The sequence below is a fragment of the Podarcis raffonei genome, chromosome 12 (assembly GCF_027172205.1).
Source record: "Podarcis raffonei isolate rPodRaf1 chromosome 12, rPodRaf1.pri, whole genome shotgun sequence".
NCBI lineage: Eukaryota > Metazoa > Chordata > Lepidosauria > Squamata > Lacertidae > Podarcis > Podarcis raffonei.
This window is the reverse complement of record NC_070613.1, coordinates 26736139-27295276: the sequence shown is the minus strand read 5'-3', so window position 1 is coordinate 27295276 and position 559138 is coordinate 26736139. Positions and strand designations below refer to the sequence as shown.

The 559138-nt window shown below is 41.3% G+C and overlaps 15 protein-coding genes, 1 long non-coding RNA gene, 1 other non-coding gene and 1 pseudogene across 49 annotated transcripts; 14 read left to right on the top strand and 4 right to left on the bottom strand.

Moving 5' to 3' along the window:
* Nucleotides 1-13353: 13353 nt before the first annotated feature.
* SAMD9L (sterile alpha motif domain containing 9 like) lies at nt 13354-26717 on the top strand. The gene is made up of 4 exons (XM_053410419.1): nt 13354-13518; nt 14060-14113; nt 19468-19537; nt 20051-26717. The coding sequence occupies exons 3-4, from the start codon at nt 19524-19526 to the stop codon at nt 24861-24863; spliced, it is 4827 nt and encodes a 1608-aa protein (XP_053266394.1). The 5' UTR covers nt 13354-13518; nt 14060-14113; nt 19468-19523; the 3' UTR covers nt 24864-26717.
* A 5330-nt stretch (nt 26718-32047) lies between these two features.
* LOC128398573 (uncharacterized) lies at nt 32048-32227 on the top strand (annotated as a pseudogene).
* Nucleotides 32228-89286: 57059 nt separating this feature from the next.
* On the top strand, nt 89287-187580 carry CDK6 (cyclin dependent kinase 6). 5 transcript variants are annotated; one of them, XM_053409359.1, is made up of 9 exons: nt 89287-89947; nt 96992-97071; nt 99094-99588; nt 120273-120408; nt 136193-136360; nt 156363-156472; nt 176909-176959; nt 184730-184865; nt 185502-187580. In XM_053409359.1, exons 3-9 carry the CDS (start codon nt 99356-99358, stop codon nt 185646-185648), a joined length of 981 nt encoding a protein of 326 aa, XP_053265334.1. In that variant the 5' UTR covers nt 89287-89947; nt 96992-97071; nt 99094-99355; the 3' UTR covers nt 185649-187580. The 5 variants fall into 5 exon arrangements, with proteins under 5 accessions (XP_053265334.1, XP_053265333.1, XP_053265331.1 ...); XM_053409358.1 differs by having other exon boundaries at nt 96992-97096; XM_053409356.1 differs by lacking the exon at nt 96992-97071.
* Nucleotides 143358-143426, top strand: TRNAA-UGC (transfer RNA alanine (anticodon UGC)). Its single transcript has one exon. It is a non-coding gene; the product is annotated as a tRNA-Ala (tRNA).
* Nucleotides 187581-201403: 13823 nt separating the features above from the next.
* Nucleotides 201404-215574, top strand: FAM133B (family with sequence similarity 133 member B). Its single transcript, XM_053359401.1, has 11 exons — nt 201404-201544; nt 204893-204990; nt 205905-205983; nt 207402-207476; nt 207670-207702; nt 208150-208218; nt 210602-210697; nt 211434-211481; nt 212453-212548; nt 212967-213011; nt 213604-215574. The coding sequence occupies exons 1-11, from the start codon at nt 201521-201523 to the stop codon at nt 213688-213690; spliced, it is 750 nt and encodes a 249-aa protein (XP_053215376.1). The 5' UTR covers nt 201404-201520; the 3' UTR covers nt 213691-215574.
* Nucleotides 215575-217739: 2165 nt separating this feature from the next.
* Nucleotides 217740-226026, top strand: CLXN (calaxin). 2 transcript variants are annotated; one of them, XR_008327100.1, is made up of 6 exons: nt 217740-218094; nt 219381-219536; nt 222140-222244; nt 223418-223583; nt 224018-224122; nt 225676-226026. XR_008327100.1 is itself a non-coding variant. In XM_053359402.1 (6 exons), the coding sequence occupies exons 1-6, from the start codon at nt 218037-218039 to the stop codon at nt 225724-225726; spliced, it is 627 nt and encodes a 208-aa protein (XP_053215377.1). In that variant the 5' UTR covers nt 217740-218036; the 3' UTR covers nt 225727-226026. The 2 variants fall into 2 exon arrangements, 1 of the variants encoding a protein (XP_053215377.1); XM_053359402.1 differs by having other exon boundaries at nt 223418-223569.
* Nucleotides 225965-231245, bottom strand: RBM48 (RNA binding motif protein 48). The gene is made up of 5 exons (XM_053359403.1): nt 231083-231245; nt 228604-228794; nt 228241-228386; nt 226687-227234; nt 225965-226159 (listed from the first exon to the last, which is right to left on the bottom strand). The coding sequence occupies exons 1-5, from the start codon at nt 231206-231208 to the stop codon at nt 226061-226063; spliced, it is 1110 nt and encodes a 369-aa protein (XP_053215378.1). The 5' UTR covers nt 231209-231245; the 3' UTR covers nt 225965-226060.
* A 159-nt stretch (nt 231246-231404) lies between these two features.
* On the top strand, nt 231405-252375 carry PEX1 (peroxisomal biogenesis factor 1). Of its 4 annotated transcripts, none has more exons than XM_053359397.1 (24): nt 231405-231651; nt 233694-233837; nt 234814-234897; nt 235126-235240; nt 235327-236090; nt 236708-236827; nt 237628-237745; nt 238133-238233; nt 239053-239147; nt 239712-239844; nt 240267-240363; nt 241491-241661; nt 242497-242651; nt 242893-243082; nt 243189-243355; nt 245503-245637; nt 246280-246344; nt 246554-246696; nt 246778-246881; nt 247467-247643; nt 248996-249226; nt 249704-249901; nt 250585-250715; nt 252076-252375. In XM_053359397.1, the coding sequence occupies exons 1-24, from the start codon at nt 231538-231540 to the stop codon at nt 252155-252157; spliced, it is 3834 nt and encodes a 1277-aa protein (XP_053215372.1). In that variant the 5' UTR covers nt 231405-231537; the 3' UTR covers nt 252158-252375. The 4 variants fall into 4 exon arrangements, with proteins under 4 accessions (XP_053215372.1, XP_053215371.1, XP_053215373.1 ...); XM_053359396.1 differs by lacking the exon at nt 231405-231651 and adding an exon at nt 231751-231969; XM_053359399.1 differs by lacking the exon at nt 231405-231651 and adding an exon at nt 231952-232026.
* A 5851-nt stretch (nt 252376-258226) lies between these two features.
* Nucleotides 258227-277316, top strand: LOC128398386 (1-aminocyclopropane-1-carboxylate synthase-like protein 1). Its single transcript, XM_053359400.1, has 14 exons — nt 258227-258518; nt 260619-260678; nt 261145-261215; nt 261788-261857; nt 263519-263585; nt 264329-264426; nt 265446-265523; nt 266560-266660; nt 268463-268549; nt 269928-269973; nt 270910-271051; nt 275046-275188; nt 275902-276055; nt 276963-277316. Exons 1-14 carry the CDS (start codon nt 258372-258374, stop codon nt 277136-277138), a joined length of 1440 nt encoding a protein of 479 aa, XP_053215375.1. The 5' UTR covers nt 258227-258371; the 3' UTR covers nt 277139-277316.
* A 1987-nt stretch (nt 277317-279303) lies between these two features.
* Nucleotides 279304-287877, bottom strand: GATAD1 (GATA zinc finger domain containing 1). 4 transcript variants are annotated; one of them, XM_053359299.1, is made up of 6 exons: nt 287722-287877; nt 286739-286816; nt 283494-283619; nt 282870-282929; nt 281341-281524; nt 279304-280112 (listed from the first exon to the last, which is right to left on the bottom strand). In XM_053359299.1, exons 1-6 carry the CDS (start codon nt 287866-287868, stop codon nt 279922-279924), a joined length of 786 nt encoding a protein of 261 aa, XP_053215274.1. In that variant the 5' UTR covers nt 287869-287877; the 3' UTR covers nt 279304-279921. The 4 variants fall into 4 exon arrangements, with proteins under 4 accessions (XP_053215274.1, XP_053215276.1, XP_053215273.1 ...); XM_053359301.1 differs by lacking the exon at nt 286739-286816; XM_053359298.1 differs by lacking the exon at nt 287722-287877 and having other exon boundaries at nt 286739-287017.
* On the top strand, nt 285935-311025 carry LOC128398325 (protein lifeguard 1-like). Of its 4 annotated transcripts, none has more exons than XM_053359294.1 (11): nt 285935-286004; nt 288670-288747; nt 290906-291115; nt 292807-292885; nt 294692-294745; nt 295046-295136; nt 300338-300375; nt 300468-300555; nt 307961-308050; nt 309607-309654; nt 310841-311025. In XM_053359294.1, the coding sequence occupies exons 2-11, from the start codon at nt 288744-288746 to the stop codon at nt 310988-310990; spliced, it is 852 nt and encodes a 283-aa protein (XP_053215269.1). In that variant the 5' UTR covers nt 285935-286004; nt 288670-288743; the 3' UTR covers nt 310991-311025. The 4 variants fall into 4 exon arrangements, with proteins under 4 accessions (XP_053215269.1, XP_053215271.1, XP_053215270.1 ...); XM_053359296.1 differs by lacking the exon at nt 285935-286004 and adding an exon at nt 287307-287502; XM_053359295.1 differs by lacking the exon at nt 285935-286004 and adding an exon at nt 288082-288195.
* A 2001-nt stretch (nt 311026-313026) lies between these two features.
* On the bottom strand, nt 313027-364799 carry ANKIB1 (ankyrin repeat and IBR domain containing 1). Of its 6 annotated transcripts, none has more exons than XM_053359285.1 (20): nt 364562-364799; nt 352055-352319; nt 350058-350358; nt 346042-346224; nt 343988-344105; nt 343479-343687; nt 339390-339478; nt 338152-338296; nt 337037-337203; nt 334900-335006; nt 333605-333735; nt 331130-331264; nt 329162-329248; nt 329003-329069; nt 327665-327810; nt 321841-322019; nt 321116-321167; nt 317367-317478; nt 316994-317127; nt 313027-316587 (listed from the first exon to the last, which is right to left on the bottom strand). In XM_053359285.1, the coding sequence occupies exons 2-20, from the start codon at nt 352240-352242 to the stop codon at nt 315838-315840; spliced, it is 3300 nt and encodes a 1099-aa protein (XP_053215260.1). In that variant the 5' UTR covers nt 352243-352319; nt 364562-364799; the 3' UTR covers nt 313027-315837. The 6 variants fall into 6 exon arrangements, with proteins under 6 accessions (XP_053215260.1, XP_053215259.1, XP_053215265.1 ...); XM_053359284.1 differs by having other exon boundaries at nt 364573-364799; XM_053359290.1 differs by having other exon boundaries at nt 317084-317127; nt 364573-364799.
* Nucleotides 364800-365298: 499 nt separating this feature from the next.
* KRIT1 (KRIT1 ankyrin repeat containing) lies at nt 365299-384819 on the top strand. Of its 3 annotated transcripts, XM_053359292.1 has the most exons (18): nt 365299-365388; nt 365501-365640; nt 368222-368338; nt 369154-369313; nt 371104-371196; nt 371876-372005; nt 372302-372545; nt 373026-373141; nt 373908-374051; nt 375520-375676; nt 376766-376873; nt 377724-377880; nt 379107-379258; nt 379775-379941; nt 380253-380340; nt 382413-382619; nt 382879-382995; nt 384669-384819. In XM_053359292.1, exons 3-18 carry the CDS (start codon nt 368237-368239, stop codon nt 384735-384737), a joined length of 2211 nt encoding a protein of 736 aa, XP_053215267.1. In that variant the 5' UTR covers nt 365299-365388; nt 365501-365640; nt 368222-368236; the 3' UTR covers nt 384738-384819. The 3 variants fall into 3 exon arrangements, with proteins under 3 accessions (XP_053215267.1, XP_053215266.1, XP_053215268.1); XM_053359291.1 differs by having other exon boundaries at nt 365335-365640; XM_053359293.1 differs by lacking the exons at nt 365299-365388; nt 365501-365640; nt 368222-368338; nt 369154-369313; nt 371876-372005 and having other exon boundaries at nt 371108-371196.
* A 4505-nt stretch (nt 384820-389324) lies between these two features.
* Nucleotides 389325-396388, top strand: LRRD1 (leucine rich repeats and death domain containing 1). 2 transcript variants are annotated; one of them, XM_053359325.1, is made up of 6 exons: nt 389325-389764; nt 389926-392257; nt 393715-393913; nt 394441-394602; nt 395490-395610; nt 396123-396388. In XM_053359325.1, exons 2-6 carry the CDS (start codon nt 389969-389971, stop codon nt 396301-396303), a joined length of 2952 nt encoding a protein of 983 aa, XP_053215300.1. In that variant the 5' UTR covers nt 389325-389764; nt 389926-389968; the 3' UTR covers nt 396304-396388. The 2 variants fall into 2 exon arrangements, with proteins under 2 accessions (XP_053215300.1, XP_053215299.1); XM_053359324.1 differs by lacking the exon at nt 389325-389764 and having other exon boundaries at nt 389787-392257.
* A 1532-nt stretch (nt 396389-397920) lies between these two features.
* On the top strand, nt 397921-408297 carry LOC128398336 (lanosterol 14-alpha demethylase). The gene is made up of 10 exons (XM_053359326.1): nt 397921-398174; nt 398676-398774; nt 399931-400107; nt 401102-401228; nt 402355-402529; nt 403787-403906; nt 404289-404484; nt 405368-405463; nt 407160-407328; nt 407762-408297. Exons 1-10 carry the CDS (start codon nt 398010-398012, stop codon nt 407947-407949), a joined length of 1512 nt encoding a protein of 503 aa, XP_053215301.1. The 5' UTR covers nt 397921-398009; the 3' UTR covers nt 407950-408297.
* Nucleotides 408298-409118: 821 nt separating this feature from the next.
* Nucleotides 409119-528732, bottom strand: AKAP9 (A-kinase anchoring protein 9). 10 transcript variants are annotated; one of them, XM_053359312.1, is made up of 51 exons: nt 528335-528726; nt 511127-511381; nt 506219-506263; nt 501136-501189; nt 500596-500766; nt 498127-498282; nt 497279-497476; nt 493853-496273; nt 493134-493344; nt 492093-492172; nt 491692-491797; nt 490668-490765; nt 489878-489980; nt 489012-489210; nt 486856-486946; nt 486145-486219; nt 484781-485134; nt 483898-484122; nt 482411-482551; nt 481839-481939; nt 480230-480438; nt 460310-460536; nt 452263-452425; nt 447214-447426; nt 445475-445513; nt 443760-443992; nt 442479-442598; nt 440451-440627; nt 440244-440348; nt 439112-439264; nt 438711-438890; nt 429204-430274; nt 427716-427862; nt 426961-427422; nt 426020-426077; nt 425748-425869; nt 425023-425214; nt 423764-423952; nt 422886-423030; nt 421620-421815; nt 420669-420819; nt 419160-419828; nt 418230-418435; nt 416223-416334; nt 415581-415757; nt 414368-414568; nt 413265-413497; nt 412439-412524; nt 411295-411418; nt 410229-410368; nt 409119-409678 (listed from the first exon to the last, which is right to left on the bottom strand). In XM_053359312.1, the coding sequence occupies exons 1-51, from the start codon at nt 528380-528382 to the stop codon at nt 409635-409637; spliced, it is 11676 nt and encodes a 3891-aa protein (XP_053215287.1). In that variant the 5' UTR covers nt 528383-528726; the 3' UTR covers nt 409119-409634. The 10 variants fall into 10 exon arrangements, with proteins under 10 accessions (XP_053215287.1, XP_053215288.1, XP_053215290.1 ...); XM_053359313.1 differs by having other exon boundaries at nt 501157-501189; XM_053359315.1 differs by lacking the exon at nt 528335-528726 and adding an exon at nt 512387-512501.
* An 8935-nt stretch (nt 528733-537667) lies between these two features.
* Nucleotides 537668-540996, top strand: MTERF1 (mitochondrial transcription termination factor 1). Its single transcript, XM_053410096.1, has 2 exons — nt 537668-537791; nt 539510-540996. The coding sequence occupies exon 2, from the start codon at nt 539572-539574 to the stop codon at nt 540727-540729; it is 1158 nt and encodes a 385-aa protein (XP_053266071.1). The 5' UTR covers nt 537668-537791; nt 539510-539571; the 3' UTR covers nt 540730-540996.
* A 12042-nt stretch (nt 540997-553038) lies between these two features.
* On the top strand, nt 553039-556486 carry LOC128424268 (uncharacterized). 2 transcript variants are annotated; one of them, XR_008332970.1, is made up of 3 exons: nt 553039-553180; nt 554155-554247; nt 555991-556486. It is a non-coding gene; the product is annotated as an uncharacterized LOC128424268 (long non-coding RNA). The 2 variants fall into 2 exon arrangements; XR_008332971.1 differs by lacking the exon at nt 553039-553180 and adding an exon at nt 553196-553492.
* Nucleotides 556487-559138: the final 2652 nt, after the last annotated feature.

Below are 559138 nucleotides of genomic sequence, written 5' to 3'. Positions count from 1 at the left end.
CTTTTGTGATGTTCAATATTGTTAAAGCACATGATGAATTCAATATGTAACAAGTTTTAGTATGTTATGACGAATTTATGTAATAAATTTGATGAGATTTTGAATTTTAAAAAGGGATTCTTTTACTGCCTTGCTTGAAACCACACAGGTGGTCGTTTGGCACTCTAGTTAAAATAATCACAACCGTTTGGACCTCTTTGTTTTCTTTTCTGTGAACTGGATAACTTTCGTTGCTTTGGTTTTTCTTCACGTTATGTGCTCTGGTAGGATTGATACACTACTCCAGCATGCCAGTGTTAAAACAGAAAACCCTATAAGCTGCATTTAAGAGGCAACACAATAGAAGTTTATAAAATTATGCCTGACATGGCATGGCATGAACACTCGAATTCATGGCCATCCAATGAAACTGAATGTTGCAAGATTCAGAACAAATACAAGAAAGTACTTCTTCGCACAGCATATTGTTAAACTATGGAACTTGCTCCCACAAGAGACAGCAATGTCCACCTACTTGGATGGCGGCTAACAGATTGAGGTTGAATCCTGAAAAGACAGAAGTACTGTTTTGGGGGGACAGGAGGTGGGGGGTGTGGAGGACTCCGTGGTCCTGAATGAAGTAACTGTGCCCCTGAAGGACCAGGTGCGCAGCCTGGGAGTCATTCTGGACTCACAGCTGTCCATGGAGGCACAGGTCAATTCTGTGTCCAGGGCAGCTGTTTATCAGCTCCATCTGGTACGCCGACTGAGACCCTACCTGCCCGCAAACTGTCTTGCCAGAGTGGTGCATGCTCTAGTTATCTCTCGCTTGGACTACTGCAATGTGCTCTGTGTGGGGCTACCTTTGAAGGTGACCCGGAAACTACAGTTAATCCAGAATGCGGCAGCTAGACTGGTGACTGGGAGCGGCCGCCGAGACCTTAAAACACTGGTCTTGAAAGACCTACACTGGCTCCTAGTACGTTTCCGAGAACAATTCAAAGTGCTGGTGCTGACCTTTAAAGCCCTAAACGGCTTCAGTCCAGCATACCTGAAGGAGTGTCTCCACCTCCATCGCTCTGCCCAGACACTGAGGTCCAGCGCCGAGGGCCTTCTGGCAGTTCCCTCACTGCGAGAAGCAAAGCAGGCAGAGGGCCTTCTCGGTAGTGGCGCCCGCCCTGTGGAACGCCCTCCCACCAGATGTCAAAGAGAAAAATAACTACCAAACTTTTATTTTTTTTTTTTTTTATAATATTTTTTATTACGTTTCTTTCCAAATTTTATACATTACAAACAAATAAGGAGTTTACAAGAAACCTTTTTTTTTTTTTTTTAACAAAAATCCCAACTTGGACTTCCCCACCCCTTCCGATTCTGCGTTCTTTATATTAACAATGTCAGCAATTTGTTACCTTATGTCATACCTTATTGTAACTTTTACATGTTATGTATCTATATTCAATGTATTATGTCACAATTTTTATACCTTTAAAATAAACGTAACATGTTCAATTTCATATTATCTCCTTTTCTCTTTTATCACTTAGTTTACTATTTACTTAATCATAATTGCTAAAGCGTATCATTTCCAAATCATGCACCGTCTTAAGATTCATACAGTTTGTAATACTTTTGCAAGTAGTCTTTAAACTTTTTCCAGTCCACCTCAATTGTTTCTACATCCAAATCTCGGATTCTGCCGGTCAGTTCAGCTGTCTCCATGTAGTCCATCAACTGCATCTGCCATTCCTCCAGCGTGGGTAAATCTTGTGTCTTCCAGTTCTTTGCGATGAGTATTCTTGCTGCTGTACTAGCATACATAAACAAAGTTCTGTCCTTCTTTAACACTTTCTGGTCTACCATGCCCAACAGGAAGGCCTCTGGTTTCTTGGGAAAGGTATACCTAAATACCTTTTTCAACTCATTGTAAATCATTTCCCAGAAAGCCTTAACCTTTGGGCATGTCCACCAGAGGTGAAAGAAAGTCCCCTCTGCTTCCTTACACTTCCAACATTTATTGTCAGACAGGTGATGTATCTTAGCTAACTTGACTGGGGTCATGTACCACCGGTATATCATTTTCATAATGTTTTCCTTCAAGGCCGTACTGGCCGTGAATTTCATTCCGGTGTTCCATAACCTTTCCCAGTCTTCAAACATAATGTTGTGTCCAACATCCTGTGCCCATTTAATCATAGCAGATTTAACTGTCTCATCCTGTAAATTCCACATAAGCAGCAAGTTATACATTCTAGATAACAGCTTTGTCTTTGGTTCTAACAGTTCTGTCTCTAGTTTCGACTTTTCCACCTGGAAACCAACTTTTTTGTCCATTTTGAAAACCTCTTGAATTTGAGCATAATGTAGCCAATCTCGCACCTTATTTTTTAGTTTGTCCTGGCTCTGCAACTTCCAATTGTCTCCAATTTTTTCAGTCAATTCCCAATATTTCGGCCAATAGGCCTCCATATTGGGTCTTTTTCGGGCCTTGGCCTCCACTGGTGATAGCCACCTCGGAGTTTTACTCTCTAGTAAGTCTTTATATTTCATCCAGACTGCAAAAATTGCTTTTCTGACAATGTGGCTTTTAAACAATTTATGTGCTTTAACCTTGTCGTACCATAGGTATGCGTGCCATCCAAAAGCATTATTAAAACCTTCCAGATCTAGGACATCGGTGTTTTCCAACAAAAACCAATCTTTCAGCCAGCAGAAGGCTGCAGCTTCATAATACAACCTCAAGTCCGGCAGGGCAAACCCCCCTCTTTCTTTCGAATCTGTTAATATTTTAAACTTTATTCGGGGCTTTTTGCCCTGCCAGATAAATCTAGATATATCCTTCTGCCATTTTCCAAAGCAATCCACTCTGTCCACGATCTGTAAGGTTTGAAACAAAAATAACATTTTCGGCAACACATTCATTTTTATAGCTGCAATTCTTCCCAACAAGGAAAGTTTCAATCTTGACCAAATTTCTAAATCCTTTTTAACTTCCAACCAACATTTCTCATAATTATCCTTAAATAAATTCAAATTCTTGGAGGACAAATAGATCCCAAGGTATTTCACTTTTTTAACCACATTCAGTTCTGTTTCTCTCTGAAACCCCTCTGTTTCTGTAATTGTTAAATTTTTGGTCAGAACCTTAGTTTTTTGTTTATTCAACCTAAATCCCGCCACCCGACCAAATTCAGATATAAGTTCGAGCACTCTTTTTGTACTGGATTCTGGCTCCTGCAGTGTCAAAACTAGGTCATCTGCAAAAGCTTTCAGTTTATATTGTTTCACTCCGACCTCTATCCCTTGTACCAACCGGTCCTCTCTGATCATATTCAATAGCACCTCCAGGACTGAAATAAATAACAGAGGGGATAGAGGGCACCCTTGTCGTGTCCCTTTTTCAATTTTAAATTCCTCCGTCACCACATTGTTCACTATTAATTTAGCTTTTTGTTCTGAATAGATTGCATGTAATCCATTCTCAAACCCCCGTCCCACTCCCATCCCTTCCAAGTTCTTCTTCATAAACATCCAAGATATGTTGTCAAATGCTTTCTCCGCATCAATAAAGATTAACACCGCCCTTGTGTTCCTGTTAGTCTGCAAAAGTTCTAAAATGTCAATGATGTTTCTAGTGTTCTCATATAAATGTCTACCAGGGAGAAAGCCAGCTTGGTCTTTATGAATTACTTCATTTAAGACTTTTTTAAGTCTATTTGCCAAAATGTCTGCAAATATTTTGTAATCCACATTTAGGAGTGAGATGGGACGGTAGTTTTTAAGCTGAGTCTTTTCAGATTCTGACTTAGGTATCAATGTGATGAAGGTTTCTTTCCACGTTTCTGGTGCCCTCTTCCCATCCATAATCTGGTTACATACCTCCAACAAAGGTTGTATCAAATAGTCCTTCAGAACCTTGTAATATTTGGAGGTAAGTCCATCCGGGCCTGGAGATTTGCCTAGTTGCATATTCTGAATGGCACCTTCAATTTCCTGTGAGGTTATTGTAGAGTTCAAGATTGATCTTTTATCTTGAGTTATTTTTGATAGTCCATTTATCTTTAAAAATTGATCTATCTCTGATTCTTTCTGGGGCCCCTGTGCATACAGTTCTTTGAAGTATCTGTGGAAGCACCTCCTAATTTCTTCTGGTTTCTGTACGATCCTTCCATCAATCTCTAGATTTGTTATCGTGTTTAGCTTTTGTCTTTTTTTCAGCTGCCAAGCTAGCAGCTTTCCACATTTATTTGCTGATTCAAAAGATCTTTGCTTCATCTGTTTTATTTTCCATTCAATCTCCTGATTAATCAATTTTGAGTATTCTGCTTGGTGGAATTTAATTTCTCTCAGCACCTCCTTGGACTTTGGTTTGGTTCTCAGTTTTTTTTCTCCTTGGTGTATTTTCTCCAATATTTTGTCCTTCTTTCCGTTCCAGAGTTTTTTCTTGATTGAATTCTGTTGTATCAGAAACCCTCTCATAAGAGCTTTGCTTGCGTCCCAGATCGTTCTTTTTTCAACTGTAGTATTCAGATTTATCTCAAAATAGTCCTTTAATGTTTTTTGGGCCTTTTTCACAATCTCTTGATCTCTTAGTAGTGTGTCATTCATTCTCCATCTGAAGGAACCGGGTTGAGTTAATCTAAGTTCTATTTTCAAGGCGTTGTGGTCGGAGCATGTTTTTGGGCAGATTTCCACCTTTTTAGTCTTGGGTGCCAGCCCCCTGGAGGTCCAGATTTGGTCGATCCTTGACCAAGACAGGTGGGCCTCAGAGAAAAAAGTTCCTTCTTTACCTAGGGGGTTCTTTGTCCTCCATATGTCGATCAAATCCAGATTGTCAGTCAGTTCGAAAAAAGTTTTGGGCAGTCTGCCGTCTGATGTTAAGTTTTGGTTGTAAGACTTATCCATATGTGTAGACACCACTCCATTCATATCTCCCATCATTATGATGTTAGCATAATCCAGATAGTCCAGCAACGTCTCATGCAGCTTCTTGAAAAATTCTGATTTCCCGTCATTTGGGGCATAAATTCCTAATATCAATATTTTTTCTCCTTGGGTTTGAATTTCAATTGCCAAAATTCTTCCTTGTTCATCCTTAAATAGAAATTTGGGTATCAGGCTCTCCTTAGCGTAGATCACCACTCCTCTTTTCTTTACTTTGTCAGACGAAATAAATTCTTGGCCTAATCTTTTATTTACCAAAACCTTCCTGTGGAGCCTGGTCACATGGGTTTCTTGTAGGCAAATAATGTCCAATTGTTCTTTCTTCAATATGTGAAATAACCTCCTTCTTTTCTCCGGGGAATTTCCGCCATTTATATTCCAACTGAGTAGCCGCAGAGACATCCTGAACTATTCTGCTACACCTAGAGCGGTGTATCTTCTTTCTCCTCTGGTTCCGAAGGTGCAGGTATTGCTCCACCTGGGTTGGGTATAGGCCAATTAGCTGCTGCTTCTTTTTGGAGGTCTTCTCCGTGATCGTGCTGGAACTTTTGTAAGTCCTCTGGTGATCTTATTTTAACCTTCTTCTGTTTGTAAGTGAATGATAGCCCTTGTGGGAACTCCCACCTGTAAGGAATTGTGTTGAGTCTCAGCAACTTAGCCAAATCTGAGTAGGTGGCTCTCAAGTCCAATAACTGTTTAGGAATATCTCGGTAAATTTCCACCCTTTTCTCTTGTATCACAATTGAGTTTTTGAAGTGTAGGCCTAGTATTTTGTCTCTCTCCTCCCTTGATCTCAAAGCTATTAAGCAGTCTCTGGATCTATCTTTTCTTACTAATCTTCCCAACCGAAAAGCCGATACAATTTTGAAATCAATTTCTTCTTTTAAGTCCCAGAACTTTGTAAACTCTGTTGTCAAAAGTCCTTTCAAATCTTCTTGTTCAATTTCTGGGACTGCCCTTAGTCTGAGGTTGGTCTCGCGATTTTTCAATTCCACCAACGAGAGATAGGTTTGTTGGTCCCCTATCTGTTTATGAAGAGGCTTGACTTCCGCTTTAACTTCCTCGACTTCTTTTTTAGCTGATGTTGCAATTTGAACGGCTTCCCCTGCCAGTTTACGATTCTCTTCTGTTGCTCCTTGCAATTTTTCAATTGCTTGGGTATGTTGGGAAACCTGATCTGTCAATTTCTGGATCGAGGATGTTGCTTGGTCAATTTTTGTTGATTGGTTATCAATTTTTTGATTTATTGCTGACAATTGTTCCAAAACTTGTTTCAGTACTGCCTCAGCTCCTCCTGCTGCCATATCTTCCTCTTCAGATTTTTCAGGCTTTTCGGTTTCTACTTTTTGTGTCGCAAGCACAGCTGGAACTGATAATCTACGTCCCTGAGTTAAAGTTGTTTGCAAAAGCTGTGCTTGCTTTTTTGCTTTCTCTTTCTCCTTAGCTTCCTTAGCTTTGGCTGCTCTTGTCTTTCCTGTGCCACTCATCAGTCAACGTTCAAGGTCAAGTGTTGTAATCCCATGGGAAAGGCAAGTCCAGAATTAAAAACAGTCTATTGAGAGAAGGTAAACAGAGAAACTTTCCCAGGCCTCTATATTCCCAATGTCCTCTAGGGGGAGTGCCACCAAAGTTTTAGTAAGAAGAAGGTAACTTTCCGCAATTAAAGTCTCTTTGTTCCAACTTTAAAAACAATTTTAAAAGCAAATTAGTTCCAGCACGCTAAAAGAAAGGTCCTGCAGAGCCCTTTTAAACATATAACAAAGTTCCAGCAAGGTGCCTGCAATTATATCCACTTCAGCTAGGTGAGCTCAAAATTACACTATCCAGTTACAAAAGTATCTGGAAGCTTGCAACAGTTCCGCAGTTTAAACAACTTTACCCGGCCACCCGGGAATTTGGGGTTAGAGTCTTCCCTTGCCCTTGGGGTGTCCGCTCCAGGTCAATTTTATGCTGTATTTATTCTTTAAAAGTAAAATTCAAATGTGCACGAAAGTCCCGATTTAAAGCTTCAAAGCTTCCCTGTTCACAGCGCTTTCCGCTCTTTAGACCGTCTGCTTTGATCTTGAAAGCAGTGTCGGAAGACGGACTTCCTCTTTCTCGTCTCCCGTTTTTAGCCAAATTTTCCGATTTGATTTGTAGAATCTTAGGTCCTTACTCACGGGTTTGATGTTTCAGCCCGATGTTTCTTGGAAGAAAGGTCAGCGCTCATCCGTGACAGCCGCGCGGCTTCGCCTCTGCAGAAAGAGCGATGAACCCACAGCACCGCTCCCCCTCCTTCACTCCGGAGCCCCTTACGGGGTTCCTTTTGTGATTTCGGGGTCGCTCCAGGTGCCCGCCGGGTCCCACGGCCACGGACTCACTCTGCCCGTGGTTTATCTTGATGGGTTGCCGCTGCGCCGTCGCGAGCAACCCTTTTCTGCGGTGCCCCTCTTCAGAGCTCGAAGAGGTCCGCCATCACGGTTTTGCGCCGCCTCCGGAAGTTCAATAACTACCAAACTTTTAGAAGACATCTGAAGGCAGCCCTGTTTAGGGAAGCTTTTAATGTTGGAAGCTGCCCAGAGTGGCTGGGGAAACCCAGCCAGATGGGCGGGGTATAAATATATTATTATTATTATTATTATTATTATTATTATTATTATTATTATTATGGCTTTAAAGAGGATTGGACAAATTCACAAAGACGGCTTTCAATGGTTACTAGTGATAATGGCTATGCGCTGCCTCCACAGCTGCTGGAAACCACAGGAGGGGAGCACACTCTCGTGCTCAGATCCTGTTTGAGGAATTCCCTATAAGTATCTGGTTGGCCACTGTGAGAATAGGGGGCTGGACCATAATGGGCCATTGGCGTCATTCAGCAGGCTCTCCTGGTGTTTTTTTCAGAAGAATAACTTACCATGTTCTTTCAACCTCCAGTGCCCAAGGTTGAAAGGATCTGTGCAGGGCAGACCCCCCTTATTGTATAAATAGTGAAATGTTATCACAGCTCGTTAGAAAACGAAACAACTCTTAAGTTTTGATTTCCACAGAAACGAAACCAAGTATATGAATAGGTTATGATGATATGACTTCAGAAAACCAACACCCAGGATTAAAATGAATGCACAAAGGTATGCCGTGAATAAAAAGAAAGTACATTTTAAAGCCACTTAATCTTCCATGACACGACAACAGGTCAGGCTAACATTTTGACAGCACTACTGGATTAGAATAGCCTTACTATAGTAATATCCACTCTTGCAACCTTGCGTTTAGCTTAATCTAATGCACTCTATGTAGGGCTGGCTACCCTTGAAGACAATCCAGAAACTTCCACTAATGCAGAATGACAAAAGAGTTGACAGGTTTCTCTGTGCTCTGCTGTGAGTGCTGAAGACTGCTCCCTGCTAGGCCCTTTGCCCCTGGACTAGGGGGCGGGGACTAGACTCACCAACCCTATTGCAGAAGCTCCTCATGAGGCCGGAAGAACATCACCCGGCTGTGAGTGTGAAGGCCGCTCCCTGCAAGGCCCTTTGCCCCTGGACTAGGAGGCGGGGACCAGACTCACCCTGCTCAGCATAAGAGACTCCTGAGAGGCTGGAGGGACATTGCCCTGCTGTGAGTCCTAAATGTTTTAAAATAGTTTTTAATCTGTGGTATTTTAAATTTTGTTTTTGTTTTTGTTTTGTTCTTTGGGGCGTGGGATAAACAGCTTCTGATTAGTTTAATTTTAGTATAACTGTATTTTTTGTTCGTTTTTCTTTTTTTAATTAGCTTCTACTGTTTTATTGGTTTATTATATAGTTTGTAGAACATATTCTGTTCTGAAGGGGAGAGGGTAAGGGCTGCCTGGGAGTGGGCCCCAGCCAACAGAATGGCTGGGACAAGTTCCACGGGGGGGGGGGGATGCACTGGGACACCAGATCTCAGTGATCATGGGCAGGAGGAGGAGTTATGCTAAGACCAGACCATGTCATTACCAAGGAGGCAGGTTGAGGTGTTGTTTGAGGACTATCCCTGCCTCCGGGTCTGGTCTTGACTGGAAGGATACTGGAATCAGCAAGGGAGACCCAAATGACCTGAAGGTGCTGCTGTGCAATGCCAAGTCAATGATTCATAAAACCACTGCCATCCACGACTTGATCGTTGATGGAGGACTTGACCTGGCATGTGTAACAGAGACTTGGTTGGATGAAGCAGATGGGCCTGTTCTCAGCGCTGCTTGTCCACCAGGTTTCTCTTACACACAGCAACCCAGGTCATATGGGCAGCAAGGGGGGGGGGTTGCAGTGATTGTTAAGGAAGTCATTAGCTGACACCAGGCATCCTATTGGGAAGACCCAGTTTTCTGAGTGCATGTTTTGGAAGTTGGGCAATAGGGGCAGTACAGGATTCCTTTTGGTGTACCGACCTCCCCGCTGCACCAAGGATTCCCTGCCTGAGCTGCTTTAGATTGTGGTGGATGTTTTCCTGGAGATACCTAGTTTGGTTGTCCTAGGGGATTTTAGCATCCATGCCGACACGCCCTTACAAGGGGCCGCTCAGGACTTTGTGGAAAGCATGGCCTCCATGGGGCTGTCCCTGAATAAGTTTGGCCCAACTCATAGTCACAGACATGCCTTAGACCTGGTGTTTACCTCTATGGATGTGGGTGATCTGACACTAAGTAAAAGTGAAACAAAACAAGTGCCATGGTCGGATTGCTTCCTGGTGCAACTGGACTTCTCCACGACCCTTCCCCTCTGCAGGGAGGTGAGACTGATTCAGATGGTCCGCCCTGCCATTTAATGGATCCAAATGGTTTCCAAAGATTGGTAGGGGATGTTTTATCCCATGTTGATGGCCTTTCAGCTGATTCCCTGGTGTCCTGCTGGAATGCAGAGTTAACCAGGGCTATTGACTGGCTCTGAAGCACCCTCTCCGATTGCATGGAGCCCCGTAGTTTTCCCCAGAGCTGAGGGTGATGAAACAATCACTGAGACGGCTAGAGCGCCAGTGGCAGAAAATTCATTCTGAATCGGACCGGAAACGGTTTAGAGCTTAACGTCGAGGCTACCAAGTGGTGAAGTGATGGCGAAGAGGACTTTCTTCGCCGCCTCTATGGCATCTGCAGAAAACAGCAGCAGGAGACTCTTTCAGTTGGTTCGCAATCTAACAGAACCACCTTCGCCATCATGGGCGGGGTATAAATATTATTATTATTATTAGAGTCATATAATACCTATTCTGCAGGATCTGCACTGGCTACCTACTGGTTATCAAGCTCAATTTAAGATGTCAGTGCTGACATATAAACTCTTAAATGATTTGGGACCCAAGTACTTAACAGATCACCTCATATCAGTCAATGTGGCCTCTGTTATTGGCAAATATTTACACGTGTATCCCTTTCTGTTTCAGGAAATGATAATTCATGCATACTTGCTTTAACCTGTAGACATATACTGACATATACAGGTTCCTAAACATTCCACACACACACACACACACCAAGCTAATATGTTTAATGTGATTAACAGTTAACCAATCCACTGAGTATAAGTCAAGCCTCTGTTGGGTCCAATTTTGGATTACATTGCCTCTGGAAGAATGAACCCTACCACTAAGCAGTGTGGGCAGCTGCCACAGGTGGCACATGCTGTGGTGGGGTAGCTGCAATCTTGACAGAGTTGGAGGCTGCAGGTCAGGTACATGGCTCAGAGCTGAAGACTGGGAGATCATTGCATCTGATGCTTGGGGACAGTAGCCCCCAGGGATCCTCCCCAAACACCAGGCTTTGTAGGGCCAGAACCCAGACCCTCACAGGCACCTTCCCCTTAGGAACCAGATGCCTCCCACTACACGGCAGCTAGACTGGTGGCTGGGAGCAGCCGCTGAGACCATATAACACCGGTCTTGAAAGACCTACACTGGCTCCCAGTATGTTTCCGAGCACAATTCAAAGTCTTGGCACTGACCTTTAAAGCCCTAAACAGCCTCGGTCCAGTATACCTGAAGGAACGTCTCCACCCCCATCGTTCTGCCCGGACACTGAGGTCCACCTCCGGGGGCCTTCTGGCGGTTCCCTCGCTACATGAAGCCAAGTTACAGGGAACCAGGCAGAGGGCTTTCTCGGTAGTGGCACCCGCCCTGTGGAATGCCCTCCCATCAGATGTCAAAGAGAAAAATAACTACCAAACTTTCAGAAGACATCTGAAGGCAGTCCTGTTTAGGGAAGCTTTTAGTGTTTAATAGGTTATTGTATTTTAGTTTTTTTGTTGGAAGCCGCCCATAGTGGCTGGAGAAACCCAGCCAGATGGGCAGGGTATAAATAATTATTTTATTTTTATTTTTATTTTTATTTTTATTATTATTATTATTATTATTATTATTACTATTATTATTATTATTACACGTCAGTCCAGTGGCGCAGGGAGTGCACCACGAGGGTGACCAGGCAGCAGAGGGGGAATGCCAGTCTTTAACAGGCCGCCCCTTTAAGGTTATTCTACATGGGGATGGCGCCCCGAGGAAGTAGTCTGGACAGAGGGCTTAAAAGGCCTCAATGTGCTCTCAACTTGTTGGAGCAAGGGACTTATTTAGAGGTATTGATGATGATGATGATGATGATGATTACTATTTATACCCTGCCCATCTGGCGGGGTTTCCCCAGCAACTCTGGGCAGCTTCCAACAGATTATTAAAACACGATAAAACATCAAACATTAAAAGCTTCCCTAGACAGGGCTGCCTTTGATGTCTTCTAAAAGTAAGCTGGTTGTTTATTTCTTTGACATCTAATGGGAGGGCGTTCCATTGGGCAAGCGCCACTGCCGAGAAGGTCCCCTGCATGGTTCCCTGTAACCTCAGTTCTTGCAGTGAGGGAACCGCCAGAAGGCCCTTGGCGCTGGACCTCAGTGTCCGGGCTGAACGATGGAGGTGGAGACGCTCCTTCAGGTATACTGGTTGCCTTTGGCCAGTCTTGCCACCAGCCAGCCTTGTGACTTTGCTCTGTATACCTACTTTCTCAGATGTAGGGTAGTGAGAGCATGGGGCAGCACCAATTTCCCAACAACACCCTTTGTGACATTCACTCCATGGTCAGGGGAAAGGACTCCTACACGCAGAAGCTTTTCGCAGCCAATCAGTCATGTGAGTTTGCGCTGCAGTCTGTTTAATTTTACTATTTGTCTTGCATTATTGCTTTGATCTGTATTTTATAGTAGTTTTATTCGGCTATTTTAAAACTGTATGTCAAAGGTCACTTTGAGAGCTTGGTTTTAGTTGGAAAACACTCAAGAAGTTTGTGTAATAAATAGGAATGGGGGGGCGGAATTGATTACGTTTGCATTTAAAAGAGAATTTGCTTTGTTCACACTTTCCAAAACGACACACAAACTGAAACATAGGCACCCTTCGAAATTCACACTTCTCTGAATTTTGCAGTGAAGTTTTCCAGCCAAGTAATGTGTACAAAAAAGAATATACCGTATTTTTTGCTCTATAGGATGCACCCAACCATAGGACACACCTTGTTTTAGAGGGGGAGAACAAGAAAAAAAATTCTCCCCTCTCTGCACAGCGCCCCTTCAGCGAAGTGGCAGGGAAGGCTGCGCACAGCCTTTGCGCTGCCCCCCCCGAGCTTGTGGGGCTGGCGGTGGGGGGAAGCGCTGCTTTCCCTCACCGCCAGCCTCAAAGACCAGGTTGGGGAGCAGTGCAAAAGCTGTGCACAGCCTTCCCGCTGCCCCCCGAGCTTGTGGGGCTGGCGGTGGGGGGAAGCGCTGCTTTCCCCCAGCCTCAAATAGCAGGTCGGGGCTGGCAAGGAAGCCCGGGTCCCCCCCCAGCCCCATGGACCACACATCTATTAGCAAAAATAACATACAGACGTCTTCTATTGGGGAAAATGCTTTGCAAAAATGTGTATATTAGGCAAAATTGCATACAAACGTGCACATTAAGAGAAATTCTGATGAATTTTCAAAATGACTTTAAAAAATAAGTAAATACAAAAGCTGATGTGGAAATGTGGGGAACTGAACTTAAGATGGGGGAAATGAGAAAACAAACTGAAGGTGAGAGATTCTCTCATCTTTAGATTATCTAAAATGATAAAATAAATAAATATAAATTTCTATCTGCATCTGAAAAGCTCCTGACATAGATCTTGAAAAGGATCCCTTGTTGTGCCTGCATGGTCTTAGAATGTGGATGAGCTTGAGCCATAAAAGTTCATACATGTATCCCTAACATTATATTGATTTCAGAGATAGAAACACATACCCCATATCAGAAGCTTTCAAAGATTAGTCAGTAAAATTATCTGGTACTTATGTGATGTTTTCAATGGGTGTTACTGTACATATTACTCATTGAATAACAATGGTTGAGGAAGTGGTTTTTTGTTTTTTTTAAGCCAACTTGCCTCGTTGCTACTTGCAGATCATGTGACAGGAGTTGGCAAAAAAAAAACCTGCTTCTTAGTCCCTTGCAAAGTGATTTTGTAGATGTGCTTGTCTCTTGCAACTAACAGAAGAAGCAACTAACAGAAGAACCAAGAACAGAGATATTTGGGTTTCTCTGACTGAACAAAATGTATTTATCCAGCATTTGTGGCATGGAGTCTGCATAACTATCTTGGTAAGTGATTTATTATAGAGATGAAGACTGATAAGATATACTTCCTCAAAAGCCAGAGAAAAGTGATATTAAAATGATTGTATCCTTTGTACTATATGGAAATAAATTTATGGGGCATCGGACTGTCTTTGTGAAAGAGTTCTTTTATAGGATAATTGTGTTTTATAGGATAAATACTTATTGCAGCAACTCAGTATTAGGTCTAACTTTTATTAAATTAGTTCTAAGAAACCAAACTGAAAACTTTGGGGTTCAGAAAAAGTATTAAGTATTCAAGTAACTGTGGATTTTAAAAATTGTTTTCTCCCTCTGTAATAGAGCTAGATAGCTGCCTGCATTTTTCTCCCCTTCCAAAAATTACTTTCCAAGTAGTTTCCAAGTATTTTTAAAACACCCATTTCACTTTTTAAATAAGTAATAGTCTGAGCCGTGCAAAAAAAAGTAAAAAAAAAAAGGTAAAACTAATTTGGTGAAAAACATACAGAGTTGAGATGGAAAGTGTCACACCCATAAATGCTTTCGTTTTTGTTTCGTTTCCTAGAACTGCTGCTCTTCAGTTAAAATAGTTGGAAAGCCTGAGCACTTCAAGATAACGGTAAGCATTAATCTTTGAGTGCATTTATATGTATGTCTACTCAGAAGTAAGTTTTATGAAGTTCAGTTTTCTCCCACGTAAGCCTTGCAGTCACAATTAATATTTATTAATGGATCGAAATGTGTTTTTAATAGGATCTATTACAAATCCATACATTGTTTCCCCTGCCCCTGCACCCCCATATTTTATATTCACAACAGCCCTGTGAGGTGGGTCAGGCTCTGAGGTAGTGACTGACTCAAAATCACCTAGTGAGATTTGTAGCTGAGTGGGGATTTGAACCTGGGTCTCCTCTGTCCCAGTCCACCACTCTAACTGCTAAACCACACTGTCTATGGTGTACATATCTGGTTAGGTGCAACGTATTGTGACTGGCCAATTGACCCAAGTCACCCAGAACTGCATGAGGCAGGGACCACCAACTCACCACCAGGGCGAAAAACATCATTGGCGGCAATGGGTATCAGGCTGGCAGCCAAGTTGGAGGGAGAATAGCAGCGACTTCTTTTGCCTGCATAGGGGCAGAGAGAGGCAGAGAGATGTATGTGAGAGTGAGAGACTGGAGTTATGTGAGATTTGAACCTTTTTAGTCAGGATCTCTGAATACTAATGTCCAATATCGGTCTATTTTTGGGATGTAGCCAATCCACACATATTGGTATGAGAAGCTGAGAGTTTTCGATAGGTGTGGTGCACTTAAACAAAACAGCTTTGCTGTGGTGTGCACACACACCCAGATCAAACATAGCTTGTCGGTCAGACCAAAACTCAACCTTCAGCAACCCAGTGAAGGTCCTTAAGCAGCGAAACAAATGAGCACTTTATCAACCATTTTCTCTCCCTCTCTTTTACTTACTCTTTAAAAGCTTGGGAGGACCGTGTGAATGCTTGGTACGATGTATTCTGTAACTGTTATTCACAATAGCAACGTAAGAAGTTCTTTCTCCCACCACAAAAGTTTAGAGGATGTGACATCATACAGTTCGATGTGTCAGATTTTCTAACTGTTATTGAAAAAATTAGACATATAGTCATGCCTCGGGTTGAAGTAGCTTCGGGTTGAGCGTTTTCGGGTTGTGCTCCGCGGCGACCCGGAAGTAACGGAACGGGTTGCTTCCAGGTTTCGCCGCATGTGCAGACACTCAAAATGACATCACGTGCATGCACGGAAGCGGCGAATCACGATCTGTGCACACGCAGATGCACAGACGCGGGTTGCATTCTGCTCTGGATGCGAACGGTGCTCCGGATCAGATCCCGTTCGTATCCAGAGGTACCACTGTACGTCAGTGGGTTTAGGATTGCACCCTAAGAGTACAGTTGTACCTTGGTTGTGAAAAGCCTTGCAACTCAAACGTTTGGCTCCCGAACACCGCAAACCCAGAAGTGAGTGTTCTGTGAACCCAAATATCTGACCCTGCTTCCATGGCTTCCGCTTGAGCGCAGGAAGCTCCTGCAAGCAATCAGAAGCCGCACCTTGGTTTTCAAAAGTTTTTGGAAGTTGAACGGACTTCCGGAACGGATTTCGTTCGAGAACTAAGGTGCTGACTAGAAACGCTTCGAATTTTAGCCATAGCAGCTTTGTGATTACTTGTTAGCTACTTCATCAACTTTGTCGTTAAGGTGCTGCAAGGCACTTGGTTCGTTTTGCCACAGAATAACAGGATTGCTCCTCTGGAAATTTGTTAACGTTGAAAGAGATCACACAGGCAAGGCAGCTGATTTGTAAATATCCATAGATGGCTAAAATATGCATGTCTATTGCGAAGTATGAGGTGTGTATTTCCACATTAGAGATTACATTTTCACATAGCAGATGAAGAAAGACTTGTGCAAAATAGATTAATTGCAGCGGAACACAATATGCCAGATGAACGTGTGAATGAATGCCAGAATGGGCTGAGACACATGCAAGTACAAATGCACCAGCAGGGCCAGACTAGTGCTTCTGCCAGTTCATTTGCACTGCATCACCCTCCTTGTCACCTCACCCTCCTCCCTTCCTGGTATGCAATAGCAACCCACCTGTTGGAAAACTAGTATAGCAGCACCCCTCCATCCCACAAAGCACTTGAGTCAGATCAACAATTATTATTTTTTTATTTTTTAAAAATGCACAGAAATGATGGAAATGTAAACTCTGCAATAACTGAAATACTAGAAAATAAAAATAAATAGCTGAACAGCTACCCAAAGCAAATGTATCTTACTAAGCCCTAAATTCCCAAAATTTCCACCTAGTTAAAAGCTTACTGAATTCCCAGTCTTATAGATTAAACATTGGGGTGGGAGGCTGTAGCTACCAATCCAAGTAGGGATCCGAGGAACTATGGTTTCTGCAGACTAATGGGGGGAATTGAGAAAGATGGAACCTAGGATCTACAATTTTATTATCTTGTGCAGTGGTCCTCAACCAGTGGTCCGTGGCTGATGCCTTAGATCCCAGCTCCCCGGAGATAAACCTATGTAACTGCCCTCCACTGGAAGCAAAATACTGGGAGAGGGAGACATGGATTTGTGGTCAGATCAAAAAAGGCTACTATAGGCAACTTATACAGGGGTCACATCCCAAGCCCCCACATGCGTCAGTGAAATGTACATGTCAGGAGCAAGCTGGAGAGCTCTAGTGGCTTATGAGGGGACGTCCTCTTCAGCCTCTGGGGAGGGTCTTCTCGCAAGCCACTAGGGCTTTCCAGGGCGCTCCCCACTTCCAGGTTCCGGGCACCAGTGGCGAAGCTGCATGCTCCACTACCAGAGGTGGAGAGCAGGCAGGGGCATGGCTGGCGTGCCCTGGGGTGCAACGCGTGCCCTGGGGCATGGCACGCCGCCTGCAAGGGCATGGCACACGTTCTCTGGGCGTGACACACCATCTGTGATGCCCAGCATGTGGTGCATTTCAGGGGGTGCTGTGATGGCACCCAACCGGAATAGTGGTGCCAGGGGCGGTCCGCTCCCTTTACACCCCCGTTCCTCCACCAGTGCCAGGCACTGCATGTCTGTGTGGTCACATGCGGGTAGGTCATGCTCAAGTTGGAAGTTGCCTGGGAGAATTTAGGGTTGGTGCATAGGCACCAACTCTAAGGGGCCCAGGCTGCGCCCCACAATTTTGAGAACAATCAGTGAGGGAAGGGAGAATGCAAAAGCATCCCTTTGGTTTGAGATGATTTTCCACTTTTCAAAGTACACTTTTCTGATTGGAAATTGCTGCAGGATTTCTGGGGAGGAAATTACTTCCATCTTTGCAGATATAATGCCCAAAAATGACAACCGAGACGGTGGTTCACATTAAAAAACAAAAAACTGGGCGGGGAGAGGAAAGGGAGGAGAGAATGAGAGTGATTTTCTAGCCTTTTTTCTTGGACTCCATTGGAAGCCTGTTTGGCAACTTCTCCAAAGTAAAAAGGTAAAAGCTAAAGGACCCCTGGATGGTTAAGTCCAGTCAAAGGTGACTATAGGGATGCAGCACTCATTTCGCTTTCAGGGTGAGGGATCCAGCGTTTGTCCACAGACAGATTTCCAGGTCATGTAGCCAGCATCACTAAACCACTTCTGGCACAACGGTGGACCATGACGGAAACCAGAGCGCACAGAAATACTGTTTACCTTCCTGCTGCAGCAGTACCTATTTATCTACTTGCACTGGTGAGCTTTCGAACTGCTAGGTTGGCAGGAGCTGAGACAGAGCAAAGGGAGCTCACTCCATCATGGGGATTCGAACTGCGCTTCTTCCTATCAGCAAGCCATAGTGGTTGTAATCTGTGCTCTAGGTCACAGTATGGTATAAGGAAGTGGGCAATGTGTAGTCTGAATACAAGACTCCTAGAATCAAATTTAATGAAACTGACTGAGCAGCCTGCAGCAAGTCCACTCTCCACTGTCCCTGCTCCGAACCATCACAAGATGGTTGCAAGAATGACCAAATTTAGATTAAGAATTGTAAAGTATGCTGGCTGCTGCAAAATAGTGAATTATATTTGGTATATTTTTTTCCAAATTTTATTATTATTATTATTAAGAAAATTTGTTTTCATCTTTCCCCAACTTACAAAAGCAACATTTAGCAGGGCAATAAATGACTCATTATTTTTTAAATGCCTTTTCAAAGCTCTACTGCTTAAATTTTAAGCCTTGAAAAGAAATCATAGGCAAAACCGCTAAATGATGAAACAACACAAGTTTTTGCCAAGTATTCCACAGGGGAACCACAGAAAGAATGTAGTTGGTCAAGGGTTGAGAACCTCTGATCTACTGTAAAAGGGACCCAGAATGGTCCAAATTGTAATGGTTATAGGGGTTGCTCGTGCGTAAGTTACCGCCACTCTAGGCTAGGTTGCCTGGTTAAACCTTTTCTGTCTGGACAGCCATTCACTTCGTGGCTGTTCAGTCGCTAGCAGAATCCGTCAGTGGGCGTTTCTTGAACCTCTTCCAGCAAAGAAGTTCTTTGACGCCAAGTCACCGCCTACTCTCGCTGCGCGGAAGTCTTCTGCGCAGGGTAGTTGTGGGCAGCGGAGGACCTGTGCTCTCCTCGCTGGTCTCCTGCGAAGAGTCCTGGAGCCCCCTCTCCACTTCCCCCATCGGCCCCCCTTTATCCCTGGTGTTACGCTGATTTCCTTCCCCAGCCGAAGAGCTGCCTCTCTCCCTGCTGGGCCCTTCTCCAGCATCGCTGTGGAGCCTTGCCTCCTCCTCTAGCTCCGATGGCAGTTCCCTGACACAAATGGAAAGTCATTTCAGGGTAAAAATTGAGGGAAAATGTTTAAAACTGGAATGGTCTAAGCCGTGCAAGAGAATAAACAGAATGTAAAATAAAAATGCATTGATTTATAGCACAGAATGAGTCAAACATCTGGCCTCAAAAGGCTGACTCAGAGAAAATGGCTAAGAACAAATCTGAGGGTGGAATATGCTCAAAGAAATCCCTTCTCTAAAACAAAGAAGGCAAAAAGGCAAGCTGGGCTCCAAAGGACTTGGACCAAAAAAATATATATTGGGGGGAAATGGGGGGAAATAAAATTAAGCAAAAGAAAGCAAGTGACTTCTAACCATGAGATGCAGTATTTTTGATTCCTCTAGATCTCTACGTTTTCCTGTCTTCTGATTCATTATTTTCTCACATATCACCTTTTTTCACTTACATTCCATTAGTGGTAAATGACAAATCAGTGGAAGGCCCATGTAAACATAGGAAGTTTATTTCATTTTTAATTAATGTGGAAGTGGATGGACATATTCCTAAGCCACATAAAGTAAGGGTTTGATTATCTTCTATATGTTGCATTATTTCTTCTTGATTAAATTATACAGCAGCTATTTAAAAATAAGTAAATGTTTCTTGGTTTTGGTTTTCTGGCTTTCAGATGTCATTTTAATAAGGAAGACCAACTAGACAGCACACTGACAGAAGAACTCAAATATGGGGAAGAAAAGGTAAGCTGAATTAAAACGAACAAAAATATAGAAAGTGATTTGGGAGGTTATATAGGGTTGCCATACGTCCGAAATTTCCTGGACATAACTCATAAACTTTGCTCAACAACTTTTGTGTCTGGATTTCCACTTTTTGAAATATGGCAACCCTTTGTTATAACGAGATTTAAACATCAGGGTTTTCAAATTAACTTCACTGAAAAATCTGAGTCTGATCTCCAAAATGTAAACTTCCTTCCCACTAAATAGAAGCCTATCCATTTAAATCTTTTTAGATGTGTGGTGCAAGACATAGGACAGGATTATGTAGAACAGTGTTCTTTGACCTAAAGATTGGACAACTCTATTCAACCCCAACAGGATGATGGGCAGTATAGTCCATTCACATAAAGAGAATCAAAGTTAAATAACACTGATGCAGATGAAGGGGTGTTTGCAAAATGTTGAATGTAGTGTAGAAAGAAAAGGTTTGTTTTCATTAATGCGGTGTATTGCTTATTTTTTTCTTAAAAGGCCTAAAAACATCAAGAAAAGCAACCAGCTAGATTTGCCTGAAATAATTGAGGACTGGACTAAGGAACACGTAAAACAATGGGTGACAAATGAACTTAAGCTTGAGGAGAAACATGGCGACATCCTTCTTCATCAAGATGTGACAGGCGCCATTTTGAAACTTTTAACCAAGCAAGACCTCACAGAAATGGGTATAACCTATGGCCCAGCTTGCCAAATAATGCACGCACTGGGAAAAAAGGATGTTCCAGGTGAAAGCCCTAGGAATTCTTCTGGACAAGAACGTAGCGCAAGGCCTTTTGATACTGACTCTTCAATTAAAAGTGAAGATGCAGGTGCAATGAAAGAAAATGGCAAAGGGAATTCAGCCGGTGCTGATGCGTCACCAGCATTTGCAATATCTAAATCCACTGAGCCACCAGAATCTGTACTTGAAGAAACAAGAAAAGATATGGCTCACCAAGGAAATGGAAATAACCAGCTTCCAACTAGACAAACTTGTCTACCCTACCCTTTTGATGAGTTTCACATTAGCCATCGTTATATTCAACATTATGTCCTTCATATACCTGAAACAGGTCCCCTCAATCTTATTGATCCAGTCCATGAATTTAAACTCTTTACAAATACAGAAAATGCAACAGAAGAGGATATGAAGATGAAATTTTGCAATGAGGTTTTCAGATTTGCTGCAGCATGCATGAACTCCCGCACCAATGGTACTATCCACTTGGGAGTCCGGGACAAGCCACATGGAGAAATTATTGGAGTAAAAGTTCAAAATAAAGAGAAATATATTAGCTATTTTGAGTTAATAAACAAATACTTTGGAGATGCTGTCATTGGTGTTGCAAAAGATTGCATTAGGAAACCTCGGTTTGTGGAAGTATTGCAACAAAACAGCATCCCATCAGAAACATTTGTTATTGAAATTGATGTGGTTCCAAAGTACTCTAGTTGCCTATCTAAATATTTCCCTACTAAGAACTACAGTTTTAAGACTAAAAAATGGGATCCATGTTTGTTTATAAGAGATGGTGCATCTTCCAAAAACCTCTTAAAATCTAAGGATAAAACAGAACATAAATCATTTTTGGCCAAACTGGAAAAATTAGCAGAGGACAGAAAAGAAGCTGAGGAAAAACATGGAGAAAAAAGGAGGAATATAGATGGGGAAGGTCGTAAGCTGGTGAGCTTGCTCACAGGCAACAGAGACTTGCTAGATAACTCTCATTATGACTGGTATATTTTAGTCACAAACAAATGTCATCCAAATCAGACACAGCATATAAACTTCTTGCAGGAAATAAAGTTATTTGCTGTTCTAGAGTTTGATCCGGAATCAGCAAGCAATGGTGTCGTCAAAGCATTCAGAGAAGACAGAGCTGCAAACCTTCATTTTCCAAAGCAGTACCAGATGCCTGGGAATTCAACTTCTGAAACAATTGAAAAACTTAATCTCTATCAGCAGCCAAGTTGGATTTTCTGCAACGGTAGGTCAGACTTGAACAGTGAAGCATATCAACCCTTGAGTCCTGGACTCTGGCAGCAGCAGAAGGCAGCTGAGGTTAGGAAACTGATCTCATTTCTATCCCATCCAGATATAATGCAAAGAGGAAAATTTTTGGTGGTGTTTCTCATGCTGTCAAAAGTGGAAGATCCAGGTGATCCCATGATAGAAGCTTTCTGTGCTTTTTATCAAGAACTTAATGGACTTGATGATATGCTGTGTATATGTATTGGGGCACAAACATACCCATGCTGGAGAGATCTCCTGCGAGCCAGATTTATTGAATCAGACACACTAGCAGATAGGTGCATATCTCACTTGAGCCTACCAATGGTGGATGGTACCATCCAAAAACTAAAATCAGTGACCCAAACTTCTCAGAGACTTTTGCCATCAAAGGGGGGTTCTTTTACAATTCTCTCAAAGAAAGAAGAAGACTTTATGACTGCATTGGAAATACTATGTGAAAATGAATGCAAGGACACAGAAATTGAGAAAAATAAAGAAAAATTTTATGAATTTAAAAAATCCCAAGAAGAGCATTTTTATCGTGGTGGGAAAGTCTCTTGGTGGAATTTCTATTTCTCCTCTGAAAACTATTGTTTACCTTTTATTAAACGGGATGCATATGAGACGCTTGAAGAGCTGATTGAAAGAGGATCTCAGTCTCCTAAACAGTCGCCCACAAAAATTATCAACCTTTATCATCATCCGGGTTGTGGTGGTACTACTTTAGCCATGCATATTCTCTGGGAACTGAGAAAGAAATTTAGATGTGCTGTTCTGAAAAATAAAACAGTTGATTTTGCAGAAATTGCAACACAATTGACCACGTTACTTACATATGGGACATCAAACAAGTTTGATTATTTGCCAGTACTGCTACTTGTAGATGACTTTGAAGAGCAAGAAAATGTTTACCTTCTACAGCATGCTATGCAGTCTGCCATAGCAGAAAAGGGTATTCAATATGAAAATCCTATAGTTATAATCTTAAATTGCATGAGATCCCAGAATCCCGGGGAAAGCTCAAAAAGCAACAGCTTGAATAGTATTGCACTGAAACAAAAACTAAGTCCGAAAGAACAAAGGGCTTTTGAGGAAAAACTGAAAGAAATTGAAGAGCAGTATGATCATCCTGAAGATTTTTACTCATTTATGATTATGAAAAGAAATTTTGACCAGCAGTACATAGAGAATGTAGTTAAGAACACTCTAAAAGGTTTGGATGTTAGCAGTAAGCAAGCTCAACTTATTTCCTTTCTGGCACTGTTAAATTCTTACGTCACTGAGTCCACAATTTCAGTATCACAATGTGAGGAATTTTTGGGAATAAGTACTAAAAAGGCTTACTGGGGTACAGAAAACCTGGATGACAAGATGGGAAACTGCTCCAACATTATAATACAGACTGAAGTGCAAGAACGTGGGCGATACAAAGGGGTACGTATTAGTCATTCATTGATTGCTGGACAATGCTTAGAGGAATTTAAACAAACTTACAAACTAACAAAAAGTAAGATTACACTGTTGTTGTTAAGAGAGAATTTATTTTATGACATGGGCATAGGGAGAGACAAACTTCAGCAGGATGTTCAAAACATGCTGCTTATAAGGCACCGAAAGGAACATGGAGATGACGCAGACACTTTGTTTTCTCCATTAATCGAAGCAATTCAAAAAGAAGAGAGGAGTGTTGAAGTTGAAAGGGTGTTAACTGAGGCAACTCGCATATTTAGTCAAAATGTTTTTATCAGCCAAGCCTTAGCAAGGCATTTCTACATCAAGGAGAAAAACTTTAATCGTGCACTAGAGTGGGCTAGAAAAGCTAAAAAAGGTGCCCCTAACAACTCATATATATCAGACACTTTGGGTCAAGTTTATAAAAGTGAAATAAAGCATTGCCTAGAAGAAAATGCAGAGAAATCTATAACTGTTGAAATTCTGAAACGTTTGTTGAATCTTGCAAAGTGTGCCTCAGACGCATTTAAAGAATCTCAAGAACAAACAGAAAATATAGACAGTGAAAAGGAATATTTTCAGAGTATAAAATACAAGAGAAAATATGAAACATATAATACATCTGGTTACCTTGGAGAAATAGAAACTGGTCTATATGCTATAGAAATGATTGAATCCATACCTCTGTTCAACAAAAAAGATGAACTCTCTAGAAAACACATAATACAGTTTTTGTCAGGAAATGGGGGTATTCCAAAAGTCCCGGGTGATACAGAGAATGAAGAATACAGATTGACACTGGAAGAATATGCTAGTTATCTAAGTAATCTGCACACAAATTTGAAAAAAGCATTTGATTTTTTTGAGAACTACTTTGTTTTTTTGAAGCCGAAAAATCCTGAAAAAGAAATTGCAGAGCTCAAAATACGGAGAAAGGTACAAGAAGTTTTCAACAAGTATGCCGAAACATTTTGCCACTCTGATTCAGACTGGCTAATGAACTCAAAACTGAGTTCATCTTTGCAGGTGGAAAATTACAAGAAGAGTTTAGAAGCTTCCAAAGCTGACAAGTTTTCTGGAATTTTGGAACATCTCAGCAATCATGAAAAGGCTATAAGCAAAATTGAGGACGTAGTGAAACAGTATACACTTTTGCTTGATCAGAGCTCTAGCAAATCTTTGCAGAGGTACAAACTGAATTTTATCTTGGCCAACATTGTTCTTCATTGCCTCAATCCAAAATCCAAGATGGTACCATCTTTTCTAGAACTGAAAGAACAGCTTAGAACAATTTTACAGTCAGTAGGTCTAGATTATCGATTTGCAGAACCATACTTCTTGGCTTCTTTATTATTCTGGCCTGAAAATCAAAAGCAATTAGATAAAGATTCCAAACAAATGGGAAAATATATCAATTCTTTGAAGAAGGCATTTAATAGGCAGTACTGGCAAATGTGCCGTTCCAAACAACCTATAGCATTTTTCTACCTTGGAAAAGGAAGCAATCTGAGCAAATTTATTCACAAAGGAAAAATTGATCAGTCTGTTACTGCTAAGAGTAGGGGCAAGTCAAGGCAAAAGATGAGTGATGAGCTGAGTTCCCTGTGGCAGACTGGAGAGATATGGAAAACAGAGGACGCCAAACATCTTTTGCTTCGGCTGAATGGGAAGGCTGAAGATAATATCGTCTATGTCGATTACGGTATTGATGAAGACATTAGAATACCAGCATGGCCTGTTTTCTTAGGCCAGCTGAAGAGCGGTCGGAGTGTAGAAAGAGTATCTTTTTACTTGGGGTTTTCCATTGGAGGCTTGATAGCCTGTGACATAGAAATTATTTAACCCTCTTTGAAAATACATTCCGTTGTACAGCACTGTAAATTTAATTTGACCTCTCCTTTGTCTATAGCAGCAAGAGACACATGGCATTTTATCCTTACACCAGATATAGTATTTGGTTGTATCCAACTAAATTTTACTCAGAGCAGACTTGTTGAATTTGATGATCCCAAGTTAATAATTTCAATGGATATATTTGATTGTGGCTGGCTGTAGATACAACCCTTTTTCCTCCTCTTTGCCCTGAAGGGCAAGGATGTCTCCTCAATCTGTAGTACAGCCAGATGGGGCAATAGCTGAACCAATGTCACTTCCTTGGGCAATAGAAGCTTTATATTAGAATGATTGAGCTTTAAGCATAAAAGCCAGGGATGAGGCACCTTTGGCCCTACAGATGTTGTTAGACTACAGCCCCTATCATCCCTGACAATTTACCATGCTGGCTGGAGTTGATGGGAATTGGAGTCCAACAATATCTAGAGGGCCACAGGTTCCCGATCCCTGCCATAGACATACATAGGCAAAAATATTTTTCTAATAAAGGTCGTTTTAGTTTATCTTTGCAGAGGAAGAGGGAGGAGTCGAATGCTAACTGGACTGGTAGATTTTGCTAACTAATAATTTGAGATTCCCTTCGGCCAGTCCAATTACCAATTTATGAATATTAATATGATTTGATTATACAACAACCTGTTGCATAGCATGTGGCAATTTCATTATCTTTGCTTTAAGCATCTTGTATGTGATGTGTCCCATTGCAAAGACAAAGTATACTTTTCACAAAACCAACCCTGACTGAGCCGACATAAGAGGCTCCTGCAGTCAGTTTAGTTAATTTCTGTCTTGTACTTCATTTTGTAAGTTTGTTATTCCCCCCCCCTATTGTATTGGATCCATACCTAGTCATGATTTAAGTCCCCCAGATTTAAATGCAGCTAATTTACAACACAATCCAGTGCATGTATATTCAGAACAGCTTTTCTTTTTCTATTTGGCTATGCTATTTATCTGCCTGCTTCTTATATTTTCTGCTTTTCTGTTCACTTTTTTAATTATTAATTTTATTGTTGGTACCTACTTAGTTTTCTTTTGAGATGAAGCAGAGAAAAAAAGGGGTAAATAGCGTTTAAATTGTGTTCTCTTTTGTTGTAAGAAATAACATTCCATTCATCAATAGTATTATATCTATCTATCTATCTATCTATCTATCTATCTATCATCTATCTATGTAAAATAAGAACTTGATCTTGGTGGTCTGATTTTTATATTATAATCTGCTGGATTAATTAAATATTTGGGGGGGGGTCACCTGAACAGTGAACATGGAAAGCCTATAAGAGAATGGAGTGTCCCAGGACAACAAAGAGAAGTTCAGCACTGGTTCAGCTGATCAAAAATGTCATAGAATATATTTCCTTGGATATTACCAAAGGAAAATGGAAAGGTATTTGATAGGGATAATTAAGGGATGAAGATAAATCCTAAATTGGTATGAGCTGAATGACGGAGCTGTACCACCCATGGGAGAGTGGGAGAAATTCAATATTATTAGGATTTTAATGTGAACGTATCTAATTTGTAGTTTCCAAAACAATACATGAACTGAAACATAGTTGTCATTTGTAATTTGTACTTCTCTGAATTTTGTGCTGCAGTTCTTCTGCCAAATAATGTACTGTATTCATAAATGTGCATATCGGGGAAAGTGTGAAAATAACATATCAAATGCATTATACTGGGGAAATTGCTTTTAAAAATGTCGACATCGTGCAAAACTGCATACCAAAATGTGTATATTGGGAGAAAATTGCACTAAAATTCTGATGAATTTGCATTAAAAAAAATTCACAAGCTGATGCAGAAATGTGGAGTGAATTTAAGACTAGAAAAATTAGAAACTGAGAGGAAACAAAATTGAGAATTGTCCATCCCTAATTATCCCATATACTATACTATTAGCAAACTCATTATCTAAGTGCTGATCCTCATGTAGCCAAAACAGCACCATTCACACATAAGAGGCATGTAAAAGTAGTACAAAAATCTTTTGGGTGCAGGCGAACCTTAAGAAGAGGCACAAAACAGCCCAGTGAGGACTGAGCATGGTCAATGGACACAGAATTTAACTTGTGACTGACTGCTGGAAGAAACCAGAGGGAAGAGAGAATGGAATGGAGTGGCTGGAATTTTTGAACACATTGCAACATTTGGTTGCAAGTCACATTCTTCTCCACCATTTGCCCCCCTGCCCTGTTTTTTTTTAATGCCTTTTCTTATATAAACCCAATCATAGATTGATAGACATACCTGCATATATTACAAACTGAACTAATATGAGGACTAAAGCTCACTTGTATTAATCCCGACATTGCTCAGATCTCTTATTCTGGCAGATAATGTTGCTCCTCCAAAATAGATTTGGCCTCCTTGGGCAGCTTTTGCCATCTAAGGCTTCAATGTTTCACGTATGGGGTCTGTATGTAAATCCACTGCCTATAGTAGGGCTAGCATCTGAATAAACGTTGTATAGGTTATCGAATAATCTATTTTGGTAATTCCTAAAAAAGGTTATCAACTTATTTGAAATGAGAGAATGCTATAGGAGTATAAAAGCCATTTATGAAAAAGCCAGCTTAATCATAAACAATGAAAAAACAATTCATTTCTTTATAGAAAAAGGAACAAGGCAAGGCTGCCCCCTCTCTCCTCTATTATTTACACTAACACTAGAAATACTAAATTCGGAAATAAGAAGGGAAGAAGAAATTAAAGGGATATTACTGGGGAAACAGTCCTTCAAACTAAAAGCCTTTGCGGACAACTTAATATTGGTGAATAAACGTGTATAGGTTTAGACCGCCACTCTGTCCAATGCAGCAAACACCTAGGTAATGACACCTATCCTGTAGGTGTCAGTATTACACTATTATTTATGGCATTTTTAATATTTCAGTCACTTTTCTTTCTTGTTAACCATGTTCATATATGTCTTCATAGAATCATAACTTCAAGGGTCATCCAGACTAAACCTGCATAAAGCCATTTGCTGGACTCTTAGTGTTTTATATTCTAATGTAAATGCATTCTAAAATAGATCTGTATAATCATAATCTAATGAGCAAGGGTCACTGAATCTTCAATAACAAAACAGGCTGCAGTAAATTGAGCATATAGTTCAAATACTTTGTTTGGGGAGGGGAAACAGGGCGTCTTTCTTCATCCCTTAACATCTCTCGATTTCTGTGTACAGTATGGGGAAATACAAATCCCTCTGCTACTACACCTATAGGTAAATTGGTTCGCCTTATCTCATCTCACTTTTTATAAACACAAGTTTAGGTATTTGCACTATGTAACTCCTTGCCACATAACTCAGAGCTCCTCAATGTGACCCGTTTCCAATGGCACTATTCCCTTATTAAAGCCTTCTAGAAGCTTCGATCTGAGATAGACTTAGGTGGGATATACACACCAACACTAGCCACAGGATGAACTAATAACAAATATTGTTTATTAAAAGGGTATTATTATATTTCACTGGGGTCTTAAATGTGCCTGATGACAGTTTTTAAAGACTCGAGAGACTTACACCATCCTCTAAATGGCTTTTAAAGCCAAATTCTGTAAACCTCCACCCCAGCCAAAAAAACCTTATAACATGCCCAACTGTTGGGAACAATCTGCCTCTAACCCCAAAGCTCCTCCAGTTGTACTTCTGGCTGCTTGGATAGTTTACCCTGAATGGGGTGACTGTGCCCCTGAAGGACCAGGTGCACAGCCTGGGAGTCATTTTGGACTCACAGCTGTCCATGGAGGCGCAGGTCAATTCTGTATCCAGGGCAGCTGTCTACCAACTCCACCTGGTACGCAGGCTGAGACCCTACCTGCCCGCGGACTGTCTCGCCAGAGTGGTGCATGCTCTAGTTATCTCCCGCTTGGACTACTGCAATGCGCTCTACGTAGGGCTACCTTTGAAGGTGACCCGGAAACTACAACTGATCCAGAATGCGGCAGCTAGACTGGTGACTGGGGGCGGCCGCCAAGACCACATAACACCGGTCTTGAAAGACCTACATTGGCTCCCAGTACGTTTCCGAGCACAATTCAAAGTGCTGATGTTGACCTTTAAAGCCCTAAACAACCTCGGCCCAGTATACCTGAAGGAGCGTCTCCACCCCCATCGTTCTGCCCGGACACTGAGGTCCAGCGCCGAGGGCCTTCTGGCGGTTCCCTCATTGCAGGAAGCAAAGCTACAGGGAACCAGGTAGAGGGCCTTCTCGGTAGTGGTGCCCTCCCTGTGGAACGCCCTCCCATCAGATGTCAAAGCGATAAACAACTACCTGACATTCAGAAGACACCTTAAGGCAGCCCTGTTCAGGGAAGTTTTTAATGTGTGATATTTTAGTGTATTTTTGGTTTTTGTGGAAGCCGCCCAGAGTGGCTCGGGAAACCCAGCCAGATGGGTGGGGTACAAATAATATATTATTATTATTATTATTATTATTATTATTATTATTATTATTATTATTATAAACCAAACAAGCAAACAAAAAATGATGGTGTAACCTTTTCGTGGAAAGACGTTTACAAAGAGTAGCCTCTTAGTCTAACCCAGTCAACAGAAACCTTCTAATCTTCACCAACAAGGAGTTATAGGATAACTGGGTATTTGGCATCTGCTATCATATGTCTCTTCCTCAAACCTCCCTTATCAACTGGTTTTCCCAACTCCATTTCCCAATTTTCCGAGTTCTAAACTGCCCAATGGGCCTCCACAATACTCCAGCTCTCCCCTCCAGGTCCTAAAAGGCAATGGAGACAGGGTGCAGTTTTAATACTGCTCAACCTTACAAAATGCTACCTGTGGGGTTGGGTTATAATGTCTAAAGAGAAAAGTGCTTAAATGAAACTATTGAAGAATAAGCATACAATATTGAAACCAGAGAATTAAAAACACAAAAAGCAGCAATTAAAATGGCTACAACTGCAGTAGAACTATGCATTATCCATATGCTTAAACAAAAATGTATTCTGTTTCTGTCTGAAAGATAACAGAAAAGAAAGGCTAAGAAGCACCACCACTGAGAAGGCCCTGTCACTCATTCTCAGTCATGTGATCATTCATGCTAGTTGCATGATGAAAAGGTCGAGGATCTTATAACCTCAGAACAGAAGAATATATGTCCACTCAAAAAAGAAAGTTAAACTGATTCAAAAGAAAAACAGTTTGCTTTAGATAATGCAAAGTGCTGAATCTGTAAAATTATTCTCTGTTGCCAACCATGGCCATTCTGCACTGCAATTTAACTGCAATATCTCAGCTACTTGAAGACTCCAGAAGAAATAACAAACAAAAACAGAACATGTTCCTTCTTCAGAGTAACTTCTGCTGTGAATAAGCCCAGGGACCACAAGGTGGTGCTGATCAGAGAGGCTTTGGAGTTTCAGCAGAAAATAAAGTTCTTCAGCTTCAACTCATCACACCGTACAGTAAGCCCACAATTTACACTGAGGTTACGTTCCAGGGATTGCGCCTAAAACCAAAACCGTGTATAGTCAAAACACATTGGGTGCAATGGCAGGTGGAACTGCTAAAGTCATTTCCCCCCCAGAACTCCACCCCTTTTCTACCCCTTTTTAATTTCTTTTCATTTCTTTGCTAAGAGCATAAAGCTGAATGTGCACAAGTTACATGTGCGTAAGCTGCAGGCTTATTGTGCTGAATATCTACAGCTGTAGACAGGGCCGGATTTAGGTTTGATGAGGCCCTAAGCTACTGAAGGTAATGGGGCCCTTTATATGTCCAGCTGTCCTTTGTCAACAACAAATTGTCACTGTTTTTTTGTGTTGAATATATGTTATATGGTAATTTATGGACCTAACAGGTACCTAAAGCCATTTGCACATAACAAAATATGTATTTTATCAAAGTAATTGTGATATTTTAGGGAGCAGGCTATTGCTTACATCATAGGAGCCCACACAACACAAAACACTGTTGCTGTATGTGGGTTTTATTTTATTTGTTTTTTATCTTATATCTTGGAAATGTACATCCAGGGTTTTTTCTTTAAATTTTTGGGGGGGGGCCCGAAGAGAGTAGGGTCCTAAGCTATATAGCTTGTTTAGCTTATACGTAAATCCGGCACTGGAAGCCCCAGAAAACAAAAGAGGCCACAGCTAAACAGGCTGGGCAGATGCACGCCAGAGACAGGGTTCCTGCACCTTTAGCAATGGTGTAAGTACACCTGTGGAAAATCCAGCTTCTGCATAACTATTAAAGGTACAGCCGATCTGTCCTCTTTTGCAGCTCTGTTCCGCTGCAGGAAGGAACTGTTGCAGACATGTGGCCTAGAGCTATTTTTGAAGAACATGCTTTCACCAGGAATCTGAAGAGACAGGCAAATACTTCAGCAAATAAATACAAGGTGTCAAACTATTGAGAAGCCAAGTAGTAAGGGTCCCTTTTCCCCTCGGCAAGGTGTTGAGTCTAATCAAGGGTTAACATGTTCTCTGTTGAAGACTGGAATTACCACAGCTGTGTTTCCTCACTAGTGGGACTGCCAGCGATCTCAGCCATGAGAGGAATGCAGCTGGGCTCAGCTGTAGGGACTTACCCTTGCCTGAGGGAATATCAGGAGAAATATCTTTGGAGAGCTTCTCACTGGAGGGTTGGGTCTGAGTTGGAAGTTTGTAGCACTGGTTATGAGGGGAAACTGCCACTCGTTAGGTGCAGCTGGTTGAAATTAAGAAATCCTGGTTTTGAGAAGATCTTCCTAAATTTCCTTCCCGAATTTTAAGCAACAGAGGTACACAACAGCTTCACTTCTCCTCAGACTTGTATTACTTAATGCAGGCTTCCTCAACTTCAGCCCTCCAGATGTTTTTGGCCTACAACTCCCATGTTCCCTAGCTAGCAGGACCAGTGGTCAGGGATGAAGGGAATTGTAGTCTCAAAACATCTGGAGGGCTGAGGTTGAGGAAGCCTGACTTAATGCCTATTTATTTTGTAGGATAGCTACCAAGTTGGCCTTTTTGCTCATAATGGTGTCCAGCCCAGGTTTGGGGATTTATTTATTTTTTAATAAGATTATAGGAATCCCACAATACACAGGATTACATTTGCTGTCATCGTACTATCCTGGGCTGAGTACTGTAATTTTACTGGTATTCTGGTATTTACTGGTATTGCTTCTCGGCCTTTTGGCTAAGATCAAGTGTATGTGGGCGTACTGGTATTCTTTTTACCCCCCATGAATTTTATGGTGATTTTATATTTATATATATATATATATATATATATATATATATATATATATATATATGTGTGTGTGTGTGTCAGTTTAATATATATGATGAAAGCCACCTTGTGTGGGCATTGCTCCCTTCGCTGCCTCCTGTGGTAGCACTGTTAAAACTGCAAGGATCCTCCTGTGCCAAATTGCTAGATACAGCAGGTATGGCAATCCTGTGGGAACACATGCCCCCTCTTTCATTGGCTAGGTATTAAAGAAACATGGTTGGATTTATTCTGTTGTTGGTGGCATAGCAGGAGGCTCCTTAGTTGTAATCCACTTACCATTGCTCAAGACTTTATGGCCAAAAGTATCATTTTTATGGCATCCCATGAGGCAAGAGGTGATTTGGCCTATTTTGCAGCCTGTGAAAGGTTTGAATAATGAGCGAAAGGGCTCATCCAGGCAAAATGGGGTTACCCAGAGAGCTGGGCTTGCTTTCTCAGGTTGCGTAGGATTTTTCTGTACCATGGGGTTTATTTTTCTAAAGGCAGCAGATGTCCACCTACCCACACAAGTAAAATTCCAGTTGAGGCCACCTATAATGGGAATGATTAAAACAGAGACCGTGGTCAACAACTAGCTTGCTGGCCAATTTCTAGCGAAGAACTAATGTCAGCTGATTGTGGAGATTTTTTTTGCAAATAATGCTGGATTGGTAGGTCTTGATCTGATCTAGCAATGCATGCCTGGCATAACTTAACACATATTAGTCATGCCTTAATAGTTAAGAAATCTAAGTATGTATTCATGCTTTGCAGAATTATAGCACATTTCCCCTTTTTTTTAAAAAAGTAGCTTAAGTGGATATAGGATGATCCTAAATACCATCTGGAAATATGAGACCAGCGCCACCAACCTGGTGCCCATGGGGCCAGAACAGCCTCTTATGACACCTGCAAAAGGTATTGGTAAAAGATTCCCTCAAGAAAATCACAATGCACAAGATGGGAGGGGGAGAGAGAGATGCACACACCATTTTGTGTTCCTGTCACTTTTTCTTCTCTTTTAGAAGTTTGTGTTTATGCCATACACCCATGGCAGCCATTATGTGTTATGCTACATATAACAGTTATTTTGTGACTGGTGCCCCCAACACTTTTCAAAATTCCAAAAGTGACGCCTGGCCCAAAAAGGTTGGCACCCTTGAATTAGACCAAATGCTCAATCTTTTCGGAGGTGTAGGGACCTCTGAGATCAACAAGTCCAGCTTTATCATGAGGTCCACTTAACCAGGCAGATTTGAGAGGGGATTCATTTTCTTATATCCATTTCTATATCTTAAAAAAAAAAAAGAGCAACTAACCCCAAACAGGTTGTGAATGGATAAGACGACTTCTTTCTGGTAAGGAAACCCTGTATCAGGCAAATTTTAATGACTAATGTTTTACAATTTTTTAATGTGCTATAAGCTGCCCAGAGTGGCTGGGGAAAAGCAGCCTGATGGGTGGGGTATAAATATTGTTGTTGTTGTTGTTGTTGTTGTTGTTGTTGTTGTTGTTGTTGTTGTTGTTGTTGTTGTTAAGACTTACCTTAGTTGTTGTGAACAATTCCTTGTCCCAAGGTAAATCATCAGTTACCCTTCTCTGGACAGCCTCACATAATTCTCTTAAATGTGTACAGCTACAGACAGATGGGGACAGCTAATGTTTTAAACAGATGGCTCAAACAAGTAAGCCAAGCTATATGCTGCAGCTGGATGTGGGATCTTTTCCCAGTGTCCGTGCCAGCTGTGTTTTGCTGGGTCCAGCGATGCCCAAGCTTTCATAAATGTGAAAGAGTGGGCAACAAAGTAATCTAATCTGCAGACAATGCAGATCTAGGAGCAGCAAGGAAGCGCTTGTGAGAGTAGGATAAAAAACCTCATTATTATTTTTAAATGGGAATGTGGGCAAATTGAAGCATAACAAAACTGAGGGGGGCTCAAAGATATAAGGGTGGGGGAAATAGCTCCAATACAGAATTTCTGAGAAATTAATGCATTCATTGGAAAACCGTAAGAAAACTCTGTAAACATTTCTTTCGAAAACTGATTTGGATCATGACCCCGGTGTGTGGAACTTCCTCGAAGAGTTGTCTTTTTTTTGAAAGGAGGAAGACATGAACTGAAGTTATAGATCCTTTAAAGTGCTATAAGGTGTGCCTGCTTGTCTGCACAAGTAGCTTTGCTTCCATCAACCCCCCCCCCACCTCCACACACACACACACGGTATGCTGCATTGACAAATATGAACATATCTCTGCAAGAGGTTGTTTGGATTGCATAAATAAGAACAATTCCTATGTAAAATGCCATATTTCAGGAGCACAAGCAAATTGGCACTTGACCATATACGGTAACTTGGCTCCGACTTCTATGGTTAGTGGTTATTTGGCCTTATCCTCACTATGTTCTAGAACTGCAGCCAGTACCCAGAGCCACAGAGTGGGTGTGCCTGGCAAGCATGGGCTGAGATGCCAACCACTGGAATGCATTTAATTTACCTCTTTTTTTTTTTAATGGCTGCGGCTGGGCTTCCTGGCCAGTCATAAGCAAAGATTCTTCTCTGGACTCTCGCCTGGCTCCAGCGCTTAGTGTTGTGGAAACTCTGGAACTGGTTCAGGATCAATTTGCAGCTGAGCTGTCTCACCATTCTAGGGATCGTTTTCCTGCACAAATTCCAGCAAGATATATATACAGAGCAGTCTTTTATATGAAATAAAGAGAAAATAACCACTGCCTATAACCGTTCCAGGAATGTCTGCATGGATACAGTCCAAATATAAATAAGGGACTGTCATATACCGGTGTGGTAGACAATATTTAGATACTATGCTCACTGGCAGGTGATTAAGCATTAAACCTTTGCTCCACATAAAAGGCAGCCTTCTGAGAGATAGTTTGCGGTTCTAAAGCCACGACTTTTTGAAATTCCTTTTGGCAGAAACGTCCTGCCTTTTGACTGTCATCAAAGTATGGTAAACTTCTCTGCACTGGTACTGGAGAAATTTAACAGCCAGCATCAGACTCTCGGCAAGGGAGCAGATGGCTCATAGCTCAGTTCTAAGAAAGTGCTTTGCACCAACAAGGGACCAAGTAGAGATGATAGAAGCTGATATATAATGATCTTGTTCAGATGCAGCTTTCACAGCAATGACAGTGTCAAACTATGAAGTGGAACAGGAAGTAGCTCAAAGAAGAAGTATCAACAAGTGCTAGGAATTTGGCATCCATCATAAATGGTTTCGTACCAAGATAGCTGTGTCACACATGCTGATCAAAACAAACAAACAAACAAAGAACGATAGAAAGATTTTGCACGTATTCAGATATCAAGAACTCAAAATCAAAGGTTGCTGAGAAGATTAGTTAGGAATTCTTATCTACTTTGCCCACAGCCTGTCCCTATCCTTTTATTTCAACAATTTATATATAACTTAATCATTTTTAAGGGGTGTCCAGTGTGTGATTAAAAAAGAAAAGCAGTAAAAAAAATTAATTAGAAATAACCATAAAATCAGAAATACTTAACTTTAAATGTCTGCTGAAATAAAATAAGTTTTCATTAAGTGCCAAAAGTTCAACAGGGAGGGGGCCTGGCTGGTCTCAGCTGGGAGGGAGTTTTCACAACATTGAGCCCACAATACTGGATGTGTGGCTCCTTGTGGATATGAGCCATGTGGAACAACTAACAATGGTTCCCCCAAAGACCTCATTGATTGGAAAAGGATATAAGAAATCAGTTGGTCCTTAGGCTGTCTAATGCAGATATTTTCACACTGTCTTCTGGTACACCTTGGGTACCTTAGAAAGATACAGTATCATGGAAGATATCTGCACTGAGAATGGAGGGAAAGCATTCCTGAAAGAGACTTTGCCCGCAGTTCACAGGTAGGTTCTGCCTCTCGCTTCACATAGGGTGGAAGGTGAAGTGCCCACGTTTCCCAGCTAGTACTCCATGTGAACTGAGTGTGAACCTTACAATCCCCCTGTAGTATGCAGGGAATCCATACAAGGTACCCTGCACAGCAAGTTTGGGAAGAAAAACAACGTTGATGTAGGGCACTGATAAGCATCTCTAAATTGCATTGCAGGAAACGGCATTGTTTACCAGAAGAAGAAGACACCCTTCAGACCTTTTCTGCACATATTGTTCTTGTATCAAATTACAAGACCCTTAACAGTGTGGGTCCAAGATACCTCCAGAGCCGCTCGCTCCTTTATATCCCTGCCCAATCACTGAGATCTTTGAAGGAGTCGCTGTTGCTGGTCCCCCATGGCTTGGATGCATGGCTCCTCTCCACCAGGAGCTGTGAGTTCAGTATTGTGGGCCCAACTTTATGAAACTCCCTTCCAGGCCCCCTCCCTGTTGAACCATTGGTGCCTACACAGACACACACAGAGAGACATTCCAGAAGAGATTTGTAACTGAATTCTGATTTCATAAATAAATTAGAGTGAATATGTGGAGGAGCATGAGCAGGGCTGCCACACACCTCTGACTTCTCTGCATAGAGCCAAAATACTGAAAATGGGTGCCTATGTGTGTGGAGCTGTACATGCATTGAGTACCCCCTTTCAGACTTATGGCTGCAGGCTGACGATTGGGGTGGGGTCAGCAGAGAATGAGGGATGGGGACAGCATGACCCAGCTACAGCCAGCTCCACACATCTACTTTATGCTTGGAAAATGTCTGAAAGGGACTCTGAATTATGTGTGTGCTTTGGATTGTGGCCTTTGTTTAATTCTAGAAACTGAGGAAGCAATCCTCCCTCCACTTACTTGGGGGAAAGCCCCACTGAATATAGCAGGATTTCCTTCGGAGTAGACATGATTAGGATTGTGTGGTAATATAGCTCTCTGTTGTGGTGTGGAAACTTCATATCAATGGGGGGAAATGTGGTTTCTTAAGGTGCATGGAACCTGCTACTACAAGACTCCCAAGGCCCAATAGCTTGATAGGATTTGTTCATTGAAAGGGTTTAACTATTTGTCTATGAATCACAGAAATGTCTTCTGTTTAACTCGACTAGTATAAACTCTTTTAGGGCATCTCCACCTTCAACACAAATGCTTCTGGAGAGAAGCCAACAACTAAATATGGCTGTGAACGAGGCATGCAATTGCATAATAGTCATTGGTGGGTGTTTTACATTCAAAAGAATCTGATTCTGGCTACTGTTGGGTACATGACTGAAGACAAGATGGTCTGAACATGTATAGCAAGCCTTGCATTCCTGTATGCCTGTATAATTCATTGAAGAATGTGAAAGTGAAAAAATTGGGAGTGTTGACGTTTGCTTCTTTTTGCAGTGTTAAAAATTCACATACCACAAATCAACAGTCTTTTCGTGGCCATTAAATTCACATGCATCCACCTTAAATCCACAGGCCTTGTGATTTCCTTTCATATTAAGCAGGAGAAAAAAAGAGGATTGCCTATTATGCTTCTTCTAAGCTAAACTTTGCACTACATAAGCTTAGTGTGGCATGACGCATTCCTTATCTAGAGATTTTCCATTGTTGGCCTGCATTCCATATAAGGGTAGATAAAAGACTTCTTCCAAGATACTTAGTGTGATGGTTAGTATTTATTGAGCCAAAAGAAAATGAGATGGCACTTCTCCTTTTTTTTGCTTCATTCTGGAAATCATTTTGGTTTTTACACTTCAGCTCTTCTACATCAGAGTGTTGTTGTTGTTGTTGTTGTTTAGTCATTTAGTCGTGTCCGACTGTTCGTGACCCCATGGACCGGAGCACGCCAGGCACTCCTGTCTTCCACTGCCTCCCGCAGTTTGGTCATACTCATGCTGGTAGCTTCGAGAACACTGTCCAACCATCTCATCCTTTGTTGACCCATTCTCCTTGTGCCCTCCATCTTTCCCAGCATCAGGGTGTTTTCCAGGGAGTCTTCTCTTCTCATGAGGTGGCCAAAGCATTGGAGCCTCAGCTCCTTCCAGTGAGCACTCGGGGCTGATTTCCTTCAGAATGGATAGGTTTGATCTTCTTGCAGTCCATGGGACTCTCAAGAGTCTCCTCCAGCACCATAATTCAAAAGCATCAATTCTTCGACGATCAGCCTTCTTTATGGTCCAGCTCTCACTTCCATATATCACTACTGGAAAAACCATAGCTTTAACAATATGGACCTTTATCGGCAAGGCGATGTCTCTGCTTTTTAAGATGCTGTCTAGGTTGGTCATTGCTTTTCTCCCAAGAAGCAGGCGTTTTTAAATTTTGTGCCTGCTGTCATCATCTGCAGTGATCATGGAACACAAGAAAGTAAAATCTCTCACTGCCTCCATTTCTTCTTCTTCTTCTGTTTGCCAGGAGGTGATGGGACCAGTGGCCATGATCTTCGTTTTTTTGATGTTGAGCCTCCGACCATATTTTGTGCTCTCCTCTTTCACCCTCATTAAAAGGTTCTTTAATTCCTCCTCACTTTCTGCCATCAAGGTTGTGTCATCTGCATATCTGAGGTTGTTGATATTTCTTCCAGCAATCTTAATTCCAGTTTGGGATTCATCCAGTCCAGCTTTTCACATGATGAATTCTGCATATAAGTTAAATAAGCAGGGAGACATTATACAGCCTTGTCGTACTCTTTTCTCAATTTTGAACCAATCATTTGTCCCATATCCAGTTCTTGCTGTAGCTTCTTGTCCCACATAGAGATTTCTCAGGAGACAGATGAGACATCAGAGTGGTCTCACTGAACTCAATGGAACCCTATTAGTCTAACTAGGAGAGGGGAACCTGTGGCCCTCCATACGATTTTTATATTATATTTATATATTTAAAATGCCACAAGTATGCAAACCATTGTACAGATCAGTCCTCCGGATGTTAATGGGCTCCAGCTCCCATCAGAATAGCCAAGGGTCAGGGGTCAGCCTGGATAGCTTAGTTGGTTAGAGCATGGTTCTGATAATGCCAAGGTTGCAGGTTCAATCCCCATAAGGGACAGCTGCATATTCCTGCATTGCAGGGGGTTGGACTAGATGATCGTCAGGATCCCTTCCAACTCTTCAATTCTATTATTTCTATCATGGGAGTTGTCAAACAGCAACTGGAGGGCCACAAGTTCCCCACTCTGCTCAATACATTTAAGACTGCAGAAAACAATTGCATTTCTGGGGTTCCTGTTTTGTGCTTAGTCCCCAACAGGGACACATAATAAATGAAATTCCCATTCCAAGCAATTGCCATCATACCACTGATAATTTGTAACACATGGTGAATATGTACAACAAGCAGCTAAGTGTAAAACAATGGTATACTATTGTAGTGAGCCCTCCTAAGGGTGTGATTCTCTACCCAAGAAAATACTGCCCAATAGATAGTTTATTATTTTGAACTCTGGCTTTACAAAAGTGCTACAACTGTTGTGTCTTTAAGGTGCTTTTGTCATCCCCTTATTACGTGTGGTACACATTTATTTGGTTGCTTTCTACATTTGTTATTGAATATACACTATTGCTGCACATGGAGGTCACACAGCATTCATTTAAAGCACATGACTTTCCCCCAAAGAATCCTGGGAACTGTACTTTACCCCCCACAGAGCTACAATTCCCAGCACCCAACCCCTACAATTTCTGGTATTTTTTGACAGAGGTCATGTGTTTTACATGTGTTTTATATTGTTATAGATCTGGGGTGCCAGAGTCTAGGGGTGCAAAGGTGCTCATAATTCTGGGAAGTTAGTGAATGTTAGCAATTTTACTAATGGGGGGGGGGTGTTGAAGGGAAAGTACAAGCAGCTGCAGCAGTTCTCCTGAACTCTGCCAAACACGGAAATTCCTGGGTTTACCCTATGCAAACTAGTCAGGCTGGGCTAGCTGAGTGCAAGCCATTGAGAAACAATAGTCAGTCATCAACACATCAAAGAAAGATTCCTTGGATCTGTGAAAAAAACGAGGGTTGCCAAGGGGCTGTGTGTGTGTGTGTGTGTGTGTGTGTGTGTGTGTGTGTTGCAAAAAATGTGTCCCTTTTAAAACAGAGACATTTGGAGAAGAGAAGGATCTGCTTAGCAAAGGTCCTTCGGAAGGAGAAAGGAAGGGGCAGAACCATATTGACAGGCTGGGACAGGGGCACAGGAAAGGTGTGTAGGATGTCTTGAACTCCAATGCTGCACTGCTCTGGGGGGGGGGGAAGCCCCTGTTGAGATGTGAACGCTGTAAACTCTGCACTTTCCTCCATTGAAAGCTTCCAGTGTAAACAATACTTCTTAAAAAACGCAGCAGTCTCCATCGTGTCTTGATTCCCAATGCAAACACAACCCTGGGTGAGCTCCTGGAACCCTTGTGATCTTGCTACTGCTCGGCAGAGATTGGGGGGGGGTGCGCCACACAACCTTCCTAACAATATTTATGGTGTGCATGCTGCCTCACATACCGAGTTTTTTTCCTTTTCTCATGAGAGCCAGTGTGGTGTAGTGCTTAAGAGCGGTAGACTCGTAATCTGGTGAACTGGGTTCGCGTCTCCGCTCCTCCACATGCAGCTGCTGGGTGACCTTGGGCCAGTCACACTTCTTTGAAGTCTCTCAGCCTCACTTACCTCACAGAGTGATTGTTGTGGGGGAGGAAGGGAAAGGAGAATGTTAGCCACTTTGAGACTCCTTCAGGTAGTGATAAAGCAGGATATCAAATCCAAACTCTTCTTTATAACTATAACCTGTGGGCATCTATGGAAGCTGATTGTTGGCAGATCCAGAACAGATGAAAGGAAGTACTGTACTTCTTCATGGGGCACCTAGTTAAATTATGGAACCTGCTCCCTTAGGAGGCAATGATGGCCACCAGCTTGGGTGGCTTTAAGAGGGGGGTTAAACTCAGTGGAGGACAGGGCTGTCAATGATAACTCTAGCCACGATGACTAGGTTCTAGGTCCACCATCACAGCCAGTATGGCTCTGAATATAAGTTGCTGGGAGTTGCAGGTAGTAAGTAGTAACCAAACAAACCCCTGTGTTGCAAAGAGAACGTCAGCAATGTCTAGGCAACACGATGACCATGTACATACGCAATAGACAATCTTTATAGAATTCATTCAAACCATAACAAGTACAAAATGAAATCTTTAGTCTCAAAGTCTCTGAAATCTTTAAATGAAGCGAGGTACCAGGCTTCGTACAATGAAAGACAAGCTGTGAAGCTTTGTGTATTCAGCAAATATGATGTCCCAACACTGAACAGTGATTCCGGATATTGACTACTGTTTCGTAGAATTCTTTGTCAGCGTGGTGGGAGGATATAGAATTGCTTCATAAACCCATCTTATATCGAATGGATGTATGTAAATGAAAATATCAAATGCTGTGGAACAGTGCTCATGTAATAATGTAGTCAGGTAGGCAGAGTGTTGTTGCATTCATGTTCTTCATGGAGGTTTCTCAAAGGCATCTGGGTTGGCCACTGTGAGAACAGGACGCTGGACTAGATGGACCACTGGCCTGATCCAGCAGGCTCTTCTTGCATTCACATGATGCTTATGTCAAGCATGTCTTTTTCTGTTTGTACCTGTTTGCCAGACTGAGACACTCTGGGTGTATTTACTTGAACTTCACAGAATATCAGTGCACTATGATACTTTTGACTTATTATGCATGTGTGTGTGTGTGTGTATTTTCTAGAAATGCTGCATTACAAATACTGCACAGTTAAGTGGAGGATACAACAATATGGCAGTACAGAAAAGAAAAAGGGTACACTTCCAGTGCATTGCAAAAGGTGCAACAAAACGAGACCACACCGAGATATTCCCGAGTCAGCAAAAAGAACGTTGCATTGAAATACACAGTCTTGTTCACCAAAGGCCAATTCTCAGCCACATGGTTCGCACCAAGTCTTCTCACTAAATGCAAAGGGAATTCCCGAAGCTCTGCAGGCCCAAATGCTGAAACTTGAAATAGTTAAAAAAGAAAAAAATGTAGGCACAAATCACATTTCCACCAAGTGCAAGCAGTCAGCTGTTATTGTAGGTCACTAAGATACAATGAATTATTTTCTGCAGTTCGTGGAAAACATTAGGCAGCTGTAATAAAGTCAATGGCATTTCCTTCCTAACTGAAGCATTTGCTTCAGCAATCCGCCTGTTTTGCTTAAACGCCATTTCATGCTTGATAAAATTTCATGGAGTTTCTCTTTTACTTTTTAAAGTTCTACTTCCCTTTTTCCTCAGACCAAAACAAAATGTGGAGAAATAAAAATCAAATGCTGCTCCTCATCAAAGGGTGGAAGTCCTAAATGAAATAAACTGAAGAGGAAAGAGAGATGTAGATGTCTTTTTGAGGAGTGTATATGGAGAACGTTACTGAGAAAGAATGCAAAAATTTATAAATCCTTCAAATAAAACACCAAATGAAGGAAGCAGCATACTCTTACAATATGAACATCTGTTTCATCGTGTTGGTCATTATGATTTTTACATCTGCCTATTGTCCCCTTCCTATTTCCCTGTTGTTCCCCCTATTTTTGTTTTTGCAGTGAATCAGAGAATACACATTGCCAATCTCTTTAACTCCATTTAAGTGCCGTATTTTTCGCACCATAGGACGCACCGGACAATAGGACGCACCTTGTTTTAGAGGGGGGAGAACAAGGGGAAAAAATTCTTCCGCTCTCTGCCCAGCGCCCCTTCAGCGAAGTGGCAGGAAGCGCTGCGCAGAGAGTGGGAGAATTTTCCCCCTCTTGTTTTCCCGCTCTAAAACAAGGTGCCGTTTAAGGTGCGTTCAGGCGGCTACCTTGGAAGCCTGGAGAGCTAGAGGGGTCAGTGCGCACCGACCCCTCTCGCTCTCCAGGCTTCAGGTTCCTTTCGACCTGCTCTTTGGGGCTGGCGGGGGGAAGCCCACCACCAGCCCCAAAGAGCAGGTCAGGGAGCAGCGGAAAGGCGCAGCGGAGAGGCTGCTGCCATAGCCGCGCGTCACCTCTCCAGCCGGGAGAGGGTCACGGGGGACTGCTTTAGCTCCACGCGCGCTCTCCCGGCTGGAGAGGTGACGCGCGGCTATGGAGGCTCCTGCCATAGCCGCGCGTTACCTCTCCAGCCGGGAGAGGGCCGCAGGGCTATGGTGTCTTCGCTCCATAGGACGCACACACATTTCCCCTTCATTTTTGAAGGGGAAAAGTGCATCCTATAGTGCGAAAAATACGGTACTATTAACCTTTATTTTGATCAGAAGGTTGCAGATTTCAACACATGGGTTTCTTTAAGAAAGGAATGTTAAGGGTACCAAGGATTCTAAGCAGGCAAATTAAAAGGGGGCAAGGGATAAATTTGATAGCCATGCTTCTTGTGAGGTATCGAGCTAGACGGCCAGTTCGTACAACCCTCCAGTCTCCAACAAATGCTGAGGGTAATGTTGCCATTAGGTTCACCTGTAAACAACGTGTCAGCTGTGTACAGTAGGGAGTGAACAAAACAGAACAGAAAAGGCAGAAAAGTACTTTGCTAATAGTGCAGACTGGCAGGCCGTATAAACAAGACTCGTGCATATCAAATCAAATATCTTTATTGCAGTCCACAGACCCACAAAACAGTTTCAAAACAAGATACAGTTAAAACAACCAAACAACAGGCGAAAGAGACCGAGGTAGTCATTTTGTTATGTCTAGAGCGTGATGGTTATTGTTTCTTGCGACCTCCGAAAGAAACTTTGCCACGGTCAGTGTAATATCATTTGACGTATCCTCCAGAAGGTATTTAATATGGGAGGCTTCAGATTTTCCCGGCAAATTTGCTAGTAAGGGTTTGATCAGTTGGTCTCTTGCTTGCTCATACTGCCCACAATGGAGTAGGACATGGCTCATGCAGTTGACGTCCTGGGAACATAAACAAAGCCTATTCTGGAGAGGATGCCTCTCAGCCTACCATTTAGAACTTCCGATGGAAATACATTTAATCTAGCTTTGGTAAATAAATGCCGATAGGTGGGTACGGACAAATTCCTAAGATACGAGGCTAACTGAAAGTCATTCCCATATTGGATTCCAGCTGCAATCAGGCCACAGATTACATTGGATCTGGATCGGACTCATGCATATGGGAAATCACACAATCACAAGATACTTGTAGTCTTGAGATATAGTCCATGGCATTGTTCCTCTCCTCACCTTCAGTTCCCAACTATATACACATCTTTCTCAATTTCCTATTTCTTTTTAAAATGTTTTCACCTACAATCCCACAGAGAGAGTAATTGTGATGTACTATATGCAAGTATAACATTATAATGCAAAATAACGGGGGGCAGGGAGGGGACTGCAACCTCCCTCATGCAACCTCCATCAGACAATAAGACACCCCCCCACCTCACATGTGAGGAAAGACAATACCATACTTTAAACATACAAACAAACACACCCCTTCTTGCATTTTGCTCACTGTTAAGGATGTTTTGTTACTTGCCCAACAGATGGACTGCTTTCTTTAATTGCCTAATATTATATACTGTTCTTAAATATGGCCCTGTGCAGTTATCTCTAGGGGGGAATCAACGTATTAATAGCAACTGCCAATTCTTGTTCATGTTCTCCTGTTTGTTTTGATTTATGGATTGAGCTGAAAGGAAGAGGGCTTTTCTTTTAAAGCTCTTTTCTGCTGCATAAATGCCTCCCCCTTCTGCCACTGTAGCAACACCACCTAGTTATACCAAATTGGCTAGGTGACACCTCAGCCCAGAGCCTTATAGACAAGTAAAGACCTTGTCATTGGCATTTTATACAATAATATTTTCCAGCCATGATGCCATGGGGCATCCCAGTATTTTCTGTGCTGTTCCCGCTAGTGCGAAGGTCTGCAAGAATATAACTGACACTTTTGACAGGCAGTAAATGATGCAGCCCCATCAGAGCTTAGAAGACTTACGTTAAGAGGAAAACATTTCTGGACGTGAAGTTAGCAAAACAAAACAAAACTACTCCCACTGTAACATTTTTTTGTGTCATGAAGCTAAGAATTAATCGTGTCTTCTTGGCTGACAGGCTACAAGCTTAATCTTGGATTTGAGGCCCAGCAGATGGTGTAACCTTTGGATTTGCTCCACTCAAGCTGTTGCTAAATCAGTTTCTTGAAAGTACAAGCAGATTTTGGTTGCAGCATTTGGCTTGCCTTTATGTTTCGGGGTGGCTTTTTTTTCTTGTTGGAATCCTTGATTTTTAAAATATGATGTTGTGTATCATAGACTTCGTAACTGGTAAAGCCATCTCCCAGCACATGAGTATGTGAAGGTTGGGGGATGCGATTAGCTAGAGGGGGCACTTAGAGGCAAGGGGGTGTCAGGACGGTGCTGGAGCTGTAACTGACAATCAGACTTTTAGAAGTTGATGTCACTGGACCAAGTTCATCAAATTTGTTGAATTAATTATAGTTTTAATTGCATTTTGAATACATGTGCAATTAATTGTTACTGTTTTGAATTTTATTGAGTTATTATCTTCCTTAGTAGGTCGTGCAAACCATAATTATGAATAAAGATTTTCATAGGGTAGGGTAGGGCCCACAGGGGATGCGTTTATGGAACCAAGGGAGCAATGGCCCCAAAAATGTTTGGGAACCAGTGTGTTGAAGTAATGAGACATTTCTGTCATCATTTCTTACTTTAAAGTAAAAAGAACATGCTTTATGTGAACAAGAGATACATATACTACTGGTTATGTTCTGCAAACCCTCTAACATTTTTACCGTAGGATCTGGGATATGACTCTGCATGAGATCATAGAGCCTCAAAACGCGCCCATGGCTCCCAAAACCGGGATGCCCTGATGAAGAGTACTCTTCTTAAACTGGCCCTCAGAATTGAACGCAGCCCTTCAAGTGAAGTTTGACCAAAGCAAAATAGACTATGCATCACATAGTTGAAAAACTTGGGGATTTGTGTACAAAGTTGGCAAGGAGCAGCAGTGAGATGGGTAGGCTTTCTGCCTAGATCCAATTCGGTATAATGATTAAATTGGCAAGGAATTTGAAACTCCCATCAGTTTCATCTTTACTTTGGAAAGTCTCCTCCTAAACCAACCTTAGCAGTTTCACTTCCGAGATAATGTGTATCATCTGACTTAAGTTCTGCAAACTGGGTGCAAAGTCTGCTAAGAAAAGCTGTGAAATTGCCAAATTGACAAATGTTTCTACAATTTCACCTCTACAATTTCACTTTTCCCAACTCAGGTTTTTTTGGTTTGGTTTGGTTTGGTTTTTTTAAAAAAATCCTCAGCGAGGAGGTTTCCCCCAACTAGGGGTGTCACTATGTTGAAGGAGATTCAACTTGGTACTTAATGTACATTAAAAGGCTATGTCACCTTAGCACAACAAATCCACCTTTGAGGGAAAACAACCACTTTTTGCAATTTGGAAAGCGTTAGGGGTGAACAAATTACTAATGGGAGTGTGTATAAACATCCCACAAGCAAAGGAGGATGAATTCATGATGGATGCTCATTGTTGTATAACCAATGCACAAATAAATTGGAATAAATGCTCAGGAAAGTCTGTCAAACTTCCACATAAGCTTTGTTCAGGATGTATGCTCACTCAATAGGTCTTCTGGAGGTCCGCTAGCTGTAAAGGACTTTGGGGGGGGGCTGTTTCACAGCTGCTCTTTACAGCCTGTTTTTTGAGTTTAAACATGATACCGTGCATTCTCTAGTCCCCATCTCAAATGCTGCAAAGATAAGACATGAAACCTGGAAAGGAATTTTTAACCTGTTATCAGTTTCACCTCAACCATTAAAGGGACTTCCCTCCACTTGCTACGAAGGCAGGAGGAAACTTCTCAGTTTCTCCCCTGCTCTTTGGAACCTTTGCAAGGGTTCTAGGTATAGTGAAATTAAAACTGAGTTTTCCAGGACCAGCTGTTGGATACTGAAGCTGTTCTTGGAAACAAAATAAGTTGAGAAGGCTTCACTCCTCTGCACAAAAAAAGTAAAGCAGAAATAAAAACTTCCCTCACAGTCTGAAACAGATCTTTGTTTTATACTTCTCTTATTTCTATATCATGTAAGACACATTTTGCTCCAAGAGAGGTTATTTCCCCTATAATATGTATGCAATTTATAAGAAAGGAATGTAAGCAGGAGGACCATGGAAGATGCTTCTAGGATTTTCCAGTGGGTGGTTCTAGGAACAGCCTCTTGTGTGGCTTGGCCATAATTAATCAAAACCTGAAGGGCATCGCTGTGCTGAAGATCTAAAACCTTACTTCACTGCAAACATTCTAATTACTGTTGCTGACATTTGGCTTTCATTAAAGCGAGGGGGAAACCTTTTATTACACATTTTAATAGCATAAAACCGGGGTGGGGGGTGGAGAGAACCGGTTTCTCAGTACAGGGCCGTCCCATTTCGGCTGGCATATTGTTTTGATTCTCAATACGTGTCAGGCATACAAAACACTCTTGAAACCAATACTATGAGAATTTTTAAGACCTCACATAATTATTTCATGCTGTCTTTGTGTAATTACTGTGCTGTTGTGTACGCGCAGCTTTTTTTCTTAATACACAGACACCAGGAATGAAAACTGTTATGTCGCTGAGAAAACATTGATCAAGAAGAAACTGAAGCATCTATTGAATGAGTTGGACAAATCTAAGAATAATTTTATTTGGGGATTGTTTGTTTATTTGCATGCTGCCCATCATTTGAAAAACATTATCCCAGGGCAGATTACACTAAAAGTATTTTTTTAAAAAAAAAATGCAAATAAAACTAACAGCATATAATTAGTCAAAGGAGGATCTGAAAGGCCACGGAGAAGAAGACTCTAAGAAGAAGAACTTAGTTTGAAGGCTTTGTCCCCAAAACCAAGCAAGCATAATAAAGAATGAAGTAGACACCAGGTGAGCCTCTATAGGGAAGGAATTCTACAAAGGGAGTGTCATAGTCAAAAGGGCACCTCCTTAGTACCCACCTGATGGCTGGAGGGAGGGAGGACCTGCAGAGAGTGTTGACAGTTTAGCAGATGACCTTGCAACATGGCAACAGATGGATGGGACTAGGTATTCTTTTTGATACCAGGGACTCAAGGCATGCAGAACTTTATTGGTCAACACCAACACCTTGAATTGGGCTTGGAAATGAACTGGCATCCAACGGGTGGATAATATAGTATATGTTTGCAGCGTGTGTCCCCCCAGTGAAAAGACCTGCATTTGCATTCTGTAGTAACTTCAGTTTCTGAACCACATAGAGCATTTGGGTACCCTAAAGTGAAATATCTAAATCGCAAACATAAAATGGACAGCAGCACTGGCATATAAATGAAAAGGGGGTTGCTAAAATACATGAAGGTAATTTTTACTCCAGAAGAGGAAAAGTGATGCTATTATTAGTATCCTTAAACTTATGCTCATGCCGCTTACTGATAAGAAGGCTTGGCTCCTCTAACGGTGCTTCAAAGTGTTTCAGATAATTATTTCCCCAGCAATTCGTACTTTTGCAGTCCATTTCTAATTACGTTGCATGGAAGGCATTCCTAGGGGCTGCAATCGAGCTTCCATGTCACATTTCCTTCTGAAATATTTCTGCTTCAGGGGCTGGCGTTAGATAAAAAGAATGGCGAGGAATGGGCAGTTGCAATGAAGGAGGCAATCTTGAGAATTCTGTTTCCACCAGTAAGTTCCTATAGAACAGAAATAGGAAAGATATGCTGGAGCTGCAACGAAAGGTTGCAGTGCGGAGGGTTTCCTCTTCAGCCACTCCACTTCCTTCCAGTCCCCCAACCCTGCTGCATAGCTGCTACATAAGCTATGGCACTGACACGCTGAACATCCAAAGTAGAAAGAATGACAGTATGAACTATGAACACATTCAAAGAGCTACGATAGACATATATGAATCCTTGATAAGTTAGGATGCTGACCTTATTGTGCAGCTTATTGCACACACAAATTTTTATTATTCTCTCTGTTAACCAGATGAATTGTGATAGTGCAGCAAAACTGCTAATCTCTGTGATATCTAAGTATATTGTATGTTCCTACCGAGTCCCTGCTGCTAATGCTGTGCTGAAGAAATCTTTACATGTTAACAACACCATCTTGGCTGACTTTTTTTGCCCCAAAGCCAAACCAAATAGCTATATTTAAGGAGCTGGATGGAATGGTGGAGACATGTGACTCACTTAAAACTTTTAAAGAGTGTATTATTAGATGACATAATTACAATACAGTTCCCTTTTTCTTTTCTTTTTTACACCGAATAAGCCGCTTCCAAGCATGAGGGAATCGCCTCCCCCAGTTTCAGCATCTTTTGTAGTCAAAGTCAGATCCCCCCCTACCAATAGGCTACAAGTCCCTTTGCAATTTGCCAGCCAGGAACAACAACAACAACAAAAAGATGATGTATTAGTATCAGAGGCACTGGACCTATCCAGACGTTTGTGATCATTTGTATTCATGATGGTATTAGGGTGGTTATATGTGTTTCCACTTTCAATATTGTTTGCGCCTGCAAAAGTGGACACACTACTTTGCTTCCCATCAGTGCGCATCCTGTAAAAACTTTTTAAAATCCTGTAGCTTTTTATTCCACAAATATTCTGGCTTGTGTTTCACTTTTGTAGTGCTATAGTGCAAGAATCCCTCTCCAGTTGGCAATAATACAATTAACGCTGGTGAAGCATCACAGAGCTTATAAAGCAGAATGATGTGGTGGATGATCCAGCGAACCCACCACTTATTTCAACAGGTCTGAGCAAAATTTAGTTGAATTCCACCTAAGCTATTTATGTTTGAATTTGTATCCAAAGCAACACTCTGATGATGTCAAAAAAACTGTTACATTTTTTCCCCAATTATGAAAAGAATTATGGGTTGCTGGTAGCTCACTCAGTTGAAATAATTAAAGCTGGGTTATTTTTGCAGTTGAATCTCATGTCTTGCCAGAAAAGACAGGTGGTTTCTTTCCAAAAGCTCCCTTTAATAAAAAAAAATCAAATTATTCTTTCCAAAGTAATCCCTTATTCCAGCCACTGAAGAACTTTGGGCCCCTCCTTTTAATTCTGCATTTGTGATTCTTTGTGCTTGTGATGTTGTTGGGGTGGTTACATGCAATCCCACTTTCAATACTGTTTGTGCCTGCCAAAGTTTTGCACTGCTAACCAGTTGTTTCTGTCTAATGCATCCTTCCCCAATCTAGTGCCTTAAAGATATTTTGGACTACACCATATCCATGCTGGCTGGGTCTGATGGGAGTTGTAGAAAAGGCTGTAGAGTTTGGATTTTTGAAACATGTAGCTTAGGTCTCCGCAGTGCAGTTACGTAATTGTAAACTCTGGACCTATTCCTCTTTCAGGGACAGATAGTAATGTCACTTCAGAAAGTGGTAAGCCTGGTCTCTTGCATTTGAGGGCACTCCTGGTCATTTGGTCAAGTTGGACCCTGGGCTTCCTGTACAGAGACTTGCCTTGATGGTAACACTGAAGCAATCTGTCCATGTCGTTAACACAGATTTCATGGAAATAAATGAAAGCATCAATCAAAAAATGCAAACAAATATTAATAGCCATTCCTTAAAACAAAACAAAGCAAATACAGCTCCCGGCTCGGACCAGTGTATTCCAAGTATCCAGCACAAAGGTAGTACTTGTTCTTCTAAACCAGATAATCACGGCAACTAATAACTTTTGGCTTTAATATAATGGCTCTGTAGACTTCAAAATATTGGCAAACGTTCTGGAAGCCAGATTCAAAACGATTCTCATGAGTCTTATTTCCCCTAAATGAGCAACACTATAAATATGCTGGTGTCATCCAGGGATGGAACACATTGTTAAAAATTATTACTTCAGGAAATAAAGTAAGCATCAACAGCTTCAGCCCCTTTGCTGCTGCAAAGGCATTTGCTAAATATATCCCAAATTTCCTATACTACGTATTATATCCATTCCAGTAGTTAAAAATAAATTTTCCTGGACAATGAGAAGAAACACATATATCCTGATTGTTAATGCTAGTCTCTGGTCTCATAGATTTTCATGGATAGTGTCAGGAGTGACTGGTGCAGCAGCAGCAGCTCCCCACTCATGTTGTCAATCCAATGGTCATCTGCAGAGGTGAGCCAAGCAGACTGGGCAGGATAACGCCGCTGGAGAAGAAACTCTGTATCATAGGTCTGTAGGAATCTGCTTTGAACCAAGTCAGACCACTGGTCCATCTTACTCAGTACAATGGTACCTTGGGTTACAGATGCTTCAGGTTGCAGATGCTTCAGGTTGCAGACTCCACTAACCCAGAAATAGTACCTTGGGTTAAAAACTTTGCTTCAGGATGAGAACAGAAATTGCGCGGTGGCAGCGTAGCAGCAGCAGGAGGCTTTAAGTGGTACCCGAGGTACCACTGTATTGTCTACATGGACTTGCGTGAGGGAGCAGGTGGCGCTATAGTCTCAACCATGGAGCCTCTTGGACTTGCTGATTAGAAGGTCGGCGGTTCGAATCCCCATGATGGGTTGAGCTCCCGTTGCTCTGTCCCAGCTTCTGCCAACCTATCAGTTTGAAAGAATGCCAGTGCAAGTAGATAAATAGGTACCGCTGCTGCAGGAAGGTAAACGGTGCTACTGTGTGCTCTGGCTTCTGTCCGTTACGCAAGAAGCGGCTTAGTCATGCTGGCCCCATGACCCAGAAAGCTGTCTGTGGACAAATGCCGGCTCGCTCGGCCTGAAAGCTGAGATGAGCACCGCACCCCATAGTCACCTTTGACTGGACTTAACCGTCCAGGGGGCCTTTATCTTATCCTACCTTACCTTACATGGACTTGCCAGCCCTACCTGGAGAGGACCTGGAGCGAACCTGGGGCCTTCTGCAGGCAAAGCAGATGATCTGCTGCTAAGCTATGGCCCTTCCCCAAAGGACCACCTTGACCAGCTGGAAGATGAAGGTGTGGTGGTGGCACATTTAGAGAAGAGCAAAAACGTAGGAGGAGTCACTGAAAAAGAAAAGAGCAAAGCGATGGGCAAGCCCTGAAACAGCAATTTGAAACACCGTGTGAAAGGAAGGGAAAAGGCAGCATTTCCACGGCTAGCTGCCACAGTGGTGAGACAAGGTGAGACCATCTTGGCTGAGAGTCCTGGAAGACCTGCTTCCTGACTTGCTGACCCCTGAGAGGGGCCCTGACTGACTCCAGCTACAAAAGTCAATTGAGTGATGTTATGTTGGTTTGTTTGTTTTATGTTTATAGGCGTTGTTGTTGTTGTTGTTTGTTTGTTTGTTTGTTTGCTTTTCTTCTTTTCAGTCTTTTTTCTTTTTTGTATGGTTTGATGTCGTTTCCAAAATATCAATAAAAAGATTAGTAAAAAAAAGAGAGAGAGGGGCCCTGACTGACTCCAGCTACAAAAGCTGAGGCTGCTGAGCAGACTCTTGGGTTCGAGTATTGTTTAGGGGGGTTGTTGCTGTTATTGATATTAATTTTTTGTGACATCATTTTTAGATCTTATTGTGGTTTATTATTTACGTGGAAATGGTTCCGTTTTGTTATATACTTTTGATGTGTCTCATTTACTGTTTATGACTACTTTTGTTATGTTTGTAATTCTGTAAATCTTTCTGTATTGTAAGCCGCAATCCAAAAGAAGCATACAAATAAAATGAGAGGAGGAATGAAAGGATTAATCAGGCTTCCTCAACCTCAGCCCTCCAGATGTTTTGAGACTACAAATCCCATCATCCCTGACCACTGGCCCTGCTAGCTAGGGATCATGGGAGTTGTAGGCCAAAAACATCTGGAGGGCCAAGGTTGAGGAAGCCTGGATTAAGTGAAGGAAGGAAGAGGCTACATGCACACCTGATGACAGAAGCAAGACTGCTTAAGAAAACAGATCTCGAAAAGGGCTCTGGTGATGAGAAGAGTTCCGAATACATCCAAATAAAGAGCCCACCAAGGTTCTTGTTCTGAAGACAAGAGAACCCCACAGCACTGAAGACCCTTTGAATCCATTGAAATATACTCAGAGTTGCAAAGTGATTTCATGCTCTTTATTCAGCTCATAGTGGTGAGGAGGAATGAATGAAAGTCCCCTCAAAGTATCTGCTTTATATACAATATTTACACAATGGGCTGCACATGATTGGCTAATTCCGGAATTCTACTGTAAGCCAATCAGGTTGTGGATTCACTTCTATCTGGAGCATGATTGGGTAGTTCCTGCCAACCAATCATACTGCTGCATTGTTCTAGGACCAATCAGACTGCTGCATTCTGAATCCTATTGTTCTAGGACCAATCAGACTGCTGCCTTTTGGATCCTATTGTTCTAGGACCAATCAGACTGCTGCAGTTTGGATCCTATTCAACTCAGTACATAACACCCCTCCCCTCTAAGTTCCAGTCCTGCCCGGGAGGTCGCATTCATAGTCCTCGAGGTACGCTGGCGGCCTACGTGTGCGTTGCGGCCTGGGGTGTTCCCTGGTCTGGGGTTCAGGTTCTGGCTCGTGTTCCAAGGATGCTGGCTGTGATGGGGCTGTCTGGTCTGGCGCAACCGGCTCGCTCAATCGTGGTTCTGGTTCCAGTGTCCTTTCGGCCTCGCAGGTCCTCTCTGTATTTACTGATTCTGCCTCTCCTGCTGGCCCCTCGTGCTCTATGGGCCTCACTGCCCCTCTGTTCCCTTGGGACTCCTCTGCCCTTTCCTCCTCCTGGTTTTCTCCAGGGAATCGTCGCCGTATCTGGTCGCAGTGGCGGCGCCAGCATTGCCCCCCATCTGTTAGCACCTCGTACGACATGGGGCCAGTGACCCTGGTGACTGTGGCGGGTACCCATGCTGGGCCTGCCCCAAAATTCTTTGCGTACACTGGGTCCTGAGCCTCGAAGGTCCGGGGGTTCTTGCCTTCCCCCACCACTACCTCATCCTGAGCTCTATCGGGGTGAAGGCGGTCCAATCTGATTGCAAGGCGCCGAACCATTAGTAGTTCAGCGGGGCTCCGGCCAGTCGTTGAGCTGGGGGTGCTGTGCTGTGCTAGAAGGAATGTGGCAAGGCAGTACTCCCAATCCCCTTGCGTCATGCGGCGAAGGGTGTCCTTGGTGGTCCGCACCATGCGTTCTGCTTGGCCATTGGTGGCAGGGTGGAATGGTGCTGAGCGGATGTGGCGGATGGCGTTCTGCGCTGTGAAGGTTTGGAATTCTCCTGACGTAAATGCAGTCCCGTTGTCTGAGACGAGAGTGTCAGGGAGCCCGTGGGTTGCAAACAGCCTGCGTAGTACCCGGATGGCTGCGGACGTAGAAGTGGACGGTACCAGTGCGACTTCCAGCCATTTGGTGTAGGCCAGCGAAGTCCACATGCAGGCGTGACCATGGTGCTCGGGCGGACTCCCAGGACTGGACTGGGGCCCTTGGGGGATCTGGGCGGGATTCTTGACAGGCCTGGCAGTGTTTGACCCAGGCCTCTATCTCTCCGTCGATCCCCGGCCACCACACATAACTCCTGGCAAGGGCCTTCATTCTTACTACCCATGGGTGTGTCTCGTGTAGGGCTGTAAGGACCCTTTTGAGGAGGGGCTGGGGAACAATGACCCTGCTTCCCCATAACCGGCACCCCTTGTGGGCCGACAGTTCATGTTTGCGGGTTGTGTAGCCGGCGAATTCTGGCCCGGGGCTGCTGCTGGGCCATCCCCTCCACACCCAGTCCAGGACCCGGGAGATGACCCTATCTTTCTTGGAATGGTGTGCAACTTCTTGTGCCTGAATGGGGCGGTCGGGAAGCAGCTCCAGGCTCATAACCTCTTGTGCAGGTGCTGGGTCGGGGCCTGTTTCCGGTAGTGGTAGCCTGCTGAGGGCGTCCGCATGGCCCATCGCCTTCCCTGGACGGTGAATCAGTGCATACTGGTAGCTGGCAAGGAAAATTGACCACCTGAGGACGTGAGGAGACAGCACTTGGGGGGTCTGCTTTTCAGGGGCAAACAAGCCAAGCAACGGCTTGTGGTCAGTCACCACGGTGAAGGGCCGCCCGTACAAGAAATCATGGAATTTTTTTACTCCCTTCACGATTGCCAGACCCTCCTTGTCGATTTGCGAGTAGTTCCGCTCGGTTTCGTTGAGTGTCTGGGAAAAGTATGCCACTGGTACCTCTCTTCCATCCGGGAGTTGGTGTCCCAGGACAGCGCCAATTCCATAGGACGAGGCATCGCATGCTAGCACCACCGGCAGCCTCTCGTCGAAGTGTGCCAAGACTGAGTTTGAGACAAGCAAGTCCTTGACTACCTGGAATGCAGCCTCCTGGCGCTGGCCCCACACCCAAGGGGCCCGCTTGTCCAGGAGTCTGTGTAGGGGCTCCGCTACCGCCGCCTTGTGGGGAAGGAAGGAATGGTAAAAGTTCAATAGTCCCAAGAAGGCCTGAAGTTCAGTCTTGTTCTTGGGCGCTGGGGCATCACAAATGGCCCGTACCTTGTCCCCAGTCGGGTGGACCCCTTCTGCGTCCACCATAAATCCCAGAAAGTCCACCTGAGGCACTCCTAGTAGACATTTTTCCCACTTCACCTTGAGACCTGCCATCTGGAAACGGTGCAGAACGGTGCGGAGGCGGTCCTCAAACTCCTCTGGTGTGGGCCCGGCAATCAACACATCATCGAAGAAGGGGGTGACGCCAGGAATCCCTTTAAGTAGAGAGTCCATTAGATTCTGGAATATGCCTGGTGCCACGCTGACACCGAATTGCAGCCGCTTTACCCTGAATGCTCCTCTGTGCGTCACAATCGTCTGTGCCTCTGCTGTGGCCTCATCTACTGGCAGCTGTTGATATGCTTGGGCCAAGTCCAGCTTGCCAAAAATTTTCGACCCAGCCAGGGTGGCAAGAACATGGCTGACCACTGGCACTGGGTATGCATGGGCCGTGAGGGCCTTGTTTATGGTACATTTGTAGTCTGCGCAGATGCGGACCGAACCATTAGGCTTGACGGGTGTGACGATTGGGGTTTCCCAGGGGGCATTAGGCACTGGCTCCAGCACTCCTTGCTCCACGAGCCGGTCCAATTCCTCGTCTATACTGGGTTTCAGGGCGAACGGGACCCGGCGGGCCTTGAGCCTGACCGGTCGTACTGCGGGGTCAAGCTGTAGAGCAATGGGGGGGTCCGTATACTGTCCCAATTTCCCATCGAAAACCCCCGGAAATTCCTTGCATATGGCGTCCACGTCCACTTGTAAGCTAGTGTGGTTCACCCCGGTGACAGCTAGCCCCAGTGGTCCAAACCATGCCAATCCCAGTAAGCTAATGTAGGGGCCCTTGACCACAAGCAAGTCCAGTTGCCGCGTCTGCCCTCGGTATTGCACCCTGAAGGTCCCCACCCCCATTGTGGGGACCTTACGTTTCTGGAAATCCCAGAGGGTGAATGGGGCCGGCCTGAGTTTAGGACCTCCAGTAGGACACAGTTTCCTTAAGGTCCTTGCCGAGATTATGGATAGAGTTGAACCCGTGTCAAGCTCCATGCGGCATGGGGCCCCCTCTATCTGTACCTCTACATAAATTTTCTCTACGTTGGGGTGGGGCAACTGGTATACCTGGAAGTCCGTGAGCTCTGTCGAGTTGCCTTGGTGCGTTGGGCCCCGGGACCTGGGGCTCTTGGATTGGTCATCTGATGCCTGGCGTCGGGTGGGCCGAGCCCGACACACCCGGGCGATGTGTCCCGATTTTCTGCACTGCCTGCACTCAGCGTTGCGGAAACGGCAGGTCCTCCTCTCGTGACTTTCTCCACAGCTTGCACAGTTCCCTCCTTCTCGTCGAGGCAGCTGTGGTATGTGGGCTGCTTGAGTGCGCTGCTGTACTCGGTGCACCTTCTCCCTGTCGGATCCTGAGTCGTCGGTGAGGTCTTCGTGGTGGACCCTCGGTTGGGACAGCTGGCTCGGCCGTGCCTCTTGCGTCGACCTCTCGGCAGCTTCCGTTGCCAGGGCCTCCTCCAGAGCGACCTGGAACGTTAGGTCCTTCTTAGCGTAGAGGCGTCGTTGCAGCTTCTCATCCTTCAGGCCACCGACGAGGCGGTCACGAAGCATGTTCTCCAGCTCTGAGAAGTTGCAGAACCGGGCAGCTTGGCGGAGAGAGGTCACAAACCCAGTTATGGTTTCCCCAGGGGCTTGCCGCTTTGCGTAGAAGGCATTTCGACGAGCCACTACTGAGGGCTGTGGCGAAAAGTGCCCCTTCAGCTGTTCCATTATTGTTTTGTATGGAACAGTAGCGACGTCTTCAGGCGCAAGGAGAGCCCGGGCGATTTCAAACGTCTCCTCTCTGCAGACGCTGAAGAATATCGCCCTCCTCTTGGCGTCTTCTTCGTCGGTGACCCCTTTGGCTTCTAGGAGGAAGGTGAAACGGGAGGCGTACACTTCCCAGTCTCCAGATGCTGGGTTGAATGGCGAGAAGCTGTTGTCGGTTGCCATTCTGAGTTCCTTGTGTCCCGGAGCTGAAGCCTGGATACACGGTGCGAGGCAGCGGTGCGGCAGGTGGCGGTGCTGCGGTGCTGTGTGTGGCAGTCAGCTCAGCGGGATCCCACCTTCGTCGCCAGTGAAATATACTCAGAATCGCAAAGTGATTTCATGCTCTTTATTCAGCTCATAGTGGTGAGGAGGAATGAATGAAAGTCCCCTCAAAGTATCTGCTTTATATACATTATTTACACAATGGGCTGCACATGATTGGCTAATTCCGGAATTCTACTGCAAGCCAATCAGGTTGTGGATTCACTTCTATCTGGAGCATGATTCGGTAGTTCCTGCCAACCAATCATACTGCTGCATTGTTCTAGGACCAATCAGACTGCTGCATTCTGAATCCTATTGTTCTAGGACCAATCAGACTGCTGCCTTTTGGATCCTATTGTTCTAGGACCAATCAGACTGCTGCAGTTTGGATCCTATTCAACTCAGTACATAACATCCATAGTTGGAGGTTTGGAGATGTCACAGGTTTTTCTATAGAGTTTCTTTTTTTATAATGCACCTAATTATGCTGGATGAACCTAAAAAAAACATTGGAATCTAGGTAATTAAGACGCCCTGCTGCCATATGAACTTGCTTAGTTATATCTTCTTTGGAGGCCCTGCTAAAACAGCACCAGTTTAGGAATTAGGTGGCAACTAAAGCCAGGGCCTTTTCGGTTGTGGGACCTCAGTTGTGGAATGCCTTCTGCCTAGGACCTTCTTTGATGGCTTTTAGGCACCAGTTAAGCATGCTGCTCTTCACAGCATAGAACTTGGGACTTCCAATGTTTTTCCTTCCTGGGTTTGGATGCATTTCTGTGAGTGTGCTTTGTTGTTGCCGTGTTTTGCTGCTGTTCAGTTACTATTTAAGATATTGCCGTGAACCACCTCAAAAACTCAGGTTGAGAAATGGGATAGGAAAAACAAACAAACAACATCTGACAGAGATAAAATGACATCTGCCTGTGATGTTATTTCCTTCCTGAATTTGATAGCGTAATTGTAGACAATAGTCCATAAGGAGTGAGTGTTATGCAGAACGTATGCAGAAACAGGGTCTTGTATGTGGCTCACTTCCCCTGCATTTGCAAGAGGCTATTGCAGGGGTAGCTATACTGAAATGACCTCCGATCAGGAATCTGCAGGTACAAACACAGTGTGCTTGCTATCGTCATTCCGACTTAACCTTTCATAAAATACTGTGTGTCCCACCCACACTTTCATTTGTCACAGGATTTCTAGTATTTTGAATTGATGCAGTATTTTGTTTTTCTTCCTGCTGCTTCCCTGCCTACTGCAGAAGTGAAGCAAAAGGGAATCTGCGGAAAACCCAAATACCCACCCCTACATCTGAACCACTCCAAAAATAGCTCCTGAGTGGGAGTGGGAGCTAAGTGCATCTTCCTCCTCCCACCCAGCCTCACCAGGGCACTCCCTCTCTCTAGGCCTGGGGACCTCTAAGCGTAGACATTGTAAGTACACATTCCATTTAACATTGGGGGATTGGCAACACTCCTTTGGGGGGTGGGTGCACGCTGCAAGAGGTTCTCACAACTCCTTCATCATGACACACAACAGCAGCACAGCAATCCACCTCTCCCTCGCCAAGCCCAGGCACCTCCAGGCATGCACTTGTTGCAAGGATGGATTTCACTTTAATTGTGGGAACTGCGGGAACAGGCTCTGTGCACCCCGTACTTTGAGCTTCTGTTCTCTGTTCCTGCATGTTTCATAGCAGGGAAGTCGCCCTTTTCCCCCAGCCTCTGAGGCACATGTACTGGTTCCATCCATGGTAGCAGAAAGGGAGGTGGGGCAGGACGACATGTCTTCAGCCCCGGAAACGTCAGGCGCCATATCCTCCAGCTTGGAGCAGGAGGGAGGAGTTCATTAGCACAATATAAAAGAAGACACTCAAGGTGTTTATTAATGAAATATTTCACTCGAAGTCAAGAGTGGATTTCATGTTCTTTATTCAGCTCATAGTGGTGAGGAGGAATGGAAGTTCCCCCAGGATGTCTGCTTTATATACATTATTTACACAATGGGCCCCACGTGATTAGCTAGTTCCGGGATTCACCTGTAGGCCAAGCAGGTTGCAGATTCACTTCCACCTGGAGCTGGATTGGGTGGCTCCTGTGGACCAATCAGACTGCTGCATTCTGGATCCTATTGTTCTAGGACCAATCAGACTGCTGCATTCTGAATCCTATTGTTCTAGGACCAACCAGACTGCTGCATTCTGAATCCTATTGTTCTAGGACCAACCAGACTGCTGCATTCTAAATCCTATTGTTCTAGGACCAATCAGACTGCTGCATTCTAAATCCTATTGTTCTAGGACCAATCAGACTGCTGCATTCTGAATCCTATTCAACTCAATACATAACAATTAACTTCTGCTCTTTAACTTCCACGTTCTTTCCATGCAGCGATGCTCACTGCACATGTCACACTGAGCCCATGCGGTCACATATCGCCACACTTGGAGCATGGGTTGGCCAGGGTTCAACTCACAGCTCGCTTTCCAAATCACAGGTAGAATTTTCTCATTGTGGGGGGAAATCAGGTCATGGCCTGCCCCAGAGAATACCTGTGCCCATGGTCCATCTTCAGCACCAGCACTTAAGGGTGGTGAATTGCCTTCTGGGATGCCTATCCTGTCTGGGCAGTCCAGACTGAAGCTGAGGCATCGGAGCTGCAGCTGAGTTTACAGTTCTTTAACTGCCTCCTTTGGGGCAGAGTACTAGCAGCGTTGGAAGGAAAACAGGGGATCGGGGTCCAATTACCTTTGCTTTAAAATAAATGTTGAAAAATGTTCTCCATAATCATAAAAAACAGAGATTGTGTAAAATAGGCAAACCCGGCCCTCCAGATGTTTTGGGACTACAACTCCCATCGTCCCTAGTTAACAGGACCAGTGGTCAGGGATGATGGGAATTGTAGTCCCAAAGCACCTGGAGGGCCAAGTTTGCCTATGCCTGGTCCAGATATTGGCGGCAGGGGTTCATGATTGTAAAAAGAAACTCGCAGTTTCAAAGAAAAGAAGCACACAGAACAAACTGAGTTTTTGCAGGGTGGATCTGAACAAGCTGTCTGTTGGCCTCCACTATGTTTTGCATTTTTAATTAAAGCAAATGTTACAAAAACCACAAATTTGTCTCCAGTTCTATATCATCCAAAGGAACGAAACATCACAGAGCTGCCTCTCAGAACTTCTCATTGCAGTCCAGTTTTTATACTACAACACCCATTATCCCTGAACATTGGCCATGCTCGCTGGGGCTGATGGGAATTGGAGTCCAACAGCATCTGAATGACACCCCAAAAAGAACATCGGTTTACAAAACCTATACGCTTCCATGGAGGGTGGGAATGTGGGTGGCGAAAGTTGGTGGGAGGTTTTATGATTGCTGTAGGTGGATGGGTGAGTTTTTACTCATTGGTCACTTTGCCCATGGGGCTGCTCCTGCAGGAAGCCAGCTGTTTGTGGCCAATGTATTATAGAGTTTGCTCTACAAGATAGGCAGAGGAAGCTGGGGAGCACATCTGGGAATTGCCTCTTGCCTTGTGTCGATAATGGTTATGCCTGATCTGGACACTAGCAGAGTTGTCTGCCAACAGCTGTACAGAAATAGAGCTGCAAACTTGCGTTTCCCACCCACTTCCTGTAGGGGGCAGGTCTTTCACTGTAGGAAGCAGGAGGGGAACGAACACACACACACACACACACACACATGAGTGCTGTGAAACAAAATTATTGCACCTCTATCCCTCTTTCCTTCCCTTAGCTGGAAGAAGGCTGCCGCCTTCAAGCTCCAATGGGTGTTGCATTCCAAAAATGAGAGAGAGAGAGAGAGAGAGAGAGAGAGAGTTGCCTAACTATCAAAAGCCTCCTATCATTAGCTTCCAATGGTGAAATATCAATTGATCATCCCGGGTTATTCGCTGGCAATCAACCAAACAAACAGATGTTTAGTCAACAGGTGTAACAACATGGGATTGCTAAATAACTTCTGCATGGAGCTGGCACCATAATTTCATTTTGTGACGACTCTCTCATGTTAAACCTAAACCTGGCTATTAAAATCCATCTTCTGCTTTCAACTCTGTACCACCTTACTGCGCTTTTTGGAACTTCCTACTCTAATACTGAAACCCAGTCATACTGTTTTGTCTATATATCCTCAGGTGAGTTGCCCTTCCCTGCTGCACCCTTTTAATGGAATTTCTCCTGTCAAGGCACAGCTTTCCTGCAGCGTCGCCTTATCGCAAAGGCATGATCAGATCTTTTAAATAAAAATAATGATAGTGATGATAACCCACTCTTCTACATTCGCACTCAGGGCAGTTTACAACAAAATACCAATAAATATACAGCAATAAGGCAATAAAATAATCCCATTAATGCTGCAAGCAACAGTTCTAAACCCAAGGCAAACTAAATATGGAGGCAACTGCAGAATAATCAAACACTAAAACTCTGTCAAAATATGCTTTTATGATAGGTTTTATTGTCACTTTATCACACAGCTCAGTCTGTGATTTTCAGGCAAAATCTTGCCATATCAAAACAATCCATGTTTCATGATTCCTCAATAAAACAATTTCATAATTTGTGTAATCTCCTGTGGTTGTTTACATAACACTTTGTTACTAGGCTGATCCTTTTTCTCCTGCGGTGGAACCACTTCAGATCGCAGGTGAGGAAACTGTACATTTGCATGCCTATCAAACTAAGATCAGCTTGTCCTTGGTATGCCAGCTTTCCACAAGCAGGGATATTTTCACAAGGGCAAACATTTAAAGATGCAACTGCGGCAGGTAGGTAGGGGTGTGTGGGTGTGGGTGGGTGGGTGCAGTGCTTTTTCTAAAAAAATGTTTAGGAGTAATCTCATTTTGACTCAAGAAAATCACCATTTTATAGTTCAAATTGGTAGAAATAACCACCATACATCCACATTCCACACTGCTTCACACATTAAACGCTCACTTCCGTCTGAGACTCAGGAAACACTGGGAAAGGAAATAAAGCCCCCATCAGAGGCGGTAACAACGAACTGATCAATCAACATGCTAGATTCCAATTCCTACTTCACACATTAAGTGCTCGCTTCACTTTGAGAGTCAGGAAACACCATGACAGGCCGCCATAGGGGGTAGCAATGGAACCGATGATTCATCATGCTATTCAAAGGAACTGACAATTCACCGTGCTAGAGAAGAAACTAAAATTTAATATTTTTTTTAGTTTCTTCACCCATTAGATTCACAAAATGTTTAGGGCTATGCGTCCCCCTGCGTCCCCCCAGAAAAAAGCACTGTGTGTGTGTAATTTAATTTTTCCTTAGATAACAATAACAAACAAAACAGAATGAATGGATACCATTTCAAGACAATCAGTCGTTCAAGAATATAAACTTCTCTACATGAAACGGAGCAACACAGTCCTATCACTTAACAATGAATAAAGTCAACTAAAAATGTCCTCACCATGTGTTGATGTAGACTGTCAACCATGTTCTTCATGTGAAATATATGCAATAAAGCAAAAGCAATATGGCTTAGGTCCAAGATATCTGAAATAACATATTCCCTTATATGAACCTGCCCAGATTTTGAGATCTTGGGGGAGGTCCCATGACCCTCACAGACATGCTTTGTGGGAACGCAGAAGATGGCCTTCTTGGTGGCTGCTCTCAGACTCTGGAACATCCTTCCCAGAGAAGCTAGACTGGCTCCCTCCTTGCTGTCCGTCTACAGGCAGATGAAGACTTTTTTGTTCTAACAGGCTTTTGAGAACTGACCGCTTTTAATTAAAGGGCTGGTGGCGTGCTGTTTTTATTGTAATTATTTGTATTTTTAAAGCAGATTTTATATATGCAAATAGTTTTTACTTTACCAGTGTCTAATTATTTTTTAATGATGGGTTTTTTTCTGTTTTTTCAGTGCTTCCTGTTTTTATCTGTAAGCTTCCTTGAGTCCTGTGAGGGAAAAAGGCAGGTTATAAATAAACACATAATAATAACAATAATGCCAGCTTTCATTAAGAACAGTCTTTGACTGTCATTCAGCTTCTTCTGCTTTAATAATTTTTCCATTAGTGCAATCAGCCATAATTGTTGGTACCACTTCTCCATCAAGTTATTTAATGTTTACTAGTGGTTATTTTGGCTGCAACGAAGAAAAATTCCAAGAGTTCCTTGTGCAAATCAGCTTTCCCTGCTCCAAAGATGGAGGATCTGGCTTAAGTGGTCGGCCAGTTATTTGTCCAATCTCACTTGTTCAATAATGTATTTTTGTTGTGTTATACTTTCAAAACCTAGTCAATGGCCCAATAGCCTGCTACTTGACTTTGGATATTGATAAGAAGTGCTGTATTTGGTGGGATTGTAGCCAAGTGTATCAGGTATTATTATTAAGCTTTTCCTGAATTTGAAGTTGAGTCTGCATTAATGGTGATGCTCCTGAATAGATATATTTTGCCATATAAACGCCAAAGTCTTCCCAATGCCAAAATTTCCAAAATCTTGATAGTAGAAATGTGAGCATATTTTTTTTCAGAACGCATGAGTCGGCTCCAACAGTGGCCAGGCTCAGTTTCATTAACCACCTATTATTATTATTATTATTATTATTATTATTATTATTATTATTATTTATATCACCCTTCACCCAAAGATCTTGTGGCAGTTCACCATGCCTCTCCTCCAGTTCCCCATACAAAAGTACAGCTCCCATGTACCTGGCCATGTGCCACAGGGTAAGATGGGAGCCTTTCACCCCTTCCATGTCCCAGGAAATATTCTCTTCTGTATACAGCTGCCCCATGTGGTGAGCTAACATGCTCCAGCCCTGGACTGGCTCCACCCACTCAGGCTGGCCACTGGGCTCTCTGAGACATAGAAAAGGCTTCCTGTTTTGGCTGCGATGCTGGATGAGCAATAAGGCCTTCCTGGTTTTGGAGTGTTTCTTGGCTCTGCCTTTCTGTCGCAGTGCTTGCTTCACCTCTCACAACTTGGACAGTATCCACAATGAGGCTATCCATAATCTGATCCTTGCAGAGTGTTGGTTGGAGGGAGCGAGTTTATTGTGACCAGTTAATAGGTGGATTGTGGGCCTGTTGAAACCACTGTAGATTTTTTTAAGGGCCTGTTTTCTTGCTTCCTAAGGTTGCAGTGATGGATCTTGTGCCAGCAAAGCAGTTTGAAGACCAGCGCCTCCGAGCATGAGTCATTATTTCCTCACTGATACCTATCTGGAAGTCTCATTACTTGTGCAGTATTATTTATACATACATTCTTATTTTTCATTGGAACCAAGGTAACTGCTCGCATGTTTGACCTGCTCTTTTTTTTTTTTTTAAATAATATTTATTAGCATTTTCAAAAAACAAACAAGAACAAAAAATAAACAGAACAAAAGAAAAATACAAAAATACATAACAAAATTAAACAACAAAAGAAAAATAGAAAAAACACATAAAGTTATCGTTCTTAACCTTATTTCTCAGACTTCCTCACACCTCCCCTTCTTGTATTCCAATTTGAATTGTCAGTTCAGCAAGTCCTTAACTTATTTCTTTACCTTAACTTATACATTTATTCTAACATACCATTTTTTACTTTACTTCCTTTTTTCCATTTCCTCCATTTATTTTTAACAATCTTATTTTCAATTAATTTAAAGAAGAAGAAACCAATTTTACCTTATTTAAAACACACATCAATACTTATACCTCATTAACTATTCTTAGACCTTTTTCCTAAAGTCGACCAAAATTTCCCTTCCACGATTTACCCAATTTCCTTACCATTAATTAAAAGTAAAAAAAGAAAACAAATTATCCTTATGTGCCCTTTGGATTCCCAACCTCTACCCACCCTTTTCCCGGTTCCAATCCCCGACCAATGTCCATCAGTCTTTGTGTTGTTTATTTAACCTGGAGACCTCACATCTGAGGCCCTTTTATCTCTCTCAGTTCCTTTCTGCCGGTCTCTTTGATGGTCCTTAATGTTAAACCCCAAGTCTCGAAGGGGCACCGGACCAGCAGAGTCCTTGTTGCTTCCAGCCAGTCTTCCATACTTAAAGGCAAAGCCTATGGGGGGCTCCAACTTTTGTTTCAAATTTCTTACAGATCCAGATGTCCCCAAGGCTCCAGCTTTCACCTTCCGCAGATTTATAATCCTCAGGTCTTCAGATCTCCTCCAAGGGAGATCTCTCCATTTTCCAGGCTCCCATTCAGACCAGGCTTTCCACATCCAATTTTTATTATCCTTTTTTATCATCATGTCAGGCCTCATATTGTAACTCTCCTTTAGCTCCTGCACGTCTCCTGCTTCTCCTTCATTTTCTTCAAAAACAGCACCTTGCTCCATCATTTCTGCACTTTCAGTTTCATTTATTTGTTCAGTTGAGTAGGCTTCCTGTTTCAAATCTTTATCCAGCTCAAAACTGTTGTTTACTGACCGGTGTAGTAGTGATATCTTTGTAGACATAACATTGTATTCATCTTTCAAATTTCCCAAGAGAACGAGCGCTCTGTCCAGTTCTGCTTGGAATTTACATACTCCAGTCATTTTTGTAGTGTAGTATCCCTATTACCCCTCTAGGGGGATTTTAGTTCCTTAATGTTCCTTTCAGCTCGAAACCAAAAGTCCAGTTATTTTGTATCAGCCCTCGTTGTTTTCAACAAAGTTATACCAGATGAACCCACAAAAACAGCAGAAACAATGTTCTCTTTTTCCAGCTGGCAACTAGCTGACTAGCAGCTCTCTTGACAGCTGTCAAAATCTTCCATGCAACAGACTTTCTCTTGGGGCGTTCCCGGGTCTCGGGGGGGGGTGTGAAATTCCAGTCCCCAAATTCTTTTTATCCTCCAGTAGATCCTTATAGTGTCAAAACCGTGAAATCAAGATCTTTTCACTAGAAAACAGGTTCTCTCGACCTTGGTTGCCCAGTCCTTTGCTTTAACTTGTTTACAAAGAGGGGGGGTGACTTCCTTTTTAGCCCCTTCCCGCTCGTTCCAAATTCAAAATTAAATTTTTTTTTTTTAAAGTCCCAATCTCCGTATTACTCACGGGTTAGTATTTTAGAGTCCAGTCGATCTTGGAAGAAGTTGGCGCTCTCTGTCAATGGCTTGCGGCTTCACTCCGTAGGCGAGGGAGTACTCTCAGCACCACGCCTCACCCTGCCTCCGTTCCGAAGCCTTTAAAAAGGCTCCGTCGCGGATTGGGGGGGCGCAAATGGTGCCCGCCGAGTCTCTGTGTTCACAGGCATCCGCGCCTGTGATTTTAAGGGTCCCCGCTTCGCCGCAGCGGCCAGACCCAGACGCTACGGAGCCGATTCCCTCCGGAACTCGGAGGGAATCCGCCATTAAACAATGGCGCCAACCCGGAAGTCCATGTTTGACCTGCTCTTAAAAAAAAAAAGACACCGCTTTTGAAAAATATAAACTGTCCAGAGAGGTAGCTGTGTCAGTCACTTGCAGTAAAAACAACCAAAGAGGTTTGACGCACCTCAAGAGACAAATGCAGCCACGTTTTGAATATAGGTATGTTGTTTTTCCAGTCACGTAAACAAATCCATTCGCACAGTAACATTATAAAAAGTGAAAACTGGAGAGGGGGAAAAGGGCAGTTAGTTGTCACCCAGTATTACCACATCCTCACAGCTGTGACAATACAATACTGTGACAGTTGGAGTATCAGTTACTGCTGAAGTAATAAATGCCACACAGTGAATCCTGGACAAAAACCTGTTTTACTTGTTGATGTGTAAATTAAGGCTATGTTCCTTTTCATTCAAACACTTTTTTTCCAGCCACATAAATGCCCCACAGTTGACTAAGGAATGTTTGTCCAATTCCTTTAATAAGCCCTTTGATGTAGTGATGTAACAGTGAGTAGGCACTATTTAGGGACAACGGAAATACAAGGAGTCCTCATGGCAATCAAAGTGTGCTTGGTAAGGGCCATGGCTCAGTGGCAGAGCATCTGCTTTTCATGCAGAAGGTCCCAGGTTCAATCTTCAGCATCTGGTAGATAAAGGCTGGTAGATACTCCCGACTTGGAACCTTGGAGAGCCTCTGCCAGTCAGGGTAGACAAAACCCTGAACTAGATTGATCAATGGTCTGGCTCACAGAATGCAAATTCCTATGGATGCAATGAATCTGAATCTGGAGTGCAGCAAGTAGGATAGGACCCTAGTCCAACACACTACCTATTACACTATGCTGGCGTCCCAAGGCATTTGGGTGGGTGACTGCGTCATGAAGCTGGATCCAGGCAGATACACACAGTTGTTCCTTCCTGGTATCAGCGTATATAAAGGTAAAGGGACCCCTGACCATTAGGTCCAGTCGTGGCCGACTCTGGGGTTGTGGCGCTCATCTGGCTTTACTGGCTGAGGGAGCCGGCGTACAGCTTCCGGGTCATGTGGCCAGCATGACTAAGCCGCTTCTGGCGAACCAGAGCAGCGCACGAAAATGCCGTTTACCTTCCCACGGGAGCGGTACCTATTTATCTACTTGCACTTTGACGTGCTTTCAAACTGCTAGGTTGGCAGGAGCAGGGACCAAGCAACGGGAGGTCACCCCATCACGGGGATTCAAACCGCCGACCTTCTGATCAGCAAGTCCTAGGCTCTGTGGTTTAACCCATAGTGCCACCCGCGTCCCATATCAGTGTATATAGATTTTTATTTATTTGGAAATTTATTTCCTGCCTTTCTGTTTCAAAAGAAACACTCCAGTGTAAAATTTAAAGACAACCAATCAAACATATAGAAAATGATCTACATGGACCACTTAAGATGGGAATCGCAGCAAAAGTGTCACAGAAAACTCAGGAGGCATAAAGGGGACATCAGCAGCTTGATGGGCCAAATGCCTTGTCAAAATAACAAGATGGGTTGGTAAAAGCAAAACCATCCAAGGTAGGGGACAGGTCTCCCTAGGCAGGGATTTCCACAGCCTAGTCTGAGCCAATGAGAAGGCTGTCTCCAGCATCCCAAGCAACAATAGTTCTGATGTTCAGAACCAGAGGAATGCCTCTCCGATTGTTCTTCATTGGGCAGATTTACATGGGAAGAAGCAGTTCTTTAGAGCAGTGTTCTTCGACCATGGGTTCTCAGGTTAAGGTGGTTGGGGATGATGGGAGTTGTAGTCAAATGTTATTTGGAGATCAGAAGTTGAAGAGCACTACTTTGGAGAACCTAGTCTTCAGTACTGGGCATGAAACTAGTCTCTGTACCTTGCCAGGAGCTGGATCATATCCAACCCCCCAACCCCAAAGACCTTGCCTCTTAATCCAGAATTTTAAATAACCACAAACATAGAAGGGAACCTTTGTACATACTTGGCCAGGAGGGGGCACTTATTGATTTTGCCTTCTAAGCAGAAATGGGTGGACATGGATGGTGGAGGATGCATATTAACGAATCAGAGATAAGAAAACAATGTGATACAGTATTCTGTGCCTGGGTGTGAACACGGCCACATCCCGGTGTTGCTGTTTTGAGGGGTTTTAATCGCAAAGTGTCTAATCAATTTAGAGTAAGTGGCAGGCATCTGGCCTAGTTCCCAGGGTCTGCTTTTCTCAGAGAAAAGAAAGGATTCTGCGAGACACAGACAAGACGCATCATAGTGGCTTCTTGCATTCCAAGCATTGCATCAAAGATTAAGTTGGAATGGTTTTGCTGTTTGCTGAAATCTCCTAGGTGTTGCAGACTGTATCCCCTTTTTGGGATGTGGCAATCCAGGTGGAGTTTCTTTACTCAAGGAGACCTTTGTGTACAGAATGGCATTCAGAGCCTGTGAAGGACTAGGTGGAGATGGTATGGAAGAAAAGGACATTTTGACTGTTGATTTTGGAAGGCAAGTGGCCGGGCTGCAGGGAATTTTGCACTGGAGCCGGTCCTGAAGAACAGGGCCCACCCAAGAACCGTTTTACATGCATTCCAGAGTGGAAAAGCAAAGATAATCTGCTTAGCCTGGACAAAACCTCTGCAGTTCGGGTGTCTAGAAATAACAAGCAGATAATTACATGTTATTTTTAGCCTTGCTTCCTTAATCAGGCTGTAATACATATAATGGCTTGGATCCAGAATTTAGAGAAGACCCATTGAAATCAATGGGGCTTAAGTTAATCATAACTGTCTTAAGTCCTGTTGATTTTCAGTGGGTCTACTCTAAATAGGACTCTAAATCTAGAGCCAACCCACAGTATAAAATTTTAATACTTTGATAGTCAGCCTCTAGTCTTTGTCCTGAGTGCTAAGCTCGTGGCACAGATACTCAACGCATTGACCCCTCTATTTACCGCATTGCTTCATTTACAAGGGAGTACACTCCATCCAACACAGTCAGGTCTACTTCTGAGTAAACATGCAGAGAATTGTGTTTGACAACTCTCTAGGGGGCTCACAATGTTTCACTAGGACCACACCAACATGCCAATGAAATACACACACACACACAGCCATTTGAATGACTTAGTGCCTGCCATGAACTGGCAGAATGAAGGGAAGGAGGAAGAAGATCCCGGCAAGGGGTGACTGGGACACACTGGGGCAAGTAGGGGATGAGGGAGGAAGTACTCACAGGGGTGACAGAGGATGGCGAAGGGATGGAAGTCAGTGCACAGGAACCAGAGCAGCAAGACCCATCTATATCAGGAAGGGTTGCTGTGATTCCTCTGCTGGAATAGGCTTGGAACAGGTGAGGGTCATGTTTCTCATCAAGCCCAGTTGCTGCAATCAGCAGGCAAAGCACAAAAGGGAAGCAGAGGTGAGGCACTGTGTCTGATCAACTGCCCATGTTGATGGGCCTTGGCTTGGATGCTCCTGGACCTCTATAGGACTGTGCTTTGGGTTTGACAGTGCACTATATCCTGATGGCTGGCCTTCAGACTTGGCTACTTGGATTGCATTTCTTCACCTTCGGACTTTGCTTGTGTGGTTTGGCCCCTGGATTTGGACTTTGGACTTGACATACTGGCTTGCTGCCAGGTAGGCCAGGGGTTCTGAATAGTGCCCAACCATGTACTTGATGGAACCTCCTTTCATATCAACTGGCCTGGGCCCTGAAATCAGCTGGGGGGTGGTATTCAGCGGGTACAACTTGCTGTGTGGTGAAATGGAATAGGGTCTTCTCGGTAGTGATGCCCTTATCATGGAATTCCGCACCCCTTGGAGGTACAACTGGTCCCTCCTTGCAGTCTCAGGCTTCCAACACCTGGTCAAAATGCATTTGTTCACTGTCTTGGGTGAAAGTTGAGTGCTTGATTTAATATTTTTCCTATAATGTACTGCTGTTGTATTTTTCAGATTTGAAGTTTCAGTTCTATTGCTGTCTCAGTTTTAAAAATTTGTATATCGGTCTTTACTGATAGGCGATTTTTGATGTGATGTTTTGTGAACTGCCCTATGATCTATTCAATGAAGGGCAGTCCATAAGATCACAGTGAATAAATCATATGTAGAATAAACCCTCAGCTGCTGGTGGTGTAATAACTTTACAAATCAGCTCCTAGTACCAACTGCCTGCCAGGCAGCTCCATTGCTGCTAAGCATGTAGGCATCAGATTTTGTGTTGACCTCCATGAGATGGCTGGACAGCCCTCCTGCTGGTCATTGCTCTACCTACCAGCATATAACCATGATTGCTTGGTTGGGCTACTGCTCCCAGTTACACCTGGAAGTCCAGCAACAGGACCGCCACTTCCATTCATTCAAAGGTAGACACAGAACTACCCCAATCCATACAACTTGAAGGTCTTGATTAGATGTTATAGAATTCCATTCACATAAGCATTCACAGATACTTCTGGCCTTTAACCAATCATTCCTAAGTGCATTGAATACAATGAGTAGTAAGTGCAGATGTAGGGAGAATGAGAGGAACTGAATTTAATGTGACTTGTAAGAAGCAGGTCACACAGGAATGCAATAATGTCTGAAAAGATGTAACGTGCATGCAGCTGTTCATGCATAGTACTTCTCAGTGGCCTAGCGTGGGGGGTGCATGGGGGGCCAGCCGCACTGGGCGCAACATCTGGGGGGGCACGCTCGCACTCGCAGCTCTCTGCCCCCTGCTAAAATCCACGGGTTAGGGGGCGCAAATTACTTGCCTTGCCCCGGGTGCTGACAACCCACGCTACGCCACTTCTCCAGGTGATTTTGAGAACCCTGAAAGAAAGAAAAAACTGATTTGCCAATCTCACAAAGTCCTATGCACATACATATAGTCAAATGCATTGGAGTTAATTTCAGAGCTTATCATAAATGCATGGAGGCTGAGTGCAACCCGTGCTATTTCCACTCCTTCACTCTCCATCCACGTACTTATGTAATGTCTGAAAGAGGCTTTCATCTCTCTGCAATTGATGACACATATCAACATGTAGGAACTTACTGAAAAGCATTGTGTGTGAAATTATGTGAAGGGTTATGAAAGTTCGGGCTGAAGTCTCATCTGTGGTGGCTCATTTACACAATACAAGACACCACCTGATATTGTAATTACTGACATATGCTTGTGTGAAGCATATGTAACCTGAAGCATATGTAACCACTGTATGTGTCATTTTATATAAGTGATTTATATACCGCTTAACTATAATAGTATTTAGATGTTTACAAACATACAATGTAACAAATAAAAATCAGTTAAAACTATAAAAATCAAGCTTCAGTTACAATGCTCGCTGGAGTTGAAAAGTCTGCAGCAGTCACCAGAAATTCAATAGGGGTCTGACCTGTCCAAACCATGCCTGAACCCAAACTGAAAGAGAGCCAAGTAATTTGTCTCCTCCAGGAATTCTGGTAACTGCTTGGCCGCCACCCACTGCCCCACCTTACCCCCCAAAAGGGGTCCAGTGGAACCTCGACTTACGTACGGCTCTACTTACGTACGGTTCCAGTTACGACCTTCAGTAGGTGCTTCGACTTATGACCTTTCCTCTAGATACGAACAGAGGCCTTGCCAGCAGACCAGAGATCACCCTGCTGGCTGTAGGCCAGCGCTGAGGCCTCTGCTGCTGGGGAGAGGGCCCCCATCCCACCCCCGAAGCTGTGGAAGAGGTGCTGCCTGCAAGAGGCACAGCAGGGCGCACTGCAGCCTCAAACCCTGCCGAGGAACTAACCTGAGGAAGTCCAGAGAAGAACCTGGCCTGGCAAGAAAAAAAAGTGACCCTGGCCGAAGTGAATCAGCTCTTTACTGACCCTTGCCCCACCCCCAGCTTGTAGCCAGGTAAGCCCACCCACCCTCAGTGCACGTAAGGGAAAAAAATGTTAATTTTTTTATCTACAATACTGTCTTATTTATTTTATAGTACAGTACATTGATGATTGCCTTCATTTTATGGATCTATGGTCTCGTTAGACAGTAAAATCTGTGTTAAATTGCTGTTTTATGGGGTGTTACTCATCGTCTAGAACGGATCAATTCACTTTTCCATTACTTTCTATGGAAAATTGCACCTCTACTTATGTACGTTTCTAGTTATGACCGGACCTCCGGAACGGATTATGGTTGTAAGTAGAGGTTTCACTGTATTTGAAACTGGGTGGTACTTATAAACCCTAGGATTCAGGTGTTTTTTTGTTTTTTTCAGGAGTGGGCACAGTACTGACTGCTTAAGTCAGGCATCACTCCATCACATAAAGATGCATATAATGACCCTCTAATTCCTTGTAATGTTTGATGCATTTACAGAACAGCAGCTGACAGCCCAAATAACACATCATATATGGATATAATATATATCTGCAATATTTTAAATTGTTAATTTCTACAAAACCAAACTGAGCAGCCAGAAATAATTGTATCCTTATTTTAACTCAAGCTACAGACATACATTTTAACATCTTATAGGGAGTTTTCAATTAAGTTTGTGGAGGTTAGCCCATAAAGTCTTACATTTCTCATGTCCCATGTCACAATTCACGTTTTCATGACAATCCATAAAATGTTGAAATAACACTAGTCTCAGAAACACGTGTTGCTTTTGCAAAGTGCAATGCAGTCAATTTCTTTCATTTTTGCTATGGTCAAAGTGCTTGGATGATTCAGTATAACCATTTCCTAAATGCTCAATACCTTAAAAAAAATATTAAAAAGGAAACCAGCGATGATGTTTTGCTCATAAACTTTGTAATGAATGTGTTGAAAAAGAACAGTTCTGGAATTATAGTGTTGGTATAATGACTCAGACATTAGTTAGGGCATCAGCTTTTTTTCAACCCATACCTATGAACCAAAAGCATTCTATTGATGCATCAGTGGTGAATATTTAGAAACAAGATGGCCTTATCAAAACTGTGCAATGCTCAGTACAGTATATTGGATTTCCAGCTATTCTCTCTGCTCAGCCAGCTCAGGCTTCTCTGGCACCTTTAACACAGCAGTGGATAACCTTTTTCAGCTGAAGGACCACATTCCCTTCTGGGAGAAGCCTCACAGGGGCCAGAAGCAAATGTGGGCAGAGAAATTAATGCTAACTTTACCTTTGCACTGTAGGCTCATTTCTACTCATGCCCCTCTCTATCCTCTATCCAGGTAAGCATGAAGCATTATCTCAGAAACTCTGTTGTTGTTTAGTTGTTTAGTCATGTCCGACTCTTCGTGACCCCCTGGACCAGAGCACGCCAGGCACTCCTGTCTTCCACTGCTGCCTGCAGTCCGGTCAGACTCATGTTTGTAGCTTCGAGAACACTGTCTAACCATCTCGTCCTCTGTCGTCCCCTTCTCCTTGTGCCCTCCATCTTTCCCAACATCAGGGTCTTTTCCAGGGTGTTATGTACTGAGTTGAATAGGATCCAAACTGTAGCAGTCTGATTGGTCCTAGAACAATAGGATCCAAAATGCAGCGGTCTGAATGGTCCTAGAACAATAGGATTCAGAATGCAGCAGTCTGATTGGTCCTAGAACAATGCAGCAGTATGATTGGTTGGCAGGAACCACCCAATCATGCTCCAGATAGAAGTGAATCCACAACCTGATTGGCTTGCAGTAGAATTCCGGAATTAGCCAATCATGTGCAGCCCATTGTGTAAATAATGTATATAAAGCAGATACTTTGAGGGGACTTTCATTCATTCCTCTTCACCACTATGAGCTGAATAAAGAGCATGGAATCACTTTGCGACTCTGAGTATATTTCACAGGGAGTCTTCTCTTCTCATGAGGTGGCCAAAGTATTGGAGCCTCAGCTTCAGGATCTGTCCTTCCAGTGAGCACTCAGGGCTGATTTCCTTAAGAATGGATACGTTTGATCTTCTTGCAGTCCATGGGACTCTCAAGAGTCTCCTCCAGCACCATAATTCAAAAGCATAAATTCTTTGGCAATCAGCCTTCTTTATGGTCCAGCTCTCACTTCCATACATCACTACTGGGAAAACCATGGCTTTAACTATACGGACCTTTGTTGGCAAGGTGATGTCTCTGCTTTTTAAGATGCTGTCTAGGTTTGCCATCGTCTTTCTGCCAAAGAGCAGGCGTCTTTTAATTTCGTGACTGCTGTCTCCATCTGCAGTTATCATGGAGCCCAAGAAAGTAAAATCTCTCCCTGCCTCCATTTCTTCCCCTTCTATTTGCCAGGAGGTGATGGGACCAGTGGCCATGATCTTCGTTTTTTTGATGTTGAGCTTCAGACCATATTTTGCGCTCTCCTCTTTCAACCTCATTAAAAGGTTCTTTAATTCCTCCTCACTTTCTGCCATCAAGGTTGTGTCATCTGCATATCTGAGGTTGTTGATATTTCTTCCAGCAATCTTAATTCCGGCTTGGGATTCATCCAGCCCAGCCTTTTGCATCATGAATTCTGCATATAAGTTAAATAACCAGGGAGACAATATACAGCCTTGCCGTACTCCTTTCCCAATTTGGAACCAATCAGTTGTTCCATATCCAGTTCTAACTGTAGATTCTTGTCCCACACAGAGATTTCTCAGGAGACAGATGAGGTGATCAGGCACTCCCATTTCTTTAATAGTGTCAGAATGACCGCTCCCCGCTTAAAATGGGGGGCGCTCTTTGCGTGGACGCGTGCAGCCCTAGATCTGGAGCATCAGCATAGGCTTGGCTTTGCCTTCCCTCAGGTGGGATACCTGGAGGTCTCCGCCTACCTCAGTCAATTGTCCAATCCCACCTGGGGGAAGCGTTGCCAAGGAGACCAGGCCAAGTAGGGGAGGGTTTACCTGCCCACACAATAGAGGGAGGATCTTACCTGGGAATCCTCACTTGGCTCCAGAGCTTCTCCCACCCTACCCACCCTCAGTTAATGTCTTCTTTTGCAGGTTAACTTTTCTTCATAGGTTTTGCTGCTTAACTTATCTTCACAGGTATGCGGGCGCTGCTACGTTAAGGTCGCTGTTAAAGGGCCGGAAAGGAATTTCCCTGCATTGGCAGGTTTCGCCTTTCCCGTAGCAAAACGTCACAACTTTGGCGGTATCAGGCCTTGGGCGGAATCCTTTAGTCCATCTTCCTCTTTGCGGTGGCGATACCAGGGTTCCCCGTTAAAGGGGTTTCTGAAGGGAGGCTTTGACCGTACGCCGAAAGGTCGTCATTGCTCTCCCCTGCAACGGTGGCGTAACGGGGGCGGCTATCTCTGCTTGAACATATGTTCTCCAGAGCCGGCCCATCCCCCCCACACACACACTGGATAACCCTGAAGCTCCCTAGGTCCCCGGCTGGGGACTGGGGAGGGAGAACGCCCAATGCCTGAGCCAAGGTCTACCCACATTTGAAATTTAATAAAGTTGTGGCCAATTTAATCCCATAGCACGTTGTCTTGAGTCGTTATTCCACATGACGGGGGGGACCGCTCAGGATCTGGGGACTCCGCCTGTCCACGCAAACACTAGAGCCACGCAAAAACACATGAGGAGGGTGCAAACCAGAAGGTGTGACCTGGGAAAGTTTGTGTGTCTGGGAAGGGTATGGCCTGAGGAGAATCCCAAGGACAAGACAGCGAGGCCTGTAGGTCACATTTGCCTCCCAAGACTAAGATTCCACACCCCTGCTTGGTGAAAATTTGATCCACAGAAACTAGATGCATTTATCAGGTCATAATGGTAAATGGGATCACCTGGCAGTTGCCAACGTCCAGGGGCACCAACTTGGGCTCCAGATTGTGGGTACCCAACAGTGCCCACATGTTCTCTAGCTTTCCTGGATTCAAGAGTTTTGTGTGGCTCAAAATTTTGCATGCTTTCAAGCTAGCAGAAATCTGCCGAATAATAACGACCAAATATCACCTTACCTGTTATAAAGAGCTCATTCAGTGGTTTAGAAAATGCAATTGGTCTCTAAGGAAGCCATTTGAGCCTCGAAATGGGAGTAATTTATATAAGGAATCAAAGGTACGCCTAGCATATCATTAAACTAGCAGCTGTTCTGAAAACAGAAATTTGTCTGCAGTGAAAATACAACCTGATTTTTATTTATTTGTTTTGTATTTTAAAGGACACATGCAAGTTTTGGCACCGCCTAATCAGCCACCCTTAGCGCAGATGCAGGAAAACAGTTGAAAGTGCAATGAAACACCATCTAACTTGTAAAGATAAGGAGAAATGATAAAACAATAACTACAAAGCTGGCAGATATGATGCTTCCCTGGATTTACATGTGCTTTGAGCATATGATTAAAGAAATTAAGAAGCCAAGGAAATGCACAAAAGACCTATCTGTTCTAAACATTAATTAAAGGATTAAAAAGAAATAGAAATCAGCAGGTGTTCCTGAAAGTAAACACAGATCCATTCTGGGATTGTACACCTGTTAGCTTTGAGAAAGAGTTATGGTTATTGCATTTATCGTTAGCAATCTGAAGATGCATGTATTGTGGTAGATTTTCTTCCCTTGTTTCTCTAAATAGCACCAAATAGAAACTGGAGGGTAGGGAATGCCCACCATGCCTTCCCAAACGTTTATAATCCCCTAAAATGTTACCTAATTAGCAGAAATGGCCATGTGATAGCCAGAGTAATAAGATATGATCAAGCCTGTGAGATGTCAAACTGACTGAATGGGGGCACCTGGTTAACATCTTGCATTAGAAACCGCGAGAGACATCGAGGAATCTAATCAGCTTATGCAGAATTTGCTCATTAATTGGAAGGACATGGTCACATTGGGCATCAGAAAATCTCCTTTATTGCTGGCAGAGTTGCCGCTTTGAAGTGATTTGTGGCAATATGTGACACATATGAAAAGTTGTAGGGCAGCTGCTTTGCATCCAGGTCTCAGGTTCAGTCCCTGGCAGCTCCAGACAGGGCTGGAAATATCCCATCTGAAATCCTGGAGAGCTTCAGCAAACAATAAGGAGCTAGATGAACCAGTGGTTTGACCCAGTGTAGCTTCTAATGTTCCTGGAAATATACATGGGAATACAGAGGGCGATTGCAAAAGGGAAACCTGAACTGTCCCTTTGTATATTTCCTGTTTGCCTGCTAGAATATTTGCTGTGGTGTAGATAATAAACAAGAGGTTTTGGAGTGGGGTTCTTATGGCACGCAATTATTAGACCAATACAATGCTGGAATAATTAGTCAGGGTATAGAACGAGCTTTGAATAATGGAACGCAAAGTGATATTTTGCGGTGTGGGGGAGGTAATAAGGCTCTTATCAACTGCAGGTGGGTCTTCACCCCCTCTTTAACTCCCTCCCAGTACATTGAACTCAGGAATATGCACATCTTAAAATGAAAGAATAGTGGCTGACAACCATTTAATGCTCGGGAGAGACTTTCATTTAAACTGTAAGCATTTCCCCCTCCTCTATAGTGCATAGTTAGTTAGGCATTGGGGGCCAGGATGGAGAAGGAGCTGAAGAGAGAGAAAAGTCCCTTTCAGTCTCTATTTCATGGTTTTCTCGGCAGAGAGGTAGCCCTCACGTTTTTGTCAACCAATGTCTCCTCTTGCCATCATTGTGTTTGGAATCCCCCCACTGGACTGACAGCATGGATTTCAGTTCCTCACAGCAGGAGACAAGCAGTCTGGAAGCCAACTAGTAGGATGTCTTTGTCGCCATTTGACAATTCAGAGGAGGACAAAAGTTCTCCTGCAGGTTAGGAAGATGGATTTGCTTACTATTTGACCAAAGCAGATTTCATCCCTAAGATCGCCTAGCGGCGCAAGATAGGAAAAAAAACAAAAAAACCAGGCAGGATTTGCCTCCATATTTGCTCCCTAAAGAACATTGATTTGATTTTTCAGTTAAAACCACATATGCCAGCTATTCAGATTATGCCCATTGTTGACCTTCATTTGCTGGGTGGCAATTCCTTATTTCATTTATATTCCCCTCTTTTTCCAAGGAACTCAAGACATTTATATATGTTCTCCCTGTGTATATAATCATTTTCACAACAACACTGTGGAGTTGGTTAGGCTGAAAGTGGCTAGTCCAGGGTCATTCAGTGAGCCTTGTGGCCAAATGAAGATGTGAACATCAATCTCCTAGGTCAACGCACATCAGGCCCCAACAAATGGGGTAGGAGTACCAGATGTTACAGAACTGTGGGCACAGCCCCCTGGAATGGGAGGCTACTGGAAAGGAACCCTATGATAGAGCAGGAAATAAAATAAATGTAAGATCTGCAACAGAATGTTGCAATGTATGATGCTACTATTCAGTGTTCCAGCCCATCAGGCATACCTCCTTGTAGGAAACTCCATTCTGTTCCCTGTCCACCTTGGATTTCCATTCATTTGTTAGGAATTCTAGTTTCTTGATTAGTTTCTCAATCCTGCTTTTTTAAAAAAAGCTGCAAAGCATTAGGGTTTTAATGAGCATACAGTTACCTCCCTCTTCTTTGTGAATGCTACTGTTTAGGCTATGTAAGGATATGTACTCAAATAATTGAACTCATTATTGGTATATATGATTTAAATAATGTTTATGTGTCTGTATAGTTCTATTGGTTTCACAGGAACTACCCCTGAACTTTTGTGTGGTTTTCAAAATCAAGGATAAACTAGGAGAGATGTATCATACTTGAAAAGGATGTAAGTGCTTAAAATATAAGAGGAAACAAAAGAATCACCGCCCAAGGACAATCCTTTTTTCTTTTCTTTTTTCAACATCGCCAAATGGGATGTTTAGAAATCATATTTGGAGCTTTATGTGCTCTAACCCCAAATTTATAAGCTGCTTTTGACCCACTGGTTTATTGGTGACTCTTATTGTAAGCATAATATGACAACAGCAGGAGCTCACACGTCTGATTCAAGTAAAACACAGACATTTTCTAAACATTTGTATGTGGTAGAAACATTTTAAGACACTTTGGTAAAGAAACAGAAATGAGAACTTGCAACACTGGCTCGAGTCTCCAAAATCTAAATTCCCAGTATTAAGTGAATCATGCATGTCAACCCTGAGAACAGCCCCAAACCACCATTCTTCATTCTACCTAGCTACACCAGACATCAGCTCACCAAGGACCTGCTACTGTATGGCCCCTCCCCTCCGAGAACTGTCTGCTTCAGCATCCATTCTACCTGGCTCAATTTGAGGAAAAGCCGAAGTAAGCAAGGACCTCTCCATTGGCCCAGGTGGGACCTACTGCCATTTGGCTCTTCCCTTCCCAGGATGCCCCTGCTGTGACCATTCCACCTGATCCTTGTGTTATTTTCTTACTTTCGTCAACAACATGACAGGGTTTATATACCTGGATAGGATTCTGTTCCGTTTTCTTCCCAGTTCTGTTTTCCTTTGGAATCATGCCCCTTAAAACTGCAAACTTATTATAAAATGAAAGCTACCTCAAGTACTTTGGCAGAATATATTTAAGTGTAGTAAGGAAATGAATGAATATGTAAGTGAGAGGCATGCGCCCCTAAACAGGGCCAGAAGAGTTTGTTCGCTGTTCTTCTGCTAACTGCACAATGTGAGAGATTATTAGTGATGGCTGACAAGCTAGAACACTATATCCCATACCAGATTTTACCATCATGGAACCTTGGTAAACCCTGAGAGGTCTGTGGAGCACAGTTTGAAAAAACGCACAGATTGGTTTGGAACAGTTAAAGGCCATGATAGTAATTCCACCTCCACACCCTGCAAATTTGTAAGTTTCCATTGTATCCTAAGCAAGGAAAGCATGAGAGATGCAGGAACACCTGTCATTTAGCAGTTAACTGCAATGATATCATGTTCTAAGTGGCAGGTGTTAAAGTAGTATGGTTACTCATAATGGCTAAGAGCGTTCAAGGACCGGGTTACTACAGATTAAAATGTTTGTTTGAGAGGGCAGCGTTCCAAGCTCTGCCCTCGCACACTGACATGTAAATCCTTTGGAAGCCCATATTTAATATATGTTAATAAATTGGTTTGAGACTGAATTGTTCTTCGTGCTATTCCTCATTTTGATCTTGTATTTATTTTTGCAAACCAAATCCTTAGGAGAACCCTTTCAAAATAGAAAGCTGAAACCAAAGGGGGGGTGACAACACTGAGGTCACATCTGCACTGTACATTTAAAGCAGTATCAAACTAGTTTAAATAGTCATGGCTCCCCTCCATCCCAAAAAACCCCCTGGCAACTGTAGTTGGTTAAGGATGCTGGGAGTTGTTAGGAGACCTTTATTCCCCTCAGAAAGCTAAGGTTTGCAGAGTGGTTTAACAAACAATCCCTCTTCTTGGGGAGCTTTGAGAATTGTAGCTCTGTCAGAGGAATAGGGGTCTCCTAAAAACTCTCAGCACCCTTAACAAACTACATTTCCTGAGATACTTCAGAACTCTTCAAGTGGTATAATAGTACTTTAAATGTTCGTGTGGATGAAGCCTGAAGAAGAGCAAAAATCAGCCATTGTGGTATTCATTGGAAACTGGATAGAGGCTTGATTTACAGAGGTGCGATTTAGTAATTTTAGATGCTACACAATGGTTTTAGTCTCTCTCTCACACACCCCACTCTTTATAGAGTAATGTATATTGCTTCACTCACTTCAAAGCATTGTGAAATTGGGGGACCAACCTGTTCAGTTTACTAAGTAGAACCCTTGATTTATGCTCCCATGTCCTGCCCTCATGGTACCACTGCAAGGTGAGGGCGTTAATATTGTAAAGGGTCATTCAGATATTGCAAATGAGTTACTAGCAATAGATTTTCCTTAGGAAATGTAAATTGGGATTAAATTGTGATGGTGGGATGTATATCAGTATATCTTCTCCATATGTCCAAATAAGTATTTGGAAGTTGCTTTAAATAGTGTACTGGCTAGAAACTGGGGCGGAGGGATTTGATTCAGTTTACCCTTTAAAAAATTATAACTAAGTCACAATTTTTGAAACAATATGTGAACCAAAACAGGCAACTTTTGAAATTTGCCGCCATCTGAATTTACGATGCAGTTCCCCCCCCCCCATGCATATACTAAAGTGTACATAAGAATGCATATATTTGTGGAACGAATGTGAGTAGGTGAAATAGTAGGTGAAAGTACATGGCAAAAATGTGTATATTAAGCAAAATTGCATACACAAATGTGTATACTGGGGGGGGGGAATACACAAAAATGTGTGTGAATTTTCATTAGGAGCTTTCTTTTTAATTGCAAACTAATGTGGAGAACTGGAAACTCGAAAGATAAGAAACTGAAATAGATAGATTCACCTACTCATATGTAGAGAGGGCAGTAAGGGCTTCGGTTTATGGAATAACTGGGGACAGAGAGCTAAGTTTCCACCACTGATGTTTAAGTCTCTTCATCACTGAAGGTGCTTTCATAGTCTATTTGTGTTGCCTGTCTGTTCCAAAGAGCAGGAATATAATATAGAAATGCATGGACATTCGTGCCATGTGCATTTGATGTCTGTGGTTGTAGATAAGTAGCCCATAGATTAAGTCAAACATCTGACTGTAAAAATTTCTATATGTTAAGTATATATTACCTTACTGCCATAAAATTCAGGAGATTGTCATCATGTCATTAAATGCCCAGCATAAATAGCCTGTTTCATGCAGAATTTGAAAGTGGATTGAGACTGAGCTTTTGATGTTGAGACATCTAATAAACCACACATTGAAGGAAAATTCTAAGTATCTCCAACTCGTTTTTCTAAGGGGGAGAACAACATCTCTTCCCTAAGAGTTATTCTCATTCCACCAGTTCATTACCATACAATTATGCAAAAATAACAGAAAATTATTACAGGCAGATACGTAGTGAAGTTGGTGGCAGTTTGTTCATTCCATATACGTTTGGGTACTGTGGGTTTAGGGACGTGGGTGGCGCTGTGGGTTAAACCACAGAGCCTAGGACTTGCCGATCAGAAGGTCATGGTTCGAATCTCCATGACGGGGTGGGCTCCCGTTGCTCGGTCCCTGCTCCTGCCAACCTAGCAGTTCAAAAGCACATCAAAGTGCAAGTAGATAAATAGGTACCACTCCGGCAGGAAGGTAAACGGCGTTTCCGTGTGCTGCTCTGGTTTGCCAGAAGCGGCTTAGGCATGCTGGCCACATGACCCAGAAGCTATACGCCAGCTCCCTCGGCCAATAAAGCGAGATGAGCGCCACAACCCCAGAGTCGGCCACGACTGGACCTAATGGTCAGGGGTCCCTTTACCTTTACTTTTACTGTGGGTTTAGATGACAAAGTTTTCCTTCCCTCCCCTGCATGAAGAAGCTACTCCTAAGGAGTGTGTGCAGAGAGGGAGGGACTCTTTCCAGGCTATGGCAGTAAGAAAGTCAGCTGTTTTCCAGGGACTTCCCTGATTTAGAAAAGCCATCCTGTCCCATTTTTCCTTCTGCTTTCATTGTTGGAAGGTATGGAGTTATCCAACCCCCGAGCCATTTGAAGGCAATCCTGTATAGGGATGGGGTTTTTTAATGTTTAATGTTTTATTATGTTTTTATATAAGTTGGAAGCTGTCCAGAGTGCTGGGGCAACCCAATAAGATGTGTGGGGTATAAACAGTAAAATTATCATTATGGAAAAGATGTCCCTATTTCCATCGGAGAAATGTTGGAGGGTATGGGATCCCAAAACAGACTGTTTAGCCACAAGGTTGCTTGAAAAGGAAGCCAGTAGTGCCTTCCCCTCCTCCTTTGTTCCCTCTTGCCCCCCATTCAAGGTGAGCTTTGAGAGCCATCAGTTATAAATATCATTTATTTTGTAGCTTTTATGGTCCCACAAGACTCTTTGTTGATCTTGAACTCAGCCAGCAATTGTTGGTGAAATGGTCTACATCAGCGGTTCCCAGTTCTACATGGACTTCCCATGCTCCCTGCCACCCACAAGAAGAGATTTCCTGGACCATTGTTTTTGTTAATAATGATGATGGTTTTATTTATCACCCCTCCGCCTTCACCTTAAGGTCCCAGGGTAGGTCGCAACTCTTAAAAATACAACATTAAAAACAGTTTACACAACTTAGCAATCACAAAAATTGAGCAGGTCCTAAAAATATAGCACGTCTCAGCTGTCAAAGGTCTGGGTAAAAAGCTGTATCATTCACTTTAAAACTACCGGTATAAAGTGAAAACACCTATGGAGGGAGGAGTTTCACTACTTCGGTGCTGCTACTAAGAATACTCTCATGAGCCATCACCACCTTGAGCTTTTGAGGGCAGTTAGTCATCTGCTGATCTCTAAGGAAGGAGGCAGTCTTTTGAATATCTGGAGCCTAAATTGTTTAAAGCTTTAAACACTAATGTGAGCACCTTGAATTGGCACCAGATGTGAATACCCAGAAGTCCTTGCTCCTGTAGCCTTAGCGTTTATGTTCTACCTAAGCTTCTATCCAACTCCACGTTATGGATCTCATCCTGTCACCTCCCCCCACCAAAAAAGCTGGAGGACTGATAATAGGCAGGCCCTACTATTGGGCAAATGAGGAAACTGCCTTCAGGCAACTGATTTGGGATGTCATGAAGTTATTTAATTTATTGCTATTTGCTTTTTACTCTCAGGGAAGGAGAGCTGTTTGTAGGTTGTTTTTTTCCTTAGGTGCTATGATAACTTTAGCCTTATTACTATGCATCTTGGCTAGTGGGTTGGGGGCAGGCATTTCCTGTTCTGTCTCAAGCACTGAAATTACTTGGGCTGGTCCTGGAACCATTATATTGCCTTGTACTACAAGTGAGAAACTTCTGTAGGGTTCAACGACTGCTCCAAATGTCCAAGAACAGGCAAATGCAAACTCAGAAGGGCCACCCACTTACCTCAGCAATGCACAGTACATTTATTTTGAACTCGGATGCAATATCCAGAAGCTACTTCCAAACACAGTTGCAAACAGCATCCATCTTTGACCTCTCTGTCTACAGCTCAAGAGTTTGTGCAGATGGAACCACCTGTGTGTATTACATTTCAGTGCATCAGCATCTATGAATCGAAACGCCCCTTTCTATGATTTGACAACATGAATTTCATTTCTTGACTGTGCTGTTGCCCTTTAGTGCGCTGTTAACTCTTATGATGGTGGTCTTCATAATGAAGCCTTGATGGACATCATTAATAGGTATTATATAATTACTGAATCACCCACCCAGATGGTTACAGGTTTTTATAGCATTCTAGATATAATATACCATTTACTTTTGTACTTGGAATGCCTTTACAATTCGTTTCTGCACCCTCAGTTCTTTTTCCATAGATTCAGTTTTCACATATCTGCATTGAATTTACCAGATGGATTAAAAGGTATTAAAGAAAAGCCTTAAGGGATGTATTATTATCTCCATGCAAGGGAAAGTCGGCTGGTGTTAATGGGAGTTAGATGTCTATTGCCACATACAGGATGACAGTATACTCGCTGGAATGCAGATGGAAGGCTTTACATGTGGAAAACACACCTTCCTGTGCTCACAATGAACCTCTTTTTGTTTGGCAACTTGGCCAAAAGATTCTTAACTACTATTATTAAATAGGATTTAAGTCACGGGGACTTCCGAGAGCACTGCCTGCTGTTGACATGCTGGTTTGATTTAGAAGCATAATGCTACAAAAGTTTATAGTTAGAGTACAGTAACACCCTATTTATAAATAAATAAATTTAAGAGTATCCAATAAATTACCCTTATAGACAACTATTAAACTGACGAGTGGGGTGGAGGTTGATTGTGGGACACGGAAGGCTATAAGAAAAGAGAGACATGGCAGAAGATTCCTTGCTCCCCAGTGAAGTGTAGTGTTGAGCTGTGAGGTTTAGATAGAACACTGTAGTGAAAATGAATTTTACAAAATATGTGCGTGGTGCATACAGGACTGGAAATCATGTTTATGCAAGGAATGTGTTATGCACCTATGGTTGTGTTATGCAACAATGTGGGGATTAACTAAGGAAGCTACTATACTGAGTTAAATCACTGGTTTATGAAGCTCAGTACTGTTTGCAATAATTGGCAATAAACTTCCAGGATTTCAAACAGGAATCTTACCCAACCCTTCCCAGTGATGCAGAGGGATTGAAACAGGGATCTTCTGTAGCAAAGCAGATGCTCTACCACTGAGCTATGGCCCCCTCCCCCAAATTATGCCCCTAGACCTTGTAAGAACATGAAAACGGTCATGCTGGATCCATTCTACTCTATCTTGTTTAGTATTTTAAAAATCCATCTAGTCTAGAATTTCAAAGCATTCCAGTGTCGTGGTTGTGTGCAGGGACCTCTCCCTCCGAGCTGCAGCAATGTGAACACAACCACAACCACACACCCACACCCACCCAAAGCTGGGCTTTCCCCAGAGCATCACCCAATGGAACATGTCATGGGAAATATCCCTGAGCATGTATGGAAGTGCTTTCTGCTTGCGCACAGAGGTGGATTCCAGCCTCTTGTTTCCTCTACCACTAGCCAAAGATGCCTCTGGGAGCTTATAAGCAACAACTGAAGGTTACAGTTGGCACATCTCTTATCCAGTTAATTGCCTCCTCAAGGTGATTTTCCATAAATGAATTGCAAACATCATTTACCGAGTTAGGAACCTAGGTAGCTGCCTTAATACCAAATCCATCCGTCAAGCACTGTCTACATGGAGAGGGGAAGCTGCCATGTATGCCGTCTTGAACACCTTGGAGGAAATGTGAAATATACAAGCAAAAATAAGTAAATAAAACCACCTGCTACCTGGTCCTTCTAACTACAGATACCAAGGATTGAACTTGGGACCTTCTACATACGTAGTATATTCTCTACCACTAAACCATGGTGGTTCTCAGGGGTCAGAACTGTAGTTTCACAAATCTTTGGGGCATCAGTGGATCATTATTGTTACACATCCAAAGCTCACTTTATGCCTTAACAAGCAGCATGATTTTGCAAGAGCATCAGTCTATTTTTTATGAGGTTGGATTTTTTTTGTTCAAATAAAACTACTGAAGTAGATTTTAATGTGTAACAGTTGGAGAGCTTGGATTATTATTCTATAAAGATCCAGTTTGTTTGTTTTTGCTGTACATTAATAACAAATTTAATATAATATCACCACCTCTGTCATTCAAAATGTTTATTTCTGGTTTTAGGAACTAGGCACAGTATAATTAGGGTTAGAGAACGTTATGTCATTCAGATGTTGTTGGACTCAACCTCTCACCAGCCATCATCATCATCATCATAGTATTTATATGCTGCCCATCTGACTGGATTGCCCCAGCCAATTGTCAAGGGTGGTGGCAGTTGGAGTCCAACAACTTATGGTGGCCAGAGTTTCCTCATCCTTGTCTTAGCTACTATTTTGTACTTGGCTCTGGATGATGGCCCTTCGGGTTCTACCACCACCAACATATCTCCCACAATGCTTCAAAAATGATACAAAAACTTCTAGCACATAATTATTATTTTTTTGACATAATTGTAGGACATGCATTATGTCTTCTAGCCTCTGCAGTGAATCACATCTGTGGCATTCTACACCCACAGGACAGTTTTCCTACATGGGGAAATACTTTATGTATATATTGTAACATGAAAAAGTGCACATGGCTCTATTTGTTCTCATGCTGCAGCACCAAAACTCATTGTGCAATGTCACACGTTTTAAGTGCTGTTTTCCTGCATGGAACTTTATCTCTGTTTTTGCAGCTCTCCAAATAAGTTACATTAATTTCTTGGTTCCAAAAATTATTTTGGGAGAATCAGAAATTTTTGTATTGGCAGTTCAGAGCCTATTTAAATACAGAAATCCATGTTTATTCTTTTTTTATTCTTATTATTACATGATGAAAGACAGCAGGCAGAAGTATTTCATTTGCTTGCAAACTGTTGCTTCAAGAAACAAATTTCTTTCCTTTCCCCTTGCATGAACAAGCTGGCCATGAAAGAGTTCCTATTCCCCAGAATAGGAATATAAAGACTACCTACCTGTTCCATTATTCACCTGGGAATAAAATATTTTCCAGATTGTATCCACATAATATTATGTTTCCCAATTTTATGCATGTTTATTTGAAAATATGCCTCATGGAGCTCATTGGGATTTACTCTTAAGCAAGTCTACGGGATTGCAACTATACAGCATGAGCCTATGCGTGTTTACTCAGAAGAAAGTGCTACTGAGGGCATTGGGGTTTACTTCCAGATAAGTGTATACAATAGGATTTCTATGTCCCCCAGAATGGTAATTGTTGTGGTTACTATCAATATCATTAGAATACACTGGAGGCTGATTTATGGGGTGGATTATGTGCATCCGCAATAAAGAAAAAAATGAAATGCATTCATAGAGTTTCCACATACATTATTTCAGAAATCCTTACAGCAGCCGTACATAGGTCAATATTAATTATCCCCATATTGCAGATTGGTGGAATCTGGGGCACCTAATGAGTTAATATCTGAGGTGAGATGTGAGTTGAGCCTGAAAGTCCCTGTTTCATAATAGCAAACTATTTTCACAGCAACCATGACCATCAAATTAATACAAAAGGTACCAAATCAATACCAGTGATGATTATAATATATGCTAACCATGATAGCAACAAAAATCATATTTATTTATTTTTTGCATTTATACCACACTGAGCACTCCGGAGCAGTAATCATAATAACTGTACAGCGCTGAGCACTTGGTAGCAATTATAATAAATGAATAGTAAAATATTAACATTTGCGCAGCACCAAGCTCCCACAAGCAATGATGATAATAAAAAAAAATGTTTGCATTTGTACAGCCCTGAGCACGGGGGACTAATAATACTAAGAGCAGCAATATTTGCACTGAAGCAGCAACAATATTTGTGCTGTACAAGGTTCTTTGAAATAATACAATACAATAATAATGTAATAATAATTAATAATGATAATAACTTTGTCAGTTGTACAGCAGTGAACTCTCGGTAGTAATATTACTAATAATATAGCACTAATAGCATGATCGCCTGTACAGCCCCGAGCACCAGAGAATAATAATGACAATAAATAACGTTTTTTTTTCATTTGCGCAGCCCCGAGCACAGCGAGCAGCGCAAGCGTGTCGGGCTACCTCCGCCCGCGCTCCTCCCCGCGGCGGAGGGCTGCCTGCCTCCTCTTCCCCCCGGGCTGCCCCTGCCCCGGGGCGCCTGCTCCTGGCCGTTGCGCTGGCTGCTGCGACCCTTGCGGTATGTGACTGCTTTTGGCAGCGAGCACATGAAGGATTTCATTGAGTGTGAAGACAGAGAGCAGAGACAGAAAGCAGAAGGAGGCGGCCGCTGCCTTTGTAGTCGGGGAGGAATGCGGAAATGTTGAAGCACTATGTCAAACTTTTTTGAAACGGGGTCAAGTCACATTCAGCCAGCGTGGGAAACGGAGGGGGAAAAAAGTGGAGGCGAGGTGGGGGGAAACTCTTCTACTCCTGCTGCTGCTGCTACTCCCAGACTGAGCACAGACTGAGCACAGGAGCAGAGAGAGAGAGAGAGAGAGAGAGAGAGGAGAAGCGGCGGCAGGAAAAGAGTGGCAGCAGGCAGGCAGCGTGGAGAGCTGGTGTAAGAGCCCCGCACTCTCGGGAGACTGATCGCTGCAAGGCTTTGATCAGCCCCAGAATAGTTAGCACAAGTCTCTCTCTCCTTCTTCTCCCCCCCCAAGGGAGGGGGGAGGAGGCGAGATCCTCTCTGCATTAAGGTGCAGCCTGCCCTACTGCTTGCAGGAAGATGCGAACTCAGGGCAGAGGCAGAGCCCCAGAGGAGACGCTGCGACTACCTGTGTGGCCCCGCCACGGTGCCTGCTGAGACCTGAGCCTGCAACCTCAGCCACCATCACCATGTGAACGCTTCGAATCCGGTTCGGTGCTGCTGCTTGGACCCATCATTCTTATGAGATGCTGATTATTTAAGGAAAAAAGAGGGGGAGGGAAACCTCTCCCCCATCTTTTCTTGTTTTCTTTTCTTTTTCATTCTTTCACCCCCTCCCTTTTTCCTTTTTTTTCTATTTAAAGCCCAGCTCTCCTGGAGATCACTTTAGGTGGGAGTTTTCCTCTGAAGACCGAGGCAGTTCCAGAGCAATATCAGGTACTTTGGAAAGTGCCCATGTGCTCTCCTGTGTAGACCCTGTAACTTAATGCTCCACTAATTTTCTATATGGGGGTGGGGGGGGTGGAGAGAAAAGTGGGTGGGAACAGGAATCTTTTCCTTCCCCCCCCCGCCCCAAGATCTCGCTCTCCGCATTTCAGACATTCCTTATTAATTTGCAGATTGTGCCGGATCGAGCCCACCCACCCATCCCGGAGAGGGGGAAAAAACTTATTCTGCCTTTCTCCCATTGCGTGCATGCTGTATAAGGGAGCTGCTTTGGGGTGGTCCTCGAGCACGTTTTCTATGAAATGCCACGAAGGGCGGGTGTGTGTGCGCGCATGCATGGATGTGGGTGGGTGAATGAGGACTCATGCGGGCATTCTGGAGTCGTCTTGATCCTGGTCTGAGTATTTTGGGGGGTGGGGGCTGCTCGCCCGCCCGGGGAGGCGTTGTTCTTGTGGAAATCGCTTACCACGCATACTCGGCCACCCCCACCCCTCCCGATTCCTCCAGTTTGGGGGGGGGGCGCGTTGCAGTGCGAAATGTTTAGGGAAGAGGGGCTCGCCCGCCTTTGCCGTGCAGTTGCAAGGCGGCCGGGCGAGCACGCAGGGCACCAGGCTCGCGCATGCATTCTTCATGTGACTTGGGAGGGGGGCAAGTTGCGGTGTTAACCGAGCTCGAAAAGGAGCTCGGAGGGAGGAAAGTAACAACGCCCCCCCCCGACCCGCACCAGGATGTGCGTTTCTTATAAGAGACCGGTAACTTTCCACTGCCAACCGGCCCGTTTGCAGCCTCCGGTAGCGGCTTCTCGCGGAACCTCCCTTGCAGCGAGTCTTCTCCGGGGCTTGCGGGCTCCCTCGCCTCAGGCTGGCAGGCAGGCGCGGCGGTGTAGCCGCAGGCCCCGCCCCCTGGCGACCCCCCACACGCAGCTCCGCTCTCCCCGCGCGCCCCGCGTTCCCGACCTCACACAGACACGCAGGCAGAGGCCGCCTGGTCGGTTGGGGGCGACCTCCATCCCAGAGGCACCCAGCGGCCCCGCCCTCCCCCGGGCCGTTCTCTCTTTCTATTGGCTGACAAGGCGCTTCCCTCAGAGGATCCTCTTCTTCGCTCGCTCGGGGGCACGTGGAGCTTTTTTCCTTCCCCTCCCCACCGGCCGCCTCTGCAGTCGCCACTTTTCGCTTTGCTGGGCACGCGGCGCTATTCGTTTTGTCCACCTCAGGTTTTTTTTAAATTATTATTTTTAAAAATTGGTATATATATCTATATATGTGTGTGTCTGTGCGTGTCAGAATGCCGGGACCTCAATTTCAAGCCCAGCAGGGCATGGTGTGAAGGTAAACGAGGCAGCAGCCAAACTTGCTTGGAAGCTAAAGCGGTGTCCTCGATAGGAGGCAGCATGGAAAGCTCCGTGGTGGGAGGAAAAGTGGGGTATAAATATAAATAAATAACTTGGGAATAACAGAGAGAGAGAGAGGCGTTTAACATGCGCCTCACAATAAAATAGCCACAATACGCCAAAGGTTTATGGGATAGGTTGTCAAAATGTTACTGCTCAACAGGCTTTTTTTGTCTTTCTTTGGCCTTCCCATCTGAAAATGGCGCAGGTGGTCATAGCAGTTACTTCCATAAATTGGGGGGGGGGGGTAATGTAGGCAGCCACTGTGATCTGCCTTTGCTAGATAGTACCTTGTTCACATGGCTGGACTTATTTCTCTGGGCAGTTACTAACTGGTTACCTGGCCGCTATTATGCCTGAACTGGCTCAAGGAAGGCATCATGTGAAGTGTACACCTACCATTTCAAATTTAAGTTCTGCTGCTGACAGTACTCAGGTATTCGTTGTTTCTGGCATATGCTTTAAAAATAATTTTCATATCTAAGACTTGAGTTGGGGTTTTTTGTTTTTGTTTCTTGCACGTGTGATGCAGATGTAAAAGTGTACTTTGGCAAGAATGTGCATTCAGGTTGAAAAAGGCTTCTGTTTTGCATCCACCTTAGAAACATGGATGCATTTAGACAAATAACAAAATATAGGCTCAAAGGTGCTTTTACACATGCTGCATGTGAGATTGCTCTAAGGCTGCCATAGAGCAGTTACTCTAGAATAACTGTTGTCATTGTTACTCAGATGTTTCCGAAGCTCGGGTAATAGAACTCAGCCAGAGGTCAAACATATGCGCGCGCACACAGTTACATGGTCTTCAAATGTCATATAACGCAATATGTTACTAAAAATGAAATTACACGCACATGTGAAATGCAAGAAAACTATTTTCACAGAGGACCATAGCCCAGTGGTAGTGCACATGCTTTTTATGTGGAAAGTCCCAGATTCAATCTCTGGCGTCTCAAGTTTTAAAAAGAGGTAGCAGGTGATGGGAAAGACTTCTGCTTGAGACTCTGGAAAGCTGCTGCCTGCCAAAGTAGACAATATTGGGCTAATTGGACAAGTATTTTGACCTGGCATAAGGCAGCTTCATATCTCCCAAACAGAAGTGATAATGTAGGGCTAAAATAATATGTCAAAATCATATTATGTCAAATATGCTATTTCACACAATTGAAGGTTTAAAAAAACTATGTCAAATAATTGCATTTCAGAACATAAATACAGTGTCCATAGTTACCACAGAAAAAGTCTTAATTTTGTATTGCTCTGTTCTGGTTACCCGTGAAGACTAAAATTAGTATGCCATCCTCTTTACCACCATTTAAGCTTTCCAAAGACCAGTTTTCAGAATAATAACAGTTTTGTTCCCAACACAATTTAAATCATGCTTGACTTCATTGCGAAGATGATGAGGAAGACAATTTATTTAATGTATGAATTGCTTTGCAAAGCAATTTACAACATAATAGAAATATATATGAAACAGGTACATATATAAAAAGTTAAAACAATTGCATGTATGAAATCACACATACATAAACACACACATACATTTTAAAACAACAACAGAACATACATAAAATCAATTCAATACAGGTACCAACTAGGATAAAGATCTCAGTTATTTCAATAAATGCATTTATGCTGTGTGCTGGTTCTCATCCATGTGTGAGAATTGGTGAGTAAAGGCAGATATGATTTTTCTACCTGAATGTGATTGTTTTAGTCTGGATAAAAAAGTTGGTGAAAGTGATTAGTAATTTTCTACTAAGTGAGCTTTTGAAATATAGAGATTATAGAGTATGCCTTCTTATGCTGTTGCTAACAGGTAAATGACATATAGATGAGGTATTAGCCATGCTCCAGACAGAACTATTACTACTCATCAATATTGTACTGGGAAGAGAGAAGGAAAATGTTGAAGCAAACACCTAAACATGCGGGTATTTTATAGTAATCATCCTGTCTTGCTAAGTGTTTTTGTTCACATTGATCTTTATGTCTAAGAGTAGACAGCAATTGGTAATTGTTACTTATCTCTTGTCTTTCTCGTATGGCATCTTCCTTGCCGCTGAATGGTCACAGCCATTTGGGTATAAGACTTTCAGACATTGACACCACTAACGTTATCACAAACATCCGTAAGCAAAATATTGTGAGCACCAGAAAGAAACAATGTGGTTTCTCCAGAGATAATAGTTATCCCTACCACAAACCAGTATGTGAACAAGTCTAAAATGTGGGCACTGATAAGTGGCAACTGCCGTGCTGTTAGTGCAATGGGAGAACTACCCAATAATCTGGTTTATTCAGTTGAGTTCTCTCATGAGCCTATAGGTCCATTCTACAACATGTTAAACCACTGTTACATACATTCTGTGCCTTACTAGAGTTCCATAAGGAGTCCTGAACTGATGGTTACTTAAGGGCTCTATAACACAGCATGATAAGATATAAATATCCATCTTTATATGTTCTCTACTCATTTCACAATGTGTAGCATCTGCCTAGTTCTTAGAACTGTTTGCATCTTCATCTAGCTTCATATCAGTTAACATTGTTGTAGTTCTAATAGGTGTCAAAAGCTACTAGCCATGATGGCTATGTTCTGCATCCTCTGTCAGAGGCATCTTGCCTCTCAATACCAGTTGCTGAGAATAGAAGGTGGGCTGAGTGCTATTGCACTCATGTCTTATTTGCAGGCTTCCCAAAGGCATCTGATGGGCCATTGTGAGAACAGAAAGCTGGACTAGATGAGCCATTGACTTGGTCTAGCAGGCTCTTCTTATGTTCTTAGTCTTAACCTTCCTTCACTTCACCAAGTTCTCTTTCATCTCATGGTACATGCTCTTAGCCTGGCCTTGTGAAAATTTAACATATGCCTCACCCTGCTCTGGAATATATTTTGAAAAAGTAGTTGAACTTGGACATGGCGAGTTCCTCTTCTATGTTTCCGTCCTTGCCCAGTTTGTGACACTTGTAGCCCAATTCTGTGCATGTTTACTCAGCAGCATCCCACTGTTTTCATTAGGGTTAATTCTTAGATAAGGATATGTAGAATCACAGTTCTAGTTTTTCTCTTTCCCTTCTAGCACACTGATGACATCTCTATAGAACAGGGCATGTCCACATTATAAACTTGATCATTCTTATTTCCAAGAATTCTGGGAATTTTAGTTCAGTGAAGTTAGTGGAAGCCTAAAGACCTGTAACCAAAATCCTCAGAAGCTCATAAAATTACAATTCCCAGAATTGTTTTTGGTAGAACATGTGGCATTTACACAGTAGGTGTCTACATATCAACAAATGGAGGGTGGCAGGAGCTCCATATCATCAAAATTGGAAGGAATAATGAAACATTATCTATTCTGTTGATTAAAATAGAAGTGCCATGAATTTACTTGAAACTAAAATCAGGACAGAGATATTTCTATGATATAAATTTGAGTGTTGTACCTAAAGTTCCAAAGAAGACACACTTGATTTTAATTTGATCCTCCTAATCAGCTAAAATGTGCCATTTAGCTATTGGATAAGCTGCTGTGATGTCATGGACTCTTCATAAACCTTTGAATTGTTCAAGAAGTTGTCAGCAACAAAGTTCTGTCAGTTGAGCTTAAACTACAGGAAATGAAAGCCTACATTGGGGGGGAGGAAGACCACATCCATTACATGGAGGCAGGATCTTTTGGCAACTCATGGGTGCTAGGAGTGGAAGGTAAAAGGTGGAAAGGAAACAAAATGAGAAGAGAACCAATGATATAAGAAGGCAAAAAGTCAGAGAGCCTGGAAGGTAGGGTAGACTAGATGGAGGATGCAGAGGGTTGAGGGAAGGAGAAACTTGTGTGAAATACAGACTTGCGAAGTCGTACAATACTTAAAAAGAAAGCTGTGTATTTTAGCACAAATGACAAAGAAAAGCAGATCTGTGAGGAAGGCTGTATGGAGAAAAGAGTGAAAACAAGATTAGAGGAAAAGTAGCTGAAGGACAAGGGACATACCAGTTAGTAGATCCAGAAGTAGATCTGGTAGGGAGGTGAAAGGCAGGGCCAGTGTTGGGAAAAACCAAGGGGAAAGCTTACCCAGGGTCTTAGAGGCTGGTGGGTTCTAAGAGTCCAGGAGCAAAACAGGAGAGGCAGATATACCCTTGATGAAAAAAACTCAACTGCATAACCCAAGAACATTGGAAACATAATTCTAAAGTCTTGCTGTATATATTTTTCTAAGTTGTGGTTTTATTGCCATCCTTCATTAGCTTTGTCTAATTTGTCTTCCAAACCTGACTGCTTTGATTTCTGTTTTTTAATTTATTTGTAAAATGTTGGCCATTGTAACCTGTTGCCAACAGTCTGAGAATTGCTACATTAAAAATGAATGCAAATAATTGTTTTTCAAAATGGCTCCTTCATGATAAGATTAAGATTGGCTGTTATGAATAATATTTGATACTTGGTTATGCTTTGGTTAATCATTAGTATTTGAAAATAAAGGAAAGTTGTGATCTGTATGTAGGCAAATTTGTAGCTATTCATTACTTGAAAGATGGATTTGCTGTAGCTAGTCATAATTAAGCATTGATCTTGCATAACAACTCTTAAATTAAGAGATAAGAGACTTGGCCTGCTGTTGCCACTTTGGTCAAGCAAAGTGACCTCTTGGTTTTCATTTTTCCTTCTCTTAATTTGGTTGAGGGACGAGAAAGAACAGAAATCTATCTATCTGTACTACTATCTGGCTTCCATAATTTTATCATTTTTTTTCATTTAGAAATGATCCAGTCCTCATCCAAATAGGCATTAACAAGTTTTTAAATGTATTTGTATAAAAAAATATACCACTTAATATATATAAAAATCTCTGAGTGGTTTACATAAAAACAATTTATTATTTTTTAGATGAATCCAGAGGAGGATCCAAAAAGGATTACTGAATGTTTATCATAATAGGGCAAGATACAGCATTAAAAGTTTTGCAGGCTGCAGTGGGAATGTTAAGCACTCTGCCATGATTAAATTTCTCCCACTTAAAGCAGTAAGAGTTAACTGTGCTTAATGTTGCTTGGATTGTGCTCCATTTTAGCCACAAATGATAAAATTAACAAAATATTATATTCAGTTTTCAATCCAATAAATGGAACTACAGCGATTATATATTACCTAATCCGAAAGAGCATAATATTAATGTAAAACTCAGGCTTTACTGGTACAGCCTTTTGTGAGTAGCTCACAAAATGGGATGAGGATTATATCAGCAATGAAAAATCAATTGCATGATTCAGAAAATGAAACTTTATATCCGGCTAGTTAATAATGCACGTTCAGAATTTAAGTACTCATGGTCATTGTGAGCCATGTGTCCTAAAGATTTTGTCAAGTACTGCCAGCTGTGCAAGCAGTTACTGAAATGGTCTCAGACTAAATCTAAGCCCAGCTCCTTTCTATTTAGTCTGAGTACATGTTGGTGGATCTGGACACTTGTCATGCATGTTATACCGACTTGCTAATTAGATTACATGGGTCTACCCGTGAAGATGTTTCAGAAACTTTAGCTGGCATGAGGCACTAGGCAGCTACCAATTTGTTTCTTAGCCCAATTTAAGGTGACGGTTTTGCCCCATAAAGCCCTAAAACACAGTATTCTGATTATCCCAGGAAGTGTCTTATTCCATGTGTTGTCCCTTGAGAATTGAAACCTGCAGATGGAGCCATCTAGGTTCTGTCCATTCTGGATGGTAGGTTGTATTTCACAAGAAACAGGTTTGTTTTCTTTTTTCTGTAGTGACCCTGGACCTGAATTCCAAGAGGTCTTTCTCTTTGTTTGTTAAAGGCTAGGTGGACTTTTAAAAAATTTTATTTCATCAAACCTTTGGGGTTTTAAGGGTACAGCTTGTGCTGTTGTTTTTCCTGGTGTATTAAATATATTTTTGTATATTTATTGCTGATTTGTGTTTGTGACTTGGCTTAGATGTAGCAGGAAACCCACATTTTGATTTCAACTTCCAGGCATATAATAGGCAAACCATGGTTTAGTGGTGCTTGCCTGTTTAATTTTCTATCTGGTCAGAACTTGGGAGGTGTCCATTGGGAAAGACAGCAACACAGGTTGGTTGGTTGGTTGTTGCAGCACCACGGATAGCTCCTAGTGAGCAACTCCTCCATCCAACAAGGGTTGGAAGCAGCAGTCCACTCCATCTTAGCTAAGGGCTTATCAACACTTAAAATTTTGCCCCATGCTTTCCAGGCACAGCCCCACGCTTTAAAGCTCTGTGTCTAAGTACTCTTTTTTTTCACCCCAGAGCTTTTCTTGAAAAAATCTGCTTGGACACGGAGTGTGTGGATAAAAGGTCATTGTCTTCTTGTGGAAAACAAGAGTCTCTTAAAGGGCCAACTCTCGCATGAAGACAGACACTTCTCCTGCTTTCCATGGCCTCCCACTTGGCATGTTTCTTAATATAAGAATGTTTTTGAACCACCAAAAATATATTGCACCATTGGTCTTGTGTGATACTGTGGGGGGCACTTGGTTCCTCAGATCAGATGCTTTGGGGAGCTCTTTCAATGGGCACATGTTTATCAGGCTTAATGATCTGATCACCAACATCTGGCTTAGGAACTTTGTCTGGCTGCTTAGCTGGTAGCACTGTAGCCCCTGACTTGGTGTTTTGGTCATTGCTGGACAGTCCCCCTGAGGCAGAGCAGTGACTCTAACTGTGCTTTGTTGGTTGTCTGTGAATTCAGTTATAACAGCAGACCCCAGTTAGCCTTGAACTTGTAAATCATCGCTCCCCATCTAGATTTACCTGCGTGGAGGAGGTTAGAAACATTTTCTTCCATTTTCAGCTAACCATGGTTTATCTTTATGGAACCAGGAACTACTGCTTATCCAGACAAGCATGTTTAGTTGCCTCCTAGCCATGCAATACTTTCTGTGCCATTCAGCCAACCCACAGGTTTAGAGCAAGGACGGGAATTTCTCCCTAGCATAGCATTGTACAACATGGAAAAACTTTTTAAAAAACTTACTTGCAAGAGAACAATTTGTTAGCAGGCAGTTGCATCTGCTGAAGCACAGAAATATGTCTAGGATTCTTTATGTCTTCTATTATCAGATGAAGACCTAATGAGACACACATACCTCCCCAAACCTGCCTAACACTACCAGTTGTTTTAAATAACATGCCAGTTTCTTACTTGAGATCAGACAAGCAGGCACTCCTGACAGGGTGTTTTAATTGGTGCACCAAGACTGTGGAATAAATTCCTATGGAGATCTGTCAGGCTATCTCTCTTTTCATTTTTTTTTTATATCTATGGAATACTTGTTTGTTTCAATGTGCTTTTGATTTGTGAGTTTTCTGCCATTTTGCTGTGCTTGTTTTTTAATCTGCTGCTGCTTTACCTACCATGTTTTTAATGATGGTTATTTATTTCTGGAACCAGACTAAATTATTCTGAATGAACTGCAGAATGCACATTTCTTAATTTTTATAATAAAGTCCAAGTGTAACATTTAACTTAATTCAGTTCACAGAGCACAAATATTCTGTCCCCTTGATCTGCATCCCATTGCCTCTTGTAATTGCACTGTTTAAAGGGCTCATTTCACTTAAATGTGTGCAAGCCAGTTGTATTACATATGCCAACTAAATGTGCAGACAAAGTGTTTAATAGCAATATTCTATTATGGAAGCCGGTGGAGAGATACTCCTAATACTAATTATGTTCTCTTTGGTGGTTGTTTTTTTGTCCCTTAGATCTCATTAGCTTTACAAAGATAATGATTCCAAAGACTACCAGATAATTGCCACTGGCTAAGCAAGAAGGCTCACGTGGGCATTACTACAGTTCTGGAAGGGTGCAAGAACCATTCTGCAGGCTGCTCCATCTGTCAAAATATCTGAACACCCTGTTCCAATAACAACTAAGGACAGATTTGCACATAGGGAACTAGGGCAACAGCCACAGCACCTGAAACACCACAGAAAGAAACTGGGGAAGAAGGAAAGCGGTGTCACCATGGAGAAGGACAGCATGACCCTAGCTGATCAACAATATGAATGTGTAGCTGAGATTGGTGAAGGAGCCTATGGGAAGGTGTTCAAGGCCCGGGACCTGAAGAATGGTGGACGTTTTGTAGCACTGAAGAGGGTGCGGGTGCAGACAAGCGAAGAGGGGATGCCACTTTCCACCATACGTGAGGTGGCTGTATTGAAGCATCTGGAAACATTTGAGCATCCCAACGTGGTCAGGTGAGGAAGGTGCGGGGGGCGGTGGCAAGGCATATGGCCAACTGTATCCCAGTTACACAGTTTGGGTGTTCTGAGCATCATGTTTGGGGTATGTGGCTCGATTGAGCACTAGAATAGTTGTCTGAAATGAATTTGAAGTTTGCTCAAGTGTATGTTTTGCCAACCTGCCTAACCCACCTTTTCTTGAGCTTTGCCTCCCACGCATTCAAACATCCATCTCCAGAGGCATAGGTGTGTGACTTAAGTATTTGAGTGGATGGGCATGGAGCCACATGTAAGCTGTGGTCTTTTTCAGCACAAAAAAGGAAGAATAGAAAGAGAGAAGCTCTTTTGTCCTGGGTATTAGTTGTGCCTAGTAAAAGCTGGTGCTATTTTAGCACTACTAAACACTGCCTATGTGGCAATAAGAATCTTTTATACTAGGCAGGACAATTCTGCAGTTTTAGAAAGCTCAGAATTTGTTCTTGGTTAAGTAGCTTTCTAATGCTTAAAATGTTAAAAGTAATATGTAAAATTCAAAATGAACATGTAAATAAAAATATTAAAGGTTGAAATCTTGCTCAGCTGCAACCTTAACTCAGGCCACCAAAATCTCTGCCTGATTTAAAAAAAAAAACATTTCCAAAAGATGCTCAGACTTGCCCTTCATGTCTCAGTGTGCCTAAGGATCGGTCTAAAGCATACCTTAAAATCATGGTCGGTCATGGGATAGGTGGTGGTCTGGCAAGTATGTTGGACACAAGCCATCTAGTGAAACAGAACCTCAATTGATTGACAGATGGTATAGAACCTAGCTGTATGTGGCCTGGAAGTACATTACTTTTTAATTTTTAAAAATAAATTCATACTCCTTCCTTCTTCCCAAAGGAGCCATTACTTGTTAGTCCACAGTGGTAGTCCCATTTCTGCCAGCAATTCTTGTCCTTCATCACTCTGAAGTTGGTTGATTGTGGGAGAAGTCAGAAAATAGAACTGACTTATTTTCATTATTGCTGCTCTGATACATGACAACTTTAGTTTAGTTTTGTTCAAAACAGTGCAAGGCTGCCTGTCAGCAACCAGACAGACTTGTGTGTTCAAATCTACATTATTTTCATTGTGTTCTTGCTGGTAATTGTGATAGCTGGGGAAGAGGACTCGTTGACCACTTTCATGGGTGTAGTCTCAGTACTTTTAATCATACATTTCTTCAGATGAGTAACATGTTAGATATGTGATAATGTGAGGTTCAAGTCTGAATGGTGATTAATCATAGAAAATCGTGCCCGTACATACCAAGAATCATGATAGAATTTGGAAAGAATCAGGCTTGGGAGTTTTTGTGACATCTTCTAAGCAGTTCTCAAGTATATAATTAATCCATAATAAATCTTCACATTGAGTGTGTTATTTTGGAATCCATTAAGATAAACAGTAACATTTTTGTTTACAAAGTACTTTTATATGTGCAAAGTCAAGTAGGTTTGAAAACCCTTATTTTATGCCTTTTTTAGATGCAGTGAAAGATCTGTCTTGTCATTAGGAAGACTGGGTAAACTGTAGCTTAAGATGGTGGATGGGATTATTTTGTGCAAAAGATAATTCCATCCCACCCAGTACTGCTGCTGATCAAACTCCATTGATTTCAGTAGAGTACAATCTAGTTAAAACCTGTTAATTATTACTCTCTGAGTGCAGTTTTCAACTAACTGTTCATCTACCTTATACTCATATATATCAAGCTTTTGTAGGAAGTTAAAAGTCTTGCTGAAATCCAAATACGATTAGCATCTTTTTCTACTAAACCACTTCTTTATTTAAATAAAGAAACTGTGTTGGTCTCATATGACTTCCTCCTAACAAACTCTGTTGGTTATTTGTAATACCATTTATTCTTGAACTACCCAGAAACTGTAAAATTGACATATTTAAAGGCCTTGTACAGTGACTGCATACAATTTATTTATAGTAATACCTTTGAATCACCAAAAATATTATGGTGGCATACAAAAAATAATTGAAACGTCTTAAAAAATAAAATCATAAAATACAAAATAAATGACCAACGCTCAATCAAATTAATATTGTAATAGTTTAGAAGGCTGAATGTTTATTTCTTCTAAAACAAAGTTTAGAAGGCCCATCATCTTAAAACTAATTGATTATGAGGCCTATTTGTGAGGAGGTATCTCAGGGTTGTATCATTAATCTTCAATAACAATAAAATAAAGAAGAGAAAACATATTGCAACAACTTGTGTCATTCTCTATTACCCTCTTTCTTCCATATCTTTAGATCAGGGTTTCCCAAACTTGGGTCTCCAGCTGTTATTTTGTACTACAGGTCCCATCATTCCTGGCCACTGGCCCTGCTAGCTAGGCATGAGGGGAGTTGTAGTAAAAAAAACCTGCTGGAGACCCAATTTTGGGCAACCCTGTTTGGATCATATAGCATAGTATCCAACTAAGTTTTGGGTGTTTTAGATAACTTTATAATCCTCTTATTTTGTTATATATCTTTTAGATTTTAGCCATTAACTTAAATACCAGATTGCCCTTTCAAATAATCAAATGAGACCTGAGTCTCCATGTCCTTGCCATAATCCTCAATCTGATGGCCCTGCTGGGGTGAAAGTACTGTATCCCCAGGTCCCTGTGCACATCATGGAGCTTTGGACTACAGATGTTAACTACATCAGCAAGATCACTTCACCAAGATAAAGCACAGAACGAACTCCCTCCAATGTTTTAATTCCTGGAAGAACCTCAGGTAGCAGGACTAATAAAGCTCTCTGCGCAGGATCTTGAAGAAATGCTCTTTCATATAGCTTTCCTAAATGCCAAACACTATCATCTAGGTACGTGCAGAACATAAGCAGCCTTGCGTAATCAATCTGACCCTAGAAACATTCGCAACAGAATCTGCAGTTTAGAGCACTATGAGCTCCTTTGGAAAGAATTGCCCGGGTGTAAATGTTCTGTGTTTCACCTTTCCCCTACATAGAAAACCAATCAGTCTTTTGTCTAAATGTCTGTTTGGCATACCATGGACATAAGCACATCTTACTGTGTTTTGTTTTTTAAGAATCTTGACATTTCAAATGTATTTAGTAAGATAAACTTAGTGTATCCAGCCCAGAGTTCAAATGAGAAGATGAAATGCTTAATTAGCCTTTATTGTGCACAGTAGATAAATCTGGCACAAATATGTCCACTAGTTATGTAAGTTACTGCTGCTCTGCTTGCGGAAAACATGAAGTATACGTAGACAAAGGAGAGACTTTGCCAGGAATAAATGACATATTGGATTCAGGAAATTCCTGTGTGTAAAATTAGGAGTATTTCCTGCTGTAATGCATCTGTAAGAATTCTTCTGATTATACTTGTTGCATTCAGCTCCATTAGCTTGCATATACTAGAATCTGCATTTATAGAATATGACTCAGAACTGGGATATTTTAAGCTAAATTGCTACATTTTCAATGGAGAATTTATTTGTTTGGACCATAGGTCATAACAAAAATCGTAATTTGCATTTCAATTAAATGTAGTCACTGAAAGTTTAAAGCGTTCAGGGTCTTCAAGTTCTATAGGCAGATAATACCTATGCTTGTAGTTTCCCCTCCACTTGATTCTTGGAACTTTGTTTTCTCCTAGAAATATCGTGTTAAATGTTTTGAGGAGTTATTCTCTAAGCTTTGGGTACACAAAAAAAGCCATACTAAAATGCAGTAATCTGAGCTCTGTGCTTGTTGCTTAGGAAGCAGCCCAAAATGCTGGTATATGTAGCTATTTCTAGTAAAATTAGTTATGTGTGATGGAAGCAGTGATTTCTAAGCTCACAAAAACACTCGGTGCACAATTTCTTTTTTGGGAAAACAACCTATCTTTTTCTTTTTCTTTGTTTGTTAACTCCCAAGGCACCAATTTTGGAAAATTAGCTTTAGCTCCAAAATCATGAATCAGACTACATGAGATATTGTATTACTAACGATGTCTCCTAAAACATGGGAGTATAACCTCTAGGGAGGCCAAAAAGTATTGCTCCTATTCTTTGTGCAACTTTCCAAAAAAAATGTCATAGGAGCTGAAATAAATGGTTTTACAGAGCTCTTGCGAACCATATTGTTTCCTGTCAGGTGTGCCAGAAACATGGTTGGACCTCTCCCATCCAATGATGGCCTCTCACTATCATCACCAACCACTTTCCATGTGGTGTGATGACCATACAGAAGCTTTCACAACCTGAAGCTGAAGGGAGTTGCAGTCTAAACCATCTGGAGGGTGCCAGGTTGACAAAGCTGCCTTGCGGTATGGCTTTGTCTAAATGATGACACAACTTCTCTCACTGTTCCTGTCAAGCCACACCAGACTTCTGAAATAGGTGGGCAGGTCTTGGCATACATACTGGTTAAAGTTTTGCTGTGAGGTTGGGTGTTGCTGGTGCCTGACAGGTTAATGTGCCAAACCCCTCAGGACTCAATAGGTACCATTCATTTCTGTTTTAAATACATGAAATGATAACACACACCAAAAAAATTACCCAAAAAAGGGACTGTTCAGGGGGCGCACTCAAAAGTGATGACCCTGGTGATGTACATTGGCAGGGATTCTTGAAGACTCTCATTTGATCCTTAGAGGATGTTCTGTGAAGAATCAGGCGCCAAACAATAAACAGAAATAAAATTACATAAAGCATAATTGGAAGAGCACAGAAGACATGAAGATATGAAGATAAGTGTTTTCTCTGCCTCCCAAATATGTGTGTTTGTGTGTATTATTTATATATTTATGGAGAGCTAGAGAGAGATTTTCCTAAGTGCTCAAAGCACTTCACATATAATTATCGCAACAACTCTGTATGGTCACCATAATTATTCCCTTACTGTAGACTGTCTGAGGCTAAGTCTAAGAGACAGCAGCTGAGCTGACATTTGCACTAGGGACTTCCAAGCTCATCATATATATTCCTAACCAATATTTGACATCCCTTTTTAGATGGTAGTTAGCACCCTTGCTGTATGGGGAAGAAGCTGACAGTATTTCTTCTTTCTGCCTGGAGCCTTGATCAGAATACCTTGCATATATAGAATACCTTGCATATATAGCATAAATAGCTGCTGTGGAAGTCTAGTTAGTTGAACAGTGTAAACAAACAAACAAACAAACAAACAAACAGAATAACATTATTGACCTCTTAAAATTTAGCCATGATGGCTCCTTCTGGGATTGCCTTTTGTCTTTTAACATTAGGAGAAAGACATTTGTTGTGAGCATCTTAAGTGGCATGGCTGTTTTTTGTCTGTCCCTTTAATTATCTTCTAACTAATGTCTGCATTTTGTGGTGTTCTCTTTTTTGAAGTTAATTGTTACTGTGGTAGGTTTTCCTACCCCTGCCTGCACAGCTGTTGAACTTTGAATTCCTTATGGTTGGCGTTGTAGCACACGTGGACTGATTTTTATGCCAATTCAGTGTTGTTCATAAGACCCCATAGCAAGGTTTCACTGTCATCTTGGATCCAAAGCAGTTCTTTCATGTGATCTTGTGCCTTTTGAAGACAACTGCTTTCATACAGTCAACGTTTCTTCCACATGTTAAATGGACAGCAGTGAGCATGGGCATTTATATTATAATGATAATTCTATTGGGTTGTATCTAATGTAGCAGTAGGTAAATTGTTCCATTAGGGCAAGGATTTATGCTTGCGCAAAGAAACTTTCTCCCTTACCTCAAGGATAGTTGTTGTGTCCTGCACACATGCAATAGCAGATGCCTGAATACATAGCTAGTTAACCCTATACTCCCTAAATAAGTTGCAACAAAGCAATGAGCCTCTTGGGCTTTCCAATCGGAACGGTTCAAATCCACACGATGGGGTGAGCTCCCGTTGCTCTGTCCCAGCTTCTGCCAACTTAGCAGTTTGAAAGCATGCCAGTGCAAGTAGATAAATAGGTTCCGCTGTGGCAGGAAGGTAAACGGCATTTCTGTGCTCTCAGGCTTCCGTCACTGTGTCCCGTTGGCACCAGAAGCGGTTTAGTCATGCTGGCCACAAGACCCGGAAAGCTGTCTGTGGACAAACACCAGCTCCCTTGGCCTGAAAGCGAGATGAGCGCTATACCCCATAGTTGCTTTTGACTGGACTTAACCGTCCAGGAGTCCTTTACCTTTACCTTTTGCCTGTTTTACATTCCCATAATATATACAGGCAGTCCAGGACAGTAAATTCCTTGACATAGCCCAAGAAAGAGTAGCAAATCAGAGCCTTTTATATTTTTCGGTTTAAGGGTATTTAGGATGGTAATTTACAGTAAAAGAAATTTGACACTGCTGTGTGCAGGAACATCTGTCTGTATCACTATAGGACTGTAGTTCCTCCCAAATGGCTAGCAAGCTTTCTTAGAATTAAGAAGGATCATTACTCTTGATGCATTTTTTAGAACTCCATTTGTCAGCAAAACATATGTGTGCTTTACTTTGTGTTCTCTACGTAAACTCTACACATTTTGATGCAGTGATGAATAAGTGGTTTTAAAATATTATACATATGGGCTTAGAAAGGCACAAGAGTCATATGTAATTAATATATAGTGTTTTCCTGAACCGAAAGAAGACATTCCTTTGCTTAGATAAATTATTCAATAAATATGTTCCATATTATAACAACAACAAATGTTGTAATGAAATAAGCATTGGTAACATTTTGAAGTGCTATACATTTGAGCTGAAAAGCACTTGCTATTTATAGGAAAAAATGTTTTGTCAGTTTCCATGGAGAATGGTGTAGTGTGGTTTTAAGTTTTCGTCTGAGAAAAAGGTTTTAAAAGGAAATATTCATATGGCCAAAACTCAAAATGCTTCTCAATTAACTGCCATAGTTCCTGACTTACAATAAGTTTTTCATAAAAGTGGTAGACTGATATATTAGCTGCATACAAATAAATATAAATAACTACATTGATATTAAGATCATTTCTGCTATACAGCGTTTACGAGTGAATTGGTGCCAATGTCTTCATTGGTCCAGTTTGCATGTCAGGGTAAACCATAGTTAATTGTTATTTGCTGTTAACACACCTTTCAAGGCTGTTTTGTCTCCTCTTTGCTAGTGTGCAGAGGAAACAAAATACAAACCCTTGCTTAGCATTACAACTGAACCAGAGATTGTGGTTTGTTTTTCTCCAACAAACCATGATTAAGGCAAGAGCAAACCTTGGCTACAGATCCTGGTTCTTTGGGAGTAAAAGCAACCAGAAGCCTGATTCAGACATAATGCTAAGTCAAGGGTCATGGTTTATTTTCCCTGAGCATGAGCATAGTATAATAGAATTGTAGAGTTGGAAGGCATCCAAAGGTCATCTCGTCCAACTTCCCGAAATGCAAGAATTTCAGCTAGACCATATATGAAAGATGGCCACCCAGCCTCTGTTTATAAACCTCAAAGCAAAGAGAGTCCACCACCTCTCATGGGATTCTGTTCCATGGTTGAACAGTAGGATGGAAACAAGTGACCAAGAGCTAGGGATTCACAGTAAACTATTAACTATGGTTTACCATTATATGAGAACAAGGCCAGTGAGACTTTTACATATATTAGTGTACTTGGCAACACACACATATTTTCCTGATTTTAGAAGAGATGAATATATATTTCCCAAATTATCATACACCATCTTATGTTGGACTGTCAGATCTGTGCCAAGTAACAGAAGAGCACATTTTTATCATGCCACAGAAAGTATAATTTCTGACAATTTCCAGGGACAGGATTTATCATGAGCCCTCTGCATGATAGTAAATGAACACGACCAGCTTGGTATGGGCGGGGTGTTAGATTTTAGGGGATCAGCCCTAAACTGGAAGGGACCTAATCTCAGTGACAGAGCAGAAGCTTTGCACACAGAAGTTACCAGGATCAATACCTGGCTTATTCAGATGCAGTAATCAGGTAGCAGGTGATGGGGAAGAGACATCTGAGACCTCTGGGACCCCAAAGGGCTACTCCGAGTGGACAGTGGATTATTTTTCTTACAGTGAAGTGGTCTATAAATTTTAATAAATAAATGTTCACTTGTCATTGTCAGTGAAGTTACCACAGCAGACGTCATTTCTAATAAAAGTTAAAGGGCACACATAGACCTTTAATTCTTGTAAACTCTTTTGTTGATCCTGGAGTTTCCACTGAAAAACTGAGTCAACTAATTTGGGAAGGAACCTGACTAATATAACCAAGTGTGCATGTAGGTTATGATCAGAAAGTCACACAGTTTTAAATAGTCATTTTTAGCTATATAATACAATTCTATAATTCCCAGAGAAGGTGGGGCTGCTGAAAAGAGAACAATAGGAAAAGAAAACAGATTTTGGTGTTGTTGTAGGCATTCCCCATGTTTGTTTATGTAAGATATAAAATGAGTCATTATCACTTTATTTGAATCTTGTTAATCTAACCTCAGCAGAATGAAAAGACTTGCTTTAAAATGGGATGTATATATATATATATTTCTTGCCATGAAGTATTGGGTAGTTTTAACATATGTAGATGAAACTCTACAGATGAAACTTGGGTAATGACTCAAAGTATCTGTTGCTGTTTAATATTTCTGAGGAATTCCCCTCTCAGAATTATCATGATATATACTGGCTGTGTCAGCTTTAATGTTTCCCAGACTAGCACATTTCTTCTCCAAGTGTTGTGTGAATGCATTTCCCTGCGCATGGGTTTTGTTTCTCTCAATCTTTCAAGCTAGACTTATAGTGTAAATGGGAGTTGTGGGAAGAGGGGGGAGGATTTTGCATCTTTCTCCCCCCCCCTCCACATTTGATCTGGTAGTTTGCATACAGCTGCTGAGTAGACAGTTACCTTTGAAAGGAACATTTGGCTGGTTTAATTTGATTAGAGCAAGCCACCTCAATCATTTCTTAACTAATAGTGCTTTCATTTTTGCCTGGCAGTAGGAGTTGGGAAAGTACTTACTGGTAATAAGATATTGGGGGAAATTACAGAAAGTGACACAAATGAACTAAATGATAGAACAGTTTAAGTGGAGTTTTTATTTTATTTTAAGTCTACACTAAACCCTGCTTTTTTAAAAAAAACTTTCAGAAAGCAGATTGTTAACAAATGTACTTTCTCTAGGGCAGGAGGGGAACCCCAGCAAATTAAGATCAGCTTGAAAGTTTCAACAAGAGCAGAGATATTTTGTAATGCTTCACTTCAAAATTTGAAATAAAAATTGTGGGAAGATAAACACACACACACACACACAGAGAGAGAGAGAGAGAGAGAGAGAGAGAATAAATTCACACTCTTTCCTACCTTTTTGTTGGATAGCCCAGTTGTCAAAGCACTGCATCAGAAATCTCACTTCAAAATTTACTTTTAAAAAGCAGGATTAAAAGGCAGTTTATTTTATTTTATCCCCATACATATGATTAACTATCAGAGTTATCAGAAAGAAGTTGCCTGATTTTATTTCCAAATGAAATGAACTTAGTGAACTGCAGGAGGAAGAGTTTGAGATTAAATAAATTAATTATGGGAAATTAGGAAGCGCTATTTAAAAAAAAGTCAACAAAAGATGCAGAGGGTGGACATACTGCACATTTGTGATTAAAATGGTTTGTAATGTAGAAGCGATTTTAATACGTTTCAGAAAATTATCGCAGTTGCAAAAAAAGTAATTCTGTATTTGACGGCAAGGTTACAAAGTTGGGAGGGCAGCATTATTTCTGCTGTAGCCTTGTTAGAGACTTGATTGGATTTTTGGTCCGCCCAGGGCAGTGTAAATATGCAATATTAAAATCAGTTAAAACAATTTACAATTGGGATAACAGGGTGTTTCCTAAAAATCTGCCAAGTGTTAAAGGACAGGGTAAAGAGTTGCTTCTTCAGGATATTCAGAACGACAAATTCATCATTGGAAGTTTCCTTATTTGACTCTATTTTACAAATTAAGTATTATCCTTTTTGTAGTTCAGTGCTTCCATAAGAAAAACAAATTATTTTATCAGTTAACAATGCAAAATAAATTTTATTCTTTTCACATTCTTCCAAGCAATGCTAGTGATTCTGTGCAAAAGTTGTATTTTGATTACAGTACATAATCAAAAGCTGCCATAGAATTTAATTTTTCTTGTGCATTAATAATGCTTCTGCAATTAGATATTCCCTCATTAGAAACCATGGTTTTGCTCCTACCCTTTGAGGCAACATTTCATCACTTCACTAAGCCATTGCTTTTTGAAACAAGCTGCAAATTAAGCGCTCACTTAAGATACAGTAAAACTTGCTTGCCACTGTCAGTCTTAAATAGGATGTAATGTTTATTGATAGCAATTGAAAAATGCCTTCCAAGTATGGAGGCTTTGCCTAGCTGCCTTATAGATGGTTGTGCCAGCCATAACTCATCTGTGAATATCAAAAGCCCTTCAGTGCATATCTTGCCCCATTTTCTTCATTCTTCCAACTCTACCCCCCTCAGTTACCTAAAAGTCTGCTGCCTCACAGTTCAGTGAGACATGTCTACTCAGAAGTACGTCCCAGTTATTTCAGTGGGACTTACTTCCAGTTCCTGGTAAGTATGTATAGGACCGTAGTCTTAAATGACCCCGCCCACTGTTCTTTGCAGGGGCTTATGCCTGGTTCCCAGAATTTCCCTGTAGTACCAACTCTTTGTCCTCAAAACTCATCTTTCATAAAGAAGTCATAACTCCAGGGGTGAGGAATTGCAGGCCGGGCAGGAAGGTTTCTCATTCTTCCCTTGAGACTCTCCCCAGTGAACTCAGCTGAACTTAACTTTTGAGTTGAAAAATACAGAATTGCGCTGTGAATTCATCTTATCTGAAACTCAATATTTAAATATGTATGTACTGTATATTTTCTCTCAAAATGAGTATTTAAACGTGTATTTTTATTAGTTTATAACTGCTGATAACATTTGGAGATGTATGAAATCTTTAGGATAGCTAATTTCTGATCCATGCATTAACTGGGAAGTGTGGGTCGAGTCATTTCATATAAGAACTTGCAAAGAATGAATTCCTCAGACATCCCTCGATTCACAGTTTGTGCCAGGTCAATCAATTGAAGAAGACATCTGAGCAGAAAAGTAGATGTGTGCTGTAATTATTATTGTTCATTGAATAGGTCCAGCTGCCTTCTAGGATAAAGTGTTGGCTATAGTGACATCTCACTAGGCATGCTTCTCCTTAAACTATTAAAAAGAAAGAAAGAAATATACCTCCAGACAAAAATGATTAAGAAGGGTTGGCATGTCTGGGAAAGAGTGATGTACTGAAAAAGCAAGAAGGGAGGGATGGAAAGAACACATTATTGGGCGCTGTTTCCTTGATGCCTAACAATGAGACCTTTTACAGGGCTGGTGACATGGTGTGTTAATGAGGCACCGGCCTGTATAACTCTTGGGCACAAGCTGTGGAAGTGAAAATTAGTTTGGTGGTTTCAGCCTAGTCCCTACCAGACATTTGTCTCCATCCCCAAACCACGGTAGAATTTGGCAGTCAGGACAATGACACCTCAAAAAAAGTCTAGGGCTAGAGGAATCAGTACTGTGGAGATGCCCAAAGGCAAAACTGTGTACTTAAAGATTGCCCAGGCTGACCTTACTGGGTTGGCCTTGATCCTGAGCTGTTTACTTCATTTTCAAAAGAACTCGCTTGTGTGCAAGCTGACATAGGAATAAAACAAAGAGTATAATCTGTCCAGACCTCATCCTATGAACCCTCTGCTGCCCAATAAGATGCAATATAACAATTTGATGGCAGTGCCATCACCTGTATATTACCTTGTTCACACCTCCATGCATACCTATTGCGTTCTCATCATTTGATTACTCAGCAGTTGATGACTAGCAGCTGAATGTGTGAACGTGACACCACTGGGATATGTTGACACTGGATGGTCTGAAACTCTTGTGTGGTAAATAGACGATGATGGTTTGTTCATGGGTGCAAGTCATTTCTTGGTTCTGCAGGTAGGGTGATGAACATACATGTGAGAATTGGCTCAGAGCTGTTCTGCACATTACCAAGTTTCTGATACTGTTCTGTGTCAAGTGAGGTACTGCATGTTTAAATGGTCCACTAAATCAACATCTTGCTGGCCATGCAAAAATAGCTCTACCCCAGACTTCCTCCTGATTCGCTTATATTCCATATGCAGGAAGATTGGGGTTTTGTTTGTTTGTTTGTTTGTTTGTTTACATAGGGGGTATTCAGACAAGCAGTCCCTCATCTACAGTCTGAAGTAGTGCAGTCTCAAAACCACTGTATGATGTGACTTACCCAGGATGTACAGGTCAGTTTCCCCAGAATATTGTTTTAGCTCAGTGGCATGCAAACAGTTTTGTCTCAAAAACAGCCACCATTACCAAATGAAGTTTAAAAACAAGAGAGAGGAGGCCAGAAGCATCTGGTCAGGTGGGATGAAGCTGGTATGCTAGTTTCCTGGCAGGTAGATTGCTACTGCTCAATGGGAGGAAGAGGGGCAAGAAAGGTCAGCCTAGTGCAGACACACTGGCAGGAGTGCCAGACTGACTCTGCCAATGCATTTGCACTGCACCAACGGGCCCCCTACCTCTATCCCTCCCCGTAAGCAGCAGCTGCCCACCTGCTAGTTGCCACAACTCTTCCTTACCTGCCTGATGAATTGTTTCTGGAACAGACTGGGTGCATTTTTGCACAGAGCCTTTCTTTCCCTCCAGAGATCTTTAGACTCCTAAAAACTTGAGGCCACAGGTGATGCTTTATTGATAATGCTGATAATTCCTTGCCACTGCCAAGGAAATGGCAAACGGGCAGGTAGAAAGGGAGAGAGGAGGAGGGACTGCAGCTGGGAACCCGACATTTATCCTTGATGTTTCTCTTGCCTTTCCTAATTTTAATCGTTGTAAAGAATGGAAACATACAATAGGTTGTATTTACTGCATTCAGTAGGCAAATCTTGTATTAATTTGGATGCATTTCTCTTTATTATACCTGCACATAATGTAGCCTTTTGAAGCAAGTTTTTCACATGTTCTGGCTTGTTACAAAGTTATAATAAGCAGAAAATGGGTGGGTAGGAGGGGGAACCCAGAAGTACTTCTGAGTAACTCATTATTGTTAACATAGTAGGCAACTGTTATGGAAACACATCTGTATGATTTTCACAGTGGATATAAAAAGGATACAGTTTGTAATAAAGAATTCTTACCCAAGCAAGAGGGTGTTTCTCATGGTGTTGTCTGCTTCTTCCAGAAATATTTGGCAGAGACATTTCTAGAAGTTGTTTTGTAGTATTAAGGCCTAACACATGTTCTACTTAAAGGTGCTTAGTTTAGATAGCATTTGTGGCTGCAGTTGTAGATATTTATGCTCAATTAGGAACAGACGGGTGAAGGGTACATGTTCAGTTTACTGTCTTCAGAATATTTCAAGATCTTCAGAATGTTCTTCTCACTATTGTTAATTCAGAGGTGCTGACACTGGGTATATCTACTACAGTTTTAAACAAGTTTTAAACCTGGTATCTCCCGGAGAATCCTAGCAAGTGTACTTTGGACAGAGTGCTGTGCTAAATGATTCCTAGAACTATAGTTCCCTTGGGAGAGGGCATTCATGTTGATACAGCTAAATCCATAATATAGTCTTAGGATTGCGTACACATAGCTTCTTTGCACACAAATTGTATACAATGGTTGCACACACAGGTTGGCACTCCCATGGATAACCATATTGTGTGAACTGGTTAACCATGGATATTGGCATGTAACAACTCCCACTAATGCAGCTGCTAGAAGTGCTTCTATGTCTATGGGAACAGTTGCTGGCTATATTTGTGATTGGATAACCTACACCATATGAAATATACTCAGAGTCGCAAAGTGATTTCATGCTCTTTATTCAGCTCATAGTGGTGAGGAGGAATGAATGAATGTCCCCTCAAAGTATCTGCTTTATATACATTATTTACACAATGGGCTGCATATGATTGGCTAATTCCGGAATTCTACTGTAAGCCAATCAGGTTGTGGATTCACTTCTATCTGGAGCATGATTGGGTGGTTCCTGCCAACCATTCATACCGCTGCATTGTTCTAGGACCAATCAGACTGCTGCATTCTGAATCCTATTGTTCTAGGACCAATCAGACTGCTGCCTTTTGGATCCTATTGTTCTAGGACCAATCAGACTGCTGCAGTTTGGATCCTATTCAGCTCAGTACATAACACCATATATTTGTCCTAGGGAATTAATGCCTGGGAGACAGACTGATGTGTTCCTAAAATGTGTTTTGTGAAGGAGCGAAACTTCAGGGTTTGTGTACATGTTGCCCTGTTGCTGTATGTAGAACCAACAACTCCATTTGTAATTAGGTAGCTACACACTTATTTCTATGGAGAGGCTTGAAGTAATTGAGAACTCTATTTTGCTGTGGACAGATGCTGATGGCTAGTACTCTGGAGTAAATGAGAACAAAAGCCTAATGTGTGTATAATTCCAAAATGACAAGACCAAGCTTTAATTGTTTTACCTTCCAATCTACATCCTGGTTGGGATTAAGTACTTTGATTTAAATGAACTTGTTGAATTCTATGAGACTAACAACCTGATGCACATTGTTCTCCATTGACCCACATTGTATTGCTGAGAAAGTGGGCATAGTGTTCAAGCTTAAACTGTATTAAAACAAATTATATAATTTTATCTTGGTTGTGGAACACTAGGTAGCCCTACTGAGAGTCTTTGAGCTCCACATAAGCCCTTTGTCAAGAAAAAGATATTCAGAAGATCTGCAGGTGTGCATTCCTTTGTCTTGAACAGAGGGAGTTAGGATTTTGAATCTGTTACAATATTGTACACTGAATGCATGCGCTTGGGAAGTGGAGTCACACCTGCTACCCCTCCCCTCTCCTCCCCATTCAGCATCACTATTAAAAGAGCCTATTCATGTACAAACAAACTACCTGCATATGCTCTGTATAAATGCAATTAGAAACCATGCTTTAGATATGCATATCTAAAGTCTTCTAGATGTTGTTCTGAATGTATGTAGAGAACACATGTAGGTACATATACAGAGGCATTATGATGTGAATACCAGTTGGTGGGAATCACAGGTCGGCCGAGTGCTCTTGCACTCATGTCCAGCTTGCAGACTTCCCGCAGGCATCTGGTCAGCCACTGTGAGAGCAGGATGCTGGACTAGGTGGGCTGTTGACATGATCCAGCAGGCTTACTTTACATTCTTTGGTTTTTAAAACACCAATGGAAATGATCCTGCTCTCCCCCCACCTCCAATTCAATGTACAGTTGTACCTTGGAAGTCGAACGGAATCCGTTCCGGGAGTCGGTTTGACTTCCAAAATGTTCGAAAATCAAATTGCGGCTTCTGATTGGCTGCAGAAAGCTCCTGTAGCCAATCAGAATCCGCAGAAGCGCTGTCGGATGTTTGGGTTCCAAAAGAACGTTCGCAAACCGGAACAATCACTTCCGTGTTTGCGACGTTTGGGAGCCAAAACGTCTGAGTTCCAGGGAGTTCAGGATCCAAGGTATGACTGTACACAATTATAACAGTCCTCTTGTGCTCAGAACCTGACAGTTTGAATTGAGAAACTTGTTCCAACAGATTCACATGTGGGTAGCTTTAAATGGTATTCCTAAGGCATGGCATTGAATTATTTGGATCTCAAAATATCAAGGCAGATACCCACATTTTGTTTAAAAAATATATTATACAGTTCAGTAAAAAAATAATAAAAAAATAAAATAAAGCAAATAGCTGTAATGGGAAGTTTTTACTGTTTGATGTTTTACTGTGGTTTTATACTTTGTTGGAAGCTGCCCAGAGTAGCTGGGGCAACCCAGTCAGATGGGCTGCATATAAATTATTATTAATCCCTGGATACCAATTGCTTGATATAATTAAATATTGATATGTATAATATTTGTGCTTTCAAAGTGTCTCATAGAATTTATGAACAATTTGTGGTTGCCAACATTCTGCAACCAGGTAGCATGGCCTGTCTGGTGGTAACTTTCTCCAGGGCAGTTTTGGAATCCCAGTCATGAATTCCCTCCACGCTGAATTGTGGCTGCTGCCACCTGCCCCCAATCACATTCTTTCCATAGGCAGTGAAAAACATATTTATTTCTCTGAGACTTTGCGGAAAGTGGCCCATTATTTATTTCTGATGAATTGGATTAAAAATGTAACAAAACAAATAAATTAAAAGTCCCTTCTCACACTTTCCAGAAAGTAAAATAGATATATGGATTTCAAATAAGCTTTGGAACAACTCTTGAGTTCTACCCCATATTTGTTTGCTATGTGCATACAAATATACCGGGGAATTATCTCATGCAGATTTCATTGAAGTCCTGTTCCTTAGCAGTGCTCTCTGCACCGGAGAGGACCCTGGTGGATTGTGCCCTTGGATTTTTAGCCTGTCCTACGGACTCAGATTCTGCAGTGAGTACTCAAAATACACAGTTTGACAGGGAGGTTGATCAGTCACTAAAAGAACCCAGCCACAGAAACTTGGCCAGAACAAATCATCCTCCACTTGCTTGCCATGGACATGGGTAGAATAATAATATCAAGCCAAGTAACTTGACCAAGATGTTAAAACATATTGTAGTTTAATGTTACTTGTTAATTAAACTTATACCACTTTTCCAGTTGTGTATTTCCCAAGACAATTCTTCATGACAACATTATATGATGAAACAGAATGCACAACAAAAATAACTGAATGAAAACAGTAACAATGCCGCCAACCCCCAAATCACTAGCACTATACAGTCAGGAGCCAGAGGTGTAAAACCCTTTACAGCCAAGGGACCTGGCAGCCGTAAGCATTTGATTGACCTCTAGAAGAAATGTGCAGAATATTGATGGTGTTCACATTCTACACAGAGGAATCTTTTTAAAAATACTGCATTAGGTGAAAGAGTAGCTTTGCCAATGTATTAAATACTTGGCAAAAAAAGGTGTTTAAAAATTAAGTAAATGTTGTTTAACAGAAACATACAGTTGGAAATATTTTCCAATGTTTATGTTCAGATCTCATACCTGCCTGGCTCCTCTATGTTTGTTTACTGTGATACATGATTTATATAAATATATTGCAAATTATTAACTCCTGACAAATTTCAGGGAATTTAAATTTAACTAGTGACTTCAGCCCATAGTGGTCCTGCTATGCAAAGGCACTCCGTCCATGTTCCTTACCTAACTGAATCTAAGAAGATCTCTGCAGGATCAGACAAAAGGCATGAGCACAGTAGCAGCCTCTTGTTCATGATCCCCAGCAAATAGTGTTCAGAGACATACTGCTTCTGATACCAGACATGGCACATAGCTATCAGGACTCGAAAGTCATTTTTTCCTCCATTAATTTGCCTATTCTTATTTTGATCCTTGAAAACGGGCGGTTTTACCTATGTAGGAAAACACCACCGCAAGTACACAACTGGAACCTGTCCTTGTGTCTGAGGAAGGTTTTTGTTGCATGAAAGACTGATAAAGAAATAACTTAAAGTTGGCATATTTATACTACGGGCAAGGAACACAAGATTTTAAACTGTTCTAGGCCACTTAGAATTTGTATAGATGTACAGATAGGGCGAGACAGAATGGGTCGGTACCTTTATTTCTCAGTGTGTGGGATTTTCTCTTTGCATGATGAGCCTACCACTTCTCAATTTCAAAGCGATGCCTAATGTATTAGAATTTTTTAAAAATGGATTTGGTAAAGACTGCGTAATTCATTTTTGTGACTGTAGTGGTAGACACATATGTACTTTTACTACACTAGTTTCCAAGGCCAGATAATACATAAGCCATGGCAGAGAAGATGCAAAGGACCTTTCACATGGTGATGGTCACTGAGTCATGTAAACAGTTTCATGCTGGAAGGGAGAGTTCATGCGTGGATTGTTTCTGCTCCACCACAGTTCCATGAGTCCCCTCCTCCCAAACTACAGTGAATTCACAAGTAGCCATTTTGCGTGAGCAGCTACATTCACAGGTAATCTAGCTACTGCTACATCTAGACAGACATCTAGACAGACACAGACAAACCCAGTATAATTGCAAGCCATTATTCTATACCAGTTCTTTTTCTGTACTTTTAAAATATACTTAGTGCAACTATGTTCCTGTCATGCATCAAGCTACCTAAGTTAGCTTTGCTGAAGACTAGCATCTCTCACTGGATTTGCTAGAAGATACCATGTTATAAAACATCATCTGTACAATAAAAATATTACATTGCTTAAAAAAAATTAACAGATATTTAAATTCACCCTTTAGTTATTTCTCTGGTGACTCTTTGTTCTACTGCAAGGTACTTCAGGAATTCATCTTCCAATTTTCCTTTAACTTGAAAATGAATTTGGCTGAAGCTTGTAAGCTAGTGTAAGCCCCATTCAGCTCTGGGTTAATTGGGGCTTCTCTGCTTAGCCCAGGTAATCTCTGAAATGGCAGATCAGAATCTTAACTGAAAGATTACTGTGCTTCCACTTACAGGTTGGTTTGGCTCTTTGTTCTTTGGGATATTAATGCTTACCCAATTTGCAAACTTCCTTTGATATCTGAAGATGAAAAAGTTCTAGACAAAGGCAAAGCATTTTTCTTAACTATATTTTTCTTAACTGCATTGTGACCTGTCTGGTATTATAGAATACACAACTTACTTACAAGGGGCAGATGGTATCTTCAAGAGAGAAATTAAAGTTGGTAGGAAGCAGTTGAAAGTGGAGCCTAGAAAGAGTGCATGTCTAGGGCAGATTCAGCTGTGTAGTATGTACCGAGTTTGGAAAAGTAAATTGCTACTTTCACTGGATCTTCCCTTTCTCCATAGTTTATGCTTCTTGGAAAGGGTGGTGATGGGGGCAAACTGCTTGATACACCTCCCTTTCCCTTTGAACATACCGATGATAGCTGTACAGAGAAGCAAAGTGCTCAAGGACCTGGAGCAACAACTCCCCTATGAGGAAAGCCTACAGTATTTGGATGGGGGGAGAAATTAGTAAAGAGGGACATGATAAAAGTGCATAATATTATACATGATGTGGATAAAGTGGATGGATATAAGTTTTTCTCCTCTTTTAATACTATTATGTGGGGTCATCCAATGAAACTGAAAATTGGAAAATTCAGAACACACAAAAGTACTTCTTTACATAGCAGACAGTTAAACTATGTAATTGTCTCCTACAATATGTAGTGATGGCTGTTGTCTTGGATTGCGTTAAAATGGGATTAGACAAATTCAGGGAGGATAAGACTCAGTGGCTGCTAGTCGCAATGGCTGTATTCATCCAACTCTATTATTTTCATTGCCATGATCCTACACTTTGTCGAAGGGAAACTTCCCACCGGAGTAGAAATCATATATCGAACAGATGGAAAGCTCTTTAATCTGAGTAGGCTGAAAGCAAAGAGTAAGGTCATAGAGCTTCAGTATGCTGATGACAATGTGTAAGCTTTTGCAGAATCTTACGAAAAGCTTGGCCTATCACTCAACATCCAAAACACCAAAGTGCTGCACCAACAAGCACAAAACAATCCCTCTGCAGCGCCACAAATCCAACTCAATGGTGTAACATTGGAAAGTCAATCACTTCTCCTACCTCAGCAGTTATCTTTCCACAAGGGCCAACATTGATGCGAGTGCAGCTTTCTTCCTTGACGTGCAGAAGGTTTGAGAACCAGAACATTCACAGGGAAACCAAAATGCTTGTTTACAAAACTATTGTACTACCAAGCTTACTGTATGTTTGTGAAACATGGACCACTTATAAGCACCATCTTCAACTCCTTGAAAGATTTCAGTAACAGTGTCTCCAAAAAATGTTTACCTATAACTTGGGAATGCAGGGGAACTTGCCTGATTATCATCTTCCAAAGCAACTACTCTATTCTGAACTTTAAAATGGAAAGTGTAATGCTGGTGGTCAACAAAAGAGGTTTAAAGACTCTCAAGGTAATTTGTGCTTCCACTGTGGAAGGACATGTAGATCCAGAATTGGCCTCCACAGTCACTTACAGACTCACTGTTAAGACCGTGTTCTTTGAAGACAATCTTACTCTGCTATGAGTGATCACCAAAGAAGAAGATTCTGCTTCCAGAATCAGTGGCCGCATGCCTCAGAATACCTCTTGCTAGATATCTGTGTGTTTGGTACCCAGATTCAGCAGGATCTTTCTGCATGTCATGTTTCATAATAAATGAAAGTTATTTCAAAGGACTCCTTTGCAGTGTTCGAAACTCCCATTGTTCTAGGCGCATTTTGTGACCGGGAATATCATTAGTGTGAGCAGCTTCTAAGCTCTGGGCGCAGTACTGTGGCTAAGATTTCATATTAAAACTGCAGAGTTGAAGGATGAGAGGACCTTTTTCTGCCTTCCAACTTCCAGCTACTCCGAAGACTGGAGAAGAGACCCTCTTAAGAATATTAGGGGGTGGGCAGGGGAAGGACAAGACAATGTGAAAAATGAACATAATATTTTAGCTGCAGTTCATTCATTTTCAGCTTTGTATTATATAAAAAAATTGCCTAGACATTTGGTTTTGTGCCCATAATCTAGGTTTAAGGTGCCATTTAGATCCTAGCTTTCATATCTCAGTTTCTAATACTGATCTTTTGCTGGTTTCCACTCATTTACTTAGCATTTATGTGTTTTTCCCCTTTCTTAGGTTGTTTGATGTATGCACAGCATCCCGAACAGACCGAGAGACGAAACTAACACTGGTGTTTGAACATGTTGATCAAGACTTGACCACTTATTTGAATAAAGTTCCAGAGCCTGGTGTGCCTAGCGAAACTATAAAGGTATCAAAGAAGGGTAGGGGAGGTTTGTACATAATTTTATGGAATAATATGCTAAAGACAAACATACAGCGGAAGCGTTTTCAGGACGACTTCTATCTGATTTAGAGGAGATTAAATTAATTACCTCTCTCTCAAATTCAGAGGCATTGGTTCTTATAAAAATAATTTATAATTAATTATAAAAAATGCTCTTCATCATGGTTTCAGCTTTTGGGTTGAGAACAAGTGGTTTGAAAAAACCAGTTTGCAGTGTTCATCTAAAATCACAAACTACAGTTTGTTGTACATCAGAATCAGAAGCTTCTAGTCACCGCCCCCCCGCCCTTGTATCGAAAGGCTGGGTACATATGGGGAAAGGGGAGGAAAGTGTTTATGAGCCTGAGGCTTCCCATTGCTTGTGCTTGTACCAGCAAACCATGGTTCACAGCTGAACTGGGCCTCTGTATTTATTATCAGCCTCTAGTAAAGAACCATAGCTCAGCAGTAGAGCTCATGTTTTGTAGACAGAAGCCCAGTGGCATCTCAGGTAGGTCCAGAAAGAGCATGGAACTGCTTTTTGGATAGTTGCTGCCAGTTGATTGGGGTAGCCAAAGTGCTATCATTCAAATGTTGGTGGTCTGCAGTTTTCATCATACCAGATCTCTGGTCATGGTTGCAGAGGGTGATAGGAATTGTAGTCCAGCGATATCCGGAGAGCACAATGTTAGCTAATCCTATTGTACCCAGTAGTAAACTATATGGAGCAATGGTCTGACTCAGCATCAAGCAGCTTCATATATTTATATGATTTTGTTATTTATTTGCTATCCAGAATATCCCTGTACTGTATTTTAGTGCATTCCACTATCATGTTCCTATCACTCGTGTTTATGTGTTTTGATAAGTCTATTGGATAGCTGGAAGGCAGAAAGAGCCTGTCCAGTTTTGTCCAGTATAAGAGGCAAATGATAATAATAAATTTATTTTATTATTTATACCCCACCCATCTGGCTGGGTATAAAGGCTTGATGCTATCACTTGGGCAGGCATGCTTTTTTTATTTGAATCATATATTTTAAATATTTTGATCTTTCTGCAAAATGCTCCTGGTGGCTTGCAGTTAATATAAGAAATACACTAAAAAGATGAATACACAAGAGCTGCCAGCAACAAATTATCATGTCCTTAACCAAAAGCTTGAGAGAAAAAACAGGCATCACTCAATGTCTAAATGATAAAAAGTAGGCACTAGGCAAATATTTATTCAGGGGGGCTCTCCATAGGAGGGGGTGCCACTACAAAAAAGGCCCTGCCCCAGGTACAACTCAGCCTCTGAAGATAAGAATGCTCAGGGTAGGACTTGAGATCTTAAAGAATGGGCATGTTCATATAGAAGAGGACATCCTTCAGACATTGATTATAGGTCACTTAGAACTTCATAAGTCAAAGCCTAGGACCTTGAATTGTATCTGGAAACAAATTGGAAATCCTTTGACATCTACTAGATATGGTCATTACATATAGTAAAGGTAAAGGTACCCCTGCCCGTACGGGCCAGTCGTGTCCGACTCTGGGGTTGCGTGCTCATCTCACTCTAGAGGCTGTGAGCCGGCGCCGTCACGTGGCCAGCGTGACGAAGCTGCAGCTGGCGAGCCAGCACCAGCGCAGCACACGGAAACGCTGTTTACCTTCCCGCTATAAAGCGGTCCCTATTTATCTACTTGCACTTAAGAGTGCTTTCGAACTGCTAGGTGGGCAGGAGCTGGGACCAAATGACGGGAGCTCACCCCGTCGTGGGGATTCGAACCGCCGACCATATGATCGGCAAGTCCTAGGCACTGAGGTTTTACCCACAGTGCCACCCGCGTCCCTTTGGGTCATTACATATACATCTGCTATAAAAAAAGTAAAGCCAGCATGCCATGTTTGAGCAATGGGTACTATCTTTAATGATATACTCAGTGGTGGATGCTGTGCTCCACTATAACTCTGCAATAGGGCATGGGACCAGGCTGCTAGTTATTGCCAGCTCTAAAGAATACTTGCCATATTTTACCCCATTTCGGCAGCTGTCCATTGTGAGGTTTGCACAGTCTAAGTGGAATGGACTGCACGTCTGTTGCCCATTCTGTATGCTTTGCATTTTCCATTCTGTCCATAAAACAGGCAACGCATGACATCATTGCATGACAAAGAATCAATTACTGTGAAGATCTGGCTTCTCTGAGAATGTCAGTTTTCAGTGTTGAGGCAAGAGCCATTTGCCATCTGTCACTGATGCTCATAATCAGTTGATCATATTTGAGTATTGGCACAATGCACAAGATGAAAAACTCCAGGACACATATATATAAATAACAGTGAAATAAACAAAAGCTGAGGAACCCCAGAGTTTTAAAATCATGAGCGTTGCTAGAATTTAGCAAAAAGTGAAGTCATTGTATATAAATATAAAAATCATTATTTCCTGAAAAGTACATGGATATTTTACATTTGCCTATTTGAAAAACATAGTGAATGTGTTGTGTTACTAATTCCATTTTTACTTTTAATTCTACTGCTGCTTAATTAAGTGCCAACAATCTGGTAGACACTTTGCAGGAGCAACAAAGTCCTTTTCTGGCATGCTAAGGCTACAGTCCTGTGTAGTTTTAAGTGGAAATAAGCCCCACTGAAATGAATAAGACTTCGTTCCAAGTACAGGCAGCCCCCAATTTACATGGGGGTTGCATTCTGGGTCATTGTGTGCTTGCATGAAATCAGAAACCCACTGAAAAATCTTGCAAACACCCCTTTCCACCCTCGTTCTGCCCTTTTAGTGATGTTTCAGTGATATCTTTATGACGTTTCTGGTCACTTCCAGGTTCGTTGCTGTGCGCAATCGCACACATATTTCTCACACCTAAAATGGGAGTTGCCTGTAAACAGCATTGGGTTGTTAGCATTCAATCCTACTTATAGGCTTAATTGGAAGTGAATTTTACTGAAATCAGTGATACTTAAGTTAATGAGATCAAATTGTCACCAACCTTCTCCAAGATGAGAGCCTGCACCAAACAGCCTTGCATAATTTAACCCACATAGTTGTGGTGATCATATGCTAATTTGAAAATACCTTCCCCTCCTGTCTGCAGGGGGTGCATGGGAAATCTCCACTTATATTCCATAGGTTTGTCAAATCAAAATTTCAGAATCAAGCACAGGACATCATTAAGGACCTGTGATAGCTATTTGCAGATTAGTAAGGAGCTATAGGATTCTGAAATCAAGGATACCATATTATGTAACTCATTTTTTGAGTCTTCACAAAAACCTTTAATGATCAGTCAGGAATAATGCAATTTCCATATGTGAAAAAAAATGAAATCCTTGCACTTACAAAAAAATAGCAATATCCTGGGACAGTTATTGTTTCTTTTCAAATCCATGCAAGCTCTTTTGGAGGCTATTGGGAAGAGACTAAGAAAACCCAAGCAAACATCTTTTCCAGTTATGAATTTCATCATCCCCCCCCCCAAGTATATAAACAGTTAAGTAAAGAATATACTTAACTCTCCTATTGAAATCAGACAGATGTGGAGGTACTTAACTTGGTGCTCACTCTTTGAAAACGACAACACCAAAGAACCACATATACAGAACAGAGATTCTCCACTTCATTTCTTCCTATGTTTGCACACATTTACACAACTTTTCCCTCTCTCTTCGTCACTATTTCTGATAACCAGCGTGCCAGTCCAGTTTCTGGTTTGTCGGGTTTTAAATCAGTATACATAGAACTGCCTTTATTTTGAGAGTTTTCCCCATTTTTAAAATAAACTCAAACAAAGTACACATTATGGGAAAGTTAGAGCGTTGCTGCCAGCAAACAGAAAACTACGAATGAAGACATGAGTGAAATAACAGAGATGCACTGTTTGGGTGCTTAATCCTTTAGATACTTACCTGATAAGATTATTTTCACTTCAGTAAAGCAGATCTGATATTACAGAATCTAACAGATATCCACACATTTGGGCAGGGGGAGCATATAGTATAGCCCTCCTGGGACTGCATTACTCCAGAAGGCAGGAAGGTCAGAGGCTAAATATTTGAATGCTTCCCCTAGATATTTAAACTCCGTACCAGAGCCATCCAAAGGGTTCTTTTGCTCCCTATGTCAAAGGACAAGATAGTATCCCTCCCCAATTCCACATGCAACCAGACAACCAGAAGGCAACCAGATTGGCTGTCAACTCTGACATTAACACTGGCAACACTGTCAATAGGATAATATTCAAACTGCCTCTGAGGGCCGCGGGCCAATTTAGGGAAACCACACAGCTCTGCACACCTTACTGCCACTTCCCGTCCCAACATCTGTCATCTGAGATAGCTTCTTCATTCTGCCTAATGATAGGGCCAGCTCTCCAGACTACACACACAGTCTTTCTTGTCATAATACTATTACATTGCAGGGAGTTGGACTAGATGACTCTGATTCTATGAATATTTCAGGGGCAGGGATTTTTAATCAAACATGCACTTGTCACATCTACCCTCTAAAGTGCTGTACTCTCAGGGCCGTAGAATCAAATGATTTTTCTGGAGGTACAGATCTGCTGTTAGGGTTTTTTTGGGGGCGGGGTTAGTGACAATGGATCAAGATCATTGTGATTTAAAATAAACTCTGGTTTGTTAAGCATGCCAGCTTCATAACCCATGATTTGAAGTTGTCTTGTTTTGCAACTAAATGGAGTTTATTGTAAGCTGTGATTCCTGATTTATACATGACGAAAGTGAAACTGAATATTGTGGAAGGAAGAGGCTTTGCTCAGTCTCATACAGGCTTCTGCGCGTAATGCTAAATCATTGTTTAGCGTTAAAGGCATTTCCCTACTTACACAGACATTACATTCTCAGACTCCGTGCATATATGGGAAATCACATAAAGTGGGAAGGGCACTGTTGAGAGAGGCTGGGAAGCGTACCTCTCTCAGCAGATCCCACCCAACCCACTTGCATTCCCGGGTGGTGATGTGCCCTTGCACATGTGCACCCACCTGCCCTGCCTGCCTCCAGTGATCGGAAAGTTGAATGGTGGGTCAGTGGCTCCCAATGCCCATCACCACTGTGCAGCCTCTTGGTGCTCTCCCTGTTAGTCTTGGAAGTTTATGGAGACAGCTCCCTTTATCCCCAAGAAATAACGTGGCTGCATGCTTGTGGGGTGGCAAGGAAAAGGAACAAAACGGCCGCAAGCAAGGGAAGATTGGGCAGGTGGGTGGTCAGAGGCATGGAGTACCCCCTCCATACTGGCAGGAAGAAAAAAGCCAAGGAGGGTGAGTGAGTGAGTGAGTGGGGGTGGAAAGACACGTGGAGCGACCACGCAAACTGTTTCCCTCCAGTTCTCTCCTGTTCTTTTCGTGGCTCTCTTGGCACCATTTCCTGGTTCCAAAAAATTATGCATTTGGCAGCAACACACGTACATGCTGTTGCACACAAGTGGAATGCACACAAGTGGAGTGTTTGTGTGCCTGTGTGTGCAATCCAGGCCAACATGTATTGAACTGAGATTTTAATTTAGCCAAATGGCATGTCAATCTTGCCTTAGTTAAATTGCATCAGAAATCCAGTGCCCCCACTGTAATACTGAAGTAGCACAAAAATGCTTAGCTTTGTTAGCACTGTACCCCCCACAAAAAAAGGTAGTGGATTGGTGTTAAATGGACATTTTGCTGGTATACAGGTAGATATGCTCGCATAAATGCATAGAATCAAGAATATTGTTAATATGTTCCAAGTATTTTATTTCACTTACTCCCGAAAAATTGCTCTTATTCCTTTTCACATGAAATGTGCCCTAGATTTACATTTTGACTAGCACTGAATGCCATTTTGACCAACATAGCTGATGCTATATGTAATCCATCTCAGCATACTTGGTGCAATAAATTCGGCAGACAAAATACATACCATTTGTTTTGCAGTAGGACAGTTCTGCTGTGCAGCTGCAATTTAGAAATCTCAAAAGGCTTCAGAATGTTATGTTACAGCCATTAATGGAGATTCCAAGGAGTTTTCCATCCATTTTTATTGCAGGAGGGAGGTGGGGGGATGGAAGTGGGGGTCAGAGAGCTGTTGGAATGAGAGGGTGTGTGGGCTGAAGTATGAATCCACATAAAATATTATTTCGTTTGAAATTAACCCAAGACATCCCTGTTTGGATAAGCAAAGAATATATTGTGTTGTGTGTGTAAGAGAGAGATGGAGATCTATTCTAATAGCACTCCTCCCTCTGTGATACAAAGGAAATAGCTGCCGCCCAAGCCTGGACTCCACAGTTCAATAGAAAACATTCCAAAAGAATGCATAGGATGTTATAAATATAAAAAGGAGTTTAATGAAAGAGCATACAGATGTCTTTCATGTATTTTAAATTGGAAAGACTAATTCTGAAACTATAAGAAAAACAACAGTGAGCTATGAGCCATATGCTTCAGATTACTGAAGTATGACTTACACAGGCCTGTCATTCAATGAGAAGCAACACAGACTAAAACAGGAGATGTTGAAAGAAAAAAAAAGACTTGTGGGAAGTCAAACCATCTCTAAATATGTGTTTTATTATCTTCGGGTGTTCTTTGCTGAGTTACCACCATGATTAAAACCAATGCCCTGGCACCAGGAGGATGGGATTCCTTTAAGTTCCTCTTCCTTCCCCACATATCAAGGAAGGTACATAGCAGACTTGACTGCGTAGTGGTGCAGTTTCAGCAAAAGAGGAGCAGCAGATAGAGAGGCGGCTTTGCAGCCAGCAATGCCACATCCACATTTGAACTCATACTTTTGCAAGGGTGTTAAAGATTGATTTGATACCAAGATTCTGCAAGGTGCTGTGCAAGGAACAGAAATCACATAGTTGTGGCCAAGGGGGCTTTCCGTCAGCACTGAAGGGAAGATATTTTCAAGGAAGATCGGAATGGACAATGAGGAACAAGGGCAAGAACATCAAAAGGCAGTGCAAAAACAGTAAGACCCAGTTCATATATTACCATCTGAGGCATGGCTGCTCTCATGCTGCCCTGGTAACACTGGAGCCTTCTCTGCACAGGTCTTCCATGGTGTAGGGCTAATGTGAAAACAAAGTAGCAGGGCTGTAGTGTGAAAACAGCTAGTGGAAGTGGGTCATGGTGATAGGGCTAGACACATGAATAATCCCCACACCAGTTTTGATGGCCTGCAGGGGCATGGCCCCTGTCCACATGACACACTTGATACATTACTAAGATGGTATAGGTGGAGTCACACTGCTTTGGCTCTCTACCAGTGATGTAAGGATATGAATTGGGTCATAGGCTATAGTTGATAAGGGAAATCTAAAGCACAACATTATTTGAGAATCTTCTGAACCTTGCAACTCAGTTAAAGGTGGATGTTCCTTCTCCCCTCCGTTTTTTACACACATCCAGCATTCCATGACCACGAAGCATGATCAGTCTCCATTGGCCTCTTTTGGGTTTCTTTTCTTTTTTTAAAAAGGATTTGTTGTACTTCTGCAAAACTTGGGGTTCCTGCAAACCTGTACTGGGTTACCCCAACCACTCTGGGCAGCTTCCAACAAATTAAAACCTCAAACACAACAAAGCATCAAACATTAAAAACTCCCCTATGTCAGATGTCTTCTAAAAGTCAGATAGTTGTTTATTTCCTTAACATCTGAAAGAAGCACGTTCCACAGGGCAGGCGCGAGTACAGAGAAGGCACTCTGCCTGGTTCCCTGTACCCTCACTTTTCACAATGAGGAAACCGCCAGAAAGCCCTCAGAGCTGGATCTCAGTGGCTGGTCATAGGTGGTGCCATTTTGGTTACATAAGTATCAGCACTCAGTACCTAACAATTGGAAAGAAAGAGAATACTGTAATGATTTACATGCGAGATGCCCCAGGTTCAAGCTCAGCATCTCCATTAAAAAAACCCTCAAGGCATAGGATTGTAAAGGAGCTCAGGCCAGTTGATCTAGAGGTCCCAAAGTTTGGATGCACAAATGTTCCAAACTTGACCTGTTAACATGTAATCCTCCATCTCCACCTGAGTCTCATAAGGCAGGTGGAGAGCAACTTGCTGTATGCCATCTTCTCAAATTTGTTAATCATCCAGGGTGGACTTGCACATCTTCCAGTTTATCTTGCAGCCTGAGAAAGCTTCAGGGAGCACAATGCCCTGAGAATTCCCTTGGGAAAGGCTAGTCCCAAGTAGCTTAGTTATGCAGACAACCAGCTCCAAACCAGACATGTTATTGGATATAGTCCTCAACACACATATATAGTGCAGAATATTAGCCTGGAGGAAGATGGTTTGGCTGGGCTGATTTCCAAAGCTCTGAAACTGCTGTGCAAGGCACTTTTGCATTAATCCACAATGGCCAGTGCAGCTCTATTCATGTGTAAGTTCTGGTTCCAAAGTTCTCAAATCTGTTGGTATGAGCTTGCAAGGCAACAGAGGAGATCAGGGGCAAAGGGCAGGACCAACAAGGCTAGACTCAGACCTCTCCCATCTCCAAAACCAGCCCACTCATATTGTCGCATTCACAGTGGGCTGGGTGATTACTACAGCTGTGTTGTAGTAATCCCTTCCAAAGCACACAAAGCAGTAAATTACGTTTTTGGATTATGATCCAAAGTTCTCCAGGCGAAGCAGTGCCAATTTTGGCCTGCAGTGGTGAATTGCATAGATTTTGCAAACTGGCCTCATTTTTTTCTGTACAATCATGGAACTTTTACTGATTTGATGTTCACAGGCCATAATGTACCTCTAGAAGAGCAAAAACGTCCTTTTGGCTGCAGTAAACCAAAACTGCAAAGGGTAGCATACTTCCCAGGAAGGTTGTAACAAAAGCAAACCCAGTCTCTTTCTGGAGCATCCAAAAAATATCTGAATAGTCAGAAAGAAATTGTTGGTTCATGAGAACAGGTGGCAATTGTATTTTGAGTATTTCATCATTTTCATCATTGGCTAACCTGCTTTCCTATCATGTGTTTCTTTACTTGTGGTCTACTTGTGCTTCGACTTTTAAGTTAATGGAAAGACTGTCGGTCAATAGTAGAGCATCTGCTTTGCATGCAAAAGTTTCCAGGTTCAACCTCTGGCTGGGGAAGTCTCCTGCATGAAATCCTGGAGCACCACTGCCAGTTATTGTAGGCAGTACTGAGCCAAGTGGACAATGAATATAATAACCCTGCTGGTCAGACCCAGCATCACTGCCTCTGATGCAGAGGCAGAGGCAGAGCACAGCCATCATGGCTAGTAGGTGTTGATAGCCCTATCCTCCACAAATTTGTCCAAAGCCATCCAAGTTGGTAGCCATGACTGCTTCCTGTGGGAACGAGTTCCTCCGTTAGCTGAGCACTGCCTGAATACCGTATTTTTCACTCCATAAGATGCACCTGACCATAAGGCGCACCTAGTTTTTAGAGGGGGAATGCAAGGAAAAAAATATTATTTAAAGGGAGCGCTGAGCAGAGCCTGTATCCCAGGCTTTGCTCAGCGCTCCCTTTCATGAGCCGTGTGGAGTGTGTGTGCGGCGCTTGCAGGCTTTTCCCCGAGGAGGGAGAAGGGCAGTCCGTCACTCAGGGAAAAGCCCCCAAGAGCCGCACACACACTCCATGTGGCTCTTTAAAGGGAGCGCAGCTCTTGGGGGCTTCTGTGGGAGGTGGGGCAAGTGACAGAGCATGCGGCTCTGTCACTTCCCCCACCTCCCGCAATAGCCGCGCTCCCTTTAAAGGGAGCGCTGCTATCCCTGGCTCCCTGGATGAAGGCACCCCGCTGCCCTGCAGAGGCTTTGCGCAGCTAAGTCAGAAGCCAGAAAAGCGAGAGGGATCGCTGCGCAGCTGTTCTGTCTTCTGGCTTAGCCGCGCAGCCTGCATTTGCTCCATAAGATGCACACACATTTCCCCTTACTTTTGGGGGGGGGTGCGTCTTATAGAGCAAAAAATGCGGTAAGTGCTTCTTTTGTCTGTCCTGACTCTTCCAACTTCCAGATTCTTTGGGTGCCCAGGAGTTCTAGTCATATTGCCTCTTCCTCGCCTTTTCTCTAAAGTGAAAAGCCTCAAATGCAGAAACCTTTCCAAATAGGGAGGTTTCTCCATCCCCTTGATCATTTTGAGTACCTTTTTTATTTTCAGTTCTTGCATAGTGATTCCTAGCATGGAATTTGCTTTTTTTACTTCTGCTGCACAATGTGTCGGCATCTTCATTGAGCTATCCACTACAACCCAAGGTCTTGGTCCTGGCCAGTCACTGCCAATTCAGACCCCATGAGCAAGCAAGCGACCATTTCACGTGGGGATTCTGTTCCCGGCCCCCGCAGAGTGCGTATAAGCGTGCTCTGTTTCATCCCCATTCTGTCTTCTTCCAGATCCAAAAGGACCCATGAATCAGCGATCACGTGCGAATTGGACTTACCTAAATGGTCACCACCTATACGTGAAATAAAGTTTTTTTGCCCCTTCATGCATCAGTTTATACTTGTTCGCATTTTCCTTCTTCAGAGCTAGCAAAGGGCATTTTTATTTTTGTTTTAAAGGAAGAGAGATAAAATTATTCAGGGTGGTGAATTTTACCACTTGCGCTTAGGCAGTACAATTGCGAAAGCACAGGTCCACATAGTCCCTGAATATGAGCTGTGGCGAGGTTTGTCAGCGCAGACACAGCTTGAGAAAAACTTGAAGCCACAAGCCTGCAATCAAAATTAAGTAAGTGGACCCTCATGCAACAAACCGGAGGCCTTAAATTTTATGGGTCTTCCCCACACACGAAACTGATGAAGGTGACCCTGATGAGCTATTTAGTGAAGTCATTCTGCATTGTGAACAGCAAACCAAGATCATTTCTCCACCAAGAACAAGAAAGACCCACCTCACAGTGATTGATGAGAATGTTATAAAAGTGCAGTGAGCTGGAAAGTCATCATCTTGTCTTTTCCTTTTGCCACCGGAACGGCATAGCAGAGAGATCTCTTTTCTTCTGGTTCTGCATAAGGAGAGGTTACATGGCATGGAAATGTGTTACACCCAGCTGCTCACTAGTTTGCAGGGAACACAGTAAATAATACTGTTTAGTATATCTAAGGCACAAAAGAGAACAGCACTCTTTTGATGGTGATTCCTAGCCTCTTTCATTTGCTTTCCAGTTTGCTTCCAATTCATTGAGTGGCATTTTGCAACAGTGCATACTTTAGTGTGGTGGGTTCTCTGATTGGTGGGTTGTTGTTGGGGTTCCCCCCTTTAATTGGCATGAGTAAATGAAAGGTTACTTAGGCCCTGGTGTAGCAGAGGCACTTCAGTTTGTTTAAAGTTGTTTGCTGAACTGAGCAATATCTAAATTAACCCTCTGAATTCATTCTGCGTGAGCTTCATTCATAGCGGGAGAAAGCCCCAATTGCTTACCATCATCAAGATTTCTTTGGCACAATGGTATTTTATTTTGAAAATAATATATTGTTTGGAAACCTGCTTTTTTCATCTTTTAAGGTTTCATTCTATTGATCAGTTCCTAGGGCAAGCTCAATTTATTTTGCGCTTTTTTCTTCTGAATTTGAAAGTTGTGTTGAAAGTTGGTGCAGTATACTGACCTTAACACTTATTCTACATCTGGAAATGTATTATTTATTTAATACATTTAATACATTTCTATACCGCCCTTCATCTGAGGATCACAGGGCAGTTTATATTTGCCCCAACTTCCTCCTCGCTCAAAAAAAAACTTGCTAGTTGGATTCCTGTTCCTCTTACCAAGCTTACCCTTGACAAATTTACCCTCTATATTTCTTGGGGAGGTCCCACAGTTCAGTGGGGCAGCATGCAGAAGGTCCCATGTGCATTCCTAGTTAGACTGGCAGAACTGTGAAAAATCTTTTAGATTTTTGATACAGGGAATATATCAACGTCATATAAAGTCAACTGCCTTATACCAAGCCAGACCTTTGGTCCAGTTAGCTCAGTATTGTCAACTCTACACTGATTGGCAGTGGTTCTTCTGGGTTTAAGACAGGTATGTTTAAGCCCTACCTAGAGATGCCGGATATTGAGCCTAGAACCTTCTCCATGAAAAGCAAGTGTTCTCCACTGAGCTCCACAAACTATTCCAATGTGGCAGACTCCCTCTTCCCCTCTATGATGTTTCTTCCCCCATACTTTCCAAGGAGTTGATCCACAGAAAGAATTAGCTTTGCTCCTGCTTTCTGGCCCACCTGTTTTCCTCTCATAATGGGATGGGCAGAGGAAGAACAGAGAACTCTTCCTCTGGTCCATACATTGGGAGAAATGTATGGTGCCAGGGAGCAAAAAGTTACCAGAACGCATTTGTGGACAAAGGTTCATCTTCGCTCCTCCATCATGTGGCTTTAGCATGGACTCATGGGAAGTAGGTGTGGTTTTGTAGAAACAGTGGTTACTTAACTTCTCCCAGTCAACTCTATATTACTTTATTCAGGGACAGTGAAGAACAAGCTGTTTTATTGCATGACCTTTCTCAGTTTCCCAGGAACCTAATCCCTGAAAAAAATAAGTTCAGCCCAAGCCCAAGGGACCACCTCCCGCCGTTATGGCCACAAATGTGTACTTACCCATAACAACCTATCTTGAATGTAACTGTCATAATAGTAGGGCAGCCCTAAGCAGATTCTTCTAGCTCTTAGATTGCAGAGTTTGAGAACCTCTGGTCTGAGCAAGTTAGACTTCACAGAAAGGTGTTCCATATAAGCAGGTTGTAAGGTTTGCACATGGGTAAGTACACTGCGACTATGATCAGTCCCCAAGTCTATTTTCATAATTCAAATGCCTTGTTGAATTTCTGCCGGAGTTGTCTTACGAAAATTGTGTCACCGTAGTCAACCTTAATATGCAGAGTAAGGAGGTGGTGAAACATTCAGATGCTCTTATTTGAGTAAACTTGATCTCCTGATCTGAAGCTGCTTGCAAATGTTTTTTTCCCTCCCCCCTTGGTGCATTGTTTCAGCTTCCTAATCACTGACCAGCTGTCTTGTTAGTGAATAGAGCTGTGGGCCCCTTGCCATGTTTCATGTGAGGTCTTGGCTGGGTGGCCAAGGAGGCAGCCTGCAGCCACTGTCAAAGCAATTCAAGAGGTATTGGCACAGCAGTGCCACCATTAATTTCTGCTTGTCACATGCTGTCATGCAAGTTACACCAGAGAGGAAATGACCGTTGAAAAAAGTGTGCTTGTGGCACTTTGTCCCCTCTAGACATTATCCCTGAGGTTAAACAAGTGGATACAATTAGCTGCTGTCCACAAACAGCTGTTAGGAAAGAGAAACCCAGATCTGGGCCCCATAGCCATGTGTCTTTCCTGTTGGTGAGGAGAGCCTGCTATCAACATCTGCCATACTTTAACCCTTCATTGAGGTGTTAATTTCGGCTGTATAGAGCCAAATCGATGACTGACGGCAATCCTATGTATGTGTGTTCAGAACTAGTCCCATTAGTTCAGTGTGACTTACTCCTAGGTAAGTGTACGTAGGATTGCAGCCTGTGAGCTGTAGTTCTGAATCAGTAGACAGGATACAGAGGACTGAGTGGGTTAGCTCGAGATGCACGGCCAATAAAAACACACTACTCTGTATTTCATTCCCAGAAATGTGCCTGTTTGCAGTACTACTTAGTTCAGGAGCTTTAATAATTGTATAGTTCTCATGATCACATTTACTGGTTTAAAACAAGTATTTATTATTCAGGAAGACCTCTGGAAATGATAAGTAACTAGGAGATTCCTAAATTTCCTTTCAGCAGGCTTAAGAAAGATTCACTAAAATCTTTTGGTGAATGGCCTGGTAGTCATCTGGCAGGATAAAGATAGTATGTCATATCATGGCTGATGCTCACATTCAATTTTGGCATGGTAAGATCATCACCATGTTCTCCTTTTTTTTTTTTATCTCATCGGTTTGGAGTGGCCTGTATATTTTCCTGGAAAGAGTATCAAGGGTAAAGCTTGAGAACTAGCTCCTTAACATACCCTTGTCAACTGTCAAAAGTGAATTCATAAGAATTTTTCACTGTTTGAGATTGGTGAGCGTATATCACCATGCCCACAACAATTCATGTGGAAATAGAATATGTAGAAATTAGTATTCAGAATGACCTTGGCATAGTTAACCTTTGTCTCATACAACTCTCCGAGCTCTCATCTGGGAGCTTTCCTTTCTTCTCCCAGTCTCCTATCCTGGGATATCTTCCTTTCTCTTCCTCTCACACAGGGTCTTTCACCTGGCAACCATCACATTTTTTGTGTTATGAAAAGAAACTAAAATGTAGAATTGTAGATGGAGACTCAGGGAATGGTGCAGGTGACAAAACAGGTGCATTTCCCCCCATTTGTATGCATTTGAACATGTAAAAGACAGAAGCAGTAAACATGATCACCAAATATCTGTGAATATTCTGTGTTACTTTGGTTCAGATTTTAATATTTATTGGTCATTATAGTGATCCGATTCATTTTTTTTAAAAAAATGCTACAAAACTCAACCCTTCGGTTGAGCAATTAAATGTCTTGTGTGTAAATTATCATGTTGGATTAAAGCAGATGTGGGAATCCTGTGACTCCAGGTGCTGGACTCCCATCAGCCCCAGCTGGCACACTCAGTGGCCAGGGATGATTGGAGTTCTACTGCAACAGCATCTGAAAGACCACAGGTTCCACACTCTTGGATTAGATAATGCATTTCGAATGTGAAATTGATTAAGGAGGCTCAAAAGCCTTGAGAGCTTGCAGGTCAAAGCTCTGGTGACTGTGCCAAACACCCCTGTCACCCTTGCATTTAAGTCTTGTGAACTCTGCAGGTGTGAATACAGGAGACGGCACCTTTTCAAGGCACTGCTCTCAAGAAATTTGCATCAGGTTTTTAATAAATCTTTTTGGTTTTATGATTCCTCATGTTAAAAAACTGTTCTGGGTGCTTTATGAGTAGAAGAATGGTGTATAAATAATATATTATTTACTAACTACATGCTTTTAATTGTCAAATGTTAATAGCCTATTTCTGTTGTGCAAATTCTAATAACATAGAGACTTATGTTTATCAGCTTGCGCATAATCCGCCCTATATGAAAAGTTAGTCTTACTAATGTAATTTCTATTGATTTAAATGAGACCTAAGTGCAGCTATCTTAGGGTGGATCCAACCTAATATAAACATATCTCTTCAAGATAGCTCAATTTTTCCACCTATTGATAGAAACCCTCTTCTGGCCTAAAGAGGGAACATAGGTTGAGTGGACTACGAGAGAGGAGGGGGAGCCCCTGAAGCTGCGTGAGTCCTCTGGCCACTTCATGTGTTTACAGCAAATTTCTGCAGCAGGAAGCTTGGTGTATCTAGATGTTTCCCATATGAATGGGACTCTTGATCTTCCAAGGTCTTTATTCCATGGAAAGCCTCCATGAATACACAAGGCTCCCCATTGCAGCACTTTCCTGCAAACATATAATAATAATAATTTAATAATAATAATTTATTATTTATTCCCCAGCCACTCTGGGCGGCTCCCAACAAAATTGATGATGATGATAAAAATGTGCATTAAGGCAAATGTGCATTAAGAGGGCTGTTTGTGTATCTAGGTACACAAGCATAGGTACAATTATCAGAACCATGTGCATGTTTACTCAGGAGTAAGTCTCACTACCTTAAATGGGGCTTAATTATTGTATATATATCCTAAGTGTATATATAGGGTGCCCTGTCTATATATTTAAGCTGTGCAAAAATGACATACTTTGTTTCTCATCAAAACTCTCAATTGCTTACCCTTAGGACATGATGTTTCAACTCCTGCGAGGGCTTGATTTTCTGCATTCGCACAGAGTGGTCCACCGTGATCTGAAACCGCAAAACATTCTAGTCACCAGCAATGGACAGATAAAATTAGCCGACTTTGGCCTTGCAAGGATCTACAGTTTTCAAATGGCTCTTACATCTGTGGTAAGTTTCAATGTGTTCTTTCTTTAAATCTAATTTGAGGATTTAGTTTCGCATAGGTGTTGTTTGGTCTTTATTTTAGAACAACTAAATAAGGCAAAAGATAGCTGTTACTATTTGAGAAGCGTTACAGTTGAACTTTATCTGAAGCGATTGCAATTACTGCAGGGTGGTAAATTATTCCTACAAATTGCTGAATCTGACTGCTTAGTCCTGTACTTGTTTCTGTGGAAGTAAGTTCATGAAAAGTCCAGTGTACAAAGAATCAAAGCCTGGTTGACATTCCAAGACAATATACAAAGGTGGACTTCCCTGAATATTATGCTTTTTTATCTTTTCCTACTTCATTAAACTGTTTTAATATGCAGCGACTGCACATTACACAGGAGGTATAGTACAGTTGGCATTTTTCCTCCCCTTCTGAATCACATCTTGATAGTGCTTAGAAGGAGCCCTGCAAGTTTCTTAAAAGATAATGTAGCAGTTGCTGCTTTGCTCAGCAGGCGATGTGAGTAGAGTGCACAAGAGAGAGAAAAATAAAATATGGCACGATGGGCTTGTTTACATGACTACTTGTAACCTGGTTGTGCATCAGTCAATTGCCATTTGTTTATGGCATCGGAGTAGGAAAAATGTGGGATGATCAGATATTATTTCCTTGGTCTTGTGGTGATATTTGGATCATCATATTAGTCAAACAAGAATTTAAAAATATAAACGGGGTCCACTATGTGTCCCACTGTCAGTTTTTTAAAAAAGATTGTGCTCTCCAAGCATGAGCAAAAAACCCCACCTGCCTTTCAAGCAAACCTTACAGGTCTAAAATGTGGGAAGTGCAAGAGAATTTGTGGCAGATCTGATCCTTAAGCTTCCTAGTAATCTTAAAGGGCAGCTCCTGAGACACAAAGGAACATATGAAAGCTGCCTTATACTGAGTCACACCCTTAGCCCATCTAACTCAATGGCAGTGGGTCTCCTGGATTTCAAACCGGGAGTCTCTCCTCACCCTACCTCATGCATGCAAAGGAGATGCTTCATCACTGAGCTACAGTCCTTCCTGGACATCCCATATGGCAGGGTCTTATTACAGAAGTGGCCTTACCACTATATGCAAATGATTAAGAATACCCTTAGCTTATAGCTACAGTCTGCTTCTTAAATAAACAAGGTCAGGTCCAGGTATATATGTTGGCATGTGGAGTTTGTCTGCTGCAGCAGAAGTTGACTTTAGTTAAATGAACCCTTGCTTGGAGCATGCCTTTAGTTGAAAGGTATTCAGACTAAGACTTTGGTATAAAATAAGAAAGCTTATATTTATTAAAGGAAGTACACTCTTGATAGGAAAGCTTTCTGTAGTCCTAGCTGCCTATCTGGTTGGAGAAATGAAGAAAGCTATGCTTGTCCCTTTATTCTCAGAAGACAAATCCAAACTGACCACTTGCCTCAAGGTCCAGAGAAAGTGTGTGAGGAGTAGCAGGAAATTGTAAACAGGATGCAACCTAAGACTTACTGGTCATCAAAGAGCTAAAGTGGTCTGCATAGAGATAAAGGTACAGAGATAGGAAGCTGGAAATCTTATCTCTCTTAACCCATGCAAACCTCTCTCAGCCAGCTGACTTGCATCCAGACTTCCAACAGCATTTGGGAACAATGATATAGAACATTGCACTGCTGACACTGCTCCAAACCTTACGAGGACTCCTGTGTGCCACATGGATCCTGTGGTTTAGTTGCACATTGACACAGCTGATGCATACAATCTCCATTCATAGTATAGTACAGTGTTTCCCAGCCTTGGGCCTGCAGCTTTTTTTGGACTACAGTCCCCATCATCCCTGACCATTGGTCTTGCTAGCTAGGGATGATGGGAGTTGTAGTTCAAAAGCAGTTGGAGACCCAAGTTTGGGAAACACTGATATAATAGAACTGTAGGTAGCACCTAACAGGTCATCTAGCCCAACCTCCTGCTCTAAATCATTATCATTTTCCAGCTAATGGTTCCCTTGCAGATATCTGTCCAAACTGTCCAAAGAAAGTGACTTCATATTGCTGAGCTTATCTAAATCATCAGGAAGCTCTTCCTAATGTTTAACCTAAACTCTTCTCCCCAGAGTTTAGAGTCTTCGCTTCTGTTCTTCACCTTGAGAGTGAACAATCTGTGAGTCACTTAACAGATGTTTCTATACAGGACTGAGTACCTCATGTTCTAGGAGTTGTGCACATAATGAAGTTATAGAAAGTCCCCTGTCAGGGTTATCATTATGATCAGTCCACATGTGAACTCTCTGTCATTTCCTACAGCGGTGCAGTATATTGAGGCCAGATAAAGAATTATTTCTTGAAGTACAGTGGTGCCTCACAAGACGAAAAGAATCCGTTCCGCGAGTCTCTTCGTCTTGCGGTTTTTTCGTCTTGTGAAGCAAGCCCATTAGCGGATTAGCGGATTAGCGCTATTAGCGGCTTAGCGGATCAGCTGATAAGCGGCTTAGCGATCAGCTGGTAAGCGGCTTAGCGATCAGCTGTTAAGCAGCTTAGCGGATCAGCTGTTAAGCGGCTTAGCGGATCAGCTGATAAGCGGCTTAGCGGCTTGGGGAAAAGGGGGGGGAAAGGAAAAAAACCCCGCAGGAACTCGCAAGACATTTTCGTCTTGCGAAGCAAGCCCATAGGAAATTCGTTTTGCGAAGCACCTCCAAAACGGAAAACCCTTTCGTCTAGCGGGTTTTCCGTCTTGCGAGGCATTCGTCTTGTGGGGCACCACTGTATCAGTTCTTTCCCAAGATACATCCTCATTCTCTGACTACAAAGGAACTCCTCTAGTGGAACAGAAAGAGCCGTGAAAGTAAGGCAGCATAAAGAACTTATCCAGCCTAGTTGACTGGGTGCTGCAAACTGATAACTTCAAAGTATTTTAGCTGCAATGATTACTTCCCAAATAGTAAAGCATTCTTTTGGCAGGTAAACCTTCTGGGCATATTTCTGTCATTTGTAATCCCTTGATGCTTCCTCTGATAAATGAATGAAAGCCTCAGAATAAATCGACACATGTTTATGTAGAGAATACCAGTCCCGGAGCTAGGAAATCTGAGCAATTGATAGTCCTATGTTCAACATCGGGGCTTCTTCTCAGAAGCAGAACAATGGGGACAAGTATTCAGTGTCATGTGGAGTTAAACTGTTCTGCAAGTGTTGGTGCTGGCTCTTGGGAAAGCTTTGATGAGAAGAGGCGGGAACTATTCGAATCTTTGGAGAGCTTCTGCCAATTGGATTTGATTGTGCTACACAGGATGGACCGATGGCTTGACTTGATATGGTGCAAATGGACATGATAGGTTGCTTCATTCGGGGGGTATAGTAGAAATGGCACCAAAAATTGCAATGAATGCAGTGAGCTAAGTAATATATTTATTTTGGGGGGGGGGATATGGTACAGCCCAGTTTACCCAGTTTATCTAAAGCCATAATGTTGATATAATCAGAAGTTTGTTTCAATGACAGTTTGGTTTACATGCTATTTTATTCCAAGAATGGGGAGCCTTTGGCACTCCTGAAATTGTTGAACTACAACTGACATCAGCCTCAGTCAGCCTGTCATGGAACAAGTACCCTGCCAGAAAGGGTCACCAACATAATTAAAGGGATAGCCTTTTATTTATTTTTATACATTCATATTGTGCCTTTCTTCCATTGTGGAACTCGGTTGGGGGTGTATGTGGCTCCCAGGTTCTTAACCTATCCGAACACTGACCAGACCCTGTCTTGCATAGCTTCAACAAGGTGGTGGCCTCACGTGCCTTTAGGCCATACGCTGAACCATCTACATATTCTGCAAGTTTTATTCTTATTAATAAATCAGAGAAGCTATGGCCCTCCAGATGTTGCTGGACTAAAACTATTTATCATCCCTGATCAGTGGTCATGCTGGCTGGGACAGCTGGGTGTTGAAGTCCAGTTATCTTTGGAGGCTTCTCAGATTCCTAAGATCAGCAGTATACAGTCAGGTTCATATAATCAGCAGTAGAGTTCATATATTAACATATATAGTTAATATATGTCTATTCAACTGTATTTTTCATCTCGTGTGATTTCACTCTCCTTTACTGAAGATATACCATTTGCTGTATTTGTATGGCACTGCTATGGTTAACGAATACCCAATCTGAAACTTCAATGCAACAAAGGCATGGATAGTTTTAAACAATTTGTTTCATTACAAGCTATCTTTACCTTATGTAATTCGAACGGTAGAAATTTTAAATAAGTATAGTCCCATCCATCGTATCAGTTCTTGTGGGAAAATATGCTTCAGTGACTTACTGGCACTGGCTATGGAATGTGGCATTTAAAAGTACCTTTTTACAGTGGGAAAGAATTTGGTCGAGAATAAACAGTCTGACCTTGTTAAATGGACCAAAGTCTGTACAGATCCTAGTTCCAGAAAGCTAGTTTCTACTAGACTGTGAAAGAAAGCTCAGTTTGCAATTAATGCCATTAGGAGTGGGAAGGCTTTGGAGAACCCTGCGCACTGTGTAAAGCTAAATGTTTCACATCAAAACTGTGGAATTAAAAAGCCATATATAGCATTATTGTCTTGATATAATCACGTTTGAGAGACGTGATTTATATTTATATTTGGAAATAGAAATTGAAAAATAATAATAATAATAATAATAATAATAATAATAATAATAATAATAATAATATTTTCCACCCCCTTTTGTGGGATGCTCTCCCCAGGAAGGTTCCTCTGGCCTTCATTATACACCTTTAGGTGCCAGGCAAAAACATTCCTCTTTAACCAGGTCTTTGGCTGATTGACATCCAATGCCCTTTTAAGTGTCCTGTGGAAGGGGGATTATTGGTTTGTTTCTGTTCTTATTTTTATTATGCATTTTGTGTTTTTTATATTGTAATTTTATGTTGTGAACCGCCCTGAGGTCTATGTGTATAGGGCAGTATGAAAATGTAATAAATAAATAAAAATATGAGAATCCAGACCATAGGAAGCAGCCTTATTTCAAGTCAGACCACAGCTCTGGAGAGGTGGTTCAGGCAGGAGTCTTCCCCATCCCTCCCTAGAGATACCAGGGATTGAACCTGCAAAATGTATGCTCTCTCACTGAAGCTGTGGTATACCGAAGTTCTTAGAAAAATACAGATCTACTTCGTTTTGCAGCACTAGCAACAGAACTCTGAGACATCCCAAAGCCCTTTAGCTGTATAGATTAGGAGTCATATGATGCAAGAATCTGCAGAAATTAATTTGCTGTTTCAGACAATTATCCTGAAGGGATCTTCCTAAGTAAACATTCTAAATATCTAAAGAGTGAGAAAATAAAATATATACTGAGTACTTTGATAAATAGTTATTTCCCCTAATGAATATGTTAATTCACATTAAACTTCCACCCTACATCTTCTACATTGAAGACAGACACAAAGGATTCATTCAGCTTCTCTTCAGCGTCCTTTTCCTCCTTTTGGACACCTTTGACTCCCTTGTTGTCCAAAGGGCCAACTGCCTCCCTTAGCCGGTTTCCTGTTCCTAATATATTTAAAGAATTTTTTTATTGTTGGTCTTTTAGTTTTAGTCAAGAAAGCGAACTGTGGTATATTAACATAAGATGGTTTTAGCTCGGTACAAGTCAAGAGTTAGGGTAGAGTTTACCTTTGGCCAAGTTTAAAGGCCATATTAAAACAAAGCAAAACAGAAACAGCAGCAAAGAATGCTTCTTTTGAATCTCTGCATTGTTTCCAGATTTTTATAACCAGTGTAAACATTACCTGAACTTTATCTGAGCTTCCTGAATTGCCTTTCATTTTGTAACACCAGCATTTACCATACAAAGGTTGACATAGTTGCCAAGAGCAAGCAAACCTGCCTCACCAAGGAAGCTTAGCGTTGAACAGATTGTATATTTGCAACCATTCTCAATGTAGTAACTTTCTGAAAGCTACAAGCACAGTAGAAGACTGCAAACCAATAGCTGTTCTTGCCTTTCCCATCCTTTCTAAATGTTATTTGGGTTATTGTTTGACAACCATAGTGATCATTTGACTTAGACTGGATATGGGCATCTTACCACAACTCCCCAATGCTTTCAGATCCCGACGACTAGAGTGCTTTCCCCTACAAGGCCCTTTTCTATTTCTGATTTAAACTAATCAGATTGTAGAATCATCTTTCTACATAGGGATATCACCAGCTGGATTGAGATCTAGGAAAGTTCCCACTGATTTTTGTTGTTGTTGAAATCACTACAAATGACATTTACATATGCATAGCCTGACCTCCATAACTGCACCAGTGCTTAGGCATAGATTTGAATATACAGAGCATTTGGCCTCTCAGAAGAGAGGAGGAAGTGGTGCAGTTTTAAAAGGAAAACCTTAATAATCACAGGCACAAGAGGAGAAGGAATGGAGTATTGATTTGCCATGGTAGCCCTAAATTTAAATGTTTTGTCTCCTTGAATCTCTCTTTGGCATCCAGGTTCCTTTAGCCTAGGTGTGTGTTGGGGGGGAGTGTATTCAGTTTCTTAATTGATCATAAGGCATTCGATTTTCTTTTTATATCCCTGCTGCTTGGTTTATTGCATAGCTGAAATTCTTTCCCAGTGAATATGTGAAATATTATAGCCTGGATTAGCAATTAATGTCACAGATGACATACCTTTGTTCTACGCATTACTGAAGGTAGGTGTCCAACAAGGAACTTTTCCATCTCAATGATTTTTTTTAAAGCCAACCACAAGACATTCCTAATAGGTAAAGACAAGTGGGAACCCGTGAAAAAATTTCCATTGTTTGTGCACTTTGCTCCTGTCTTTCACATTGATGTTGCTGCATTCCCATCCCCTTTCCGTGCATGTGTGAAATATGGGGTCTTCTTTTAGCTCTGTGTTTTAGATTTCAAATTTCTGTTCATTGCATGAACAATTCTGGTGGTTTTGATGTATCTGAAGTATATGAACTACATAAGATGGCACAGACAGTGGGAAGGGCTGTAGCTCAGTGGTAGAGCGTTTGCCTTGCATGCAAAAGGTTTCAGGTTCAATCCCTGGCATCTCCAGGTAGGGCAGGGAGAGACAAAAACAAAATAGGACTAATAAAATAATACTAGTTACTCTGACCTGGTTTGCATGTCACATTAAAGCATAGTTAAAATAAACCATGGTTTAATGTGAGCAAGCAGCGGGCTGGTGGTGGCTGTTACTGAAATATTGGACCACCACTGCTCCTTCTGCTACTGGGAAATGTGTAATGGTCTGGCTTGTCATGTTGCCTAAACCTAGGTTTGTGATTTGTTCCCTTCAAACCAGCCACATTCAGTAAGCCAAGAACAAACTTTAAACTTATATTTTGTAGTAATACTACTAGCGTTATGCCCATATTGCATGGCCTTAACAGTGGGGGATTTGGAAACTATGGCAATTGCTCAAGTGTCCAGAAAACTGTGTGGGATTGTCATACTAACTGGTCTTACACATCAGTCATAGCTTAGTAGCAAGTGAAGCGAATGAAGAGTGAGTCTGGTTTGTTGTTGGATCCTGGGGGAGAGGGGCTGGCTGTATGCGTCAGTAGATTAGCCGGCTGATTAAGAAGAGGAAGTATATGTTGTAATTGCATGTTGATGAAAAGAGTTTTTAATCTCCCATTGCTATTATATCTGGAGCATGGGGGAGGGGAAACATGGGGGGAGGGGTGGGGAATCTATTTAAAATAGCAGACTAATTAATACATTCAAGAGAATGTTACAGACATATTTATAAGCCCTGGAATTTCCCCTCCTGTTTAGCTCTGCCTGCAACCATGCATAATGGCAATCTGTGGTCCATTCCGTATCCCAAAGAGCAAGCGGGTGGAGGTGGAGGGTGGGGAGGGGTGCAGAGAGAGCTCCCTCAGTCCCCTCCCCTCTGGTCCTTTGCTGCTGGTGCTCCCCCCCCCCATGGCTTTTCATGTCAAGACTTCCATAATTAAAGGGAGGAAAGTAAATTAATTACATGAATATTAAAAGGTTACTCATCCGTTTTAACATTTGGTCACTAGTTGGCTAATGAAAAGGAACTTGGGGGGCTGGAGGCCTGCCATGCTGCTTCTCCGCTTTCTTTAGTAGGCCACATGCTGAAGCAGTGATTGTGCGTGACAGATTCTGGAAACAAAGAGTCTGCGCGCAGCTCATCCAGACGGAGCATGCTTTGCTAAATTGCACCAATAGCAGGGTGGCCTACAGGCAAACAAAATGGTTAAACAATACATAATAAAAGTTTTTATTTGGTATTTCCTGTGAGGCCGTGCCAGTTGCCAAGGGGTGTTCTCTATTTCCACCTCTCTACACCCCCCCACCCACCCCCCCAAAAAACTTTGGTTGTATTAATTGTTGACCACAGCTGGCAAAGAACCAAACTAGCAGGGACAGATAAGGAAGGAGGGGAGGGGTGGGGTAATGGCATCTGGACATTGAAGAGCGGGGGGGGGGAGCACAAAAAATTACAGCATATATCTGGAATTTTCCAGCTAACGATGTGCGGATGTGGTAGTGCTAGAGAAAAAGAGCCAAACTGAGACTGCTTTGTTCGGTAAGAGAGAGGCCCCCTGTAACATTCCTTTTAGCTGTGTATATTTTGGCTTCAGTTGTGCAGTGTTAACTATATGCTGTGTATGGAGCACATCAGTTGTTAGCTGCATGTATATATAGAGATAGATAGATTTTGTTGCAATCGATAAAAGGCCATCTATGGCACATGAAAAATTTGGTAAAGGGACACCTGGAGCTGCTTGGGGTGTTTTGATATTTGTATAATATTAAGGGTTGGGGGCAGATGCAAAAAATGCAAGACTTCACAGCAACAGCTGCCTTTAGGGGACACACAGATGCAATGAATGCTGCCTTTTTAAAACCCATCAATGAAGTGAAAGAATTTAGAGCTAGCTGATGTAATGAAAAGACCAGTGACTTAACATAGTTGCTTGGGATAAAAATAGGAAGTGAAGAAACTGATATAACCTTTTCTGTTCTGTTCTTTATTCCTAATCATTAAGCAATTGACTCTTTGTTAAACAGGGACGTTTTACAGTATGCTGAGTGATTATTCACAATAGCCCTATCACCACCACCCCTGGCAGTAATCATAGCAAGAAAATCGGGAGCCAAAATGATTTGCTGTTGTTGTGGGGAAGACGCTGAAGGAAACCACAACAACTAATTCGAAATACGCTGTTAAACTGCAAAAAAACCCCAGAGAAATTGAAAGAACAGAAACCAAAGGTTAAGACTCTTAAGGGTACCATATAAAATGCGTAGGTGTAAAGACGTCATCGACCTACGCCTCGGACTGCATGTTAAAGTTGCCAACTTTAGTAGCCTCCAGGAGTATCCGGCCCTCAGAAGTCAGGCTAGGATCCAAGGAGCTGCTTTAGGCATTGCCAAGGAGCTTCAGCATCCCTGTATAATTGCTGTAAACGCCGCCCTTTGAATGGGAGACTCCCATACTGTAACACATACTGTTTTTTGAGAGCCCCCTCCTTTTCATTCTGCTTGCCATGCTGCGTAGGGGGCTGCCTTTTAAGAACTACTGTTGGAGAATGTTCGCAGCTTAGTGCTGGAGCATCTGCCTTGCATTTAGAAAGTCCTAGGTTACAGCATCTACCAGGTAGAAGTGGGAGAGATTCCTGTCTGAAACCCTGGAGAGTAGCTGCCTGTCTGTGTAGACAATACTGAGCAGGGATGGATCTAATAGTCTGACTCCATATAAACGACAGCTTCTTACGTTCCTACATTCCTTGAGTGCCTGTAGTTTCCTGTTTCCATCATAGTAGCAGTGAAAATCTACGCAAGTTTGCTCACAAGTAAGTAGATAAATAGGTACCACTCCGGCGGGAAGGTAAACGGTGTTCCCGTGCGCTGCTCTGGTTTCACCTAATTATGCTGGCCACATGACCCAGAAAAACTGTCTGCGGACAAATGTCAGCTCCCTTGGCCAGTAAAGCGAGATGAGCGCTGCAACCCCAGATCGTTTGTGACTGGACTTAACTGTCAGCGGTCCTTTACCTTTTTTAAAGTCTTTCTATATTGAGAGGGGCTTACTGCATAGGATTGCTCTGCCAGCCTTCTCTGGTCTATGGCACCCAGTTCAGACACCTTAGATGATAGTTTGCCCAAATCAGAGCTGCCAGATCTTCTGATTTTCTCTCTCAGGATTGTGGGTATTTTCCTAAACCATAATTGTAAAATGTTAAAATGCTTAACATTGCAGTGTACATAAAATTTAGAAAAAAGAAAAGAAAAAAAGATAGAATTACTTACAGTTCAAAAGGCTTGTACAAAATAAAGCAGGGAGAAGGAAGAGAAAACAGGAACATAATATGCAAAGATGAGGTCAGCTCATTGTCCGCTCTGTGAAACGCTTCCGATGCTCCTGAGTCATTTCTGGTTATTTTGTTTATTATTATATTAATAGCCCACATTTCCTCCAGGGAGCTTAAGGTGGAATGTATGGTTCTCCTCCACCCCTCCATTTTATTCTCACAGCAACCCTTTGGGGTAGGTTAGTCTGAGAGACTGTGACAGGCCCGAGACTGCCCAATGAGCTTCATGGTTGAGTGGGGATTTGAACTCTGGTCTCTCAGGTCCTAGTCCACACTCTGACTTCTACACCTCACCGGCTCTCTTTCCATATCAGCTCCCACTGAAGAAACATCAGCATTTGAGCATTTAGCCAGCAACCTCCATAACAAAACTCTGGCTGTCACCAAGGAAAGGTAATGGGCAAAACATTTTGGAAAAGTAGCCTTCGTGATTATGAGATGTTACTTACTTGGGTGGTTGAAATCACAAACAAGTATTACAAGGTGTTGGTCCTGTCCCATCTAGATTGCTGCAAGAACGGCTGTTTTTGCAAGTGCTTGCCTGCTAAGCCTGACTGCCTTTCATTTCATTTCTTCCTTTCATACTCCTGTGCTAACCTTGAATGGTGAAACACCATTGGGAAAGTGTGCAGTAGAAGTTGGGAAGGGGGAAGAGCCAAGCAGGGGTAAAGACTGCCAGACTTTTCTTTCCTTTCAAATATCTTTAAGAGCAGCATGACAGGCAGGCATCTAACAGGTGAAGCTGTAGCTGGCTTGGAAGTTTAAATTATAGGAAAACTCACTGCAGCCAAACATTGGCAATCCTTGCAGCCGTACATGCAGGGGGGTTGTAGGGGCTGAGCAGGTGTGGGAGGAAGCCACAGCACGGAGGCTGTAGAAGTTAGATTGCTTTATAAATTAATGTGCCCATCAAGTTTTGTAGTTGGGAAAGGTTGCAGAACATGCAGCAAGTTTGGTTAGCAAGTAAAATTTCGTAAACGTTTGAGGAAAGCAATCAGCAGATGTGTAAGGCAAACTGGGAATAGAAGGGTGACTTGTTTGCTCTGCTTTGCCTATCCAAAAAAGGAGAAACTGAAATCTGTGAGGTGCACCTAACTCCTCTCTGTGTTGAATCCTCCCTTTTTGCTTCAGTCTGTCTTTAATTTCAAGACCAATTCCTTTAGTGAGAATATGCCAGGAGGAGGAATTACCACCACCAGTTCCAGCAGTGCTCATTGGCTAGGCAGGAAGAAAGCATTTCTTCCTAAATTGGATGCTTCCTTCTCTCCTGCAGACTCAATATGCTGTTTCACAACCCTGTAATCTAAAGTCCATTGTTTGCTCTTGGGAGAACCTTCACGCTTTGTGGCAAACAGAGGGGGGGGGGAAAGAGGGAGTGTGTTGCCCGTCTACCTCTGGCTAGAGTGACCTTTTGGGAGGAGAGAAAGGGAGCTCTCTCCTGTGACCCTGATAGTCTGCTGGGAGTCTGCTGTTATCCCAGCATTCCATGGCTGCCACAGCCTGACAGGTTTATGCCCGGAAGGGGGCAACTGTGCTTCCACGGGAAGGCATTTCCTTCCTAAAGCTCTTGTGCCCACAGTCTCCAAAGGGTTAACAAGGGAGCTACTTTGAAAACAGAGGCAGAAGGTCATTGGCGGCAACAGCAAAGGCTTGTGGAGCCTGCCATCGAGAGCCTTTGACCCTGCATTTCCCACCCAGGGGATTGTAAACATTGGCTTGCAGCCAGGGCGCTCTAAAGAACTCCTCTGTCCTGCCAGCATACATGGTTACAGGTTTTAGTGGAAACTGCAACACACCAGAGTTATTTCTGCATGTCCAGAGAACACTTCTGTTCCAGGGGAAGAGATGGGGTTGTGGGGGAAAGGGAGAGAAATGTGCCATCGCTATGCTGGAATTTGAAAGCACAGAGATAGGCTTGTTTCGTGGTGCTTCGCATGTAACATAGCTGCCTTTCTCGAAAACTTCCTCAACTTGGAGGAATGTGTAGAATGCTGTCACTTTATCAGTAGCCATAAGAGCCCTTTTTATCTGGTGTTTGTTAGTAACTAGCAATATCATTCTTATCTTGCTGCCCTTTAGCTGGATGTTATGCTCTCAGACATGAGAACTAGAAACATGAAAGCGCTTATTACCTTGAACATTCTTTGGCATTGCCTTTTTGTCATTGACCCTTCAGCATGTGAAGAGAAGGTGCTTTTCCGAAATGCATAATAAACAAGCCTGTTCCGGACGTAGCTAAACAGGTTTTAATTTCAAGTACAATGGTTGCAACTTGGATTTTAGACATATCAGAAGCTGTGATGGGAAACTTCTTCAGGATTTTAATTAGAAGGAAGGCCAGATGTGGCCTGGCCCCTTACTTTTTGTGATGGCCCCTGTTACTGTTTCTACTTTTTTGCCAATTAATTTTTATTCATTTTCCAAATTTCTAGCACATCAATGCCATATTAAAACTAATTTAATCCAATTTTTGTCTGTTACAGTTTTTAAAAGACTAGAGGGAAGCTATGATTTGACTAAAATTTGGGGAGTCAGGAAGTGAAGCTTGTGGGTTTTTAAATTTTAGGATTCCAACTTTTCCCTCATAATTTGTTCATTGTCTTTGTTGATCTGTTAATTTTAAAACTTGTTTGTTTGTTTGTAAATGAATAGTGTGGTTTGATAGTTTATATGGCTGTGCATGACTCCTCCGTTGTGCTTCTCAATCTTGGGAACCATTCTGCTAAATTTGGCGACTGTTGGTTCAGTTTGGAACTTTTAGGTCTATCATCTTGATTCGAAATGGTGTTAAACAGTATTCAAACATAGGCAAAAACCAGCTCCTCCATCTTGGGAACTGTCATGCCACATATGCTGATAATATCTCAAGAAGCATCTGGATGGACAGACAGACAAACCACTTTCCAAAATACTTAGAAGAGCAACCAATAAGGTCTCTAAGGCATGCTTGGAATTAGTATGTGGTATCTAACAGTTGACTGTGGGTGTTACAGCTTCAGATAGGCTTGACAGTGGACCAGAAATAAATGTGTTGGCCTGCTTCTGTGGCTTTAGATAGAATGCATTATCATCTACCAATGTCTGTAGATCAGTCTACTGTTAAAGCACAAGAGTATGGGTTTTTAAAAAGAGAAAAAGGAAATTCTAGCTGAAGATGCAGAAGATGGTGATTAAATTTGATTAGATTTATATCCTGTCTTTCCTTCCAAAGGAACACATGGCATCAAACACACAAGCGATCAAACATCTAACAACAATTTCAATACAGAATATGTCTATTTTAAAAGGCCTGTCTTCAGTATGTGCTGAAAAGGCAACAGAGATGGCGTCCCTCACAAATGAAGCTTGTGTGGTCAAGAATAAACATGAGGAAGTGAGGCCTAGCTGTGCTTTGGCCAACCAGTGTACTTGATCCTCTCTGCTTGCTCGCTCTTGGTTATAGCAAGAGAAATATTTGGTGACCAGTGCTATGTGGACTTTAGGCTGGCCAGATGCAAAAAAAAAAAGAGAGCAGGTCACCTGCCCCTTGGCTACTTGTGTAAAATAGGGAATGCCATCTCCTGCTTTGCATCTGGGCACCCTAACTTCACTATATTGTGACCTGCACCAGTTCATCATCTAGATGAAGTCAGTATTACTAACCTAATACTATCCATTGCACTGCATACCACTGATTGCAAGGAATGCCAAGGTAAATATACTTGCCTCATGCAGAGTAAACTGTGAAAGCTATTTGAATGCATGCTTCTCCCCTCAAATTTCCCTTAGGGTGCCCTTTCTCATGAAGACCTCAAGAAGTAACCTCTCTGCTAGGAAGAGTTATCATGGCAATTCCGCACCGCAGAAAAGAAAGAAACGTGAATGAACTATATATAGTTGTTTAATGGGCTTTCTAATTTTTATACGTATATTTTAAAAAATCCATTCCTATTAAAAATGGTTAGATTTTCTAGAAATGAGTGCAATACAAGCTTTGAAATATACTGGTAGTCTTACTTATGTAATCAGGGCTTGGTTAGAAAATTTAAACTGCAGTTCTGTCTAGTAACAATTGCATACACGTGCGTAATGCATGAGACTTGATGAAAAAAAATTACTATATCGAGATGAAGTGCCTTCCGCTAGTGTTTATATATACACATGTTCATGTGCATTGAGATACCTAGAAATACTTTAGAACAGCACCAACATTCTAGGGATGTGGTTCTTCCTAGAAATATAACATAAAGTTCTGATTAGTGTTTTGGTTAAACCATCAAAGGAAACAAACAGTTCTTATATTTAACTCTCATAGCTGTTCAATTTTTCTTTTCTTTTCAAGATTCAGATGTTGTAATGCAATACATAAAACTGTGCTTATTAAATTGGAAGTGCTGTGAAAGACAATAAGAAAATACAGTTGAAAAAATAATTCTCACACACTGAACCTTAAAAGTAATTTATGCCCCATAGAATCAAAAGTAGTGTCAGGGGTGGGATTGCCTTCACAAACTAATAATTAGAAAATATGGTTTCCTTTCTAATAACATTGTTTGGAGTGAAAGTTACCAAGTTCACAAACAATTATTTTAGTTTTGTTTAAAAGTCCTAGAACTTGGTTGCTGTGGTGAAGATGGTGCAAGGAACAGTTAAGGAAATATAAAGGTTTTCCATATCCCAGAGAGGTGAGAAAAGCAAACTGTCAAGTATAGTAATTTTAGTCTTATTAGTGAAAATCTGAACATGGTTGTTCAGATAAATACTACTGAGTTTAATGATACTTTCCCCCTAGTAAGAATGTTTAGGATTGCTGTCTTACAAACCCTTGCAAACCCTTTTCTCAAGTAGAAGTATAATTGAACTTGAGATTAGCAAGATGCCAGGTGTCTATTGATGCTGATGTGCCCCCACCCGCTATTATCATTGACCATTGGGCATACTGACTAGGCTGATGAGACCTTTAATCCTACAACATCTGAAGAGCCACAGGTTCCCTGCAGGCACAGCATTGGACTAGAGTCTAATTTATGTACAAGGCTATCTTTATGAATGAATTCATTCTTCAAAGAGCCCCGAACCATATTGACTAACTGCATGAATGCACTATCCTCCCTAAAGGTCAAGAGCAGTTGACAAGACACAAAATGTTCCTTTTGAGCGTACAAAGTCTTACAGTGCTGGCTATCTTCTCATAACATGAAAGCAGGTACAGCATTAACAAACACATCAGTGAAGGAAGAAGTGTAAACCAAGAAAGAATCCACGCCTCTGTTCTTTGTTTTGGTCTTATTCTTTGTATAGAGCCCTTTAATTTGTTAAAGAAACCAGCAAGATAATTGCATCATAGAGAAATCATAAAGAATTATAGAATTGCAGAGTTGGAAGGCACACTTAGAACCATCTAGTCCAAACCTCTGCAGGGCAGGAATATGCAGCTGTCCCATACAGGATCAGACCTGCAACCTTGGTGTTATCAGCACCATGATCATGATTTGGTAGATCAGTTGTTGATTAGCAGTTGTGGAACAACTGGATAACTGTATGTGGAAATCCTTTTGATTTGCTTTTATTTTTTAATGTTTGTGATATATGAAATAGCTGTACATTAAATGGAGGTATTCCCCAAATACTCTTTTCAGTGCCAAATGCCTGGTGTCACACTTTTGCATTATTCTCTCTCTAATCTAACCATGAAGTTAAATGGAATCATGTGATGAATTAAATATGCTAACCAGGTACGTCAACACTCTGTTTTGGGTAATGTTAAAGCCTAAAGCTTTGAGTTTATGTTACAATGCAAACTCGTACCACAGAGAGAAGGCACAGAAAAAAATTGATTAACCATTTTGATTGCAGCTGAGATCCTAAGAAGCTAATAAGAGAGTTTCTACCTACTCCAGCAGAACTAGATTGCACCTTTAGGCTGCTATACTAAACACCCCTCCTTAGGGAATAAGCTCCATTGAGCATCTAGGTATAGGATTGTGCTATTGTCAGCCTTGCCATTTGGCTCTGCCTTACCTGTATAGTTAAGTCTGTACAGTCGTACCTTGGAAGTCGAAAGAAATCCGTTCTGGAAGTCCGTTCCACTTCCAAAACATTCGAAAACCAAAGCGCAGCTTTTGATTGGCTGCAGGAAGCTCCTGCAGCCAATTGGAAGCCACGGAAGCCTCATCGGACGTTCGGCTTCCAAAAATCATTCAAAAACCGGAACACTCACTTCTGGGTTTTGATCGTTGGGGAGCCGATTTGTTCGGGAGCCAAGGCGTTTGAGATCCAAGGTACAACTGTATTACTATTTAAAAACAAATCTTATTCTTAGGAGGGCACCTGGTTTGTCCTTCCTTCGGCATGTCCTAGCACTCAGGGGCACTTCTACATACCCATAATGATGCAATGCCATTGTTTTCTTTTAGAGATGAAACATCCCTCTTTTCTGGCTTACCTAAGCAAACACTTTTGTAAGTGAAAAATAGAAATAAAACCAATGCAGAAGAGGAAGTTCTGCTCTGGTGTTGAGCTCACCATATCCTGCCTTCAGAATAATTTCCATTTCTGCTTATCTGTTTCTGTGAATGGAATGTCCGCAAATATTTATTTGGTTTCTCTGGTGAAAAAGGGATGAGGCAGAGGGAAATGGTCTTCATGAATCAGTCACTGCAGATTCACTGCATCACTCTGAGTTGTTTGGGTTGTGTTTTTTTTTTAAGTGAGAAAAATATCCTGTGGTTATTCTTTGCATGCAAGTTCCTTGAAGGCAAGCGGAAACATTTTACCATTCTTAACATACAGATTACACACCCAGAGAGACCCCTGCACACTGAAAAATTACACTGAAGCACGGCAAATCTGATGATTGAAATGCAACCTGCTCTTGTGTGCAATTTCCAAATTAATAATTTTTGCCTCCCCACTTCTCTAATCCATTACCCACCTTGTAACATGTATTTAAATATATAAAATACAAGGAAGAGCAAGCTTGCAATGCAAGGCCTTTCCAGGGTTTTATCTCTTTTGAGGTAATGCTTCTAAAAGAAAGGAAATTACATATCCTGACATTCAAATTACAGCACTGGTTTCTGGGAAATGCTACCCCCCCCCCCCTGCAAAGTTTCATGCTGGCAACACGAATTGCTGTGTGAAATGAAGGTGTGCAAAAGTCTTTGGCATCTTAAGTTAAGGCTGGTGCCCATGACATCACTGGTGAAAAACTACACAACTTCTCCGTTCACATCGCGTTTTGTGAACTGTTTTAAAATTATCACAGTTCAAGGATGCATTCCATCCAGCCAGAACTGAGGATGTGAAACAGGACCAGTGAGTGGTGCATTCTGGGAATATGGCCTGAGGAGGTAGAGGGGAGGTGCCTAGGTAGAGCCTATTTAGCTCTCAGGAATCTACCTAGTCTGCTAGAGAGCCACACTCAGCTTGTGGGCCTGAGGGCCCCCAACCTTGCTTTTGAGTGTTTTTCTTCTTCAGTACTGCGCACATTATCTCTGCCGCAAGACACACACACCCCTCCCATGGAATCTGTTTGCATAGATGGAATACTATACAACTGGGACATGATTGTAACTCACATGAGTGTTGTGACAATAACATGGGAAGATTGTAGAAACAGAAATCACAGCTGCACCTTCCCCCCTTTTCTTTAAAAAGCGACACATTCGAAAATACATACAGTGATACCTTGGTTTTAGAACAGAATGCGTTCCGGAAGTCCATTCGACTTCCGAAACGTTCGGAAACTAAGGCATGGCTTCCAATGGGCTCCCGATTGTGCAGGCGCGCCGGAAACAATAGCAGAAGCCGCATCGGACGTTCGGCTTTCCAAAGAACGTTCGAAAACCGGAACACTCACTTCCGGGTTTCGATCGTTCAGGAGCCAGAACGTATGAGTGCCAAGGCGTTCGACAACCAAGGTACGACTGTATATGCTAACAAGAAGAAAGTAGTCAAAGTGTATCTGCTTACTGTGTGGCCTTCCTCTCAAAGAAAAGGGGTGCAGCATGACTGTCACAAAAGTTTGTGATACATCAACTAGTATAACATTCATTCACATTGTCCCATTCGTGAAGAAAGGGACACAATTTTTTCTGCTTCTTCCCTGAAAACAATAAAGGGAATAGGCAAACCATAAGGGGATAAGCAAATCTGTCATTTTTTGTTCCTCCCAGTTTCTTGTTTTTCCAGCCTGAAGTTCAATTCTCCAGATTTCCACATCAGTTTGTGATTTCTTTTAAGCAAAATTCCTCTTGGAACTTCACATTTTTATGCAATTTTGCTAATACATTATAATGTATTTTTGTATTTTGTATTTCATGAATATATGCATTTTTATGTACAATTTACCTTAGTATATGGGGTTTTGTACACATTGCTAAGCTGGAGAAGTGCATTGCAAAATTTGGAGAAGTGTGAATTTTGGAATGGCTGCCTTTTGGTTTGCATTTTGTTTCGGGGGGGGATTAGGTAGGTGTGCATTTAAAAGTGAACTGGGCTGAATTTCTCTCCCATCCCTAGTGTGAACCAGTTGTGGGTACAGACACTGCTCCAATGTGTAACACCACTTCAGTCATTTGACAAAAGCTGAATGCTGTGGATCAGTGGCAGTGTGCCTGTTCAGAGAGCTAACACAAGTTTACCAAGCAGCCTCATGCATGAAAGAGTCATTTGAATCATCCTAAAGAATCACTAATTTAACACCTTCCAAGCTCAGAAAGCGAATGGGATTATAGTTACACCATCCTGCTGTTGCAACACCAGTTTAGATGGTCATTTATGTCAAAAGTTCAACAGTCTCAGCTTTCTTTTGCCCTTAATTTATTGAATTGTTCCTAAAACAGATGTTGTAAGATCAAAGTGCTGAAAGGGCTTTTAACCAATTTGACCACTTGTGTAAATATCCTTGAACTCCCCTCATTTATCCCTTCAACATGTCCATTTTATATATGTTCTGTATGTTTATTCTGATTTCAGGTGGGTCTGACCAGCAAATTAAGCTGATGTGGGTGAGAGGAGGAGTCTTCCAGAAAGCTCATGTCACTATTATAATAAGAAGGCTGCTTTTAGCATTCATTTCTAAATCTTAGCAGTACATTCTCTAAAGCTCCAATAATAGTTTCCTTTTCACCCTAGTAGCTTTAAGTGTTGGTATATCTCACAACTATAACAAACTTTATTTCCAAGTTCTTCCATTTATAAATTTATAACAATGTTGTTTTAATTTTAACTGCCCAGAAAACTAAAAACATATCTGTTCACCCAAGTCTGTCCTCACCAGTATTAACTTGTCTGTCACGTGGCAATATTGCTTGAGATGGTATTTTCATTTAAATTTTGTAATTACTGTATAGTTTTGTTTTGCTGGTTTTGTATGTTTTTATATTTGTAAACGGCTTTGGATACATGCAATATAAAGCAGTATATAAATGTTTTTTGAAATATATAAAATAAATAAACAGCACCTAGAACTCAGCACTTATAAAAATGAAAGAGCTACGAGCCACTGAAAGTCTCCAGTCCAGCAATGCATTTTTGTTTTAGCCAGTAGCCCAGCACTGTAAAGCAAAGGAGGCTTTTCCTTCTCCTAGTGATTATCACACATATTCTTTCAGATATATTCATTTTGCTGAATCCCACTCTGCTTTTTGTTTTGCAGGTTGTCACTCTATGGTACAGAGCTCCTGAAGTTTTGCTTCAATCCAGTTATGCAACACCAGTCGATCTTTGGAGCGTTGGCTGCATATTTGCAGAAATGTTCCGTCGAAAGTAAGAGATGATTTAATTTTTTTAACCATGGTGGGACAAATGCTAAGGATTTGCCACAGCTGTTGCTGGCATCCCATTTTAAAATATTTACGTTTGTAAAGGCCCATTTGTAAAGAGATGTGCTGGGTTAGGCTGCTACGGCCATGTCTGTCTTCCTCATATTCAATGCCTGTGGGCCCCGTACCTGACAAGCACATGTTGGGAATAAAGAAGATGGTGATGAATGCAGCCATGAGGGTTTCAGGCAGTGGACTAGCTTACCATAGTTTTCGCTCTATAAGACACACTTTTTCCCTCCTAAAAAGTAAGGGGAAATGTGTATGCGTCTTATGGAGTGAGTGCGGGCTGCACGGCTATCCCAGAAGCCAGAACAGCGAGAGGGAGCGCTGGCTTAGCCGTGCGAAGCCTCCGCAGGGCAGCGGGGAGCCTTCATCCCGCTGCCCTGGAGAGGCTTCGGGCAACTATCGCAGAAGCCAGAACAGCAAGAGGCTATCCCAGAAGCCAGATCCCTCTTGCTGTTCTGGCTTCTGGGATTCAAAATAATTTTTTTCTTGTTTTCCTCCTCCAAAAACTAGGTGCGTCTTATCGTCTGGTGCGTCTTATAGAGCGAAAAATACGGTAACTCATGATACTTGGCAAGTTCTCATTATTGCTGCTCACTGCCTACCTGCTCATTGAGGCTCCATGCCTTGCTTTAGTGTCTATAAAGGAGGGCTAAAGGGTGTTTTATCAGAGTGAGGCATTCTGGGTGAGGTGGTCAGGAGAGTGGTTTGCCGCAGTGGCTAGAAAGGTTGTTAGAACTACGCTTTTTCTAATCTTAAACATTTCTAGCCTCGACAACGGCACAGAAACTCTCCAAGCTGCTTCACCCAGGATGCCTGCAAGGCAGGGAAGAGGGAGAGAAAACACCATTGCAGCTGACACAAATATGGCAGCAAAACAAGGTGGGGAAGGTGAAGTGGAGGGGGAGGAGGCAAGACGTGTGGTAGTGGCAGGGGGAATAGGTGGGGCAGTGGGCAGTGGCAGCAGCAAAGCAGGGGGTCCACTGCCCTATCAAACCTGGTTCCAGCCCCGAGATTTGAAGATCTGTTTTAAAGTTTTTGTTCTGTTATAGCATTGTTCCTGCCCATTGTTTTGTTCTTGGTATATGTAAATCTAGATTGCTGAGATGTTGATAAAGGGGACCTTTGTAGAACTCTAGAAAGAATATTGAAGGTGTCACAACTGGCTTTAGGAGATCGTTTTTCCCTGCATGGAACAAAATTTTTAATATCTTGAAAAAGAAATGGCAGGGCTCTCTTTTGATTGGAAACCCCAACTTTTGATTAGGCAATATTCCCTTTTAAAAAATATATAGTGGCTCTTTAATTACTCTGTAGTGGAAAAAATACACTCTGCATCTGCTTGGGGAAACTTTCATCTGTTCTTACTACAAATCTGCTAGGGTTAAGCCCACTGAAAACAACTGCCAGCCAAGTCTGAGCACAGTGCAATCTAGCACAAGTAAAGTCCTTTCCACAAATGCTAGTACATAACACCTCACAGGTGATAGTGATCATTGACCATATGTTGCATGTGAATAAAACTGTAATTTTGGGGGAGGAATCCTTTTGTTATTGTTTGCTGCAGCAGGTACCATCTTATTTTTTTTTTATTAAATATTTATTGGCTTTTTCAAGAAACACACAGCAAACAAGAACAAAAGATAAACAAAACAGAAAAAAACACAAAAATCCATAACAAAACTAAACAACAAAAGAAAATAGAAAAAACACATAAAGTTTCTGATACTTATTATTCTTAACCTTATTTCTCAGACCTCCTCACACCTCCCCTTCTTGTATTCCAATTTAAATTGTCAGTTCAGCAAGTCCTTAACTTATTTCTTTACCTTAACTTATACATTTGTTCTAACATACTATTGTTTTACTTTGCTTCTTTTTCCATTTCCTCAATTTATTTTTAACAATCTTATTTTCAATTAATTTAAAATAGAAGAAATCCATTTTACCTTATTAAAAACACACATCAATACTTATACCTCATTAATTATTCTTAAACCTTTTTCCTAAAGTCGACCGAAGTTTCCCTTCCACGATTTACCCAATTTCCTTACCACTAACTAAATATAAAAAGCAAATTATCCTTATGTGCCCTTTGGATTCCCAACCTCCACCCACCCTTTACCCGGTTCCAGTCCCCAACCAATATCCATCAGTCTTTATGTTATTTATTTAGCCTGGAGATCTCACGTCTGAGGCCCTTATATCTCTCTCAGTTCCTTTCTGCCGGTCTCTTTGATGGTCCTTGATGTTGAGCCCCAAGTCTCGGAGGGGCTCCGGCCCAACAGAATCCATGTTGCTTCCAGCCAGTCCTCCATACTTGAAAGCAAAGCCTATGGGGAGCTCCAGCTCTTGTTTCAAATTTCTTACAGATCCAAATGTCCCCAAAGCTCCAGCTTTCACCTTCAACAAATTTGTAATCCTCATGTCTTCAGATCTCCTACAGAGGAGATCTCTCCATTTTCCAGACTCCCATTCAGACCAGGCTTTCCACATCCAATTTTTATTGTCTTTTTTATCATCATGTCAGGCCTCATATTGTAACTCTCCTTTAACTCCTGCAAATCTCCTGCTCCTCCTTCATTTTCTTCAAAAACAACACATTGCTCCATCGTTTCTACACTTTCAGCGTGGTGTAGTGGTTAAGAGCGGTAGTCTCGTAATCTGGTGAACCGGGTTCGCGTCTCCGCTCCTCCACATGCAGCTGCTGGGTGACCTTGGGCCAGTCACACTTCTTTGAAGTCTCTCAGCCCCACTCACCTCACAGAGTGTTTGTTGTGGGGGAGGAAGGGAAAGGAGAATGTTAGCCGCTTTGAGACTCCTTAAAGGGAGTGAAAGGCGGGATATCAAATCCAAACTCTTCTTCTTCTTCTTCTTCTTCAATTTCATTTATTTGTTCAGTTGAATAGGCTTCCTGTTTCAAGTCCTTATCAGGCTCAGAGCTGTTGTTTACTGTCCAGTATAGTAGTGATACCTTTGTAGACAAAGCATTGTATTCATCTTTCAAGTTTCCCAAGAGAACGAGTGCTCTGTCCAGTTCTGCTTGGAATTTACATACTCCAGTCATTTTTGTAATGTAGTGTCCCTATTACCCCTCTAGGGGGATTTTAGTTCCTTAATGTTCCTTTCAGCTCAAAACCAAAAGTCCAGTTATTTTGTTTCAGCCCTCCTTGTTTTCAACAAAGTTGTACCAAATAAACCAGCAGAAACAGCAGAAACAATATTCTCTTTTTCCAGCTGACAGCTAGCTGACTAACAGCTCACTTGACAGCTGTCAAAATCTTCCATACAACAGGCTTTCTCATAGGACGTTCCCGGGTCTCGGGGGGGGGTGAAATTTCAGTCCCCAAATTCTTTTTATCCTCCAGCAAGTCTTCTTATAGTGTCAAAACCGTGAAATCAAGATCTTTTCAATAAAAAAACAAAAAGCAGATTCTCTCGACCTTAGCTGCCCAGTCCTTTGCTTTAAATTGTTTACAAAGAGGGGGGGTGACTTCCTTTTTAGCCCCTTCCCGCTCGTTCCAAATCCAAAATTAAATTTTTAACAGTTCCAATCTCCGTATTACTCACGGGTTTATGTTTTAGAGTCCAGTCGGTCTTGGAAGAAGTTGGCGCTCTCTGTCAATGGCTTGCGGCTTCACTCCGTAGGCGAGGGAGTACTCTCAGCACCACGCCTCACCCTGCCTCCGTTCCGAAGCCTTTAAAAAGGCTCCGTCGCGGATTGGGGGGGCGCAAATGGTGCCCGCCGAGTCTCTATGTTCACAGGCATCCGCGCCTGTGATTTTAAGGGTCTCCGCTTCGCCGCAGCGGCCAGACCCAGACGCTACGGAGCCGATTCCCTCCGGAGCTCGGAGGGAATCCGCCATTAAACACTGGCGCCAACCCGGAAGTCTGAAAATTGCAGCAGGTACCATCTTAAAAGGAGCATTCACTCATTTGAGTGAGAGGAGAGTAAATGTATCTTGGTTGTTGCCATCTGTATTTTTTAAAAAACTTTATATTAAAAATAATGATCATTTTTTTAAAAAAAATATGTTATCTGATTAATTGATGGTACCTCTTTAGTTGATGAAAATATTTTTGGTGAATCAATCTGATTAACTCAATAATTGATTCAACATTTGTAAGATTAATTTAGGAATAGTCTGCTTTCCTTTTTAAAAAAAATAAAGTAAAACTCTGATTTCTCAAGTAGGCTTGAGTGCAAATGTTTGTATGTGAAACAGAGTTAGATAAAAATAGGCTATCTTCTGGAGCTTCCAGAAATAGTTTTACAATCCTGGTCTTAAAACCAAGGAGAAAATGGTTGAAATAAATAGAAGTGCAGTTGACTGGGCAGCTACCAACCACGTTCATACCCTGGTAATCTACAACTTCATTGTTAACTATTTGATATACAGACATTGGCACAGTATTGCGTTGAATATTTTCAACTCGGTTTGTTGTATTTATATAGTTTTGCAATAGCTATGGCCTAAGATGTGTTATTTCTCTAAAGGCACGTTGCAAGAAAACAAAAACGAAAAGCTGGCAATATTATAGTCTTAGTATCAATAAACTGTGAAGTTTTGCAAACACCCATGGATTGTTTATGAAGTGGCTATTTAAATGCAACTCTTACTTCTGTTAGCTTTATCGTGAGCTGCTTTTGACTAGTTATTTTAGGATGGAAGTTTGCCTGTTGGGTCAACATTGAAACAAACTGAATTTGTTTGTTTTATTATCATGGTGACTTATACTTCCTTTTTCTCATCTCCTCATTGTACACATTATTTAAAGGATTTCAGGTGTGGCTTTGTTCTTCTGTACTTTCCCACTGTTTGGTATGCTGCTGTTGAAGCCATTTTGGTGGGATAAGAATTTCTGTAGAACTGTGTATACTCAAGAGGGCCAATGCGCGAGAGACTTTGCTGTTTTGCCACCTTTTGCAAGCCATTTTAATGTTTCCTTAATGCTAAATGGTCAAACTCCAGAACTGCATTGTGTCCACCTCAGGCAAAAAAGACCACTTTTTTTAAAAAAAAGTAACAGACCAGAGGGTGCATTTCCATCTGGGTAACTGTCTGGAGGTCACATGTCTGTGGTGGGCGGTGCCTGAAGCAAAAGTGGGTAAAGCAACAAATACCTCTAGCCAGACAGGCATAAACACTCAAGGAAGGTGTGAAGCATACCTGGTGACTGGTGTATCTGAGGAGAGGGTGTGGCCTGGGGGCAGTCCTGAGGGCCAGATAGAGAGGCCTTGAGGGCCACCAGGCCAGAGGCACCACACCCTTGGTTTTAGGGAATGTAGGGCCAATGAGAAGAGAGAACTGGCAGAGCTGAAAAGCAGGTTTCCAAGAAGGCAATCAGAAGCAGGAATGGGAGTGAGGCAAAGAGAAGCTTGATATGAGAAGAGACTGGAGGAGAGGAGAAGGCAAAGGTATGCAGGGAGAATTAGAAACTGGGGAAAGAAATACAGTCATGCCTCATGTTGCGTCCGCTCCAGGCTGTCTTTTCAAGTTGCGTCCTGCAGCAACCCAGAAGTACCAGAATGGGTTACTTCTGGGTTTGCCGCTCGCGCATGCTCAGAAGTGCTAAATCGCACCATGCGCATTCGCAGATGTGGTGCTTCTGGATGCGAATGCTTCGAGTTGCAGACGTGCCTCCGGGATGGATTACGTCCACAACTTGAGGTTCTACTGTACTCCATTGACTAGGCATTGAACAAAAGGTCAGGGTCTTGGAATTAAGCCTTGCTCAGCCAATCAGGAAGGCCCATGCTGCTTTTCTTTGGTGAGATGACTACCACATGAACTGAAAGAATGCATGAGAAGGTGGTGTGGCCTCACCCCATAACTGGCACATGTTGCTGACGTGCCCCCCCCCCAATCTGTCAGCATGTCTGTAGAGCTCCTCCAGGTGAAGCCAGGTGCGCAGGCCTCCTCCTTACACATAGATGGGCTGCTATGTATGTTACTTTCGGCATACACCATGACAGAAATACTCTAGCATAGCAAGTTTGTGCTGCCAATTTCTCAGAGCCTAGTTTCCCAGAGTAGTTTATTTATCATAACTCTTAAAGGTTCGGGAATAGTAGGAGCTTGGTGACCGGCTGAGAGTAGTCAATGTCATAGCAATAACCAAGGAACTCCATATATGCTTTTATATGAAGCCCACGCTATTTTGATATATTGGATGCTAACGGACAAATGTGTCTCCGTAAGCTATCCAGAAAACATTAAATTTCTGCTGCATTCAAATTATATTTCTGAAATTGAAACACCTTGCTTTTAGCTCTGTTTGTGCATCCTGGGGCAAAGACTTGGAATAAAAAATATCGCTTTTCAGCAGACCTGTATGCCTTGCTGCCCTTTTGTCTGGTAGGGAAGCATGATTCAAGCTGTCATTGTTATTCTGTTACATTGAGAGGTCACTGGGTTAAATTAGAGGCCTGTGTTCATTCAGCCTTGATGGTATGAGTCCAAGACTCCAGAAGAAAAGCTGAAATAACCAATCTAATAGGCTAGCCACCTGTCCGGTGATGAATTAAAATTCAGACCAGGACTAGCTTGAAAGTACTAGAAGCCTCCAATGCATCTATATGCCCATGAAAGATAGAACAAAGGGTTGGGGGATGAGCTTAAACACAGAAAAAAATAGAATCTAGATGTTTCTCAGGAGAAGGGTTGCTCTTCTAGAGTAGATAATCTATACTGTAATGAACATTTAGAAACATCTCTTGGTTAAATTTTTCTTACTTTTACTAAAATAGTTTTGAAAATGGATAGCACCAGGTCCAACTCAGTTACAAGGGATTTTGGGTCAGTAGTAGTAAAATGAGATCTGAAGTCAGTATAGATACTGATTTAGAATATTAAAATGGCCACTTTTTCTCTGAATTAATAGGAAAATGGTGGGATCCCCTTGTATTTACATTTTTCTGCTATGCATATTTTACAAAAACCAACAAGATAAATTGGGACATTATTTTGTTCTTTTTCTTAGCTCCAGGAATGATAATGATAATATTTTATTATTTATATGCCACACATCTGACTGGGTTGCCCCAGCCACTCTGGGCAGCTCCCAGAGCTAAAAAAGAGTAAAAACACAGTACAACTTTTGTCTTGTGTTTCGCTACAAAAATTATACCTCACACCTAAGTGCATTTAACTTAGGTTAAATTGTTGCTTTCTTTGTGGGGCTACCCATAAGGTTGTCCCAGAAACTGCAGCTAGTGCAAAATGCAGTGGCTCATCTACTCACAAGGGCAGAATGTCACCATCAGGTTGTGCCATTGCTGAAAAACTTGAAATGCCTGTCAATTAACTACCAAGCTAAATTCACCCTTATGCAGCTTGGATCCAGGATACCTAAAATACTGTCCTATCCCTTCTAGATCAAATCAATTCCTGTGCTCTGCAGAAGAGGGTCTCCTGCAGATACCACCTCATCATGAAGGCCATTCCATAAAATGTTGGAACTGGACTTTTAGTGTGGCAGCGCCTGTCCTTTAGACCTTTCTCACACCGTATACCAGAGGGACACTGTCTTTATTTTTATTTTATTTTTTGGCTGCCTATTGAAGATCATTCTCTTTCAAGTGAGGGATTGTCTTGTTTAAGTGAAGATCTTTCAGCCTGCTCTCTAATCCGCAGTTGCCTACAAACTGTGCTTTTATATGTTTCACTGTTGATGATTTTATTGTTAAATTACTTCAGGATGGTTTATGGGAAGTGCTTCATAAATGAAATAGATAAATGTATAAACTTAAGTAAGCTGCAGTGAAATCATTGGGAAGAAGGGGCAGCTTCAGCTGAAAAGTTTGGTGTTGGCTGAGGTGGTGAAGGCACCATGAGAGTTGTGTCTCGGTCATGTTTACTTTTCATGTGAATACTCTGGCATAGCACATGGCCAAGCTTTAGTTCACCACCTCATAAAACGTGGGGTGGTGAACCAACAGGTGGTAAACCTCTTGTCATATGTCTGCGATGGGTCAGACAGTCATCTTCCCAAATAAATCATCCCATGGGGCTTAATCTCTTCAACTGTTTGTTTGAATCTGTCCTATTTCCATTTGAGCATGTTTGGGAAAAGTGCGCCCTTTCGTCTTTCGTTATTTTTGCTTCAGCTCATTGGTCTACTCTTGTTCTTCCTTCAGAATTGCACGTCTGATATGTCTGCGGGATATGCTCTCATTCATAGCAATAAACATTTAAATACAATTAGATTGTATAATGATTGTTGCTGTCTTGGTGTTAAACTGGTGCTTCCCTCAGCAAATCTGTTATGTGTGGACAATGTTACCTTCTAAACAGCTTAGTTCAACAAGGTTTCTTAGATGCAGGTGAATGGGTGATTAAAGATATATGTATGCATATATATGATGTCCACATTTTATGTATTTGCAGGAAACACTAACACTTCCTATAGCTGTCATAATGTGTGGTGCTCCCCTGAGGAAGCAGATCTATTGTGTGAAACTTTTAGGAGTTAGAAAAGAGTTCCATGAGGCTAATAATTCCATTTCATTATATAAACAACTGAAAAATATTTCGTATTAGTTTCCTTCTTCCTTCTGTTTTTTGGCTTGTTATCTTCCCAAGGGCCTACAGTTGAGCTGATTGATAACCGTTAGTCAAATCCAGTAACTGTATCTGTCTGTGGTTGGAGAGGGGTGTTGAAGTGGATGCCAGGCTTATTCAGTTGTGGTTTTTTTCTTCAAGCTCCCAATCATGCCAGGCTTTGTCACAATAGTAGATATGATGGGCAAAGGAAACCGTTGATAAACCATAGAAACCAAAAACTGTTACTTGCCCTAACAAAAGCGAAGAGGGGAGGGGGAACGCCAGCTTGGCAGACAGGATTTTTTTTTTTTTTTGGAGAGAGAAATATTTTAAACAAACGCAAAGCAGTGACAGAATTCAGTTGTGTTGCTAAGCACAAAGGCAGCATTTGCTAGAAATGATGCAGCATCAAACCTTTTGTGAGAGCAGGAGAGCTGAAATAAATAAATAAATAAATAAATAAATAAATAAATAAATAAATAAGTGTTTGCAAGAAGTGGGGAGCAAAGGGGGTTTATTCATTTGTTTTGTTTTTGGTCTTGTTCTTTTTATGTATTTTGTTAATTTTAGCTTGTATTTTTATGTTGTGAACTACCCTGAAATCTGTGGATGAAGGGCAGTATACAAATTTAACGAACAAACAAAATCCTCAACTGATAGCCTTGATCTTTGTAAATAAGATTTTTGTTTTCAAAGCTCCAATTGGTTGTTTGTTAAGTATAAATCCGCTAGGAAGTTACTCTGCACAAATTCTATTGGAATGAATGGCAGCTTCATGGGAGAATGGCCGTTTCACCCATTGAGTTCAGTTCCTTTATATGTGGCTGCAATCTTATACCCACTTACCTGGTAGTGCGTCCCAAGGAATTCAGTGGAACTTACATTTGAGTAAATGTGTGTAGGATTGCACTGTTAGATTCTATTAAGATCTTTTGAGAAAGCCTACCTTTCTGAAGAGATAAATTTGTTGTGTACATTAAGAGCTGTTGTTTTGTTGAAGTTATATTGAAAATAACAAATGAAAATAAGTCTGCAGTCTTAACTACACTTGCTTAGAATCTGCAAACTTCACTAAAATCAATGAATGTGCTTAGGTTTGGAGTGAAATCTAACCTACTTAAAAAGATAAAGCTTTGTATATTTTGACACTTTGTATGTCATGCTGACATCTGAGACTGTTTGAAGATGAAATCTAAAAGGTCAGAGACCCAGCTCTTAGGGAAATAATTTCGTCCATTATATCTATATCTATATAGATCTATATCTATATGCTAGTTTGAGCTGATTAAGAAACATCTTACTTTATCCTGTATAGTAATGAAAATGTATATATGGTTCTCCAGTTTACAAGAAGCTGCCAACAAAATAGTTTCAAATTCCAGACAGGAGTGCAGAATATTCTTCCCACTTTGGGATCATTTAATTCAAACTGAAGATATTTCAAAATGCACCTTTGTGTTTAGTTTTTCTAAACAAAGAAGTAGTTTACATAGGTTAAAAGAGGCAATTTTATATTTATAGGTATAAATCTATCTACTAGTCACCCCCCTTTATCAGATTTGTCTTAGCAACTCCCTCTGTGCTCATCAAGGCTTTTTGTTTTATTCATTTTAAAATTATTTTAAAGCATAAGGTTAATAGACATTCAGGCAAGTGGAAAATCAAATAGATATCTGAAAAAAGATAGGACAGCGGGACATTGACAGCCGAGGCAAAAACATAACACAACTCTGAAATATTTTGCCATCTTGTACCAAGTAATTACAATCCTGAGCCAGATTTGCTCAAAGGGAATGAGAGGGAGCACAGTGTGGGATCTGATGCTGTTTAGACATTTAAAGAATTATATATTTTTTCCAGTTCATAAGCACATCACAGCTCCTTTGATACTGGCTACCTCTGTAGACGCCGCATCGTTTCAGCCAGAGGGACTGTGAGAACATTTTATAGCCTGTAGATCAGTGTTATTGCAGACCCTTTTGCGGAATCTAGGAGTAACTCACAATATTCCAAAGCAGCTGGGGGCAGGTGGTCGGGAAAAGAGAACTGAAATGGAATGTTTCAGAAGAGTGATATAGGAAGCTCCCTTTTACTGAGTCAAACTATTGATCCATCTATCACAGTACGTATTGTCTACACTTACTGGCAGTGTTTCTCCAGGAACTCAGGCATGGAGACTGTTCCAAGCCCACCTGGAAATGCCACTTATTTACATGTGCTCTGCTACTGAGCTATAACCTTTCCCCATAGGGCATATGTTTTGTTTTCTGCTGATCCATAGTTCATGACTAGATATGTGGACTTAAGTTCATCATTCTATGGGCTTAAGCTACTAGCCATGATAGCTGTGTTCTGCCTCTGAATGCCAGTGGCTGGCAATCGCAAGTTGGGAGCGTGCTGTTGCACTCACGTCCTGCTTCTGGGCTTCCCGTAGACATTGGGTTGGCCACTATGAGAGCAGGACTAGATGGGCCATTGGCCTAATCCAGAGGACTCATTTAACCTTCTTAGAGGGTAGATTGGTTGAACCTTAGGAGAAATTTATTGATGGCAAGAGCAGTTCAAGAATGGAACCAATTACATTAAGGGGTGTTGGGCTCACCTTCACTCAAGGTCCTCATAGAGAGGCTGGACACATTGGGGATTCTCGGGTTCAGAATTTCTTGCATTGACCAATTATCTTACCATGGTGTGCTTGAGCTCCATGATAATAGACTATTATCCAGACATAGTTGTCTGGAGCAGTTTTTTCCCTTTTCCATGACAGCAAGCTGGTCATCATGACCAGGTCAGAATGTATGTTAATACTCAGTGACGAGCTATTCTTATCTTGCTGTGCGTCTCACAAATAAAACTGCCTATATATTGAGATCATCATTATGCATTAATTTCAGAGTGCCTGAGCCTTGTGCTCAGGCTTAAAAGAAAAGCAACAGCCAGCAGATCGAAGGCATATGGAAAAGAGAATGGGAAGGATGAAGTTGCATCTTGAAAACAGGTGGCTCCTATTTAGCCCTTAGATGAAAATCACTTAGCTTTTCAAATACATATAGAGGCATGTAAATAACTTAACATTCTTTCCCCCCTTTAACTCATTACTTCTTGAGGCACTTCAGGTATATCTAAGGAGTATTTTTAAAAGCACGTACAGGCGGCAGTGACCATTTTGCATGGGGGTTCCATTCCTACCTGCCCGTCCCCCCCCCCCATCAATGGAGCATGCATAAGCCTGCCCTGTTCTGCCCCCTTCTGGGTCCCACAGGATGTGTGCAAAATGGTCACTGCCTGTATGCATGTTTCAATATAAGACAATAACAAAGTACTTCATAATTTTGATGTGAAATCAGACTCCATGTAATTTTGTCAAACAAACTGATTTAGTTAAATCAGAGCAGCCAAACTGGATGAACTCAACACATTTGCCTAGTCCTTCCTGCTGAATACTGTATATGGTATTGTTTTGAGCTCAAATCACTATGGTATATACTATGTACAAAATATCAATTTTCTGTCTGCTGTCATGAGAGCTCTTAATTTCTTCTGCATGTGTTTAGTAAGCTTTGATAAGGCAAAGCAGCTGCTCCAAATTATATATTTTACCTCATCTTGCTTTCATGGCTTTTATGCCAAAACCCAGACAGCTGGTATAAAAGTTGAAATTTCACCTTGTGCTGCATAATAGCATGGTATTTAGTGTTGTAACGGTTTCCGATGCTTTTATTGTTTTGAAAGTCTAACCTTCTTCTGAAGCCCTTTGCTAATCGCCCATGTTCCATTAGATATAATTTCAAACGTTTGCTTTATCTGGTTTTTAACTATAAGTGCAGGCCACACTGTGAGCCATTAATTATCGCTTGATATAAGCCACAGAGGTGGTACCAAGTATACCTTGATCAACAAGCTGGGCAAATTAAAAATGTACATCAGTGGAAAACTGAATCCGGCATTCACACTGTTACTCAAGCTATGCCTGTTTAAATTAGGTTACATTATTTTTGTTTCGTGGCAAAATTCATATATTTTTAAAAGGAAGTGGTAGAGAATAAGGAAAGATCAATGCTGTTGATGGAGGATGCTACCCCATTACCACCATACAATTAAGATTCTGTTGCTAGACCAGTTGGATTCTGTGTGTTTCTGGCAGCAAAAGGGCATTCTCAGCCCCCTAATAAAAAGTACAGTAGACAAACCCAAGAGACCATTTTGGTTTTTTAAAGGGTTACATGGACAACATCTGCCTTTAAAAGCGAAGGACCATAGCTCAGTGGTAGAGCATCTGCTTTCATGCTGAAGGTCCCAGGTTCAATCCCAGGCATCTCTGAGTAGGTCTGGGAATGCCCTGAGGAGTTTGAAACCTTTCCCCAAAGATTCTGTGTTGCATTGTCCCAGCATGCGTGACTTAATCCATGATTCATTGCTACTTATAAAGCATTTAGCACAGTTTTTAATTCTATTTTTCAAACACCGGTGTTTTAGTGATAGAAACAGAAGATGGTGTTAATTGTTCTTCTACAAGGTACTTGTAACATTTGAGGTAACCAATAAGTTGACTGCTTTTGTTTCTTTTTTTTCTATTTGCTTTTTGCTCTGGTGTTAGAAAGGCCTCAAGTAGGTAAGAGTTAACTTCCTTCATGCTTTCATTCATGTGTGCAAAGGCTTTCAGCTGATACAAGTAGGAGTATGTTTGGTTAAGCAAAGTTTATTCCATGAGAAACTGACCTACTGGCATTAAACATTTGCTGTTCAAAGGTTTCCCATCATAGCAGTCTGATTAGAAATATTTTCAGTTGGTGAGGCCCAAAGCAAATATGTCTCAAACTTGGAAGGTAGAACTAGGTGTTTTTAAATAAAAAACATTCTAGTATGTTAGAAAGGAATGGTCTTAATATACAACTGGTGGGACTATACATCACTCTGACAGCTCCATAGTAAATTGGCACCCCCTCTTTTGCTGTTACAAGTATGTTTTGATCAGTGAACTGATCATTGGTTAAAGACTTAAATTTATGAAATGGTCATTCCAGATCCCTTTCCACAAATGACCATTCAGATAACCTGAATGCTGTCCCATTGCCAGTTTTGAAATAACATTGGCCTTTGCGCATGGAACGGGAGGCACCTTCATGCCCTTTGCATTATGTAGCAAAATGTCTTGGACTGGCCCTGTTTTCAAAAGAAGCAGTTCACATGCTTATCTGAGAATCATTGGGTGATGTACAGCACATTTTCCAAGTGAAAGAAGAAAACAGCTGTCATCATATTCACTTAATGCTGATGTTAAGTGGTCCTTACCCATGATCAGATTGCAAGTGAAATAGGAGAACCCAAAAATAAGATAGTAGTTTCTTGGGCTAACACAAGTTATAGTCCACAACATCTGGTGAGTAGCCACATTGGCTAACATATTGAATTAGAATGGAGGTCATACTTTGATCATCTGTAGAATTTTACATTACGTTTCATTTCTGAATTGTTTCTGTTTTAATTGTGCTTCTTTTTCCTCTAACCATCCAAAAGGAACCTCTAATCTTGTTGTTGTTGTTGTTTCCAGCTAATTCTTAGAATTCGGGACTTCTCTGCCCAGCCAGAGTTTGTGGAGTGTCAGCTGGTAAAAGAAGCGCTACATAGTTAAAGTGAAGTTCTTCTTTGTGAAAAGTTCCAAACCTTTAAAATTTTGCTCATCTCTGTAAGACCAAAAGAACAAACAGTCCTAACTAATGTAGGGATTAACACAGTTTGGCACAAACTGCTCATCAAGACTCTTAGTTGCTTTGCTACAACCAAGTAGCACAGTTAAGCACTCTGTGACTGGGATGGGGGACCTGAGGTCTTCCACATGTTGTTGGAGTCCAGCCAGTAGGGCCCGTGGTCACGGATGATGGGAGCTGGGGTTCCACAACATCCAGAGAACCACATGTTCCCCATCCCTTCCCAATGAGGTCGTAACGCCGAAGAGTCATTGCATACTTGTAAGGGAACCACAGGTGCAGCTAGAGCCTTCTTTTCCGTATTACCTGGTGAAAAGGCAAACAAGATTTGAAAACTGAATCACAGTTTTTTGCATCGGCCTCTAGGAGCTGCACCAGTAAAACTACAAAGCAAGTTTCAGCTTTACAAGATTCCTTATCGCGCATGTAAATAGCTCATTTGGATAATGGCCAAGGTGTGTAATCTCACTCTTTGATTTTTTTTAAAAAAGTTTTTCCCCCTTAGAAGGGAAGCGGAATCTAAGCAGACTTGACTATAATCTTCATGGATTCCTTATCTTGTTTCAAGGTTCATTACCTACTGAAAGGGTTGACATAAAAATACAGTGTCTGTATTCTTTGTCACCTCCCAGCTTCCCACACTGATCTCTCTAGAACAAATCATATGACCCTTTGCAAATGGCAGAATGAGAGCTAAGAACCCCAATGTTTCCTTATAAAATGGATGCCCGGTAAAGCTGTCGTTTGATTGCTGCATTAGCTTCTCCACTTACCAGTCAGCATGCAGTGAGGTTTGTACATTTTCTAGCACACCACAGTATAAATTGAACTAAGAACAAGCCAAACAAAACACTGGAGTGACCCAGTGAGACGGATTTGATTCACATCTGACCATGTGAATCAACCTTTCTGTCTGTCTGTCTGTCTCTATTTTTTTTATAAGCCACTTTTTTCAACAGCTCAGAGTGCTCAAGAAAGAATACAAACTATATGCATGAGAACAGTATAAATCAAAGAGCAAAACTAAAATTAAATACAACACAGCTGAGCCAGAATAGCCACTAAGAATCACAGTCAGTCACTTGTCTGTTGACATAAAAATGTATTGCACCCTTTCCAAAATCTTGCAAAAAACGGGCTTTCTTACCTCAGTGCATTCCACGGTCTGACACTCCACATAGAAAAAGCCTTTCCCCTAGCTACAGTTGTAATGATCAGACAGTGCTCAGGGCTACCACCCCCATCTTAATAGATGTATAGCCTCATATGGAGCATGTGTGGCAAGACAGTCCTTTGAGTATGTGGGTCTCATGAAGAGGTTTAATCTTGAAACCAGAGCCTTTGCAGATCTGCAGCTTTTTATGTAGTAAAAATTAGTCCAGATGTCCAGATGTAACTAGGGGCTCATCCACACCCACAATTGCCCCACCACTTTCCCCGGAGTAAACCTGTGGTTTAGTGCTGAATCGAAACAAACGGCAATTGAGTTTTCAGCAGATTGCTGTTGGTTCTGATTTAGCGCTAAAGAGCAGGTTTCTTGGGGGAAAGCAGTGGGGGAAGGGAAAAACCACTTGGAACCATGCCTAGAAAGCACGGGACAAGTGGTTCTAGGCACAGGACAAGCAGAAGCATGGACGAGTGCTAACATAGTACCCTCCAGAGGCTATGGAACTCCACCTCTCATCAGCTCCAGGCAGCATGGTTCATCCCTGATTTGGAATGTATCTTCCAACCACCTCCCATTATTAAATGGCTCCAATATCTGTTTTTTTATGGAAATAACTCAGTAATAACTGCTTTGCGCCCCAGTGAGTCTTGTATTTCTTGAGCTTGAAGCCATTCTGTAGACCTCTCTTGAAACTCACAGGGAAGGATCAAGAATCCCACTGGATACTTCCAAGCTTTTTTACATATGGCTGAGGTAGCTTTCTGGACTATGCACTATGTTGTTATTATTTATAAATCATGCTTCAGAAAGAGATTGTGCATGTATGCCTCATGGGTATGTATCAACATTCACTTTATTCTGGATAATAGTATCTCAGACAACTCTTTCCTGTTCCAGCAACAGCTCATCTGGCTATAAACTCTACTTCCGCTTATACATGTATATGTAGGGGGAAAGGCAAACATAAAGTGTATATCTTAACAGTGAATGTTTTTAAACGTTTGCAGTAACATGTGAAGGCTGTAGCCAATCACAAAGGAAGGGTGACAATTGTTCATGCATCTGTTGAATGTCCAAAGTGCAGACCTACACTAGGCTATGTGGAGTCCATAATTTCAGACATTCTCCAGATGCAAATGGGATCATAGACAGTTTCTGCTGTTTGGACATTTATCTGTAACAGATATATAATACTTCATTTCTGGGTGATAACATAATGTTCCACAATCTATAAGAAGGGTCCTGGCATTGAGAAGGTTGTTTTGGCTGTTTACCTATACTTTTATGCCTTACAGCCAGGGTTGTGCCAATAGCCATCTCTGCCAAGGAAATTTACCTACTGGGATTTGGTTAGCAGGCCTTGTTCATTTGACTTTTGGAAGCACATCACTGAAAACATAACCACCACCAAAACCAAAAATCTTTAAAGACATTAGAAGCAAGAAACCAGCTTGGGAGGTGGTGGAGTGGTGAACTTCATTAGTGGTTTTTAAACAGAGGTTGAATGACCACCTGCCAGGGATTCTTCAGTTGTGATTCCTGCATTGCAAGGGGTTGTATCCTTGGGGGTCTCTTCTAACCGTAATTCTATGATACTTTCCAGTTTTGTGCTCTACTGCAATTGGACTTGGTCACATTGGGCTCAGATGCAAACTTAACACTATCAGATTCCTGCCATTTCAGTGTGCTGGATGTTGTGGTAATTTTTTGTGCCATTTCAGATTAAACTCATATTGACACCTACAAAATGGTAGGCCTATTTCTAGAAGTAAGCACACATTCAATAGAAATTTTCCCCCATCTAGCTGTGGCCGAGTCATTCTTTTTTATTTTTGGTAAGGAAATAACGTTTGCTTGTAATCATGCTTAATAGCGACATTCAGATGAACTTCCTCCTGCACTGTGTCTCACATCAACTTGCACAGACATAGTAACTGAAAGGAAAGAAGAGGAAGAAGTATCTGACCACACTGAGAAGTTTCATGCTCACAGAGAGACAGCCAGGAGCCAAGCAGAGCTCATTACAGGAGCTTGCATTTGACTAGAAGTAGGTAACTCAAAGTGGGTCCAAATTATGCAGTGCTGTCAGCTGTGGCTTGTGAAAAAATTTCCCCATGGTTGGTTTAGAGCTGTAAAAACGAGGCTGTATCTCAAGATGCTGAAAATATTGAGGATTTTATTTTCAAAGCAATCCCTCACATTTCAGCCAATTATTATTTACAGGTATTCTGCCGGGTGCTTTCCAACTTTTGCATTTTTTGCATTTTTGTGTACAGCACAAAAACAGAACTGAGGAGAGCCCAAGCAACATTAGAGAGGGATTTTGTGAGATTATCTCACTTTGGGGCTGTGACATCTGCTAGTTCCTTGCCTGCCATTTGGACTCCCTGGGGTCAAAACACAAAGACCTACTACTGGAAAGCAAACTAGGGTATTTGACATTGTGCTGTCATTATTTAATTTTGTGGAAGATCCAGACACCCGCATTCAGTAAGCGTATCAGTTCTAGGGAAATCACATGTTCCCAGGATATAAGCTGCAGTTTGCTGGGAAAATATGATTTCCCCTTGTCTGGTACATCTGTTTCTGCTTGGTGGTTCCTCCCCATAATGGGAGGTTTCAGTTTTAAATATTCAATTTTAACACTGTTTTTATGGAGGCTAGACTAATCCAGTAGAGGGGGGCCATAGCTCAATGGTAGAGCCCATGCTTTGCATGCAGTGTTCCAGGTTCAATTCTAGGCATTACCAGTTTAAGGTCAGGTAGCAGCTGATCCCAAAGATGTCTTCCTCAGAGCTAGTTAAGAAAACTGTGTTTTGTTGTTTTGTTTTGTTCTGTTCTGTTCTGTTCTGTTCTGTTCTGGTCTGTTCTGGTCTGGTCTGGTCTGGTTTGGTTTGTGTTTTTTTTTATAAAGATATTTATTAAGTTTCCAATTTTATACAAACAAAAAGAAAAAAGCAAAAAAGTTCAATACAGTTCACAATACTTAATTTTCAATGACATATTTCCCTGACCTCCTCATACCTCCCCTTCTTGTATTCCAATTCAATTTACTCAGCAAATCCTTATCTCAAAACATTGCAGCTGGAAACCCCTTAATTTCAATCCAACATCATTCAACATTCTTTAATTTTACAATATTTCTGTAAATAGTCCTTAAATTTCTTCCAGTCTTCTTCCGCCGACTCTTCTCCCTGGTCACGTATTCTGCCAGTCATTTAGGCCAATCCCATACAGTCGGTTTGGTTTGGTTTGGTTTGTTTCAGTTGTCATATTACCATCATTCCTCATTGTGTTGCTGTTGGTTTCCACAGTTCAGGAAGGTTGAGCTTGGAGCTGTTGCTTCAGTAATAAACCTGTTCAGACTGAGAGCTTATCAGAGGAGCTGGAGGTTCCACCCCTTCCTGGTTCTTTGTCAGGACTTGACTTACACATGCTTCTCTCACCTCTCAAGTAGCTAGTTGAGAACTTTGCTGGTGGCATTGAAGCTCCTGCCTGGAGTGTCACCTCCTCTAATCCTGTGGCCCTGGGGGGTGATTGGCAGGGTGTCTGGCGGTGGGCCAGGAACCAAGGCAAGCAGTATTGAGACCTCTGGTCCTGGGGTGAGAATATCCAGATCAGACAGCTGTTCACGGAGGGAGGGGAAAATAAAAATAGAGAAAAGCCAACCCCACTGCTGCCTGTCTAATTCACCCTCCTAGTAACATGGTTGTTGTTTTTTTACAGACCACAGAATAGAACCACACACATCTTGGCAAATTAAAGCAGTTGTTCCTCAATAAAAATGTTATAAATTCTTCCATCTTCCAATTCTGTAGTGAGTTGCTTACATAGTCATTGGACTGTGGTGGGTTAAAAAAAAAAAGATTGCTGTTATGGAGTTCCTGTCATTTCCTTGAAGGTGACAAAAATATTGGAAGGTTGACGACCACAAGCAGACATTTTAATTGGGTGATATGAGTGAATTTGCAACGCTCTTTCGAAAATATTTGATGCTGGATTGTGGAGAAAGTAAGAACATCACGAGAGGCAGCTACCATCTTAGCTGGCTATACTGTACTAACAATGACAGAATCCAGATATTTGTGTTTGGAAGTTATTTCTCTTGGTTTTCATGTCTGGCTTCCAGCCCAGAATTTGAGGCTGCTGTATTGGCAGTTCTAGAGGGTCCCACGTGGCTCTCCGTAGTGTATTTGGATTAGAAATGGGAGGTCTTGTTTTTCTCCTAAACACTAGTTTCCCTTTCCTATTGTACATACTTGGTGGATTTTGTCATGCTGTGAGGTGGTTTCCAATGAGTTAATCTGTTGAAAATGCTTTGATACTCATGCCTGGCTCAGGATGAGTCATTCTTAAGGAACTAAGTATAAGGCTTGCAAAAATAGGCTTTCTACCTTTAATGCATGTGGCTTCCTTGTTGCAGAAGACATAAATAGGTTCCTCATATTCACAATTAATTTTGTTTCTATTGTTTGGATAAGGAATAGCCCTGACATTGGCTTGTACATGGAATGTAGCTCTACTCATTTCAAATGCACAACTTACGGAGTTGCTGTCAGTGGCACTATTAAACCCAAAGCATTTGTTTTAGTCTTATGAGACACACATAGAGCTTCTTTTTAAAAAGACTTTTCAGCTCTCACTTGGGAGAAAAATATTACCTATGTTGGAAATGGTTTGGGAAGAGTGGATTCTAACAACCAGCTTTTTCTCTCTCAGTGAGCATTGATTTTTACAATCTCCAAGTGGTGGGAAGCAACTGAACTGTCAGAAGGGTCCAACAAACCCCACAGCTAGCATATGTTGGATGGATTTCAAAATGTATTCTTTTGGTTCGTCAGACACTGAAGAAGCTAAAGCAGCCAAGACTGGGAAATACATAGGAAAGCTAGATGAAGGATGTTTAAAAAAATTACTTCAATTACAGAAGGTGTTTCTGTTTTTCTTTTCAGGGCTCTTTTTCGTGGAAACTCGGATGTTGATCAGCTAGGAAAAATCTTTGAGTAAGTAATAGCTTCCTGCATTTTTTTCACATAATTAATTTTTAGTGCAATAAGTGCACAGGAATCATTCATCTGTTGCTGAGTCCAGATACTGCCCTTCTAAATAAAACTTCTATCTTACTTTCCAAGCACTAGATATGCCTTTTTTATAGGAGGGGCAAATCCCTTTCTTCAGATTGACTGCTCTATAGAATGTCACTACAGGAATGTCACCAGCGTCTGTTGGCTATTGCCTTTAATGATGTTGGTGACAGCAATGCAAATCCCCCTCCCCACTTAGTGAAATTCTATTATTTCATTTTTTTAAGAACAAACATGTTAGCAGTCTCTTCCATGAGACTTCCATGAGCAGTCAGCGTTCCATGAGAAGTGCCACAATTTTGGAATCAAATGTTCATCCTACAATTGTATTGAGTCTTCTTGCTTTTTAAATTCAGAAAGTGGCAAGGCTTCCCCCTAGTGCCTTACAATTTCAGGAATTTTTGTACAGTGTATTTCTTTTCTAGGTGTACCCTAACCTGCTATGTAGAGGCAGCACTGGATCATCCATCAAATCTCTTTGCTTTTGTTTCATACTATGGCATAGCTGTGATGTGGTCTCCTTTCTCTTCCTTTCCCATCCATTCTCCTTACCTTGTGTTCCTTGCCTTTTTAGATTGTAAACCTGAAGGCAATTCCCCCGTCTCCACACTTAAATTGATGTGAGCCAATTTGCCTGCAATGATGGGTAGATGGATGGTTGCATACTGGCTGGTCCTTCATCCCTTGTAGCCAGGCCGTCTCCTTATGTATACATTATGTAAGGGATGAGAAACTTCCGGCCATCCAGAAGTTGCTGGACTCCAGTTCCTATCAGTCCTAGCCAGCCTGACCAGTAGTCAGGGGTTGGGAAAGTGAAGAGTCCAAGTACATCTGGAAGGCCACAGGTTCCCCATCACTGCTTTATGTGTAGATAATAGTTTGTACCACTGCAGCAACTGGCACTGGAGTACCCAGTCTTGGGACAGTTTACGGAGGATTGCTCCTATTGAATAATAGAAATTCTGGGCTCCTTTGGGAGAAAGGGCAGGATACACTTTTAATAATTAAATTAAATTAAATTAAATTAATCACCTTTGGCACTGCAGTGGTCCGCTGCTTGATACACTTGTAGTCGAAATGGGACTTTATTTTATGATACATATTTTAAAATCCTAATTCTATTTGTTTCCCCTAGTTAAGTCAGTATAGTGTTTTAAAAATTGGGTTTGAGTGGCAAGTAGCTTCTGCTCTAGTCCTCTACTTAGAGTTCTCGGTTGTTTGGCACAACAACCTGCAGAAATTAAAAGAAAGACTTCCCGGTGCCTTTTTAACACACTTTTTAGGAAACCCTTTATTCAGCCGTGGAAGAATGACCAAGCTATGGATAGCATAGGTCATCAGTCTTGAAGAGCGGCTGCATGCATGAACTGCAGGCATGAATGGTAGAGAAGTGATGCTCGGCAAACTCAGGATGGAGAATAAAAACAAACACTGTATTAATAGGGAGCTTAAGCTGCTGCTAGGCATTAGTGTGCAAGCCTCTAAGCACTGACTTTTACTTCTTCGTTCTCTCCTTTCCGTTTCTTATGCTCATTTTTATGTAGTCTTTCTTACTAGATTGTGCACCAGCCCAGGCAACATGACCAATGGTTGTTTTTGACCATCAAGCAAGGAAGCCTGGGTTGTTGGGGATTTGTTTGTTATTGAATTTATATCCCACCTTTCCTCCCAAAAGAGTCCAGGGTGGCGATATATCACCGGAAATCTTTAAAAATAAAATGAGTGGCCTATACGTAACATAAACACAGGATATTTTAAAAGTTAAAACATAAATGCTCCAGATCCACACATGTAGCAGACTTCTACAGCATGCATCAGATGGGTAGATGCCCACTGAATGCAATGAAGAAAGAGGGTGAAAGGGAGAAAAAGCTCCTGCTCTTTACTATGCTCATATTCTTCCCAACCTCAGTTTTACATTTTTTATTTCTTACTGTTGACAGTTTAGTAACATTTTTATTTAAGCGCTATTCTGTATATTCTGTCAGCAATATTCCAGTATATTGAGAAGGCTACAGTATGTTGGGGCGCTTTAGTTTAGAGAAAGGTAAGTAAAGGGGGATATAATATGATATATCTGAATTTATTGATTATTTATTTAGCATAAAACAATGCATGGTATTGAGGAATTGGATAGAGAACTCATAATAGTAGAACCCGGGGTCCATTCAACAAAACTGAATGTTAGAACATTCAAGACAGATAAAAGGACATTCTTTTCATCTAGTACATGGCTAAACTATGGCAAGCAGCTGCTGCAAGATATAGTGACAGTAACTGGCTTGAATGGCTTCAGATTTGCAGGGGGATAAGGCTACTAATGGATGCGGGTGGTGCTGTGGTCTAAAACCACAGAGCACTTGCGGATCAGAAGGTCGGCAGTTCAAATCCTCGCAACAGGGTGAGCTCCCGTTGCTCAGTCCCAGCTCCTGCCCACCTAGCAGTTCGAAAGCACATCAAGTGCAAGTAGATAAATAGGTACCGCTCCGGCAGGAAGGTAAACGGCATTTCCGTGCGCTGCTTAGTCATACTGGCCACGTGACTCGGAAGCTGTCTGCAGACAAACGCCAGATCCCTCGGCCTATAGAACGAGATAAGTGCACAACCCCAGAGTCATCCGTGACTGGACCTTATGGTCAGGGGTACCTCTACCTTTTAAGGCTACCAATGGCTACTGGTCATGATGGCTAGATTTTACCTCCAGTACCATAGGCAGCATGCTTCTGGATGCTTGTTGCTGGAGTATACAAATGGAAGAGTGCTGGGACACTTATGGCCTTTTGTTGTTGGCTTTTTGGCTTCCCATGGGCATATGGTTGGGCAGCTGAACTACAACTCCCGTCAGCCCTAGGCAGGCATGGCCAATAGCCAGGGGTGATGGGAGTTGTAATTCAGAAACATCTTGCGAGCCAAAGGTTCCCTACACCTTTGGAAGATCATGGCAAGGAAAGGAAATCTTATTTTCTCCAGACCAATTTATTCAGTTCTGAAAAGCCACTTTTTCAAAGAGCTTTTTAGAAAAGAGTCAAACAGTGCTTTTGCCAAACTTATCACTGTCCAATTTTAAAACTGTATCGTATCTGTTTCTGGAGATTTTTATTTTGGACAACACGATTTCAATAGCTGGTTTTTGTCTTTACCAAGTTGGCTTCCATTTCCTGTGTGCTCTGCCCCACTGTATGTGACTCATCAGCATGGCTAATTTGTCATGCCCCTGAATAGCTTTTCCTGCGCAGTCTAGAAAAAGTCAGCCTTCAGTGGTTTGGTCTTTTTGGCGCTGGGAATGATCCCTTCAGTTCATTTATATATGGCTTTACTAGATAAAGAATGCTTTGATATGTGCACTGTGCGTTTTTTCATGGCATAAGAAGCATGGCTGCAATCCTTTTTTTAAAAAAAATAAAGAATACAAATTATTTATGACATTTCTGGTGGGGGAAATAAGCCAGGACATGGCTGAGCAGCCAGAAAACAGCTTTTTCTATTTGTTTCTAGTGGGTGCAATTACCTGTGTGGAAAAGAATTTCCCCATGAATCCGAAAGAGAAAATGCTATGCCAACTTGAGCAGCCACAAGACATTCATTATTGCAAGTCTTCTTGCAGCGGCAGGGAAATGGCCAAGTCTCTTTTCCAGCTGTACTTTACTGTTTCTAGCATTTCTCTTGCTTCAGAATAAGCTTAGTAGCACTTTCCTGTTTCCACAACTGGCAGTCCCAAAAATCTAATTGATAGCACAAAGATGCTGCTTGCATCTCTGAGTGGGCACATACATCACAATTTGTTTTCTGCTGACTGGAGTAGGACCAGGAATGGGCAGAAGATAGATCAGGCTCTAAGTTGTAGGTCTCTGGGTGCTTTGAAGTATGTTGACAAGGGTTCCTGAATCGGAGCTGTTTAACAAATATTGATGTTGATGTTATATTGATTTATATAACCTAGGTTTGATTATGCATTCCTTTTATATTGTACCTCACTGTGGGATCATTTAAATCAAGGGCAGAAACCTTTAAAATAAGTAAATAGTAATGGCGACAACAAAATTAGTCCTCCCCGCTTTCCAAAGAGAAGGGGCAGGAATAGAATTCTGTACAGAAGGACTGTGCCCTTGATTCAGTTCTGGTGCTCAAAACAAATTTCTGGACTCCAAATAATTTAATTCTAAGTGCTTTTAGCACTCGAGTCTGGTTGGGATTCTAGGGGGGGAAAGTAGATTCTGCAAGTCTAAAGCCTGCCCATCCCTGGAGTATGTTATCCATGGAAATCCTATGCTTACACAGGTGCAATGCATAAAAAGAGATAAAGCAAAGCATAAGGTAAGAAGCAACTCCTTTCTCTTTGCAATGGGATATGTGAGAGGAAACACAGCTTCCACTTTGGTTGTATATATCCACCTCCTCGAGACAAACTGTTGTGTAATGCTGTCTGGGCTGTTTCAACTCCTTGCCCTACAGTTTCCTGCAACGTTTTAAGCGAGAGCCATTTCTGCCTCGCCTCTCATTGCTCTTTTTGTGATGTTGCTTATAGAACCAAGGGAAGTGCACCAAGTAGTTCAAGAGGCAGCAAGTAGGAGTGGTCGCTGTAATTCCCAGGGTAATTGTAAAGTTCATTTGGGATTATAGAATCCTAGGGCTGGGCTGGACCAAAAGGCTATCTGACCCAACTTCCTGCTGTGATGAAGGACCATCCCTCCATCCATCTGCTACTTTCCCATACCTTTTGTTTATTTTTCTCATGCATGGGCAGAAGGGCAGCTGAACAACCAAATGCGTTGAGCACCTAGGAAAAGTGTTGTAAAAATACCAGGACTGCAGTCCTGAACACATTCGAGTGGAAGCAATTTCCATTGCAATCGGTGTTGACATCATCAGTGATGTTGGTTTTCTGGGATAATTTGAGTGGGAAATTAGAATGCATGTTAGGATAATTTGTATAGGGAAATTTGCATGGGAAAATGTTCAGTTTGCATCAGAAAAAAATTATCAGATCCCCTAGAGTATATTCTGATTTAGTATGTTGATGTTACTTGCATTTAGTAAGCATAGCAAAATAATTAGAAATGGCCAACCTCACTTTATACTGTATTTGCATTTGACAACCATTCATTGTGACTAATGAACTTATGAAACATGGAATTTTTCTGTGGAGAAGTAAGCGCTGGAAAGGTGTCCTGCCCACATCACTGGACATCACTATTTACTGCTATATTCTTTATTTATTTGTGACTAGTTCTCAAGGTGTTGATTCATATATATTTACATGAATTGCAGTTAGGTCATGTGTTTTGCGTATCTGTAGGAAACTTTACAGCATGCTATCTATATGCTGACTGCATAATCTTGTATTGCCCTACACTTCGGAGATACATACATGTAGCTGCCATCATGTATGTCAGTCCTGGGAGTGTGATAATGAAAAACAGCAGTTGTGGGAAGCTGAAGTAACTCACTGTCAGTCACCTAAAAAAATACATGATGAATACATGCTAATAATAATAAGTATTCTTATTGTTAGGCACTTACAGTGTGTGTGTGTGTGTGTGTGTGTGTGTGTGAGAGAGAGAGAGAGAGAGAGAGAGAGAGAGAGAGAGAGAATGAATGAATGAATGAATGAATGAAAAAAAGATAGGACAGTCCCCGTCCAAAAACTCAAATCTTAATAGGAATGTGAAATACAATACAAAAGAAGAATGGAGAGGGAAGAAGAAAACAAATAATAAATAATGGCATCACTAGGCGTCCACAGTTAATGTATATGCAAATACTTAAGCCTTTATATGCTAAACCTGCTCAACCTCTACTGAAAAATAAAATAATAAACTGATAAAGTATTGGGGTTGTATTCAATTAAGTTTTATTCAGAGAATATTTTTTTCTGTAAGCCGCCCTAACACCTGCAGGTTTAGGGTGGTGTATAAATTCAATAAATAAAATAATGAAATAAAAATAATGAAATACCTACTGGAATTAATGGCCCTGTTAGCTGTGCCTATGGATTTTAAAGGATCTACTCAGAATAAGACCATTGCAAACTATTTGTGACATTTTTGGTGGGGAAAATGCATTGAATACAACCTTTCCTCATTAATTGTAGTTATAGTTTTGTTTCATTTCATATTGATTTCATTTTTACTTATTTTCACTTATATCCTGTTCAAAACCTCCCAGCAGTTCACCTGGGCCTCCCAGGCCGCCTCTCTTCTCTGGGCTGGGCTTTAATAAGATACCAGCATCTAGAGTGTTTTGTATCCTCTGGTTTTTTCCTGTGCTTCTTTTGCCTCTCAGCTAATCCTGTTATAAGGACATTCCGTTGGTGTTATGTGCCATCCCGGGGTATTTTTATATTACATCGTGGAGGAAATTTAAATATCACGGGGGAAATTCTGCATTAGTGTAGGTTTGGATTTTTAAAAAAAACTGACATAAATAAAGCCGCTTATGATAAAGACAGTTGCAACAGAGGAAGTTGAAAGCTATATTTTTTTATTTCTGACTGTACGTTTAATTTGCTAGTAAACTATGCATGCAAGACTCATGAGTTTGCACAACGGTCACAACAAAATCAACATGCTTATGGGAGGTCTTCAGCACTAGGAGGGATCTGCAAGGTTATCCTGTGCCTTGTGGTTATTGGGTAGCCAAAATCAGCACTCCTGACACCTGCAGAAACCTCCCCCTTGAGATACAGTAACAGCTTCACTAGACATGCTCACTAAAAGAACGGTTCCTGGGAAACTAGGGCAGTGCTGCCGCCTTGTGGCCCAACACAAACATTTCCTTCTTGTTTCCCGGCCTTCCACGTGGCTTTGTGCCTCAAAGGAATACTAAACTCAATTGCAAATGCCAGTTTTGCTTTTAATCTGGAATGAAATGACAGCTGAATATCTCAATGAGGCGTCCATCAGGGACCCCTGCTTCCCTTGCTTTCAGCCTGCAGCCCTGTTTTTTAAACCTTCTGCCTTGTCCATTTAATTCCCAACTGCAATCAAAATTAGGTACAGCATGTGTAACTGCATTTGCCTACATTCCCAGGCAGGGATCTCCCATTCTTCTCTCTCTCAGTTGCTTTTCAACATTGTCTGTTTTGGATTCTAATCTCTTTGGGTACAGACACCTGTACGTTTCCCCTTATGTGGCCATAAGCTGCAATGCCACTGAAAAATAAGAACAGTGATAATAAGTAAACTTTGATATATCCTGATACATTGAGGTTTTTCTGGTTGCAGTCCTAACCCACTAGCCTTGGAGTGATCCCCATTGAATTCCAATTGGCTTTTGCTTTTTTAACTTTGGGAGTAGAGGGGTGGAGGATTTTGGGGGGCACAGCTGGCTCAGCCACTAGGAAGACTGAATCAGCTGCTTCAGGCAGCAGAAGCCCCCAAGGCGACAGCCCTGCAGACACCCACCCCACCTGCTTCAGCGCAGAAGCGGTGCCAGCGTCAGCTGAAATTGTGTGAGGTCTTGCTGAGTGTGCGAGATCTCACATGATTAGCATCAGCGATGGCACCAGTTTGGGGGAAGTGTGCTTTAGAGGGATAGTGCCAGGGTGTGGCACAAAGTGCATTTTTCAAGTGGGTGAGATATGTCATCAGATAGTGAAAAAGAAGCGCAGGGGTGTGAATGAAGCAGGAAGTAGTGGTGCTTTTCTTGGAGTTAAATGCCTGATTCTTTCTTCCTTTCTTCCTTGCACAGTGCAATTGGGCTTCCCAAAGAAGAGGACTGGCCCAGTGACGTTGCCCTCCCAAGGAATGCTTTTCCTGCTAGAGATCCACAGCCCATTGAGCTTTTCGTAACGGATATTGATGAACTAGGCAAAGACTTGCTGCTTGTAAGTGTCTGCTCCACTGAAGCTTTAGAAACTAGCTGCTGCCAGCATCACGTGACCCAAACAAAAAGCAATATGCTTTATATCTCAGGTTAAGAACTTAATTCATTCTGGAGGTCCGTTCTTAACCTGAAACTGTTCTTAGCCTGAGGTACCACTTTAGCTAATGGGGCCTCCAGCTGCCGCCACGCCGCCAGAGCACGATTTCTGTTCTCATCCTGAAGCAGAGTTCTTAACCTGAGGTACTATTTCTGGGTTAGCGGAGTCTGTAACCTGAAGTATGTAACCCGAGGTAGCACTGTATATGAAATTAATAGGAGTAGTGATGATGGGTGCAAATGTCAGAACCTCTGATTATATCTTTTAAAAAATATCCATAAATGAAGTGTGTTAAAATCTTTCCTGCTCATTTTGAATATTAATAACTATAGTGTTTTTTCTCTCCCACATGGTGTATTGTGGCTGGGTTGGAAGCAAGGACACAAAACCTCAGTTTTCCCATTATTTTCCTTTAATAAACGAACTGCTGCCATTCTTTGCTAAGCTTTTAAGGGACAGTATCATAAGATGAGCCTTGCTGTTGTCTCAGACTCCACAGTGCTTTCTAATTTGTAATTGTCTCATTTTCCCTACATACAGAAATGTTTGGCATTCAACCCCACAAAGAGAATATCAGCTTACGATGCCTTATCTCACCCTTATTTTCATGATCTGGAGAAATGCAAGGAGAATACAGACTCTGATTTGTCATCCCTTCAAAACTCCACTGAGATGACTACACCATAAGGCTGCTTGAGGTCCAACTTACAGATGAACAAAATGTAGATGATAAGGTCACCGTTGAGGGTAAAAAAACCATAGCTGTCTGACTGAAGGTTATTCCTCAGAGGCTCTATGCGTTGTCTGAGTGCTTTTTCGGGATGATGACCTGCTTGTCCTCGGAAAATGACCAAGTTGCCTTCATCAAAGCAAATGCAAGAGTCCAGGTTTCCAATGACTCCCTCTGTGGCTTGATGTTTGTTTAGTTGACCTGAGGATCACCAGGTGAAGAGAAGCTGCTGACCAGTTTTTGCTGCCATTTTCTTCTTCCTTACATTGAATGGTGCCGTCGTGGATTAGAGAAATCCAGTCTCACTACCAAAACCTGACTTAACCTCGGTGTCTAGGTGCTGAAGTCTGATTTGGTACTCCTTTGGAGTTAACGGTGATAGTCTGTTTGCTTTGCTTAAAAAAATGATTTCAGAAAATTACTTCCTTAAAAGCAATATTTGAAAGAATGACATTGAAAATACTGAACCTCTATACAGCCTGCAGTTAAGAGAAATGTGTACAAACACATCTGGCTATTGTAATCACACAGGAATGTCCTTCCCTGATAGGAAACATGAGATGATAATTACGGCATTTTGTTGCTAATCACAATAACTTGTGTCTCTAGTTTAATGCACAAGGGTATTATTAACAAGATTGTGCACATATGGAAAAGGGAAAAGGGGTTTCTTTAAAAAAAAAGAATGTAAGGATCACTTCTCTAGTCTGCTGACGTTATTATGTCAGTGATCGCAAAGTGTAACTTCTTTATTCATCCTTTCATGATACTGCTGTACATCTTCAGCAGTGATACATTTCCGACATCTATCATGCCCAGTTAACATGTTTAAATGGGTATACGAAAAACCAAGTGTTCCTTTAGCATTACCTCCATATTATTTTCAGCGAACAATGAAAAGCACATGCTGAAATGTTTTCCCTGTCTTTGGAGAACAAATCTGACTTCACAATCCTATTGTCACTTACCTGGAAGTAAGATTCATTGAACTCAGTGGGTCTTACTTTTGAACTGACAGGTATAGGGTTATAGTGCAAGGATGCAGTCCTGTGTGCTTTTTCCTGGGAGTAAGCTACATTGAGCACAATGGGACTGACTTCCGAGGAAGCATGCATAGGATTGTGTTGTTAGGAGGCAAGTGCTTGCTACAGCATTGCTTAACATACAAACACTGAACGCCCTACCCACAATAAACCTCAGGCACTGGAGTGCACGAATTGTCCCTGCATATCAACCTCAGCTCCTTTACATTTCATGTAATTTAGGATATTTTATTTTTCTACACCGTGAAGCAGGAGGAGCCCTTCTGAATCACCGTTTAGATTGATCGCTTTGCTCTGCTTTCTCTGCCAAACATGCCAGCCAGCTTTATTCAATAATTCACCTAGCTGCCTTATCACAAATACTTTAAATGTTACATTAAATTTTGTATATATTTTAGTTTTAAGGGTTTTTGTTGTTTTTTAAAAAATAGAATTTTAAAAAGAAAATTTATTTTTGTAGTATGGTTTTGATGAAATATTTTTTATCCACGAGAGAAAGATGTACTCCTAGCCTGGTTCTACTGTAGTGATCCAGATGTAACTCTAGGGAAATACTGCCCAAATGTGTTACAGCTGTAACAACAGCAACAACCAGAGGGATAGGTGCTGTTGGAAATAACTGGTGGCTAGTACTGTTAACACACACAATAATTATTGCTGTGCTAACCCATCCTTTTGTTTTTGTCGTTTTAATTTACTGGGGGCCGAAATCTATGGGACAATTGGGCAGTTCTGTCCTTGGGTGCAATTTTCTCCCAGGGGACAGGCTGACCAGTATTAGACCCCTAGCATGGGGACAGGTGGCTTTAACCCTTTGCATTACCAATCTGGAGTGGGGCTCTCCCCCCCACACACACACACAAACACCAAATCTGTTTAAATGGGACCTTTCTTTGCAATGCAAATTACAAGTGCAGGGAAGCCCGATCCAGATCAGAATGAGAGCACATAGGGTTAAAGCCCGCTAGCCCCATGCTTGGTTGCCAATCAGAATAGGGAGGCCAGCACTGGATATGAGGACCTATACTCAAGGGCAGAACTATGCTGGTAAGGTCACTTGTAATTTGGCCCTGAACTGTATCAGCCACTCTTTTGTCCTTGCATGTTCACTTGTAGGAGATTCCTCCAACATTTTCTGGTGCATTCTCCATGCAGCAGCAGGGAAATGGAAGGATGTTGGTGTGCAAAAGTTCTCCAACACAGTGGACTTTCCCCCCAGGTGCTGCTGCTCATCCTTTGCCCTAAAGCCTCAAATGAAGTGTAGAGAAAGCTTTCTTTTGGGTGTGCCCTGAGCATCGCATGGCACAAAAGGTTTGCTTTAGGTGCAGTGTGTAGCTTCACTTTGCATGCTTAATTTTCCTGGTCTTTAAGTAGTGGGCACGTAGATGCCCAGTCAGAGCAAGGGGAGGGGATGACCCTTTTCTACCACCAACATCCCATGGTGTGATCCTGACTAAAATTGCCCCCTCGCCCCCCATTGCTTTTTTGGGCACAAGGGAAGGTGCTATTGGCACAAACAACAACTGTGCGGTGGGGTTTTGATTTTACTCAATATCACATTGCAAGAGTAAAGGGGTAAAAAAAATCCCCACTGTAGGTAGGCCTGATCACGCCCTGCCCCATACAGATGGCATTCAGAACTATAAAAAATTAAGCTCACAGGACCAAACTATCCTTTCATATGTCCCACTGATGCAATTGGCGAGGTGTGAAATTATTCTGAGTGTTGCCACTAGGTGGTGCACATTTCCAGAATTTTGAAGGAAGCATCCCTTTTTTATGTTCCTATAAGCCAAAGGTCTATGATCAAAACACCTTTTACAAAAATCAATCAATGTATGTAGCCATGAGTGCCACTATCTCTATGATACTGTTTTTCTTATCTCTGAAAAAAATGTTATCTGCATACAGCCCAAATTAGCACTTTCCAGGACCTGTAATTTTTCCGTAATTGAAGTACACCTGCATCTGGGAAGGACTATTGGGGGTGCACTGTAAAAAAAAAAGAACGCTATGCTATGGAAGTTTTCTGCCACTTAACAACACATCTAAAAGTTAATTTCCAGAAGCTGAAATCATCCGTTTGTCATAGTATCCGTAACAGCATGTCACTAAAACTTAACCTGCTGATAGTTGATTTATGGTAGTCACAGGGCAGAGCGATGTCATGACTTTAGGTCATGCCAGGTCCCACCATCTCACAGTTCATAGATGCAAAAGCACCTTGCGTGACCAGTCGCCAACCTCAGTCTCTTTCTAATCTACCCAAATTGCTGCCATGTTTGAGGTGTAACCAAGCTGCCCAGGAGAGGATTGGGGAGACACCACAGCTCAGGGACAGAGCACGATCTTTTCATATGGAGAGTCTCTGGTTCAGTCTCTGGCAACTCTGGAGAGCACTGCCAGCCAACACAGATGGGAGCAGGCTAAATAGACAAATAGCCTGACCTGGTATAAAGCTGTTTCCTGGGTCGCTGATTAGAGAAGGAACCTTTCCATACTTCCCAGTGTACTCCCGGTTACTGGCATATTAATCCTGTCATTCAGCTGCTTATATTTTTGTTTGACTATCCCCTTTAAAAGTGTGTCTCCCCCGACACCAGGTGCCACAAAGTATAAGTTATGGACCTCTGTAAGCTTTAGGATATGTAACTTTGTGCATATCTGTTCATTCAGCACAGGAATGGAACTATAAATGCTTAGGGCACCTCTGCATAGGAAGCTCTCCTGCCTCCAGTTAAAATCTTTGGCCCCAATCCAGAGAGCCCCTCTAGAACGCACAAGGGCTTGGGGTGACCAGTGGGGGCCCTTGCTTTTTCCACTTCAGGCCGCAGTTCCTTATGCTGCACTGGAAGGTTCCCTGGTGTCTGAGGATCAGTTTTTCAGGCAGTTGTGATGAGATGGAAAAGAATCAGCCCTTGCTGTACACGCCAAGCCCACCAAACACAGCTCTCTGGATTGGGATCTAGAGCACCAAAGCGGGTGTTCAGGAGGAGTCTTATGTGGGAAAAGAAAAATACTTTGCAGGATAGGACATCCCTGTGAACCCAGACCATTCAATGAATTTTGTGGGATATTGCATCAGCTACATGGTTCTTGCCATTTGCCATGCAGGTGGGATAGGTCAACACAGGCTCTGACTACTTAAGCATGTGCAGTGTGCAATCCGAGGCATAAAGCCCTAGGCTATGTTGTACTGTACACCAACATCCTCTGCCCCATTGGAAGGTAATACCCTGAAGCTCTCATATCATTTAGTTCAGCTGCTTGGGTTAGCAGAAGTCACAGACTGGCCCTTTGCTTTGTTTGGTATCATAGATCAGCCTTGTTTGGATTGTCCACCTGCATTTTCATTTGCCAAAATCTATTGTCATGTTGCCTAATGTATTGTGCTCCGTTTCTATATTTATATGAGATACTTGTTTTAGAATAATGTTTTATTTGTACAAAGGACAAATCTCTTGGCTGCTAGAAACAATGCCTATTTTAAAAGGTGGAATAATTAGATATGCTGTGATAGTTTTCTAGTTAAAAGATAACGTCTCCCTGCAAACTTACAAACATTATCAGGACTTCTATATAGATACATACCAGTCATAAAATGCACATTATGCTTTAAAAGGTCAGGCATTTTAACTGTGTTTGCTGTGTTAAATGAAAGTGAATACAAAAGCATGCAGTGCTTTTGCGGTGTCTGCTATGTGAAACCTTTCTAATTAGTATCGTTCTGTTTGGATGAGATCCGCTAGTACAATATGTGGATTAGAAATTCTCTACCAGTACTTTCTGTCAGATGTTCTCTCATATTCTGCTTTTGGACAGGGTGTTAATTAGTTCCATCCCACCCCACTCAATTTCATTGACTGGTATTGGGACATAATTTCAGGTATTCTATATCTGTAGAGATACAATGTTGAGACCAGAGCTTTGGAAGGCAGTGGACATTGTCCACAGTAGGTATACCTAGAGAATGGGTGGCTAGCCTGTGTCCTTTGTCTGCCTCTAGATATTGGACTTCAGTCCCCATCAAGCCTGGCCAGTGGATAGGGATGATGGGACTTGTAGCTGAGCAGCATGTGGAAGGCTACAGGTTAGCCACCCTTGACCTAGAGAACCTATGAAATTAATAAGATTTTAGCACATAACTCTGCTTGTGTTGCTCGTTCCCTCTGCATTCTGCCCAATGTTGCCAACTTCCCTTGTTCATAATATTGTTCAGCATATTGCCACAAATGCTTGCAAATGTGTGGTTCAGTGAGAATCAGCAGTTCAGTGAGGTTCAGCAGTTTCCTAGCATATAACATTCCAAACTTTCATTGTCAGCAAAGGGCTCTTCACAAAATGGCTACTTCTGTCCAACCCATTTTTATCAAAATGTAGAGGAAAGTCTATTCTTGAGCTACCCTCCTATTACAGGTTCTAGTCCATGAATGCTTAAGTTGCAGATTCCCAGCAATGTACCTTTTTGCCATTTTTATTCATTTGCCAATGGTGTTCAGACAATTGCAAAGGTCCTCTTTTATGAATCAATGAGAACTGCTGGCTTTGTGATGACTTCAGGAGAGGTAAATCCTCACACTTTTTTGAGATGTTGCTCTGTAGTGGTCACTTGCTATTCCTGCTACTGAATTTGGTCAAGCACTTTAATCCTAAGCACAACTACAACCCACTGAAACCCCTCCAAGTACTGTGCTTAGGATCAGGGTGTTTAAAAAAATGTTCCTCACACTAGCACGAAGCCACGCCTCTTAGTATTTATATTGTGAACAACATAATGTAGAAAAGTGCATGGAGGTCATGCAGGGAAATTATATAACCTATTTATGCAAAAACAGTATTGTGCATGTCCTGTTAGTACTGAGATATGGGTAGCCAAGCATGTGGGCTAGAAGTCCCATCATGACCGAGGGTAGAGTTGTGATGGTGCACTGGGGCAAATCCCATAGGAGGGCCTAGGCAGAATGTAGAAAGCAAGAGCCATAGAAATGTAGCACAGCAGAGGTATAGCTGAGCATAGTTTGGGGAACAGTTCACCTGAAGAAGACTGGGCAAGATTGGGGAGGAGCAACAAGTAAAAAGAAAGGCAGGCAGATGAGGAAGCTAGAAGACTGGCAGGCAGAGAGACCCAAGAATAGTGACAAAAATTGCCTTAGGAGGAGAGCTACAAAGCCACATAGCAGAGCCAGAATTTGGCTGTTGTCAAATCAAAGAGAGCCCTGACCAGGAAGCAACTGAAATGAGGGTCAGGAGGAATTGATGGGCTGCCTGCAAGGACCCATGCTGGAACCTTGGAAGAGAAAAATTGGCTCACCACAAGAGCAAGGAAAGGAGGGTCGCCAGCATGGACAGCTGCCTTATTCTGAGTCAGACCATTGGTGCATCCAGCTCTGTATTGCCTACACTGACTCAGCAGTGCCTTTATGCATTTCAGACAATGGTCTGTTCCAGCCATCCTTGGGAGACGCTGGAGATTGGAACAAAGCACTCTCCACCACTGAGCTATAGCCCTTCCCCAAGTACAATAATGAGAAACACACAAGGTATTGTGCAGACAAGCTGCATTTATTACTTAATCACTTGTTCCCAATGCATTTGGGTTGCTTTTCCTCTAGGGGATTTATCCAGCAGTTAGCTCGATACATACCGCACCTCTTGCATGCAGTGGGGTGCTATTGTCTCCAAACATGATTTCTATCACTTCCAATGGGTCGCCACATGGGGCACCAGTGCACACTTTGGGAAATTAGTTCAGTTAATTCTTGACAATTAGCAGAAGAGGTAAAGTAGGAGTGAGGGGAGCCATGCATGTCCAAGCAAGCATACAAGAACTCCCGGATTGTGGTCATTGACCTGGATGTAAATATAACTTTGGAGGAACTCATTTATAAAAACTTAAAAGTAGCCAAATAAGCAAAAACCTTGGGTAAACCTTCATTAGGATAGAGCAGGATTTTAGTAAGTTTTGAAAGCTAATGATTAACGGGTGCTAAGGCTATGGGAAATTGTGGTGCTAAGGGGGAAAAGACTGTATTTCTGCACTGCATGCAGAAGGTCCCAAATTCAGTCTTGGGTATCTTCATTTGAAAGAATTGTAGGTGGTTGAAGAAGGAAAGAGTCTGCCTAAGAACCTGCAGAGCAGCTGTATTTCTAAGGCAATAAATGCAAAAACCATATGACTGAATCCATGGGCATGACTGGTTCAAACTATTTTTTTATATAAGCTCTGGATCTAGTAACAAAAGTAATTCCATAGCAATTTACCTTTCTTGCACGGTGTGACATGATAACTTTAAAAGTATTTCACAACATGGAATCAAAACCCAGGGACACTTCCATATTAATACAATTTGTGTGTTGCAACTTTCATACAGAGGGGTTCGTTTTTCCTCGCTGTAAAAGCATAATGGCATCCTAGATCAAGGCTGCAGTTCTAACCCTCCCTCACCTGGGAGTAAGCATGATTAGGCTCACCTGTAGGTTATGTTTTTAAACCTACTTGCACTGTGTCTAGCACAATGTATAAGTTAATGGGAGGTACCAATGAATAGTCTTGACTGGTGCTGTTCAGCATTTCAAGCGTTTTCATAAGGCACTTTAGAATGAGCTTATCCAAAGCCATTTCAGGTCAAACCTGAAACACATAAGGTGTTCAGTTCTCTCATTAACCTGGTTTTTGCATTTGCAGGAGGAAATCCTGTTTTCCCTGGAGCGAGGGAAAGGAATCTGTCACCCTCCAGATGTTGCTTTCCTAACTATTGGCCATGCTGGCTGGGACTGATTGGAGTTCAAGTGCAACAATATCTGGAGGGCCACAGCCTCCCACCCCTTCACACCTTGTTCAGAGCCCAGATGCTAACAGTATACCCTGGTAGGTTCTGATATACAGCAAAATGAGTATTGGTGCAGCAGTAGAGGCAACACGTTGCATGCAGAAGGTCTCAAATTCAGTCTCGGGTATCTTCATTTGAAAGAACCGTAAGTGGTTGAACAAGAAAGAGTCTGCCTAAGAATCTGCAGAGCAGCTGCCTGCCAGAGTAGACCATCCTGGGCTAGATGGACTAATGGTCTGAAGCAGAATAAGGCACCTTTGTAAGTTCCTAACAAATTGTTCTCCTAGCTAAAAAGGAAAGCACTTAAAGCCCTGCCTAAGCCTTGGAGGCCCACTTTGACGGTGGAGTCAGCAGCAGAGAGGCCAAGGCCCTGACTCGCCACCCTGCAAAGTGGCCTCCTTACAAATCCTGTTGCCACTGACTGGTAATCACATAGTACCATTCAGGAGGGCTGAATTTATATGGCGGGGGGCTTGCATTTTTAAATAATAATGATTTATCCCATGCTCTTTAGATCTACTAGGACAGGGATTGCTCTCCAGATGTTGTCAGGCTCCAACTTGCATTTGTCCAGCAACATGTGGAATGTCACAGTTTTTCCACTTTTTATTCTTCTGATCCAGTACTGCTTTTTATTTTTGAATGATGTGTTCACCTTAGGAAGATCAAATACTGAGGTCCCCATTTTCTTCACATATTTGGCGTGGCCTTCCTGAAGAGCCATCGGTAATAATCTGTTCTCCTTGACTCTCTGCATCTCATGCTGTGTCCCTCAGTGCCATATCGTAGTGGTCTACCTAAAATGCCTTCCCCTTCAGCCATTACACCTTTGCTTTTGCCACATATTGATGACAGAATAGCGTATATAGTGGGGAACACCTGCATTCCACCTCAGCCGCCTGCTGTTTAGACCCTGTTATAATATCCCCCCTCCTGCTAAAGAGAGTTGTGTGAAAGGCTGTATGTCTGTGGGTTCACTGTGTAAACACAGAAGGTTGGTGCCTGGGGCAGAATTTGCCCTGAGAACCTGAGCATTCATATAATATTATATATATATGTATAAATCATCGCTTCAAAGACCTGTTTTATAACTTGAAATCCAGAATGTGGGGAATATGGTGCATTCTCTTAGAATCAGAACACGTTTTCATTTGTACATGTGCCATCGAGTAGTTTTTATTATTATTATTATATAGTCATGTATTTTTATTTCCTCACAAGTTAATATTCCTTCAGTCCTAGGGCCTGAACATGCAAATATACAAAAGCGGTATAATTGGTCGCCTGCAATTAAGCTAAATGCTTCAGTTGGTTTCAGCTGTGGTCCCAAGTACAGCTCCATCGTAATCGTAATTCTATGCAATAGCCTTAATCCAATGGTTCTAATGGAAGTCTAGAACTTCATGGTCATGGAGTTTCACATCTAAGCACAAGGAGATCACTCTGTACACGACATGCATGGATCCCTTCATGGAAGAGAACGGGAAGGTTCTGCACACACCGGTCTTTAGATTATGGACTGTGTCCCCTGGTTCTAAACTCTGGGTGCTCAGATGTGTAAGCAGAGCTCCCATGTAAATGGATCTCCCCATTCACTTGAATAGATGGGAGCAGCACTGGGCTATCCTATTAAGGCGAACTGATAAGAGTCTGTGTGCATGTAGAGTTCCCATGCTTCAGTTAGACTAATGGAGTGATCCTAAAACTTACTTACCCAAATAAATGTTGTTGATTGAGCATCCCAAGTACCATGATACAAAATGCAGCTGTATCCATTTTTGGCAGACAGATATGCCAGTGCAAATATTGGTGACGGGGCTACAAATCATCCTACTAAAGTCAATTCCTCTGGCTCAGCTGGCTTGGGCTGTTACAGGAATAGAATAAAATCTCAATCCTCAACCCATTTATCCCCGAGTAGTTTCATTTACGGGACGCGGGTGGCACTGTAGGTAAAAGCCTCAGCGCCTAGGGCTTGCCGATCGAAAGGTCAGCGGTTCGAATCCCCGCGGCGGGGTGCGCTCCCGTTGTTCGGTCCCAGCGCCTGCCAACCTAGCAGTTCGAAAGCACTCCCGGGTGCTTTAGTTTCATTTACATTTCTTGAAGTCAACTGACTTTTCTACAGGATCATTACAGTGCAAGTCATTTCAAGACGACAGTTTCAGGGTCTCGACCCTAAGCATAGTTGCTCTTCAACATCTTCCATTGAAACCAATGAGATTTACTTGGGAATAAGTGTGTTTACAATTGCAAGGGAGTATTTGCAGTCTCAGGTTCCTGGTTCGTAACTGACTGATGCAGTGAGGACACATGGTTAGTAACAGCACTTGGACCCAATTGTTGGGGTCAACATTTGTTGAAAAGATGGACATTTATATCCAAGTTATTTTATCTGCAATGTAAATGATTGCTATTTTAATTGATGTGTGCTTTTCTTTACTAAAACGGATACTACTATTGGCTTCTCAGAGTTAAAAACAAGTGTAGTATATTACTAGCCTTTTTAGGGAACGTGTCAGTAGCTGCAAGTGTAGAAGGTCTGTGCTTTTACAATATAGGTTGCCTTAAAATGTTTTAGATATGCAAGCTGCTAATCTGATTGTAGGGACTAAATGTTAGACAGGATATAAAGTACATAATCTGAGTGAGCCGCATAGTATAATATTTGCATTTTGCAACTGAAGAGAGAAAGCTTATTGGACGTAGTATTTTTTAGGTCTCATTTGTTTGTTTTGGGGTTTTTTAAATGTATGTAAACTTGAAAGTTTTGGTAAAGCGAAATGTACATGTAGAACAGTAGAGTGGAAAAGGATCGTGCTGGAAATTAAAATTAGAAGAAAAGAGCTTGATTTATTTTCTGTGTTTTGGTTTGACATTGTCACTAGAAACTAGTCAGTGACGGATACCTAAAGCCGTTTCACTGATTTCTTGTCATTAGAGTAAGCCTTAGGTATCATTGTACATAAAGGTTTTTGTAACAGAAGGAGAGAGGGCCGTTGTGCTTGCATCCTGCTTACAGGCTTCCCACAGGCACCTGTGGGAAAAGGATGCTGGACTAAATGGGCCACTGGCCTGATCCACCAGGCTCTTGTTATGTTCTCTTAACTATGACTTACAAAGTATTCTGTGTTTATTGATAGGATTGCCAGCTTACCACAAAAGCTTTGACTAGCCTGCTCCCGTTTCTTTATTAGTGGCATGATTTGCTGAAATCAGCAAATGACCCCTTTCTCAGCACTGAGATGAACATTATCACTGGCTAATGCTTGTAGACCAAGCCGCTGATTAAAATGCTGGCAACCTAATTGTTGAACCATAAATGAAAGCCACAGAGCTAGAAGTAAATATTGGCATCTGGATATGAAAGTCTGTATTTCAAAAGTACCGTTTTCATGGTTTAGGCTTAGTTGCAAGAGTTCATGCCTACCAAAATATTGATTCATTATGTGTATCCTTCTATAGGCGAATGGTTGGGGGAACATATTATGGTGACATTTGCTGTTAAATGGTTTTATCTTTATTTTTGTGATATTCTTTACCAAGATACTAATCATTGTAAATTAAGGGGTTAAACTAGCAAGTGTCAAAATGGGAGTTTTTGGGTCATTCTCAAACAAATATTAAGTGTACTTTGAACTTAATGCCCTGAATAATTTTCTGTAACTCTGCAATGCAGCAGGGACTCATCATATTCTGAGAGACATCTTTTTGTAAGGGATGCTGTTTTAAAATCTGAAATACCTGTGAATTTATAAAAGCCTTGGTGTACAATGTTATGGTGTTTTTAAAAAAACAGATTAACATCACCTGGTTCCTGTGATTTATTATTATTGTTATTTTTCACTAGTAGATGCTCCCTATCAACTTTAGTGCAATCTGTCTAAACTAAAAGCAATGTAATATAAATGTGGTCTTCAACATGGTATCTCTTAAAATAAATCAGAGAAATTTCCTGACAGCTGGGGAGGGAAACACCAGAATCTAGATGCAAGTATGGTGAACTTGCCGGACTCCAACTCCCATCAGCCTGATGGTCAGGGATGATGGGAGCCATAGTCCAGCAAAATAGAATTGTAGAGTTGGAAGTGACCCCAGAGGATCATCTAGTCCTTCCCCTGCAATGCAGGAATCTCAACTGAAGCATCCATGACAGATGGCCATCCTACCTCCACTTGAAAATATCTGGAGAACCACAGGTTCCCTAGCCCTCACCTAGATAATTTTAGAATATGAGCTGAACAAGGGTGAGCACCAGTTTAAAAATTGTGAGCCTGGTGCTCATCTTGTGTAAACAAATGAAGTGAGTGACCCTATGAGCCTCAGCAGTGCATGGGATACAATGGGGAGGTCACAGAGCCGGCATGTGTCTCCTTGTGAGAGTTATTCACAGCCTCCTGAGAAAAATCTTAAAGATGGAAAGGTTAAACTTGAGATTCTTGGTGCAACGTGTGGAGAAATAATTGCCAGCTAATGCTTTTCAACTGCAAGCAGGCAGAGCCTGACAGTTGTTTTCATGTGCCAAGCTTATTTCATGTGCAACAGCTCACGTCTCTGTGCTGCTGCAGCTAATGCAAACCATTAGATATGAGTCAGTGGAACTGTAGCAATTGACACGAATAACTAGACTATCCTAGCCAAGGCACTGTATGTAAAACTCCCATGTACGATTTCATCCCACACAGTTAAATGTTTAACTAACTGAAAGCTGCGTGACTTGCAGCAGGAGGGAGCCTTTTTCAGCCTGAGGCCTGCATCCCTCATAAGCAACTTTCTGGAGGCCGCATGCCAGTGGAAGGAGAGACCAGAGACAAAAATGGGTACAGCAGTGGATATGACTCTTTCCTTTGTACAGTAGAATACATTCCATCCCTGTAAAGGCCAGAGGTTTGAACACACCTTCACCTTCCATTCAGGAAAGCAATATGTATTATCACATTTTAAGGACACATTCCAGGCTGACAAAAGCATTCAAGGAAGGCCTGTGAGGGACATGACCTGAAGAGAGGCGAGCCAGTTAGAAAGGCTTCCCTCGTGCTTGACATGCCCCACTCCTGACCTAGCAACATAATAAGAGCTCACTGTTCATCCTTAGTACTTCAGCCACATCTGGTTTTAAAATCAATTTCCCTTGACACTCTCAAGCCTACCCGGACGACAGTTTTCTTTTCAAAAATGTGTGGATTCCGTGTGCTTACTCACTGCTGGTTAAAATGGTTTGTGCTTCTCATTGAGCTTGTTCTGATTTTCTTTGGGTCATTGCACATACACTGAAAAACATAATCATGATATATCTCATACTCCTTTTATATGTTCTGGTTTTCCAATATCCAGTTACATCAAAGAGTTACAAACAGTAACAGTGGGGTATACATAATACACTATATGGACTCCTCCAGACCACCTTTTTGTTCAGCATTCATCCCAATTTGAGAGCACAAAGCTTTCACAGTGTTTACTACACCCAGTGTTTACTGAGCAGTCATTCTGATTTGTTTATGGGATGAATGCAGTGCTTTTTTCTGGAGGTACTCAAGGGTACACAGTACCGACACTTTTTCCCCTAGAAGAAAAGCACTGGTTATATTGCAATGAACATTCATACTGATTTGGAAGGCCAATATAAAATGGTGGTGAGCAGGCACACACACACACCATACATTTAAATCTATCTGACGCCACTTGGATAGATGGATAGCCATGGATTCCTCTCAAACATTTCTGGGAGCTGTAGTTTTTTAAGGGTGCCGAGAGTTGTTGTTGTTGTTTAGTCGTTTAGTCGTGTCCGACTCTTCGTGACCCCATGCACCAGAGAACGCCAGGCACTCCTGTCTTCCACTGCCTCCCGCAGTTTGGTCAGACTCATGCTGGTAACCTCGAAAACACTATCCAACCATCTCATCCTCTGTCGCCCCCTTCTCCTTGTGCCCTCCATCTTTCCCAGCATCAGTGTCTTCTCCAGGGAGTCTTCTCTTCTCATGAGGTGGCCAAAGTACTGGAGCCTCAGCTTCATGATCTGTCCTTCCAGTGAGCACTCAGGGCTGATTTCCTTAAGAATGGATGCGTTTGATCTTCTTGCAGTCCATGGGACTCTCAAGAGTCTCCTCCAGCACCAAAATTCAAAAGCATCAATTCTTCGGCGATCAGCCTTCTTTATGGTCCAGCTCTCACTTCCATACATCACTACTGGGAAAACCATGGCTTTAACTATACGGACCTTTATTGGCAAGGTGACGTCTCTACTTCTCAAGATGCTGTCTAGGCCTGTCATTGCCCTTCTCCCAAGAAGCAGGCGTCTTTTAATTTCGTGGCTGCTGTCACCATCTGCAGTGATCATTAGGAGACCCCTATTCCTCTCAGAGATCCAATTCACAGGGAACTCAGAGAACTGTAGTTCTGTGGGGAAACTGGGGACCCCCAACAACTCTCAGCACCCTTAAGAACCTACAGAATTCTTTGGGGGGAGCCCTGACTATTTAAAGTGGTACCACAGAGATTTAAAGTTATGGTGTGGATGTGCCCAAGATGTTAGAGGGATTGTGGCCTACTGTAGGTGTCCTAAGCTGGCCTGTTGTCCTCAGAGGCAGTGGAAAAACACTTCTGTTGTCAGTTTTGAAGTAAGATTCAAACTGTCAATCTGATCAGTTTTGTTTTTTCCCATATGGAGGGGGGGGGCAGAGAGGCATCATCTTTTCATTTGGCTCAGGCAGCAAAGGCTGCCTTTGATAGGCCCTACTTATTTTACTCGTCTCTGCAGACATCCCTATCCCCTGCCAATTTGCAGTTTGTAGCTTCCAAATCATTCCTCTGGCTGTACTTTTTACTCCATGCATACAGTATTGCTAGGCTTGCAGCCTCCAGAGGGGCCTGCGGGCTGCGACTGACAAGAGCCTAGCCCATGGGTAGGCAAACTAAGGCCCAGGGGCCGGATCTGGCCCAATTGCCTTCTAAATCCAGCCCGCGGACAGTCCGGGAATCAGCGCGTTTTTACATGAGTACAATGCGTGCTTTTATTTAAAATGCATCTCTGGGTTATTTGATAGGAATTCATTTATATATATTTTTTCCAAAATATAGTCCACAAGGTCTGAGGGACAGTGGAACGGCCCCCTGCTGAAAAAGTTTGCTGACCCCTGCTCTAGCCTAAAACATGGGGAGAGCAGCAGGTTGGGAGAAGGCTGGCCTATGTAGCCTGGGACCCTCTTAAGGGAAGACCCCGCTGGTTTGCTCGGCAGTCGCTGCAGGCCCTCTGAACCTCTCCCCGCAAGACGCTGCAACAGGGAGTGTGTTTTTCCAAGACCTGGAGATGTATCCTGACGGCAGCACCCAGCTTTGTTCCCCATATTGGGGTATGGACACAATCACGTGCATGAAGCGCAAGCGAGGGGGCTGCAATGTGGAAATCCCTTAATCCTCTCCCTTAAGCAGTTGCATTATTCCATATATATTTTTCCTTCATGCTCCCTTTCTCCCACGCCCGCCCCCCCATCCCCTCCCTTGCAATTAGTTCTTTCTGACGAAAGGTAAATGTGACGCAGCCTGACCCTGCCTAAATCTGAGGCTCTTTTTATGCACCTTTACAGACACCCCTTTCCAAACCAGACTGCTGTTTTTGCTTGCAGAATCGGTCTTCGCTCACAAGTGCAAGCGGGCGAGCAATTCCTGCTGCAGCGCGACCTGCGAGCCTCCCAAGTCCCTCATTCAGACGCGCCGAAATCGTCCACCCATTCCCAAGCAGCGCGCTTTTGCAACCCGACTCCCGAGTGTGGGCAAGGAAGAAAGGGCACGGGTGCTTCGAGGCCAGCCACTGAGCATGCTCGGGTGCCACTGAGCATGCTCGGTAGCGTTTCGATGGTTAAGGAAAAAAATCAACAACTTGACGGGTAGCGGAGAAAGGGAGCTCGGCTAGGCCGGTGCGGTTCTGACCGAGCGCCGGGCGCCGCAGGTTTTTTGCACGCCATGGGCAAAAGGGATAACCGGGTGGTGAGTAAGTCGCGCCGCGCTGGAGGGGAGGGCTCTGGGGGACGGCGAGGCTCTGGAAGGAGGCCCCACGGCGGCTCCTCCTGGACTGGGTGGGGATGCTGGACCCGGGAGTGAAAGACCTGGGGTGCAGGACGGAGGGGAGGGGGGCTGTTATGGTTTGGCGATCACCTGAGAAGTTTATTTGGGGAGGGGGGACCTGATGTTGGGATGGACTGTGCCAGACATGCACACGGCAGGTCTTTCTTTCTCCACCCCCCGGTTGGGGAATCCGGGATGGGGAGGCGGTCGTTAATATATATATTTATACCCTAATGGGGATGGTGGGACCTTTCTGCGGCCCATTGGACTTGGAGTGTCTCTGAAGTACGTAGGTTAAAAAAACATGATTTCCTCCTGCAAGTAGCAGGTGGCAGCCAGGGGATCTGTTGGGCGGGCAGATCTAATTGCAATGTGGCAGGAACTTAACCGTACGGGGCATTTTGCGACTTTGCTTTAAGGATTGCGACCCTGTTTCTTAGTCCCCCTGGTGTTTTCACTTCCACTTTTGTGATCCTGTTTGAATACGTAATTCCGGTGCTTTCTTTGGTGTGCTTTTTCACCATATGGGTATAGGGTTTTGATGTTTTGAGGCTGGCCAAGTAAATCTAAAGGCAAAGCAGGAGTGACTAAATGATATCTGCAGCTGTCCTAAGCAAAATAATAATAATAATAATTGTATTCAAGTTGTACCAAGGCCATTCGTTGCTATTAGCACAGATTGGAAATGTGAACGGTCACACTTTGTGCATTAGCATGGAAATGTTCTGAAGTGCCTGGGGAGGAAGGAGGTTTGAGTGATTTCTGCTAAATAGAATTCCTTTGTTGGGTAAAGGCAGATAGCTGTAAGCAAGCTCAGGTTTCTTTCTGAGATTTGATGCTGAAAGGCCCCCTCCAGGTTTTTGGTTTTTTTGCAGGTGTACAGTGTCATTGGCACAATAAGGTGTATTTGTGGGGGATTTATACAAGACCGTCAGCACATCATTCCACTTCATTAGCTGTTTGGAAATGCTTCCCCACTGTTACTTCTTTATTACCATCTGGAGAGGCACTCTTGCACTATAGTGCAACAAAAGCAGGCAACAAACACACTGGAACACTTGTGGTATAAAAAAATTACAGGATTTCAACAGGAAGCAAGGGAAGTGCGCTATTTGGAAATGAAGCGTTATGTCTACCCCAAAGCTATTGCATATGCAAAGAATGTTGAAAGTAGGGTATCATCATGAGCACAAATGATAATAAATGCACAGAAAAGAGAATGTCTGGCCTTACTTGTACAGACCTCTAGAAGTTGTTCGATACAAGTAACTAAGGCTCCCTCCAGACATCCTCTTTACTGTGCATTTTTTATTATTTTTGCTCATGATAATATTATTATTATTATTTATTTTTTATTATCTCTTAAGGTGTTGTGTTAAAGCTATATATGAGATTTGGGCCATAGTAAGAACATGGCAATCTCAATTGATTTCTAATTTTGTACAAGTTAGGCACTGTCCAAATGCAAAAACTCTGACAGCCCCAATGACCATAAGGCAGACTACTACATGGACAAGCCCTTCCAGTGGTTCTCAACCTGTGCGTCCCCAGATGTTTTGAGACTACAGGTCCCATCACCCCTAGCTAGCAAGGCTAAAGCTGAGGGATGATGGGAGTTGTAGTCCAACAACATCTGGGGACCCACAGGTTGAGAACCACTGGAAGGGCTTGTCCATGTAGTAGTCTGCCTTATGGTCATTGGGGCTGTCAAACTTAAACCAGAAAATGGTGAAGAGGAAATACCTGCTGCTAACTCAAAATTATATTGCTGAAATAAAGAAAGTTTCAGGGTTATTTTTGTTCTGGTACTCAAAATCAATTCTTGGGCTGGCTCAGAATTCTTTAATTCTTAGTGTAAGGTCTTTTGTACCATGATCCAGTTGGTGGCACTAGCAAAAAATGAAGTAGAAATCCTAGGAAACTGTGTTATTCCAATTCATACCTTTGGTCCATGTAGCTCAGTTTTGTCTACACTGATCGGCAGTGACTCTCCAGGTTTCAGGCAGGAGTCTCTCTCTGCCCAGCCTGGAGATGCCAGGGATTAAACTTGGGACCTTTTGCGTGCAAAGCGGATGTTCTGTTGTTGAGGCATGATCCAGTAGATCCTGCAAGCTTGGAACCTGCCCATTCTTGTAGTAAACCAAACTCAGAATTAGCTTTGTGTCAGAACACTTCCTCATCCCTTCTCCTTCTCTTTTGCACCATAATTAAATACTTACAGGGTTCCTTCAATCACAGTTTTCCGGTTTGGATGTAATGTGAAACTGTGGTTTTAAAAGCCCTTCAAGTATTGACTTATGGGGCAAGAGTGAAAGGAGGAGGAGAGGGGAATGGAGCATTGCAGGGGGCAGAGAATAAAACTAGCTTATGTCTGAACCAAGCCACTCTGTCCTTCAGTAGCCTAAAGCAAGTTAGAACCTTTCCATGATGAGAATAATAAAGACCTATATTACAGCTTGTTGTGAGGATAAATAAGGGACTTCTGTGAGCCAAATGTTCAGTGCTACTGAGTTGTATGGTGCTCTCAAAATTTGCCCAGGCTATAAATATTATCACTAATTTCTACAGCCTTGGTTGTGTGCCAGTGTTTCTTGAACAGAATGATTTCCAGAGGCTGAGTGTACACAGCTTCTGCCAGAAAATGAGACTAGAGAGAGAAAAGGCAAAATGAATGACTATTTAGTGCTTGTTATGTGTTCCATTTAAAAATCAACACTCTTTGATAGTCAGAGAGCAACTGGACTTGGAAAATAAAGCAATAGTTCCCCCCTCAGAATTTTGTCACAGCCACGGCATATATTTAAAGTAAATTTAAAGCACATGTCTGCCCCCACCCCCCAAGAATCGCGGAAACTGTAGTTTGTTAAGGAAATTATAGCTTTGTGAGGGTAACCTGCAGTTCCCATGATTCTTTGGGGGGAAGTCATGTGCTTTAAATATGCTTCAAATGTATGGTGTGGTTGTCGCCTTTAAATATTTATTTATTTTATTTCCATAAAACTTAAACACCACTTGGTTCAACAACAACAACAACAACAACAACAACAACAACCCTGTAAGTGGTTTACAAAAGATAAAACAGAAAATCAACCCATAAGGAAGTCTGTGCACTTGTCTTCTAAGAATCTGCTAGGTACCTGAAGAAGACTGTTGTTATTGTTGTTTAATTTAAAAATGCTTTAATTTCTCTCTATAAATAGGAGGTTGGGGTGCTATTTTAATGTCAGCAAAGTGGAATGACTTCGAATTTATCGCTTTGTAATCTTTTAGGCTTATATGAATCCCATAGCAATGGCTAGATCACGAGGTCCTGCTCCATCTTCAGGACCTACCATACAAGACTACTTGAACAGACCAAGACCAACATGGTATGTATGGCCATAATGACTTCCCTCCTTTTCCAGAGCCCTTGTGTTATGAAGGAGAATGGGACTTCAGTTCTGAAGGCCTTCACCTGGTTTGCGTGTAACTCTTAACCATAGCCAAGTGTTATGTTGGTTTAAACTATGGTTTATCCAAACAATTCAAGTATGTTAACTATGAAAACAACTTTTTCAGACAGACTAAAGTTTAGAGTAATCACAGTTTGATTTGGTTCAGACATAACAACAGACTACAGTTAGTTGAAGGTAGAAGCAAATGCTCCCAAGTTCCTTATTGTGGTCGTACCAAAAGAGGAGCAGGGACAAAGTATAGTTTATTATCACATGCCAGTGCAGCCAATAATAGGCCAAGTGAATCCCACTGAATAATTACTTGCATCTAAGTCATACATCCCCAAACTCTGCCCTCCAGCTGTTTTGGGACTACAACTCCCATCATCCCTGGCTAACAGAACCAGTGGTCAGGGATGATGGGAATTGTAGTCCCAAAACATCTGGAGGGCAGAGTTTGGGGGTGTATGATCTAAGTAGCCTCAGTAGGTTTTGGTTTGAAGGCAGTTGCCCAGACTAGATGATAGATAGATAGATAGATAGATAGATAGATAGATAGATAGATAGATAGCTTGGATCATAACATAAGTTAACATAAGGAAATTCATGAAAGGTAACTTTCCCATGGTAACCTCCCTCCTGTCATTCACAGTGCCCCACCCCATATTTTTTCAGGATTTCCTCCCCACCAACACTACCTTCTGGAGAAGATTTTCAGGGGTCATCAACTTCCTTAAGTTAACTTAACTAGGGTCCAAGCCTGTTGTATCAGATATGGTGAATTTACAACTGGCTGCCTTGAAGATTTTCATAAATTAGGGCTTTATATTGTTTTGTTTGCGTTAAAGGGAAGAAGTAAAAGAACAACTAGAAAAGAAGAAGAAGGGTTCCAAAGCCTTAGCAGAATTTGAAGAAAGGATGAATGAGGTTTGTTATTGGTTTAACTTTATGTAGATAGATTACTTAGATTTTTTTCCTCCTGCTCTACTCTCAGAAGCATAATGAAATTGTCTTGTTATCCCACCCCAGCCATCTGCCTGCCCTTTTACTGTATTACTTTAAAACTGTAGCAGAGTGATAGAAACTGTTGCTTATCTCGTCCCTTGCCAATCCAATATTATTGCTAAATGCTGTTTCCCCCCTCCCCAGGAAATGATAACATCTAATTTGTAAGGCCTCCATTTTGCAAGCTTCCACTGTGAAAACTGCAGATTGTTCTGCTCAGCAAGAGCTAAAATGGAAAGCTCTGTCAGACCTTGAAATACCTTTGAAATGTATTCAGATAACTCTGAGAAAGCTATTAGGAGCCATTGTGCTACAGGTACATAGTGCCCACGAAGAAGCGATCACTACCAGCAAACATAAAATTCTTGCCAGAAGCCTTAAAAACTGAGGAGAAAGGGAAGAGCAAAGGGAGGTTAACAGACATAGCACTTATAGGTACGCATTCCTAGGAACAGCCGCTGTAGCCCAGTATGTGAGGACAAAGCCTTGCTTTTTATACTAGAATAATGACCTTTTGGAGAATGAAGACTATTAGTGACACCAAGGGATTTAGATGTTCAGCAATTCTTAGGATGGATGGAACGCTATGTAACTTTCTCCAAGTTCTTAATAATATAGCTTTAAAAGTTTGTGAGAGCAACTTTTTAAGAAAAATGTTCAGGAGAGAGAAAGGCTGAATATGCTCCAGACTGCTATTTCTGCCCCAACCCCCTTATATAATGCTAGTATTGTTGATATTGTTAAGAGAAAATGCTGGTTATTTTTGTTGCTTTATGATTAGTTAGTTTTTTTTAAGGTTTTACTATTTTGCTATGCTTCTTTATCATATTTGTGGGTTTTTTAAAAAAAAATTCAAGGCCTGACATACCATATCATTTTAAATGACAAAGATTCTTGTGGCATCTCAAAGACTAAGAGTGTAATTCTGTGCACATCTACTCAGGCATAAGTCCTGTTGAGTTCATTAGGACGTCCACTCAGGTATGTGGGTACCCTATACCTGTAAGTTCCAGTGAACTAAATGAGACTTGCTCCTGAACAGATGCGTCTAGGATTGCACCTTAACAAATGTATTGTGGCCTACGCTTTCATGGACTCAAGACCACTTCATCTAGCAGACCCTGCTCCATGGAAGCTTCAACCACAATAAATGTCCCAGAGGATTCTGTTCAGTTCTTCCAGCAACAGTCTTAACACAGCTTTCACTGGAAATTCCCCATCAATAGCCTTTGCATATCCATGGCTTTGAGTAGATGCTTATTTGTTGAAGGGAGAAGCTGACTGCCTGCTCTGTGTGAAATTACAACTGGTTACTTCCAATGTTTTGTTTTGTTTTTCAGAACTGGAAAAAAGAACTCGAAAAACACCGGGAGAAATTGTTAAGTGGAAGTGAGAGCACTTCAAGGAAGAAAGAGGTAAAACATCTTTAGTATATTTATGCAAGGGCAATGAATGGGGTCTGGATCTTTGGATAGCCTTTGCTGTTTGGCAGTGCGGCAGTGCAACTCCTACCAAAGAACACACCACTGAATGTAGAACCTTAACTTCATCGGTGACACACACACACACATGGACATACTAATTCTAGATTCATTTATTTCCTTTTAGAAGAAGAAAAAGGAGAAGAAGAAATCCAGTAGGGTGAGCAAAGATTTCAGGGTGTTTTTCCCCAATGTACAAGTTGATCTACATTTTAACTTAAGGGAGTTAAGTACACAGGTGCAAGGCATTCTTTTCCAACCTTGGGTCCCCAGGTGTTTTTAGATCATATACCTATCTCATCACCCCTGACAATTAGCTTCGCTGGCTGGGGATTATGGGCATTTGTCCAACAGTATCTGGAGTTCCAGTGTACAGGAAAGCTGGTTTAAGGGGAAAATGTTTTTGAAGGCTGTTTTATGTGTTGTTAATACCTAATCTTGGCTTTAAATCCAAATGACACATCTTTAGTTAAAGAATGTATCCTAATATCCGTGTTTCGCAGTCAAGAGAGTAATTGTAGGGGCCATCTTCTTGGGCTGTTCATTTTTGCATTTATCTAACAAATTCTGCATCTCACAAATTTACGTTTTGTTGTCTTTGGTCAAGTTGTCTCCATCTTCCTCTTCCTCATCAAGCTCTGATTCTTCCAGTAGTTCTTCTGATTTTGAAGATGAGGTAAGAATGCTGTTAACTGAAACTGTCCCATTCTGTGAAATTGTGCCAGTTCCCCCTTTTCATCTCAGTTATTTTGATATGTTTGCATTCGAATGTAGGGGAAAATAAAAACTCCAGGGTGTGTCATTTTGATCAGGAGGAAGGCAACCTTGTCAGGAACAGTTTTTTTTCCAAGTCTTCTACACCCTCATCCTAAGTACATTGGCTTGGATTGAGTTCTTGTACATGGGCTACTACATATGGGATGCTTCTGCTGGTACAAGTGACTGGGTGGTGGAAGGATTTCTGACCATTTCTCCTGCAGCCCCCTGGAAACCTGCTCCAGACCATCTGGAACTGCATTGAAGGAATGGGAGTGGGGGCTGCAGTGGAAAGGAGAAAATCAATAATTTTGCCTCTTTCTCTTCCCCTCCCTCAAGTGGAAGCCTATGCTAGATTGCAGGCCCTTGCACTTTTGAATAGAGGAAGGAAAATGTAGTCCAATCTGTTAATGAAAACCTACAAATAACCATGCCCATAGGAAAGGAGTTAGTCAGGATACTTAACAGGCTCCTGAATTTCAGGTTAGGCTGCTGTTAGGAGGAAGAAGCTCAGTTGTCGCCATGCATAGATTGTGGGCTCCCAGCCATTATTCAGAAGTAGATCTCATCTATTTTATCCATGTATAGGCTCTCATCTTTGGGGAGGGTCTTCTATTGACTCTCCCAAGTCCTTCCTTCCTTAGTCTTCTCCAAGCTCATCTCAACTAGATAACATGGTAGAGGCTTTGCAAACTCACCCATCAGAGGTGAGGAGAGGGAGCTACAGCTCAATAAAGTCAGTAAAAAGCCTGTGGCGCTCCTTCAAAGGGAATGACTATTGCGTTTAGCATGTGGGTGTAAGAGACTTATTGCTTTTTCCCCCAATTCAAAACTACTTATGTTATTTTTACATGGAAGAGCAGAAACAGGCTGTTAAATAAACAGCCAGCAAAAATGAACATTCTGTGTGTGGAAGAGAAATGTTACCTCGAGGCAGTGCATTGATTAAGCTGTTGAGGGCCCTGAAAGTATTGGTGTGCCTAAATGTAATGTGCTCTGAGCATCGTTGCAGGATTAAATGTTTAGCATGCATTGTTCTTCTGAAGTTGGCAAGATGGAGTGCTGCAAAAGCTTAAAGGGCTGTGTCCTTATTAAGACTGTGCAGGCCAAAACTGTGTATTAGGCAGCCATCTCATGTATTAAAGCCCCAGTGACTGCTTCTTCTCTGCAAAGTGGCATCAGGTGGGGTAATTTGCAGAAGAGAAGGCAATTACTGGAGCGGGTATTTACCTTTTTCCACCTGCGCTTTGTCTCCTGCAACCTGCTTCCCCCCCCAACCTAGGTTCCAGTCCTGTATAAGATAGAAAGGTGGGTATCACTACCCAGCTGTGTGAAAGGTAGGTCGGAGGAATCTTTGTGGAAAGATGTTGAGGGGTAGGCACCCTCTCCTCTGCTTCCAGCTTCTTCTTTGCAGATCACCTCCTCCTCATGCTCCCTGGCAGAAAAGAACTGGTTGCTGAGCTCTTCAGTACACAAGATGGCCACGCAAAGTGTAATTCTGGCCTCAGTTTGGCTTGTCACAGAGTAGAATTGTGATGTACAAAGCGAGCCCTTGGCCAAAACAATGCATTCAGTGTTGTTGTTCAACAAAGAGAAATGCAAAAAGGCATCAAGGGAGTTTTAAAAGCTTAAGCACTCTGAATGGAAACTGAGACCAATCCACTCCATGGTTTCCAGAGACAAGTGATCCAACTAAATATAAAAAAAAAACAGCAGCCAGAACAACAATAAAATGATTAGCATTAGTAAACAAAACATCAAATCACTGTGCTGGGGAAAGTCTCTGGTAAGGGTTCCAGCAGAACCCTTCAAGGTTTTGCAAAGTAAGAAAAACAGGATCCAAACTAGCTGAGCTGCAATAATTAGTTCAAGTTAGTCTGAGCTGAATGTGTATCTTTTTGTACTGATACTGTCGATACAATATTATATCCACTTATCTGGGAGCAAATCCCCATTGAACTCAATGGGACTTCAGACATGGATGGATTTTTAAACAGGTGTTTATGCAGCTATCAGTGTACTTTTATGGGCTGCATCTGCCCTTTTAATTTTTCACTGAAAAATTCTGCTAATGACCTTCTGGATGCTTAAACTTGAGTCAACAAGGCAAGAACTATAGTGTTTGGTTGGACAATGAAAGCTGTTGGATTTAATCTTGATGACTAAAAATCAGGTTGCCTATATAAGCTTTAGCCATCCTTGTGTAGCAGTACAGTCGATGCCCAAATGTTCCAAGCTCAACGCTTAGATAACGATTTGCCGTGAACAAAATCAAACCATTTTCTTAAAATATTTGTGGCTAGGATAAGAAACAAGGGAAAAAGAGAAGAAAGAAGAAGCACCGCTCCTCACGGAAATCATCTGAAAACTCTAGTTCAGATTCTGACTCGGACGGCAAGGTAAAGTGTCCTATTGTATTAGTCACCTTGACATTTTCCTAAGATACCCAGTAGCGGTGTGAGTAGTGGTACAGAGCCACCCACCCAGCACTTGGTGGCGTTGCTACTGTTAACCTGGATGGTGCTGGGGTGGAGTAGCAGTGAAGATGGTGCCATGTGGTGGCACTGGCGAGAGAAGCGGATTGGTGGGAGATCCTACTGCCCCACCATACACATTGCTACTGAAGAGACCTTAAAACTTCGTAGAATCTCATGGCACCTTAAAGACAAATAGTTCATGATAGCAAAAAAAATAATAATTGTGGACTTGATTCCACTTCATCAGATACAGTATCTTAATTAATATCCCTGGTTTTTGTTTTCCATAGAGTGATATTTCCAAGATCAGTTAGAAGTGGGTGGGTGGCGCGTCGTGAGTGTGTGATAGCATGTCACAGGGAGTGTGCCGTTCCCTTCTGTCCTTTTGTCTAGATTCACCTACTGGCAAATGTAGTTGCTGACCAACTAAGAGCAGCCTTACCCCGTACTGTAAGAATAATACATTAGCTGTTTCTGCATGACTGGAAGCTTTGTTATGAGCATCCATCTTCCAGAGTACCAATAAATTGTTAACTGTGCAAGAGTCATATTTCTCATCATAGGAAATGTTTAGACTTCAGGTAGCATTGATTTTATAACCACTGACAGCACAAGGGCTATCTTTTATACCATAACTACTTTTCATCTCTTTATTTAGGACAGCTTAAAAAATAAAAGGGCAAAGGAAGACTATGAAAGAGAAAAGGTAAAATACTTTCATAAATTGTAAAACAACAACAACTACCTCAAGACTTAGGTTTCATGTAGAAGCTCAGTGTCTCTATTCAGAGCACTTGTCAGCTGGAATTTGATTATCCAGATTTTCATAAGTGCTTCTTTCGCTGTTGGAAAAAAGACTTTGACAAACAGGGCAAACTTTTCTGAACCGTGAATGTCAATGAGCGTTCTAATGGGATGGGCTTTTTCTGAAAATTGTGGTGCAATTCTCACTTCTCGTCAGTGAATTTCTGCCATTACTTATCAAAATGGCTAGTTAGTATGCACCTTTATTTGTATAAAGCAACTTTCAGGTTTCTTATACTGGCCTAGCATTTATCTGTCTCAGAAAACAACAGAGGAATGCGCCTTTGGGGGTGAAGCCAAGCTGTTAGAAGGTTGCCGCTCCTCCTGGGGCTGTAGACCGATATGGAAGAGACATGTTTTGTTGCAGCTGGGGCAGACAAAGGTGTCCAGTTGTGCTGCTGCAGATGCACCATGGCGCTTCTTCTCTCTGCGCTCCTCCCAGTGGTCATTCCTCCTCTGGTCACTGCTATGAATACATGAATGCATTTTGTCCTCTCAGGTTTTAACTTTTAATTTTTAGCTTAAAGTCTCGTTGCCCTTGAATAAATGTTCAAATGAATTTTAAGCCAGTTGTTCGTAATACAGTGGTACCTCTGGTTACGAACTTAATTCGTTGCAGAGGTCTGTTCTTAACCTGAAACTGTTCTTAACCTGAGGTACCACTTTAGCTATGGGGCCTTCTGCTGCCGCCGTGCTGCAGTGCGTAATTTCTGTTCTCATCCTGAGGTAAAGTTCTTAACCCAAGGTACTGCTTCCAGGTTAGCGGAGTCTGTAACCCAAAGTGTTTGGAACCCGAGGTGTTTGGAACCCGAGGTACCACTGTATATTCCTCTGATTGTTCAGTACACAAAATGTGGCTTTTATCTTTCATAGGATACCAAAAGCCTTGAAAGGAAAAGGAAAAAAGCAGATCGTGGGGATGGCATGTTATCGACAGAGTCCTCATCAGAATCAGAACACACAGAGGAGGTTGGTATGCCTATAAAGCCAAAAGCTAATGTAAAAACAAATGAATTTAGCAAATAAACATCCTGTTCAACTTGTCCCTTCAGAGATATGGGAGCTATTTTGTCATATGTGCCATTCCAGGTGAATGTGAATGAATAAATCATATGAGCAGGACATCCTTCCCAGCTGGATGTTCCTAGTATGGGCCTCTGTGGGTGCTTTTTAATTGCCACACACACACCATACCTGAAAAAAAGTAAGAATTGTGAAGCTGTGTACAGGATAGCATACTTTATAGTTGGAAAAATGAAGATTTCTGCATATTTGAGAGAACAGGAAATGTTATTTCTCCACAGCAGTACTAGACAATATTGGTATTTTGCTGTTGTATGTGTATTTCAGCATATTTGAAAATATTACTCTGCTCCTCTCCACGTAGGTACCAGCAAAAAAGAAGAAAACCAGTGAAGAAAAAGAGAAAAATGTAAGCATTTTCCTGCTTATCAAATAACCTCCAACAAAAACTGATTTTAAATTTAAGACTTGCATAAATATGTGTTGGCACAAACTCCTCCTGGGGTTTCTCTGACGCAAGCATTTTGGCATAAATGAGAGCAGAATTTTATTTATTGATTTATTAAATTTACATCCCTCCCCTTTCTCCCAAATGAGCTGAGGGTGGCAATCACCTGACTGGCTGCATTGCTTTATATCCTACTTATCCTGACTTTGTATATGGCACAGAAATAAGGACCTAAACAATGAATTTGCATTGAATCAGACCATTAAAGACAGTGCTGCCAACTGTGCTTGCTTGGCAAAAGGTTTCCAAACAACATCGCCTGGATTTTTAGCTAGATTTTTCTCCAGCTTATTTGATATACAGTACCCAGGTTTGACACTGGGGCCTCAAACACTGTTTTGCTTAGTAGGTGTTACTCTCTATTTGGTTTAATTTCAGAATAGCTTTGGTTAATCCTTCCTTTGAAAACACATATGCTTAGTCGGGGCCTATATCTGAGTGAATCGACTGCAGTATCCTGTGACCGTTCATGATATTTTACATTTTCTTAAAGGATAAAACAAAAAAACGGAAGAAGCACAAGAAACATGGCAAAAAGAAAAAAAAGAAGACAGCCAGCTCAAGCTCTTACTCAGAATAACTTCAGTCAAGACTCTCTTCCCCCCAACACCTTCTTATCAAAAGTGCAATGAGACTAGAGAGAACTGCAACTGTGAAAATTACGACAAAACTTTACCAAACTGCATGAGTTCTCTTGTGTATTAACAATATTCTAAACTTTCAGCTTGCCCAGTGCAGTTGGGCTGGAAATAGCCATTGTTGTTGCCTGATGCTTAAATATATGTAGTATTCCCCACTCCCCTCGGCCCCGGTGACTGGCGTTAAATGTTTTGAAATAAGCCCTGCACATGGCTTAATGATGTAACAGCAGTGCAAAATAGGGTTGGTACAAGAAAAGGGTTTGCCCATTCCAGGGTCTTTGTATGTGCACCCTGCACCCATGGGTCCCCCTGCATTTTAATGGAAGGCCCCGATTCACACACGTAAACAACTGTGCATGTAGATCAGCCATTTACTGTAATGACTGGGCCAGCCCTTACGGACGGGACACCCTGCCTGTGCACCTCTTCCCATAAAGCAAACAATGAATTTGGGTGTTTTTATTTTTGAACGGGTGGTTAAATTTTCATTATATTTTTTTACAAATATGCAAAATTCATTATCAAAGATGAACACAGCATAGCAACTCCTGTGACATTTCATTACTACTGATGCCATGTTTTGAAACAGGAATATGTCAGTAACCTGTACAAATGTCAGTTTGTGTGTATGTATCATAATTTTGCTCTCTTTTTTTTAAAGTGGGGGGGGGCATGGATGTTTGTGTTCTCTTGGATCAGACAGCTTATTTTGAATCCTTGCAAGCAACACCAGTGTTTGCTGATGCTGTTGCTGTGCTTCCAAGGGTACTTTAAGCAGCCATTTTTCTTTCTGAATATGGGGTAGATTCCATCGAGAAGACCTTTCCCTGTGAAAACTAAATAGGACCCGCAGAAGAGCAGTTGTGTTGATGACTGGTTACGGAAAAGCTAGATGTGATTGGGGACAGTCGCTTTTGTTAATTTACATGGCCACCCCATTCACGTATAATAGTGTGGAGTGTCTAAATTTTATAACAAAAACCACATGTGACTGAGGAGAGCTGAAATGTGGCAGCCTTCTCAGTTGTGCTTCATTGCTCCCCCCCCCCCTTGTCTGGCTCACTTCTGGTATTGGAGCTGAGCCGGGGGAACGGTGCATAAAGCAACAAAACTTGGAGAGGTGACACAGGAGGGTGGGGGTGGGTGGGAAGAGAGGCTACCCCCAACCTTTGCTGTTTAAAAAAGACCCTACCCTCCTCTCTCTGCCTCTTTATGCATGAACAGGCACGCGAACAAATGCGATTTGTCTGTTCCCATCTAGTCTGGTCCTTGGTTTATTCAGAACCTGTAGCACATGCTGCTGGGATAAGCAAGAAAACACCAGCCTAAAGTGGCATAGCTGACACCCCAAAAGTGAGGATTTTACCCCTGTTGAATCAAAATAATACTGAGTACTTAACATTATTTGAGGTGGCATTGAGTTAATTGATTTCTCCCCCCCCCCCAGCAAACACTGTTGCATTTATTATTATTATTTGTGTTGTCATTAAGGTATTTAGAATTAATGTTCTGCATGATTTTGTCCCGTTTTTAAATTAACCAATAGAGAAATACAGTTGTAATCGATGGGATTTTTAAAAAAATTAATTATGTTTCACATGCAGCATTACTTACAGATTTTTATTGCATCCATGCCTATGTTTTAAATGCACACTTGCTGAAGATATTTAGCATGTAAAAAGCTGAGGGAATGATATCCAACAGCTTCATATTGAAGCTGATTTTACTCTACACAAGTTCCGTGGCAGACCTGTTATGCAACTATGTCTTGGTATTCAAAATTACTGCCAGACACATAGTAAAGATAATGTTTGAAAAAATTATTCATTTCTGCATCGTCTCTCTGTGTGTCAAGACAGGTGGACTGGAAATAGGGAGAGGCAGATTGTGTCCAAACAACTGTATTGGTTTTTTCCCCCAGAAATAAAGTGTAGCACCATATACATGCTATGGTAACAGGAATAGCCGCAATGAGCTATATAAATTTGCCTCTCCATAGGGACCAGCCCTAAGATTGAGTAATGCTTGCTTCTTCAGCTGCCTGTTAAGCAGATGAGCAGAAAAATACAGTGATACCTCAGGTTACAGACGCTTCAGGTTACGCGTTTTCCAGTTACAGACCGCGGGAAACCCGGAAGTACCAGAAAGGGTTACTTCCGGGTTTCACTGCTTGCACATGCCCAGAAGCACTAAATCGCGTCACACACGTGCGCAGACACGGCGCTGCAGGTTACGAACGCTGCGGGTTGCGGACGTGCCTCCGTCACGGATTACATCTGCAACCCGAGCTTCCATTGTATTAATTTGGGTCACTGCAAAGGTAGAAAGTAAATTGTTACTATTGTTCTCAGGAAGCCTGTTTTGTTAGCCTTTTCAGAACACAGGGAGAAAAAGCAGTGGGTCTCAAGGTTGGATACCTCCTCCCACCAGCTTCTTGTGGTGCAGAAGTTTTTTTAAAAAGCAAATTGCTGTCAAGATGGCGTCCAGTACTATGGTGGGATGTACTATCTTGTGGGAAATCCTAAGTTCCTTTTGACTCAAAGCCATACATACGTAAAGTGATCTTGGGCTGTCTAAAACTGGTGTAGGCTATACACAGATTACTTTTCAGATAACTGTGTAGCATTAGGATTACTTGGAAGTTTATCATTGAATTCTTTGAAGATAACAGTAATACTGCACAGCTTCCTTGGAAAACAGTGTTTGCTTACCATTTCTAGCCATAGGGCAGAATGAACAGAGATTCTAGACCAGTGGTTCCTAACCTTTTTTTGGCCATGCCCCACCTAAGCATCTCTAAAATCCTGAAGCACCCCCCCCTGTGACATATAATTCTTATTATTGAAAAAGTGAACTCATATTCACATAGAGAACGCCTAAAAGGCCATCCACTGTTAATAACACATTCTCTAATTGCCCCCCTTTAAAATCAAATTGCCACCCTGTGGGGCGTGTGCCCCACGTTGGGAACCACAGTTCTAGACTCTGTACTGTAAGGTGCGTTCCCAAAACCTGCAAACTAAAAATGAGCCCAATACATCTGGCCAAAATCATGCTGAGTCGCACCTAGGCTCACACCAGCTTTAGATATCGGTGGAAAGCGAATTGTTACTGTAGCCTTATGAGGCTTTGCCCTCGGGTGGGAAAAATATTGCGCCTGGGAAAGGGAAGTGGGAGTCAACAGACACTCAAGGAATAGTTTCGGAGAAAAGGCTTTTATTTCTACCATCCATGAACTGGTAGAAGGAGCAAGTGTGATAGTCCACAAAAGCATGCACGAGTTCACAATCATGTGCACAAGCATATATACCCCTTTCTAGTTCCCTCCCCCTTTCTCCTCCCTCAGGAGTCCTGCCCCATGTTGAGGTTCCTGAGCATGTACAGAAAGCTGTCTTGGGACTATTGTGGACTCTTGGCAGGAAAGGGGGTGAGGGGGTTTTCAGAGTGTTGCCATTGTTTCATTCTTGTGCTTTGACATGGTTCCCGGAGAGAAAGCAAGTTGCAATGTGGTTCTGAGAAAGGCCTGAGAAGACAATGGGCTCTGTTCTCTACCTTGTTGCAATCTTTTTAGTTACAGCAAGTGGAATGTTTCTGATGCTTAGCTGCTGAGAAAATGATTTTGGAAAGCTTTGAGAAGCTTTGAGCCTGCTTGGGGGGGGGTGACTTCGGGCCTAGGTGAGGTCACCTGTCCTCACCTTCCTTCATTACAGGTGAGAATTTAGACCTGGGGATCCCTGCACATGAAAGCATCATTGAAACATGCAGGATTTTGTCAGCAGCCAAGTAGAAAGAATGGTGGGAGCAGCTGGCTCCAAAGGACAAAGAAGTTACTTGCTCTTTTTTGGGGGTCTTAATTACAGCTTAATCCTAGCCCCATACAAATCAGTGGGGCGGGTAACGAGGGTCTCGGGCGGGGATGTCGGTCTGGCGCTATATATGCCGTACCATATATTCTCCCTCCTCCAGTTTCTTTTATTCAATGTCCATAGTCCCCACCAGCCAAGCAGCCCGCCTTCCGCCCTGAGTTTCCTTCCCTCGGGCTATTCCTCCTTGGTTCACTTCGGACCCTAAAAACGCCACAAACAAGGAGCAGAGTGACTGAGGGAAGGGCGAGCCCCAGGGCGGCAAACGTTGCCAGCCTAAAGAGAGCCTTAAGAGGGTCGGGAGCGCCCGCCGCCTTCCATTGCGCCTCTCGCGTCGGGAGCGGCCGGCCGGGCGGAGCCTCCGTTGCCACGGCCACCGCGTGGCGGCTTGTGGCGTCCGCGGTCGCCCGAGGAGCCCCGAGATGAACAGGAAGAAGCAGCAGAAGCTCGCCGAGTCGCTGTGCAGAACCGCGAGGCACTGTGAGTGGCAGGCGGGCCTTCCCTTCCCCACTCCCGCCAAAAAATTGTTTTTAAAAATGGCTGTCCCCGCAGCATTTGCCCTTACGCTTTTTACACGCGGTCAGTCGTTCAGGGCGTCGGAGCGAGGCCACCAGGGAGCCCCGGTTGACACGCGTGTTCGTGGGTGCGCCCTGTGAGGTAGCTCGCATGACCTAACCTACCCCACAGGGGTGTTGTTGAGCGGATAAAGCAGGGCCCCGCTGACCTCCCACAGAGGAAGGCAGCGTAGAAATGCAATAATGAAAGCATACACGGGGCCCCCAAGGTCCACACATAGTTTTAGCTGTGTAGGATATGGCCCTCAACATTGGCTGGTAAGCCAGTTTCAGCAACTCCCAAGAAAGGCAGCATTCAGCAACCCCAAAATTTCTTTTTCAGGTTGCAATCCTACCGTGGGTGTTTTCCCAATTGATAACTTCTGAGTAGACATGCACAGGATTCCACCATCGAGCTAGAAATCCAGCGTATTCCTTTGGTTGCTCAGAGGAGCCCATGTTTTCCAATGCCCATTGTGTGCTGTTCTTTTTAATTTGTCACCATATCAACATGGGTCTCCTCCCAGGTGAATGTGCTCTCTTGCTTTTTGAAGTGCGTTTGGTGACAACACAGTGCCCTGTAGGCAGAATGTCTTGTCTTGCAAGGTTAGATCCTATTTCTCTTTCAGCTCAATTCCCCTGGTGTCTGAAGCCTTTTCTTTTTAAACAAGCTTTCGGTTTTATGGCTTTTTTAAATCTTTTGGCTCTGAGGTCCCTATTTTTAACCCCTATCTTTAATGCTTTTTTCCCCCTCTTGAATTGTGTTTGGTATATATTTAGTGTTTTAAGCGGTATTGTGGGGTTTTTGTTATGCTTTGTTAGCTGCTTTCAATATCTCCTTTGGGAGGGAAAGTGGGGTAGAATTGTTTGTGTGTGTGTATATAAAAACATGTTGTCTGCCACATTGCAGCTATCCAAGAGATGTAACTAAATTTCAAAACCATGCTAAAGACCAGGTTGTGACTGAACCCCTTTCAATAAATGTACTATTGTTATGAAGATATACCGCACAATCCTAGACATGCCTACTCAGAAAGATCTGCAATGTCAAAGAGGCCTGAGCAAATTAAAAGGTCTGTATCTGATGCCAAAAGGATTCCACCCTGGACAAGACTTCCTGGGGAAAGCATACCAGAACACGCTATAAATATTGTGGAGATTTTTCCTTTTTTACCACTTGCTTATTGCCATAACTTCTATTTTATTTCATAGTCAATAAATTTGAAGTGGAATGTCTTATAAAGCTTTTCAACAATTTGGGGGTGGAACCCAGCGACCGGCATGCTGCTGTTGGTTTGGATCGTAACTCCTTTCGAAATATCCTGCATGTCACATTTGGTATGACAGATGACATGATTATGGACAGAGGTGAGATTACATAAATTCTTGCAAAATTGTGATATATGTAAAACATCTATTAAAATAGCATCTCGCATAGTTTTGAAAACATTTCTATTCCAGTACCCTATAGTTATTCACAACATCAATAGGGACACATGATAATAATTGTTCTGGTATTACATTAAATGCTTTACTGTTTGTTACTAATAACAACCCATGAATATGCATGAGTAATAGGTAGGTACTGGGAGTACTGTTTGTGTTTGCCGTTTATAATGTGGTTTTTGAGCAACTCAAAAATGGCACCAATACAAATATTGCTATACAAGTTGCTATGTAGCTCGGGGACCACCATCCTTTTTGGGACAGTGGGGGAACATTTGGGAGTCTGAGAAGCTATTGTGGGCACAACATACACTGCAGTCATTGATGCACACATGCTTCACATTCACTGCAATTGTGCATGCTTGCATGCTCCACTGCCACTCGCATGCACATTCCCCATCCCCACTCCAACAATTAGGGTTACAAAGAATATTCTAACTTATTTCGAGTCTAGTTTGGTGGGGAGGGAAGAGAGGAGTTGATCTTTCTGGACAGTGCACTATTTATGTATGCATGTGAGGCTCACTTCTCCCAAAGGGTGTGGGAGAATGTGACACGTTCAATACCAAGATGAAAATCTGCCAGGCTTGCATGTTGAGCATGCTGCTTTATGGACGTGGTAAAGGTAAAGGGACCCCTGACCATTAGGTCCAGTCATGACCGACTCTGGGGTTGTGGTGCTCATCTCGCTTTATTGGCCGAGGGAGCCGGCATACAGCTTCTGGGTCATGTGGCCAGCATGACTAAGCCGCTTCTGGCGAACCAGGGCAGCGCACAAAAACGCCGTTTACCTTCCCGCCGGAGCGGTACCTATTTATCTATTTGCACTTTGACATGCTTTCGAACTGCTAGGTTGGCAGGAGCAGGGATCGAGCAACGGGAGCTCATCCCGTCCCGGGGATTCGAACCACCGACCTTCTGATCAGCAAGCCCTAGGCTCTGTGGTTTAACCCACAGCAATTTACAACCATCAGGAGCGATGCCTCAGCACCTTCCACGTGTGCTGTGTCAGGAAAATTTTGGGATATCACAAGACAGGACAGAGTTTCAAACAAAGATGTGCTCTCCAAAGCCCACATTCTCAGCGTGTTCACACTCCTGTCTCAGAGACATCTGTGCTGGCTTGGTCATGTCCACAGAATGGAAGATGGCAGGATCCCAAAGGACGTGCTCTACAGGGAGCTGGTTTCAGGCACCATGCCTGTTGACAGACCAACTGTGTGTTACAAAGATGTCTGCAAATGTAACATGAAGGCTGGCAACATCAACCCTGCTGTGTGGGAATCCTTTGCAGATGAAAGTGCCTGGAGACAGAGAGTCAGGTGATGCATCCCTAGCAATGACCAGATGAGGAATGGCAGCTGGGAGGAACACAGAGAGAAGAAACACCATGGTGCGTCTGCAGCAGTACAACCAGACACCTTCATCTGTCCCAGCTGCAACAAAACATGTCTCTCCCGTAATGGTCTCTATAGCTACAGCAGGCACTGTAACCTTCCAACCGTTTGACTTTACCTCCAAAGGCACACTCCTCCATTGTCTCCTGAGACAGATGGTTGCCAACAGCATAAGGCATTTATACCCTGCCCTTTAGCCAACAAAACCATAAGAGCTATTTAAAATAAATTGGTACTAAGCCAAACCTCACAATTCAAAAAGATATGGCACACAAAGAAAAAGAAATGGGAGGATGGAAATGCAAGCTCAAGAACAATCGCTTCAAGTTATAGTTCTTAACTGTTCCTCCAAACATTAACTTGCAATAATTTAGCTTTTTCTAATTTGCTGAAAATGTCTGTTCAAAGTAGCAATCTTCCCCCAATATCAGTTTATTGACATAGAATAGTGGAGATATTTGCATTAGACACATTATACTAACTCATTTTGAGCAGTAGTCAGTGTATGTCTAAGTCCTTGCTCTGTGCAGCATTGTGTAGCATGACAAGAACATTTCTGTTGCTCTAATGAGGCAATTTAGATGAGTAGCAGTTAAAGTGTAAAGTACACTACAGCTGTTAAAATGTCATCAGAAGCTATGGTTACTAAATTACATAACCGTGTTTTTAAAACTCCCACTTGGTGACACAGAATTGTTCCAGCATTATGACTTGGATCCAAATGCTACTTTAGGTTTACAAAGAGGTCATGGGCGCTGTAGGATTTGTTTTTCTTTTGAACAAAAGACCCCCTCCCCTCCTCTGTATGCCACATCAGAAGCTGCTTTTGAAAAACCCCTCCGTTTCAAATACAATTAGCTATATGAAAGGGGAAGCTGTTTTTTTGAGAGCTACAAATCTAAAGTTCCTCTGGGTCGAAAGAACTTGTGGATGAAGAATTGCTTTGAAATTTCTAAAGGAATTCTTGTGTATTTGAACCATATAGTTTGTAAGACACAAAGACATTGGGTGAGCGATTGAAGAAAGGTAAAGGGACCCCTGACCATTAGGTCCAGTCATGAATGATTACTTTGCTGCAAATAATTTACAGTATTTTGAAATATACCATAAGTTTTCTTCTCCTTTCAGTGTTCCGTGCTTTTGATAAAGACAATGACAGCTGTGTCAGTGTAACAGAATGGGTAGAAGGTTTATCAATATTTCTTCGGGGGACACTGGAGGAAAAAATAAAATGTAAGGTTTCCGTACCATTAGCAGGTTTTTACGCTAGTCTTAAAATCTAAGACAATTTAAATGACAAGTGTATTGCTAAAGTATGCGAGCGATTTACTTTTAAAAATAGGAATGTTTCATCACTCATTTTACTACATTTTTATCCCGCCTTTCTTTCAAAGTGCTCAGGTGGCATATGTGGTTCATCAGTCTTGTGCTTTTGTTGCTGAAAACCCTGTAAGTAGATGAGGCCAAATTAAACTTAGGACAGGCCCTAAGTTTAATTTAGTTTATATGATGAACCATTTTCCAGCTGTGAACCAACATTGCTTCACAATGTTGTTATTTGCATCATAACAAGAGAATACAGTACAACAAAACAATAAGAATCAATCCTTTAAATCAATGGGGGGAAATATCAAGACATTTTGTTTTTGAATAGGGATTTGAACCCATATCGTCTCTGTTTAATTCCAACACTACAAAATTCCCTGACTGTGAACCCAGATCTTATGAACCATCCTAGTTTGTAGTTTAGGTCCTTTAGGTAAGAATGAGAAGGCTGCTCTTATAGCCACTCCTTCTGCAGCTGTTTTTACAAAGTACTTGTCATGTATTCCATCACAAACTATACTGCCTTCACTACCATAGAGTATATATCATTTTGGGAATGGCCAGTCTACTGTAATACTGAATTTGTTTTCAAAGAATTTGCTTTCCAAAATCTGGTATTGCGTCTGAATATATAAGACACGTAGATAAAATGTTTCCTGTTATCAGTCTTAGGATTCACTTCATATTCTCTCTCTCTCTCTCTCTCTCTCTCTCTCTCTCTCTCTCTCACACACACACACACACACACACACACACATTTCACAAAAGGTAGGTGGTCCTGCATGAAATGCAAAAGAAAAGTAAATGTATGAATAAACAGGAAGTAAGTGTCTAGCTTGGGGGTGTATAGAGTTAGGTTGATTTAAAGCCAATATATGATATTTGACTGTAAATATGCAGCAGCTTATTTGGGGGATGGGGGGAATTCCACAAAATGTCTAAAAATTGGCTTCAACAGAGCAGTTCTTGGTTTACTTACTTTAAATATAACCTAGTATCAGCTAAGTTCTCTCATTATGTAAAAGTGCTTTATTTGATATGTATGCCTGCTTTACATTAAATCATTTGTCCTTTCCAAAGATTGTTTTGAGGTCTATGACATGAACAGTGATGGATATATTTCACGGGAGGAAATGTTTCATATGCTGAAGAACAGCCTGCTAAAGCAGCCATCGGAAGAAGATCCTGATGAAGGAATTAAAGATTTAGTAGAAATTACTTTGAAGAAAATGGCAAGTATTGTAATGTAAATATATAGTTTCTCATGCTTTTGTTGCTTTTGTGCTCGTATCTATAATGTGCTCATATGAACTATTGGTTTATGGTAAGAGAGAAGCTCTGCACCTACATTTTTACAGATGAAAAAGAAGCACAAATTGATTCAATCTCTCCAAGAATACCTAAAAAGATAATTCAGCAGACCATCTCCTGAGTATACTAATTGGCAATACCAGGTTAAAGTGCTTACAAGAATTGGAGCAAAATACTTCTAAAGGCATCAGCAAGGCAGAGAAACATACAATAGTAGCCAAAAGCATCTCATTATACTATGCTAGCAAGCTGACAGTGCATTTGTATCTTTACTCAAAATAAGCCCATTGGGTTTAATGAGGCTTACTCAGTTAAATGTATGTGCATCCTAAATGCAACTGAATTAACTAAAAATGCCTGCTTTTGCAGGACTATGACCATGACGGCAAACTCTCTTATGCGGATTTCGAAAACGCTGTGAGAGATGAAAACCTCCTTTTAGAAGCATTTGGACCATGCTTACCTGATATAAAGGTATTTATGCAATCTATAAATGCCAGAGTTGATACAATCAGAGGCAGGTGAAGCTTGTGGGCTGCCTAGTCATGTTGTTACGGATACCCTTCAGCTTGTGCAATATGCTGACACAATCTGCTTGGAGAAACTGTTTACTAGGCATTTGCCTTTCCTGATTATTGAGATCTGCCAGACGTGCACTGGGTGTGTAGAGGTAGTGAATGTCTCCTTGAGATGATATGGTTCCTGCTGCCCTTCAAGAGGCACTAGTAGGCTCCCCTTTTAAATAGCCAATTTTTTTGGGAGAACTACCACCTTGTTTTAAATATTCTATTCTTGGGCAAGGTGGTGGTGCATGTGACAGCTGGACAACTCCAGGTAGTATTGGATAACACTGGTTATTTGGATCCATTCCAAAGTTTTTCTTCCTAGTTTTGGGAAGAACAGCCTTCCTTCTTCTGAATATAAGGGGCGGGGAACACAGCTTTATCAGTTCTCTGCAACCTCAGAGGCTTGCAATATCATAAACCATAGTGTCATTCTGGGTGGTTTGGCTGACCAGGTTTGACACAGGTGGAATGTAGCTGTGGTGACAATGATTCTCAGAGGCGTTGAGGGTGGGACACTAACCACCATGGATGGAAGTCTACAACTAGTTCTTGATAGGGTTGCACTCCCCCCCCAAAGAACCAAGTTTGCAGTTTGGGACTACTGTTGGCCTCTGGGCAGTGATTCAAAAGAAACAGAAATGCGTCCAATTTCCTGCCAAAAATACCACACTGTACTTAGATAAAAACTTAATAAATGCTGTCCCAGAGCAAGTTGTATGGAGCCTGAAGAACATGTTCACATTTCTACAAACTGTTAAACAGTTTGCAAACACTGTTAACACCTTTCTGTTTAGGTCCCTTGGGGGTCATACTTGGCCATGGCATAGGGCTACATTTCAAAATACAGTATTTATTTATTTTTTAAAAAAGTGAAAAATCAGGATAGAAAGAAGTTTGGTTATGGGTGTTTTCAGAAGCACAAGCCCAGAAACTCCCAAGTACAGTCATACTTGTTACGTTCAGTTCAGGTTACATCTTTTCACGTTGCATCCCGCGGTGACCCAGAAGTAACGGAATGGGTTACTTCCAAGTTTCGCCGCTCACACATGTGCAGACGCTCAAAATGACGTCATGCACATGTGCAGAAGCAGCGAATCGCGACCCGCAGACATGGGTTGCGTTCTGCTCACGTTGCAAACGGGGCTCCAGAACAGATCCCGTTTGCAACCAGAGGTACCACTGTAACACGAAAAAACTGTTGTTTTTTAATTGATGGGAGCCTCAAGAACAAGTTGTGATATGACATGGGAGTTTGCTGTTCACATTGGAAGGAGCAGAAATCCCACTGGGGCATGCACAATAAATGCATAATAAAGATTCCTTGATATAAGAGGAAAGTATTAAAAAATTACTGTTCAAGTATAGTGTTAATGTTTTAAGCTTCAGAGATATTTTATATTGTATAAGACTAATCATATAATAAATACTTATTTTAAAAAACATTCTCATTTTACTTTACAGTGCAGAATGGCATTTGAATCACAAGCATTCCAAGATAGTCCCGATCTGTAGCTCTACAAATGACTTATACTATGTGAATGTCCTTGAAAAGGATACCATTAATCTTTTTAAGTAAAGGCAAGTCAGAAATATTTTTCTCTATACCTTTTCCTCTATTTTCATAATGCCTTCATTTCAATATACTTGCTAGAAAAACCAGTAAGACATTAATGGAAAATATTTTGATGTGTCTACACTCTTGTGAAGCAATACATTCATAAGGACTACAAAAACAATGGAACAAGGTACATTTTAGTTGAATTTCAGCATAATTGCTAAGTTTATTAAATAAAATGTACAAGAATACTTTAATTATGCCAGATCAAGCCATACTTTCTAGTAAGAACTATATTCGTCGTCTTTGCTTTAATGTTGGCTTTGCTTGACTATTCACTGATATTCCACCAGATAGATCTGGAGTTTGAACTGGAGTCTGAACAGGAACCTAATATGGAAAGAGGAAACTAAACTTAGTACATTTTAATTATTCATTAAGCAGTTACTCTAGCTAGATCTTCCAGACAGTTAACTGAACTAGCTGTACAGCAGGGAGTCAAATAAGCAAATTTTCTAATGACTTGCAGCTATTTCTCGATTTACATTTCACCCTACAAATTGTGTCACTAATTATTTTTAGAACCAAAATAAAGAAGGTCCCCTAGGATACGAAGAAACATTGTTTTTGCTAATAATTTTTAGACCAATCTACAGCCATAAACAAGAAGTGCCAGGAAGCTAGTAACACAAATAGTCAATTTTACAAACCTTCCCTTAAGCTGCACAGTATTAACATTTAAATGAAAGTTCTCTAATGCAAGAAGAATATGAGGCACCTTTGTCCTTCATTCCTCTCTCAAGCAGCTATGCTTAAGAAATCAACATAAGACATAGAAGAGCAGCTTATCACCTTAAATAAACAACTGCTATCCAATTTCTGAACTACAAACCACATATTTTGAAAATATAGCATACCTCCTTTAGTTTATTACGAATCAAGTTTGCTGAGGTATTCAATGACTCATCCTCCAGGTCTATTTTAGGTGTTTCTGGTAACCTTGGACCAATAATTATTTCTTCACTATTAATGTCTTTTCCAAAAAGGGCAAGTTTGTTGTCTTCATCTCGTCTCCTCTTTCGTTCCTGCAGCTGAGTTGTTCGAGGCATAAATCTGCCAAGTCCATTAGTACAAGGAACCTTTCTTTGTGGGTCGCAGTGGGTTAATGTATTGTGAACTCCTTGCTGCAAGCCCTGAGCCATTAGCATCCTCTGGCCTGAACACTCAGCTGCTTCAGCACAGTCACTAACATTCCGAGGTGCTGCTAACATACTCTGACATTGCTGTCCTAAAGGAGATGTTACACTTCTCAGTGGCAATTCATAGTAGGATGATTGCTGAGGATGACCAAGATGTACAGATTGATTCCAGTTACTAGTGGCTGCCTGAGATGTACAAGATCCAGAAGCATCTAGCTGCACAGCCTTCTGAAAACTTGTACTGGAATTCTTTACCTGCAGTTGATCTTAAACATAAAACACAAGCCGTTAACATTTTGAATACCTAATATTTTTACACAAAAATACTTTTGAGTACAACTGTGCTACAATGGAATAATTTGACATTAATACTGGCATTTGTATTAGAATCATAGGAGTTGGAAGGGTTCCCAAGGGTCATTTAGTTAAATCTTCTGCAATGCAGAAATCCTGCTCACAGCGACCCTGGATGGGCTCAAACCACCAACCTTCTGGTTAACAGCCAGATGCACTGACCCATTGTGCCACTGAAGGCACAATTCAATGTTCATATTTTAGAGAGGACAAGTACTAGTTTTAACTACTATGCTAATTCTTAAAAATTTTCATTGGCAAAATGGAAATGTTCCTCCCAAAGTAGAGGTGTCGCCACAAACACCGCCAAGGAGAAAAACTGTTTAAACTTTCCACCTATTGTGGACTTAATCCTGCTTGTGGGGGAAGAGGCATGTGGCACCAATTTACAGTTCAAAAAAGTTCATGTTAAATGCAAAGGTGTGTTAAATATCATATTAGTTTGGCCCTGAGTTTACCCTGGAACAAATCGCAATGAAAGAGCCAGGTTTGTTTCATAAAGGTGGTGCTTGCCACCCTACACTCTTTAGGAGGAAGAGTAGGATATAAATTAAATCGTAATAATGGCTAAGTACAAGAGAGTCAAAACATTTTTATACTAGACTAAGTAGCCAGTGGATAGGGTTTCCTTCATATTTTATATATGACAATTGAGCAATGGTTCTGTCAGACTGATGGCTAGTATGCTTGTAGTCTAACAGCTTTATACATCCGTTAAAGGCAAACAATTGTTTTAATAAACTATTATTCAAATTGCATCCTGCAGATATCTCTGGCACTGGTTATGCTGTTTGCCTCTACTCTTTCCCTGTAGCACAGCATACTGTGGTGGATTTGGAGTAATACAGAATGAATTCAAATTTAACTAAGCATACAAACCAAAGACATTTAATTTTAGAGAAGTATACAGACACAAACCTTTGCTACTAGTTGCTTTTGCTATATACTTCCTCCTGTCTTGTAGTTTCTCTCTAGTCTCCTGTATAGTCTCAAATTCTGGAGCATAGCACACATGCAGCAAACTGCCAAAGAAACTCCGTTCATCCAGTTTTCTTTTGGCTATCCTAACAAAGATGAAAGTTAAGTCAGACATTAAACATTATCCAGTTACAGCAGCAAACGTTTTAAAATCTGTTTGATCCTAAAACAAAGTTCAGTTATGGCATCACAAAAATCCATTTAACTTACACACAAATATTACTTAACAAAAAAGTCAACACTGAGTTACTATAGGGTCGTGGGGGAAAGGAAGATGGGCTATTTTTGAAAAATTACAAATACCTTGCACTCTGTATTTTTTGGAACTTGATCAGGTAAACTTCTGTAAACTCTTCTGCTGGATAGTCATCTAGTGGGTTATATTCTTCAATGGTTCCATACAATGCAAATTGTTCAACTAATTCCTTCATAACACCCAGGGCAGGCACACCTTGTATTAACAAATATCGAGATTCTAAGTTGATGGTATAAACCTGAAAAACCACAGCCACATTAATATTTTTTGCCTCAGTTACAATCTCAAGTACCTGCTTATTAAAATATGCTTTTAAGTGTTATACTATTCTGAACTCAATCATCCATAGACAGCTCTAATGTAAAGCAACTCAATTAGTATGAGCGCTATACAGGAGAAGCAGAGCGTGTTCATTTAATAATGGTTGCCAACTGTAACCAAGATATTAAGAACAAGCCTCATTTTTTTAGCTGATACTACCCTAAATTGGTTATATAATATTTGAACAAATGTTAGTTATTGGTCAGTATACAAATGATGTAAATAAATAGGTATTTTAATAAATTAATTACTTGGTAAGTACCCTTAGGATAGCCCTTGTTCACCCAGAAATTGAAAATATTTCACCAACTATAGAATTACAAAGGTCATGGTGGTTATATGTCACCTTATAGATCATAAGTGCTGCTTTTGGACTTCCCATAGGCATAATTGGTTGGCAACTGTGGGGAGCAGCCAGGATGCTGGACTATTTAGGCTTTGGCTAATCTGCGGGTGGCGCTGTGGTCTAAACCACTGAGCCTAGGGCTTGCCGATTGGAAGGTCGGCGCTTTGAATCCCCGCAATGGGGTGAGCTCCTGTTGCTCGGTCCCAGCTCCTGCCAACATAGCAGTTCGAGAGCATGTCAAAGTGCAAGTAGATAAATAGGTACCGCTCTGGCAGGAAGGTAAATGGCATTTCCGTGCGCTGCTCTGGCTTCGCCAGAAGCGGCTAAGTCAGGCTGGTCACATGACCCAGAAAAACTCTGCGGACAAACGTCAGCTCTCTCGGCCAGTAAAGCGAGATGAGAGCTGCAACCCTAGAGTCATTCGTGACTGGACTTAACTGTCAGGTGTCCTTTACCTTTAATCCAGTAGGGCACTTATGTTCTTCTAACTTTTGTGCATGTGTGGCATTTTTTGCAACACCCCTGAAGCAAGTTACAGTGGGGGAATGTCAATGGATATCTGATGCAGAGATTCTTGAAAAGAACACGGTACCTTTTTCTGATCCAAGATAATACTTGCTTTCTTAAGCAAGAATGCATAATCAGGATAATTTAGTTATGTCTTACAGTTGAGAGTTCCTAGAATACTAGGAAAATGTAACACTGAAGTGAGCTTACATCCAACCCTCAGCATAAAAGTACAATAAAACATCTCAACAAATATATGCCAATCCTAAAATACCCCTCTTTGGAGGACTGCATTTGCCACAGTTTATTCATCGTATACAGATATAGAATGATCTATGTAGGGAGAAACAGCATCACCTATACTTGAATTTAGATTTGACAATTAAAGAAAATAATCCTATCAGTACACAATTGGTTCTAAAGAAAGACAGCCAAGCTACAAGTAACAAATCGCTCTTCTGGCAAAGAAGTATTTTAATAAAGCAAAGTATTTGCTATACACTAAGAATTCCAAAGGAGGGGCTACTACAGAAGGTGGTCAACCACCAGCACAATCTATATCTATGGGAGCTAGAATTACTCCCTAGTTCCCTTGAAAAGGAGATTAGACAATTTCACAGAAAACAGCTGTATGAGTGTCTTCTTCATTTAGCCATGAGAGCTAAATGGAACCTCCACACTCAGAGGCAGCACTGTATATCAATAAGCACTCTGGTCAGTGACCAAAATAAATCTATTCATTTGATTGTATATCAATAAACAGCAGTCACTGGAGGAGGAAAAGCTACATGCCTTTCTTGCGGCTCTCATGAGCATTCGGCTGGACATTAGGAGAAACATACAAAAATAACAAGAGCCTGCTGGATCTGGCCAGCGGCCCATCTGGTCCAGCATCCTGTTCAGTTGACCAACCAGATGCTTGTGAGAAACCCACAGGCAGGATTCAATCACAAAGAGCACTCGTCCCCTCCTGTGGCTTCCAGCAACTGGTATTCAGAAGCATTACTGCTTTCAACAAGATGCTGAAGGGAATTCGGTCTCATTCGGCAGGCCATTTCCTCCTGTCAACGCGGTTCGTTGACATTCTCTCAGGATCCATCCCTTGCTTTATTTGCGGTGTAGTTATGGGGCTTGCGTTTATTTCAGCAAAGTCCAGTCGTGTCAACTAGCACCCAACGCGCCCCCCTAGATTGCCTGCAGCCGCTGAGATCTCCCACTGTTTCCAACTGATTTTTGTCGGTCATTTGTGTTAGCATACCGCCTTCCAGAGGGAGGATGCCAGAAGACATGGGGAAGGGAGCTGCGCAAACACACGCAGGCAGGCGGGCCCAAGTCCCCCCCCCCCGCTTTACCTTCACTGCGCGTGGCCTGCGCCCCTCGCGATATTTGGCGCGCGAGGCACAGATCGATTGCTGCGCGTGGTGCTGATAGACGCCGCCGACTTCGCCTCCGCCGCTCTGGTGACCGGCCGCCGCCATCTTCCCGTCACCCGCCTCGCCCTCCCTCCCCTGTCGCACATTCCAAACGCCACTCGTCTTCCTCCCACAAAAACAACCAATCCGGTAGAGATAAATCAGGTATAGCGCGCTCTCATTGGAAGGCTGAGGTAAGCGAGTGAAAGTTGAACCGAACCAGGAAACAAAACAAGGGGCCGAACCGCTTCAGCCAATCACAGCGAGCGGGCAAAGAGGGTGGGCCGCTCGAGAAGCAGGAAGGAACAGCGGCGGCAGCAGCAGCAAGTACATGTCCTGCGGCCCTTAGCGTGAGCCGCACGGGGCTCCGCGCGGTCGCAGGGCCGGCGCCTGCCATGTGGGGGGTGGGAGCCCCCGGGGCAGCCACGGCGAGCGTCTCCTTGAGCGGCGCCCGGGACTGCTTCCTGCACCTGCCGCCTGGCTTGGCTTCCAGCCTCCGTCTGCAGCAGGTACAGGAACGCGGGGGAGGGCGGCTTTATCCGGGCAGAGAGGATCATGGGAATTCGCCCTGGCTCATTTCTCTGAGGGCCTTTTCTATCTCCTCATCCAGCCTCCCCCCCCCCATGTCATGTCGCTATGGTAACGTGGGCAGCCGTCTCATTCTCACGTTTGCTCTCCTCGTCGTCTTCTGGCGACGTTCAGTCGCCCCTTTCTTTCTCGTCAGCCTTGCCAGCGTCCTGGCGTCCCGTTGCTATGGCAGCAGTGGGGAATGGGGGGCTCGGTGGAATCCTCTTTGCCCTCTTGGCGCTGTGGGGTGTGGTTCTCAGGTGACTGGGTTCAGGATACAGTGGGGCCTGTGAGAGACTTTATTCGCAGGGCAGAAGGTAGAAGAACACAAAATTAAAGGTTCTTGTTATGTCATGCTCATTATGTCGCCACTGCAGTTGTTAAGAGTGAGAGAACCTGGCATCCTTTCTTTAGCTTCCCAGTGTTTGTAAAGGAACAGGTGTCCCATATCTGACACTGTTGCTCTCTTTCACAGACATGCGCACGTGGGTTGAACCCCCCCCCCTTTACCTTATATAGGGTACAGCAGCTACTGCATCCAATTAGGAGGTGCTCTTCTGTAAGGGTCCTGGTAACACTAGTGGGACGAAGTCTTAACTTCAGTGCAAAGAAGAATTATGTGAAATGATTTTTCCATTCCATCTTGCAGATATTCTTGAAATGGACTACTGACATTGAAATTAATTAAAAACTCAAATTATTGAATTTATCTGCTTGCTTCATAAAGGAACAAAAATATGCTTTCTGTGTCTAAATAAATGTTCTCAATAAAAACAGTTTAAAAGATTATTAAAATCAATAGTAGCCAAAAAAGATATAAAACATGGGTAACTAATGCACTTTCAGTGGTACACCCTTGATTCATGGAGGATATTGGTCAGGCTTGTTAAGCTTCACTGTTGCCTGTTAGTGGCCTCTGTAGCATCTTTCTTCCCCATATATATTACCCTTGCCAGAGGTCTGAACTGTTCACTTGCAGAGGGTTCCCCTACTCCATCACTCCATCCATTTTATCTCCCTCTCTTCCTGCCACCCCATCCACCCTTCTTTTCTCCAGTCACCTCCCACTTGCATAAAATTAGGCAAAGAGTCTCATGTTCCCCACCCCCGAATTGAACTGTACATACATCTTTGTAGATGAAGGCACAGTTTCATAATGTCATTAACACCTCCTGCAACATTGTTAGGTGTTTTGCCATTGCAGTATATTGGTGTTGGGAATCCTTGTATAAAACGTACATGTTCGTATGAAATAAGGGCTGAAAAGCATTTGGAACTTATACATGATGAGTTTACAAACTGCAAGACTGTTGGCCTGGCTCAACAGTTGGGTACAAAGTCTTCAGAGTTTGTGGAACTCCACCAACCACAGCAATTCTTCCATTTGTTTCAGTAGAGGGATCTGACTGTCTTTGTAGACATCTCTTTGGACACATGGGTCGTTTTCTCAATTGAAGTAGATGAGGGAGCCCATTCATAGAAAAGCTCAGCACATGCATCCAATCAAACACAGGACTGCACTAATTTCATTAGCATTCCCCAAAAATCAATTTTTTATCATAGAATTGTATGGTTGGAAGGTACCCTGAGGGTCATCTAGTCCAACCCCCTGCAATGCAGGAATCTCAACTAAATCATACATGACAGATAGCCATACAACCTCTTAAAAATCTCCAAGGACGGAGAGTCCGCCAGCTGTCATGGAAGTCTGTTCCACTGTCAAACAGCTCTTGCATTTACTTATTTGCTCGAACATAAAAGATACACTAATCACATTAGTGTTCCAAAATAATGTATGTTTTCTACAAGATTAATATCCTGTAAATAAGAATTCTGTACAGAAATGTGTCATATAAAGTTTCCCTTTGCTGAATAATTCTTGATGCTATTTGCGCTCTCACATATAGATAGCTGGAAAAAGAATTATGGGTACTACGGGCTGCTATGCTATTTAACATCTATCTGTTTTCTGTGGCATTAACAGGATCAAGCTGTGAAAGCGTCTTGGGGCAATCAGCCTGTTTTCTTGGGCTGGACAGAAATCAGACATTGTGGTCAGCATGCTGGAAATGTTGTAGAAATGAACAGACAACTTGCAGAGAAACTTGGCATCAAAGATGGGCAACAGGTTTGGAATGTCAACTTTTATTTTCTTGCCTGGACTACAATATTAAACTAGGCAAATATATTTCATAATCATTGGTCTCCATCTGTCTACTGAGTAATGTCAAAATTGTTTTTAGTAAAGCTTTTGCAAATAAGGGTTCACAAACCTGAATTGCAGGAGCTGGTGTTTAACATTTAGGGTAATACTGAAAATGGGACAAAAATATAGAGCAAGTAACTTTTGAAATGAGTCTTTTTCTATGGCTTCTATTCATTTGTACATTTTTGTTTGCTTTGTATCTGCAAAATATGCAGGCCCCAGTTTCAGGTTCTTTGTATTCAGCTGTGCAAAGGCAGCTGTGTGCAAAGATCTCAATGACAGATGGAGAGTACTGCTAGTTTTGCCAGTTACGATCTGTGATGGGAAACAGCAGTGACTGGAATCAGCCTTCCCTCTCCCCAAAAGTTTATCAGAACTGAAAGTACTTGTTTGAAAGCTTGTTTGAAAGTACTTGTTTGAAACCAGCACAACCCCTGGTTCTAAAAGCTGGGATTCCCCTTACCTTGCCTGGCACAGCATGTACTTATTTTTACAGGACCAAATCAATAAATATATAACGTTGAGAGCTGCTTCCATGCATGAATTACAGCTGTTCTATATCAGGGTGATTTGTTCATATTTAGTGAGTTGATTGTTTCATGAACATGAACATGTAAAAGTGTCTTCTATCCAACCTTTTAGCATTTGACAATGTCCTGAACCAAGTCGCAAACTGCTTTTTAAAGGAAAGCTGGGAAATGGTTTGTTGATTTTCCAAGGGGAACAAGCAATACTGCTGAACAATAAATGGTGAAAAACTTATAATGCAATTTGGTTACATGCAAGTGCTTGTGGTTCATCCCCCTTGTCAGTAACTCCATGACTCACTTCATCTCCACTGCATTGTTTATGTAAATATATTGAGAGTATTTTTTCAAAAAGGTTTATTGTCTGGCAGATCTTCCTCGAGCCCTGTTCTCAAGTCTTGTCCTGTCAGCAAGTAGAAGTGGAACCCCTCTCAGCCGATGATTGGGAGATCCTGGTAATACAGAAATTTAAATTATTTAGCTCTCCTAATGCTTTTAAACAGGGTGGTGTTCTTCATTCCTGTCCTCTCCCACTCCCCCCCCCCACTTCTAATGTTTTTTCTGAGTGTTTCCTCTTGTTGTTTTCCTTATGGTTCAGATCCAGTTTAGTATACAAATTTCATTATGAAACACAATTGAGTTCTAATATGAAATGTTTTCTAACATTCTGCAATGTATTGTAGGAGCTGCATGCTTTCTCACTTGAAAGCCATCTTCTTGACCAAATTCGAATAGTTTTCCCCAAAGCTGTCTTCCCAGTGTGGGTTGAACAACACACTTGTATTTATATCCAGATTGGTAAGTGTTCATGCAAGTCTTCCTACAACTTTGCAGGAATAATTGTAAGGTGGCATATGTATTAACTTGCCCCTCTTTAATTCCAGTTACTCTAAAACCTGCTGCTCTTTATGGGAGACTGGAAGCTCGTACAGAGCTTTTCATACGCCCCAAAGTACGTCAGTATGAAGCAAGTTCCACCATGCTGCCTTCCACAAAAAGTGACATCTTACAGGACAATGTTCCTAAAACCAAGTTGGATCCAACAGCAACAACTAAGGAATCATGTGCCAAAGAAACTAATTTAAATACGGGAGTCCAAGAGCCTAAGCCAGATGCAAAGGCGTCATTAACTGCAAGTGTCCTGCCAAACATATGGAATTTAATTGGGAACATTTTCTCCTCTGACAAAGAACAGGAGGCTTCTCGTGACACAGGTGAACTGAATGCTGCCAAAGATGGGCTGCTAAACTTGATTCATATGGATTCTGTTTTCAGAGTATGCCAGATTCAGCCCCCCAGTGTGCAAAATACATTGGCAACATGTACGTTTCAGAAATGCAACGCCATTCATGTATTTCCATGGAATCTAGAATTCCCTGCTTTAGAAGCTAATATTAAAGTGTCTTACGGGAAAATCACTACACTGCTCTCTCCAAGACAGCAGCATCAAGAGTCAAAGCAGAATGTAATGTCAAAGAAAGAAAAACAGATGATCAATGGAGAAGACAAAAAGCAATCCGGCCCTAGTAAAAGTCAAGAATCCAATGAGATATCTATTGTACAAATAATATGGAATGGATTTGAGGATCTAAAGAGTGCTATAATATGTAATAACAACATGGAACAACTGCATGTCGGAAGAGTTTGGGTTAGTCCAATTTCAGAAGCCTACAGAAGATTAAAGATTTTAAGTCAAGTGTTGAATCGTTGCTTAATATTACATTTTTTTAAATGGTTACTTGGAAATAAGATCTACAGATTATAGTGGATTATTTATAAAGAAGTGTCCACAGGATCACAGTGGTACCATCTCCAAGCCACAATAGTTGTCTTATAATAGTTCCATTAACTTCGATAGGATCTATTCTGAAAATAATAATAATAATAACAACAACAATAATAATTCATAATTTATTTGTACCTCACCCATCTGACTGGGTTGCCCCAGCCACTCTGGGTGGAGCCCAACATACAGTTTCAAACCATTTCTTTTTAAAAAATATACTTGTCTGGTTTGTTTTATTTAATTGAAATCGTTATACTCCTTTACTAACTGAAACTGAGGAGGCTTAAATTACATTTGATGGACAGTCAAGGTATTTGAAATCTTCAGGTACATTTGAAATCTTAAAAAATTAAGTCATTCTTAAGTTATAAAAACTTCGAGTACAACACTGGTGGATATACCTTTGAAGTGTGAAATGTGTAGAATAGTCTTCAGCATTTATTCTTTCATATTTCTTGTTTTTCTTAACTTTATTTCAGATACCAGAAGGGTTGAGAGAGAGACTACACATAGAAATGCATTCAGCTGTCAGAATCACATCAGTGAACTTGGATCCTAAAATTCCCTCATCTATTAGATTGTATCCCAAAAAATCTTTAGTGAGTTTGCATTCTTGACTGTAATTATTTGTTAAGCTGCTTCCATGTGTCTTTACAAGTTGGTGAAATTCATATTGCATTATGCTATTATTTGAGACAATTTATTCCAAAGGCATTATCAACCTATGGTTACCGGTTCTTCATAAGAATATAAGGAGTTTATTTAGACCAGGGGTAGGCAACCTAAGGCCCAGGGGCTGGAAGCAGCCCAGTCACCTTCTAAATCCGGCCCGCGGACGGTCCAGGAATCAGCATGTTTTTACATGAGTAGAATGTGTCCTTTTATTTAAAATGCATCTCTGGGTTATTTGTGGGGCCTGCCTGGTGTTTTTACATGAGTAGAATGTGTGCTTTTATTTAAAATGCGTCTCTGGGTTATTTGTGGGGCATAGTTCTTTTTTCTTCTTCTTCAAAATATAGCCTGGCCCACCACATGGTCTGAGGGATGGTGGACCGGCCCACAGCTGAAAAAGGTTGCTAACCCCTGATTTAGACTGTTGAGGAGCAGTAATGTCACAAGTGAACTAAAATGGTTATTGCATATACAATCAAGAGCTTGAACACTATAAAATTTAATATTTAAACTCTTTTTTCAGTATAGATTTTTCCTTAGGAAATAATAAAGAAGATAATCATAATTTGGATAAAACTGGGGCCACTAGTAAATCCTCACATAATGAATTGCCTCAGTTCTTAGCACTTCTGACCCTTGTATACTTGAATGAGCAAATGTTCATTGTGTGAAAGTGTTAGGAATATTTACTGAACTAACAATGCTTCTCATCCTTTCTTCATTTTAGAATAAAGATATCAGCGACGATGAAATTAAAAATGCCTTTAATTTGTGGATAGAGGATTATGGCAAACTTCCCTTGCTAATAGCAGGCACGAATGATATACAATTAGCGCTTAAAGATGGTAAGCTGAACTGCCCTTAGCAGTGATTGTGAATATATTTCTACCCAATTATGAAAATATATTTGATTCTTTTTTTAAAAAATCACCAATTAAAATCATGAGTTATTTATCATTGTCTTTTCAATCTGTTACTTAACTACTGTATTTAAATAAAGGTGCTTCCAATAAATAAAGATCCATACTCTCACCTATGGTCAACCATTAAATGGGTCTTTGCCAGTGAATCAAAGTGTGATCAAAGCTTTTAGCCACAAAAATACTTACATACACATTGAAACCCTTTTGCATGAGCTAGGGTTTACCAGTGTATAATACAAGATCTACAAGGTATTAAAATTTACTATTTTGTATCAGAAGCAAATTGATGTGTCCATTATGTTTTGAAAGGTATGGAGGACTTTGTCCTCAGTGTCATTACTTCTGAAGAGGAGAAGGCAAAAAATACTTACATCCTGAGTCCCAGCTTGTTGCAGAAGACAAATATGCAAGTAAATATCACTTATTTCAGGTATCCAATAACTTAAATTATATCAACAGCGCAATTCTGTTTATTAGGGTATCTTTTGTATTCGTTTTGGTTTTTGACTCATTGTACATGAAGCATTGCAGGAGAGGAGACTCTTGTGATAATCTGTACATAAATTCAGTCACAATGAACATCATTGGATGATAAATTCAAGTTCCCTTAAGAAGATTAAGGAAAGGTTTTGCAGCAACCTGCCCCCATCTTCCAAAGCAACCTTGTAGTTCTCTCACTTTTTGAAGTGTGATTTTTGAAGTGTGTTTATTGTTTTCTAATTTTCAGTTTTCTATATTGTAATGACAACTTTAATTTTCATTGTAGAATTGATGGAGTGAAAACTGTACAGCAGCTTTCCTGCTTCTACTAACCAACCAGATGTTTTGGACTACAGGTTCCACTGCCCTTGACTGAGTGGGATTGCTGAGTGGGATTGCTAGGAGTTGTAGTTCAAAACTTCTGGAGAGTATTGGGTTGGGGAAGGCTGCCATAGAGTCTGGATGGACTTGGAATACAAGGAAATCTGAAAATCACTTGGTATTTTAAATGTAGTGTAGTAATTAGATACTATTTGGCTATTTATCCAAAGGACAAACCCACTACAATCCTGAGCTTCTTGGGAGACAAGTTTCTTCTATGTGATTTCTTACAGTAAAATCCCATTCTGAATTTTATTGGCGTATGTATTCAGTATTTCTCTACTCATCCACAAACACACACACAGACAGACAGCATGTTCTAAAAAGGCACCCTCACTTCTAAATAGTGACTGTCTTCTTTTGTGTAGGTTCTGGTACATCCTGTGACCTCAGTAGCCAATGGCAGTGGTGCACAATCTTCTTGTGAGCAGCTTCTTCCATGGTTTGGTCTGAACTGTTTGGGGTGAGACATTTTAATACTATCACAAATTAGAATAAAAAAATCAACAATAAAAAGCTGTGCAAAAATAAATATTAAATGTGTAATTTAAATATGAAGCATTTTAGATGTCAATAACGTCGTAGCTAAAGAGAACATTAGATTAGCCGTAGAGTACTGTCAAGATTTAAACACACATATAGTTCTAATCTCATGACTCAGAAATTGGGCAAGTATTTGGCACACCTGTGCCCTCTAATACAGGTTTTGCTGGTGTGGTTGGTCTATCTGAACACACATAAAATGGGGTGCAGCAAATAGTGAAGTCATATGCAGGATTATTTCTTCACATACATGGAAACTTTTTCAAAATGAATGTTTGACATTCTTAATGGCAGACATTATTCTGCAGTTGCCGCCAGTGTGTGCAGTACAGTAGCAAATATTGCAACTGGGTCATTGGCTACAGTTCTATAAATAATCAAGACAGAGAGTACTCTAAAATAGCCAAGCTTTTAATTTTATACGATTTAATTTGACTACAGTGCATTGAGAGGGCACTCAATTCTGTTAACATTTCCATTGCAGAGGAGTTGATAATTTAGCAGTATCTTCTTTGAAGCATGTATCTCACAGCCTTTTGAAACGACCACTGTCTCAAAAGCTAGCTCCCATATCTGCAGGACTATGCAGTGGAGGTATCCTGATTACTGGAGCAAAGGTAAAACTTTTACATTTCACTGTTTTAGCACCCAATAAATTCTGGGTTTTATCATTAGTCCAATTCAAGTGGTTGTCAATCTTTCTGAGCATGTGAGTACATTTAGAATTTTGAGAGAGTGCCATGGAAATTCCTCCATCTGCATGCTTCTCTCCCTCCACCCTTGGATCACTTTCCCCTTACCCCTAGATAGAGAGGAAGAAAGCAAAATGTGCATGTGCATGCACACATAGAGGCTTTGTTTTTCCAAGGGCTATAAATAAACATTGGATCTGGTAGACTTGAACAGATTGCTTTGAATCTTCGTGATTTTACACCATCAGGTTAAATATTACAGAAATAGAAAACCATAGTAGCAAACTTTGATAGTTTTTCAATTTGGGTATTATTTTAGGAGTTTTTAGCCCTGATTTATTTTACAGGGAAGTGGCAAGACAACTTTAGCAAAAGCCATCTGCAAAGAAGCATTTGATAGACTGGATGCCCATGTGGAAGTAGTTGACTGCAAAGCTTTAAGAGGTAATGGATACAACTGTCTCCCTTCTTGTAGGATGTTCAGAATACAATTAAACTAAAAGGGTAAGTTACCAAGTTAATTAGATCAGACCTTTTCAGTGACTCCCAGCTTGTGGTCTGCTCTACCCAGGGAGACATGCCTAGCACCACCCTTATCTGTTTTTGGGCACCAGGTGAATACTTTTGTCTTAATGGCGGCATTGTGGCCCCTTTTAGTTGGGTGAGATCAGCAAGTCCTGATCTGTTTTATCTGTTCAGCTTTATTTTTAGATTTTTATTGGAAGTTCTTTATTTGGTTTTAATGTAAGTTGCTTTGGGTCATTTTGTGAGAAAAGCAACTAACACATATAATTAAATAAATACTATTCCTAGTGTTTTTGTTTATCATAGCAACAACTGGTAAGAGTTTGGGCTATATTGAAAATGTGTCTTCTCTGTAGCCACCCAGTACGTTTGAACTTGGGTCTTATGCCCAAACCCTGAGTCCCACCCCACTGGTTTAATATTCACATTTTAGGCCTTGCTGTTATTAGATTGGTCACATAAGCAGGTAGGAGCCAGAACCTTCTTGTTTTAAAAAATCTATTTCAAAAGCAGCATCAAGAATATTGTCTGGGCCTTTCTTCCCTCTTTCCTCTGCCCACCTCACCCCAGTTTGAAATATGTGATCTATTTATATTATTATGTATTATGTCTCTGATGTTTGTACTACTTCATTTTGTGTCAATTAAGATGCAGTCCTGTGCACAGTTAACTGGGGAAAAGTCCCACTGAACTAACTTTATTTATTTATGTAAAATAGGCTAGTGTATTCATCACATATTGCTGATGGAGGACTGAGGCTGAGAGAATGGCTTGCCTGTGACCATTCTGTGAGTTTATGGCAGCAGAGTGATTCAGACTAGTGAATTATATTATTCTGCACCAGCTTTCCTTATATGTTCAGCAGATAGAAGATAGGAAATATCTTAAAGGAGGTCCACAATAGGGTAATTTTAAGACCTCTTGGTATAATGAAAATGTCATATACAAGCTAGTCTCTGACCCATAATCTTGCCAAATCATAGATTGTATTGGAAGTTGGCACATTTTTCTTCTGTGTCGTTCTAATCACTATATTTGTTTTTCAGGAAAGAGATTAGAAAACATACGGAAAAAACTGGAAGAAGTTTTTCTAGAGGCAGGATGGAAACAACCATCTGTTGTTTTGCTAGATGACCTTGATCACATAGTTGGAGTACCCCTTGCTCCGGAGCATGAGAACAGTCCTGAAGCTGTCCAGAGTACTCGCCTTGCTCATGGTAATGGTTTACCAACCATTACTGAGTTGTTTTTGCTTTAACTGTCCTGTGATTGGAAACATCTGACCTTTGCAAGGTCCTGAATAGATCACAATGTGTTGTTCATAGCTTCATGAAAGCTAGCAATATTTTAAACTTTGAAATGAATTTTCCACGCAATGTGGAGAAAACCACATTCCCTGCTCCTCTTGATCTGCCCGGATCAACTGCAGAATGGGGAGCTCTGTTGCTTGTTTTTAGATGTGCTCTCATATGTGTGTGAAAGAGTATGCAATGGCCATGGCTGTTCTTTTTGCTACACCCACTGCTGCCATGCAGCCCCCGGCTAAAAAGAATAGCCACCTCTGGGAATGTGCCCTGGCCCAAGTAATATTGATCTTTAGCTTTTGAATGTTTTTGAAAGAAACAGCATAATCCAGCACTTGCATAGTCTTAGTAATCAGCACAACTCTACATAGTGTATCTGTATTTGCAGGTTATCAACAATATATTCAGCATTTGGTACAATGTTATGGTTAAGGTTATGATTTGCTCTTGTATATTAAAGCTGTAATTCTTTATATGGAAGTAAACCTATTGAATTCCAGGGGACTTACTTATGAGTAGATAAGTATATGCTTGTGCTGTAATACTTCTGGATACAGTGTGGGAATGTGCTTTGTTAGGTTATTAACAGCTGATACAAAGAAAATTTCAAGCTTCTGGAACTTTATTGGAACAGACAATGCACACAAATAAAAGAAGATGCTGTTTCTGTAACACTAAAATTGAGAGGTAGCTGCTATTTTATATGGCCATCCATGAAGTTTGAATTGATTTGTATTTCTGTTCCTAGTTTTGACAGATATGATAAAAGAAGTTATTTCCATGCACAGTTTGATCGCACTCATTGCCACAAGCCTATCTGAGCATTCACTTCATTCTTCCATGATTTCTGCTCAAGGAATTCACATATTTCAGTGTTTCCAACATATCCAGGCTCCAAATCAGGTATAAGCAATAAATTATGTTTTAATAAAAGCATCTTAAAACCATGCAATCTAATTCCCAGTAATTTTGTTTAAGATCTCGGTATAAAATGTGATACTGTATGTTGAATGCACAGATCTGCATTTTATTATTTCTTCAGAATCTATCCGTTTTAATTAATTTGAAATTTGGCCAGTCTTCTTATTTTTCTTCAATTCTTTGAAGTTAGGCTACAGATAAATTTACTGTATTTTTTTTCCAGGGACAAAGATGTGAAATACTTCATTCCATAATAAAAAATAAACTTGACTCCAATATAGACAAGTTTTGTAATCTTGATCTCCATCTAATTGCAAAGGAAACAGAAGGATTTGTAGCTAGAGATCTGACAATGTTAGTTGAACGTGCTGTACACTCATGTGTTTCTACCAAAGGAACATGTAAAAAAGAAGGTATGTATAATAATTTTATGAAGTATTCAGAAAAAAATGTGCATAATATAATGTAATATTTCGGTGTAAAAAATCATAAAGTGAATGTGTTTATCCATTTTAACAGATTTGATTCTGTCAACATCAGACTTCCAAAAAGCTTTAGAAGGTTTTACCCCAACATCTTTGAGAAACGTTAACCTTCATAAGCCTCAGGAGTTTGGCTGGGATAGAATTGGTGGCCTCAAGGAGATACAGCAAGTGCTTATAGATACTATCCAATTGCCTGCCAAGGTACTTTTCTCTTACAGTTGTGTCTGCCATTGGTAGGTGTTTGTAGGAACACAGACCTTTGATGGTTCTGGCTTGAGGGGGTGACAGCTTCTTATACCAAAATGGACAAATATGCACCCATAGTACAGCCATTTCTCATTCATATGTAAGTTTGCAGAAGCTGGAGAGGAGAACGGTACAGCTTCTCAGCAATGGTATGTTAAAGGGCATAAACTAGAAGATTATCCCTGACGGTTATGCGCAGAGCTGAGGAAAGAATGAAGATGCAACAGCTGAGGATTATTAAGGCAGGAAGGTTCACGAAGAATCCTGGGTGGCTTAGCTACCTCAGATCATGCACAGTGTGGGAGGCAGTTATCTGGAGTTGCCAGCAGGGAGCAGCGGTGCTACAGACCTGACATCCTGTAAGCAGCATGACAGCCAGACCCAGGGACAGTGCAGGACAGTGTGGGCACATCAGTGAAGCCAATCAGGTGTCCTGCATCATCCTGCCACGTTCTGGTACGTGGCAGTGGTGCTGCTCCCAGGAGGCCAGGTTAATAATGGCACCCCTCTTCATCGGTGGCTGCTAGGGGTGTATTTTCCTTATCTTCAGCTGCCTTGCATCAGGCATAGTGAAAAAATGCATACTTTTTATGTGTGCCAAATATTCCAGTTTAATGGGGCATTCTTTGGACTCTATGAACGCAGACTATTTCTTGTTATAGCCAACATGTCAATATGAGGTAGAGAAGGTATACCACTATATGTATAGGGATCCGTACACACCACATTTGAAGTAGTTATGAACATGACCACAGAAATAAAACTCAGTGTGTTTTGTTTTTGTCTATATGAATAATAGACAAAAATAGGGATGCAGGTGGTGCTGTGGTCTAAACCACCGAGCCTAGGGCTTGCCGATCGGAAGGTCGGTGGTTCAAATCCCCACAACAGGGTGAGCTCCCATTGTTTGGTCCCAGCTCCTGCCAACCTAGCAGTTCAAAAGCACGTCAAAGTGCAAGTAGATAACTAGGTACCACTCCGGTGGGAAGGTAAACAGCATTTCCGTGTGCTGCTCTGGTTTTGCCAGAAGCGGCTTAGTCATGCTGGCCACATGACCCGGAAAGACTGTCTGCAGACAAACGCCGGCTTCCTCAGCCAGTAAAGCGAGATGAGCGCCGCAACCCCAGAGTCATCCGCAACTGGACCTAACGGTCAGGGGTATCTTTACCTTTATATCAATAATATGTATATGGCTCTTTGATCATTATTGGACTGTTTCATAATGCTCATGCCCCAGCAGACTAAACTGAAGCCTGGAAATGCAGAAAAACACCCAACACCTGTGGATGATAAAACACTCATGCAAATGTTAGTCTATAGATAGATGCATTTAGTCGCATTTCAAAATAAGCATAGAGATGTTATGGTGACTCATTGGTTCCACCACAGATATGGATTTTGCCAAAATTGATATTATGCTGCATATCATAATAGTAATTATGGAACTACATGAATAATAATAGGGTTAGGGTTATGAATTATTATTACTATTCATTTCATTTCTATACCACTTACTGTAATATTTTTAAAGAAAAAAATCTCAAAGCGATTTACAATCTGCATTGACACATCAAAGAAAACAATCCAGAATAAAGCATTACTGATTTAAAACATTACTGAAGAAAGTCAAGTATACACTCAAAGCAACGTAATTAACAGGATATTAAAATATTACCTTAAAGGTTTCAAACAAAACATGACAAAAGTGGTCAGTGACAGAGTGCACATTTAACACAGCAAAGTTAACAAAAAATAATAATCTTAAACATTTCAAAAGAAAACATTGCTGAAGAAAGTCCAATATAAAATACACATTTAAAGCAAGATAATAAAACATTATCAATAAGCATAGAACATATCTGCTGCTGTTGCTGCCACTCCTGCCAATGGTGGTTCATAGTGGGTGGTGGCTATGGAAACTCAGGATCCATGACCTCAGTCTGCACTAAGAGACTTCCAAGATGATCTCTGCCCTCTTCAGCATACTGAATCCAATTTTTCACACTTAGCTACCCTGCTCAGAGGTTCTTAAACAGGTGTTATTAAGGGATCATATACTTTTTAAAGCAGACACAATTTCTAAAGACTTCATATGTTTTCAGTATCCAGAATTATTTGCAAACCTGCCCATACGACAAAGAAGAGGAATCTTACTATATGGTGCTCCAGGAACAGGGAAAACTTTGTTAGCAGGTGTAGTTGCCCGAGAAAGTGGAATGAATTTTATCAGCATCAAGGTAAGAATGTAAGATTTTTCAGGATTTATTGCAGTAACTGAAAATACAAAGATGTGTTCCATAAGTCAGTATCCAATAAGGTGATAAAAATTATATGCTACAGTTTGTCTTTCAGAAGCTCTCATATGTTTTAGTAATTATTTGTTTGTGATGCACACATACATATGGAATATGAACACATCTGGATTATGACCCATGGTATTTAGCCTAAAGAAAATAGTCCAACTTTCTACAGTCCAAATCAACACAGTCCAAACAGCAACCTTAAACCCTTGGACAAAGTAGCTTCATTTTTGCCATAGATTTTTTTTGGGCACACTACTTAATGGGTTTCAATTCCTTTCTGTCCTTCTGTGTGTTTGTTCTCCCCCTCCCCCTGCCTGCCTGCTCTTTAACAAGCAGTGTTAATGTGATCCCAGTAGAGTAGATCATAAGTAGAAACTACTGGACCAGTCTCATGTTCAAGGTATGTTCCTTTGGAAACCTATATTTTGTAATGTTTTTAAACAGTCTTTAATTGCCATAGCCCAAACAGTACTTTGTTATGCCACAGTTTATACACTTTACTTTATAAGTATTGATTAATTAAATAGCTAAGGTTGCAGAGAGTATTCTTCTCTTTCTCTCTCTTTTTTTTTACAGGGACCAGAACTGCTCAGCAAATACATTGGAGCAAGTGAACAAGCAGTTCGAGATGTATTTAACAGGTTAGATCCAGATTTATGGTGTTGCTGATAGATTCTGTTTTTGGAAGTAGTGCTGAAAATAGATGCTGGATTTGTAATGTGGAGAAGAAACAGGCTTAGTAAGTGTAAGTTGGGGAGGTGTGAAATAACAAGACTTGCTGATATCACATGTCCAATCTTGGCAGGGTCAGTTTATTCCTTTTGTCCTAATTGTGTTGTATTTATTGCAGAGCACAGGCAGCCAAGCCTTGCATACTTTTCTTTGATGAATTTGATTCCCTCGCTCCTCGAAGAGGTCATGATAACACTGGTGTAACTGACCGCGTTGTTAATCAACTGCTGACTCAACTAGATGGAGTAGAAGGCTTAGAAGGTAATGATCAAATCATCTCTGTTTCTTCCAGGAAAAGGTTAAGCTGGCATTTTATTAATAAAGTCCCTTTCTTTTTCTAAGGAGTTTATGTACTAGCGGCCACTAGTCGCCCTGATTTGATTGACCCTGCTCTGTTGAGACCAGGCCGATTGGATAAGTGTCTGTATTGTCCACATCCTGATCAGGTAAGAAACAAAACACTGTACCAAATATTGAAAGGAAGACTCACTTCTATGTGGATTAATGTCCATTCCATGCTTTCGATGGCTGAATTTCCATGAACATAAGATGAAGTTGTTTTGAAACAGATTCAAGTTTGATTCTATTTTTTCATTAGATTGGTGGTGGTAGAATTCTATGTCAAGGCAATGATCTTGCATAGTCTAATGATTTCTCTCAGGCCTTTCTCATCTTAGGTTTGATGCTGTCGTCTGTAGGCATTGGTGTGTGTATTCTATGATCTACAGGTGTGTTAAAAAGAAGATCAGAATGTGGTAGTGGGTACAGAATCTGGCTTCCAAAGAATCTCATCGTGCTATTATAAAAAGCAAGTTGCAAGTCCCTTATGGTTGAGAAGAGATGCTTGAAAATGTATAGAAAATTCAAAATAATGTTTACATCACTGGGTCCTTCCACATGTTGTTTTACCTTCTCCAGTGCCCTTTTCCTTATTGGAAAAATACACAGAAGTCTGAAAAACAAAACATTAAGCACTGTCTAAGGGGAAGAAATCAGTATTTTATTAACAGGGTTACTTCTAATTTCCTTAGGCTTCCCGACTGGAAATTTTAAGAGCACTGAGTCATTCTCTCCCTCTGGCACATGATGTGGATTTTCAGCATTTGGCAGAAAAAACAGAACATTTCACAGGAGCAGACCTAAAAGCTTTACTGTATAATGCACAATTGGAGGCCGTGCATGCTAATTTTGGTTCAACCTTGCCCCAGGTAAGTGCACTGAAATTTAAAGGATTTCCTTAAAAATCCTTAAGAGTTTGCTACCCATAACATTTTTGAATGGTAAAATTATTTCTCACTAATAATTTTAGGCTGCTTTTCCAGGCAAATAACAAATCCCAAATGACTTGCATTCCAAATATCCGAAGGAAATACAGTAATATAACATTTCAGACTTAAACTAAAACTCATCAACATTCCATTTATTTATTTTTTAACAGGGCCAAAAATAATGCAACTCAACCAAACCATCATGCTTTGGAAGGCCAGTTGAGAAAGAGTGTTCTTCATGGCCTTCTGGAAACCCTGAGACATAGAAATTTGATCCAGGTCCATAGGAAGATTCTTTCCCTTGTGGCCACTCAGCTTAGCAATCTAGGGGATGGGCATACCAGGGGTGACGCCAAAGCAGATCTTAAAGTGCAGGAAGTCCAGTAGCTTGGCCACAATCTGAAACTGGTAACCTGGGTACTAAAATACTTAATATTCCAATTACAGTGGTACCTCTGGTTAAGAACTTAATTCGTTCTGGAGGTCCGTTCTTAACCTGAAACTGTTCTTTAGCTAATGGGGCCTCCGCGCCGCTGCCGCTGCATGATTTCTGTTCTCATCCTGAAGCAAAGTTCTTAACCCGAGGTACTACTTCCGGGTTAGCGGAGTCTGTAACCTGAAGCGTTTGTAACCCAAAGCATTTGTAACCCGAGGTACCACTGTAATTTAGCTTTTCAAGAGTGGTGCCTAGAAATGTTAAGGTGATGTGCAGCGATTTGATTGTGATGTTGTTGTACGATGAGATCCAAAGATCTGAATTTTAGCGTGCCTAAGGATTTATGACTGCTTTTATTTGAACAGCAAATTTATATACCGAGGATCACAGGGCAGTTTACAATTTAAAAAACACAAAATCACATAACATAATAAACAAAACAATAACCCCCCAGTTTAAAAGGCCATAGATTGTTTAATTAGCCAAAAACTTGAAAGAAGAATGTTTCTGCCTGGTGCCTAAAGATATATAATGAAAGCACCAGATCAGCCTCCCTAAGGAGAGCATTTCACAAACAGGGAGCCACCACAGAAGAGACCCATTCTTGTGTTGCCACCTTCCCAACTTCTTGTGGAGCAGGCACACGAAGAAGGGCCTCAGAAGATGAGGGTCCTGATTTGTTCATATGGTGAGATGTGGTCCTTGATGTATTGCAGTCCTGAGCACACTGCTAACTTCAGCACACTGCTAGCTCTTCCCTGCCAGAAGACCAGAAGATAAAGAGCCACACAGACATCCAGAATGAGGGAAGTGCTACGGAGTTGGAAATTCTAATTTTGTTAATTTCCATCCGCAGGAAATAGGTTCTAGCTCAGATAGCGATCTCAGTCTATCATCGATGGTTTTCTTAAATCAAAGCAGTGGATCAGATGATTCTGCTGGAGATGGAGAAGGAGGCTTGGAGCAATCTCTAGTTTCTCTTGAGATGTGTGAGCTGCTTCCAGAAGATCCAAGGTCCAACATCTATCGTCTTTACTTTGGCAGCTCCTATGAATCAGAGCTCGGCAATGGAACTGCTTCAGAAATGGTAGCTGGCTGCTTTTGCTTAATTGATGCTGTAAACATTCTAGCATCTAAATGTAATTGGGGAGAAACAGTACTAATTCAATCTATGCCAGTACTGGGTGACAGATATAAATTCTGAGTAACATAAACTTGAAATATGAACTCATTCTTCCTTGACCAAAAGCAGCAACAAGTCCTTGTCTTTTTGGGAAAACAATGAGGACCTGTCCCATCCCCATGAGAATTGATCCAGGGAGAATCCCCTATGAATGCACAGTATTTAGAAATGAAACATATTCATATTTAAACTTTCATATTACTAATAAGTTATCTGATCAACAAAATACTTCCTAAAGCTTATATTGCTTGATAAATAACTTTGGTAATGTAACTGTTGTTGTGAAAAACATAACTGAAATATTAGTAACTGTAACCACAAAATTGATTACTATAATAATAACGGTATTATGTTACCCCACCCACCCACTTGTCTCTACAGAGTTCTCAGTGTTTCTCGGGACCAAACTCCATAAATCATGATTTAGCTAGCATCTCTCTGAAGGATTTAGTATCCTATCAGCCCCCAATTCTAAGAACAGCCTTACAGGAAGGTTATCAAGAACTTAATCAAGAGCAGATAGAGCAACTCAGGGCTGAAATCAATGCTATCAAGGCCAACTACAGAAGCAAAAATGGGGTATGGAAGACATTTTTTTGTTGATTCTTTTGATCTTTAGAAATGTTCTGTTGTAGAAGTAGTAATAGTAACTACTGCAAAGTTTTGCTATTTCAAAAGAAGCATAGCCTCAGAGAATGTCCTGAAGCATTCAGACAAACTCACTGGCTCAGTTAAGACATACATCAAACTATAGATTACAGACCTTAACTATGGTTAGTCAGGACATCCAGATTGGTAGCCCATGGTTTCTGCAAACTGTGGTTTGGTATTATTTTCTGATTGACAAACCGTGATTACACTTGTTGCGCTTCCTCTTCAGGTCACCATGCCATGGAGCGGAAATCTCTCCAGACAGAATAATTGCATAATTGGCCTGTTGTCCATTGTGCTGGAGGTTCCTTGACTTCACTACCCCCCCCCCCACACACACACACTGCGTAGGGTTGCCAAACAATAGTAACGAAGCAACACATGCCAATTTACCTGCAGAAAGGATAGCCTATTGGGGAAGGCAGGGAAGAAAAAGCACAGCTTAAATCATAGTTTGCCTGTATACATAAGTGTATACATTGTAGTCTGGTCTCTAGCTATGGTTACTGCAAATCAAAGTTAGCCCCAACTTATAAACTGGGCCATTGTCAATATCAGGGATTGAAATACAGTCTTTTATGTACTTTCCCTTAATGTGATTTTTTTTCCAGGAGGAAGTCACTCCTCCATCATCAGTACCCAGCAAGAACACTTTAAGCATTACTCAGCTTCACCTGATAACTGCACTTGGAAACACAAAGCCATCTATTAGTCAAGACGACTGGAATAATTTTACTGAACTGTAAGTACCTTGTGTCAAGGAAATCACACAAATTATTTATTAATATTAAAAATAAGCTCACACGTGTTCCGGAACAGTTGCTGTTATTAGTCTATTGCCACACAGATACCATTTTCTGTCTTAAGGTGTCTACACATCCTGAAGACTTTACTGAAGTGTAGTGTGGCGAGAGGTTTCAGTGAAATTGTATGAGAAAGAAGCTGGTACATGGAGCCCTAGAGGCTGCGCTACCAAAGCCTGAAACATAAGTTTTATTATCTTACAGATTACTGATAGGCACTCGTCTAAAATGGCTGGAGATTTTCTATCAAATGCATATGAAAGTTCTTTTAAATTCCTTTTCAATGATGGGCCCTAAAGGTTGTATCCAGTGGTGTTCTGTCCACTGACAGAAGACTTTCATCAGCAGAAAGGGGAGGCTGCCCACCCCCCAAATCTGCTTGGGGATGGTGGTGCTAGAGGAACCTCTGAAACAGATTTGTAGGGTGGGGCTGCAAAGGGAGGGGAAATTGCTTGAAATATCTTCTGTCAGTGTGGGCACCATTTGCTATCACTGTAAAATGTTTGAAATACCTTTTTAAGCAGGGATGATTATTGAAGTCATGGTCATGTTGACCTGCCAGCAGCTGTGCTGCTGTATGATTCCAGCCTCACAGCTCCTGCTTCCAGTTCCTCATTGTGACGTCCAGGAATATGCTTATCATCTCCCTCAGTTGCCCTTAGTAGTGGCAGCAATTTGTACTGTTGACTGACTGACTGACTGACTGATTGATTGCATTTATATCACACCTTTTTTCCTCTGAGGAGCTTGGGGTGGCATACACAGTTCTCCTCATTTATCCCCCACAACAACCCTGAGAGGTAGATTAGACTGAGAGACAGTGACTGGCCCAAGGTCACCCAGTAAGCTCCATGGCCAAGTGGGAACTTGAACCCTGATCACCCAGGTCCTAGTTCAGCACTCTAACCACTATGCCACATTGGCTTGCTAGCTGCTTCTGCTTCCAAGAGAAGTCTGCCGAAGCTTGCCAGTGATTGTTAACAAATGTTGTAAAAAAGTTTTCTGTGGACGTTAAACATTTTCTTAGTTATAGGTTATTTGCTCTGATTGTTATTACTTTAAAATTCTTACTTAACTATAATGAATTTGTTTATTGTTTGTTAGTTTTCCTGAATGGGGAAGAGGGAGTTGAAGAATGCTAATAAAAATGTTAACTGCTACTTTTAAATGTTTTTGCCAAAGAAGCCTCTTAGGTATTTCTGGTTTTACTTAGAATTTGGCCTTCTTTAGATTTCACCTGAATACTTTTCTTACAAAGCATAGTTCTGGTGGTAATGCACTACTATTGTTGTTTTTTAGCTATGATAATTTTCGCAATCCAAAGAGGAAAGGGCCCAGTGGAGCAACTTTCAAACCAGGACAAAAAGTGACATTAGCTTAATTGCTGTTTAATGCGTTTATGGTGATTATCTCAAAATAATTTTTTAAGTAAAGTATTTCCATTATTAAATCATATTAAAATATATACCTGCAGCTATGCTAATGCTGAAATGACAAATAAGATTTCTTTAAAATTAATTGTTTCAAAACTGTTTTACATAATTTTAGTTTTCAGATTATGTCCTCTTACAAACCTATAATAAAATATTTGAGATATTATTGGCTGCCTTGTGTTTTAAGTTGTTTTAATTTCCTATTTAGATTAAGCTATCATCTTGGACTGCCTAGAGCTCTAGCTGGCTTCAATTCTGATAGCCACCACACCGAAACTAAATATAAAACTGTATGAAGTCATGTTCACCCTTCCTGTTCATAGTAGGCTTATAGAATCCATGTTGTCAGTATCAGAATTAAGTTACCATTATCTTCAAGAGGAAAAGGAGATGTGCACCATGTATTCTTGGGGTAGCACCCAGTGTGACCACCTTTCTACTCCTGGGTTTCTTTATGCAAGTAATATGCTAGAGAGAAGGTGCTTCGCAAGATGATGCTACCAATTCAATTGGATTTATCTATGCTTAGGCGTGTTGTTGTACAGAGAATCCCATTATTTGTTTCCAGAATTTACAAAGAATTTTAAGCCGCCATCTAACACTGTTCTGCAACCTAGGTCAGCTTCAAGTGCTTAGAATATTTATCAGATTGTTCCCATTTTTCCCATGACACTGATATGTCTTCAGTGTGGCCTGTGGGAGGTGCCCTGGTTTTCATTTCATACAATCTCTAAAGGATTAACAGTTTATATTTAGCCTTTTAGACATTCAAAAAGAATGGTTGTGGTGTCAGTGTCCCTTGGGACAGCAATAGTTGTTGTAGCTCCACATGATGTAAGCAGAGACAGTATCTTTTTGTAAATAGGGAGCCAATTACTACTGTTTATTACTGATCTTTGCCAACCTGGTGTCTTCCATATGTTTTTTACTACAGCTCCCATCAGCCCCAGACTGGCAAACACCACTAATCATAGAATTGTAGAGTTGGAAGTTCCCCCAGGAATCATCTAGTCCAACCCCCTGTAATGCAGCAATCACAGCTAAAGAATCCCTAAGAGATGGCCATCCAACCTCCCAAGGGAATTGCATCATCAAACAGCTCTTACTGTCAAAAAGTTCTTCTTGATGTTTAGTAGGAATCTCCTTATGACTTGAATCCATTGGTTCAGGTTCTAGCCTCCAGAGCAGGAAAAAAACAAGCTTGCTCCACCTTCCATGCAACAGCCCTTTAGATATTTGAAGATGGCTACCATATCAGTCTCCTCTTTTCCAGGCTAAATATACCCAACTCCCTCAAGCATTCCTCATAAGACTTGGTTTCCAGAGCCTTTATCATCTTGGCTGCCCTCCTCTGCAAATATCAGAATTAATCTGTATCTGAAGCAGCAGCAGATCAGCACTCCGTTACTAACCCATCTCAGTATCATAGTATCACACTCTGCCCATGTGGTATGTTAAAACCTTAATTCAGTTTCTCAGTATTTATTTCAGACTGTACCTGCTGACAACCCAAGATATATTTCCTTTCACTGACCTAACAGCATATGAGTTGTCAGGTGGTATTCTCAGTTTACCTATCCAACAGACCTTGAGTAACCTTCCCATAATTATTTCAGAAAATAATGGTTTTAGAAGCATATAAACTCTCAAATTTGCACTTTGTGGATTAGTATCTGGAATTACCATTTTAGCAATAAGCAGGTGTCAAACTATTCTGAATAGTAGTAGCATCAGGACCTTCCTTTGATGTAACCCAAACTGTTATATGAACCAGTATATATACTATAACCATGTCTGGCAGTATCAGCAAGTGTTTAATTTACATAATGCCATATAACTGCTTCTAAAATGTAGTAACCTACTATGGTCTTAAATCTATCAAATTACAGTAACTTAGTTTCCACTTCTTGTAGCTGAAAACAGCATTCTGCAATGACATCTGACTACAGGATCTTAACCTGGCTTGTTAAGATCAATTATAGCTGCCTTTGTTTGGCAAGGGTATGATGGGCCCTCCTGTGGTGGTTGGGGCATTGGGCAGGATCCATCCCAGGGGTAATCAGGGATGAGCTCTGTGTTCCCCACTTGGACATACACTTAAGGGATGTTGGGATGTTGCTTCAAGACCCAGTCACCTTCGGGACTTGCATGCCTGTAACACACCCATGGGGCAGGACAGATCTTGCCTTTCTCTCCCCTCCCCCCCAGTCCCTTAACATTTTTCCAGAGGGTAAGCTAGGTGAATGGATCAGCCAGCAGTGTAAGTGTTTTCAAAAGAACTAGACACATACTGCAGTCTCAGCTACATCAGATTATAGTACCTTAGTCACAATTGGCTGTAGCATGAGATGTTCCCATGAGAAGAAATATACCCCAGTCACATTTTATTCAGTCATTAATAAATCTGAAGAACAGTTGATGATGCAGTTTTGTCAGATTTATTTTACACAACTGTCAGTCATTGACCAATTCCTAAATACTAGCTGAAGTATATTTTATTGGAAATATGTTACTTGGAGGATTCAGGTTTGAAGGCACTGGGTGCTATTCAAACAATTTTTACTTAAGTAGACCTAACACATTCATTACTTTAAATAGATCTACTCTGAATAAACCTTAATTTATTGACACCCACTATATATTGTGTTTAGTTATTCTCTGATTATGGGAACAACAATACAATAAAAAAATAAAAAACAGCAATAATATGTGTTGTTTATTAAATTTCTATACCACCATCGTAGGATCACAGTGCTGTTTACAATATAAAAATACAGCGCATGATTTTTTTTACAGCTTTTATCAAAATGCCAAGAAGAGGGTACTTTATGTTAATATTTCACTTTTAAAGAAAAATGTGACTGCATGCTTCTTCATTCAGAGGAACTTCCATGCAGTATTAGCATACAAGTAGCTAAACTAATGGAAGCTGTTTTCTGCTTTGATTATATTGTTATCAGATCAAGTTCCTAATCCCAAGTGAAGACAGAAGCAAACAAATCGAGAAAGCTGCTCTCAATAAATGTTTGAAGAAAAAGTGATTTGATACTTTTTTGTGTTAACAAGCGTTTATGTACCGATAAGAATATGGTATCTTTTCTTTTCACAGGGTAGATTCTTTCCGAACGCCTATGACTTTTCCTAGCATAATCTTTCCTAGGCTATTATGCAAGCATTATATGGTATTAGCTTGCTATTAGATAACAGTCTGTCTGTAGGATAGATGTCTGTTTACACATAGCAATTATCCTTGACTGACCTCGCAAAAAAAACCAGTGGCTTGCTCCAGCTGGCATAGATCTTAAGATTCCTTGAAAGAGAGTGAACACGGGTAGACGCAGTCACATTGAGGGATAGATGAGATGCCCATAAATTCTGTCTGGGGAAATTTCAGTCACAGGTTTTTTCCCATTTACAGTAAAGTAAATATGTAACCAGAATATTGTGCTGGTTTTTGTTTCAGGGTATTCATTTTAACTTTGTGTACTTCTTCCATAAATAAATGTTCTCTATTTGATGTGGAGCAGTATAAAAAACACAATAACAATCAGAATTTCAGAGTTTTAGATGCAGGCATACAGTTATCTGAAATGTAACCATTTTATTTTCTGTTAATCCAATTTTCTCAAGGTAGCAACAACCATCTTATACCGTTGCCCAGGAGTAAGTCTCAGTGGATCTTACTTCTGAGTAAGCAGAGCAATCTTATGCACGTCAGTTATGAATACAATTTGAGAAGAGGAATTAACAGTTGCAGCATTGTTGTCTGGACCTAGCTTCTATTGTATAATATTGTCTATTTCAATTTGCTTTAACATAAAAGAAAAATGGCTCTGACCTGACAACAGTTGTCTGTAAAACTCTCTTTCTGAGAAAGTGAAACAAGGCTCTTAGGCATGCATTCCTATGCCTGTTTAGTGTCCTATTTTTTAATAGGCACATCTCACAAATGGGGAACCACCATGGAAAAGGACAATATCAAGTGGGTACTCCCCACTAGTACACCACCAAGGCCTTACCTGCCACTTGTAGGATCTGAGATGGATTTATTTATTGAGTTTCTATCCTGCCCCTCCACCTGGTTGATAATGGATAAGGCACACTTTTAGGCAGTTTGGTCCCAAGCCGCCACCTAACTTCTTCCTCCAGTCCACCTAGTTGTAAAACACGTGTTCTAAGTTCCTAGCATCTTGAGTGAGAATAAAATTAATCATTACCAATCCAAGGCAGTAGGTCAGGAACTTGAGATGTTCATTCTGCTGAGTGAAGCATGTAAAGAAAAGCCTGAGTGCTATACCTAGCCAGGAAGGTCACTGGGTGACCTTGGGCCAGTCACTCCCTCTCAGACTAACCTACCTCGCAGGGTTATTGTGGAGATTAAATGAGAAGGAGGAGAACCTGGAGAAAAAGGTGGTATTTAAATGCAATTAATATTAACAACAAAACAGGCAGCAGGAAAGAAACAAACACACCGAAGTAACCAACCAAATAATATTATTCTCTACACACCTTTTATATTGATCAAGAACTGAAGGTAGGTGGGATGGACTTTTGCATTAACTTAATTGCTGGCAGACATACATAAAACATGGACTATGAATTACACTATTCCTATTCTCAGTTGTTGCCATCTGTTTTGTCTTGAGAGACAATGGAGGGTGTCTCTTGAGGGTGAAGTCAAACTGCTGCATTATCAGCACTGAAGTGACCTCCTTTGGGTGCAAGCCTACGCAGTGTGTATGGAGGCCCTAGGCTGCCCAGATGACAAGACCCCACTCTCAGCCTCGCTGGTGTGGCCCAAAGGAAAGCAGAGCAATATGTTGGGCACCTGCTTGGCTGCAGGAGTTGCCAGAAGGCAGTGTACAAGGTGCCATCCAACCGCCTTAGGGACTCCACTCCGGATTTCTGTAGGATTTACTCCTTAGCCCTTTCTTCTCCCAAAAATATCCCACAAAGCGGAGGTTTAGGTTCAGAGTTCTCCTTCTGCTCGGTGGGCTACCTTCCTAGGTTGGCTAGCCCCATCTGCCCCTCACTTCCCTCTACGGCACATGCAGAAACCACCTTCTTGACCGTTAGACCCACTATTAGTCCTATCCGCTCAATCGGCCAGAGCCTGTCTTTGCATGCAGGGGAAGTCCCTAACTCACTCGCCTGGTTTAGCCAGCCAGTTTACTGTTCTTGGGATGTGGCTGCTGTCACACACTGACATCTTCTAGGAGCCACAGGTGGGAGCTGAGTGCAGGATGGGGGAACAAAGGTGGACAAACTACCACCGAAGGAGCACATGTGTCCCCCACCAGAGGTACTACCCTCCCCTAAAACTTCGGCAGATTATGGTAACTGGGTTGCTTTACTTCAGGGGGCTGGGCTAAAGACACATCCCCACTCCTTGTCTAGGCGATATTGCCTGAAGAGGGCTTTTAACAGCTCCAAAAGAGAAATAAGACAAATCCCCATCTAGTCAGTCCTCTGAGGGAGAAACTGCAGCTCTGGTCACCGTCACCAGCTCAGCTTCTGGATCCCATGGAGAGATGGGGGAGAGTCGCAGGAGGGGCAAATTATAGTTCTAGAGAAAGAAAGAAAAAAACACAGTATAATGACAGGAGTTCAGAAATGAAAAACGATGGCAGCATTAAGATAAATCAAATAAGTGCAAATAAGTTTGGATGGATGTAATAACGGAATAGTAAATGGTTTAGTTTATGTAACATATGCAGGGGTTTACGATATGCAAAATGAACCATGGAAAGAGAAGAAGGGAAGTCATTGATATTTTAAGGATGTTTAAATGAGTATTCTAAACAGTAAAACAGAAAATGTGATAAAAATGATAAAAAGGAGTTCAGAAATGAGGAGGGGCAAGTAGGGATGAGCTCCTTGTTTTTTGAGGGGGGCACTTGTGTGTGTGTGTGTGTGTGTGTGTGTGTGTGTGTGTCCCGCCCGCCTGTGGCTCCGCCTGTGACTGACCACTATATTACCGGCTCCCCAAAAGCGCATCCTTCCATTCCGTTCGCACCGGCTGAGGAGACACGTCTTCGCCGCCCTTTCCCGGCATTCGCTGCTCCTCCCTTCGCGTCTCGCTGCCTCTTTTCCTTCCGCTCCCTCAGCGCAAGGCGGCGGCGGCGGGCGGACTCTGCCGCTTTCCCCGCGCGCGGCGGCGCCATGGCGGACGGCGAGGCGGCGGCGGCGGCGCCTGATCCAGGGCTTTCAGCTCGGGGAGCCGGCATTGCCGGCAGCGCAAAGGGGCTGCTGCAGAAGGGCTTCGACATGTACGTGCGAGATCCGTTCGACGCCGCTCACAACCCTCAGGTGTGTGTGTGTGAGAGAGAGAGTCGGTGGTTTTTGCAAGGGGGGTGTAAAAGAAGCCGCTGGTGGGGCAGGACGTGTGCGGGGGGGGGGGGGCTTCTCTGCTAGTGTATTGAGGAAATAGGGCGCAGGGTATAAAACATGGAGCCATGGGTGGGTCAAGTCCTTGTGACGAGAGTGTGAGAACAGAGGCTTTTGTGGGTGGGTGGGTTTTTTAAATGGGACGGTATTGTGGTAGGGCAACCTTTTTCAGCCCAACGCCTGGAAAAGGCGCCCAATTTCATCGGAAATTGCCTTATATAGAGACAGGCAGTTGAGTCTATCAAGCTCAGTATTGTCAGCACTGACAGGCAGCAGCTCCCTGGAGTTTGGGGTAGGAGTCTCTCCCAGCCCTACCCGCAGATGCTGGGGATTGAATCTGGGACCTTCCGCATGCAAAGCCCATGATCTACCACTTATTATGGGAAAGCGGGGAGGGCACATGCTGGTGGTGAATGGGGTCGGAGGCATAAGTGGGTGGGGCAACTGATGTAAATTTGAGCTTTAATCAGTAAATAACAACAACAATGGTAATTAAAAAAAAACTAATTTCCATGCACACTCATACACATTTCCTACACTCATGCAAGCAGCAGGCATTATCAGAGTTGAAGGAGATATTCTAGCCAGGCAAAAGCAGTCAAGGAGGGTGTGAAGCGTAACTGCTGAGGGGTGTATGACTGGGGAAAGTCTGGAGGACCAGAAAGAGAATCTTGGCTGGACTCGTAGAAGCCAAATCTTAGAGGCCAAAGTCTCTTCCCCCCCAATAAAATATTTGGGGGGGGGGCAAAGTTGATGGGCATTACCATTCAAATGGTGTGTACATGCCTTGTGATCAATTACACAGGCCAGGGCTTACCTCCCCTCCCCAAAAAAATTTTTTTTATTCAAGTTGGCATTTGGCACTCCTTTGGTTGGGGATAGTGGGAAGATGAGGTGAAGTAGAATGGAGATGAAGATGAGAAGTTTTGAGTCTGAGTGAAGAAATGGCTTGGTTTATTTTATTAAACTTCTATCACTTCACACAGCCAAAAGGGAATCCCAAATCTAAGACTAAAAATACACTAAAAGTGTTAATCCAAAAAGTCAGCTAACAATGTGAAATCCCCACCCCCATCCAACACAAGAATGAATACCGAAAGCTGAGCACCAATGGTTGTGCTGTGGAGGAAGGGGGCATGGAAGAAAAAGGGGAGCACAAACACTTGGAAATGATGTGTGTGAGGGTTGCAGAAAAAAAACAAGGGGATGTGGAGAAAGAGGTGTGGTAATAAAACACTGTATGGAAGTAGGTGTGGAAATGAGGCCATCTTAAAGACTGTGCAGATACGAAGCTTCCAAACCTTGGGTCAGAGTTTTGCAACAGCCTTCAGGAGCGAAGGATACAGTTCATTGCATACAATGTAGCAGAGGGGATATTTTGGAGGAGAGGGGAGAAATTGTGGCAGCAGAAATTGTACTGCTGCTTTTCAGTCTAGGCTCCAATGGCAAAGTGCCAGCTGGGTCCAAGCAGAAGTAGTTCAATCTGGTTTGCTCCAGCATGGGACAGTTACATTATCCTCTGACCTGAAATCTCCTTACTAGAAATATGTTGTTGTTGGTGCTGCTGCTTCCAACTTCTGCAGTCTGATCAGTAGAACAGCTGAGTGTGAACATAGTTGCTGTCTGTACTCTTATGTAAGAGACTCTTGTCCTTTCCAGAGACCTGTTTTTTTAAAACAAAGTGGTTGTACAGATATTAAAATGTGAAAAATATATTTGAAAATAATACCTGTTAATTTAATCAATTTCTAGAATACTTCAGTCCTTAAGAAACAGAAATGGTGGTTAAGTTGGGAACATACCTGTAGGAAGGTGCCTTAAAGAGAGTATGAAAGTTGTTGCTCCTTTGTTTATATAGTGGAAAAAATATATAATGGTGGCAGTTTATTTTCATACTGTCCTTTAGACACTAGGTTTAGTATTCTGACCAAGAGGGTTCATGGAAAAAGTAAACAGAAAATGTTTTTAAAAAACCAACCCATTAGTGGTGGTAGCTATCTAAATTGTCATTCCTATTTTCAGGGCATTTTGAATTTTGGAACAAGTGAGAACAAGCTTTGCTTTGATTTAATACAGGAAAGGGTAAGTTTGGCTTTCCACATGAATTGTGCGACTTAGTTTTGAAATTGTGATCAATAGGTAGTACTAATTAGTGGCCATTATAATTTCTTATGAATAATCAAGCACTGTGTTTAATAACATTACCCATGCAGTGTGCAAGCGAAACAAGCCTAAGCCCTGGACTGGGCCAGCAGGTCAGAGTGGCAAATTGGCCCCTGCATCTTAAACCTTGTTGGCTTACTCCAACCAGGACAGAAAGTGAGGAGGGACTGAGATATCTTTTGCTGTTCTGGCTCCAGGCTAGTGCAGCTAAGGAGCCAAAATCAGGCCCAGCTCTGAGAAATGGATTGGTTTTCATCCAAGATCAGCTAAGACAGTTTAACTTGAAAATTTTTGATAAACTGTGGGAAATTTAAATAGCAATATGTGAATCTAACTAACTTTCATATAATTAAAAACTTTAATTGTCTCTTTTTAAAAATGACAGCTCGTAAAACCTGACATGGCTTATCTGGAACCTCACTTACTTCAGTATTCAGATACACAAGGCATTAAAAGGTAACAAAAATTGCTTAGCATTTCAATCTATTTTTTATAACAGCTACCTGTTTTTCTAGTTCCAGTTAAACATTTCAAAAACTAAAATTGACATTGTGCAGGAGATTTAAGCTATTCTGTAGAGGTCCTCTTAAAATAAATGGTTGTGGCTTAGACATATTTTCTTTTGATGCAGTAGTGTTAGTGCTTGGAGACTGCTTATAACACTGCATAAATGTCTAGTTGTTGTTTGAACACATTTAATAGAAATAGGTTCAATTGTACATAAATGAATGTTCTTTCGTGCAATTGTTTGGTATAGCTGCCTTCAATTTACAGTGTTTAATAGTTCTATAATTCAGATTTCTGGATTCAGGCCAAAATCAAGTTTCAGAAAAGGGGCAATTTAAAATATGTGATCCTCTACATATATTTACTTTTAAAATAAGTTCTATGCTTCTAAAGAAATCAGTAGCAAAATTTCAATTGAATTGAATAAAAAGACTAATTCAATGTTAAAGTTGTGCCAGAACTAACTTTATATATGAATATGTTGATGCAAATTTTCTGACTGTGTTAATTTTAAACTTTAGTTTTAGAGAAGAAATTGCAAAGTTTCTTACGGAATATGCAAAAGCTCCAACAGCACTAGATCCAGATCATGTAAGGAACCACATTGCTTTCCTTTCCTTTAATTTTGTGAAAGTTTGCTGAATCTTTCATAAGATCTGAAATGAGGGTATAGCAAAAGTTATCACTTTTAAATCATTTTGGAAACTCTGCAACACTGAGAATTATCAGGTTGTTATTGCAGATAAAATTTTATGTTAAAGCCAGTACCTAAAAGAAATTTATCAGAGGGAGCTCTCATAACTTTGCTTAAGATACCCATTTGTCTTCAAATAATGACACTCAACTTTGATACATTCAGAAACAAAGGCACATAGTTTGAAAATATTGGGCAATATCTAATATCCAGCTAATGAACCAAATTCTTACTTCCCCTGCCATTTACATTTGACTACCCACCTGTCAATCACCTGACATCACACTGCCCTCAGATGATGATCGTCAGGACTTCAAAACACCACACATAGAGTCTCATTGCACAGCTTCAGCAAGAAGCTAGAATAAGGACATTGTTCCTGTAGCTTTCGCAAGCAACTGAAGGCTTTTATCCAAGAGCCTGCTAAGTCCCACCCTAGGCACTGCTGTTGATCTCAGCTATTGAACTCTCAGTAGTGTTGGGTCTACTCATGAGGAAGCAGCTCCTCACAAGTAGCTTATCATTCTCAAGGAGGTATTGGCTTTCTGGTGGACTGCTTGGTCCTGCCCTTTCATCTTTCACTGCTCTCTGAGGGTTGGAGGTGACTCAGCTACTGCCTCTCAACTCAGGCCCTCTATATATAGGAGATGGCAGCTGCCGGGATGTTGCATTGCCTGATAGTCCTGCTTCAGCCTTGGTGCTGTCTGACCCCACTTGAACGTCTGTGCGATTCCCTCCAGGGAGGACCAGGTCCTCCTCTGGTGAGGATTCCTCTAGCACGGTCATGAAATGTCAGCTGATTGACAGTGAAAGCCAGCCTCCCTTGCCAATGCCAGGAGTGCATTTTAAGGGTCCCATTTTTGGATTGGCTGCTGCACAGCTGATATCACATGGTATCGAATGTGGAGCAGGTGAACATGATTTGGGGGAAATGGCCAAATTAGGATCCATGTCAGGCCTAATAAAGCCAATGGGCTAGAGGTTCCCCACCCTTGAACTAAGTCATACTCAGAATGGATCAACTGAAATCAGTTGACTTCTTTACACTTTTAAAAAGTGGCAGATTGCTAAATTTAGTGCTTGGATTATCTCTGTAAAATGAGGAGGTCAAACATAGCACACTTCTCAAACATTGACTCTGCAAACAACATATCCTACTCACTTCAATGCCATCTTAGATGGTCATTGCCAGGGACATACACCTAGGCAACCACTTGGAAATCAGAGCTACTAAATGGTACATAATTAATTTATATTTTGCTGGTCTGTGTTTATATCATATATTATAGACCACTGAACCCATAATTTCAATTACATTATATCTCAACAAAACTTTTCAATGACTGATTGGATACCAGCCAATAGAATTTACATATACAAGAGGAATTAAGGGTTGATTGTTTTGAAGTTACAGTGATTCATTTTTTAATTTGGTTTGAGTTGTTGACACTTGGATATGATATCCTTGCCTTATACTTGTCTTTAATTTCTTAAAATAAATTTAGCTGCTTTTGTAGTTTTGTTAATTGTATCTTTCTATTTTGTCTTCTGTTTCTAGTTTATAGTTCTGAATGGCTGCTGTGCCGTCTTTGCTACGCTGTCAACTGTGTTATGTGATCCTGGAGGTAAGGGGGCATGAATATGTATCACATATTGTATGTATATGTATCACATATTGTAGCAGTCATTTAGTGGTAATTAGTGCCTCAACATCTTAAAGAAGGTATAAAATCTTGTTCACTCTGCTGATAATGGCTAAATCAGGCTTCCTCAACCTCGGCCCTCCAGACGTTTTTTTGGCCTACAACTCCCATGATCCCTAGCTAGCAGGACCAGTGGTCAGGGATGATGGGAATTGTAGTCTCAAAACATCTGGAGGGCCGAAGTTGAGGAAGCCAGGGCTAAATCATGTAGAAAATTAACTGCCTCATTGCTTTATTTTATGTGCCCTTTGAGTAAGCTAAAAATAGTTTAAATTATGTGAAGTACATGCTAGCAGAATGAAACTATTGGTCTGCACCCCCCTTTCTAAGTAGCTATATATATTATAGTAGAGTCTTAACAATTGGTTAATGGCAATAAAATTATATGTGGAATGGGATAAAACCTCTACTATGAAATTTGTGTCACTTTTTTTAGTATGCTAGTAAGAGTATTCATTTAGGAATAGCACAGACCTGCAAGTGGTTCACACAATGTTTTTTCCCCTATTCTGGCAGCACAGTGATTATGTACAAGGATTTTGAAAGTAGTAGTCTAAAGATGTGTGTAAGATGAAGGCAAAATAAATTATCATTGTTTTTTAACAAACTAGTAAAATTCTTTGTTTAAAAAGAAAGTAAACCTTCATTATTTATTCTTTTTATAGATGGGTATCTGATTCCTACCCCATATTATGGTGGAATAAACTCCAAAGTGCGGCTGTATGGTGGAATGCAACCTATCCATGTGCCCTTGTTCAGTGAGGTAAATATTTACTAAATATTTCCTTTCTTATCAATACTGATAGGTTGTCTATGTATGAACACAATTATATAAAGCCCAAGCAACAAAACAACTACTGACTATGGAAACCAAACTGTAGACATGTCCCTTCTTGTATGACTGTGCTATATGTTTTGGCAAATAAGTTTACTGTGGATGTTGTCTCATACACAAGTGTGTATATAGCAGAGGTGGCAACAAACTGTCCTACAGAAGTCTTGACTGTTTTCCTCAGTCTTTTTAGAGTGTGTGTGTGTCTATCTCTTCATTAATCATCATTTTCAAAGAGTAACAGTTTCCTGGGATGACATAATGTCACCACTGCCCTTGATCCAAGCATCCTCAAAGAATCATAGAGTTTATTGAACTCCCTTTTACCTCCTCCAGAACAAGTTGAAAAGGGAGTTATCTGCATTGAGTTCATCCCAACAAACAAGGAAAAGAAAGCTCCATCAGTGTTTAAGCCACATCCACCATAACTTGCTTGTTCATTTTGCTGTTTCCCCCCTCAAATTAAATTAATAATAATAATAATAATAAATTTATTATTTATACCCCACCCATCTGTCTGGGTTTCCCCAGCCACTCTGGGCGGCTTCCAACAGAATTTTTAAATATAATAGTCTATTAAACATTAAAAGCTTCCCTAAACAGGGCTGCTTTCAGATGTCTTCTAAAAGTCTGGTAGTTGTTTTTCTCTTTGACATCTGGTGGGAGGGCGTTCCACAGGGCAGGTGCCACTACTGAGAAGGCCCTCTGCCTGGTTCCCTGTAACTTCACTTCTCGCAGCGAGGGAACGGCCAGAAGGCCCTCTGTGCTGGACCTCAGTGTCCGGGCAGAACGATGGGGGTGGAGACGCTCCTTTAGGTATCCTGGACCGAGGTCGTTTAGGGCTTTAAAGGTCAGCACCAACACTTTGTGAAAATAAATAGGTATTCTGAGCAGATTGCATTATTTTACTGAATTTCTGTCTTTGAACACCTTTTGAAATGTTTATGCAGGTGACTAATGAAGAAAGTCGACCATTTCAGTTAACTGTTGAAAAATTAGAAACTGCACATCAGAGAGCCATAGAACAGGTAGGAATATTTTTTACTAAACTCCAACTATTGTGCTTTCGGTTCAATACTTCCTTATCAACTTTTTAGTGAAATATATCCTATTAGAAATGTAAATTGATAAATCTGCTTTTTTCCCCCATGTGCACAACTTGGCCAAAAGCAGGTTGTCATGTCATTTTAATGCATCATTTTCAAGAATGAAACTAGAATCCTAAATTATATATTTCCTGTTCTTATGTGAGCCCATTAAAATATTTGCAAGTAATAAATGGAGCAATTCATATTAAACTTAATACTTACCTTTTACAAACTGCTTTAGTTACTTCCCTTGATTTCCAAAGTAGTTCATCTTTTCTGCTGTTGTTTCTTGGTTTTTTCTTAAGTAGCTTGAAGCTACTAGGTGGCAGAATCTTTTCACAGGAGAAAATGTACTGAAAATAGTGGATGGGATTCAACTGTCATGCTTGCAGTAGACCTATCAAAATCTACAAGATTTAAGTTAGTCATGACTAATGTAAGTACTACTAATTTCAGTAGGTCTGCTCTAAGCATGACAGTCTAGACCTAACCCTGTATGTTTTAGTTACGCTGAAATTACAGAATTTACATAATAATTTGGTCATAAGAAAATTTATTTCCTTCCTGAATATATTTCCATTTAAACATGTTTTAGTACCATTAGTTTAAAAAGAATCCTAATTTTACAGTCTTTCTATACACTGGTGTTATATATACATTTCTTCAAGAAAACAATCATTTAATATATTACATCAAATTTATAGTTTTGTAAATTAAGTCATTTGAATTATAGCAGATGAAATTTAAAATCATAACTAAATAACAAAATGCCATGCTGTGATGAAAATGAAATGTGATGCCATGAAAATGTGATATTGGGATATGTTTTAGGGTTATAAAGGAATATATATGCTCATATTCAGTCAAGAAACTTCAATACTTGGCACTTTATGAAAGGATGGCAATTTTGCAGACTCGCTACTCCTTTGTTTGACGTCATGATGGCGTCCCCGACTATCAGTTTTTCTTTTTTCAGGGCATCAGAGTCAGAGCTTTAATCCTGATCAACCCTCACAATCCATTAGGGGACATTTACCCAGCACAGTTACTGAAAGAATGTCTAGACTTTGCACACAGGTTTGAGTCCTAGCGCTATTTGTTTGGGTTTTTAATTTTCTATGATGCAGTATGTTAGTTTTGAAAGTTATTTTGGTAATTTCCTTAGTTCATTTGGCATATGGCCATAAGAAGGTTTGTTCAGAAAATTCATTTATGGTAGTAGTCATCTATGGTTATTAGTAGCGTGGAAAAACATTAGAATTCTTAAATTGGCAAACTTAGTTTCTGAATGTATAACTATGGTGGAGATGGCTTTATGTGCCTCTAATTTTTTTTTCCTGTACGCGTAAAGCCTGACTATATTGATTCTTTAAAACATATGTCATAAATATGAGAACTGGTAATTACCAAAATAAGTAGTGGTAAGAGTGTTTAATATGGATACATATGTTGATTTGAAAAGTAAGTTTGAACCAATTTATGAAATGAAGCGTCCTTGTAATCTGTAACTTGTCCATCCAGTCTGTAGAATTCTGTATGGAACATGAATTAATAAATTATTTTTATCTTTCTCAAAGAAGGATCCCTAATGTTTCCTTTAAATTTCAATACATTTTCTCATACTTTCCCGTAATGTCTATTTTTTATCCTTGGCCACATTCTTGTAATGCTTACTCTGAAATCCTATGTACGCTTACTTGGACATAAGTCTCACTATGTTCAGTGACACTTCCTCCTCCTTAGTTTATCTGCGAAAGGACACCATCCTCCTTGCTTGTTCCATTTGCTCCCCACCAATCTACATGAAGTGGATTAATTTTTTAAAATGTGGCTTATTTCTAATGAAGGTAACAACTAGCTCAGTCATTAGAACATTATACTCTTCATCTTAGCGTCGTGGGCTTCAGCCCCATGTTGGGCAAAAGATTCCTGCATAGCAGTGAATTGGGCCACATGACTCTTGTGGTCCTTTCCAACTCTATGATTCTAACTAAAGTGGTTATTACATATTTAGTAAGCCTCAAAACATGGCACAGTTCTTTTCACTTCAGCATGACACTGCATGAGACTTGGGGATGCAGTCTGCGTCTGAAGTTGAAAACTAAGAATCTGATGTTTTTAATTTTTTACAAAAAATAATAATAATAAACTTTAATTGGTTACTTATACTTTTGTGATATTTAAGCATCTTTCTGTCAGTCATATACTTCTGAATGCCTGCTAATATTGGGAATAAGAATTCAGTTTGATGTGTTTTCTGGCTTGTGCATGCATATATAATAAGCTGTGTTGTGTGTGTTTTCTGGCCTTTATGTCTTAATTGTGCAATATATTACATATGGATACTTGGTTCTTAACTTCTCGCTTTTATATATCACTGTTCAGTTTTTAAAAACATTTTGCTTTATATTAAGTAGCAGCTCTTTGGGTGCCTCTTCCACAAGAGGGTTGGAGGGTGGCAACACTGAAACACTTTTCTGGAGTGGCTCCCTGTTTGTGGAATGCTCTCCCCAAGGAGGCTTGCCTGGGACCTTCATTACATATCTTTGGATGCCAGGCAAAAACGTTTCTCTTCAACCAGGCCTGTGGCTGATTAACATTCTATGGTCTTTTAAATGTGTCTGTGGGATGAGAGTTATTGGTTGCTTTTGTTTTTGTTTTTGTTATGTATTTTATGTTTTCATTTTGTATTTTTATTTTGTGAACTTCCCTTTCATCTTCTGATGAAGGGCAGTAAACATATTTAATTAATAATAACAATAACTGGATTGAATATAGAATATGCAGCTTTCTAAGGAATTTGCTAAGCAGCAATTGCCGTAATGAATGTATATATATATATATAAACTTTAATGACGTGTGTGTCTTTCTTTACATAGACATAAATTACATGTAATAATGGATGAAATTTATATGCTGTCTGTATATGGTGATGCCACATTCACAAGCATTCTTAGCTTGGAGAGGTGAGTGTACCTTCCTGTTGCTTTTTTAGAAAAAAAAAAGTCAGCTTTTTAGTTGAGTAACATAGGAAATCTCTTCTTTTTGTTTATATATGCACACATAGTCTACCAGTTACTGTATGCATAAATTCTTCTTTCAAAGTAATTATTGGTGATGTGGTAGCGTATGTATGATTTTCAAGGGTTGGTAGACTTTTTTTGTCTTGCCATTCTCCGACAAAATCCTACATGTCAATTGATTTAGGACTAAGCAGACCATTGCTCATATGTGAATTTAATGCTAACCCACAGCGCGGGTGGCGCTGTGGGTTAAACCACAGAGCCTAGGACTTGCCGATCAGAAGGTTGGCTGTTCGAATCTCCGTGACGGGGTGAGCTCCCATTGCTCGGTCCCTGTTCCTGCCAACCTAGCAGTTCGAAAGCACGTCAAAGTGCACGTAAATAAATAGGTACCACTCCAGCGGGAAGGTAAACGGCATTTCCATGCGCTGCTCTGGTTCGCCAAAAGCGGCTTAGTCATGCTGGCCACATGACCCGGAAGCTGTACGCCGGCTCCCTCGGCCAATAAAGCGAGATGAGCGCCGTAACCCCAGAGTCGGCCACGACTGGACCTGATGGTCGGGGTTCCCTTTACTATTGTAGCCATTCTGCTTCCTCTGCATGCCAGGGGGCTCCTCATACAGGTCTGTTGTAACTCTGCCCAGTGTGCATGCATGCTGTAACATGTTAGGTCACTTAGTGCAAGCCAAAATTCTTCCATGTCTCACTTGGAAGTATCTAGTGTCAAGTTCCTTTCTGGACTTTTACATATGTTGCATGCTTTGAGGAGAGTGGGGTGGAGCTGAGTAGCAAGTGGTCATTGGTGAAGTAAGAGAGAGCCTGCTTTGCAAGTAATGTGCCCAGCGCAGCAGGGTTGCAGCCATCACAAGGGTAGCAGGAAAGTATAAAATTATGGCGAAATACATCTGCACCCTGTTGTCCACATGCTGAAGGAGCGGGACTATTGACTGTATTCCTTCATGTGGCAAGTAAATTATACCTTCTTTAGCGTGTGTGTGTGTGTGTGTGTGGAGACTGCCATTCAGTGCCCTCCATCTTGGGCTCCTTTGGAGGAAGGTTGGGGTGAAAACATAAATAATAAATAGAACATAATTAGGACTTCCTTGATCCAGATTTCTGTATGTACTTCAATGCACATGCACACAGGGATTTGCATTCATTTCTCTGTAGAGTACAGAACATGTGCTGTCTGTGCTATGGATTTCTATATCTCCAATATTTTGCTGGGTTGGGGTAAATTGCCATTGTCCTTACAACTGAAAAGTGTTGATTCCCCACCCCAAATAAATGTAAGACATTATATTGAAATCTTTCTCTTTAGTTTACCAGATCCAGATCGGACACACTTTATGTGGGGATTCAGTAAGGTAGGTTAGAAATATTTGTTATCAATTTTTCTTCAAAATGTACTTGAATTCTTGAAACTGTCAAATTCTTCCATCTACCCAATTCATTGTTCCAAATAAATTTTGATGTGAGAACTTAAAACCTACAGTGTAATCATAGATTATAATGTTTGCCTCTGCCACAGTTGCACAGCAGGTCTACCCATTAGTGGAAGATGGTATTAACTCAGTATCATTTGCAACTACCCCAAGAACTATCAGGCAACTAGGTGGTTCACCAGAAGCTGGCCAGTAGACTATGAACTACTTTATGCTCTTCCATAGTTTAGGATATGACTTGCAGTGCAGTGCAAACCTTATGGATGTTTATTTCGATGTAAATTCTACTCCAAAATAAATAGATTGCAGCCTTAGGGTGGCTTCTGATTGCTTAGGCTGCAGAATATCCATTTATAATCTCTCACCATGTGGGAGCTGCAACTACATGTTGATTTGGTTGACTCTTCAACCAGTGACAGGTGACATTCTCTTGCTTGCTATAAAAATAGGGGGTTTGAGAGGGCCAAGTAAGGTTGGCTGTAAACAACCAGGACCCTGTGTGGATGCAAGTGCCACATATTGTTTATAATTTCACTTGTTCTACCACACTGGAAATCTAAAACTAGACTTCAGGGATCATCATATGGGTTTCAGCCAAAAATTCTAACCTAATGAAATACTTTATGCAAATCAAATCAATTATTCTGCTTTTGTTTCTTAATACGTAAATGGACTTTAAAACTTTTTGTATAGAATGTTAAGTGCTTTGAAACCTGAGAAATTATATTTTATTACAAGAATCAGAAATTATTTAGTCTTCATTGGATAATGCTAATTTGGATAGAAATGAGCTTTGTTTACGAATTAACATTTTAGAGAGACTTTTTAATTACAAACTTTCCCCCCTTCTCTTTCAAGGATTTTGGCATGTGTGGCATCAGAGTTGGAGTATTATACACCAGAAATCATGAGGTCAGGAAAGCAGTTAATCAGCTGGCTGTTTTCCATGGTTGTCCTGGACCAGTGCAATATGTTCTCAGCCAGATCCTTCATGACAGAGGTTAGCAAACTTGAAAGTGCACAAACATACATGGCCCTGATTCCAAGTAATGAACACCAGTCCTCACACTATATAGTTACTGCAGACCAGGAAAATCCAGCTCTGTTTTGTTCCGTATTTTTGTTTTGTTCCGTTTTGTTTTGGTTTGGGGTTGGATATTAAGTGGGGTGGGATTGGTTTTGTTTGGGTATAATTGCTTTGGTTGTTTTGTTTTTCTATTCTGTAAATGGAGGCAAGTATGAGGCTTGGGATTGCTACCGTGGAGGGGCGAGGGAGGTATGGCGGTGGGGGCAGATGTTATAGGCGAAGGGGATCAAGATACAGATATGCTCGTACCCCTTCCAATCTGCGCCCCATCCCGAGGGACGAGGGTAGGGCGAGCAAGGATTACTCACCTCCGTCACTGGTGTTGTGCAATGCCAGGTCTATAGGCAACAAAACCGCCACCCTGCGAGATTTCTTTACCTCGCAGGGGGTCGATCTGGCTTGTGTGACGGAGACCTGGGTGCGCGAAGGGGAAACTGTTACCTTACGAGAGATGGCGCCCCCGGGTTTCTCCGTCCTCCACCAGTCACGGACTGTGGGCCGGGGGGGAGGGGTGGCATTATTAATCCGGGAAGATTGTTCTTTCAGGGCTCTACCATCGCCACTGATCCCCGGCATTGAATGTGTTGGCCTAGTGTGGGGCTCTGAGGTGAGCTTGGCTGTCTGGCTGGTGTACCGGCCACCTAGCGCACCAGCAGCCACCCTGTCAGGCCTGCTGGAGGCGGTGGCTGGCTGGGCCTTGGAGTTCCCTAACCTATTGGTATTGGGGGACTTCAACATCCATGCTGATGCCACTCCCTCCTCACAGGCTCTGGACCTGGTGTCTTCCATGGCAACACTAGGGCTCTCCCAGTTTGTTTCGGGCCCCACACATCAAGCAGGCCACACGCTGGACTTGATCTTTGGTGCCGGTATAGATGTGATCATGTCTCCTTTGATGAAAGTGCCATGGTCTGATCACTATGCTCTGAAAGCCAGGATTGACTTTCCACCCCCACCCTGCTTAGGTGGCGAGCCGATTTGGGCTCGCCCGCAGAGGCTGATGGACTCTGATAGATTCCGTCAGGCCTTGCGGGACCTTGCTCCCCCTGGCGACTCATTGACTGAGCTTGTTGAGGGCTGGAATACCCAGCTCCTGGCAGCCATCGATGAGATCGCACCTAAGCGCCCTCTGCGACCCCACAGAAACCGGGCTCCCTGGTTTACCGAGGAGCTTCGGAAAATGAAGCGGGATCTCAGACGGCTAGAGCGAGTATGGCGGGGTGCTCATGACGGAGCCTCAAGAACATCTTATAGGGTTTTTATGAAAACCTATGAGATGGCAGTGAAGGCCGCTAAGAAGTCTTACTTCTCGGCCTCCATTGCATCCGCTAGCTCTCGCCCGGCGCAATTATTTAGTATAATTAGGTCTCTAACGTCCCTTGAAGGACAGCCAAATTTAAATAACAATCTGACACACAGCTGTGAGGCATTTGCGAGCTTTTTTGCGGAGAAGGTCCTGTTGCTCCGCCATGACCTTCCTGCCAATTTGGACACAATAAATGAACTGGAGGCCCCTCGACTGTCCTCGGGTCCAGTATTGGACCACTTTGACCGGATATCTCCAGCCGATGTGGACAGACTCCTCCAAGCTGGAAAGCCCACCACCTGTCCTCTTGACCCGTGCCCGTCATGGCTGATTAGAGCGTGTCCAGATGAGGTGCGGGCCCCCCTGGGGGATATCATCAATTTGTCCCTTGGCACCGGGATATTCCCAGGGGAACTGAAGGAGGCAGTGGTGCGTCCGCTCTTAAAGAGAACATCATTAGATCCCTTAGATCGGTCCAATTACCGCCCGGTTTCGAATCTCCCATTCCTGGGTAAGGTGATTGAGAGAGCGGTTGCTGAACAGCTTGGTAGGTTTCTGGATGAAACATCGGCTCTCGATCCATTCCAGTCCGGCTTCCGCGCTGGTCATGGGACCGAGACGGCTCTGGTCGCCCTAACAGATGATCTCCGCAGGCAGCTGGATCGAGGCGGGTCAGGGCTGCTGATTCTTTTAGACCTGTCAGCAGCCTTCGACATGGTCGATCACGAACTCCTAGACCACCGCCTTGCCGACGTGGGGATCCAGGGCACAGTCCTCCAATGGCTGCGCTCGTTTCTCTCTGGTCGGGGACAGAGGGTGGCGCTTGGGGGGGAATTGTCATCGCGCCACTCCTTGGTGTGTGGAGTGCCTCAGGGTGCGATTCTCTCCCCGATGCTTTTTAACATCTTTATGCGCCCCCTCGCCCAGCTTGTTCGGAGTTTTGGGCTGGGTTGCCATCAGTATGCCGATGACACCCAACTCTATCTGTTGATGGATGGCCATCCTGACTCGGCCCCAGACACACTGACCAGATGCCTGGAGGCTGTGGCTGGATGGTTACGTGGGAGCCGGTTGAAGTTAAATCCTTCGAAGACAGAGGTCCTCTGGCTGGGACGGGACGATATGGGATTGAGGGGGCAACTCCCATCTCTTGCGGGGGTGCAGTTAGTGCCAGCACCGTCCGTTAAGAGTTTGGGTGTAATCTTCGATACCTCCCTCTCTATGGAGGCGCAGATTACAGCTATAACAAAGGCGGCATTTTTTCATCTCCGCCAAGCTAAGCAGTTGGCCCCTTATCTCTCTCGCCCTGACCTAGCCACTGTGATCCATGCGACGGTCACCTCCAGACTGGATTATTGTAACTCGCTCTACGTGGGGCTGCCCTTGAGACTGACCCAGAAACTCCAGCGGGTGCAGAATGCCGCGGTGAGACTCCTTATGGGGTCTTCGCTGCGAGACCACATTCATCCGGTGCTATATCAGCTGCACTGGCTCCCGGTGGAGTACAGGATCAGGTTTAAGGTGCTGGTTTTAACCTTTAAAGCCCTATACGGCTTAGGACCCTCGTACCTACGGGACCGCCTCTCCTGGTATGCCCCACAAAGAAACCTACGGTCTGCAAATAAAAACATCCTGAAGGTCCCAGGCCTCAGAGAGGTTAGGCTGGCCTCAACTAGAGCCAGGGCCTTCTCGGCTGCGGCTCCAATCTGGTGGAACGCTCTGTCAGAAGAGACTAGGGCCCTGCGGGACTTGACATCTTTCCGCAGGGCCTGCAAGACAGAGTTGTTCCACCAGGCCTTTGGTCAGGGCGCAGCCTGACTCCCTCCTCTGGCAACCTGCACAGAGCTTTGTTTAATGGTTGCCATTAACTTGATTTTAATTAATTTTTATAATGAAATATTTTTAGAATGTTGGTTTATTTGATTGTTTGATTATTTGATTGTTGTTAGCCGCCCTGAGCCCGGCTTCGGCTGGGGAGGGCGGGATATAAATAAAATTTATTATTATTATTATTATGTTTTTTTCTCTGTGCCTGGCCAGACCATGATCTAGCCAGCTTTATTCCACAGTTTCAAATTATTTATGAACTACATTCATTTTCATTTATTAGATATATTGTTGAAGTTCATGTAAAGTGGCTGAATTGGTGTTGGGTCCATCTGAGCAACCAGGGAACAAGTTCTGTACAGAACCTGTCTCATCTTGCTTTGCCTTGCCTGTAGTTACCTTGCCATCATTAACTATTAGGACTGATGCCAGCAAAACAGAATTTCCAGATTAGTTAACTCGTTTAGCTGGTGATGTGAAACGCCTCTCTCCTTGAAAACCACTGCCAGTTACAGTAGACAATGCTGGGTTGGATGAACAAATAGTCTGACCTGGAATAAGAATTTTCTTAACTTCATAACACTGCAAACAAAAACCCTCTCAATCACATAAGCTACTTTTTACACTTTACATTTGCCATGCAGGATCCCTTTAACAGAGTGCCTGCTGTTCCCAAAGTTCCCTACCCCTTAATTTGTCAAAGTACTACTAAGACTGAATAATACAAAGAGGGGGGAAAACAGTGTGGTCTGATTTGTGCTCTTATTTTGGCAGAATGGCTGGATAATGTGTTTTTCCCAACCAATAAAAGAAGACTTAAGGAAGCACAGAACATTCTTGTGGATGGTCTTGCAGAGATGGGAATACCTGTTTTTAAAAGCTCAGGAGGATTATATGTGTGGGCTGACTTCAGAAAAGTACGTGGAGGACCTGGAGGGCTCAGGGAGGGTGGATTAAAGGACATAAATACAGTTGGCTGTATTGTGGCTGGTCTTGTGAGCTCCTTCCTTCCTGCCGGGCTTTGTATTCAAAATAGGACCTGCCCCTTCCAGCAAGACATTGAGAGATCATAGGCTTATGAGCAAACCCATTCGGAAGAATGCATCATCACAATGCTATCCGGCACTTCTGGTCTGCGACTGGACCAGTCCCCTGCCCCTTGTACGTGCACAGTCTCAAAGTGCACCAGGTTTTAATTATTGATAAGATAAGGGCTTGGAGCTCCCCACCCTGCACCCTTAAAAGAGGCTTTTGATAAAAAGTACTCTTCATTAATTTTGGACATAGTTAAGGTCCTAAACCATCAGAGGAAGGAGGGACGGAGGCTGGTGCTGCCCGCAGTACACCTGACCATCATTTAAGGTGCCCCAGCATGCTGTGGCACACCGGTTGAAAACCACTGAATTAAATCATAACATGATAAACAATAAATAAATGGTGCAGCATCTGGTCCTAAATAATATTTTGAGTAATTTGCTAAGCAAGAAAAATAATAGAGCACCACGGCTTCAATTGAACTCAAAAGATGCTTTGATAAACCTGATCTTTTGGTTCTTTTGCGCGTGGGGAGGTCAAGTGCTTTGTTTGCTAATGTGGCATTTAGTTAACGTGTATCTTTGTTTTCTCTCAGTTCTTAAAGTCACAGACATTTGAAGCTGAAATGGATTTATGGTGGAAAATTCTTGGTGAAAAGCTGCTCATTAGTCCTGGGAAAGCCTTTTGCTGTTATGAACCTGGATGGTTTAGGCTGGTCTTCTCAGATTCTATAGACAGAATCTACTTGTGTAAGTTTCAATTCTATAAAAGGGTTCGCTCTACGCGGTGCTGCCCTTGAAGCCGTCCCAGAAACTCCAGCGGGTACAGAATGCAGCAGCGAGGCTCCTCACGGGGGTCTCTGCCATGGGAGCATATTCACCCAGTGCTTTTCCAGCTGCACTGGCTCCTGGTGGAGTACAGGGTCAGATTTAAGGTGCTGGTTTTGACCTTTAAAGCCCTTCACAGCCTAGGACCCTCGTACCTACGGGACCGCCTCTCCCGGTATGCCCCACGGAGAGCCTCAAGGTCCATAAATAGCAACACCCTAGTGGTCCCGGGCCCTAAGGAAGTTAGATTAGCTTCAACCAGAGCCAGGGCCTTTTCAAAACTGTCTCTGGCCTGGTGGAACGCTCTGCCTCATGAGACCAGGGCCCTGCAGGATCTGATTTCTTTCCGCAGGGCCTGTAAGACAGAGTTGTTCCGCCTGGCCTTTGGCTTGGAGCCAATTTGATTCCCTCCCCCTCTTTCTTTTTTCTTTTTCCTTTCTCCTCCTGTGATGAGGCTGCATTTTAATATTTTAATGTTTCAATATTTTAATGTTGTATTTTAATCTCGTTTTTAAGTTGTATTCATTCAACTTGTTTTTATTATTGCTTGTTAGCCGCCCTGAGCCCGGCCTTGGCTGGGGAGGGCGGGGTATAAATTATTATTATTATTATTATTATTATTATTATTATTATTATTATTATTATTATCATCATCATCATCTGATCTCTTTCTCCTTTCTCATCCTTCACTCAGCTATATGCACTGCCATAGACTTTCAAGCCATCAAGGAATATATACAGCCTTACAATATGTTCTGTACTGCATTCAAGCAGACATTTAGGAAATATTTTACGCCTTTAAAATGTTTATGTTGCTTCCTTTTTGTAGGTATTCAGAGACTTCAGCAAATGCTACGTGATAAAATAGATGAACCTATAGCTTCATCTCATGAAGAAAATGAGCATATTGAATTAGATGATGAAACTTCAGCCAACTACATAAATACATCAGTGGATGATGTCTCAGAAGGATATTCACACTTGAAGAAAATAGCTGTCTTCTAAGAACCTGAATGCAAAAACAAAGCATGGCATATTTATATTTACTGTAACTCTGACTCCCCTTTGTTTTGTTTAGTATGGCAGGCAGGCATTAATATTTTGTTGTAACCTATGGTTACTAATTTGACTATGGAGATTCTACTTATTTGCAACCTGGCAGACTTTCTGTCCTATATTCTCCTCAGTTCTGTTCCTCAGAACACTATGGGCCAAATTAGATGCAACAGTGACTTCTTCCCAGCTGTTTTTCTGTAGAGGAATTTCAAGGCTAAAGGTAACCCCTGTTAGGATAAAAATAGGTGGGAAAGGTACAAGGGAAGCATCATTGGAGGAGGGAGAGGTTCAGCACCTCCCATTCGTCCCCAGGATACTGTAATATTGACCATGCTTAAACTATATGCACAGAGTTGAAACTAGGCCACACTCCTCCTCCTCCTCCTCTATAGAATTCAAATTAGGTAACGCCACCATCTTATTTTCAAGTATTTGAATGTCGTTCATATTCAGGTCAAGCATGTGACTGATGCTTTGAACATGGACAATCTGCAGAATAGAGCTGAATCTTGCACATTATCTTGCATATATCTCTTGGTTCATACAGGGCAATGGATAGCTCAGTTGGTTAGAGTGTGGCACTGATAACCCCAAGGTTGTATGTTCAATCACTGTATGGAATGGTTGCATATTCCTGCATTGCAGGGAGCTGGACTTAGATGATCTTCAGGATCCCAACTCTACAATTCTCTGATTCTAAACATTGGTCCACTGAGACATAAACTATATACTTTGTATGTAAATACATTAGAAAATGTTGACTCAGTTGATAATTGTCTGTTGATAACTAGTTGCCAACTTGCAGACTGTTTTTATAATGCACAGGAAGTAATCTAAAACAAAGAAGCTTGGGTTTTCTATATGGGTGTTATCACTGTAACTGCTTTCTAAGAAAGTGTCTAAATCTTGTTTTCATTCTGTTGCTGAAAAGGGTTTATTTGTACATTTTGCTGTTGCATATCATTCTTGCAAAATCATTGCACTCTCTGATCAGTTTTGCACTCTTAACATAAATATTTTTTAAAAAACATTTGCTTGGTTGTGCTGACTGGGAAAGGAGCGAGGATATTTGTGTAATTTAAGATCCAATACAGTTTACACACGTTGTCACTGATGAGGTGGGCTGCTTTCACTGCTACTAGCTTTTTAAATCATTGTGATTATATAAAAGACGACCCTGGATTTTTTATTGCTGCAGTTTAAAATTAAATTACAGGCCAGAATAGAACTAGGATTTTGGTTAGTACCTGAAGCCACAACTGCTGTTGCCCAATGTTGGTTCTACTTCAGCTGTGCAAGGACAAGAGCAGAATTTACTTTGGTTCTAGGGCAGTATAGCAATAAGTGTACTTTGCCTATTTTTTCTGTAGGTGTTACACCTTGGATAGAGGAAAGGTAGATCCCAACTGCAGTTGGGAAATGAGCCTGAAATTTTAAGGAAGTAATGCATAGATGCCTAGAGCTTGCGCCGGATCTAACAGCAAATCCAGGCTACAAACCTGATACTTAAGAGGGAGTACCACTTGCTTAGAACAGGTAAAACCACATCCATTTCCAGATGGATCAGTTATCAACCAAATTCCTATTTTGTTTGGATTGTGGTTCAGTTTATTGTTATTTATCAATCATCTTCCACATACACTCCAAAGTGATGTAATATGGACTTTAGACATGACATTTTCCACCATTTTATGTTATTGAAAGGGAAAGTAGAGCTAGGTGTCATCAGTACATTGCATGCAGTAGCTTCCTTGGGTAGGTGTTGAAGGCCCCCCCAAAAGATAGAATTGCTAAGCATGAAAGTGCAAGTATTATGGGGCAGTAGTCCCCCGCTCCCAAACTATGTTCTGAAATGGCCTGCTCAGCTACATAGGAATGGGCTCACTTGAAGCATGGTGCCACCAGTTCCTACACTAACTAGGGGGTGTAAAAAGGATACCATGGTTGATGGTATTACTGAGAAGCCAAGGAGAATTGTGTGGATCATTGTATTGTTACTCCCTTTACATCTTACCTGGTACACAGTAAGACAGTTCTTATGAACCTTTGGCAAGCAGCTATTTAAAAGTCTGCTCAGTTGAAACTTTTGTAGTTTCAGAAAATTAACAGCATAATCCTGTAGTAAAATTTGTTCATTTGGGCAAAGAACAAGGATAGAGATCTTGCGACAATCCAGATGGTGTTGAACTAAAACTCCCATTAGCCCTGATCACTGGCCATGCTGGTTGCGGCAGATGGGAGTAGGACTCCATGTATGTTGTACTATAACAACTGCAAGTTCCCCATCCCTGGCATATAGTAATTTGGAGTGGGGAGGAAATGAACACCTGCAATTATGCCTTCCCATCACGACAGTAACTGAAATTAAGTTCTATTTACTAGATGCAATGGTTTTTGTAAATGAACACATACACAAGTTTTTCACAGTGATAGTAACAACAGGCTTTTTTGTGAAGAAAGGTAGTCAATAACTTTATTTTTGTATAAAGCAATACTAACAAATACAAAATGTACAGCTTCTCACTAGACTCAACAAGCATGTGAGAAGTTACTTTTGACAGAGGAGAAGAAAAACAAGTTTCAAATAACGTGAAGAAATTTTGATTTTGAAAAAGGCACCCAAATTTAAATAATAAATAAAAGTCACTCATAGGCCTAGCTGGATATACTAAAACATAAACATTTGTGAAAATTAATATACATAAAAAGGAGTCTCTCAAGAGCAAGACACACTACAAGCTGCTGGCAACAGTTTCCTTGATAGAAATTGCTGGGGTAGGTCCAACGTGAGTCCAGATATAACCTTTTTCTGGTCTAGTAGGAATGGTAGGGAAAGGAGATGACCGAGACTTGAAATATTCTGAAGGCGCATGACAAACAAACTCTAAGTACTCAATTTTTCTTGGAAGATCTTCTTCTGGCCCTTAAATAAAAAAAACGAAAAAGTTAGTTGGTTATCCCCCCACTTGGAGCTTTATGGTACATCCAGTTGGCCATTGTCATATTTCTCCTAAAGTATCACTAGCAAGACAGGTACTTTCCCCAGCATGGATATAGCTCTATGCAGGAAATAAAGCTATGCAAGCTGGGCCTGCAGTGTTCTCCAAAAGACATTAGATGGGAGAATCTAATAGGAAGTCCTCCACCCTCCAAAGTAAGGGCAAAACACAGAATTGTATAAAATGCAGCAACACAAGGATACCTGGTATCTCGCTCCTCCTAGGAAATAATTTCAGCTGGTTTTAGATCAATACCAACACTACTAACAAACAGCAGGGGAAAGGAAGGACTTGCACAGCTTGGGGCTGTGTAACCATACTATTGATGATGATGGAAGAGGGGCCTGCATTCAGCATGCTGCATCTCTGTAGCAGGCATGTTGCCCTCCAGCCCAGTTTCTTTGGGCCTAAGAAGAGAAGGTTCACATGTGTAGAGGACCTTGTGTGTCCATAGCAACTTATTCCCGCCGAAAGTAGCTAGGAGACAGTTTTATCTAGTGGTACTATTGATTTCTATAGGGACGCGGGTGGCGCTGTGGGTAAAAGCCTCAGCGCCTAGGGCTTGCCGATCGAAAGGTCGGCGGTTCGGATCCCCGCGGCGGGGTGCGCTCCCGTTGCTCGGTCCCAGCGCCTGCCAACCTAGCAGTTCGAAAGCACCCCTGGGTGCAAGTAGATAAATAGGGACCGCTTACTAGCGGGAAGGTAAACGGCGTTTCCGTGTGCGGCTCTGGCTCGCCAGAGCAGCGATGTCACGCTGGCCACATGACCCGGAAGTGTCTCCGGACAGCGCTGGCCCCCGGCCTCTTGAGTGAGATGGGCGCACAACCCTAGAGTCTGTCAAGACTGGCCCGTACGGGCAGGGGTACCTTTACCTTTTTACTATTGATTTCTACTGAGAAAGACACTCCAACATCAGCACGCTTCCCGGGAGAACATGTTGCTGTCAAATATACAACTCTGAACTTCATTTCCAACACAAATATACATCTCTGCCAGAAATGCAATTCATGAGCAAGTCTAAAGGCAATGCTGCTTAACTAGCTTGTACTACAGGATAAAAGGAAATCTAGGACTCTGGAGTTATATCACATGTAGCACTTTCTGCTTTGTCAGGACAGGTAGAATTTTAACATTTTGGGCCTTGGAACTTACCTATTATGTAAGTTGCAGGGTCAAAACAGTCTTTGGGGCTAGCTGCAGTAGGAATGAGCCATGTTAAAGCTGCACTTTTTTCGCAGTATTGGTCTTGAATAAACCCTCTAATCTGAGCATAGTATGTTTTACCATCCTGCTCATCAATCACTGAAACAACATCTCCAATCTGATAGTAAACTCCCTAGAAAAGATATAGATCATTAGAATTAATTTTTAAAAACGCTAAACTGATAATAGTTTCTGCTTCGGTGTCACAGAGTGAGCTGGCCAGTAGTCACAGCAGAGATAACTCGTTATTAACCAAGTCTGTGAAGATACCGTTCTTGTTGAGTGTCAGGCCTAACAAGTACAACAGCTCATCCCCAGTAGGTCTTACCCCATTAAATCAATTGCCAAGACTGGAAGTCCCTGCCTCCCCACAACCATCTAAGTCCCCTCCTCCTCCAGGGCTTTTCGCAAGCAATTGGAGTCTACACCTCTGTGAAGTCTGTCACCGCTCTGCCTGTTTCAGCCCTCTTCTAGTTCTGGGAGATAGGGGAAGGGGAGCTTGTTGCAGCAGGATGGGGGTACACCCTTGACCCTTCACCAGCCTGCCTCATCTCTATTGGCCTCCATCCTCCCACTTGCCAGCTTCGGCTTCAGCCTCTGACTTGGATTCTGAACTTCTCTCTGCCCAGGTTCTCCCAGCTCACAAAGCCCTGTTACCTCCTCAGCTTCCAACCCATCCTCTTCCCAGTCTTCTCCCTCATTGTTGTCCCGCCACCGCTCCCCAGGCTCTTATCCTTCTTCCCTTGTTGGTCCCCATCTGGTCTATGTACGTTACCCGTTTCCCCCACGTTGCAGTTGCAGAAAGCCATATTTGCATTTTCCCTTCAGTGAGGCCACAGTACTAAGTTTAAGGGCAATTTCAGTGTTCCCTGACAACAAACAGGATTGAAACAACGTGCCTGCATCATTTTTCTCCTTCCCCTAAAATATGGCTGTTCGGAGTTTTAGTCTGCACTTCTACGGCAATAATGCTGATTTAATGTGGTTTAAAAACACATAAATATGTTAAAATAAATAAAAATAGTATTTTCATATCTTTTTAGAGACAGATAAGGATATTGATAAAATGGCTGTCAAGCTGCTCCAAATAAGTAAGTTAGAGTTTCAATACAGTAACATAAATAAATATATAACAGTTTCAAGCTATGTCATAGCAAACGATTTGATAGTAACTAATGGAGTTTATCAATTTGAAAATATCAACTACTTTGTTCTTGAAGAGTATGAACTACATCAGAAAGTCTCAGTTCAGTCATGAACATGCTAGCATCCTTAGCAAGCTATGCGTTTAGGAAACTTCAGTAACAATGTACAGGAAAAATGCAAATTACAGTGCAGATTTATAGTGCTACTGCAAAAACACTAAATACATACTGTATGTTTGAGTCACAGTCCAATATATTTTCTTACCAAGTACTCATTTAAAGATTTATTAACTTTTGAAACACTTCTATGTTCATAAACTTCTAATAACATACCTTATGGAAGATAGATTCTGCTGTAATAATGGTAGCTACAGACTCTGGAGCTTTGATGGGCTGAAAAAGGAAGGTTATAATGATTAACCTGCACAAATAACGTAACAGTGTCAAAATTACAATATAATGCATTTTTTGTAAATGAGATTTGGATGAAAAATTGATAATCTTTGGACCACTGTATATGAAAACATCAAGAAATTAATAGCTTCAGTATCAGTAAGCTTTGACAAAATACATCTATATTTGTTACGTGTTTTAACCAAGAAGGATGTCACATTCAGAAATGCATAGAATATTGATATTATACACAAATGAAACAGTCTTTTAAGACATCGCTCAAGAGTCATTTTGCACATTATGCTCAACAAGTATGAGCTGAAGCATACTAAATACATCTATTTCAATGCAATAATGTGCATAATCTTATGTGATGAATACTCATGGTTCTTCAGGAAAGCAATACTAATGTAGCAAAGTTGTATATAATTTGATAAGCATGTAGGAAAATATATATATTTGGTACAGCTTTTTGTAAACCTTACTATTTTTTAGTACAGCACCTGCCACACTGCTTTAATTTAGAAAGTGCTCAACTGTAGCTGGAGTCCATAATCACCTTACATTTTTTAACTTAAAAATATGCCTTCTCCCTTTTCCTTTAGTGGAAACTTTCTTTTCAGCAGCTGGAGCAGACTTGTATTTTGTGTTTCTTAATCGAGCAGATCTTCTGTGAATTTCTTGCTTACTCTAGTGTACAAAAGTAAGAAACAGTGGGAATTCATTAGTTTATACATGATCAAATATACAACAAGACATATTTATATATAGTTATTCATAGGGTGGGGGGACACAGTAGGACCCACTTTCCCAAGGCCAGAAAGAGATGAAACACCTATTCTAAACACATTTACTAAAAAAAGTACATGCAGCTAATTTCAACAGAAAGATTTTTATTTGTTTCAAGTGCTTAAACACTGTTGTTCAAAAAAAATTCCGCAGGGCAGCTAATAATAATAATAATTTTATTTCTACCCCATCCTCCCCAGGCTCAGGGCGGCTAACATCATAAAACTAACACAGTATACAATGAAAGAATGGGTATCAATCTAGAGAGTTTCAGCAACTCAGAAATAATTTCAAATCATAGCAGAATTTACAGTGCAGTCCTATGCATGTTTACTCAAAATTCCCACTATATTCAGTGGGACTTATTCCCAGGTAAGTGAGCCCAGGATCTCAGCCTAAGGCTGCAAACCAATATAGAATTATCTGAGAATAGGCTAGTGTCATGCCTAAACTATGTGGTGTTCTGGCACTCCCCTCAGCTCGCCTGTACCACCGCACCATTCTTTGTAAGAAAACTGGGTTTCTGATAGGTATTTCTGAATTTTCCTTCTTGTTTCCACACCAGACACAATATTATGAATAGTTCTCATCTCTGACATAACCAGTCAAGAGGCATGTGGTGCAATACGGTGCTTATTAAAAAACAAATAAGGGTTTGATGATCACAGGGTTCAGAAGCATATGGTATCGGTTTGGTATCATTTGTTACTATTTTCTCATATAAAAGCGTAGCTAGTTAACAATATTGATCCTGCTCCAGTAAACCAACCCTGCTACCATCAAAACTCTCCATTTCCAACTCTCACTCCAATTAACCACCCACTTCCCAAAACCCAACTCACTTCTCAACTGCCTCCCAACAGCATTCAAACTCCCTTTCAAACTCTTATCTAATCACCATTCACTTCCAACAACCCAAACACATTTCCAATCCCAACATATACCTTAGCTCATGTATTATACTCACCTACGCAGTTACCGTAATATAAATCACGCACAAATCACAGAAACACTAGAACGCCACTCGTTACCAGTTTCTTCACACACACACACCCATCTCTCTCTCTCTCCCCAAAGGTAGCATGTGCACTAGTTGCACCACCCCTGAGTTAGAGGCACAACTCGGATCAGGTTAAGTTTGAATGTGCACCGTAAGCTTGAAAGTTGTCGAGCTTTTATCCTTGCAATGCCTATTAACCTTAAGAGCTGGGCGGCGCCGGGAAGTACGGAAAATAGATCTGAAGCATAACGAAAAAAACGCGACGTGACCCACAGAGGTCCGATGTCGCACAGCTGACCTAGACCTAGAATTGTAGCGCTGGGAGGGACCACTGGGGTCATCTAGTCCAACCCCCTGCTGCAGTGGGGATGCTCTTTAGACCGAGCTCTCCCTCCTTTTGTTCAATGGCCTCTTCTGGGGAGGGTGGCTTGGCCGGGCCAGCGCAGGAAGGGCGACCGAGGAGGCCCACTTGCTCCGCCGGCGGGCCCTGCTTCCCAAGAGCGCTCAAGGGACCCGCCGCAGCCCGAAAGCGGCCTCACCTGCTTCCCGCCGCCGCTCCCTCCGCCGCTGCCGCCGTTGCTGTGCTGCGCAGCCGCCGAGGTGGTGGCGTAGGCGGCTCCCGCGGACCCGGCAGGCCCCGGGCGGCCCGTGCAGTTGTTGCAAAGGATCTCGCCCTGGCCGCCTTTCTTCCACATGGACGAGGAGGTGGTGCGGCACACGCTGCACGTCGGCTTCAGGCCCAGCGGCATCTTAGCGCCGGGGGACCGCTCGCTCGCTCGGCCTCCGGCTGCGAGCCCGCTCGCCACGACGGATGTTGTGCGTGGAAGCGGAGCGGCTGAGGAAGCGGCGGGGGGGAGAGCAGAGCGGCCGGGAAGGGAAGCGCCGCAAAAGAGGGGCCTCTGCCCTCTGCTGGCTGCCCACTAGGCTGCATGGCCTGAGGGGGAGAGACAAACGAGGAAAGCCAGGGCTTCCCGCCCTCAGGCCGACTGACGACCCAGGGCGAGGGGGCCGGTTTTGCGGGGAACACACCGGCGGTATATCGTGGTCTTCCTCGGGAGCCCCAATGCCTTGAGTCGTCCTTGAGGTGGGCTGTAGTCAACCGAGCAGACACGAAACTAGCCCTTTCTCTTTCTCGGGCCCAAGGATAACCGGCTAGCCTCGTCTATGCTAGGGAAGTTATAAAGTAGGGGGCAAATAATGTAGTATGCTTACAGTTGGAGCAGTATATTAAAAATGCTCAACAGCGGGAGAGGGATGTGATAAAGGCCGGCCTCGAAAAGCAGGAGGTGAAATTATACTAAATTTATGGGCCATCTGAATCCTGGACTTGTTTACTCAGAAACCCCCCCCCCCCTTATTGAGTGGCTGGTGGGTGGGATGGACGACAAAGTGCTGCATAGAAGCTGTATTTCTAAAAAATTATTAGGGAAACTTGTACCTATCACAAGAAAGCAGCTGAAGAAAGTTAAGGATAAGATTTTGTTGGGGTGTGTGTGTGTAAAACATGGGGATTTATGTTTGTAGGTTCCATTCCTCTTCTGTAATAAACAGAGCAGTTTACAATATAAAATACACGGTACACAGAACTAAAAGCAACATTACTAATCACTAAAACCAACAGTTACAAGTTAATTTCCTTCTAATAGTGTTCACTCTGAATTAGAGGTCTCCTGGACCTCCTACCATACCATCACAAGGACCCAAAGACTGCAGTGAAAATGTATAAAGCAACCTACAAAACTGAAATAAGACACCGTCACAACCAATAATACCCCTCCCTCTGACACCTATCTGCTTTAAGGACAGAACTGAAAACTCATACTATTGTGTAGTTCAGTAATGACCTTCAGAATCCAAGGTTGTCATAAACTCAAAATTCACCTACAAAAAGAGTATGAAGGGAGGTAATAAAGTACATGAAATGAAACAAAACAAAAAATAAGTTACTTAAAATGAAGCAAGTCATCTTGAATGTGTATCAATAACACGCTTACTAAAAGGTAGCTAGGTGTTCCCTTACCACCTCTTTTCCTAACGTGGGCTGCTGCTCCCTCCTTGCATTGTTTATTCTGTTATCATCAGGTTGGGCACTGCTTTCCTTTTGGGTGAAGACAGAGACAAAGTAGGTGTTGGGCAGTTCCTCCTCTCTGTCATCTAATAGCATTTCTCTGTCTTCTTCATGCAGAGGACCTAGTACGTGCTTCTTCTGCCTCTTGCTTTGAGCATAGCTGAAGAAACCATTTTTAAAAATTCTTTTTAACCTCTCTTGCAAACCTGAGCTCATTCTGAGCTTTATCCTGCCTGCCTTTCCTCCTGCAGCTGTTGGCTGCTCATGTATACTCTTCCTTCATGATTTCCCCCTTTTCCTTTTTCTTATACATGATGACCTTAAATTTCAGCTCATCTGCAGCCACACTGGTTTCTTTAGTTGCCTCCCACTTTTATTTCTTGTTGGAATTGTCTGCATTTCTGCCTTCAATATTTCACCTTTAAGAAACTCCCATCCATTTTTGATTTCCTTCTCTTTGAGTATTTCTGACCATGGAATCTCACCCAGTAGTGCCTTAAACATTTTGAAATCAGCCTCTGTATAATGAAACCTGTGATTACTTCCTCCCAAGGTTCCCAGTACTTCTACTTCAGCAATCAGTTCATCCCTTGTGGTAAGGACCTGGTCCAAGATAGGTTGTTACTTCTTGCACCTTCTGGGGCATCAAATTATCAGTGAGGCAATGGAGGAACTTGTTGGACCTTACATTCTTGGCAGAGCTTGAGTTCCAACAGGTATCAGGGAAGTTGAAGTCTCCCATGACTACTATCTCTCTCCTTTTTTGAATGTTTGGTAATCTACTCTAGGAAGGTATCATCCAAGCCTTCAGTCTGGCCTGGAGGTCTATAGCAGGCACACACAGTAAGGTCACCGGTGTTCTATCATCTTTACCCTTATACTCTCAATCTGCCTTCCATGCTCCAAGTTATGTATCTCTTCACAAGTGTACATACCCTTTCCTTTCCTTTTGGTCTATTCCTTTTGAATAGGTGATACCCTTCAGTTTCTACATTCCAGTCATGAGTCCCACCCCACCAGGTTTCCATAACGCCTGTTAGATCCTGTATTAAGAGCTCAAATTTGCCTTTCTTGTTTCCCATACTCTGTACATTAATGTAGACAACTGAAAAAGTTAAGAGACAGTTTCCCCACTCCAATGCCTATTGTAAACTGCCTTAGAGCTCATTTGGATGAGGGGGATGTTTTGAATTTAAAAATAAATGAATTAACTTGGGGTCACAGAGGTATGGCCATAGCAAGTGGTGAAAGGGGCCAGTCTTGTCCCCCTCTCATCTGTTCTTGTGCTATCCTCTTGAGCTCACTTTTGCCAACTGTCACTTTTAGAATTCTGTTTCTTGAAACTTCTGGATGCCTTGTTGCCATAGTGTCCTTACTAAGTTATCACAGAGTATTAGTTTATATCTTTAGTAGGTAATGCTGCCTTACCTTTTAATAGTGACAGTCCATTAAAGCAGAGGTTTTCAACCTTTTTGAGTCCACAGCTTCCTTGACCAACTACATTCTTTCTACGGCACCCCTGTGGGGCTCAGGAGCCCAGTTATGTCACCCCTTGCCTGCAGAGCTTTTTTCTTCCCTTTTGTTGATTGTTAGAAAGTAAACTACTTAACAGTAGTGGTAGCTTTACCTCTAATGACAAGTTGCCATATTTTGTATCAGTCTCTTCTCTAACTATTTGGATTCAGATTTAGATAAGTTTTAGATGACAAGGAAGGGTATTCCCTGGAGAGCCATTTTAGATCAGTTTTAATGCAGGGGCTCCATAGGAAATCCTAAAAAACTAACTATAGAAATATAGTTTTATGGAACTATTTATGTAAATAGAGAACATATTTTTAACTCGATAAAAAGTTTTATTCTTCTTCATTACCTTAATCCCTTAGCTTCAGAAGCCCTCTGAACGAGAAGTGGTTACACAAGGCTATTGCGCAAGGGTGTTATGATCTAAAGTGAAAAAATGGGTAAGTCTCCTAATAGTAATGATAAGGGAAATATGTAAGAAAGTCTGGAGGAGATGGCTGACAGTCCCTCCCAGTTAGCGATGTTTCTGGGAGATGTTCATAGATGTTATAGCCAGTCTCTGCAGTCATGGGGGTCACAAGAGCATGAGGCCAAGATCCTGTGAGATCTGGATTTGCCGCCCTTACAAGATTTGACAGTGAGGTTTGTGGGACTGGGATGCCTATAGATGGCTTCTCCCAAATCAGTTTGGCTGCATTCTGTGCAGGCAGGTGATGAAGCCTACCCTCCTTTGTTTCAGGATTATCTCAGTTTATAGTGGGTCATGCTATGGAAAGCCAGGAATGATTTTTTTTTCATGCTGTCCAGATTGACTTGGGGATATTTTTTTTCATCTTCCTTGGAGTATCTCCTTTAGAACAAGATATAAGCAGTGCCTAGTTTCTGTAGTCTTAATTTTTGTCACAACTTACACGATATATATATATATATATATATATATATATATATATATATATATATTGTGTGTAGAAGACTGTGACCCATTGAGAGAAAGGGAGGCTCTTTTAATAACTTCCTATACACCCTTGGGCTGTGGAAACACCTAGAAAGAGGATTATATGGGCTGAGTTCCAGACTTCCACACAGATTTTGGGCAGCTGTGGGAGCAGGACCTGACTTGGCTGAACCATGACAGCCAATACAGCCTGAGGGCAAGCACAGCATGCAAAGACGGGTTAGTTCCTTGAGAGGTGAACAGCTTTGATAGCTGGCTATCTTCCCACTACTATCCCAATACCTGTCTGCAAGGTATTGTGGTGAAAGGAGTAGGAGTCTTAAATATACAGTGGTACCTCGGGTTACAGATGCTTCAGGTTATAGACGCTTCAGGTTACAGACTCCGCTAACCCAGAAATAGTACCTCGGGTTAAGAACTTTGCTTCAGGATGAGAACAGAGATTGTGAGGTAGCGGCATGGCGGCAGCGGGAGGCCCCATTAGCTAAAGTGGTACCTCAGGTTAAGAACAGTTTCAGGTTAAGAACAGTTTCGGGTTAAGAACAAATTAAGTTCTTAACCCAAGGTACAACTGTAGTGTTATGGGCAGATGTCAGAGGTTGCTGACCTGGAATATACCAGGCATATATCAGGAACTGAGGATAGACTCCAGGTGATGAGCCCTATGGACCTAAATGCACACAGGGCTTGCAGACACTTTCAGGCAGCAGGGAGTGGTGTTTGTGGTTGAGCTTTTTGATAGGCAAGCACATTCAAATGGTTAGGTAAGAAATAAATATCAGGAACCTGGCCCTTTGTTCTTGCCTGATCAACAAGGAAGTACTTCTAGCCACTGTTCTCTAGGTTCATAGTTGGTTTATTCAACAAAGTCCTCTAGGTGGTCCACAAAACAATATAAGAGTGCACTAAAAATGAAGGATATGGTACGTTTTGTTCAACAGTAGTTTCCTGTAGTTTCTTTTATGGTAGTCCTCTCAGTGAGGCTGGTATTTTAACAATAATATAAAGGAAAGTTGTCACCCCCTACGTCACCACTTCGTTCTAAAGCAGGTGAGGAATTTGTGACCCTCCGGACATTGTTGGACTCCAACACCCAGCCAAAATGGCCAATGGGAGTCAGACATCTGGAAGGCCACATATTTCCCAGTGCTTTTCTACAGCTTTCTTCTATTTTTAAGACTATCATCCTCAACACATTTATTAGAGAACAAGCCCCATTGAATTCAAAGTAGACGAGCTTGGCATTGTGCTTCACGTGCAAAAACCACTGACTAGAAAGTTTCTTGGTATTAATCTGAAGGTGTAACTCAAATATATTTATCCAAATATTATCCACAAATTTATCCACAAATATATTTATTCTCCAAGATGGAGAATAATCTACCCGTAAGCTTTTTGTGGAGACATAAAGGTAAAGGTAAAGGTACCCCTGCCCGTACGGGCCAGTCTTGACAGACTTTAGGGTTGTGCGCTCATCTCACTCTAGAGGCCGGGAGCCAGCGCTGTCCGAAGACACTTCCGGGTCACGTGGCCAGCGTGACAAGCTGCATCTGGCATAGTATGTGGAGACATACTATGCTTCAAATACCAACATTCTGGTGAAGATTCTCCACAAGTTACAAACTCAGTAATACTGCTTGCAGAGACCGAACCTCCACCTTCTAGTAATCAGGAAAGTACTGTTGAAGAACCTTCCCCTGTTCTCGAGGAGCATCCAGCAAAAGTAAGAAGAGCAAAATCATCTCGGTCACAACACAGGCGTCCAAGAGGTGCACGGTCATCACATAAAAGACGGCGACCCATGACAGCCGTCGAGGAAGAAGGTCCATTTTCTGACAGAGCTGTCTGCACAGGTAAGTGACAACAGTTTCTGTCCAAGGACTTACGATGAGAGAGTACAGGAAGGAGTGCAAAGTAATTGCTTGCATTGTTGGTCAGGCATAGAATATATGTAATTCTAATAATAGATCCCTTTTGCCTTTCTCACCTTTAGATTAGAATTGGCATTCTAAGATAATAGATATTTCGATAATAGATTCTGGTAAACTTAACTGAACAATTAAAAAACAATAAGGATGCTAAACTGCAGTAATATGTTAGAAATAGAATGGATTAGGCCCTTTAATAGGAGATTCTTAAACAGATAACAGATCTGTGTAGGTTTTTATTGTACTGGAAAAAATACTTTGAATTTTACTATTTCAATGCAATTTGCATAATGGAAATTTTAGTTGAAAATTTAACTTGAAGTGGTCAAGACCATTGGCTGGTACAATATAGTTGATGCTGAGGAACCGATTCTTTTGGAATAGATTTTTTTAAAGGTAAGAACAGTCGTGCTAACCCCTGATCTGCACTGGATTAGGATAAGGTAGAAGTCTGCATCATTTTGCTTTAGTTTAGATTCCTGCATTGCATGGGGTTGGACTAGATGACCCACAGGGTCCCTGCCAACTCTACAATTCTATGATAAGCCCCCCAGACAGGGTGTTATAGGAACGGTTGATCGAGCTACTGCCTCTAAAGCTAGTCCATTTCCCAGAAAGGGGCCTTATTTGCAGCCTGCAAAAGTAGGCAATCACTGCCCCCTCCCGCCCTTTTCATTCTGGCTGGCACAAGCGGCAATACTTTGGATGCAGCTGTTGATCTGCTGTTCCTGGCTGGGATTTTGGATTGCTCTCTTTAATACAATATATTTGTATGAGACAGCTGCATATTCCTGCATTGCAAGGGGTTGGGTTAGATTATCCTCAGGATCCCTGCCAACTCTACAGTTCTATGATTCTATGATATTGGCATTATACAGTATATAATGTCTTCTCCATTTGGATGAGGTGAGGGTGAAAGGTGGTGGCACAGCAGGAAACATTTGACCCACACTGTTCAAGAGTACTACCACATATATGTGAAAGCGTCTTAGAACCATGGAAAATCAAAGATGCACTCTATTTATTCCAATAGGTAGGAAGGGCCTGAGTCCATGTTCAGCACATGGGTAGTTAATCCTGGGTTTCACTGCTACATTTATTTGTAATTGTTGCCCATTCATACATGATTAATACTGCATGTATAATTCCAGATGCATACAGACTCCTTAACTTAGTAAAATACACAGAACGTGTACCTTTTGTCTCCTTGGAGTAGTGTTTTTAATATCTGGGATTTTAAAAAAAACTAAATAAATACTAGTTTTTTAAAAATACTTATTGAGAAGTAATGGGAAAGCATGCAAATGTTAATAAAATATTTAAAAACAGCCAGACAAGCCATTAAAATAGCTCCATGGTCTTCTGGGTTCCTTCCTTATCAAAACCAGATTAGGTTAATCCATGGGCGTAGCTGGGGGGGGCAGGGGGCAGCTGCTCCCCCCCCCCGATCAATTAAAACAATAATCAAGTATAACAATATAAATACAGTATTAAACTAACTGACCAATCACATTGGTTCTGCCCCCCCCCCGACAAAGTCTAACAAAAATCCTGGCTACACCCATGGATTAATCCATTCTTCTCCCCACCCCATATAACCTGTACCATTTCCCTAGTTTTCTACAGGAAATTATATCTTATGTCTACACTTCAGCTGGGCTTGACCCTTGGTATAATTTGCACGTTCGTCTACTGGTAAGTATAGCTAAGTAATCACAGTTTCGATTAATTTCAGATGCAACATGGTGAGCTGCATGTTTGTTCTATTGTGGCAAAACTTGGTATCTTAACCACTGCTTCTATTGGGGGGGAGGTATTCCATACCTTTTATGATGCCCCCAGCTATTATGTTAAGAGGCTACATGGCAGCCATTATTTTACCATCTACTTCTGTTCAGTCCCATCTCACCTCACACAGCTGCCTGGATCTGTTTGTCAGATCTTTCTGTGACTGTGACTGTGGCTGAGAAGGGCAGCCTGCTCTCCTGTTCTGTATTCCTTTGTTTGGCTGGCTGTCCAGATCCAGCCATGTTTAGTTCTTGAATTACAGGGGAGCTAGAGGGGTTTGGCTAAAGGGCTGAACTTACGGATTTCATAAAGCCCGCCCCCCCTCGTTCTCCTGCACTGTGGTTAACCAATAAAGTGTTGTGACATCTTTTTATTAACAGGGATATTTACAGGAGTTACTGCTTTCTTTGAAGAAAGCAGTGTATCAGTTTTCTAATAAAATATATTGTTATGAATTGTGGGTGCCAAAATCCCCAAAATTCCTAATAGGTGTTAGAATATAATCAGTGCACAGTGTTAAAGTTGCCAGACACAGGATTAATAAAATCTTAAAATACAGGCCAAATCACCTTCCTAAATTCAGGAAATTGCCTGGGAGATGAGCAATTAACCAAAATCAAAGGGAAGGTAATGAGCCATTAGGAATGTCATTAGGACGGCAAAGGCTGTGCCAGATGGTAAGGCCCTCCCTCTGCTCAGACTTCATTTTGGAAGGCAATAGAGAGTAGAGTTTAGGATTGGAGTGGCTGGAATTTGACCTAGGAGAGAAAAATTGCAGTTTGTTCAACACAGCAAGCTGCTGAGAGTTAGAGCCATGGCTGGGGTCTGTTTAAATACAAGGCTGCTGCAGTTATGGGAAAAGCAAGAACCTTTGGGAGTGCTAATGCTGGGAACCCCTCCATCATAGGCTCAGGTTGCATATGTGTGTGAATAAATCCTATATCATAAAGACACCACAGTCTCCATTGTGCCTCATTTCCAAAAGGAAACACGGACCCTGGGTAAAGTGTGCTAGGAACCCCTGGAATCTCACACTGCTGTGGAGATTGGGGTGGCATGTAACAATATATTAGTGCTGAGTGTCTCCAGCCATAACATCTCACAAAAAGAAAATGTGTATCATTCAGCCTCCCCCCGAGGTCCAGTGAAGCAGCTGCCTCAGCTGGTGGAGGCCCCCAAGGCTACATCCTCGCAGGCATTCCTCTCACCTCTGCCACCTCTGTCAGAGAGGCACTTCCTGCTTTGTCTCAAGCAGTCAAACGGGATGTGCCACCCCTGAGCCCAGGTCAGGAGAGCTGTGTATTGAAAGCCCCCAACCTTTCATAGGAATTAGTGCCTATGGAATAGTCACATTGAAAGGACAACCATTTAGACCAGGCATAGGCAAACTCGGCCCTCCAGATGTTTTGGGACTACAATTCCCATCATCCCTGACCACTGGTCCTGCTAGCTAGGGACGACGGGAGTTGTAGTCCCAAAACATCTGGAGGGCCAAGTTTGCCTATGCCTGATTTAGACTATAATATCATTGACTAAGGTTGCTTCTAATTTGATATATTTCTTATATCAAATATATTATGTTTTAGCTTTGTTTTAAATGCTGTTATGAAATATCGTGAGTGTAGAAATTGTGTGTTAGAATAAATAATAAACTACCAGTTCTCTGCACTGGGATCCTTTCTGTAACTGCTTTTTGCTTGATTTTTTGGCCAGGAAATACCTTAAAATATGGGTACGAAGACGCCCATGGTTTTGCTATACCATGTTGTAAGTATAGTGCATGTAGCTGCCAATGAAATAAAATCTAATCTCTTAATAATTACAATAGAGTATATTATTTTTTTACAAACATGTTTTATAAAATCAGTGTATGTAAACAAGGAAAAATGTTATTTGTAGTATCAATTATGTATGCAAACAGACTGAACATCTATGTACATCAACATGCTTTCAAGAAAATATGCAGTTTTAAGTTAATTTCTCTTGTAACTTAATTTAAGCTCTTCAGTAGCAATTAGAGCATTTTACCATGCAAAACTGTAACATTTGCTTTTGTTTTGTTTTTAGACCATTAATCATGTTGCTGGCTATTACAATAGCCTGCTGTGATCAAGCCCGCAGGCGATTTCCACTGGACGTCATTATGTTGTTAATATTTGTAAGTATTTTTTGAAGGCAGTGTTCTGTTTAGGGCAGTGTTCTTAAACCTTGGATCCCCATAAGTTATTATACAGCTCCCATCATTCCCAGCCAGTTTAGTAAATGGCCAGGGATTATGGCAGTTGTATTCTAACAACATTTTGCTGTTTGAATTTGGTAAAAGGGAAAATAATAAATACGGTAAATAATAAAAAGGAGAAATCCCTGGATGGCAAGATCCAGGTTTGGGGCAAGTACTCTTTGGTAAGAGCCCCAGCAGAGATTTAAAATCACACAATATAAATCAAAGTATAGTGTGGGAAGATAGGCTGTTAGACCTTTAAAATATCTCCTTCCAAAGTTCAATACTTCCCTTAGCCCAGAAAGCAACCACACATTTGGTAAGTTAAAAATGGTGTACTTACAAACTTTCCAAAAGTCGGAATCATGTGCTTTTTCATGCACCGTTGAGAAAAGACAGGTAGTAAAACTTCGATTCTAAAGTGGTAAATATTTATAAATTATTTGTATAGAAACACAAACATTGCTTGCTTAAGTCTTGGAGCATTCAGCTTAGACATCCTTACTGGTAGGGTTCACATGGTCGAATGGGAAGAACAAAGGCTTGATAGCTATTCCTCCCAAGGTGATGGAGAAGGACCTAGCTAAGCCTGGCAGGACAACTTACTCTATGGTCTCAACTGACTCATGAATTAATTAGAGTTAAGCCTGTTGGTTATATGAAAGTCCCCCACACCTCGGGACTCAGGGTCAAAGAACCCTGGTTTATTGTACAAATTGTAACATTGCTGCCCCAGACAGGCTCTCTCTCTCAACCTGTTACATGTTGTGCAATCTAGAATTTGGCTTACCAAGAAGAAGGTAGGAAGTATGGTGTAAGAGAGGAAGCACAAGTTTATTATGCACACTTTATTTGCAGCGTTCTCCATTTGTTGTGAGCACTCCAGCCTTCTAGGACAAAGTTCACCAAAATGGCGCCCATGGGTGCTCGGGTGCCCACACATACCTCCTATGGCACCCATGAAAATTCTCTGCAAATGTTCCCTTAAAAAATCCACAAAGCATGAGGGAGCTTCTCTTCGTAAATGTGGTGGTGACTGATGTGTCTTTTCCCCATTGATAGGGGGAGGACTTCTGGGTGAGGCTTATCTGCACCATTTTTGTTGGTATATCTGTTTTTCTACTCTTTCAGATATAATGGCCACCTTTTGCTACGCTATGCACTGCACCACAGCCATTTTGTGACTGGCACCCCTGCATCATTTTCTCAAATTTCTAAACATGCCCATTGGCTCAAAAACTTTGGAAAGCTCTGGGCTAGAGTCATATTGCAGCCCAGCTGTTCCATTTCATTGGGCTGTGAAACTGTGATTCTCTGTTGGGAATTCGGATGCATCCAAGTCAATTGTGTTCCTTCTAGTGCTCAAAGGCAGGAGACATTGTTACTCCAAAGGAAGATGTCCAGCCCCCCTCCCTTGAAGTATCAGTTTTGTTTTCTGCCTTCACTCAAAGCAGCCCATCCCAGCATTCCCTGTTCCCTTGGCTACTGCTTCTAATGCAGGGCGGTTCAACTTCTCAGACCAAGTGGGCCGCAAGAGTACTTTGACACAGAACCCATGGGCCACACACTGAATTAAATGTCCACATCATCAATTAAAGTGCTTGCAATATAGTTAATATTATTTAATATACACAATTAATATATTTATTTGGACTACCTTGATCTGAAGTGGTTTTTGCCTTTCAACTTGTGTTATTTCCCCAGGGCCTGCCAGTTCAAACAGCGTCTTCTGTCGGTGTTCCCCCATTTGGTGTTCTTACTGTTAATTTCCTTTTTATTAAAGGAAAATAAGAAAAAGGGGGGGAAGTCTGTTTGTTTTTCAGTTGTCTGCTTACCTTTCCCATCTCCTTTTCTCTGTCCCTCATTGCTTCCTTTCATAGTAAGCATAATTAGGTAATAAGTCAAATGCCTCAAAAAAAGGAGACACTGCCTTTTCTTCTAAAGCAGTGTGCCTCCCTCTCTGGCCTCCTGCTCTGTGAGCATGAGAATGTACACTGCCAGAGTGAAGAAAAGATGTTTTCAATTGGCTGCTTCTCATCCACTTGGTGCACATGATCATGATCGTCATTTTGAGTCCAATAGTGACATTCCCAGACATGGCTAAATGGTCCTGCTGTAGCAAAAGAGGCGCAGGCTGGAGAAGGCAGAGGTTCCAGACTCCCAGAGGCCTGATCACATCTCCACAGTGACTGCTGCAGTGCCAGCATCGGATCTGGTATGCAAAAGACCTGGTAGATGGGCAAACCAGAGTATGCAGCGGGACTCCACAGAACACCTGTTCTTAGTTTCCACCAGGCATTAGCAGGACAGAGGTATTAGGAGGGTTTATCAGAAGAGGAAGAGGTGCTTGAACCAGCTCTAGCCCTGTAGGTATTGTTCAATTCTGCTTCTTCCTTGGGGCAGATTTTTGGGGGTTTTGATGAATCACCACCCCAAGACCAATGTATTGATACTGGGCACCAGTGAGCCTCTTGGCTTCCCTATCAGAAGGTTGGCGATTCAAATCCCTGTGATGGAGTGAGCTCCCGTTGCTCTGTCCCAGCTCCTGCCAACCTAGCAGTTCGAAAGCACACCAGTGCAAGTAGATAAATAGGTACCGCTGTGGCAGGAAGGTAAACGTGCTCTGGTTTCAGTCACAATATTCTGTTGTGCCAGAAGCGGTTTAGTCTTACTGGCCACATGACCCAGAAAGCTGTCTGCGGACAAATGCTCACGCCCTTGGCCTGAAAGTGAGATGAACGCCACAACCCCATAGTTGCCTTTGACTGGACTTAACCATCCAGGGGTCCTTTTACCTTTACTGGGCATCAACTTTCTACCTCTGCTCTGCTAAGCTTGATGCAGATATACTTAAACAGAAGAAACTTTGCTTTCTGATCTGTCAGCTTAACTTGCTGTTTCGTCAACCTGCCATTCAGAATGCATCTGCATTAAAGTAGCCCCACATGGCAAAGTCTGTTGTTTCCCAAGGGTGCCCTGAATTTAAGTTGTACCGCAGGGGCTCATATGAATTCTTACCCTGTGGCTAGAGGTCAAACACAAATTTGGGTTTCCCCTTCCCAATTGAAACTAGCCAGACTTCATCATATACAATTTGAAGATTGACAGCCTATTGTATCCATCAGGATATTGAGGATGGATAATGGAGCAATGGGTCAGATTTAGAGGAACCTATTTCAGCAATATTGTTTAATGAAGCTCATTTTTGCCCTTACCTCTTCTATTTTTCGTCAGGATTTAATAGAATCATAGAATTGTAGAGTTGGAAGGGACCCTGAGGATTATCTAGTCCAGTCCCCTGCAGGATCCCATATAGGGATCAAACTTGCCACCTTGGTGTTACCAGCCCCATGCTCTAACCAACTCAGCCCAGTTCATGGGTTTAAGGAAAATCTAGAATATGCACCTTCTGTAGGGCTTAATTCTCTGTTTTAAAAAAAAGAGTAATGTGACTTAAGATTTGCACAGGATGATAGATACAAACTTAGATGCTATACTGTTTTCTGCCAACAGATTGGCAGTTCAGTAATAAATGTAATGTGTACTTTAAATGTAATATAATTTTACTTTTATTCCTTTCTTTGACAGGTAGTCCTTTTGGAGAGTTTTTGAAGACTTTTTAAAAAATAGAATCCAGGACAGGAAGGTGCTTCTTTCTATGTCTCCTAATTAAGGGGGAGAAGAATCCTCCAACTTTTTGCCAGTCTCTTCAGTCCCTTTACGCAGCAGTTGAAATGTTGAGATAGTGCTGGTGCTGCACAGGTTCTTGCAGTGCACAAAAGTTTGAGAAGTTTTCTTTCACCTAGCTGGAGATGTTTCTTTCACAGATAACTTTCATAGTATTCAGGCGGGTTGTTTCCCAAATTCGTTGTCCATTATGAATGTTATTTCACCTCTGATTGCAGGATAGGGAGCACATAAATCTATTCCAGCAGTCAGATTGTACTTCAGGTGCATAGCCAGGAAACTTTAGGGTGTTTACTTAATTTTGTTATTTTAGTGAGCAAACACATAGAAAGCATCAAGACAGTAGCAAAAGCTCTCCTTAGCTTCTGTGGATCCTACGGAAGCATATAGTCTTTTCCCCAATGGCAGAAGCTTCACAGGGTTTCCTTAGATCTGGCTTCCAAAGGCAAATATAAGTAACACAGGTTCCTCCCATTTAAGCATTCAATTTCTGCCAAAGCTGATTGCCTGCTTGCTGCATTGACTAAGGTGCAGGTGATTCACATTAACTTCTAGTTCCCTAACTATTGCAACAGGTACTCAACAGTATTTAGGTCACCCTGCACTGGGTTGCATATGGGTTCTCTAGCAAAGTACTGTGGTAAGATATTTGTCAGGATCTATGCCCCTTTGCCAGGGAAAAGTAAAAGCTGAGATGATGTTTTTGTCTTATTCACAGTTAGCGTTAGGCAGCATAGGCAGATGCTTAGACAGATGCAAGCACAGATTCCAGGGCAGAAGAACTAGACAACTTCCTTTGGTGCGACAGCATTTTCTGCTTTTGAGCAATGGGAAGAACGTAATCCCACTTGAGTGCATCCTAATTCCCAGTAAGAAACACCTTTCAGAGAAGACTAACATTCCCTTCTAAAGACATGTACTTAGAAGTAAATTACGTTTAAATCAGCTGGATATAGTTCAAGGCTTCTGCAGATGGGATTGCCCTCTGGACTGGAAATTGCTCAGGCACTGTGCTACTGTATGAAGTTAACTGTAAGGTTAGTTGGAACTAAAGTTGTTTTTTGAATTGGTGCATGGAATGAAGGGTTTCTGAGGAGCACCAATACAATACTGAAACCTAAGATAACTGTTTTGGGATAAGTTGTAGCAAAACCCACACAGTATTAAAAGTTCCTTTGTTATACTCTTCAGTTTTATGTGGCAAAGTTGCCACATTATGTGTTTTACAAAGTTGCTACAGCAACTATTACAATAACAACCCCATCCCCATATGGATCCCCCATTAAGCGTCTAGGTTTGTTGGTTGGGAAATAGCAAGGTAGGGGAATTCTATACACCGAATTCTGTACACTATTGGAGAACCTCCTAGGCTGAATAATTGGAGAGGATGTTATGCTATAATAATAATGCATTTCCACTTGCATATAATTATTTCTATTTTTTATTTTTAGACAATTTGTGAGGGTATGTTGCTTGGATCAATTGCAGCGTAAGTAGTTGGTCAATAAATTGAATTGGCTGTACTGCTGTAATTAGGCATATCACGTTTCACATTAACAGTTATCTTTCCTTGGCATTTAGTTTCTTTGATGCTGATGCAGTTATGTGGTCAGTTGGTGCCACTGCGTCGGTGACATTTGGACTTGCCGCTTTTACTCTTCAGAAAAAAGTAAGCAATCATTTATTAACTGTCTTGACCCACTATTTGATAAATTAATCGCTAATTCAGAATTAAAAATAGGTTTGTTCTGTCATCTGAAAAATGTCATCAGTGTGTGATATTTTGGCATAATGAAAGAATACTGAGAAAGATCAGTAACACAAATTGACACTTAGGAACATATATCATTCTCTCCAATATATATCAGTGGTCATTGAATTTATTTATTTTTTGCCTGGGCTGGAATCAAGTAGAGGCTATGATGTTCCAAGAAATCCTAAAATAACTCTCCTTTTGATTCTTTATTCTGAAGTAAATGAATACCGATTTACAGCTGATTACTACACTACTAACAACAGCAAAACAGTGTATTGCACAAAAATTGAAAAATAAAACTCCCCCTACTGTAACTGATTGGTTAAGGAAAACCTGTAATACTATTTTAATGGTAAAGCATAAATATGAGAGAAATGCTATACATAATAATAAAACAAATTTATTGGGAAGTGCTTTGTTTTTACATTTTTGGAACGACACTGTAAATGATATATTTTCTTTTAATCTGGCCACTGTACTTTAGTTTTTCTTTTCTTTTCCTTTGCTAGACAGTACTGCCCCTTTTCTCCTTCATAAGCCATCTTGCATTTCTTTTTTATTTCTCTCGCTATTTGTCTTATTTTTTCTTGACAAGCAAGCTTGTTTGATGATGTACAACGGTCTTGGCTACAGTGTGTGTGTGTGTGTGTGTGTGTGTGTGTAGTGCTTTTTTCTAAAAAAAATGTTTAGGGTTCTCTCATTTTCCTACTCATATTGAAATACTACCCCTCAATGTGGCCAAACTTAGATTCACAAAATGCTTAGGGGTATGCATACCCCTGTATCCCCCCCCCCAGAAAAAAGCACTCAATGTATGTATATATTTATTAATTTCTGTGTTGGCATGTTGTTATGTACTGAGCTGAATAGGATCCAAACTGCAGCAGTCTGATTGGTCCTAGAACAATAGGATCCAAAAGGCAGCAGTCTGATTGGTCCTAGAACAATAGGATTCAGAATGCAGCAGTCTGATTGGTCCTAGAACAATGCAGCAGTATGATTGGTTGGCAGGAACTACCCAATCATGCTCCAGATAGAAGTGAATCCACAACCTGATTGGCTTACAGTAGAATTCCGGAATTAGCCAATCATGTGCAGCCCATTGTGTAAATAATGTATATAAAGCAGATACTTTGAGGGGACATTCATTCATTCCTCCTCACCACTACGAGCTGAATAAAGAGCATGAAATCACTTCGCGACTCTGAGTATATTTCACTGGCGACGAAGGTGGGATCCCGCTGAGCTGACTGCCACACACAGCACCGCAGCACCGCCACCTGCCGCACCGCTGCCTCGCACCGTGTATCCAGGCTTCAGCTCCGGGACACAAGGAACTCAGAATGGCAACCGACAACAGCTTCTCGCCATTCAACCCAGCATCCGGAGACTGGGAAGCGTACGCCTCCCGTTTCACCTTCCTCCTAGAAGCCAAAGGGGTCACCGATGAAGAAGACGCCAAGAAGAGGGCGATATTCTTCAGCGTCTGCGGAGAGGAGACGTTTGAAATCGCCCGGGCTCTCCTTGCGCCTGAAGATGTCGCTACTGTCCCATACAAAACAATAATGGAACAGCTGAAGGGGCACTTTTCGCCGCAGCCCTCAGTGGTGGCTCGTCGAAATGCCTTCTACGCAAAGCGGCAAGCCCCTGGGGAAACCATAACTGGGTTTGTGACCTCTCTCCGCCAAGCCGCCCGGTTCTGCAACTTCTCAGAGCTGGAGAACATGCTTCGTGACCGCCTCGTCGGTGGCCTGAAGGATGAGAAGCTGCAACGACACCTCTACGCTAAGAAGGACCTAACGTTCCAGGTCGCTCTGGAGGAGGCCCTGGCAACGGAAGCTGCCGAGAGGTCGACGCAAGAGGCACGGCCGAGCCAGCTGTCCCAACCGAGGGTCCACCACGAAGACCTCACCGACGACTCAGGATCCGACAGGGAGGAGGTGCACCGAGTACAGCAGCGCACTCAAGCAGCCCACATACCACAGCTGCCTCGACGAGAAGGAGGGAACTGCGCAAGCTGTGGAGAAAGCCACGAGAGGAGGACCTGCCGTTTCCGCAATGCAGAGTGCAGGCAGTGCAGAAAATTGGGACACATCGCCCGGGTGTGTCGGGCTCGGCCCACCCGACGCCAGGCATCAGATGACCAATCCAAGAGCCCCAGGTCCCGGGGCCCAACGCACCAAGGCAACTCGACAGAGCTCACGGACGTCCAGGTATACCAGTTGCCCCACCCCAACGTAGAGAAAATTTATGTTGACGTACAGATAGAGGGGGCCCCATGCCGCATGGAGCTTGACACGGGTTCAACTCTATCCATAATCTCGGCAAGGACCTTAAGGAAACTGTGTCCTACTGGGGGTCCCAAACTCAGGCCGGCCCCATTCACCCTCCGGGACTTCCAAAAACGTAAGGTCCCCACAATGGGGGTGGGGACCTTCAGGGTGCAATACCGAGGGCGGACGCGGCAACTGGACTTGCTTGTGGTCAAGGGCCCCTACATTAGCTTACTGGGATTGGCATGGTTTGGACCACTGGGGCTAGCCGTCACCGGGGTGAACCACACAAGCTTACAAGTGGACGTGGACGCCATATGCAAGGAATTTCCGGGGGTTTTCGATGGGAAATTGGGACAGTATACGGGCCCCCCCATTGCTCTACAGCTTGACCCCGCAGTACGACCGGTCAGGCTCAAGGCCCGCCGGGTCCCGTTCGCCCTGAAACCCCGTATAGACGAGGAATTGGACCGGCTCGTGGAGCAAGGAGTGCTGGAGCCGGTGCCTAATGCCCCCTGGGAAACCCCAATCGTCACGCCCGTCAAGCCTAATGGTTCGGTCCGCATCTGCGCAGACTACAAATGTACCATAAACAAGGCCCTCACGGCCCATGCATACCCAGTGCCAGTGGTCAGCCATGTTCTTGCCACCCTGGCTGGGTCGAAAATTTTTGGCAAGCTGGACTTGGCCCAAGCATATCAACAGCTGCCAGTAGATGAGGCCACAGCAGAGGCACAGACGATTGTGACGCACAGAGGAGCATTCAGGGTAAAGCGGCTGCAATTCGGTGTCAGCGTGGCACCAGGCATATTCCAGAATCTAATGGACTCTCTACTTAAAGGGATTCCTGGCGTTACCCCCTTCTTCGATGATGTGTTGATTGCCGGGCCCACACCAGAGGAGTTTGAGGACCGCCTCCGCACCGTTCTGCACCGTTTCCAGACGGCGGGTCTCAAGGTGAAGCGGGAAAAATGTCTACTAGGAGTGCCTCAGGTGGACTTTCTGGGATTTATGGTGGACGCAGAAGGGGTCCACCCGACTGGGGACAAGGTACGGGCCATTTGTGATGCCCCAGCGCCCAAGAACAAGACTGAACTTCAGGCCTTCTTGGGACTATTGAACTTTTACCATTCCTTCCTTCCCCACAAGTCGGCGGTAGCGGAGCCCCTACACAGACTCCTGGACAAGCGGGCCCCTTGGGTGTGGGGCCAGCGCCAGGAGGCCGCATTCCAGGCAGTCAAGGACTTGCTTGTCTCAAACTCGGTCTTGGCACACTTCGACGAGAGGCTGCCGGTGGTGCTAGCATGCGATGCCTCGCCCTATGGAATTGGCGCTGTCCTGGGACACCAACTCCCGGATGGAAGAGAGGTACCGGTGGCATACTTTTCCCAGACACTCAACGCAACCGAGCGGAACTACTCGCAAATCGACAAGGAGGGTCTGGCAATCGTGAAGGGAGTAAAAAAATTCCATGATTTCTTGTACGGGCGGCCCTTCACCGTGGTGACTGACCACAAGCCGTTGCTTGGCTTATTTGCCCCTGAAAAGCAGACCCCCCAAGTGCTGTCTCCTCGCGTCCTCAGGTGGTCAATTTTCCTTGCCAGCTACCAGTATGCACTGATTCACCGTCCAGGGAAGGCGATGGGCCATGCGGATGCCCTCAGCAGGCTACCACTACCGGAAACAGGCCCCGACCCAGCACCTGCACAAGAGGTTATGAGCCTGGAGCTGCTTCCCGACCGCCCCATTCAGGCACAAGAAGTTGCACACCATTCCAAGAAAGATAGGGTCATCTCCCGGGTCCTGGACTGGGTGTGGAGGGGATGGCCCAGCAGCAGCCCCGGGCCAGAATTCGCCGGCTACACAACCCGCAAACATGAACTGTCGGCCCACAAGGGGTGCCTGTTATGGGGAAGCAGGGTCGTTGTTCCCCAGCCCCTCCGCAAAAGGGTCCTCACAGCCCTACACGAGACACACCCAGGGGTAGTAAGAATGAAGGCCCTTGCCAGGAGTTATGTGTGGTGGCCGGGGATCGACGGAGAGATAGAGGCCTGGGTCAAACACTGCCAGGCCTGCCAAGAATCCCGCCCAGATCCCCCAAGGGCCCCAGTCCAGTCCTGGGAGTCCGCCCGGGCACCATGGTCACGCCTGCATGTGGACTTCGCTGGCCCCTTTCAGGGGAAAACATTCTTCATAGTGGTGGACTCCTACACCAAATGGCTGGAAGTCGCACTGGTACCGTCCACTTCTACGTCCGCAGCCATCCGGGTACTACGCAGGCTGTTTGCAACCCACGGGCTCCCTGACACTCTCGTCTCAGACAACGGGACTGCATTTACGTCAGGAGAATTCCAAACCTTCACAGCGCAGAACGCCATCCGCCACATCCGTTCGGCGCCATTCCATCCTGCCACCAATGGCCAAGCAGAACGCATGGTGCGGACCACCAAGGACACCCTTCGCCGCATGACGCAAGGGGATTGGGAGTACCGCCTTGCCACATTCCTTCTAGCACAGCACAGCACCCCCAGCTCAACGACTGGCCGGAGCCCCGCTGAACTACTAATGGGTCGGCGCCTTGCAATCAGATTGGACCGCCTTCACCCCGATAGAGCTCAGGATGAGGTAGTGGTGGGGGAAGGCAGGAACCCCCGGACCTTCGAGGCCCAGGACCCAGTGTACGCAAAGAATTTTGGGGCAGGCCCAGCATGGGTACCCGCCACAGTCACCAGGGTCACTGGCCCCGTGTCGTACGAGGTGCTAACAGATGGGGGGCAATGCTGGCGCCGCCACTGCGACCAGATACGGCGACGATTCCCGGGAGAAAACCAGGAGGAGGAAAGGTCAGAGGAGTCCCAAGGGAACAGAGGGGCAGTGAGGCCCATAGAGCACGAGGGGCCAGCAGGAGAGGCAGAATCAGTAAATACAGAGAGGACCTGCGAGGCCGAAAGGACACCGGAACCAGAACCACGACTGAGCGAGCCGGTTGCGCCAGACCAAATAGCCCCATCACAGCCAGCATCCTTGGAACACGAGCCAGAACCTGAACCCCGGACCAGGGAACACCCCAGGCCGCAACGCACACGTAGGCCGCCGGCGTACCTCGAGGACTATGAATGCGACCTCCCGGGCAGGACTGGAACTTAGAGGGGAGGGGTGTTATGTACTGAGCTGAATAGGATCCAAACTGCAGCAGTCTGATTGGTCCTAGAACAATAGGATCCAAAAGGCAGCAGTCTGATTGGTCCTAGAACAATAGGATTCAGAATGCAGCAGTCTGATTGGTCCTAGAACAATGCAGCAGTATGATTGGTTGGCAGGAACTACCCAATCATGCTCCAGATAGAAGTGAATCCACAACCTGATTGGCTTACAGTAGAATTCCGGAATTAGCCAATCATGTGCAGCCCATTGTGTAAATAATGTATATAAAGCAGATACTTTGAGGGGACATTCATTCATTCCTCCTCACCACTACGAGCTGAATAAAGAGCATGAAATCACTTCGCGACTCTGAGTATATTTCACATGTTGACAAAAGCATAGTAGTGATGCTAGAGTATACAGTCGTACCTCCACTTATGTATCCCTCCGGTTACGTAAACTTCGGGATACGTAAGCGGCAAACCCGGAAGTATATTTCTGTGTTATTGCTCTACTGCAGTGTGTGTGTGTGCACAGAAGTGGTGCCTCCAGTTGCAGAAACCTTGGGATCTGACTGGAGCTCCAGAACGGATCCCGTCCGCAACCGGAGGTACCACTGTAATTGTTTGTATGCCACAGCATAGCTGCTTATATGTGGTCTAAATGAGTTTATTAATTGCTCCATTAGTAAGATTTTGGATACATACATTCTTATCTTTATTAGAGTTATAGCTAATGCTCACATAGAATCATAAAATTGTAGAGTTGTAAGGCTCTCCAAATATCATCTAGTCCAACGCCTACAATGCAGAAATCTCTACTAAAGCATCCGTGACAGATGTCCTTCCAAACTCTGCTTAAAAACCTCCAAGGAAGGAGAGTCCACCACCTCTCGTGGGAGCCTGTTCTGTTGAATTAGAAATTTCTTTGTGATGTTTAGTCGGAATCTCCTTTCCTGTAACTTGAATCCATTGGTTCGGGTCCTACCTCCAGAGCTGGACAAAACAAGTCAGTGCCATCTTGCATATGACAGCCCTTTAAGATATGTGAAGATGGCTATCGTATCTCTGCTGTTTTCTCAACTACCCAACTCCCTTAAACATTCCTCATATGTTTAGGTTTCCAAACTCTTAGTCATCTTGGTCACCCTCCTCTGCACATGTTCCAGCTTGTCAATATCCTTCTTAAATTGTGGAAAGGGAGTAACACAGAAGGGGCCAAATTTCAGTTGTGAAAGAAAGACAGAAAAAATTGCTTGCAGCTCATTTTTTCTGTGGTTATCTGACCTTGTTGCAGTTCAGGAACTCCAATTTGATCAGATAATATGGTTCTCTGTATTTTGTATCTCATAACACTGAAAGGCTAGATGTAATTTTAAGTGCATTGGCTCTTAAAAGTAGTTTTCTGATTTACTATATTATTATGTATGGCTACTTCATCTTATTTAGACACTAGCATATTAATTAATAGTAACCGCGTGTATGCCATATTAAAATTTGTTTGATTTCCCACAAGATTCTCCTTCTAAGTGGTAAAATTAAGATATATCCTTCGATGATATTTCCTTCTGGTAAAGCATCAACAGACTTCTGAAACAGAGGGATTTTTCTGCTGTTGGAATGTCCTCCCTTATGCCATCCACTTTGGTGTGTTTTTTCCATGCTGAAAGTTTTTTTTACCGGGTTTTATAAACAAGAATAATGTTATACAGTACAAATAAGTATCAAGCTATATCCCTTGAGATACTTTGCAAGATAGGGTAAGAAAATGTATTAACACCTGATATTCCTTGGTGAATGTCTATTCTATGGGTTGGGTGGAAAACCTCCCCATTCACCAATTTCTGTTCTTATCATATCTGCATGGCAGGAAGTGCTCATACCTCTCTTCTTTTTCTTTAGTGTGACCTTACGATCACATCAGGAATACTGCTAATTTTGTATTTAGTCTTGCTTATTTATGGATGTCTTTGTGCTATCCTGCAATCAATGGTAAGTAAAACATTTTATTTTTTGAAGTAAATAACTCCTTTGCATTTTATTGTCTGCATCCCCTCCAAGCTTGTTTCATTCTCCTCTTTCCCGGTATTGGTTCCCCTCTCACCAAAGTTTAAAGACGACTCAGGTACCTTAATTCTTGTGCGCTAGCCTTTCCCTCCGAATTATACTGCAAGTCCTTTGGATTCTGCCCAATCAGGCTTTGTTCTTACCTTGGAAAGGTCTTCAGGTAGGATCTTGGTCCACATTGTGCCTGAATGTGAGAATCACAATCCTTTCTGGGGAAGTAGGCAGTTCTTCCCTCATTTATTTCCTACCTTCACCTGGAGGAATTCCCTTTCCGTCTCAGTTCTCCATTTCTGTGTTCATCACCCTCAGGCTGCTGCACCCTTATCTGGACAGGGATAGCCTAACCTCTGCTGTCTATGCTCTGGTAACCTCTAGGTGAGATTACTGCGATGTGTTACACATAGGGCTGCCTCCAAAGACGGTTCAGAAACTTCAGCTTGTGCATTAGCCAGGGAATTTGGGTGTCCCCTAGTTTGTATTTCTTGTGTCGGCTCGTCTTTGTTGAAGTTTTTTTGTAGAAGTCTTTTAGACGGTGTAGGCCTTTGGTTTGGAGGTTTTGTGCTGTGTGATGGAATAGTGGGTGGTGAGCTGCGGTTAGTGGGGCTGGGGACAGTTTGCCTACTTTTTTCTACCATGCACTGTATGAATCTGTTTAGTGTTGTGGGGATTCTCTTTGTTTTGGAGAAATGGGTATGCTGTTGTGGGGGTGTTTTCAGTGGCGTCTTTCTCCAAATGGACCCAGTGTTTCGTCTTCTAAAATATATGGGATTATGTGGCAGACTTGGTTGGCAATGTTATATGATTCTATGTTGGGGAAAGCCTTGGGGGCAAATACAAAGACAAAGACTGCTGAGAGGGACCATATTTCTTCCATCCTTCCTCTCTTCACCCAGCGGTTTACAAGGTGAAGGATAGGTGGCTCCTGCCAAAGATATGAACAGATTTCTTGCGGAATGCTGTTGAAATTAGGCCAAGGGCCATATGAAATTAGATGAAGTTTCCTTCAGTCTCTGGTGAGGTTGAATGGCCCACTGGATAGGCCTGAAATGGTCTTTGACCCAGGACAGAGAATCCAGGCAGGAAACTAGCAAGCGCAGACGCAGGTCCTGCCCAACCATTAGGCAAATCAAAAGCAGCCACTTTGTGCAGGAGTCCCATGGGGTGGTTCCCCTGCAGATGTGCTGCCCACCCCTGGCTGCCGCAGCTGAATAACACCAGTCAGATTTTGTGGGCAGGTGTGGTGGCTTGACACCTTCCTGTTTGCCTCAGGCGGCACGTGCCTTCACGTGTTCACTCTTAATACCCACCCACTTGCAAAATAAGTGGGTCTGTACCTTGCTCTGTGTTCTGTGCCAGCCTTGACAACCCTGGCATCTGCTGCTACTAGCATTTTCCTATTTCACAGTAACAGTGCGAATACCAATGTGCTAATCGGTTCTCTTGGTTTTGCATACTGCTAACTGTAAACTCTGTATTTGCAGTGGTTACGAATAATACATGCTGCTGTTGGAACACTAATTTTTAGCATAGTAAGTCTTAAAGGAACTGAAGGCTGAATCGACTGAGATGCTCTGTATGTGAGAAACAAAAATCTTACTTTTACTCATAGCATTAACTATGACCGGGGTGAGGAAGCTATATTTGTGACTGATTTTCCTCTGAATCACTGAGTTGACGACAAGACTCTTGGGACCATGGTTCAGATGCTAAAGCAGTTAAATTATAGGAAATGACCTGAGGTGAGCCTCATTCTTGTCTGCTCCTATTCTGTTCTCATTTGTTTATGAGAAGAGAGTGAAAGCTTTCACTTTAGACCAGACTGCAGTTCCCTATTATGTATAAAAGCAGAGAACCAAAGTTTGTTCTATCCACGTTTGAAATTGAAGGCATGTTTTGGTCCTTGTTTAACTAGTGAGTAAAAGCCACAGTTCCAAATTGATATGTAACAAGGAAGCAGCGTTTGTTCTAAAGTGAAAACAGAATATTTCACTCTTTCCCCCTCTTCTCATATGCAAAGGGAGGGAAAATATTCAAGCCTGATGCTTACTATGGCTCATTCAGTCATATAAACCATGGTTCAAATGATATCTGAACAGGGCCACAAGGTGTGGATGGTAATGTATCTATTAGTTTGTTTAAAATGGTGTTTACTGAAGAATCTTTAATTGAAATCAGATCTTAAACACTTAATGCCAAAATAAACTGTCTTGAGTTTCTAGAATGAAATTGATCCCTGTTTTGGAGTGATATCAGAGATATCCAAGATAAAAAGCCAGTGAGCATATGTATGGGTGGGATTTTACTTTCATGTTTATAGCGTTGCAAACAGTGGAATGGTGAATCACATTTAGTTCCCATTAAAATCTTTACCAACTTGTCCTACTGATTTCAACAGGACGGGTTCAACTAATTCATTCCGGGATCCAATCCTGTATTATGAGCAAACACACTCTACATGCTAATTTCACTTCTTTTTTAAATGCCAACAATGACTTCTGTAACTTGAAGTGGCTTCTGTTATTCCTAGATAAGACATTAATAAGGAGACCTATCTTTCCCATACAGGAAGATCAGAAACTGGCTAGAGGGATATAATGAGTAGTAGGTTAACAATGTGTACTATTCTGCTAGGTATTTGCTTTCAAGAGAGCCGTTATTTAGGATAAAAAAATTAAAATGACAGCATACACTGACTTTTTTTTCTTTTTTAAAAAGTATCTGTTGGTGGACACACAACTAATGCTCGGAAAGAGGGACCAGTATCATCTGAATCCTAATGAGTATATTTTTGCAGTACTGAACATCTACATTGACATCTTTTCTTTCTTTTTATTTTTATTGCAATTTGTTGGTTGGAGGAAGTGAGAAGCACATAAATAAAGGGGATTGTTTTAGAAGTAGCCTAAGAGTCTGAAGAGCATTGCTTTGGGGGGGGGGGATTGTTTTAAAAGCATCATGAAATATGTTGAGGAAGCAAAACTATTGGCTAGCTAAACAAACATATTTTTTTTTAGAGTGAGCAATAGGTAAATGTTTGTTTAAGGGTATAAATTCACTAAATTTCTTGCATGTACATTTTAAATGGATATCAAAATTCTGTATGAAGTATTCAAAGACCTTCTCCTCAAAGACACAGATCAACTTCAAAATTTAATATGAACCTATTAAAGTCCAATTTGACTATTCCTATGCTCATACTTATGTAGCCAAAACTGAAACACCACTGCACGAGAGATGTACCATCAGACTCTGGGCAACCTCAGGATTTGCAGGTACTCAAAATATTTTTAGAAAAACAACCAGCCCTATAATGTAATGGTGTGAGATGTTGAGTGGGCCCCTTCTTGAAAATGGAGTTGTGATGGCTGGCTGGGATTGAGCATATTTCTACCACACCACCAGAAACCCCAAATGGGGAAAACCTGAAACAGGCCAATGAGTATTCTCTGTAGGCACGGGATGCTGTTTCGGAGAGAAAACCTGGAAATGGAAGGTACCATTGAAGGGTGTTACTGAGTGGGTACTAGGATACCAGCAGGTGGGTACTGTTATCACTTGAAGAGGCAGAAAACGTCATCCTTTTTTTGGATGTGGGATCCTTTTCCTGTAGAGGGCAGTTCCCCTTTGGCTTTTTCAAGGATAAAAGGTAAAGGGACCCCTGACAGTTAAATCCAGTCGCGAACGACTCTGGAGTTGTGGCGCTCATCTCGCTTTACAGGCCGAGGGAGCTGGCGTTTGTCTGCTCCGCAGCCAGTTTTTCTGGGTCATGTGGCCAGCGTGATTAAGCCGTTTCCGGCGCAACAGAACACCGACACCAGAGCAGCACACAGAAATGCCGTTTACCTTCCCGCCAAAGCGGTACCTGTTAATCTACTTGCACTTTTTGGGGTGCTTTTGAACTGCTAGGTTGGCAGGAGCTGGGACCGAGCAATGGGAGCTCACCCCGTTGCGGGGATCTGACCCGCCGACCTTTTGATTGGCAAGCCCATGGCTCAGCGGTTTAGAGCACAGCGCCATCCGCATCCCATTTTCAAGAGTAGAGGTCTACAATTCACACTGGTGGTGCCCTAATGCCCACTTGAGAATGCAGCACATGAAGCTTTGAACAGAAGGGCTCTACACATTGGGCCAGTTGTTCTCGCTAGTTCTAATCCAACAATGCAAACTTGTAGCCCAGTTAGCTACTTTAACCAACTGTTTGGTGATGAGGGAAAAGTGAGGACTAAATCCAGTCCTGATTCCCATCCTGAACAGCTGATTGGTTATATTTTTCAACTTTTAACAGGTTGGAGAACTGTGCATGTAGCAGCTATTTCTTTATGTATTTTTGCTACCCTGATTCCTAGCTAGATCAGGGATGTGTCTACTCAGACTTTCTGTTCAATATGTAAACTGATTAAGCAATGACCACATGCGCTCGCCTTGTATCAACAGAATCAAGCTAACCAGATTAGTGAGCTGTATACACCTACTGATGTACTGGACTTATTTGTCTTTACACACACACACACCCTATAATTTTCCCTTTCCATAGCTTTAAAGTTAACTATATCAAATAACCCAATTATTTAAAACTCCATGCAGTTCAGCTACTTAGGTAGATACCTTGGTTCATTATTATCTTTTTAAGTATCTCTGCACACAGTACTTACTTAATGTTACATGGCACTTTAAATATGTAATAGTAGGTTGGATCCAAAAGTACTTAAGTGAAACTAAATCAACAGATGCTCTTCCACAAGAGCTTGTGCAAGCATATTGATTGCTTTATTAGATTGGTTTAGTAGCAATGTACAACGCTTGCAGAATAGGACCAGATGTTATTTATTTTCTATTCCCAGTTCTTTGGCTCCAATCCACTATTTGTTAAAGAGAATTAAAATTAATGAGACAAAATGAAATTAGATTAAGTAATAAATGTTTAATCAAAGAATTTTACATATTATTAACAGCATTCATTTGGCCAAACATCTACATGGTTGTAATATCCTACTGTATATAAAGTGGGAATGTATCAAGTATAGACTATGAAAGTGCAAATAGCATTTTCAAGATTATTATTTTTACATTACAAAATTAATTGGTTTACAAAATAGGCTTGCCAAACTTTCTTTCTGAATTGCAAATTCAATTACTGGGGTGGTCTTAAATTTAAATAAGTACCAAGAAAATACAAATTTAATATGCTAAATTTCATGCTCAGAATAAAGTCAACACAGGAACAATGGTGTATACTGCACAATCTAAACCAAATTACAGTAAAACCAGAACCCACAAACTTCACTATTCGTCACAGAGAGCACTTGTACATATCTTCTCTTAGCTTTGCAAGACATCTTAATACAATACACAAAATCTGTGTGAGGATCGTCCTATTTGGAAATTATAACTCAAGGATGCTGTATGTGCGTCTCAAATTAATTTCAGTTTAAAACCAATTAATGAGGATAGAATCTTCAAGTCCTATTTTTGGTTAAGAAGATTTTATACCAGACAGCTGTTTAAATAGTTTCTCAAGGCTGAAAACAGGGTTTCAACATCAATACCTTCAGGATAGGGCAGTTAGAAGCCAAGCTAGAAAATGTAATGGATCTACAGAATACAGTGAACAGAGCAGCGAACTATTCCTTCTAAATAAACTTCTAGAAGAAACAGATTTATTTTTTTAATTTTGGAGTAAATAATTAATATGTAGTTATTTAGTATTATGAGCCACAGGGACTGCAAGATTCCAACAGTAATCTTTAAATGAAAGAGTTAAAATACTTTTTCTTGTAACTCACAGTAATCAATATACATACAACCTTATTTCCCATCATAATACTTTACTATACACAGTCAGTAGCGAGAAACCTTTATATCAGACATCAGCAGATCTCTCATATCGTCAAACATAAAAATGGAACATTTCACCTATTTTCCTTGTGTTATCCTAGGATTCGATTATATGCAAGCAAAACAGTAATTTAAACAATTTCTTCTAGTTAAAATTACAAACTGCATCACTGTAACTTACAATGAGGTCTTGATGCTTTTAAGCCAATCTCAACAAGAATTTTCTTCACAGTAGGACACCACTAGGGAAGGTAATTTTTTTTCTTCCTTTTACATTAAACAGCAACCACACACCAAACGAATATTGTGCAATTGAAAGAATACACAGTAGTGTTTTCATTATTTATATAAAAACTTTTGAGCATTTAGGGTATGATACTTCCCAATGTGGGCACAGTGTCTGCATAGAGGGATCTGCACAGAGGGGTTTTTCTAATGAACCCCGTTTCTCCCCTCCCTTTCAGAATGCACGCCCTGGTGGCACCCTTCCCCTATTCCACGCTCAGGCTCTCTCGGCTCAAGATGCAGAAGTCAGATCGCACAACTTGAACTGTATTGAGCAGGAGGGCTTGGCTGGAGATAGATGAAGCACCCACAGATCTGGAGCAGCCTGAACTGCCATGGCATGCATGCTGGGAGGGGGAAATGGGGCTCAGCTGATTTGTATGGGGATCCTTCTATGTGTTAGCACCACACCTGTATAGGGAAGAATTTTACGCTATGTCATTATTTACCGGAAAGGCAAGGCCATGAGTGGTTTTTATGGAGGCTTTTGCACTTCATAGCATAGTAACTCCAGAACAGATAACTACTCATTCAACTGTGGCAACTATCTATTTGAGTTAGGCAAAGGCACGGTAACATGTTGCATGTAATATGTAATATTAAAGATTTATTGTGGGACTGCCTCTAATGTCAAGAAATTTCAAACTTCTTTATTTTATAATTATCATTAAAAGCAACTGCACTGTGCATAAAATGTATTGTTAATTATGAAAACAAAAGGCATATGATTGCACTTCCATTAAAGTGTCTTTTCAATACAGCATAGCTGCTGCTAAATCAACTATTTAAAATAACTGTTCTTAACAGTAGAATTAGGCTTAATTAACTTACGGTACAGTTTATGTTAATGCAGTCACCATGGCAATAAATGCCAGTTAAATTTGGAAAAGCATTTCTTTCAAGTGGTCCTTCTATCACTAATAATTATAGGCGCGCTTTAAAACAGCAATACTGCATACTTTTTGTGTTGAAGTTGTTTGCTATTTACAGTTTGGCACATCTGTACTGTAAATAGACATTTAAAAAAAACAATTTTAATTAGAAAAGAATATCCACTCCTTGGTTTGTGAAGCAGCACTGAAGAGAAGTATTGTATACCTCAATTCACACTGCAGGTTAAAGATTAGTTGGGGAAAGGCAATGAAAAAGCAAGGTATAAAAAATACTGCTAAACACTGGTTTGTTAGAAGACAATTCAAATAAGGGGAAAAGAGGAGAGAATGGTTTCATAGAATCAATAATTCAAATACTCAGTGAGCCTTTAATCCACACTTTCAAGTTAAGGATCACCAGCCTAAGGCTAAATAGATGCTGCATTGTATTAGGAATGTGGAGTACAAACTATTTCTCTCTCTTCAAAGTGAACAGAACACTGTCAAATGCAATGGAAATTCCCTGAAAGGTTCACATAACCATCGTAAAGAACTTAAAGGGAATTCCTATATATTCCATCTCCACACCACGGATAAACAACCACGCTCTGCTTATGCGGGCCAAAGTCTCCAGAATGCTTACTCCACATAGTGTACCGCTGGCAACTGCCTAGCCATTTTGGCTCCATAATCAATTTCTGTGTTCAGGCTTGTTTGTGTTCACACCAAATGTACATGTTCATTCCACTCAGTTGAGCTCTGAGATATTTGACTTGAAACATCTCCTGAAGCATCCACTTGGCTAGCTGCCTCCCCAGCTGAGTCCCCACTTGGTGGTACTGCTTCTCCTGTAATAACATTCCCAACAGCACCACTCTCTTCTGTCTGGGTGCTTCTACCTTCATTTTTGAGCGAATCCTCAAAAAGTGCATGCTCCTCCAGAGGGTCCTGTCTTGCATCAGGAACATGTGGTTGCTCCAATGACCCCTCTTCAGTACTGGGTTGCTGTGAATCATCATCTGTTTCCGTACTTGCTGAAGGAATGAGTGCAATACTTTGAGGATTCATGTCATGGAACCAGGCCATAATGTTCCCAAGGAGATTTTCATTTATATTAGGATCTTGGCTACTTGAATCAGCTTCACTAGATGTTGAATACAGGCCACTTCTTGCATCACTGAAGGTGTGAGAACTAAGATGGTCAGTTGAAAATGGATCACTGTCTGCACTTAGTTTCATCAGACTATCACCAAGTTCTAGAAGTTCAGAGCTACTTAGAGCAGCTCGTGGATTATCTATACTTATGGGACCAGAGTCCAGCCTTGTAGGCAATGAAGTACCTATTGCTCCTAAGGAAGCTTCATTGGTTAGAAAGTCTCTGGTTTCATCAATAACTAAACCAGATTCTTGCAATGATAACTGAATAGCAAGCAGAATGTTTGGGTCATCTTCATCCAAGGAGCTTAAAGCCTAAGAGAGAGATTAGAATAATTTTCAGAATAAATGCAATATATTTATATCTATATACACACCTACAATCATATACTTAGAGCAGCGTTTCCCCCCTAAATTGCTTCCAATTTCCAAGAAGAAATTAAATTTATGCATTCAAGAGAATACAATTTCATAATACTTAATTTAAGCTAATATTTTTGGTGTGAAACTAATGTCCAAAAGATGCTAACTGAGACACAAGTCCCATATAAATTCATGGTACTTCTAATTAAACCTGTTTAGAAGCTTAGGTGTTCAAATTATTGACAACCAGAGTTAGCTGACAAATTAGCTAACTAAAAGCAGAGGCAATGCAAGATACAGATACAGGAAAGGAAAGGAAAGGAAAGAAAAGAAAAGGGAAAGGCACAAAGGAATATACCTGCAGAGAATCTTGGTTTTCAGAGTGACTAACAGGAGTATAGTCATGAAGAGAAGAGCTGTGAAGAATACTCATGGAAGCTGAACTCACCATGGAATTACCATGTCTTCTGTTACTACCTGGTTCTTGAGTATCTGTTCAAGAAAAGAAAGTTTATCCCTTAATTTTACTGAGAAACCTCGTCACCAGATACTCCAAACCACATTCAGTTAGGCTACACATGATTTATTTTGGCATTTAAGGCTTGCTAATCAAACACTAACAAATTGCTTCACTGAAAATAAACTACAATCTATAATTATACAGAATTCCTCTTTAAAAAGAAGGAATATCGCTAGCAAAAAAGTAAAGAGACCTTCTATACAAGTCTCACCTAATGTGCTTTCACTGGGGTCATCGGGATCTGGAGCATTACTAAGCAGGCTGTGCATGTCTCCACGTCGACGCTGTCTGTGCCTCCTCCGATACTGAAATTCAGCATATTCCTGCATAAACCAAACGTTACAAAATACAGGGGAGCATGCAATAATAGTTTTGGGCATAACAAACAGCACATTTAAAGAAAAAAAAGAGTGCCTGTGATTTTATGCATTATAAAATCACTTGTTTTCATAAAAGTAAATAGCAGCTTACACCATGCAAGCTTTTTCAAAAGAAAAATTGGACAGATTACACAAACTACTAAATTAAACTAACAAGACTATATAAAGCTGCTGCTGAACTGCTTGCAAATCTTACTGCAAGAATACCAAGGCATATTTATCTTGTATAAAATATTTAATTATGCATTTTTATACTTACTGTTTAATTGCTTTCCCCCAAAAGTTTGTGTATTATATTGATGAATTTTACAATTGCCTAACATTATAATACCACATGGCTCATCCTCAGGCAAAAACACTGGCTTATCTGCATCCATTTCAGCAATGCTTAAAATGTTAAGGATGCACTTAGGGTGTTTTATAAAGTTAGGCGTGGGTATAAGAGGTTAGTATAGAAAACAAGATTTAGGTAATGGAAAAGGGTGCTTATCAATAAAGTACAGTAAAAAGTACAGTACAGGGAATTATGTGTTAATCAGATGCTCATGTTCTCTATTGGTTATCACTGCTTTGATATAGCAAGCTGGATAAATAAAAAATTGTTTCCGTTATGGGCAAAAAGGTTTGTGGCAATATCAGTGCTTTCAGATATCAAATACTACAACTTTGTAATAGGAAAACAAAAAAGGAAGTTTCTCGCAAGCTTCAGGAATGGAGCAATCAAGGCTAATTTTAAAGCCAAGTCTTGAACCTGATTTTTAAAATAAATAAATAAATAAATAAATAAATGAATGAATGACTGCGTAACTAGGATTAATGCAGCAATGGACTTAAATGTTAGTATATTTAGGCTGCAAGTCTATCCCCATTTACCTGAAAGTAAGCCCTTCTGAATTCAGTAGGACTTAACTTCTGTGGGGCTGAACTGTTAGGTCTTCAGTAATTCTAAAAAGCTATTTGCATACAGTTTCAACACTGATATATGAGTTTTATACATCAGCCAAAACATTGCCTTAAAAAAAGAAGGCCAAGTCTATTTACTTTAGCTAATTTTTGCACAGTAAAGTAGTCTAATATGCAATAATCCTGTGCCTGGTGAATTTATTTTCAAAAAGAATTCCAAGAGTATAACCTTGCACCAATTCAAAGATTTACTTTTCTCTATCAACATGTAGCTTTCTCACAGCTGCTCAAAGTATCTGCAAAGCATCTATCAAGAATCACACTTTGCTGAAATATGTTTCATTAAATTATCCAAGAAAATCAATTGTTAAGAATCATGGCTAAACAGAATGTATAACTTTATTTAAGCATGCTTTCCTGCCATGTCCCCCCCTGTAATATTAAAAAACAGTTTGTCTTGTGTGGCTTGCTGAACTAAGTTCCTCTTTGCAGAACTGGGAGATTCTTGTTGAAAACCAACAGGCATTAACAAGAAACAGACTGAGTTTTATTTACTGAGGGCATGGTTGTTTGGGATAAAAGCATTGCTACATTTTTTTTGAATGAACAACAGACTGGCAGATGAGATTGAAGCTAAGCACAACATGTTAGAGTTTTTAATGCCAAATAAAGCAAGAGAGCGTTTTCCAATGTTCACTAGAAACCTCAGCAAGAATGTCACCTCGGTGTACTGTTACTGTGGAAAAGACTTTCCAAACTACATTTTTTGAGACAGGACAGGACAGCGATTGCCCATGATTCTTGGTATATCTCATATAATACTTGTATGACATTTTACAATTTTAGTTTGCAGGTGTTTTCTCCAATAAGGTGTGTGGGTGCTAGGTATTTGTAGCTCCACTGCATCATTTAATTTTCTCTTTTATTGTGTTATTCCTTTTATAATTTTTCTTGTTCTATTTGTCCTTTTTCAGGTTTGTATCTGCTTTCTCTACTTATGTAACAAAATGAAATAAAGACATATTTGATAAAAAAGAATCCTATTGAATTCAATGGGGCTAGGATTTTTAGGGGTCATTTTTATAATTATTATTGGGAACCAAGTATTATAGGAAGAACTGGGAAAAGCAAGCAAGTTCATTTGCCTATAAGAAGCAAGCTATATTCTTACAAGCATACTGCTGTTCAGCAACAATAGAAAAGGAAATATGCAGAAATGTGTGGATCTTACAAAAAAACCCAAACATCACACACTAGGTGTAGAAAACCTATCTAACTCAGGGATTTTCATACTTGAGGCAGGAACAGAGGTTGCAAAAGGAACAAAATGTAAAATTAACCTATTCAGATCAATCTGGTGTGGTTTTAAGTAGTATACTTATTTCTTCCCGGCGTGTTTTGCAGCTGATGACAAATTTTGTATAAAGTTTAAACTAAAGAGATATACATCTCTGGTTAGATGCCTGTGTCTCACTACAAGTACAAGCCTGCACTCACATACATTTGCATTTCCCTGAAATGGAAAATGCTTAAATACATACAGGTGGGAGGAATGAAAAAGGGAGGGAAATTAAAAACAGTGTGCCAGCACCAGACTAATATAGATCTTTACTGATCGCTGGCCTTGATTAAAGAGCCACTGAATGAGGAACAGAAAGGTATTTCGTGTTACAGAACTGGCATGGATCCTCTAGGCCCATAGAAACTTTATTCATGGTTTAGTCCCTTGGCAATGAGGAGGAGGAGTGTAGGACCTTCCCTTAGGAATAATAATAATAATAATAATAATTATTATTATTATTATTATTATTTTATTTATACCCCACCCTTCCCGGTTCAAAAACCGGGCTCAGGGCGGCTAACAACAAATTTAAAACACTTAATTGATGCAACAAAAATAGCATAAAATATGGTATAAAACGTGAATAACGATAAATTCAGAATTGAAAAATCAATTTAGGGGGGAAATCCATCCAATAAACATTAGATGATCACGTGGGCTAGCAGGCTAAATTAGACCTATTTGGGCCAGCAGGGAGACCAGGGGAGAATTAGCTGTGGGATCCCAGAGCGGATGATCTTCATAAAAAAGGGAAGGGGGGAAGGAAGGGGAATAAAAGATCAGGCTAAGTTCAAGTTGAAAGCCAGGCGGAATAGCTCTGTCTTACAGGCCCTGCGGAAGGTGGTTAAATCCTGCAGGGCCCTGCTCTCATGACACAGCATTCCACCAGGTTGGAGCCATCACTGAAGGCCCTGGCCCTGGTGGAGAATAATCTAACTTCCTTAGGGCCTGGGACCTCTAAACTATGTTCATGGACCTTAAGGTCCTCTGTGGGGCATACCAGGAGCATGGAGCAAGATGCCTCTCCCATATCAAACAGGCGTAGATAGAATGCTACTTTAGCTGAGACAGTTGTCACACTGTTTGCTGGGACACAGCTGAAGCAGAGCTAGAGGATTAGGGTGCCATGTTGTAAGCCACCTTGTATATCTACCATGAGATATAAAATTAAATATATTTCCTTCTATTGTAAAGCAGCAAAAATAGAAAGCTCATCCAGACCTTGTAAACCTTGATGCAGTTTGCAACAACATCAGGAAGCTAATCATGCAAAGTGAAATTCCATCTTAATTTCCATAATAATACACATTTTAATTAAAAGTGACAAAAAATTACCTCGGGGGATGCAAATCCTAAATATTCCCAATCCCATGTTCCACCAGCAAAGCTATAAATTAAACAGAATTTGTTAAAGAAGACTAGAATAAATTGTGAACACCCCCCTCCAACAAAATGAGTACAAAAATGAATGTGTTCATTTGATCAGCTTCAAGGGCTGTCCTGTGCAACCTTTCTGGAATTTTACTTCAAGGGCAATGGTGTTAACATTTGTGTCCTTCCCTCAAAACCACCTCCTTTTGTGCAGTGCAGCTGGAGCATCCTTTCTCAAACGCCATGGGGAACTTGCTAGTCCTTGTTACCGACAATGCTACTATATCCATGTAAAAAGTTCAGCAGTCAAGAAAAAAACTTTTGCCAGCCAGAAGCTTACAAGAGTAAGCTGAGGTGTTTTAAAAAAGTTATTCCTGCATTTTATTTCAGAGGAGCAGCACTGCACATACACACCTCAGTCCAGCTAGCAGATGTATAAATCTTTCCCTTGTTACAATTCTGGCCACAAGCACATGTCTGTGTCCCCACCACACCCCCACCGCTGCCCCTTTAAAACTGTTAGGTGGGAAGTGGTGAAGCATCAATAATAGATTTTTAAAAATGAATTCCGCAAAGCAAACCTACCAGGACTACCTGCACTACAACTTGAAGGCTAAGCAGAGGAGTTTTCAAGGCAGGCTTACCAAGCCGATCTTTGGCCATACAGATCTTTGTTATTATTAGGTTACCTGCGCCTTGGAGCTTCTGGGGAATCTGCAGGAGCAACTCCTCGGGCCACAGAGGCCAAGAACTCTTGCCTCTTCTGCTGTACAAGGCAGGCTGCACGGATAATTTTATGACGCGGAGTACGAAGGTAAGGCCTGTTCACTTTCTGAGCAAGATCCTCAGTGACCATCTCAAGATCTGTCTATATCAGAAAATAAATACTCATGTAAATTCTTTACAGGACAAGAAACCATAACTCTGGATACTTGCTGTGCATGTTATTTCCATGGGGACAAGAAAGAACAAACCAGGGAAAAGTGGGTTAATTGTGCCTAGTACAGGGTGGATCCCCCTTCATGCATCACTGCCTTGCCGTGGCGAAGGGGCTTGAAGAACTCAGAGAAGCTACGAACTATGCCGAGCAGGGCACCCAAGATGAACAGGTCATAGTGGAGAGTTTTGACCAAACGTGATCCACCTGGAGGAGGAACCGGCAAGCCACTCCAGTATCCCTGCCAAGAAAACTCCATGGACAAAGACAACAGGCATATAAAAGTTATGACGCTGGAAGATGAGCCCCTCAGGTCGGAAGGCGTCCAACATGCTACTGGGGAAGAGCGGAGGACAAGTACAAGTAGATCCAGAGCTGATGAAGCGGCTGGGCCAAAGCCAAAAGGACGCTCAGTTGCGGATATGCCTGGAAGCGAAAGGAAAGTCCAATGCTGTAAAGAAAAATATTGCATAGGAACCTGGAATGTAAGAACCATGAATCTGGGTAAGTTGGATGTGGTCAAAAATGAGATGGCAAGAATAAATATTGACATCCTGGGCATCAGTGAACTAAAATGGACGGGAATGGGCGAATTCAGTTCGGATGACCATCATATCTACTACTGTGGGCAAGAAACCCGCAAAAGAAATGGAGTGGCCATCATAGTCAACAAAAGAGTGGCAAAAGCTGTACTGGGATGCAATCTCAAAAATGATAGAATGATCTCGATACGAATCCAAGGCAGACCTTTTAACATAACAGTAATCCAAGTTTATGCACCAACTACTGGTGCTGAAGAAACTGAAATTGACCAATTCTATGAAGACTTACAAGACCTTATAGAAGTGACACCAAAGAAGGATGTTCTTCTCATTATAGGGGATTGGAATGCTAAAGTAGGGAGTCAAGAGATAAAAGGAACAACTGGCAAGTTTGGCCTTGGAGATCAAAACGAAGCAGGGCAAAGGCTAATAGAGTTCTGTCAAGAGAACAAGCTGGTCATCACAAACACGCTTTTCCAACAACACAAGAGATGACTCTACACGTGGACATCACCAGATGGGCAGCATCGAAATCAGATTGATTATATTCTCTGCAGCCAAAGATGGAGAAGCTCTATACAGTCAGCAAAAACAAGACCTGGAGCTGATTGTGGCTCAGATCATCAGCTTCTTATAGCAAAATTCAAGCTTAAACTGAAGAAAGTAGGAAAAACCACTGGGCTGGTAAGATACAATCTAAATCAAATCCCTTATGAATACACAGTGGAAGTGAGGAACAGGTTTAAGGTTTTAGATTTGCTGGACAGAGTGCCTGAAGAACTATGGATGGAGGCTCGCAACATTATACAGGAGGCAGCAACAAAAACCATCCCAATGAAAAGGAAATGCAAGAAATCAAAGTGGCTGTCCAATGAGGCCTTACAAATAGCGGGGGAAAGAAGGCAAGCAAAATGCGAGGGAGATATAGAAAGATACAGGAAATTGAATGCAGATTTCCAAAAAATAGCAAGGAGAGACAAGAAGGCCTTCTTAAACGAACAATGCAAAGAAATAGAGGAAAACAACTGAATGGGAAGAACCAGAGATCTGTTCAAGAAAATTGGAGATATGAAAGGAACATTTCGTTCAAAGATTACTATAATAAAGGACAAAAGTGGTAAGGACCTAACAGAAGCAGAAGACATCAAGAAGAGGTGGCAAGAATACACAGAGGAATTATACCAGAAAGATATGGATGTCTCGTACACCCCAGGTAGTGTGGTTGCTGACCTTGAGCCAGACATCCTGGAAAGTGAAGTCAAATGGGCCTTAGAAAGCACTGCAAATAACAAGGCCAGTGGAAGTGATGGTATTCCAGCTGAACTATTTAAAATTTTAAAAGATGATGCTGTTAAGGTGCTACACTCAATATGCCAGCAAGTTTGGAAAACTCAGCAGTGGCCAGAGGACTGGAGAAAATCAGTCTACATCCCAATCCCAAAGAAGGGCAGTGCTAAAGAATGCTCCAACTACCGCACAATTGCACTCATTTCACATGCTAGCAAGGTTATGCTTAAAATTCTACAAGGAAGGCTCAAGCAGTATGTGGACCGAGAACTCCCAGAAGTGCAAGCTGGATTTCGAAGAGGCAGAGGAACCAGAGACCAAATTGCAAACATGCGCTGGATTATGGAGAAAGCTAGAGAGTTCCAGAAAGACATCTACTTCTGCTTCATTGACTATGCAAAAGCCTTTGACTGTGTCGACCACAGCAAACTATGGCAAGTTCTTAAAGAAATGGGAGTGCCTGATCACCTCATCTGTCTCCTGAGAAATCTCTATGTGGGACAAGAAGCTACAGTTAGAACTGGATATGGAACAACGGATTGGTTCAAAATTGGGAAAGGAGTACGACAAGGCTGTATTTTGTCTCCCTGTTTATTTAACTTATATGCAGAATTCATCATGCGAAAGGCTGGGCTGGATGAATCCCTAGCCGGAATTAAGATTGCTGGAAGAAATATCAACAACCTCAGATATGCAGATGACACAACCTTGATGGCAGAAAGTGAGGAGGAATTAAAGAACCTTTTATTGAGGGTGAAAGAGGAGAGCGCAAAATATGGTCTGAAGCTCAACATCAAAAAAACGAAGATCATGGCCACTGGTCCCATCACCTCCTGGCAAATAGAAGGGGAAGAAATGGAGGCAGTGAGAGATTTTACTTTCTTGGGCTCCATGATCACTGCAGATGGTGACAGCAGCCACGAAATTAAGAGACGTCTGCTTCTTGGGAGGAAAGCAATGACAAACCTAGACAGCATCTTAAAAAGTAGAGACATCACCTTGCCAACAAAGGTCCGTATAGTAAAAGCTATGGTTTTCCCAGTAGTGATGTATGGAAGTGAGAGCTGGACCATAAAGAAGGCTGATCGCCAAAGAATTGATGCTTTTGAATTATGGTGCTGGAGGAGACTCTTGAGAGTCCCATGGACTGCAAGAAGATCAAACACATCCATTCTTCAGGAAATCATCCCTGAGTGCTCACTGGAAGGACAGATCGTGAAGCTGAGGCTCCAGTACTTTGGCCACCTCATGAGAAGAGAAGACTCCCTGGAGAAGACACTGATGCTGGGAAAGATGGAGGGCACAAGGAGAAGGGGACGACAGAGGATGAGATGGTTGGATAGTGTCTTCGAAGCTACAAACATGAGTCTGACCAAACTGCGGGAGGCAGTGGAAGACAGGAGTGCCTGGCGTGCTCTGGTCCATGGGGTCACGAAGAGTCGGACACGACTAAACGACTAAACGACTAAACAACAACAACAACAACAACAACAACAACAACAACAACAACACAGGGTGGATCACATTGCATAGTTTTGGTTATTCTGATTCCTGAGGCTCTACCCTAGTTCTGCTCATAACCAAGCTGGACTTGGAGCATAACATGTTCAGCCTGAAAGAAAAAGTCTGAAGAAAAATAAAATTCCCTCCTTAGGGAACATGGCTGGAATACAAGGATGTAAGGACTGGTGAGTTTTAACTGAATGAAAGATGACCCACTCACCTACCTGAGTCAGTGATGGAACTGGCTTCCTCCTGTATAACCCCTGGAAGGAACATTAATGGTAAATGCCCAATGTTCTGTTCTCTGGCTGGCCTGCAGGAGTAAGCCAGGAAACAGTGGGACTTGCCTAAGCTGAACCAATTTTGGGAGAGAATTGCATACAGGTGGCTAACTCTAACAGGGTGGCAGAAAAGACCATTTGGGTTCTTGCCTGGAAACAGGATTTCTATGCATGCAGAGAGGTGACCCCAAGTGGGACTTGACCACCACCTAGTGGTCAAAGGCAGAATTACTTCTCAAAAGAGAATCTTCAAAACTCCTTCACTTTTCTATTATGACAAGCCAAGGAAGTAGAAACAGAACAGAGGAGAGTGACAGCCAACACTAACTAACAAGCAATAATACCAACTTCTAAATAAAAAATAACAGTAATGACTAAAAAGCTCAGGCAAACTGTACTATGAATGCAGAAAGCAGACTCAGGCAGCCCAAGCCATGATTGAAGGCTTCGACACATCATACTTGTTGGCATTGGCCACATGCCTTTGTGTATCCAACTCAGTTACAGTGTTAATTAACACAGTTAATTTTACCACTCTGGTCTTGGGCAAAAAGTTCAGACATAAAGCAGCTGCCCTGGAAGTTGAAGGGGTGGGCATCAGATCCAGAGCCACCACCAATTTACACAGGAGGAGCAGATAGTGAAAGTACTGAAAGAGATTATAATAGTCAGGTTCCTCCACCTCACATTCCCCTCTCTGTTCATCCTCATCCAGAATAAGATCAGAGACGACAGGGTCCCGCTTGGGTAGACTGGGATGCTTTGAAGTAGTTCTGCCCTATCATGAGGGCAAGGAGAAAAAGTAGTTTTTCCCTCTGCAGCTGAGGCTGGGAGAGTGTAGGGGGCGGGAATGTAAAACTATTTTTGAACAGGACAGGCACACAAAGAAATTATTAATAAGAGCTAAACTAAAAGCCTGAACCAAATACAGAGTGGCAAAGGGTAGAACGGGAAGCAATTTGGTGAAGGCAAAATAAAAAACAGGATTCCAAAGGTGGCTGGCCCCTGTGAAGGGCCCTTCTCTTTTGAGCAGCAATTTTGCCTTCAACCACTAAGTGGACCTCAAGTGACAGCTGCATTCACAGAGTACGCAACTGCAGTAATGTACACTGCCCAAAGGGAGCCTCAATTTTTAAGAGCTTTGTAAAGGAGAAGGCTGCCCTGGTCACCACCCTGAAAATACACTAAAGTGGGTTGTTTTTTGGGGAAAAGATCACTGAAGTAGCTCCTTATCAAGTGGAGCAAATCTGAAAGTAAATTGGGAAGAAGCTTTTGAGTTTTGCAGCATCTGCTCTAGGTGCCCTAAGCCAACAAGTCAGAATGGATCTCTGGCTTTCTTCCCAGAGTGGTAAGATCATGATCATACACACACACACACACACACAGAGAGAGAGAGAGAGAGAGAGAGAGAGAGAGAGAGAGAGAGAGAAGGGGGGGGGAGTTGGACTTCCAGAAGGGCTCCATAAAATTTTAATGCCTGCCAGACATCCTATCTATGCCATCTTTGCTCAGAAGAATGAGAGGAATTAGAGCAGGACATTTTTAGCACACATTACACTAAGACCAAATGTTTTGTTGTTCATTGGTACACAGTCTTACGACTTCTAAAATGGAAAACAACAATATGACACTCTAAAGGCACTTTTAAGGATCCTTGATTTCCATGGGAGAATTAATAGTACAATCCTATACATACCCACTCAAAAAGAAACCCAAGTAAGTTCAATAAAACTTACTCCCAGGTAAGTATGCATAGTATTTCACCCTAACACTTCTTCATTGAAGCCAATAGGATACAGTACATATCTGCTTAATCTTTTGAGTTGTGCTCTTAAAAATGCAAATCTAGAGGAAGTTACTGGGAAGCAAGTAAGAATTACTAGAAAATATCAATTCAATATATACAACTAGTCAGCTGTAAAAAATTAATCACAGAAGCCACTAACACAAGGGCCTCCTTTACCTGCATAAGTTCGAATATTTCTTTTTTTGTGCTTTTTGGCTCTAGAAAGAATCCATATGGGTAAGAACACTTCAGGATGCGACGAGTTTTGAGGAGTTCTTGTACTGCATCTTCAATGAATGTGGTATCTGGACAACCTCCTTCAGCTGCAAGAGAAATCCAGGCATTGCAAAGAGTATTTTGTTTCCCATTTGCTGATGTGATGACTATTTCAGCAACAGCAGAACTTATTCTAAACAGAGTATAATGTTTTGTGCAAAATCAAAATTGTTTTTCAAATCCTAATCTAGCTTTCAAGAGAAAAAGCTCTATGTCCATTGTTTGACTGCATTCAGATTTCTGCATTCACAAGATGGCATAGTCACATTAGTCCAAATTAAAAGAAATTCACATTGAAGTCCCACTGAAATTACAAAATACAAGCATGAGCACACAGAGAAGATGGACAGTGCACTCTAAAGACCACTTCAAGCAAATGCAGGAAGGAACTTAGGGCTTCAGATCGAGTAAGATCAGGGGTAGGCAACCTAAGGCCTGGGGGCCGGATGCGGCCCAATCGCCTTCTCAATCTGGCTCAAGGACGGTCCAGGAATCAGCGTGTTTTTACATGAGTAGAATGTGTCCTTTTACTTAAAATGCATCTCTGGGTTATTTGTGGAGCATAGGAATTCGTTCATTCCCCCCCCCAAAAAAAAAATATAGTCTGGCCCACCACATGGTCTGAGGGACGGTGGACCAGCCCACAGCTGAAAAAGGTTGCTGATCCCTGGGTAAGATGCAGAAAGTTCTCTGAAGCGTCTGTGTTCCTGCCTTCAGTTGCTAGGGGCAGTTGCAGTCCCATGTGAGGACATCTTATACTCACAGGAGAAAAACCATGTCATATAGAACACCATCTACTAAAATCAGAACGTGTGCAAGAGAAGAGACAGATCTGAATAGCCAAGCACGGAAAAGCTGGGTAGGAACTAACTCCCCAAGAGAAGAGATCCTACATGAAACTAAAGTTTCTTGTTGCTTTTCAGCATCAGCACAGATAAATGAAGAAAAGGAAGCAACAGATTGGTATCAGAGAGGAACAGCATGACAAGTAGATTGGGGAAGATACTAGCTGGTATTGCAGAAAATATATCTTTATTTAGATTAGAAGACATAAAGCACATGTCATATACTGCAATGTATTGTTTGTTCACCCATTAATCAAAGTAAATCAAGCCACACAAATGCTCAGTTTGATAAGGACAAAAGCAGTGGTCAGAAATAAATTGGATTTTGAAAGGCTTTGGTGTACACACATTATTCTGAGCACCCGAATGTATCACATAAACTCAGCACACTTACGTCCACTAAGAGCTCTACTCAGTTGTTCCATCTTTTCTTTGGCTGTTTTTAGAAGGCGCTGTTCTAACTAAAAGTAAGATAAAATTTTAAAAAGTGAAAAACACTGTTTTGAACTAATAAAGCTGGAAAATAATTTTATAGAACTATTTCCAACCGTACTTGGTAACTGAGCTCATGGTTCTTAAACCTTGTGTAATAGTGCATAAATCTATCAAGTTCTTGAAATCGTTTGTGTTTCTTTTCAGCCTAGAAAATAATTACGGGAAAGAAAGATAAAAAAAATTAACGACTTGCTAGTTTTATCTTAATGTAACATTTATGAGCAAAGGGAAATGGGCAATCAACCATTTAAAATGTGAATAATAGAGCTTTATTCACAAGCCGCATAGTGATGCATACTGTATGAACAAATCAGCCAGCTGGAAATATACTTAACACATCTCACAAGTCAAACTGCACTTTGGCGTTATTAAGTCAAACTCCTAAGCCAGTTTCTTTTCTGCCTTACGTTGTATCCTTTGGTGGGTAACATTTTCCTTGTGCACCCCTCCTTCTGCCTTTCTAAGGCAGCCCTCAGAAGTTTCACAGCAGGGGCATGCAAGGTATTGGTGAGGTGAAGATGCTGCTTTCTTGAAGTACATCAAGCTCTTGGAAGCCTGTTGAGCTACCAGCAGCCTTGCAGCTAGGTCACACCTGTACAGGGGCATCAAGTACATACACTGGTGGCTCCACGTGGGAGTTGTATAAAGGACCACTGCCGTATGCATCACAGTGGCTCTAAAAGATGGTTCCCTAACCAGGGAAATTGCAGTGGCCATGTACGCAGCTCTGTAGCGAGGCAATGGTAGATATATTTGCTGGCTTTGCATGTTGAACTACAAATCCTTATGCTACCAAGGCCATAATGGGATGGGAGCCAGAAAGTGTGAAGCAGACCTAAACATTTAAAAAACAAACCCCAAAGGGTTCCAAACTTTAGGAAGCTTCTTAGGCATTTCCTGTACAGTGGTACCTTGGTTCTCAAACTTAACCCATTCCGGAAGTCCATTCCAAAACCAAAGCGTTCCAAAACCAAAGTGTGCTTTCCCATAGAAAGTAATGCAAAATGGTTTAATCCGTTCCAGACTTTTAAAAACAACCCCTAAAACAGTAATTTAACATGAATTTTACTATATAACGAAACCATTGATGGTTGATAGGACCTTGTGCTGTACTTTAGAAAACAGGTACCAATCCTATGTACAGTGGAACCTTGGTTCTCAAATACCTTGGTACTCAAACAACTTGGAACCCAAAAACTACAAACCTGGAAGTAAGTGTTCTGGTTTGCGAACTTTTTTCAGAAGCTGAACGTGCTCCGTTTTGAGTGTTATGCTTCCTTTTTGAGTGCCACACTTCCGTTTTGAGTGTTACGCTGAGGTATGTCGTTTTTTGCTATTTATTTTGCGTTTTTGTAGCTTTTTCGTTTTGCTTTTGTGACTGTGTGGAACCCAGTTCAGCTACTGATTGATTGATTGATTGATTGATTGATTGATTGTGTGACTGCAGTACATTGTTTATTGCTTTCATTTTATGGATCAATGGTCTCGTGTTAAATTGCTGTTTTAGGGATTGTTTTTAAAAGTCTGGAACGGATTAATCCATTTTACATTACTTTCTATGGAAAAAGCGCACCTTAGTTTTGGAACAGACTTTCGGAATGGATTAAGTTTGAGAACCAAGGTACCACTGTATATGTTTCTGGCAGCAAGCTCCAGTGAACACAATGCGATTTACCATTTTCTAAATAAGCATGCACAGGATTGCATTGTCTCCAAAGCACAGAGTAAATGACACCCTCTGCCTCTTGTGCAAATTTCAGGCTCAGGGGAGAAGTGGAGATTATGTCCAACTTTATGCTGTGCTTCCAAGTCTTTCTGAAGCACAGTGTGAAGTTGGAGATGAGAAATGAATGCTAGAAGAGGGAGGTGTGACAGCCAAGGTAAACATATTTTTGGACCCTACTCTGGTTAGTAGTGAAATACCTGAAGTTTAAAAATCAAATGAATTGCACAAATTAAAAAGCTTAAGAAGAAAGGCAAAGATAATTACCCTTCTGTACCTCCTCAGTATTTGTTAGCTTCTTACCTCTGCTGTCATTTCCTTGGACTGTTCCTCTACATGTTGAATGACTTCATAGCGAGTACATCTGTAATAACCTCCAGTGGAAGAACTATGCTTCTTCCATTCTTCAAGGCAAATCCAACAGAAGTCATATTTACACTTGAAAAGGAAAAAGAGAGCTAATTTCTTAAACCAATTCTGTTAAAAGATTTGAAAGGAGACCTAGAATGTTAAAAACAACAGCAATTTGTTTTTTCATCACAGTTATTCAAAGGGTCTATTGGAATTGGTTTCTCCATGTCTGCTATTTACAGAACAAAAAATGTGTGCGTTAACTGCATTCACACAATTAAAACTCCATGTCTAGCTTGACCCTAAGTGGAACATGATTCAGAGGATTATCTCAATGCAACCCCCACATTCTATGGTTAAGTGGCCTGCATACAGTTCTGTTAGTGCAGACTGCTGTTGCCAAAATCTTGACCAGTGCCAAATACTGGGATTATGCAACTACGTATGCAACAGTATCAGAGGCAGTGGATGCTTGTTGGTTTCCAAGTGCAATTTTAGGTGCTAATCATTACAGGCATACCTCGTTTTATTTCATTTCACTTTACTATGCTTTGCAGATATTGTTCATTATGAGGATGCAGTTGTAGCCTGTCTGCTTCAAAGGGCTGTAGGTGGATTTTTCCCCTACTGCCCCTGCAGCTAGTGGGCCTGGCTTAAAAGACTACAGTATAGTGTAAACATAACTTTTATGTGTACTGGGAAACCAAATAAATTATGTGACTTGCTTTATTGTGATATTCGAACCTGCGGTATCTCTGAGGTATGCCTGCACTTTTAAAGCCCTATATACCTGAGTCCAGTATACTTAAAGGACTAAGTAAAGGTAAAGGTAAAGGTACCCCTGCCCGTACGGGCCAGTCATGTCTGACTCTAGGGTTGTGCGCTCATCTCACTTAAGAGGCCGGGAGCCAGCGCTGTCCGCAGACACTTCCGGGTCACGTGGCCAGCGTGACGAAGTTGCTCTGGCGAGCCAGCGCAGCACACGGAAACGCCGTTTACCTTCCCGCTATAAAGCGGTACCTATTTATCTACTTGCACTTAGGGGTGCTTTCGAACAGCTAGGTGGGCAGGAGCTGGGACAGGGAACAGGAGCTCACTGCATCACCCTGCCGCGGGGATTCGAACCGCCGACCATACGATCGGCAAGTCCTAGGCATTGAGGTTTTACCCACAGCGCCACCCGTGTCCTACTTAAAGGACTACCTCCTCTCAAATGAATCAGCCAGTTCTTTAAGATGATGAGAATCTCGTGCCTTCCATTGCCTTCAACATCCGAAGACATATCTTTTTCAACAGGTTTTTCTGAATTTACTGCTGATTAGACTGCAATGCATTTTTTTAAAATTATGGCAGCTCTGGTTTATATGCTGTTTTAATGCTGTATGCTATTTTGTTATATTGCTGAATTTTAAATGATTATATAATTTTTAGATCTGTTTTTGTTAGCTGCTTGAAACATCTCTGTTTGGAGAGGAAAGTGCATGATAGGAATTTAATAATGAAGGTTCGTAGCCAACTAAGTTTTACTGAGAGTAAAGGTAAAGGGTAAAGGGACCCCTGACCATTAGGTCCAGTCATGACCGACTCTGGGGTTGTGGCGCTCATCTCGCTTTATTGGCCGAGGAGCCGGCATATAGCTTCTGGGTCATGTTGCCAACATGACTAAGCCGCTTCTGGCGAACCAGAGCAGCACACAGAAACGCCGTTTACCTTCCCGCCGGAGCGGTACCTATTTATCTACTTGCACTTTGACGTGCTTTTGAACTGCTAGGTTGGCAGGAGCAGGGACTGAGCAACGGGAGCTCACCCCGTCGCAGGGATTCGAACCGCCGACCTTCTGATTGGCAAGTCCTAGGCTCTGTGGTTTAACTGAGAGTAGACCTACTTAAATTAACTTGGGTACATGAATTTCAGTGGGTCTACTCTGATGATGACTAACATGGGATACAACCCGAAATAGATAAATTAATACATCAGATAATGCTTCTTGTCAAAAAGAACTGAGGGTGCTATGGATGTTACCTGTTTAAAAAAGTGAAGACTGCAAGAAAAACTACTTTCTCACACCATCGAGCAATCAACACAAAGGCAGTTCTTTTGATAAAGCAAAATACTGATCAGCAGGGAGGCTGGGAGAAGAAAGGGAAGCTCCCAAGGTGAGAGCTGGAAGGTCCACCCCTTTCTGTGTGAGACAAGGTTTAAGATTTACCTTTGAGAGAAGACTTTGCATTTTCTTTTTCTCTTTATCTGATTAGTTTGTTTTTATTGTGTTGTTTTATGAAAAAGCTTCAATAAAATTTCATGAGAAAAACAAACAAAATACTGATCACCAGAGTGGATATTGTGGACTTTTTAAGACATTGCATGAAGTAAACATTTCTACTTATATTTATATGAACTGTAGCATTATTTTGACTCTTTGCTTACTTTTGCACACTGCATATGATTGCAGCCTTCGTTCTTCTGAATTGGGGATTTGCAATTGGCACATGGTTTAGAATTTGTGAGTAACCATAAGCAGTTGGCAGCATCTTCATAAGCCTCACTAACGCCCACAACTGTGAAAAAGAAAAAATAACGTTAAGGTTTTGTACATGTAATAGTGTGTTAATAGCAAGTTCATCATTGCATTTTCTAAATTTTCCAAGTATGTAATTAGGCTATTTTTAAGTACACTGTAACTCATCCTGAGCACTTATTATAGGGTGAAAAGGATTTTCAAATTTCTTCATAAACCAGTGTTATGGGACTGGTACTACAAATATCCACAACAAATGCTAAAAATAATGCACAGTCCAAAGGTTAGATGCACACACATTTTCACTGCAAGCTTTTGCAATATCTCTTTATAAGTTTGCCCACTAATTATAAACAAGCTGTTATTTCCATAAAACATCCCACAAAATTAAAGTGTACTAAACACTGCAACTCCCAGCAAGGAACAGTATATTTTGCAGATTAATAAGGAGTAATTGAAATGTTTCATTCCCCTTACATTTTATTTTTAAATTCCCTCAATTTCTTAGAAATTACTTGTACCCTAATCAACAAAGTCTACATCATGTTTATTTCATCATTATTATTAAACACCTGCCCTTTACCCTAAGGTCCCAGGGCAGATCACAACAATTTAAAATACAACATTAGAAACAGTTTATAATAAATTACAATCACAGGAATACGTCAAGTGTCAGAGGTCAGAGTAAAGAATGTTGTTTCGTGTGACTATGGATTTTAAGTCTACATTCTCAAAAACTTAAACTCAATGCTCTCAGTTTTGAAGCTCAGCTTCCCCAAAGATGGAAATGTACAATTATACACAACAGGGAACTCTGTCCAACCTGTCATAATTCAGTTCAAATTATTTGCTGTTTACCTGTGCATTATTAATGCCATTTCATTTTAGGCAGGTTTGAGATACTAGTTTCTCTGCATCACTTACATCATCTGACTTAGGAGACGTCTATCTAGCTCACCATTTCCCATGCAAACGAGCAATGGTTCTGCAGAGATACAGGCTGGGTTTTCTCCCAGTCCTACCTGGGAATAACATGGATTGAACCTCAGACCTTCTGCACACAAAGCAGCTGTGCTACCACTGAGCTATAACCCTTCCTCTTGCCCACACTCCCCTTAGGAGGCCAAGCTGCCCACTGTGCAAATCATAATTAATATACTGTAATAAATAATAACACAGAATTTCTACAAATTAACAAAAATACCATAATGGCCATTCTTACGCTCTTCCGGTTTCATTTCTGTTATCTTCTGCAGCCAGTTCTTCCATGTTTCACAGTCACAGGGTTCATGTGCTTCACCTAAACACTCCCTGAAAAATTGATCCAAGGCTTTAATAAGGTGAAGATTAAACTCACTCTTTATTAATATTATTGTTATTAATTATTATTTACTGTGGATTCAAGAATACTAGTTCTTAATTCGGGAAGAAAAAAAAATCAGATAATATGTTTTGCTAACATGACTAGATATTCCAAAGCTGATAGCAATACAGAAGAACAAATCATAAACAATACCCCAAGGCATAAATGACATAAAATATATAAACCTCAATAACTTGCAGTGGAATTTAGGTGCATAATTGCAAAGTGCACTTTGAAGTCTCCCTTATGTAATTTAAACTGTTGATTGGAGTTATGATTCGATTTAGCAATCCACTAAGTCTTGAGTTGAGTATTGATTTATATTAACAGTACTCTCTTCTGTCTCTTTTTCTCTCACACAGAGTTGCATTCTTTTATGAATACAGACCAAACCACTATGAATCAAGATTCTCAAATCCTGCTCAAGGCTTTCTGAGTCATGTGTATGCGTAGAACAACATTGCTATGTATGTTTACCTTTTCCTCAAACACTTCATAGTGGCAGAATGTGAGGATCTCTCATACAGCATTTTGTCATTTTTAATTTCTTAGACGCTTTAGAGATCCATGCAGAGCTGAAGGAAGACAGCAGTCAGTCTCCTTCCAGACTCCAGCTGGCACAGGAAGATGTACTTATAAAAGAAAGCTAGTGACTCAGACATTTTAGGGCTGCAAGTGCTGGGAGGAGAGGCATTGCAATGGTCAGAAATAGGCATTTTGACTCAATCTCGCTTTGACACTAGGCCACACTATATTAGATGGGAGGCTGTCACCATGTGTACTGCCTAACAGCAAATTTCAAGCTGGACAAGAGATGGAGGGTTTTTGAAAGGGCTCTGGCATTAATATTGCAATAACATTATAAATCGTTGAAGTGCTTTATAAAGATAACAAAATATCTGTCACAACCTTTAACAGCTAAAAAAGGAAGTGTCTTCTGTAACTAGGGTAAATGTCACTTAATTAAGCACTATTTTCTGACTGAGAACATGCATTTGTCAAAAATAGGGACAGTCACTGAATATATCATCTCTACTCCACCTGCCCTTTAATTGAATAGGGACTAATATCAGGAACTGAGATTTCTACAGAGGACAACCCCATGAGCTTATTTCATTATTGTTTCTAGTTTTCAAAGAAGCAATCAAATTTCTGGAGCAGAAGATGCATCGTTTCCAGATGGTGCCTGGGTGTAGATGTGTCAATATGATTTCCAGATTGGTCACGACTCGCTCTTTTTTACGGGAAATACAGCAAAATAGCTTCAGACATCTGCCACACATCCAGCATACAAAAAACAGAACAACTAAAAATAGCATCATTTCAGAATTATAGGTTTATGGAGGAGCCTGATATAGTGCAGGATGCAAGGAATTTTCTAAAATGATGAAGAATCTTCTAAAATGCTTTTTGTTAAGTGAAACGCCACAAATGCCAGAGTGAAAAGAAAAAAAAAATGTAGAAAGGAAAATGTAACATTCTGTCACATTAGAAATAAAAAAAGCAGCTTTGGGTGCTCCTTCACCTCTGAATTTATGTTAGAATAGAAGTCTATATATAAATATATATCTCATATACGCAGAGAAAAAAATTATCCACACCCCGCCCCGACTATGTATACTTAGCTCACCCTGAGAGGATCAATTTGCTTATATTCCATTATTATTTAACTCAACTATACTCTTTTTGCAAAAGATTTATACCCCCAATCAATGTAATCTTGAATTTTAAAAGACCAAAAAGTGCTTTTGAGCAGATAAAATGCTTATTGGTTTAAGAGTCTGAATATGAAGAGAGAAATGAAAAATTCAGAATAGGATTTCACAATGTGAGCACAAAGATCTATGTGAAACCAAAGATGAATTTCCCACAAATGGTAATTATTTTAATGCTCGTACATGGACTGTACGGCACGGTTTCAATTTTTTAAAAAGATCAGCAATCATGTTTAAATCATGTACGAGAAAGCATTACTAACCAGCAGAAGAGATGCCCTTTCCCACAGTCCACAGCGGGAGCTCTTAGCAATGGGAAACTAAGTGCTTCTGAACCTGTTGTATTTGACCCTTGCCTTGTTAGCCTGACCGCTCTCTCACAAGCTGGTGTAGGACACCATTTAATAGAAGGATTATTTTCAACAAAGGCCTGAAAACAAAAGGAGATAGAAATTAGTTGCCATTTTCGATCAGGACCTTCTAACTGATACAAAGCTCAATTTGATGGTGCAAAACTCTGCAGTTTAGAACAGGTGTAGGCCTTAAAATAGCTATAAAAGATAATCATTTTATCCATTATACAATTTTAGTTATTTGCTATAGCAACATGTAAAGCTCAGCCAAAGAACTCTATTTGGAACATTCATGTATTTTTTTATGCAAAAGCTTACAAAGCTCAATCTGGCACAATCTACAAATTAATAAGGAATGTCTGAAAGGCGGAGAGCGAGGTCTTGGGGCGGGGGGGGGGGGGAGGGAGGAAAAGATTCCTGTTCCCACCTACTTTTCTCTCCACCCCCCACCTCCAAATAGGAAATTAGTGGAGCATTAAGTTACAGGCACTGGTGCACTGTGAGGGCCTAACTCTGTAACATGTAGAATTGGGGAATAAATTTAGCTACGGAGAGCAATATTACTATATCTCAATTGGGGCTGAATACTAATGGGAAAACTACTTGTAGTACTTAGATGCAATGTGACTGAAGTGTCAGATGTGGTGGGTTGAAAAAATTACAAACTGTTTAATCATTTGAGGAGCAACAACTGGTACATTTAAGACGTATGTTGACTCACGAAAAAGGTTTGCAATAGTTCATACTTTTTTCTTTCTTTCTTTTTACTGGGTCAGGATCTTTTTGGCTTGAATAAAGATAGCAGCTAAGTGAAAGTGTGACCTTCTCCCATTAAGCTACCATCACTTTGGGCAACAGCTATCAGGAAAACATTTGTTATAATTTGTATTTAACAAAACAAAAAACAAATCATAATGTTTCTTGAAATAGTTGTCTATAATACTAGATGCATTTCTTTCTAAGAGTATTTTTAATAACGTCAGAATAATCATCTCAGATGGATACTTTAGACACATGCCGTTTACCTTAATGTCAAATTGTAGGTAGCGTTTATCCATCTCCTTGGAAACCACACTTTCGATGATCTCCACTGGAACAAGCTGGAAGCAATCATACGCTGGGCAAAAAATATTGTGGGCTTCACCCTCTTGAATCTTCATATTCAAAAATCTGTTAAAATGTTCATCAGGTTTGAGCAGGAAATATTAACTCCACCAAAATTAGGGAGCAAAAATCAACCTATTAATGCCTAAACCTCGCAGGTAAGTAAAGAGAGATTATGACTACCTTACAAGCTTTGCAAGGTATTCGGGAAGGCTCCGAGTCAGCAACTCACAGAGCATTCTACAATACTGAACAGAACAGGGAAGCCTCTGAACATGTGGGCACACAGTGGAGTATCAAAAGGAATGATCTAAAATATATTGAAAGGGTTTACTTTTAGCAGCCCTTTACTGATTTGTGTGGGGTGCATAGCATGAGTCAAAAAGTACCATATCACATTAAGAAGTGGAATATTTTGGTCACGGAAAGCTGACAGAATGAACTTTGTGTCTGCAATTTTTGTCTCAAGGAAAAACTAGAATAGAAACTGACTTAGTAGCTGTGACTTAGATAATCTCCCCATGCTAAGGTGGATAGGGTTTCTGTCCAAAGAAACTCTCCCCACATGCATGATGGAACTGCATTATGTTTAACTTTAATAATACAAGATAACAGCATCTCATGGCCAGATCACTTTATGTCCAGATTTTCTCCTTAGGCTTCTTTTCTCAGCTAAGTCAGACTTTATAAGGGACAGTCAACTCCTTAGGATCCTTTGGATTACAGAAACAGAACTGGGCCTGCAAGGGCTGCAAAATGTCCCAGAAAGTGGTTCTGAGGCACATCGCAAAATCATAGAATTGTTGGGTTGGAACAGACATCATAGTAAATACTGTGACTTCCACATTCCCCGCTTTGTACCCAGTAGCTTTAATATTTCATAAGCTTCAAATCCACTTCAGGCTCATACTAGAGCAAAGAAAGAAGACACACAATCTTTGCTTAATTTTTTTAATGTTTCCATTCTAAGGCAACTCTAATTTTTAACGACAGCCAGCATCTAAAATGGAAATTAAATTGTCTTTGGAATAGAATCCTAGGGACATGAACAAACCAACATTAAAAATAAATAAAGACATATTACAACTAGTTTACTAAGTAGGATAATCCCCCCCAGTAGAGACAATTTTTATATAAAAATGCCTAAATATATACTTACGCTTCCCAGCATGCTCTACAGAACTCATGTCCACAAGGCATATCCACTGGGTCTTCAAATACAGAAATGTTACACATGCAAATTTCACACTGTAGATAAAAGAAAATTATTTTAAAAAATATTTCAAATACTATATAATAGGGATGATTAACCTGTAGCCTGTACAGCCTTTTTTTTTAAAAAAAAAAAGACTTAAACAGTATGTTTTAGAAAAGTGTTTTGTGTTTTTAGTTAATTGATCACTTGAGTGGGCCCGTTGTGATGCCAAGATGCCAAGTTGGACAATTGTCAACATAACAAAAATATCCATTGGTTAGTCACTTACACCTCATATTTGTTCAGAAATAAAGCACTACTTGGAAATAATGTAATTAAGGCATATTAATCCAAACCTAGATGTCTGGGAGTAAAATTACACCTGCAGTGCACAGAAAGTGCCTGGAATGAAAAAAGAATCTCAGGGCTACCAACTGAATTTTACATCTGGAGTTTTTTTGTTTGTTTGTTTGTCTTCAGAGCCCATGTAATGTACAGGGACAAACAAAATTTGATCCTGTGATATAAGTGTCGTCCCTGCCCCCCAGATTTGAGAAAGGAGTGTAGGGGGCAATATCACAAAATTGCTTTTGTTACTATAAGCAATAGAAGTATTCCATACTGCAAAAAAGTCACCTGACACCTTGTTTTCTTATAATGTTCAGCTAGTGGCCGAGTTTCTCTGCTATGGCAATATCACAATCTACTGCACCACAGATCCGGAATGGGGAACCTCATGCCCAGGGGCCCAACACAGTCCTCCAGGACTCTCTATTGGCTCTCAAGTTTCTCACCAAGTCACACACTCTCCCAATAGATAACTCTTCTCCACATGCCACATCTCCTACAAACGTTGTTTCCCACCCTCATAGTGCGTTATTGCCTTGCTAGAATGTAAATTAACATTTCCTGCTCCACCCACTTCTGCTTTTGGCCCTGCCACCACTAGCATGTTGGTCTCGGGCCTTGCCACAGAATGGTCCCATCATTTTCTCAATCAAACTGATTCAGAGAAGCAAACTTATTTGCCATTCTTCTGAAACAACCCAAATGGATTTTATTACCCGCAAATACACTAGAATTTAGCATGTGGAAGGGGAATGTTCCCCCCAAAAATTGTGTTATGTTACTGCCAATTTACCCTCAGCTGATGAGATACACACACACACATACAGTGGCATGAAAGGACAGCATATAAACGTTTCTATAAATAAAATAAATGCAAAGATGTGTTTAGCATTGCTCTCGTGAGCTGATTCATATATAGAGTTGCTATTTTTCACCTCCACAAATCAGACACCATCTGTGTCACCACCATCACGTTAAGTGGGGAGCACCTCTAAATGCCCCTTTTTCCTGTTCTCCAGCTCTCTTTCTTCAACTAGAGTTGAAGCTCTGGGGCTGGCTGGAAGCTGGAGGATGCTGGCATCAGCTGCTGGGAAGGGAGGCTGAGCAGCCTAAACAAAGTTCCACTGTGCCTCTGGTTTCTTTGGAGCTTCCTCCACCCTCACTGAAGTCATTTTTGGGCTCTGTGGAGGGTCTCCTCTTGAGCCACAAGGGCTCTCCAGCTCTTTCCCACCATTTCTTGGTTTAATCTATTTATTTCCTGGCGCCACACATATAAGCAGCCGCACACGAGTCAATCACAGCTTGGGGGGCGGGAATCTGTATTAAATATGCAGATAATGATGTTTGATTTGTGAAGGTGAGAAATAGCAACTCTATATGAATCATTCTTTTACAAGTCAGCTCACGCGAGCAATATTAAACACATCTTTTATTTATAGGAATGTTTATAGGCTGCCCTTTTGTGCCCCTGTAAAAATGTATATAAATAGCATCAGCTGGAGAAGCTGATAATTACTGGAAACATAGTAGGTGTGGAGCAATAATTTAAGCCTTTCCTGCCGCTGCTGTACTGAGGAAAATCCCTATTGGGCGGGAAGGGGGGGTGTCGGTTCCTTCATTGACATCAATGGGTAATTTCCTCCAAAGCCTACACCAGTTTCAGAGGAATTCCCCCCCCCAGGTCCACATCAGGGGAGAAAGGGTTAAATTATCCCTGCATGCCTGCTTTGTTCCCAGGAATTATCACCTCTCACCAGCTGCTGCTATTTGCATTTTTAAAAACCTGTACATAAAATACAAGGACAAATCTAATATCGCATTTAGTTTGGTCCTCAGTTCAACACAAAGGATAACATTTGCCAACAACTTCTCCTAACTTTTCCTCCCATTTCAGTAGGGATGGTACAAAACCTTCACTGTACAATAATAGCGATACAGAACATATATGCTATAACACACACACACATACAATAAAATCCTTGTGGTGCCTCATTTAAATAATTAGGATAAAATCAGATAAATGACAATCTAACTATGCCAACAAAGTAAATATTGAAACAACCTAGTCTACTCTTTTCTTTTTTTAAAAAAAAGAAGTATCTTGATCATTGCGCACAAATCTGTTCCAGCTGCAGTTACTGCTGTAGAATCTTTAAAAAAGAGAGACTGTTTTTCAAAAGAGCTTCTCCAATAATTATAAAAGACCTTTCGTATATTAAAGCTGTGTTGATCTTATAGACTGGTGCAAACAAACCTACATAGTGAGGTTCCGTATAATCTATCTGGGTATTAGTGGGTTGACCTTTAAAATGCAGACAAAGAGAATGTTGTTTCCTAAGTTGGGGGAAATGACAGGAAGCAGGGCAGAGAGAGTTTAAGTATGCTTAAGAAACAAAATATAACAGAAGTGAAAAATCTAGAAATTTCCACACAACACACTGCAGCAATTTCAATTTTCCAACACACACTTTATATAATTTCATGCAATCTGAGCTACAAAATGCACAATAACTTAACAACTTCAATTTCTTACACAAACTGTCATCTCTCAACCATCTTACAGTGGTTCCACCAGAGATGGAACAAAATCCTTTACACTGTCGTTCACATAGATGTGGAGAGCACAAAGAGACAGTTAATCCAATGTCATTTTAAAATTGCTAAATGAAGATTTCCTTTCTGGCACCTCTCTCTTTCCCTCTCTTCACAGTATACGCTGGGATCCAAGGCACACCAATACTGTTTCTGCATGTCTAACAGAGGTTTGAGGAGCTTCTATTTCTCAAACAGCACCCGTCATGCAATGTTGCAAACCATATTTGAAACTAATGCATTTTTTAAAAGTTTCTGATATGGCAAGGAGATTGCAGTTGAAAGAAAAGATGTTTAAGAAATACATATGTAAGCTCTTGGGAGTGCTTAATAGCTCTTTGGATCATAGCCATACTCTTAACTTTTGCTATGTATAAAAAATAAAATAAAATAAAATATACATAGCAAAAGTAGGCCTTCATAGGATACCTTTGTGCATATGTTTACTCAAGTATTGGTCAGTTGATTTTTTGCCTAGTAGTATTATTGTTATCTAATGGAAGTCCACACTTATGGGAAGGAGAAGGCTTTGCCTCTAGCATTAAGAGCAGAGGGCCATAAAATCACTTAAAAAGGGATTGACTCCTTGGCTTGCCAAGCTGCTGTAACGGTCATCGGGAAACTAATGCTGCCACCAAAGGAGAAGGTGGGACTTAATGCAAAACAGGCAAACCGTATGTGGAGAAGGTTGATAGCAACCTAGTTCTGGACAAAGTGGAATGGAACCTTCTACCACCAATAAGGAGTCATCTTGCTTCACAGTGTGAGCACAATACCCTTCAAACTACCTGAAAACACAAATCAGTAGGAAAAACTTTTTTCTCTTGTAGAGAAGTGTGCAAAATACCAAATTTAACAGAACATTCAGGAAAATCAACATCTGATTCTTTTATATGCTGGAAAAATCATATTGCTGAAAAATCAGTAAAATATTTTTTGGCAGTCCAGAAATGTTGCAGGAGTGCAACTTTTAAACTTCCAACCAATTTCTTTATAACAATTATTCACACAAAATATATTCTTGTTCCAGAAGCAGTAAGTTATCACTAGAATTAAACATTTTTGGGGGATGCACACACACACTCCCACACCAGTATAGATCACCCTTCATACCATAGTTGTCTCAATGTCCCCTGGCGAGAGGCTGATTTCATCTGGGGAGGTGATAGAAGAGCGAGTTGTCCGAGGAGTTCTTGGTGAAGGAAGTGTGTCCCAGGCATTATACCCACTAGGAGGTGGCGTTGGCATCTGAACACCTGAACGTTGGCAGCAGTTCTCAGGATTAGACATCCAAGCTTCAAGTAACTTCTCCCTGTCCCAGTCTTAAAATAAAACCAGAAAGTGTTAAAAAGGAACATGGAAATGATTTGGTGATGATGTGTCTGCTTATGATTATATTTATGATTAAAATCACTGCAGAATAGAGGTAGCCAACCTGTGGCCATGCAGAGGTTGTTGTTCCCATCATTCCTGGCCAAGGTTCCTGACAGTCTATCCGTTTTCATTTATAGTACACTATTCTTTTTATTATGAAAGCACATATTTACATATAGGAAATGTTAATACATTTGGTCAAAATTTGTTATTAAAATTGGCCAAATGTTATATAGTTTCCTGATTACCATGGGCTCGCAGCAGAGCTTCTGCAGTAAACAATGGAGCCTGAAGCATGTCAGCAGATTCTACTATCAGCATATCTTTGAGCCTTCGCAAGTCCTGAGGTCTTAGTCCTTCATACGGCTGTGAAAGGAAACAGAAAAGCAAAGTAGCAGTAGAAATAAGTCTTTAATTTAGAAAGTGGCACCTTTCCTATTGACAGTGGTGGGCCCCTAGTGATTCTCGTAATATTCTAGAGTGTGTACTGGCTTCTTATAACTCTCGGGGCAATCTGAAGTGCTTATTTTGACAAAACCCTAAATCACGTCAGCCCATGTAAATATTAAAGAACACTTTCCTTACACATTGTCTCAACAGTCAACCAAGAATTGCTTCACAGGATGGGATCAGAACGGCGGAGGGAAGGTTCTGTCACATTAGCACATGCATAGACTACATTTAATGCTAACCAGGTTCACACTGTCAGGGAAGAGTTAGAGTTAGAAGATTCCAGTTTCCCAGAGGGAGAAAGCATTCCCCAAGGGGGGGGGGAGGAGAGGAGTGAATTGAAGAGAAGAGAGCAACAGGAACAACAGGGAGGGACCGGCTGTTCCCAGGAAAGGCAAGGGTTAAGTTCTAGCTCAGATTTGGAGGAGGGGAGATACAGGCCAGCTCTAGCCAGGAGGTTAGAAAAAAGAGCGGGAAAACAAAGGGAAGGGCGCCTTCGCCATTTTGAGAGTGGCTGGTCACGGAGAAGCAGAGCTCAGAAAGTATCTGAAAGAAGTGACTCTGAGGAATAATATTTAAGAACCGTTTATAAGAATGTTTTGTTAATACGCAATAAAAAGTTTTATAAAAGAACAAGAAGCATTTGTGTGGTGATCTGAAGAGGACAACGACCAGTCCTGACACACACTTAACTATGGTATGCATTAGTCTTTTATAAACTAAAAAAAATCTTGCCCAAGTTAGCTATGCAATTTGAATGAGACACTGAGAGATGCATAACTTTGTTACTGAAATAAATAGGATTTTACAGTGCTTCTATTGGGTTTAGTTACATCTTAAATTTGATACTCATATATAAAAACGCATAGGGTCTGTTTTTAAAAGTTATCCTCCCTGGATTTTTTCTTGGGAAAGAATGGAACTGAGTTTTGGATTTCTGTGCTCTTTTCCAATCATTATGTGATAAAGTAAACAACTGAACAGAACATTGTGCAGTTATTTGGATGCAAGACCTCCTCCAACTGTGAAAAATCAATCCTCGAACTTCAAATACTGCAGGATCTCATGTTCAGTCATTCCTTTTTGTCATGATGAAGGAAGCAAGATGGAGGAAGCTATCAGTTCAATCTCCAGGCAAGGCAAAAGGAGAATGGAGTTGGGAGGGAAAGGCAGTACATAGTTAGAAGTGAAAGCAAAAAGGTTTCCTAATCCCTTATATTAGGAATCCAGCCTGTCCAGAAAGCCATTACAGATGTCAGAAAATACTGCCTGACCTGCTCCAACCTACTAGTATAAAGAGGCTTTTTGCTGATATTATTGATTTGCATGAAGTTTCCTAAACTGTAAAGAACTGAGTTGTGGCTCACAGACTGATAAACCCTTTGGTTTGTTAGTTTAAGGCTGGAGATGAAGTTTGAAGGTTTATAAGCCATTAACTTCTGAAAGCCTATTATCTCCTCTAATTTTCTGGATCAAACAACATAAACCTTCCAATAGCTTTTTTGCCTCAATGAAGCTGAGAAATTTTCAATAGTATCTCTTCCTACATATGTGTTCTACAGCTGTTTCAAACTGTTTAAACAATTTTAAGGGTGTAAAACACATGCTTGGTATACAGAGGGTATCAGGTTCAATCTCTGCATCTCCAGCTTAAAAAAATATGATGTGCCAGGTGCTGTAAAAGAGCTCTGCTGTACAAATAAGCTATTGCTAATCAGAGCAGACAATACTAGCCCAAATGGATGAATAAAAAAGGAGCTGGTAAAAAGTAACAACTCAAGAGCTTTAGATAGTCCTTTTCCCAAGTATGCACATCTCCCGTCAGAGTAACCAATTACTAATTTTATTTTACCTCTCTTTTGTCCAAAGCAGCATATTCTGCTTCAATGCTTTCAGCTTCAGGATCTCGTGAGAACACCATCTGGGATTCAAGATTGAGTGCCAATTCTTTATGGTGTTGCTTCTCTGCACAGTCACATGGAGTATCTTTATTTTCATTTTCAGCAAACAAGTCTCCACCATGTTTTACCAGAAGCTGCAAGTTAATGCAAACCATTTTAAGAGCTAATTTGAATACAAATCCTTGGAAATTCTTTTTCAGTCGAAATTTGTCGCCAACGATTTATGCAGAATGGAAGAATGCTGAACAAAGAGAACTAAACCAGACATGTGAACCCAGGAAAGATTATAGGTTGCATCCAACAAAGTACAACTCAGAGTAGATCCACTGAAATAACTGAAACTAGGTTTGTTATGTCCATTAATTTCAATGGGTCTACTCAGAGTATAACTTTGGCTAAGTTCCTTTTCAGCAGAAATATAGACACCCCTCAGAATAAAGGAGGGTATGTAGTGAGACTGTTATCCTTTAGCGAACATTTAAAGTTTAGAAATATTTGAAAAGATCAACAAGTAATACTAAAAATTCCACAATATAAATACTAGGTTAATGTTCCACCATTAAACATGTTTTTACTCATTCACAAAGACAAGCATATTGAAGCAACAACTGATTGCTGATACACACACATAAAAACCCTTTTGAATGGCAACTCTGCACATGGCATCAGAGTTTAGAATTAGATCACTGAGCCTACAAGATTTCATGCACATTATTTCCCCCCCTGTAATTTTCAGATATGGGGCATCTGTGTGTATTTTCCTGTCTTAGGCAAAAATGGCAATCCCCCCAAATTCTGTTCCTATCACACACATGAACTTTAGTCCCTTTCCTGCTCTCTTTTCAAGCTGTTCACTTTGGGGAGGGAATCACTGAGAATATTCTTTTTCTAGATGAAAAGCAACAGCACTGATATAAAGAAATCAAGAATGTTGGCCAAACATTAGTAAAATGCAGGTCTGCTTTGAAAGGGCTAATCTGACTGCAATAGAAAGAAATTATGCATACAAAGAACTGTTTATCAATATGCTAATTCTAGAAGATTTCAAAAATGTCTCATTTTTCACTTGACAATCAAACCTTCATGATTTTGAAAACATGCATTTATACTTCCCCTTCCTCTCCAATAAAAACAGGCACATTACAATTAATGGAGAAACAGCCAAGAGCTATTCAAGGATTAGAACACAGAAATGCTGTCAATATTCATAGACTTTTCTCAGATAGTCTGGTAGTTATGTTCACCATGCCCCAGTTTCTTACATTCCTCAAGTCAAGTGCAGAGTTTTGTGTAGTGGATAAGTATTACAATTCCTTTCCACCCAAAACACAGAAAACGTCTAAATGTGAATTAGTGGGCTGGTTCACACATAATGCTAAACCATATTTTGTATTATGTGCATGAGCCTGAATGATGCCTTGTGCCTGAGTACTCTCTTGTCTTCCCACATAGTTAGGAGAAGGACAAAATCAGGATTCATATCTGCATTCCCAGATTTTTGTCATGTCATTATGTACAAACGAGAAATTTTGCTTTAAAATAAATTAGAGGATGTTAAGCAGGTCACCTTCACAACCCATGGTTTGAAGCTGGCTTGTCTGCAATTGCTATAATATTTTAAACCACAAGTCAAGTTTCAGAAAGTGAAACTGAATTATGGGTTGTTATTTGTTATTTCTCCTAGCCATATGGGAGAAGAGGGGACCTATTGGAGACAGAGGTTCATGTACATATATATAAAAACATAGTAAAACATTAAACCTTAAAAAGCCCTATACAGGGCTGCCTTCAGATGTCTCCTAAGATATATATAATAACTCATCTCTTTGACATATGATGGGAGGGCATTCCACAGGGTGGGTACCAATACCGATAAGGCACTCTGCCTGGTTCCCTGTAACTTTACTTCTCGCAGTGTGGGAACTACCAGAAGGCCCTTGGTGCTGGATCTCAGCTTTATAGGCAAACTAGACCAGCCGCTCCAGATGAATGAATTCTGATTCTGATTGCATGGAGGCTTGGCTCATGCAATTCTTTTTTTTCTCCCCCCCCCCCCATATTTTATTTTCAATTTTCAATAATTTATCAATTTAGCATCCAAATTACTTACTTATTCATCCCTTCTAGACTTCCCCCCCACCCCTGGTTTCCAATTTCTCCCCTTTATTATCTTACACATCTTTAGTTTTCCATTCTTTTACAAGTCCATTGATAACCCTGGCTCATACAATTCCCCAACATGTGATGAGGCATTTGCGTAGAACATCTTGCTCTCAGAAGATACTATCTGCTGCTCCTCAACCATATGAATTTATGGTGAATTTATGAAAGAGCAAACTTCTATTTAAATTGGGATTAGTACAAAGTGTCATTTTATTTTTAAATGTTTATACATATATACTTAAAACAGATTTAAGTGGTTTTACAAGTTATAGAAGCTTATTTGGTGAAAGTTGTAAATTGGTATTAAGTTGATATGAACTAGTATTTCAAAGCCCATGTTAAACTAATTTAACAGCCTGTTTCCATGATGGTAATTCTGGCAAAAGATCAGGCAGATGGTCCGACAAACTGAGCATACACTACAATTTCCAGTACAACAGCTTCTGACAGCAATTGCTCCTTTCCCAGCATTGCAAGGGAACAGCACCTACAAGTCCTTTTGTGACAATTCAAAAGTCTTTCTGATCTATCACTGACTGGCACAACACTGTGTCTGGCTTTCTTGCAAATAAACACTGGCAAGAAAGTAAGGAAGAGTTTGCATCAACAGCAGCAGCTGTTTATGTCATAGTACCTATGCAAGTGTATAGAACTTGACTGGTCACTCTGCAAGATTCCACTGACAAATTAAGGCAAGCCTAAAAAACAGATCAAGTGGGTGGTAGCACCTGGAAGGAATGTAACTTGAGCAATTATTTAAGCAGCTGCACTGCAAATAGCTCTGGTGAATATACCATGGTGAAACTTCTTTCAATACACAAATGGACTATTACATTTTCAAGCAGTGAGTCCTACTTATGTTTAAGGGGCTCGTGGAGATAACTTTCAGGTGAGCAACAGGACAAGGTCAAATATGAAAAAAATGTTATTCCCTTTAATAAAATATTTGTGAACTGCTGATATGGAAGACTAAGCTTTTTTTTTTGGCATGCAACACTGTATTAAGAACAGTCAATTAACTGGAATATACAATAAATTTCAAATATCTCATTGGGAATTTGTTTCTCATTGGGAATTTAACAGTTTGCACTTAAACACAACATTCAAAAGCAATACTCCCCAAAGCAAGTGATAAAAAAAGAATAAATAGGAGGTGGGTGGTTTTTTTAAGCATAATAACTGGTACAGTGGTGCCTCGCAAGACGAAATTAATTCGTTCCGCGAGTTTTTTCGTCTTGCGATTTTTTCGTCTTGCGAAGCACGGTGTCAGAAAAGTTTTGGAAAAGCTTCAAAAATCACCAAAGTCTTCAAAAACCTCAAAAAAGGCTACCACACCGCGTGCTATGAGTTGCTCCTCGAAGTCAAGTCGCAACTGTATTAACGGTTTTAAGAAAAAGGAAACAAACTTGCAAGACGTTTCCGTCTTGCGAAGCAAGCCCATAGGGAAAATCGTCTTGCGAAGCAACTCAAAAAACCAAAAACCCTTTCGTCTTTCGAGTTTTCCGTCTTGCGAGGCATTTGTCTTGTGAGGTACCACTGTATTGGAACATGCACAGGATCTGGTCAGTGCATGAATGAAACACCATCAGGGAATACAATGTACACTGTCTTATGTTTCACCATGAAAGAAAGGATATAAATATAATAAATTTATTCAGTACGCACTGAATAAGATGATGTCACTTCTTTTTGCCATTTATATATTTTTAGATACAATATTAAATGCCCTTAAAGTAGAGCTTCAGTTTTTTGAAACAAGTGTATGCTCCATCATTACTTTGATTACTATTTATATGAATTTTACCTCTACACAGGTCTTCATTCCTGAGGCAGCAGCATAGTGCAAAGGTGTATTTCTTTTATTATCAACGGCGTCAATGGCGGCTCTTTCATATTCTCCCTGGTCAAGTTTTGCTCCTTTCCATTTCAGGATCATCTGCAGACAATCTGCTCTTCTGAAATCATCTTCAAAGGGCCGTGTCAATCGAGGCTGAAGAGCTCCGTCCGATATCATAATCTGAGGCCCCATGCAAAGCAAGTGCATAGAGGTCTCATTGTGCACATTTCGTTTATTTGGGTTGCCATCTCTTACAAAAAGAAAAGTTCTATACAAAGAAAGTAAAGAAATAAAGTAGTAAATAAGAAGCAGATTTTTATAATGACATGGGAAATAAAGGTACAGTAAAGATACAGTAAAGATTGAGGAAAATCATATATAAACTGGAAATCTCCTAGGAGGCTTAGTTTGGTCAGAATCGAATATACACTTCCAGAGTTAACGCTAATAATCACTTCTGGTAAGTGAACCGCCATAGCTGCTAGAGGGCCATGGAAATTTGTGTCCTGGGCTTTTTAGACTCATCTGCCCATGTACATTGGTTGCCAGATGTGATTTTTTTTCCAGCTCCCCTGCCCCACTAAAAGTATTTATCATACTTCTAATACATTTATAAAAACTGTATTGACCTGAATATAAGTTGCACCTTTAAAATTCAAGGGGGGAAAAGGAAAAAAAGACAATACTCGAATATAAGCCACTCCCTTAAAATTCCATAGGCACTCACACCTATTCTGTTTTACTGTATGTCTATTTTGGAAGCGATATTGTAAAAGCCCATTTTTGTTAGGTCGCAAATTTAAGCTGTACTTTAATTTTTCACGGTCAGAATTTGGAAAAAAAGTGTGGTTTATATTCAGGCCAAAACAGTACTTCTAATACATTTATCATACTTTTAATACAAATGCAAAAGAGAGGCATCTTCTCATCTGCAAACTTTTAAATGAATGGGCTATTCTGTAGCCGGAAGACTTTCCTTGTTTCTATACATCCTATTTGATGAAGCCTGGCAGAAATCCTACTCAATGTTGTTGGCGTTATTATATTAGATCTTCTCATATTGTCATTTAAAAATGCAGCCCTGTAATGACTATTTGATAATATACTGCATAATCTAATATTGCTTTATGACTCACTGAATCAGGATGATGTGTATCTTTGTTTTAAACTGCTCTGTACCAGTGTTTATAAATACAGGAAGCTGTTTTCTTAAGATACTCCTGATAATATTAATAGCCTGTAGCTTCCTGGTAGCCACAAATAGAATTTATGTGTAATAAAAAATGTTAAACCAAAGGGCCATACACTATAAGGCATACACCGAAGAATTTATATTATTTAATAATCAGTCTGGTTTAATTAGATCTTGTTTGTTCCAGAAGCATCTGCCACAGGGAAGATCAACTGCAATTCCAGAAACAGAGCATTGATGCTTTAAAAAACTACCTTTCCTCTCTTTTCCAAATATTTGGCACAGCAGATACATTGCAGCTCTTGAAGCGCTGCCTTCCACCACTTAAAGATGAAAGCTTCATCCCTTTCTCAAAATTGCAAGTAGAGCAAGCATCATATCCCTGCAGTCTTTATTTTACAAACACTTGCACAATACAGTGTTCTTGTACTAACTCCGACTTTTCCATAGAAAAGAAAGAAGCATAGTTATGTTCATTTGAACACTGGCCTACATAGAGCAACTCCTGAGCTGAAAGTAAATACCACCAAGGTCTTCAGCAACCTTTTAGGGCTATGAGGATAAGAAATCAAACATGCATGCCCTCATCTTAGAACTATTCTGGAGCATATGTGCATATTGGAACTGGAGCCAATGTAAAGAGGTTTTCCATGGCAAAATATTGAACTTGTACATCAAAAGGTAGTACTACATTAGATTATGATGATATCAAAGCACATGATATGTCACTTAGCACATCTAGAAACACTATGAACAAAGCAACAATACTCACCCCAATATTCGGTTCATCCCATGCCTGGCAGCATAATGTAATGGAGTGTTATGCTGGTAAGGTTCTCCATAAGAAATATTAGGGTCCAGTGATTCTTTAAGTTGAGGGTTGCTCTCATATATTTGGCAGGCCAAATTTTCATCTCCATTTATAAGTGCTTTGCGGAATTTAGTAGTTGTATTTCCCATGTTGTTCTTAGTGGGGTGGTGCTTCTTCTGCCCCCCTTCAAACACTTGGTGTGGAGGTCAGCAACATCTTTTAAATTCTGAAACAAGCAAATAGCATTGCAAATTGGGTTGAAGAAGCTATACTAGGAATTTGCCTAAAATTAATCAACCCTTTAGGCAAATTACAATCTAAGAAGCATTTATACTGTCCTTATTTGAAAACACTAAGATTCCTTCAACTATCTAGTTCTACATAGTTTTAACTTGTGCTCTGTAAAACCATTAACATCTTTACTACATAAACTTGGTAAAACATTTCCAGATATACACTTTGGACCCAAATCAGTGGAAACTGCATAATAATAACATTCCCGTCAACCTCATCCTGCAGTGGTACAAGACAAATCTCAAACAAAAATTTTGTTACTAAATAAAAAACTCTAGGAAAGAATTGGGATTTGAAGAAAGCCTGGGGATAGGAAAATTATTTAAACTCCATTATACATTAAGGTAAATCATGTGCATCTGATCTACAAATTTTCCTTAATCCAATCATTGGGGAATATTTCTCAGTAACTTTTATATCATACTTGTGTGGAACAGCAGATAAATTTACCATGCTGATGCACTCAACTCAAGTCTTTACTAGGAATTTTCATGAACAACTATTCTCAGCGTTAAACAGGAGCTTTCATGGACCTGAAATATTCTTCAAAAGTAATAGTTTTGTGCCATTTTGCGCCTGTTCAATGAAGCGCTTCAACACACCCCACCCCATTTTAGAACAGGGTTCTTCTTACTGGCTTTGTGTTCAAGTCAGTCAGAGATATCAGGGCCAGTGTGACAATACAACAGCACCAGATAGCCAATCAGCGAATGCTACACTGCTGGCCCTAGGTTCATTAATTTCAATGGGTTTACTCTGGGTAGGACAAGCATTCGATACAAGCCATAGACTGTTGGCCTGGTAAAGGCATTCAAGCATGAGTAATGGAAGCTAATATTCCCAGCATAGCCACCAGTGACAATCTGTAGAGACATGGTGATGTTTATCAGACAAGCGTCTGCTAGCGAAGACCTATAGTAGTTGCTAGCTCGGCTGGGCGAACAACCAGCTGTGGAGATGAACATGCCAGTTCAATACTCTACAGCGCTGATATGCTCAGATTGCAAACTAGAACTGATACCTGGATGCATTACCCAAACATTTGTTGATTCTACTTTAATGTATAAATTATTTAGATTCAGCTGTGTGACTTACCTATGAATTGTGCTAAAAGTGTTTAATTATTATTACAAGCCCAAATCATTAATACAATAAAAAAAAATCTGGAATTTTCAATATATAATGTTGTAGAAGCAATCTAAATATATTTGGCTCAAAGAACTAGTCTTAAAGCAGATTTCATGCAGAAGTAAATAAAGACACAGGAAGGAGAAGATATGTCTATGGAATGGAAGATGCAAACCAGGAAGAAGATTATCATAACATGCTGATTAGATTATGGAAAATAGGGGTAGTTAACCTATCACTCATAATAAACTTTGCAAAGGGAAGCAAAAGGCAGGCACGGGTAAAGGAAGGAATAGCTGAAGGAGAAAAGAATGACATGGATACTAAGAATCCACATCTTTAAGGGCATGTTTATATAAACACTTCTAAAACAAGGGACAGGGAGCTAGATCCGACCAATAGGCCGGATCCTGAATGTTCCCAACCCCAAATGCCATTTTGACAGGAGGACAGGCCACCCATGATGAATCATTTGCTTTTACCATGACATCAGAAGAAGGGTTTTCTTTTCTCAGAAAGCCTGCCTTGTAACCTAGATGTGTCCCAAAGTTGAAACAAAACACAAAGGTTCCTGGGTAGGCAGAGAGCTAAAGTAAAGAGAAACATGCTAGTCTTTAATTTAACAAGGGCAGGGATTAATTTGGAACGGTGTTACTAGGTAGTAAGTGTCAATTTAAGTCAACCTAAATTATATAGTATTACCAAATGGCTATTTAGTCCAGCATTCTGCTTCTCTCACTGGACAACCCAATGCCTACAAGAAGCTCATAGGCATCTCTCCCTTTTATTCCCTGGAACTGGTGTTCAGTGGCATGGTTCCATGGATCCTCTAAGTATCATGTAAGTATCATGCCTAGCAGCCACTGATAGTCTTCCTCGCCCCTTGAATTCTTCTACTCTCCTTTAAACCCATGTAAGTTGGAAGCTATGAGCATATCCTGTGTCAGTGTTTTCCATAGTTTTAACTATGTACTATGCAAAAAAGTGTTCCCATTTGTCTTCCTTGTATTTTTCACCATTCAGCTCCAATGGATGACCCCAAGTTCTAGTGTCTTAACAATGGGAGAACAACTGAAATGAAGATCTGTTAGTACCATTGTGCTTGCAGATCTTTGGTTTTGACAACTGTGCACATCTTAGCCATGAATACTATTTTTTCTCAATAAAAAAGCCCAGGAGAAGGACAGAAATCCATTTATACTTTCCATGAAGGATCAAAAGATATATCTAATTACAGCATGTGATTAGAAAAAAACCCTGGTTGTGTTATACTCTCCAAGAATTAGCATTATGATAATTTTATAAATGCTACTAGGCAAACAGATATTATTGCTCTCCTAAAGACATTCATTTATATTCCTTTAACAATGAAGCAATTTAACCAGCACATGCCACTTAAAGACACTTCATTTCAAAACATAAGTCAAATACAAATGAAAGACACCATTTCAAAATATTAAAAGAACTACAAAGTGAAGAACACAATTTTAAAAGAAAGCATTGCTATCTATCGAAAGTCCATGATTATTTATAAACAATCTGAAGTCTTAAAGATATTTAAGAATTTGAGGGAAGGAGTCCAAGTACAGTCTTTCTCAAAGCTGATTCTTATACTTCCTTCTGAGAAAAAGTCTCTAAGTATCTCATATTCCTAGACAGCCCATATGAAAATCTCAACAACTATCAGGTATTTTTCCTCGCAGACCTTTTTCTGACACAATAAACTTCTGATTTTTTTACATGTAGATTATGTTGGCTAAACAGCTCCAGGTCAAAGGGTTGCAGGCAACTAAGTTTTACTCAGAGTAGACCCACTGAAATGCATGAATCTAAGTTCATTAATGTCCATTTACCGTATTTTTCGCCCTATAGGACGCACCAGCCCATAGGACACACCTAATTTTTTGGGGGGGGAATAAAGGGGGGAAAATTATTTCCCCCCCCAGGCGCGGGGCTGGGACGGGGGAAGCCCGAGCTTCCCCCGACCCCAGCCCCCAGAACATGCAGCTCTCCGCAAGCCGTGGGAGCCCAGCGCCGGGCTCCCACGGCTGAAGCTAAGCCTGGGCGCGTTGCGCCTCCCCGCTATCCCCAAGCTTGTGGGGCTGGCGGCAGGGAGAAGCCTCCCCGCTGTCCCCCGACCTTGTGGGGCTGGTGCTGCGGCTCCTGAAGCCTGGAGAGCGAGAGGGGTCGGTGCCTGCTTTCGCCCCATAGGACGCGCACACATTTCCCCTTAATTTTTGGAGGGGAAAAGGTGCGTCCTATAGGGCGAAAAATACGGTATTTCAATGGGTCCACTCTGAGCATGACTAAATATAAGATACAACCCAAAATGTAGTCCTCACTCTATTTTACAACATTATGCCAATCAATAAACCAATGTCAAACAATTATACTTTTAAGCCAAGAAGTGAACCAACCTTTTCTTTTCACATATAGCACCATTGGTCCTTCTTTGCACCAATGATAGCTGGCGATCAGTTTTCCAGCTCAGACACAATAAATTTCATGACTTCCTAAAATGACCTTGGGTGATACTTTACATCGTCCAGAAAGTTGGCTGTAATAGCAGATTTCATGGACTTCACTAGATGATCCTTTGGTGTCCCTTCCAACTCTACAGTTCTATGACTCTCATGAGGCCTGCCACAAATAAGCCATCATCCACTTGACTTCACTTTGCTGCATGGTAGGCAAAGCTTAACTTCTTATTTTATAGAGGCGATCACTTGTGTAAGCTAATTTCCTGTTCCTGAGAGAATTCCTTGCTTTCCAGCTGTCAATCATGACCCCCCAGATTAAGATTTGGATTTGATCACCCTGATTAAACAGCATAAAATATGGAATATGCCCATAAACATTTCCAGAGGAGACCAGCTGCAATAGCCCTAGGTGTGTAAGTCCTGGGTATATTCGGTTGACTAAATCTGAGATGGGGAACCCATAGCCCTCCAGATGCTATTGACCTCAACACCCAACAGCCTTAATCACTATGGCCAATGGTCAGGAATGATGCAAGTGTTAGTTCAGCTACATCTAGACTGCCACAGGATCACCAACACGAGACAAGATAGACCAATATTGTGGTTCAGTGTTTTGCTTTTGTCTTTTGATTGTGCATACACTCATTTCTCTTTTCTTTCCATATTCCAATTAAATAGACTTAATCACTGAATATACATACTAGTTTCTGGACACCCTAAATAATAATAAAATAATGAACATTCCATATACCTGCATTTATCACACACATTACAAGATTTCAACTGAAATACATGAATATTGCATGATCCAATGCAAATCACAACTGTTAGCATATAAATAGGATAATTAAAGACAACTGATAATTAGAAAATACTTGTCTTCAAACAACAAAGATGACTTAGCTACTTTGTTGGGCCCAGGAGGTGGAGGAAAGATTTGAGCTACTAGGCAACCACAATATACATTCCCCAGCAAGCATTAACATCAAGTTGTGTCTCTGTTGCAGTTGCCAAGCAGTGTCACTGGGGAAGTTAAGAATAGTGGTGGAACCGAGCTACTGGCTGCAGTATTCTCCCTTCAGAAGACAGCAGTCTCACATATAAGGAAGCATTTCCAAGTAGCTCTAAAGAGGATTTATTTTAAATAATTGAAAATGGCCTTTGTACAGATACGTTACTAATTGCTAAGCACCTGCTAAGCAGGCCACCACTTGCAGGCCATCACTACTGCCGCCACCACAACAAGGCCTCGCAGACTGCCGCTGCTTTTGCCATGATGAGGTTTTGCAGGCTGCTGATTATTGTGCCACTACTGCCAGGCTGCTGTTGCTTCTGCCTCCCCCTGCCGTTGTTGATTCTGCTGCCGCCTAGTAGGTCTGCTGGCAGTCCCAGATTATTTGTATTCACTATGACTCATCACTGTACTTTGGTAAAAGGTAAAGGGACCCCTGACCATTAGGTCCAGTCGTGCACAACTCTGGGGTTGTGGCGCTCATCTCGCTTTATTGGCCGAGGGAGCCGGTGTACATGTGGCCAGCATGACTAAGCCGCTTCTGGCAAACCAGAGCAGCACACGGAAAAGCTGTTTACCTGGAGGTACCTATTTACCTACTTGCACTTTGATGTACTTTCGAACTGCTAGGTTGGCAGGAGCAGGGACCAAGCAATGGGAGCTCACCCCATCGCGGGGATTCGAACCGCCGACCCTCTGATCGGCAAGCCCTAGGCTCTGTGGTTTAACCCACAGCACTACTTTGGTAGCCAAGCCCAAAACCAAAAGTCTCATTTAGATGCATTTGGGCTTGCCTGCTGCTGAAAGCGACCATGAGGTGATTGATAATATCTTCATTTATCAGTTTTAGACCATTAAGTTGTAGCAGTTCCCAGGACATTGTCCTGTTCGCCTCTACATAATTCCTTCCTTATTTCAGAAATTGATATATCATGATGTTTAGCTGGTGATATATCAGGTACCCAGGTGCCTGGGATTTTCCAGGCAAGCATTCCAGATACCAAGGAGTAACAGAACATTCACAACAAGTATTTGCCCTGGCAGCAAATTTTGGAGGAAATGAAGGGGGCACTTACTGCAGTGGAAACTGATGGCATTGGAGTGAGCACATTCTGAGTTAGTTGAAATGGATGCTTATGTTTATCTGGACAAGCCTCTTTAGTCAATGATTATATACCTAATGATGCTATTCAATGCTTTCATAGCACGAGGAAGTTATTACTGCCATTTGTTTCCTTCCCATTATAGAACTCAGATACCCAAGAAATGAAGATTTAATAGCACTCGTGGAATGGGGGTATTAAAAGCAAATTCTGAATATGTTCTTCCACTCACCTCACTTATTTGGCTCATCACTAGGCAGGAAGCCTTATCAAGTGCTGTAAGTGAGGCAGGAGGTTCCTTCTAAATGCAAAGCTCCAAACTACTGAGTTGCCAAATATACAGGAGATTGAATGTTGGAAGCCAAATGGGAAGTAAGGACAGGAGTGTAGCTGAGTAGACCACTCTCAAAGAAAGCAGGGAAGCAACTTTGTTTCCTTCTTTGAGCAATTTCACAACCAGTCATTCACACACACACGGGAAAGTACTATAGTAATCAGCATAGGAGACAAGCTGGGTAGGAGAGACATATTCTTTCTAGCCAACTAAAATTGTATATTGACATAGATGCCAACCCCAAAATAGGGACAGAAATACCAGACACATGGAAAGAGTTAAGACTATGAACTGCTGTTTCATTATTACACAAGAGATGCACGATCTAGGACAACTTAACTCCTTTGGATCTACTTTCCTATTAAAAGTAAGATACCTTAAAAGATATCTATAGCAAAATGCCAAAGGAGCTAAGATAGGATACTGATCAATTATTGGTTGACTATGATTCCATATAATCAAGAATGTTTTTAGGCAAAAGGCAGCATTTCTTTTTATTGGATGATATAATCCAATATGCATTTACACTTGCATGCACCCCTCTTGTAAGCAGACACTCCTTGCTCTACAACTTTCTCCAGAAAGTTTCTGCTCTCTCCCTGATTAAATCACAAAGTCCAACTACTTCTACTGACCACATGCTGTTCAAGTACAGACATCTCTGAATATATCATGGTTCAAGAAGCAACATTATACAAGTACACATACGCAGTAATCAAATGCATGTGTCTATAGTTATGAGCTGATTGGATTCCTGAATTTTGCCGAAGCCAGAAATTCTAACTGAACAGTTTCTTCTATGAGTATGTATGTGATGACCTGTCATAGTGTACATATATACTTCAAGCACCACATGTAGTTACTTAATTTCTGGCGGTGGTTCACTGTGAAAGCTTAGTGCTACAAATACAAACACACTGTACACAGTTTGCCACTTGGAAATTATGAAAGTAGTTTGCACCACTAAATGCATGTTGCATATAGAAAGATTGTACAGTGGTACCTCGGGTTACGTTACCTTCGGGTATACTTCTGGGTTTCGCCCCGCACGCATGCTTAGAAGCGCTCTATCGTGCCACGCGTGCGTGCAGAAGTGGTCCTCTGGATATGGACTTTTTGGGGTAAGTACGGACCCCCGGGGCAAATTAAGTTTGTATCCGGGGGATCCACTGTATGTGTAGGCCTCCCAGTGTGTGCAAGAGAACTTGAGTGTGAACTTCTCCCTGCTTCTCCCTGCTCAGTCAAACCGATTGCTCAGTCAAACCGATTGGTCACCTCTAAAGAAGCACAATATAAGTTGGAACCATCTGCATCATAAGCAGGTATGCTGAAAACATCATAAGCAGGTATGCTTTTCCCATAAAAGCAAGGGAGCTTTCCCTTCCCAAAGGAAAGGTCCTCTGTATTTGTTGTGTGTTTCTTCAGAAGCACTTTGCCCTCAGGTTCTTTTTAAAGAAACAACCCCCCCCATATGTGACTTTTGCCCACGTCCCAGATGCAAAGATATTTTTAAAAGATAGGTAGCACAAGTATCCAGGAATCAGGACTACCACTGCCAATTGCATTTGCTGTGGGGAGGAATCATAGCTCAGTGGTAGAGCATCTGCCTTGAATACAGAAAGTCTCAGGTTCAATCTCTGGCATCTCCAGGTAGGGTTGGGAGACAATCCTGTCTGAAACCCTGGTGAGCTACTGGCAGTCACTGTAGCCAATACTAGATGGATCAATGGTCTGACTCAATACAGTATAAGGCAGTTTCCTAGGTTCTTTTTTCTTTGGCTTTGTATCCTGTTAAACATGTGAGAAGTACAATCTTCTCTTGGACCAGGTTTCTACCATTAGAACAGTTCTGTTTTCTGTTACTATCAAATACTAGTTCTCAAACCGGCAAGTCTACAATACAGAATTATGCCAGTCTAATAGTCCACACCTTATTATATATATTTTACATGACCTGATAAGGTACTCAAATCATTTTTCAATTGAGTGATATTAGGCGGCTTCTAGAAACAAAAACAACCCTCAATACACAAAGCACCACACAGAACAAATAGCAATTCTATAAAGAAATTTATCTTCAGTATTAATGAAGGCTTAACTTATACTAATCCAGACTGCACCACAGAGAAAGCATTAAAGGCTTAAAATATCATCTTATAAATTTACCTTTAGTACAATCATATCAAATTTAGAACAAATTAATAGTATCATTCAGCCTTCCCTCAACCTCATGCCCTCCAGATATTTTGGACTACAATTTCCAGCAGCCTAGGTCTGCATGCCCAATGGCCAGAGAGTTGTACAACAACTGGAGGGCCATAGCCTCACCTGTCACACCGTTTATCCTTTGGAAAGACACTTAACTTGACCAAAAGCTGATAGCCAGAAGATCTGCTTGAATATGTCAGCATTCTAGAAGTACTAGAAATACATTAAGTTTTATGTCTTCAGTACTGTAGTTGTATTAAATTAGATATTGTAAAAAACTGCTAAATGATGCATTCATAATAGTTAGCACAAATGATCAGAGTTCAGTAGTTCAGCTTACAATTATAGAAAAAGAAAGTTATCAGCTTTCTCCATACCAGAATGTTCACAGCTGAGCTATATTACCACAAGTAAGCTGTATTTGTCAGAAGTATTGCACTATACTCATGTGCTTCTACTCTAAACAATACCCTGTCTGAGAGCATGCTGTGTCATATGACTGACTTCTGTAATAGAGAAGATTCTCCCAAGTGTATGAACTGGGTAATTCAGACCCTCTGAATTCCAATTGCTTTGCTAATTATCTATCCCAACAGACTATTGAAGGGGAAAGTTGTACCTATTAAGTACCAGCGTCTCTCAGTGTTTCTTAACACAGATAAACAGAATGATGCAGATAGACAAAATTTTAATGGTTATAGATGAATATGTATCTTTATAGACCAAGGGATTTTTTTTAAAAAAAAGATGGTAATACATTAGAATCATTCACAATGGACTTTCAGGGATAGGATGAGTTAAAACTAACACATTACTAAGTGAAACTAGGTGGGGGGAAATAGACATATGCTCTATACAAAATGGCTTGTTTCACTTTCTCCCAGGTAGTCAGGACAATATATTGGAATAAATATTAATATGACAACTTCTTAATAAGCTTTATTATATCAAATTCGAGAGGAGAAGTTATATTAGTCTGCTATAGTAAAAACAATGAGTTCTGTTGTACCTTAAAGCCTAACAGATTAAGACATAGCTTTTGTGGGGCAGGCATAGAAAGTATTCACTATAGAATGACTTTTCACCTTCTGTACAATGTAATATCTTAAAACAGGCAATAATAGTTAAGAATAAGATAATTTTCATTTTAAATATTTATTTATATTACATGTTTTACCATTCACAATTAAGCAAGAAATAGTATGTAAAAACGAATTCCTTTGTACAAAAGTAAATTAGACTAATATTCCACTTTGAAAAGAACAGCATGCAAGTAGTTGTTTATCTACTGGCAGACAGACATTACACAATTGACCTATATCAAATGGAAATTTTCCAATAGCAAATTTAGCTGAAAGTTTCTGTTAAACCAGAGATGGGAAGCCTGTGGCCCTCCAGATGCTGGAGTACAACACCCATTCCTGACTACTGGTGGTGTAGGCTGGGCCTGATAGGCATTGGAATCAAGCAGCATATGGAAAGCCACACTTTCCCAGAGTCCTACTTTAATGTACAGTGGTACCTCGGGTTACATATGCTTCAGGTTACAGACTCCGCTAACCCAGAAGTAGTACCTCGGGTTAAGAATTTTGCTTCAGGATGAGAACAGAAATCGCGCAGCGGCAGCAGGAGGCCCCATTGGCTAAAGTGGTGCTTCAGGTTAAGAACAGTTTCAGGTTAAGAACAGACCTCCGGAACAAATTAAGTACGTAACCAGAGGTACTACTGTACTGAATGTTTAAATTCAAAGTCACTTGCTTTGAAGCCAAAGGAAACGAACAAGATGAATGCAAGTGATTTCTTCATATACTATATGGTGAAGCTACACAAGGGGTTCAACCATTCTGGAACCAGGAGCTACTGTGGAAATTAAGAATTTGTCACGAGTACCCAACACCCCCATTTCACAGAAGATGAACTGCTGATGAGAAGAACCCTGTCCCAGCCAAAACGCCTACACCCCCATCAAACAAAACAGACCAAAAAATTAGTCAACACCTCCCAACTAAAAAACCTCAAATTTACAAAAAGGGGGCATGGGGGAGGGGCTTAGTGGGCACCAGAGAGGCTGTCCAAGGGTACTAGGTTAGGATTGTTGCGGGGGGCATGGTGGTTTAACCCTCAAGGGATTATATTCATTACAGTACTAGCACTGCACATTTTCTACCAACTGAATAGATTGTGTTCAAACAGTGCAATGTCCCACAATTCCTCAAGTAAATACTACATTCCACCTCAAAAGAATGTGCATGCCTCCTAAAATTTCTACTTACACAACAGCTAGTTTTCTGCAGAGTTATTGTTTGGCTTTGATTTTAAAATCAGACTGCAACTTTTCCAGAAGTGGAACATCTTCCCAAAAAATCTGTCCCAAGATCTAAGCAGTCCTTGTCCAATTAATTATATTCTCTTATAAGGAAAAGTTAGCTGAGGTTTACCATGTACCCTGCTTCATAAAATCACAAATTATGTTACAAAGTCCTTCTAATTGTTTCAAAAGCAAGGTTCTAACTACACATGACACAGATCCGTAACAAAAAACAGGTGGCTGCTTGTCGTAAAGAAAAGCAGCTTTGGAAGAGGGATTTCAAATATAGAAGCAGTGGAAAGATGTTTCATCCTTCCCCTCACACCCATCTACTGCATCGCTGGTCCGGATCCCCCTCCCAATGTTGTTTCTTTTTAGGAAAAGCAGCTGCTAGCCTTTTGTTACATATGCACGTGTAACATATGACTAGGCTCTAACACGTTAATGATAAGCCTTACATTGTCAAGTGACCCTGACTGCAATTTGTATTCTATTCTGCTTGTACTATCAACTGAATTAAACAAAGAAGATTTTTCTGGCCTGTACCACTTCCTGTTGTGGCTGTGTGTGTTTGTTTGAATACCGCCCCTCCCCTCCATAATGACTTTCTAGCGTGGGAGGGAATACCCAGCAAAGAGAAGACTAGTCAGAATCCATTTCCTACCAGGTTAATTGTCTAAAAATAGGGATCTTTCTCTCCACGGGAAACATTCAGAAAACACAACCACACTAGCTACATGAAGTGGTACAGGCCAGAAAAAAACTTTGCCAATTGATCCCTGCTGATGACATTAAGTGGCCTTCACTGATTATAAACTATCTGAATGCATAGTAGTAAGCCCGGATGTGTAATCTAATTTTGTGCATCTCTCTCCTCCTCATATTCATATATATATATATATATATATATATATATATATATATATATATATACACACACACACACACACACACACACACACGGCCACACCCTTGTACTCAGCGCTATTTGCTCCAGAAATCTGTCTCCTGCCTATAATTTCAGAGTGCTGAAAAGGAGGGCCGGGCACCGCAGGACTTAACGGTGAATCTGAATGAAAAATGTAAAAAAACCCACCACCACCAACAACCCGATCTTACCCATAAACATACACTAAGAGGGTTGGGGCAGGATGAGAGAAGAGGCAACAAACCCACCCAATCATTAACAACTCGGGATTTCCAAATATGGAGAGCTATTATGGTGGTATTAAACGAAGGTCCGAAAGCCCCCGCCCCCTCTCTAGTCAAAGCCAAACCGGGTTTGGCGCCGGCCACCCTTGTCTCCCAAAACAGCCCCACACATCCCGAAAGGCACATTTCTGCGGATGCCCTCGACCCCCTTCCCGAAGGACGATGTCAAGTTACGTGCAACTCCCCTTTACACACCCTCACCAAAGCAAAAGGGAAACCGAAGCCTGACTGAAACCCTCTTTTTAATTTTATTTTTTGGGGTGCCATTCGATTGCTAAGCCCCGCCGCTCCCTCGATATATATATATCCCTCGATATATATATATTATAAGCACCCAGAAACTAGAGAGTCACGAAAGGGACCCTCCCCGTGGCAACATAAACACACACACGAGACTCACCGGTTCCTCACAGGGTCACTCCTCGCCGGCTTGCCGGTGCCTCCATCCATCCGCCCGGCGACGGCTGGGAGTAGTTATCCGCTGCCCCTTTCCCTCTTAAGGCGCCGCCGCTCCGCTTCCCCGCTCCTCTCCTCGTCCCCCCCCCGACAAGCCCGCGAGGGGCAGCGGGGCCAGAAGCGGCCGTTCAACCCCCTCTTCCCCTCAGAGGTACGGAAAGGCGCCCCCCGCTAGAGACGCGAGCCGGGTGGCGGTGAGAGGGGTGCGCGTGCGCGAGGGCAAGAGCTGGCAAGGCCCCCCGCCCGCCTTTCTCTCGGCTCGCGCGCCGTTCTCAACCCCCTTTGTTCGGCTTCGGCGGCGGAACTCTCCCGAAAAGCTTCTCCGTCCGTCCGGCTGCTGCACCGCGTCTCGCAGGGCCCTTCAGAGAAGCCTTTCGCGCTCCAGACCTCGCGAGAGGCCCGCTCCCCTCACGGCCCCGGCGTCTCAAGCCCAGGCATCTCGTGGCAGCTGCGGCATCTCCACACGAAGAAGGAGGAGGAGGAGAAGAAGGGAGAAAGCCGAGGCTGCTGCTGCTGCTGCTGCTCCTCCTCCTCCGGCGGCCAACAACACAGCGGCGGCAACAAGCGGTCGGGCCTCCGACCCGGAACCTCATCGGCGCTCGGAGCCGCACGGGAAGCGGATCTGCTGCCGGCTCACGGGGGAGGGAAGCTGGGCGGAGCCCCGGAGGAGAGCGAGAGAGAAACCCCGGGGTGGGGCGGGGGGAGGGCGATGCGCATCTTACTCCCCGGAGGAAGAGACCCCTTTCAAGGCTGCGCGGCGGTAAGGGAAAGCGAGGCTCCCCCCCCCCACAAAAAAGTCGTCGACGCTCCACAATTCGGAGTCGGCGCCGCCTCCTTCTTCCCCCGCGCCTAAATAATTCTCTCTGCCTCAGATTCGACCGCTCTCAGAAAACGGCAGCCCTGCTGCGCGCATCTGCTTCGGAATCAAGTCCCCTCGCCTCCGGGGAATCTTGAGAGCCACCGCCTGCGTTCCGTGGTAAAGGACCCCCGCTGCACCGGGGCCAGGTTGCAGGTGAGGGACTGCCTGTGGGAATGCTCTCCTGCGGGAGGAAACAAAATGCGTCTTGCACATAGGAAATGAAAAAGCTGGACTGGACCCTTCTTCCTTATAGTCAGGCAGTCTTTATTTTTGTTGTTGTTGTTTTCTTAGGTTGAGCTATTTATTCAAATATGGGAACCCACACCCGCAGCAGCCTTAAAGTGGTACCGTCGAAGCAAAGCTGATCTACTTGGGAGTCTAAAGGACAGGGAAATTAGGGTTTATTGGGCAGTTTAACAGATTGGGAGATTTATTGCACTATAAGCTTTTGTGGGTTAGAGCTATAGTCTGTGGAAGCTTATGGCACAACAAATCTTTTAATGTACCACAATACCCATTTATTTATTTTGCTGCAGCAGTTTAACAGGGGTGTCAGTCTGCAAATCTTTTACCATTGGAGTCTGATGAATGCAATAATGTCATTCACTTAAAAACAAACATGCACAGGTTGGTGGCACTTACTCAGCCATTTCCAGTCTGTCCAACTCATAATTGAGGAAGTTAAATGGTTCTTCTTGATAATGCATGGCATCCATTGGCATCAGAATTATTATTTTGGGAACTTTTTAATGTTTGATGTTTTACTGTGTTTTTATATGTGCTGTAAGCTGCCCAGAGTAGCTGGGGAAACCCAGCCAGATGGGGTGCGGTATAAATAATAAAATTATTATCTATAATTATTATTCCAACGTAATGATTCTGAACATGGGACCAGGACTGGCATTATTTCACAGAGCAATTCTGAGTATCAGACATATGTTGTATTCACTATTAAGGTGATAAAAGGATGAGATTTGATTATATTTTCAGCGCATTCGTACCAGTGGAGTGACATGAAATCATGGAATGGCAATTATCCCAGAATAATTAACATATAGGGTATGGCCAGATGTGTATGTATGTGGGAATCTGGGTTGGACCTATGCATTTGTTTTTCTCAGGGCCAGTCCTACCATTAGGCAGAACGAGGTGGCTGCCTTAGGTGGCACGTGCTGGGACATAAGTGGGTGGGCACTCCTTTAGTTGTTTTCCCTTAGCCATTCCACATTTCCTTCTGCTGGAGGACAGAGCTGTGCATGTTGCACCGGCTATCCTAGCCTTCCCAAACTAGCCTGCTACTAAGTGTTGTAGAAGATGCTATCCAATGTTGAAGCAACAATCAACTGGCAGTTCCTGTATATGGAACAGGAAGGAGGCAGCATCTTGTCCTTTGCCCCTGACCGCAGAATGTCACAGGCCAACCCCAAGCAATACATTTTCAATGCTGCCTCTCCCATTCCTGCAATTGGATTCATTTTGCTGACTTTCCCAGTCCTTAATCCTCCTTTATTGCTAATCTCATAAAGACCCAGAAGGTGAATTAGGGATATGTTTGGATTATCTATGGGCTCTGGGCAGCTGCTTGGTTTTGCCAAGTGGCTAGTAGTGACTGTGCTTAATTTCTCTGTTTAGGATTAATGCTCAGTTTAAATGGGCTGTGAATTGAACTATTTGCCACCATACAATCTTTACAAATTTCACACGTCTAATGTTGATGAAAAAATACCTGATGCTGTTTGACCTGCAATTTTTGATTATACGTTTTCACATGAAGTCCACATGAAATTTAAGGAAGTTTCTCAGCTTAAAGTGAAAGGTGAAGGCAGATTTAGAAATTAAGGTGTAGATACAGTTTTGCACTTGGACTGACAAGTGTTTTTTGTTGATACGAGAAATGCTACATCCTGTATAAAAATATTTACATTTACTACTTTAGTTAGTCTCAAGATCTCAACAGTCTCAACTTAGATCCTGTTACCAAACACACATTACATGAAAGTCATTTGTTTGGATTTCAATGAAATTTTAAGTTCCATGGCATGTTCCCAATTTAAAATCTGCAATCGAAAACAATAGATTCACACAGTGCAGCACAGTGCTTTGTGCCCCAGGCCTTCTAACAGCCAGCCAGTGTTATGAGCTTTGATAGCATACTACTTACTTGAAGTTGTGGGATGTTTGAATCCAAACTCTTCCTGTCCCCTATATCCTGACAGAGAAAGAGGTCTGGGTTCAGTTCCTTCTCCCCGCACCCCAGCTGACTGACACTGTCAAAACTGAGAGCTATGTAATCTCTCAAGCTATGTGCACCCAGATCCCAATCAGTCATTGCAAACTACAAACCTTCAAAGCTGAATACAGATCTAGCCTCAGAAACCACACACAAAGGTTGTTGTTGCATGTGTGGTTCCTGATCAGGCCTGTGCTTGTACTGTCCTTGCTGTATTAGTGAATATGTTTTTAGTGTCACACTGTTTGCCATTTCTTTGTAAGCTACTTAAAATTATGCTTATTCTTTCTATTTCTACAAAGATATTTAAGCAATGGATTCATTATAAATTATTTTGAATTTTCAGGACAGTTCTCAAAGCAAAATCAAGATTTCCTTTCTTTATTCAGTGAGGATAGCATACTTTAAATGGGGGAAAACATCTGTGGCAGTTGTTTTTTTTTTAAAAAAACTTGTTTTCTCAGATATAATCTTTGGTTTCTGATTATTTTTTCACTAAAATAGATATATTAACAAACCATGGGCAACCCAGAGGTAATAACTGAAGCATATGTAGCTGTAATCCGTCCAAAGAATGCTGCAAGCCTGAATTCTCGTGAATATCGTGCTAAATCATATGAGGTAAAATCATTCTTATTTGTTAGGAGGCGTTGCAAATGCATTAAATGGGAGGGTTTTTTATTGTAGGAAATTATTATTGTTTTTGTTGTTGTTAAAATTTGTATACTGCCCTTCATCCAAGGATCACAGGGTGGTTCACAACATAAAAATAAAAACACAAAATACATAATTGAAACTTATTTTACAGAATAATTTCATTCAATTCCTCATATTTTGAATTTTCACCAGTCTCTCTTAATGCTTTATTTACTAAATAGCCATTCAATGAATGCAATAGCATGCTAATTGCGATTGTGAACATTTTCATTTTGTGCAGAGGGCTTTTGAAATTCAAAAGCTTAAGCAAATGTATGAATTTGCATCAGAATAAGTATTGACTTAGTAATACAAAAAGCAAAATTCTGTTCTTGAAATGCATGTGGTCAAAGAATAATGAAATAATACTGTATTTCCAAAATAGCAGCAGGTAATTCTGTGGTACATCCATAAAGGATCTTGTTTGCAGAACAATTTAAATACTGTACATATTTTTTTAAGCTTCCAGATATTTCTTTTTATTCAGGGACTTCAATGCAGAAATGGACCTTACAGCATTTTGAATAAAAAACCCTTGCATCATGAGCCTAAACATTTTTTTTGACCATTATCTACATCTCATACCAACATGGCATTGCCTAAAAAGTAAAGCTTGCACATTGGTATATCTCATTCTAAGTATATGAGTGCAAGGGCAGCCTCTGTTTAGACAGTGCTATTATTCTTTCAAAATAATATGGATCTTTGTGTTAACTAATGTTTACCTTGATTTTCATCAGATTTTGTTGCTTGAAGTTCCCATCGAAGGACACAAGAAAAAAAGAAGAAAAATGTTGTTGGAAACTAAAATTCAAGGAGGCGGTGATATATCCCAAAAGATCTTGGATTATATACTAGAAACCACCAAACCAATTTCACCAGGAAATCAAGGTATTAAAGGTAAGGATGGCTGTTTCTGCTTTCTAAAATAAATAACCAGGTCAGTCTCCCTAACTCCATTTATATTCTGCTTGATAACCAATGACAGTCAGTACAGCTAAAACAACAATTTTCATTATTCTCCATAATGCTTGTCATAATATGAAGATTTTTACTTATTTTTCGAAGTTAAGAAAGTTCTTATCCGGCTAAAGGAGAGGTTCTGAAAGAAGAGCTCTGGTACTGGAAAAGCCTGCTCCTTGTCTATGCCAATCTATTCTTAGAAAGAAGAGAAAGTTGGAGCAAGCACTCATTTGAAGTCTCCCCAGTAAGGGGAGACAGGTACAGAAAAGGGTGCTTACTCAGTCAACTGGAGCCTAGGTCATTTAAAAGTTAAAATCAGTACTTTGTACTGTGCCTTGAAACTAACTGGGTGTCACTGCAGTTGTTATATTCCAGATGTAATGAGCTCCTTCCAGTTCCCTCCTATTAGGGCTTATCCACACTTACCTTTGACCAACTCTTTCCAGGCAGAGATCCACACTTTAATGCTTGCTCCATGTCCGTGTGGTTCCCCTTGCCTCAAAACCCACTCTTTTAAAACTGAATTGGAGCAAATGTCAGTTCGTGTTTTCCGCACATTGATGCTTGCTGCAATTCAGCTTTAAAGAGTGGGTTTTTGCAGGGCAAATTCTGAAGCAAAAAAAAACTAGGTTGCTCAAACATGGAGCTTTAAATCACACCTGAAAAGAGCAGAAGAAAACTTAATCAAATGGGTGGCTGCACTAATTGAAGCTTCCAAGCCATCTTCAAAGTCAGCCCCATATAGAGTGTGCTATTGTAGCCTAACAATTAACAAAGGGTTAAATCCAGTGTTAGTTGTACTCATAGTGCACCTATGGGGATAGAATTCAGTGTATCACTCAGTGCAGTATGCGTGCAGGAAACTAAGTCATCTCAAGCAGTGGGACTTTCCCTCCCTCCCTCTCCCCCCCAATCTTCTAAACCTGTTCTGGGATTTTCTCCAACCCTCCAGAGCAGATTTTAGGGCCATGGGGGGGGGAGAGTAAGTCCCATGCATGCAACAGTTTAGTTGAATCCTGCCCATTAAAATGAATGAGCATGGCTAACTTAAAGGTAAAGGTAAAGGGACCCCTGACCATTAGGTCCAGTCACGGCCGACTCTGGGGTTGCAGCGCTCATCTTGCTTTATTGGCCGAGGGAGCCGGCGTACAGCTTCCGGGTCATGTGGCCAGCATGACTAAGCTGCTTCTGGCGAACCGGAGCAGCACATGGAAATGCTGTTTACCTTCCCACTGGAGAGGTACCTATTTATCTACTTGCACTTTGATGTGCATTCGAACTGCTAGGTTGGCAGGAGCAGGGACCGAGCAACTGGAGCTCACCCCGTCACGGGGATTTGAAGCACCGACCTTCTGATTGGCAAGTCCTAGGCTCTGTGGTTTAACCCACAGCGCCACCCATGTCCCCATGGCTAACTTAGGTCCATTTAGTTTCAATGAGTCTTACACTGAGTATAATTTAGTTGGATTCAGCCCACTGCATGGATCACAGTCGCCTGGCTATTATGCCAGCAGTGACAGGTCTTGATTGATAACAGCCAAAACTAGTGAACATTAATCTTGGTCACAGCAACAGCTTGAGAATTCAGGAGAATTGCCAGGGCTGATAGTACCCCAGAATCTCCAATCCAGAAGAGTGGGACCAGTGCATGTTATCAAGAAAGACAGATGAGAAACAGGAGGAGAATTTCAGGCATTTAATTATTAAAGGATTATTATTGTGTACAGGAAAACGAGTTCTGCTAATGAAGACTTTCCCTCTTGATGGCGAGAAGGCAGGCAAGGATGCATCCCTTTTTGTTGTACCAACAGTAGTCAAAGGTAAAAATTAAAATCTTAACATTAAAGCTGCACATAATTAGCAAATGTTAATATAATTTTCTTTAAAATGTACATGAATCGCACAATCCTATGATTTCACACCAACCAGTTCCACTCAGGGCTGCACTTGAATGCTTTTAAGAAATGGAACTTCTTTTTCAAAATGAAAGAGGGAAAACATTTTATTTATGAGGATGAGAGAGGATAATCAGTTGAGGAGCGGGAAAGGGAGAGAAAGGATTGTGGCAAGCTGATTCAGGCACTGGTGTTTGTCAGGCCTCAGAGTAGGGTTGCTTACTGCTGATTAAATCACAAATTATATTCAGTCTGTGCCCATCAGTGCAATCCTATGCATGCATTCACAGATGCAAGCCTCATTGAATTCAGTGGGGATTACTCTCAGGTAAGTGGGAATAGATTTGAGGCCGTAATGCTCTCGGAACATCATTCAACAAGGTTACACTGCAACTTATATTGGGAGAAAATTGCATTTTTCCAGAAACAAAATAATGTACTTTGATGAATGTAATAACGAGATGTCCATGCAGCCTTGGGAATTTAATTTGTGGGGCATAGGAATATAAGAACAAAATGTAATGTTATCAGGCCAAAATTGCGTAATAGAATAAACGAGATTTGTTCAGCCTTTTTGTTTTAAAAAGTATCTTCTCCTTTGTAGATAATACAAAATATACCTACAGTCCTGGATGTCCAGTTTTCTACTGCTTACAAGACATCATGAGGGTCTGCAGTGAATCCAGTACTCACTTTGCTACAGTCACAGCTAGAATGTTAATTTACTTGGATAAGTAAGACATTTTTAACAGAACTCCTTGAGTCTATAAAAAGAAAATGACACTAAATAATTAAATATTTTAAAGTATTCTTAACATTTTACATACCATAATATTTCAAGACAGATCATGTTTTACTTAAAAAAAAAAGTTGCAGGTCCTAAGCACTTGTTCTTAAGTGTTTGTATCAGTGTATCTCTCTAAGGGCTTACTTACTATGGGTATGTGTTTACATTATGCTGTGCTAATTATTCGCTAATCTTCAATAAAAGCAACAATGCTAAAAAGTTTTTGCCCATTGTGTTCTGCAGGTGGTTAGAAGAACGGCATTCACAATCCCATTCAATCCCCGCTTTATTCAGACCATCTCCCTTGGAGCGGATTAAAACAAATGTCACAAACCCTGCATACGCTGTTGAACCTGGGCAGACAGAGAGCTCACTTCATATGGGATACACAGCATTGGAAATCAAGAGTAAAATGCTGGCACTTGAGAAGGCAGACATGTGCATCTACAACCCTTTATTTGGCTCAGATCTTCAGTATACCAATAGGGTAAGAGGAGATCATTATTAATTTACCGTATATACTTGAGTATAAGCCGTCCCGAATATAAGCCGAGGCACCTAATTTTAGCACCAAAAACTGGGAAAACTTATTGACTCGTGTATAAGCCGGTTCATCACACCACAAACCTGGTGGTGGCGGCAGCGGAGGAGGAAGAACAAGCAGCCCGAAAGGGCTCCTTTCGGGCCACTCGTCCCTTCGTCGCCGCCTCTGCCGCTCGCAAGCGCCTCTCCCAACCGTGGCTCCCTTGCCTGCCCTTGAGAGAGACGGGCGGCAGTGGCTGGACCAGTGGCGAGAAAGGGCTCCTTTCGGGCTGCTCGTCCCGCCGCTGCCCACCTCACTCGAGTATAAAAAATGTGCTGAAAAAGTCGGCTTATACTTGAGTATATATGGTAAGTGTTAGATTTTTATGCTCATTAGGGTGTACTTTGAGCCTTTTTCTTCTTCTTCATTATATGGTATTTGCAGGTCGACAAAGTGGTTATAAATCCATACTTTGGACTCGGAGCCCCAGACTATTCAAAAATACAGATTCCAAAACGTGAAAAGTGGCAACGCAGCATGAGCAGTGTCATGGAAGACAAGTACTGTGTTATTTTTATTCATTTGCATTTCATTATAAAAGAATCGCCCCTTGAAGTCCAAACCCGTATTTATTTATTTAAAAACTGTATAGGCATTATTGCTTCCAGAGTGGATCAGGGCAATCCTAAATATGTTTACTTATAAGTAAGTCCCATTATGTTCATTAGAGTATACTCCTTCGTAAGTTTGCATCAGTTCTTTTTTTTAGTAATATTTTTTATTAAGCTTTCAATTTTACATTTCAAAATAAAACATTTTACAAACTTTAAAATATCCAGTGACTTTTTATAATAAACTGCAGTAAGTCCATCTGGCCCATGTGCTTTCCCCATCTTCATTTGGTTTATTGCCATTTGCAGTTCCAGTATGGAGGTGGGCGCATTCAGAATTTGCCAATTTTTCTTAGATACTCGGGGTATGTAACAGTCACTTAAAGTAAGTTTGCATAAGTTCTGTAATGATCTCAGGTCCCTTGCTGGAGAGGGTAGTGGCAACGACCACAGTCAAAGCTATGAGCAGCCTTTTAACTTCCCCTCAAAGTGTGTTGGCTCTTAAAAGTGAAATATCCCATCAGTGCAATAAGACTGTAAAGTAGAATTAGGTTTTAAGTGCAGCCCCACCCCACATTGCATTAGTGGGAGGAAAACCAACTCCTTTACTATCTCGTGCCTTTTCTCTTTAGATCAAAGCAACAGGATGCTTTCGATGAAGCAGTTGTATAACATGACTGAAATATCATATCTTAATTCCTTCCTCACCCCACAGGGAACGTCAGTGGGTTGATGATTTCCCTCTTCATCGCAGTGCTTGTGAAGGAGATTCTGAGTTATTGAGTCAACTTCTCAATGAAAACTTTTCAGTCAACCAGCTGGACAGTGATCATTGGGCACCCATCCATTATGCATGCTGGTGAGCAGAGGACTCTTGCGTTGAAGTCCAAAACAGGGAATTGTTCATAATTAAAACCACCTGTTTGTGTCTTCATGCTTATGTGTGTGTGTGTGTGTTCAAACGTAGCTGAGAAATAGAATGCAGCTATGTGGGTGAAGGGTGTGGCTCCGCAGCTGAGGATTTGCTCACTTCTCAGTGTCTCTGAGCTTTGGAGGGCAGAGTAAACCATCTGTAGTGTAGCACAGACTTGGGAAAGGGCAAAATGTGAAGCTCACTGCAGATGCTAGGATCATAGGACCCCCATTGAAATGAATTGCAGTTATTTTTTTCACATGTAACTGAATGGCTGCCATTTACCCCATGTAGATTAATCAGGCTGAACTTGAGAAAACTTTATGGTGGGAACAAAACCACTCTCCATTTCCTATAGTGGAAGGCCTAGATTCCACTGAAACTCATGGAAAAGCGTAGTTTGATGTATCACTGTCCCTCAGAAGTCTTCCCTGCATGCACATAGACTGCCCCCATCAAAAAGATGGACATTTTTCTAATTTCTAATAATTATTGCACATTAGTTGCCTGGCTTGCATGTAATGTTAAGCCAAACCATGGTTTAGCATGAACGAGTGAAGGCTGAGACTGTCACATTCTTCCCCCAGGCCTGCCACTGTTGCACTACCCACGGCTAAGCTGTTGTTTGGCTTAGTATTATGTCCGAACCCAGGGTTGTGGTTTGTCTCTCCTAGATGAACTATAGGCAGAACACACCTTGGTTATAACTTGTGGTTTATTAGGAGCAGGAGAAACCACAAGTCCAGATTCAGACATAAGCTAAACCATACTTTAGCTGCAGATTCAGATATATGCCAAACCATAACTTAGTTGCAAGTAGTGCTACAGCAGCAAGACCAGGGAAGGAGCAAAGTGGCCCCGTTTCTTCTTCTGAGCACCCATGTTTGTTCATTTGTGCTAAGCTATGGCTTTTGGCTTAGTATTAGGTGCAAATTGAGTCAGTGTGAAAGTAGGTTCTGGCAGCTCAAAGGTAACCCAGACTTTGTAGTAACTTTGCAAATGCTGTAGAAACTGGCAATCCAGTTAAGTGGCTAGGGCCAGCTTTAATGAAAAGCACCACTGCTGTAAGAGAGGCTTTCTGCAAAAAATGTACTTAGCAGTTGCTAATTTTTAAATGTATGTAAAAAAAATTTTTTTGGGGGGGGAACCCTCATATATTATTAGATTATTTGAAAAAAATGAATTATTTATTTTAGAATAGTAACTTCTCCCACAACTAAGTGAATTTCATTAAATTGCAAATACTAATTATTTTTGTGGGGCATGAATTCATTCCAGAATGCTGGTAGTGTTTCAGACACTTAGACTGAACTAAAATAATTAACAAGTAAGTGAAGTTTCTTACACGTGTCTTTGGAACCATTTCATAGACCATATGCAAGCTTACCTTTATTTGTATTTGTTCTCTCTGTAGGTATGGTAAAGTTGAAGCTACTCGAATGTTGTTAGAGAAAGGAAAATGCAACCCAAACTTGCTCAATGGACAGCTCAGCTCGCCTCTTCACTTTGCTGCTGGGGGTGGGCATGCCGAAATTGTACAGATTCTCCTAAACCATCCAGAAATTGATAGAGTAAGATGTATTTGTAATTTCAATCATGGTTTCTTATACAATTAAATTCTGCTTTTGAACAGTGGCTCATGCTTCCATTTGCAAAAGAATAAAAACAATTAAGATGTTTCTTGAAGTCAGTCCAAGGAATGACAGTATTGTGGAGCAGGAAACAAACAGTAAATACTTCAGAGAAGTAATTCCTATTGCAAAGAAGTAATTGGTTGGTGCTGACCTTTAAAGCCCTAAACGGCCTCGGTCCTGTATACCTGAAGGAGCGTCTCCACCCCCATCGTTCAGCCCAGACACTGAGATCCAGCGCCGAGGGCCTTCTTGCGGTTCCCTCATTGCGAGAAGTGAGGCTACAGGGAACCAGACAGAGGGCCTTCTCGGTAGTGGCGCCCGCCCTGTGGAACGCCCTCCCATCAGATGTCAAAGAGATAAATAATTACTTGACATTAGAAGACATCTTAAGGCAGCCCTGTTCAGGGAAGTTTTTAATATGTAACGCTGTACTGTTTTTAACACTGATTGGGAGCCACCCAGAGTGGCTGGGGAAACTCAGCCAGATGGGCGGGGTATAAATAATAAATTATTATTATTATTATTCCTATCATTGCAGTTTGCGCTAGGAAGAATTGGCACCGTGGTCAGCACTTTGAACAGTACCCTGAAAATGTTTAAGACAAGTGGTGCTCTCTAATTCAGAGCATTGAACACCCCACAGAACACTGCATCTGGAAGTGCATTTCCTAATCATGGGCATGATTCTGTTATTTGGTGGTAGGATTGGAAAACACAGTTCAGAAGTGGAGTCATGCCAGTTGATAAGTGAAGGGTACTTTCCAAGAAGGGGGCGGTGGATGTTGCAGCTTTTACTTGAGGGGCTGTAGCTTAATAGTGGAGCACACGATTTGCATGCAAAAGGTCCCAGGGTTTTTGAAAGGCTTTGAAAGAAAGGCTTGTGTCTGAAACACTGGATGGCCCCTGCCAGTCATTGTGTAAGCAGTGCTGAGCCAGGTGGACCAGTGGCCTAACACAGCATAAGACAGGTTGCTATGTTGCATTTAGAAAGCTGTGTTTTAAATCTCGTATTGCTTCTGTTTGTAGCACATCACTGATCAACAAGGAAGAACCCCACTGAATGTCTGTGAAGAGAACAAACAAAATGAGTGGGCAAAAACCGCTAACTTGCTGAAAGAGGCCGCAAACAAACAAGTATGCAATGACCTTTCAGATTTTAGAAAAGGTCCTTAAAAGCAAAAGGAAGTGTTTACTGGTTATTGTATTTGTTAAAAAAACACACACACACACACACACACACACATATATATATATATATATATATATATATATATATATATATAGCAAAAGGAAGCATTAATCCAGGAGCAGTCGGTGTGGTGGGGCAGTGCCATAGATAGACGCATTCCTGATAGATGCATCCTTTACCATCTGGTGGTGAGGTTGAGGCTGTATGGGTATAGTGGCAGGGGCAAGCTTTGCTAGTGAGTCTGTGCTGCCCAGACCTCATTGCCAACCTGCACAGCACAATCCCTCTGCAACCTGCAACCTACATTTATCTCATGTGTAGTGACATGGTGTTATGGCAAGCCCATAAACATAAGATGCTGCTGAGTAGAATTTATCATTTCCATTTTAATCTAATTTGTTAACACCACAGACCTTCTCAAATATTTTCTTCCCAGAGTTATTTTAATGGACTTTCTATAATGAATAAATTCTTGCGCAGCAGAACAACTTGTAATAGTGCAAGTCTCGAAATTCCAGTTCAGCATGCCATTTGAATGAGCTCCCCTATGTCATCTGTGCTGCAATGGACCTCGGAAGCAGAGCTTGACACCGGGGATCTCTGACCCTTCTCCTGAGCTTGTACCTGGAGAAGTGGATCATCCTTGACCATGTGTCTCATTTCAGGGATGCTTAGACACCAATATTGCCCCTTTTTCCATTGGAGGGGGGCAAGGTACTGGCACCCACAAATTTTGGCTTGCTACCAGGACCAGGCAAGGTTTCAGTATTTCCTGTTTTCTTTTATTTCCTCAAGTATGAGAAGGTACGAATTTATCGAATGGATGGGTCATACCGCTCTGTGGAGTTGAAACATGGAAACAACACCACTGTGCAACAGATAATGGAAGGAATGCGTCTTTCTCAAGAGACACAACAGTATTTCACTATTTGGATCTGTTCTGAAAATCTCAGTAAGTAATTGGTATCTTGATGACATCTGGTGTGGGCTGGATGGGGAAGAACAGTCTTTCAGGCAAAAAAAACAGGGGCCCTTCCAGGCCTAATTTGGCCCATGCGCCGGAAGTTGTCCATCCTCTCACCCTAGCAGCCACCCTCCTCCTTTGGAGCAGGATCTCTGGAGAGGTTCTGAAGAAAGCAGTCTTTCACGTGACCTGCTCCCAAGCCTTTAAGAGCTTCAAAGTTTACGAACAGAACTTTAAATTGGATCCAGAAACTCAAGTGGGAACCTGTGCAGCTGACAAAGCAGTGGCATAATATGATCAAAACTTCCAGTCATAGTTAATAATCTTGCAGCCCAGCTTTTGGACCAGCTGTAGTTTCAAAACTACTTTTAAAGACAGTTCCAAGTATAATGCATTATAAAAGTTTAAATAGTTCACCTTAACACCAGTAGCAAACTATGCCTCTAGCTACGATTGTAGCTGCTATATTAGCTGAAGCTAACAAAAGGACTGAGCTCTTAGTGTTTCTGCCTTTTCTGACAAAAAGCTGACTTTTGCACTTTTTCTTAAGTGCATCCATTTTTCTAGGACACTGGTAACTGGTGTAGACCACATTGCATTTGCATGGTTGGGAGAGATGCTGACAGTACCATGCATATTCAGTTGACTTGTTGTTTTATGTGCTTCATAAATACAGTGGAACCTCAGGTTGTGGACGTGATCCGTGCGGGAGGAACGTTTGCAACCCACAGCGCTGTGTCTGCACATGCGCGGGTCGTGATTTGGCGCTTCTGCACGTGTGCAAAGCGCCAAAACCCGGAAGTAACCCGTTCCGGTACTTCCGGGTTCGGTGCAGTGTGCAATCCGAAATCGCATAACCTGAAACATCTGTAACCCGAGGTACCACTGTAACAAGAGACATCCCAAAGCAATACAATACAATAAAGACACATGTGGAGCAATCACATGTATAAAAACGTGCGTGCGTGCCATTCAAGTTCAATACAGATATCAACTGCAGGGGGGAATCCATGTAAGATTGTTGAAAGAACTTCAACAGTTGCCAAAGGACAATAGGAAATATGTAACATTGCTATTTATGACATTTTGCTTTTATAATCCTGCCTTCTTTCAAAACATACTCTGTACTGTACAGCATTCACACATGCTTGATACGCACACTGAGACATTGTCTTGTTTGCATTTATTTAAATTAAAGAGCTTTTGTTCTATAGATCTCCAGCTGAAACCGTATCACAAGCCTCTGCAGCACGTTCGCGACTGGACGGAAATACTCACTGAACTGACAAACCTGGATCCTCAAAGGGAAACCCCACAGCTTTTCCTGAGGAGGGATGTAAGACTTCCTTTAGAGCTTGAAAAAAAGGTTGGCATTTTATGTTCTGCTATATCAAATTCAGGATCAACGCCTGAATCTCTAGACAGAGCCCAGTATAATGATTTCACTTAGTTTGTTCTTCTGAATTCTCCAGGTAATACAGCTTGGCCAAGGGAAGCCAACGTGATGCTCTTCATATTTTTGCTGGACTACAAATACCATCATCCCCAACTGCTGACCATGCTGGCTGGGAGTGATGGGAGCTGTAGTCCCAACAGCATCTGAAGGCTATTTATGATAAATAAGAGTGGCTGGGGAAACCCAGCCAGATGGGCAGGGTATAATTGTTGTTGTTGTTGTTAAGTGGGCGGCTAGATCTAAGCTGTGATGTAGCATTTTTAATGTTCAAGCTTTTAAACATTTTAAATTTATTTTGTTTTAAATAACCAACTTGAACTTAAAATTTAAATAACTACATTAATTGCTTTGCTACTGAGCAAACCAAATAAGAACTAATGATGTTTAAATTTTTAATATAGACACATTTTATTTTCTATGCTATAGATTGAGGATCCACTGGCTATTCTTATCCTATTTGATGAGGCCAGGTACAATTTATTAAAGGGTTTCTATACGTCACCTGATGCCAAGCTGATAACACTTGCAAGTCTGCTGCTGCAAATAGTCTATGGAAATTATGAAAGTAAAAAGCACAAGCAAGGCTTCCTAAAGTGAGTGGATTTTAAAATATTGATATGTTTTTTGTTTTAAAATGAAAATATTCAGATAAGAGAGTCTAAAAAACTACTTCAGGATTGGAGGTGTTGGCTGATTCTGGGCTCCCTCACTTCTACATAGATAACCGATACAGTTAAAGGTGACTTAACCAATCACCTGAGCAGCAAGATGGATCATCAGAATGCTATAATGTGCATTATAGCCTATTTGCATGCATGAACTGTTGATAAAAGGGCAAACAGATTTTGTTTTTATCTGTTCAATATTATAAAAGTGGTTAAACGTGTTTGGTTTTTATTTACAGTGAGGAAAACTTAAAATCTATAGTACCAATCACCAAATTAAAAAGCAAGGCACCTCACTGGACAAATCGAATACTTCATGAATACAAGGTACGATATTGAGCAACATGTCAGAAAACCTGAAAGCACTCCGATCGTAAATTTTAATGTTGTTTATTTCTTTTTATATTGTAAACTGCTACAGGTTACGTTGTGTGATTTTAGATGAAAGTTTTCCTTTTATTCTCTGTCATCCATTGTAAAGGCCTTTGGCTATATACAGTAAAATTGACTCTCACCATTAATAATTTAAAATGTCCTTTATTTTCTGGAAATGTTAGGGCAACAAAAATAAAATGCCAACCAAGAGGTCTAACGGCTAATTTTTGAGTCATTGCTATCGGTGACCAGCTTTGCGTGCCAAATTAAACTACAGTGGTGCCTCGCAAGACGAAATTAATTCGTTCCGCAAGTTTTTTCTTCTTGCGAGTTTTTCGTCTTGCGAAGCACGGTTTCCCATAGGAATGCATTGAAAATCAATCAATGCGTTCCTAGGGAAACCGCCTTCAGACCAGGTCCGGGGACAGTCTGTCCCCCGACCTCTTCTGAAGGCTGGGGGGGGGGGCAAGGACTTCTCCGCTGTCCCGGGGCGATCTGAAAATGCTGGCGGGCGGCAGCGAACGCTGCGCTGCCGCCCGCCAGCATTTTAAAAGCTCCCGGGACAGCGGAGACTTCTCCGATGTCCCGGGGCGATCTGAAAATGCTGGCGGGCGGCAGCGAAGGCTGCGCTGCCGCCCGCCAGCATTTTAAAAGCCCCCGGACAGCGGAGACTTCTCCGCTGTCCCGGGGCGATCTGAAAATGCTGGCGGGCGGCAGCGAAGGCTGCGCTGCCGCCCGCCAGCATTTTAAAAGCCCCCGGACAGCGGAGACTTCTCCGCTGTCCCGGGGCGATCTGAAAATGCTGGCCGGCGGCAGCGAACGCTTCGCTGCCGCCCTCCAGCATTTTAAAAGCCCCCGGACAGCGGAGACTTCTCCGCTGTCCCGAGGCGATCTGAAAATGCTGGCGGGCGGCAGCGCAGCCTTCGCTGCCGCCCGCCAGCATTTTCAGATCGCCCAGGACAGCGGAGAAGTCTCCGCTGTCCCGGGAAGGCAGGCAGGGGGAGCAAAGACTTTGGCCCCCCGCCGGCCTTCAGAAGAGGTCCAGGACCTCTTCTGAAGGCCGGCGGAGATTTCCCTATGGGCTTTCTTCTTGCGAAGCAAGCCCATAGGGAAATTCGTTTTGCGAAGCACCTCCAAAACGGAAAACTCTTTCGTTTTGCGAGTTTTTCGTTTTGCGAGGCGTTCGTCTTGCGGGGCACCACTGTATTGTTAAAATAAGCTCTGGTGTAATATGAATCCATTGATTCCTCTCCACTGGTAATATGCTGCTGGGTAACTAAGCTATGGTTTGGCATAGCACTATGTCTGAACCTGGGCTAAGGGTTTGTTTCTGTCCAAACAAACTAAGGGGTACTGGATTATTTTGGAGAATCAAACCATGAACCCAGGTTTAGCAGAAATGCGAAATGAAATTTAACTTCCTGATCTCCCCTGACCCCACAAAAAAAAATTCTTATTGAAGTCAACAGAATGGTTATAAATTTCTTTCCATCTTGTATGTATTCATATGTATTCATATCGAAGTATCCTTAAGCAAAGTAATTCTGTCATTTCGCCCTGTGCAAAGAATCTGGATCCAAATAGTGGAACCTCGGGTTATGGACATAATCTGTGGCGGAGGCACATCCGCAACCTGCAGCGTTCACATCCTGAAGCACTGCACCTGCGCAGGTGATTTAGCACTTCTGCGCAGGCGCGAGCGGCGAAACCTGGAAGTAACCTGTTTCAGTACCCAGAAATATTACCTCAGGTTAAGAACTTTGCTTCAGGATGAGAACAGAAATTGTGCTCCAGCAGCGCCGCGGCAGCAGTAGGCCCTATTAGCTAAAGTGGTGCTTCAGGTTAAGAACAGTTTCAGGTTAAGAACGGATCTCCGGAACGAATTAAGTACTTAACCCGAGGTACCACTGTACTTCCGGGTTTCCCACGGTCTGCAACCAAAAAACACGTAACCTGAAGTGTCCGTAACATGAGGTATGACTGTAGAAGTTAAAATCTAAACTTTTGTCAACTTGTATTTTCAGAATCTCAGTACCAGTGAAGGCGTTAGTAAAGAGATGCATCACCTGCAGCGCATGTTTTTGCAGACCTGCTGGGAGATTCCTACCTATGGGGCTGCTTTTTTCACAGGACAAGTATTCACAAAAGCAAGCTCAAGCAATCATAAAGTCATCAGAGTGTATGTAGGTGTAAATGTCAAAGGATTGCACCTTCTCAATATGGAAACAAAGGTACAGTCTTTGTTTTTCAGTTTTGAGTCTTAACACTATCTGTGAACATAATGCATAAAGTGTGCATATTCCATACAGCATATGTCAATAATATTGTTATTCTATTTAACATAGTAGTATTTCTTTTCTTTTTTTGTAATTCAGAACATAATATGTCAGACAGTGAGCACATATGTAGCTTACTGAGGAAAGCACTTTTATTTAGTTTCAAATTTATAGATAATGTTGGCTTTTCAGCTTGTTTCCTTTATATTGACAGGCATTGCTCATATCTTTAAGATATGGTTGCTTTATGTGGCAGCTGGGAGATGGAGACAGCTGTTTTCAAATACATAGTCTGGAAAACAAAATGAGCTTTATAGTCCATACCAAGCAGGTAAGCAAACTACTGATTTCACACATTCCTCACCTCCCCATCCCCCATTTTTCCCTGGTGCTGTGCATGCCTAACAATTACATTTTAGGACAGATATCAATTGCTGTTAGTTTTGGAGAGGGGACGCAGGTGGCGCTGAGGTCTACACCACTTGAGCCTCTTGGGCTTGCCGATCAGAAGGCTGGCAGTTCAAATCCAACAACGGGATGAGCTCCCGTTGCTCTGTCCCAGCTTCTACCAACCTAGCAGTTTGAAAGCATACCAGCACAAGTAGATAAATAGGTACTGCTGTGGCAGGAAGGTAAACGGCATTTCCATGCACTCTGGCACTCATCCCGTTCCTCTGTGTGCCAGTAGTAGTTTAGTCATGCTGGCCACAAGACCCAGAAATCTGTCTGTGGACAAACGTTGGCTCCCGCAGCCTTAAAAGCAAGAAGAGTACCACACCCCATAGTCGCCTTTGGCTGGACTTAACTGTCCAGGGGTCCTTTATCTTTACCTAATATTGGACAATAATACTGTTGATTGGACTACCATTAGTTTAAAGAAACACAGTAGTTCTGCACAATAGTTTGATTTAGGCAGATGAACAAGTAACACTACTCAGCTGTTTAAAAAAATTCAATGTCTGCCATAGAGCCCTAAAAATCTGTGCTTGGAACTAATTCACTCTCTTTATAGTCCACGGAGCATACATTTTCAACACTAACAAGCAGTTATCTCTATTTGTAAATGTTATTTATCCTTGTCTCACAATATAGCTTGGGCCATCTTCCCGAACCTGGTGCCCTTCAGATGCCATGGGCTACAGCTTCCATCATCCCAGGCCAGCAGGGGAGGATGGCAGTTGTAGCCCAAAACATTGAGAGGGCACCAGGTTGGGGAAGGCTGATTTGACTAATATTTTATAAAAGCAGATTTCTGAACTAAAGTTATTCTTTCCACCTGCACTGTGGACTAAGGTTAAGGTTTTTCATCATATTTAAATGAAGGTTACTATATTAAATTAAGATGAGATTCTGGTGTCTCCTATAAAAAGGGTAAAGGTCAAAGAGACATGAGTTCTTACACAAATAGTCAAAAGAATTCACTAGCTAGAACAGGGAAGTATCCCAAATTAGAAGGTGCGTAGGTTGCACAAGCTGCTTCTGCCCAGTCTTTGGCAATTCCCCACTCCCATGATGTCCTAGGTTCCTTGACCTTAATGAGAGGTAAGAATAGTAATAATAATTTTCTTATTTATACCCCACCCATCTGGCTAGGTTTCCCCAGCCACTCCCCAGGTTTCTCAAGAGGGTAAGTGGAGGGTGGAGATGCTGACAAATAAGCCTCCTCATACAAACAGACCTGCTCACAACATTGGATGCAGCGCAATAAAAATAATTACTTCCAGCTCTAAAAAGTAACATAAAACATGAAGTTCTGACTTTGCACTGAGCATTTAAGGCTGCAATTCCGACAACAATCCTTTGATTGCAGCTCCCATGCCACATCCCAGGAGTTTCCCGAAAGTTTCCCAACCTTCCAGCCGAGGTTTTTTGGGATGCAGAGAACTGGAGTGGAAGAGGGGCAGGGATGCCCACTTGCAGAAGTGGGCTTCACTCACAAAGTACTAGATAGAATACGTCATCTGACTGCTGTTTGGGAAACTGATTTGTTTTTTCTGTTTGCAGGCGGGACTTGTTGTGAAATTGCTGATGAAATTAAGCAGCCAGCTGGTTCCCAGTGAAAGAAGTAACTGAAGTAAATGGAGAATGATTATGCAATTAGCTACATTAAGCACATTTTTTTGTTTCTGTAAATAAAAGCCTTGCATGTATATGAGTTGTACAGGATGAAATATGCTCTCTATTGGACTTCATGCAGGAGTTTATTTGTTTATTTGTAAAATAGAATATATCTGTTATTTTTATAATAATGTTGGGGGGGTTATTTTCAAAACCATAACATGCATCGAGAAAAAATGTGCATATAATTGGATGTAAGCCCCATTGGACACAATAGGACTTACTTCTGAGTAAACTTGCATAGGATTGCACTGTAAGTCTATACAGCCGTACCTTGGTTTTCGAACAGCTTAGCTTTTGAACGTTTTGGCCCTCGAACGCCGCAAACCTGGAAGTGACTGCTCCGGTTTGCGAACTATTTTTGGAAGCCAAACATCCGACGGGGCTTCCATAGCTTCTGATTGGCCGCAGGATCTTCATGCAGCCAATCAGAAGCCATGCTTTGGTTTTTGAACGTTTTGGAATTCGAACGGACTTCCAGAATGGATTCCGTTCAACTTCCAAGGTACAACTGTATTCTTGTTTAAAATGGGCAATAAATAAGATTTTGCACCTCGGCTACCGAACAGAAGATTGCTTTGCAGGTTTTACTACATTATTCTGTCATGGCATGTGTGAACTATTGCAGTAGAGCATAATTGGAGGAATGTAGTGAAACTTGAAAAACAACCTTTAGTAGTCAGCCTAGTAACAAGTGGCTGTACTGTAATTAAACTCCCCAAAAGTAACAAGATCTGGGGACCTCTAAAGCAGCATTCAATCCAGTGCAAATAGCTGTAGCCAGAAGAGAAAGCCAGCAACTTCCCTAGCCTGATTTTTAAAAAAAGCCAACACAACAAAAAACTTTATTACCCCTTTGTTTAGAACCTAATTTCATTAAAAACATCTTATTATATATTTAGAATATTGCATGGAAAGAGTCAGGGGGTTAGATCTAGCTCGGTCAAACAGAGTCCATCCATTGAACTAAATGGACATGATTAACTCAAGTCCATTTATTTCAGTGTATCTTCTTTAAGCATAATTTAGTTAGCTGCAACGCAGGAAGAACTTTGTTGAATGAAATCTAAAGTATTGTGTACTTTGTTGCCTTTTTATACTTCTGAAATAATTGTTTTGCTAATTTATTGTTATGTTTATGAAGTACAGTTTTTTAAATAATATATTCTTTGTACAAAGACTTGTGAAAACTAGTGTTTTTTATTTAAAACGAGAAGAAAAAGTCTGATTGACTAAACCCTTATTAGTGATAGTAGGCCTGTTCGTTTCCATGCTTTTGTTAGTATTCATCTGGGGAATTTCCGACAAAACTAGCCTTTCATAAGAATCCTTCTGAGCCTGCCATTTTCATTCAAGGCATTCCTATTTGTTTCATGCCTGAGTAAAATCTTTGGTTGTGATCCAAACAGAGTGGAGGGGCCATAGTTCTGTGGCACAGAACATATTTTCCATACAGGAGGTCCCAGGTTCAGTCCCTGGCATCTCTAGTTAAAAGGATTAGGTCACAGGTGAAGTGAAGGATCCCTGCGTAAGACCTGGAAAGCCACTGCTATTCAGTGTCTTTTCTGACAGTGCTCCGGAAGATAAATATTCTGACCTCATATAAAGCATCTTCTTTTGTCCCTTTTTCTTTAAATGGAAGTTTCATTGATCAGCTGCTTGTGATAATGCTCTTGCACTCAGATCTGCCATGTGGGCTTCCCATAGGCATCTTGGTAGGCTACTGTGAGAACAGTTTGCTGGACTAGGTTGTCCACTGGCTTGATGCAGCAGGGTTCTTATGTGACAGCTGTGAAGAGTAGGGGAGGGATAACAGAGGCCAACATGCTGAGTTGTGAGAATAGATCACAGCTTTATTGAATCACCATCTTTCAACAGTGCAACATAAGGCTTGGACACAGTAGTGATGGATAACACAGTTACTTGTGCTTCTGAAGAAAAGACTTCCATTAAGCCTTGCTAGAGAAAACCACAGGAAGGTGAATGACAAGACAGAGGATGTGCCTATCACACATCTAGCAAAACTGGCTGCAGCTCAAAAATCCTGAGCTATACTGATGATTGGTGGTATCCTCAAACTGCTTACTCCTTCCAACCTTAAATTCCTGCCTAATACTAATGCACCCCTGGAACCTGAGTAGCAAAGACGTTTGCCTAGCTCCACCAAACTAAAGGAAGTCACAGATGCTCCAGCGACTCATTCCAATAACATTAGGTCAAATTGCATTGGCCACAACCCTTGTGAGTTACAGTGTAGTTGCTGAGAACCACAGCCCAGAGAACATGCATTCTCTAGTGGTTCATTCATCAGCTGAGCCACAAGTTCTTCCATCAAGCCTTCCCACTCAAGTCTGACCAATTTACCACCTGGGAATCATACACGATGCCACTCAGATTTGTGTTCTCTGCTATGAAAATTACAATACATTGTGTCAAGTGTCAATGAGTAACCAGGGTGGTGGTTATCCTTACAAGTGCCCATAGGTCCACTTTCCCATATCTTAGCTGTGTGAAAGCAATTTTGAGTGTGGCTCTCCCCCTGCACCCTTGAAGTACTTCCTGGCTGCTTTAACAGAATCCCAGAATCACGTTTACCTCCTAGTTTAACCCTTGGGGTCTGGGTAACAACATATACTTTCAGGTAGGTAGCCGTGTTGGTCTGATGCAGTCAAAATAAAAAAATAAAAAAACTTGTCTAGTAGCACCTCATAGACCAACTAAGTTTGTTCTGGTATAAGCTTTCATGTGCATGCACAATTCTTCAGATACACAGATCTGTATATCTAAAGAAGTGTGCATGCACACAAAAGCTTATACCAGAACAAACTTAGTTGGTCTATGAGGTGCTACTAGACTTATTATTATTATTATTATTATTATTATTATTATTATTATTATTATTTCAACATCTGCATTGTCAGACTAGGAAGGGAGAGGAGGATTTAAAAACGTATCTCATTAAATGACTGGAATCAGACTAAAACATGGAATTAATCTTAATGTGCCACTGAATATATAGCCATACATTTTTGTATTATATTTGGGTTGGCTTGTCTGAAAATATATGGATATTTACAATATCTCTTGTGTATTCTAAAATGCATGTACTTACAAACAATTATCCTCTTATTTCTTAACTTCAAAAATGTTGAAAGACTTAACTTCAGCACACAATTATTCAAATGGGACTTGAGCAGCAAACATAACAAGCAGCTAAATGTGAATGTGTGTATGGAAGCAGGCCTCCCTATTTATATCTCCAACTAAATGAGCTGTTACTCATTTTTGTTGTCCTGCATTCGAGAACCAGGAAACTACAGTGCTACAGACTCTTTCTCTCTCTGTTTGTTTGTGTGTGTGAGAGAGAGAGAGAGAGAGAGAGAGAATGCACGCCCTGGTAATGTTTAACTTTAGCTACTTGATTAGAATTTTCTTATTTATTCTCAAATAAATTTAATGGAATAATATCCTGGCTGAGTTCTTAAAATTCAACTGACAACTATTTGCTGCTTCCTAATTTAAGATATCTAATGCATGCAATATAGAAAGTATTATAAACTTGTGCTCCCTATATTCAGCATGCCTTGCTCTCTTCATATATGCAGTCAAACCATGAATCAGGATGATCTGGACATGCAAAACTTCAAATTTCTACCGAGCCATGAATTCATAGCAACTTTTCATAAGACGCTCTGTCCCCCTTCAGACATTTTCTTACTCACTTTGGTTAACTATTGTATAATGTAAGAGTGGCTGCGGGTGGCGCTGTGGTCTAAACCACTGTGCCTAGGGCTTGCCGATCGGAAGGTCAGCGGTTCGAATCCCCGCGACGGGGTGAGCTCCCATTGCTCGGTCCCTGCTCCTGCCAACCTAGCAGTTCGAAAGCACGTCAAAGTGCAAGTAGATAAATAGGTGCCACTCTGGTGGGAAGGTAAACAGCATTTCCGTGCGCTGCTCTGGTTTCGCCAGACGCTGCTTAGTCATGCTGGCCACATGACTCGGTAAAACTGTCTGTGAACAAATGTCGGCTCCCTAGGCCAGTAAAGAGAGATGAGCGCCACAACCCCAGAATCGTTCACGACTGGACTTAACTGTCAGGGGTCCTTTACCTTTAAGAGTGGCTGCAGAAGAAATGAAACCACAGCAGCCACAATTAAGCACTGCACCTGCACTGAGCTAATCCCAGTTATGGCAGTTTGTGTCTACACTGAACAACAGACCTTGCTGATTATCTCAGAAGCAGAACTTCATGTATTAAAAGCATGATTTCAGGGAAACTTTGAAATCTTAACCAAGGTTAGATCATAGTGGAGCTAACTGTGATTAAGCACAAGACTGGCCTACCTCACAAGGTTGTAAAAATAAAGAAGCCAAAAATGCTAAAGCATCCTGGAGACAATGTGATCCGCATTTCTGTCACACAAATGAGCATTTAGTTCCATTTCTCTTAACCTCCAGATGTTTTGGACAACATCTCCCATCGTTGGCATTGGCCAAACTGGTAGCAGCTGATGAGACTGTAGCCCAAAACATATGGAGGCTGAGCATAAGGCTGAGCTAGTCATTCAGAATACTTGGATTATTACTGCGCTGAAAGTCTACAACATCTACCAAGGTAATTTTAGTGGGCTAGCAAAGCAGAAGAAATATATGGAGCAGCGGTAGGGAGCCTGTAGCCTTCCAGAGATTGCTGGGTTGACTACAGCTTCCATCATTCCTGACAACTGGCCATATTGGCTGCAGCTTATGGGAGTTGAAGTCCAACAACATCTGAGTGGCCCTTCTCCTTAGATCTGGCAAAATTGGTAATCCTCTCAATTATGCCCACAAGTGGCAAAACTGTATTGTAAATATCTGCCACACTTAAGCATAACTGAACTTGCTGAATTACTTTTCAGTGTGAGGAGAGAAATGGGCCAATCAGGATTATGCTGGGACGGAACATCCACTTGAAACGCAGTGGCAGTTGGGAATTCTGAGAGGTGAGATAGGAAGGGAATGTTTTCTAACTCATTTGTTTCGCAAACATTGCCGCTTTATATGACAATTTCATCAATCCTGCTTGACCTCAATTGTTTAATATTTAAATTCACTGCACATTTTTCATGCTGTTGTCTGTTGTTTCTGTTTCCTTTTTCTATAGAAGGCTGGAATGAGCACATACTTTCCAGAATAAATCTTCAATCATGTCTGGGGGGGAAGAGCAGCCCCCCAATTTAAATCCAGAGGGAGCAAATGAAGAGGAGCAGCCCCCCAACACAAATCAAGAGGGAGAAAATGAGGGAGAGCAGCCCCCCAATATAAGTCCAGAGGGAGAAAATGAGGGGGAACAGCCCCCCAATATAAGTCCAGAGGGAGAAAATGAGGGGGAGCAGTCCCCCAATATAAGCCCAGAGGGAGAAAATGTGGAGCAGTCGGCCAATTTAAGTCCAGAGGGAGAAAATGTGGAGCAGTCGGTCAATATAAGTCCAGAGGGAGTATTTGAAATCTCTCCAGTGATTTCTGAAAATGCCATAATGGAATTATTAGAAAATCTTGATGCAACTGAAGATTTACCAAGTCCAGTTGATGGAAATCAGAGTGAATCTAGTCCTGATGACACTACACTTAAAAAACCATCCCCAGAAGCAGATTTGAAACCAGATGCATTACAATCAGGTATAATTTCGTCCACAAGCATTTCCGCTGACGAAAAGCCATGTGTATCCAAGGAGAGTCTCATGGAACAAATCATGGAAAGCTCTTTAGAGGTTTCTGAAAAGGTTGTTTCACGTTCCACAGAGAAACTGCAAATGCTTAAAAAGCTAGAGGGAATTTTGACACCTGACACAATTAATGCTGAACTTCTTGCTTATCTGTATGCTGAAGGATTAAGTGAAATCCCTTCATCTTTTTTTGAAGGGCGAGCTAGGAGAAGTTTATTACAATCTTTTGAGAATGCTACGATACCTGAAATGGGATTAGCAGAGAGGCTGTCTGAAATGATTGATGATGGCACCGTTCAGCTAGATGCTAAAGGGCTGCTTGAAATTCCTTCAGGGCTTTTTGACATTCAAATGTTAAAGTATTTGCATTTAAACAATAATGAAATCAAAACCATACCAAGAGACATAAGATTGTTTACAAACCTGGAAATATTATCCATAGAAAGAAATCAGTTAACATCTTTACCTACTGAAATTTCCCTACTTCAAAGTCTTAGAACTTTAAACCTCAGTCATAACCAAATATCATACCTCCCTGATGGAATTTCGAAACTTTCAAGACTTAAGTGCCTTTTATTAAGATATAACAACATTGAAACGTTTCCTGCTGCTTTGGAAAAACTTGAAAAATTAGAAATTTTGGATCTTAGTGGAAATAAAGTAACTCTGCCAGACACCATGACTACCATGAAAAGTTTGCATATGCTGTACTTAAATTCCAATAAAATGTCTATATTCCCAAAGGCTCTCTGTTACCTTCCAAATCTATATAAACTCAGTATGTCAGATAATCAGATCCAGAGTTTACCAAAAGAAATTAAAGAACTAAAAAATTTGAAAGAACTTTCGCTAAATAACAACAAGCTTATATTTTTGCCGGTACAGCTCTTTCAACTGATAAATATAGAAAAACTGAGACTGGATGATAACAAGTTGGAAAGTCTATCTGATAAAGTGGAGAATTTACAAAAGCTTCGGGAACTCAGTCTTGCAAAAAATTTCTTCCAAAATATTACAGAAAATATTTGCAGGTGTACTAAACTGGAATATCTGAACCTAAGTGATAATCAGCTGAAAATCTTTCCTCCCAATCTGTACAAATTAAAATGTCTGAGAGAACTCTACATAAGCAGAAATAAACTGATCTTCTTAGACGAACAAATAGCATATTTTAAAGACCTTTCAGTTTTAGAGATATCAGGAAATGCTTTAATGTACATCCCTGTTGAAATAAAAGGCTGTACAGAACTTACTAGAATTGATTTGAGTTGCAACAAGCTGTCCTTGTTTCCAGTTGGACTGTGTGCACTAACTGCTCTTAAACACCTAAATATCAGCCAAAATTATATTTCAGAAATAACAACTGAAATTTCATTAATTAAAAACCTGCAGCATTTAAATTTTAGTAAGAACAAACTGCCCTCATTTTACATATACTTGTGCACTCTTACCAAATTAAGCTACTTAGACCTAAGTAACAATCAAATAAGTAGTGTTCCAATAAATGTTCAAAAAATGAGGTCTCTTCGGGTTCTGCTGTTACACCATAACAGATTCGTTTTGTTTCCCAGGGAGTTGTGTGTGCTAAATTGGCTTAAGGTACTTGATCTTTCAGAAAATAAGATACAGGTCATTCCTTCAGATATTAGTCAAATGCAAGAACTAAAAGACTTAAATCTGTCAAACAACCAGTTTGCATCATTTCCAAATGAAATATGTCAGCTTTCATCACTGCAGAAATTAATATTGTGCCAAAAAAGTGGATTGAAGGTAAGATGGCATTTAAAATATAAGTTTGTGTTATACATAACTTTGTACTGTAACTTTGTAACTTTGTAACAAAGTTTACACTCATCATGTGTTTTTCAGACTCATCACAGCCTGCATTCAAGCTGTGCACACTCAACCTACATTTGCCTTTGAGTAAACCCAGGTTTCAGATGTTTTTGTATTGCTTACATACTTGTAAAAAAAAAAAACATCCTTGACTGGAGGCAACAAAGCTAAAACGACAGAACAAATCCATGAGAAGCAATGCCTCTTTCAAGTCATTTTCAGCTCTCATAAAAGCTATTGCCTGTTGTTACCCCATGCAAAAGTAATTCAGGAAAACGTGGTGTTTTTTTTACATAGTTCCATGTAGGACCAAGGCAGAGCAACAAAGTCCTGAGGAGCTAAGGAAATCAGGGGCCAAGAAAATTAAATCTGTAGCAGGGATTAGCACCAGGGCTACTTCCCTTATTATTCAAACCATATTCCTGAAACCTTTAGTTTATGTTGCTGGTCTGGGTGGCTATTATACAGTTCCATCCTTTGACCAGAACTTAGTTTGCATATCTACCTCAGTGGTTAGAATGAGCAAGTTCAGTTTCACCAAGTTCACTGAATTAGTTTAAAATCGCTGAACTACCCCTGAAAATAGTTCCTGTAATTGCTTACTTTCAACAAGTTCCAGCTCATCTTCAGGTTCATTATATTACATGTGCATTTTCCTCTTTAGACTTTGCAGGGCTTTAAAATTAAAGACCATAATTGTTGGGGGGGAATAAATTAAACAATTCACATTCCACTGTGTGTACATTGGGGTATTTTCTTAGTCTTCTCAAGTATATTTCATACTTCAGCAGAGCAGATTGTAACATTCTGAATGCTGGGGTTTTTAAAATGGGGATCGTTTTGATGAACTTGAATCAAACTGTGAATCGAACGCGAACTGAACTAGTTCATTTTGTAAAGGGACAAATGAGAACTGGAATTACTTCCTCTTTGGACATGTTGAACTTGAACTAGAACTAGTTTCTTTGTTAAAAAATGAACTTTCCCAGCAGTGATCTACCTGACACACTAGACATTCAGTACCCACTGTGGGCTTGAGTCATAGGAACATAGGAAGCTGCCTTATAACAACTCAGACTCTTGTTCCATCCAGCTCAGTAACATCCACACAAATAGAAAGCATCTATCAGGGTTTTAGGTAGCAGCCCCTCTCAGCACTATCTGGAAATGCTACGTTGCATATTCTTGTGTTTTTCTATTGTAAACTGCTCTCTGATCCTTCAATGAAAGGCAGTATAGAAATTTAATAAATTTAAAAATAAGTGCTAGGAGTGACCTTGGGACCTTTCTGCATGCAAAGATGTGTTCTGCCACTGAGTTTCCCCAATAATGTAAAAAGCCTCTCTTTATAAATGTGTGTTGCTTAATTCTTTTGTACTTTTTATCCCCAGTTGAAATCACTTTCAGAAGAAATATCAAAGCTGACCAGCCTAAAAGTGCTTGATGTATCTCATAACGAATTACAAGAAATTCCAGAAGGCTTAGGGGAAATAAAAAGTTTGGTTACTTTAATAGCGAATAACAACTGCTTAAAAAAGCTTCCAGTGAATTTTTCAACACTCCATAACTTACAATGCCTGAATCTCAAAGGTAAGGATTTAAATGTTTAATGTCATAAGAAAATTCAGGCATAAAATGCTATAGTCCCAGTTCCAATGTCAGCAGTACCTGCGCAAAAATAAGTTTCCACTCCCAGATCAGGTATAGAGAGTACACAAACGGCTTCCTCAACTGGAACACATGGCATCCAGCTGCATGTGTTATTCCATTCTCTATGTATCAACCTACATGCAGGAGTTGCAGGAGTACAACTGAAGGACTCTAGCATTCTGCTCCTGTTATGGTCTTCCAGGTCTTCCTTCCATGAGAAGGAAAGTTATAAAATTATGATTTTCTTGAAGAGAAAACATGCACCTTGAAAACATGTTATTTTTTTGTGGTAGCTGTGCTTGAAGATTGTGTACATCCAAGATGTTGTCCTCCAGGTGCTTCCTAAAGAGACAACCCTTTTACATAAGTTGCTAATGGTACTATCTATAAAGTGGGACAGTTGCCTGTTTGTGTCCAGAAATGCTCCAGATTAACATAATGCAAACATTATCCATTTATTTTGCCAGAAAATAAAATGCTACATTTGCCTACCGATCTGCACCTTCTTCTGGAACTGAAGGATATAAATTTTGATGAAAATACTCTGATCAGACCTCCGCTGGAAGTCTGTAAAGCCAAGCAACTGCTCCCCATAACACGCTACTTAGAAAGCGCCGATGAAAGAGATGGTAAGATTAAAATAAGTTTCTCACACCATCACTAGGGATCTTAGATCAGGGATGGGGAACCTGTGGCCCTCCAGATGTTGCTGAACTGCAGCTCCCACCAGCCTCAACCAGCATGGCTCACCTTAAGGTATTCTGATACCCTGAGCAAAATATAAAAAGACAGGTCTGTCCAGGCCTCCTGAAATCCTGGAATTCTTAGACTTCATTGCCCATCCTTGTTTTGTGGCATGTCTATTCTAACAGGGTCCAGATCACCTTCCATTCTATTATCAGAAATGCACAAAACAGCCAGCTTCACTTTGCAGCTCTCAGTAAGTCCCTTCCCAAGGTGGTCCATCAGCTCATCTTGTCCACTGCCTATCCAGGTCACTGTTGCCTGCCCTTTCCTTGCTTCTCCATACCATGAGGTCTCTATCTTTTCTTCACTCCCGCATATTCCACAGCAGCAGAAGCATGTGGTGGGTGCATGCAGGGAAGTTAAATGTCAAGCATTAACAAAAAAGATGGCCTCATCCAATTTCCCTACGCATCCACCTAAAGTTTTGTCTGTTACAGTTAATAAACCAGGGGCAGGTGTCTGTGGCCCTCCAGCTGTTTTGGAGTACAACTCCCATTAACCTTGAGCATGCTGGTGGGAGTGCGGGGCTAATAGTTGGAATCCAGCAACCTCTAGAATGTTACAGGTTTCCCACCTTTACAAACTGCTAGCTATCTCTACACATTTCCAGGTATGTTAAAAAACCAGCATTTTGGCTCTATCCTCCCTGCCCATCAAAGTATATAATTAACACTGCCCACCAGTTGTTAAAAGAGTAAAGTTCCTTGGATTCGTGCATAAAATCATATGAAACTGCTGTTCTGTAAAGTTTATGATCTGCTTATTTTAGAAAAAATCTTGGAGAAAGTTCTGAAGACCATTGCTAGCAATATCGCGTTTGAACATTTTGAATTTTTTTGTCAAAAACTCCAGCTTAACAGTACTGTAATCAAAACAATAGAAACTGACAGGTTAGTGATACGTAAAATTTATTTTTTTCCCCTTGGAACAGGTTCTGCTAATTTCATCCATCTGGTTTTTATGTTTTATGTTTTGTAGATTCACTGATACACCTCCCCGTTTAAGGGAGCAATCCTAACCCCCAATTCATGCTCCTGGAAGGTGTTCGGTTTGGGTGGAAGCCTGTACCCACTAATGGTGCAGATTGCTTGGGAGTTAAGCATGCTGCTGCCCCCCTCTGGTTTTTTTTGGGTGAGGGCAGAACACGGCCACACAAGGATTTTCTGGATCCTAATCTGGCCCACTGACAAGCGAGGGGTTCAGTTTGGTCCCCTCTGCTGCAGCCATCTTGAGCTGGCACAGCACACCCTCTGAAAACTCTTGACTGCCCACCTTCCACCCTGACCTGCAGGAGCCAGCAGGGTTGTGGGTGTCACCATCATCCCCAGGGCCACGTGACCCAAAGTTAGGATTGCTGTGTGAAGGAGTTTAAGCATCTTCTCTGTATATTTTTTTCTATTAGGACTCTTTTGTTGGAAGAAAAAGTTACTCAGGCATTGAACCACTGGAAAACTGCAAATCAAAACCTGTCTCCGGCAGCCATGACAGACCAGTTGATCAGAATACTAACTATGGCTGGCCTGTATTACCTGACCAACAAAGTGAAATCTTTAAAACTCTGTTCAAGACTGGTAAAGTTCTAAAGAGCAAATAATATTGGTATTTTCAGTTCTGTTGCTTGGGCACATAAAATAAGCTGAATAAAACTACCTTGTCAGGAGTCAGTAATTTACTGTGTTCAATGAATTGCTATTGCTGCTTTCAGTTAACTCTGATTCCAACCAGGCTTTTAAAATTAATTTTCCTCTCATGTTTTTTATTACTTACACACACACACAAAACAACACAAACAACAAATAATGGGTATTGGTCACCAAGTAGAAAGCAAAATCCATTCATGACATGTATACAGCAGAAAATAATAGCAGCATGTTATGTTAAATAACCAGGCTAAAAAGATGTAGGAGTTACAGGGAGTCCAGGTTGCTCTGGGTGAAAGTTAATAAACAAACATCAACTGATCAGTACCGAAAGCATAACAGCGTTGTGCAAGTTTGTCAAAGTACTGTAATGTTGTTTGCGAAACGCAAGTGTGGCGTTTGCCTCCTAGATGGGTCATAAGGAAAGGGTTAGAATGGGTGTGATGTGATTGGCTAGTGAGAATGCAAGGGGTGAGTAAAAGTTAGAGTGGGAGGTTTTGAAGGTCAGCTGAGCTTTGGGAGTTGGGAGTTGAAGAAGGAAGACGGAGGATTAGGTGTGGGTTGGTAGAGTTGTATTGTGAGAGAGTGAGAGGAATTGTTAGGTGGAGTCAGATAGATAGGTGGAATAATCAGTTTGGAGTTGTTAGGAACCAAGATTAAGAAACTGACAAGAGAAAAATAAACTGAAACCATACGCTTGTTCCTGCATTTAAAACTTGATTATTGGTTAATGTTAACAACCGTCTGGAGTCCGTGTGTCCCCGTGAGAAGCGGGGTGGTGGTAGTGAAGAAAGCAATCACAGTGGTGGCACAGGGCCAACAGACCGTCAAATGTCTGGGGGCCCTGTGTGTTCGTCACAGCAAGCTCTATAAGTACATGAAGATCTTTAAAATTACTGGGCAAGGTTATTTCTTTGCACCACAGGCTGTACCAGAAGAACATCTTTGCCACTGTGCCTTTGAACTGTTCCCATTATTTTCTCCCACACATCCTAAGTCATGTCACACTCTTTACTCTTTACTGCATAGAGTTTGACTCTTGCGTCTAGGAGCTCTATAGACCTTGATGCGAAAAGCTTTTTATTTTCCTGTATGCTGTGGCACTGTGCATGATAACAGAACAGCAACACGGTGGTCTGGAGAAGAAGAAAACCCACAGCCTGGTCTGCTTCTGTCTGCTTAACAGAGACTGGATATATAAAGAAAGAATCAATAGAAGCTTCTCACAGCATAGAGACGAAAGGTTTATCAGGACTGCAGATGAAATAAGCCACCCGGGTGGGGGTGGGGGGGCTCCTCCGCCTGTGCCCTTTTGGCTACAAAGCATGGCTCCGTCTCCTTTTCTCCACAGGTGCAGCACCCCGACCTCTTATCATAGGGTTGTGATTATTATGAGAGATAGTTTGGGAAGACGCCCGCCTCACCCTACCTCAGGGCGCCTCAGTGTCCGCCTCCTCCAACCGCTGCGCCGCCGCCGCGGTCAGCCTATGGCGGCGCGCTCGCCGATTGGCCTCCGCGCCGCGATCGTCAGATGGGCAGAGATCGGCCCAGCTCCCGCCGGCGGAGGATAGGCCACGCCCCTCCGCCCGGCTTCTCTAGGCGCCCGAGTCCCCGTCGGTCCTGGTCCTGTGTGCCTCAGAGCCGGGAGGATGATGGCGGCGCCGAGCTTGCTGGAAGCGGGCTACTCCTTGCTGGAGAAGGCGGCTGCTGGCAGCCCGCTCTCCCTCTTGCTGGCCGCCTCCGCTTTCGCCCTCGGCTTGGGATATTTGCTGCAGCTGGGCTCCCGGCAGAAGAAGATGCACAGCGCCGGCCAGGTGGGTCGCGGCGGGGGCGGCATTGGGTGGGCAGAACTTGGACCCGTGCCGGTAGTTTGGGGTCGCAGCAAACCTGGGCAGCGGGAGGGGAAGCGGCGGGTCCTTGCGGCAGGTGCATCCAAGCACAGGCAGCCGCCGCCTTGGAATGGGCAGCCAAAGGAGGAACAAGGGCCCTCTGTGCGTGTGCAGAAATCCCCCTTCCTCAAACGCCTTTGTTTTGTTTCCAGAGAAGAAATCGGAGTAAAGAAATCAGAGTAAAGAGCCCGGGTGCTCGGCATTTCTTTAATTTCTATAGATGTGTGTAGGTGAAAAGGTGGAGATTCATAGGGGCGGTGCTGTTTCCTGATTCCCATCCAAAGCGGAGCATTGAATATCTGTCATCCTTTTTTTTAGAGCCAGCCTTGCTGGTTAGCGCAGTTGGTTAGATCGCGGTGCTGAAAACAGTTTAGTGAGAGCTGCTTTTTGCTAAACTATATAACAAAAGGCTTTCTTCTTCTTCAGAATTACCCACCTTACATTTCGTCGAACGTCCCCTTTTTGGGACATGCGATTGCATTTGGGAAGAATCCTATCGAATTCTTGGAAAACGCCTATGAAAAAGTGAGTCTATAATCATTTTGCGGTATAAGTGTTAGGGCTCCAAAGTAACACAACTATTCAGAATCCTTGAGCTCAAATATTCAGTTGAATGAAATTCCAAGACTGAAGTCTCATAGGGTAGCCATGCATCCCATGCAAATATGAGAACCTTGATGCTACTTTTAAAAAATGAAAAGCTGTTTTAGAAGATTTTAGAATGCAAAAGTGCGGTTTGAGTTCTTTCTCTGTATCAGCTCCTAAATCCTCCTCCAAGTGGCTTCACCTCATCTTGTGTGGGGTTTCTGTGGTTCATCATGGATTTTCGAGATCTGGGTTCTTCTCATGATTGGTTATGCATTTGAGTATATTAGCCTATTGAGACTAATATTTGGTGCAGAGTGATAATAATGGTCTGCCCAAAATCTTAACTAAAATAACAGTAAGTTACCGGTAAATCAATAGTCACATTAGTAGTAAGTGAGTGAACAGGGATGTGGTTAACAACAACACTCTTTTCAAAACCAAAGCTACCATAGGGTAATATCCAACTAAGTCATGCTTGGGGTATTGATAGAAGGAATCTAAGTACTGGTTTCATTGGGTTTACTCTATGAATAACCTTGGATATTAAATGACATGAACAGATGCATATAATCTACATGTGGTTAGTATAACTTTTTCTATGGGAAGAAGAGTGGGGTAGAATTATAATTGGGTGGGCCTGGTGAATCCCTGGCCATTGTCTACTTTGTCTGGCCATTGCCCATCTGTCTACTTGAACAAGTTTAAACATTATGTGCAATTCCAGTCTAAGTATGTTTACTTGGAAGTATTTACATACATACATATATATATATATATATTCTGCCTTCCAAGAAGCTCAAAGCACTGTGTAATCCTACTCTGATTTTATCTTCCCAACTACCTTGTAAAACAGTTACCGTATATTGTGCCTAAGGTTGCAGCCTAGACACAGTAGATGTCTAGGTAGATGCATTTTTGTTTTTGTTTTTGCTTCTTGTATACAGCCATTTATGTTTTTTAAAGCAGTTACTATACATTTTATGGATTTCAGTGAAAATTCTCACTATCTTTGCTGTATGATAATAAAGTCACATTCTTGTACGCTTCTGTTCCCTGCCCCTTCATTTCCTACCTTCTCGATTTGTTTCCACAGTACGGTCCTGTATTTAGCTTCACAATGGTGGGGAAGACGTTTACATATCTCCTGGGTAGTGATGCTGCTGCTCTTCTGTTCAACAGTAAAAATGAAGACTTGAATGCAGAAGATGTGTATTCACGGTTAACCACACCTGTCTTTGGCAAGGGAGTAGCTTATGATGTACCCAACCCAGTATGTGTTATTTCCATTTCAGTTTATTTACAGTAGTACCTCTGGTTGCGAACGGGATCCGTTCCGGAGGCCCGTTCGCAACATGAAAAGAACACAACCCGCAGCGGTGCATCTGCGCACACGCAGGTTGCGATTTGCCGCTTCTGCGCATGCACGTGACATCATTTTGCACATTTGTGCTTGCGCAAGTGGCAAAACCCGGAAGTAACCCTTTCCTGTACTTCCGGGTCGCCGCGGGACGTAACCTGAAAGAATGTAACATGAAGTGCACGTAACATGAGGTATGACTGTACTTTCATGATACATATGGAACACAACAAGTTGCTGCAATAACAAAACAACAGAGTTAGCTTCAATTACTCATAAGTATTGTTGCCATGTTCAATCTAATACAATTAGCCAAACTAATTAAAGAAGATGAAATAGTAGATAGTACAATTTTATAGCTGAATACCCACTCCAGAACTGCTGATACACTCTATCAGGGTGCATTGTATCACTTTATAGTTTAACTAAAGCATAGACAAACTCGACCCTCCAGATGTTTTGGGACTACAACTCCCATCATCCCTAGCTAACAGGACCAGTGGTCAGGGATAATGGGAATTGTAGTCCCAAAAATATATGGCGGGCCAAGTTTGCCTATGCCTGGTTTAACTTATGGTTCACTTCAGTAAGAAGTTATTAGCCTGAAGGCATTTTATATAAAAAAAAGTTTGGATAAAGACGGGTTTTTTGTGCATATGTAAATGCTTCACAGTCTGTCTTATTATGTCCTGAAAAATTGCCATCTTTGCAATTAATTCTATAATGTATTATTGGCACAAGCCAGCCAAAGTGAAACTTATTCTGATGTGGGAAGAAAGTGGAGCATGTGTGCCTTACTTTCTCCTACTTAAATTAGTGGCAAACAAGTCCTTACCTTTTTGCTAGTTCATGCCTAAAACATACAAGTTGAATATTTTGTAAATACAGCATTCTTTGCTTTTTAAAGGTATTTCTGGAACAGAAGAAGATGCTTAAAACCGGGCTGAACATAAGCCAGTTTAAAAGCCATATACCAATAATTGAAAAAGAAACTATGGAATATTTTAAAACTTGGGGGAAAAGTGGAGAAAAAAGTAAGTATATAGGTTGAAATGTTGTGCTTCTATTTGACCTGGGTCATTCTGGAACAAGCGTTGGTGTATCAGGTTGCAATCCATTATTTGTAACTTTTTAGGTGTATAGAATCCTATATCAATAACTTCAGGGCAAATAAAATACCCAGTTGCTATCTTATGGGCAACAAATAATGAAATAAAAATGGCAGGAAAAATAACACTATGTGCTCAGTTCCAGACCTATTTTTGCATAAGGCTTTGGTGCTGGTATGGAAAAGGAGTTTGGAAGGTTTGCCTCCTGCTTTTCCCTATGCACGCTGCTTGAGTAAAAATTGTAGTGAATGGCTACTCATTGGCTCCATCGTGATGGATAACTGTTTTTGCTTTTTCCTCCTTGTTATAATGACCTGAGATGATTGTTTGAAGGGTATACTTTCATTTTTTTTAAAAAAATATTTTATTGAAATTTGAAAAAGAATACAAAGATTAATATCAAATATCTTTTTATCAAGGCCAAAAACCGATCTAAATAAAACACAAAGAAGAAAGAAAGAAAAGGGAGTACTTTCAGAACCTATTCTAGGATTAATGTGAGCCTTGTGTGATGTTTTCATCCAATTTGAGCTATTTCATCCCTATGTAGGACTGAAAATACACATGCAACCAGTTCTGTTCAAACAACCTGATGGCACATTTCATTAAAGCATGTGGTCAGGAATGGATTTACCGGTAGCTCATGGGTCTGAAGTTTCTAGGTTGTAGGCTCTCAAGTTAGATGGGATTTTATAACCCTGTGGGATGGATAACTCTAAATCTGGCTTCAGCACATTTCGTCTGGCCCATTCCTTACAATATATTTTTTAAAAAGAAATCTTCAGTAAATTCTGTCACACAACCTCTCCCACAGACAAAGGTAAGATACTCACAAGATAACAGGGTTACAAGGTACTTTTAGGGCTGCCTTTTACTTTATTTTATTTTCCATGTAAAAACCATTTGCAGCATCTAGAAACAGTAGCTTCTGCCACACATGGCGAAAATGGACTGTGTTCATTTATTTTTGAGGTTCATTTTGATGGTAAACCTGAATTCTTCCTCTGATTTACTGAATTCCCATTAATGTACTCTTTCCCTCTATGCACAGACTTGTTTACAGCACTTTCAGAACTAATAATTTTGACAGCAAGTCACTGTTTACATGGGAAGGAGATAAGAAGCATTCTTGACGAGAAGGTAGCACAGCTCTATGCCGATTTGGATGGGGGATTTTCTCATGCAGCTTGGCTTTTGCCAGGCTGGCTGCCTTTGCCCAGCTTCAGGTACTGAGAAACGTGATGAACAGGGAATTTAGTTAATCAGATATGCATTCTATAGATTTTATCCTGCCCTCCATAAGGAGTTATGGGCGTTCTATGCAGTTCTCTTTCCTTTGTCACACCATCACAGCAACCCTGTCAATTAAATTGGACTTAGTGATGTTGTACTTCAGGGTGGAGCAGAATCATATAATCATAGAGTTGGAAGAGACCACAAGGGCCATCGAGTCCAACCCCCTGCCAAGCAGGAAACACCATCAGAGCACTCCTGACATATGGTTGTCAAGCAGGGATTAACATTAATTATGTTGTGCTGTAACCTGAGATACTTAACTTCACTAATGTTTCAGTTCAATTCCAGTTTACGCTACTATATTTCTTGATGTTTTGTTTCTTTACTGAGTGCTGCTAAAACAGAACACTTAGTATTTAGCTTAAATATTAATTTGGTTTCACAGCATTTATTTTCGAATCTATAGCCACAACATTCTACGTATGAGTCAGTCCTGCCTAAGGACCTCTTTGCTCTTTATGTGGTGTGGGAGCTGCTTCAGTGCAGCCCCTTGCCAGCCCATGGAGGACTGCCAAATTCCACTGTTTTCTATGCCAGTATTGCCCTGGTTTTCAAAAGGGGAAATACCAGCATGAGAAGGGAGCAATCTCCCTTTAAACCAAAACAAAGCCTCCATTACTGTTGGTGCTAGAATATGAAGTACAGATTAGAATGTGGCTTGTTTCTCAGCATGCCAGTGTTTGTCAGGTATTGAAAGAAAGTCCCACCTTTCAGGTAGGAGTATCACATTAGCCCAGGGGTCAGCAAACTTTTTCAGCAGGGGGCCGGCCCACTGTCCCTCAGACCTTGTAGGGGGCCAGACTATATTTTGGGGGGAAAATGAACAAATTCCTATGCCCCACTAATAACCCAGAGATGCATTTTAAATAAAAGCACACATGTAAAAAGACACTGATTCCCGGACCGTCCACAGGCCGGATTTAGAAGGCGATTGGGCCGGATCCGGCCCCTGGGCCTTAGTTTGCCTACCCATGCATTAGCCTCTCAGTAAGTACACTCTTGTATAGAATTGTAGGGTCAATCTAGTCTTTTAAGTTTGTGTAAATTGATACAGCCTTTTAAGGAGCAATGCAGGCAACATGCATGCGTGTTGAAATTGGAAACTGATATGTAGAATTCAAACCCTGTAGATTAATTTTTTCCCCTTCTAAACACGCTGTTACTTACATGGATTGTTTTAATTTCAGGCGCAGAGATAGAGCCCACAATAAGATAAAGTCCATTTTTTACGAAATAATTCAGAAACGACGGAAGTCTTTGGCAAGAGAGGACGATATGCTTCAAACACTGCTGGATGTTACCTACAAGTACGTGATGTAGCAAAAATGTTGCTGTTAGTTCCAGGAAGGTCTTTTCAGCTCTGAGTTTCCAACAACTTTTTATTCAGGAAGATAAAATAGCAGCAGAGCAACTAGTAGCCTGACTTATGCGAAGCAGAGCAGGTTTTTTTGCAGTGCCAACCCTGCCCCTCACTGCAAATGCAGTGGAAGGGCACAGTATGAATATTTCTAATAAACTGTCCTAGCAATCCTGAAATGATTCTATGTATTTTGCTTGAATTAATTTGAATTTGTTTTAGCAGAAATGGACAACAGCAGCCACCCAGAGGATTGTGTCCATGAAATCTGTTTTTTGACTTCCTTGTTCAAGTGGCACATATGACCTGTGTTGTCTGTTTTTAAAATCTAGAGATGGCCGTTACCTATCAGATGATGAAATTGCTGGGATGCTTATTGGGCTGCTGTTGGCCGGTCAGCACACATCTTCGACTACAAGCACTTGGCTTGGCTTCTTTTTGGCTAGAGATAAATCAATCCAGGAGCGATGTTATGGGGAGCAAAAAGCAGTGTGTGGGGAAGACTTGCCTTCATTAAGCTATGACCAGGTTTGTAAGTTCTGTAATTCCTTTTAATCATTTCTGTGTGAATGCATGCAAGTTCCTTAAATGTTTAGGTGGAATTAGTTGAGAGAACAGGTTTTCAGAGGGCTTTTTAGTTCTTGGTTTTTAATTATGAGTGAAGTTAAATCCCCTAAATTGGGGGGGGGGGCAAATTGGTGGGCTTTCCTATTTGGTGAAGCCATGTCCACCTTCCCTGCATGTAATATATGATGCCAGGTGTGGGGCAGGTAAAGGTGAGTCATGGCTGAAAGGGAGCTTGCAGGCAAGACTGATTGGCAATGTCTGCAAAGCCATTTACAAAAGTGCTACTTTCCACAGTGCTTTGAATGGAGTTTCCGAACATCTGACAATCAGCTGCTTCTCAGATCTTCAGGAACCTCCTTGAAAGCCTTGTGTAAAGAAGCGGGCAGAAGAGCTCACTTGCCATCGGTCAGAATAAGGATGAGTGAAGATAATTATCTGGCCCGCTGGGCTAGAGAGGTTCCTACCCTTGCCCTAGCTCAGTCAGTAAAAGCATGTGACTCTTAATCTTAGGGTCATGGGTTCAAGTTCTACTTCGGGCAAGAAGATTCCTGCATTGCAGGGGATTGGATGGGAAGGTCCCTTCCAACAATTCTATGATTTTAGGTGTAATGAGAGTTAGTTTGGACCAGAGTTAAGATTGAGCAGTATTATGGATGCTAATGTAAAATTACATGCCAACACGTAGTTTCTTTTTCTCCAATTACATAGAGGAAAATGTGTTTTAAATTGCTTTAGTTCTGCTGGAAGATAAGGATCTGCTGTTTAGCTTCGTTTCTTTCACTAAAGGACATTATCCGTATAGATATGCACAAAACCGACAAGGTTTGTTTTTACTCATTTGTAGCTCAAAGATATGACTTTCCTGGAACTTTGCTTGAAAGAAACATTAAGACTTCGACCTCCTATAATGACTATGATGAGGATGGCTAAAACTCCCCAAGTAAGAATATTTGTTTGTTTCAGTGATATGTTAAAGCAGAAATAATACTTGATGAGGCGGTAAGTGGAATGTGTGGTGGGGCAGAGCCACCTTCCTGTCATTGCTGCTTCTCTGGGCAGCAGAGAAGAGGAGCCAGCAATACTCCTGCTGGTGAACTGTGACTCTGACCTCACCCCTTCTAACTAGGTAGCAGTGATGTCAAGGTGCCACTACTGACCAGAAGGGTACGCTCCAAAAGCAATATGAAGTTGCAAACATTACTTTTATTGACAAATAACAGTACAAAAGGTGGAATAGTTCTAACCTCTTGATTTCTCCCCTTCTAAATGATGCAATCGGTTAAAGTAACTGGGCAGACACAGTTATGTATGAGGTTGTTGTAGTACCTAAAACTTAATACATGGGCAAAGTAGTCCTTGGAGGCGGGGTTGAAGAAGAAGGGAGTTTATGGCAGATAAGTTAATGCTTACTTCCAAAGCCCTGCTGTGTTTACACTGGCCAGGGTGGAAGGTGGGGGTGGGAATAATCTCCCTCCGAAAGAGAATAGACTACATCAGCTTGAGGGCAGGAGTAGGGTTGTGGCTGGTTTGAAGGCTTCTAAGGAAAAGAGGAACTAAGAGTTTCCACAACATGCCCCCTTTCCGTTCGATACCATCCTTGGAGCACTAACAGCAGAGGAGTGGTGATGGTGGAGCTTTTAACTCCCACAAGAAGGACTCTAGTGCTGGACCTCCCTTTCTGACTGCAGAGAAGAAACCCTGTGCTATCCTATAGACTCTCTGCTGCTCTTCCAGGCGTTCAGGACTGCAGCTTGCCTTAAATTATTTCCAGCAGTTGGCCGATTACTGATGTGCTAAGCAATATCTTAAGGACATTTCAGCATCTTTGTCAACTACCCTGGTATAAAGTAACAGCTCTGCATTTAGGCCCCAACATACTTGTGTTGGTTTTTGGTTAAGTAATAAAAAATACTAGGTATATAAAAAGAGAATTCCCTGGATGCCAAGATTCAGGTTCGGGACAAGTACTCTTTGGTGAAAGAACCCCAGCAGAGATTTAAGACCACAAAACACACAGCAAAGTGCTGTTGGATCTTTAAAATATTCCATTCTAAGTTGCTTCCAAAGTTCCCCACTTCACTTAACACAGAAAAAGACTAGACGTTTGGTAAATAAAAAAATGGTTTACTAATAAACTCTTCAATAGACAGATTCATCTGCTTTTCCATACAGTAGTCAGAATAGGGGGTAGTAAAACTTAGGTTCTAAAGTAGTGTTTCTAAATTATTTGGTATAGACACACCAAGGCGGCTGGCTTAAGCCATGTGGACTGAGCTTGGAGCATCTAGCTTAGACTCCCTTACTGGTAGAGTTCACATGCTGGAATGGAAAGAACAAAGGCTTGATCCCTTCCTCCCAAGGTGAGAGGGGGAGTTACCTAGCTAAGCCAAGCAGGACAGCTTAAGCTATGGTCTTAACCCCTTCATGCATTAATTAGACTTAAGCATATTGGTTATAGGAGGCTGGATGTCCCACAACTTGAGCAAACATAGAGAATTGCCTTAGCTGGGATAGTGATAATCCATTTCTGTTGATGATATGAGTGGTACATGAATAGTATTAGTAAATCAACTATCCAAACTTTTGATGGGTTGGATTTGAATGTACACTTGATAAAAGTGTTTTCTTGCTTTTAGACAGTTGCTGGGTATACAATTCCACCTGGTCATCAAGTTTGTGTATCTCCCACTGTCAATCAGAGACTTAAGGATTGTTGGACAGAAAATGTAGATTTCAAACCAGAGCGTTATCTCCAAGATAACCCCGCAGCTAAAGAGAAGTTTGCGTATGTGCCGTTTGGTGCTGGTAAGTTGGTTGTAGTAGATGTTCTCTAAATAAGGGATACAGTCATTGCCACCTTCAGTCATTTAAAAACAAACAAGCAATTAATTAATTTGCGGCATGGACACCTCTGTCGGTCCTCATGTTTTGAAAAGTAGAGTATCAGGGTCTCTAGCTAATCTCTTGAAAATGCAGGCACTTGGCTAATAAACAGTAACTGAGGATCCAACAGGTTAAAGGCCTCTCCCACAGCAGCCTATTTTTGTTCCCATGAAGCAGACCTTGTTACATCTGCATGGGTGGGTTTTGTTTGCAGGCATCCAGTTTTGTGGCATCCTGTGGCCCTTCAGCTCCCCCCCCCGGGAATTTAGGATTGCTCCCTTATACAGATCTAATTTCTTGGTGGTACAAGGATGTTTGCAAATGTAAAATAAAGACACTTTTAATTTTCTTTTAGGTCGTCATCGTTGTATTGGAGAGAACTTTGCTTATATTCAAATTAAGACAATTTGGTCAACGCTTCTGCGTTTGTATGAATTTGATTTGGTGGACGGTTATTTCCCTACCATAAATTATACAACTATGATCCATACAGCCACTAACCCTATCATTAGATACAAAAGGAGATCAAACAGTACAACATAGCTTCTTGCAGCTGAACTGCAGCGACATTTCTGTACAAGTTATGTGAAGACAGTTAAAAGAAGTTACTGTTCCTAGCCTATAGTATTGTGAAGAAGTGTGGAAAGTTTGTGCTATTGGGAGTACTAAGTGGGGGGTGGGGATGTTTGCTTTTTATGTTTCTATCATTTCTTACCCTGTACTTCTGATTCTGTAATGTGAATGTGTTCTAATATAAGTGCCTTTTAAAAGAAAACTATTAATCTTTGGTAGGTTTAGAAATACAAACCACAGTTTTTTTTAAATGTAAATGGATTAATGAGAATGTATTTTGGTTTATTTAAAATGTTGGGATAAAAAAATAGGATCCTGCTTCATTGACTCCAGTAGTTTCATTTAAACTTGTGAAAAAACTTGGTCTAGTGGAATCCTGATTAAGCCAAAGATGGCTAATCATGAGAGCTGTAGAACATAGATGTTACTGTTTTCCAGAGGTGACTTTCTGCCTGTGGCAGAGTTCCACTTGCAAAACACTGGATACAATCCTTTGTTGTTAAATTGGGCAATGCCAAAATGACAACTTTAATGTAATTTACAGTTAGGCAATCGGGTTGAGATTAATACTTTAGATTAATACTTTAGATCTTTATCATATGTTACTAGCGCAAAACATTTTTCCTTACACGGTGTCTTATCTATAAAATGTTGGTGTGCAAGCAGTTTTGGAAGAAAGCAGAAGGCTCTCATGGGTGTAGTGCCCTCAGTATGGACTGGGAGTAGAACAGAGGAACAACCAGGTGACTTGTTTACACCTGAGAATCAGACATTCTCCCCCTCCCCCATTTCTCACAAATGCACAAGCAACTCCCCATATTATATTTGTGCATGATCGTGCAGACACAAGCTGGGCGGGCAGCTGATGCGTAGGGAAGACGCTTCCCCTCCGACTCACGAGGAGACCACTGGGGCAGGTCTCCTGAGCAAGGACGACTCTCCAGGGTGCTCTCCATTTTGCACATTTTCATGTATGCATGTGGGGGCCCGGAACATAACCCCTGTGTAAATGGGGAACCGCCTGTAATAATAAAAATGTTGTAGCGACTTAAAAACAGTCTTATTGTAGCTAGCCAGAAGACTGGCTTTTTTTCAGCAGACATAAAGTTTCAAAATAAATTTTGAACACAAGTCACACATTTAAAAGGATGAAATCATCTTTATTTCAGTACTTTGACAAAATACCCATAAAATTCAAAACTTCTACCTTTACAAAAATAGGTCTCTACGGGTGATATTTTTTCTCTGCAGTGCCAGTAGCAAATAGGATAAAATCATGAAAAGTCCTTCACTTATAGCCTCATCAGAAACTGTTGTGCACACTTGGGAGCTACACACTCGGCAATCTCAAGACATAAACATTTCAACCTCTCAAACCGCCTGATAAATACACTTTAAATAATTTAATTGTTTAAATTAGCATTCCACAAATATACATGAAATTTAATGATCGGTTTCAAATGTCCACAAAAAGTGCCTATATACATAAGTTCCAGTCTTGGTGAAGATGCCAGCATGGTGAACTGCATACAATCATTGAGCTGTGTTCATGTTGGTCCCACAATATACACATACGAAAAGCACAGCAGCAGCAGCAGAGTTGCAAAAGGCATTTCATCTGATATCACTACCAGCGCTGAAAAAGGTCACAAGGATTATCTTCTGATACCAGAATGCAGTTGAGTGTATGAAGCAGGTGCTGTGGGCCAAAATGAAACACATTAGTGGGTGGTGGTGGTGTGGCTTTGACACTAACAGACTTCCTGAAATTAGCACAATGATCGATGTGAACAGCAGTTGTTTACCGAAATACAAACTGAAGATTGGAAGAAATTTAAAGATTATTTACAGAAATATTGCAAAATTAATGAATGTTAGAATGATGTTGGATTGAAAGTTATGTGGTTTTTAGTTATAATACTATAAGGAGTATGAAAAAATGGACTATTAATAAGTAAAAATCTAATGTTACATTATTTTAAGATTAAAGATTAGGACAAGTAAAGAGGGGAAGGATTTGCTGAACTGATAAATTAAACTGGAATACAAAAAGGGAGGTTAGAGGAGGTCCAGAAAATTAAGTAAATGTAAGAATGTAATGGAAAGATGGAACTGTTTTTTTCCTTTTTTATTTGTATTTGTATTTTTATTTTTATTTTTTCATTTTGTAAAACTTTAATAAATATTTTATAAAAAAAAATACAGAAATACAAACTGGAGTGCTATAATTTCAAAAGAGCAACATTTACCTGACTGTACACTGCCAAGCCGCCTCTGCAGAGCCTCCAGGCGGTTGATATAATCTGTTAAAGCCCTGTCAGGATCATAATTCTGCAGCTGAGAACATGCGAGGGAGACTGGGCTTAAATCGGTGTGGATGCCCTGGTACCTTAGAATGGAGAGAGAAGCAACAAAAGAGGTCAGCTGGTGTTGTAAAGTGCCTTCAGGTTGTAGAATGCGACAAATACTGCAAAATAAGCAAAACTCTGTTCATGATTACTGAATCATACGAAGATATGATACAGAAACTACGCCAAACAAGTGCAACGGGTATGTCAATATACAATCCTCAGGCATTTATGCTGATCCTTCTGTAAAAGCCGTAATAACTTCCCTGCTGGCTGTGAAGCACCAGGCACTCTGACGATGCTATGTAAAATAACAAGAGTACAAGAGGGCAGCTCCCTCCCCAAGCAGCTTCCAATCTAAATTCTGACACGGAGTATTGGGTTGATCAGATCAAAGGTCCAGCTAGCCAGTCATCCTGTTTCCAACTGTAGCCAATTACAAGGCACTGGGAAGTCCATAAGCAGGACGCAAAGGTCAATTCTGCCTTCTGGTACTGAAAATGTGCACAGACTTTTATGGGGTGTGTAGATTCCATTTATGAATTTGTCTGATCCCTTTTAAAAGCTATGGAAGTCACTGGCCCTTGTCACAGTAGTATGTGGTAGGTAAATCCATTCATTGATTATGTGGTGCAAGGGAGCATATGTTCAATTGCCCTGATTCTACTACCAATACATTTTGTTGGTTGAAACCCCCCCCCCCCCAGTTCTAGTGTTTGAGAAAGGAACATGCATTTTCGGCATTTTCTCTCCTTGTAAGCCAGTATTCATGCCTAAGGAATGGCTTCCTTGGTCATGTCAGGGTCCAGCATTCCGTTTCCAGCAAAGTTCACAAAACATGGCATAAAGATGACAGCCTCTCTTAGCTTGCTTTGTCCCCAGTACCTCTGAAAATAGAAGCTGCATGCTAATTTGCTTCAGCAGCCCATCACAGACATGCAAGTAAAGAACAAACAGTGATATTTACCTATGCTGATAGCTTAGAGGAGATCTAAGTGATTCCAGCTCTGATCTAGATCTGTAAGATGAATGCCTATGTTCTCCAAAGAGCTCCAGACCACCCGGGAAGGAATCAGGTCGCAGGTCATTACCTATGTAAACAAACAAATTAACTTTCTGCTAAAGAGAAGAAGCAAATCAAAGACTCCCATTTCTGCACACCAGCAGCATTTAATGAACTTGTTTCTTGTAGCTTATGGGTAAAAATCATTGAAACGGGTGGCCTTATTTACAAATCATGCTGTCACCATTCAAGCCTATGCTGCAACCATGAGGGCTTAGAAGTATCACCTTAAACCCACAAAGCTTTGTTTAATTTACAACCCAGAAGCTGAGCCTTTCCAAATAGGTCAAAGTATAATTTCTGGGCTTTGCTTGCTGGTTCTGAGCATTCAAAAACAGTGTTCAAAACTCTCTTCTTAAATCAACACTATGGACTCTTTTCACAAAATACAGAAATTTGAGTGTCAGGATAGTCTCCAATAATTCTTCGTATCATGCTACAGGATTGCATTTTATTGCCTTTTTAAAGCCACAATGTCTGGTTTTGCAATTTAGAAGAAAAGCAAAGGCCAGTTAAAGATCTAGTAGTGCAGAAGGCAAACCTCTGATGGTCACAGAATAGTAGACGAAAGCAAATACTATAGGCACTTGTTTAAGTTTGCTTCAGCACTAAGCTTTGATTACAATGAAATCGAAGTATGCGGCACTTTGTGGAGATGACTGTCAGAGTATTGAGGGCTCTGATACCTCATCAGCTTCCCCATCCACTGTGTGAATGTGTGACTTGGCTCGGGTTTGTATTCTACAGCACAGAATTTTAAAAATGTGCTACTTTGCATCTATTTATTTCCTCTCTCTATAAAAGATGGCCATGGTAACACTGGTGTGATCACTTTAAGATCACCTGAGAACCACCAACATACGATTTCAAGAAAGCTATCCTCATATATGCATGACAGACATACACACACTCTTCTCTGAATGGGGGGAAATGTCCCTCAAAAACCAAACCACTAGAAAAAGTTTATCTCATTGCTAACCTTAAAAAATGAGACACTGGTGTCTAGGACTACCAGACCTTAAAAAGGAATCTGTCAAAAATTATTTACCTGTGTTCTGGCTAAAACCATCTCTGTTGATGCCTGTTAAACTATAACCAGTTACTCGGTGCCATCGACGAACTAGAAACTTCATTCTGCAATTTGAAAATGAACAAAGAAAGACTTGTCTAAACATTTCTGATGCAAACAACAGGATTAGAATTCTCCATAGACACATGAAACAGTCTACATAGCCAATCTCTAAATCAGCTAATGCAACTTGCTGGGCAGAGCAAACCAATGGCAGTAGGAAAGAAGTGCCAAATCTGGAACGCTGTCAATCTCATGCCACCCAGGGTCAAAGGGAGGGGGGGCTGTGCTTTCACTTATCAGGAGAGCTGAGGATTCAAAGCCGCCTCTTGGCCTGTCTCCCTGATCAGCTTTGGAGAAGAGATAGCCACAAAGGTTCCTGCAGCCACAATGAAGAGGCCTCCAGGAATGGAGTTCCTTCTCTGCTTTCAGAGAAAGATCATAGGTCCCTCAGGATGAACTTCCAGGGACCACAGCACTGCACCCCAACACTGCTTTTGTAATACATTTTTAAAATAATGTAGGCTTGTTTTTTGTGAATATAAACATAGATAAACTAAATAATAAGTTGTACAATTAGTGGCATTCAGGAGAGAAAAATGAATCATGTTTTCTTAGGTACTGCGAGTAGAACACATGCCATAGAATCTCTTGATTTGTTTTCCGTCCATGATACGTAACTTTGCAGTGACACAGGGGCTCAGATTTAAATGGAGTGGATGCCTACTTACATCATTTTATTTCTTTACACATGCAGGTCATGTATTTGGTTCACTTTATACAAAACAAATGTCCTGTATCATACCTTGAAATTGCGATTAATACTCTAACTGCTGAGCGGAACCGAGTGAAACTCTTTGAACGGCGGGTGATCACCTCTAGGTCTGTGTAGGAAGGCTGCCCGCCCATTCTGGCAAGGAGGGATAAGGTGGCGTCTTCACACTCCTGAAACCCGCCCAATAAGAGCAGCAAATATTTCTTCTGGTATATGAGAGCCTTTCGAAAGCTCTCTGCTCTCAGATATCTGCCATAAATTCTCTAGAAAGGAAAGGAAATAAAATAATGTATTAAGAAATAACACTCTCTGTCATGTCTGATGTCTGAATGGAGGTCATTCTTTCCACCTATCCTAGGCCAGGAAAGGGGAATTTTGTTGGACTACAACTCTCACCAGCCCCAGCCAGCATGGCCAATGGTCGGAGATGATAGGAGTTGCAGTGCAGCAATCTCTGGAGGGCCACAGCTTCCCCAGCCCTGTCCACTACCCATGCAGCTCCTGAAGTTCGTATTGCAGTTTGAGGAGCTGCAACTTCAACCTTAACTGGCAAAGCGAAAAGGCTCCACTTGAATGCAGGATCTTGTTCCTCTGAACTTCAACAAAGTGCAGAATGGCCTTTTCCTTTCATTTATCCGAAGGAAAAATCAGAAGAAAAACAAAAGAAAGGAAAGGAAAGGAAGAAGAATTTGGATTTGATATCCCGCTTTATCACTACCCTAAGGAGTCTCAAAGTGGCTAATGATCTCCTTTCCCTTCCTCCCCCACAACAAACACTCTGTGAGGTGAGTGAGGCTGAGAGACTTCAGAGAAGTGTGACTGGCCCAAGGTCACCCAGCAGCTGCATGTGGAGGAGCGGAGACACGAACCCGGTTCACCAGATTACGAGTCTACCGCTCTTGCAGACTAGGATGTGACAGGCCAGGGCTCAAATCTCCACTCAGCCTTGAATCGAGTTTGGGCCAGTCACAGTCTGTCAGCCTAAGCTACCACACAGAGTTGTTACAAGGATAAAATGGTGAGTGAGAGAATGATGGCCACCTTGAGCTTCTTGGAGAAAAGGTGGGATATCAAGTAATATTCTTAACAATAGAACAAAATGTCCAAACAGCAGGCGATGAAAGGCCTCTTACCTTTAAAGCAGCATTTTCTGAATCTGACCCCAGTTCTCTCAGGAAAGCCTCGTTCCTTAATTCTGCCCTCAGTTTGGCCAGCTCTGCTTCGGCCTGCTTCAGGGACTGTTGCAGAATCAATTTCTCTTTGTTCCAGAGCTCTCTCTCAGAAGCAAGGAGAGTATCGACACTTCCTCCATTGTTCAGTGACAGTCTGAAAGTCTGAAGAAATGCAGAATTAAGTCCATCGGTACCAACAATGCAAACAGCAATTTCAGGGAAGGAATCTTCCTCAGGTCTAGGAGGGGAGTAAAAGTTTAAATCTCCCCTCCAGCAAAAGACAGTAGCTCGGTGGTACAGCATCTTGCTTTGTGTGCAAAAAAAAGTCTGACGCTCAATCCCCCAGCATCTCCAAGTAGGGCAGAGAAAGGACCCTGGCTGAAATCCTGAAGGTATTGCCAGTAAGTATAGACAAAACTCATGAGCTATACAGACCAACTGTCTGACTCAGTATAGGGCAAGCTTCCTAAAACTGCTAGGATCCTAATCATTGTTTACCAGCCAGCTGATGAGTGCAGAGAGAACGCAAGAGAGCTCCTCAGCTGGTCGGTCATTTGGTGCCCATGGAAACACAGCCAAGCAAGAGGTGGGTGGGGGAGAGAAATCAGCCATTGTAAATGTTGATCTGGTTCATTTCCATGGACCTTGTTGCCCGAGACAAGGCAGAAGGGCTTCAAATCCTATAGGGGACTATTAATGATACGGTCTGAGAAAGATAGGAGCATGGCCAGCTGCCAGACAGCAGAATACAGGAGACACAGGAGAAGTGGGAGAAGGTAAGGGCAGGGATGGTGAAGTTATTTAGTGCCAGTCATTGAGGGAACAAAGCTGGGTGTTATGCCCAGAGGTGAGGTAGCAACGGAAGGGAGTGACCTAGAGGAAGAGCCAACAGGCCTCCCTGTGATGAGATGGGTCTTGATTCCAGTAGGGCAGGGTTTCCCATACTTGGGTCTCCATCTGTTGTTGGACTACAACTACCATCATCCCTAGCTAGCAGGTCAAGGATGATGGGAACTGTAGTCCAAAAACAGCTGGAGACCCAAATTTGGGAAAATTTGGGAAAATGTGTAAGTTACCTGCAATGCACTCAGTTTAAGAGATGTATGACTCAGTCCATCTGGACGAGTACTTAAGGTGAACTGAAGGACTATATTCAAATTAGGTAGAAACATACCGAGTCTCCACACGCCCCTCTCTGCTGGTATCGTCTAAGCTCCTCCTCCAGTTTCATGACTGCATTTCTCAAATTGTTCTTCTCCTCGCTCAGTCTGCTGACAAACCCAGTCAATTCAGCATTCTGTTTTAGTAATCTTTCAGCCAATGAAGCAGAGGATGGCAAGTCTGAACTTATCTAGATAGAAAAACAAATAGTTTTCAAGTAGATCAGTTTGGCTCCCAATAAATTTTTTTAACATGCTACAAGATCAGGAAAAGAGTACCCACAATTGTTCTTTAAATCAACTTTGGAAAAACTTTCATGAAACAATGTAACAAAATAAAACAGATAAATATACCTATTTTATTATTTTGCTAAATTTTGATCTCTTGGGAGCCACCTTGAGCTCCCCGTATTGAGTCAGAAAGGCAGGAAGAAATATTTAAAATAAATTAATAATAATTTTTAATGGATAGAGTCCCATACTAGGGTAAACTGAGTTCCATCAGAATTCAGTAGGACCTATGTCCACAGAACAATGTGTACAGAATTCACAGAAAATGTAGCATGTTTTGAATACACACATGTTAATTTATCAGGCATACATACTTATGACATTTTGTATCAGAAACGTCTTGAATAAGTGCTAATTTCTCTCACCTCTGCTTCCAGGTTGGGCAAGCCAGACAGCATTTGTAACTGCAAGATAACTTCTTCAATGTTATTTTGTATTCCAACAAAGCCTTCATCATCTGCTTTTTCAAATGGTAATCTGGAATAAATAAAAACAACTGTTATTTAGGTAGAGTAACAGTATGCATATAGGTATAAATGTAGCATAATGCAAGAACTAGTACCTAGTTTTCATTTCTGTAGTCCAGCTTTCAGAATTCTTTAACATAAAAATAATACAAAATAATTGCAAATCTAAACTGTGGCTAAACGCTATGGCATCTTCATGGTCTACATCACTGTCTTGAAGATTAAAACTTTTATTCAAGAATTTATGTCATTTTCTCCTGGAAAGCTGTTCTTTAACTTATACCAGGGGTGTCCAAACTTTTTTCAAAGAGGGCCAGATTTGATGAAGTGAACAAGTGTGAGGGCCAACCAGGAGATTGGATTAGGCCCCCGAAACAGACTTTGGACATACCTGTCTTATATCATATATAAAAAAAAGATAAAGGACCCCTGGACATTGTCGCAAGTCCAGTCAATGGCGACAATGAGGTTGCGGCACTCATCTTGCTTTCAGGCCAAGGGAGCCGGTGTTTGTCCACAGTCAGCTTTCTGAGTCATGTGGCCAGCATGACTAAACCATTTCTGGCACAACGGAACATCGTGACAGAAACCAGAGCACACGGAAACACTGTTTACCTTCCTACCACAGCAGTACCTATTTATCTACTTGCACTAGCATGCTTTCGAACTGCGAGGTTGGCAGAGGTGGGACAGAGCAAACAGGAGCTCACTCCACTGTGGGGATCTGAACTGCCAACCTTCCAATCAGCAAGCCCAAGAGGCTCAGTGGTTTAGACCACAGCGCCACCTGTGTCCCATTCCTGGTTTTGATCCCCATCATCTCCAGTTAAAGCATATGGAGCAGCAACACAGGATATGATTTCTGCATGAGATACAGAGAGTCATTGCCTGCCATGGTAAACCACCCTGGGCTATAAGGACCCATAATGGTCTGCTTCTGCACAAACCGCTTCAACTCAGCCAGTTTATTTGAGACATCATGAAAGGGAAGAAAACTGTTACTTTTTAAGTTACAGTGGTACCTCGGGTTAAGTACTTAATTCGTTCCGGAGGTCTGTACTTAACCTGAAGCACCACTTTAGCTAATGGGGCCTCCTGCTGCCGCTGCACCGCCGGAGCACGATTTCTGTTCTCATCCTGAAGCAAAGTTCTTAACCTGAAGCACTATTTCTGGGTTAGCAGAGTCTGTAACCTGAAGCGTATGTAACCCGAGGTACCACTGTATTACCCCTGGAATTTAGCGGCACAAGTCCATTTGACTTCCAAAAATGTTCAAAAACAAAGGTGCGGCTTCTGATTGGCTGCAGGAGCTTCTTGCACTCAACCAGAAGTTGCGGGAGCCACGCTGGACATCAGGGTTCCAAAGAATGTTCGCAAACCGGAACACTCACTTTCAGGTTTGCGGCGTTCGGGAGCCAAAACGTTTGACTCGCAAGGCGTTTGTGAACCAAAGTATGACTGTATTCAGCTAAGTTGTATTCAAAGGAGATCTATTGAAACTAATGGACCCAACTTAGTCATGTTTATTTATTTCAGTGGAACTCCTGTGAATAAAACGTACGACTCTGTGCATCTTGGGATGGGCTGCTCCACCTCAGTCAACAAAATATTTTACCTCATCGTATTTAAGCTGGCGATTCATACATTTTGGCATTGGTAGGTAGCCAAAGTTTACATTCAAAATGACCTAACCCCAAAAGGATTAGGTTTAGGTCATGTCATCTCCTTCTGAAGCAAGGGGAGGATCTTTGTCCCAAGGTGAACACAGTCAATTAAATTCCACATCCCCCAAAATGTGGCATGCTGCTAATATAAAAGAGCCGACCACCTTAACAATAAAAGCGTAAGCTGAGTCATTGGTTTCTGAACATCCAGTTATTGACAGTAGCAAGAAATCACTCTAACCTTTGGGCAGCTTTGTTAGCCAGATGTTTCAATGTGGAAGACACACTTATAAGCTTCTGTCCAATCATCTGCAGATCTTGAGATTCCTTGGTAGCATCTCCCATGCCAACTAGGGCAGAATAGGACAATTCTTTTGTTTCAACTCCTCCAATTTTCTGCTGGAAAACCCACTTTCTGGTTCGCTCATTAGATGTATCCCTAGTAGTCTGTACATGCAAAAAAAAAAAGGGGGGATTGAATTTCCATATCTAGTACAAAATCCTATTATTGAATTAAATGAAAGGACTGATAGGACATGTAATATTAAAAGATACCAATTTGCATAATTACAAAGAATAAATGGTGATTTCGTTTAAATAAAGGCTGCATTAAAAAAACCCCAACCCAACTATTAGTAGCTTCAAGCTGCATGCTTCATGACGCAAAGCTATTTAGAAAATAATTTTCAAATAGGTATACAACATGTACAAGGACATTAGCTACATAACAATATATGAAATATCCTTGACCACTGTATAACTGGCTTAGATGAAGTTAAGCACCTCACAAACTTTTAGGTGCTGTTTTAAAAAATGATCCTACTTATTTTTGAGCTATTGTTATCTGTAACTGTTGCTGGTTTTTATTGGTCTTTTCTTTCCCCCTTTTTAGTAGATTTAAACTTCTTGTAAGCTGCCCTGAGCACAGTGGAAGGGCAGAGCATGAATTATCTTAATGAAATTTATTAGCATTTGCAATAGCAATTTTTGACAGATGCTAGGAGAGCTTAATGAAATACCTAAAATTTTGCTTTCATTGTCCTTCATTCCCCCCAATTAAAAGCAATTTTGATTCATGCAGTTAAGACTCAACGATCTAGAAATTACCAATTTTATCGGGCAATTAAAATCACTTGCAATTTTGAACTTTATGTTCTAAAAGCTACCATACCTCATTTAGATTCTGACATACTGCTTTTTCCACTTTTACTCCAGGCTCTTCTCTCTGTTCTCTTTGCTGCAATTCTTGGATTGTTTCTTGCAATTTCTTTTCCTCACATTGCAGCTGATGAACCTGTTGTCTCTTCTCCCCAAGCTGCCACTGAAGATCTTCTACCTTGGATTCCAATTCGTGTACTTTTTTCTGTGCCAGGATGTTAGCATCTTGCTCCGTCTGTAGAGCTTTTCTTTGCACCTGCCTCTCCATTTCCATCTGTTGTTTCAATTGCACAACTTCCAATTTATATTTCTCAGTTTCGCTAACCAGGGCAACTATACAGTCATGCTTTTCGTCCAGTTGTTTCTGCAGATCCTGAAGTAATTCTTCAGCTGGTGTAAGAGTTCCATCCTGACTTTTCTGGTCAGCTGCCTGAAGCTGGGCACACAACTCTTTCTCCCTTTCTAGTGCACTGTTTATCTCAAGAACCCTGAATCTCTCAGATTCCAGAAGTACCTGAAGCTCAGAGTTACAGCTGCGCTCCTGGGACAATTGGGCTGCATTCAATGTTTCTTGGGACTGGATCTTCTTTTGCAAATCAGTTGACAGCTCTCTCTCCAGCTCCAAAAGATTACTCAGTTCTGCAACTTTTTGTTTCTCATTTTCAAGGGAATATTTCAAATCCTTCCAAAATGAAAAAAGAAAATCATATACAACTGTCTGAATGAATCTGAAAATACAACTTGAATGTTGACACTACTGGGGCTGAAGAAGATCTTACTAAATGTGATTCTAATTCAGGGCTTAACCTAATGCTGGAGTCTCTTCATTAAATATTTCCCCCCCTGACTCCAATAAAAAGGATTAAGGTACATATTACAGATGCAGACCTGCAAATATCTCAGCTTAAAAGTCTTGTTAAAAGAAGAAAGCCCTCTGCTGTCTTTTGGGTGCCTACCGAGAATGTGCTGAAATGTAAATTTATTTCTGACAACTTGAAGGGATTCAGACTCCCACCTACTGGCATATCAAAAAACCTCAGGCATCATTTGGCAGCTGAGTAGATTTAAACTTGGTAAAAAGGAAGAGGAGGAGGAATAGTTCACATACTTATTAGAAGTATATGGTCCATCATGGGAGAGACTAGCGTGCTGGAACACATTCCTTGTATGCACAAGGTCACAGGCTTACTTCCAGGCATCACCAGTTAAATGGCTCAGATATAGCAATATAAAAGACCTCTGCCTGACACTCTAAAGAGCTACTGCTAGTTAGAGTGGACAATACTGAATTAGATGGACAAATAAAAAGTCCGACTTTGCGTAAGACTGCTTCTCATGTCCCTAAAAGGATGAACATATGGCTTCAGGTACTGAAACACACAAGGCCAGACACTGTCAGTCAGTGCACCGCTTCTACTTCCACACCTTGCTTGCTGCATCATTATTTAGTTAGATAAAATCTATAGCTCTGTATAACTACATTCCGCATGCTCAGAATGTTTTAAGGGTCAAGAACTGTTACCTCAAGCTCTTCTTTTCCTCTTTCTTCACTGCGTTCTATTTTAGCCCTTTCTTTCTCCAACGCCCATTGAAGCTCTCTTGATTTCTTCTGTTCACTTGCCATGGTGTCTTTGAGCAAATCTAATTCAGCTGCTTTCCCCTTAAGTTCATTTCTGACAAAAGTCAAGACAAGGTTGCCTTTATAAACCTTTTTCAAGAAAGTAACTAGGACAGGATAAATTATTCACACGTGTGTGGACACTGAGTGTGAAACTACATGTTAAAAGGGAAACATTAGGTTGTCAATTTCATCTTTGCCTCCTAATAGTAATGGGGGGTGGACATTTGTTTAGGAAGTACTGAATCCTTCCTTGTCCACTAATTCGACATCATCCCAACCCTTGGTGTTTGTGGAGTTAACATGTTGTTCCTTGTAGAATATTTTTTCTTAAGCGTCAGCAAAACGAGGCAAGTCAATCTAAGGGATTATCCACCCTTACCTTTTGCCCCTCTTTCCAGGGTTTTTTGGGTTTTTTTGCCACAGATGTTTCCCCATGTAAACCTGCTCTTTAGTGGTCAATCAAAGCAAGCGTTAATTCGGGTATCTGTGGATTGCTATTTTCTCTGATTGACCTTTAAAGAGTAGGTTTTCGCAGGCAAAGCTCTGGAGCGAAAAAAAGAAAAGAAAAGAAAAAAGGATGCTAAAACATGGAGCTTTAAAGCACAGACTGTGCCTGGAAAGAGTAGAAAAAGCTCAGTGTGAATAAGCCCTGATTTAAGTAATTAAACAGATTAAATAACCAACCTCATACCACATTAGCTATTATAGCTATTACAGTTAGAGGTCATTGGTTTTTTCTATAATTAAAAACCAGAGAAGTCAAACTGACTTTGTATAAAAACTTATGGATATATAATTTATATTGACATTAAACTTCAGATTTATTATAGGACCAGCCAATGAGAATCTCACCTGATGGCTTCCAGATCTCTTAAGTGCTTATGCTGGGCTTTCAGTGTAGTTTCCAGTTCCAGTTTAGTCTGTCCAAGTTCATTCTTCAGTTCTGCAACCATCACCCTCTCAGAATTCAGCTGCTCCTGAACCTCAGCTGCTTTGTCCTTTATATTACTAAGCTCCATTTGCACTTCCATGTTGTACCCCAACAATTCTAGAGAATATGCAGTCAAACAATAAGTAACTGACTGTACACACTAATCCTTTATGATCGGAAAAAACGCCCTGAGCAAATGGCTGTAGCAAGTCCAATATACCATTTATAAAACACGTTTCAGCAAATGGTAGCAAAGAAACAGGTACACATACATATATGTCAAGAAAGGCAGCATTAGCCTTAAGGAACAGGAAGAGACAGTTCTTCCATGGCTTTGGGATATCGCCAAGAGGGATTTGGCTCTCCTTATTGCTCAAAGGCAGGAAATAATGTAACTTCACAGGAAGTTGTGGACTCTCCCTCCCTTGAAGCCAGTTCCTTTCATGCCTTCACTCAGAACAGACCCTTGACATACCTCTCTCATCTTCAGTCTTCTCCTTCCTCAAGCTTTTTGGCAAACAGTACTGTATTGTGACTGTTTACCTATCAGTATGTTAGATTTCTTTAGTTAGTGTGACTGTCTCTGTGCTTGCCTCAGAATTGCTCTTAGTCACAAACAAATATCAGCTTTATTTTGCCCTATTAAGTAAGCCACCCTCTCCTCAGTCTGTTGTCTATTCTCTGCTTTTCCTTGTGCCTCTTCATCTAGGCAAGCAGCCTTCAAAGATGGGAAAGGCTTTGGGGAAAAGCACCACCTCACCCACCTCCAAGGCATGCGTGCTTCAAAGTCTGTCATCCAGATTCTCAAGTGTTGCAAAGGTTGAGACGTAGAATGAGGGAGAAGGTGCCTAATGAGGTAGACCCAATGGCACTTGAAATACAGCGCTCCAACTACTATCTTGCAGGTGCAGTTCAAAGCGGTAGCAACTGTGTGCATGGCTCAAATTTGTCCCACATTAGACAAGTTTCTCCTGCGGCAAGGTAAACAGTGTTTCCGTGCGCTGCTCTGGTTCACCAGAAGCAGCTTAGATGTGCTGGCCACATGACCCAGTAGCTGTACGCCAGCTCCCTTGACCACTAAAGCGAGATGAGCGCCGCAACCTCAGAGTTGACCCCTAACGGCCAGGGGTCCCTTTACCTTTATGAATATATAAGCATACACAGCAACACAGAGTCTTATAAATTACCATGACATTTTGGCTCCATTTCTAGTTCTCCCCTTAGATCAGTTCTTCTGTTGTTCAGCTGAGCACGCAATAAATTGATTTCCATTAACAGACTTCTTCTATCCGCATTCTGAATGCAGTCCACAGCAGTTCTCTGAAATATGTGCTGTTATCGATTAGAAACAAAAGAACGAACAAGAACACCAAATGAGTGAGCAATAACCCAGATTATTAACTAAAATGTGTCTTCAGTAATCACAATTTAGCAAGTTATTGTCATCTCAAGCATTTTATACGGAACATTGTGTTTGCCGCTGAAGAGCACATAATGCAAAACATGCAGGATTTCATCAAGGGATCAGTAATAACTATTAATGTTTATAGTTTTATCATTTCTGTGTGGTGATCTTCAGTAACAAGTCTTCTACTTTTCTTAAACTGTATTTCTATAAAATAAAAGCATTGTGGTATCACAATAACATGACACTACATCTTTATAGAATGCTTTTCAATTTACATTTTTAAATGAAGGAAATATTCCTGTTGCAGTGCAATTCTATATATATCTACTCAGAAGTAAGTTTCAATGGAGCTTAGGGGGTACAAAGGTATAGGTGTGCAGTCAAAGATGGAAAAAGTTTATAAACTACAATTTTGGAGAAAGTTGAAAGTTGACTCTCTGGGAACAACCTTAGCAACATGGAAGGCATTTTCAGATGAAGCAGTATATAAATTGTTCCCCCGATATGCTTTTGGACATTGGATTGACAGGCAAGACTGTGGAGCAACAGGCAAGACAATTGCTAGGATTTAAAACCGCAATGTGAAGAGCTTCTGTAGTAATTTAAAAGTTTGTCAAGAGAAAATCACAATTTTTGCCATACATGAGTAAGTCTTACCTGTTCTTGAAGTCTCTTTTCCAACTGATCCACGATCTCCATTACATCTCTAATGCCCATTTCAGCCAATTCCATTTGAAATGCTGCTAGAAGAACATCCTTTTCTTTTTGAAACACTTGTTGAACAGCATACAGAAGTTCAGCTCGCCAATCTGAGACACCTTCAGAAGATTCAGATCCTGCATAAAACTACAAGGCATGAATGCAATTAAGTAGTCATATCATCACGTCAAACTTTTTTGTTGTTAACTTTCATTGATCTGGCTTTTAACTTATGCATACTATTGTGGTCATCAGCAATACTCAAAGAAGCTGCATATATGTTTTGAGGTGGCCCAAATTGCTGGAACGGATTCTGGGCTAGCTGTGGTGGTGAATGGAGTAAAGCTTGTGGTAAATGTTGTAGCAGAACATTTGGAATCTGGAGACAACTGCACTTCAGTGTGTTAAGTGTGACAACTGGGGCCTGACGCCTCCAATAATATGTGTGAGTGCTAGGTCCAGTTTTTGTAAACAACTGAGAAGCTGAGTAAACTCTCAATATAGTTGTTGTTGGGTTTAGTTTTGCTTAGAGGGCCAGGGAAGGTGAGCCGTATTGCAACCTCCCGTTCATTTTAGGAGTACTATTGTGCTGGATTCTGCATTAAACACTGTCATTCTTGACCCTTTTGCCCTTTGCTTAATTAAAATAATAATTAAATCCAACCAAAACTGTAACAAAGAATATGACCACATTCTCAGTTTGATTGCTTTTGTATATGACTGGCTAGTCTTTATTTTTTGTTATTTTGGTCTTGGCTCTTCTGCCTTCAAAGCCGCTTTTGAATCAAAGGTATTTGAAAAGCTGCTTGTGATTTTGGTAGGTTACTGTTCAAAGCAGAAAAATCAGAGGTCCTGCTGAGTGTGTACAAGCTCTCTGGAGCTTGCATGACTTGGGCTGTAATTCTATATACACCTTCCTAGGAGTAAGTCCCACTGAACACAATGAGATTCACTACTAAGTTGACCTGTATAGGATTGATTTACATATGGCAAGAATTAGATCAGTACTTTCTTATCTCTGCTTGCAATGGCCAAACTTAAAAAATCACTTGCATACGATTTAGCAAGGATCTTAAATTTACTTACAGTCAATTTTTCGCCCTTCACAGCCCTCTTCTATCAAAGAATGCACAACGAATATTTCACATTAACCTACGTAAAGAAAAAGGCATCTAGTCCAAACCATGAAGACTAAGCAGTTTTGTGGTTATAATTACCTCAGTGTCCCTGTGAATCTGCATCTTTGCAATTACATCCTTCAAAGATGAAACAGTGCCCAAGAAAGCCTTACGTTCTTCTAGCCAAAATTCTGGGCCTTGTTTAAGGGAATGTACGTTACTTTCCTTATAAGGAGATTCTGAGAGAGAGATAATCTGTTCACCTTCCCGATGAATAGCTCTTAGCAATCCCTGTTAAAAAAAAAAAGACAAAAGCTGTTATAAAATCATGCTGTTTGCTGTTTACCATTCTGAGCACATCAGATCAAATCAGCCATGCAAAGATAAAGGGGCAGTCCAAAGACAATGGGGAGCCACTGTCCCCCTATGTGCTCAAACTTGCACGTGCCTTGGGCTTGAACACTCTCTCCCTACCTTCATGGCTGTAAAGAAGAGATTGGAAGCGATCACTTTTCAATAACCCAAAGACCCTCATTTTGCCCTACTCTTTGAGTTTATGACTTGCTTTGAAACCATATTTTTTAAAAAAACACCTCAAATTTGGAAATAAGGGGGAATTGTGATTTATTTAAAAATGGAAGTGAAAGATTATAATTTTCTCCTCATTATGCTCAAACTGGCCCAGAGCAATGGCTATAACCAAGAGGAAATGTTGGCTCCTCAAACAGTATGTATGTTTTTCTGTTTCTACATCTCCCCTCTAATCTCTGTAATAGTTGTTGCAAGGATTCCAGATTATACTGGTATAAAATCCCCTTATTTACCTTTATTCCCTTTGGAAGAATATCTGTTGATTCTTCACCTTCATCTCCTATTCCTTCTGATACAGCATCTGATCCTTGGCTTGGTACAAGATATGCTCCTTGGCTCCAGTCTGAACTAGAGTCTAAAACAGGCAAATCATTGGGACAAATCAACATGGCTTCTGGAAAGGGAAATACTGCCAAACGCAGCAAGAGACAGGGGACATTCTCAACCATATTTGGAGATAGTGGGAATTGAATCTGCATGCAGAGAAAAAACATTGTTTTCTTACCACTGGAGCATCCATCTCTAGCGTTAGAAGATGAGGGTTGTGCTATGCAAGGGATCCCCTAAAATTCGAAAAAATAAATAAATCTAAAGATCAAGATTGTTCACTGTAATAAACTGATGAACAGAAAACAATAACAAAAGCAACCAGCACAACTACTAGTTGTTGTTGTTGTTGTTTTTAAAATACAACCACATTTCATTATCATCTACAAGGTCAGCACAAAAGCAACCAACTTTCCCAGCTTAAATTCAGCTTGCTTTCAACAATTTATAACATCTCTGCATTCCAATTTACGCCAGCCACTGAAAGTTAGAGGAAAAATTATTTGAGGCCCACTTTAAAATGTTGATTCCATTAAAACCCTGACTAGCACTTCATTTTACGGGAATCCAATTCATGTCCCAATAAGCTATCCACAACCTTTCTATAATAATAATAATAATAATAATAATAATAATAATTTATTATTTATATCCCACCCATGGAGAACTAATCGGTATTCCTCAACAAGGGCAGATTCGTTCCCCAAGGGCCTCCAGATGGCGAGTCCTACCATAAACCCTTTCAAAGCCCTCCCAGACCCCTTTCCTTATACCCTCCCTCTCCTCTTATCCCTATTAATCCCCAGGAAACCCTAAATAAGGCAGCTATTTCCTCTGAAGAGTGCTAGTTTCAGAAGCACCATATGTGCTCACTTCTAATAGCCACGAGTGCCACAAAAAGAACATCATCATCTGTACCATCTATGGAAGCCCGCAAGAAAAAGGTTGGACATTTTCCCCACATATCACTGGATTCCCCTGGACTGATGAGAAATTATGGAAATTTATCTGATAGTGATAGAACTCCATGAGGCTATGACTGGTGCAACACCCTTGTAGGCATCCTGCAAACCCTCTTATTGAAAATGGAAGTGTTGTGACATTATTCATAATACACACCTCTTTATCTCTCAGGGCTTCTATGACATCCTTCAAAGTGTTACATTCCTCCGTTAATTCCTGCACTACAATAAACTGCTCTCTTTTTAGTGCCTCCGATTCCGAGATATGCCGGGTCTCCATATCCATTATTTCAGCAGCATGTAGCTCCTGCATTTTGTCAATTTTTTCACTGAATTCTTTGATGATTTCTGCAACTTCCTCTGCAGAACACCCATTCTGTAAATCAAACTGAATTTCCTCATTTTTGACAAGGAGCTGTGAAGTTTGGTTGCAGCTGTTGATGTGCAGGGCTTTGTCAGTCTGACATGATGCATCACTTCTATTGATACAAACACCCTCTGACTTTCCAATGCACTTTTCCTTTCTCACATAATTTTCAATTTTCTCTTCTGCCTCAGCCAGCTTATCTTTGGTTTGCCTTAGATCTTCTTCGAGACGAAGTAAACTTGTTTCTTTTACCTAGAAATGGATCAGAATTACAGGTGTTTCAAATGCCTTTTTCAAAGCATCGAGTTTAAAACATCTGAAGTGGTTAGGGCCTTGTCAAAAAGTCAGATTTTTATTGTTGGCAGCCAGTGGCCATTACAATATAACTCACAAAAACAAACAAGGGAACATTTATGTGGAAAAACATCGTGTATATTGATATAAGAATAAGAATACCACTCTTCAACCAAACAGTCTTTTATGAAAATATTACAAGCAATCATTAGCTCAAAAATGAAATAATTATGGCAATGTTCAGTTCTTACCATTAACTGCTCATTAAGTTTTTCTGCCTTTTCTCTGTAGCTATTAAGCTCTTCCTTAGCAGCAACAGACTCAGCTCTGATTCTCTCTAGTTCAGGATCATCAGACAGTATATTTCTTTCTTTGTTTTCACTCAATTCTTTAGCCACCTGCACAGCAATGTATAAAAAAACCCCAATTTTGTGACTATAAGCCCATGAATGTTTTGCTATTTGCTACCAGAACCCTGATATCATGATTCCTCATGACATAAGCTGTGTAACAAAGCTTTAAGTAGTTCATTAGGTTGCTAACCAATGAAATCAGGACCATGCAGCTAAGATGTGGTGTCTCTGAAGCGCTCTGGATCATTAAAGAAGTCCACTGAAGCATTTGAAAAGGCCACTGAGTACTATAATACAGATATTGGCCTAGTTAGGTGTGCGCGTATTCAGCAGGTCGTGGTGAGTCATAGCTTTCCACAGGCTTCCTCAACCTCGGCCCTCCAGATGTTTCTGAGACTACAATTCCCATCATCCCTGACCACTGGTCCTGCTAGCTAGGGATAATGGGAGTTGTAGGCCAAAAACATCTGGAGGGCCGAGGTTGAGGAAGCCTGACTTACCACATCATGCATACCAGGCCAGTATTACCTTTAGCACTTAGAGCACAAGAGTATGGCATTAAATGGAATAACCTAAAGCTACAATTCCAAGAGTCCATGCCTAGCAAAGTGCTTCTTTGAGTGTGCTACAACTTGTCTGAAGCTACTTTCACTGAATCGGCAAGAGAAAATGTCTACTCATTTTCAGCAGCGGTTATTTGAAGGGCACAAGCAGTAGCAGTTGGTGGGCAGAGCAGGGTGGTGTTGCATATCTTGCGTCCCAATGCTGGGGTCACTGCCCGCTACTGGCGGGCAGCGGGGAAGCTGGCATATAGCAGGTGATGCAGCACCATCAGTCTGGAACTCCCACCACTTGCCTGCAATGCACAAACCTCTCCACTGCCTTGTTCCCTCCCCATCTCAGAAACTAGCAAGAGACCCAGGTACTGGGAAGCCAGGTAAGCAGCTCATTCCCCTCCAACCTGCAGATTGCTACTGGTTACAGTGGCTGGGACACAAAAGGAAACCAAAGTATTTCCAGCAGGCGGGTAGAGGTTCACACATGGTCTTTGGAACCCATCCTCAGAAACAGTAATACTTAACTGGATGACCTTTTAGAATTTACTGAAGTATATTGATGCTTCTTTCTACCTTGCACAGTTATGCAGCTAGTATTATTATAATCTGCTAGAACTGGCAATAGTTCATGATAAGCAATGTGAAAAGATACAAGTTTCCTTACAACTGAGAAATCTGTTGCCCACTGTGCAAGGAGACTTGATGAACTATTGCAGAAACATTTTTGGTCATGTATATGGTGTTTTCCAACATGACCTCACCCATATTTTGGGAAAAGTCACCTACTCCATAAAAGAAGAATGAGCAGCCATTTTCGGGCCACACAAACCTGAGCAGTAAGCGTTTTTTCTTGCTTAGAACTCTTTGCTTTCTCCTTTTTGTGCTTTTCTTCTACTTCTGCTAGTAGTTGATGAAGTTCAGCAAGTCTCTCTTCCTTCTCCTTTGCTTCCTTCTGTGCAATTTCCACCTTTGCTTTTTCTAGCTCCAGGCTGCTCTGCGCACCTGCCAGCTGGCTCTCCATTTCCAAAAGTTTGTTGGATAATGAAGTTAATATAGAACCTGCATCTTCTCCAGGTGTGCTGTTTCCTTTCTCCGCTGAAATAGTTTTTATAGCTTCTAAGGCGTCTCCTGAAACCACCTGCATTTCTTGGAGAAGTTTACTTTGCTCCAGAACTGCTTTCAGCTGAGCTTGACTCACAAGGGCTGCAGCAACTTTCTGCTCAAGCGTTTCTTCCAGCTCTGTTATTTTCTGTTTAAGCACCGCTGACTCAGCCTGGGCTTGCTCTTTTAAAGCCATGAGCTGATTGCAATGTTGCTTTAGCTCTGAATCCTTTTCCTCCAAAGCCTCTTGAAGCTGCTGCAACTTTGTGCTGGAAGAATCTTTGGCATTTTTCTCCTCATAGCCAAGAGGGGTTTCATTTTTTAACATTTTAGTTTTCTTCTGACTTTCAGTTTTCAGTTGGCTTGATCCTCGTATTTCTGCCACACCACTGTCCATCTGCATGTTTCTGTGTATTCCTTCCTTTTTCTTCTCATGTTCTTTCTTAAATACATCTACTTCTTTCTCCAACTTGCCCATCTTTAATTTTGTTTCCTCAAGTTCATTCTTCATGACAGAGACCTCTACATCTTTATTTTCCACTTGTTTCACCAAAGCTTCCTTTTCTGCCAACACGACATCAAGCTGGTATTTTAAGTTATCTGCATCTTCCTGAGTCAAAGAAAAGTCCAGAGGTACTTTGTGCTCAATATTTGCCAACTCCTGCTGGAGTTTTTCGATAACGTCATTTAGCTGCTCGAGTTCCTGTTCGCTGTTTTGCTTCACACGTTCCTGATCGCTCTTTAAATATTCTATTTGGGCCTCCAGTTCCCTTATGTGCTCATTTTTGCCCTCAATCACCTAGGTGGTCAAAGAAATAAAAAATATTTAATTATCCAAAAGAGGTAGACAGTTCTGGAATTCATTCCAACAACTTGCTTACATAAACAACAACTCATATTATCAATATATGATTGATTGCATAGTGCCAATCAATCCACCTTCGCATGGAAGTTTTAAAAACCAAATGTTTCTGACAGTTATTTAAGAATTTTGGTTTGTTCAAACATAGTATTTTCCACTTAAATGTTTCAAGTTCTGGAAAATATAAAATTCACTGTGTTCAAAGGGACTATATGCAGGACCAAGTCGCTTCATACTGCTTTTTGATCAATTATGTCTGCAGATATACAAGCAGCTTATAGAGTAATTTGTGTAACTCTAATTCAGCTGATATTTTCTCTGCCAGAACTATTCCTATATCTCAGCTCCTCAGCTTCATTCTAGTTACTGAACTCCCATTTGCCATTTGCAAAAAAGAACTCTCCAGAGTGCTGGTTATTTCAACAAAACCACCGTTATATCCCTAGTCACTAGAACTTAACATTCTTTTCCACAGTCCAAACATACAACAAAAAAATGAATAAGTAAGGATCCTGATTGGTCTCCTAAGTTACAGAATCATAGGGTAATTTCCACATCTTCCTACACGGATGAAGTTGCTATATTATCCAAGTACCGTCATACCTTGGAAGTCAAACGGAATCCATTCCAGAAGTCCGTTTGACTTCCAAAACGTATGGAAACCAAAGCACAGCTTCTGATTGGCTGCAGGAAGCTCCTGCAGCCAATCGGAAGCCATGGAAGCCCCGTGGGACATTTGGCTTCCAAAAATAGTTCGCAAACCAGAACAGTCACTTCCAGCTTTGCGGCGTTCGGGAGCGAAAACGTTTGAGAACTAAGCTGTTCGAAAACCAAGGTACGACTATATATGGTTGGAAAAAAGAGAAACTCATACAATCAACACCTCATATCTTTTTTTTTTTTAAAAGTGGGATACATTTAACAACGTAAGAAAAGCAATGCTGGGTTAGGTCAAAAGCCCACCTAGTCCAGCATCTTGTTCTCACAGTGGCCAACCAGATGCCTATGGGAAGCCCATAGCACTCTCTCCACTTGTGATTCCTGGCATGCATTCAGATGCATACTGCCTCTAATAGTGAGAGAGAACGTAGCCACTGTGGCTAGAAGCCATTTGACTGAGAGAAAAAAAGAACTGGGGACTATTCAAAAGCTGTGAAATCATGACTTTACAAAACAGATGTAAGAGATTTTGTAAGGGGGCGGGGAAGGACACTATGAAGTAGCAGAAGAAATAAAAATAAAAATAATAAAGCATATTATTTCACTGGTGTATTATTATGAAGAAGGCAAAATGATCCAAGAGATAAGTTGCCAACCATACAAGGACTGTTCCAGAATTTTATCTAAAAGAAATCTATTAAGAAAGAGGGGAAGGTGTAAAGACCAAGTAAGAAGATTCAAATTATTCAGACAAATAATTTAGAGGAAGATAGAAGTAGCTAAATGGGGAAGGTGTGCTTTAGAAACCTCAGGAAGAGTTTCAATGCTAGGAATTCAAAGTCAGAAACAGAAAGAGGAGTATAAATAGAATGAGTTCAAAAGACCAATGTAGAATAGCTGAAATATTGGTTTTGAATAGATGACAGTGATTGATTTATAACAACTTCAAGAATAGAGTTTTGGGACTTCTGGGGTGGCGCCATCGGAAAATGGCTGATTCCCTCTAACTCGGAGGGGACTGGCTCCACGGAAACTGGGTCTTTACCGCTACGGCGCAGCGGGGACCCTTTAAAAATCACAGGCGGGTGAAGCCTGTGACCGTGGGACTCGGCGGGCACCTTTTTGCGCCCCCCCCAATCGGCGAAGGAGTCCAGTTCTGGGCTCCGGAGCGGAGCGGGGAAGTGGCGCTGTGCTGTGAGTCGTCTGCTTCTTCCGTGGAGTGAAGCCGCGAAGCTGTTGCCGGAGAGCGCTGCCTTCTTCCTGAAAATTTGGCACTAAAATCAACGATCCGTGAGTAGGTCAATTTTGGAATTAAAGGAACTGTATAAAAGATTTGGCACCGAACGCGGAGAGGTATAAACAGGAAGTCTGCCTCCCGTTCTTGTAAATGAAGTAAAGCAATGAACTTGTAAGCGGAAACCTCAAAGGACGTTCTTAAGGATTACAATCCGAACATCAAACAAGCGCTTTCCCCCCTTGGATACAGGGGAGGAGGGGGGAAAGGATTTGAACAGTATTTCCCTGTAAAAGAGAGAGCAAGAGCAGCTAAAATCCACCGCTCAAATCCCTGAGACCGGCTTCCAGCAAACAGTAAAAATGCCGTATTGGGAAACGTGCTGCTGCTGAAAGTACTTTCTTTTTTAATAGCTAACTCTGCGCCTGAAGATACAATTAAGATAAAATATTACTGACTGGTTTCTCCTGATTTTAAAGTATCAGGCAATAAATTGAAATAGAAATAGAAACTGTTGTCCTTTTGAGACCGGGGGATGAAAGGGGAAAGTAAGTTACTTTAAAATATTATTGACTGTTGTTGCTATTGTGTCCCCCTAGAGGATCTTTGAAATTGCTGCAACTGCAGCTGGATTAAGGGAATTTTCCACTTCAAAACAAACTCTGACTCTGAGTGTGTGACTGGCCTTGACAGACTCTGACTCTGACTTTGAGTGTGTGACTGACCTTGACTTTTATCTGGAGGGTTATGGCAGATGGGAAAGACAAGTTAGAGTCCCTACAAGCAACCAGGTCTGGCAGAGTACTTCGTACAGACGGTGGGCTGCAAAGGAGAGCTTCGACATCCGGCCCTGCTGGCTTGCCAATAACAACCCCATCGGCACAATCTAAGCCTAAAGGTATGGCTGCTGACGATCATTGGATAAAATAAGTAAACAAGTAGCTGAGGCATCGAGTAAAATTGACCAAAACACCACAAGCATTAATCAAAACACTACAAGCATTAATAATTTGGGTCAGAAGGTGAACACTAATACCGAGACTATTCAGAAATTACTACAGGAATCAACTTTAATACGAAAGACAGCTGATGAGGCAAAAGAAATTGCAACCTATATAGCCACCGTTGTTGAAGAGAAGATACCACCGATATACAAACAACTACAAGACCATAGAGCAATATTGTCTATGATTGAGTTGAGGGAGAAACAAGCAAATTTAAGGGTCAGGGCGGTTCCTGAATTGGAGAAAGATAATTTGATTGAATTTCTTACACAGGAATTTGCAGACTTTTGGAATCCAGATTTGGAGAAGGACAGTTTCAAGATAGTGAGTGCTTTTAGACTCGGAAAAGGAGGGAGAAAGAACAGAGTAAGAGACGGTTTGATCACCCTCCGGACAAAAGAGGAGAGAGACAAAATCTTGAGTCTGCACTTCCAGAAGACTTTGGTAATACACCAGTCAAGAGTGGAGATATTTAAGGATATTCCGAAACATCTTTTGGACCTTAGGTCCAATTACAGAGACTGCACTGCTGAGAAGTAACGGAATCTTCTTTAGGTGGGAATTCCCCCAAGGCCTGTCTTTTAGTTACAAAGGCAAGAAGATAAAAATAAGATCAGAGGACGACAAAGTTAAATTCTGGAGAGACCACGGAGAAGACTTGCAGAAGAAAGCTGAACGAGAGTTAAGAACACTTGTAAGTGAAACTCTGGATATACCAGATCTACCTCCTGAATTAAAAGACCGCTTGAAGAAGGTGATACCACCAACAGAACAGGAACAGGCACTGGGTGCAGTTGGAGGAGAAGCATAGCAACTACATCATGGCTCTGCAACTATTAAGTTGGAATTGTAACGGTTTGAACTCCCCTCAGAAAAGGAGATCTGTGTTTCACTTATTGAAAAAGGAACAATTGGATTTGATTTGTTTACAAGAAACCCATATAACAAGGCTACACAGGAAACTATTGATTAATAAAAGACTTGGTCAGGAGTTTATTTCATCGGACAAGGTAAAAAAAAGAGTTGTGATTTACGCAAAAGAGAGATTACAACCGAAATTTATATTTAAAGATGACCAAGGAAGATTTGTGGCAGTTGAAATTCAAATACAGGGAGAAAAATTTTTGATAGTAGGTGTTTATGCACCAAATGAGGGGAAGTCTGATTTCTATAAAAAGTTGCACGAGACCCTGATGGACTATTTGGATTACAATGTAATTTTGCTGGGAGATATGAATGGAGTGGTACCTACACATATAGACAAGGCACAAAGACAGGTAGTCACCAAGGATGGTAGACTACCGAAAACTTTTTTTGAGATGACAGACAACTTGGATTTAGTTGATATTTGGAGAATAAAGAACCCCTTGGCTAAGGAGGGAACCTTCTTTTCTGAAGCCAAAATGACATGGACTAGAATTGACCAAATATGGGTAACTAGAGGAATGGCACCAAAGACTAGAAAAGTGGAAATCTGCCCAAAAACCTGCTCCGACCATAATGCTGTCAAGATGGAGATGAAACTAATATCAACTGGTTCCTTCAGATGGAGGATGAATGACACCTTATTTAGAGATGAAGAAGTGTTAAAGAAGGCCCAAAAAACCTTGAGAGACTACTTTGAGATAAATATGAACACCAATGTGGAAAAAAGAGTAATCTGGGACGCCAGCAAGGCAGTTATGAGAGGGTTCCTGATACAACAGAACGCACTAAAAAAGAGAATCCAGAATGAGAAGAAGGAAAAAATTTTGGAGAAAATAAAGGAAGGTGGAAAAAAATTGAGAGCAAAACCCAAGTCGCAGGAGATTTTGAGAGAAATAAAGTTATATCAAGTGCAACTTATGAAAATGATGAACCAAGAGATTGAATGGAAAATTAAACAAATGAGACAAAAGACATTTGAGTCGGCTAATAAATGTGGGAAACTGTTGGCTTGGCAAATGAAAAAAAGACAAAAACTGAATACAATCACAAATTTAGAAGTGGAAGGAAGGAACATACAGAACCCAGCTGAGATCAGAAACTGCTTCCAGAGGTACTTCAAACAATTATATACACAAGGGCCACAGAGAGAAATCGATGTAGACCGATTTTTGAAGAAAAATGGATTACAAAAAATCTCTCAAGAAAATAAACTAATGTTGAGCTATAAAATAACTGAACAGGAGATAGAAGGTGCCATTCAGAATATGCAATTGGGTAAATCTCCAGGACCGGATGGACTGACTTCTAGATACTACAGATCCTTAAAGGAATGGCTAGTACAACCTTTGAAAGAAGTCTGTAATGAAATAATGGAGGGGGAAAAGGCACCAGAATCGTGGAAAGAAGCATTTATCACCCTTGTACCGAAAACAGAGACTGAAAAGACGCAGCTTAAGAACTACCGTCCCATATCACTGCTTAATGTGGATTACAAAATTTTTGCAGATATTTTGGCTAAAAGACTAAAAAGAGTGTTAGTGGAAGAGATACATAAAGACCAAGCAGGTTTTCTCCCAGGAAGACACCTTTCTGACAATGTGAGAAACATAATTAATATTATAGAGAAACTGCAAGTGAATATAAATACTAAGGCAGTTTTAATATTTGTGGATGCGGAGAAAGCCTTTGACAACATTTCTTGGACTTTTATGAAAAAGAATTTACAGGGTATGGGGGTAGGCCAAGGTTTTGAAAACGGTATAAGTGCAATATATTCAGAACAAAAGGCTAAATTAATTGTAAACAATGTGGTGACGGAAGAATTTAAAATAGAAAAAGGGACACAACAAGGTTGCCCAATTTCCCCATTGCTTTTTATATCGGTTCTGGAGGTTTTGCTGAACATGATTAGAAGGGACCAGTTGGTTAAAGGTATACAGGTCGGAACCAAACAGTACAAACTGAGAGCATTTGCAGATGATTTAGTACTGACGTTACAGGAGCCAGAATCTAGTACTAAAAGGGTTTTAGAACTGATTCAAGAATTTGGTCAGGTCGCAGGGTTTAAACTGAACAAGTCAAAAACCAAGGTTTTAGAGAAAAATTTAACACAAATTGAGAGAGAGAGGTTTCAGAATATGACAGGTTTAACAGTGGTTAAGAAAGTTAAATACTTGGGGATCAATATGACAGCAAAAAATGGGAATTTATTTAAAGATAACTATGAAAAATGCTGGAGTGAAGTGAAAAAAGATCTAGAAATACGGTCAAATTTGAAACTTTCATTGCTGGGCCGTATCGCTGCTATAAAAATGAATGTATTGCCTAGAATGTTGTTTTTTTCCCCAGGCATTGCAAATTGTGGACTGTTTCAAGAAGTGGCAGAGAGATATTTCAAGATATGTCTGGCAGGGCAAGAAGCCTAGAATAAAATTTAAAATATTAACGGATGTAAAGGAAAGAGGTGGATTTGCCCTGCCAGATTTTAAACTGTATTATGAATCAGCAGCTTTCTGCTGGTTGAAAGAATGGCTACTCCTTGAGAACACAGACATTTTGGATTTGGAAGGCTTTAACAATGTATTTGGTTGGCATGCATATTTGTGGTATGATAAGGTCAAAGCACATAAAGCATTTAAAAATCATATTGTCAGGAAAGCACTATTTAATGTCTGGATAAGATATAAAGATTTACTTGAAAGTAAAACCCCAAGGTGGCTGTCACGAATGGAAGCAAAGGCTTTGAAAAGACTCAATATGGAGGCCAAATGGCCGAAATATTGGGAAATTTTGGAACAAGCAGGAGACAAATTGAAATTGCAGAGTTATGAAAAACTAAAGAATAAAGTGCGAGATTGGCTTCATTATTATCAAATAATGGAGGCATATAATCAGGACAAAAAAATTGGATTCCAGGTGGAAAAATCAAAATTGGAAACAGAACTATTAGAGCCCCAAACTAAGATTTTGTCAAGGATGTATAACTTGCTGTTGAAATGGAATACACAGGATGAAACGGTGAAATCTGCTATGATTAAGTGGGCACAAGATGTTGGACATAATATTATGTTTGCTGACTGGGAACAGTTATGGACCACAGGTATGAAGTTTACGGCATGCAATGCTTTAAGAGAGAATATCATGAAAATGATATACAGGTGGTACATGACCCCAGTCAAGCTGGCAAAAATTTATCATTTGCCCGATAACAAATGTTGGAAATGTAAAGAAACAGAAGGTACATTCTTTCACCTTTGGTGGACGTGCCCAAGGATTAAGGTTTTCTGGGAGATGATATATAATGAAATGAAAAAGGTATTTAAATATACCTTCCTGAAGAAACCAGAGGCCTTTCTCCTCTGCCAAAGAAGGATAGAACTTTCTTTATGTATGCTACGACAGCAGCAAGAATATTTATCGCAAAGTATTGGAAGACCCAAGATTTACCCACCTTGGAAGAATGGCAGTTGAAGGTGATGGACTATATGGAATTGGCAGAAATGACCGGCAGAATCCGAGACCAGGGAGAAGAGTCGGTGGAAGAAGATTGGAAGAAATTTAAAGACTACTTACAGAAATATTGTAAAATTAATGAATGTTAGAATGATGTTGGATGAAAAGTTATGTGGTTTTTAGCTATAATGCTATAAGGAGTATGAAAAAATTGGACTATTAATAGACAAAAATCTAATGTTACATTATTTTAAGATTAAAGATTAGGATAAGTAAAGAGGGAAAGGATTTGCTGAACTAACAAATTAAATTGGAATACAAAAAGGGAGGTTTGAGGAGGTCCGGGAATTAGGCAAATGAAAGAATGTGATGGAAGGATGGAACTATTTTTTACTTGTATTCTTTCTTTTTTCTTTTTTCATTTTGTAAAACTCTAATAAATATCTTTTAAAAAAAAGAAAATAGCAGGAATACTATTATAACTTGGAACAGAGAAATATTATGACTCACTAGAATTTGCTTTTCGAAGCACTTTGTTTCACAGTAACTGGCATCAGCACTCTGAAAACTATTAAAAACTGGTCTGCCTTTTGTGCTTTGCTGTAAAACACACACTGACACTCTATCCTAAGTTTGCAAGAAGAATTCAGCAACTTTCTAGAATCACAATTTCAGTTATGAAACGTATTTTTTCTGCAAACCTCTGGCAGAAATTAGGCAAAATCCAGCAGATGGCATTAGAGTACAACCCATTGTATAAATACTTATACTGGAGATGATACATTTCATTAGCATCCTGATAATCACTACTCAGATTATCTACGTTTATATTGCTCCAGTTATCCTACAGAGGAATTGAGACTAAAATTGCACAATTATCTACCACTACACAGAAATTAATATTTCAATAAATATATCAAGAGAAAGCAGAATTCATGAGAACTGTATTTTGAAAATCAGGACATGGGTTTCTAAATGCAGTGTGGCCTAACCCACGTTCTAACACCTTAAACTATTTGGCTTATATGGAAGTCTTGATTTTACATCTCACAATGAAAAGAGAAGTTCCCACAAAAGATTCCAAAAACCATGTACTTTGTTATCTGTTGTAATTTCAAGTTGCTGTTGCAGTTTTGAAATTTGTTCATGAAGTTCATTTATTTCCTGTTCCTTTTCCTGTATGATCTGCACAAATTTTCCAGCAACTGCATGATGACCCTTTATAGAAGTATCTTCAGGTTTCTGGATAGCTAGTCCCATTTTTTCCATATCCTCCTACAGACAAAAAAACAGCGGCAAATAATGTAACTTGTGTTTCTCTCATTCTTTTCCATTTATAAGATGAATATACAGATATATATTAATATATTCTTTTTAAAAAAGAAGAAACCAGGATGTTATGTATTAAAAGTTTTAAAACCTCATGATTTGCAGATGTGTTCATTCAAGAGAAGAAGATGGGTGGGAAATACCGGATTTCCTTTCCAGATAATTACCTTGAAAAATTTATTCTCTTGCTCAAGTTCTTGTTGTCTTGTAGTGGACTCTTTGTGCTGGATTTCTAATTGCATGTGCAACTGTTGTACTTCTTCATTTTTGTTTTCTAGTTCCTCACGAAACTGCTCTAATTGTTCTTCAAGATTTATGATCTATATACCCAAGGTAAGTGGCAAAGGGATAATATATTTTAAACAAACAAAAACCATAAAAATAAAAACTGTTCTGCAATCTTACGACCGTACTTATTTTCAGAAACAAATGTTTGTATTTAACTTCTAATTTTAAAGTCTTTTTAAAAAATACTCAATTTTACAGTGAACGTGGAAAATTATGGATGGATGCTAGCTCATTTCTTCTATTCCCTCATTCTCAATATAGCACTAGATATACAATGGCTACACACATCCTGAAGATTATTCCAGAGACGTTGTTCCTTCAGGAAGGTGACAAAGGACCTACAAGAGCTGGTGGGGCTATCTGTCTGTGGCTGAGGGCACAGTCATTCAGCACCCTGAGATTTTAAATGGGCACCCACAATTATATCAGGATGGTGATAGCACCCTGTGGCTAGAGAACATTGCAGTGGGCTCAATAGTAATACTAAACACCCATCAAGTCTGGTGATGAAGCTGGATAACCTGCAGATGACTCAGGTTTTTTAAGAGGCAACTGTGATCTCCAAGGCTAAAAGTATCCAAACTGACCAGGTGGCTGGGTATGGGGAGACCAGAAGTTGTGTCACAGGGTCTGGAAAAGGGCATGTGTTGGCCTCTTCCAGACATCATTCCCCTCCACAGCGAGCTAAGCAAGATTTGAGCTGGCTTATATCTAAGCAGAAGCAGCCATACCATACAATGGCCCTGCCTTTGCCTTGCGGCTCCCAAGCTATGTGGTCGCATATACATTTGCCATGAATGTGGTATGTGGCTCTCTTTGCTCCTCTTACCTCCACTCAGGGGGGACAGTTTCATCTAGGCCACATGTCTGGCCCGCAGAAGAAAGCCAGGCTCATACAAGGGAGCCATGTGACTATTCTGACCCTCTGCACACTCTGCATCCTGTGAAGTTGGATTGAAATGAATTATATGAAATATTAACTTATCTGCATAATTGAAAGGGATACTCTACCTCTTTTTCTTTCCTGTCTACAGCTTCTTGCTCAGCCTGTAACTGTGCTTCAAGGGGCAATTCTCCCCTTATTGTTGTAGAGCCAAACTGCTTCCTTTCCTCCACCTTGAAAGTAAGGATATTAGCTATCACATCTCTTTAATTCACAATTAAACAACTGAATGTTCTTGTTGATAATATATAAAAACATTGTCCACAAAAAAATACCTTTTGCAAACTGTCTGCACTGATCATTAAAGCTTGTTCCAGTTCTCTGATTCTGCACTCTAATTTCTCAATTTCTTCGTTCCGTTCTTGCACATCTCTCTGAAGTTGCTCCTTAGAGAGCAAAAGCTCACTGCATTTGTCTGTTTTTTCTTTGAGGTGATTTGTTAACTGCTCAACCTGGTGACAATAGGCAGGAACGATATTTCAAACCTCTTGAAATATTAAGGATGAAGAACTCGTTTGATGAAGGCTCCAGAAGATGTATGCTAATGTAGGTCATAAGTTCAAGCACAAATTTACTGTAACGTTAACCGAGTTAAATTGTGTAGGAGAAAAAGAGGCAGGAAGTAAGAAGAAAGCTTTCAGTCTCTGAAGTATTTAGGTACAAGGAGCTACTTAGTAACCAGAAGCCAAGAGAATAAAGGCAAGTAAGATGGAAGACTCAAGAGAAAGCACATTGAGAGGAAAGGAGAGGATGTTGGCCGCCACGCATACTGAAATGGAATGTTCAGTTATGAGGCAGCCAGAAAGACCTCACTGAGAAAGTAGTAGTAATTGGCCAAAGAAAGATAGCAAGTGAAAACCAATTAACAAAACACTCCCCAGTGGGTGGACAGCTACCAGTTCAAACTGCATGTACAACAGACAGAAATTACGCAGAAGCTCAACCCTGCCAAATTAAAAAGGATGTTGTTTCACAAACACAAATTAAACAAAACCCAAGAGTGAGTTGTTGATCTCTTAAAAGATTATTTCAGCTTTCACAGCCGGACTATTTCATCTGATGAATGAAGGGTTATCCGCAACTTCTTCCAGATTAGAGACTGATGTATGGATAAACATATAAAAAGACAGACAGACAGACAGAGTTGCAGGGAGGAAAGAACACTGGAGTGCAAAACCACGATTACTTCCTAATATGATATGGTTGCTGTGATTATTTTATACGAATTTGAGATTTGCACAGAAACATCGTAGAACCACCTTTGCCAAGATACTGCTATAACTCTGTAGATTAGTCCCATTGCTGGGGCTAGTGGCAGCTGTAGTGCAAAACATCTGGCAAGCACCAGGATGTTTGTGCTGCAGTTGTACCCATAGCCCTTTGGGTCCACGGTTTGCACTTCCCCCACTTTTATCAGTCTCTCTGTGGTGTTAGCTGTGAACCTGACAAAGTGGGCTCTAGTTCACAAAAGCTTATGCTTCAATAAAAGTCTTTAAACATGCTTCAGAATGTTTTGTTTTTATTGAAAAAGGTGAATACGCTTCACCCCTGGAATGTGTCACAAATTAAAACTATGTCAGCTATGCCTGCCACATGGAAAAAACACTGCCCTAATTCAAGAAAGAAAGATAACCACAAAAGATGCACATCTTTCTGTATTAATAATAAATAGCAAATTTACAAAATTCTAAGTTTTCCCTTTCATTATCCCTGTTCAGTAAATACAAATCATCTATTCAATCTTCCCAGTGAATCCCACAGAGCCTCTGCTCCAACCCACTTGGCATACGGCCTTTGGAACTCACTTTGATTTTGAAAAGTGTGTTGACTGACTGCATTGGGACTATCATTAGGAAATAAATGAACTAAAAACCACACCTGGAAAAAAACTGTGGTTTTGGCTATTAATTCTACGAATAAGTGGTTATAATAATGTGTAGCCCAATTGCATGCAATAGACCTTATTTGTTCGAAGTAAATATGTGAAGGATTGCAGCCTTTAGCTTAATTCAAATCTTATTTTTCTGGTTTGTTAACTGACATTAAGACAGAATTCCTCAGTTTGACTATAACAAAGTACTCTGGCTTACTGCGAGACCAGATCTTTGTGCCAAAGCTGGCATGCAATTGGGAAATAGGAAGGGTGACAGAGGAACATGCAGTCATGACACTTGTCCATGGTCATAAACAAAGGATTATGAAACCTTGAACAGTTGTCCAAACAGAGGACTATATTTTTGTACATTTTCAACATTTCAGTTTATGTATTTATGGTAAAACAAACCAACAAACCTGTATCTTACCTCTCTGTTTTGGTGTTCATTGACTGGCTGAAACCTCTGGGGAATCTTAAGCTGCTGCTCCAGTTTCACAATCTCTTGCTGGAAAACATCTCTCTCATGCTCCCTATCAATCGCCTGTTCCTGAAAATGTAACCATTATATTTCTTATGGCAAACATGTTCAAATGAACTTCAAAATTAACTCATGGTATCTTGTTTTCAATTTTACTTAAAACTAAACAAGATTTCCAAAATGAATGTAATAATACCACAATGCTTCTACTTTTATCAATAACACACACACACACACACACACACACATATTAAAACATCTGTTACCAGTAAATAGCAGAAGCCCACAGAAAATCAACTTTCTAGTTGGAACATAACCACTGATGTTTTATCAAAGTACTGTAGTCAGATGGCTTATCTTCTTTATGACTATGAAAATGTGACAAGCACTGAGCCCAAGAAAGCAGGTAGATATTTGGCACATGCCTTATTGTCTATATACATTTGTGGCAGGGCTGATAGCAATACATTTTTATATACAGTATAGTGCCATTGCAGACAGCCAAGGCAGAACCTAAATATTGTAGATGCTTGACAAAGCACTGGCAATTCTTTTTCTGGCACAGAGCTTAATGTGCTTGCTTGTACTCTTTAGATATCAACTCAAATGGGCCACCTTAAGAAATACACAAATGCTTGGGGCCATCTCTATAGAATACAGTCATACCTCATGTTATGGACGCTTCAGGTTACGTGTTTTTGGGTTACGGACTGTGGGAAACCCGGAAGTACCAGAACACTTCAGGATGCAGGATGCAGGATGCAGGTTGCGGGCGTGCTTCCGTCACAGATTATGTCCGCAACCCAAGGTTCCACTGTACTATGACTAATGATTCTCTATTACTCATCATGTCTGGAAAAATACATCTCTAAAATATAACCATCTTATCTCACACATTGTTTCATAAGATGTCAGGGTGTGGCTATATGCTTTCCTAAAGTATTTTTCAAGGTCCGAAATAATTTTTTATTATTATCAAGTCTGCATTTAACAAATTTTAAATTCTGAAATTGTGATCAACATTGTTCTTCATTCCTTTTAAGAACACCTACATTTTTTATGTGCATTTTTTTTAAAAAAGTAATCTGCATCAAAATGTAAAAACGCACAGAAAGCTTTTTTAATGTGCAGTATTAACTAAATTAGAGTATGGCCTTTTTGTCTCTCTCCCACTTTTAAAAAATTCTGTCATATATGGCTAGCAGGATTTGCAACCCATCTCTTACTTACATCTAGAAATTTTTTTGTTTTCTCAAGCTGTTTCTCCAGAGCTTGGTTTTGTCGCCTTAGATCCATCAGTTCTGCATTTTTTTCATGCTCCAGTTCCAAATATCGGCTGACCTGCTCCTCTACATCAGTTTCCAGTGCCTTCACCTGCTTTTGAAGGTAGTCATATTCTTTTTCTGCTTGCCGCTGCACCTCTATTTTTTCCTTCATGAGCTTTTCTGTTTCCGCCAGCAACTCTGTTTTATAAAGGCATCAGTTGTTGTTTCGGATAGGAATAGTTAACTCAGCCTATCAGAAAAAATTCACTCCCAAAACAATGTATTCATGCTATAGTATAATAAAGGATGGAAATAGGTTTGGGTTTTACCAGAATTATGTGGTATCTCTCAATAAAAAGAGGGAGGTATGGAAGGAAGATATCACAAAAAAGTCATACAAAACCCCAGAATGAAAGCTGAAACACTCTCAGTTTACTTTAGGACACACCAATTTTAAGGATTAATCATGTACATGGGTCACCGTAACAAATCATAACTGCATATATTTCATTCAGTACTGGGGAAAATGTATGATGGCATTAAAACCCAACTGTCTTCTCATCCAGTAGGACTGATCCAAGTTAACAAAAAAAATGGTCCATGAAATGGCACATACAACGTTTAAATGTGAAAACACTATAGACCTTCACCTGATGAGTTATAGAAAGGACAGCGAAGGAAATTTCTTACCTGCAACAGAGATTTTCTGTCATCGGTGTTGTGTTTAAACACCTTACTTCCCCCGTCCCCTGCCCTTCATTTTTTTAAAAATGCTTTTCACGATGTGGGAAAATGCTAGCATATTTACGGCCTACAGTGGCATGGGGCTACTGGAACAGATTGCCTTCCAATGCCACTCCAGTCACATTGGATGTTGGAGGCCATATTGGACTATCTGGTGACACTGATGCTTTCTGTGTCGGCAACACTCCTTCTGGGATTTGGGCTACATTAACGTGAACAGGAGGGGCATTGTGATCTCTTCCCAGCAGAGCTAAGGCTTCCAATACACAGAGGGGATATGCTTAGTCAACTCCCACTGAATTGGGCTCATCATGCACACATTTTCTAACATTTTGTATAGCCAAAAATAATATCAGGATAAACGCTTTATAATGTGATTCACCAGTATAACAGATACAGATACTGCAATCACAAAATGCTTGTTGATTTTTTAAATGAGGAATACTGCAGAGTAATGGATTTATGGATAAGGATCTTTTATCATATAAATGAAAGAAAAAGGGGGAAAAAGTCACCAGATAGTGGCCATTTTGCATTACACAATACAGAATATTTGGGGACCATCATCTTACATCATGCTTGCTTGCTTAAACATCGTATGTCAATACAGAAGTCATATTTGGCAAAAGTATTATCAACCAATGTATTTGCAGTTTTAAAAGCAAAGTATTACTACTACCTGTGCTCGCAAACTAATCGACTAAGATGATGGTTCTTAAATGAATCTGCTTCACTTTACTAATGTATTGCACTTAGAAATTGTGAGCAACTGTTAAAAAGAAAGTTGTGAGTATGAAACACAGTATCAAAGCTGCAGCCCAGTAAAAGTTAATGTCAGTAAGCTGAAAGCCCAAAGAGAGACCATGATTAGCAAGTGTCAGTAGCTGTTAAATCTGCCACCCAATGAAAGATTGGCCATGCAATATACAAACACACCTGCTTGGGAAGCTGCATCGACTGCAGCATCTACTAGGCCTAGGAGAACAGAAAAAAAACAAGAAGCAAAGTAATTCACATGCCATCTATAGCTTTCTTAAGGTGTAATACTGTATCAGAAAAATGAAGTTGAAGACAGAATGCTGAGTTCAGTGAAAATGCCTGATGATGTAAGAAATGTGTCATTAATCTGTTAAGTACGATAGTTAAGTGTTTTTCTACTATTTTAATGTGGAATATCCATTTATTTTTCCACAAAGTTTCATGAACACACTATAGATATTCCACTGAAAAGCTCAGGTAATATACCTGCTATTAAATGTACTGATTACTAGATTATTGCAAAAGAGTCCTAATCTTAATAATTTTACATGATACTTTTATTCAAACGTAATTAACTCACAACTACCTCTTTTGATCATTATTGCTTCTTCGGCATTTTTTTTAAAAAATCTAAAACTTCACATGCTCCTTATAGAATAGAGACGATATTCTTAAGTTAACACCTTTAGCATGTCAATGTACTCTTTACAATAAACACTGTTTCAATAAGATGTCTCTTACTGGGGGAAAAGAGGATTAAAACATTAATTTGCTTTATGAAGGCAAATATTAGTTGAACAAACACTTAAGCACATTAAACAAGCTTTGTGTCTTCTTTTTAGAAGCTATCCAGCAAAAAGGAAGGCACAACAGAATACAAAATTTAAAAAATTAGGGGTTTTGCTTCCTGAGCAGTTTCTTTGTGGGGAAAAAAAAGACAGTATGAGTATTTTTATATAAAAATCAACTTATACACAATCTTCCTACTCATCAGTTTCTAGCAATCATCTAGTGAATTGGAGCACTCTTCAATACCTATACGTATTTCTCCAGTTACATTTAAATATTCTATTTTTTGGACAAAAGCATTAAGGCTCATAAACATTGTGGTGTTATAGTTACAAAGTTGGGTTTAGGTAAAGGAAAGCCCATCTCAGTTCACTAGGTGGCCTTGGGTAAATACAATAATTTAGGCTACCCTATTTCACAGAATTTAAAAGGTAAAATGTTGTTCTGAGCATCTTGAAGGAAGACGCAGCTGAAAACATAACTAATATATTTTAGCTGAAACAACATTTTGATTGGGTTGGACTAGATTACTCTTGGGGTTTTTTGCAACTATACAATTATATGATTCCATGATTGCACCCCAATATTCCTTATGTATGTTAGTGGGCCTAACCATAAACCCATGTGTTTTCACTTGGGGAAGATTCAATTCAGCTTCCCTATCTGATTGTAAATGCCTTCATCCTTTTGGAAATGTTACTAAGAAAAGGTACATGAATCCTTTGGGGTGAGGAGTTGGGTTGTTAAAGAGACTGAAAGCTGATATGATCTCTTAACTGAAACATCCACTTGCGATAGTAAGAGTTTGGATTGTTCTCTCAGTGGGAAGGTGGCATCTATTGATATGTGTGTATGTGTTTCAAGATGGATTTAGTCCCACCAAAAAAATTATTTCTACAGGCATCTTAGCATGGTGCCCTTGTTCTCTGCTTAAGGCAAACTGGTGGATTTTTCATGTTTCTCAAAACCTTTTGCGAGAAGGTAAGGTACTGTTGCAACAGAAGTCAGCTGACCTGATAGGAAAACATACGCTCCCAACCAGTTTTACAAAAGTGACGTGAAAAATCTACTAAATAGTAAGTGGTAAAACCAAATAAGATCTTTGGAAGACTGAGGGGAATACATACGTTGTTCTACTGGTCCTGCATCAGCTTTCATAGCATCCTTTTGTCTGAAGAGTAACTCCTTTTCTTCTTGAAGCTGCTGTCTCTCAGCCTCTAGTTCCTGTAATTTGTTACCTGTACAGAGTAGCTCTTGCTCAAGATGGTCTATTGCATCTGTTTTTTCCTGGATTTGCTCTTCCAGAAGTGATTTTTCATCTGCATAGCCATCAATAAGATCTTTAGGAACAAGAAAAATACTGAAATTAACCACAGTGATTTGCAAGCATATATTTCAAAGAAAAGAAAAGTTTTATAAAACATGTTGACAACTCTGACCAGAATGTCAACAGCTGTTGAAATAAGTGGAAGAGCTTTATCCTATGTAATTGAACCTAGAATATTTTTTGCCTTCAATTTCAGTTTCACATTCCCAAAGTGCCATATATTTAATTAATTTTATGAGACAGCTTCTTCATGGGGTGGCAACATGACTGTATGTCTACATGCATGTCTGAGTGAAATATGTGCATGTGTGTATCTGACTGTCATGTTCACACATTCATAGGTGATGATGGGATTCAACACACCATCTGAACAGGCCTAAAGATCTTAAATTCAATAAATTCCAAAGGACCCTACTATGTTAGTGGGCATAATTACATACTAATAAAAGTTGCTTCAAGGTGTTCATTTATCTGTAAAGTGTTTGGGGGTGAATTTTTACTAATAATTTCTTCCTGAAATTATGTATTAAAACTTCATAGACATAAAAATAGGTAGGTCTTAAATTGGTATGAATTCTACTAACCCACTTGTTAACTATTCATAATTTTTTTAAAAAATACACGTTTAATTTTCCAGCTGTTTTAACAGAATTAAAAAACTAGTCAATGCCTTTAATTAATTATTTCAAAGGTTTTGCATATTGTACACAACAAAATGGGCTTTGTCTCAAACACCTTACAATGCCTATTGCAAACACAATGGCTGCATTCACACAAGAATGCACAGATGGCTCCCACTTCACATCCCCCCTGGCGGGAGCAACAAATCACAATTCCTGGCTTAGCATTTCACTGAACAGTGGTCACTGTTCCGCTCCAAACTACCATGTGAGGGCAAGGTTTCTTTAGTATAACGTGTGACTCAGGCCCGTGTAGTTATGATAAATGCAATGTTCTCAAAAGGGACAATAATTAACAATATGCTCATACTGAATCTATTATAATTCTTAGGAAAATATAATTAACCAGAAATTAGTCACCCACCACAGTTTAATGCATCACTACTGCAAATTAGGCCCATGTGGGGTTTTTTGAACCACTGAATTTTCCCCACCATAAGATTTGTTGATTTATGAGCTCCCAGATTAGATGCATCAATAAAAAGGTACTTCAACAAGTCTTCACATGTTAAGTTGGTTGTTTCATAGTTGAACAAACCTGAATTATGAGACTACAATGCCAGCAGTCCCTTAAAATGATAACGTGAAGATTTATGGACATGTAGATAATGTACCACACCAAAACCTAACTCAGATGAAAGCCCATTTAGAATGTTATGCATAAAAAAGCATGTTTGGCAAGCCTTGGTATTTTGAGGGAACACAAACCTAAAGAACTTTATTGCCTCTTCACCAACACAAGAGCTAAACATTCCAAGTACTTTGCAGCATTATTTGCCCTTTCCCACACTTTAGTCCCACTGAATTTTCTACTGTCCTGAGTTAGATTTCTTGTAAACATGAGAGAATTTGAATTCCTGTACTTGGTTAGGATTCAAAGGAATACTTTAGTTATGTCCAAGGAGCTATACTAGTCTGATGGATATTTTCCTTTTAAAAAGCTGATCCCCAACTCAAATCAACCTTTGCTTCTCTCTCTCTCTCTCTCTCTCTCTCTCTCTCTCTCTCTCTCTCTATCTCTCATTTTACAACAGATATGCTTTTTGATGGTAGTGGTGGGGTGGGAGTGTAGGTACATGAAACAAGTTGGGCCCGTCTTTGAATCCCAATCTTTTTATTTACTTTCTGAAAGCCTATAAACTTGCTCTTTAAGTAACAGTGGCACCAGGATCTACCAGCCCATGTCAGCCAAACTGATATACCAATGTATAGCTTATGCGTCTGGTTACTTGTCCTAGGATGATATTACCATATTAAAAGCAAACTGGACACGTCATAGGACATGTGGTGAAATGGGTGTTTTTTTATTAACAAAACCATTCGATACTATTCAACATAACTCAGGTGGTCAGAAAGGCCCAACAGAGACTTAGTTGGTCAGAAAGGCCCAACAGAGACTCCATTTCCTCAGGGTCTTGCGAAAGAATAATGTTAAACAACAACTGATCAACTCCTTTTACTGGTCCACAATAGAAAGTGTCCTTTCATATTGTATCACAGTGTAGTATGCTGGCCTGACAGCCGCGGACAGAAAGGCTCTACAGAGGGTGGTGAATACAACACATGATATCATGGGCTGTCCCTTGAGTCCGCTAGATGACATCGCAAGGGATCGTTGCCTTAGGAGAACAAGAAAAATTATCAGGGATGACTCAAACCCCGGCCATCACCTCTTTAATCTTCTACCCTCGGGCAGGAGATATAGATATATATCCATACCAACTGGCTGAAAAATAGCTTCTATCCATGGGCTGTTTGGCTGTTGAACAGAAAATAACATAGTGAAATTGACTTGCGAGGTGGTGTGTTGTTCGATAAGAGATTGAGTATTTGAGGGGGGGGGGAGCTCAATTAATTTTATTGTACACAGGTTGTACAATGACAATAAAGGTATTATTATTATTATTACTATGTGAAGCAGGATTGTGTACATGTGCGCACATACTTTAGAGCTGTAGACACTACTTAACATGTAAAGAGGGTTTTAAATCTTTATGACAGGACAGAAGGCCATAATTTGGACAATTTTTTGTATGAGTGCACATTCATCATTGGAATTCTACCAAACGAGAAAGTTTGCAGTAACTTAAATCTCCCTTTTTTTGAAAATCAAGGTGACAAAACCAGAATTTAAAGGAGTTGGCTGCTGTAATGTCAGAGATTGTAAATACTGCTCCCAAGAAGCAGTCATGAATCAGATCTTTTTTTAAAAAAATATGGCACTCAATTTCATGAGAACTGCCCAAGGGCACATTAGTAAATCACAAACCCTCATTAGAAAGTAGTGTTTATCTTAAGGAAAAATGCAGTTCCACAGATTTCTTTTCACAAATTTTGCAAGCTTGATGAATACTGTTGTTTGTTTTGTTGTTAATAAATAGTCTGAAATAAAGTTATTTCTAGCACAATCCTATCAACGTTTACTCAGAAGCAAGTCCTACTAAGTTCAATTAATCTTATTTTCTAGTAAATATGTTTAGGACTGCAGCTTTAACACACAGTTTGTTTGTTTTTTTGTGCTGCTGAAAGCAGCCAATAAGCAACACAAAAATACTTTTAAAGAACAATTCTAAACATCATTTTTTTAAAGAAGCAAAGCACAATTATCCAAAAATTAAAATACCGTATTTTTCGCTCTATAACACGCACCAGACCATAACACGCACGTAGTTTTTAGAGGAGGAAAACAAGAAAAAAAATATTCTAAATGAAATAGTGGATATATGATTTTTGTGGTTCATGCTGTGGCCACAGACATGTGATCTGACAGTGAGTTTGGAGTAGCCCAATGCAAAAATCCTGAGGATCCATGTGGATCCATGCTTTGTAACCACGGAGGAGGGAAGGAAGGGGAACCATGGAGCCTCTGCTCACGACTGCAGCAGATCCCTCCCGCCACCCGCAGGCATTCGCTCCATAACACACACAGACATTTCCCCTTACTTTCTAGGAGGAAAAAAGTGAGTGTTATGGTGCAAAAAATACGGTGATTTCTTTGGCTTTTAGTACAATGTAAGTAATCTATTTTTGTATCAGTCAGAATTTATTTATTAAATGCCAATGTACAGCCTATTACATATGATGATTTCTGTGAATGGTTCAGTGCTGCCAAATTCTGGCTCTTTGATTTATCAACTAAATCATTGACCCATGACTCAAACACCTGTTGATTAATTCAAAGGCTCATTCAAAATCTAGGATCATATGCATTTCAAAGGAGAGCTGGCTGAAAAGTTGAAGTGCTGTAAAACAGAGGCCATCCACCAGCTATAACATGACTTTCCTTGTATTTAATTTTTTTATAATTAGTTAACAAAAAAGTTGTTTAAGTTGAGCCCTAGTTTTTGAATCTTGCCTTTATGCCTTGCTCAGTAAACAGAACTTTTCACAAATAATCTGTGTCTTACCCTGCACTAATGTCTATTGAAAGAATGAGTACAATGGTGATAGGTTTCTATGGCAACAGACATCCTGTTATACAGGTTTAACAGATTCAGAATCATACACAAAATGTGATATTATGAGTAAAGAGCTCATTACTCCTACTGGTGGCATGCAAATTGAGAATATTCACAATGATGAAAGCATCGTCTATAAAATACGCCAGAGTTGAACCAACCATGAAAACCCTCATTTTGCAATTTTCTCATCAATAAATGCTCAAGACACTGCTGCTGTCCATTACAGAACAAATGAATGATAATGATGGTCTTAGGATATAACCTTTAATGTAGTTTAGCTTGAAGCACAGGTTGAAAAGAAAGAGGTTAGATTATACATTGCAGAAGATTCTGAAATTCCTCTCCCCCTTATTTTCCCCTAACCTTTGCGCAAGATATTCATTTTTTATTTTATTCTTCATTTCTGCTCTCTGTCTGTCTGTTTCACATTGTGGCTGCTTTCCTTTCTCTCAGAGAGGTATGAATTAATTTTGTTTTCTATTTGCTTGCACCTTCCTTTTCTCTACTGCTGAAAAAGAAGGATAATTTATCCATAACTACCTGAAAATTTGACATGGATTCAAGAGATCACTAAATGAGTTGCTCTATGATTCTGGTGTTTTTTTGGGCAAATTATGCAAATACTGCAAACACTGACATAACGAAGAGAAACAATTTGCTATGCCTTAAACATTTAAAGCCTTATACAGCAAATGAATCATTACTTACTCTCTGCTTTGCTAAGCTCCAAAGCCAACTGCTCTCTAGCTTTAACCTCTCCATCGAGCCGCTCTTGCAATTCCTCCTGGCATCTGAGCAATTCAGTGGCTTCTTGTTCCTGTTTAAAGGACTCTCGCATCAATTCTGTCTGTGTAACTTTAGCATGTTCAAGCTGTGTGATAAGAGAATGAAAAAGGTTAAAATGTGATGGCTTAAACAAATAAATGTTTACCCAGGTCTTATACTGGAAACCTGAAATTGTTGTGGAACGATAAATAATCTGGAAAGGATTGGGCCCTTTCATTCATTTCTACAGACTTCTAAATTAGAGGTTTATTGGCCTTACACAATATGGTCAGTAAGATAAGTAAATACCTGCACACTGCAGTATAATCAATCAGTGTCACATGACCATATCCGTGTCCAAGTGCCGGAACTTGACACTTCCTAGCTTACGTCAACTTATGAGAGGCTCATTTTAATGTTCATTACAAACTTTCCAGAACGTAATGGAATCCTCAGCACATACTACACATATTAGCTTTTGCTACAAATTTTATACAACAGTTCCTAATTAGGATGGTTGAAAAGGAATGTGGAGCAACGGACTTCATGTTGCAAATAATAATTCTACTTCATAAGAAACTTTGGTGTTTTCCACCAAGCTCAATTAATACAACAAGACCTACTACAGGGTAATATTTACTGTGCAACTCCCTCAGATCAAAGGTCGGAGAACCACAATGAAGCAGAAACAACCCTATAGGCAAGGTTCATTAGGCTCTAAAGCTCTTAAACACATATGAATTAGTACTTGAAGGGAGATGTTGTTTCCCATTGTATATTTTCCATCCATTGTTTAATTTGTGGAAATGTCACCTACTTAACTGACATAATTTTAAAAAACAAACATTGAAACAGTTCATTTGTCCCCCACCAAAAGCAATTCATCTCAAAAACCAGTAGCTCTGAGTCAAAAATCCTGCCTGTCTCTTTTGAATAAATCTTTGAGAAATGATGAAGAACCACCTGCTGTAATTATCAGACCAGAATCACAGTAGAGACTTGGGGGAAACAATATTTTTCAAGCCATGTGCTTAAGTAAGAATATAGCATGACTTTACTTAGAATTTGTAAAAAAATAAAATTCTTAGATCAGTTTAACAAGTGAAAAAGTTCAGAGTCTAGCTGTTAAGGGCAGGTAAGGCTGCTGACATTTCACGTGCTACTCAAATTACAAAATGACAAAACACATATTTGTTTAACTGCAGGGAAGGAAAGAACCCACACCCATGTTTTTATAAGTATGGTGAATGTGTTCACATATTATGTGTCTTGTAATACTATATTCCTCATAGAGCATGGCTTTATCAGGAAAAAAAGCTCTTCTATTTTTATCAACTGTTTTAGCGTTAACAAAGCTAAGGTGGTTGTCGCTGGTTAACAATGAAGACATGGGCCAGCAAGCAAAATGTCAAGCAATCCATGCAAACAGAGTTCTAATGCTAAAGCTTCCTGCAGCAGTATATACTTAGGGTTAATTTTTTTCTCATCCAGCAACGTGGCTTGGCTGTGTGGAAGGGCTCTCAAAATCCAAATAACCGCTGTCTGGATGATGACAGCTGCACTCATGGAGAACTTCCAGTTTCCACCACCACCATCCCAGAGAGGGGGTGAAATGTTATCTAGGTATCCCAGCCCCATCACTAAATCTAAAGGCAGCAAAACTATACCAATATATATAGAGAGACAGAAGTACACCTCACAGTACAGGTCTCAAGTCACCTAAGTCTGCACACATATCATACATTTAAAGCACAGGAGTCTCCCCCCACAAAATCAAGGGAAACTGTAGTTGATTGGCGGGGGGGGGGGAGACACGTGTTTGAAATGTGCTTCAAATGCACAGTATGCACAAAGCCTCAGTCAGCACATTGTGCCAAAACACAAAATAATATTCCTAAAGATTATTTAAATTGTACTAAAGATTTCTCTATGCTTTGATTACATGGCAGATAACTGTACTTAGCATTATCGAAAATTCACAGGTGCATTTTACAGAATATACTACTGCATCTTAGTTTAAGTATGCATTTGATATATCTTATTAGAAAGTGACATTAGTATTTCCATTACTTTCTGTTTCTCCACTCTACACTGAAGCATGGCCAAATTAAACTATTCACTACTAAAGCAGCACATGCAACACATTGCCCAATGTGGGCATTTGATCCTCATTTTGTCATGTGCCTCCTATTATCTATCATAACAATGTTGCATTCAGCTTTGGGTGCAAACAGAACCATACATTCATTGGAAACGGTCCTTATATTATTAAAGTATGCTTTTTGCTACTTTGCAAATATATTTTACTGAAAGGCATGGAGGGGGGGAATCAAATAAATAAAATCAAATAAACAAAGAGAATAAATGTGATTGTTAAATAATAGCTAGATATGCTACATGGCTCAGATACACAGCTGTCATAACTTAGATTTAAGTGGCAAGCACTAAAATAACAGATACCTACAAATATGTTACATCTGCGCCTGCTTTATAATGTCAGTACTGGCACTGCATGCTGAATTCAATTCTACTGTAGTGTCAATAATTTAAGAAAAAAGTTTCATTAGCTTTGTTTACAAAATAAAAAACTGCTTTAGATACAAAAATATTATCAAGTACAATACATAGTTTAAAACTTTCCCGTTATCATTTCTGCCAGCATGTAACACACACACACACACACACACACACACACGTACAGCAAGATTAAAATTCCTTCAGGTTCTTTCATACTTACTGAATAAGGGGGTGTAGGCAAAGAAATTTTTGAAACAACTCTTACGCTATGCTCATTTTTCCTGCGCCTAAAATGAAAAATTGAAGTATTGACAACTACAGAGTTATTTTCATCCAACTCTTCGGCGAAAGGAAAAGGATATGGTAAAGGCACACGAGATTCAACTTCATATGTATCTTCTTCCTCGCTTTTTTCTGACTTCAAGCCACTGAATAGATTTGATGCCCAATATGTACGGTAGGAATCCATTCGAGAATAACGTTGCTGCCCTCGCTCATCAGATAGGGCTATTTGCCTTAGCTATGAAAGGTTTCAATATACAGACAAAAAATTGCAGAGAAGTTCACCAGTTGTCTGACTGCTGCAGAGAGCCAGGAACTATCAGTTCACATCCGGATAAGTAACCCGCAAGTAAGGAGAAGCCCAGGTAAATATCAACTTGAGAAGAAAAGAAAGTGTCAACATTTGCAGACTTCACTGAACTACGACTTTCCCCCTCAGAACCAAACTCAAAAAGGTATTTTAAACAAAAAGAATTAGTAATGTGAGGCAGGCATTCATTGAGGGAACAAGGTATCTTCATTATTAGACCATGTAACGACAAGCAACAGGCAGTTAATCAATCCATTACAGCAAAAAAATTGCAGCAATTGTCAATTGAAAAAACAAAACAAAACACCTGCTACAGTGAGGTCAAAAATACAAAAAGTGGCACACTATTTGGCTTTGATTACTTTCTTGAAAGAATTCTCCTGAAGTTAGATAAAACTTCACCGTGCAAAGTGAAAGGCTCACTCTCTCTCAATGCCTCTGTTGAGGAAGAGGTCAGGACAATGGGAGTGGCTTAATTTCTTTACTGCAGGTACACAAGCCGATGGAATTTGAATTAGCACACCCACAGTAAACCTTGCCCGACAAGATTCAAAATCCAAGTCAGAGAAGAGAAGCTGTATTCGTAAGGGAATAAAACAATAGCTTCAAGACTAAATGACTATTTTCAATGCTTTGTAAAAAAGAACATTTCTAAAATACAGTTGCATCTCCAGATCTTTAATGTTGACAGCCTGAAAAATACTCCTAGCAAGGTTTTTCTTTCTATTAGGATCAATGTGCAAGTCCATGAATTAGATGATAGGTCAAATTCATACTGTTTCTAGATTTTTTTGGCACAAAGATCACCGTATCATCACAACATAGTTCCTTTGGAAGTTTAAGGGAGATGAGGGAAGATAGAAAGGAGAATAAGATTTTGATTACATCCTTTGGAGAAACCAGTTGTAAAATGATGCACTTATTGTCCATTAGAAAATAAATCTTTCATTTAACTTGCTAGGCATTTTCTGCTTGTTCTCTTGCAAGAGAGTCTTGAGAAACTAAGTTGACAAAATTAAACTTGATAGACAGATATGAAATAGAATTGTTGTTGTTGTTTAGTCGTTTAGTTGTGACCGACTCTTCGTGACCCCATGGACCAGAGCACACCAGGCACTTCTGTCTTCCACTGCCTCCCACAGTTTGGTCAAACTCATGTTGGTAGCTTCAAGAACACTGTCCAACCATCTCGTCCCCTTCTCCTTGTGCCCTCAATCTTTTCCAGCATCAGGGTCTTTTCCAGGGAGTCTTCTCTTCTCATGAGGTGGCCAAAGTATTGGAGCCTCAGCTTCACGATCTGTCCTTCCAGTGAGCACTCAGGGCTGATTTCCTTAAGAATGGATAGGTTTGATCTTCTTGCAGTCCATGGGACTCTCAAGAGTCTCCTCCAGCACCATAATTCACAAGCATCAATTCTTCGGCGATCAGCCTTCTTTATGGTCCAACTCTCACTTCCATACATCACTACTGGGAAAACCATAGCTTTTACTATACGGACCTTTATCGGCAAGGCGATGTCTCTGCTTTTTAAGATGCTGTCTAGGTTTGTCATTGAAATAGAATAGTACATTTCAAATTCAAAGATGTATCTGATCCATTCACCTGTTTCTAAGAGGGATGGAAGAGCTCTCATTTGAACACTGAGATTCGTTTCAAATGCATTTAACAGACTGAGGCTATAATACTACGATGCAGGTTCCAAGTTCAAATGTGGCACCATTTTGAGGCATGCAAGAAATGTAATTTCTTCGTTGAGCACTAAAACTATGCATGCTACAATTCATTGCTTTTTCCAAAAGTCGTCCTAGGTTTCAGGTTCAAAACTGACCTTTTTGATAGGGACTATTTTTGAAAGGGAAATATTCAGCACTGAAAAACTGGATTCAAACTTGGTGTGCACATTCATGGCACCATTCTAAAAGTTCAAAGTATTTGAGGAAGAGGGAGAAGAGATGGGTAAACACCTAGGTGCGATGACTCAAAATATTGCAGAAAAATATTGAGATGGAAAGATAAAAGGCTTCCAATAGGATAAGCAGGTTGAAACAATTCCAATGAAACAACGTTAGGATGCAAGACCTATTCAATCCTACGATTCACTAGTTTTTAAAATGAAGTATTTGCTTTCTAGGAAAGCCAACAATGAAAAAAATGCATTGCAAATGAAATCCTATTGCAAGTTACACTGGCGTACACATATCTTTCTGGAAATAATAAGAATTGTACAGTGGTGCCCCGCAAGACGAATGCCTCGCTAAACGAAAAACCCGCAAGACGAAAGGGTTTTCCGATTTTTAGCGGCTTCACAAGACGAATTTCCCTATGGGCTTGCTTCGCAAGACGAAAGCCCATAGGGAAATCTCCGGGGACAGCGGGGAAGCGCACCGCGCCTTCTCCTCTGTTCCCGGACCTGTCCTGAAGGCTTGCGGTGGGAGGAGGGTTTTTCCTCCCCACCGCCAACCTTCAGAACAGCATTCTGAATGTTGGCGGTGGGAGGAAGGTTTTCCTCCCCACCGCCAACATTCAGAATGCTGTTCTGAAGGCTGGCGGTGGGAAGAAAAGCCCTTCTCCCCCGCCAGCCTTCAGAAGAGTTCCCGCAGGGCTGCCTAGGCTGCGGATAGCAGCCTGCTGCCCCGCGCAAGGGGCGCTCTGCTTCAGAGCGCCCCTCATGCCGGGCAGACATCTGCAGCTTGGGGAGCCCTGCAGGAGTTCCCCGCAGGGCTCTCCAAGCTGCGGATAGCAGCCTGCTGCCCCTATCCGCAGCTTGCGGATAGCAGCCTGCTACCCCATCCGCAGCTTGGAGAGCCCTGCGGGGAAGTCCTGCAGGGCTCCCCAAGCTGTGAATGTCTGCCCCGCGCGAGGGGCACTCTGAAACAGAGCGCCCCTCATGTGGGGCAGCAGGCTGCTATCCGCAGCTTGGAGAGCCCTGCGGGAAAGTCCTGCAGGGCTCCCCAAGCTGCGAATGTCTGCCCCACGCGAGGGGCGCTCTGAAGCAGAGCGCCCCTCGCGCGGGGCAGCAGGCTGCTATCCGCAGCTTGGAGAGCCCTGCGGGGAAGTCCTGCAGGGCTCCCCAAGCTGCAGATGTCTGCCCCGCGCGAGGGGCACTCTGCTTCAGAGCACCCCTCGCGCCGGGCAGCAGGCTGATATCCGCAGCCTAGACAGCCCTGCGGGAACTCTTCTGACGGCTGGCGGTGGGAGAAGGGCTTTTCTTCCCACCGCCAGCCTTCAGAAGACTGTTCTGAAGGCTGGCGGTGGGGAGAAAAGTCCTTCTCCCCCCACCAGCCTTCAGAAGAGGTCCGGGGACAGACTGTCCCCGGACCTGGTCTGAAGGCGGTCTCCATAGGAACGCATTAATTGATTTTCAATGCATTCCTATGGGAAACCGTGCTTCGCAAGACGAAAAACTCGCAAGAAGAAAAAACTTGCGGAACAAATTAATTTCGTCTTGCGAGGCACCACTGTATAAACACTAGTTGAAACTGGGAACAACTACACATTCCACACTTTGAGGGCACCGATGGTATACGTCTGAAGGAATCCAATTTACTTCCTCACTTTGAGGTACTAGACAATGTTTGTGCACAGCTTCCCTGTACCCAAAGAATTGGCCCTTCAACTAATTGATACACACACCAGCCTATAAGAGTTTAAATCCACAGAACGAGAAATATCTGCTCTCCCAAGGAAGGAATGATCAAAGTCATGGCAACCAAAGAAACAACTTTCGAACAATTTGATTTAGCTTATCACAACTTTGAACTGTTTACATCATTGTCTTAAATACAGTTAAACATTTAATTGAAATAAACCTCTGAAAACATAACAGAGACTTCAAAAGATCTGAAAAACTTACCACAATCCCCCCAAAAATCATATACTATTGTAGGTGTACCACCACCAGAGGGGGAGATGGAGGTGGAAAATCAATACACCTGGCTCAACAGATAAACAGGTATCAGGGCTATAGATACCTTTTTAAGAGATGCTAATGCTTACTTTTCTAAAACTACCCTACAGTACTATATAATATATAAGGATGTCATCATGCTGTGGTTTGCATGGCAAGCAACAGATGGCTCTGTGAACTACAACGTGAAGAAGGAAAAGCAGTGTTGGCAGTTGAGGATGATGGAAATAGAGATGGGGGCAGCCCATGTAAATGAGTGAACAGGCAGGGGACAGTGCAGGTGTGCAGGTGGCCCAGATGATCAACACAGGTATCAGGTAGCCTAGGCAAGCCACAGAGGAAAAGCCAGGGCAGCTCCCCAGCAACCATTCTCCCCAGGAACCATGCCACTGCCCACTGATATTGCTGTTTTGGCCTCAGCAGCATTGGAGTAGAGAAGGAAGTAAGCAGATGAACATGGGAACCCCAAGCAGGCAGCTGAGGAACAGTCGGGACAGCACAGGGGAGCTGTTGAACAACCATCCTACCACTTTGCTGCTCCTCAACTTCTGCAGCTAAGGCCAAAGCAACCATGTCAGTGCGAGGCAGGGAGTATAAGCAGAGGGTGGGGGGGGGTCTAAGGGAGAAGGTGTGGTTGGGATAAGTGGCAAGGAGAAGGGGGAGTGGAGGTTGGGATGAGATACAAAGGGAGAAGATTTTCAAAACCTATACTGTCTCCAATAGCGTTTTGCAACCGCTCCTCAATACAGTGGTACCTCGGATTACATATGCTTCAGGTTACATACGCTTCAGATTACAGACTCTGGTAACCCAGAAATAGTGCTTCAGGTTAAGAACTTTGCTTCAGGATAAGAACTGAAATTGTGCTCCGGCGACGTGGCGGCAGACCTCCGGAACAAATTAAGTACTTATTAAGTACAAATTAAGTAAGGGAACCACTGTAATCTACTAAGGATATAATTAAGGAGTGCTACCTGATTGGTGGTTTCGTTTATTGTTTCCAGAAGTTTTTCAACGGCTGCCTGAAGTCGAGAACTGATATTTAAAACCAGCTCTTCATTTTTGGGGTCTACTTCCACTCCAGCAAAGCCATGCTCCGTGAGGTACTGTGAGAGTTCAAGGCCTTCATCTGTGACTTCTGACCACATGCTAGGGCCATCACCTTCTACATCGCTGCCATGATACGAAGATGATGCCTTTTCTACACAAAAATAATGATAATAATAATAATATGAATAATGGTGTCCTGTAAAGCTTTTTGGTATTAAAAATGGTAAAACAGGTTCATATATATACAGAATGAATTATGATCAAATAAATAGTACAAATACACATATATAATAATATATGGCCATACTTACACTGTAAAAGCAGGACATCACAGCAACAACAAAAAATACATTTTGCACTAAAAGTTACACAAATAAGGTAGAGAGAATGTTAGCAAGCAGAAACAGGCAATAGAAAAGGAGATACTAACAGAAGAAAAATATTTTTGTAGCATGCTATAGTCTATTCCTCTTATAGCGGGTACATAACTGGAAACTAATCTTATTGGCTTCTGTTAGTGTGTCCCAGTTTGGAATAAGCAGCTGCACATTGCAAGCATATAGAATGTAAGCAGACTGCACTTCAGTACCACTTTGAGCCATAACGTTCAGATTATGCCCTTAATAAATTACTATTGGGCAATTAAATCAGGGAACTATTCATGTTGACATCAGGGGTTGTTTTTGCATTTGTTTGTTTGTTTGTTTAAAAAGATATACCAAGCGGGCTGCAATTCTATGGAGGGATATATGGGTTGGGAAAAACTTATTCCTGCTCTCAACTGGCCTGCTTGGGGCCAACTTTATCTCTCCTTAAGTCTCCTCCTGGGAAGTCTACTCTCTTAGATTTCCCAGCAAACGAAATATATTGTCTCCACCACTAGTGTAAATTAAAACAAAACAAAACAGCACCCTGCCTCTGTGTTTACCCAATGTTGCCTTTTACTCAGGTCTCAGTTTTGATCAGTATTTTCCAGTTTAAAATTAAAATCCACTGTCAGTAATGAAGCCAGCAGCAGCAGCAGCAGTTTTGCAAGAGCTTTCATGTCCAAAGCAGCAAAAAGGAAGTCCTGGTTCAGATGTAAGAGTCATCTTAAATTAATAAACTATGATTTCATGTCATCAATAATAGTCAAGGACTAAAGCACAATTTCTCCATTAGGTTGCAATGTGAACCTGTCATTAAAAGAAGAACTGGAGGCAGCTGGGTAGGAAGAGACAAGAAGGGAACGCACAGGCACACTCTCTCAGGCCTTTAGGACTGCAGTTTTCTCAGCTCTGTCTGAATCAGGACCATGGCAAGAGGTCTATATAGGAATAATTTTATAGTGCCCTTTCCTCTTTGGTGAACTAGTCAGTATGAATTGCAGTAGGCACCACCAACACATCTTGTTTAGGCTTTCAGAGCCTTGGTGTACCACTTTTTATAACATCCATGAAATATTTTCCTTAATATGAATTACTGTTACATATCTCCTTTTATAGTTTTCGTAAGGCCAACGTAAAATTCCGTAAAACTGCAACACTCCATGAACAAAAATAAAATAACATAGTTTTTATATGAATGGAATGAATAGCTGGATGAGTGTCAAGTTTACATTCACATGGCACCTTTCATCTGCACAGGATGTCAAAGCACTTTACATGCCCTGCAGGATTCAAACTCAGAGCCATCAGCGTGCAGTTCCCTTAGGGATTTGCTGGCAAATGTTTTCGGCCAACTCATTGTGCAACATTTAGGATGGATTTGGAGAAAGGAAGAGTTAAAAAACTTTCCAAACCCTTCTTAAAAAAAACAAAAGCAAAAACTTTCTACAGACTTAACCGCTCACCCTTTTTACAATATGCAAAGTGTTACTATTCCATCAGGAGGTGAAGGGCCTCCTGGTGTCAAAGCGTATTTACTGCAGGAGCTTTAATATCCTCAGAGTAGAAAGGACCTTTGAGATGCACATCCAGGATACTGTTTGGTCAATGTTAATACATTGGTTAAGGCTGAGTCGAGGGGAAGCATAACCCCGTACTGAGCCACCGACACCACTTACGGACGCAACGGATGCTCTTTGAAGTTCACCCATCTTTAAGTACTGACCAGGTAAGAGACCCTGCTTAGCTTCTGACAAATAAGAACCTGGAGTACAGTAAGCAGAGCTACAGAAAAGATACAGTCAATTACAAAGATATATTAGTTACTGCGTATTCTAAGCTATGTGCAAAGTCCAATGGGTATATATTACTCTGGCCCAATCCACAACTTCATTACACTGCATGCCATTGCACAATGCCCCCTTTGACCCAGGAAATAGGACACCCAAGCTTGCAGCTTTGGCCATGCGTCCTCACTATTAGTCCTTCTGGGTAGGACATTAACTTCAGAAGGTGCATCAAGTATCTGTAGACCTGAGGAATGGCTGTGGGTTAAGAGTCTAGCAGTGCCATGCAGTTCAGCAAAGCTGACTCCGTTGCCAGTTTAACTCTTGTCTTCCAGCTATATCATGCTTTTCATGGAAACAGAAATGCACCCTTGGTCATTTAGGTTGCAGGCTGTAGGTTTGCTTGCTTTTCTAACCCCCCTTAAGTAACATGAGATTTTAAAACTGTTGCTAACTAAAAAAAAACCTTTAAACTTATCCTCGCAGGGAAAATGCATGTAGTTCACATTAATCTACCATACCCTATAATCTAAGTCCTGACAGGAAATTTTTGCTGAGCTTGTATGGCTGGATGTATTGTGCTTCAGTAAGCTACTTTAGAATACAGGATGCTATTTTCATAGAATTACACAGATGTGCAAGAACATTTGAACTTCTTAAGGTCTATGAGGTTTTCATGCATCAAATCAGCAGGTTTTGTGCTGACTTAGCCTTTGTTTTAAGCAGCTCATGTTTTTTCAAGTGTTTATACATACAATTATGAAGTAAATCTCCCTTATGTATTCCAGTGGCTATGGGGCTGTGAAAGGATTACAAATATTCTGAAGTTACGTTTCTAAAGCCTTGTGTTGGCTCTAGCTATTTATTAACCAAACAGCTCTAAGATTGTGACAACTGGTATGGGGGGCAGCTCCTGTGATTACATGGGACCCGTTTATGCCCTGTCCTAATGGAAGCTGAGCCAATGGTGGGATGCTCATCTCTGGCCAAGAGCTCATACAATCATGCTTGTTCCTCCATCTGGTACCACACAGTGGTGCCAACACAGAGGGAAGAATTATTTTCTTTGGTTCACCTCAGGCTATACTTATGGGGCTGAGATGTAGACTTTGCCTCAGTTTCTGTCAAGTCTATGCAAGTGGAGGCTGAATAGCAACAGTGGAGTGAACGCCTTGGTGTGAACAGGGAAAGTGTCAGTATGACAACAGACCTAAAACAACTTCCCACTCCTCCACACCTTTGCAGTTTGATTCTGGCTGTTAGTTCACAGAAGCTGTGAGTGAAGGATGCCATTTTAGGTGGTTCAACACCAGAAGCTACCTTCCATTCCTAACTGTTAATACAGTGGTGCCCCACAAGACGAATGCCTTGCAAGACGAAAAACTCGCTAGACGAAAGGGTTTTCCGTTTTTTGAGTCGTTCCGCAAGACAAATTTCCCTATGGGCTTGCTTTGCAAGACAAAACGTCTTGTGAGTTCTTGCGAGTTTGTTTCCTTTTTCTTAAAGCCGCTAAGCCGTTAATAGCCGCTAAGCCGCTAAGCCGTTAATAGCCGCTAAGCCGCTAATAGCCGCTAAGCCGCTAATAGCCGTACTTCGCAAGACGAAGAGACTCGCGGAACGGATTAATTTCGTCTTGCGAGGCACCACTGTAATGCACAGTCTAATCTACTGCACTAAGAAACATTAAACCTGAATAATGCATGTCGGATGGCCAACTACTCTACTCTTTCTTTTTTATAGAATACTTAGCTAATTTGTGGTAGAATAACACCAATTCCAATGAAACCTGTGGGGTGTTACAAGCTTTTATCATTCACAAAGGAAAAGCTGAAAAGGGACACTGTAAAATAACTGAATCATTGAATGCATCATGAAGGTTTCAGCAGTCCATGACATAAGCTCTCTATAAATAAGCACGAGTTGCTGGACGTCTTACATTAATGTCACTTCTATTTCATAGGTTATATAGGGGGACCATACCTTATCAAATATGATCCTTTCTGTGTTGCGTTTGGTGCTCAGACGTAGCCAAATCCCAAACTTTCCCTTGCCATTCCGTCTACCCTGTTCTTAAGCTTGCTAATCTTTCCAATTTATTTACCTGTCATGAGTTCAGAATAGTTTTGCAACATATACGTTCTGTCTGCTTTACTCTAGCTTACACATACAGCTTCACCCTACACCAGTGATGAAGACGGCTGTTTCTTTACCTATCTATAGTTGCTGACCACACCCAAAAGCAAGCCTTCCTTGAAGAGTCCAAAAGAAGGCCTTCATTCACACACCCTCTCAAAGAAGCATCTCAGTGAGTTACATAAAACCAAACAAAGCATGAAGTGACAGATTATGCTAAATATATGATTGCATCTTAAAATTAATTTTTCACATTAAAGAATTATGTTTTAAATCCGCAACTCCTAACAACTAGTTTTATATGAGAGGGTGTTTCTTTGTATTTCGATGCAGATTTAATTAATCACACAATTTTTGTAAAAGCTTGAGATTTCTCTCTTCCTGTGCAGTAACTTTTATGCTGTTGCCATCTTAACAGCACTACTCTTTTCCTCTTATTCAACCATGCCTTTAGAAAGCAGAGTCATGGAACATTAACCTGGCTTGGACGTATTCCAAAGTTATTGTATTGCTACATGCACAAACACTAGGGCTTATGTACATACCACAGCTGCAAAGAGATCAGAAGGTTTTCGCTTCAATTTGCAACAAACTATGCTTACTTATTCTGTCCAAACCTAGACAAATTGTGGTTAATCTTAATTATGATTAAGGAAACAAACCAACTGCAAACCATGGCTTATGATCTGGGCTTCTTTCTTAAACCTAAACCACTAAGCACAGGTCTCAAGTTGAGAAAAAAATAGTTGAAAACAGAATCAAAAGTTTCCAATCTCATCCCTGAGAGTTGAGATAAGCTTACAGACCCATTTCTGTAGCACTAAATAGTGGCCTAGCATTATGTCAACATACAGCCACTGTCTCCAGATACCCTTTCGTGCTTAAAGGTAAAGGGACCCCTGACTATTAGGTCTAGTTGTGACCGACTCTGGGGTTGTAGCGCTCATCTTCCTTTATTGGCCGAGGAAGCCGGCGTACAGCTTCCGGGTCATGTGGCCAGCATGACTAAGCTGCTTCTGGCGAACCAGAGCAACGTACGTGTCAGGGAACTGCCATCTGAGACTAAGGAGGTGAAAGGGCTCATGGAGGGTGAGAGAGACCATTCAGCGGAGGAGGGGACCAGCAGGGGGAGAAGTGGAGTTCCAAGGGAAAGTGAGTCGGAGGGAGGGCTCAGAGACACTTCAAGCGGGAGCAGCGGGGAGATTTCAGGACCTCCTGTAGGGACACCCACTCCTCGGCGGAAACTGTCACGCCGAGAGTCCAGAAGACGCGTTTCCGTTAAGGAGCTTTTATGCTGGAAGAAGTTCCGTAAACGCCCACTGTCCGATTCAACGAGCGATTGATGGAGTCATGTTTAAGGAGCTCCATCACAGACAGAGGTTTGGGGACTTAGCCAAACTCTGAGGGATTAGGATTTTACGCACAAGCAGCTCATCATCCCATCACAGCAATCGGACAGTCCCTGAAAGCAGCTTGTGCAGAGAGGCATCATGAGTAACCCAGCCGGAGCCGGAGGAGCAGCAGGAGCTGGAGAGGGTCCAAGCCTGGAAGAAAGGTACAGAGTGTTGGAACTCCAGCTAGCAATGCAAACGGCGAGGCTAGAAGAAAGGAGGGCGCAGGATGCAGAAAAGGCAAAAGGCGCTACACTAGCAAGAAAGATGCCAGGAATGGTGCAGAAGTTTGGGGGGGACCCCAGGAACTACCAAGCCTTTAGGACAGAGATGCAGTATGCTCTTGAACTGCAGTTTAATGACTTTCCCGACGAGGCATCGAGAGTGGCGTTTGTGATTGGCCATCTCGAAGGAGGGGCGAGAGATTGGGTCAGACCCCTGATGGCAGGGAATAGTGACATGCTGAAGGACACGAGGAAGTTTTTTCGCGCCATGGATTTGATGTTTTCCAGCGAGATTGAACAGGGGCTGGTGCGCAGACAATTGATGGCGTGCAAACAGGGGAGCCGATCGGTTCGTGAGTACTGGACTGAGTTTACAATGTTGATACATAGATTGGGGTGGGACCTTTTGGCGGAACCCATTCAAATGCTCTTTGAAGAAGGGCTTTCTTCGGCGGTGAAAGATGAACTTTCCCGGGCGCCCAGGGCGGAGTCTATGGACCAGCTGACCAAATCAGCGCTGACCATTGGAGCACGCCAGGAGGCAAGAGCCTTGGAGAAGCGGGAGGGGAGAGCGTTGGAGGGATTTCCGCATTCCAGAGATTCCAGAACCAAGTTTCCCGCCAGGAGAGCCGATGGAAGTTGGAACAGCGCGCGCGCGCGCAGTTTCAAATCCCAGTGAAGGGAGGAAGAAGGAGGGAAAGAGCGCCAAGAAATGTTATCTCTGCCAGCAGCCAGGTCACTTTGCCAGAGTCTGCCCGCAAAGAAAGGAATGGCAAGGGATGGCTGGAGCTGTTGGGGGGAAGGAGGAGGAAGTCCAGGAGCCAGTAAAAGCCAACGCCTGTCTGCCTCTGTCAGGGCACTGCAGACAGGCCAAGGAGCAGTAAAAGTGCCCACTCCGGAACCTCCAAGACCAGCCCTAGTAATAGAGGTGTTGCTAGAGCTGGCAAACGGATACCCACTAAAGACAAAGGCGCTGTTGGACTCAGGCAGCTCCTGTAATTTTATGAGCAAGGAGTTTGCAGCTGAACACCAGATACAGACACTCCCTTTAAGCAACCCCCTGCAGGTCACCACGATCGATGGGAGGGAGCTGCTGGGAGGAGAAGTCAGCCTACAAACCGTCCCAATGGTTATGAGGGTGGCCAGGCACACTGAGAGGATAGCGTTCAATGTAGCCACCCTGGGAGGGGCTCCAGTCATTTTGGGAATGAGCTGGCTAGCGTTGCATGACCCGCTAGTGGGCTGGCATCAGAGAGTGGTCTCCTTTGGGTCAGCACATGGTCTGGAACACCGCAGAGAGGGAAAGGTGCCAGAAGGGGCAAAAGCCTCTCTAGCAGGGACGGAAGTGGCGGACAAAGGGAAGGTGCCCAAACAATACGCTGACCTGAGCAAGGTCTTCAGTGAAAGGGAAGCAGATAAATTACCACCGCACAGAGACTTTGACTGCCAAATTAATCTGGTCCCTGGGGCCCAGCTCCCCGTGGGCAAGCTGTACGCCATGTCAGACAGGGAAATGCAGGAGTTAAGGGAGTTTATTGATAAAAACCTGAAGAGGGGCTTCATCAGAGAGTCCAGAGCGGTGGGGGGGAGCCCAGTGTTTTTTGTGGACAAAAAAAACACGGATAAACCGAGATTGGTCGTGGACTACCGGGCCCTAAATGCCGTGTCAGAACCAGTGACTTTCCCCATGCCCAGGATTGATGACATTTTGACCAGGGTGAGGAAGGGAAAGATATTCACGAAACTGGACCTGAGAGGAGCATACAACCTGATACGAATAAAGAAGGGGGATGAATGGAAAACCACCATGTTCACCCCTTTGGGGGCGTTTGAATATCTCGTTATGCCATTCGGATTACAATCAGGCTCCGCCTGTTTTCAATCGCTCATGAACCACGTACTGGGACCTTTGCTCTACAAGAATTGCGTGGCCTTCCTCGATGACGTGCTGATATATTCAGAGAATGAGGAGCAGCATGTAAAGGATGTCAGGGAAGTGCTGAGCCAGCTGCAAGCAAACCAGTTGTGGGTGAAATTGGAGAAGTGTCAGTTCCACACCAAGGAGGTGGAATTCCTGGGGTACCGCTTATCAGACAAGGGATTAGCCATGGATCCAGGGAAGGTCCAGGCGGTGCTGGAATGGAAGACACCGAAAACGAAAAAAGATGTGCAAAGGTTCTTAGGGTTTGGGAACTTTTACCGTAAATTCATCAAGAACTTTGCCCACTTAACGGCTCCCATCACGGACTGTCTAAGCAGCAAGAAGAAATTCGTTTGGACGGCGGAGGCGGAGCATGCTTTTGAGGAATTGAAAAGGGCATTCGCTTCGGAAGAACAGCTCCTGCATGTGGATTTACAAAAACCCATGAGAGTGGAAACTGATGCCTCAGACCGGGCGGTGGGGGCGGTGCTGCTTCAGCCAGGGAGCAATAAGTCGGAATGGAGACCGTGTGCCTTCTTTTCGCGTAAGCTGAACAAATCCGAGAGGAACTACACGGTATATGACCGAGAACTACTCGCCATTCACGAAGCGTTCCGGAGATGGAGACACTTACTAATTGGCGCACAACATAAGGTGCAAGTGTGTACGGACCACAAGAATTTGGAGTATTGGAGAACGGCACGGGTGCTCAACCAACGACAAGTGAGATGGGCCCAGGAGTTCTCCAGATTCCATTTTGAAATTTGCTATGTGCCAGGTCCAGAAAACATCAGAGTGGACGCTCTCTCTCGCAAACCTGAATATTTGGAGGGGGAGGGAGCGCCGGAAGAGAGACATATTATCCCAGAGGACCACTGGGTGTGTGGTGCGGCCTGGGTGGGGCAAAGAGAACTGGTAGAGGGAACGGTAAATGATGAGTACGCCCAGGACAAGCTCAGAGGTCTAAGGAGAGAGGGAGAAGACCCCGGGGGTTTTGAAGAAAGAAACGGGGCATTGTATTACAGAGGGGCGCTATATATACCCGAAGGGGAATTGAGGGGGAGAGTACTCAAACAGCTGCACGACAATCCCACAGCGGGGCATTTTGGGCAACACAAGACCATGTGGTTGGTGACCAGGGAGTTTTGGTGGCCCAAGGTGAGGGAGGATGTACGGGAGTATGTGAGAAGGTGTGACCAATGCCAGAGAGCCAAAGGAGAAAGGCGGGCACCAGCGGGGTTATTAGAACCGTTACCCACACCAGAACGACCGTGGGAGGCGGTGTCGATAGATTTTATGACTGATCTGCCCAAATCCCAGGGGAAAACCGCCATACTAGTCGTAGTAGACCTGTTAACTAAGATGGGTCACTTTGTAGCTTGCTCACATGCAGTCACGGCGGAAGAAACAGCGAAATTGTTTGTAGAACATATTTTCAGACTGCATGGCGCCCCCTTGAGGGTGGTTTCCAACAGAGGGAAACAGTTCACGTCCAGATTCTGGAGGAAACTTATGAGCTTATTGCACGTAGAGGTCAACTTTTCGACTGCCAGGCACCCTGAGACCAATGGGCAGGCGGAGAGAGCAAACGGTATTCTCCAACAATACCTGAGGTGTTATGTCAATGACAGAGAGAACGATTGGGTCGAAAAGTTGGCACTAGCGGAATTTGCTTACAATAATGCTGAGAATGTGTCCACCGGGATGAGCCCCTTTTTGGCTAATTATGGGTGCCACCCCAGGGCGTTTCCAGGGGAAGGAGGGGAAAGATGGAGTGTTCCGGCCGCGGAACTTTTTGTAGAAGAAATGGAAGCGATCCATCGTCAACTCCAACTCAACTTAGAAAGGGCTAAGGAAGAATATAAGAGGCAGGCAGACAAGAGCAGAAGGGAAGGTGAAACAATTAGGGTGGGGAGTCGGGTCTGGCTATCAACCCAAGGGTTGCCGTTCAAGGGGGGTTGCAAGAAATTGAGACCCAAAAGATTGGGACCATTTGAGGTCATCCAACAGGTCAACCCAGTGGCGTTCAGACTCCGGTTACCGAACCACATGAAACTGCACCCAGTATTCCACAGGTCATTACTGTCACCATACAGGGGGGAAGGTGAAGGGGTATCCACACGGGGGCCAGCCATAGAAGAAAGGGAAAGCCGCAACCATGTGGCGGAAATCATCGACTCCAGGTGGAAGGGTAATCAGGTGGAGTATTTGGTCGCGTGGGAAGGGGAACCGGAGTCGGAAAACACCTGGGTGAAGGCAGAGGAGGTCCGTGACGAGATCTTGATCGAAACGTTTCACCAAAGGTTCCCCAGGAAACCTCAGCCAGTAGCGAGGTTTCGGAGGGAGTACTTTGGCACCACCGACGATGAGGAGGAACTGGAGGGATTCAGGGAATCGGAGTTGGAAGGAGGAACAGACTCCGATGAGGAGGAGTACTTGGAAACCGGAGACAGCAAAAGGTGGAGGGAAGTGTTCGAAACTTCGGAAGATGAGGGAGGTTCCTTCAGGGGTTTTGCTCCCTCACCTCCCGCAGAGGAGGGGAGGGAAGGGGGTGAAGGGGGCCCTGGAGGGGAGGTGGATGTCAGGGAACTGCCATCTGAGACTAAGGAGGTGAAAGGGCTCATGGAGGGTGAGAGAGACCATTCAGCGGAGGAGGGGACCAGCAGGGGGAGAAGTGGAGTTCCAAGGGAAAGTGAGTCGGAGGGAGGGCTCAGAGACACTTCAAGCGGGAGCAGCGGGGAGATTTCAGGACCTCCTGTAGGGACACCCACTCCTCGGCGGAAACTGTCACGCCGAGAGTCCAGAAGACGCGTTTCCGTTAAGGAGCTTTTATGCTGGAAGAAGTTCCGTAAACGCCCACTGTCCGATTCAACGAGCGATTGATGGAGTCATGTTTAAGGAGCTCCATCACAGACAGAGGTTTGGGGACTTAGCCAAACTCTGAGGGATTAGGATTTTACGCACAAGCAGCTCATCATCCCATCACAGTACGGAAACGCCGTTTACCTTCCCGCCGGAGTGGTACCTATTAATCTACTTCACTTTGACGTGCTTTCGAATTGCTAGGTTGGCAGGAGCAGGGACCGAGCAACGGGAGCTTACCCCATTGCGGGGATTCGAACTGCCAACCTTCTGATCGGCAAGCCTTAGGCTCTGTGGTTTAACCCACAGCGCCACCCGCGTCCCTTAGTCATTCCTCATAAGTGATGCTTCAGATGTGATATCATTCACACATGCAAAGCATTTCCATCTATGAAACAGCGCGTAATCCATGTGTACACAGTTGTATACGCCTGAATTTTTCGACATATCACATGGTTTCCAAAACAACAGAATTGGAGGGAGGAACTGAAGTCAGAAAATATGCAACCAAGAGAAACTAGTTCCCCCAAGTGCCAATTACCAAAGCTTATCATGTTTCAGAATCAACGTTTTATCTTCAGGAACTCTGGTTTTCCTTACGTCAACAGATAGGCAGTGAAGTGTAGGTGGGTTCCCACAAGGCAAGACACAGGGATAACAACAAGAACATTTACTGAACTAAAAGAACTTGACAACGGGGACAAAGCAACTGCTTATATACATTTATGAAGGCTTGGGCCACTCCCACTCCCACCGTGATTGGCTGTCTAAACTTCCAAGCTGTGAATCATAACTCAGAGTTTAAGGGCCAATGGCAGAGGCCCAAATCCTGAATTCTTCTGTGATTGGATATCCTGTATCAAATCAGAACACGGGCTCAGAATCCTTAGTCCAGACTCAAGCTCAGGCAAACACAGACCACTGAATACATAACAGGCAGCAACACCGGTGTAAGCTGCTTCAGAAAGTCTAAGATTGCTCCTGAGCAAAGAATTTTGCATTGATCTGCAATAAATCTCAATAGTTAAGAATAAATACAATATGGTTACATAGCAAATGTTTGTGTAGGTGCACCAACACAAATCATGGTAGCCTGCATATGGCTTATATGTTATGTTTTACTAGTATTTGACCCAATTTTGGGTCTTCCTAAAAAAAGCTCAACTTTTGGGGTGTCCTAGTTTTACATGGAGGCACTTTCTGCATTGGAGTTTTGTCTTATCTGAAAAAGTCTTCAGTTCCAGACCAGATAGCATTCTTGTATAATACCACATGCAGTTCTGTACTATTGTGCAAGCACAGTGGTAGATAATTATTTGCAGACACAGCAAGTCCTTGATTATATAACCATCTCTGACATTAAACCCCCAAATCTACTGGGATTTATTTTTTTAGCTTGGTTGACATACTAAACCAAAAGAATGAATGACTTAGATATATTCCTTATATAGAGTTGCTTACTAAGTTCCAGTCAGCTGTGCTATCTCGATTTATCACCAAATGTGTATTTTGGCCCCCTATACACCATTTAAAATTGAGAGGGTATTTTATAGGAACCGATGTTTTTAACTATGCGAGTTCAGCTGACATAGTTGGCCAATTTAAGGAAACGGCATTTAGCTTAATATTCCAAACCATTTCTTATAACATATACTGGCTGTGTTTGTCCATCACAGTAAACCAACCACAAGTGTCATGGTCAAGTCATAAGACTCTTTTACTCCCACATGGCCAGGAGGAATTGGAAGCTTTTACTTGACTTTTGCTTTTCCTTAACCACGCTTAATAATCTGGTGAGACCAACTATGGCTAACACAATTTTTCTAATCTAAAAAAAATATCATTAAATCAGAGTGCATTTATAATTCACACATTGGAGAAACTTTAGCATAATTCTTGTTTAAAATTCATTTAGTGTCATGGCACCTACCCTTTGGAATCCGCCCCCCTACCTCCCTGGTCACATATTAGACAGCCTGTCTCTATTGTCCTTTTGGTGCCTCCAGAAGACCATACTCTTTCAACAAGCCTTTTAAGTGGAGATCCCAGTCTGTATCTGTACTGGAACTATTTTAACTGTTTGCATACATGGAATTATTTTTAAAAGTTTGTATTGTTTCATACAGAATCATAGTATCATAGAATTGTAGAGTTGGGAGGCACCAAGAGGATCATCTAGTCCATGCATACTCAACAGGTCGATCTGGATCAGACACTTCCAACTCCCAAGACATTGCGATCTACTGGTCGATCAACTTTGGCTTCCTAAGAAAAGCTCAACAACTTTGAATAGATCGCAATGTCTTGGGAGTTGGAAGTGCCTGATCCAGAGTCTATTTGTTTTTATAATTGTATATTTAATTGTTATAACTTACCCTAGGATCTTGTAACAAAGGGTAAGTTAAACAAACAAACAAACAAACAAACAAAATACAAACAAATAGTAAGCGGGGTTCGTAATTGGAGCCAAGGATTAAGGAAGATATTGAGACTGGAAGGTGCAGATTTCTTTATATTTCTTTATATTTAACTATGATGCACTCTTACTCTTTCTGCTCACAGAATGAACAATTCATTTTTGTAATAAAAATTAGAAGCCTTCGTGCTGAAACAGGTAGCGAACAAAATGTCATGTCATTAAATTCTATACTCTATAAATCAGTATGACAAGGTTCATCAGTGTTTATTTTTATTTTTTAAAAGATATTTATTGAGATTTTCCACCTTAATACATTAAAAAATCAAAAAACAAAAAACAAAAAAGTTAAAAACACATAAAGTTTACAATCCGTATTTTCAATAACATATTTCCCTGACTTCCCCACACCTCCCCTTCTTATATTCCAATTCAAATTGTTAGTTCAACAAGTTCTTATCCCCAATTTTTGACCTTTTTATATTTAATTCATTTTAGAAAAACCAATTTTAACTTATAAACATCAATATTTGTACATCAGTGCTCATTCTTAAAACCTTTTTCTAAAGTCGACCCAAATTCCCTTCCACGAATTCCCCAATTTTCATACTAATAACAAAACAAAATAAAAAAAAACAGATTATAATTCTGCACCCTTTGGATTCCCAAACCCCACCCCCCCTTTCCCGGTTTCGATCCCCAACAAATGTCCATCAGTCTTAGTCTACTATCAGCCTGGAGACCTCACATCCGAGGCTCTTAATTCTCTCTCAATTCCTCTCTGCCGGTTTTTTTGGTAGTCCTTAGTATTAAACACCAGATCTCGGAGAAGCTCTGTCCCAATAGGGTCCATGTTTCTTCCAGCCAGACCTCCGTACTTAAAAGTGGAGCCCGAATCTTGTTTCTTACTCCTTTTAAGTCCAAATGTCCCGAAAGCGCCAACTTCCACCTTAATCAAATTTGTAATCCATAGGTCTTCAGATCTCCACATAAGGAGATCTCTCCATTCTTCAATCTCCAATTCAGACCAGATTTTCATCATCCAGTACTTATTTTCCTTTGTAGCCATCATGTCAGGCCTCTGGCTCTCCTTTGTCATCTGCAACATTACATCTCCTCCTTCCTTTTCCTCAGAAACAACATATATCTCTTTCTCCACACTCTCAAATCTCTCAAGTTTCTCTTCTTGTCCAGCTGCATGAACTTCCTGAGTCAAATCCTTATCAAATTCAATGAATTTGTTTACTGTTAAGTCCAGAGTTGCAACATTGGTAGCCAAAACATCAATTTGGCCTTGTAACTTTCCCAAGAGAAGAAAAACTCTGTCCAATTTAGCTTGAATTTTTCCTCCTTCAGCCATTCTTGTAGTGTCCCAAAACCCCCTCTAGAGGGATTTTGGTTACTTAATCTTCCTTCCAGTTCAAATCCAAAAATCAAGTTAGTTTGTATCAGTTCTTCCTTGTTTTCAACAAAATATAACCAAATTGTAACAAATATATCCAGCAGAGACAGCAGAAACAAAGTTCTCTTTTTCCTTCTTGACAGCTAATTTGACAGCTGTCAAACTCTTCTATATCTCCTCAACAGGCTCTCTCGCGGATCACTCCCGGGTCCAGGGGGTGGGGTGGCACTTCAGCTCTCAAAATTAGCTCTTATCCTCTAGTAAAATTACTTATACTGCCAAATCGTGAAATTAATGTCTTTTACCCAATAAAGAAGAAGTTCTCTCGACCTTAGTTAACTAGTCCTTGCTTTAAATTATTTACAAGACGGGGAGACGGACTTCCTGTTTGCGCCTTCCCCGATTGTGCCTAATTCAAAAAAAAATTTTCTTTGCAAATCCAATTTCCGTACTACTCACGGGTTGTTGCTTTTAAAGTCCAATTGTTCACAAGAAGGCAAGTATAGTCTTGTATTTCACTGCACACATTACCTATGCTCCAAAGAGCAGAATTACAACAAATGACTAACTGAGGGCCAACATAGATGAGATATGGGGAGTCCAGGGCTGGAAGGTGTTGTACTACAACTCTCATCAAGCACACCAAGCACGGCCAGTAGTTAAGGTACTACCAAGAACTAGAAGGAGTACCAGGTTGCCTATTCCTGCTCTATGGTAATGTCAAACAACAATCACAAAACAGTTTCAGAATCATTTGGTAAAACAATATACCATATTGGCCCGAATATAAGCTGCACTTTCCCCCCAAATTTCGACCGTGAAAAGTTAAAGTGCGGCTTATATTTGTGAACTTACAAAAAATATCCAGTATGCAGCCAGGAGCACGGGGCAAATAGCACCAGGAGAACAGCGAAGGGGCACCAGCCCCGCGCGTAATTCCCTGTCCTCTCCCCCAAGGCTAGGAAGGGAACAGCTTATATTCAGGTATTGTCTTTTTTTTCTCCCCCCCCCCTCTTGACTTTTAAATGTGCAGCTTATATTCGGGTGCAGCTTATATTCGGGCCAATATGGTATTAACTACATAATACTGCCTGAGTGATCCTAAAACTAGCTTTTTCTCCTGCATAGACAGAATTCTTTTTTTATTTCTCATAAGATTTTATTAAGGCTTTTTCATAATACAATACAATAAAAAACTAACATAAATAAGAACAAAAACAGGAAAAGAAAATAAAGAGAAAGAGAAAAGAAAACGCAGATTTTGTCTCTCAAAGGTAAATCTGCGTCCTACACAGAAAGGGGTAGACCCTCCCAGCTCTCACCTGGGAGCTTCCCCATCTTCTTCCTGTCTCTCACCTTGGGAGATCTTCCCTTCCCTGCCTCTCACACTGGGTCATTCACCAACCAACCATCACCTTCATGTTTGTATAATTCCAATAATGTCCCAGATTAGAGGACACCAAGGAAAGCAAAAGAGGAAAAAAGAGAGAAGGAAGGATATAAAAAAGAATAGAAGAAAAAACGGGGAAAGGAAAAAGGAAAATTGATAAAAAGGACTTCTGATGTTCCTTCTGCCAGTTATATACATAAAAAATAAAAAATATTCACTCTAGGATGACATCCAGCTGTTCTATCTTCTGCTAGGCAATACTTCCCCAATCTTCAGACCCAAATGTCTTAGGTTCATTCATTTTGTCTTCCACACAAAAAGTAATTATTATTAACAAATACCAGCAATATTTTTTCTCCACTAACTTCAACAACCATTCATCCATACTAAGCAATACTAAATATTTTCTTCTTTGTTCACACAAGAGTCACCCCACTGTAGTCAGACTACAGAGATACAGTGGTACCTCTAGATATGAACGGGATCCGTTCCGGAGCCCCGTTCTCATCTAGAAGCAAACGTAACTAGCAACGGCAAGTCTGTGCACACACGCGTCGTTTTTCGACGCTTCTGCGCATGCACGTGATGTCATTTTGAGCGTCTGTGCATGCGCAAGCGGCGAAACCCGGAAGTAATGCGCTCTGTTACTTCCGGGTTGCCGCGGAACGCAACTTGAACGCGCTCAACTTGAAGTGTATTCAACCCGAGGTATGACTGTACAATTCAAGCACTAATTTGCTTTTGAAAATCCAGATAATGTTCCATTCATTCCTCTGTTGTCGCAAGCATCTGTTTGCAGTGATTTCTGGTTAGAGACAAGCACGCAATCTCAGCATTACTTACACTGTGCTCTTTGAGTTTTAGCTTCCAGTGGTACCAACAAGGTGAACCGCAAAGTCTTTGCGGTTTCACAATCATTGTCCTTAGAGTAGTAGCTATGAAAAGCAACGGAGGAAAGGGGTGGGTAGAAACTATTTAACACTTATTCTGTTCCTCAGCCCAGAGTAAGAAATCTGCTGGGGAGTCCTGTCAGGTTAATTAAGCAAAACAACGGTTGAAACAAATGCAACACACTTAAGAGGCTTTGGAGGTGGGCTGGAAGCCATCGCTGACCTGCTATGGCAGGGGTCAGCAACCTGAGGCCCATGGGCCACAAGCAGCCCACGGGGGGGGGGTCGTTTAACCAGCCCTCAAGCCTCCCCTGAACCAAGCCACCCGCTCGTCGAATCCCCGTGTGCTGGGCTAAACTGGCACAACACAGCGCGGGGACTCGCTTCCACAGTGCCATAAATCACGTCTCCGCAGGCGCTGGATATCACGTGATCTGGCCCATGGAGTAATCTCTGCTGGAGTGAACCGGTCCAAGTGAGGTAAACCTTGCCTACCCCTGTGCTATGGGGTTAGGAAAAGGGGAGGGAGAGACACAGGCAGGTAAAATAGATAATGGAGAGATTCCTCCTCTTCCTCCCAACCCCACCCTACCAAAAAAATCTTGCAGATAAATCTGCCTAAATCTACCTACTCAAACTCTCATACCAAACATATACAGTTCTTCTCAATGCAACACCAATCAAAAATACAGAGTCACCCCATCTCTAAACACTATGTACAAGGAAAGCTGGTCAGCCAGGAGTTTTTGAGGAAAATGAAACTGAATCCTCACAAATGTGTTAGAGCCTTCTCTGAAAAACTTTTCATGTCACCCTCTTCCAATGTCCTAGTATCTTTTTTCTTTTTTTAAAAAAGGCTTTTGAGTTTTTCTTCTTGATTACACAATCTCTTCCCACACCTCCTTTCTTGGTCTCTTTCAAGTGGCCCTGTTGATATACCCCCAGAGGCACTAGGTCAGTCTGCCACTAGGAAACCAGGCACACCGTTGTGCCACATGAGCAAGCAGACCACACTGAATGGAGAGAAGAAGGAAAAACAACAGAGCAAAAGACAGCATGATCTTTCTCACAGGAAGACTAAATAATGTAGAAATGCCATAGAACAGAGATAGTGTTAACAAGAAGAGAACCCCAAAGCAATTTGCAAACACCTAAACTTCAAGAGTACTGCTGATACCTCAGGAGTAAGATTCATACATTTAGCTGGCAACCTCCAGTCTACCTATTCCACAGCAGTCCCAGGCTTTTAAATAGGGAAAAAACCTCTGGGAAGTGCTTCATTGGCATTTTTCATAAGTCCTATATCACTGTAATTTGTAAATCTCATCGGCATGAGTTACATAGAAAACATTTAATTACAATTTTAAGACGTTTTAGCTTCAATATTCAGCAGCCAAGCATGCCAGTTCATTTCCAGAAGCATTTTTTCAACAAACTTCACTTTATTTCAGTAATAATGTAGGTAGGAACATTTCCTTAGTGGCCCTGTAAAAGCACTCATAATGTAAAACTAAGAATGAGGTAAGACCGCTGGTCAACATATTACAGTGTTCCATCTCTGACAATGCTCACACAAGACATTTTAATGCTGAAGTATAACAAAGGATACTCTATTGCTTAACATTAACTCCCAATCTCTTTATGTTTACAGTACCATAGTAAATATAGACAAGGATACATGTTCTAAAGTTCTAAGACCTACTGGTACTCCCATCTTCTGGTAATGTGTGTGCTTGTTTTATTTTGACTGTCTGATTAGCCATTACTAAGGTCTCATCTGGTTGCAGTATTGTTAATTATGGTTAAGAGACTGCGAGTGTGCTATGACCTGGAACACTCCCTCTTCTGCACAAATTATTCCTTTTCTTCCATGGTCTTGTTAACTAGCATTTAGTGTTATGTCTAAAATTAGCCATCAATGCAGCCAGATTTCTTTAACTAAGGTCTGGAAATCTACTTCAGCATCTAGTTTCAAGCACTGGTAATCAGAAATGAATAATCATCTGATGCCTAAATATACATTCAGTTTTCTATTTTACTTATTTATTTATTGCTAATGCAACACAGAAATATGTGGAGATCCTCACTGATGCAGAAATATCATCTTTACAATGGAATGGAATAGGTCAGGAAACTGTGATAAGCCAGGTTGCCATATTAACGGCTGAACATAATGTCCTGTCTACTTGAAAATAAGCTGAGCAAATGAAGCTCTCCGCACAAACTTTGAGATTGCTGCTGCTTACAGAAGAGACACATAGCTGCCAACTTTCCCCTTTTCTTGCAAGGAATCCTATTCGGAATAAGGGAATTTCCCTTTTAAAAAGGGAAAAGTTGACAGCTATGATTGGAGTTGTCATCAAGCTTGTACTAAGATGTAGTTGTTGCCTGATTACAGTTAATTACCTGCTGCAGAATTAAAAATGTTGAGCATCAATCAACATATTGTTCAAGCACACTACTTCAAACACACACACACACAAACACACACACACACACACACACACACACACACACACACACACTCTTTCAGCCAAATATCAATATTCTCACAGCGGGGTAGTGGGTTTTGTTTATCCAGCTCCCTGTCTTTGTCTGAGACCTACAAAAGCACATCCTTCAACATAGAGCTGTGTTCTACATCCCCAGTTGGTGGCAGTGATGCTTCTGAATACCAGCTGCTGGAAACCACAGAAGGGGAGAATGCTCTTGTGTTTGGATCCTGTTGTGGATTTCCCACAGGCTTCTGGCTGGCCATTGTGAGAAGAAGATACTGGAAGAGATGGACTACTGGCCTGAACCAGCAAGATACTATTAAGTTCTTAGAAATTTACATCCCATGGAACCAATGGCATCATGGAGCCCACTCCATTCCATGGAAAAGATCCAATTAAAATTAAAGCCCTAAACTATATAAATCCAAACTCAGTTGTAGGTTTCTTATTACAGAATTAGTTTTAGAGCCAAATTTTAGAGTTCCCTTAACACACCTGTTGTTGGCAGTACAGATTCTGAATAGCTTCCACATAAAAGCAACAGAGAGCATGGCCTCATTGCAAGTACCTGCTTCGTATGCCACACAGATGCTTGGTTTTGTGGAATCCTCAGCTCTGGTCTCCCATGCAAGACTTTTAAAAGGCAACTGACATTTAGATGAGCGATCCAGAAGTCCTACAACATGGCGGCCAATTGTTTCTTCTACAGCTACAGTCGTCTTCACGACTTCCAACAGAATCTTCAGCAGTCTGTTATTAGCTTTCTGCAAGGCACATCTGGAAACAGAAAACAGAAAGCGAACTCAATCAAAATTTGTGCATTGAGATTTACACATTACACAACAGTAACAGAAATATTAGATGCAGGGTATAAAGATGCAGACAAAACTTAACAAAATCCAAATAAGCAACAAACGGTAGAAAGTTGTGTGATTGGCGTATTAACTCAAACTGAACCAAATACCACTTACTGCCACATGAATAAAGTTAATGACTCAAAGCCATGGATAAGGGAACATCAGAACTAAATGACTCCCCCAGGTAGCGCAATAAGCAAAGGGGTTTACTAGCATACTCAATGGTTCCAACTCCCAATGATAACAGGATGTTGGATGAGATGAAACTTTGATCTGATCTAGGAGGGCTTTTACAGTATTTTGATGGATAAAAAGAAAATCTTTTCTGTTGCTTGATCCTGTGTACCGTATTTTTCGCTCTATAACACGCACCGGACCATAACACGCACGTAGTTTTTAGAGGAGGAAAGTCCGTAGGCATGCCACCCGTAGGCATTCCCTCCATAACACGCACAGACATTTCCCCTTACTTTTTAGGAGGAAAAAAGTGAGTGTTATGGTGCAAAAAATACGGTATATTAAGTTCCACTATGTTAAATGGAGCCTACCCCAAATAATCATGCATAGAACTGATATTTTGAGCACCAACTTATGCATGTTTAAGAGATTTTTGGGGCACCTTTGGGGACATGTTTGCTCAGAACCAAGGCCCCATCTGCACTATACATTTAAAGTAACATTACACCACTTTAAATAGTCCCAGCTTCTCCTAAAGAACCATGAGAACTGTAGTTTAAGGGTTCTGAGAGTTCCTCGGGAAGAGGGATTGACTTTTAAACCACTTTGAGAATCGTGCAGAGAAAACCACAAGCGACATTACATGGTTCTTTTTATTGTAATCACACAGCTTGTATCTGTCAACCAGAAAAATCACTGTAACGAAAAACCAAACTGTAAAATGTAAGTTAGAATAAAGGTATAATGATATCATGGAGCTTAATGCATATGGACAAATCAGTTTCGCATATAGAACACAGCCATAGATGTGGCACAAGGCACTAATGATCACTACAAATTCCAGTGATAATACGGCTACTTATTTAATTCAGTAATTAAATTTTAACACCCCACCCTGAGTTTTTAATGTGTAAGCATTCAAAGTAAAAAGAGACAAGAATCCAATCGAGGCTCATTTTAGTCAAGCAATGCCTTGAGATGAAAACATCTACAGATCTGTCATCAGATTACATAGCTTGACTGCTAGCAAAGTGCTAACATATCATTGACATTGACCTATCAGCCTCAAAGTTATGCAATTTCTTCCAGCTGTTAGCATAAAGTTTCTCAGGCTGAAATATCTCAGTCTTCTTAACAGCATACCTTTCTTTGGAAAGGATATCCGGAGAAGTTCCTTCATGCTTTCCTTCATCTTCACCTTCACCAATTTTCTCTTTGGATTCATTCTGACTTACATTTTCACTCTGGGTAAGTTTTGGCAATGGCAGAGAGGAAAAAAGATACAAAAATCCCGTCATATTGGAATCAGCACGCTTTTCTGCTTCACAGTCATGTTATGAAAACGGGAGGGGGAAAACCGCCACACCATAATCCACAAGCTTTATATAGATTTAAGTAATAGTTAACTATCCTGTTATCAGATACCTCAAGCTACAGATTGAAATAGTTTAGTCACAGCCTATAAGAATCAAGTTTGTTGTGCTAAGTAAACAGTTTCTTAGTTCCTTGTTGGGCGTTACTACAGCAACATTAAAATTAGAGTTTGCTTTCAATATCATGTCAGCTGCCTATGCCCCACCTTCTTATTTAATCAAACCCCATTTAAGTAAATCTGACACCTAATAGGAAAATGTCCTGTGTTGAAAAGAGCAACAATAGCAAGGCTACTTCATTTACATTCCGCAGCTTCTAAAGACAGCCAAAGTCTACACTACCTGTGTCTGAGTACCACTGGTTTTTAGCTCACAGGGTAGCTTCTCTCTCCCTGCCAGGAGCTGCTCCTTTAGTGATTCTAGTTCCTCTAAAAGCATTTGTTCTCTTTCTGTGATGATGCTTTCACTATCCAGTGTGTCACTCTAAAAAAAGAAGAAGAGCACACCACTAACATATTAGAAATACCACAAAAGGAATCAGATATATACTGTATCTGACAATCGTAAGGCTGGGTCCCAGATATGACACCATTAAAATTCTGTTCACTTTGGTTACAGGATTAAAGAGAAAACCCAGTCTAAAATTAGGACACTAAGATAAACAGTTCAGGGGTGTGTGTGCGTATGTGCGCGCTCGCGTGCACACACACACACAAAATATTTATATGTGTATATAAATATGTTTGCTCTGGACTTAACATTCATGGAAGGAACGGAGACCCAGCAGACGCTCTCAGCTGCAGGAGGACTACAGTGATTTTTGCCCATTATTCCTTTCCCTTGCATCCACCTTCTATGCTGTTCTTGAGGGTTCTGTAGCCCTCTAGAATAGCTTTCCAGGTGGCTGCAAGGGCAAAGGAGAAATTGGGGGGGGGGAGAACCCAGCTCCCCTTCCTCTATGCAAATAAAACTCCACTGAAAGCAAGTCTGGATAGAATATCTCTCTCCCCCCCTTCCTTCCTTTCTTCCTCCCCCCCCCATACATACACAGAGTTTTTAACATATATTGGCAAACAAAATGTATTCATACTGCTTAATCAATTCCGCCATAAGATTGACACAAACACCCCTTTATTTGCATTCCTTATGGGGTGGTATTATTTAATTTCAGGCAAAATGTAGAACCTTTTCATTCTCATATCAAAGACATCTATAGAATTTCTGTTCGTGGGTTGCCTAGAGAGAGCTAAACCATGAGCCTGGATTTGGATGACAAACTAAGCCAAATCATGACTTAGGTTCAGTACAGTGCAGCAGCAGCAGAACTGATGCTTGTAAAAGGCAAGGACCACTGTTCAATTCATGAAATATCCCCAAGGCTCTTTGAGTTTATGAGAATTGCCAATACCGCATTGGTAGTGACAAGAAAGCTACTCAATTTATCTGTATTTTTTTTAAAAAAAAGTAATAAAGGAAATTTCAAGCCAAACAAGTAAAAAAGGTATCCTTCACACAATATGCATCTAGATTCAGGTAGGTAGCCGTGTTGGTCTGAAGCAGTTGAAATAAATTTAAAATTTGTCCAGTAGCATATTCTTTAGATACCATCTGAAGAAGTGCGCATGCACACGAAAGCTTATACCCAGAACAAACTTAGCTGGTCTCTAAGGTGCTACTGGATAATTTTTAATTTTATTTATTTATTTCGACAATATGCATCTGTTTGTGCATGTCATAAGTCTTATAGAAAACCATGGGCAGGGGAGGGTGGTTTTGGGGGTTTTTTTGCCCATATTTCCAGATCTTTCCTGTCTCAGGGCTCACATTACCTCTGCTAATTGTACTTTAAGCCTATCAAGCTCTGCTAGGAGGATCTCTTGGTTTTCTTTCTGCAGCTCCATCTGCTTCATGTGACCCTGTTTCAATATTTCTGTTGCCTGCTGATGTTCCTGATGCTGACGGACAAGCTCTTGACGCATATCTTCCAAACGCTCTTCATACAATGATCTCTGACTTGAAGATACTATGCTGGAGGTTGAAACTTCATTCTGAATCTGTAATTTTTGTTGGTAAGTATTAAAAATGGTATGAGTTCCATGAAGTAAAATTTTTACCTTACATAGATACAGCTTTGCATGTATACCACAAAATACATGAGCCTATTAAGTGAGAAACATCAGATTTTAAAACTCAAGAAGTTTAAAGCCACGCTTCACTAATAAGAACATTTATGGTAATAAAATGTTATTTACAGTGCAGTCCTATAGATATATACTCAAAGTAAGCACCATCAAGTTCAAGAAAACTTACTCCAAAATAAGCGTAAAGGATTGCAACCTTAGTGAAATAGTCTTTTATGTCCTTTTTTACATTATTGTGTTTGAACCAGGCTTTCTCAACCTCGGCCCTCCAGATGCTTTGAGACTACAATTCCCAGCATCCCTGACCACTGGTCCTGCTAGCTAGGGATCATGGGAGTTGTAGGCCAAAAAACATCTGGAGGGCCAAAGTTGAGGAAGCCTGGTTTGAACTATACAAGTTGAATATCAACCACCACAATTACAGGATACCCACCCTACCCCCATTCTCAAGCATTATTGTGTACTTCACAACAGAATGAGTGGTTTGCTAACCATGCACTGGGAACAAAGAAAATTCACCAAATTATGATTTTCAAAGTAATTTTTTTGAAATATGTTTGACTGTATTTACCAGAGATGTATTCTGCATAAGCTCTCTATCATTTAAGGAAGAGATTGTTGAATCAAAGTTGTGTAACCCAAATGTTTTAGCAGGCTTAACATCTGGTTGAAATTGTCCTTCAAGTGATGAAATTTCACCACATTCTTCACTGATCTCTCTGCTAAGTGATTTGGATTCTTCATAATTAGGCATCGAAATGAGAAGAGAAGCACTATCGAATTTTTCAAGACATTCCTTTCTAGTGAAATTATTTTCTTGCTGAGTTTCTATTGGTACTACCGATAACATTTCTTCTTCCTTTAGATTTGCAATCCTTGCTAGTTCATTTTTCTGTGCAAACTCAACGCTCATGGTTACCACCACCTTAATAAATAACAAATTGAGAGTGAGAGAAAGAGAGGAGCTACTTTAGATTTTCATATAGATCAACGAATGATACATTCCCTCCACCAATGACAGCGTAAAATTAAGCTTGCATTATGCATATTAAAACAAGTATTCAACAAAACAAATGATTTTTATTTTTAATCATTTGTGACATTTGATAAATGGCAGAAATATACATGGGTTAACAGGACTTAGCTAAAGGAATGAAGGAATAAAGCTGAAGTAGTACAATGGGCAATATCTATATAAGGACTTGCTTACAAGGCAAGACGTACTCCTCAAAATATTCCACAATGCACACAGCACTGACAGGAGTACTTCTTGACTCAGTTCAGTTTATACCAAACCATGATTTGTGCTAACCATAGTTGAGAAGCCAAACTACAGTCTGAATCAGGTCTGGAGAAAGTTTTCCAGACCATGAGCTGCATTTCCTCACGGACAACTTGTGGGGCACAGGGAATCACATGCCAGTGGTCAGCTGACACAGAGGCAAATCTGGGTGAAGTAATGGAGGTACTCTCTTATGTCTGGACAGTTGGCTACATTTCAGCCACCCAAAAACCAGAGGTTTCTACACTCCATCACCCACCACCACCACTCCTCCCTTCATCGAGGCATCACAGTTCAAGGAGACATTCAAGCTAGGCAAAAGGCTATGATGAGAGTGCAGGGCTGATGAGGGGTATGGCCCTGGGAGACTCACGTGTGGAACAGAAAGGCTTTAAGGGATTCATTTGACAACCCACCCCCCAGCCTTAGGTTCCCCAACCCTGTTTTAAACTACCACATAAATGATGCTTTACACTGTTTGCCAGTCTTGTTTGCTCAGCACTCCAGTATTTACAGGCAGTTGGCTCTCTGGTTGGCCTATATACACTGTCTGTCAGTTTAGATGTAATGCCAAACTATAGTAAACCTTCCTTAACCATGTTTTGGCATGATTCTGAATTAAGCCCCAATATATTGCCCAAGAAAGATGGTACCTTTGCTACTTCTTGTAGTAATTTTTCTTGGTACTGTTCTTCCAGAAATTCAGTAACAGCAATGTCATTAGTGAGCTATATATACATTTAAAAAAAAACAGAAACAGGAAATGTATTCATTTTAAAAGATTTTTTTTAAAAAAAGAAAATCACTTTTGACTATTCTAAAAGGTTAACTGTACATATTATAAACTATGCCTTCAGCGTGAAGCAAGGTGATGGCCAGGCATAGACTTTCAAAGTTGTATACAACACTGATTTCTACAAGTAATATAATAGCAGCTTTTTTACTGGCTAAAGCACAGGTTTTTGTAGGGGCTCAGCAGTGGCTCATCCTGCATCTCATATTGTAGGTAGGTAATAACAGCCCATACCACAAAGCCCCCTTTTTTTGCTGCAGCAGAATTAACACAGCACATTACCCTTTTGAAACACATGCTGAGTGTTCTATCTCGGAATCAAACAGAAGTTGTTAAGAGTGAGGAGAATCTCCTGACCAAGTATGGAATCACTTTACAGTGTTATCATTTGCTCAAGAGGCCCAAATCTACTTAAATAATGCTAAAGGTAGTTCAATCACTGCAAATCAGTTAATCCCAGATGAAATCTGTTTACAAGTTTTGTGTGTGGTTTATGTTGATGAGGATCTCTTATTTGTAAACACTAAAAAGTATGCTGAAAAAAAATCCAGAGTAATCTACAGTACCGTACCTCTTCTGGGTTTTCTGTACATTGTTGACGACTACTTTTGGTGTTCTTCCCATTCTGCTTAACTTCATTTTCCTGTGATTCCACAGAAATACTAAAAAGAAATTTTTAAAAGGTGAAGCACTAGGTGACATTTCCTCTAAGATGTGTCCATTGTTAAAAGAAAACACCCATCAGAGTCACAGATACAATGAAACTTTCCAAAGCAATCCAATATTAATAGATAACATAATCACCATTGTTTCTCAAAAGTGGCAAGTACAGTCGTACCTTAGTTTTCAAACAGCTGAGTTCTCAAACATTTTGGCTCCTGAACGCTGCAAACCCGGAAGTGACTGTTGCGGTTTGCAAACTATTTTCGGAAGCCGAACATCCGACGGGGCTTCTGTGGCTTCTGATTGGCTGCAAGAGCAATTTGGTTTCCAAACGTTTTGGAAGTCGAACGGACTTCCAGAACACATTCCATTTGACTTCCAAGGTACGACTGTACATGAAAAGGCAGCTGTATTTCTTACAACTATAGAACATAAATGTCAGAGGTATCTAAACAATTTCACTGAAAGATAGCAGAAGGGTGATCTGTATCAAGTCTGGGAGTTTCCAAAACCTAAAAGCACACTGGTTGGGAACTTATAAACAAGCTGCTCTCATGCTTGTCACGGCGCCTCCAGTTAACCAAACCAATTCCCCCTTTCTTACCGGGAAGAGGCGCACTAGTATATTAGCCTCGTCTCCTCCCTTCATGTTAAAATAGTACATGGTACCCTCATCCTTGTCTCATACTGTGGCACCTAGAGAAGACCAGGGGCTTGATAGTATGAAGGTTTTCCCTGCTATCCCAACTGCTGCATTCTGCTTTGCAGATGATCTCTCACATCCACACTCTCTGCCACAGCTCTCTGGTGCTCAAGCAGCAAAGACACACGAGGGAGGGACTGGTGTTTGTTGTTGATATTCAGCCCCATCCCTTGTGCTGTTTCTCTAGATCCTGCGGAAGCTGGAAACCAGGTGTTTTCAATTTCCCCAGGGCCAGGACTCACCCTGCAGCAGATGATCTCTCTCATGCCTCATTCATTATCACTCTGCAGTTCTTAAAGGCTCAGAGTCTGGGTAGGAGTGATATTTAAAATTTCCCCCAGTGCTCCTGTTCTCTATGATCAACATGCAACAATGATAGTAATGGCATTGTACTTGTTCTGGTTATCAGCTGTTTTGTGGAGCAGGGAAACCATGATTATCTCCCTCATGTTCTTGTACCTTCTTGATTCTCAGGCCAAGCAATACCACTGCTGAGGATTTGAAAACAAGTGGAGTCAGATAAACCCAGACTTTCAATATCATATTATTATTACTATCATCATCATCATTATTTTAAATTTCTTACCCATCCTTCACCATGAGGTCCCACAGGGCAGGTTACAACAATTTGTGTTCAATTTGCATTGCACAACATTGAATTTGATGTACTAATGTTCTGCCTTGGTGTTCAACAGTGTTCTATGTCCCTGTAGTTTCCCTGAATAGGATGTTCCTGGACCCCTGGGAATTCTATTCCTAATCTACTAGAAACTGATTTGAATATCATAGTTTTAAATTGTAACCTGGCCTGTACGACCTCATGATGAAGGGTGGGCAAGAAATTTAAAATAATAACCATAGTAATATGATATTGAGTGCATCTTAGACTGGAAAGATTTACTTTTCAGAGTTTGGGTTTATCTGATTCCAGTTGTTTCCAAGTCCTCAGCAGTGGTATTGAAGGGTTGCAGAGTTTCAGACAGGAGATGCCAGAGACTGAACTGGGACTTTCTGCCTGCAAAACTTTTGTTCTACAAACCACGTCATGGAACACACCCCTTCACAAATCATTCAGAAACCATGGTCTGAAGTGGTGGGGGCAACCTGCACCATCATTCTCCCAACAGCAGTCTCTGTTCACTGTTCCTATACAGGTGAAGAAACCATCACATTTTCTTTTGCTTATAAGACAATATGGTTGCAAATGGGAAAATCCTTGAGGAGAAAGCAAAACGCCCCCATCATATACCTAAATGGTGGTGGGGAGCAAACTCATTTTTAGCTATGGAACAAAATTGCTTGTGTGACCTCTGTTGTAGCTTTTGTTGTTGAAAAAAGGGAGAAGCCAAAATCATAGGTACCTGAAGCAATCGGAAGCCACACTGGCATCTTGGAGTCTGCTTTGTAAGTGGACTATCTCTGCAGTATATCTTTCCTCAGTTTCTTTCAACTGCTGATGGAAATATGATCTGAGGCGCTTCACTTCCTGAGCATGTTGTTCTTCAAGTCGAGTTTTAAAGTTATCCATGTCTTCCCAACAGGGTGACCTCACTTTAAGATCTATGTATGAACAAATCATAAACAATAATTCTAAACATATCATCAACCGGGGTGGGGAGGTGGGGAAGCAATGATATCAGAGCAACATTTCCTTTTACAATGAATACAATTTGTTTGGGGCGGTACTAGCAATCACTCCAAAGGGTTTAGGAATTCACGTGAGCTTCTCACTAGCATCCGACTTTCAGGATTCTCAACCCGACAATTATAACTGAGTGGGGCCTTCATCAAGATGGGCCAGCACTACCAGCAGTGTCAGGGCATGTTCTAAAGGTAGAAAGATACTGAATCAAGCCCAGATTCAGGTCAGTTCAAGTTGTACAGAGGTACCTTCAGAAGAAAGTGGCCCCTGGTCTTCAGTTGTGGGGAGAGCTTTCTTTTCTCCCCATTCTTGCTCCTCAACTAGCATACATGCAGTACCCAGATCAAAATGGTATCTCCATATTTCACATGAGTTGTCAGCGTTATTTTTTCATTCCACACCCCCAAAGCACTAGCCAAGTTTATTCACTCTAGAATTTCTTCAATGTTCCCCCCACCCCATGTACATTTTGAGATTTGCCCAATATGGGAAGGGTCTGTGGCTTTGTAACCGACTTAAATGGATTTGTTTGCTTATATTACACAGATCTTCTAATTTGACTTTAAATGTACGGTATATCTTTACCAGCAAGATCCTGTGACGGAGTAGGTAAACATTCTACACTCTGTTGAAGACAGTTGCTTTCTTTTCCATTGTATTCTGCAAATGATGCCTCTTGCTCTTCAAGCTGGAGAAAATTAAATAGAACCAAATGGGAGACATGGAACATTAACTTTCTTTCTAAAATTGCTGCTAACATTTTACTTTTTGTATATCCTGCTGAATTCTGCATAAATGTGGACAGTTTCGAAGTTGTGATAAAACTATATTGCCACTGAAATGTATATATACCTAACTCATAGCTCTTTGGTTGTGCTTAAGTTATTATGTCAACAGTCTTGGGTGCCTTCATTTCTATGCATGTATACTCAGAAGTAAGCCTCATTGAGTTTCCAAAAATATATATTCTATCCTTAAATAACATAAGAGAAGATGCATCTAGCTCAGCAGCCTGTTGTCAGTTGTCAACCAGATTCCTGTGAGAATCCCGCAAGCAGCACCTGTGTGCAACAGCAGATTTCCCCAGGTGGTTCACAGCACCTGGTATACAGAGGCATACTGCCTCCCATAAACGGAAATATAATGTAGCATTCATCAGCATTAGCCATTAATTGCCTTGTTTCATTCTCCTTAAAGCCATCCAAGCTGGTGACCATCGCCACTGGAAGCAAGTGCCATAGTTTAACTATGCACTATGGGAATAAGTACTTCCCTTAACATCAGTCATATTTACAATGCAGTGTTATGCATGTGTAACTCAGGAAAGCGGCTCGCTCCTTAATTCTGTCTAGGATACAAGCAAAAAGCAACCTACCTTTTTTCTGTCTTTCACAAACTTTGAATGATAGTCCAGTAATCTGTGATACTCTTCCATTATCTTGCTCAGAAGAATTTGCAGGGTTCCTTGCAAAGCTAAAGGCAGAGAATGAATTAAACACAATTATTGTGTTGCTCTTGTGTATTCATTTCTTTTCTTTCTACAAACATTACATTAAACAGCATTCTACTGCTATGTTCTTGGAAAATGTAGTATATCCTTTTTACCTTGCCACAGATGATGATTTTTCTCCTCTTTAATCAGCCAAATGTGGCATATTTTCTACAAGCAACTTATTGCAAAGGGGAAATAATCCTAGCACACCATAGCCATTAAATTGTTTCCTAATATCATTTTTTGTTTTTACTGTCCCTGTTAGGTTTTAAAGTATTATGGAGCAAAATCTTGGACTTGGTTTCAGTTACTTGCTAAATGTTAAAGAGACTTTAAAAAAATATTCCCATGACCGTGCTGTTGGTCCTGCAGCTCAGACTTCTGTCCCTCCAATTCTAATATCCCCTCTTTTCCAGTGAGCTTGGTTCAGTTTCACCTCTCTTTTTTATTCTCTCAAGCAGCTCTGATGATTCACCCCAAGTATTTTACCATGGAGTCAAGCTGCTTACTTTTCCCATTGGACCATAACAATTTTTAAATTGCTGTAGAATTCTCATGGTCACGGAACCCTTTCCTAAGTCCACTGTGTTGAGTCTCCCTTTAGACTTCTCAAGCCTCTTTCTAGCCCCTTTGCCCACAGCTATGGCCTCCAAGGCTTCCTGAATCCAATCTAGAAAGCTAACATTCTGCCAGAATATCACTGCTCCAATTGCTCCTGTGCCATCCACTGCCATGCTGAACTCTGGTAAAGAGATTTCTCTAGCTTTCCCAGCCTTGCTATGTTCCAGCCAGTGCTAGCTTCAGCTCCAAGTTGCTCCTCAGATAAAAACAGCATTTCTATGTTTACACCTGCTACCAAGGAGATAAAAGACAGGGCTATAAAATTAAGATTTGTGTTTTTTGTTACCTTGGGCTTCTGTTCTTGATATTAACACTGAGTTCGATTGTTCTCTCTCCCCAGCACCAGATTCAACAGCAGGTGAAACATTTTCAAGTTGAACGCTGCAAAGGGACTATAAACAAAGGAAGAAAGTTAAACATATTCCTATTGCATCTGACTGTATCAAGCAAACAGGACGAGGTCAATAAAACCATTATAACATCTTGATTCTTCCTCCTAAAATGGGCATGAAGAGAATTTAGCAAGAGGTAGATCCACAATTCAACAATCCTAAGAGATTCGCCCATATCATTCTCATGTGAGATGTAGGGATCCACAAGTGCACACAATAAAGGAACTTTTGGTTTAATTTTAATAGATGAAAGAACACAGGATTTGCAAGTATCCTGTGGTAAAATGCTTCTCACCTGAGTGAGCTTAGAACATTCTTCAGCTACTGTTTTGCTAAGCCTTTCTAGATGCACCCATGGAGACTGGCCTTCTTCATCTGTGAAGATAAACCATCACTGAAAATTATTTATTTTAGAATACTTTCCAACATTTTGAGAAAGGGAGACAATAAAGACAGATATTTGGGTCTGTTTTATCTGTACGCTATAATAAAATTTAAAATACAAAGCAGAGCAATCAGTTGAATGATTTATTACAGTCACCAACCAGTGAAATTAGAAGACAACAGTGGAGGGTCAAAGAAACATAGAGATGCCTCCAAGCAAAGGCAGGAAATGAATTGAAGCCTCTCAACATTGGACACCTAGCTACTTCCTTCTGAAGTTTGGCATTTCCTAAGGAGCAACCAAATCCCACATGATAATCTTTCTCACTCATGAGAGGAAGCAGAAAGAATAAACCAACCGCTTTGCACAAAGTAAAATCTTGAGATAATCTGCTGGTTGGAATTTGCTAAACCAAATGCCTGCCTCAGATTAGGAGTCAGAGTTCTGCATTTGTATACCTTAGCATTTTATGTAATAAACAAACAAACTATAGCATTGCTTTTTAAGGTCCAAACTGTTTAAACCAGATACAAATGTTAGGAAGGTTAACAACAGGAAGATTTAAAGGAACTATTGGAAACTCAAGGCAGTAGAGATATGAGATGATCAGAGCCCCCCCCCCCCCGAACTTGAAGCATGGGAAGTCCCAATAAAAATTTATAATTTGGCAGAATATTTGGACTATATAATATGTATTTATTTGATTGGATTGTTAAAATGGAAAATTTAATAAAAAACTATTTAAAAAAATAAACAAATAAACCAGATACAAATGTTAAATCAGAAATCACAAAATTAAAATAATAACCTGCTTTATACACTACATCATGAGCACCATAAAAATGTATGCAATGGTCTACTGCTGCCAAACTAAAACGAACTACTAATACAAAAAATACTGCCTCATATTTAAAACTTCAAAAAGAATTTTCCTCCGCTTCACCACTTTACCTAAGTTTTGATTTTTAACGTTCTGAAGATCTAGTTGGTTTTTCATAAGTTCATTCAGTTCTTGTGCATGATGGGACTGGAGCTCTTCTTTAAGAGCAGAAAGCGCATTCTCCTTTTCATTTTCCATGCATTCGCGCACTTGGTCCACGTGAGCCGAGTAAACCAAAGACAGGCAAATGCGCTGGGCTTCCATCTGCAGTTTTAAATCGCTCTAAGTAGAGATGGGCATCGTATGAGGGTATTAATAAACCTTTTTTCTATTCTGTAAATCAATGGCTTTAAACGTAGCATCAAAACGTCGGCAAATCAGCATTTGAGCTTATTTTACAAGACTTCAATCGATCATGCAAAATTTAAAAAAACCTGAATACCAAAGTTCTCACTAAACATTGCCACATCGCTCCCGCTCCCCGCCCAACTTCTCTGCCCCAGTTGTTCACTATGTACCATACTAAGAAACCATGTTTCCTTTGCAAAAATTCAAATCACACTTATCCGCAAGGCTGTAATGTTTGCCAGAAAATGCTGACCCTTTACTAGTCCTCATAGTGACTGGATTGATTTAGAGGGAACGTTCTCAATTTCAAAGCACAGCCACTCTTTTTAATGAGTTCAGTAGGCCTTTTTTATGGGTAAATATGCATAGGATTACACGGAGACATATTAGCTGCTGAGCATAGCATAGCGGAAATGTTAATTGTGTGGGTTACCATAAATACCTGTTCAGATTTCAGCATATCCAACTGCTCCTGAAGCTCGCTTTCACTTTGCAAATGGTTCAAACATGAAGAGCCTCCTGCTAGCCCATCGTTCATTTTGTGAAAGTTATCCAACAGTGATTCTGGCTCTGATATTGAAAGTTCAATTGTCTCTTCCACTGGAACATGATGGACCACACTCTGGTTTGCGATCAGTTTCTCCTCTCTTATAGCTTTGTCATAGTCTTTGTATGAATCAGGAACAAAGCCTGTGTGTTCACAAACTCTGGGGTGGCCTGTCTGTAGCCCCCCATTGGGGTATTTTGTCTCATGTTCATATGAGTTCATATTCTCTTCCAGTCTGTGGCTAACTAGCACTTCTAGTTCTTTACATTTCACTGACATGTGCTCTTTATCTTGTTTTAGAGATCTAACTTCTTCATTTAATAGGCATATCTGACTACTCTTTAATTTCAATTGTTCAGAAAGATCAGAAAGTCTCAGGGAAAGTTCTAGCTTCTCACGCTGAGTGACCTCAAGCTTTTCCATAAGCTCTGTTGTGTCTTTTTCAACAACCTCCTCAACATCAAATGTTTCTGATCTTAGGATCTTCTCTCTCTTACCACAAACAATCGTACTTTGACTTTTCAGTACAACTGATGTATCTCCTTGTAAATGTTGGATCTCTTCTGTCAAAGCCCGGAGCTTGGCTTCATATTCCGCTTCTCGCTTGTCCTTGCTCTCTTCTAAATCCAATTTTACCTTTAGTAGAGAAGCATGGGTTTTTTGGAGTTCCTGGTAATTATGCTCAGCAAATGAAAAGGAATTCTGTAGCCTCTCAATCTCTTCTTTAAGTTCAATATCTTGTTTTACAAGTTTCTCATTTTCTGCTATCAGATTGTCTATTCTGTTTTGCAAATCAAATTCTTCTGACTCGGAACTAATGCCATCAGTGAAGCTTTCTTCTGTATTCTTAATAGAATACTTCTTTAGCTTCTCTTTCAGAGCATTGCTTTTGTCTTCAAGAAAATTGTTTTGTGTTTCAAGTAAGGTACATTTTTCTTGAAGACTATCCTCTCGTTCTTTCATTTGCTTTTCTAATAATTCTGTTTTCAGCTGTAACACCTGAACTTCCTGCTCAAGTGTACCCTTTTCTTTTTCCTCTAGTCTAAGCACTTCTATCTCGTTTTGGAGGTCCTGGATCTGAAGCATCATTTCTTCAGATTTAGAATTTACAATAGACTCCTGCAAATCTTTTAGCCTTGCTATTTCTAATGTGAGCTCACTCTGCTTTGCTATTAAGTTTTCATTTTCAAATTGCATAGCTTCCATCTTTTTGCTCATTTCATTTTGTAAGTCATCCAACTGCTGTTTAGATTGCATAATCATATTATCTTTAAGATTTTCAGTGTTTATTCTGTGCTCTTGCTGTAGATCATCTCTAAGTTTTGATAGCTCTTCTTCATGACTGAACAAAAGATGAGTCCTCAGTCTCTCTAGTTCAGCTTCTTGAGATTCAGCCATCCTGCCCAAAACTGCATCCTTTTCTCTTTCTAGCATTTCAAGTTTTATTTTGTAATTTGTAACTTCTGCCTCATGTTTCTCTTCTAATTCTTCCCTGATCTCAGATGCAGCAGCAAGTTGTGCTCTTAGCTCTGCGGTAGTGATTTGTAACTGGTCTACTTCATGTAACTTTGATTCTCTCTCATTTATGGTCTGCTTGGCTCTCTGAATTTGCTCTCTTGCAAAGTCCAGCTCTTGACAAAGATCTTCAACTTTATTTTGCAGAGCAGACTTCTCTGAGGATAATATTTCAAGCTGTTGTGATAAATCTTGCCTCACCTTTTCTTTCTGGTAAGTAGCTTCCTGAAGCATGAGATTCAACTCGTTAATTGCAATATTCATTAAATGCATCTGGTCTTCATTAGTATTACCAGAGTGTAAGCTCAACGTTCTCTCCATATCTGCTTTTTGTTGGGCAAGAAGCTTTTCGATCTCCATTGTATGTTCCCTAACCAACTCTTGCTTCATTTGCACAATCTGCTGCCCATGAACTTCCTCCAATTCTGCTCTGAGGTCTGCAAGTCTCCTTTGTGCTTCAAGTTCCATTCTTTCTACAATATCATTGTCATGCTGGCTATCTTTGTGATATCGCTTTTGTAGCTCTTCCACAGTTCCCATTAATTGCTTTATTTCATCAGAACATTGCCTTTCCTTTTGTTTAGAGCTGCTTAATTCTACTCTCACATTCTGTATCTCTTGATTCTTTTGCAAGATCTCTTCTTTTACTTCTTCAAGTGATTTTTCAGCAGCTGACAGTTTTTTCTGAAGAATAAATATATTTTCTTCCTCTTCTAAAATTTTTGCCTCCAATTCTTCAATAGCTGTTTCCTTTTCCCGGAGTTTCCTCTTAGTAAAATCTTCCTCTGTTTTGCATTTTTCCTGTTAATAGAAATAAATTTCTTGAATTATCATATCTGCCTTACTGCTTTATAAAAACAAAACAAAATAATTTCAAGTGGTATGGCCCATTTTCTGCATGTTCTGAGGACAGCATATAGAGTGATTTCCAAAGCATATACACACTATTTTAAATAGATGCCTACCGTATGTACAATGTGCTTCTTTTTACTTTACGTTATCAAATTTAACTTAAAGCCATTAACTGTTCATGTGCCTGTCCCATTGTGTGTGTGTGTGTGTGTGTGTGTGTTGGGGGGATAATTCCCAGGTTAGGAATCTTATGGTGAACAGATTGGGAGCAGGAGCAGAAGGAGGAGGAGGAAAAATAGCAGTAGTGATAGTATATGAGGTGAGAAAGTAAGGTGGAGGAAGGTTCTGCTACCCACACAACCATTTAAATGTAAACATTAGACTCCCTTTGGTCCCCACCATACTTTTTTATATGTAATTGGGAGTGACACACAATTTAACTAGCATGACTATACCCATCACATCTATCTTAGACATCCCCTCCCACATACAAACAACATGTATTATTAATATATTACAAAAAGACACAAAAACATAAAAATCTAGTTCAGCACTGGCTTTGATGGTTTTAATTGTTCAAATTTTGCATAAGAACTGATAAATTCTTCACCGTTTACATAGCATCAATGTATCTTCCATATATGATATTCTAAAAGGTCCAAATTCATTTCAATTTTTTGAGGTTGCATATATGTATCTCATTTGTTTATTTAGTTGTCAACATATTTATATACCCCAGTACCATAGAAATATATCACAGCAGTTTAGAACAATATTTTCAATAATTCTAAAAGGAAGCACTTTTTCATAACACTCACACAAATACGCAGTGTGTTCCCGTGTTTGCATGCTGTAATAATTAGAGAATCCTATACACTTGAGGCAAAGAGATTATATCTCTTTTCAACCATCATCACATGCCTCTAAAAAACACAAGCTTAATGAGAAATATACCGTTTCGAAGGCAGCGACTCTCTGTTGCAGAAGGGAAACTTGCAGTTCAAAGTCTTCATTTTTCACTTGATAATTCTTCAATAGCTGCTCCTGTTCTTCTAGCTGTTGCTGATATGCAAGGATCTGCTGTTTTGCTTGCAGTAAGTCAGCAGCCGTGCTGCTATGACTAGTGTTCCTTAAAGCTTCACTTGCCTGCAACTTATACACAGAATTACTTATTAAAGACCAACTGCTTGAATAACAATTATCAAATTATATGGTGGTTGGAGCCAATTAGCATTCTTCATTTCTTTTTCATTAAAGCAGCACATGCGTTGTATTCTAGAGAATTAATGTTGTTACTCTCTGCAAGCCTGGAGTACAATATGGGCCTGCTCAGCCTTTCTGCCACTGTATTTTTGTGGGTCGTTTTTGTGAAGCAAACTGTCTTGGATGCAATGAGACAAAATTATTTTTTCCCAAGAAAGGTTGCATTATGTCAGATATACATTCTCTTTCCGTAGTGCCCAAATTACAAGGAACAAAAAGTATAAGCCAAGCTGCAGCAGTTGACCTGTAGTGTGATGAGGCAAGCCAATTTATTGGCCACACCTTCAGAACAACCTCATAAATAAGCCCACAAAATTTATTAGTTTTAACAGAATTGCAAATAGTTTGCACTGAAGTAAGTCCCACTTTATTCACTGGGACTAATCCCTGCACAGTGTGGGGGGTGGGCAGTGGGAGACATCAATATATCATACTGATCCTTCAGAAGCAGGACTTCCCAATGGAAGAGGAGAAAGGCTGCCGTGTATGTATTTCGGCACTGCCTTCAAGGCTAATAAATTTTGTTACCAATAACTTACATGTTGAAACTGAATTTGCAGTTTTTGACTCTGTTCAGTCAATTCCAAAAATTCCCTCATTGTTTCATCTTTTTCTTTCCTTGCTTGTTGCAGATTAGCAGTGAGCTGTGTGATAATGTCATCTCTTTTTTTGATAGCAGCCTCAAATTCTTGTAACTAAAGGAGGTGAAATTGTAATATTAACATGGTTCATATCAGCAGCAGCTATTCTGGAGAAACACTAAAAGATACATTCTGCTCCTGGTGTTTCCAGCATAGCTTTCCAAGTACAATTGTGTAAAAGAATACATATTTATTCACTAGGAATATTGTTTCCCTAATTAACACTTTAAAAGGCGAATATCTGATTCTGTACCAATATTTGATGATCCTTTAAAAGTTCTATTCTTAAAGAGGCTTAAACTGAACTCTCCCATCCCCCATTCTAAAGCTTTTCCCCAGAGGAAGATTTTGGAACTACCGGTATCTGTTTAATAAAAACTGGACATCCATCAGAATTGCAGAAATAAAGCAGACCTTGTTGCAACCCTTTGCTCTGCCAGTTCCAATGACCTCAGTGATGAAGGTAATGGCAACTGAACAGTAATGGATTTGGGAAAGGACTTGAACCTTCTCCAGGAGAGATCCAAAGCCTCTCTCCTCCTGTCAAACTTGATGGACCTTACACTTCAATGTAAGATTTAGAGTCAAACTGGTAAAAGGTTGTACAGTCTAAAGGAGCATCTAAGATAAGTACCGTAATTAGCACAGCAGTACACAGTGTTTTGAAAATCTAGATATTTTTCCATTCATTAAAAACTATTCTTAGGAAAAAAATCTGCAAATGTGAAATCCTTTCAGAGATTTCCTATAACTCAAGATTGCAGAACCAAGCAAAAAGCTCACAACCTATCCAAATAATCTCCATGTACAATTGTACAATGCAAAGCACAAATGAATGCTCACGCATACAATCTAAACAGCAAAGTATCAAAGGAAAAACAAGACAAGCTAACATGAAAAACTGACAATTTTGCCCAAGGTACAATACTAAGCTAAATTTATCTGGTCCAAAAGCAGCTTCAATTAAATGCAGGAAACAACTAGAGCTGTTCATTTATTAATTTTTATTTAATCAAATATTTATCCCACCTTTTGGTTCCAATGGGGCCAAGGCAGCACATACCATTTCCTTGATTTAAGGTATTTTTTAAAAACCAGATGCTTGGTAAGAATAAGAATTATCTGGCCTATCAGAACAAACAGTGGCCAAGAACTGAAGAATCATGTGTCACCTCCCAAGTGCTTGAATACACTCCCCATTTCCTGGTTCCTCTTCCACTGCTCCTTGCTGCATCAAGTTATCTCTACACTTTCTGGAATAGTTTTTTGGATGGGATTATGGGGGATACAAAGGGAAAGGGGTTGCACAGAAAGCTTGGACTGTAAAGCACTCTCCCTAATATAAAGAAGCTCCTCACTTGGGAAACAAGTAGTGACTACTGCCACTGATAAAGACTTGTCACACTCAAAACACATTATGAAAACTATTTTTAGGAATGGAGTGGGTTTGCAAATAGACACAATATTTTTCTTCAACATATTTAGAACTTCCCCTCCGGATTTTGTTCGGTTTGCAGTTGGCACTGTCCTCTGTCAGCTGATGCACAGAAGCACCAGGCCAAAGGCCAAATAATAATTTATAATAATTTATTTTTTGTACACCGCCCGTATGACTGGGTTGCCCCAGCCACTCTATACACCTGCATCTATAAATCAGATGCACATGTGTACATTGCTCATTGACACACATGTAAATTATCTAAATGTGCATGGCGTGCATGCAAATTACCCAGCAGTGAATCTACATGGCTGGCTGAAATCTTGTTCCAGTACGGTTGCACAAAAATTCCATGACTGGGCAGATTGCTCAGCCATGCTGTTCCCATTGTCACCCCCATCTTTACCGTGGGCAGGGACAGATGAGAAACCAATGTGGACTATGGTCACATATACACATTACATACATAGAACCTTTAATAATATGGTGCAGACACAATTTTAGCAGTCATTTTCCTTACTTAAGAACTAGGCAGGTGATTTCATTCTGTTTGTAGTACAACTCGGGTAACAAGGTTCTTCTTGTTTAATAGAAGGAACAAGTGCTATTTTGGCACTGTCCTTTTTAAAAATAAAAACACAGAAATAGGCTGCAAGGGGGGGGGCGACCCCATGTCTTTTCAATAGAGGGTCAATGTTTCTACTGCTATAACTCACAGAGCCAAGAGCAAAACTCATGAACACTAAACCAAAAGAGATAGAAAGCGTTACGACATATGGTATTCTTTCATAAAGCAAAATGATAATGAACATGGACACCACTGACATTCTTCTCTCTCACATTCAATGCCTTTGAATTATGACAAGCAATACTGAAGGACTGTGTGTACGGCCACAAAGCATGCAGAAAGCAACGTAAGGTAATTATACCTGTTGCAATCCTTCTGTACCATATGCTGCCCTCATTTCTTCTAGCTCTCTGTTTAGCTCTTCAATCTCTTGCTGTTTTCCAGCCAATTCATTCTCCATCATCTCCAGTCGTGCTATAGAATGCTGTATCCCAAGCTCAGAATAATTCTCTCCAAATCCAAATTCTTCTTCCTAAACCAATCCAAGTTCCTTAGCGTCTCAGCATTTTATAAAATTTGTTCAAGGTGAGGATACTTAAAACATTTCCTTCTCATCAGATAGCACTTTAGCACATTGCTATGGAAACCTGTTTTGTTAGTATAATTTGCTCCAGAAGAGCAGTAACAGTACAGTACTGCTGTGACATCAGTTATAAACTGAATTTTGTCTTCCAAAGATTACTGAAGAAGCAATAGCATACATATATAAACTACATAAGGTAGTAAACTTTTATGGCATGCAAGAAAATGAATTTCTGTTAGCAATCCTGATACATTCCCCAATGCAAAGCATCAATTGTGTTTAGTATTGAGTGCCATGATTTAATTTTAAATACTATACCCTAATAAAGTCTGCAGGTACCTCTGTTCTTGTCAAAAAACTGCAACCATTTACCTGTATAAAAAGAATTTCTAGATGCATTATAAATTTAAATTGTAACTTACAATGCAACCCTGCACATATTTACTCACAATTAAGTCCCATGGAATTCAAAGGGGCTTATTCCTAAGCAAACATACACAGGATTACAGCCTCAGATTCTAGCTTTGCCTGATTACATTTTATTCCTCCCTCAAATTATGCAAATATAGCCAGTAAGTCCATAGCTTTTCGGACAGTAAGATATAACAAAGAACACTGCCGTTTTCCATGGCATGTTTTCCATACAAAAATCTGAACCAGTTCAGATAAACAGTTTGTATATTTATAGGATTCCAAATCCACAGTGTTCAGATTTACATACCAATTTGCCATGTAGCACCTTTTTATTTTAAAAGATATGATATTAATATGCTGTCCAGAAGTAAGATGTGCGTATCAGCAGAAAATAGATCAAAGTTTCTGTAATATACATACACCAAAAGACAGACTTTAAAAGCTGGCAGAAGTGAGTTATCAATGTATTTTTGGTGTTTCAGAGGGAGTTAATTCTATGACTTATTGCCTTATGAGAATGAAGGGGCATGAAAGGGCCAAATATCTAAATTTTAAGTGACATGATTTTGAAAAGAATACTCTGCCATGATTTGCTGAAGATTCCCATAAAATATTGTATATGGGGGGGGGATCTTAGCACCCACAACACTACTGATATGAAGCACCTTCACTGTATTCTTTTTGGCACCCGCTAAAACATTCTTATTTAGACAAACCTACGCAGATGTTTAGAAAGTTGATGAGAGTTTCAATTTGTTACAGTCTTTTGTTGTTTTAACTTTTTGCTGTAAAATTTTAAGTGATAATTTCATTGTTTTACCTTTTTAGTAAACCACTTTCGAGTTTTTTTCTACAATCAAGTGGTGTATAAATGTTACAAATAAATAAAAGCTAAGTAAGTAAATAAATAAGTAATTCACTCCCAGAAAGCCAGACTCTGGGCTGAGGAATAGAACACTATTAAAATATAGGAACCTGCAATCTAATGTCTATGCTTACAGCACTGAACAGCAAAACACAGAAGTCATTAACATTACTGTTCAATAAAAAGAGCTGCAGAATTTGTCTGCTGAACTAGTCCGTTATTATTCCAGGTCATCTCGTTCCAACTTAAAACTTTGTTTTAACTCAACAATTTTCGCCAAGGTGTAAAGGCACACAGAAAGCATGTGAATTATTAAGCGCTACTGAAAATAAACTGGTGGTTTGAATTAAACATTAAAGCATTAAACCTTTTGCAGCATGTGCAGATACCAATTCTAAAAAACCCTCCAAGGTACAATATATAAATGAATTCCCTATCAGGACAGAGCATACGACATTCCCCATCCTTTTCATCTCATATGTGAATTCTATCCTCTCATATTACCCTAGGTCCATCTTATATTATTATTATTATTTATTGAATTTATATACCGCCCTATACCCGCAGGTCTCAGGGCGGTTGGGATCCAGACCAGTGCAAGTAGATGCTATGTTTCCATGAAGAAACTTGTCCCAATATTGAGGTTATCCAGAGTGGGCTACCATGCACTGCAAAGTGATGCCTCTGGGAGGCATTTTTGCCTCTTCCTCTTCTCAACAGTTCAAGAAGCACTTTCCGCCTGTGTAGGAGGGTGCTTGAAACTTGTCCCATGTGCTAACTCTGGAATTGTTGCTCAGTGAAAGGAAAGAGGAGGTCTCCTAATAACTCTTAGCACCCTTAACAAACTATGGTTCCCAGGATTATTTGGGGCTGGGGAGCCATGAAAGCTTAAAGTGGTATAATGCTTAATGCTGCTTTAAAAGTATAGCTCAGATGGGGCCTCTGGATACAAAAGTCATCCTAAACTCCAATGTGGGTACCTAGGATCCCATAGCCCTCCTAAACTATCACTACCTTTCCATGTGGAAGCCTGCTATGTAATTCTCAGCCTGCTATGTAATTCTCAGCGTGTGTCTTATAGATGCACAACAGAAAGTTAAAAGTTTATGGCAAATGTGCTTCAGACATATTTCCTTTATATAGGGTTGCCATGTTTCAAAAAGTGAAAATCCAACACAAAATTTGTTAAGCTTTTTTTGGGGGGGGGAGCGAGCAAAGTTGTTTCGCTTTTATGGCAAAATAAAAAAAAATTGATGTTTTTGAGCTATTTTTAAGGAAGGTGGCAAAAAAGACACTGCCAACATGGGTTGCCATACATTTGGATTTTCCTGGACACCCCCCCTATTTCCATCCGGATGCTGCTTCTGACTACAGTATTCTGGATATGTTCAGGAAATTCCAGACGTATGGCAACCATATCATCCAGCATACAATATATGCTCAAGACTTAAAAGCAACAAAACAATTCAACGTATGAAATATAGTACAGTCGTATCTTGGTTGATGAACGCCTTGCGAGTCAAACATTTTGGCTCCCGAACGCTGCAAACCCGGAAGTGAGTATTCCGGTTTGTGAACGTTATTTGGAACCCAAATGTCTGGCTCAGCTTCCAATCAGAAGCCGCACCTTAGTTTCCAAAGATTTTGGAAGTCGAACGGACTTCCGTAACAGATTCCATTCAGCTTCCAAGGTACGACTGTAACACCTTCTACCACAAGAGGTCAATATCACATTTTTACTTTAAATAAAGTAAATAACTGGCCCCAAAAATGTATCAATCTCCTAAAATTCTGAAAGCATACCACAGTTTTAAACAGCAACTAGTCCCATGTCAATACAGTAAAAGTCTTACTTGAAGCTGTAAATTCTCCAAATGATTCTCTCTAGGAAACTCACAAATGCTATTCCACTCTTGCTGGGTTATTTGGTCACAAGCATGGGCTCCAATAATTATTTTACATTTGTCATGACTCAAGTAATTAAGCAAAAGCTTAATGTTATTAAAAGTGGCGGACAGTTTTGCTAAAGGTGGTGCTTTAAGCAGATAATATTTTCCTTTAAAAAAATGTCAGCTGCTGTCATTCTAGATTCTCCCAGGTAGGATCCGCTAAAACCATATAGTAGTAATAATTTATCAGGGGGATGGAATCACCTGTTTTGTTACAATGGCTATATGAACTCAGTACAAAAATGTATTCAATTTTGCGTTTTTCCATTGCAAAAACAAAACCGTTCAAGGTATGCAACTGTCAAACAGTGCAATTCTATACATGTCTACTCATAAATAAACCTCACCGAGTTCAGTAGGACTTAATCCAAGTTAAGTGGGCATAGAATTGCAGCCTAAATCAAACTTTATAAGTAGCCGATATTGGAAATACAGCTGGGGTTTTTTCTTTTTGTTAGCTTTGGGGTGGCTTGTGATCTGGAGGCTTCCTGCAGACAGCCAACAAATGAACAGGAACGCTGTAACAATTCACTGGCTTAGGGCTAACAACACAAGGAAAATGGGAAGATAAACTTTTTTAAAAACCATTATCCTATTTTATAGTTCTATAGCAGAGATGGGAAACCAGTAGTCTTCCAGATCTGGCTAGACTACAGCTTTCATAATCGACTATTGGTTAAGCAGGCTGGGACTGATGGAAGTTAAGTGTTCAGCAACAATTGCAAGGCCATAGGTTTTCCACCCCGGTTTATAGGATGGTAGCACATTCTGTAAACGAATACTAGTATAGGGGGAAAGATTTAGTATAATGTGAAATCCTGCAAACTTTATTAACACATGCACAGGCATGGGTTTTCTTAAATCTCTGCCATTTACAAAAAATATTCAGGTTCTGGGAATTGTAAAAACATAAATATATAGTCTTCAAGCACACCTTGTATTGGAGATAGATCTGGGAGTAGAGGAAGCAGATCTAGGGAGCTGGGATGGAGTTGCTATTATTAAGATTATAAACTTTGGAACAAGTATCCTCTGCAAACCTTAGCTGTAAAACTACACGTGTTTGAACTACACATTTGTGTTCACCATCAAATTGCAATAATTACTAGGAGTTTTCTACTCCTGCTAAGTGTTCTGTGACAATATCTGGATTTTTTACTCCACTTGATTTAGTTGTTTGGGAGCAATCTTCCATAGTCTGGACTTGCCTAGGGCTTCTTCCAGGCTATGGCGTACTGGCACCAAGCCAGTACAGGCGCTAGACTACTGCCACAACAGAGACAAAATAAAGCCTCTTTGACAATGGGACAGCCACTGCTATTCTCTGCTGGTGCTTGCCACAGACAGACACACAGCCTATATATTTCTCACTTAATATGCACGGTATGTACATGAAACAAGACAGAAGTAATAGCTGTTAAGTGAAAATGGTTCATTTGGTAGTCATAACTAAATATATTTAACTTAAATAAATCAGAAGCTCATTATACATAAATATCTAAGATATATACAAAACTAGAAGCATCATTGCAGCTGTAACACTACATCATGGTTAGCAAGAGATGATGGGAGGAAATGTGCAAGCCCACAACGCATTCTAATCTCTTAACTATAGTTATAGAGATCAGAAACATTACATTTCTCTGTATATATGCACTGAACACAGACAGACTTTTCCATGGGCAACTGAACAGAGTTGCTGACCAAGTTTGCAAATAAATATTGGCACTATAGTCTTGCTCATGCTGAGTGTTTCCTTCATAGACATTTTCTCACCCAAAAACTTTCCTGTTAATAATTTTAGCTTACTCACCTTGGCATTTAATCTGCTACAGAAAGGAAATAATGATATATCCAGAACACTAAAAAGTATAATGAAATAACAGGTTGCAACAGTAACCGACAAGCTGTGATACAAACATTTCCCTTTCAAATTTCAGCATGGTTCTAATTTCTTATTTTTACATACCCACCATACCTGCACAACATAGAACTACTTTTCATTTCTAAAGATTTTACATGACTCATTTTCTCTCAGCAAACATTAATGTATCATTTACAACATTTTAAAAAATACAAAATGTTATTAAATATTTTATTGTTGTCTTTAAACAGAAAAACAGTCAAGTATGAAAACCCACTGCAGCACATGAAGCATCAATTTTGCTCTTACCTCAGAGCTATAATCATCCGCTGTAGTGGAAATCTCACTTTCCAGCTAAAAGAAGATAAAAAAATAAAAGGACAAAAATAAACACACTCATTTCAAACAACCAAATCCTTTTATTTATATGATTCCAAAAAGTATTTCAAAAGCATAACAAACACCACTGCCTCTCAAGAGAAATTCCCCCCCCCCCAGCCACAGGCACCAAATCTTTATCCTTCCTTTTCACTCTGCAATACTCAAAACACATGAGAGGAACTGCAACAGTCATTACTTCAAGAGGCATAAACAAGCACCATTTATTATTGCTAAGAGAACCTAGAATTAACAATGTTCTGTACAAAAATTAAGATCCTTTACAGCAGGGTTACCAAATATGAAGACAACTGGGTATACAGACCTTTGTTGCTCTCTGCGGAAAATATGTTGCATAGGCTCTAATTAAATGGTGATTATAGCAATTAGTTGTTTTGTTCCACTGATTCTTCCAAATCCACACACCATTTGGAACTGGCACATGTGTGTGTGTGTGTACACACACACACACACACACCCCTACACATCCCCACAAAGTCAGTCACCAATGCCTAAACTGTTGTGGTCAAGCTCTCCCAGTCCAGCAATGGTCATAGCTGTCATGCCAGGAGAAGCTGGTAGAAGGTGCTTCTAGCCACTGAGGCTATCTGGGCCTCCAATAACAAAGCTGAATCCAAAACACCTCCAAAACTCTATCTGCTCCTGCTACTTCAAAGGAAATGCATTCCTGTCCAGAATAAGCAATTGACAAATTTCTTACACACGGGTACCATTCACGGCACCTTCATCTTGCCAGGATTCAATCTCAACTTACGTTCCCTAATCCACCCCACCACTGTGACCTCCACGGCTTCTCCTGATTCAGATGCGATGGAGAAACAGAGATCAGTGCCATCTATGTATTGACGGTACTTTGCTCCCAAACTCCTAATGACCATTCCCAATAGTATAGTCATTGGGAATGAATGTGCTCTGCAGCATGCCACATCATAACTTCTAGGCAGTTGAAAAGAACTCTCCCAACGCTACTTCCTCGACTCACAGTCCCTTAGGTGCCCCCACTTCCCAGTCCATGGAGCCAGTCCAGGAGAATGGCATGGCTATCGGTACTGAAAGCATAAGAAGTAGGAGCAAAGTCACATTCCCCCATCCTTCTTTCTGTAAAGGGCTACCGTTTTAGGGCAACCATCAGGGTGACCATGGGTCATCTGAGTCCTATGGCAAGGCCTGAACCCAGATTGGAAATGGATCTAAATAATCTGCGACACCCAAGGCTTGTAGCTAGCTACCCCACCACGATTCTCTCCACTAACTTCTCCAAAAGGGGGGTATTTGCAGTTATTCCAATGCAAGGCGCCCAGGATCAATTTCTTGAGGAGTGGTCACACTACCAACTCTTCCAAGGCAGAAGGGAACATCCCATCATGCAATGAAGCATTGCCCATGCTCTGGACCCAGCCAGTCAAACCCCCCTCTGCTAGATAGCCACAAAGAACAGGCCCTTGTCCAACTCCAGTGGCTCCTCCCATGCATTAAAACTGCAGAAAGATCCAATTGCTGTGCAAAGTGACCTTATTCTCTTTGATGATCAGCTCTGTTTGGTTACTGAAATTAACACTGGCACCACAGCTTCCCTCTGCTGCCATTTATTTTTATGCTGCATTTGTACTGTTTTCGGATTTTATTTTATTTTATTTTTTGCTGTGAGGAAACTCATCTTAGAAACACCAAAAAGTAAATTATGGTAAGTGAGCAGGAGTCAAAATGAGCAGAAGCTGGTCTTAAAGCCTCAGAAGAAGTTTCATTCCACTCACTCATTAAGGCTATTACAGAGACAACTGCTAAACTTCATTCCTAGATAATTAGAGATCTATGTTCTTTGCGTAGGCCATCTTAGATTTTTGTTTAAAAAAGTGCATAGCCAGGTGGAAAGAGTGAAATGATTTTGAGAAAATAGAAAATAGACACACCGCACAACCTAGAAAGTTATGAAAATGTCTCCCTGACTACAAGGAATGCTGGCAAGCTAGGAATTTGAAGAACCCCAAAAAGAAAACTCTTCAAGAAAGTTCTCAGCAATGTTGGTTGTAAGACAGTCCGAAAATAAGTGAGCAAAAAGGCACTTACCCCATCTCTTGGGGCATGTATACAGTATTTTCTCTACATGAGAGTGCCAGCTCCCTAAGCAAAACATTACAGCTTTCTGAGGACATTCTGTACAAGCATAGAACCTAATTGCAAGACTGCACAGAGAACCATGTTATTGGTTTTAAATGTTCTAAAAAAATAAAATAGGTCAACTTTGAGGCATAATGCTTGGCTACAACTGGCTATTTGCTCTGCCAAGAAATATAACTGAACATTAAAACCCTAGCCAAACAGATCAAATCAGATTTATTCCATTAGATAAACACAGAGATTGAGATCCAAATAACTGTGTGCCCAAGTGTGCTAACTCAAGAGGAAACTCCTTTCTAGAAATGAGGCAAGTAACAACTGGATATTTAAAAGAAGAAAACAATATAATCCCTTTTTGTGTCCTCTTGATTTGAGCTTTACAGAATACTGTGCAAAAAAGTGATAGGGTGAAAGAACAGGCAAATCCCAAAGACTTGCAAATCTTCATTTTACAGATTTACTAAAACCAAACCAACTTTTTGCGTATCATTTTTCCTTTTTAAAAAATGTTCACTTTGTCCTACCTCTGTAGCCTTATGGTAAGTAAGAACAATTACTCAGAGATGTAAAAATGTAAAAGTATATTTTGAAAGGATATTATCATGCAGTCATCTAATACATGCATGGTTAGGTATGTACTGTACATATAAGGTGCCAGTCCACTACATTACTCAGGGAAATCTAGCTATCTGAGGCTTTCTTCCCATTCTGTTTTACTGTGGTGTAAATAAAATACATACTGCATGGGCCTGATATATCAGTGCTTTTCATTCCTTCTGTTCTTTTGTTTTTTTCCTACTCCTTGAGTTCCATGAAGCAAACCAAACTTCCCTGTTCAAGTAAAGAGAGTTAGAAGTTCCACTGATTATCGTCATTATTTCTGTCTGGCACCTAAAGATATGTAACAAAAGCACCAGGCAAGCCTCCCTGGGAAGAAGCCTCCCTGAGTGGGGAGCCACCACAGAAAAGGCCTGTTCTTGTGTTCCCACCCTCCAGACCTCTCATGGAGGCATACAAAGGGCCTCAGATGATGACTGCAGGGTCTGTTGGTTCATATGGGGAGACTGAACATGCCCAAACTCTTGGTACAGTCGGTATTTGAATCCCAATCACTGAGTTGTCTGCTTATTTGGTTGGATGAGACAGTCCAAAAGAACACAAGCTGTGCTACATTATTCCTTTCTTTTAAGAGACCTAGTTTCACATCCATCCATCCAAACATCAGCCCAGAACATCCTTTGCATGTCTCTCAATTTCCCAGACTGTGACATTGGAATTTGCTTCATCTCAAAAAGATTATACAGAAGAGCTCTTTGAGGTCAACTCATATCACTGTACTGATAGATGAGAACACTGATAATACTCTCAAACACTTTCCTGAAGAGGTACTAAATTCCCCTATATATAGCATCTCAAAGGATGTTAAGTGAATGATTACAATATTTGACAGTAGAGACAAGTTCTAAAGTGAAAATCAGAAAATAAAAATGAATGAGTGCAAATTACACTTTATAGTAGCAACACTTCTTGAAGAATTAGCACAAGCATTCTTAGCTTGCACAATAATCATGAAGTAATAATCTGAATGCTCCATATTTGAAATACTCTAAAACTCATAATTTATGTGATATAAGTGGCAGTCTGCTCCAGGAATTCTATCATTAGATTGAGGAAAGCATAAATGAAAATTAATAGATGTGTTACCTGACTGGCAACCTAGACAGCAGCAGATCTTCACATAGTGCCTATGCTTCATGAGAACTGGAAATTTCATATTCAAACTTACATTAATGAGAATCTGCATATCTCAATGTCATCATCCTCAAAGACTACTATGAAAAACCTGAATATGAGGACAACATGATGGAGCGTTATCATCTAAAGTTTATATTTAGTTATAGTCCTGGTAACTAGTTACTTGGCTGACTGCTTGACTTTCCACATATATAGGCAGCCTTCTTTGCCTCTTACACAAGTACATTGGTGGAGGAGTTTTTGCATATGCCTTGATGATCTATAGAGGCCTCGTGAGAGATTTTATACAGCAATCAGACTGCTTGCCTACCAGCATCATTTCAAATGAATAACAGTGCATACCCTGGAATTGCCCAGGACAAAACAGGGCATCCAATTTCTTCACGCGAGAGCACGGTGACCATATTGGGTGTCATGATCTCGCGTGACTTTGTACAAGTATCTCACCCTGAAAAAAGTATGTCTTTTGGGCTCCATAATCTCACATGGGAAGACACAAGTCCCAGTTTTGGGACTCAGGATGTTGGAGGATATGACCATGAAACACTACAAATGGAACCCCAAATACCAAACTAGTCTATGATCAATTATTCTTTTGCATAGGTCATGGAATAATCGTCAAACAGTTACATGCTTTTACGCTCTAAAGTTATTTTCCATCTAATAAAATGCAGATTATTTATCAGCACTTCATAAACCATTCAGTTTCCCTCCCTTATAAATTAGATTAGAAATTTATTTATAGTTGTAAGTACAGAAAAATATAAGTTTTACAAATAGTGCTTAGTTTTTAAAATGTGCATGGGAAACTATACATTAATGGACACATTCAAATGCAAACTTTCACCACTGACCATTACTGTGGAACAGAGAGGTAGCCTCCTCATTCTGACTTTAAAATGCATGGTAATAAAAATAAGTTTTTCTAATCTCAGAAACACTTACTTCTGTGGTATACATTTGATCATGCTTGATCAATTCATCACTGTGCAAAGTCCTCACAATGGCAAAGTCAGATGCAGCAGCTGCTCCTCTTTGACAGCTGTGTGGGGATGCATCTTCTCCTTGAGACTGGTCAATATCCAGACCTTCTTGTACCGATTCTTCATCTTTGGTGTTTGATACCTTTTTCTTTTTCTTCTGCTTCTTGGGTGCATGCTGCCCATCAGAGTGTGCTTTCCTTTGTCTAAACTGTGCAAGCTGAACACAAAGGAAAATCCTGTTAGAGTGAAAGTTTTCTTTATTGCAAATGACACTGATTAGTAGTGCTCTACATAAACCTTCAGAACCATTGCAGGTGAAAACAAAGCCCAATGTTATAACGCTCTACATACTACAGTATCTCTGGATAGAAAGTATGAAATCATCATCACAACTGCAATGTGTAATATGATCAGCACATCAACATGAAGCACGATCAGATGAATATATATAACTTGCAGACTTCACACTAGCAAGTGACGTACCTACTTAGAAAAAACTAAAAACCAGTAAACTTGCATTTAAAAGCATATTGAGCTTTTAAAGCATGTGATGTTCTTTTGCTTTGCACTCCCTTTCCACAAACTCACAGCTTTTATTAATCAATTTAGTAACATCCTATGAAGCCATTTCGTTAGTTTAAAATGCAACTTTTAAAAACAGGTCATAATGTTAAAATAATAAAGTCCCTTAATTCAGAGCATCAAAGGGAATCCCATAATAGCGTCACAGAAGGCAGCAAGAAATTGACCAGACACCCTACCTTGTAGCAAAACATGCCTATGAACATAAAGTCGCAGGTGAGTCAGACAAAGAACAGCTGAAAACCAATTAGTACGTAAGCTATTCAAATACTGTAAGTCAATACCTTTTGCACAGCTTAACACTTTTAATGAGATAGAAATGGATTTTCACAACTAAACCAATACAATACATTTTTCTTAGCAGGAACCAAATATAGGCTCTAGTAGGAGAATAACAAATTTCCTACTTTGCATTAAATATTAAAAACCCCATGAACTATTCAACATCCGTTTTTGTTCCTTAAGAAGTCTTTTTTGTGACAAAACATGTTATTTTGTATGCAATAAAAGAACACAGAGAAGCAAACACCTATTTCATATATTAACAAATGCAAAAATATTGCTCCTTTTGTAAAACAGGTATCAAGAATCAATATTAGCAGATTATACAATACAAGAATGCTGTGCTCATGATATTCACCAGTCCAGAAAGCCAGGCCTCCATTCAAGCTCTTCGCAACACCCAAGTGAATTAAAAAAAAAAGGATTCAGACTTTTGACAAAAAAAGATCCCAGTTGCTGTGTGCTGGAACATGAGCTGTTTCTTCCAAATATCAGCCAACCTCAAACTAGCAGCAAATACCACTAGCAAAAGAGAAACAGTACTTGCAAATCAGCCACAGCACGTAGCTACTTTTGTCCTTCAAGTACAGATATTTCATTTCCCCAGCAGGACTTTGCAGTCTCTGGATCTCGATGAGACTGCTGACAACCAGGCATATGGCTCCTGCTCCTGCTCCACTCACAGAAGGACCTTGAGATTTGCTGAGCCAAAAATGTTCACCTACTTATTTAGCACTTGCCTCCCTCCTGCTCTCCTTTGGCTGCTTAATTAGCTTACCCAATTAACATAGCCTTTTCCACTTTTAAATTAGCAAACTTTTTTTTTAAAAAAAGGAAAGTAAATATTTAATTAGTATCCTAACAAAACAAAAAAATGCAACACCTCACATTGACTAGAGATTCTCCAACTATCCAATTAATTTGTTGCTATCCCCATCAAGTTCAGGTAAACAATAGAAAGCGCAAGAGCCTTATCTTCTTAGCAGAGGAAAGAATGGCTTTCAGCTCCATTAGCCTTTTACACAGCCCATATTGACATACAACACTTACTTAAAGCTGCAAATCTGCCCACTTACATGCATTAAAAAATCCTATGGATGACAGTGTGGTTTTTTGTCCGTACAGAAATATATTCCGTAACTGCAATCAATGAACAGAAACAAAGGAGGAAGAAGGAGTGGCTTCTTACTCACTTTGATGAGTGACCATAATGGGGGGTTTGGGGTCAGAAACTATAAAATTTTGAATGTGTGGCATTTGTTTCACACATCACATCTGAAAAGATACTGTTTTTTAAATCAGTTTATCATTAAATGATGTATGAGCATGGTTATATGTATGTCAAAAAAGAACAGGGAAATGTATCATTTGGTGAAATATTTGGTGCTTGTCAACAAAGGAGATCCTGTAAAAGACCCTCCTCAAAGACGTTTCTCAGAGTGAACTGCACAACTAGTTCCATGTGCCCAAATGAGCTACAGGATTATGTTTCACAAACAGCAGTTCTTCATGCCACATGATAAACCATCTCTAAAACTGAGGGGATATGCAAGAACAGTTTGCCATATGATGCAAAGGCCTGTGGCTTAAAGGGGGAGAAAGTGAAAAATCTGACTGGGCATGCCTAAAAAGCAAGCTTTTTGGACCCAAGACTACATGAACATCAATTTAACTACATCTTAACCGTTTAACTGAAAGAACTTAATGGAACAGTAATATATTCCATTACGGAATAATATCAGAATCAAAAGACACTGTGTATTTGATTTTGATTACACAACACTATTCAGACGCTAAAGCGATTGTCAAATCTCCTATGAATCTTCATATATTTAGACTGCATTCTGCTTTCTCAAGTCTCACCGACTGAGTTTTAGTCAGAAGAAAAAAGTATAAACAACTAAAAATGCATGTATTACAATTTGTAGAGGAGTTGCGTCGTTGGTACGAATTTCTAATATGTCAAATACAGGCAACTCTCAGTTTCCATGGGGTTTGCGTTCCAGGTCAACATGTGTGTCAGTGGAGTGCGCATAAGTCTGCTCCACCCCATTCCATATCGCCCTTGTCTCATTCCTCCCTCTTCTGGGTTCAAAAGGACCCGCCTGCTGGTGGTCATGCATCAACTGGACATGCCTAAAATGACATTTCTTTTACTGATTTTTTTCTATATTACAGCACTATTCAGGTGTTCTTAAATAGTTTCTCTGGAGGGGCTGCAGGACTTGCACACACTGGTCTCATCCCTTCCACCCAACCCATCCCACGCTGAGCAGGAAGGTCTAGGAGGGTATTGTCAGTATGTTTAGCTGAATGCAGAGTCCTTGACTATCAGAAGCCTCGATCATGAAGCGTTCCTGATTGTAGGGAGGCCAGTAACAGTGTTCAGCCAAATACAGTTACAATCCCCCTTCAGATCTTTCTGCCCAACAGAGGAAAGTCCAGGTTGGAGGGATGGTGTGTGTGACCTCACTGCCTTTCCACATATACAATTCAAGAGCATCCGAGTAGGAATTAAAATTTAAATGAATTCAGTGAAGCTAAAGAGTATCCCAAAGAATGGCGCTACTTAGTCATATGTAGAGCAATCAATTTAATTCAGCCTTACGAATCGATTATTAATAATATTCCACAATGCATAAATGCACAATGCATATCACCAAGACATTAAATGTTATTAGACTAAATATGAAATATGTTTGCAATATGCTTGAATCAATACAAATAGTGATATATTGAATATAACGTGTCACAATTTATAACGTGGCACACACCAGGTTAATCAGAAATGTCACTAAGTATGCCAGCTTCTTGTCACAAGAAAAATTACTGACAGTCCTAGCACTGCTTGGGCAATTATTTCACTTCATGTCTGCTGTGAGGAACAGGTGCAAGTCCAGTTGGCACGACTCATCTGCTGGACATTTAACCACTTTAAGCCCCTGCCTGAGCAGCGTTCAGTTTCCATTCAGCATGGGGTTGATAATTTGCTTCCACAGCAACACAAACTATGTCTGTGTATACATTACTGGCTAGACCCGTTCATTTTCTCAATTCAGATCAAAGCTGGTTTGCAGAAAAACACATAAAAACACAGTATTTTATGGGAAACAACAGGACAGATACTGGATAGATATGGATTGCGGCTAATGTCGTGTGGACCCTGCTTCCCAACGCGGCAGTGGGAGTTCAGTGGCAGCAGGTTAAATAGGAGTGTACACAACCTTATTCCTCAAATGCAAATGAGAAGGAGTAAATTGTTAGCCTGATAGCATGCCAATGACAATAGAATTATTTATCTGCATCGGTGCTCATATAACCAAGCATCAATGATTTATTCAAGCACTGGGTAATTGCCTTTGGAATCTAATGGGCAGAACAGGAAAAGGTCCTTCAGCTGCATTCTCTCCCCTTCTCTAGCCTCTTCCCCTTCCTCTGTTAGACATATCTTATACTGGTGTTGCCAACACTCCCATCGGTAGGGTAGTATTTCTAGAGCAATACAAAAAAAATAAAAGCTGTACGTTAGCTATTTTAAAGTCAAATAGCACTTTTTTAAAGTTTGGGCTCAATCTAGTTAGATTACTACATTCCCCATTGTGCACCTGTAGTTGTACTCCACTGCTGACAGGGAAAGTGAGGCCACATTTGCACATAATGCTGAACCATGGTTTGGTGCTATGTGGATGAGCCTGCTGCTTTTCACCTTTAAAGCCCTTCACGGCCTAGGACCCTTGTACCTACGGGACCGCCTCTCCTGGTATGCCCCATGGAGAGCCTCAAGGTCCATAAATAACAACACCCTTATGGTCCCAGGCCCTAAGGAAGTTAGATCGGCCTCAACCAGAGCCAGGGCCTTTTCAACTCTGGCTGGTGGAACGCTCTGCCTCATGAGACCAGGGCCCTGCAGGATCTGATTTCTTTCTGCAGGGCCTGTAAGACAGAGTTGTTCCGCCTGGCCTTTGGCTTGGAGCCAATTTGATTCCCTCCCTCCCTCTCTTTCTTTTTTCTTTTCCTTCTCCTCCTGCGATGAGGCTACATTTTAATATTTTAATGTTCCATTATTTTAATGTTGTTTTTTATTTTTGTTTTTAAGTTGTAATCATTCATCTTGTTTTTATTATTGCTTGTAAGCCGCTCTGAGCCCGGCCTTGGCTGGGGAGGGCGGGGTATAAATAAAAAAATATTATTATTATTATTATGAACAAGCCTATGCAAAGCACCAGGCTCACACACTCCATCCACTGCTCCTTCCACACAGTTTGGAAGTTTACTTCCACTTTCACAAAATCCCAGCCTAGCATTACGTTCAAACCAGGGATAGTGTTTTAAAATGAGCTGTGATGGATAAGCTTTGTAATATGCTTACTTCAAACCATGAATTATAAAGCTGGCTTGTTAAGATAACCAGTGCTTATTTTTAGCTATGTTCTCTGGTTCATATTGCTAGACTGGGATTCTATGAAAGTGAAACTAAACTCTGCCAAAGTCCTTCTCCTACTCTGCCAAAGTCCTTCTCCTGTCTGTGTGCGAGGTGGGAGAAGTGCGGATCCACAGTTTAGTGTCACGTGCTACAATGGCCAGAGAGTCAACAGAAGGAAATGCCCACACACAAAACAGTGAAGAAGATGCAAAGGAGAAGTGTATTGGTTTAATTTCAACAGAGCTAAAAAATCAAAATCATGTTGCACCTAAAATGCCAGTATAAAAAGAATCATCAATTGCAACCTAAAAATCTACAATTATGGACTTGAAAGGGGAACTCTAATTGAATTCTGCAATGCAGGTACCACAAAATAAAAGTGAGCATCCCTAGCAATGCCCTAGCTAGCTAGACATGAAACAAAGCCTTTCCAGAAGATCACAAGAAGCTGGGTATACATGGGAGAAGATGGTCCTGAATGCATGTCATTTTATTAGCAATTCAGTTCAGGCTCTCATGCAAGGTGAGTCTCCACTTCCTGTTCCAGCATAAGTATACAGAGATGTTGGAAGTGATGAATCTTCATGGGTGTTAGGCAATGCTTGACTGGAAAACAGGCTAGTGTAGGGTTGCCATGTTTCAAGAGGTAAAAATCTGGAGACAAAAAATTGTTGAGCTTTTTTAGAGCCACTGAGCCCAAGCCGCCCAAGCCAAAGCCCGGGTCGCCCACACCAGAGCCTGAACCAGAACCACTCGTCCGTGCACACACACACACAAAATTTAAACCCCAAATCTAAGATATTAGCTTTAAAAGGTGAAATTCTCCCCGAATGGGCATGTAGGACCCCCAAAAGAGGACATGTCCGGGAGTTCCCAGATGTATGGCAACCCTAGGCTAGTGCTGTCCTGAGCTGCAATTAAAACTACAATTAAAACACTGCTCCTGGAGCAGTATTTTCTGCTAATAATAGATAAAATGTTTTAATGTGAGCACTCCCCCCCTACCTAGCATTTTGAGAAATTATAAAATAGGGATTCAGCAGATACCATAGAAATTTACTGCTAGCAACAAATGATTGGATTATTCTTTTGGTTATATAAAATGTTTCTCCCCCTTCCCAGGCAGTCTTATGATGTTTTGGCTTGGTACACCATGCCAAATCTGGAATTTAAACTCATATACTGTAATCTTGAACTACAAAGGGCTACGATAAAGTGTGTACAGCATATTTTGGAAGGAGTTTATAAGAGGGTGACTTAGGTTCAGAAGGGGAAGAAAAATCAAATTGCTGAAATCCTCTTAATCCTGTTTTGTAGCATCTGAATACACTATGCCATGCATCTCTGCCACAGGTTTTCTGTTCTCTTGTAGACTAATCCAAATCCTTGAGAATCAGCAAAATATTCGTTGGAGCAAATCCTTTTATTGTGAGGATAGAAGAGAATCCTAAGTGACTTAGCATGCTTATCTGTCTAATTTATTATGTATTTTAGATTAAGGAAAAAGATGTACCACTTCATCACAGATTGGTGATGATACAATTGATGCATTTCTGTTTGCTCCGAATATTCCTGCAATTTCTAACTAATTGGTTAATGAACCATGATTATTATTAATGCTGCTTTTTATGTGCTCAGTTCTCACAACTTTAAATAAATGAATAGAACAAACATTGCATACAAAACTATGGTTTGGATATACAGATGTTCCATCTGTTGGAAACTCCTCCAGAACAGGGTTGGGGAGCATATGGTCCTCCAGATGTTGCTGAACAACAACTCCCACCATTGGTCACGTAGGCTAGTGCTGAAGTGAGTTGGAGTACAACAACATCTGGGTGGCCAGACATTCCCTACCCCTGCAAAATATGGATGGTATGGTTAGTATGGTAGCAAATTATAAAAATGCAGCTCACAAATTATTAGATTTATTCAACTGAGACCAAAGAAAATAGTGAATAATCATAATCGAAGTCAGCTCGCCTTCTAAATACTGTAGTAGCATTGCATGCATAAGTTGTTTTTTTAAAGAAACAACACAAAGCGTAGACATTTCTATGGACTGATGAATATCAATATGAGAAGGCCACAGGGCTTCCAGATTAACCAATCATCCTGCATTCTAATTCCACTTCTGCTCCGCAACTATAACTAAAAGCTGAGTGAGAGGGAGAATAGAAGCAGCTGGAAATTGAGAATGGAGAAACTGAGACAAAAGGGCACCTGCCCGTTCATTCACCAGCCAGCACCATCCTGCTCACTTGCTCCAGGCAGTCTCTTGGCTTTGAAAGCTCTGCCCCTGTCAACATACATATCTGAAGCATTTTGTTGCAGTGTCCCATCTGAATAGACTAATAGCGAATTCAATTCTCCAACTTGGGACAACCCTGAGATTTCAAAAGCACCTTTTAATATAGAAAAACTGCTAACTCCACAAAACCACCCAATAAAAACTGAGCATGCCCAGCTGGCACAAAATGCTGACTATTTTGGGTTGGGTGGAGAATGGAAAATTAAGAATGAAAATTGCATTTTCTCAACAATAGCAATCCATGCTTTGTTGTCAAGTGGAAGACCTACATGAGGAAGCCAGCCTCATGCTGAGACGGTAAACTTTATTCAACTATTTACAGGTAGGTAGCTGTGTTGGTCTGTCGTAGTCGAAACAAAATAAAAAAAATCATTCCAGTAGCACCTTAGAGACCAACTAAGTTTGTTATTGGTATGAGCTTTCGTGTGCATGCACACTTCTTCAGGTATTCAACTATGTGTGTGACCCACTTTAAAGACCTAAATAGTGGAAATGCAAGCTATAAATCTATTAAATACGCAAAAAACCCACAAAAAACTGGACACCTATTACAAAAAAAGTTCCAGTTCACATAATTAAATAAGAATTTAAAATTACTAGTTAAACACAATTTGCTCTAACCAAAAACATATGGAAAGCCAGAGTCTACACCATCTGTGTTTTCCATATAGGAGCCAATTATAAACAAGCAAATGTATGCAACAGTTGCTGCAATCTCCAAGCAGTACATACCAATCACTCCGTACATATTAGATGACTGAAAGAGTCCAGACTTGATTTAAGACCTTGATTCCATTCAGTGATTTAAAGAATAAATCTATTAACTACTGTAAGAGACCAAAAGTCTCAAAGGAACAGTTTTTGAATATGAATAATGGCCTTATCTTAGGGGGAAATGAAGAACATTCAAGAAAACTGAAAAGGAACATTGCCTTGATATATTTGAATGCTTTCAGTGGCTCCTCCACATCCATTCCCTAACTAAGACCAGACACATTTTAAGAACAAAAGTGGCAGAAATGGGTTTGGGTGGGGAAAAAAGGCAACAGCTACACATAGCAACATGGGGATTCCGTGGCTCTTTTCAGTAAACTCCTGCTGCTCTTAGTGCCTCAGTTGTTTCTTTAAAAAGAGGAATAATAAAAAATGAAAGCTACTTCTGGTCAACAGCCTGAAAGTGCCAACGGACTTCTTAGTCTTCTAGACATTTCAAGTTTATTTGGTTTCTCTGAGGGTTTATACTATAAAACCAGAAACATCTGTTTATCCCTACTGCACAGTGTATAGCACATTCCCAAAATGGAGTTTTGGCCTTTTGAAAAGGAGACTAATAGTGTCAAAACTGGCCCAACCTTTGGAATCAGCCAGTAAACTAGCGATGGCTATCCTGTGGCCTTCCAGTTGTTGCTGGGTTGCAATCCCCATCACCCCCAACCATGACAACAGCAGATGGGAATTGGATTCCAACAACATCTGGTAAGCCACAGTTTAGCCAATTCTGCAGTATGACTTACATGAACAGCCAACACCTACTTTTACCAAAGATAATAATAATAATAATAATAATAATAATAATAATAATAATTGTTATTTATACCCCGCCCTCCCCAGCCAAGGCCGGGCTCAGAGCGGCTTACAAGCAATAATAAAAACAAGTTGAATGATTACAACTTAAAAACAAAATTAAAATACAACATTAAAATATTGAAACATTAAAATATTAAAATGTAGCCTCATCACAGGAGGAGAAGGAAAGGAAAAAAGAAAGAGAGGGAATCAAATTGGCTCCAAGCCAAAGGCCAGGCGGAACAACTCTGTCTTACAGACCCTGCGGAAAGAAATCAGATCCTGCAGGGCCCTGGTCTCATGAGGCAGAGCGTTCCACCAGGCCGGAGCCAGAGTTGAAAAGGCCCTGGCTCTGGTTGAAGCCAATCTAACTTCCTTAGGGCCCGGGACCACTAGGGTGTTGCTATTTATGGACCTTGAGGCTCTCCGTGGGGCATACCGGGAGAGGCGGTTCCGTAGGTACGAGGGTCCTAGGCCGTGAAGGGTTTTAAAGGTCAAAAGCAGCACCTTAAATCTGACCCTGTACTCTACTGGGAGCCAGTTATGCTCCCATGGCAGAGACCCCGTGAGGAGCCTCGCTGCAGCATTCTGCACCCTCTGGAGTTTCTGGGTTAGCTTCAAGGGCAGCCCCGCGTAGAGCGAATTACAGTAGTCAAGCCTGGAGATGACCGTCGCATGGATCACTGTGCTATAAGAATAACTCTTTACATTATAATTTAAGAATTTCTTAATTTCATGTCAAAAGGTGTAGATACAGAAACTCAGGGACATTATGACATGAAACGTATGTGTTAAGCGTTTATTATGAAATTTAAGAAAGCTGCTCTAGGAGCCCTTTGGGGTCAATACTAGGTAAAAATTGCTGAAACAAATAAATAAGGACCTTAGTTTTCTGATTTAATATAATACATCAATGCTATGCACATTTGACTTGTAAGTAATTTCTGCTACATTTAATCTTGCTTAACCCATAGTAAATGAAGTATTGCAACCAGTCTTGTTACAGGAGATATCATTATGCTTTATTTGGGTTTGATTTTTGAAAAGGGGAAAAGCAAATGGTGCCATGTGCACAAATGAAATCCAATTATTCCAGCAAACAATGCCATAATAAAGTGTGTACAGTGGTGCCCCACAAGACGAATGCCTTGCAAAACGAAAAACGCGCAAGATGAAAGGGTTTTTTGGTTTTTGCGTCGCTTCGCTAGACGATTTTCCCTATGGGCTTGCTTTGCAATATGAAACGTCTTGCGAGTTTGTTTCCTTTGTTCCTTTGTTCCCTTGTTTTCTTAAAGCTGCTAAGCCGCTAAGCTGCTAAGCCGCTAAGCTGCTAATAGCCTTGCTTCGCAAGACGAAAAAACCGCAAGACGAAGAGACTCGCGGAACGGATGAATTTCGTCTTGCGAGGCACCACTGTAGATGCCTTTCAAGCTTGCTATTAGGGAGATACAGTGGTACCTCCGGTTGCGAACAGGATCCGTTCCAGAGGTCCAGCCGTATCCCGAAGTTTTCGCAACCGGAGGACCGCTTCTGCACATGCGCATATGGCAAAAACCTGGAAATATACTTCCTGGTTTGCTGCTTATGTTTCCCGAAGTTTACGTAACCGGAGGGATACGTAGGCGGAAGTATAACTGCACTTTTATCAGGTCAACCAAAGCAGCACAAAATTTTAGTTGACAGCTGATGTTGAAGCTATGAAGTTTGCAACTGGTTACAGTCTTGAGATGGTATGGAAGAGGAGGCTCTTTAGGTGTTCGGCAAATATCAGACTGCATGGAGGTTTCCTGGGAATGAGAAGCATAACAATCTCGAATGTGTGTTGGCCTAATAAAGGTATTGTCCTAGTACAGATTTTGATTCTTGTAACACAGCTCCCTTTACCTTTTGTGTAGATGTCCTATTCGCCTACATTTTCACCCAACTTAAGAATGAAATTGTTAATACTGACACTGTGTGATACAGATTTAACCTTAAACATCATGCTGACAAAGTGTAAATTCTCCTAAATTCATTAAATGATCCCAATGCTTTAATTTGCACAGAAAAAAACCCTTATTTACAGACATAATTAGTAGAAAGAATATCTTGGTGATGACATCTAAATTAGAATTTACATTGTACTGTTTTGTTTTATATTAGTACCAACATATTTTAATAGTGTATACTTTGTTGTTGCTCCTGTGCATAAGATTAGTTCAAGACATTTAACTATTTTTGATGTGGTTACTAGGACAAAAATTACGAAGAAAAAACAAGGTTAATTTCGTTTAAACAGTAATATGAAATAAAATCAGAAATATAAGAATAATTTCTTTGGCTGACCTGTGTATACTAACTTATATATTTAAAGCATTTATAGCCCGTATTAGTATAAAATATTGAAGGGAGCAGGATTTGACAAAACAACTCCCACTGAAGTAGAAATCTCTGTGTCTAAATGTGGGTTTTACTTATAAACCAACACAGGATTACTAGTCTCTTCCAATCTATGAGCACTAAAAAGAAATTACTGTAGAAGAGGATAGCTTAAGTGATTGGAAATAGGATATAGAGCTTTTCAGCTCTAGGTCACAGGTTTGTGTAAGCCACTGAAGATATGTCTTCAGACACATTCTTCATTCCTGGGATTCATCCACTGGGGAGATGTGTGTAAGGTACAATTTCTATGATCCAAAAATATTTTTTCACTACTGCATTTGCCATGGCAGAAGAAGGAACCTAGAAGTGTATATAATTGCTCAACTGCAATGTAATTCTATGACCTCTTACTTGGAAGTAAACCTTATTGAACACACCATGGGGCTCGTCTTAATCTGCACACACTTGCACCTTCACTAATACTGACCTTCACGTACAGAACAAACCATGCCTGCAAACCTCTTTTTTTCTTTTTAGAATTATGAGAAAAAGCCTAGACTCCACTCAGACTCTCACAGTTCTTGCTCCTCCTTCTTTCTCCAGCAGGACACAATGAAGTCAGAAGTTAACACTCCCATTTAAAATTTACTGCAAGTTAATCATGTAATCTAAGGCCCAAAATGATTAATATTAACTACAGTTAGTGGAAACAATGCAGCTTTTAACTATGGTTTGGAGCCGGCTTCTTTCCACTAACCATAGTTAAGATTACCCACAGTTTGTCCAGGTTCAGACAGCATGGCAAGTTCAGGTTAATCAAAAACTGAAGCAAAATAATCTGAACTCATCCTTGCAGCTGTACTGGTGGGAAGGAAGACTCACACAAGGGGGAGAGAGAGAGAGAGAGAGAGAGAGGGAGAGAGAGAGAGAGAGAGAGAGAGAGAGAGAGAGAGAGAGAGAGAAGGCTCATTCTCACCAAACTAGGATTTAGTCCAAACCAGCTCATGGTTTATTACAAAAAAAACAGATATTTCTTTTTCCTGCACCTACCAGAAATATGCTTTCTAAGAAAATAGGAAGTTTACAACCAAGAAATTCTTGTATTTCTTTAGTGCACCAAACAACAGAGCAAGTGCTGTGATTTCAGCTATTACATTGGCTGCAGTTATTCACTACCACCATTCAGAGACATGCAAGCCCCTTTCTTTGTTCTACAAACAAGATTACTATTCACAGCCCCCTCCCCATTGGTATTGTTTGGAGATGTAGACCTCCCTATATGTCATATGCATAATAAGTCCAAACGCTTAATTAAAGCTGCCTATTCATTTCTTGGAATGTCACTGCTTCTGCAGAAGACTTGGCAGGGCTTGAATAATAAAGGTAACTGCTGGTGATGGTTTGCCCAGTCAGCAGCTGGTTGTGCTAGACTCTTAACGCAGTGATCAGTGAAAGGGAGACACACCTATGCATGGGAATGAGGATTAGTACAGGAACAAAGGGGAGGAAGAAGACAGATGATCACTGCAGCCTTGCACTTGCCTTTACAGATGGCAAGGAACAGAAAATAAGAAAATATATTTATTTGGGAAATGAAAACCAGCTTAATAAATAGTCCATGAAATAAATAATCAGCCTGTAAGGAGCAACTGCTGAATTCTAAAGTAGTAAAACTACGAGTGAGTGAATATATATTTGGGGGTGGGGGTGGATTCTGGCCATTCTAGAAGTTAGCCAGCACAGAAAAACAACAATAAAAATAACTGATGAGGTCTCTTAATGGTGCAGTAAGGCAAGAATATACACAAGGCTCTGCCATCAAGTTCATTCTTGCAAATATTCTATGGCTCTCTATTTCTCTGTAACCAAATAGAAAGGGGAAGGACCCACCGACACCATTACACAGACAAAAGATTGTAGAAATTCTCATGATCGGCTTGGTTCTGCACAGTGATCACTTAGATCATTGTATCCTGAACAAAGCTGAACTGTCCCAAAGTTCCTCATAACGCATAGCTCTTTATCAAGTTTGCAATCTGTCAGACGCAGCAACAAAATTTACCGCACACAGATCTGTCAGGGCAGAAGGAAGCCCTGCAGCTCACCTATAATCTCTTTCAAGAATCCACATCACTCCCCAGAAAGGTGGAAGAACATGTGACATCGAGTAATCCTGCTAGATTGACCTTACAATACTGTCTCCTACAGGAAGAATTTGGAAATCTTGTCTAACCTTTTCTACTTGTGATCCTACATAAGACACACAATGCAAATATGGTTCAGCCAAAGTCTTTAATGCTGCAATCTCACACTCACTCACCTAAGGCAGTGGGGGGCTTACTTCTGAGCAGGTATATATAGGACTGTGTTGTAAGGGGATGTGTTTTTACACATTTCTTATACAGCAATCATCTGTGATCACAATATATGCTGTCAGGATACTTTATGAAGACAGATCTGCTGCTTCATTGTTGTTGTTGTTTAGTCGTTTAGTCGTGTCCGACTCTTCGTGACCCCATGGACCAAAGCACGCCAGGCACTTCTGTCTTCCACTGCCTCCCGCAGTTTGGTCAAAAGCTGCTTCATTAGGCCAGTCAAGAAAGAAAATCTGCCCGAAATTGGACATTACTAACAGCTGATTTGATGGAAGAGTGGCATTCCAGATTTAGTTGGTGGCCCTTATGGAAAAACTTACTTGTCAATTGGGGGGCAGGGTGGCAAGTCCAAGGAGAAAAAGAGTGGCTGGGGAAACTCAGCCAGATGGGCAGGGTATAAATAATAATAATAATAATAATAATAATAATAATAATAATTATTATTATTATTATTATTATTATTATTATTATTATTATTTCATGTGAAATGCTTTTGTTGTTTTAGTCAAAGAGCATGACTGGCCTCCTCCAGCAACTCATGGGGCTTTATGGAGAGACATTATAGGTTAATTTCCTCCCTTCTCTTTATGCTTGGCTAGCTGATTACTTATTATGATGGTTCCCCAATTACTTTGTGTTGTGTTTATATGTTCATGTGTTATGGCGTATATATTTGCAGATCTTTTGCGGTCTACTTGTTTTGTTCTAAACATGCATAGCCACTTTAAGGAGCTTTGTATGCATTCATTCAAATGAGTGGCAAGATGCGTTGAAGCCCTTATGATGACTTCTTGTAAGAAGCTAGTAAATGATCACAAGAATGTGCTGCTTGCCACATTATATATGACAGGTGTGGGTAGGAGACTGAGAAGCAAGCTTCTATCTTTGCTGTACTTTTGGGAAACAAGGTGGAGAAGAAGGAGAAACTGAGTGCTTGCTATCCACCTCTCCTCCAGTGTTGATGCCCAGAAAGGAAGAATCTAGGAGGGACAAAGGATAAGTCAAGACAGTCTTTATCTAAGCCTCCATGCCAGAGCTGGAAGAGCTCTGGAGCAGCCTTCCTCAACTTGGTGTCCTCCAGATATAGTTGGGAGTCAGCCCCAGCCAATGGCTAATGATCAGGGATGATGGGAGATGTAGTCCAAAACAACTGGAGGGTATTAGGGCTATCACAATCTTCTCACACATTCGCCTCTCTGTTCTGTCCTACAGAAAATGAAAATATAGCATGCAGAATACAGAAAATAATATTTTGGGGAACTTCTCTATCAGCTTCTTCCTCCAACCTGAATTTAAATAAAAAGCTTGCCTGACTTTCGAAACATTATAGCAATTTGATGTGTAAGTTAAACACAAGTAAAAGAGCAGGCGAGGAGAGGAATCCTGATCAATAGTTCCAAGGAGGTTTGCTTGTTGCAGACCCTATCCCTTTGTATCTACTGATTTGGGGAGGGGGGTATTTTAAATTAGTTGATTTTAAATGATTTTATTGCTGCTTAATCTCTTGGTTTAGTGTATTTTACCTAGATATTTATGATTTGTTTTCAACTTTTTGTAGTCCATTTTGAAAGTTTTGGCTGAAGAGCAATTAATTCATTTCTTAAATTAATAAACAAATATGTTCTTTATACTCAGAGGTGTCAAATAGAGTTTCGTGTTCACCATTGATGGGGTCTCTAGATTATGTACTCTCTATCAAAACTACTGCAAATGTTAACATTATCCAAATGTATTTTCTTTCCAAATTCTGTTACTTGGGATAAATTGTTCACTTTGGCCTTTCACAGATTAAGAGCTGGCCTTTCACGGATTAATTGGTAGCCTGATTTACAGCGTGACAGACTAGCTCTATTGTGCTACATTATTTATAAGCATGGTGTGAAGGCAATTTGAGTTGCTTATCTGTTTAATGCAAATTAGTTACCCATTAGCACCAAAAAACCCTATCTATCATGGTGCTAAGGATACAATAAAAATGACACTTATTCCACTTTTTAATGCACATCTCCAGATTTTAAGAAGAGGTGAGGTTTAAAATTCAAATTCTCGCAGCCCAAGAGCTCATTAACAGAACTTCGGCAAGTCATTATGTTTCTAGCCCTAACACAAGCGGTCAGAATAAACCAAACATGTCTCCTCCTTTTTATGTATTTTTACATTATGATAAATAGTGATGTACTTATTGCAAGGATAAAAAAATAACCTTGTTTTAGAGCACTATGCAAGTCAAAAACATTATAAAGATCAAACTAGCAAGCACTTTACACATAGAAACGTCCCTTTTCAGCTATAACTAATGAAAGCTGCAGAAAAAACCCTAAGGGTTGATTATTATTTCAAATGTCACTTATTCGTTGAGTTTATTTATCCCACCACCAAACATGCCACAGGCTAGATTCCAACCATCTACTGCAGTTGAACCATCAGAGAAATCAGGTGTACAAATGTCAGCTCCACACCACTTCTTTACACGAATGAGGGATAGAGGTAGTGATAGGTGCACAAATGACCGATAGCTGGTTACACATGTCAGGAACGTGCATGAAGTCTTAGTTTATCTTCTTCGATTTTGGACTCTACTGCTTTTTGTCTACAGCGTTTTCAAGTATGTGTGCGTGCGTCTTTATTGTACTTCTGATTTAATATCACTAGGCCTCCGGAATATGCATTCGAAAAGCGAGATCTAAACACCTGCAGCAATTAATTCAAGCCAAGCCAAGCCTGGGACGTCCCTTCCTCCCCTTGGACCAGCTGATCCGGCACGAGAAGAGCCACACACAGCCCTTCCTCGTTGGCACCTGTGGCATTTTCCAGGCATGTGGCCGCTTCTGTCCAGCAACAGCTGTCACGAGCCAATCGCATTACTACACATACAAATAGGAAGGAGGCTCCTCCGAGCTGGGTCCTACATTTTCAAGAAGGGGAGGGTGGGTTAAATAATAAAAATAAAAAAGCAAGAGCAAACCCGCGGCGATCGACGCCGCGCAGCGCGCGCGTACATACACAAAGAAAAGCGGCAAACAAAGAAAAACGCAGCTCGGGAAGGATGCCAGGGCCCGCCTCGGAGGCGCACGATTCTCCCCCGGAGCAGCTTTAATATTCCGCTCAGTCCGCAACGCATGACAGCCAGCAGAGGGGCGGGCCCGGCAAGCTTCACCTCCTCTCACCCGTTAAATCCAGCCCGGAGGCGGCCGCGCATTTCCCCCGACGGCAGCCCCCCGGGGTCGGACTTGGCCCGCTGCTGCCCAGCGCCTTCCCGCCCCTTCTCACCTTCGCTTTGCCGGCCTCCAGCTTCTTCTGCCTCTCCTCGTCCTCCATGGCCCCTGCGCGGAGAGACAACAGCGTTACTGCGCGCCAGGCGGAAAGGCGAAGGGGGCCGCTCGCCCCCCAGGCGCCCAAAGGGGACGGCTCCCCTCTGCGGCTCCTCCTCCCCGGTTCCTCTGGCACCCCGGACGCGCTCAGGGCGCTACGGGGACCGGGGACTCCGTGGCGGATCCACCGGCGCCGCCATCTTCATCTCCACGTAAACATGCGGCCGGGGAAAGTGACGTCCGCGCCGCCGCCGCCGCCTCCTTCTCCGCCTCCTCCTTCCCACCGAGCTGCCAGAAAGCGACCACCTCGAGGGAGTTGCTTCTCCCGCGGCGTCGCGCGTCCCAGGGCGGGAGGTGGTTGCCATAGTGCAGGCTTCCCGACTCTTGGCCCTTTCGCAAGCCGTTAAGGTTTCTTTCTGAGTTAAAGAGCTCAGTTCCGCGGAAGTGACTGGTTGGAAGCTGCCGCTAAGACGCCTGTTGGATCTTGTAGATGTGGGCGCCTATGGACATGCACAGAGTGCGTTGAATGCCCCCCCATCCAAAGTCCAGCACGTCCAGGCTAAAGGGCATGACTTGCAAGCCAGACTGAAACGAGAAAGGTGCCCTGTTGCAAAGGAGAAACATGGCTCCTGCCTCTTTAACCTTTGTGCAGTTGAGGGAAATTTGGTAGATGTAGCTGAAATTCCCTCTTCTACGCAGCTGTTAAAACTAGTGGAGACTTGTCATTTTAGTCTGGGCGGAGGCCATCTCTCTCATTTTTAGAAATCAACCATAGGGGTTACTCTAAGTGATGGACAAAATCGGTCAGCTTTGGTTTCTCAGTTTCTCATTTTCCAAATCTGAAGTACAGTTCTCCACATTTCCACATCAGTTTGGAAATGTTTCCTCTAAGAGTTCTCATGAAAATCCATCAGCACTTTAGTGCAAATTTACCTTAATATAAACGTTTTTGTGTGCAGTTTTGTCTAATATCTGTTACTTTCACAAATATGCTTTCATTTATACACACACTTTACCCTAGCATATCCAATTCTGTACACAATTTCTTGACTGGATAACTAAATTGCAAAATTTAGAGAACACCGAGTTTGAAGGATGGCTGCATACAGTTTTATGTTGTGTTTGGGAAAGTGCAAGCTGGGTAATGTCACCTCTGAATGTGAACTGAATCAAATTTCTCCATCTCTGCACCTGACCCTGCTTTCTCAGACTATCCCTTTCAGAGAGGCACCTGCTTGAGCCAAACAAAGTTGTAGATCAGGCATCCCCAAACTCAGCCCTCCAGATGTTTTCGGACTACAACTCCCATCATCCCTAGCTAACAGGACCAGTGGTCAGGGATGATGGGAATTGTAGTCCCAAAACATCTGGAGGGCCGAGTTTGGGGGTGCCTGTTGTAGATAGTTTGACTGGGATCTGGAGAACCTTACAACAGACTCATTGTAAGTAGTGGCATCAGAGCAAGACTTTGTGGGTGAAGGTCCCTGTTTAGGGAAGTTTTTAATGTCTGATGTTTTATTGTATTTTTAATATTTTGTTGGAAGCCGCCCAGAATGGCTGGGCAAAATGGGCAGGGTATAAATTATTATTATTATTAATAATAATATTATTATGAATGAGTAGCAGAACCCCCAGACAAAATGGCTGGCTTCCCACATTTTTAAATAAGACCATTATCCAACTATATGACAGTTCATTCTGTGGCTGTAGACCACTTGCTGACCAGATTTGCACATGGTTTGGCATAGTTTGCTAAGCTATGATTTGGCAAGAACAACAAGCATGTAGGCATTCCAGAGCAAAAATTGCCCTTCCCCTGATACTAATGTAGAGCTGCCCAGCAGAATTGTAAACTAAGCCATCATTTTCTTAGCACAACATGAACCAAGGCTTAAGTGGGAAAGAGGAAAAGATACATAGATATAAAGGCACCTGTCTGTTCACTCATTCAGTGAGTGCTCACCTGTTCACTTGCTCTCTCTGGTGCCTGCTGTTCACTCATTCACTCACCATCATGCCTCATGTGAGTGACCCCGTTCATGAGTACAGTTAGCATACTATTAACCAATTGCCTAAGCAGGTGGGCTTAAGGCATACAAATGAGTTGGTTCATTCAATACATGGATTTATATATGATGGGGCTCACGTGCAACACTTTACCCATGGCTGCCATCAACTCTATTCTGAAGCAAGTCCTCTTAAACCACCCGATTACTAATTATATTAAGTTATTGTTGCTTGGCACACTTTTAGTTTGTTTTAAGCAATAATGTTGGTTTTCCAAAGGTACAACATAAAATGCCTTCTCTCAAAATGTTTTCATTTGATTTCCTATGATAGGTTAGAAAGGACAAAGGCATTTAAAAAACTGGATTGTTTCATAATATATTTACTTAATTATACTGACTTTGAAAATAGTTAGCTCCTAATATCACATAAGAAGTGTGATCCTTCTAGAGAGCACAGGAGGATAGCTAGGGAATTAAGTCTGAGTCAATTACATCTACAGATCAGGAAATACCTTCAAGGATAATGCTGTTGTCGGCAGATTTTTTTGTGAGAAAGGAGTTAGTGATACTGCAAATGAGGCCATGTGCATTTTCACATGTCATGTATATCTAAGGCTATGATAGCTATGGATTGCATAGCAATGATAGATGTGGAATGAGGCAACAAGAAACACCTCATAGCACCGGACTCTATTAAGGAGTAGCAAATTTCCCTGCCTTCTGATCATCCTGATACCATGGCGTCATTGGCCATCTGTTCTGACAAATTAATTTTCATTAATGTTAATTTCCCCCATGTGAAAAACCTAAAGGCCTCTTTCATATATTTTCTTGCTGCAATTGCATCACACAGTTGTGCCCACAAGGACTACAGAGAAATCCATTTCTGTTTCATATTGGTGGCATGCATCTGAGTGACCAGAGTTACACACACACACACACACACACACACACACACACATGTTAGAATATGTATTCAGTCAGTGTTAACATTATACTTGGTTCACATTGTCACTTGATCTCATAAATGGCAAAACCAAAACAAACTGTAAATGATAATATCAAACACAAGAATGAAAATGTGCAGGTGTCTTGCAGGTATCTACAATTCTAAGATTTTAAATATGGTTCTTCAGCCTTAAGTGTGCTGGACAGAAAGAAACAAGACTTTTATCTCCAGGATATGCATCTTTACCCTTGTGACCTATCAACGGGATTAAAGCCTGTCAGGAAGAAAAATTGCAGAGAGATCCGTGAATAAAATATTTGAAGCAATGTGAAAATGAAAGAGACACCTATATTTGCAGAGTGTCAGTGCCTCAGGCGTTATTTGATCAGGGTCTACTCCTATTTCCATTAAAGGCAGTAGGCGTTTTTCATCTTGCCTTTGTAAAGATAGCATAGTGATTTCAATGTCCAGCTGTCAGATAATACATTAAAAGTATAAAGTGTTGCTATTAACATTGTGGGGCTGGGCTGGGGAATAGTTTATTCTTATGCGCTCACCACAGTTTATTACATGAGTTCTTTCCCTGTTTTGCTGAACTATCCTCTGTAATTCATCCCGCAACAGAGCCAAGCATAGCTTTGCATCTGAGTATTGCAGTATGCTGTGGTCTTATCTGTTGCCATGGGAGCAACGAGGAATGCCTTTAGGTAGTATACACTATGTGTGGCGAAGAAGAATTGTACTCCAAAATGGGGTTAATAGGGCAAAAAGACTCTGGTGGGGGAGCATATGCCTCTGCTGAAATACGGAGTGTGTTTGGCTTACTGACCTTAAATATTCTGCTTAAGCAAACAGACAGACAGTCTCATCCTTAAGCTGTACCAGGTGTCGACTCAGCAACACGGAACCCGCGGAATGCATGCAGCCTTTGACGAACTTTTATAAGCCTTTCATCTGGACTTGTGATTAAAATCCAGAGACTTGGGGGCTCTAATTAAACAAGCAAACAAATAACCGCCTTCCTGTTAGTCACAGTTGTATGGATTATCTTGAAAATGCAACAGCAGTATTAGGTTCTCTGTTAGAAGAACCAAAAAAGATGCCCAAAGCACCTCTTCTATCACAAGGTGCAGCACAGGGTATTATTAGATGCAAAAGAGGACAGGGCATGGCAAGCTGAAATTCCCTTTCCCACTCAACTATTAAAGAGACAGCAGCCCTTTCCTCTTTTGTATTGGCCACCCTTAATAACCATTCACTGACTGGTCTTTCACTGATCAAGGCATATACATTCCAGTTTTGTTCATGCAAATCATGGAAGGTGCATTCAGCTACAATGCTGTCAATAGCTATGACTCTTTTTAGTTTGTACCAAATTTCCAGTGTTGCCTTCAGTTTCCAATACAGTATATCCTTCAGTTCTGTTCTTCAGCACTATTTATTTCTACGCTTGACGGGAATATTGTATTGCAGATTCTGCTGCAAGAGGAACAAAAAGACTTTATAGATCGGGAACGAGAACTAAATGGCTAGGAGGGGAGACTGAGATTTTAATGAAACAAGACAGAATTGTTCATGTTTAATCTCATAAAAGGGTGCTTTGAGGAAATAAAGTAGAAAATGGAGAAGAAAGTACAAAAAATAATCAAGACTGCAGTCTTGAATAGTTAATACTTGGTTTTACAGTATCTGTGTATTCTGATTGCACTATCTTTCTGAATGCACTATTCAGATTAAAAACATAACAGTTTGGGGAAGGCCCTTTAAAACATTATTACACCTCTGAATACTAGGCAGCTCATGTTATACAATGGAAACTGCTCTTGTCCTCTGGTTATTTGATTGTCATTGAACATTTTATATTGCTCTGTAAATCAAAACTAGTAATATTCTAAGGAACCTTTTATTTACAAAATGCTGCAATATGTATCAGATGACAAGTACTGTAAATGAGAAACTCACTGAAAAATTCATACAAATAAATGCACACTCACAAGTATGTATGCTACATGCACTCATATGCACATTTATAGCCACATATAAACAAGTTTATAATGCCTTCTATATACATGCATGCACAATTCACACGCTGCCTTGTTTCCTAAGCAACCAACATATCATCACATCACTCTCCTGTTGTAAAGAGATCAAGATAATCACTTATAAATAAAGCATGAAGCATAGGTGTCTTGTAATATTGCAATAATACATACCCCCTGAAGAAAAGTCCCTTTGTGCCCTGGATCCTAGAGTTGTGCAGCTTATAGTTTGACAGATCGTAAGCTCTACATATCTTTTTTTGGACATATTTGATTGTGCCTTATCTTTTAATTAAACATTCAATAATGCTGTGGTTTTGCTGTTCAGCTGGTACCAGCACTTTAACTGGAAAGAAGATTAAGGCTTCCTACAACTGAGAAAGTTTGTGAGATGAATTATTTATTTTGCAAGTGTAATATATCAAAGACGATATACACTTGAAGAAAGGCTGCAGTTGGTAATTAATTAGCTGACCCTGCTTCCCTAGCTAATATATTTCCAATCATGTACAAAACATTAAACATAAGATATTCAGTAATATATATGGCTCTGTTATCGCAGGTAGTTTGGAATTTTGGCCTGGATCAATAGAGAAGCTTAGGCTCATGCAAGGGCTAAGCATTAGCTCAGTCACATTTTTTACTTTTTCCCTTTGACCCCCCATGCGATATCACAAACACTTTTGAAGCCAAACCTCAGCTTTCAAAGCTGTTTATCTTGCAGCATGGAAATGATGACTAAGAAAAACAAATCTAAGGGTCCAAGTGCCCAAGTCTATATCTTGCCCTCTGTTTACTCCTCATCCTTGAAAAAGTAGTCTGAATATCTTCTACAAAGAAAACAAAAGCAGGTGATATTTATGTCTGAGTAAGAATTATTTGCCTAGGGATGACTGTGGTTATTTAGTGCTGTCTTTTTATTGATTAAAATCCTAACAGTTGCATTATTAGCTGCTTCTAGTTGTTAACCATGCTGAGGCTTCAGGGATGGGTATGGGAAAGGGCTAAAATCCGAATATTAGTCTGGATCATCTTGCTGTTGATTGTATTTCTTGCAGCTAATCAGGAACAACTAAAGCCTCATATGGAGTGTGGCAAAAGAGCAATGCTTCATGCAACAGGAAAAAAATAAACAAATAAAAATCCTAAACACTATTGATTGTCTTGACAAGACAGCAATGCTTCATTACATCCTGTAGTATTTTAAGGATGTTTATTTGATACCTCCCGTGCAATTATCACTTCAATTTTGAATATGCTATTGTGAATATGTGCCTGTAACCCTTATGAATAATCCATGCATAGAAACTGATATGGAGCACAGTATGCTATTCATCCTATCAGATCTTTTATCTATATTTGATATTGTGGACTATCACATGTTGGCAAATTGACAGCAGTAACTGCAGGGTAACAGCCAGGCGATGTGGTTCTGCTTCTTCCTTTCTAGAATGTTCCCGAGAACGACTGATGGCTAATCAAATCCTTCCCCCATTCTCTAGTGGATTCCACAATATTCTGTCCTGTTCAAAACTTGCCACATAAATTTCTGAAAAGATCTGGTGGGTAGACATGACAATACCAAACTTCCTTATCTGTTTTATTCCTTATCTGCTTAATTCTCCAGTCTTGGACCTTGCAGTGGTAAACTTGTGACCGAACCACTTCAGATTACAGGTCCCTACTGACTGTATGCTGCTGTGTACAAAAACTTCCTCTACATACAGCAGACGACTAAAGAACATAAGAAGAGCACTGCTAGACTTGAGTTCTGTCCAGTCAAATTTTCCCACAGTGGGAAGCCCATAAACTAGACATGAGCACAGAGGCACTCTCATGCTGTTGTCATCAGGAATTGGCATTCAAAGGCATTCTGAAGAAGTCTTCTGGTGGTTCCCTCACTGCGAGAAGTGAAGTTACAGAGAACCAGGCAGAGGGCCTTCTCGGTAGTGGTGCCCACCCTGCAGAACACCCTCCTATAAAATGTCAAGGAGATGAGTAACTAGACAACCTTTAGAATAAATGCATCTAAAGGCAGCCCTGTATAGGGAAGTTTTTAATGTTTTATTATGTTTTTGTATATGCTGGAAGCCACCCAGAGTGGCTGGGGCAACCCAGTCAGATGGGTGGGGTACAAATATAATAATGGTAATGATAATGATGCCTCTGAACCCAAACATAAAGGTAAAGGGACCCCTGACCATTAGGTCCAGTCGCGGATGACTCTGGGGTTGCGGCGCTCATCTCGCTTTATTGGCCGAGGGAGCTGGCGTACAGCTCGTCCGGGTTATGTGGCCAGCATGACTAAGCCGCTTCTGGCGAACCAGAGCAGTGCACAGAAACGCTAAAACATACACACATCATAATGAGACTGATTCGCTGAATTTTAAAACTCACTGAATTGAGGCAGTGTAATGGCTACGTGATGCCAGCATGCCCGCCTCTCCAAATTCATACATAATCTGCTGAGCTTCCCTGCAGTAGCCAAACATCTCCTATTTTAAAACAAGCTGCTGTGTGGGCCTGGGGAGACCAATACACATTCCATTGCATAGAACAGATTAATCAATCAATCAACCAACAGACAAATTAAAAGAGCAGCAGCAGCTCCTTTGCCCCAAAGCAGGAGCTCAGAAGGCCGAGATTATCAACAGATTCTAATGACAAATTAGAAAGGAACGCGTTAATTTGTCACTATTGTACTTTTTCCTGCGGCAACGTGAGAACACCGTGAAACAAAGAACGTGTGAATCTGATCTAATACCGCCATCTCCTGGTAGTTCGCTTTTTCGGCAAAAGGAAGGCAGGTCGAGGCCTCTCTGCTAGATGGCAGCACTAAAAAAGTAAAACACCCATCGCGCTTTTCCCCTTCTGCACGCGCGTGCTCTTTGGCGCTTTCTGCTTTTTCCGTTTGCAACTTTCCACGCCTCCCCAAGGAAGGAAGCGCACAAATGCCAGCGGTGAGCAACACGCTGCTATCTGCAACCCGCTCTTGTGCATTGTCTGTAACGCCTTTAAAAGTTTCTCAGACATAGAACGCGAAGATTAAATTTTGGGAAGCAGGATTTTAGCGGCTCAAGGCTAGCAAAGCTGAGGCTAGTAAATAGGGAAGGCGGTGGCAGAGGGGAAGAAGAGAAAAGGAGGTTCGCTTCAGGGGCAATGTGTATTTCATGCTAGATTTTTGAAGGAAACTAAAACTCCCATCCGTGCCGTAAATTAAAATGCTGTTGATTTCGAGGGAGCTGATATTTCATTAAGCAAACCTAGGGCTCAGGCTTGTTTTCCTGTTTCCGATTTCGCCGCGACAGCGCAGTCCTGCACATTCATGTCTACTCAAAAGTGAAACCCCCATTTTCCCGTTTGTTTGTGGAAAAAATGCCTTTCTTACAAGTCACCCCAGGGTCTTAGCAATGGGCTGAGAGGCAAGCTGTTTTTTGGAGGGAATATGTCTGTGCACGCCCGCGGCTTCACCCCCGCGCCCCCAAATCTGCTGTTGCCTCTTTGTACTGTAAATTGTAACCAAATAAAGCCGGGTTTTATTTCTGAGTTAACGTATACAGATCCATGGGCGTAGCCAGGATTTATTGTAGGGGAGAGCAGGTATTATGCTGGGGTGGGGAGAAACTGAGTTAACTGCGATGCAATTGGTCAGTTAAATGTTTTTCTTTCTTTACTTGATTTAGGGGGCTGCCTCTCCTGTCCCTCACCTGCCATCCCCAGCCACGCTCATGTACAGAACCTGGCTGTAAATGAGGTGAAGATCCAGTGTTTGAGAATGATGCCTTTCCTCTGAGGAAGCGGTTTAGGAAGGTAGCTGTCATACAGAGTTGGACCATTGGTCATTTAGCTCATTACAGTATTCAGCAGAGCATCTCCAGAGTCACAGCAAATCTTTTGCAGCCCTGTTTCCACACGCAGGGAGTCATGACCTTTTGTGCCAAAGCATGTGCTCTACCACTAAGCTCCAATTTAAGGAATTTATTTTAATGTATCTGAATATTGTTTGTCTTGCACTTAAAGTGCCAATTAGTAGTAGTATTAATTAAACTTATTGATTACTGGTAACCTAGTACATTTATAATGTGATATCATAATATAAAAGCATGCAAAGCCAACAATTTAGAACGCAACAAAACATTCCTTTCTGGTAGCCACTCAGTTTAATGCATAACACTTTATAAAAACCAGTCTACTGATATGACCACCACAGAATTAATACTATAGTGTGAGGATCAGGGCTATGCATTTAGTCTCACCCACAACATCATATATTTTACCTTCCAGCAAGTATGTATTGTGTGAAAATGAAGCCCAACATGTGAGCTCCTGATTATGAACAGAGAGTGCTATGCAATTGGGACAAGCAGTCAGGACACCACACCGGTTGGCTAGAGTCTTTCCCAGCATCCAAATGTGGGGGTACGTACTCATGTATAATTCTGTGGCTCCTTTTTGCTGGTGTGAATTGTGCATCTGCAGTGAACTACAGCAGAACATTTTGGGAGGATGCAAAAGAGGGGAAACTGCTTTTTCTTAAAAGTATTTCATTAGCGTGCGTGCACCCTACGCTAACTGAATCATACTGTAGACCCTTTGTTACTTATGTCCATTGTTTTCAGTGGGTTTACTCTTAACACGACTAATGTTGTATACATTCATACCTTTGTTCTTGAATGCCTTGGTACTCGTACGTTTTGGCTCCCGAACGCCGAAAACCTAGAAGTAAGTGTTCCAATTTTCAAACGTTTTTTGGAAGCCGAATGTCCTACATATCTTCCACTTGAGTGCAGGAAGCTGCTGCAGCCAATCGGAAGCTGCACCTTGGTTTTTGAATGGTTTTGGGAGTTGAACAGACCCTTGGAACGGATTAAGTTTGAGAACCAAGGTTCCACTGTATTACTCTGTGGCTGCAATTTTATATACACTTAAATCTGAACCATTTTACTAAGAATTCCCATTAGTAATGGGGTTAGGACTGCGCCCTTAGTCTGGATCCTCTGCATTGAGAATGTACCGTATTTTTCGCCCTATAGGATGCACATTTTCCCCTCCAAAAATGAAGGGGAAATGTGTGTGCGTCCTATGGGGCGAATGCAGGCTTTCGCTGAAGCCTGGAGAGCGAGAGGGGTCGGTGCGCACGGACCCCTCTCGCTCTCCAGGCAGCTATCCGCAAGCCTTGGGAGCTCCGCGGGAGTTCCCGTCGGGCTCCCAAGGCTTGCGGATAGCAGCCTGCATCCCGAAGCCTGGGGCGTGCTTCACAGCGTGCCCCGGGCTTCGTGCAGATATCGGGCAGCCCCACAAGCTCGGGGGACAGCGGGGAGGCGGAGCACCGCCATCCCGCTGTTCCCCGACCTGGTTTGGAGGCTGACGGTGGGGAGACAAGGTGTCGCCCAGCTTCTTCCACTGGGGAGGAAAAAACTTAAACACTTAGCAGAGATTCCAAAAAATAGACCACAGGCAGTAGCTTTACCTGCTACTGAAGGCAAATGAGCATAATGGTCACAAACCCAATACATTCAGGATTGGCACAGTCCATAAAAAGAATCCAGCTGTAGCACTTACAATAAAACTTATAAGCTTATAAGACTAAGCCTTAACACTATAGCATACAGAACACCAGAACAAAGGGACAGAAAGAGAATATGAGTGTGACCCAGGCTCCTGGTCTTACTATTATAGTCAGCACAACCTTGACAGAAAGATAACAACCAGTTTAAACCAGCTGTACTCAGCTTCCCAGAAGGAATATAACCCAAACAAAAACCTGCCTCTTTTTTCACATAGAAAAAAGCCTTCTAGAACCCTCTTGAATTAATCAGAATAGGAGAGATCTCTATACATCAGATCAATACTTTCTGTACTAAGAAATGCAAATTGATGGGTGGAATTTCATGCATCCCTCTCTGGTACTCCTTCATTCCACCAAGGAGTGTTCTCAGATGTTTCTAACCCATACAATAGGCACTCCACACAAATAATAATAACCCATCTAGAAGGGGATTGCTAACATTTAATTCATTCTCACAATGAATATGAATCTTTTAAAATGTGTTAAACAAATTAAGTTATGAACAGGTTGTTCATGAATGCTTCCTTACAGTTTATTATAATTCTCTCTCCTTGTCTCTTACTTAAAGATCCTGAACTGACTGGAAGTACAATTTTATTCAGAGATTTGCAGTGCCTGGTTAGCATCACAATGAGAGGGCTGGTGAACATGAACAATAAACTGCTTTTCAACATGAATTTACCTTGGCTTATCAAGTTGTCTACAGACATTATATTCAGAGGGGATTCCACTAGGTTTCTTTGCCTTAAGATTGATAGCTCCAGTGATGAATTGGACAAGGAGAACAACATTTTAGTGAAAAATCTGGCTGGTATGGGCGTGGATGTCAAAATGGTAAGAAAACGACAGCCTGGTGTTCTCAAGAGGCAGATCACCAATGAAGAGGGCCTGAAGATTTTTTTGCAAGGAAAAGGGGCTAACAGAGAAGCCATTGCCAGTATAATCTCACGTTATCCACGTGCCATCACTCGCTCACACCAGTCTCTGAAAGAACGCTGGGAAATTTGGCGAAGCATTTTGATGACCGACATGGAAATTGTAACAATCCTGAAACGTTCCCCTGAATCCTTTTTTCGTTCTGGGAATAATGAAAACATGCAGAAGAACATTACCTTATTTTGTTCTATTGGGCTGACTTCTAAGGATCTTGGCAACATGCTGACCAGAGTTCCAAGGGTGTTTTCTAACAGTATAGAGCTCAATAAACAAATGATAAGCCTCTTGAATGACATCTATTTAGATCTAGGTGGAGAAAAGCCAGATGACTTTGTAAAACAGATAATTTCTAAAAATGTCTTTATCCTCTTACGGAGCAGCAAGCAAGTGAAAGCAAACGTTCAGTTTCTGCAGTCATCTTTACGTCTGAGCAATAAGGAATTTCTAACGCTGTTGCATGGGCAAGGAGGTGATGTTCTGGATCTCTCTAATGAATACCTAAAAAAGACACTTGCAAATGTGAAAGAGAAACTGATGTCTCATGGGTGCACTGAAATAGAGGCAGATATGTTTGTCCTTAAGCACCTTCGCATTCTATACCTTTCTCCACAGAACCTGAATGATAAAATAGATTGTCTCTTGCAGGCAAATATTAACATTAATCTAATACTGAAAAGTCCTCTAGTTCTGGACAAAAGCATCAAAACTATAAGTAACCGTATTGATGAGCTGGGAAAGCTAGGCTATAACTTTCAAATCCATGGGATTGGAATTCTTGCGTTAAGTAAACAACGATTTGAAGCAAAATTGGAAAAGTTACAGGCAGCAACAATTTTGCACGGCTCTAATTGATGCGTGAACACCAATGCATGGGTCTTTTGGGACCCAGAAGAGGGCAAACGGGGGTGTGGGGGGTTAATGGAGGCAAATGGACTTATGCATGCTCCACCAACCCATGTAGGGGCCAGAAATTGCACCCAGGTGCAAAATGGTTGCTGCCTGTACAATGTACGTAATAAATATTTTTTTAATTGCCTTATGTGACCAAAGAAACAGAAAGCAAAACGGAAGAAATAAATAAATGGTATTGAGGTTAAAAATAATTTAGCCTTGCAGCACTTTTTTCAAAAGTGTTGGTTTTAATAGGATCTGGTGAATGGATGCGCTTCAAATCTAGGAATATCTTTACATATGCTCCCTGATATGCTACATTTCTACATTGATTTATTTAAACATGGAGTCTTCTAACCTGATAGCTGAAATGATGCAGTAGCAATGAAGCACTATTACTTGATTTTGCTGAATGTATGTTTTACTATTTATTGTGCTTCTTTCCTGCTCTTTTAAATGGAGCATTGTATTAAGTTACCTATGTATTTCTTGGCTCAGGTTAAACTTAAAATGAATGTTGCTTTTCTATGTAATTCCACCCCCCACCCCCCTTGCCTTTGATGGCCACTTAAGGAACTGTAAATTTTTATACGGAACAAAAATGAAACTGAAACATGGTAGGCAGAATAGCAGCTATTTTCTTTTTGGTATTTAGAGTGAATTAAAATAATAAATCAATGGGACGATAAAAAGAGTCTTTGGGGGGAACGTAATTTATAAGGGAGGAGCATGATTTAATTAAATAATTTAAAAAACAACAACTTTACATTCAGCCCACCCATTAACTGAAATTTCCATGAAGAATTTTATCAGTTGAACCCAGAACTTCTTTTGACAGTTACTATGGATGTTAAAATGAAGATGATATATGGTGGCAATAGCTATCAAGTGGAAAAAATATATATGACTAATTGACAGCTAGAAAGGGCAAGCTCTCTTGTGGTTAAAACATCCACAAGATGAAAGGATGGAAGTCTTTGGGGAATAATTCACCCTACAATTTACTGGTACTAATTACTGGTATGTATGAAGTATGCACCATGCTGCAAAAACAGTCAGGAATAATATGTGTTGGCCTTTAGTGGTAAAAAATAATCTATTAAGCTTTTTTTAAACAACCCTTTTGACTATAAATTCTAAGCAATTATATTCCTGTGGGTGATTAGAACTCATATTGTATCCTTGAAGAAACAGAAGTTTGTTTGAAACAGGATGCATCAGACAAATCATAGTGAGCTAATCTTAGACACTCTTCTCCCCTGGAATCCTTAGAGAGGTCCTCATACTGTTTTTTCCTTAGAAAAAAATGTACATAGTTTTCTTTCTCTGCACGGGAGTTGCTTGCTTATGAGAAATTTGTCATGTGAAGTTTTTTTTTTTAAAAAAACTTAATCTGTAAAACATGGATTCTACATTTAGAGGACTTCAAAGGAGATGGCGAGTCAAATTCTTGAGTGATGTAAATGTTGACTTAGTGATTGTTGTGTGATAATTATAGGAACTGCAAAGCAATGTGTATTGGTATTTTAAATACATTTATGTATTCACAATGCTTTTTTTTTTAAAAAGACAACAACTTGTATTTCAGTTGCTTAGAAGACAATTTATGTGTAGAAAGTTCCTTGGATGGGTTGAGCTGTACCCTAAAACCATGGTTTGTACAGTGGTTGTCAGGCATCTCTCGTCCGAAGATGAACAGCTGCTTATTAAAGGGACCTTATCCTGGTAAGTTCCCATTCTCTCCTCCTTCTCTGACTCCAGTTCCCTGACAGTGGTACCTCGGGTTAAGAACTTAATTCGTTTTGGAGGTCTGTTCTTAAGCTGAAACTGTTCTTAACCTGAAGCACCTCTTTAGCTAATGGGGCCTCCTACTGCCGCTGCGCCGCTGCTGCACGATTTCTGTTCTCATCCTCAAGCAAAGTTCTTAACCCGAGGTAATATTTCTGGGTTAGCGGAGTCTGTAACCTGAAGCATATGTAACCCGAGGTACCACTGTACTAATATAAGTTACAGACGTACAACAGGAAAACTATGGTTTGGAGTCGTATATCTTTGTTTTCTATCTGCCCAGCGCTTTGCTTCATAAGTTGATTCCCATTTCCATGGTACAAAGGACCTATCTGGATTGTCAGTGGCCTATGAGTTGAGACAAAATGGCAAACCTCATTTGGTACAGTGTTATGTAAAACAGCTTCAAGCTGTGGTTTCTGTTCCTATTTTGTTCCCATCAAACCACAATTTCTGTGCTGGCTCAGGGGCGGGTCAGACATTAAAACAAAGTGTGGTTAGCTAAACAAATGGTTTTGTGTTACAGCTGAACCCAGCACAAATCTATTCATTCTTAATTCAGAAGTGAGCAAGTGTTCAGTAGGGCTTACTCCCAGGTCATCGCAACCTTTAATGTCGAGCTGTTAGGGAGCACATGACTGCCCACTTTTCCTGCCCTCTGCATGGAAGTGTAACCACAGGGCTATTGTAGGCATTGGATAGTTCTAGACTAGTACTACTTTATTACAGCTCTTAGACTGCTGCTCTGGGACCATTTCAAACATCAGGCAAACCTGAGTGTGCCACCAAGGGCACACTAAACAGGGAAGTACAAACAGAGCTGTGTTTAAGTGTTTTATGGCATGCCATTTTGAAAGAGTTTATTCTCAAAAGCGGCACATAAGTCTTTTATTTAAGGCTTCCTGTAATTTTGAGGAAAGACCATAGTTCATTGGTAGGGCATCTGCTTTACATGCAGATGTTCCCAGGACTGGCAGTTTCTTATTTTCCTCTGTTCCTAAATAAGGACTACAGAGCTACAGAAGCAATAAATGTGAACCGCTTTTGCCAGAAGGAAATGAACTGTGAAGGTTCTATAGGGAGCGGAGATATTGGCGGCAACAAGGAACACACAGAAGGGGATTATATCCAATTGCTAGTGCCTCAGAGGACTGACCAATGTTAAGAGCTGGAGCTATGAAGCTGAAAGCCAAGAGCAGGGATCCTGGGCATATGGTCTCTCTTTTAAGTATGCTAATTATTCATGTTTGTTTCTGAGGTGATGGAAGGAGACAACACAAAACACAGCTTCGAGCCTAACAAAGGTTTGCACAGGGTTGCCCCCCTCTAACAAAGGTAAAACTTATTTTTTGGTAGTCTTTGTAATAATCAAACCACTGGAGGCTTTCACCTCCCCCTAGGAAAACCCCACACACACATTTATTTTGTGGTATGCACCATATGTTCCTTAAAAATAATATTTTTTTTAAAAAACCCACTTGGAAGAGTCATGAGACAAGGACATCTGCCACCGGTTGGAATTGCCATAGCTATAGCTATATAAAAAGCCCTCTAACTATTTTGTTTTTGCCATCATGGAATTCACTGCTGACACATTTTATAAAGTTTGCATTTCTAGAGCTTCCAGTAGATGGAAGAAGTAAATTTGTTAGTTGAAAGCGCTTGCTGTGCTGGCAGTTTGGACAATTCCTGGCTGAGAAGAGTTGGAAGAAGTGATGCCTAAGTGGTGGTAGTTTTCTTGAAAATTTTGAATTGCTAACTTTTCTGGAAACTTGTCCTATGCTAATTAGGGTGATTTATATCTGAAAATGGAATGTTTTCCACAGAAAATTTTCTACCCCAGCTTTCCTCCGAATCACAGCAGAGCAGGGGTGGGGGATACTTCTCTATCACTCCTCTATTTCTGAACCGAATTGCATTTCAGAAATCTCTGCATACTTAGTTTGGCTGCAAGCAAATATTCTCTTGACCATTCTGGACATCCAATCTCCCTAACCAGGAAACTTGCCCAGTTACTGTAAAAAAAATAAATTAAAAAAAATACTTTCCTGGCTGGGACTGATGGGAGTTGTACTGTAGTCTTAATTGTCAAAGATAACATTTACAGCCACTTCTACAGCTCTGAATACTTACACACACCTGTGTAGCATCTAGGCAGGTATTCCCAGGTATTCAATTATGGGGCTGTTGCAGCAACGGGACCACTTCCCCTCCACCAGTTTAGGTACATTCCCCCAAAGGCCTGCATACACTCAGCCTGAGACAATGTCCTTGTGGGAAATGCCTCTGCTCCATCCTCTTCAATTCTCTCCTGGTTCTGGGAGATAGTGGTTCAGGAGAGGGTGAGGAAGCACTCGGCCCTTCATTTGCCTGGTGTGCCTCTTCCACCAGCTCTGAAGCATCCCATACCTCTGATTCTTGCCTCCTGGCTGGTACAGGTCCCCACAAACCACTTATCCCCTCTACTGAGTCAGACTTCAGTCCCTTCCCCCCAGTGCACCCTTGTCAACATCTTGCTAGTCCCCAACATGTCCTTTGTCAGTGCTGTTATTTTTAGGGCCCCAGGGAAATTAGACTGGCCTCGACTAGAGCCAGGGCCTTTTCAGCCATGGCCCCGGCCTGGTGGAACACTCTCCCACAAGAGACCAGGGCCCTGCGGGATTTGACATCTTTCCTCAGGACCTGCAAGACAGAGCTGTTCCGCCAGGCCCTTGGGCAGGATGCAGTTTGACTTACTTTCCTTTGTATAAAACAAGCCAGAAGGAGGCCCCCAACCTGCTCACAGGTCCTTGTCTGATCAGTGGAAACAGTTGGTCCTGGCAAGTATTAACCACTCTCATTTCCAACCTGATAATTGCCACCTGCCCAGATTTTAACTTGTCTGAATTAATTTTAAGATGTATTTTAATTAATTGATGCCTGTTTTTATGCATATTGTGTTGTTTTTATGATGTTAGCCGCTCTGAGCCTGGTCTCAGCCGGGGAGGGCGGGATACAAATAAAATATTATTATTATTATTAAGTAAAAACAGCAATAACTGTAAAATTAACTTATTTTGTAAAAGGAAATACACAACAGTGAAAGAAAATTGTTAAAACATGGACCACACAGCTAATTGATGTTGTTTGTTCCAACGTACAGGCTCAATATGTTCTGTGAGGGAGATCCACACAGAGAAATTTCTCATGCCAGTAAGTCTCCACAGTGAAAACAGGTATGTAAAGAAAATTTGTGGAGATTCAGTAAAGGAACAGGGAGCAGCTGGAAGATCAAAGGAACTGGAATCTAAACAAATCCCAAGCTACACACCTTGAACCTATGAAAAATGCCCTGCTGCTGTCTTTGCTGAAGAGATAAAGTTAGTGTGGAATCCATGCAGAATCCATGCTGGATGATTGAAGACAAGCCAGTCTTGGGCGATTAAGAACACATCTGCACTTGTTGTTTTGTCAGAGAGTCAATTTGCCATGGTTTTGATGAATTGAAAGCACATCTGGTATCTTGAGATTAGGCAGCGTGCCTTTTGCACAGACCATGAGTTTTTCTGACTTCTGCATTGTCTCTGCGAGATGGTTTTGCAGATATCCGGCAATATAGACCAAATGAAGATTTTTCTATTCCCTCCTCTTCTGACTCATTGATGCTCCTGATCTTGAAAATGAACTTGGAAATACGTAATTTGCTTTCATAGAGAATCCTGTTGGCATTTGTCTTAGAGTATATCATTCATCACTATTCTTGCTATAATCTGTCAGACTTCTAGATAATAAATTTCAGTTGCATTTAAGTATTATTTATTTGTAGTATTTTTTTTTACCTACCCTTCACCACAAGATTCCAGGGCAGGTTACAGAATCATGAAACACACAAAACCGTTCCAAATGGAACAGAACAGCATACATTCAGCAAAAGTGATGGATTTCGCAAAGCAATGGGTGTGCCATTGCCCCAGGCCTCATGCTTTGAGGGGTTATTTCAGCATTGGCAAACAAACTTTTAACTGAGAACAGAAAGCAAGGGGGACATCATTCTGCCTCCAGCCCTTTCAGCATCTTTAAAAGGTCTCATACTGGCCTTTTAATAATAAATCCTGACCATATCGGGATCTCCTTCACAGTGATATGTTGCTTCCTACAAACACTTTATCACAAAATAATTTGCCCTAAAAATTCAGGAAAAATCGTGTTGTTGAAATATGCAGCTCGGCAAAAATTTCATTTATCCGCACTAAATTAAATGCAGAATGTCAGAGGGAACACTGGAGCGATCAAAGATTACCTTGCCCTCCAAAGCAAGCTTATTTTCAGGTTTAACAGTTCTCTGGAACTTTTTAATTTAAAGCTGATATGATTGATACTAGAAGCTAAGGATTTACACAATAAAATATCACATATACTATTCCAGTTCCTTTATTTTATCCTCAATGAAATGTATTGTGGAAACAAATCCCCTTCTCCATGCATAAGCCCCAGTCAGAAATAAAAAGTGCAGTCAGGTATGAATATTAATAAATATTTACTGGCAGCCAAGTCATAAGAGTGCTAAGTACAGGAAATAGCAACCAGATTTATCACAGTTATAGTGGGGTGTCTGGTAGCGTATAGCCAGGCTGGCGGTGAGGTTGGGGCTGTGTGGATGCACCAGCAAATGCGTCAGATTGCCTGGCGACACTCCTGTTGCTGAACCCATGTGGTGCTAACCTTGCTGTTGCCTTCCCCTATCCCAGGCCCATCCAAGTATTGGTGGCACCAGGGTCAGGGGGACAGCTCCAGCAAACCACACAGCATATGATTCATGCCCCACTGTTCTAGCACAAGTACTCCAACAGAAAGCGTGTGTGTGTGCTGATGTTCAGTTTCTACCCCTGTGCCCCACAGGACCTGCCCAAGGCATTTTGCTGCCTGAGGCAAAGATGGTAGTTCCTTCTACAGTCCATGTAGAAGAGCCAGCCAGACTCCTGTTGAATTTTACTTCAAAACTGGTAATGGGACAGCATCTTACATAGTTCCTGAGGGCAGCGGGCTAGCTTAGGTGGTCATGTGGCATGAACTGTACACATCCCCTACCTCGCCACATTTGCCGCCTGAGTCAGCTTAATAGCAGGGCCAACTCTGGATGTTTCTGCCGCTTTGGGAGAGAGAGAGAGAGAGAGAGAGAGAGAGAGAGAGAGAGAGAGAGGTGGCTGCAGAAATATACTCGCCCACTGTGGAAACTAGGGGCTTTCATTTTCCCTAGGGCAGAACAGATTGTGCAGCAGATAACCTTTCACATGCTTACCCACTTTATCACATATTCTGGTGCAGTTCCTAAAGGCGCCAACAGCAGCAGAAATGGTATGTATGTGTATAGAGAACTAATGTTCAGTCTCTGCCCCAGTGCTCTGGTTCCTGCTATCATTGTTTAAATTAGAGCCTCCTCTCTCTGGTTTTGTACCACTAGAGGGCCCTTACGTATCTGTGTTAGCTCAGATCATCTACCTCAGTGGTGTCCAAACTTTTTTCAAAGAGGGCCAGATTTGATGAAGTGAGCATGCATGAGGGCCGTCCAAAGTTGTTGAGCTTTTTTTAAGAGCCCCCCCCCTTAAGAAAAAGGGTCTTAGAAGGGCTGCATGTGTCTCACCCGGGGATGAAGGCATTAGCCCATAGCTATGTGTGGTGGCCAGGCATAAATGCGGAGATAAAGGGCTGGGTGAAACGTTGCGAGCCCTGCCAGGTCTCCCGGCTGGATCCACCCAAGGCACCAGCCCTGGGAGTCCACACACTCCCCATGGCCCCGGGTGCATGTGGATTTCGCGGGGCCTTTTCAGGGCCAACACTTCCTAATAGTGGTTGACTCTCAGTCCAAGTGGCTCGAGGTGGTGCCGACCTCAACCATGTCCACTAGAGGAACTATAAACACGCTCAGGGAGCTATTCACGACACACGGCTTGACAGACAGGACAGGCCGGGATTGACAAGGCATCTGACCACCCTCACCTGAATCTAATAGCTCTCCTGTAGCTGCCAAACCAATTAACCAGCTAGAAGGATTACTGTTAATAGCACCAGTTTTCCTATAACTTAATATTGCTGGATAGTTTTGACGAACTGCAAAAGCATTTTTAATTTGCTTTCTGTTGCTACCCTAGAACTTTTCTTTATTAGTGCCACTTTGTTTTGTATTGGGTTTAACACGTTTTATGTTACAAGGCGCGTTCTAACCAAGCATTGGTAAACGAACATTCTAATGGCAAGTAAGTGCATGCACTTTCAACTTCCCAGCACCATCAGTAGCACATCCACCTTGTCTGCCTCCCTAGTGAAGCCTTGTAGTCAGACGTAGCTCCTTATTTGGATTTGGTGGGCAGGCACTCGGGGGCTGCAAGAGATTGCTTTTTCAAAATTGCCTGGGGGGATGTTTGAAACCAGCCCTGGGGCCGCAAGTGGCCCCCAGGCCGGACTTTGGACATGCCTGATCTACATGCAGGATTTATGCTATTTCTTCTGTGGGAATGATATGTGTGAAGGAAATACCATATTTTTCGCCCTATAGGACACACTTTTCGCCCTCCAAAAATGAAGGGGAAATGTGTGTGCGTCCTATGGGGCGAATGCAGGCTTTCGCTGAAGCCTGGAGAGCGAGAGGGGTCGGTGCGCACCGACCCCTCTCGCTTTCCAGGCTTCAGGAAGCTATCCGCAAGCCTTGGGAGCCCGCGGGAGTTCCCGCCGGGCTCCCACAGCTTGCGGAGAGCTGCCTGGGCTTTGGGTAGCTCTGCACAAGCCACGGGAGGGCTCCCACGGCTTTTGGAGAGGAGCCTGTTCTGGGGGCTGGGGAAGCTCGGGCTTCCCCCGCCCCAGCCCTGCGCCTGGGGGGGAAAATAATTTCCCCCCCTTTATTTTCCCCCCAAAAAGCTAGGTGCGCCCTATGGGGCGAAAAATACAGTAATCTTGCATGTAAAGAAGCCTTGAGACACCTGTGATTTGAGGGCTGATACAGATTTACAGAGAAAGCATATGTATGGTCACAACATGCTGCTGCTTTGATGTTGGGCGTATCCAAACACACTTGCTGCAGCGGTGATCCTATTAGGACTTTCCCATTGTACCTTTTCTGAAAGTTTGACTCATGTCAAAGCCTATGCCAGGAAGTGAACTAGAAGCAGAACTGGAGGGAGGGCCATAGTTCAGAACTTTATGATGGAAAAGCATGAGGAAAAGCTGCAATCCTAGATACACATACTGTAGTCTGGTTTAAGTCCCACTGAACCCAGTGGGATGTGTCTCCGAATAAACAGCATATACAGTGGTACCTCGGGTTAAGTACTTAATTTGTTCTGGAGGTCCGTTCTTAACCTGAAACTGTTCTTAACCTGAAGCACCACTTTAGCTAATGGGGCCTCCTGCTGTTGCAGTGCCGCCAGAGCATGATTTCTGTTCTTATCCTGAAGCAAAGTTCTTAACCTGAAGCACTATTTCTGGGTTAGCGGAGTGTGTAACCTGAAGCGTATGTAACCTGAAGCGTATGTAACCCGAGGTACCACTGTAATGGTGCTGTGATATTCTAAATCCGGGGTGGATAACCTGTGGCTCTCCAGATGTTCCTGGACTCCAACTGCCATATTTCCCCCCAGCCAGAATGGCCAATGGTCAGGAATGATAGGAGCAGCAACTTTGGGATGGCCACAGGTCCCCCTACCCCACCCCGTTTTAAATTCTCATTCCTTTAATTTTGTCTATGGCACTGTGAACATTACAACTGTGTTGTAATTGGACAGTAAATAACTTGCCTTGAAATTTCACTACCATTTAAAGGCATTACCAGAATTCATAGATTACTAAAGAGGGTCTTACAAGGGTGTGGTGTGTATGTGTGTGTGTGTGTGTGTGTGTGTGTGTGAGAGAGAGAGAGAGAGAGAGAGAGAGAGAGAGATGGTGTCATTGTTGAAATGTTAAGGACCCTACCAGGAATCATACTCAGAATAAAAGACAAAGAATGGTTTGTAGTTGAACTCGGTGACCTGACCTGAATCGCCAAGTCCCTTTGCTCCTGGTACTTTGACATATTGTGTATTTTTCAACCCTCTTGTTCCTTCATAGTTGTGAGTGATTCATTTGATTCTCAGAGTAACAGTTTATTTGCAGATCTTTCCAGCTTATGTGTTCCATTAATAATTTAAATGTGCTGATTCCGTGAATTACTGCTTCTCCTAGCATCTTGGCTGGTATTCAACTAATGCTATAACTTTGAGGGCACTATAGGGTAAACTTTGAAGATAAAATTGATTGTCATTTTTGTGACAAGAAGCATTGAAACAAAACAATAATCCAATGTTCAGAGATGCAATAAACATGTCTTTCCAGAGCTTATATGTTTGGTGCTAGCTGTAAAATTAAATAATTGCCTTCCCTGAAAGTTCAGTCCAAAGAAACGGTCCTAGGAACATTGAAAACATGAACATTATCATATGCTCTTCCCCTCTAAGCATTTTGTTCGCCCTTGGGGGAAAGCTATAACTCAATGGTAGAACATCAATTTAGGATGCAGACAGATTCCCCTCACCTTGGGAGAAAGGATTAACAAACTCTTTGTTCTCCCATTCCATCCTGTGAACCCTACCAGTAAGGAGGCCTAAGCTGGATGCTCCAAGCTTAGACCGCATGGCTTAAGCAAGCCATCTTTGTGTTTCTATACAAATAATTTAGAAACACTTACCATTTTGAAACCTAAGTTATACTGCCTGTCTTTTCTTGCAGCAATGTGTAAAAAGCACATGAATCTGTCCTTTGAAGAGCTTGTAAGTAAACCATTTTTAAGTTACCAGATATGGTCTTTTTCTATGTTAAGGGAAGTGTGGAACTTTGGAAGAAACTTAGAAGGGGGTACTGTATTTTAAAGGTCAAACAGCCTATAGTTCCATGCTCTGCTTTGCTACATATTTTGTAATTTTAAATCTCTGCTGGGGTTCCCTCACCAAGGAACACTTGCTCCAAACCTGAATCCAGGAATCCAGGCTTCTCCTTTTTATTTTAACCACATATCATTTTCCTTTTACCAAATTAAACCAACAGATAGGTTAGAAAAAAGAGAATGAGGCAAAGAAGGAGGGAGAGAAGGCAGCTGTCCCAGGGCAATGGCATGGTAAAAGGTGTTGCCCCAAAGTAAATAACACCCACCCTGAAGCTGTTTTTTGCCCTGACGGGAAACACCCCCCCATCAACAGCCTTGTGTCCCATTGAAAACAATAGATTGAGGCTTAGTCATGTCTAGCTGACATGGATTTCTAAAGTAGTTACTTGGGCCTTTGCTAGATTTTCTGTATTGAGTTCATTTATTTCATCTAGTTTAAGAACCATAACTATGCTTGGCTGTGACCCTGCCCAGGTCTATGAGGGCATAGGGCTTGAAGGGGAAGCAGGCGGTGTGAAGTAGCAAGTCCAGCAAACATTGTAGGGGTCCTTGGGCTGACAAAAGATACAAGTGAAACCTTATATAGGCAGACTAGGCCTGAAGTGTGCAAGGAGCTGGCTGGCTGGTTAGGACTCTCACCTTAGATATCACATTTTCCTTTTTCTCTTTGTTCATATTGACTGAGCACTAGATTCTTTTCCATATGACCACACATTCCAATTTTCCTTTAATCGTTCTTTTCAACTAAAAATTGTGTAATGACTTTTTTGAGGAATATATACACACATCTTTGTTGATTCCCCCCCCATTGATCAAAACATAAATGAATAGTCTTATTGTGTCTGATGTTATCTGTGTTACATATTGAAGAACTGGAAAGGATGACTGGAGAAAAATTCAGGATAACTGGTCAAGAATACAGAAGTATTGTTGGGGAAAATGAATCAGCCAGTGGTTGGCTCGCCTTGTGCTTGCTGTCATAGCATATTACATAAAATAACATATTTAGGATGTAATCCTGCACCATAGTTCCCCAAACTCCCACCTCACCCCAAACAGAGCACTTAAAGGGTTTTGATGCACCACTTAATTATTTTTCTGCCAGTTGTGGCAATGATGTCCTAGATGCTATATGATTTTTAAGTGCATTTTTACAAACACACCACAGAGCACCCGAATGAAGCTCGCAAACTGGTTTGGGAATTCCTGCTATACACATTCTGTGGGGATTCAGCCCCACTGAATGAATGGGATTTACAGTGGTACCTTGGGTTACATGTGCTTCAGGTTACAGACTCCACTAACCCAGAAATAGAACCTTGGGTTAAGAACTTGATGAGAAGAGAAATTACGCAGCAGCGGCACAGCAGCAGCAGGAGGCCCCATTAGCTAAAGTGGTGCTTCAGGTTAAGAACGAACCTCCGGAACGAATTAAGTACGTAACCAGAGGTACCTCTGTACTTAAATCTAAGCAGACATAACTAAGATTACAATGTTACTAAAAAAATAATAATATGTATTTATTGATGGTTTCCGTTCCACCAGTGGGAGAGATGGAAAGCACAGCTTATTCTATCCAGAAGAAGCTCCACCAGGCCTCCTCTCCCTACAAGTGTCACCTGGGAGCAGCCATTTTGTCACACTGTGGGAGAAATAGAATGCAGGGTTCATTCTATCTTATTTTTGCTAAAACCCCAGCTCTATCAGGCACCTCTTACTCCTGAATCACACAAGCTGGTCATTATAAGAACAACTATTTAACAATTGGAGCCTGAGTTTGATTCCACCCCCCTTTCCTCTCTGTCCCTTTTCCATTGTGTCGTGTTTTTTAGATTGTAGGCAGGCTGTTCTGGGAGCCTTTTTAGCTGAAGCCTGGGTTACAAATGCTTTAAATAAATAATACTTCAATAAGTTTAACACAGGGGAAGCAAAGAGGAAGTATAAACTACAGGCCACCTGAAGTTTAAAAGCTCTGCAAGTACTGTAGAATAATCCCTAGCTTTATTGAGGACAGACTGGTGGATTCATATGGCTGTTCCCTCATTTGAGGTACAGTGGTACCTCGGGTTACAGATGCTTCAGGTTACAGACACTTCAGGTTACAGACTCTGCTAACCCAGAAATAGTACCTCAGGTTAAGAACTTTACCTCAGGATGAGAACAGAAATTGCACACCGGCAGCACGGCGACAGTGGGAGGCCCTATTAGCTAAAGTGGTACCTCAGGTTAAGAGCAGTTTCAGGTTAAGAACGGACCTCCAGAAGGAATTAAGTTCTTAACCTGAGGTACCACTGTGTATTTGATTCCCAATTCCTTCAGATATTTGCATGGAAGTAAACCATGAAATGCTGTTCGGTGTTCAGAAGGCAAGTGGAGTTGGCCAAGGTAAATGCAGAGGAGCTGTAACACTAGTGGCATATATTTACACATCTGGCTGAGTTTCCTTTCATTATTGACTTCTGGAAACAAATTCAGGGAACAGTTGCAGGCGTAAGAAGCTAAACAATCCCTCGCACTAGGAACATATGTCTTGCACTCACAGCTGCCAAGCTATTAGTCATGCAAAATGAAAGGAAATAAAATTTCAGTTGTATTGGAGTTTCAAGCAATATCTGTGTGGTGGCCATATCATGAGAAAGGGTCATAAGTTTAAAAATTAGTCCTCATAACATAAGAGCTCAATATAACACAATGCATGTTCTTTTCTTCAGACTGCTACAGGTCCATAAAAGTACACGAAGAAGCATGGAAGGTCTACAACATTCCTTGTGATAATAATTCAGTATGGCAGGCTTGGAATAAAGGTAAAAACAAAACCAGCCGAGTATTCCCTTACATAATGTTGATATGACTGGAACTATATAATAAACTACTCTGTACACAATTTAAAAATATTATCATAATCTTAGACTTTCCTCCCTCTTTTATTTAAGTTTTTGTAGATTCCTGAGGCCAAACACTTGTATTCCACCCCCATCCCCCAATTTTACACAGAGCTATGGCCAGCTACATGGAGAGAATATAGCAGCATAATCTTGAATTCCCCATAAACATTCCACTGTTTTACTGGCATGACTAGCCTTGATGTGTTTAGTGTTATACTGATGGATTGAACCGCAACATCAGGTAATTGAAACCATTCCCAGCCTATCTGGAAAACTAAATGGCCATGTTTTCTTCAGCTGAGCTGAACTATGATTCTGTGGCAGTGAATGAGCGTAGCAAACCCCATGTAACTTTATGAGATTCTCGCAAAAGCACTTTTTACAAACTTTACAGAATCTACAGCATGTGATTATGCCATCTCAAAAAACAAATTCCAAATCGAAGGAATCCCCCGCAGGAATACTTTCCAGAGGGGAAACTGTGTTAAGATTATTGCAAAAGCAACAAAGCGACTTTGTGGGTTTTTAGTGTTTATAATAGAATTTTTATACAGAATAACATATAACAGTAAAAATCAATGGTGGGTTACCAGATAAAAAGCTGAGTTTGGTCAAATCATAGACAGAGTCAGAAATATGGACATCACTTCAGGTTGAATAACCACTCAAGACTAACTACTTTAAAGACTAACAAATTTATTATGCCGTATGCTTTTGTGGGCTGCAGTCCATGTCATCAGATGCAGGAAGTGTTGTCCTGAGTTGCAGATAAATGTTTGGGGGAGGAATTGTAAACAATGAGGTCAGAAGGAAAAGAAATACAGAAAGTATAGACAATGAAAATTACAGTATGTTATTAACAGTGGCCACTGAGGACAGGGGGAGTTGTTGATCACATAGACATCCTACCATTTGTAATCCAATCCACACATGTAGTGTGATTTTTATTTTTAATCTATCATTCTGATTCATTGTTGTTTGCTTGATAGTTTTTGCAGGGCAAAGTAAAGCAATCTCTGATCTTGAATCTAGTGTTTCTGTCCAGAAAACCTTATCAGTTGGGACATCTGAGTGTTTAGAAGTTAGTTAATAGCATGGAAGAATGGGACCTGTTCCTTAAAGCTACAAATGGCCAGTTCTTCTGGGTCTATGTTCTTGCGCGGAAATTGAACGTTCTCCTAATCTTCTTGCAGTGCAGATGATATAAGGGGCAGGTCTTCTCAATTTGCATTGAAAGGGGCTCCACATGGCGGTCACACAGTACATATGTGGTATGTTGGTGCTCGCTGCATTAAATACACATGTATCCCCCCCAACCCCCCCCCCACACCCTTTTACTCTAGCACATTTTGAGAGAGAATTCAGAAGAAAGTTATATTTTATGTTGTTTAAGTAGAAACGTGGAACTGATACTCAGTAATCACTCTGGAATTTATAGGAATTATTGTTAAGGCTTTGAAACAGGAAAAATGGTTTATGGAGAACGTATTTTGCTATATCATTTAATTAAAAGATCATAGCTAGCAATAATGCAGTCTATTAAAAAACCTAGTATTATCATCATTATGCTTTTTGTGTGCATGTGCACGTTAACAAATCTATCAAAATACTATTTTAAATGACAAGAGGCAAAATTTCAAATATCTATCTGGCTAAATCTAGATTCCAGGTTTAAAATCAGATGAAGATGCAGGGGGAAAATCAGGTTTTTTTCTCATTTCATCCAGAAGGTGGCAACATATCATGACTTTTCTTCCATTGAAGTGAAGAGGATATATAACAAAATATAGAATCTCTCATGCTGAAATTAATACCAATACAGTGGTTCCATATGAATAATAGCTGATTTTAAAATATATTTCTTAATATATATAATCTTTGAAAGTCTGCGATGGCAGTTACATGGTTACAAATATTAGTCCTTATCTCCTGTGGTCAAAATAAGGACTGTAATTTTAGTTTTATTTAGACCTAATCACCATAATCAGGGTGCACAATCTGCACATTCCTCCTTCACTCCTTCCTTCCTACTTAGTGGTGAAACTAGTGACTGACTTAGTACAGTAGCACCTTGGTTTGCAACCGTTTTGGATTACAACCACGTCAAACCCTGAAGTGTGTGTCCCTTTTATTGGATTACAACCCATTTTGGGGTGGATTACAACGCATATTTTTTTGGGAGGCCCCATTGGTGAAAGCGTGCCTTGGGTTACAACCTGTTTTGGTTTACAACCGGACCTCCAGAACAGATTATGGTTGTAGACCAAGGTATCACTGTATTACAACTGAAGCGGCACTCATGTTTAGGAATCAAAGTATTGCTCCTCCCTTTTTCCCAGCAGAAAAATAAGCCACTCCATGGTTTGTTTCCTGGCTGGGAGGAAGGGAAGAACAAATCAGGAGTGCTTGGGTTGTGTGTACTAGCACAGAGGTTGTGCAATAGCCATTGTTAACAGCCAGTGTTTTGTCTGAATGTGCCCAGTGTCTGTCATAAATACATTGCTTTATGCTCATTGTTAATTCTGTTGAGTGGATTTTTACTGAACTGCATTCTAAGGCTAAAGGTAAAGGGACCCCTGACCATTAGGTCCAGTCATGACCGACTCTGGGGTTGCGGCGCTCATCTCGCTTTACTGGCCGAGGGAGCTGGCGTATAGCTTCCGGGTCATGTGGCCACCATGACTAAGCCGCTTCTGGCAAACCAGAGCAGCGCACGGAAATGCCGTTTACCTTCCTGCTGGAACGGTACCTATTTATCTACTTGCCCTTTGACGTGCTTTCGAACTGCTAGGTTGGCAGGAGCAGGGACCGAGCAACGGGAGCTCACCCCGTCGCGGGGATTTGAACCACCAACCTTCTGATCAGCAAGTCCTAGGCTCTGTGGTTTAATCCACAGCGCCACCCACGTCCCATTCTAAGGCTACCCATTGCTTAATAAGCCACATTCACAGATTTCTCATTCTCTGAACATGACATGCAAATGTCAGCTTGAGCTACAAACAGTGCCGGGTTAACTTATGTAAGTTAAAATTTATTGATATGACAATTAGGATATTTATTTATTTATTTTGTATACTCCGTAGATCTGAGGGCAGTTCACAAATACAAGATAAAAAACACAAAATACATAATAAAAACAAGAACAAAAACCAACAAATAACCACTGCTTCACCCAACAACACATTTAAAAGATTCTAAACAATGTTTTTATTGCAGTAGTATTGCAAATGTCGCTTAGTGTATATCTGTATGGCAGCTTCCCACAATATGCTAGAATCACTAGTAGTTAAAAGAGAAATGGGTCTCCCTGCCTGGATAGGACAATAATATTTGTAAGTAAGTAAGTAAGTAAGTAAATAATCGATCATTGCAGTTCCATTTAGAGCAGACAAAATAAAGTACTTCTTCACACCGTATATAATTAAGCTATGGAGTTTTCTCCCACTAGATGTGTAGTAATGGCCCAAAAGAGGATGAGGCAAATTCAGAGAGAACAAGACTATCAGTGGCTACCCACCATGATGGCTAAGTTCTACCTCTATTGTCAGAGGCAATATGCCTCTGAATGCCAGTAGTTAGGGAATCACAAGTGGGAAGAATGCTAGCCATTATGGGAAAAGGATGCTGAACTAGATGGCTCTTTGACCTGATCCTGCAGGGCTCTATTTACATCTTTAGAAGGGTATTTTTTACTAGATGGTATCAAATGTGGACATACACAAAGTTGATTAAGAAAACTACTTCTTGTCTCTCTGTGTGCTTGCATCGGCACAGGTTTACAGCCTAATTTTGAACAGCTCACACAAACTCCATATTGTCAATTAGGATTCAGTGGTTTGCACAAATGAGAAAATTTTCTATTACTTGGAGCATATGAAAGGAGGATGCACATAAGAATGGGGCTTTTCTCTAGCCCTCTAAACCACAGTTTGGAGGATAAATAATTTGAAATCTGGCTGCAGCCCTATTTCCTATGATGTGGGCCAACATATCCACACGTTCATTCTAATTACAAGCTGCATAAAAGGTCAGTGAACTAGATGAAAACACTATTGAACTAATACTGTACTATTTCCCACCACACCACCAGTTTTTTCTGAAGATTGTTTCCATGACTGGCAGTATATGGAGACAGAAGCTGGTTACCAGAAGTGTCAGGCTGTAAATTTATTGACTTGGTATTTTGCTTCACTGAGCACAGAGGACATCTGTGCAATCTTAATTTTTTTTTCTAAGGGGTCCTCACAAGAAAGCATCTCACACAAAGAAAAGCCAATCTGCAAACCATTCCTTGAAACCTGGCCTTTCCTGTCTTGTTACTGATTGAAATCAATAGGCAGCTGTGGATTTGTTGACCTGGACACGATAGTGGAACAGTAATAAGAAATAAAAAAAATGAACACCCCCCCCGATAATAGATCCCACCCCCACTTCAGATGCAGCAAGTAGGAAAACTATAAAGATTGGAGGACTCTACAGTCTTCTGTATAATGCTAGAGAATGTCATGTTGAGAAAGGGCATGGGCTCCCCACATCACCACTCCTTAATCGTCTCATATTTTCACACACACACACAGACAAATCATATTAATCAAATCTGCTTTCAGCTGTATGAAAAGGGCAGCTTGAATGGATCACAGCTTAGGAGGAAATTCAATACAGAAGAGAACCTTGGCTACATATAAGCCTAAAACTTTGAAAAAAAAATCCCTTATATTGCGTATGATCTTCAATAGCCATATCAATTATGTATCAAAGAGCTGCCAGTGTCTTCTGTGTGGGTGTTAGATAGCCAATGAGGGCACCATAG

Excerpts from the sequence above, each read along its gene's own strand:
- LOC128398386 (XM_053359400.1), top strand. The coding sequence starts at position 258,372 with ATGGCGGACGGCGAGGCGGCGGCGGCGGCGCCTGATCCAGGGCTTTCA. Across the intron at positions 261,858-263,518 it reads CAGCACTAGATCCAGATCAT|TTTATAGTTCTGAATGGCTG; the intron begins GTAAGGAACCAC and ends TTCTGTTTCTAG. Across the intron at positions 263,586-264,328 it reads TGTGTTATGTGATCCTGGAG|ATGGGTATCTGATTCCTACC; the intron begins GTAAGGGGGCAT and ends TTCTTTTTATAG.
- ANKIB1 (XM_053359285.1), bottom strand. The coding sequence starts at position 352,242 with ATGGGAAATACAACTACTAAATTCCGCAAAGCACTTATAAATGGAGAT. Across the intron at positions 343,688-343,987 it reads AGCTCTGCTGCGAGCCCATG|ACTGGGACAGGGAGAAGTTA; the intron begins GTAATCAGGAAA and ends TTTTATTTTAAG. Across the intron at positions 329,070-329,161 it reads ACCATGAGCTCAGTTACCAA|TTAGAACAGCGCCTTCTAAA; the intron begins GTACGGTTGGAA and ends TCTTACTTTTAG.
- RBM48 (XM_053359403.1), bottom strand. The coding sequence starts at position 231,208 with ATGGCGGCGGCCGGTCACCAGAGCGGCGGAGGCGAAGTCGGCGGCGTC. Across the intron at positions 228,795-231,082 it reads GCAGGCCACGCGCAGTGAAG|GTTTATACCATCAACTTAGA; the intron begins GTAAAGCGGGGG and ends GTGGTTTTTCAG. Across the intron at positions 227,235-228,240 it reads AAAAGCAACTAGTAGCAAAG|ATCAACTGCAGGTAAAGAAT; the intron begins GTTTGTGTCTGT and ends TTTATGTTTAAG.
- KRIT1 (XM_053359292.1), top strand. The coding sequence starts at position 368,237 with ATGGGCAACCCAGAGGTAATAACTGAAGCATATGTAGCTGTAATCCGT. Across the intron at positions 371,197-371,875 it reads TGTACCAACAGTAGTCAAAG|ATAATACAAAATATACCTAC; the intron begins GTAAAAATTAAA and ends TCTCCTTTGTAG. Across the intron at positions 374,052-375,519 it reads CCCATCCATTATGCATGCTG|GTATGGTAAAGTTGAAGCTA; the intron begins GTGAGCAGAGGA and ends TTCTCTCTGTAG.
- MTERF1 (XM_053410096.1), top strand. The coding sequence starts at position 539,572 with ATGAGAGGGCTGGTGAACATGAACAATAAACTGCTTTTCAACATGAAT.
- LOC128398325 (XM_053359294.1), top strand. Across the intron at positions 292,886-294,691 it reads ATTTGCACGTTCGTCTACTG|GAAATACCTTAAAATATGGG; the intron begins GTAAGTATAGCT and ends TTTTTTGGCCAG. Across the intron at positions 300,376-300,467 it reads TTGCTTGGATCAATTGCAGC|TTTCTTTGATGCTGATGCAG; the intron begins GTAAGTAGTTGG and ends CTTGGCATTTAG.
- CDK6 (XM_053409356.1), top strand. The coding sequence starts at position 99,356 with ATGGAGAAGGACAGCATGACCCTAGCTGATCAACAATATGAATGTGTA. Across the intron at positions 156,473-176,908 it reads GCAGAAATGTTCCGTCGAAA|GGCTCTTTTTCGTGGAAACT; the intron begins GTAAGAGATGAT and ends TTTTCTTTTCAG. Across the intron at positions 176,960-184,729 it reads CAGCTAGGAAAAATCTTTGA|TGCAATTGGGCTTCCCAAAG; the intron begins GTAAGTAATAGC and ends TTCCTTGCACAG.
- CLXN (XM_053359402.1), top strand. The coding sequence starts at position 218,037 with ATGAACAGGAAGAAGCAGCAGAAGCTCGCCGAGTCGCTGTGCAGAACC. Across the intron at positions 218,095-219,380 it reads GTGCAGAACCGCGAGGCACT|TCAATAAATTTGAAGTGGAA; the intron begins GTGAGTGGCAGG and ends TTTATTTCATAG. Across the intron at positions 223,570-224,017 it reads AAATTACTTTGAAGAAAATG|GACTATGACCATGACGGCAA; the intron begins GCAAGTATTGTA and ends CTGCTTTTGCAG.
- LRRD1 (XM_053359325.1), top strand. The coding sequence starts at position 389,969 with ATGTCTGGGGGGGAAGAGCAGCCCCCCAATTTAAATCCAGAGGGAGCA. Across the intron at positions 392,258-393,714 it reads GCCAAAAAAGTGGATTGAAG|TTGAAATCACTTTCAGAAGA; the intron begins GTAAGATGGCAT and ends TTTTATCCCCAG. Across the intron at positions 393,914-394,440 it reads ACAATGCCTGAATCTCAAAG|AAAATAAAATGCTACATTTG; the intron begins GTAAGGATTTAA and ends TTATTTTGCCAG.
- PEX1 (XM_053359396.1), top strand. The coding sequence starts at position 231,766 with ATGTCATGTCGCTATGGTAACGTGGGCAGCCGTCTCATTCTCACGTTT. Across the intron at positions 239,845-240,266 it reads TCCTGATTACTGGAGCAAAG|GGAAGTGGCAAGACAACTTT; the intron begins GTAAAACTTTTA and ends TTTATTTTACAG. Across the intron at positions 242,652-242,892 it reads ATATCCAGGCTCCAAATCAG|GGACAAAGATGTGAAATACT; the intron begins GTATAAGCAATA and ends TTTTTTTTCCAG.
- GATAD1 (XM_053359298.1), bottom strand. The coding sequence starts at position 287,002 with ATGAGCTCAGGTTTGCAAGAGAGGTTAAAAAGAATTTTTAAAAATGGT. Across the intron at positions 282,930-283,493 it reads ATATTTTTAAGTTAAAAAAT|CCCATCAAAGCTCCAGAGTC; the intron begins GTAAGGTGATTA and ends TTCCTTTTTCAG. Across the intron at positions 281,525-282,869 it reads CAGAATCTATCTTCCATAAG|GGAGTTTACTATCAGATTGG; the intron begins GTATGTTATTAG and ends TATCTTTTCTAG.
- AKAP9 (XM_053359312.1), bottom strand. The coding sequence starts at position 528,382 with ATGGAGGACGAGGAGAGGCAGAAGAAGCTGGAGGCCGGCAAAGCGAAG. Across the intron at positions 423,031-423,763 it reads AAAAGAGACTTCAAGAACAG|CACATATTTCAGAGAACTGC; the intron begins GTAAGACTTACT and ends AATCGATAACAG. Across the intron at positions 421,816-422,885 it reads AATGGAGCCAAAATGTCATG|AATTGTTGGGGTACAACATG; the intron begins GTAATTTATAAG and ends CATATTCTCTAG.
- FAM133B (XM_053359401.1), top strand. The coding sequence starts at position 201,521 with ATGGGCAAAAGGGATAACCGGGTG. Across the intron at positions 205,984-207,401 it reads TTGAAGAAAGGATGAATGAG|AACTGGAAAAAAGAACTCGA; the intron begins GTTTGTTATTGG and ends TTTGTTTTTCAG. Across the intron at positions 207,477-207,669 it reads GCACTTCAAGGAAGAAAGAG|AAGAAGAAAAAGGAGAAGAA; the intron begins GTAAAACATCTT and ends ATTTCCTTTTAG.
- LOC128398336 (XM_053359326.1), top strand. The coding sequence starts at position 398,010 with ATGATGGCGGCGCCGAGCTTGCTGGAAGCGGGCTACTCCTTGCTGGAG. Across the intron at positions 400,108-401,101 it reads CTTATGATGTACCCAACCCA|GTATTTCTGGAACAGAAGAA; the intron begins GTATGTGTTATT and ends TGCTTTTTAAAG. Across the intron at positions 403,907-404,288 it reads CTGCTGGATGTTACCTACAA|AGATGGCCGTTACCTATCAG; the intron begins GTACGTGATGTA and ends TTTAAAATCTAG.